General features: G+C 37.4%; 1 protein-coding gene across 2 annotated transcripts; it reads left to right on the top strand.

Annotated features, from left to right (window-relative positions):
* Positions 1 to 288,610: 288,610 nt before the first annotated feature.
* SEMA3A (semaphorin 3A) lies at positions 288,611 to 532,030 on the top strand. 2 transcript variants are annotated; one of them, XM_048301619.1, is made up of 18 exons: positions 288,611 to 288,681; positions 360,130 to 360,327; positions 408,521 to 408,678; positions 411,279 to 411,341; positions 432,850 to 432,969; positions 463,801 to 463,894; positions 470,665 to 470,784; positions 493,766 to 493,908; positions 495,006 to 495,120; positions 495,218 to 495,287; positions 496,315 to 496,459; positions 502,282 to 502,501; positions 507,583 to 507,674; positions 510,388 to 510,429; positions 515,953 to 516,110; positions 520,237 to 520,304; positions 526,073 to 526,215; positions 527,737 to 532,030. In XM_048301619.1, exons 2-18 carry the CDS (start codon positions 360,216 to 360,218, stop codon positions 528,190 to 528,192), a joined length of 2,319 nt encoding a protein of 772 aa, XP_048157576.1. In that variant the 5' UTR covers positions 288,611 to 288,681; positions 360,130 to 360,215; the 3' UTR covers positions 528,193 to 532,030. The 2 variants fall into 2 exon arrangements, with proteins under 2 accessions (XP_048157576.1, XP_048157575.1); XM_048301618.1 differs by lacking the exon at positions 288,611 to 288,681 and having other exon boundaries at positions 360,031 to 360,327.
* The last annotated feature ends 30,190 nt before the right edge of the window (positions 532,031 to 562,220 follow it).

Below are 562,220 nucleotides of genomic sequence, written 5' to 3'. Positions count from 1 at the left end.
CAGAGATTAAAATCTTTTTGGAACTGATCTGAAGTCTAAGTACACTATAATCTATAGTCTGGTAGTCAAATCCCAAATCTATGTGCTGCTCTGTGGAGTATATTGCCCTGGTTCTTTTTGCACACAGTTATAGATGAGATGTGGAGGTCTAAGGAATTACATCTGCATGAATGGAAAATTAAGCCCACATGTCTCTCTAATATATTCTGTTCCATTTTATAAACTTTAAATGGTCTCCCATGTAATATTTTACCATAGTGTTGCTAATGTTACCCTGAACTAGGCTGCTGTCATTAGCTGAAGTGTGACATTCTTCGCAGTTGTAATCCAGATTTCGAGGTTTGTAAAGTAAGTTCATTACAGTAGAAAAAATGAAGTCATGTGAAAAGAGTTTAATTATTAATTGTACAAAACAGATTTATAAGATTTGACTTCCATATATCAAAATAGTGGTTATCCGAAAATGTGTTAGAAACACCAGGATTTATTTTCCCTTTTTGTACAGGTAAGGCTACAAAACAAATTGTTATCTTGAGGTTCTGTCTTGCCAATGTGTGTCTGAAACATCTGGTGTGACAGCTGTGGCAAGACTTGTTTTTTATCTGCTTGATCTTTTCTTCTCCCAGTAAGTCCATTGTCCCCTGCCTTTCAGACTCTGCTCTAGCAGATAACCCCACTTTTATATGGAGGAGGACTTTGGAATCAGGTGTTCTGTGACATATAAACATCCCTGCACAGTCTGCCTTCAGATCCGTAGTGTGAACTTTAGCATTCAGTTTCAGATGCAAACCGGACACTGTGAGGTAAATTGGAGACCAGGTGGAGTTTTCATTCACAAAGAAAATTTTTGGGGCTGTTGCTGAGAGGTCTCCTTTCTCTTTTTGCTGATGTGGTTGCTGTGTATAATTTAAAATCAAACTATTTTGTGCTTAAAAGCATAACATTTCCCACATGACTTAAAAAAAAACAAAAAGAAGAACATTTCCAGGTGATTTAATTTTAATATGGACTGCTGGTCCAATATCAATGCAATGGTTCAGGTACTACAAGCCAAGAAAATAATCTGTCCAAACAGCAATGGATGTGATATCTGTAAGGAGCCTGGACACATCTCAGTTTTGGTGGTATTTCATATTCTTCTTCCTTCTCCCTGTGGTATAGAAGTGCTTTGGCTGGATTTTGGGAATTTTTTGGGGTGGTGGAGTGTTTTTTTCAGTTTGATTTTTTTGGGAGGGCCTCTTTTGGTGGTCTGGGTTTTTCAGGCTTTTGGGGTTTTTTGGTTGGTTGGTTGGTTTTTGTTTGTTTTATTTTGTGTGTATGCGAGTGTTTGGTTTGCTTTTTGTGTTCCACTCTTTTTTCTTTCATGCTGTTTCTCCTACTAAAAGGAACCATGCCCAAAGCCAGATGCTTTCCAGTGGTGCAATATGTGACAAAGCAAAAAGAGCAACAGAAGGCTTGGCAGGTATTTTGGTACGGAGATGGCACAGTCCATTTGCAAGACACGAAATCTTAAGGCTTAAATGACTATGCTGAGAGTTCAGAGACCTTAGTGCACTTCCCCGGCCCAAGTGGAAACTGCAGTTAGATTTATAGAAAGTATGTTTTAATTGATTAATTTTTTTTCTTAAAATATTTTTAAAATCTGCATTTTCAAACCTCTCTTTGCAAAAAAACCCCAAAAAACCCAAACCAAACAAACTAAAAAAGTCCCCAGAAGATCAAAGAGAAATCATCATCAGAGGTTTTTCATATCCTCCTTCAGAGATTTCATGTAACTTTCTCCCAGGATGCTTTTTGTAGAAATTAATTGTAATAATCACATATTAAGACTGCCTGTGAACATGTCTTGGCTGTAAAAAGTGGATGAAAAGCATATGAGTCTATGAAAATAAAATGAAAAAATGAAAAAATACTGTTTCCAAATATTTACATTCTTTTTCAGTTTTGGTGATGATGCATCTCCATCCCATCTTCCCCATGACTGTCTCAGAATGTCTATTGGCTGGGAAGAATGGAGATTTTACAAGAGAGAGTTTACAAGTTTACAATATAATCTCCAAATTACAAATTCCAAAATGAAAAGTCACATTAAATGGACTGGATGGAAGGATTATGATTAATATCTCACTTTTGGCCAACAAAGATTGCATTTCCTCTTAAAGTGAAATTTATGACTCTGCCCAGCACAGGAATTATGTGCCATATAGCTTCTTTTTTTATTTGTAAGGCGTAAGTGGTTCTCAGGTTGGTTTTGAGAGTTAGGATGATTTTCACTCTGTAATAAAACTATTTATAGAGTAATAAGACTGAAGTATCTATTTGTACATGTTGCAGCTCATTGAGTTGATATTATAGCAGAAGTATAGCTTAAATAATCTACATTTTTGCCAGACCTGCTGGACTATCACGTATTTTGATTTTATATGCAAAGGTAACTGAAACGAATGTATATTTCATTAGTACTAGAAGAAACAGAAAAATCTGAGGTTTTGCCTCTTTTTTAAGCCCATGCAAAACTACAACATAAAACACAAGATTTCAGAGAAGCAAAGTCTGCAGCATGCTATGGAAATGGCAAGGGTTAAGGTTCAGTTATCTGAACTGTCTTAGAAGTCTTTCCTGAGTGAGGACTGTCTGAGATTCACCACTCCACTGAGAATGTGCTTAAGGCCAGCAGAGTGACTTTACAGACAACTTAGAGAAGCAATGGGTTGCACAGTGGTTGATGCAGAGCAATACACAATAGGTAGCTCTATGCTTATTCATTTAAATTCAATAATAGCTTTTTAATGCTTAGGTGATTAGCGACAACCATTGTCCTTGAAGACTACACTGACATTGTGCTTTAAAGTTACCCTCAAGGCAAATTGATCACCCATCCATCTTGGGCTGTCTCAGGACCACCTTTGGCTCTAGAGTGTGATTGTCTCTCAGCCCTCAAAGTGTTTTCAGGATAACTGGCGAGAAGGAAGTTCTGTTCATTTTTTAGTCAGGCATTGCTGCATCTGTCCACAGTTACAGGGAGAAAGTAGTTTTTGAGAAAAAAATATCTCTAGTCAGGAAAATAAATAGGCTGACTGGTCCACCTCCTGTTCTAGCCTTCAGCACAGCACCCTGTGTTTCAGGGGATTTATGGAAGGTTAAGGAGGCTAATTTGTTAACAGACGGTCAGCATGTTATTTCCAAGGACGGCCGCATCGCTGCTCTCAAGGATGCCTGTTTCCCAGTCCCATGCTGTGTCCATTAGACCACTGTGCTCCTGACCCTTTTCTGGGAAAGGTCTCAGGGTACTGCTGGCCTGAAAGCCGATGCCAAATCCCAACTGCGGCAGTAGCATTCTGCTCACCTAAATTCCACCTGCAGTTGCAATTGGATACGGCATTCTTCATTTCCGAGCCTGAACTCTTGTTTCTGTGTTACCATGCGCTGCTAAACAGCTGCTGTGTTCCCCCTCTCCCTCCCCTGTGCTCCCCCACTCCCTCCCCGCAGGTGGCTGCAGTTGATAATGTCTCATGTAGGATCAATCTTAGTCCCATTGAAGTAAGTGGGAATTCTGCCAGCGTGTCCCAGATCTGGCTCCGCATCCAGCTGGTAAAGCACTTCCAGCTCCTGCAGGAGAAGAGGTGCTCGGCACAGCCCGGCTGATTAGCCACGTTCATTAGCAGAGGCGGGTGTCAGAGGGAGAGAAAGAACAAGAGAAATCCTTCAGCTTCCTTCTGACACCACAGGCTCGGTAAGAGCTTAAATGCAGCACTGGTTTGTGTGCACTCAAGGAAACAAAAGCTAATTAAGCTGAAATCTGTCATTTTCTCTGTAAGAGTTTAGCAGGGTCAGACTTCAAGACAATTAGTGATGAGTCTCAGGAAGATGCACAGAGGCTCTTCTGTAGCTGCTCAGAAACATTTCCAGCACTGATTGGCTTCCTGAGCTCTCCCTGCTCCACTTTTTTCCATGTGTGATGCCTCTTTCCAGGCCCTCGGAATCCAGGAGGGCTGTTAGCTGAGGAAGTCTGTGCTTAAGAGCTGTGAGGTAAAATCCGGCCCTTCACAATTCAAATGGCGGGAAGTGTTCTGGGACGTGCTCACACACAGAGTCCATATGTACTGTGAAAACAAGCTAACAGGCTGTTCATAATCATTTATATTTCTGCAATGTAAAACATGGTTCAGGGGGTACTTAGGGGTTCATATATTTTGCACCACTGCGTCCACATAGTTACTGTGCAGAGCAACAAGGGATAGTGTTGCAGAATGAGAGAATCTGCAGTTCCCAGGCACGTTTCTGCAGGAATGCTCATCAAACACTGAACAAAAATGCACACCAGCTTAGACAGGACAATTTATGAATTGCTAATACACATTATCTCCCTCCCTAGTTCTGCTTTAAATTCTTTATAACAATTTGTAACTGAATATATAAACGGAAAAAGTTAGCAAGCAGTTTTAAGAGTTGCTAGATTAAGCTGAAGTGTTGTTAGGACAGGAAATGACAAATCTTGACTCTTTGGCCAAAGTCTGATTCTTTGCCTTGCAATAAAAGTGTTAATGGCTATCATTCTTAACATCTTCCAGTGTTGCAAATACATTTCATTGCAATTACATCTTCCAGTGTTAGGTGCATTTCCACACAAAGGAAGGAGCAAGCTGCTTCTTCTCTGCTTCTCTCACAGTTAGGTGGGGTTCTTAACTTTCTCCCAAGAAAACTTGGCTTTTGTTTTTTCCTTCATAAAGAAAACAACCATAAACAGTGTTTGGACTGTATCTGCTAACATGTACTAGACTTGCTTGTCTCTGTGGATGGATCAATGTCAGGGATTTCAAGTTGAGCACAGGTGCTGGCTTGTGCAGCACTGAAACTGTTGTTTTAGCCTTGGAAGTTGACAGCTTGGGCACATAGGAGTATTTTAAAAACACTCACATGAGAGTCATTATCATTAAGGTTTATTATTTAAGGAAACACAACATTTTGTTATTAAATCAAAGTAATAATATTTTTTGGGTGATGCTGCCATACAGGGAAGATGGGTAGCAAAATGAAATTGTTGCTGGCCTTTAAGGTAAAGGCCTCAGATATCAGCATCTAAGGTAAACTGCTGCATTTCCCAAAGCACAGTGGTGGACAGATTTTTGAAGAGCAGTTTTCAAGATTAACAATAAGAAAGTTGTGGGAAACACTGATAATTCTCCTTTAATGAAGAGAAGACTAGAAATTCCCTGTTTCTTAATCTGATACAAGTCAGATATTTGCTGCCAGGTCAGTAAATCATAATCATATTCTCATGGAATGTACTTTTAGTAAAGTATGTTGCATGAAACAAGCTGTGCTGGTTTCAGCTGGGGCATATTGCACCTTTCACTTCAGATTATTTTTTTTGTAAAAAGAAATAGTAGGAGAACATGAACAGGCAACAATCAACCCTTCTCAGTCTGCATATTGTTTCCTTTGTGTCTTTTCCTTCCACCTGGTAAGTATTTTTACTTCTTGTTATATTTTTCTCTTTCTTGTTTCTGAGGAGATGTCATATTCTCACATGGGGTATATTTCAAAGTGCATTCCTGATTGTAGGACGTTTAAAACATGTTGAAGAGGGTAACAATGTTTTCACTTAATACTGTCTAAGCTCCGTTTTGTAGAGGTGCCTTTATCTCAAGAATTCATAATTCACTTGTTGCATACTTCATCTTCCCTCCTTGGTCCTTTTCCATGTCACTAAAACAGCCTATGAAGGTCCTCTTTGACAAGTGAAAATGCTCTGGAATATGAGTGGTAGGAAGCACATGCTATTTTACACACTGATGCAACTCCATTCTGTTCCTATTAAAAGAATTTTTTCATCATGAGTGCTCTTATCCTTTTTCTCCACACACAACACTAAAACTTCTGGGTTTTATTTTCTACCTTTTGTTGTTTGTGATATATGTTCTGCTTTTGTTTAGACTGGAAGGAGACCTTTTTTATTCATAACAGAATGTAGGATTACATTCATGGATTGAAGTTATTTGAAAGAGGAAAACAATACAAAGAAACTGCCAAAATTTCAGACATCATACGAGAAGCTTGTTTTATGCAATGTGCAATCAGTTGGTTAAATGAAGCGACAGGAACTCAAAGACCAGGAAAGTATGTGTGGAAGGCAGCAGCATGTGTCTCTGTTACACCACGGTTTTTCAAAGATGAATCTTTTAATTTGCATAATACATTTAATCACAAATCTGAACTTTGGCTGAGGCACACATATAAATAATTACAATTACAGGAGCATAGTAACAGCAATACGTGTTAGTAAAGTTGAGAAGATTTAAGATTTATTGTTCTTCTTGGACAGTGATTTGATATGTGATACTTGCAGGAGAGAGAAATCCAAAATGCGGACCCTTGATCATAGCTTTTGGGGAACAGTGAGAGATAATGTGTAAAGCACTTTTAATGACAGATCCTAAATATATTAGGACAAAGTAAGTCCTAAACTATCTGAGTGACTAGGACTGTGTTGTAATGAGTGTCATAAACATCAGTGTTTCAAGGATGGCAGAATGAATAAAATATTTTACACTGAAATGAAAATTATAGAATTTTTTTCCTTTCTCTTGATAAAGAACTAATGGAAATGATAATGTGTTTTCTGGTTTGTATTATTTTGGGGAAAATACATCTGTGAATGTGCCAAATGTCTGTTCAAAATAAGAAATAAGATATACAGATGTTGCGTATTTGGCCTGTGTCTTTGTAGATAGTGTAGCAGAAGCACATTATTTAAAAAGAAAAAATAAAAATCTTTCAAAGCCTTTTCTGAAATGCTGTTTTATAGACCATACACAAGGATCTTATTTTATTACAAAAGATATTCTATCAAAGGCTATTGGCAAAAGCCATCATTATCTGGATGTGTCATTTGTAGCTTTACTTCCTACTGAAATATGGGATCCATCTGCTCACTGATCACAGGATAACAGCCATCATTCCCACTTGCTTATCATAAATGATATATCTGAAAATATCAGAAATGTGATGGAGTACAATCCCAACCCCTGGTCAGTTTCTTCAATCATTCATAGTTATCTTAATATAGGCCAGGCTGATATGCCTCCAGCATATTGACTGAATTCCAGCTTCAGTAAATTCAGTTTGATCCACTTGAAATTTCCAAGGCATGCCTAAAATTCACATCCTCCTTTCTTTTTTTTTTTTTTTTTTTTTTTTTAATAATCTGTTTATCTGTTTGCATTGGTGCTGCATTCTGGTGCTGTGTTGGTACATGTGAATCTGGCTCATGTTTTAGCTTACTGCTGTGCTGTAAAGACTGCTTGGTTAAACCTTAAAATGAGTGTATCACAGAGTTTGAAGAATCATAGCTTTGAAATCTGGCACACTAAGCACCAAATCCATCACTAAACAACTACATGGAAGTTGGTCACAGACTAAATGAATCTGAATGTCACAAAAAAGCATAAGTTATTTCTCTGTTGCCACGTTGATCTGTTCTCAAATTCCAAGATGCCTATATATAACATTTTCTAAATAAGAAAACTTTATTTAGAATTTGACTTGAGAATATGGAGTCAGCACCAAAAATCTGGTCTTTTGCACTCTGATTGGTATTGGTGATATAGTACACAGCCAGAATTCAAACTGCAAGAAGGAAATTTTCCCAATCCCTGGTGTGGTTCATAGGTTATCTGAAACTTTGTCCTATAAATGGATCTCGAATTGAACAGCCATTAACTCGCTGTCCCTCTTCCCAACCACTTGTCCAACTTTATAAATATCCTGAACTCCCAGAATTTAAAATGGTGTTTTGGAGCTCTGAAGAATCTTTTGGATATGCCTGTCATCAGCTTTGCTTCTGATAACTGCTATCAACATGGATTTATCTGTTCTGCTTACCCAAAATGGTTATTCAAAGTTTTTTCATTCAAAAACATTCTCCTGGTTCTCCTGGTAGGTGAAACCACCCCTGAGGTACCAGTGAACATTATTTATGCACGAGTGACACAGAAATCTGCTGAGAATGGACAAGTGCTGCTGCCTGTGGTTCCCTGTTAACTGCACACAACCAGTGATCTCTCCAACTCCATACCAAAATTGCCTAAATCATGTGTTGAGGATAATTAACTAAAGAAATGTCCTTTTATTGTTCAAAATTCCTTCCAAATTAATTGTTTGAAGTGATTTAAGAGTGCTAGCAGATATAATAGACCTGGAACCCCTATCAGATAAGAGGACATTCTTCTTCCACCTTAAGGCAGTATGTGTCAGCAAAGTACAGAATTATTTTTGCTACTGAGAGATTGCTGCTTGGTGCATTCATTTAACACATAATGCAGCACAAGGGCATGGTCATAAATTCATTTTGCTTGAAAATGGAAAAGAAAGCCCCAGAGCTGCACATTGATTCCATGTGACTTGACCAAAGACACACTTGGACTGCATAACTTTAGAATCCCATTTTGCTGTCTGACCTGTGCTAATAGGACTCTATTAAGTCAGTTGTTTTCTTGAAATCTTTTGACCTTTCCATGATTAGTTAGGAGATGATGTAAGCGGCATTGAAGAAATGGATTATAAGTCACAATCTGACATTATTCCTCACTAAGAAGCTTCTGCATCAGAAAGTAATTCAAATGAGCTTCTTTCCTATACCAGCATTTGAAAAGGCTTGGGCAAACAACTGCTAAACTTAAACCTAGAGTTAGCATTGTTACTTCACAAACTGTAAATATGTCCAGTTTTAATTTAAAAGCTTCAAATTGAACCATGTAGACAGAAAATTTAAAAAAAAAAAATCCTGCCAATTATTTAAAAATATTTGCTAACAATTTAAATTTGTGACTCCTCCTATAGAAGAATTTTTAAATGTGGCATGTCTCATTATTCCATTGTTTTAAGTATCAAGAAGTCTAAAAATCAAACAGCTCCTGTTTTTCCTGGGATGAGCTGGGGAAGAAAATGACAAAAAACCTAAACTCTCATTTGCTGATCAAAATGTAGCTTGCTCTGAAGGAGTTTTTTCATGTGTTTGTTTATTTTTTTTCTAGAAGCAGTGATTTAGTATTGATCACAGTATATTTCTGTTTGCTTTGGAGTGCAAGAATAAGAATCCAGTGGAATGATTTGTTGATTTACATTAAGACATTGCCACAAACTGTGAATTCAGTGCTTCAAGGGAGCCTGACTTCAAAGAAAAGATTTTCAGAACCGTGGCATTAAATGATTGCTAGCATGATCATGGGGAATTGACAGAAATACTTTCCTTTTTCTTTTTTCCAGCTAGGAAAATATGGCTAAGCACCATTCCAACTCTTCATGGAAACAGATGGTTTGTTATAGCGAAAGACTATTTCAGACTGAAATATGCTCACTTTTTTCCCTTATCATTCTTATCGTTTTTACCAACTGTCCTTCATTATAGTAATTTGTGTGCATATTTTCTATGGAGTCTTCTTTCAAAAACATAACCCAGACCTTTAACATTTTCTATGCTTCTGTGCTGAATCAAATCAAACCTGGGTCACCAAAGGAAAGACGCTTGTATTTTGTGTGTGTACATTTTGCCACCCTGTTCATATCATTTTAAAAATCTGGTTAAATCCGCACAGGCTGGTTTCATTTGTGCATTTAACCTCTGCAAAGGTAAGACCAATAAAGATTGTATCCAACTGTCACTGTGTTAGATCAAAATCTCAGGCTGAACATATGGTACAGAAAGGTTTGGGTGTATAACCCTTGAATCTGGATTTGTGGCATAGAATTTCTGCTCTTACTTGGTAAAAGATGTGACTGTCAACAGTGCAATTTTCTCAGCTTATGTAGCTGTGAGTCTGGCATGGTGATATATCAGTATATATTACAAATAGAAAAAGACCAGGCTTTAGTGTGCACTCTTTCCAAATGCCCACCAGTAACAGTGAATAATTTAGTAATTAGACGTCTTTATCCAGTATAGAACAATTTTACTAATTCCTACTATCCTTGCAGGATAAATGGGGGCTGACATTTATCAAAAAGGCTGAAGAAGCCTTTTTGTTTGTTTTCTATAAGATAATATGGGATTGTAAAGTGCATTTCTACTCAGTTCCTTTTACTAAACCCCTCAGCTTTTGGAGACAAAGAACAACATCACGATGAGTGGCTAATCAATTTAGTATGGCAATTCCTATGAGAATAAAAATATCCCTTGAGTTAGTTATAGAAATAATTTTAAAAATAAATCTTATAGGGACACTTTTAAATTTATTTAAATATCCTCCTTTTTTCTGCCTTCTTTACCAAAATCCAGAACTGTGGCTAAAATGACAATGAAAAAATTAAAAATTAAGAAAGAGATCAAGTAAAAACATGGAAGCAGAAGAAAGACAAAAATATATTTTACTTAAAGATTTTTTTTCTTGTGCTGGATTTTACCCTGGATTTCTGCTCTCTAGTAAGCTTCTTGAGTGGGGAGTAACTGAGGGGGAAAGAAAGTACTAGAACTCAGTAAAGTACTCAGAAAGGTAGTATTTCAGAGGAACAAATGGAAAATTCTGATTTTCAAAAGGAGTCAAATTTAACATTCATTATATTTATGTGCCATAATAAATAGCAAAATCTTTCCATTACTGATATATGTATGGCTTTTCAGGCTGAATTTTATAGCAAGGGAAAGCTTCTTATTTGAGGATAGTTAATCTCACTCACAGATTTTTTTATAGATCACGCGCAGGGTTTTTTTTCATAATTCATGTTATTAATGTAGATTCCATCTTCCACTGTGAACTTATACTAAGCTGAGTAACTATTTAGATAACCCTCAAAGGCAATATTTTCCTGCAGACATTTGACTATTGTGGAATGAATCATTAAAGCAATTTACTCTAGCAAAAAGTAAAACTAAAGACTATTTCTGAAAGAGAAGAAGTTTTCATTCCCATGCTGTTTCAGAATTTATTTGCCTATTAATGATTCCATAATAACTTAGCTGGTCCCATTCCATTCCTGATTCATCCAATAACTTCTTTGAAAGTTGGAAAGCTAATTGCAGAAGTGATTATTTATAATATCTGAGTGCTTTATTCAGGGGGCCCATTAAAAGCATAAACACTGGGGACAGAGAAAGGTTACAACTGTTTTAATGAAAAGAAACATATGAAAGTTTTATACAAATATCACTCCTAGACTTGTCCAGATTTTAAATAAAAAGTTCTAATGAAAATAATGTTTTCTTTCAGAGTATCCAGTATGCTCTGTACTAACAAAACCTGACTATTTTACTTCCAGTATAGCTATTCCACTTTACTTGACAGTCTTGTTGTCAAGATTTTCTTGTGGTGTTCACAAAATCAAATGTTTTCTTAAAGCCATGCTGTTTAGTGAAGTAGTGATAATTTCAGCTTGTACTTTAAAGAAAAAGAAGGGCGCCAAAACACGCTACTTCATCTTCAAGTGATTTTTGTTTGGTTTGTGGTTTGGCCTTCTGTTTTAAAGAATCATACCACTGGTAAGTCAATGTGGTGACTGTCTGGGATCAGAATATTTTACATTTGCTCTGTTACCAATCTGCTTTTAGATGGATATGGCACCTCTGAGGGCCAGCAGGACAAGTGACATTCTGCACCATCTGCTGTTCCCTTGGGCAGACTGTATCATCCAGAAGTATTTTATTTATCACAATCATGATTCATTTGTGGAATGATGAACTGTTTAAAAAATGATGGTTTTTACTTTCATATGTTTCACTGTTTTCATGGTGTTTGAAAAACCAAACCAAAACATCCCTTAGGTTCTCATGACAATTGCTCAAAAAGAGATAGGCAACACTTTGGATTAGTTTTTTGTTGTTAAAATATGTTTTGTTAAGGCAGAAAAGCCTTGCTATTCAGTATCATACTATTTAAGTTTTAGTTTCACAAAAGATGATTTTGGATGGAAAAAGAAAGCAGAGGCCTGTTTAACCCCTCTTTCTTTCTGCATATTGGTCTTATGTGTTAATGCACAATGACACTGAGGAGAGATGAGATGTCAGTTTAATCCATCTGCAACAGATGGATTTTGCATGTGTGCGGAGCCAAAAAGATGATTTGGAAATCTGAATATTTCATATCCTATGCCCTATGTGCACATTCAGTTCAGACTTACATTTGAAATCATCCTTTGAGACAAGGTCATAAAGATTTAATTCCAAAGTGTTATTTTCATACAACTTGGAGTTTTGCAGGTTCTGTGAAGTGTTGTTTTCCTTTCTAATGCAGAATAAACTGTTGTGAGCAGTATCATGAGAGGCAATTCCAATCTCCCATATAGACTCAATCCTGAATATTTCCTACCTCCACTGAGATCAATTGTATTTTGGGGTATTCAGTGACTAAGGTATTTTTACAGTGAATTAATATTTTCCTAATAGATAAGAACACGCTAGTGCAGTTTACTACGTTTTTTCTTTAATTTAACTAGCACTCTAATTTTTATATCACTTGCTGTTCTAACCCATGACAGTGCTCTCTTTTTTCTTTTGCTTCCCAGCCTTTGGACAATATGGAACCTGAGACATTGCATGAGCCAGTCATTCTTTTATTTTGCAGTGCCAGCTCTGTGCTGTGTCAATAGACAGAAGTGAGGGGCATGTGAAGACAGTGAGGGAATAGAAACTTCTGTGGGTGTACTTGGGAGGACAAGGACATTGCCTGAGGACAAAGACAACGACATCCTTGAAATTGTGAGGCAACCCATCCTTTCAGCACATCTGTCTAAGTGTTTTATGCTGCATCCCTCAGGCTACATCTGAGAAATAGTCAAGACTATGGCAAGTAATGCCACTATGATCTGAACAAGAATCCACATCTGGAATGTAGATGGCCTCCTGCAGAGTTAGGTAGCCCAGACATCTGTATCAGGATACATCCTGGAGCAAAAACATACCCTTACATAGGGAACAGTGCAGTGTCTTGACCTTGGAAACATTTGTTATGGTTGGAGGGAGATTTTTTTAGACAGTGTTCTTACCAACCCTAACTTTTAGTTGATGAGTAGGCCGGGGGATAGCTTGTGTTTGATGTGGGGAAGAGGAAGCCATGGCAAAACTCTCCACTGAGCTCCTCCTGGGAGACCAGAAATTAATTGCATGTGAGCAATGTTAGTTACTCAGTGAGTAATTGGAAGGGCCTCAGATACAACAGTGATGAGAGCACTGTAAGAACCCATGGAGAGTGTAATCATGAAGGTAACAAAAGATGGGGGGGGGGGTGTTCAGCTTCAGAGCAACATGCCAAGAACATGATCTAAAATGTTAAACTGGCTAAAATATCAACAGATCATACTGAGAGAGGCTGAGACATAATGTCATCCTTCAAATTGCAGATTTGGGACTGAATTTACACTTAACAGTTTGAGACTCTTCCCGCTGAAGTCTGTGGCAAGCTGCCAGCTGACCTCAGTGGGAACAGACTTAGACCAGAAGCTACTGTGCAAGTAGAATTCAAAAAGTGCTGAATCGATGCATTGGAAATAAAATTCACCGTTTCCTGCCAGAAAACAGGGAGAAGGGCAGGGAGAAACCTGCAAAATCTAAACCAAAGGATGCAGAACAACATACAATCCAGGATGGAGAGTCAGTGGCACCAGGGAGTTGCAGAAGATAAGGTAATAAAAGATGGACTAGAGAAAGAGAGTGAAACAAGCATCAATATCTACTTGTAAGAGAAGGTTCTGGTCCTCCAACCAGTCAGGTGGCACAGAAAAGGTGTTCTGGCTGCTGACAGTGGCAATGTGGTGCTGGAGCAGCCCTGCAGAGGAGAGGTTCAGTGGAATACTGAAACCAATTCTACTTATTTCTGCTAGTGTGGGCATGAATGAGACTTAAAAATATGCTGATTTGGTAGGACTCTTTACTCTTGTGGACAATGGGATTAACCCCAGTAATCAGATGCAAATTCTGAATAAAAGATCTGCCTACCTGAAAGGAAGGATAGAGCAATGCAGGTGTGAAAGCAACTACAATACTAAGAAAACACTAGTATAAAAATTAAGGAATAAATCCACTTTTTTAAAGAAGAAAAAGTGCTAATGTAAAATAGAGCTCCTGCACTGATGTCACTGAGTGCTGTGACCTGCACTTGGGGGAAATCAGCAATGAGAGAAACAACCTCAAAGCTCTGACCACATAACAAATGACATATAATGTGATTTGATTGAACAGTTTAAATTAAAATGTCACATTACCGACAACCTGTGCTTCTCTGAATGAATGCATTAGGAAATTGTCACAATGGATCTGCCTTGGAAAACGGTACAACAAATGGAAATCACCACAAGTGGAAATCACCAAGGACACTGCCATTGTTATCACTAATTCCAGGCATTAGCTTCTTGACTTTGATGTGTGTTTGAGCTCTTCAGCCTATTAGCTTCCAGTTCCCACAAGTGCCCAAGCATTCCTAACAGCAGCTTTTCATGGAAATCTCCCTGGTATGTGTGATCACTGGAGCATGGGTCACCCATCACTGGAGCATGTAATGGTGATGCCAGAGCCTGAGGCGATCCACACTGGCCCTGCTGGGACACCAGGATGGCACAAGGTTACCAGCTCTGGCAGCATGACCATGGCAGCTCCATTTACTCCGCTATGGGAGCCAGAATGTTTGATCTGGTTCTTGTCTTTCATCAGAAGTGTGCTAGCACAGAATTCTGCCTACATAGGAACCACGTGTCCCCACTGAGTTGTGTTTTTATTAGCAACCAAAATTACTAGTTGTTTGTGTTGTTACTTTTGAACTTTGTTTTGGAAGAAAGTTTCTCAGCATTTTTGGTACAGAAGATTGAAAAAATATGGTGACTTCAAAATAAAAGCAATTAGTTCATAAAGAATGTATAATTTCTAAGGTATATACTTAGCTAAGGTAAGACATGCACATTAACCTAAGGTAAGACATACACATTAAACTCACTTTTGTTGACATAATATCTGAAATCAAACATCTTATTGACTTGAAAAATAAAAGTTTTTCTTTGAAACCAATGCTTTCAATTTTTAAATGCTTAATTTTCAATGCTAGTTATTTTTTCATTACTTAGGACAGCACAAATCTATAATATCCTTTAATTAGAAAAATATCTTCAGGGTTTTTTTTCTATCAGAATCTAGGTGTGACAAGCAGTAGCAGAATCCTCATTAACAGAGTTTGTTCTTTGTAGGTAAACTGAACACTAGAGTCTTCAAATTTGTCTATGGGTGTTTGGCTTCTATAAACTGAGTTGTCTTCTCAGTATTTTTCAGTTTTTGTGGGCAAACTGGGGGAAAAAACCCAAGAAAAAAGCATTACTGGCTCTTCTACATTGTGGGTGAGCCAATATCAGTTGAAACTGATGCACCTTTTTCTATAGCTATTGGAATATTAAATCTGTCTTTATAAATCTGAGTACAGAAACATAGTTGACATCTAGAAGAACAGCAGATAGCAAGATGAAGGATCAGAGGCTTAACCAATTGCTCCCTGATGTCAAACTGAGAACCAGCAGAAATAATCATTTTGGCATCAGACAGGAAAGGTCAAAGGTCAGGATTTAATGCTGTCACAGAAGGATTCTTCAAATAAGCCAAGCAGCTGCTTACTAAAGCATGATTATTTGTTGTGTTTAGGGATTCAGAGAAAAGCGTGATGTGGATGGGAATGCAAGGTCTCCATGTAAAAACAGGGAGAACCATCTTATATGGAAAGTCTTTCCCACAATCATTTTTTACTTGAACAAGTCCATAGAAAGTAGGTAAGTAGTGTTCTCCTGTTTCCTACTTTTCTTCTGCTCAGCTAATAAGTCTTGCCTTTAAAGGATTTTCCTTTTTACAATGAAATACAAGACAGTGTCCTATTTCTCTGAAAGCTGGATGTGCTGTTGAACAGGAAATTCAAAATTGCTCAAGTTCCAGCTTGTCAGAGCAGAAACAGTGTTTTAGTTTTTGTTCCAGCACAGAACATCAAATGTAACTCCTTGTGCCTCCAGTTGTCAAGGATGTTCTGCTGCAGAGCACCAGCAAATCTGTTGACTGGATTGATAATCCCCCAAAACAATAAGGTGCCTATTTGTGCAGTCCTGCTTCTTATCAGTCAACACATCAGTGCCAAGTTGAATGGAACCTTGGATGAAGTTCCTGGATGTACAGATCTGTGCTTAGGATGCTGGTTTCCACAGAACCTCAGAATCTGAGTTGTTAACTTGATAATATGAACAAATAGTCACCCCTTGTAAGTCCTCTAAGTATCTGCATTCTATTGATAGTTGAGATGTGAGCTTGCTACATCTGCTTAATTCAAAAAACTGCTATTAAACATTCCTCAACAGATCCTAACATATTTCTCTGTCAGGACTACTGGGAGAAATGGAACAGAAGGGAGGAAATGAACAGATCATGCAGTATAATTCACTTGTGTCTGATACCAGTCCTCGTTCTGGCTTTTGAATAAAAATAAAGCAGTCCTAGAGATATGCCATTGCTTGAGGGTCAGGGGTAATGAGAAAGCAGATCTAGCTCAGCTTAAAAATGGTTGGAGTATTAGGCATCAAGTCTGGTACTGAAACACTGTTTTTCAGCAATGAAACTTTGCATATGCATTACTTGTGCAGTTATCCCTCATTCCACAGAGTGCTTAGGAGAGAGGGCTGGGATTGGAGTAACCTCAGACTGCTTCTGCAGGACAGGATAAACTTCTGAGGCCAGAGTAAGAAAGCTTTGCTCAAGCTGTTGATTGTATCTTCAGAGTTTACTTGATTTCCTTTCCCAGCCTTACAACACGAATTAATGTGTATGTGTATATTCGAACTGTGTAATTAGCTGGATGTTTCAGAGGTTGAATGTTTTGTCAAGTCCTGGAGAATGCCTCAAGTTTGTTGCTCACTCTTTTAAACTCTAATGCCATAAGAGGCAATAAAACAAATACACTGTACATGCAATAGGAGCAAAATACATCCTCAGGATAGCTTAACATGGGGTGCATTGAAATCCAGGAGATTAAGAAGGGAGAAAATGAGAATATAGACACAGCAATTGGAAAGATAAATAGAGAGTGAGACTGCTACTGGTAGCATTGGCCATACCATCAACCTTGTCATCAAACTTTGTAAGAACTGCAGTTAGGGATATAAACTTATAGATCCTTGAGAAAATCTGCTTTCTGATTTCTTAGATGCCCAAGTGATATCCATGTGGAGCCCATCCTTGAGTATTTGTAAGTTTTCCATTTCTACCTTTTCTTTAATTTTTTTTCCCGTATTTTTCTTCATCTTTTCACCCCACACAAACACCTTACAGCATATTTAGCACATAATGCAAACCAAGGGATGAATCTCCAGAAGGACTTGAACACCTGCTGCTTCTGTTGACACTAGCTGCAGGGTCTAAAAGTTCTGCTAATAGAGTTCCTAATGGTTTCCAAAATTATCAGATAAGGTGACAGGTTCCCATTTGAAGTAAACAAGGAAGTTTCCCGATCCCCTTCCATGGTTTGCTGTGTTGTCCATGTAAGACACCCAAGCTGGAGCTGCTGGATTCCATTGCATGAAATGAGTCACTGGGGTGAGGACTATAATAGCAGAGGAACTGTTTTAACAGAATAGATCAAAAATCCATCTTTTCCAGCATCTTGTCTCAATTCAGAATACTTCAGAAGAAGGTGTTAAACCCACTTAGTGCATGTGATATCATACAACAGGAGATATTTCTTCCTTACCCCATCTGGTGATCAGTTTATACCCTGAGGCTTATGGATTGAGCTCAGGTTGTAACTATTCAATACTTTCATTTTCAAGATCCAGAAAGAGTATATTTCTAAATGCTGCTACATATGACTGCCAGACACAGCAAGTCTGTAATTTCAAGCAAACTTCCTATAGCATTAAAAAAAAAAAAAAAAAAAAAAGACAAAACCCAAAAAAGTAATTAAAATCAAAATAGAAGCAGGCAAGCAATAAAAACAAAACAAAACATACCATCAAAAAATCCAGCCCCAAAGCAGAAATAAGATCATGGAGAAAAAAAAAGTTATAATATAAATTTTTACTGGTCTTTTCATTTATATTTGGAAAAACCCCAAACCTGCAACTACTCTAAAATATGTTTTTATCTGAGTAATTCCAGGATTAACTTTTAATTATTTCAAGCTAAAGCTCTGAATCATGTTCTTTTAACTAATGTTGTGATTCTGTGAAATTACGCATGTTTCCACTACTTGAAAGAAGAATAAAGGTTAAATGTCAATGAAGATGTTCTACTTATTGGGTGTAATCAGGACATAAAATGTTATTTTTTTTTCTCCTCATAATTCTAGGGTCAAAAATTCAGCAATCTCTTGTAGCTGAGGGTGCAACCTGCTCTGAGGTCTTCCTTCCTTTGTTCTTTATGGCTAATAGTTTCAAAGGAGTGGGAGGATGATTGTGATCTAGTTCCATTCAATTGCATCAGTAAGTCATTCCCAGGTCCTCACATCAGTTTTGAAAAGACTGCTCATTAGTTTATCCAGAAGGATGTGTTCCCAAACTGCACTTCAGTCTTCATTGTTACAAGATACTGCAATACTTGTCCTAAGAGTGGGCTCTAAAACAGTGTCCCAACCCAACGGAAATTCTGTCATTTTGACATTTGTTTTCCTTCTGAATTGTTACATCAATATATCAAACAGTTTGAAACTTTATGTCAAACAAACTGCTGAAATATTTCTGTCCTGACCTTATTAAAATGTTTTAAGGTAGATTGTATTTTAAAGGTTATTTAGCCAGATAAAGCAAGCTTTCTGATGTGATCCTAAAAAAAAAAAAAAAAAAAAAAAATTGTTGATAAAAATGTCATGTTCCTATGAAATTTTCAAACTCATCTAGTCAATGTTTTTGCTGGAAAACTGCTCCTTCAGGAAAATAATAATGCCTACCTCTTCTGTAGCTGATCACTGTAGTGTTGGACTGTGAAACTGCTGAAAAGCTGTAAATTTATATTGCTATTGACATGAATGCTCTTGTTAAAATACAAATCACCTGAAACTTGACTAATCAATCATAAATCTGAATAGTCAGTTCCAATAATATAGGCAGGACTTGACTATCCTTGCTTAATTATTTCATAAAGCACCAATGTTGCTGATATCCAGTGTGGTTTGAAACTAAAAGTATTCTTCATTTATCTGAGTTGTTGAAATGTTTGTCCAGATTCCACTGGAAAAGAAACTATGTCAAAACATTAGGCCTTTCAGTTGGTTGCAGAAGGGGTTTTTTTCAATTATTTTTTCTTCAAGTGGCATATGAAAATTTAGTTATTTTTAAGACTTCTATTCTGTATGGTGTAATACATTTGCCTCATACCATTACAACCTCCATGACATCACTAGAAATTAGGAAAGTATGAAAAGATGAGATTTGTTCTCAAGCCCTACGGTTAGGTTTTAATCAACATGTAAAAAGTATATGTGGTCCCACTGCAATGAAGAAAAGAATTATGCAAATGGGAGGACTTTGCCTTCCACCACAAAGTACCATGAAGATGGATGTTAAAGGAGGCAGGGCATTCAGGAGCAATCAGCACAGGGCTGACACAACTTCTGCTGAAAGCAAAACAAACAAGTTTGACCATAATCTCTTGTGTCCTGTCCAAATAGCAAAGTGCCAAAACTGAAAAACATGGTCTGAGTGTCTCCATATTTCCCTGACCCAAACTTTTTCTTTACATTCTAGAAGTAATATAGAACAAGCCTTCTAAAATTGCAGTGCAATTTCTTGAAGGGGAATAAGTTACAGATGATGTGTTACATACTCGAGTATTCCCCTGTGGGGTTAAATGATACTCTCCATGGCACCCCCTTGTGCCATGTGCAGTTGGTCTTATCTCGAAAATGCAGACTGCTTGCCAGCAGGCATTCCTGGTCATTCAAGTCTGGGCAAAATTGCACCTGATAGAGAGGGCACATACTTTGATTTATGTCTAAGATATTCTTATACTCCATTACTCACACACTTTAATAGCAAAACACTGCATGAGCACATGTGTTGGAGGACGGAACTCATTTACTGCACAGTCCGAAGGGGAAGCATCAGGTTTTCTGGGTTGATATTTAGTACCTGAACAATGTAAAAACTTGTGTCAAAGCCAAGAAGCTGGAATGACTGTCAGCTGGTGGCATCTTTGCTCCAGGTTTCAGGCCCTTTCTGTAATTACATATGTTTTGTGCAGGGTACACTTGATACTCCAAACATGTCAGCTCTGTTAAATTAAATACAATCCAGGAGAGAAGGCAGAGAGCCTAGGTTTTGTGGCTGGCCTTGAAATCAAATGTTTAGCAAAAGTCTTCCTATTTTTTTTTTTTCATTTGAGAAGGTTGAAAATCAAATAGCTGACACATTCCTGGGGACTGCTGAGTCAGCTGGAATGTTACTGAATTATGTCCTTTATTCTAGTGAATAAGAAGATGTGGATTAATGGCACCATAAGATCTTCAAAGACTGATTTCCAGCTAAGAATAGTTTATTGCTGATTCATCTTAAAGAAAGTTCCCTGGTTTGAGTCTCAGTGTAAGATATTTAAATATGTATTTTAAATGAGTTCAATTAAGTCTATTGCTTCCCTGTGACTCTAAACTCGCAGGGTGGGAGCTTTAAATTATAAAGCTAAAAGGAGATCAGATCTAATCTCTTTCCTGTCTCAGTGTCTAAAGCTGTCCTTTAAATTCTTACCAGCCTGCCAAGTCTGAAGCTGAGTGCTCAAACCTGCAACTGAAATAGTTTTATTAATATTTTGCCTGTAATATATCTTTATATGATATATCTGTACTCTAGCATGAGTACTTTAAAAAAAAAAAAAAAGGAAGAAAGCTCAATCATTTCTGGAGAAGATATTTGATGCTTAACATGAGTTATTGACTCCTATAAAAATTATAAAAAACTTCTGTAATCATTTGCTTTCCCAAACTTCTCTGGACACAGCAAGGCTTTAGGTATATACAGGTTCTAACTGAACTAATAGTATTTCAGCAGCTAGAAATAGTCATGGAACAGAGGTGGAGAAAAACTGAGGTTAAGCTTACCATAAATCCAACTGTGAACCAAAGACAAAAGAAAAAAAATGTCTGTCCATCAACGCAGGTTCAAACCACTACACAGAGCTAATAAATTGTTGGAGAGAAAATCCATGAAATAAGGAGAGTTTACGCCACTTCAAAATCTGACCCTTAATCTACTTCATTAAATCTGCACAGTTTACTGCCACTGGTCCAACATTACAATCACATTTTTCTTCCTATCTAATTTGCTATTATGATTAATTCCTAGTGCTTCTGTTATTGATATTAACTCTTTATTAGGCATAAATAGACCTTAAGTGAACTCCAGGAACTTCAGGAAGGGATTTCTGAGACTCACTTTTTGTGTGATGAAGTGGTATTTTCTTGCTTGCTTGATTTCCTGAATTATTTCTTTATCAAAGAGTTTGACTGCATCTTTCTATCTATCTATCTATCTATCTGTCTGTCTGTCTGTCTATCTAATATGAATGAGGGTTCATTAAATGCTGCTTAGTATTTTCATTTCTGAAATAAATAAGAAGGAAAGAAGAGAAAGAAAAAGAGAGAAAGCACCACAGCATTACAGTGGTCATTCAGGCTTCCTACTAGATTACTTACAAGTAAATATGCAAACTAAGCCTGCTTTATTCTTTAAAAAACTATGAAAAAATATTATAACTGCCACAATTGTATTAAAATTCTTTTGTCAATACATGGGAAATGTGGGGAAAGACAATAGAAAAAGTGAGAGAGAACTGCAGAGAAAGACTGAGACACAGTTCTTACTTTTTAATAAGCCCTACAAATCACTTAATATCCTTTAAACAATGGTCACAGCTTGGACTCCTGTAAGAGCCCCCTCCCCACTGATATTGCCAGTGCAACACCTCTTGTCCCTTTATTAACCTCAGATTTTATGATCTGTTAGTCAGGGACGCACAACTGTTTCACAGGCCATAACCAGAGCACCTGCCCAAGCATCTGAACACCAAGGCATCTGAGTGCAGAACAGGACATGTGCTGCCTGGCAGTGGGGATCCCAGCATCCTGGAACAGCCAGGGGAGCAGAAATAGCCTCAGCTGCTCATGTGGTGCACACTTGTGGCACAGGGCTTGGCCGGAAGAGTGAGCAACTCCTGGGTTCAAACACTTGCAAATTATCTAAAGGGAATAGGGGTGTGAATTTGTTATGAGATCATGTAATGGAAGAGCCTCTCATGATACAAATGTGCAAGCCACAGGGTGAGGGTTGTGAATACTAAGCCCAGTTCCCTGTTTCATGGAGCAGTACTGTAGCTTTTGGCTCAGTAAAAATAAACTGTGAAAGTTCAAATGAGTTGTCTTATTTAAAGCTCAGGCGAGATAGCTTTGATATCCTGAATACTCTAGCCACCAACCAGTTCTGTAAAGGAATGTGTTCTAGCTTTGAATGCCTCTGTCCCCCCTCTCCTTTCTCAGATACTTCAAAAACTCCAGCTATTGCTGAGATGTTGAATGGATATTCCTGCTAGAAGAAAAGTTATAGGAAATAGCTTCTTGGCAGCTATACCTTGGAAAGAACCTATCTGCTATCCTTTCATTTATTTTTTTTCTTCATTAGTTTAAGTGTCCCCTGAAACAGCATCATGGTTCTCTTATACAGAATAATTTTAATTAATGCTGTGAACATGAGGCACACTTCTGTCCATATAGACACAAGTATTGATGAAAGGCCAGAGAATGGGGATAGAAAACCTGAACAAGATCCACCAGTGGGGTTTGTCTTGTGCAAAAATGCAAGGCCCCTGCTCCAACTGTGGTTTATTATGGTGTAAGTGCTAAGAAAAGTCTATGTTAATGTTTGAAGCAGGAGAAAGTTGGATTCTGATCTCCCCAACTCTGCGTATCCCTGAGAAGTCAGTGTCTGAGTGTCTGCAGCCTGCCCCAGGAGCAACAGCCTGAAGACAGAAAAGTGACCTTGTATCACCCTTCATCTGGAATGAGAGGCAGCCTGGCACTGACCTTGCAATCTGAGAGCTTGTTTGCTCCATGCAAGTGTTGCAGCAACTCTGCTCATAAGCTGCTGTGTGTTTCCTGCTTGCAGCACTGATCCTTCCTTACCTGTCCCGATTCTGCCCAGAATGCCCAATGCCAAACTGTATCATGCAGAAATTTTGAAGTCATTATTTCCTGTGGATGTAACCAGGATGATTTTTAATAGAATCACGGTTTAGTTGATGTTGTTTCCTGATTTAGAAGTTACAAACTTGTGAAGAAAGACAAAGGTTTTCCAGCAGGAATGCTTTGAGCAGTTTTTGGTGGAAACACTATTGCTCTCTAACCAACAGAATGGTTCATTTAGTTTCTGTCTTTTTGGGAACCCCTTACCTGACTTCTATTTCTAAAACATGCTGAATGAAATCCTGGTCTTTCCTAAAGCTGTTAGCAGCCCTCCCCCAGACTCCTCCAGGGCCAGGATTCCACCCTCTCTCTCACATTCTTACTTTGGCCTTCAAGCTCTGTAGCTGAGAAATTCTTAACTGAATTGCTCATCTCAGCCCAGAGGGCATGGCTGTTGACCCCACTTTTACACAGCTGGTGTAGAATACAAGGACATTTCAGGAAATTTCATCTGCCAAGAGGTGATTTCTGCCACACTATCTATCACCTTAACAACTGCAGGGGAGTGAGTACATAATGTGCTTGGCATTAGCACCTGTTTTTATAACACTCCAGTTAAATACCAGAGGCCAAGACTACTGGGTTTTATTCAAAATACTGCTTTACTCTCAAACCAGATTGTTTCCCAGAAAATGCTGGAGAAGGAAATGAATTCCCAAAGAGAGTCAACCTCTTTAATCTACTAGTGTGATTGCTTGTGAAAAACTACTGATTGCACCTCGAAGTTGAAATTAGTTGTGTTTAAATGTCACTGATTGGAATACCTGATTCTGTAAACCTAGATGAAGGAAAGATTGACAAAATATTCTAATCAGGAAAGCAGAGCATTACATTAACTTAATATTCTAATGTACTTTATGAATTATACAAAGGATAATTAATTCAACTCTAAACCAAATCAGTAGTGACAGACAGTGGATTTTTTTGGTTCTTACTTCAGTGTCTATTTAAAAGTCTGTGTGGCAATGGTAAAATCCCTGCTCAGTTCTTCATATTAAGAGATCCAAACCAGCAAATTACTTAGGTTAAAAAAAAAAAAAAAAAAAAAAAAAAAAATCTACCCCATTTGCAGCAATTAATGAAGGCAGCATCCTCATCTCAGAGCAGTCCAGCAAGAATGGATGTCTACTGGCTCCTGGACCTATAACCAGAAAGAGGAGTTATGATCATGTGGTTCTGATTTTGATGCAGCACAAGCTACATCATTTTACTTACTAATTGCCCTGCAAAGTCCACTATGTCCAACCCAAGCACATGGTTTTCTCGTCATACCTTATATTTAATGTTCTGGTAACTTTACTGCAATCCTAGGGAAATTTTCGAAGTGACAAATAACCTTAGCATTTGTATTGCATCCTAGTGTCTGGTCTTTGTATTATGTTATTTATGTACTTGCCTTATAATTAGAATATCTTAATTTAAAGCTCTGATTGCACTGATAATTATGGATCATAGTAACACATAGGTTTTCCAGTTATTAAGTTGGATAGGCCTCGCATTCCTAATGCTCTTTCAATATCAAATTGCAATGAAAGAACCTTCACCATTCCATAACTGTCCTGTAAGCAAAAATTTGATATGTCTATGCTAGTGAGATTGTTTATGTGCTATGTTCCTCCTGCTGTTAAATAACAGAAATACAAGAAAGTCACCTTACTGCACATAGTTTCATTTCTATTTAAAACGTAAGCCTTACATGATCTTTTGTATATGTAACATTTATGCATGATAAAGCAAAAAAAGATAAGATAGAAATCTAATTTATTCCTTATTAAAAGATGTGCCATGAGTGATAGGGCACTAATCCTAGGATTTTTATGAATAGTCGAACTGCACCTTTTCCCCATTGACAAATGCCTCTGAATTCACAGCCATGGATGGTTGTGTACTCGTCTACATAGCCTGTCATATGTGATTTTTTAGATTTTCCTTTCTTGTTTTTCAAGTCAAATTAAATACTAGGAAGCTACCATACCTGTACAGGTAAAAAGAAACCCATAATTTTGGTGTCATAGATGAATAAAACTGACATAAGATGACCCTCTTCTTTGTCTGGCCAGGTTCACCCAGTCTTGTGATTAAAATATCACAGAGAATTAAATTGTCAAGGAGTTCAGCAGAAAGGGTATGATTTGTTGCCTCTTCATTACTTCACATAATTCTTAAGATGACTATTGGCTTAAATACAGGTGTTTGTGGTTATCAATCACCTTGGAAAATAAACCTCCAGGCTAGTTTTCACTGGTTTGTTGATGGGGTGAGCACATCTGCCTGCAGCCACCAGTTAGCAAGCACATGTAATTCAGGAAGAAAAAGTTGCTCTTTTCTATATTGCAGCATTAAAATTACAAGCATTTGCACTGTTGGAAAGGTTTATGGGCAGAGGAGAGAGGTTCAGCAAATTATTTCCCAGACAAAACACTTTAATGACATTTTTAATATTTCAGGGTGTTTTCTAAGGCACATAGTTCTATATTTTGTATCTCAGAGACCTGTAATCAACCCCAGAAAGTTTAACAATACCTTAGATGTGGAGCAATATTAGAGAGAATTGCAAACTAGTATCTGAGACAGAAAACTTGATTGGAGCAGGACTACCTATAAGTCAGAGAGCAGGGACCAAAGTACAGGTCTCCACTTTGCCCAATGTCTGTCCAATCACTCTTGTTCACTGGTTCATGAATCTTTTTTTTAAGGAGTGGAACAAAGTCAATATTTTCACCTGAAACACAGTTTCACAGTTCTTACCTGGAGGAGTGAGAGATGTGGATTTGATATTAATAATTTTTAAGAAAAGATGAGCTTTGAACACAGGTTTTCTGATTCCCCCCTTGAATTGTCTGGACTGGAAGATTATGTATAGAAGATATTACATTATGCTTTAAGAAATAGATAACTTAGGTGTCCAGCCCCAGGAGACAAACCCAAGCTCTGAACTCTAGCTGAACATTATAATGACCATCATGAACACAGAATATGAGCCTCCTTTGTAGGCTCTGGTGGTCTTTCTAAATATCCCTTGCTGTTTGTTTTACTTGGTGATCTCAGCTGGCTTTTGCACTTACCTTGAGGAGCACAGAACTCAAATATCTAACCAAAGTCTTGCCACAGACTGCATCATGAGCACACACTCAGAAGTTTTGTACCAATAAATGCAGTGATCTGAAGTTAAGCATTGAATCAGCACATGTAGAAATCCCTAAGTTCCTTTGAAGGTTCAGATTTTAACTTAATTTCTCAATTTTAACTTTATTTTCTGAAAACTGGTCTTTCCATTATCAGTGGAGACAGACAGGCAGCTCCAGGGGAGAGTGACCTCATCCCAGGATAGCTGTGCTCTGTATGTCAGAGTTACTTCCTCAAGGAAATTCTTCCTGTTTAAACTAGGCCTCTTTCTGTTCATGTCTTTTTGGTTGTTTTCATTATTATTATTCTTATTGTTGTTATTATTGTTATATTTTTTAAGATTACCACTAGAAGGAGAAATCTATTTATGTTGACTAGAGCAGCATAAGTGATCAATTTAGACTAAATACCTATTTTTCAGTAGGTGGAATCAGTTAACTGAATCCTTCATGACTTTTCCTATCTGTAAAATTACAATTCTCTGCCTCACCAGGAGGCTGTAAGGCTAAATACATTGAAGACTGAGAAATGTTCGAAAATTGAGGTTGTGTATGATCTACAAAGCCAGAAGTCAGCAGGAATTTTTTTGCTACTGACTTCATTTGTGGCAGGATTTAACCTGAATAATTTAACTTTTATTTGGAGGAAGATTTTGTTTGGTTGGTTGTTTTGTTTTGTTTGGGTTTCTTTTATGTTCTAGTAGACATGCAACAGGTACAAAAGTCAGTTTTTGATGGCTTTCAGAAAAGCAGGCTTTCTTATTATGAACTGCTTACTAAAGACAATAATAGCACTCTGAATAACAAGGAAGGCTTAAATAACCCCTTGACCATATCGCCTGCATTATGTTTTATAACATTTCTAAGCATGATCACTTTTGCAGATGCTGGTTGTGTGGTTCTCATATGGGGGCTTCAGCTATTTGGAGATGTATGGATGTAGATAGCTTATTGTTTCCTTTATTGCCAGCTACTGCACCACTAGGTGCACACAACTGGAGAGAAAATGTTTCCCCATTATACTGGAGTGTGATAAATTCACAGAAGAGTTTTGGTCTTGATAATCTCAAAACAATAACAGCCTTAAAACCATTCTTATATTTCCTTAAGCAATAAACATGCAGAGCAGACATGGTTGTGTTCTGCCTAACATCATCAGATGCTGCAGCAGTTCCCAGTTGCTACACCTAGCTGTGTGTTCAGATGCATTCCAGCTCCATACCAGTTGGAGAACACCAATTTTTCTCCCCGACTTTGTGCCTAGGCAGGTATATGGGCTAGCAAAGCCCTTGGTGCATGCCAAAAATTTGGTTGGTCAATGGCATATGGACCCAGACTTTTGTGTCAGAGGTTGTTTTCTTTGTAATAAAAGTAAAGTTTTTGCAGACAGGCTGAACTGGGTACTATTGACTGATGACAACTGATGACTTCTCAAGGAAGCTTTCTGTCAGCCTTTCTCTGAAGTTTCTGGACAAAAAAAACCCCAGGGCATATGAAAATGCCTCCTTAGGTAGGTTTAGGTATGCATTCAGTGTGTAAAATCAGAATCTGCTGAGCAATAGGATTACCCTATCCAGTAGTTCTTTCTATGGCTATGGTAGTGTTTGTTCTCTGCACTTGAAGGATGATATCTTACCAAGAATATGTGCAGTACACCCAAAGTCCTGCAAGGTATCCAGAGGTAGTCTAAATATTAATTATGCATTTTAGCAGACAATTTGTCTGGTGGAATAATATAATGAGTACTTTATGAAATCATCAAAGAAGCAAAATGTTTCCTTTACCTTGAAACATTTCCCAAAAGATTTTGTGAGATAATAAGACTTGGCTTTCACGAAGAGGAAAGGAAAAATATATGTTTATAGTTTTCCAAATATAGAGAAATGACTTGTCTCCCTACAAAAATCAAAAGAACTCAAGGAATTTAAAAGGCAAACTCCTCTACTTCTGGAGTTCCAGAAAAAATATAATTTCTGGGTGACTACAGTTTGTCAGCTCTGACCTCCAAGCTTTTGGATGTTGTGTGTTTTGAAGACCTCACAATCCACAAGAGAAAGCCTGGCAGAAGGAGAAGTGTGGGTTGTTAAGGGAGTTGTATGGCAAAAAAAAGACCACATGCTATCTCTGTGAGAGGGTAACCCCTAAATCACACACTGGAGTGGGACCAAATTTCAGCTACTTATGGGTCAGTAGAGCAGAATAACACTGGCAGCTTTAGAGAAGTCTCTGGTGCTTGAGTGCATGTGAAGTGGAAATAGCACTAATTTAAGGACTGAAAAGCTTTTGTCTTTAACCTCTTTTTTACTGTTGCAGTAAGTCCAAATCTTATCCAAGCTGAAATGTTGACCTTGATGTAAAAAGTATGTAGTTATTGGAGGATGATGGTCAGTATCACCATGATAGAAACCCCTATATATGACTCAGTGAAGTATTAAGCCTGGCTGAGCTGTTCAAGCTGAGCCTATTTGCCTGGAGTACCCAGAAGTTCTTTGTTCAGCAATAAATTAAGTAAATATTTCTGTAATTTTCTATGCCTGTCATGTGAAAGCCTCTAATCTGCACCCTTCTTTTGCAGAACATTCCCCTTTTCCCAGACATACTAAATGTCTGCAATTTAGAATTGGAGAACATTCCCAGAGTTATGTGTGAGCCTTGATACATCTCCACTCTGCTTTATACAGTGCAGGAATATATTCTGAAGTGCCTATGGGTTGTGATGTTTTGTAAGCTGAAAAATTGTTTTTTAATGTGGTGAGGTTAACCTAGTTGAATTTTTATGCTGGCATCTGTCAGTGACATGAGTCTAGACTCTCTGGTAGCCATCCATTATGTATAAATGTTGGTAACAATAAAAAATGATCTGTGTCTTTGGCCCAGGAATGAATACACATATGGAGTCTGTGGGGTTAAACTTTGGTGTTATGTATTCTGAAAGGAAAGAACAATTCAAAGATTCATGAAGATTCTCTAAGTTTTCCAATATTGCTGTGGGTGAGCATCATTTTTGTTAAGGTAAAAAAACCAAACAGAAATATTGAATGTGAAAAATTATTTTACATGGTATTTTATTTCTTTCATGTCATATTTCTAGAGAGTTGTTTAAACTAAGGCAGCTCCCTTCTTTCTGTAACCCTATAATGATTTTGGACCAGGTTTAAATAGTAGCCACTATTCTCTTTCTTGAAAAGAAATGGAGTCACCATAAATAGATCAGGGTAAAAGAATTGTACAATAACTCAGCAAAGAGGAGTAGGATCCTTTCTTTACTTAGTAGAAAACTGATTTAAAAGCTATCTGGTTCACATCAAAATGTCTTCCACAAAACTGATTAATTCCACTTTCTAAATTAAACAGAACTAAAGGGTTTGGGATTTTTTTCTTTCTTTTTTTTTTTTCTTTTTACAATGTCCAAGTTACTCACATAGAATGTTTTACAATGGTGATCAAATCTGATGCCCGGAAAAAGCTGTGGGAATTGAGGCCCATGAAATCTTGTTTCAACTGCTTTTATATTTGCTGTCGGAGATGGATATCATTCTCAAAAGGAGAAGGGCGTTACTTTGGCTCCTAGTGTATTGCTGATCCCTCCCTTGTGTGCTTGCCTCTGGAGATGCAGGAATAATCGTATAGCTTAGCTCTCAACCAGTGATCAGTAAAACTATTTATTGGTCATCCCTCTATAGTCAGTAACAGTGCAGTTTGGGAGCCTGTTAAACCAGGAGTTTCCCAAACTGGATAAAAAGAGGCAGTTATCTGCCCCAAGACCCTTATTATTGTGCTTTTTAATAATTAAATAGGTTGTTGGAGCTTTCAATCACTATCTTCTAGCACGTTGCTTGGACACCAGATGGTCGAAGTAAAGGTAATAATTCAACAGTTTCAAGGAAGGAATGAGGCATTTGGCTGGTAACAGATGTATCTGCTATGGATAGCTCAGGTGTTCACCAGCAACTAGCAGCCATCACTTGAAATTAGGGAACAGAAAAAAATCCTAAAAGCAGGAGATGCAAGAGCTCTTGAGCTCTTTGCATTATTTAGGGCTTGTGATGCATGCTGAGTACTTTTTTCTTCAAAAAGTAGGCCACTGAAATCATAAGGGCTATTGCTGGAGCATAGTATTACTTCTTGTGAAGAAGAGTCTGATTCATATGGTTGAATTTTTGATGGCTTACAATAAAAAGAAATGATCCAAGTCCTCTGATCATTCTATTTCAAGGCCCTATATACCATAAAGAGGATTAGCAATGTTTTTTATGTTCAATTACATATTTTAATGTGTTTATTTTTGCTTACAAGGATGTTCCTCTTCTACACTGGCTGCATTTAACTTTTGCTTAGTTTTCTTTTTTTGAATTGACATTAGACGTCTTTTGTAAATCTCATCAAAAAGATGTAAAACTGTTTTAAAAGTCATTTCATAAAAGTATACTGTAGAAATATAATGCAAATAGCTGTGATTGCGCAGCTTCAGGATGTATCAGACATATTCTACTGATGGAAACTCCAAACAAAAGTTGTGTTGTAGAAATGCAACAGTTAAGCCATCTAGGAGGATATGGCAAACTCACTGAGAACTATGTCTTCAAACTTGGGAATGTTTACTTGGGAAAGAAAGCACTGTGGTTGCTGTCAACAAAACTTAGAGCAACAGTCACTGTGTGAACCAGCACAAAGGAAGCAGCCAGATAACCCTGAAATACACTGCCTGTCCCAGATGGGTGGTCTTGTGGGTTGTCACTTGGTTTGCCCTTTCTGTTTACATCACTTGGTTATTTTTTCCATTAGAGAAGACCTTCAGATGTGGGGCTGATTGGTGTGTTTTCTTAGTTTGGTGCACATTCATCATGTTCTAAATATTGATTCTGCAGCTAGGGTCCTGTGTCACTGAAATGCTGGTTACTCACAGAATCAATAAAGGATACTTTTGTTACCAGGCTGAGAGGATTTGGATGTCTTTGACAAGCCTTTAATTTTCACTGCTATGGCCATCACTATGTGAAACAAATTTTCATGTGAAGGACCTAGTTTTCAAGATACTGGCCCACTCAGAGTGAGTATGCTGTGCACAGAGTTGAGGGAGAAACACCTTTTTTGTCCCTCAATCTGAAATCTCTTTTATGTGTTTCATGCTACTGCAGATTTCACGGAGGCTTTGGGGAACAAAGGGACTACAGCTCACATCCTGTGGTAGCCAGCAACCTAGGACAACACACACACACAGACACACACACTCACATTCACTCATCTAACATTACATTTAGGAGAGATTGCTTCCAACTTGGACCCCCAAATGTTTCCACTGGGAGACAGTAAATACTCCATTTGTGTGGCATGAGAATTTGGTGTAATTGCAACCACTGTCTAATGAGACAAAATACAAGCTGAAGGTCCAATTGGGTCTTGGATATACTTACAGAATAAACCTGAACCATATGTCTGCAAAAAGCAGCAAAACTTTACTGTACTGGAAGAGAAATAAGGCAAGGAAAATGCAACAAATCTGTGGGTCAGTTCTATAGCGGACATTGCCTGGTAAACTATATTTCACTTAAAATTAGGATACCAGTACAGATAAATGCAAAGATAAAATTTTACATCTAAAAAAAATCTTCACACCAAGAAACTGAGAGATTTGGTCACGTTAAACTGAAGAATAAATAACAAAGAAAACCTGCCTTGTAGCTACTTTAAAGCTTTTACCACTTTCAACTGAAATATCTTAGTATAGGTTGAGGCACTGACTCGTTGTGAGTACCAGGACAAGGAGGGGACCTGTTAGCATTGCTGGACTTGCTGAGTGCAAAGATGTCACTTACCAGAGAGCAGGGAGGGAACAGAAATTTTCAAACTGGTCTTAACAGTCAAAATTTATTTTTCGTGTGAAAAGACAATCCTTTTTATTAAAAATAATGTTTGCAAACTTTTCAGCCAGTGATCACCAATTTTTCCTCAAATCCAGTGTCAAAATTTCGCATTAAATGAAAAATCATTTCATGTTGAAATATTTTCCTATTGCAAGTACCACATTTGATAAAAAATTGGTCTTTCTTGGTATGTGTAAATATATATATATATATATATATATATATGTATATATATATATATACCTTTATATTTTCACAGACTTTTAAAAATCAGTTTTCTGAAAGGAAAAATCCACATGAGGGAATGTGATATCAAATAAAGGCCTACAACCAAGGTTTAGAAATGGGCAGAAAGAAAGGATGTAGACAAGCTTTTTGTTAGAGTGCAAATGTTGGACTGGAGCCTCAATTTGGGTGTTTTGTCTGAATCAGTTCACTTGTCACTAACTCATTTCCATATAGTGAACAAATGAATACATTTGCTTTTGAGTCCTGGTATGGTCAATATGTGATCATTCTTGTTGATAAATGGACTCTTAAAACTGAAGTGAAAAAGTTATAAGTAAGAGCTGAGTGTTTAAGAATTCAAATAAATAATTTGTCAGGAAACTGTAACCATCTGTCAGTTCCCTGCACTGTTAGGATTTTCCTTCTTTTTTCCCATGCCACTAGAGAAGATGGCCAAATTGCCTAAAACAAATAAAGAACATACCTTTTAGGCTTTTGATCAAAACAAGTGAGAAGATGATCAGTCTCATGAAGGAAAAAAATTAAGATCATAAAAGGATTACTTAGATTGTCAAAATGAATCACAGATTTGCACCATAAAACAGAGGCCAAAAGAACATTCCTGAGTTATTCTATGTCAACAGCCATTTTAGCTGGCATGAAACTTATTCTCTATTTCTATTTCACAATCTGCTTTGAAAGAACTAAGGCCAACTTGGAAACGATAGGTGTTTGTTATGAAACAGCTATTTGAAAATGCTGCTATCTCGTTAAAAATATCCTGAGTTTCCAAGGTGTAGAGTTGCATGAGAAAGCACTCAATCTCTGGCTCCTTTAGAATGATGCCATATCCTGCTGGGAAAATACATGTTCTCCTGACAGGTGAGGCTGTTTCTCCACCTTCACAGAATCATAAAATCATTAAGGTTGTAAAGCACGTTTAAGGTCATTAGAACCATCAAGCCAGTACTGCCAAGTCCACCACTGGATCATATCTCCAGGTATCACATCTACAAGTTTTGTAAACGCTTCTACAGATGGTGATTCCACCACTTCCCTGTGCAGTTTGTTCCAATGACTGACCACCCTTTTTGTGAAGAAATTATTCCTAATATTCGCTCTAAACGTCCCCTAGTGCAACCTGAGGCAATTTCCTCCTGTCCTATCAGGTTTTACCTGGGAGAAGAGACAGATCCCTTTTTTTTTACTCACAGAAAAGATAAAGACAGTCCCTGATGTAAACAGCCAGTGTAGACTAGCTCAGCTTTATTGGTGTTAACTCAAATACCAGAAGCAGCATTATCACCAAAAAAACAGGGCACGGTATCCTGCATAGGCCTGTCTCTCTCATAAGTGGACTTTGCTACCCAGAGTAAGATCAGTCTCACCTACTACAGACACCCACATCTCCTCCTCAGACACTCCTCTTGGGGTCAAGGTTGTGTGAGAGGAGAGAAATATGCTCTTTTTGGGACAAATTCATCTGCTTCATTTTAGACATCTATTTTAAGAGGGAATCAGGGAATTCTATGCTTAGGGAACGCACTGGGTTTTCTTAAGCCTTACACTGTATACACTGTGTGATGATTTAGTGAACAGGGAATCAGTCTTCTTGCCTGTAGGCCATTCAAGCATCTAAGGAAAAAGCTGCTAATTACAGGGAGTCACTGTTACAATTAGAAGTTTCTCAAATTAAAATGGCGGCTGATTTATTATTTTTCTGCTTTCATGGCATCTTCTTTCTTTTCCAGTCAGTTCCACAAATTACCTATATGCTGGATATTTCCACAGCAAAGTATGATGGTGGCCAATTAAAAAAAATCAGAGTTGCCAGAGACAAGACAGTAATTACAGACTTTGTGTGGTCTCCTCTGCTTGGCACATACTCAGACTCCCTAAAGACATGAAGCTGCTATTTGTAGTAGTGCAGACCTCTAGTACTCTACAATCTTTACCACCCTGTGCAAGCATGAAATGTTCTTAGGTGTTCAGCATTTTGAAATCTTTTTAGCAATAATATACTGACTTTTACAGTCATTTTTCAAGGTATAGAAAACTGTGTTGCCTGATTGTTGAGTCTTTGATGTTTGTTTCTGATCAAGAAGGAGGGAAAATTATCTCTTCCTCCTTGTTCTCTATTTCCTTCTCAGTGAAAGGTGAGTTTCTTGCTTAGCTCTGTTTTAGGAGCTGCTGATTTGAGTGACCAACAATTATAACAAGAAATGAAGTAAAATCATGAGAAGTGGCAAGATCGTTTTCCTAAATACAACAAATTTGTATTAAGAAACCAAAAAAATACTTTTATTTTCTGAAATCTTTGCTTTGCTGTGAACAACTTAAGTATGCTAATGTAAATTATGTACAGAACTTCCTTGTGATCCGTTAGAATACCTTCAGCACGGTCTTAATGTTCATTAGGAAGCCATAAACAGAAAGAATAATGGAGAGCCAGCTATTTAGCTTAGAACATTTTTAGTAAAATATTTATTCTAATTGTCTCCCCAAGCTTGTTGAAATGAGATAGGTGTTTGAAGATACAGGTATGATGTATTGTGGAGCCTCTGCCAATTAGACCATTAAGATCTTCAAAAGCATACTCTAGAATAATGCATGGCTCAAGGACGTGTCTAACTAAAATTGAGAAAAATTTTAAGTTGGCATCTTGACTGCCTACAATTTTACTTAAAAGTATTTCAGTGTGGAGGAAAGAGGCTTGCTTTATCCTCTCTGAGCTTCAGGGCATCACATCAGAGAAAATCACCCCATACCTATTTAATTTGCATTCCAGCTGTGAGATCATTGTATATGGGCACCTTTTGATCCTATAAATAATGACTTCACTTTCAAATGTGCCATTTCCAAACATTGACACAACCATTATTTTTCATGATCTGCTATTGTGATGAAATATCGTCCAGTACTGGCCTACATCCCATGGATAGGAAAATATTATAAATTTCTAGGCTGGCTAAAAAAATAAATATAGCAAAAGAGAGAAATAGTTTGTGGAAATCTATATGGAATAAGTCCAAGTTCTTATACCAGGCAATACCTAAACAGCTTAAAATATGGCAAAAATATGAAATACAAAGCATTTTACTATACAATATCCATGAGGTACTTACCTTATGTAGCAGGTTATGTAACTCCATTGAAAGGATGTTGATTGTCCTGTACAGAGTACATTTCAGAAACATTTATGGATGTTAAAGAAAAAAGAAATTATATGCCTAGCAAGAAGAGGTATGAACTGAGATAAAAATTCTTGATTCTTCCTCAAGCTTCACATACAATATAGGGAAACTTTGGGAAATAATGTTATTGTTCTTAGGGTTTTTTTTCTCCTAAGAGCCCTGACTTGCCCGTAGCTGTAGCTGCATAAACGCCTCAGTATTGCACTTAGCAGCCAGGTGTGGGAATCCTGGCTGTCCCTGAGATCTAGCCAAGCTCTCTTGTCCTCACAGGGTAGAAAATTATTAAAGTGTCATGGACATGCTTAATGGCTGCAGTGGTGCAGTCTCTATTAAATTTTTCAACACTTAAATAAAATATCTCCTTTTTTTTTAACCTATATTTTGTTTTGGCTTTGCTGGTAAGACACAGATTAGCTATTCTCATTGTTTTGCAAAGTGCCTTTCGGTACCTTTCTTACTTAAATATTGCTGATAAAATTCTACATTTTACTAAAAATTGGTGTAAAATCAGTTCAGGGACAAGTTAAATATAGTAGATTGTCTTCATATTATCACTATTGAAAAATGGAAAAAAGATGTCTGTTGAGCTACTCAAAAAACCCTCTTCAAACCATGGCTAAATAGATAGCTATGTGCTAGCAAATTCTGAACTGTGCATCCTTTTCTTTATTATTTTGTATCAATATCTGAAAAGAGTAGGTTTGTTAGAGGATAGCAAGATTCCAATGCATTCACATGGAGAAACATAATAATTTCTTTTTCCTTTTAGTAGGCTAGTGATTTCTGCCTGACAATCAGAGATGAGCAAAAATTGCAAAATCTTGAACTGGTTTGTTTTCTGTCATGTAGTATCTGAGGTGTTCCATCACCAACATTCCTTCACTGTCAATCTCTCCTGAAAATTTTCTCTCTCATGGAGATATCATTAACATTTTCTGCACTGTTCAACATCTCTACAAACCTTGTGCAGAAATGTGGAATTGCCATGTCCCTGGCAATTCACCATTAGGTCAGCTCTGCATCAGGCAGAAACTGCATCTCCACCTTTCTCAGATTCAGATAAACTGATATTTAAAAGGTCATGGGGAAGGAAGGAAGGAAGGAAGTAAGGAAGGAAGGAAGGAAGGAAGGAAGGAAGGAAGGAAGGAAGGAAGGAGCGAGCAGCACTTGGGAGAAGTAGTTTTCCATGAACGTTCCAGTCTTGTCTGGAGAACTGACTCACGATGAAGTCGGTAACAAAGCGTGAGTCCTTCCTATCAGAGCTGAAAAAGGCAATTTTGGCCAGTACAGCCTCCTCACCAGAACATACACCTTCCACTGCTGGTGCAGAAGTTATCCCCTCTTAGGCTTGACGAATGCATTTCTCCATTTTCAGGAATGAAGTTTCATAAACCAAGAAAGTATTTGTTTGAAGCACAATAGTAGGCTCTGCTTAGCAACCTGCTGTCCTGAACAAACCACCAGGATTTTCTTCTTCTGACCATGCCGATCCCAGCGGTATGTTTAGGACCATATACCTGTGAATGTCTGTACTCATTTTCTAAAGTAGAGACTATAATCTCTGGAGTAAAAGAGGCAAGAAGAGACTATGAAATGTCCAAAGGGATTTGGGAAAACTCTCTGATGATGGAAGGGACAGGCTGTAGCAAGAGATGCTGCTTCATCTCAGAGCATTCTGCCTAGCCACAGAACACTCCTTCTGGGTTTATGTCCTTCAGCCCTCTGGAATATTTCCTAATCCCCAGCACAAGAAATATCACTGAAACATGACTAGCAAGGTGTGGACTAGGAAGTGAAGCTGGCCAGCCAGGAGCTGGTGGATGTGACTCTCTGCTGAGTGGATCTGGTCCAGGCATGAGCAGCCGGGGAGAGAAGATGTGTGTGTGCAGCTGACCCCCTGAGAGAGCACGGCTGCAGGCCTCATCACTTTTTGGAACAAAACAGTGAAATTCCCCTATTTAATTTATGGCTTGTCTACTCTACAGGCCACACTGGAGAGGAGGATTAGCCCAAGGTAGCTGTAAAGGAACCAATTCATGCATGAGACAGCATGACCACAGCAGGATGCAACTCAGAGGTATGAGCTTTGCTTCTCAGGAGTGCATAACAGCCTCCAGATTTTTTAAAACTTAGTCTGGGTATCTCCAAAGTATTCTTCACAAAAAGCATATTTTCTTTTCTTCCTTGAGTTTTTATTCAAGCAGACTTAAAAAAAAAAAAAAAAGCCAAATAAATGAATCAAATCATGTTCTCTAGATTGGAAAGACAGGAAATAAGAAAGAGAGATTTATGGGTTTTAATTTTTAAATCTTGGGTGGTGCTCAAAACCTACGCTGATGGGACCATACTAGTAGCTAGATAGAGACAGTAAATATCAGGAGAATCAATGATAAATCTCATTCATGTTTTTATTGGGTGAAATCCTGAGTTTATATAGCTGAATTACATGCCAAAAATTTTCAAAGTTGTGTGTCCAGAAATAAGTACCTATATCCATGTGGGAATCAGTGAGAACTGTGAATTCTCAGTACCTCTGAAAATTGCTTTCACATAGGTACAATTTATAGGGCTACCTTCAGACATCAAGCTTTGAAAAAATTGGCCAGGATGCCTACCTATTTATTGTTTCCTGGGCCAAAAAGAGTGATGAAAGTAGTTGGGGTTTTTATTATTATTTCCATATGCATTATATTTATAAGAATATTTATGCAAGGAATGTTACAGAAATTCCATGCTTTGTTTCCTTTGTGAAAGATACCTTCCTCATAAGAAACACATTGTGCTTGGTCAAATATTTCTCTCTATGGGAGGATTAGATCCACAGTACTGCAGGGTTCTCATTTATCAGAAGCACTTACTGTATCACCTGGTTTTTATTAAAAAAAAAAGAGGGAGATCTATTCTGTTTGGACAGCCACTGTACACTGGATTTAGGAGATTAAGGTTTACTCTAGAAAAGTGTTATTGTGAGATATGATATGAATAGCATGACATCATTTCTGGCAATACAGTATCAGTGAGTGAAAGGAAAAAAACCTAACATGCAGACAGTTCTCTGATAAGAGGCAAGAGTTCTATATTCTTTTCAAAATTTACTGTGTTTTAAGACTGTATATGTTATATACCAGTCTAGAAATGAGAATAGACAAAACAGCAATAAATTCTTGTGGGGGCATTATTTAAAAATATATTGAAGTTTCTAACTGTGAGAGAAAATGGCATTGAGGGCAGATTAATGAGGAGCCAGTGGTTTTGGTTATATTTTCTTACTTACTAGAAAGCTCAGGATTTCCAGCTTTTACTTTAAATCTTTGTGTGGATACAGTACTTTAGATTTTAAAGCAACAGCCATTACATGTCTTTTTTTGACAAGCTGCATGACCTTTTTTTAACTTGCCTGATGTTGTGGGAAAACATATTTAAACAAAATTAGTTCATTATAATCACTGAATTCTTCCCCAAAACAGGACAAACTTTTATTACATCGTTTGGGTTATTGCATTCTATAGATCAATTTGTATGGCATAAATAAAGATGAACTACCTATAACAAAGTGTATTTACTTGCACAAGGTTTTTTTCTAGTTAACAGAATTTTGGTTTACTCGCTTTTATATTTGCTGTTCAATTTTTAGAACATATTTTCCCTACATTTAAAACAATCTAGAACCACTTCAGAAATGTGTCAGAATGTTATCTGGTTTATCAATACTAAATTCCCTGCCACTGGATTCAAGGTGTATAGAAAAGCATCATAAACAGTACTGTTACTGCACGGTCTTAAAAACAGGAACAGTGACTGCATATGAGGGAAAAAAATGTATATCGTTTTTCCTGAGCTTTCAGACTGGACAAACGCAAAAATTCAAAGAGCTGGGAGGTATAATTGGTTCTAATGCTGGTGCTCAGAGGTGTAGTGGGCACAATAAGAGATATCCTTTATAAGTCTTTAGCAGAAAGTTTAGATCTGAGACTTAATAGCGGCAAATTCAAAGGTGGACTGGTTTTGCCAATTTCATAATTTCAGTGTCTTAATTACTAGGTCACATTGCATATACTATGTAACACAACACAGTTTTTGTTGAGTTTGTGTTATGTTCATAGATCCAGGTACTAAATTTAGCTTTACATGTCTTTATATTCTAATTGAGCCTTCCTTAACAGTAATGCATTCTTTGCCATCTTTGAGCTTAACAGCAGCCATGTAGATGCCTCTAAAGTGTAAGTATTTTTACAAGAAAGAAGCTGTAGATATACCTCCACTTTTGCAGTTTAGTTGCAACTGATTAATTATATAATTTCTGTATCAAGTTATTCTCAAAATTATATGTGTCATATGGTCTATTTATCATCGTATTCACCCTGTATTTTAGCAATCTTTGACAACTTCCTTACATTCCTAGGATTAGTTTATATATTGCTTTGTCTTATGTTAATATTTGCAATCCTTTCTGTTATGTCAATTAACTGCCAGGACATCCATCTAGACACAGTGTACTCAAGTATAATAAAGAAAAGAAAAATACTTCAAGATGCTAACAAATTATAACCATGCCCAGATATAAACCAGATGTATGAGTGATAAACACAGAGATACAAGATTGTCACCACCCTTCAGAATCACAATTTTAAATGTCTCCGCCTTTGACCTGTGGCAATAAGCTTTACTAGGGCATGAGATGGAAATCTAGTATTGCATTTTCTTCTATTGAATTTTTGAAAACTTTTTCATTGTTTTCTTTCTTTTTTCTTTGTTGCTTGTTTTGTTAGGCTGCATCTCTCAGACATCCCTAAGAATCCTAACAAGCATGGGGAAAAAGAAGTGGCTAATGGAGCTGTGGTTGCTTGTTAGCAGTGCTGAATGCAAACATGTGCTTTGGGTTAGGAAATGGAGAAATGCTCTCACTACCACACAGCCTTCTTCCTTCACTCACTACTTCACAGCTGTGTTTAGTGCTGGAGAATATATGTGCTGATATAAACCAAGAGCACACATAGGCCAAATGCGTTTTATCCATGCTATGTAGTAACAGCACAGTTTCTGAACAGATCTCCAACTGATTAATTTATAAAGAAAATTTTGTTGCCTTTGATTTGGAAATTGTGGAAACACATTGACTTTTCTTTAGCAATCCGAAGAAAATACATGTAATTTTAGAAAAGATATTTTTTTCTTTTTAATCTCTCTGAAGAAGTTTTTATGAAACGTGAAGGCAGGCAGTATCATCTGTATATCAGAGATTTTTTGCATAACTGAAAAATGAGAGCATATTCTTTAAATCAAGACTGGTCCATGTTCTGGTTTCCTTTCACCTCGAAGATTCATTTTAGTATAGTGGCATTCAACCTGTGCCCCTGGTGTTCCAAGGAGACCTCAGAAGGGTTTAGAAAAGGTGACTAAGGAGAGCAAAACCAATTCTCAAAGGGCTTTACTTCAGTGTACTTCAACTGTAGTTACAGGGGTTTGAGTCAAAAAGATGTCAAAGTTTTAGTTCAATGATAGCCAGGAGTCTTCAGGTCTCTGTTGAGCAGGATGGAGACTCAGACTGACCTTCTGACCCTTTAGGCTGTGAGGCTTGGCTGTGCTTCACATGACCTTGGACCAAATTTCAAGCATCACAGTTCATACTTTTTCAAGGAAATAATGAAATTGACTCATCCAATAAAGGTTTTTTCAAAAGTGAGAAAACAATAAAAGCTTTTATTCTCCTGTCAGAGTTTAGCAATAGGATAATCTGGTTGTACTTTTGAATGCATCTGTGAAGGATCAGCATTAATATAAAAGCTGGGAAGAACAAAACAAAAAAACATATAATCAAAACAAAAAAAAAACCCTTCTGTGAGCTGAGGACAATAAGATTGAAGAAGTGTCATTCATCCAGTCAGTGCTATAAATAAATAGAATACAATATAATTCTACGAAGTTAAAAAAGCTGAGCACAATTTTCCTTGAAAAATTTAATTTTGGGTTGACTGTTTTTTTCTCAAAGAAGTCAAACTAAATCCCAAATTCTTCTTTGAATTTTGGAGAAAATGAGTAAATTTAAATCTCTGTCTAACAGTGAGTATATTTCATGTGCCATGCAAAGGAAAAAACAAACCATTGACAATATTCAGGGAAAACTGCTAAGTACTAGCCAAATATGAGTGTTACTAGCCAGTCACATTTAAAGGAAGTAACTCATTTTGGACAGGACGTACCTAAATGCCAGGAGGGAATCCCCTTTCTGAGTTCTGGTATCATATAAGAGCCTTTATATTTAGAATTTAAATCCACAAGAGGCAAAGGGAGCATTGCAAATGCATGACTCACCTTAGCGTTTCTTATTTAAATACCCACTGCTCAGCAGGCATTGTACCCAGTTTTATTTACCAGCAGAGACATCACCATAGTGCCTGGTGCCTCTAAGTCTGGATGGAGCATCAAATTTAAGCTGGAGCTCCTGAACTGAGTCTAGATGCTGTCAGCATCAAGAGGCTGCCAGCACAGGCGTTGCGTATCAAAGACAGAATTAACTGTCATTTAAAAAATCAACAAAAATGCTACAATTTTTAATCCTTTAAAGGATGGCTGTATCATTTCACCCAGTGCAGACTGCACATATCTATTGTTCCAAGGATATCATGTAAACTGCCAAAGTCCCCATAACACCAGGGATATTTAAACGTGTAAACAGAAATAATTCTATATTTAAACATTGTAGTTCTTCTGGTTGTTAAACTATCATTAGAACAGGATGGAAGCTGGTTAACAAGCTTCACTGTTGTATTTCTACACTGTGGGTGGTAGAAGCCAAGCCATGTTAAGACAATAAAATTTCTTTGTCAAATATACTGTGGATGGCTGTTTATACATAGCAAGATTTGCCTCTCACCTCCTGAACCTTCAGGATAGAGCATGGGTGAAATGGATATGTTGTTTTTAGTTGTTGTAGCAGCCTGGAAAGTTAGGACTTGAATCTGCTGACATGGCTGTGGTTATTTGCCAGTTCTTTCCCTCTGCTGGAGAATTATCCCAATCTTCTTCCTGATGCAGAAGACATGCTGGAAGATGTCTCCTTTAATACTGAAGAATGAAAGCATAAAAAGTTTGAGCCTACATAGACATACAGGTGGTCTAATCTCTAAAAATAGTACCAGTTATTGAGAAAGGCATCTTTTGCTATGTAAAAGAAGTTAGAAGCCTACTGAAAATACTCTTAGTGTGATGACAGCATTTAGCATGTTTCTGTGGTCCCCAAATAGAAGTGATATTTACCACTTGGATTAATATATATTGACAAAATTTAATCCTATAAGTAAGATATGAGGTCTAAAATCCAACAAAATTTCAGCTGTCATAAATCAATGCTTAGTAGGCTGAAACCCTTAGAAGAAGTGGGGTTCCAAATCCACAGAAGGATTCAACCATTTTATCATCATTTAAAACAGTTGCTTTTTAATGGGAATCAAACCAACACCCTTGTGGATTTGGACCAAACTACCTTCACAGTGAGTTGCAGCAGCACAATCTCAAATTCATAGAGGTGTTCCTTCCACTTTGCTATGCCATCCTTGCAGAGTTGCCTTTTAAGATCATTCATGAAAAGATAAACATCAAATGTGCTCACAGCATCAAAATTATGTGCCTTGATTCTTGGTTCCTTCCCCCTTGGTCATGCAGCCTAATAGGATATGGGAAATAGGAGTAGGGAAATTTCTCCCGAGGAAAGAGAATTGCAATTAAGTTTTGAAAGTGAAGGCCAGGATGTTTATTTTAAAACATGTTATCAAGTCACCACTTTACTCCATAATAGCTTGGTGTTCAGTGTCCTTATCCAGCACTGAGACAAGGGACTGATGCCCTCCTGACCAAATCTGTGTAAAATGTGCTGACATTTAAGGGTTGTTCTGAGTAGGGACATTCTGCAGGGTCCCGTTCTGGGTGGAGTACTCTGCAGTAAGGACTATGAGATTTGTGATGTCAGAAGAACAGCTAAGAGGTCACTGACATGGGAAAAAGCAGTCCTGGACACTTGCTTCTACTCAAACATTTATCTCTGCTCTTTTCCTCCCTGCAACTCCCCTCAATCCTTGATAACAGTGTGATGTAAAATAGCTGCAATAATTAGTTATAAAGCATTTGGGGAGATTATTGTATTTCTGGGTCTAGTTGCTGGATTCAATTGACAAATGTGAAAGTTCTCTTTTTTTGAGTTTTTTTTAATGATAAACAAGAAATAAACTTGTATTTTAATTAATGTTTTTGGAAAACACGTAATAAATAATATATTTGTCTTATAGGTATAATTCTGCTTGCCTGACAAAACAGTATTATTCAGACAGGCTTCTGTCTAAAATAGCATTTGCAGTACAGTTCATTTCATTTCAGTGCTTCTTTATTTTTGATAGATTTAAATATAAAACTGACATAATTCAATTTAGAACCTAGCCTAGCAAATTCAGTCCTTGGAAGGCTTTTGAGATCTATTCAAGCCTACTTATAAAAGGCAAATATCTATTCCCCTGCTTTATCTAAGATAACATAAATACCACCATTAAATAAAATTTAAAAAAAAAAAAAAAAAAAAAAAAAAAAAGAGCTAGGTTTTGAAGAAAGCATATCATCTCCTTTCCTAATACCTATACTGGAAGACACTCATAGTCACTGAATCAAGATACAGTGTCCTTCAAACAAATATTTCATATCTGGGTTTGGTGAAGTCTTTTGAAAATGCTGGAATTTTTCTGAAAAATCAACTTATTTCTCACATGAAATATGAAATCAAGTCAGGGTTTACTGAAGTGAGATATGAATTAGAGTATTTGTGAGCTGATGTATGCAATTAAATGAAGCTTTTCATCTATTTTCAGCTTTGTCATGGTGTCTTTTCAGTTGCATCAAATTTATGACCTGATCATTTGTCAACAGTTCAGTATTGCAATTTGTGTTTATTGAATTCATTATCTCAAAAAGTTCAACACATGTAAGATCAGATTGTTCTCATTTTAACACTGCATTGTTAAAACTTTTAAACATAGTTGAAAGAAATTTACATCATATTCAGCCTTTGAATGATCTTCTTTGTCATTTCCATCTTAGCTTTCTGAATAATTTATTCACTACATCTAGTCAGTCTTCATCTGATGTACAACAGCAAGTTTTAGTTGTTGAAAACATTACCAGGTTTTCAGCTATTGGTATGTAGATGTCTGTTTAGACAGGTGAAAATCCTTTAATTTGCACTCATTTGAAACTGATTTTTGTTCATGACTTTTTTATTTGGTTGGTTGAGGTAATTTTTTTTCAGCTTGGGGTTTTTGGGGGGGGGGGGATTGGGAGGGCGAAAGGGATCTTCTGAATGCTTTTATAAAAGAAAAGTAGAATGAAAAGGTGGTTTTCAAACGACCTAGCAACCTATCTGATCAATTTCAGCATAACTTGTTGACTGTGCAGTGTACAAAGGGGTAAACTAGCTAGAAGAACATATTTATTTGTACTGTTCAGTTAATTTGTAGTACATCTAACACATCCCAAAGTTAACTTCAACAGGGTTGCAGGCCTGCAATCTCTTTGAGAAGAAGCTGGGGTTGCCGTGCACCAGAGTCAGCTGATCCCAGTCAGCTCCAATGGACCCAGCAGAGCACAGCTGAGCCCCTTGGCCAATCAGGGAAAACATATTTAAGAAAATTAAAAAAGAAAAAGAAAAAAAAAAAGCCAGACAGGAGAAGCCAAAAGAGTGAGAAACAGCAGAGGGAACACCATGGTCAGAGGAAGTGGTGCTCCATGGCATCAGTGCCCATCATAGTCCATGAAGGACCTCACACAGCAGCAGTTGGATGTTTCCTGAAGGACTGGAGCCCATGGATAAGCAGAAGAACAGGTGAGAGAAAGCTTTATGTACTGACCATAACCCCCTGTTTCTTATTACCCTGTTTTGTTCAGAGGAGCTGAGAGGAGACAAGAATGAAGGAGTGAAATTGAGACTAGGAAAAGGAGAAAGATGCTGGTTTAATGCTTGTCTTTTTATTACCTATCACTTTTAATTGTCAATAAAGTTAATTTTCCCCAAATCAATCTGTTTTTCCTTGCTAGTAAATGGTAAGTGACCTTCCTATCTTTATCTTAATTTATGGACTTCCATGTTCTTCCCATTTTCTCCCTGCTCCTGCTGAGGGAGAAAGTGAGTAAGCAACAGGGTGGGAGTTTGATAACCAGAGGTAACCCAGCACATGTAGGAAAAGATGACTCACTTTTATGCATAGTCAGCATCTGAGAGACAAAAATGGTAATTGAAAGATGCTGTGGACTTGGAGACACTGTGGCAAGATTAATATCTGAAGGTCTCAGATTATGAAAAGGCTTTTCTCCTACAAGAATGCATTTGCCTAATATTTCAGTGCTTATCACCGGAACATTAATTTGTCAAAGTTGGGAGCATACTAATAAATAGAGGTCCAGAAAATTCAGCCTTACTCCCAGCTGTGCCAGGGAGCTGCTTTAGCAACTTGAAAAATCTCTTGATTCTGCTTTCAAACAGTTTTCTGACAGTAGTCAGACTGCTTTAGACCAATGCTTAAAAATTCTTACGAAAACAAGCTTTTCTACATGGAAGTGTAGCAATGTTTTAAGCTAAATTCAGGTTGTTATGCCTCTGATTCCCCTCCAAGACTGTCTGTTTAGTCTATTTGGCTTATATGCCCTTGAGGAGGAGCTGCCTGTATAGTGTTTAGAACAATGATATTTAATCCAACTGCATTACCATGCACAGTTTTAAATATAGGAATGGTTTCAGAGAGGCCATTTGCAAACCCATTTGCAGAATGCTATGCATGAGCACAGACATTTATGGGACTTGAGCCTCCCAATTCCTGAAAAGGCAACATAAAATGAATAAAATGTTGAATGGCTGGACTGAGGTTATCTGGAAGCTGGTTCTGTGTTAAAGCAACAATAAGCACGGTTTTATAATGAACCAAAAAATAGGGTCTATCTTGAATTGTTAGTTACATGAATGTTTTTTTAACACACAGGTTTGTGATTCTGCAGGATCACATGGAGGTTTATGAATGTGTTTGCTTTTTATGGTATTCAAACACATAACAAAGGCCTGTGGAGCACCACTTTCATTATGGACTTTAAGGTAAATTCCATTAGGATCCAAACACATGATTTTCAGTTAACACACCTCTGCAGGCTCAGACACCTTTGAAAATGAAGTTTTCATAGGGTTTGTCACCACTTTTTAGTTTCCTTTAACATACTGTCACTGATTAGTCCTAGAAGCTTAATTCATTTCTAATTTCCATTTGCTTATATTTAACTCAGCTGTTACATTTTAAAAGTTTTACTGCTGGAGCAAAGTTGATTCTGAATCATAGCATTTACAGAAAGATACTCTATCTTTGATTTCTGACATTTGGTTATACAGAGATGTATAACAGAAATCATCCGCTTCAGCAAAGTGTGCCTTATAATTCTGGGAAGATAAACTTCCATTTAAGTCAAGAATTATGATCTTGTGCATTTTCTCATTTCCCCGAATAAAATCCACTGATAAAACTTTATCAGGAGAGGTGTGTCTGATTTGGTTGTGAGCTGGGCAGAAGGCACTGCTGACCATGAGGGATTAGTCCGTGAGGCAAGAAGTGTGGCACTGCTGGTAACAGGCCTTTGCATGGAGGGATTGTTCAGTCTGTGTCAGAGGTGAAAACAAATCTTGTGCTGAGAAATATAAACCAGATTTCCTTTTGTTGGCCTGAGGATAGGAAGGGGAGACAAGAAAAGAGAAGGGGAATACTGTAAATTGAGTCTGAAGTGAACTTTCCACAATAAGACTACTATATGAGCTAGTATACACTCCCTGAGGGTGAAATTCACTCTTCCGTGTGGGGATAACACATAACTGGGGTTGTATTTAAAATATCTTTTGAAGAGTTTAGGGCAGCTACAGTTCTGTTCATACAATCCACCAGCTAGTAGCCCTTGCTTTTCTCTGTGGGCCTGATTTACAATGCTGAATCCCAATGTGCTTGACAGCCACCAGTCGAAGCAGCAAACTCAGCACATTAGGAACTAGAAAAAAAAAAACCTCTGTAGCTTGAGCCAAAAACTGAATCTTTATTCGCCGAGATGTTAGAAATCTATTGTCTTTGTGAACAGTGAAGTGGGGTTGCAGAACTTTGTTTCTCAGCAAACTCTATCAGCGTTTTCAAAGATGAAAAAAATAATGAAAAAGGCACAAGTGAAAACCTAGTAATACAAAAGCAGAGTGAGAGGGAGGAGGGAAGAAAATTTCTATCATTTGTTAATGTAATGCATAAAATTCTGTCTCTTGCAGCAGAAACCCCCACTAGAATCAGCTGTGTGGGGTCAGTGTGACAGACAGAAGTATTTGGCCAAATATTTATTTATGTGCCTATTTTTCATTACAGTGAGCCATTAGAGACATATTTTTTGTTTTACAGAAAAAAAATTTAAAAATTGCTTTAAAAGTGAAATTTATGTATGCTTTTCCAACATTGCTATGTTAAAAGAAGTTGTATAATAAGAAGAGTATCTGTGGTCACCTCTTGAGTAAAAATAACTGGTTTATTTAGTTTTTATTGGGTTTGATTCTAAAAGCATAAATGACAATTCCTAATAGCACTACAGATTTCAATGAGACAATATTAATCAGCCTAAATAAGAAGAACCAAAATCTATGTCCATAATTTCATTGCAATATAAGTTGCTCTATGATCTGAACTAGAGCATAAATCCTTAAATTAGCTCTAAAAATATTGGTTTCCTTTCACTGCTTTCCTGGAAGTTGTAATTCATTATCTATTCCTGTGAAGGGCTAGTGGATGTTCTAAATTCCTTTAACACCAAACCTGCAGTTTGAGAAATACATGGTAGTGGGTGGAATGATTCTTAATGTTTCCTTCCTCCTCCCAAGGTGTTAACATACCTGTACCTATATTGTCACCTAATGTCTTTATTTCTTGCTTTTCTTGTTTTATCTCTTCCTCCTCAGTTGTGCAGCCTCTCATCCTCTTGTCATTTTCTTTGAATTTATTACATAATTGAAGAGAAATTCTCCTGCTTTGTAGTTGCTGTTTGCTCTTCCCTTCATTTTTTCAGACAACTCAATCCCAGAATGCAGGTGTATGGGTTGTTTTTTTTCCTTATCTCCCTTTTCACAGTAAGATTAATGAGAGAATCACTTAGAGAGGTTTTCCAGGTAGCAATGTAGTAACTAAAAGGGAATAACAAATAGTTTAATTCAATTGTCTATTATTTAATGACACAATACCATTCAGCTGCAACAACTGCCATCTATACATTACTTTTCTAGAAGATGTATGTGTGCTTGAGTGATGTGAACCTATCTTTTATCATAGTGAATCACCTCTGTTTTAAATGAAACTGTTTTAGAGCTTCCTACCCTCATACAAACTAAGGTCTTGCTAAAAAATTGTGTCAACTGGTTTGTACTACTGCTTCGTTTCTCATCCCACTGAGACCTTTATTTGCTATATATATACACTCTATATTGTTCTGGTCTATGTTTTAGTGATTTCTTATGTATTCTGGATTTAAAAGATGCAATCAAGAAAACACCAAATCAAGGTAGTTCTCTCCTGAAGAAGCTAAAGATGATGCAGGAACGTGTCCTCTTTTCTTTGTTTTCTTCCAACTCCTGTTTTAGGCTCATCTTCCTTTCCCCTCTGCACTTTTTTTCTTTTTCTTTAAGTAGTGATTAATCACTAACTGGAGGTATCCAGCTAGAACATTCAGAAAAAAACCCCCATAAACCTGCAGAACACCCATATTGTAAAAGAAATGTACGTTCATCTGCTGGAGGTCAATAAAGCCCAAAGGAAGCTGACCATGCCCATTTCTTACAGCAGTGATAAGACCTCATCTTGCTAAAGAGAAACAAAACCCTCATTGCCTTTTTCTGCAAGTCTGTGTGTGAGAGAAATGATGCTGCTACTGTCCTGTGCTTCCTGCTTGGTGCTGTTGATGTAGAATGGATTTACTTTGTGCACAGTTTTTTGAGCAGTTTAGGAAATACATCTGTAAGGTCGAATATCTGAGCAGTTAAACAAATCTTTCAGTTCCATTGTAGTGCTTTTTAGTAGTTTAGGTTGGTTTGGGGACGAAAGTGGTAACTTTTTCTGAACTGATTTAAACATAATATTTCCTCAAGGCATCTTATATCTTTGGAAGCATAAGTTATGTTCACTTTTTTCAGTAGTCTGATGATCACTTAAATGACAACATTAAACTTTTTACTGCTGACTGACATTCAGTTAGTGATTCTGGGTATCCCTAAATTAATGCCCGTAACTTCTACACCACTGGGTGTTCTCTATGATAAATTCTAAAATATTTTTGCATGTGTGGCAGTGTTTCAGATTTTTAATTGATTATCACTACCACAATCACCTTAGTTCTAGCGTGTATTTATTTCTTAAAATTTTAATTTAAAAATCACAAGTGTGCTGCAAAATTTCTAGTACATTGGAGTCTGCCTAAATGAAACTTTCTGTTTAACAGTTTGCTCATAGATCCCTACTCATTTGTATAATTTTTTATATATACTCATAATTTATCCAGAACTTTTTTAATACTAATCCCGTACAATTAGAGGTTGTTCTGAATGATTTTATGAAGCATAAGGCTTGGGACTACTAAAGCAATATAAAGGAACATAATTTACCACTTAACCATTTCATATTTTCTGGAAAATATGTTGGATCTCAAAGTTGTTCAAGTATTTTGAGGAAATTTTCAGTGTGATTCTATTTTGTATTAAAAATGTCACTTGCAATAATTGCAATTTTTTTCTGTGTCTGTAACTACCTCCTTTTATATAATAATTGAATGTTTTGAAAGATTAACAACAGCAGACACTAAAAAATGTTTTAGAGATTAAAATATCAATTAAAGATATATGTATAATAGCTGGAAGATAGTTTCTCAGGTGCTGTATGAATCCTTTTTCTCCTTTTCATTCCTCAAGGGTTTGCTGGCAAGCTTGTCTCTGGATAAGGCAGCCTTTTTCTAATGGCCATTTTATAGCCTAGGCAAGTCATAATTGTAATTAACTTTAAATTTAAGGCTGATAGTAGTGTATTGGTTTTGTAAGGAGCCCAAGAATCAAAGTAATTTATTTTAAAATACAATGGTTTTCAAACACGGAGTTATGCTAAATACTGTGCTGTGAGAATGATACAGGACTCACTCTGACTGCCCAGAGAGAATTTAGACTGAGAACCTTACCCTCTGTGATGTTGATTATTTGGAGCTGGGGAATCCAGTTGAAAGGATATAGCTGCAATTTAATGTGATTAGCTTGCTCTACCAAGTTATTGGATAATTGTAGACCTTGCAAGACACTGCTCTTATGGTGTTGATATGCTCTGGCCTTTGGGAGCACTGATTGAAGAGGGATGATGAGAGTAAAATAGATTCAGATAAAATTAGAGACAACCGGGGCAAATAGATGTGGATTTTCTCATTTTAGCACAAAAGAAACCTGGCTTAGGTGAAATGGAATCTGGCTGTAATATGCTGAAAAGCTGCTTATCTCAACTCCCTCTGGAATATGCAACAAACATATGGAATAAGCTTGAGATTTAACCTCTCTACTCAAGTTCATATGACAGATTCATTATTTTCTGCATTAGAAAGAGAATATCAAGATCAAAATCTCCATTCTGATTAGCTGGCAAATGTGCACTCTTCTAGCACAGCGTGCATTCATGTACAACCGCTTTGCCACATTTGAACATCAATTTGTTTCATTCCTGTTGAGGAAATACCATAGGATCATTTCACAAGAATGAAAGGCCTCGGTTTAATTTCTGGTAATACAATTCTTAACTCTTGTTTGTCACTCAAACCTCCCACAAAGCATATGTGGGATACATGAATTCTACTGTGTAATTCTGCTTTAGTCAGAGATTACACCAGTTTTGATTCACACATTCTATTTCCATGCATCCGTTTATCTAAGGATGGAATAATCCATAATTCATCACAGTACAAACTTAATCTGATAGTGTAGATGCAAGCCAGTGATGTAGTTACACATGCACATCTCTAGTTGACTTAATGGAAGATGTGGTTTGAAAAAAAAGCAAATTAAATTTGGGTAGGTATTCAAACTCTACAGTTATTTACGCAACACTATAAAAAGGAATAGCAGTTCCCCCTACAATCCAGAAGATTTAACTTGCCTAAGTGCTTTTAAGAATCTATGTCAAAGTCATTAATGGATTTTATTTATGTAACACATTGTGAATTGCCTATATTCAATTAATGATGATGAATTGAGGTAGCATCATCCAAACTTCTCAGTGTTAAAGAATAAAATCACATTCTTGTGATAATCAGAAGCTATACCTTGCTACTTTTTCCTTTTCCAGATCATTGCATCTGAGAGAACAGATTTCACAAAGAACCAGAATCAGGGTTTGGCCTGATGTCATAATGAGATGTCATAACATTATTTCATTCAATGTGCAAATCATTTGAATTCCGAATCAAGGAGTCAGGCATAGAATCAGAGATTCATTTGGGTTGGAAAGGATCCTTCAGTCCAACCACATACAAGCACAGTAAGCTGTCATGGTAAATTTTAAAGTATAGATAGATGCCAGGAAGACACCTTTGCTTATACTTGTTTAATTAAAATTAAAAGTGATCAGAAATTTCATTATATTATTTCAATTCAGAATGAAAGTCAAGATCTTATTCTCATTTGCATTAGGCATAATGCCTTCAGCAGCAAATATTAAAGATCACCAGCTGGTAATGTCATACATTATATTAAATGTTCTAGTATGAGAATATTCCTCCTAAGATGGGGACTTTGTACAGAAGGATTACAGGAAGCTCCTTTAAGTTCATGTTGGTAGTCTAGAATGCAGAAAGAAAAAATGGGAAATTGAGCCCAATTTCTTATAACAAGAAAATGCAGGTGACTGAATAGCAAGTTAGTTTTTCAAATCTTTTATTTTTTACAGGCAGGCACACCTAAACATATTCACTCACACAGACTTTTTTTAAAAAAAACCCCCTTAAAATAATAAAAATAAATAAGAATAATAAAAATACAAGTAATGTCTGGAACCATCTACAACTTTCTAAAAGCTGTGAGCTCTAGCTGGTGGTCAGGGATTTCTGTCAGAGAAGGCATCAACAGCCTGTACAAAACCAGGAGATGCTACATCTGGCAGTTGACTGCAGTTCACCATCCTGTCAGAAGCACTCTCAGCTAACATAGTTATAACCAAACCTTAGCCCTATGAAAAATTCTCTAAACTGATGATGGCCACAAGCTGGGAGACTACAAAGGGAAAGGTCATTTAATAGTTTACATATTTTCCATGATAATTCTTTGTTTCTTTGATGGGCGTACAGTGACCCTTTAGACACTAATTGGAACCCTTAATTGATTTGAACATTTTCAATGCTTTTAATTGATAGTCATCTTTCTGTGACAGGATTTCTTTCTATGCAGCATATTTTTTAGTTTCTGTTGGATACTAAATGCCAGGTTTGAGTTCTTTGCTTTTTAAAAACATACACATGGAATTTCTGTCTGTTCAAAAATTCTTACTGTACACAAGCCCTTGAAAACTACCCAGATCCACTCAAACTCTTGAGAGTGACTATAAAAACAATGATTATGAATAGATTCATAATAAAATTTGGAGCACAGGGAAAATATTTTGTTTCATATTAAGCCTGCTCATAATTTATTCCATGTAAAGTCTGTTTCTCCAAAATACATTCCTGATAATTTACTTAGAACTAGAAAAGCTGGCATTTGTACATTATGATTCCATTTTGTAAGTAATTTCATTATCTCATTCTGTACTATCCTGTATGTTCATTTTTAAAAAATTTTTTGACATTGTTCCATCAATGTAGAACAGACTGCTAGTTTTACTTTTGCATCAGTTGGTTTTTACTATATCCCTGTTGCAGTTGAAACTATTGATCTTAAGACTCTGAGTCTATCTCTATATCAGCATATGTGGAGAGATGATTCTCTAGTCCTAAATCCAAACTGCACTGAAATATTTCCATCAATCCTAAGAAAACAATCTCATTATCTTAAGGTACTTGATTGTAAAATACCAACTAGAAGTATTGCATTATTTTGTTGTCTTCTGAGCTGTGCCCAGGAGATATTTGGGACAGTTCTAATTTTTCCATATCAAGTTTTGAAAAATTAGCAGTATGAATGATGGAGCTTCTCAGTGCTTGGAAGTGTTTCTTGGTACCTTTTAATTTATCAGTGTAGTTTTAGATTTAGAGAGATTAAGTGGACTACACTTTGGGGGTCTAAAAAATGTAATTAGGAAAAACAAAGCTGTGCAGTGTTCAGTGTGCATGAAACTCCTGAAAGAAAAGAGCTTACACTTGCCTTAAAAAAACCCTCACAGATCCATGTATTATAAAAGTTTGCAAACTTGCATAGTTGCTAAATTATCTGGAGTTTTCCTAATATTAAATTCCTTATTTGCACTATATCTTAGCTACATATAGGAGTTTTGTAATGTTAAGAATCAATTGCTTTGCTACAGATCTTAGAAAATTTTAAGCTTTTTGCAGGATTTTTAAACTTTTTCTTTGTTTCTCCTTCAAAATCTTGAACTACCACCTCAATTTTTCAATTTTCATATTTGAATGTAAAACCTCAAATCTAGGCTTGGTCAAATTGGAAGGGTTTCTTCTGGTTTTGACTCAGATCTGTGATTCTCAAATTATTTTTTACAGTTTAGGAATCAGATTTGGGTTTTTTTGAAACTATATCCCATTGCAAAACAAGAGGGTGTTTAGATTTTACACCATTTTATGTATTTTGTGTTTTTTGGAAAAAAATCCCAAAAAACAGGGCCATGAATTTTACATCAGCATTTACAGATCAAAATTTTACTGTCCTAGACACTCCTCCAAAGCCCAGATATGAAAACTTAAAAGGAACTTAACAAATAAAACTTTGCAATTCCTTCACAAAAGATGAATATTTTTATTAAAGGGTTATGCCATGTTTTTATTCTCTCTTCTATTTGTGACACACATAAACATCTGCAAAAGATCTGGTATTAAATTCTTTCCTTCTGAAGCCAAATACAAAAGTTCTCAACAAGACTGGGCTTTACTCTATATCTTACCAGACTTCAAAAAGCTACCTTATGACTTTAAAATGGTTCCTATAATTGTTTGTAATATTCTACTTCTCTTCACTCTTATTGCAAGGAAAGATGTAAGGAGAATTTTTCTTAGATATGACTGTAAAAAGGAGAACATCAGCAGTAAAGGTTATTGAGGTTAAATAAAACACTCCTGTACATTTTGCTATACCAGTACTTGTCTACAATAGTTAATATCTTAATAAATTAATTCAGGTAAAACAAGAATGTGAAATACTTTTTTTTTTAAAAAAGAGCTTATTTTACACAGCCAGTAAGGTTTACAATTTTTTATCTTCAGTTTTGCATTTCCTTCAGATGGTAGCACTAAATTAATATAGAAAAAGGCTTGTAGATCTAGATGTAAGCATGCTTTTCTACAGAAAGGAAAAAAATAGTAAACCTGGTGCTTCTTATGAGCTATTCTAAAACAGTTAAAATTTTATTTCTAGTTCCAAAGTGATGTTTCTTAATTTTAACTTTACAAAGCTGAATTATTGTTCATCATTTTATTGTTACTGCTTTTTATGTGTTTCTGCAAACTGCCATTGCCAATTATTTAAAATCAGAACAGATACAAATAAAGCCTCTCACATCAACATATATTAAATCTAAATATACAGTAAATATAAATAGTACTTAATAAGACAGTAAATTTGATTTCACACTATATTTGTGGCTGAAAGATATCTTGGTAATTACTGAAGAGATGCTGCACATATTCCCCTTTGCCCATTTTAGCTCAATGACTTTGGCTGTCCTTGGAGGGTGCTCTGAGGAACCAAGATTCTCATGAACTCTGAAAAGCATTTCCAAACAGAGGAGAGAAAGGGCTAAAGTCTCATAGGGTCAGCAAACACAACATGGACACATTCAAGATTATTAATAATCTTCTAACACAGTTTTCGGACATTTAGTAAAAAAGGAAATAATTTTAGAGTCAAATTAGAAGATTAGTATATGTACTGAGTCCTTAATGCTGTGGTTCATAGTAAAACAGGTAGTGGTGTCGAAGACGTTTGCATTGTTCCGGGGATTTAATGGCTTTCCTCTATAAAGATCTATTCTTTCAACAGATCTCTGATGAGAAGGTATCACAATCAGATGCACAGAGTAATTATTTCTCTCTCTGGAATCCAGAATGCAGCATGAATATGGTGATTAGTTTTCTTTATTTTCATATTCTGTTTCAGTTGTAATACCTGTGCTACCCTTCATTGTCCCAAAATTACACATATTTACTGTTGATGTTTATTTTTTTCTAAATCAGGGCACTGACTCTGATATTATTCAACAGCTTGATGAAGGGCAGTATCACTCACCCCCTGACCAGGCTATAGGTCAGTTGCTTGTATGATATCACTGATGATATTTCCTTTTGTCTCATTCTTTTGTCCCACTTAAATGCTGAATACACCGGGTCTGGAAGTAATGGATTAAATTTGGCCTCTCAAGCTTGGTGGATTAGGAAGTATACTAACCCAAAGGGAGTTACAGTGCATTGTAAATCACAAATATCTTGCGAAAGAGGAGAAAAGTGTAAAATTTGTAGAAGACATGAGTTATAGCACAGTTATCTTCATAAAATCAAGTCCTCGTGAGTATATTTTTTTTGTCTTATTTCAGTGTGAAAACAACGCTACCCACATCTAATCTCAAATGCATATCATTATGTTTCAGTTTTATTGCTATTTTCACCCAAGAAAAGAGAAAAAAAATGAAATTTTATTAGGGTCAAGAAATGAGAACTATATACAAGTTGAAAGTACTAGCCTATGTTCATAGTAAATTTAGATGCAGGATTGAAATATATACAGTTATTTTCAGTATAGCTGTTATCTAGCTGTAACGTTGGTAACTGTTGTAGTGTGTGAGTATATATATAAACGTATATATAAATATATATACATGAAGTAAATCATGAACCTACTGCATTAATTTACCTGTGTTGAACCCTTTATTATCAAATGAGATTTTTTTACCTTGATTTGCTAGATTTAAAGGTGTTTAAAATGCTGGATGCACTGATTTCATGCTTCTTCATCTGGATTATGACCAGGTAAGAAAATGTAGGAGAAAAATAATCAGATTCTGTCACATTCTCTTTTCACAAGAAAAAAGTCACACGTAGTGATTCTTGTGTGATTTCATCACACTATTTAGGAACAATAAAGCTGTTTTAACTAAAATTTCCCTCACTGTATGTAGCATGCTATCTGGCAGTAATATGGGGGCATTGCCATCTGGGTAGGCTTCATTGTATAGATGGGAAATGCTACAAGGTAGAGTCACAAAGAATTTAGCTAAATATCTGATATAAATTCCACAAGCAAGGATGTAATGGTCACCAGAAGATGTTGAATTCTCAGCATTCATGTACTTTTAGAAAAGTATTACTCCCTTAAACCATTAGGGAAGGTTATGAACTCAGATCTCATGAATTTCAGCTCTATTTTTTCAGTTTTCAGCCAGTGATTTCTTCATTCATAGCCCCAGAAGGGCAAATAAAAGTCACAAAAAATGTTATCAAGTTTACAAAGGGAATTTTAGTTCCCTTCATGAAGTGTCCTCTCATGCCTTTAAGCACACATATAAACAGACAAACACGAGTCGTAGTTGATGTGTTTTTTCCATAGAGTAAAAATAAGGTAGTAATGATTATATTTCCATTTTAAATAAGGACTCACTAACCCTACAGGACAGAAAAAGAGTCACTGTGATTATCCAGTGTGTCTTTCCTTTCAGTATTCTGTAACCGTTCCTGCTGCTCTGATTTTTCTTTCTTTAAAATTTCAAAGCCTTTCAAAAATAATCTCTAAGCTCATTCTTTCTTTTTGCTCCATTTATTTGCCCTGTTGCCAACATCAGTCTATTAATTAACCTTTACCAACCTTTTATAGATCTCTCTTCTAAACTTAAACACCAAATAAGAGAACGGTTCATGGAACATTTAAGGGAGAATTGACTGAAACAAAAGCTTGACATTGTTTTCAGTAATGAATTTTACACTGGAGTATCCAACTGAACTTGAGGAGATTTAAAGCACATTCGAAGTTGTGTTAGACAAAGTGAAATGCTTTGCTTTAGCAGCTGTTGTTTACTCCTGAAGCTATCGTAAAAGTCTAGGATCTCATCAATTTGGGGGTTTTCTCCCATCGTTTTCTTGATTCTTTTTTTTTTCCTTCTGATAAATGAGGCTTTTATAAATTAACTCAGCTGGTGCACATTTGACCCCAATTTTTGAATGTGTTCCCTGGGTCAAGTACTTTTGTGTGTGAGAATAGAGTCATTCTTCCCACCCTGAGGCAACCAGAGTACTCATGGATTTAACTTACCATCAACACATTTTTAATCATAAATAATTTTCTACATGTTTAATCTAGGCAAAAAAATCTCATGCTAAAAACAATTACAGGCAATTACACTTTATTTTCTAGCCCTTGCTTACCCACATTAAACTATACTACTGAATAATAAATTACAAATTAAAATCTGTAGAATATCTAGCATGTGGGTGTTTCAACATATTTAAGTGAAAAGTTATTTTACTCTGAAAAATCCAATGAATCTTACCCCCTGACCTTTAGGTAAATTTAAGAATGATATTCTTATATCTGTACATCTCTGTCTTCCCCACTTTGTCTTATCAGTTCCTTCCATGGCTGGGAGTTTTGCTTCCTCAACCTAAGTGCCAACATATGGTTGCATTCTGTAACATGAACTCATGGCTAAATCTATGAACTCCGTTCCTTAGTCTCCACCTTTGGGACATCAGTAGGTGGTAATCTTAGCAACCTGGATGTGATATCACCATTGTGGCATTTTCATTGACACAGCTCTGCTATAGAGACCCCTTTGCCCCCCAAGTATAATTCCTGAAAAATTAGCCTCTCATTACAAAACATTAAATCTCTTGTCACTCAATCCTGCAGGTTGATGGAAGCATTGGATATGCTCTGGGGGTAAAAAGCTCCCCTAAGAATTCAACTTGGCACTTCCCTTCTTGGTGATATAGACTCTGGATGGGTGGTCCCTCTAGATCTCCTTTCAATAACCAGTTCACAGGTAGACAGCAGCTATAGAAAGGATTAGAAAGCTTGAATTAAACAATTCTCAAATTTTTTTGAGATTTGAAGTGTCAACTCTTATGCTTTGTTAGGTTGGCAAGGTGAAAGGATTGCATTTGATAAGAGAGTAGTTCTTTATTTATTATTTTAAAATATCTAAGGAAAGCTTCCCTCCTGGGTGGTTTGCCTTTTCCTAACTTAAATTTCTAGTCAATGTTTGAGTTGCCCCTTCTATCCTTCTTGTGGTGATTTAGGTTTGGTGAAATCTAAACAATGTGTTTCATATTTCTTATATGCCAAGAGGGACTTTCAGGGCAAGGCTGAAAGAAAGCAGTGCTTTTGGTTAACATCTCCCATGAAGGCAATATATCTAGAATAATTGTCCTGGGAAATGCAAGCCAAAGAAATTTGCTCAGCTGTAGACTGACTGAAGAGCTCAACAATGTGATAAATGGTTTACCTTATCTGAGTACTGAATAATGTCAACCTGTATATAGCAGCTTTGATAGGCATGCAAATTGTTATCACATTTAGGTGAAGAAGAAAGTTCTTCTAGGAATGTAAATGTTAAAAATGTTCCCTCTCCCTACAAAACACTGGGGCTTAGGGTTGAATATGAAGAAACAATCCTGTTATAAATTCCTTCTGGAATTAAAAATTTATAAAAGAAATTTTAAAACTTCAAGAAATATTTTTTTCTGTTTTAAAACAATAAACATTCAAATAGTAATAAGATAATTAGCACAGAAATTATCAGAGAGAGATGAGACAACACATACAATGCTTTGTTCATGGTATCATCAGAAGTCGGTAATTTAGGACAGCAGTTTAGACATTGCTCCAGGATTTTTCAGAAAACCTAGTCAATGTCATTGTTATCTCATAATTTGAAATAAACCACAAATTTTGAAAGCAAATAAATGACTTACTTTTGCATTTGAATGGAAAACTATAATGACAGATTAACAAATCTGCTCTACGGTTTTGAAATCTGTTTTTACAGACATGTTTTATTTAAACTGTGTTTAAAGTCTGCAATAAATGACCACAGAAGCTGAAGAGAAGTAAGAAACCCAGTTTAAATCGAGTAATCAGAGGAGCCAATAGCTAAATGACCACGTCATGGCCAGATTGACTTTGACTATAGCCTGAGTATTTAAATGCATAATTTATAAGAATTAATAAAGGAGATATTTACTAACCTTAAAGGACATAAAATAACCTGATGAGCTACATTAAGTTTTTTAATGTTGATTTCTGAAGGGGAAGTGCACTCTTTTTCTTCTCCTGATATGCAGTTTAAATTAGAAGGTCATACAGGCCACAGTAAAAAAACAAACAAAAACCCCCAAACATATATACCTCTGTATTTCTGCGTTCTGTTGCCTATTGGCCACCCCAGTTTGAAAGAGCGTTTGGAAGAGATTCATTCCCTGGAGGTATCATAATCATTTTTCAAGCACAACCACTGTTCTCTCTGGAGGCTCTTTGATTCACTTCCAGCCTATCAGCTACAGATGTAAGGTACCTTTTCAAAGCATGTAGCAGTGAAATTCTTCTCCTGGCTTTTCACCTACTAATTGCAAGCAGGGAGATAGTTCTCCTTTTTCAAACAAAGCCACAATTTTTAAATCTTCCCTCAGTATAACTATGGCTGTAGAGCCATATATGGCATAAATTTTGATCGTGATAATGTGACACTTTCATCTTGGCTTGAAATAGCATTGGTCTGCTGCAACATCTTTGAAATCTTGATTGATGAAGGATTTAGACCTGGTTTTAATTACCATCTTATCTACTTGGCAAAGGTTAATATTTTGCATAAGGAAAAAGATCAGGCTATAATTCCTGGATTTAAAGAAAGAACTCCAGAATTTTGGTTAACTATGCCTTCCAATGATAGAGAAAACTTAAATTTTTGAAATAAATTAATTTACTGTTTGCTTGAGAAATATGGAAGCTTTTTTTCATGGCTTCTTCAGTTTATAAACAGAGCTTATTAGTGCTATGCAAATAGGAACAAAAATAATTCCACAATAAACACAAGAATTTTTCTGTTTCAAATGTGTTTCAAATTCATTAATGACCTACATTCATGGTCCTAAAGTTAAGGGAATTACACTTGTTCTCATTTGGCCATATTTTTCTGATAATCCTAACTTGATCAGTCCCAAGCATACAGAAAATCAGAGAAAGTTGTAAACTCACTTTTGTTTCTTCAACTGCTGCCATTTATAGGAAACAGACAATTAAATCTTACTGTGTCATATTAATCTGGTCATGTCCTAAAATATAGCACCACAAGATAAATTTCTTCTTATTTTAGGTTTCAACATGCCTTGAGTATTAGGGTTTGAGAGTTTATTTTAGTATGATTATATTTTGCCAGATGGATCTATATCAAATACTTATATATGGCCTGGATGGGTATTGCATGGCATTAGTATTTTAAAGAAATAATAAACTATAAGTAAGAAACTATAGGTTTCTAACTAACAGAAATGGAGTTTTCATAGAGTTGCAAAGCCACAAGCTGAGTTAATTTTGCGGTACAAAGATTTTTTTTAAGTTTATAAAAATCATGTGCTGTGCTTTTAAAATGTTTCTTGAATTCTTACGGCTAAGAGTGACTGATGTTGAATTCATAGGTTTCTGTCGTGGGTTTTTTGTTTTGTTTATTTTAATCTATATCTCTCATTACTCAAAATCATTATCTAGACAATATGTTTCTCATAATCCCTTTTCCTAATCTTCAAAAGGAAGCAAATGGGAGCTAAATGGAAGTACAAGCTACTATCATCGTCCTAGCCTCAGCAGAGAGCAAGGAACAATTTGACATAAAAACCGAGGCATCTTTTATTCTGTAAAGATGACCGGTCCTCATTTGAAAAGATTTCTAAGAGTTCGGCGTGATCAAATTGGAATCATCATGAAATTACTTGTATAAAAAAAAAAAAAAAATACTACAATGTGGAGTCAGTGGAAGTTCTACTTCTTACACAATTTAGTGTGCAATATGTCTTTACTCCAAACCTTCAAACTGACTTGCACGAGGGAGTGATATCACTCGGAGACTATGGACTATTTTTAGATGATTACAGTAGGAATGTTTCTGATCTATTTGTTAAAGAGCTGTGTATGTACTAGGGTTAGTTTATTCTGAACATGGAAAAAGCGCTTTAATTGAGCAAATATCAAAGTTTTTCAGATGCTTTTTTGACTCTTCAGAACATACAAAACAGGCCTATACGCTCTGGAAATTATCCAGTCTTTGTGGTGTGAAACACTGGGTTGATGAAGTCTTTGGTTTCCAGATTTAGCTTACTTCCTTTTTTTGTGTGTCTGAGACTTCTAGATGGGCAAACTCATATAAATCAGTGATTTCAATTCTTTAGCTTTTGATTTTCATTAATCCGTCTTGTGTGATATCATATAGAACATACGCATAAAGTAATTTTTTGTTTTATTTAAAATATGGTATGTGCTTTATGTGTTTTCACAGAAGATGTTCCTGGCTGGCTGACAGTTTATTTGAACTGTTTTAACTACTGTCTTAATAAGCAGTGCTACTTGCAGATCAGGGCAATATGCTTTGCATTTTCATTCCCTGTTTTTGTACTATTCAGACATGTAATGAAAACAGTATATGGGGCTGGATTTTAAGCATTTATTTTTAACTACTGTTTATGGATCCAAATTCATTCCTTGTGTAAGATGTGCCTAGAAAGGCAATGAATATGGATGAGATTGACCCAAGTTCCTATACTTTCACATAATTTCTGCAAAAGACAGTTGTCTATGCTGGTGTCTGTGGGAGAACTGTATCATATGCTAACTTTGAAAGAGGATTAAAGAGATGATATAATAGTTTTTCTAACTCTAGTTCAATGATACTTTATGATGTTATTATGAAGTGAGCTGCCAAAAGATAAACAAAAAAAAAAGATGAGCTTTTAAAGGAACAGCTCTTGCTCATATACTTTTTCAAAGAATAAAGAAAAATAAATCACATCACTTCATGCATACACATCAATTCAAGATAACACAACAAGCTTCTCTTAAACTCTGAAGTTTTTGGATTCTATTGTCCATATTTGTGCTGGATGTGTTCTTTGCTTAAACTTATATTTTTCTAAATACTAGGGCAAGGAAAGCCTCTCTCATATATTAGTATCTGGTTCACTGCATCTAAAGAGTTTTCTATCCATGACCTATTAGATAATGATTTTTTTTTATCCATAGAATGTTATAAATGATTAAAGTCTGGGAAATGGGCCTAATTAGAACAAAACCCAAACACCGGTAAAAAGGAGCACAGTTTGATTGGTGTTCACTGTGTTTTTTTACTTTTGAAGATTCTCCTCCATACTCCCTCTTAAATGTTGAATCATTTTCCATGAAGCATCTTTCATTAGTCCAGGTTCCTCTAAGGTTAGCTGCTGCCATTCTAAATGTATGCTGCTAATGCAAAGAAAAATGATCATTCCAATTGTGTGGTCTTCTTCAATCTCTGCGGTGAGGCCAATAAACCTGAAATAAGCATTTGCAAAAATGTGCTGCAAAACACTCCCCAAAGCCACTGGTGCCAGCTAAAAAGACATTTTTTAGTCTCACAGATAAAGAAAAGCACTTAAGGAATGAAAGGTTTAGTTTGATGGTTTTGTGCTAACTAAAGCTTGGCTCTAATGGTGAATATTTTAACATTGGCCTGAGCAATAGAAAGACATTTGATACTTAACCTTCCATAATAGAGCTATTTCAGGGATGGAGCTATTTTTTTTATTGCACAATATGAAAATCATATGGAAATAGCTCTGCAGGAGAATAACAATAAACAAAACGTCCACATGCCATCAATAGTTCTTTAATAATTCAATATTGTGGAAGTAGAGCCACTCCACAATGATCATAGGCTTGCAAAACTCCTAAAAAGTAATCTTTAGTTATAATATAAATCGGCTTGTGTGATGATGTCATTCAATGTGGTCTAATTACAGCTAAAATAAACAAAATGATGGTTAATCCACACAAAATGTCCAACAGTTTATAGGCTTTGGCTTCAGTTTTGCATTCTGAAAGAGCAGAAGCTTTCAACAAAGTCCAATGCTGCTGCAGTTGCCCAAAATTTTCTTCTACCCCTGTGTATATACAGTGACCTACTCTCTGCTGTAAAACAGCTTCTGCTGGTGGAGCCCGTGTTTGGAGGATGTTCTGCCTTTTATGGGCACAAGCAAAAATTTTTATGTGGCTTGTGAGGACAAAGCAGAGTAGAGAGCTCCTGCATTGTATTTTTTTTCCTCTCTGGTTTTCCTGGGTTGACAAAGCAACACTTCATTGAAGTTGTTAAGATAATGTCAGTAGACAACAGGCATAGTACTATTATACAGGGGAAATGTCCCTTAACCACATCCAGACATAAGTAAGTGTTCACAAGAGGAAAGATGCAGTTGAAATACTTTTCATGACTTTTTTAGTTTAATTTTTGTGGAGTTTTTTTGTTAGTTTGTTTTGAATTTTTTGGTGTGTTTTTATATCATTATCATTATTCTAACAGGTCCTTCTGGTCAGACATACAATGGAAAAATGGTAGAAGACATAAAATTAACCTTTTGAATGCCATATCGCATCACTGGATTTCATTAGATTCTAGATTCTAGTGTGCAGTGGTTTATATTGCTTTAAATTAATAGAATTTAATGTTAAAAGGAGTATACTTTTACTCAATAATCTACACTGAAAACACAAATAAAGCTTTACATCTGAAGATTTGCCATCCCCTTGTATTTTTGATTACCTCAATCACTAGTAGCTTATTTTTATTAATAGAAAGTATTTGAGAAAACCAAGCAGTAATAACTAACAAATGTAGATGTCTTTTCATTCCTACTTACAAAGTAGTTAGAATTCATTCAAGCCATCTATAGTTACAGGGATAATATGTAAGATTATCCATCCTGTAACTACATTGGCACAAAAGAATATGTTCAGAATATAATGAGCTTAATAATTTTGATGATAAGCAGCTGGTGATTTTTGCCACCAATACCAGAAGAATTTTCGGATGGAAAACAAATGGTAAAAGAAGGAAAAACTAAAATAGAAAATGAAGATGAAGATTTGAATTAATTTTTTTATGTGTGACCGTTCTTTGTATCACATCTTTTAAGGGGTTTATACCTTGAGTGTTGAGAAAGCAGCACAATTATCTCATTCTTTGACCTCTGAAAATAATTTGTAGTTATCACTGAGGTCTATTCTTATTGTAGCATCAGTGAGGACAAGTTTACAAGAAAAAAGAGTTTTATGTTCTTGTACCATTTTCATAATTTTTCATCCTTTCCCACCATAATATGATTTTCATATTTTTGGAACTTGGGTTAAGATTAATGGCTTATCATCTGACAAACCTGAAGAAGACTTAGTCACTGTGACCACTACACGCAAAAGAAAATATAAATAAGAAAACAAACAATAAATCTCAGAAAAAGGTAAAAAAAGTAAGCAAATTAATAAAACCCCTCCTCACCAAAACAAAGAAGAGAAGACCATCTTATTTCCCAAATAATAACACAAATGGTTATCAGGTGTTTGAAAAAGGAACTGTTAAGTAAAAGGAGGTTATGAAAACATTAATCCCCCTAAAACAGTAGAAATTTCTTGTATAATTGAAATATTTTTAATTATTAAGATTGATGGGGTAAAATATATGAAAAATGATGCAAATTGCAATCTGTGTAAGGGAGCAAACTGGAACAGTTGAAACAGAATAATCGTGCTGTTTGAAAAAAGTGATGGTGCAAACGTCAAAAAGGTAATAAAAATAGAATGATGGAAATTTAGGATGCATACATTTATACAAGAACTGGCCACTGAAAGTTTATTTTATGATGAATGCTGGATTACTTGAAAAAAAAAAGTAATGGAATAGCAAAAGATTCTGATTTTAATGCAATGGGGTTTTGTCTTTTTATACTAATTTAAAGAAATTATTTAGAATGAGAAAAAGTCCCCTCAGGAACTGCATATAAGCTGAAGCTGCTTGGCAAACCTACAGATCAGATCCTGAGTAGGGAAATAGGTCACAATCCTATAATTATACATGAACACACCCTTTTTTCACTTGTGGTGGGAGTCCTAACTTATTTTAGCAATTTAAAATTTATATTCTGATAACACCTTGGGAACCGTTTATGGTCAGTAATGGAGCCAAAACCAAAAGTACCTTAGTCCTCACTCTGTTGTATTCTCATTAGTGATCATTATTTATTCTGACTGTAGTTTACAGCGGAGAGGAGCTGAGATAGTGTACCATTAAGGAAAATAATTAACATTTGCTTTTCTAGCTTGTCATGAATATGTCTTTTGAATATATGAAGAGATTCTTTCCGCCACATGTAACCTCTTCATCTTTTCATGACCTCTCTACAGCTCTGAACAGAAACCAGTACTTAGTTGATTTAGAGAGTGTGAGGGGGAGAGGAAAAAAGAGCTACTGTAAATATAACTCAAAAAATCATGACAAACTGGGAAGTTTAGTGATTCTGTGGTCTCAGTAGACAATGTTCTGTCTGGCAAAAGGCTTTGTCAGAAGAAAGCTGTTACCACGTATCTTGTGGTAATGCCTTTCACTCAATATCGGGATTTTTGTTTGTTTGTTGGGGTATTTTGGGGGTGATTTGGTGTTGAAATCAGTTTGTTTGGGGTTTTTTTTCCCCAAAGATTATGTGAATTATGTTCATAGGCTGTCCTGCCTAAAGGCAGATGTCACTCTAGTGGAAAACAAAGCTGGCCCACACAGTGGGAACACTCTTCCTGAATCAAATGTGGGCTTCAACAGCAGATAAGCTAAATTCTCACAGAGTTCATGAAAATTTGTGAACTGACATTGATTAATCAGCTCAAAGCACTGGTTTAAGGGCATGCTAGCCACAGCAGGGATACTACCTTTACTCCTTGCAAATCTACCTTTAACTGTTAACAAAACTGAATTTATTGGAGCTAAGGAAGTTCCCACCTCCGCATCACACTGACCAGAGTGATGTTTGTTCCTAGTCACTTCCCAGAGAAATAACAGCACTTCTATGTGGTCTGATCATCATCACAAGGTCAATAATTCATAATTTTAAGAATTATAACAGCAGATGATGAAGTTCTGTGGATATAAATCCTGTTCTCTGATGCTGTTATTTTCTGATTTAATATTTTAATGAAAACTTATATTGATGATTAACATAAGAAGATGCTTACAGTAGATTATTTTCCAAATTATCATAAATGTTGTATTCACTCTACAAATATAATTTTTTAATTTATACAAAATATGAAAATATTATATACTTTATAAAAAATAAATTTCACCCAATTACTTGAATAGGATTATTCAGCTAAGGAAATGGGATTAATTGTATTGATTGATTTGAATTATTTATATAAAGTAAAACTTGCAAGACTGGAACAAAATCCAAATCCTAAAAGTTGTCAGACATAGCTGCTCTGGATGCTGTTTTTTGCTACCATGAATGGGTGGAGGCAGTTGAATTTATACCAGGGCGTCAGCATGATGGTGACTGATCCAGTGCACAGCCGTCTCTACAAAAGAATCCAATGAAACCCTTCCTTGATCTAGCTCATAATTAGAAGCATGGACTCCTTCACACTGAAGACATTAGGAAGGATAATTAAATAGTATTTTTTGCTATTTCCTCCTGTCATTCCTCCTACAGAAACAAAATGTAACCTTAAGGTTCAGATGCAGCAGTGTCTCCTCATTATTGCAAATGAGTGTAGGCACAAAGCTGATAATTTTACTAACACATGTACTTGCATGCATTACCCTATTGGTTTCATAACTCTGTGTACAGGAGGGGACATGCATGATCAAAGCAAGGGATTGGTAACTTGCTCTGAGTTATTTATGTTCTTTGAAACAAGTCACTGTACTTTGAACAGATTTTTGTGGAAACAAGAAAAGCCATTTTTAAAAGTGCATAGTAGAAGGTGGAAAGAGGAGTTATCTTTCGCAATTTACCATTAAAATAATTTTCATCTCTGTAAAACCAAGAAAGATAAGACAGTTAAGCTTTGGATGTTGATGACTGGAACAGAAAATTTCAGCTAAATTCAAGTTACTGATCCCAAACTTTGAGACTAAATCTACCTACAGATAACAGTTTAAAGGAATCCAACTTCTCTAAGTTTCAGGTGTCTGTAATATTTTAAGAAACCTAGAGTGCATGGTGATGCAGTGTAACCACATATTAGCCCATCATGCTTTAGGATCAAAACATTTATTATACGTTTTTATTGACCTGAACCTGGAAGAGACCACACTTGCCACAAATTTTGAACTATTAACAGGGATTGTAACCTAGAACGAATCGTATTCCCTACGTATTTTTATGGTGTTTTTTCCCTAATTAAAAGTACATGCTTGAATAACCTAAATTAACATACTGACACTTTATAAATACAGGCTGGTGTAATTTCATCCCTGGAAGGTGAACTAGGATAAGTCTGTCAAGTAATACATGTAGGTGCAGATGAAACATGTACCAAACAAACCTCTGCGTGCCCCTTGGTGTCTAACCAGGTCCTAAGGAATAAAGGTTGTAACTTCAAGTCTTTCACAGTCTCTAACTGATATAACTGGAACAGGTTCAGCCTAGAGCAGCGTCTAATTTTTGTATTTTAAATAATTTGTTAATTTATTTCCATGTGTTTCTTCAAAGCATCTGTAACTTTGAAGTATTTTTTTAATTGGTGACTTGACAACAAATGCTATGAAAAGGCTTTGTTTGAAGAGCTCTTCTCTAAACTCATGTTTTAACACCTTACTTCATTTTACTGTGATGTACTTTCCCATCCATACTGAGAATTGTACAGGTGGAAGGAAAATTGAATTGTGCATGTCATACTACATGAAACTGTTCAATGGTATTGTAGAAAAACGCTACGTAAAAACAAAAAGTTCTCTACTGCATGTGATAGCTAATAATTCATAAAAGGACTAATGATGTATTTACATATATGGAAATTGAAAAATCAAGTGTCTAAACTTGAAAAATGCATCCTAACTTATGCCAGTTATATAAGACCAGATAAAGCATGTATTCACCTTATCAGCAAAAGTGACTGGTATTGAAGCTGCAAAGATAGCTGACTAGGTTCAAACCAACACAAAAAGACAAGCAAAGCACCAAAAGTCTAAGAACAGGGTACCTTGATATCAGTATCAGAGTAAGTAAATGAATAATTTTTAAGAAAATATTCTTCTGAGTTTGGAGAAAATTAACTTGGAAAAAAAAGTATGTCATTCTGATTCATTGTGGCAGAAGGCAGAGAGTGCTGGAGAAGAGGATGAGGAAAGAGATTTTCTCTATTGCTTGTAATGGCCTTTAGAAATCTACTGGGAACAATTTTGGTTTTTTAAACTAACTGCTCTAAACTGCCTGACTGCAATCCTGACCTATCATCATAGTAACAGATAATGTCATAACAGAGATCCATCACAATTTATTATCTAAATATATTACATATCTTTTACTCTTTTCTCTCAGTGTTCTCCAGCAGTCTGAAGCTGCTTTTGACGACAGTTCTGGAAAATGAAAAAGTCGTGGAATGTGTGGGAACCAAGAGCCTGGGACACTACTAAACTGTCATAACTTGAAAACTTTGTCATCCATGAAATAACACATGCCCCAGTTTATATTGCACTGTTTAGATTAGAATATAAACTGTAGCACATGGAAATTTCTTCCTATGCACTGTGTGCCAGTGCCTAAGATTAAAGTTGGAGGTTCAACTCTCCAAGTTAGGGACTACAAACCTCAAAATCCCACTCAGACATCACTTATCTTTCCTCTACAATTTAAAGAACTGATTTTTTTTACACTGAGGTTCTGCCATTGCTTTAAGTTTCTTCTCTGTATAATTCAGAAACTGGATAGCCTACAGTGCTTACCTTTTGCTTTTATTTTAATCATCCCTTTTTTTTTTGTTTGAATAAATAAATTGCGAATTAAAGACTGTGGAGTTCTGAATAGGAAACCAGAGTCTGTAAATACTGCAATGTGGATGTAGTGAAGTAACTGGTAGTAACTATATATTATCAGAGAAGTCTAGTGATAACTTGAACAGGAGTTAGAAATAGAAAAATCAGTTTTGTATGCTTATCACCAGCCACTACTTTGTGTCTCTGGATAAACTGCAGAGGCACAATTTTTCACAGGAGCCAAGTTGTAAAATAGAGATTAGAGCACTGCTCCACTTTTGAGAAACTCTGCAAGGTCAAAACCAGAAAATTTGCGAGTAGTTTGGAAGGTGACACCTCAGGTCAGGATTGTGCATTGTGCATTCTTAGATGCTTAGAAGGCAGCCTGATTTTAACTACTTCTCATTGTCAGGCCTCAAGGTAAAGTTTTCAACAGATAATTATGGCAAAAATTGTCCAGCTCTTTCTCATTCTGAGACTGAGAATTAGAATCATGTGGAGACCAGAAGTTACCTTCAGGAAAGGATTTTGAGGCATTAAAATGTGTATCACTGGGAATCAGAATTATCCCACAGAAATGCTGGTGTTGTTTGGGAAGAATAATAAGAAGGGATTATTGTCCTTATGTTTTCTGGTTGAGAAGATCTCTGTTATCAGATTTCATCGGGAAAGTATGTTTAATCACTGATCATGTCACTTCTTAGCTTTCAACTTTGGAAACTAAACTAGTCTTCTGATTTGTTTTTTTTTTTCCTTAGTAAGAGATGTTCTCCAGTCCTTTAATCATATTCTTGGACTTCTCTGAGCCATTTATAATTTTTCGTCATCTTTCTTTAAACATATAATTAGACACAATAATCTAGCACTTATGGCTCCATTGCCAGTACAGATGTAACATACTCTCTTCACTTATACTTGGCATTTTTTCTACTAAAACTTTCAAGGACTTTTGTATTCCACAATGAAAACTCATGTTCGAGTAATTATCCATGCTGACCTCTAAGTCACTCAATATTTCTCTCATTCCTTAGAATTCCCAATCCTGAAGAATGACTTACATTCCTTCTTCATAATTATGTTCTTTCCACTTGGTAATGTTGAAATACACATCATTTTCCCACAGTGTGTTTACCAAGAAACAGTTCATTCTGCATATGTGACATAGTCATTTTGCTGCTACTGATTCTCTTGATCTTTGTGTCATTAGAAAATTTTATAATAATATATTTACACTGTCTTTTCTCAAGTGATTAATTAAAAAGGCCAAATAGTATGTATTCAAGAATTAAAATATACAGCCTGACAGAAAAATTATTACTTTATGACAGTAATTTTTAATTTTAAAAAATACATAGTTTGTGTTAACATTTTAAATGTGTAATACTGCCTATCACTTATCAACATGTAGCATCATACGTTTCCTATTTTTTGCTATATATTTATCACTATCAGATCTTCCTTTTTTCTATCATAATTATTAGTTAATTAACTGATGCTCTCAGCTTCCTTCCACGTCTGTTGTAGCTAGCAGAGCTTTCTTCTGCAGCAGAAATTTTGACATTTTTTGCACTTTAGGAATTCCCAATTATCAGTCACATTTAATTACTTTCTCCCAATAGACTTTGCTCATAATTGTTATCGTGTTCACGAAGCTAGCTTATAACATTTAAATGAACTGTAAATATGGTGGAGGTTGGGATGCTTCAGACGTTATTGACTCCTCATATCTTTGCCCATATCCTCATATTTTTGCCCTGAGATTAATGTTTCTTTCTATGTGAAGACAATATATATTTGTTGTTACATTTTTTCAGATTAAATTTTACAATTTTATAAACTGTGTAAGTATTGAGGGGCTCCTTGCATTTGACTTCCAACATGTGTCAGTAAGAGTTGAAACCCCTGACATTAATACATCTTCTTCAACTACACATGATGTATTGGTCTTTAAGAAGTTGATCATCACATTCTTTAGTGTGATTTGGTAACCTGCAGCCACACATTTACTGCTTTATTCATTACCACAGCAACTTCTAATTGCTAAAGTTTATTTGTTTCATAAAGCTGATAACTTAGAAACAGTTAAAATTATTTTTAACATGTTGCATCTTCCGCTTCCTTTTTTCCCCACTGATTTTCCTATATAGGTTATAATCATCAATGGAAAGACTCCAGTAATGTGAATTTTATAGCATAATTTCATTTAGGAATGAGTGAGCTATTACAACCCAAATTCAGTAATTTTGAAGTAGGTCAAACTCATCTCAGACATGAGGAATTCCATTTTCACTTGTTTATTACCTAGACGGAAATTAAATAGTTTCTCCTTTATGCCCATCTGAGGCTTGGTGGTGGAGGATCCTTATTTCATGGTTTAGTTCTAGGTGTATAGGTGTATATGTATATTTTTTCACCTCTTCTCTTTCTTCTTATGTTTATCCCTCTTGGCTATTTTAGCCATACCATTCATGGAAGATTAATTCCAGGAAGCTCTAACAAGGGTACATCCTTCTTTTGCTGTACAAGGAGGTTATAACTTCTTCTGACCCTTGACTGCTTCTGCTCATGACATGAGATGAATCTCTGGGAAATGCTTTAATGTTTTTCTCCTTCAATCCCCTTGGAGGTCTCCAGAGTCTTTTGCAATTAGTCATATATCGTGCTATAAGTTGTAGCCATAATCATGTTTTTAGGACCACTTTAAGCTGCAAGACCTTTTCCTGGCTACCTCCAAAGAAAACTGGAGTAATTCCGGTCTTGTGATTGCATCTTCTGTCTTGGCTCCAAGGGAAAGCACAATATCTTTTTGTTGGCCTGCTCATCACAGTGTGCTTATTATGTTCTTTCTAGGACAAAATAGCAGTGTCAGGTGTTTTCTTTCCTTGGGTCATTGAAGACTTTTCTGTGTCCTTTAAAAACAGCTTCATGCCTGTTTGTAACCCTCAAATTCCAGCAGCGGAGGAGGTCTACAAAGTTCTACCTTCAAGGTAAAATATAGTGCATTCTTTGATGGTGTGTTTTAGTGAGGCCCAGGGACACAAGTTTAACTGTGAAAAAGTAACTTCTAATTGAGCAATGCCTATTCTGAGCAACACATGAGGTGAGTTCTGTGCTAAAAATAAAACATGACAGGAAATCCAGATGTTAATATATGTGAGTACAATTCAGATAAATATGGGTTATACTAAAGCACATACATGAATAAACATGACAAGCACATACATGAATAAACAGTACTTGAAGGATCAAATTAAGATAATATTGCTTCTTCAGCTTTAAATTCTGTATTCCCTTGTTTAATAATACTAGTGGTACAAAACTGTAGATTTTACATTGTTATTAAAAATTAAAAGTAGTTATTAAAAGTGGTTGCCATAGTTAGTATAGCTTTAATCAGGATAACACTTCGTAATTTTCCTCTAGAATCATTCGTTACTTCTAGGGAGGGGGTCAAAACTATGAAGAGTACTAACCACCTTGAGATCATTAAAACAAAAAAAAGGAGAAAGAAATTAAATATTTTCACACGTGAACAATTCTCTGTAGACTTCAAGACTCCCTTTCACCATATAGAGTCTCTAAGGCCTAGCATTTCATATCCTTTTCTTTCATTTTTGTATGGCTAAAACAGTGCATTGCAGTAGAGAATACCCAGTGATTTATCATTGCTGGTTTAATCAGGGAACTGCTCTTTCAGATAAACTGTTTGCCTGAAATGCTGTCCCTGATGTACTGTTAAGTTAGATTGGAAAAACAGTGGCAGATTCTGTTGCTCTTTTCAGGTTATAAACCTGATAATTTTCCTTTTCTTTGTAAGTCCTTTCTAAATAAATTTCTGTGTCTGCTTCTTACATTATTATCCAACTTAATCTTGTCCTAGAAGGTGGCTTAATTAGCTAACAAGCTGAATAGATGCCTAAACACTCAACTATTAAATGTTATTCTAACAATGTTGAATTTTTATTGTCAATTCCAGAATGCTCTGTAAAAGTAGGCTTTTCATGACCAGTCTTGCCTGAAAATGCAGGGGGTGAAAAAGAAGGTGAAACTTAAGGGTACAGTTTTTTAAAACTTTCGTTTTGTTCTGTAGATATGTAAATATCAATGGGGGTATAATTTTTCCCATCTTGGTGCATGCCCTGTCATCTTCTTAGCCAACTACTGACTATATAAAGTCAACAGAATACAAACTTTGGTTTATGTTGTTTTTCAATATGTCCAAATCTGATCTGCTGATACACACTCACTAAAGTCTTAACACAGTCCTGATTTGCCTTTACCTCAAATCCATACCAAGTGGGTTAAACTTCCCATACAGTCTTATTTCTGTAAGATTCAAAATCCCTTATGAACAATAAGTTTCTGCTTTTACTGCTGTAAGTGCTTACAAAAATTTCAGTTAAATGGCTAAGTAAGCATTGGCCCTAAAATGATTGGTGAGTTAAATGGTGTAAGGGAGAGTTTTGAGAATTTCCCTTACTGCTTGTGAGCTGCATCTTGTTTCTGAAGGCTGGCTCAGTAACAAGAAAATTGATGTGATCCTCCAGGTAATGAAGCTCTAAAGCCAAATTTTTAGCTACTGAAGTCTGAGAAACAACTCGTGAAGTCAAATAAACCCAGCTGACTGCCAGTTGCATACCCATATTCTTGTTTTCAGTGGGACTGACTTTGTTGTTAGAATTTAAATCAGTCCTTCTTTTCTAGCTCAGCTTTTAAAGATTTCTTTCAAATTGGTGCAAGTCCCTTCTGCAGATATTTTTCATAAGTTTTAACTAAATTGGTTTAGTTGGAGTCAGTAAATTAGAAAATTAAATTACTTAAAGGAATAAGAAACTCTTTTAAATATATTTTCATATAGAATTTCCTGTAAAGTTGGGCATTAAGCTATTATAGACCATCCAAAGGAGGGTCATGAGGACAGTGAAAGGTGTGGAGGGGAAGCTTTAGGAAGAGCAACTGAGATCACTTGGTTTGTTCAGCCTGGAGGAGATGAGCGGAGACCTCCTGGTGATCTTCAACATCCCCATGAGGGAAAGTGGAGGGACAGGGTCAGGAGTTGGACTTGATGATCCTGATGGGTCCCATCCAACTCAGCTTATTCTGTGATTCTATGAAATCTAGTTTAAAATGATTCAGCTCTTGCTGAACGAACAACAGCTAAATGAGGTGTAACTTTGTGGCACCTAGACTTAGTCACACATGTGAATGATTTAGAATCATGATGAAAAACACTTGAATTTACTATTATTTTTGTTTTAGACAGTCCAAAAAATACAGAAAATATGCATCAAGTCAGAAGCACAAAACACGTGCCAGATCTTTCATGCTGTGTTGAATAGAAAACAAGCACTAATATCAGGCAGTGTGGCTTTCCCCAAACCCCCAGTAGCATGTCTGCCACCCAAATTGAAAAAACGTGTGTGGTGATATCATTTTAGACAGCAATGCTTTTCCTGTAAAGCACTACTGCCTGGGAATTAATTTCAATGATACAAATAGGAGTTATAATAATAGTAAATTAAGGAGGGATTTTAATTTTACTAGGAAAGTGTCTAAGAGATGCTTAAGTCTCCTGTGTCATCTCCTTCATTAACGTTCAGTGAAATAGTTTTCTTGAATATAAATTACTCTTATCAGCAAATTAAGCTGTTACTAAGGAAAGGTGCACAGAAAGGAAAGGAACATAAAGCCAAGCAAATAAGAGTTTGGTCATCTACTCTAATAAGAGGTGGTTGAAATTGGTCTTAAGTAAAACCAGTTTTATGGAGTCACAGCTTTATAAATGGGTCAAGAAACATATTCTGAATTATGTGGGAGGATGTTACACTGAAATTCTGCATGGAACTTAAAGTAGGAAAGTTCTTTGTAGGACTAACATCAGATAGATTTGGTGCTCACTAATCTAAACAGAATTACACTAGATCTGAAAACAGTGATAGACAGAAGTTATCAGCAGCATATTTTGTAAACACATTGATTATTATAAGATTTCAGTATTAAACACAAGAGGAAACTTATATTTTTCTTAATATAGTGTTCTCTGAAAGCCTAAGTATCCTCATACTATTACCTTTTGAATGAACCTTAGACACTAGAGTGAAAATAATTAGGAAACTTCTTTTCTTCTCTGGGCTTTGGGTTTTCATTTCAGTATCTTTGTTCCCACTGACACTGCACTGAGGAATGTAGTGAGACCTCAATGAGCTATGAATCTGGTGCACCAATTCTAATACCCTTACAAGCATATTCTTTGCATTAACCTCCATAATCCCCTCTGAATAGGTTTTTTTTAGTCTTTGCCTCCTACACATTCCCTATCTGTTCCAGCAGCACCAGAAATACACCACTTGTCAAAGTGATCTGTCAGAGTAATGGTAATGTAATCATGGACTAATAATTGTAGATTGATACAAGTAACACTGTTTACTAGAAGTCTTCATTCAAAAAAAAAAAGGAAATAAAAAGAAAGAAAAAAAGAGTAGTTAGTTAATATGATACAAATGGGTGATGATAAGTTCCTTCCTATCCTACATACACTTCTGCTCCTTGTCAGAGAAAATACTTTCCACAAGCTGCTTCACCTGGCCTTGCTGGCATCTCACTCACTTTCCTGGAGGATGTGTGGGAGTTGCTGTCCTGTTTTCTGCAGAGAAGCTCAATACAGCTATTGAATTTGGTTTCCATGGACAAGACTGCTAATCATCCTGTGCCTTAGAGTTGTGCATCGACATGAAAAAAGAATTCCAAAATCTACCAAGAAGAATGATTAAATGTACTTGTAATATTGTTGGTTTTCTCTTCTGCTCATGTGTACTGTTATTCAAATGCTGAGAGGGGCACTGGATGACTCAGACTCCAGGGAAGTATGCATGAGTTTCACGCCTACTCTTTAAGGCAGTAAAGTAAAATTGATCTTGTTGTCTTGTGCTGTCATTTATCTCACTTCCTACTTCTCTTTCTCACTCATTTAATTTCCTCCTGCTTCTTTCTGCTTGATATGGCATGACTGACTGGGAAGTGTACATGAAGAGTGGACTTTAGGTGCTGAATGTCCAGTGCATAGATCGCTGCATGTCAGTGAGTATAATTCACTTCTGGATGTGAACAAGATCTTTGCACAACAGAAATACTATAGCAGGCATACTTTTAAATAGATTTGTCATGTTGATAAAAACATTAAAATATACCCAAACTATATTTCAACAAGAAAAACATATGGTTTTATAGTCTTAATGTAATACTGAAATACAACTTCTGTGCTTTTATTGTGACTCAGTTCAGCTCTGCAGTTCCTGCTAATGTTGTGTAGTTATGTGTTAATTTTTAGTGTGCTTCCAGCTGTAATCACTCTCATATAAAAAGTCAACTGCTACAAAGCTGGCATGCTTCTGCTGTTAGTATTTTGAATCCTAACACACTCCACATGGGCTACTCCCATGCCATTGTCAAATATTTGTTCACATCAGAGTTGTGTGTTTAATTATTTTTCCAGTACATCCATAAAGCTTGAAAAGGAATCCTTCTGCAATGAAGTAGTGTGAGTTGTTCATTACTATCACCAAACCAAACAACTTCTGGCTCAGATTCTCTACTTGGACCAAAAAAAAAAAAAAATTCTAATTTGAGACAACAAGGAAACTCATTTGAGTATATTTAACAAAAGAAAAATAGTTGGTGGACTTACACAGAACTCACAAAATAACAATACTTTCAAGTTACAAAATAACTCATATTCACAGCATTTCCCTATGCTTATGGAAGAACATAGGTTCAACATCCTGCTCTGCTTCAGGAATTTTAAATCTGAGAATGTTCTCAATCGTCCTGTTTTATATCTGAGATTGAGCTATTTTAGGTCTTTTTCTGTTTAAATTACTTCATTTTGTGTAAGCTACTTGGATATTCTCTAAATCAGAGGCTGTATATCACATCTCTAGGATAAGTACCCTAAATACAGTGCAGCAGATGAATAATCTCACCGTCCTGTTTTGTGCTTCAGTGAACATCTGAATGTTCTGTATGGATGAACAGCTTAAAAGTGTTACCCAACACAGAGTCTTGAGAGTTAAGAGTTCAAATGACTGCTCTTACACAGATATTAATTTTGTAATTCATATTTTTGCAGCCTATTTCAGCACTTTAGCACCAACTCCTCTTATTGGGAAGGTATTCAGATTGTGCATGAATCAGCTGACTTTGGTGTCCACCTGAAATATAGGAAACCAGTTTTCCTCTCTATATTTCAACTATGAAGAAATGTCAGCAGAAAGAGTTGAAACTGAGTTTTTGCCTCCAGTATAGAACCCATAACTCAGCCCTACGTACATTCTCTTTTTTCCCTCATATGGTTACAAAGTTGTACAGCAATGTCATGGAGAACAGACAACACACAGGCTCCATTCTTGCTCATGAATCCTCCTATGAAACCCTTGAAACAAATATAGAATGATTTCTTTTTTTTCAAATTTAGAGACACAACTTTGAAAGTTTATACTCTGTTCCTCCACAATTTCACTGCAGAAATCCATGTGGACTTAATCTTATCTGCCCATGGGGACGAAGGGGATGATACAGTTTACTTTACTTCTTTTTTTTATAGGTCCTCATAAAAGTAAGCACTATGTCAAATGTTTGAAAACTTGGGGATCCAATCCTGTTGTAACCTATATTGGTGCAGATTTGGAACCACTTTGCTAGAGTTTCAATGACAGAACTGTGCCTATAAATTTCTCTAAGTGCCTGAAAAAGTATGTTGCCTAAGAAAGAAAAATACAGTCTAGTCAACTAATCCTCCACTGTTGTCTCTGCTAAAAGAATTCTTTGTTTGCCTATGTTATAGTAATAATTTAGGTAATATGCAGAAACATTCTTAGACAGTTGAACGTGACAGACTCTATTTTCAAGCTCTTAGAATATTTCCTGGGATTATTTTGGAAGGTGTCAATAGTCCACTCAGAGAATTTCCAGACATGTTCAGAAGCTGGAACTTCTTGTGTACTCATTTCAATAGTTTGCATAGAGCCAGCCTATTTAGAGGGGGAGACATGGATGAACGCAGTTAGAAGCTTTTCTGGATCACTCGACCTCTGAGTAAAAAAAGATTCCAGACTGTGTTTAACTTAATAACTAAATTAATATGCTATGGTCATATTCTACACTCAGAAGTCAGTTAAAAATTTCCCTTTCTTCATTGTCAGATCATTTAAAAAGAAAAAACAAAACAAAAGTAACCCCCAAAAGTTTGGCGTATATCATGTATTTTCTAATGAAAAATGATTGGAGGTTTTATAACCATATGGCATGCAAGACTTCTTTATGTCTACACAAAAAAGCAGGGTCCATCCATTTGCAAAGCAATTTACATCACAGCACATCTTAATGTCAGCCAGTGATGCTGCCTGCAGAGGTCTGAGAGTCTTGTGACTTCCACAGGCATCACACTGGTGTCTGAAAACAGAACAAACCCTCTCACAGTGATCTTATGGATGAATCTCTGTAAATGTGCATTATAATATCTGAAGGATAATAGTTCCTTGTCTTATCATTGTATGAGATAGATTTAAGAGAAATATGTACGAATGTGTTTAATTTATTCTAGTTTGCCACCTTCTGTTGGGTTTCCTTACAGCCTTCCACTGATAAGGCAATAGGGGGAAGTGAAGGGAAGGCCACTGACAGAAGTGTTAACAGAAGCACTTCTGTAATGCTTCAGTCCTACAAAAACACATGAACAGCACATAATTCTGTTATCCATTCACCTGTTCCCTTTAACACTGTACAATCAGAGAAAAAGTCTTAAGTTTGTGTTAAAAGAACAACTTTGCTTATGTCAACAAGAAGGAGAAGTTGGCGTATTTTTAGGGATAAAGTTGCATTTTGATTCTTGGAAGATGAGTATAAAATACCTGTATGGACATTAAATGTCTGATTTACAGGGTTAGAAAGGAAAGAGAACTCATGATCTATTGCAAGATTCTTTTCCTGTTGAGGGAAGGGGTACCTCTGCACTCCCAGGACATCAGCAATCTTCAATGCTGCCTGGTTATTCCACCTGTTCTCACACAAATTCTGTAGCTATGGGAATACATTATCTTGTGTTTTCAAGGCTCTGCCATTTTGGCCTTGGCTGAAGGTACAGATGCCTTTTATAGAGAAGGTAGGGCTTTTATATATGATTTTTTCTGATACTGGTCATGCTACAGATAATTTTAAGAATTGGAGAAGGGGTAAGATCATAGTGATCTTTTTGAAACACAATACAGATGCATTTGAAAAATGGTTTTTAGTCCTTCTTTGAGCATCAAAGCCTAGGACAGCAAAAAAATTCAAACAAATAGCATATATTTGAAATATGTGTATTCAGGCTTCATTAAAATGATCTAAAACTCTGGGTATGCAGTTCCAATTGACTTAATTGGGAGCTTAACCCTAACGTTAAACCCATTCATATTTCATTGCTGTTGTTTTTACATTTAAAGGGGATCCTACCCAAGCCCTCAACACCCCCCAACCCCCACCAAAAAATAAAATAAAAGATGGACCAAGAAAAAAAGCTGTAGTTACAGCACAAAATAATAGAGTGAAATAACTTTCCCTATTGCAAGAGCGCCTTTGTTTTTATGCTATTTTTGACAAGGCAATAAATGCTTCTAAGCACTTACTAAAATTAGTAAAATTGTAAGATTGCACAGGAACATGAAACAATGGTGCTGAGAGATCTTTGCAGTTTTTTGTCTTTCAGGCCTTTATCAACCTCCAGTTTTCCAAGTTGTACTGGAATGCCAAATATGAACTGAAGAGTTTCCTTTTGTACTTTATTTCAACTTGTCTTTTCATGTAGTACTTAACTTTCCCTAGAAAGCCAAAAAATTCCAGATGACAGGCAGAAGACATGGACATTAATATAGATCATTCCTAAGAAAACTGATTGGGGTACTTATTTAGCCAGTTCTAGTGAAAGCCACAGCAGTTACAAATAGAGATCTATGTTTATACAATAATTTATGGTTCTAATAATGTCACTTATATGAATAACATGTTTCTTATAAACTGGATAATAAACTATATGCTAAGACCATAGCAGGCCAATGGCACATTAGTTCCTGCATTTTTAATCAAATGTGACTCTAGGGACTAGGCACTACAATCCTGATTTTACATCCTTTCATGGCTGGGCAGGGGGTGGGGGAGGGAAATCACCTCAAATCATAAAGGGAAAGTGTAGAGCAATATTGCTTAGCCTGAAAGCTCACTGAATCTTTCATTTCTATGTCTTTGCATCACAGGAAGGAGAATATAAAGGAACTGTCATTTGGAAATGAATGACCTTTGCTTTGAAGTAATAAAAGCAAAGTTCCTCAGAATCCTTCCAGATGAAAGATGCTGTATAAAGGTAGGATTGCTAGTGGTGGTTTGCAGTTGCAGTGACACTGATTAGTTATGGGATATAGGGAATCTGAGGAGGGATTTAGAATATGTGAACTAGTTTGGCAAAAGCATTTTTGGATATTATTGCTTTGCAGATCCAAACACATTAAATCCGTTAATAAATTCTTTATAAAATCTTTCTGGAAAATAATTACTCTTGAATTTATTTATTACTGTCTAAGCCTGTGTATATCTGGAAGGAAAAAAAGATGAATCATTTAGAAATGGAACACATGTTTTGTGGAATTTTTCATATGGAAACAAAAAACCAATGTACTCTGTCCCATCTTACTGCTCTGAAGTAGTTGTAATTCTAGTCCTAAGCTGCATTTTTACAAATCTAAATTGACACAAATCATTCAGGTATAAAGTTTAGTATCTTTTCTTTACAGATTGTTTACTAAAAAAATATTACTATCAACTAATTTTCTTATTGTTTCACAAAGCTCATTGAAAAGACTACGATTGAACTGATAAAACATTATCCAGGAAAACCTTGATTCTGATGAAGATTCATTTAAAAGAGAAAGGAGGAATAAAATACTGTTTTTGTAATATTGTGTTAGAAATTTCTGCATTATTTCTTTCATTTTTCTAATTTCAAAACAAATGAGGTAAGTAAGGCCTTGAAAATAGTTCAGTGTATCTAACTGAACAGAAGGTGACACCTAAGTCTGTTGTAAGTGTATAATCCACAAGGATATGTGCCTTATTAGGACAAAAAGTAATATCCATAGGTAAAGGAAACCTGTTTTAAAAGTAAATTTTAAAACAAGTTTGTTGCAATATCTACAGATAGCATATTTGTAGCATTTTGTAGCTCTAAACTAAGGCTAGAAAAATGTGACTGTAGTGCATATTGCTTCTAGAAATTTCTTGCCTGACCTCCTAATATAATTTCATTGTAGTTCACAGGATCTCAGAGTTTGTGCAACAGAGAGTACTTCAGAAACAGTCAAAAATTAACATTGTTTTTTCTTAAAAAAAAGGAAAATGTGGTTTTGTACCTTTTTTTGACTTCTTATTGAAAACTAAATTTTTAATTCTTTTTTAGTTGGTTGCTGACTATGTAAGAATCCTTCAGAATTGCCAAACCACAGTGGATAATCTTTCATCCTCCATCTAAACAGCTTTCTGAGCTTATGAGTTTTTAAAATCAGGATTGTCTCTCAGAGAACCTCATGATTTTACACCAGAACCAACAATGTAAGTGTTGTAAATGTAATTCAGCTGTTACTTGATTAAATTGTTCATTTCTTCCTGGCAAGTAGCTGTTGTTTAGTTCTGTAGGTTGGTACCTACTGAGCTGTCATGCCCCACAGTGGCATAATTCAGTTAATTTTTATTCCTTTCTATCTAGATACCTGCTGTTCTTTCCCAGCTTCTTTCTTCTGCTTCATTACCCAAGCAACACTATGAAATCTGTGTAGAGACAATAAAGTCAATTGGTCAGAAAATAGCTCTTGGTTTCCCTAATGCTGCAGGTAAGACCAGGGTATTTCTTTCTACAGGATTGTCAAAGTGCCATGCTAGAAGGACAGGAGAGCGCAAAAGGGAAAAAATATATTTAAAAAATTTAAACTTAAATAAGCTTAATTATTACCTCTTGGCTTCCATTACCTCTTCATTCTTCTTAAACCAAAATATTTCACCCTAGTTCATTCATCACTGTTTCAGATATTTTTGCAAGGGTAAATAGCCTCCCTGTAGCTGAGCTCATCATGTCAGCAATGAAGTATATTATTGCATCAATTAGAAGAGATAATTTATGGGAAATGGAAGTTCAGAAATTGAGAAATTTTCTCTTTCAGCAGGATGCCTTCCACCATAAAGTAGGTTATAGTTTGCATCTGAAGCAAGGCCAAACACATGGGTTTGGATTGAATCCATGCACCAATAATTGTCATCCTATGTTACTAAAAACTCTTTGACTGGAGATAATAATTGATTTGCCATTATTTTTCTTCTCTTTTGTGTGTGACACATCATTACTGGAAGCCTATTCCCTTTGCCTCATAATTCAGATTCTTGGCACACTACATTGAATTTTATGGTTAAGGGTAGTGCAAATCATTCACAGCTGTCTGTGGGTTAGGTGTTCTCTGGGCTTAAAAATAGTCAATTTGGTGTTGCTTCAACCAAAAATTGAGAATTCCAAGTCTCTGACTTAAACATGCCAATTTTCATACCCAATTTTCTTCTTTCTTTACTATTTTGGACGTGTGGCTGACACTTTGCAGGCAGTGTTGTCCAAACACTGATGTCTGGAGCCAAACTGGGTCTGAATTAGTAGTCAACAGATATTGCCCCAATGGGAACATTAGTTTAATTTTCCATTATTGTACTCTTTCTTCAACAATATAGACTTTAATTTCCAATCAAGGTAATAACCATAACAAAAGATTTGAATTAATGGTATTTAAAATTTGGAATGGTGTAGTTGCAATGGTTAGTTGTAAAACCTTTAAGCTGACATTTTAAAATTTGTCTGTGCTCCACCAGCAGCATTTATCCAAATAGATGATTTCTTTTTTTCCTTGTGTTGCCAAATTGTAAGCTCTATTTCTAAGCAGAGATATGATAATATAGAATCCACTTACCATCTATGAATCAATATTTTGGCATCTGTTTGGGTGTTAAAAAGTCCATTTGGACTTAACGCATCCAGGATATTTTGTTAGGCCTTATTAAACACATTCTAGCTTGTCTTTTCTCTGATGTTCAGTGGAGCTGTCGGTTCCCCATTTCTGTGCCTGAGATCCAACATCAGAAGCAGTAAAGCTGTGGATCATTTGGCAAGAACCCACAGCATGCAGGATGCCAGCTGAGCACAGCCAGCCCGGACTGTGGCTAGAGCTAGCAAGAAATAAAACCTGCTCTGTTGGGTCCATGCCTGCTGCAGAATCTGAACTAGTAGCAATCTGAATGGAGATTTATAGCTAATATCTGCTGCCTTGACACACTTCAGGAAGTGCAAAGAAAATTACACAAGGCCCGAAATGACTTACAAGTCAATGAAATGGGGTCCCATGTTCATTGTTTCTTGGTGGCTCCTGGTCAAGCTTGCTCTGATTACATGATAAAGGACAGGCTGAGTGGTTTTGTGGGTTGTATTTTAAACTCTCTGTTCTACCAGCATGATCTGTGATGTAAAAGTCAACTTGTGGTCTCTCTGGTTCTCATATCTTCTGGAATTATGAAGGTTCTTGGGCTGAAACTTAGTTGCTTGAGGTTTCTGTGACAGAAGAAAAACATCAGACTTGTACATTCCTCTTAGGGAATCTCTGAGAAGTTTGAATTCTGGGGAACTTCTGAGCAGTTTGAGAATGGTGAAATATTTTCTCTGTTGAACACTCTGTCAATTAACCTAAATTAACAAGATTCCTTACAGGCATCTTTCAGGAACCTAAATGAGAGCAGTATATGCCATCTGAAGAATTGATTACCAAGTCATTTGGTCTGTAAAGCAACTCCTACAGAAACAGAGTGAATTATAGTAAATGTGTTTTTAAGCTCTTCTACTCATAAAACCCATAATAGTCAGAGCAAATATTTATTGACAGCATGATTCTTTTTTGTGCACGATTTATAAAAAAGACAAATTTCAATACCAGAAGAAAACAGTGCCTTTGTATATAAAGTGAGGAGAAAGATGTATATCACTCTAGGACCATGCCTATTAATTTTCTCAAGGGTACCTTTTATCATGGCTTTTCAGTACCTGTATTTGAAACAAATAAATCACTTGAAAAATTTCTAAGACGGGAAAATTATTGCACTGTTCCCTCTATGTGTGCCTAGCTTGCATCAACGATGGCTCATGCTTCAGTGGATTTCTTATTGAACTCTTCAGTTGGTAGTTGCCATGATTTAGAAAGCCATCCTTTTATTTAACAAAGCACATTTCAAATACGCTACGGTCTTCAAGATCATTATTAAAGATGTTGACATCCTGCTTTTCTTTCTCAGCAGATTGCTGACCTCTTAATGCCTGACAAGCTCTTTTTCTTTCACGGGTATGAGCATCTTGCTTTAGACCATAAAGTGTAAAATATTCTAAACAGATGGACATAGCAGTACAATGGTCTATTGAAGTACAAAATTATTTAAGATACTTGAGATTTAGTCTTATTCATCTGCATTGGAAATTATTTCCCAATTTAATCAAAAGTTCTGTTTATTTGCAATCCAATAAAAAGAAAGAGAATTTGGCTGCCATTAGTCTAGGGAATTTACAGATAATTCAACTTACAGAAATGTATGAAAGAGAAGGGAATAACACATTTGTAAACAAATTAACAGTCACTATTGAAGAAAAATGCAGAACTAGTTAGAAAAAACCCCATGTATTGAAATATAATTTCATGGTAAAAATTTACAGAAGCTTTTTTGATTGAAAATAGCTTTAGGGATTTTCAGAACAATCATTAATAACAATATATTTAGTCCCAACATATTTCAAAGAGTCTATTTAATTTGTAAGAATAAAAATCTCCACATCTCTCTCATAAAATAAATATTTCATAGAAAATAGGTTATGATGTATATATGGAAAACAGGTGACACTGTTAGCAATTCAAGGTAGAAATTCAGTCTCAACACATCATATCCCCATTTAGAACTTTGGCCAAGAGGTCAAAGAGGTCTACCAAGTATTGTAGACCCAGGATCTCATGCTGCTTTTCCTTGTAAGTGCAAGTCAGAGCAATGTAGAGAAACAAGCAAACATTCAAAAGACAGAAAATAAAAAAAAGAAAGAAAAGAAAGAAAAGAAGAGAGGGGGGGAAATAAAGAGCAACTTTGAAGCATTTTCTTTCATCCCCATGTGGATCAGGACCACTCTCAGAAATTTTTTCTTTTCAGGCTGCACTCTTACTCAAAGCAGCTGGATAAACAAACTGTTGAGTCATGAAAAAAGAGGAGAAGGTATATCAGCGAACTTTAATCATCAGAGTTGAAATTAGCTCCCCAATAATCTGAGAGAAAGGAAAAGAAGACACATATAAATGATATTCCCTTTCCCTTTATTTCTTGTTAAAATCTTGCTAGACATGCCATTGTTTCTACCTGCCTGCAACTGGAATTCAGGATTGGCATTGAAAATTCAGTGAACTTCGGAAAGAAGTATTGCAGTTCTTTCAGAATTTAGCTGAAATCAACATGGGGTTTAAAGTTACAGTCTCATAAATCTTAACAGCAATTTATTTATTTATTTTATATTGAACAAATAATTTCAAGTTCTTAACACCACCACATAAAGAAGATAAATAATCAATTGTGCCCTCAATGAAAAAAATATTTTGGGACTATTGAAAAAACCCTGCTTCTTAAAAGGGTGTGCTGGCCCAGCCCTCAGCTGATTCACAGTGTTTTACTGTTGCCATAAATATCGTGGTGCAGAACATAGAAAAGTTCAAAGAAGAGCTGCATATTTGTGCTCTGATCCAGTAATGGGACAAAGGCAGTCAATAATCAAAGCAAATGAAGGATGGTTAGTATATTCTACAGGACTTGCTCACATTCTTGAAGCATTAGTCTTCAAATAAATTACTGTGATAAACCTGTAATAGGGACCCTCCTTAACAGTTACATCTCTGTGAACAGCAGAGAGAATGGCAGAGCATTAAGCTAACAAATGTTCTACATTAAAACTTCAGGATCAATAACATTTTTAAGATGTTATCAAACAAAGCATTCAGTGTTAGAAGTAACAGCCTCAGCCTTATGCAGACAAAAAGTGTAACAGCCTCAGTGTCTCTGCAGAAATGCAGTTGCAGAGCCAAAATTCCCATTGTTCCTTAATGTTTATATTGCACTATAATGAAAAGATGCTCAATAGGAACTAAAATTTATTTCAGATGGACTTAAAAGGAAGAAAAGATACATATAGGTCCTATAATAACCCTTTTCTGCTCTGTGAAATGAAGCTGTCTTCCAAGTGTGGAATACAGTCTTTCTACTTGGTGCTCTTAAGGGAAGAAGGAGATACTTCCATGGCAAGGTTGGATGGGTCACTGGAATGCTGAAGTGGGGGTAACACGTGCCATGATTGTCTACCAGCTGCAAACATCCAATATTGTCAGATTAGTGAAGCATTGCTGCTTCAGTCCTCGGAAGGAAAACCCTTTCCAGCTGCTGGAATGAATTGATGGAATAAGATTAATTAGAAGGAGAGAACAGTGTCAGCTTCCTGAGACAGAGACAGCTGAGCTGTTCTCGAGATGAGATTATGTCCTTTTCTAAATGACTTAGAAGTCTACATGGAAATGCATGAAAGATTAAATTTGTGTACGGTGCAAAAAAAACCTATAAACTGTGTGTGTAATCATTTGGGGTGATTCAGTTCTGGATTTAGAAACCTAACTGGAGACATCTCATGTTCCTTAGGGATGTCTCCATATATGGCCAAGATGTCCAAGTTCCCTTTGTAGTCAGCACAGACTCATTGATGTACTTAGAGTCTGAAGAACAATAAGGCTGTGAAAATCCAGTTTCTACCCTTGCAGTCAACATTTCTCCCCTATTCAGCACCCAAAATTTATCTCCTTCATTAAATAGATAGAAGCTACTCTAGCATTAGACTCTCTCTTTGTGGTCTTTTTAAACAGAAAAACGATGACAATTTCTAAAACTAAAAAAAAATATATATATTTTTCCTGTATGCTTCTCTGAAATTTTACCTGTAATCAGGAAAATCATGACAGGTCTAGAAAGCTCCAAGGAATTATTTTCTAATTTATGACTGAAACAGAAAAATCCATCTTTGCTTTATCTTCTTTCTTTCCCTTCCACATTCCTGCCTTCCTTTCTTCCTTTCTTCTTTCCATTGCCAGTTCATTCTTTCACTTCTTTGGCAAAAGATAAAAACATGTTTGTCCAGACCTCAGTTTTAAGTAGTCTGGTAATCTTTCTGCAAAATATTACCATCTTAATCATATTGAAAAGGTCTTGGACTGATTAAAAATTCAGGATAATGCCATGCAAAAATAGTTCAATTGACTAATTCACTCACTGACTGATAAGAATCACTCACTGGTGATTTTCCTTGTCCAGGAGTTAGTACACAGGAAACAGGGCAAAGTACAGCACCTGAGAAAAACATGTTCTGAGGAGGATGGTTCAGTAGTAAAATTTAAAAAATGCATAAATTCACATTTGTTTTTCAAAGCTAGAGAGTAGGAAGCTAATAAATTTTAGAAGCTAAAATTAGAACCCATATAGTTCCTCAGGTATGGCACTAGAAACAGATTTTTACCCTGGCCATTGATTCACACTCCTGACTGCACTTCATTTTCCTCAACTTTGAAAAGGAGATAGTGAAACCCTATTGTCCCATGGAGTCCAATTTTAATTGGAATGAGAAATCTTTTGATGTGTTTACTATTTCTGTTTCCAAGATTAAAAAAAAAAAATTGCAAAATTTAATTTTTTCTCACGTTTCTCAAATCTGACTCTGGTGCTGTATAAATTTAAAATGGATAGATGTAAAAAGTCAAATTCACAACCTTCAATCCTCTCCCTTTTCCTCTGGATGGTATCACTAACTTTTGATCAGAAAGTAGGCACATACACTTTCTTATTATACAAAAATATAACTTTTGCTTGACAGTAAAGAATGAGATTCAGAAAACTGCAATATCTCAAAAGCCTGTGTTAATTTTCTTAATTAAATTCTGTCTCACTTTAAAGGTTACAATGTCTCTTTATTTACAGAACAGCTTATTCATTCAGCTCTTTTTTTTCCCTCTTGAGCTTGTCAGAAGCTGTTAATGTTGATACAGTTTGACATTTCGCCCAGACTGCATCAAACCACAAACCTGAAAGTAGAATGTAGCCATTAACAATTTAATAACCTGTTGCAATACTTAATTTTTTTCCACATCAGCAGTGTCACACTTCATAATGGTATGTTTTTTACCTTTACTGAATGAGACGAGACTATTTTCTTTACGTGCCATGGTTTTTAAATGTGCTTCAGAACCGTAACTAGTCAGAGGTTGAATTTTTGAGTGCCAGCCTATTGGAGATGTCAGAATCTATAAATATACTTGAGCTGAGGTTTAAGTGAAAGTGAGTTTTGTCTGAGGAGCAGACATGAAAGTCTTGATTCAATGTAGTAGATAAGCACAGGAATAATCTGTAATATGAAAGCCTTTGACATCAGTGGAAATGCTTTCACACATAAGCTTGGGGTATGATAACATGGTTAAATATTAAATTTCTCTTAATATCTTAGTCTTGGTAAAAGTCAATGAGGCCTATAGAACTATTTCACTGGTTTCAGCAAGCTTTGACTCTTACATTGTAATTGGAAATACGAAAAGTTTGTATGGAACCAGGTTTTTAGAACAGTTTCCATAATCAGTGTGCAGGAGTAACTTTTGGCTATAGTGATAAGTATCTCAGGCAAACCATGGCTAAGATAAAGTGCATGTTATTTCTAATGGCAGATTTGCCAAGAAGATTGAAGGCGACATGAATATTTTCAAAATATTTTGCACTCCAAGAGTGCGTGGGTAGAGCAGAAATGTCTGGAGAGGCTGTACAATATTTTCTCAGTGCTTAATATAGTCATGCTTGAGCAGGCAATGGTGTAGCTTTCTTCTGCCTTTTGGAGTGTCTTTTTTCCCTGATGATACTTATGGGAAACTTTTATAGACCATTGGTAGTCCAGCAAAGCCTGTTGCACCCAAATATAATCCAGTGATCACAGTCCATTTTCCAAATATGAAAACTTCTGTAGTCTGAAGGAGCTCATGTCTCTGCATTGTTTCAAATGCATTTCTATAGACTAACATCTGATCTTGGTTATACCTCTATAAATTCACAATAACTTAATTGGTTTTCATAGAATTCTTGCTGGTTTATATTGGTCTCAGTGCATGCTTTGGCCACACTAGAAGAAAATCTAAAAACTCTCCTTCCCTTCTAGGATGGGAAAAGTTTTAAATACAGATTTTTAGGTACACTTAAAAAGATTCTACTCCTTTCTTGTCACTGGATCTTAGTGTGATGCTGGCTGCTACATAAAACTCCATCATGATATCCCTGTCTTCTCTAACTACATATTTGTTTCTTTGCAACTTTCTGTTATTTATGCTGCTTGATAATCTACCTCCTTGTGTCTTTTTTTTTTTTTTTTTTTTTTTTTTTTTTTTGCCTCGCTATAAAAAATATAAGAAATTTTCTTTTTGGATTCTGCTGAGTGGGCATCCTTCTTGTACAAAGAAATCTTTCTTCTTTAAGAAGTAAAGAGTGCCAATATTGCTACAGAGAAATAAGTTTTCTTTCTTTCCTAGAAGAAACTAGGAAAAAACCTTGTCAACCTGAGAGATATTATAACAAATTGTCTATGTAGAATACTTGTTTAAGCTTTCAAAGTAGAATCATTTTTGACTTTTATTTTACTGTCAATCTGTTCTTTCATATTTTTTGTGCTTGTTTTTGGTAGAGAGCTGTGAAATCCTCTCTAGAGAATCTCTGCAATGTCCATTGTAGCGTCCTTATCTTAGCTGTGAGATATGCAGAAGGGCATGTTGGTTGCAAAATTTCCTTGGGTTTTACAGACTTGCACTCTTGTACACCAGCATCACTGCTGGAATTCTTGTACTTTCTGTTTGCAATCAGTCTTTGTAGGGGTAGTTAGCACAGAAGTAGATGGCGGAATAAACTCTCCCAAGAGATAAAATAACCCTGGACTATTTTATTTAAAGAACTAGAGATGAAGGTCATAATTTCTTTCAGTAACTTCCTCACAAATTGGTGTATTGACCTATAAAATACTCATTTTCATTTGTGCAAAAACATTTACTGGATCCTGCCACAAAAAGCTTTTTATTAGGAAGCATTTCCACAACTTCTGAAATGAGATGTTGAGACGAGATTGCATGAGTGTATCTCTGTGTTTATACTAAAAAGGCAGTTCTAGATAGAAGTTTAAACTCATGACTAAATATAGGTAGCAAATTAAAATTCTTCCATTCACTTCTTCAATCATTATTTTCCCACCTGCTGAAAATCTTATCAAAATTTGCCCCAAAATGCCTTCAAGTGTACGGGATAGCTCAAATCAGCTGAGAAAGCTATGAAACTTCAGTTTAAAGATCTTTTTTTTTTGTTCGTTGTTTTTGTTGTGGTGGTTTTGTTGCCATGTTTTCCTTTTAGATCCAGTGTGATTTGCCTTGAATTCCTGTTTAAAAAAAATCTAATTCAGCATGCAGGTGCTGTAAACATTCGGATGATGTGCCTGGAAAGGCATTCAAGAATGCACAGTGCAGTTCCGGAATTTTAGTACAATTGTATTTGGTGTTCACTATGACCCCCTTCAATAACTCTTCACAAATTTGAACCTTATTTTACAACTCCATTTTGTCTAAGAGACACTGGATCTCATTCAAGGTTGTAGCACAGCTGATGGCTGCTGCAGGACCAATAAAATACGATGCATGCTTTAGATGTGTTTTTCTGACAGCGCATTCCTTCAGGATTTAGCAAATTTGTCCATTGTTTTACAACTCAGTTTTGTGTAACACACAGGACCTTGCCCTGAAATGGGATGCACATTCTCGGACTGCTTTTTATATTTGTACAATTCTGCCTTTATAGCACCTTGATAACATTATGGAAGTGCTGTAATCTGATGTCAAGAGGAATTTTTGTGTCAGCTGAGAAACAGCAACACCTCAAGAACATTAGGAGAAACAGACAATATGATGTATCTCCTCTTGTACAAACGGTGACATCTAGAGTTGCCATTAGTATTCCCTAATATGCAACAAAGTTAAAGGTTATCATCTGCTGCAGATTTAATGGATTGCATTAGAATTACAACAAATGACCCTTGCAGCTCCTTTAAACTTGATCGATCACAATATAATTGTCAAGGCGGGCTAGCAATTAATTTTCATTAGTCAGGGAAGTCATTAATGCTTGCTGTTAGGGAAAATGACTATTAAATTGGAATGGAAGGGATTCAATCATTTTTTACAATTAAAAAAGTTGGCCTAATTTGCTGGTTCCATATGTGCAGAAGAATCATTGAAGTTCCTGCTGTGATGCACTGGTTCCAACAAAGAGTGGAATACGTTCCCTTTCATACCAAAAGGAGAGGCATTTATTACCAGATTTCTACTGGGAATATTATTTTTAAAGAATGCTCCATCAATATTTTTTTTTCCTTTTGCCTTTAAAGACAGGTTGGAATTTAATGCTATGGTGAAAGGCCTGCTTCCTCAAGTCAAAATGCTATTTGCTTTTCCTTTGACATTTGGGGTTTTTTTACTGAATAAGACAGAGGAGTTGAAAGATTCCAGGATCGTTCAGCTGCCTTGGTAAATACTAAATTGCTTGGTAATGACAATTAGCTGTGATACAGCCGTCCAACATCACGGATGATAGAACAATGCTCTTCATTCATGGAGTACAATTCATCTGAGAACTTAAAAATATTTTTTCAAACTCTACCTTCATTAAGTCCTAGTCAAAAGCGGAAGTCAAATTGAAACAGAACATCGAACACCTTAAACTACAAGATGAAATTTTTGCAAATGCTTAGTTTTGTCCAATTTAATTTTAATTAATTGGTTCTGCTTTGCCATATTCTTGATGTCAGGAAGAAACTTGCGAAGTAGTTTTTCTTATTCTAAAAGCACTATGTTTTTCAAAGCATTGTTTTAATACCTCTGTAAATTATTTGCTGGAGCATTCTTTTAAAGAATTTGAGTAGCAGAAAAACAAAGCTATCTAGGCTTCATGCAGTCCCTCTGAGACTAAATTCCACCTACATCTTATGTACCTAAAGAATGGCTCTTTTTTTAGTACATACTGCTGTTCTTTGTAAAATAAATGCTAGAAAGCAGGGGTATTTGAATGTTTTCATAAAATTGCCTATCTCAGTTTAGGTCAATAAATTAGGTGAACATGATGTAGCTCTAAAGGCTTTCAAAAACACTTTATGCTTTTCCTTGACTAAAGGAATTTAGGCATTGCAATGAGTAACTCACTTAAAATTTATGTGCTTAAAACCTGCAAAATTTGAGTAAATTGGCTCTTATCATGATGACTAAAACATATTGAAGAAGATATATTAATATTACTTATTATACTGAGAAGGACTTAGAAAATTTAAAGCCAAGCATGGAAGTGTAATATTCTTAAATGTACCTAAGGGAACATGCATAGGGGTAAGACTAGGTTTTTAGCCTTCAGAAGTTCTGTAAGCTTTTGGAAAGCTACTGAGTAACTAAAATTCCACTGATTTCAGACATGGACAAGTTGACTTTGATAGCACTTTATTTTTTGTGTGTAAAGGATGTGAATGGGAATTAAGTACTTAGCTTCTTTCATAAATGCCTCTGAGAACCTTATTTTCACCTTTAGCAATCTAGAACAGGTTTCAGATAATTTAATTCAATGTGTAAGTTTTCCTATAGTCAGAGAAGGCAAGGAGATATGCAGGAGTTCATCTGGAATTCACCTGATCTGTTTTGATGTCAATGCCACACAGAGGTAAGTGGCATCCTAACATCATCCTGTCATTTCTCAGATAATTTGAAGGGAAACTGGAATGACTATCACAAACCTAGATGTCTATATTACAAGTGTTTAAACATATACTAAGAGCCCCTCTACTGATGTTTTTAAATCTGACATTTCCTGATTCAGGAGCCTGAAACAATTTCAAAAGCTACCAAACACAAAGGTGCCTAAAAGTTCTTGAAGTGATTTATTTGATTCGAGCTTCGAAGTCACTTTTGAAAATGTTCCCCTTTGCTATAAAATATTTGCTTTCTCACTTGGAAGATTTTCAATAGCACTTTCATTGCACAGAGTATATTGTTCTGCAGTTTGATGAATTGCCTCTTTTATAAAACAAAAATATGTTCAAGATGTGATAGTGTAATCCTGTTTTTTTAGGTACATGGCAATCTAGGTGCTCCTCTTTTAGAGGAATATTTTCAAAGTTGGGATGTAAATCAAAGTCCTTTCTAGTGTGCAATGATGGCCAACATTTAGCCTTTCCCTTACACCATGAAGTTCAGCAGTTCTGAACGTTAAATATTTGGGAAACTGAGGCTCCTTATGTCTTAAATACTCTACTCATACATTATATGACTAGACATTTAACTTACTTTAAGAAAGGACACTTCTACTCTTTTAGCTGGTGCTTTACTGGAAGCTACCAAATAGTAATTGGTACAGCCTAATGGTTAAGAAAAAGAAAATCATTAAGATGAGTGTGACTGTATTCTTTGGAATTGATGGAGTGTTCAGATGGACTCAAGTTCCTCACTCAGTTACATCCTTCAGTTTGAATATGTTTCTGTTACCAGATTGATTACTGTAAGTCAGACTTCCTCCTAGCATTTATCTGTCACTCAAAAATGAATTCTCAAGTCATTATGCACATTTTACTTTAAACATTTGTGGTTTCTAAAGAAAAAATCAGGGAATGAAATCTGGCATTTCATTCAATGTATTATATGGTACACATTAATGGTAAGGCAGTACGTTGTAATCAAAAGATTCTGTGGGAGATGGTGTGGGCAGACTTTTTGACTGGATAAATCCTTTTCTATTATTTTACTTTTTTTCATGAGATGAAACACATATAAGCTGCCATAAATCATATTTCATAGTATTAAAAAAAGGAGTAAGACCTTTGCCGTCTCACTTTTTTTTACTTTTATTGTTTTTAACTTATTTCTGTTTAAAAACTTTATTCTTGCACTACTTAACTATTTAACAGTCTTTACAGAACCACCATCAAAACCCCAGGTCTTTGTTATTGTTTTTTATCTGATTAAAAGTTTAATTCTTGCTTATTAATTCTCTTTAAGCAGTGATATTATTTGAAATTAAAAGCCACAAGCTATAGGTCCTTGGAAACCTGTTACAGAAAATCCTGAAGAGAGACCCTACTCGTTGCTCTTTTCCATTTTCCAAAGATAGGAAAAGCTTAGGGCTAGAACTAGGACTAAGACCTTGGTGTTTTTCAGAAGCAGAGTGTTACACAGTCCTGGGTTAGACACAAAGGTAGAGACACAAGCTGGGGATCAGCCATGAGAGGCAGAACAGTCTTGTGAGCTTGATGGTTAACCTTACCAAATCTCATGTTAAATGAGCAGAAAATTAACTCCCAAAACCTGTAGTACTCTTCTGTTAGATGAGTGTATAAATGTACAGAAGCACCTAAAACAAAAGTCTGTCTTTTCAGGTATTGGTAAAGTCTTTGGAGCACCTAGAAAGTCTTTTGGCACCTAGAAAACCATGGATTCTTTTCCTCATTAATTCTCAAAATCCTTAAGCTTCAAGGTTGCATTCAGATATTCCTACACCGGCAAAAGAAGCACAAAAAATGAATGAATGTAATAAATCTATATTATCATTACTAGGGTTAGTCTAAATTTTCAAATTCTTTAGCTCACTATTTGGCACTATTTAATCTGTTTTAAATAGACAGTTTCATAAAGCTGTAGAATCATAGAGTGGTTTGGGTTAAAAGGGACCTTCAAAGTCCAACTCCTTTGCCATGGATGGGGACATCATTCCTTAGATCAGGCTGTTCAAAGCGCCATCCAACCTGACCTTGAACACTTCCAGGGATGGAACATCCACAGCTTCTTTGGGAAACCTGTTCCAGAGTCTCATAACCCTCATTGTAAAAAAATTTCTTTCTTATATCCCATCTAAATGTACCTTCCTCAGTTTAAAACAGTTGTTCCTTGTCCTGTGACTATAGGGCAGGAATTGAGTTATTGACTATTTCATACTAAATCATTTGCATGACTTTTTCTTCAGTGATTCAGTCCAGAAAATAAAAGACATAACAATCAAGTAATACAAAGAAGTGGCTTCTCTCTTCTGGCCTACCTTCACATAATTTCCATCAATTATACGTTACATAAAATCAAGATGTTAAAGCTTTGATCAGGTGCATCTCTTCATTTGACATCTATCAAATACATTTGGGCCATTCTGAATTAATACCAGAGGGAAAGAAAATTATAAACCTTGAATTCAGAACAGAACAGGTTATTTCTGGATCATTAACTCTTCCTCCTTTGTCACAAGAAGCCACCCTTCTCATTTTCCATTCTTGTTGAAAACCTAGGAATAGGAGGGATGTAGGGAGGATTGTAATTACCTCCGTTTACTTTGAAAATACTTAAATAGTCCTTTCACTGCTGTATGGATGTGGATATTTAGTTTCCATAGAGATTCAAAGAAAGTTAAAGAAGATACTATTGAAAATAGAGCATTAATGAGAAACTTTGAGGCAGTCTCATTTCATCTTAAAAAAATCTCCACTCCCCAATAATTCTTTTTGCTATTCAGATCTTCTAAAGAAGGGATGTTGACAGTCTAGTTTACATCTTATTGCAGACATCCGTTTCTTCACAGATCTGCTCTACTTATATTTTCTTCAAGTGGCCTCTATTCCTAGTGTGGTCTGCTACTGCTGAAACTTAGGATTTTCTCTTTTGTGTACCCAGAAACATTATTAAAACAAAACTGTGTAAAGTCAAACAGTTGCAAAGCAGAATAGGATGTCTTTATGACTTTGATTCGGTCCCTGTTTTGCATAGGAAGTGTTACAGTCTTTGATTGCATGGTTACCTAATATTTTTCCGTATAACTCTGAGCCATGATCCTTAATTAAAATCTGTACTGTAACTATTTTTTCTTCATTATCTTCACTTCTCGCTACCAAAGGCACACAGCTTTTTCCAGGGATTCATGTATGATACTTATTTCCATCATTTTTTAATGCTTCACAAACATTTATTGTCTTTGAGAATCTTTGAGCCAAGAGAATGATGTTTTGCACATGTTTAGATCAGAAAGGCGAGGATGGAGAGATTAAAGGTCAAAAAAATTTTCTAACATATAATGAAGAATTTGAGATGTACATGGCCTAATTTTTCCAAATATATGACAGCAAGGAATTAAAAATTTAAATCTCCTCAATTTACATTGCAATTTTGAAGCTTAGTACTTCTTCAAATCCTACTCCCTGGTCTTACAAGAGTCTTTCAGAAAATGGAGAATATGGTGCTAGTGAGCACCAGCTGTAAGTCTGAGTTGAAGTATTTACTTACACATACTTTCGTGGCAGAAAAAAAGATGCAATTATAGGGGGTGGTATCCAGCTCCCTTTTCCTCTCGGCCTGCTCTCTCTTTGTATATGTGAGTGCATTCATGATTTACCAGAGTCAAGCACATTCCTTTACTAGACTAAATGTGCTAAACCTATCTACATGATGAGAAGAATTTTCAGACTCTTCCTGGAGAAGCTTAGGTATATTACTTTGTTTAGACAGATAAATAGATAGAGTTAATATTTATGTTGTTGAAAGCAGATTCAAGAAATTAATTTTACCCATAGGATTGAAAGCTGTGAATAAGAGACAGAAGAGAAAAAGCAGGGAAGGTGCTGAACTGCTAAACCCCTCATGTCTCGTATGAGTTCATACCACAGCCTGAAACACCCCCTAAACACCTGTTCCCTGCTGCATAGAGAGATTACCTGGGAGCCCAATTTTGTATTTGGTGTCATTCCATAAAAGGTCTATGACTCTAGGTCACATAAGTTCCTGTAAATTAAGGCTGTAGGAACTCTTTTCTTCAGATAGAAACAGGTTTGTTTCCCTTGCAAAATTCTCTTCCTTCTATCTTGGCAGAAGAGTTGTTATACAATAGAATAACTTAGGCTGAAGGTCATCTAGTCCAAGCCCTTACTCTAAGCAGGGTTAAGATCCCAGTTAACCAGGTCACTCCTGCCCTCATTCAGCAGAGTTCTGAGTACCTCCAAAGGGGGGATTCCGTAGATCTTTTGGGCAGTTTGTACAGTCTTCACAGATCAATTTAAATAGTGTCTTTTTTAAGAACGAAATGCCTTGAGTTTTACACAAACTGATTTCAATTGCAGATGAAATGTATACAACTATTTACAGCGATGAAAATTTAGTAAACAAGAGATTATTTCCTTCTTCTAATTTGTTTTCAGGAGAAAGGAAAAAATGTCCCTTTCAAAGTACATTAAAAAAAACCCCACTAAAATACTTTCTCTTTGTTTAAAGCTTCTAGCACAGACTTGAATATGTGTAGTGTAGTGAATGTTTTGAAACCCCCAAGACAGTGAGCTAAGGTTTTTAAAGGATTAAGTTTGAGTAGAGGCTGGCGCTATGAAGGAATGTCATCCAGATGCTTTGTTTCATATTCACTGTGTGCAGACCCATTCTTTGATGCATCAGATGTTAGGTTTGCCACATAGATCCGAAAATGTTATTTTTTTCTTCTTTTTCAAATATTACTGGTCATAATTTGCATTTGAATACCTTTCCTGATTGGCCAAAGCATTTGTGAAAATGATCTTATTTAGAAATTGGTTTCTGTTTTCAACATGTGCTTTTATAAAGTGTTTATGCAACATATCTCCCAAGTAGATATCCCCAAAATGTTGTCAAAACAACTTAGCTTGGCAGCTAGTTTCCCATAGTTGTCTACATCTCATGGTTTCATTTATTTCTTAGACCATGAAGCAACTTGTCCTCACAGTCTGCCCAGCTTGTCCTCATGTCCAATGATAGATACTAGTGCATTAGTAGCTTCTAGTTGCTATTTATATTTAGACACAATTTCTTCCAAACAAGGCACTAGAAAATTATAGCTACTTGCTGCATATTTAGTGCATTAAAAGTTAAAAGAGCTGTGCAAAAGGACTTTGCTTGAGGATTAATCACATCTGTGACCCAGGGGATAAGGGAACCTCACCTGTCAATAAGGCTTATTACTACTTATACCAGCTGAGCCAGAGTGTTTAAGTACCTTCCTGTGAAAGTGACTTTTGCCTAGTAGGAGCTGAAATGAGGATTTCTCTGGCCCATCAAGTTATATTTTACAATGAAGATTGCATAGAGAATGACAATTTTCTTACTCTTTTCACCTGTTAAATCACATTTTATGTAAAAATGAAGTAGAATCCCCTGTAAAGCTATTTTTCAGCATGAACTACTGCTGTCATTGCAACTGTAGTACTGCAGGATGATGAATGAGACAGGGAATTGATTCATGTAGCTGTAACTGGGAGGGAACACAGGCCTGTGGTCCACAAACCAATTTTTCTATTAAAGTCTCATCTATTCTAGAGCTGGAGGTTCAGTTCATTGCATAAATCAGAGATTCCTTGTATCATTTCCCCTCAACTCACTTTCCATTTTGAACTATAGGCCACTGCAAATTCCCTTCAGCTTTCAAGGATACTTTCTTTCTTCCCCATTTCCATCCATTTTCTCTCTTCTTTAATAAGTCAGAGTTGCCTTTCACACTTGCATTGGTACATGACTTAATTCCCACCTAGAAGAGGGCTCTGGGAGCACTTGGGAGCTCCCCAAGACTTCACACTATCTTTACACATACCTGACTCCCCTGCCTGCTTCCTTGGAAAAGCACCAGGAGTTGCTGCTAGCACATTCCTTGGCCTGGATGCAGCTGGGGTGATGGAGGCAGAGGAATGCCCACCCCACAGGTGGAAGAGAGAGAACACCTCTCTTGCAGCCCATAGCTCTAACCTGTCTCTGAGACATGAGGTTTTGAGGTTGCCATCACTTTCAAACTGTTTAGGGAGGATTCACAGTATGAATTAATGACCCTAATCAAGTTGTTGTGTGTTAGAATGCAAAATCACAGAGGCAGTAGCAGCTGCTGGTACTGCTAACCAGACTAAAAACCTTTGTATACTTCTAATTTTTGTCTGGTTTTCTCAAAAATTGAAAGATAACATTAAAGAAATGCTACTTTAAATGTGAACCATTGCTTCTCTTAGTGTCCTCTCAATAGACATCTTTTATTCTTTTTGTTAAAACCACTGGGTGCTCTGCACTCACAGGTTGCAGAGCAGTAACCTTAGAGATCTTTCAGACTGACATTGTGTAACTTGTTCTGTCTCCTCAAACAATGGAAAAACATACGTTAATGCTCTCAAAGGAGGTTATTTATTATTCATGTGGTGTAAATGAGGGCAGGATTTGGCCCACAAGCAATAAAAGAGGAGTGGAGCATGTAATTCTTCACGCCATTGTGAGGAAAACTCTGTCCAGCAACAGTAAATTATCTGAAATTCTTTCAGGATATATGAATGAGTCCATAGTCAGAGAAAGCTTGTGAGGTTTAAAGCAAAAAAATGGCAACTATAAATAAAAATGGAAACCCCTCATCCCCACTGAAATGGAAAAAACATAACATTCCCAGGGCACCGGTGTCTTTGGAAAATGCATTGCCTGGCTGACTAGAGGAAAGGGAGGGAGGAAAGCAAACCCATCATCCTACTTAAGGCTTTGTCTTCCCAAAGTAAAGTTTAATGTTCTTGCATAGAAGGACAGTTTTCTCTGGGAAGATCCATCCTACAAGGATGTGAGTTTATTGAGTTTGTAAAACCTTCAATCAACAAATACATGCATATGTATTTTAACAACTAAGTTTACCCAAGTATTTAACAAATGGGCAATATACAGAGAATATCTATATCCTTTACTCTGTAGGGTGCCAAGTGGGAACAAAGAACTGTGAGCATTTTCACAGCAATGCATGGGATGCATACAGTTTATTCTGGGAGTGCTAATCGTTCTAGAAAAATACCTGCTGTAGTCTGGGCATTTTCATTATTTTAATAACATTATCCTAGTTGCTTTTATGTTAATATTACTCCACTTCACTGGCATAGTAATGCCCACTGTAGATAACGAGCTAGTTTCTCAAAATATGTGTCTTGGAAAGGAAAAATCTTCAATCCCTGTTTTGATTTGACGTATTCCAAAAGCTTTGGCACCATTGCAACAACAATTTAGAGGATGGAATCAAAATCCATAAACACTGTAAACAGTTCCATAATCTTAACATGCAGACTAATTCTGTGTTGAGTTTAAATGCATTATGATGCCATGGATATGCCACTTCTTGCCATCTCATTATGCCAGAATGAAATTCTAACTTTTCAACAAACTACACTTGAGTTCAAGTTAATCATGGGGAAGAATTTTGTCAGTGATTTCTTGTTGTTACAGTAATAGAAGTGACAGGTTAGCTTTTAAATCAAACCAATCAAAGTCACAAAAAAAAAAAAAAGGTTAAGAACACTGAAGAGTGAGATCATTTTTTGTAGATGGACAATAATCAGACACAGACTCCCAGCGAAACTTAGTCTGTCTATCTCGTTTGGTCACAGATGGTCTAAGCTGACTCCATAGTCACTCTGCAATCGATAGCAGGGTTCTGTGTTCAGCACCTCATGGAAATGGGCAACTTGCTTGATTTAAAACTTTGAACCATAGATGTTCACATGCCATGCCAGCACAACTTTTGACTCCTTACAAAACCACTGACTATGGTCCACTGAGCCTATGATGGCCCGCGATGAGAGCTACTGTGATGAAGGTCAGATGCTAAGGAACTCATAAAATGACACAGCAGGTTCACATTAGTCTAGTCCCTACTTCAGCATACATAATTTTTCAACTATTTGTCATGTACTTAATCTCAGTATTGAGATTGTATAAAACTGTGCTGCTTCCTTACTAAAATATTGTCTTTGTGTATAGATTCCTTTTACCATAACATATCCATAAACATATGTATGAACCTATCAGAGAAAATATTTTAGATGTAAGAGGTAATGTTGTTCTACAGGAGTGTTTTTAAAACTGAGTATAACTGCATTAGTATTCAGAGTTTAGCCTCAAATGATAGACTGACTATAATAAGAATAAATTATTTTACTCAGATTTGGGGGTTTTTATGCTTTCCTCTTCTTAACTGATCATTGTATAAATATGATTCAAGAGTAGAAAACAGCAGGAAATATCAATTGTTTTCTGACACCTGAAAATTTTACTACAGGTGTCTCTTTTTCTTCTTCTTCTTTGTTCTACTCCCCAACATAAAACTCTCTTCTTTCCTGAGAAAGGCAATATTTTGAAAAGTAAAAAATGAATTCAAGTGTTAGCTTAAACATATTGATTAAAAGATACTGCATGAAAATTAGTGACAGTTTCATACAGTGTGAGTACATTTTTATATTAAATATCTTTTGATTTAGACTTCAGGAAACTGCTGGAAGGCACTAGCATTATACTAACATGCTGATGTTTTGATCTTTTCAGAAAACAAGTATAACACAGAGAAGCAGTATACGATATACCAGCTATAAGTAACATGCTTTTAATTATGTGTTATTATTTTAGAAGGTCTTCCAAACACAGAGGGTCCCTGTGGGATTTTTATTACTGTTTAAGACATCCCACTTGGTTCCTTTTCTTTACAGAAAGGCATTGGCTGAGAATTCCAAGTGGCAGTGCGTTTTCCTCTCAGCTGCACTACTGAGTAGTTTTATGCATCAGTCTTTGTAATAAGTGCATATAATTCAGATATAATTTTCACCATCATATCATACTGAGATTACTGTTTAGCTAGTGCACATGATATTCTTTAAATACTGAAATTTCTGGAGAAATCTGTTTAACCAGGGCAAATCAAAATTATCAGTATTGTAAATCTTTCTCTTAAAACTGAATGCAAGATAGCAATATAATGCAGTGGAATTATTGTAATGCTGAAGTCCTTTTTTATTTATATCAAAGATAACATTTCTGACTGAATTTTTTGGATAATATTTTAGATGAAGATGTATGTTGGCCAAATAATTAGCTTATCACACTGAATTTCTTATTAAAACAGACCAGCTCTTTTGATTCATCTAGTATAAATACTGTGGCTAAAACTATGGGGGTCATCAGCTTGAATATTAGAACAACTTCTAATTTTGTATGCCTCTTAATTTATTTTATAATGTAAATACAGAATAAATACAATAAAGAATTTCTAATTTCAATATTATGCCAAGAATAATTTTGGAACTGGTTGCTAGTACAGAAATAAAAACTATAATAAACTTATCACTTCAAGGATAAAAATTTCAAAAGGTAAGTTTCAATTATGTGAAAAAAATTATGTATAAAAGTTACTTTTGTAAAATTGTATATGATGGGGAAAAATATAATAATAAAATTAATAAAATACATTAAATATGGAAATATATCTAGAAATACATATATAATAATATGATCTATTTTTGTCTCTTAGATGGAGACAATTGCTGTGTTGAAAAATTTATAAATTAATTAGGTAAGAAGCTGAAGAAAGAAAATACTGTCTTCTGTTTCTGGACACAGAACAAGGGAAAATGAAAACTGAGTGCAAGATTTCCAGGTGCATACACAGAACACAGATTAGGAAATCAATAGGGAACTGCATTTACCCAGGTAGTTTGTCAAATCCCACGTGACTTTTCAGTGACAGTATATCTATAAATGAAAGCAATTTGCTTAACTTCCTACAGAAATCTATGTCAGAGGCAGGCACTTTGCTCCAGCTACCAGAATGGGATGCTGGTGCCTTTCTAGGACAAGTATACACTATGTATACATGATTCCACAGAAAAATGATTTCTCTGCTATGAACACTCTGGTTTACGATGAAGGTTAAATTTTGTAGATGGATAAAAGTCAAAACAGTCCATAAGCATATTAATCATGGAATCAGACCTTCAAATAGTGATACTTGTGCACATGCAGGGAACGAACCTGCCCCCCTACAAATTTCTTGTGGGTATTGACTGATAATATGATATCTCTGGTCTCACATGCTATGATTAGACAGGCTTTCCTCTTTAAGCACTTTAACTTCAGAAGCTTAGTGCATTATCTGCAAAAGCTATTTTGAAATAGACCTAATTTAAAAGGATAGGTTTTAGGAAGGAAATAGGAAGGAGGTGTCTTCAGAAGGAGGTCTGAATCCTTGACTTCAGAGCCAAGCATTAACTTACTTTTTTAAATGCATCATTGTTCTTGAAGACCCTATATCAAATAAAGAGTCTTCCACACTGCTGCCGAAGTTTATGGCTCAAAAGAAACCATCCCCAGGCTGTAACACAGTCCATATGGCTGGCTGTTTGAAGTGTGCCTAGTGCTCCATTAGGGATTCTCGATTTGTACTTCTCAATCTGATTTCGATAAGACACAGGTTTCCTTTAGTGGCCTGACCTGGTGCAAACACATAATAGATTAATTCTGTAATAAATTATGGTGGCAGTAAAGCTTTCTGGACCATTTTGCCTTTTAAGTAACAATTTCTTTTATGTACTCTTATAAAGCTGAACTAATGTTTCATTTGTAGCTCACTTTATGTATATACAGAACTACTTGAACCTGAGGAATGTAATTTTGTGCTGTGTGCATTACCTCTGAGTGTATTCCATTTTATTGTATTTCTGGAGCTACTGACATGTTGAGGAATACTAAGAGCTTTATGAAACAACATTATGCCTAGAAATGTGTTGAACTGCTTTTCAGGAAGTGCCAGCTGGTTTCTATCCTAACAGTGGCATAACTAGACTATTTCTATATGCAAAACTCCATTTCCATAAAGTCCATTATTATCTTCTACTTGTATGTATTGTTTTTACATGATACTGTTATTTTCAACCACCAAGTTTATTTTAGATTTATTATATACTTAGCACTTTCCATAGTTCTGCTGCCATTTCTAAATTCTCTGGTACAGAAAGAGCAAACTATGTTATTTTAGGCATTGCTGTTAGTCAGAGTTGAGGACCCCAGTGTGCTTGCTGTCCTGTAAACCTAAAGCCCAGATCTTACAGAGGAAAAGCAAAAGATGAGAGATGTGAGTGAAAAAACAATGAAGTACAAAAAGTAAATGACACCGAATACCTTAATAAGGGTGGCAGCCCACTGAGAATCGAGTATAATTTAATAATTCATATTTTTAAAGGACAGTATTAAGGGGAGCTGCAGGAGCCTGCTAGTTATCTCCAGGGAAGGCTCCCAGAGATAAGGGACAGCATGAGAGGAAAGTGCTATAGTGCTTTTAAATATCTTGCCAACGGGTGACAAAGGGTGCTAATCTGTCAGCTTTTATCACCCTTCCTTTTCCAGCTCATGAGCTCCATGATAACTGTCCTCTTATAGACACCCAGATTCACCTCCTTACTTTACCTCAGACCTTCTCAAAATTTATTATGATGTCAAGTTAGGAAAGGAAGAGACTGGGAAGTCTTTGCAAGTGACTAAATGGTGACTCTTAACCAGAACTAACACACAAAATATGCAACAACTCACAGAGTTTTGGTGTTCTTTTTTCTGTTTCTTTTAGGTCACATACCCTGGAAGACACACCTGTGAAGGTGCTGTGTGATAAGACAATTCCACAAAAACCCCCAAAAACACCAGTTACAAAGACAAAAATCCCACTCACCCATAGTGTTCTTGGTAGCAAGAAAATGCTGAGATGACCATCTGTTGTTTCATCAGCTGTCTGCCAAGACTTATCTGCACACATCAGAGAGATTCATCTACACCTTATATGTAAGGATGCAAGAAGAGGAAAAAGCATGGAATGAATGAAAGGGAGACGTGAACATTTTGGGTTCTGTGGAAGGATGTAGAAAATGTAGATGTAGAGGAAGCTGAGATGGAACCTGAAGAAAAAGGAGAATGGTCTCAACTACAGGCAGAGTACTTCAGGTTCACATAACATGAAACTTTAGGCTCCTGTAAGCAAGGAGAAAAGTAGAGAATAAGGATAAAAAAAAGATCCATAAATAAGAAAAAGAAGGAAAGAAAATACATAGGATATTAAAATCAGAAAATTAAAGAAAAAAAATTATACAGAAGAATAAAGGAATAAAATCTACCAAAGCAAAGGATCCAGCAGAATTAATTGGAAAAGACTGATGTCACATATTAAATATATTAGTTTACTTATAATGAGCATGAAAGACAGAGGCACATAAGCTTTTTATTATTAGAGAGGAATAAAATGACATAAATCCAAATACATAACTTACCATTTTCCAAAGAAAATTCATAAAGAGAAGCAAAATGTTGCTGCATTAAAGACAATTAGCATTTTAAATTAATTTAACCTTAATACCAAGATCAAGTTAATCTTTTAATAATCAGCTGAAATTATCTTTTTCCCAGATGGAAATGATTTTTTTGTATTGCCCAATGGCTTTCAGAAAACTTTGTCTTTCTTATTAAGTAATATGCTTTTTCTTATTTGATCTTTTAAGAAGTCTCAGTTATCATTACAAAAAAAAGGACACTGGCCGGCAGTAACAGGGAAGGATTTTTGTAAATCACTTAGTAAACCCATGCAGGTAAAGGAAGGCTGAGAACATTCATTGCCAAGTCCTCATCTTACAAAATGTCATTTCGTGCATGAGCAGTCAAAATGAACCCATGGTGTTTATCCCTGTATGAAGATTTGTGCAGAGGCAAAAAAAAAATGCTTGCACAACTCTTTTAAAATTTCCACTATATAAAAAAACCCTCAAAACCCAACCCAGAAAGTGCTACTCTACACATCATCTCCAACATAGAGTGATATCATTACTTGCACTGATTAGATTAAATTGATTTACTTTTCAAAGTAACTAAATATATATTTATAGTACTAAATAGATATAACTGCATAGATCCTTTTCCCAAGTTTCATGAACTTAGGCATACTTTGTCAATTAATTCCAAACTTCAGCAGAGCTGCCTGATGATTCAGCATCTACTGTGGAAAATTACTTTTCATCATCCAGATTCTCAGCTTTGTTCATAGCCACTCTCTTTGAGATGACTTTGCCTTGTGCCTGGAAAGTCATCAAGTGAAAGAAAAGAATAATCCATTGAACAGGATAGTGAAAAATAGAAGTTCTTTCATTATTTTGATTTTTGAGTGTCAGATATTGAGATGGGGAAAGCTTGTAAGTACTTTCAAAAATCTAATTTCCTTTTCTTGAAAGTTTCCTTTTCAAGGAAACACAGTAAGAAACTTTTAACTAAAATAAAGATCCATTTACATGTGTGGGGTAGTTAAACACTATATTAGCTAAGTATTTTTACCACTGGAAACAGTCAAAATTATCATTACAATGGACTTCCTGACATGGAACACGGGACAGGGGAATTTGTGAAATAGTTCTCACCTCCTACATAGAAGTTAATTATTTCTGTATATTGAAGACATCACAGCCTGATTCAATCCTGCCTAAAATGAGCAGCTAGTGAAGTCATAAAATAGGACATTAGTGATTCAGGCTCTCCATGGGAAGGGAGTGACTGTCTCCCCTGGCCCTTCTGGGGACCTGGGGCAGATGAGGAAGCTGTCTCAAAGCTTCTCACCTTTGACCAGGTATATCTGACAAGGCCTAAAATTGCTGCCATAATTCCAGACCAGTTTCATCTTGAAGTACAGAAGAAATCATGTTTTGAACATTTGTGTTACTAGGTTTGTTTTCATTTTTCACTTCTATGGAGTGGACTTTTAAAAAAAAAGCACATTTCAATTCAAAGAGGTCCTGAACTGAAAATGCCTTACAGTTCATATATATTGTCAAAACTGAGGTATTGATTTTCTCCTTGTTTCAGCTTGGGTTCACAAATACACATTAACTGAATGAAACCTTCATGAAACCTTCTACTGTTAAATTATTTCCTCTAAGGGATTCTAGATAATAATTGCAATGATTGGGCGTGGGTGTTTAATTTTTAAGCACAAAAATTTAGGTCACTTAAATCTTCCTAGGTGATGTCATATTAGTTCCTTCTATCTTTTAATATGTGTGTCAACACTCTATTTTTGCACACAGTTGGTTCTAGAATTTCCTTGCTGGCTCATAGAGAAGTGAGATAAAGAGTGGCTGAAGTAGGATAATTTTGATTATCTCAATATCAGAAGATGCTTCAGAGAATGCATCTGCAAGCTAAAACATTTTTAAGGTCCTTTCTTCTCTGAAGCTGTTTTATTTGGAACTGATTTAAATTCACCAACAGTTCTTCCTGGGTGACAAGATATCCATGGGACCTTTGTAGGGACAAGGCTTCTGATTGGAACCACCATCTGTGACGACTTCTTCCCTTGGGAACAATGGAGGAAACTCGCCTAACAGGCAAGTTTTGAACCATAACTCTCATTATGGATCAGGCTTAAAGATTGTCCTTATCTCTCAGCTGGCTCCAGACCAGCTCAGAAATAGATTCACTAATCAGAAATAGTATGTGTCTTAGAAAGCCAAAGTTATTACAGTGAACTTTGCTGAGTCTACAACTGGGGATAGCAATGTCACATAGGACAGAGCATCTTCAGCTTGCTGACTGAATAAATGGGTATAAAAAACGGCTATATATTCCTGGAGTTTCCTTGGACAAGAAAATTAAAATTAATTATTGTTCCTTCATAATCATTCATATTTGTTACCATGTTTCTAGAGAATTTACTAGTAATTAAAATTTTAAACAGAATAAACATGTCCCTTTTTAATGTCTAGGTTTATAAATCTTTATGGGTTTTTAAACCCAGGATTATTCAAGCAGTTTTCCATTAAAAAGCAGGTGAAATACAAATTTGTAAGTGACTTGAGGAAGGAGGAAATGTGGAGTAAAATTTCCATGTATGCAGAAACCTGGTCTCAGGTATAGTTCTTAAAATTATTTCTTTCACAATCAACATAAAACTTATCCATCCATTTGCATTGAGCTGTGTTGAAATGTGAAGTTTTCCTGAAATCATTGCTATAATACTATCATTATATTAATTGGCCAAAATTTTGGTCTGTTTTATATCCAAGTTGAGACAAGCAGAAATACTACAGGCTTGTAATAGTATTATATAGGGCAGAGTTTATGCTAATCTGTTTTGGTTCTTTACTCCTAAACTGCATTTGGCATCACTAGGTAATAACGAAAAAATCTGGAAAATTACTTTTGCATTTTGGTGATTATTTATGCAATTTATGCAATTTTGCTGGAGCTCAGAATTCTTTGTTTAAACAAAATGCCAATGAATTGCTGAGCAGGTTAAGTATTTAGTATATGTTTTGCAAGGAAGCTCTGAAAAGTGAACATTTAAAAAAATTGTTGAATAGTGAAGATTAACTTTAGTGAAAATTAATACAGCTGGTATCTTAGACCAGCCTCTCCCTGCTAAATCAAGTCACCTACTTGGAGAAGTCCTAAGTTCCCACAGCAGTGACTGACTTCAGTAACAGTTGTGGGTTCTACAGACTTTTTCAAAATCAAGAGCACAAACACTTTAGACCTGGAGCTAAAAGTCTTAAAATCCAACCTAGGTTTCTCAAAGACAAAAAGAAACATTCTGCAGAGATACCTTTGTCTGATATTTATAGAATCCTGTCCTTGATTACCCTCACAAAAGCAAGTGATCACAAAATTTAGTCAGGTATAAAAATATGAAGAATTTTTATGCTTTTTCCTGCAAATCATGATCCTAATCTAAACAGAAAATAAAAAGAAAGAAAGAAAACTAACCAGAAAAAAATGGGAATATATTACTAATGAATCTATGAAATTAAAGTTCAAAAATTTCAACTTTAATCATGATATAGGAGGAGGAAGCCTTTCAAGATGTAAGTACAAGTTAAATCAGCTTAGATTATAAATCCAGCTAGGCCAGTACTACCTTCATTAATGGCTAATTCACAGAAGAATACAGTATTTCTCCAGAATAGTCACACAGCTTTAAGCAAGTTTTTTATCAGGGACTTCTTTAGCCAGCAATTGTCTTATGTCAAAAGCCATTTTATGTACATTTTAGTATAAGGAACAGTGACTCCAGAATTTCCTCATCCTTTTTTCTATATATTTCTGGGTTTTGTCTTACTGCTTGTGTTTTACTTTATTTAATTCTTCTTTCTAGCAAATGTTCTCCTAATCTTTCCAGTTTTTCTGTCTTCCCAGGAAGAGGGAACTTGAGCATTACCTAGACATATTCAGGATTTCTCTTTGGTTATTCTCTATCTCTTTCCTAATAACTTCAATATTTTTTGCCTATTCTGATCACTGACACCTTATTTTCATAAAAATACATATCATACTTCTAAGATCTTGCCCCTGGGGGACAAGAGACCATTACTTTTTTAGCAAGGTCAGAATTGTTTTTCATATGTGCACCACTAATGAATTGGTGCATCCATCTGCAATGAATTTTGTCTGCCATTCTATTGTTCAGTCACTTTCTCTAGTAAGGGTCTCATGCAATTCTGCTCCACAGACTTTTGTCTTTACTACCCTGAATAATTTAGTGCCATCAGTAAACTTTATCATCTCAGCAGTTGCTTCTTTCTACACATAGTTTCTGAATATAGGCCAGAAAGAAAGGCACAAACTTTCACAGAGAAATCAACCTGTAATTTTCATTCATTATGAAAACTGATCCTTCACTCTCCTTTGTATTTTAATTATTACAGAGCTATGTGAGACTCTTCCATTTTATATTATTTTAGCTTTATATCCTGTACAAATTTTGCTGAAGTGCTTTGGGTTTTTTTAAGTTTCTGAAATCCATGTAACACATAGAGCAAATAGGTTTTGCTGTTGCAACTAGTAATTGCCAAGGAAATGGAAAATTTGGCCAAACTTTGTCAGCTCATAAAAAAAAATGTATAACAAATTTTTTTGGTTGTCAAGCCTTTTTTATGGTCTGGCATTCAGAAATCCCCTGATAATTAGATCCTGGAAAAGAGATAGAAGCACCTAATCTAATGGAGACAAGAAGAAAATTTGCCAAGAGCATAATCTCTTGAGACTGTATAATGAGAATAGGGAAGTTCTGGGAAGGTCATCAAAGTCAATAATGAGTTAACAATGAAAGAGTTGCTTCAAGAATGCTACAGAGGTCACAACAAATTTTTCTCAGACAGCAAAAAAGTAAATTTGAGAGCTAGCAAAATATTTTTAGTGGAGCAAGCAAAGACCAGAATTACATTGGTGAAAAAACAAAAAAGGTAAAAAATAACATGTGGGAATGCAGTAAAGGAAGCTGTTAAATACAGAAGAAGGACAGGGACTTGGCATTAGAAGATATAGCACAGTGGGTTGAAGAAAATAGGCAACTAAGAAATTTATTAGGGAATAAATGAATAACTGTGAGGGCAATCAGCTCTGCAACAAGTAAGGTAATTAAACATTAAACAAGCAAGAGTGGTAATTTAAAGTATTTGAAATCAATTACACAATTAAGCAGTTGATAATGAGGCAATTTAGGGAAAATAGAGCTAGGGACTATGGAAATAGCTGGTTCTAATCAGACAGTTACTTATACTGGAATCCAAGAGGAGCAAGACACTTACCAGGTAATAGTCTCTAATGGAGAATAGGGAATGAAGTCTATATATGGGGCCTATACCCTCAGGGCTGTACAGCCCTATAAAGGGTGAGCCCCAGAAGAGGGCAGTGGTGCTCCATAGAGACCATAAAATGGTGGTGGCCAAGGGTTTTAGAGACTGGTCTGGTGCTCTTCCTGAACAAGAACTTGCCTACATAGGACTGGAGTGAGGAACAAGGTGGTGCAGAGTCATATCTGAACATTAGTTCTCATGGAGGTGCAAGGCTCTTCTCTTGCATAGAAACTAAAATATTTCACCTTTCTGTCCTTTGAGATATCTTTGTTTTTGAGGGGTGGCACTTTGAAATGTGGTGAGCATTGGATATCCATACCATGTTAGTGCTTATCTCATTTCTCCGGGTTCTTGTCTAAAAAGACTAGATACAAAATGATTTGCAGTGTTGGCCTTCATGGGAGAAATGGTTCACTGAGATTCCTGGGGTCCCATTATAAGTTATAGCAGCTGTAATTTCAGCCACTTTATGGAGCAGTCCATTTATGTCTGCTCCAGTTCCTAATGCTACCAGCCAGTCTGTAAAATGATCCTAATCTATTACATTTAAGTCATTTGAGTGATCTTTTTGAAGATTTTTGAGTGCAGAGATACCCATAAGGAAACAATGTAAGTTTTCCATATACCACATATGTTATATGTCTGGTGAAATGTACTGCACACATTTAAAAAAGTGACAGTATTAAAAAACTGACAACTTTTTCATGACCTTTTGTATTATAATGTATTTTAAACATATGGTAGGATTCTGTTCTTCTTGTGGATGTGTCAGATACAGTATGAATATTTCATGAATTGTATGTGCATGTGAAAAAAAATGTAAAAAACCAAGAAATTCAAGAAAACACAGTAGCCTTTTTACATTTAAAGTGGGGAAAATAGCTACTGGTTAAATATATTATACTGAATATTTATAGAGAAACAGTGACTATTTATTGAGAAGCAGTGAAAATCAAGAGGAAAACAGTAAAACCAAAATTGTGACATATTGACGTTCTTTACTTTTTGCTCTAGTTTTAAAATACAAGCTCTTTAAATCTTGACTTAGGTACCTTGATCTTCATACCTATCCCTTACCATACTCAATGACATTTAAGAGTAGTTGCAATTAGATGTTTCTCATACCTCAAGGAATTTTTTGTGTATCCTAGGGGATTCCCTCTACTAGACATAGAGCACCAAAAAGTTAGAATAAGTTTTCTTGTAAGTGTTGTTGTACAGAACCTATTTCCTACATTTTTCTCTTCCAGCTACATATTAAGCAATGCCCAATAAGTTTTAGTTAGGCTGCTTGTATTGAAACGAGAGAAGCAGAATGCAGATTTGTACACTAAAGAGTACTGATGTCTAAAGTCAACTGTGCTTCTGATTAATATGCAAATAATTTGACTGCGTTTTTGGAGTAAGTGTTACTGCAGAATTTATGATGTAGGAAGCACCCATAAGAGAACTAGGATGTCAGTGTTTTTCATGTTTCTTTTGAAGCATTTTTTCTCAGATATTCTAAAAGGTAGTTTTGATACATTGCTTGATTTCTCTTACTAATCTAGAAAATAGAAGATGTCTGTGTTTTTCATTGAAAAATGTAAGCAACTGTTTTGACAGTCAAGAGTGTTTTGAGATTCATGGGACAATGTCAATTTGTGTTGGATTTGCATGGCACGGTCTGGTGGGGTGGGATGGGGGACTACAGGGGTGGCTTCTGTGAGAAGGTGCCAGAAGCTTTCCCGATGTTTGAGTGAGCCAATGCCAGAGGGCTCAAGGCAGATTTGCTGCTGGCCAAGGCCAAGCCCATCAGCAATGAAGATAGAACCCCTGGGACAACTTAAGAAGGGGGGGAAAAAAAGCCCAAATAGCAACACAGCAGTTACAACCAGAGAGAGGAGACAGAATATGTGAGAGAAATAGCCCTGCAGACCCAGGTCAGTGCAGAATGTGGGCGAGGAGATGCTTGAGGAGAGATTCCCGTGCAGGTGGTGAATGAGTGAGCTACCAGGGTAAGAGAAGGCTAATGGGGGCTGTATTCGTTTGGTTCAAGTAACAGCAAAAGTCCGGTTGGATTCAGTGAGCAGAAAGTCATCCGTGCCAGAGAAAATCTAAACTCAACTGGATGAGGGTGGGAGTCACCAGATCCTATTGGGATGTTAACCCTCTTCTGGAGGGCTGGAGTCGATGATTTCCAGAGCTTCCTCAGCCCCAGCTCCTGCTGTGGTTCCAGGGCTCTGTGAGGTTATATCCCAATGCAAAAACTTTTATTTCTATAATTTCTCTCCCTTGGTGTCTGAAAGCATGTGGATGGAAACATAGATAAACTGATGCAGGCTTACAGAGAGCAAGATATAAAGTGTTGTAAGTATGATATTCATACTGGGTGGAATTTTCTTTAAAGATAATCATAAAAAAGTGTCAAAACAATTTAGTCATTTCAAACTTTAATAATGCATTAACTGTGGATAACAAAAAGAAATAATTCTTTTTAGTCCAAGAGGTGTAGTTATTGATTCCAGATGGGTTCTTTTCAAATTTCTTAACACCTAAAACATTTAATGGACAAATCACTCTTGACAGTCCATGTTTGGCTATAAAATGTCTAAAAAGCCCTGCAAACCCTAGTAGTAAATTCTCAGTGTTTACAAACAATGAAACTTTGAACATATTACATTTTTATATTTATTCTTCTACTTCTAGTGCCTGTAGCTTGTGTGTGTTTTCAGGAAACGTGCCATGCTTGGAAGTTCTAAAATAGAAGACATAAATTATAATCCTTGAAAACTTCTACTTTTTAAAAAGCATTTTACTTGGTTTAACTCCTGCAGTATAGATGTATGTTACCTCTTATCTTGATAGTTCAAACAGCAAGATGACCTTTGCTGCTAATTAGATGTAAATCACATTGATAATTCTTTTGGAATTTATTTTCCAGTTGTAATTGCAATATAACTTCTATTAGCTTTATGCTCTTCGTGACTAGCCTTTCACTTCAGCTTCTGTGTTATGGCAGTCTTTCATTTTTTCAAGTTTAATCAGTGTTCCATTACTCTTTTAATTACTGTAATACAGTAAGAATGTGCCAGAGACTATAGATGTATTTTGCTAATCAGAGCAGGCTTTTAAATAATGGTTCTTAGTGACTAGCTGCATTTGAATTTCTCACAAGATGTGTTTTTTATAGAGAATATTTGCAAAGTCTGGCTATTTCAGTTATGCAAATTTTCCAACTCTGTGTTATTTAAGGCTCTATCCTGAACGATTCTTTGGTAATTTTTTAATTTGTGGGATATAAACCAAGCAGTGTTATTGAAATACATCCATATATGCAGAAAGTTTAAGGCCTTATAAAACTGGATAGAGAATGGAAGAGCTCATAGAGAGCTTGTGGAACATGTCTGAGAAGTACTTGGAAATCACAGACTGAAAGAAACAATAGAAAACAATATCTCCAAGGTAGTCACAAAACTCCTATTAGTACTGATGAGGTAAACATATGGATAACACAGCTGTGGTATGAAAGAAAAAGATAAATGCCCTGATTAAATACTGCTGGTTTGCTTACCCAGAGCGAATCATAGGGATTGGGAAGCCACAGAAATGCGTCACAAGTAAAACTCCAGGAGAACATCAGTTAAATTGCTGAGACCTTCTCTGATTCACCACAGAGGAGCGAAGAGGTTTTGTCCTGGTTTTGTCTGAGATAGAGTTAATCTTCTTCCCAGTAGCTGGCACAGTGCTGTGGTTTGGCTTCAGGGTGAGAATAATGCTGATACCATACTGATGTTTTGGCTGTTGCTGAGCAGAGCTTACAATAGGTCAAGGACTTTTCAGCTTCTCATGGCTGCCGTGCAGGGCTTTTTTCTCTCAGGTTTTTCCCTTCCAGAACACGGTATTTAGAATGCCATCAACTGCAGAGGAAGATACCTGAGGGAAGCTAAATTTTAGCTCTAAAAAGAGAAGCAGAGAGAAGCAGAAAATATTTTTAAAAAATATTTCTCTTCCAATGGCTACAGTTTTTCTAAAATAATCATAAATTTAAGTAATTTCAATAGAATAGTGATTAAAATAATCGAAAAACCAAAATAGCTTATATACAAATTGCTTTCAATGGTTTTCACAGGAGACACTCTTGGCAAGGAATAGAAGAAAGCAGTATTCAGGGGAGCAGTTCAGAAAATTCCTCCCTTATCCTACTTAGACATCTGATATATTTGTCTTCCTTGATCTGAACAACCATTTGCTCATCCCATCCCATGTTCAGTCAGGCCATATCCCAGTACCTAATTCGGTGTAGCAGCCCAGCCTTCTATGTGAGTTCTGAGTAACCCTTGGGAGATCCATGCACACCCTGCAGAGCAGGAGCAGGCACAGTAACTTTTCAATTTCCTCAGTAATATCTCAACTTCCTTTAGACCTGGGTAATATCTCAAACTTCCTTTGGTCTATTCAGTGCAAACTTGCAAGTTCATTGTTACCCCTTTCTTAATTCAGGGTTACCATTGTGGGGGGAATTACCTCATGTTATGAACATCTCTTTTTAATCTCTTCTCAGAGTGTGCATGGGAATGAAGCTATGTAATCCTTTGGCTGGAACTTTGAAAAGTGTTTTTGGCTCATTTTGTTGCAAATCCATTAAATACAAGGAATAACCATAACACTAAAATATAAGTTACTAAGGCAAATTTCAACTTTGTGTATGCAGTGCATATCCATTTTTAAGAATATAGAAATATGAATAGTTTAAGCATGGAAACATGGGAAAGATGGGGGAAGTAGAATTTTGCCCACTTGGCAGCAAGAAGACAAGGGATTAATCCAGCTATATAATCTAACTGTACACTGCAATCCACTGTTCTGTTGCATGTTTCTGTGCTTGGACTGCCCTGGACATAGGTAATGCTTCTGAAGGGTTATAATTAGCACACAAAGGTCTGCAAAGACTTTACCCAATGAGCTAAGGTTGGACTGAAGATTAAATTAAACAGAGCTCCACACCTGAGGAGATTCAGGCATTTCTATCGTTTCTATATTTATATAACTGAATATTCTGGTCAGAACAAATGAAATACAACTGTTCTTTATTATTTTATTTTCTTCAAACTAAGTATTTATCCTTTTTAAAATAGTGAGCTTTAGTTTAAAAGGACACTGGTTTTCTTGGGGTATTTTGCTGATCTTAATGCTTTTGATAGTGTTAAAATTTTACAGATTGAGTGCAAGTTACTTATCCTAAGAAATAGTAGGGACATTTTTTTTGTTTCTTTCTTCATTTATCATGAAATAAGTATTGATGCTTTGTCTAAGGTCCTTTATCAGAAAACATACTGAAAATATTTTTATCTTGTTTTAAAGTTTTGATCATTTTAGAACATTTGAAGAGTGAATTATTTCTTTATGAATCAAAAGTGTCCTACAATCTTCAAAAAGAATTAGACAGTTATAACATACAGGGGCAGTCCATGATCAGTGATGCTCAGTTCCCAAAAGCAAAGACAGTATCAAACCACTGCAGTGGAACTTTGAACCTCAGGAGGATGATTGAGGATCTTGGCAGGTGTCATTTACTGTATCATTCACCTTGAAGTTTCCCTGGGAAGACATGTGGTTACTTTACTAGCAAATTTCAGACTGCCAGGGTAGACAAATGTTCTGTCTCTCCAGCTCACTCAGCGCATACATCCAAATTTATACTTGCCCCCTTGGGCGAAAGTCAGTGCAATTATCCATCTGTCCTGTATTTTCTCCTTGACCTCTTCATGCTCACTTCCTGCTCCAATGGGATAGTTTAACAACCTGTGCAATTTCCTTTTATCAGCCTTAGAAATCTTACATGTACTTTCCAAATTCAGAAAAGCAAGATACTGGAATCAGATCTACTAGACAATAAATAATTCTGCAGTTAATGGCATGTTTCACATGAAGCATAAAGGACTTTACTTTTAAAGTTATATAGGCCTTAATTCAAAAAAGTATATAGTTATATATAATGCATGTAAAAGTAAAATCTATAGTTACACACAGCTATAATCTTAAAGCAAACTGCCAGTGTTTGCCAAAAAAAAAGCTAACAGAGATGGTACACTGCTTTGTGTTAAACTCACACCAATTATATAAGTTCTTTTACTCACAGAATTACATTATTCTTTTTTGAAGAGCATAGCATAAAGAGCTGTAGCTCATATGAGACCTGCCCTTATTTCCTTTTGGTGTGCAGGACTTCAGTGAATCTGTTATGATCACCATTTCCTATTGAACTGTCATGACGAACTTGGAGAGATACCATCCAGGATGCAGGTGTTCAGGGTCAAAGGAGAGAGAAGGAAGTTCAAAGGCATTCCCTCCCACTATTCCTGATGCTGTAATGCCAGCACACTGTGTCACGGGAAGTCTCTGAAACACCCATGCAAGGATGTACTCACCCACTGAAACAGACATATTTCATTGCAGATGAAAGAAAAAAAAAAGAAAAAAAAAAGAATAGATTTTTTTTGGTAACTGAAAGAAAGCAATTTGTTCAAATATACTGGGAAGGCATGCTCAATGATAAGAGTCTTATACTTTGTCTTCTATAAGATAGTCAACTTCATCATCCTATACAGATTTTCTCTGTAAATTGCAATAAAAGGTGTTATTCAATAAGCTTGTCATCCTGGCTTTTATCTGATTGCATATAATAGCTGGAAAACTCTTGAAACTCCTTATGTCCCTGCTGTTACCAAGAAAGCTAAAATTCTTTAAGATCTCCTGAGGAAAAGAGGGTTGGAATTAATTCTTCCTCCCTCTTCTCCCTGGAGACACACATAACTTGTGCGGCTTTAATGAAATTTGCTAAGATTTCTCTGCGTGTCATTAAGCAACTCTGTGAAACAATTACCACGTTGTGCTGGTTGGTGTACAGCTATCAGTCAAGGCCAAACAAGCAGGCAGCTTCTCAGTTCACATCAGCAGGTGATCTGTGCAAAGAAGCCCTGCTCTGTGGAGGACTGTTTGGACTGCAGGGTAATAGAGATGTAAGGCGTTGTTGGGATGTCAGTTTAAATGAAAGCCATTATGTCACCTAATAACAATCTCTATTGAGGCCACAGGCGCTGGTGGTAATATTAGCACGTGGGTAGTAACTACATGTAGCATGAGAAAGCATGAAAAGCAGCACTAGAACAAAGTAAGTGCAATAAATAACTTTTATGTAAGTAATCTTTTACAGATACTGAACCCAGAGGGAAGGTGATGTTTACCTTAAACAGTAGGATTTATTAAAAAAAAAAAAGAAACCATTTTTACCAAATATTTTGTCAAAACATTTTCTGTGCTGTGAAATAGCAAAAAAAAAATCATATTAAGTCTTAAATGTTGTAGAGAGACATCACTTCTCTTTGTTAAAACTGTGCCTAGTACAGGTTTTTAAGGTACTCTTTTCTTGTGACCGTGTGATCGTGCATTTTATGTTCAATTTCCAAAGCAGCACCTTAATGACCACTGCCCAAGACTGTTGGCTTTCTCTAAATGTTCCCTGGAGTAACGTTTCACTTATAAGCATCATTTTAAATGTAGCCTTCTGTAGCACTTTCCTTGTGATCCTCAACCTCTGCAAAGAGGTTATGCTTTAAAAACATGTGGCAAATGCTGGCCACCTGTTAAGAGCTAATGATGCTGAAAGAAAGCCTGTTATGTCAGGACATTTTCTTAGGGAAGGTAATAAAAAAGACAGAAATCCTTCAAGCTGGAGCAGCATTAACTTTAACCCATTTTGGACTCCGCCCTTATAAAAGCTACTTCAAAGGTAGACATAATCCTCTTGAAAGAATTGGAAGAGGGTAAAAATGGGGAGGTTTTGGCATAATAATTGCAAATGTGCAATTTTCTGTGCAAGTTTTACACTCCTATCTAGAAGGGAGATTTATTTAATCTTCCTTTTCCTCTAGAGAGTACTGGACAATAAAAAGATCTATAGACAGATTAAGATTAATCTGTTCAGTAACCATGGGTCTGTACACTTGGCATACAACACCATCAGCAAAACAGAATGGACAGTTTCCAAATCCACTTGAAAATGATACCACTCTGGTGACAGAGATATCTTTAAATTAGCAGACAAGAAAGACAGATTTACATTTGCAGAGCTAAATAAATGGATAAGACATTATAAATAAGGATTAAAATAAAAGAGAAAAATCACTCCCATTTTCCACTGTCTCTCCCTTCAAGATTAAACTTTTGTAAGAGTATCAAACAGATACTGAAATAGTGTCTGCTTTAACTTAATAAATATACAGGATAAGATTTTCTTTTGATGAATTTAAATTTAAGTATGCAATCAGTAGGTTTTAAGAGGAAAAAAGAGGTGGGGTTAGGTAGAATTACATATTGCTGAAGAAACTGGAGCCATAATATTATAAATTTGGCTTCAAAATGCATTTTTTCCTTGTCTCCACATGCCACTAGCAAAATGGATAGTTTTGATCCACAAAGAGAAGAAAGGGTGTATTTGTGCCAACATGTGTTTGACATCCTTATTTTTGTTTGGCACCTTGGAGAACCAGTGCTTCTCATGGGACTCAAAGTTCAAAGTTAGGTGCCATTTCTGTAATTACATACAGATGCATAAGTAGGATTACAGCAGGCAAATGAAGGGCTCTTTTACATAACAAGGTGGATTTGTCTGTATTTCTTAATAATCAGTTACAGGGATCACCATTGTTTTAAGCACAAGAAGAAATTAAAATGTCAAAGAATGTCTTGGCCAGTAACCTTTTGGAAACTTTTTTTTTTTTAGTAATCAGCTAAATAACATCCATTTATGTAAAGGGTCCTTTTTCTTTCTTGGAGAATTTATGTCTGGATGTAGGTTGTCTCATTCTCTCATTTGTATTCATGCAAAGTAATACTTTCTTCCATGACAGTCCAAGTGACATTAGCAATGTAGTGAGGCCAGTTAGATTATGATTGATAAATGCTTCTCCTCAAACTTCATGAATAATTCAGAATATAAACATGAATATACAGCAAATTCTTGCTTGTATAAAATAAAGCTAGTTCAAAGAATTTTCCTTTCTTCAATGACCTTCATTTTCATACAGTTCAAAGAATTCTGTTTTTATTTTATTAATATCATATTCAGTTTCAAACAGAAAATAAAGACATCACATATGGCATTAGTATAATCCATAGAAATGCTGCCCTTTGAAGCTCTAAGAGTTCTGCAAGTACTTTCAATGGAAGTATATATTCATAACCATAGGTACTTGGGCTTGGAAGTAAAGAACAGTAGCATTTCAAAATTACATTCTAAAATTACACCTACTGAAACATAAGCAAAGATGTATTATTACAGCACCAGCAAAGAAACATTATAATTACTATTTTTAGCAGAAAATGTGACACTTAAGCCCACAATTGTATCTTGACTGCAGCATTGTTCATTGCATTGAAATGTTACACATTAAATTGGAACTCATTAAAAAGTTTTACATTGCAGTACTTTGAAAACTGAAGTGCTAAAAAAAAAAGATAGAAGAAAGTTGGTCTTTTAAAAACAAATTATTTGTTCAACATGTTTATGAACTACTTCAGCTAATAATTTGCTAATTTCTACCTTATTTTTCTACTAACCTCTTTTCTCAACTGAGTTTCAAGATGTTTTATATGTGTCATTTCAGTAAATTTTATCTATTTTCTGTGGACAAGAACAGTGAGTCTGGAAAGTTCTGTAGCCTCAACACATGAACTCAAATGTTCCTGCTTCTCTGGAACCAACACTGACAGAGGAGAGGAGGCTGCATGTTTGTCCTCTGCGCTGGGTGTTGTCAAAATTGGCAGCTCCAGCAGAGGGAACACTGAGTCCCGTCTGAACAAAAAATCGAGTGGGGAGAACTTTACCATCAGCAATTTTGTCAAAATGTTTTTAACAGGAGTACTATACATACATATATAAAACAAATACAATATATAATACTTCATGCATATATGCATGCAGAAAGCCCTGAATTTTTAGCTAAAATAGGTGTTGAATGCAAAACAGGTTTTACCTAAATGTATAGGACTTGACTTTGTCTGTAAGGACATAATTCTCCATTAACTGTTGAATTCTGCCATAAGCAGTGTATTAAATTTTCCTCTGAAGTTATCTAGAAGTCTGAAGTCTGTCTATTATGTTGAAGTAGCAATTTAATAATGTAAAATTCTGTAAGAACATCAGCAATAACTCTGAATGAAGGTGAAATTCCTGTCTCAGTCCAGCAAAAGAATGCTGCTTCTGTTAAATATTATTTTAAAATCAATGGAAGTACTATAAAAAGAACAAGCAATCATCTGATACTAAATTCTAGACAACTGAGATGCTTCAGAGTCTAAATTTCACTTGAGCAGAATTTTAGACCATCTAAAATGCAAATATATAAATGTTACAATGTGATTTCCAAAAATCCTCCTCCAAGTTTCCTATCTACGTATGCTTACATATTTTCTGTAAGGTTACTCTTTCCAGTAAGGGGAAAGGATGTAACATGTTCTAAAAGCATTAAATGTCTTCTAAAAGCATATAATTGTCTCAATGTTCAGAACACTTAGGCCTCTGTCTGATTATCCATGGACCAGGTGTCCAAGTATAATTCATTTCTGTGTTCAAAGGCTTAATACCTAACTTGCTAGGTAAATCCGGGAATATATTCTGGACCTTTGTAGTGGCCTTTCAGCAGTTCTAGTTTTATCATGTGCATATGTTAGTGACTGAAAATTACAGTGAAAATCTATAACCATAGTAACTATTTCATGCTTTCAACCACCTTACATAAACATTTCCCTAAGATATCTGCCTCGCTTCATTTTGTGCTAAAATTTTTAAAAACATAGCATTTTTCCTGCAATATTCTGTAACTAAGGAATGCACATTTTATTGGTGATGTAATAAATCAGATCAGCATTTCTGCTGGGAAGTAATATTTCATGGGAACGGTAGCATAGAGACCCATGGTAAAGTTCAGCCTTGTAACTCTTTCTCTCCTTGGTCTTTTTTGTTTAACAAAACAGGTGTCATTGACATTTGGAGCCAACATTCATGCCTGAACAGCTACTTTCTAAGCACATTTAAACAAAAGACAAAAGCAGTCATTACTTTGGTGTTTCTTTTTTTTTTATGGATTCGTACCTTCTGGGGACAAGAGATAAATGAAGGTAAGATGAAACCTTTAGATGTTGTCCTCATCAATGTTGACACTCTTCCTTGGGGGCTGACAGCTGCTAATGAATTAATTTTAAACATGATACACAAGAAGAACAAAAATGCTGTGTTAGTTTTGCTTCATTCTTGTAAAAAGAATAATAGCAAGTAGCATTGATCATAACGTGAAAGCTAACCTGTACTAATTTGTGATCAAATAAAAACATGAACAGATTCATAAAGAAATCTTCATATTTTTCCAAAAAATGAAATTAAGTTGGGGTTTTTAATTGAATTTGGACATTCTTCCTGTTCATGTGAAAGTGTTGTAGCAATAATCAAACCAGAGATACAGGCAGAATTTCAAACTTAGTGAACTGATTGACCAGAACTCAGGTATCTGCTGTATTTCATTCACTTAACAAAGTCCTTTTATTTGGTTCTATTCTCCATCACTAAATTTGTCTTTTTTTTTTTTTTTAACATAGATATTAATTAAACTTCTCTTAACACTACTTTTATATTGAAAATTTTACTTCTGATATAAGGAAAAAATTATAAAGTTTTTGCTTTTCAACAGAATTTGAATTCTTTGTTGAAAACACAGTGGTCCACATCCATAACTATTCAGGTTTGTCACTGAAATTCTCTCATAAATATAATTTCAAATAAAAAGTAACTTGGTCTTGTAAATTAGTCCAGTTTGTCCCTGTCAGCTGAGTGTGATTGTTGCCATGAACCTAAGGTCTGACTCTGGCCCACTGACCTACTCTTATTGGTAACATCTGTATGTTTAACTGTACACTGTTATTTAGCTAAATGAAGGACATATCATGATATATTCATGAGGAGAATTGTTCATGGCTTTTGATTGCATTACCACAATATGCTTAATGGCCAGTACTGATTCCAGTCTTGTGTTCAAAACCCTTTTCAGAAGGCATTTGTAATACACAAATATTTCACACAGTCAAAGGATGTGTAAATAGAAGGGATTTTTATAAGCTGAACATATATAAAGGTATAAAGTAATAATTTCATGGATTATGAACTGAAAACATTCACAAAGCTCTTTCTGTATGATTCCCATATAAAGATGCATGGAGTTAATAAAGACCGTATATACCAATTGTCCTCTGGAAAAGATCCTTGAATATTAGAGGCAAGGTTGACAGGTAGGGTAAGTGTGACCTAAGGAAGAAGCCTATGCTATGTTTTATCTGCACAATAAATTGAAGAACACAATGATGCCATGTCAACATTACTGTACTCTGGAGAGCGGGGAAGATCTTGGTAGATCTGGTAGATCTTGTGAGGAGAAACAAACCCAACTCTGGTTTTCATCACTAATACTTCAGTGATTCCATTCATACCCAGGGAATAATTTATTTAAGGAGAAGACAGACATGTAAATATAATGTAGTATGTTTTTCTGAAGGTGTAACATACTCTACTAGATTTTGGCTGATATGGGTAAAACATCTTCAGAAATAAAGTTACTCTAAATTTTGTTGCAAAGAAATATGAGTCAGGTGGATACAGCTGCAACTCAGATCCAGGTAACTACAGAGGAACCTTTGGCTTTTTAAAAAAATGCCTGTGTATAAATATGTTTTTCATACAACTAGTGGAGGGAACACATGGAATAAATATTTTCTGCTTTTCTCTAATTAACCTATCCATTGGTTAGTCAGAACTCAATTTCATTTACACACTGTTAAATTGAGAACCAGCTTGTAAAGTTCAGGCTGTTGTAGGTATATTTAAGTCTTCAAGTCTTAATGGTGATTTAGATATAAAGGAGGTATAAAGTTGAAATACCATCAATAAAAGGGATGTTAGTATGTTTCAATTTAAGAAAAGTCAGAGTAGTGAATTTAGACTAATAAATGATACATCCAGAAATTAAGCAGACAGCATAATTTTCCAAAGTTATATTAAGTTTTCTAAAAATGCATATATATGCAAGTATATATTTTATATAAAAATACTATATGTAATTGAGACACCAACATAGAATAAAATCTGCTGCAATTTTGTGTAATCCCATATTGTTTTCTAAAAATATTTCATTTGAAAGCATGAACCTAGGTTCCTTGCTCTTCCCTTTCAGGTGGGGTTGAATTTGAAAGAGAAAAACAAGATCAAAATTTTCCATGTTAGTTTTCCCCTCATGCCACATTTCTATATGTACAATTTTTCTTTCTATTCTTTGCTTTTTAATGAAACTCAGGAAGAAAAGAATGAGATAAACCCTTGAGAAAAATTAATCCTGCTGACAGAAATTGCTCATAATTTACTTAAATGTCTTTCTTTTTTTCTGCAATGTAAATGCACCCAGCAAAGGAAAAAAGAATGTTTTCAGGTTCCTATCCTTTTCTGAAACAAATATAGTTTGTGGGTAGTTATTTGTGGAGTCTATTTCAAAAAGGGTCCTGCCTCTTTCTGACACTCTCCTGTTGACAGCAGATCCTGCAGCAAATTTGATTCACAAAGGTGCCATTTAAACAAAAAAATGTTTCATAGGGATATCTTTATATATATTTCTGGTTTTTGTAGAATGCCATTTCTATGTGCATATACTGACTTTTACAAGTCTATTATTTTCTTATTCTCAGCTCTGATCTACATCCAGTGTTCCTGCAACTTTTTGCCATCATTGGAAGGTAGTTGCAATCTTTTTTTAAGCAGGCACATTTGATGTAAAAAGCTGTGTGCTGGACTTGCTCATTTGAAGGAGATTATTTTGTGCCACTTTTTATTGCCAACAGAGATTTAAAGTAATAGCAGCCATTATTAGAGAGAATGGAACATAAAATAAACTTTTTATTGCTCTAGAAACAGTTTGTGATTCTTACCTTTCCATAGTGATACACGAGATTTCTGCAGGCTTTGGCAACAGATATCCTATAAAACATTGATTTTTTTTCAAACATCAGGGAAGTATATGCCCTTTCGTGCTTATATCTGCAAGAAAGAATTGTATACAGTTTAAAAACTAAGCAGTCAGGCAGCATTTAACTGTTTAAACCAGCAGTTCTATCCTTTTCAAAACAGCTGTACGCTTGTCAGCTGCAGGAATATTTACTACTAGAGAAAAGTGTCAGGCGTCACATCTATTGCTGTAAAGCTTCATATAAATGAGATCACACCTTCTGATCTCTTCCTAGCAATAGTGCCAGTGCTTAACACTTTGTTCAGAAGTTGTGACAGGACAGAGTATGATTTTAAAGTCACACAAGCAATACTATAATCTCTCCCCTTCTGGATAAAAAATCATGAAAATGTAGATTGTTCACAGACACAGCTGTACTGAGTGAAGGAGGAATGTTACTCCCAAAAAAAAAGGAAGTCAATGAAATTTTGATCAGGAGACACAGAATGTTAGCCCTCCCCTTGCGCATTTTGGGATTGAGCCTTTAGTATTGAATAGATCTGATGCAGAAAAATTACTCCTAATTTCTTGCCTTCAGCATTGAGTTATAACATTGACTGTACATTCATCTTCTTTTCTGCATTGTGTGCTTCAAAACCCAGAGCCTCAAAAATACAAACGCTCTAAGATCAGTCAAACAATGCCTTTTTTTTCCCCTCCCTTTTTTTCCTCTCCAAACCTTACATTTTCATCCAATGTTACTCTCACTCTTCACACTCTTTCTGCACAATGAACTGAGATTCAGATTTTGAAAAATAGCTCCTTTTGTTGTTATGTCCAATGCTTCTGGTTTTTAAGAGCCCCAAGGTAATATTTTTCAAGCACGTAAGAGAGAGTCCTTTTCTCAAAAATTGAAAGAATGTATAGTCTAAAAGACAGCAATAATGAAACAGTAGGACATGGAAAGATAGTGGCAGCAAACAGAAGGTGTTGTTGGTCCTTTCCCTTTCTCTTTCTCTTTCCCTTTCCTTCCAATACTTTGGGATTGTAAGGACCAGTTTAGCTATGAAGTCAGGGAGAAGAACATATAATGCATAAAGCAAGCTGGTGTTCAAAAGTCTTTTCATCAACTGCTGCAGCTGCTCTGCAGAGTTTAACTTCCATTTAACTTGTGACTGCTACTTCCAGAGCTTTGCCAGCTGGGAACAAACTGTTCCACTGTTTGATGTTGGGACTTCAGGTACCACAGAGCATCCTGCATGATCCTGGGCACACAGCACCAGAGAAGATACTTCTGTTGGATCCCGTTTTTCTCCTTCCTCTCTCCCATTACTATTTACTCAATTAATTTTCTAACTGTACTGTGCAGGCTCAGTTTCTGAGTGCTACATTTTATTTTATCTCTAAGCCTATGCTTTAATATCATTTTTTAAGGACTTAATAAAAGGCAGAGGCTTACTTTCCATTGAAGAGAAACTGGAGGAGGGAAATGTGTCAGGAAATATCTATGTGGCATCAGTCCTTTCCATTTTATAAATAGCACACATCCTTAGTGAAATAAAGCATTTACGCCCTCAGAAAGAAATCTGATCACTCATGGATTAAAAAGGAGACATCTCCTAAACTTGCCAGAAAGTGGTTGATGAAAAAAAAAAAAAAGTTTTGGGGTAGAGATAGAAGTTCATTCTTAGGTTAGATACCAAATGCTGTGTAAGACCCTGAAAAGCATTTTGCATTTATCTTTCATAGCTGGGAAAATGTTCTTGCTGCCTGTATAAATCTTTAGTCTTGAAGACTGTAATTCCCTCTTCCACACAGATCTTGTCATTAGTTGTTTTTAGCCCAGTGACTTGTGTGTTTAACATTGCCTTTTTATAGAAAAATGAGACTCACAGTTATCTTATTTAAACTGAGAAACAAGTCAGGGACAATTCTATTTAAATCAGTGCAAGTAAGACAGTAAAAGACATAAATGAAAAAACCTCCTGGATTTTAATGTTGAAAATGCACCTTCAGTAGTGTTACCAAATAAGAAATAAGATAGATGGGAGACACTAAAAAAAGAGGACCTCATGCTTATAATGGTGTTACAATTTAGATTTTCAGAATACTTTAAGGGAATTTCATGTGAGATTATTTCTGCCAGAGGATGTCAAATTGCAAAAGGCCAGCGAGACAGCAACTAGTGTTCTGTGCCCAGGGGCATGACAATTTATGCTAAAGTGCTTAATGATTTTAAAATCTTGTGTGATTTCCTCTGGTTTATTGCTGGTAAGAGAAAGCCTATGTACATTAAAGAGCAGTTTTGGTACAGTTATCCAAAAGAATCTCTTCTGTTTTAATTGGGCAGTTTGGTCGTGGGTGAGTGGTCAAGACAAATTCAGGTCCTTTTGCAATTTCATTTTTTACTTCATCTGTGATCTTGGGCCTTTATGCTGCTGTGTGATAGTAGGTAAAGATGATATTGATGTTCTGTGCTTCACCGTCACAGATATCAATGCTCAGACCTAATGACTTGCAGACCTTTGCCTCAGTGAATGGAGGAACAACTCAATCTTCACTTCCTAAAGAAGTGGAATGAGACCTCTCACATATATTTAGCAAGTAGACTTAATAGGTAGGTAAAGATAATGCAAAAACAGGCTATAAAACTCTAGCACAGTGTTATCTAGTGCTTTCTACAGCATAAACTTGTGTAAATCTCAGTTAATCCTCCTACAGTCCCATTAAAGTCAAAGAAGAGATACACAACAGACAGAATTTGATTCTTCTGGCCTGATCTACACATTTACCTTGGGATTGGATGAACTTCTCTTTGGAGTCAGTCTTTTATCTCCACTTACTGTGAAAGGGACATAGGATCCCTAGCTCACACACTTCAGCATTTAATTTTTAGATACCTAAGATATAACACATACGTTTCTTCCATTATCTCTACTGCTGGCATAAAACTGTTGGGTTTTATTGCTTCATCATCATTCTTTGAATATTTGTCATTTTTACATTGTTATTATAACCTTTTCTTTCACTAACATATGGAATTCTCCAGTAATGACCTGAATCTATAGGGAGACATGCTAATAAATGCAATTTGCTGCAATATTTCAGTGGAATATTGTCATTATAAAATTCATGTTTAACAGCTTTTACTCAATACTTTCACTGCTAATTTCAGTAGTCAGCAAAGGTTTTCTGTGCTCAAATCAAACCTGAAACACTCTCTTGACCTATTTGTCATTGGAATCCAGTGAATTTACAGACCACCAATTAAAAATCATTTAAGTGCACTGGTTTATTTTGCTTTGTGGTTTTTTTTGTGTGTTTTTGCACAGTCACAGTCTTTAACACATGTGGTTTTGTAATTGCAATATGCTGGGAAAGTTCAGAGTGCTCATTGGCCTTTTAGCTCCCACTTCCACCTGTGTTCTCATACATTCAGTGTTAATAACTTGGGCTGTGAGTCACACCAAATAGCTGGCTGGAAGCTTGCACTTGCATTTCATTTGAATTTGCATCATGTGAAATCTTTTCTTCAGTTTCTAGGACCCAATAATATAATATCAGACAAAGTGAAGAACTACTAGAAATTGTCCTCTCAGACTGATGTTTACTCTTTGATTCTATTTTTTTCCTCTTTGTGTAAATTATCCACTCCTTCAAGCAGAATCCCATGATGTGTTTGCGTCCTGGTTAACATGTTGAAGGCCTGCTTTTCATAAGGGACTTTAAATTTAGACTAACAGTAATAAACAGCCATAACTATTTTCCAAGTTTAATAGATTATCCTTGATTAACCAAACAATAATTATACATCTAGTTTTGAAGACAGAAATAGAAGTGTGCCAATGAGTCATGGGTCAGCATATGTACTTGGGATGTGTGAGACCAGAGTGTAGACATATCCTTCAAATCAGAGAGAGAAGGGTTGTGTGTGCTTGCATAGCATACACTAGATAGATTTTTATTTCTTTCTCTAATCAGATGTGGGACTGAAACATTCTTCTTTTCATTTGATTATCAGTACCAACTGTATTCATAAAAATGCAATTTAATCTGTGCCCAGATGACTGTTTCTGCCTGCTGTTCTTCCTTATTAAAGTGAAATAATGCAATTCCAGAAAAATTGAATGCTGTTTTGTTTCAATATTCCAAAGCATGGGATTCCTAAAGACCAAACACAGATACTGTATAAATGCTGTTTTAAAACATTAAGATACATATTGGATAAAGCATGTACATATAGAATTTTATCCCTCACTAGATAAAGTCTCTGGAAAATCAGTTCATCTGACCCGTTTCCTTTTACCAGCTTACCCTAGTTCTTAATAAAGACATTCTCACTACACGTGCACTGACCAATTTCTTAGTCCCTAGATATTTTGTAGTAAAATTCAGTTTTCCATCAGCAAGCTGTTAGAATGTCCACCTGCTTTTCTGTGGTCCTGTAAAAGTTGCCTTGACTGAAGACTTTATTCTTCACAATCTCTCTTCCAACTGCTTGCTTTTAACCCTCTATCCTGAACACACTTGGTATAGCAGTGTCATGTGGGATGTGTTTTCCCTCTGTGAGTATTCAATAAAACTACTTTTCAGGGTATTTTTAGTGCAAAACTAATTATTGGTTCCTGGTTTTTTTCACAGTTTTACCTGTGTCATGATTACTGTTTTTGATAGTGGTTTGATTACATTAGATAGTTCTGCATTTTTTCAAAAAGAATTAATGAAGCCTTTCAGGAACCAAATCAACTCAAACTTTGCAAAAGGATGTAAGGAGGGTACCTGTACACTGAAGCACAAAAGTGCTTTAAATGCCAGGGATCACATAATCTTTGCCATGACCACACTTCATTATTGAAATTACTTTGTACATATTCTGTAGTAGTTGATTTTCTGTAGCATTGAAGTACCTATAAAAAAAATCCATGAAGATAAAGTTGAAATGGAAAACTTTTAATCCAAATGAAAGTTACAAAAAACCAAATTTTGAAGCTATAGCAATATTAGGTATTAGTAAATGAAATTAAATAACATGCAAGAGTAGGACACTAAAGAAAAAGATCTTATGACATGCAGAAACATGCATAATGCAGACATACTCTAGGCAGCCAGATTTTTATCAGTTTGTGTATCTCATTCTGTGAGTATACTTAATCCAAAGGCAAAAGCTGTATGCAAAACCCTGAAAGGCTTTTGTCCCATAATTGTGGCTTCTGTATCTTCCTTCCAGCTTTGACAATGTCAATAGTTTACTAATTATATACAAGGAAAACATATACAAAAATTTACCAACAATGTGTAGTTTTAGAAGTGTATCTGATTTGGAAATCAAATTACTTAACTTTCATTCATTAATATTATTTAAGAAACCAAAGCAGGGAAAATAAGTCTGTCCGAAACTTCAAAGTATTTCATTCCTCCTTTCCCAGTGAACTATATTCCTCATTAACTCAGATCAGTTCAGTATTGTTTGAGCCTGTTAAAATGTGGAAACTGAAATTCTAATCTTAATTGCCTTTCTGTTGCTGCTTTTTAGATAAGACTGTAATTTATCCTCCCTTTTTGGAGCTGAATTAAGTGCATTGTGAGAGAGACTGTACTACTTAGTGAAAAAAGTGCTGGACCAGACTTAGGGAGTTCCTATTCCCAGCCTTGGCATTAGAGCAAGTGGAAAACCTACAGATTTTTTAACTCTTAAATTAAAAATTCTTTCTCACCTGTCAGTTTTAGTTTTGTAATTTTGATTTGCATAGATCATTTGTCACAATATAAAAACAGAAGCCTAAGGAAACACCTGCCTCATAGGCACTCATTGCTCCCGATTAAGTTACTGTTTCCCCCAGGGTATTCCAGTTTAGCTGTTCGTGGTGGATTTTGAGGATGACAACGGTGTCTGGCCTTCTAGATGATTGATGAAGAAATATTACTGATATTCTCATTCTGCTCAGTTTTTGACATCTCCCTTCCTTTAATAAACAACTTATCCCTGCGAGGAGCTCGTGAGTGGTCAGATCTGCTCTGCTCTGCACACTAACTGTGTAATGGATACACTTTCCTCTAACCTGTCAGCATACAGGACTCAAACCTGATTCAGACCTGCCTTATTGTTCAGTAAAGCAGGAGTAGCTCCTTTGAAGTCAGTGAAATTCTTCTGGTTTCATGTATGGGAAAATGAGAAAAGAACAAGGCCTTTTGTCTGTTTCCAGGGCAGCCATGCTGCTTAATAAATCATTATATCAGCAGTTGTTTTTCACTGGGGAACAGCACAATAATTGATGCCACTGTCCAGAAATGCACAGAAGCTATTGATCAGACCAGCTTGTTAGTACTACTGTAAACCTATGGCACAGGACAGGAACAAATAGTACTGGAAAAATGAGAATATACTCACACAGTCACTTGCAAAGTGTATTTTACGCCAATGTTTCAAAAAGAATTGAATTACCACTTCTTTTTGTATTTTCTATGCTGTTCCTGTAAATATATCTCTTTACTCACAGAGGCGACCACAGCCAAAGTTAACATTTCTGCTTACAAACAAGAGACCCCCTAAACATTTTATTCTGTTCACTTATTGGGAAGATTAAAAATTTAGACCTGAGTGATCAAGTACATACTATGCAATTAAAAAAATAGGAGGAACATGGATCATGAGACTGTCATCCTTTAAAAACAACGTCTAGGGGAAGTTCCTGACCTGAAAAGAACAGTTTTTAAATTAAGTCATATTTTCACAGGCTTTTCATTTGGAATTCATCTGAACTGGTTTGTAATAAAGTTTATAAATAAAAGTTAAACAGAGCATGTAAATTCTCTTGAATCCTATCTATCCAACATTCTAATCTCTTTAAGACTAGAGACTTCCAAGATTTTCTTTTACATTTCTAAAAACAGAGTATCGAAATAACTGCTACTCTTTAGTGAGATATAAAAGATAAGCTAGTCAGTCACTGATCAATAATATTATAAGAGAATTTTTGACTATAAAAAAATTTAGTGTGTGTAACATATATACTTAGTAAAACCAGAGAGTAAGTAATAAAGTGTTTAGTGGTAGTAGTAGTAGTAGTAGTGTGTCTAGAAGAGAGTTGTGACTTTTTGATGACATAGTTTCATTAGAAAGATCTGACATGGCAGCAATGAAAATGAAATTAAGCAAAAGAGGATTCCTTCAATAGTATGGAAAAATCATATGTATTCTTTCTATAGTCCAGCATTTAAACCACTTCTCTAGAAAGTGTCCTGTTTGCCCAACGAGGATGTGGATGTGACTTTCTGTCCCATATATGTGATTCAGGTGTCAACCTTTTGCTACTTTGCGGGAAACTATAATTTTGATTCATTCTATCCCATTCCAATAATTTTTTAAAAATTAATTTTATTCTAAATGTAAGCATATATAAAAATCATAAGTTTTAAAATAAAATTTAACATTCATTTCTCACTTAACCATAGAAAATGAAGCAGAAAATATCTACCATGAAATTTATGGCCTGGAAATCACTGTTTTCACTTGTGCAGTAGAGAAGGGGGTAATATAGGTCAGGAGGAAAAAAATGCTCATTAGCCAAACATTATCATTGACCATCCTGGAGAAGAGATTTATTCATTTTTTAAATTGTTATTCTGAAACACAAGCCAGAAGATAGTCCTTGCTTGATTCTGTCTCCTTATTATGGAGCTGTCTGTGACAATTTATGAAGCAACACCTGCACCGATAACTCGCTGTCCTCCCACTTCCTTCCTCCTTTTGGCTGTTTGCTCACCTGTTACTTGGTATCTGACTCCCCATTTAGAGATCTCAGAGACTATGGTTTATTTTTGTTCATTTTAATGAGAGACTACAGTTTATTTTTGTTCATTTTAATGAGACTCTAAATAGGAGACTTTTAAACAGGACTTCCAAGGACTATTGCAAGAAATACAACATTTCTATTTCTTCAGCAGCAGAAATAAATGTTATAATTAAGGATAAAAATTCAGAAAACCTAGTCAAGGAATTCATTTAGTAAAAAAAGAGGAATGGACAGTAATCATAACTCCAGTTTTCCTAGTATTTTGATATATAGCACACCTGCAAGCAAGAAAATCAATGGAAATAATAGCAATTACTGGGAAAAAACTTTTTTGGGTGCTACAAGGAAAAAAGCGTTTATATTCACTCTCTCTGTGAATTCACTGCCTAGACCAGTGTGTTGTATGAACAAACAGTTCTCTGTATCCTCACTGAGTTTTAGTGCATTCTGACAGTTCATGTTCTTGATTGTAATGGAGTTGAGTAGCTTTTTGCAGCTGTTTGTTCAGCAGACCCAAAGCTCTCCTCCCAGAGTCATTACTAATTCAAACAAGCCACACTCAAAACCAATTACATGTCTGCACCTTGGAACAACACAGACCTAATTGTAGACCTACGTGCCTTCTAGGCTGAGGGAAAGAAAAATCTAAACCATGTCAATATGGACTATCCCTGTTCCATATGAAACCCTGGGCTGTTTTTACTGTGTATCCCAGAGGTTGCACCAAGTGGATACAGAATTCTTAATGGGAGAAAGAGGTGGAGCAGGTGATTTGGAATTGCATGTGTTTGGAGCTGCCTCACATCCAGCTGCACTGGAAAAGTGGTCTGTGTGTGCTCCCTGGAGATGCTGAACACACAAAAATACTTGGTCTTCTTATGGATCGACAATGAGACTCCTCACAAAATAATTAATGGCCAAGGTACCCATTTCTGACAGCTCACATTAAAATTGCAGACAGCTGGCACGGCTGGCATGTCTGGGCAGAGGGGATAAAATAGATATGGCCTGCCAGAAGAGTGGTAAAAGGATCACAGTGCTGAAACTGTGTTTGTGCTACAAGGATAGTAAAAAATACAGTTGGAAATAAAACTCAGTAATAAACCTAACTCTAAAGATGGTTTTGTGATAAATTTCATAGAAGAGTGAACTGTAGGAAAAAAAGAATAAGAGTACTCTAGTTAGCAGCGTAATGTGGTATATGAATTAATCAGTAGTCTTTGCACCTAACTTATGCTATCCTCCCACTTCTGTTATGTAGAAAAAATAAAATTTGTGATCATATTGTTTGTTGTTCTTTTTTATTTTCTAAAAAGAATGAAAATATAATGGAGTAGTCAGAATGGAATTACTTGCTTATCCATTAGTACACAGACGTCCATCACAGTCAGTGACCACAGTTTTTCAGGTTTATACATTTACTTTAATTTTCATAGAACTTGTGAGGAACATACATTGTTGCAAGCCAGAATGTCTCTGAATCTGGGCTGTTTGGAAGACAGAATTTTATTCTTTTCACTTCTGTCTCTGGTTTGGTTTTTCACTTTATCACAAACTCTGTGGTAGCATTTTACCTCTTGTTTTTCTTACCTGAAATTCCTTTTGTCCCAGTTACTGATAGAGTTTGGTGAAGCTTTACAGAAAGACTTCAGGGTATTCCAAAAGCGGTTTTTTTGGCCTAAAAGTGTGCTTTTTCTATACTCATACTGGCCATAAAATATCTGTGCAGGTATCCTGAGGTTTTCCATCCTGGTTTTCTACCTAGCCCACTGCAAATGAGACAGTTTTGAGGGCAATATAGAGTTGATGCCTGCAAATAAAATATGTGCTATTACAGAGTCACAGGAGTCACACCCAACACACAACATGTTGTGCATGGACAGGACTGACAAAAGTGCAGACTGGCATAACTACAGAAGAGTGGTAATTAGAGCACTTGCCTCCACAGCAAAGTGCAAACATAAGTTTGCAAATGACCAAAGGATGAACTCTCTTTAGAAATGCAGAGAAATATTTCACCATCATTTGCTGCTGGTTTGGAGAGAATGCTACCAAGATAGATAAACTTGTCAAGCATGTTAAGTTCCTTTGATCTTGTGCCATGGCATAAGCGTACATCTTAGTGATTAACTCTTTCTTCTTATTAGTCATTTTATTACCTTTCTTCCTTTCATATCCTGCTTTGTAAACTTTCTCTCAAAATTTATTGAAAGTGAGCTTACTGAAACAGTGCTCAGTTCTTGAACTGTTCAAAGATTAAGATTCTAAATTTGGACTAGAGGAAAATAACTGGAGAAAGGACAGCTGTCCTGAAACAGAAGACAAAAAGCTAGGAGAGGATTGGTCCTCTAAGAGTTGTTTCTCCATGATCTCTTCCAGAATGTTTTTCTGATGTACCACATTAGATCTAATATTGAGTTCACAATGATATCTCAGTTGTGGATCAATTTTTACCCAGTGTACTGATCAAGCTCCTCATAATAATTCATTTTCTACAAAAGCTACAGAAGCTTTGTAGTCAGTTGGATGAAGTGTTAGAAGAACCTCTGTAAATTAACTTTATTTCTTTTGCCTGCATAATAACACTTTTCTGTTTCAGGGAGAAAGAAAGTTGTCTGGCATCAACATCTCTGGTTTATACAAGAACACTGCTCCATGTTTACATTTTTCACAAAATGTCTCCTAACTTGTAGACTAGTTGACATACATGGTTACTCACATTCAATTTTCCAAACCAAATTTATTTCAAGCTAGCACAGAACGTGGAAACTCAACTGTTCTTGTCAGCTTTTCCTTCAGCAATGGTCTAGACAGTTAAGGGAAACAAAAGCTGTTCCAAATTTGTATTTGTTGGTATGTGAAATAGAATGACACTGAGGGATGACATGGAATTCAAAACTGGTGCATAACAAATATAAAATAGAAATAAAAAGTTAAATCCCTTCATCTTAAAACAATGAGAATTTACAGTTATGCATAAGAATTGGATAAGAAGGTATACTAACCCTAATACAGGGCTTCATTTGGATTGTGATTTAACAGTGCAAGGAAGTTCAGTTTCAATTTTGGCCTGTTTCTATAAGAACTTTGAGTGGGTTTGCTGATACTAAATATGCCGGTCTTGCCAGTTTATGTATATATGATAAACCTGATTATATTAAAACTAAGTCTTCAATTGCATTGATTGATTCAAGATTCTTGAATATTCAGTGAACATTGAATTTTCTCTTACCAGGTCTGATCTTTAATCTGTTGTAATTCAATATGTTAGAGACAGTAACAATCTTTAATCAGATTCAGAGTATGAGGGGAACAACTGTTGTATCACCACAGAGAATAATAAATCCTAATTTCTCTTAATTTTTGTACTTACATGGTCTATGAAGCAGTTTATTTGTCAGGGCATTTAATTAAATAATTGTTTTATCACTGACAAAAAATATGTGGTTGGATTTTTAAAATTTAGAGAGTTCAATGTAGACAAACTATGAAAGAGTTTTATCTGATGAGTTAAATCAAATTAAATGCAATTCAGAAGTATCTATTAGTTTTGTTTAATTTAAACTTCTTAAATTGGCAACTTAAACTTGGTGACCACCTACTTTTTTAAAAGTTTGGCCAACATCCTAGTAGGTATCTCTGTTTCTTTCAATAGCTTCTGAAGTCATCTGTATGGCAAATAACATCAGCATCTGGGAAACGGCAGAATGGTGTGCTAACTTCTCCCAGCAGTAAGAAAACAGAACATATTTAAGAGGTGGTAAAGTGGGGAAAAGAAACCAGAGTAGAAAGAAGGAAGGGCAAAATGTGGATAAGAGAATATGAGAAGACAGTCTGACTTGAAAGAGATAAATTTCATCATACATTTCAGCTTGTTCTTTGGATTACATGCAGGTTCTTTTAGTAGGTTTGTACTAGAGAAAGACTCATTTTGGTATCTCATAGAAAAAGCTCCATCTTGGTAGCGGGTAGTTTGTAACATAATTTGAAGAATCAGAAGACTCAGTTTTTCAGAGTGCTCAATTCCCAGTGAAAATAAAAGGAAATAAGAAACTTCAGCATAAAAAAGGGGTCTGGGATCCTGGAGAACAGTCCCAGAAACCTGAAATCCACATGCTTCTATTTCATAAAGCAATATCATAAAACTTTAAAGAGATTACTCACAAATTAACACACTTGTAATCAATGAGGGGACTGTCTTCACCCTTACTCCTTTTGGAAGGACACATATTTCGTCCCATCCTCTCCTTGCTTGTATACCACAATTGTAAGCAGTCATCTCTTGAGTATTCTGTGCAAGAATAAACCAACATTATCACTTCCCTTTCCATGACCAAGAACTACTATCACATTATGGACATGCTAAGCCCATGTGTTAATACTTTGCCACCTTACTCTGCAGAGAAAAGGTAAAGCAGATTTTAGGGCAAATGTGAAATGGGGGACAAGAGGAGATAATTAATAAAATCTTCCTTATGAAGGCAGAAATGGGACCTTTATTGGGGTAAAACTGTGAAGAAAATTTTTTCTGTGGGGATGTGTAAAGGGTGGAGCTATTAATGATGGTGTCTCAGTTCTACTTCATAATAGTAATAGAAATGGGCTTCATAATACTAAAATATGTGAAACATTAGGTTTAAAATGGATGTGTGTATATACATATACTTATAAATCTACACATGAGTGTGCTGTGTATCCTTGTTCCCCAATCCCGTTCACTGAGATATCTTCAACCCTTTCACCACAATTGTATGTATCCCCTTTTCAGACATATAAAACAGGAGAACACACTTGGGGGAAAGAGGAATTTCTTCAGACTCCCCTAATGTTTCACAGATTGGATTTCTGTGGCTTTTTCCTGACTTCCTTTTCTGGGAAACAAGGTACCAAGTAAATGGGATGTTTTAACTCTGCATTTATCTGACAAGAATCTAACCTGCATGGCAAATTGTTAATGTCTAATAGGAGTTTGTTCCAAGATGTTTTATGTCAGTTCTACTATACTGGAGCAGGAGAGGCATTGTGACATTAACATTGCAGTGTTTTAGGCCCTTCCTTGCACAGGATCAGATTAAGTTCACGGCATAATTCATGGTTGTGCGTTCCATGATTGCCATGTAAGAGTGGATCTTTTGGTTCACCTCCACCTCAGTTTGTTATATCAAACAAGTCATATTTTCTTTTGAATTGCAAGGGAAAACTGAGTGAACAGGAATGCAGAAATACTTTCTGGGGACCTTTTATTCTTTAAAAGGAAGCATGAAATCAGAGTTTTGATTGCTCAAGTGTTGTTTACAATTTCATCTATCTTGATAGTGCAGTAATTTAAGAGTTCTCAACATCTTGCTTCAGATACTTAAAGACTTTGAGTATTTGTGTCCCAGCTGAACTTTTTAACTCATGCAAGTGGGACATGAAAACAGTGACCTACCTCTGAAATCATCATTTTAAATCAGGAAAATATTCACTGTATGAGAGGAAAGAGGATTTTCTGAGCATCAAAATGGGAATTATGAATCAAAGCTCATGGTCTCCAGTTTCCTTTAAATGAGTAAGCAATTGGATGTGACAGGATGTGCATCAGCTGGGCAGTGCTTGTAAAATTTGGGTGCAGGGTTGTGCCTTAATTTAACATGTTGTGTGCGTATATTGGATTATAAATATAGTCCATGGACTTAACTTATAAAATATTTTATTGTTGGGGAGGAAAAAACTATATGTAAATTTAAAAAACAATGTTTAAAAACTTGCTTTAGAAATAAGCAGATTGAGCTCTAAGGAGGAGTGTTAAGGAAATTGCAAAGTTACTTCTATCTACAGTGAAAACTTATGCACACTGTTTTTCCCTAGTCTCTCTAAACCAGCTTCAGATTCAAGTTAGTTACATCGTTTTTCCTTCCAGTTTAGTTCTGCCTCTCACCTCCCAGTTACAGGGAAATGAGCACTGTTGGAGCAGATTTTTAAATGCAAAATTTGTGTCTCCATAAAAACACTGAGGAATAAGCAGGAGGGTTAGACTAGATGATCTCCAGAGGATTTTCCAATGTAAATGGTTCTGTGATTCCCTGAAAACAATAAACTCGTTGCTTGGAGGTAGACTACATCTCCACACACCTCTGAGCTGTAGGAATGCACACCTAATTTACCATCACCTTCCCTGTTCCACAAACACCCACCACAGTAGTTTATCCATTAAAAATGGGCAGACTCCACACAGTTCTTAACCTAACAATGTGTTAAAAACTAATAATGTAAAAAAATAGGGCTACTAAAGGGTTATTAATATTCAGATAAATAGTGGTTTCAGCTGCTGATTTAAATTATTGATTAAGAAACAGATGCAGCCAAAAGCTTCCGATCTGCTGAAATCAGACCTATGCATATGATTCTATTTCCCTTCTTGCATAGAATTTTCAGTACTTTATTTTTCAACACCTAACAAAACTATTCTTGGGAGAAAAATTAAATTTAAGGTTACAATTTTGCATGTGAATAAAGCTACTTTAGATTGCATTTAGTCATCTTTGAGTATTCCTTCTCTTCAGGTGTAAATAACTGATGGTTTTCATGTGGACTTGACACAGTTGCTCTAAGGAGTTCTGCAGATCTTAATTTCTCTATTACCTTATACATGTTGATATTATCACCTAATTTAAATTATCACTGCAAAGGTATTACCTATAAAAATCTACTTTTCACAATAATAGCTGACAAGAAAACTGATAGGCAAATGCAGTAATGTTAGTAATGCAGAAATTACATTAATTGTGATAATTTCATCAATGAAGGGTATCTCTAACTGTAATTACATATGAAAAAATTACGATAATTATACAGATAAAACCCCCCTGCAATCTAAGATTTTTCTAGATCATTCCAGCTCAATACAGACAATAAGTCACTGCTCCTGCTTTTAACATAGTTCACCTAGATAAGAGACATATGGTCAGTTGAAACATCCTAAACCTGTTGATTGTCCTCATTGTAACTCCATGTATTTAAAGTTTTAATGATATATCTACCATAAAAAGAGGTTATATTTCTGTCATGTGAAAAACTGGGAAACCCTATCCAACAATGTTTCTAAATATTTAAGACTTTTTAGGCACTTAAACACAAAGAAATTCCAGACTTCAGAGCACCTGGTCAATCCTCATTCTTCTCCCTACTGCAAAGGCTGCAGGCATCCTGATTTGAGGTCTCTTGTTATGTCTTTATTTCCTCATGAGATCTATCATCCTCCACAATCATAAAATGGCAAAAAAAAGCTATTTACCTTGCAGAGAAATTATAAATAGTCTCCTGTCTCCAAATATTTGTAAGTTATTAATTTTGAACTTAATTTTAGTTTCCAGAGAAAGACAGAAAATCCATAACATATTGTCATCTGTTGAGCTGGCACGAATTCAGATTAAGTTCACTAAAATCAGTGAAGTTTCTGTGAATTTTCATCAGGATTTTCAAGGAAGATCCTCAGAGAAATCAGGGGAGATACACCACTTTATATCAGCTGAAGGTTTAGTCTGCTCACTATCTGTGCAACAGGACAGTTTAAAAACTGGTTGTGTTTATCTATGTAATATGTAGAGATAGACAATTAATATTAGACACTCAATGGCACATTCCTGTTATTGCTGGGCTAACAAAATCCACAGTGGGGAATTCTCTCTTAATAAATAGCTTCTTGTTGAATACAAGCCAGTTAGCAGATTGACTACAAAGATGCCATCAATTTGAATCTAGAGGATGCTTTTACAAGTTGCAAATGTCTTCTGACTTATTTCTGACTCATTTAAATTTTTATGAATCTTGCCAGATGTTTAAGGCCTCAGGGAAAATCAAATGTATGTGGAAAGATGACAAAAGAAAAATAGGTAGAAAGAAATACTGCGAGTTATGTTGAGTGGAAGCTGGCTTACGTTGTGCAATTTTCAAGAAGGGCAAGAACAAGGACCCCTGTCAGTCTCACTGAGTGCCCAGTAAAATCATGGACAAGATTATTCTGGGAGGTATTGAAAAACACGTGGTAGACAACAATATGTCCAACAAAATTGATTAACCATTATCCCTTCAAAATTGATCTAAGCGCATTTTATCCCAGATTTTTAGTGAGATTAATTTGAAATGTATATTATTTCTGTGTTCATAATCTATTTCTACAGCAGCACTGCAGTGGCAATCATGGATGCAATGCAGTAGTCAACTCTTTATGTTTAATTCTGCTGCTGCCACAGAGCACAGAACAGTCCTACTAAGCTTGAAATGCAAAATGAGTTGGCAGTTCAGAGCTTATGTTAGGAATAGTGGTCTCCTGATTTTTGTAGACAGACTGTATTTTCAAATCAATTAATCTCAGCAGTGTTGCCACAGTAGAGGGGCACCCGCCAGGCTCAGAGGAGTGCGGGTGGCAGCACAGCCTGCAGTAACACGCGGAAGGTGTTTGACGCCAAAGAGATGGGCTCACGCTAAGGCTGTGGCAATGAATCTCCCTTCCTACAGCTCAAGAGCAGAGAGCCAAAATACTCTGGCTCCAGACTCCAGTAGAATTCAACATTTCCTCTTAAATGATCCATAAAGAGCCAGGAAAACTCTCACCAGCACAAGCCAAAAAAGAATTGGATGAATTAAAGGATAAAGAAAAAGAGTTTCTGCAGTGCTACAGTGGATATTAATACTTCCATGCTAGGCACAGTTTTGAATTTACTACAGTAGCTTGATTACTTTCCATCTCAGCTAAATCCAGTCAGAATTGTAATAAAACCTGTTAGTCAAAGAAAAGGGGTTTAATAACATGTCTGTTGCAGCTGACAAAAACCTATGTTGGAGCAGCTCCTTCCAGTGAGGAGGAATGGGATTAGACACTAGTAGAAAACACGTCCCTAAAGACGATCTATAAGACCACAACTCTGAACTGACGAATGCTGCATTCCAATAAGATATTTTACACTAATTAATATATAGCAATACAATGTGATAGAAATGCAATAATTACATTTCTTAGAAGCATGTTCATTTTTGTAAAATATTCTAGGTCCAATATGGGCTGTACTAAACATACATGTCAAATATTAAAAAAATTTCAATCTGATTTTCACATAGGAAGCCTTGTGTTAGATTTTTGTGTGTTTCTTCCTATATATAGCCCTCTCTAATCTGGTATTCTGAGAGAATTCTATTTACTAAGAATGATATTTTAAATAAACCACCCAATACTATGGACAGCATGGGGTAGAAAACGGAATTAAACTGAAATGAGGATCTACTTCAATCATCTTTATCAACCAGTATAGAAACAGAAGGCAACAGCTCATATAATTTTCTTCATATGTACAGAACTCTCAACAAAAAGAATTAAATTTATTAGAACAGAGTACTGGATAATTATTTCAACTATTGGAAAATCTTGGCGTCATAAGTTGTAACTGGAACTATGAAAAGCAAAACTTTTGATTGTTGAGAAAAAAAATATGAAAAAAGGTCATATGGTAAAAATAGTTACACAGACAGAGTGGGAGAGACATAATTACACTCCCATCATTGTCTGGGTGTGAATACTTTATGGCATTAATTACTAAACATATGTAAATCTGTTTTCATGACTACTTTAGTTGAGAGCATTAAAACCAAACCCACTATACAGCATTTATGTGCTGTTTTCCCCCTGAAATCTTATTTATGGCAGTTTTTAGGAGTTTTATTTATTTTTTTATTTTGAGGGTTAAAGAGTTGACTAGAGGCCTTTCAAAGTTTTTCAGCTTTAAAACTGCATTATCGAATACTCTTTTGCCTTTAGATTCATCCACCTCATCAGTCACTGTTTGTCCAATTGTATGTTTGAATTCCTTTTCTAGTTTCTCTTCTCCCTATATTCCCTCAGTCCAACATGCCTGGGTGAGATTTTAAGCTGTAATGCTAAATGAAACAGAGTTTCCAGGTCTGGAAGTGCAAAGACTACAATGGCTTTTTGCCTTTACTATCCCTTTCTGTTCCAGGGATATTTCCAAAGTAAACAGTAACTCCAGCTTCAATTTAAGCAGAGCTGAGGACTCATTTGCACTGTAGCAGTCTCCTTAGGCTTTCCATATTACAGTCACTCCAGCAGAGCAGGTTTTTTTGACAACATATTCACAGTATCCAGGTTTCCCTTTATCTGCTCTGTTCTTTTTCTTTTTTCTTGAGGGGATGGAAAGGGTCTCACCCTTCAGCTTCTGACTCTCTTTCCTAGACCAAAATTATAATTGCAATTACAGCACCAAAGTATTTTGCCTCACATAGGAGGGTCATTACCATCAAAGCAGTGGTAAGGAAGTGTCTCATTCCCTTAGAGGTGGAACAGATTTTGGGGGTCTGCTTAGATTTCCTTCAGGTTAATTTTGACTTTGGGGCTTTCCAGAGCCAGACAAAATAGAAATTATTAGAATGATTCCAAGATTAGTTCTATGCTTTAGTCATTTTTGTCAACCAGTGCCAGGTTTTATTACACAGTTTTATATCAGATTACTGGAATAATTGAAAATTTCAATCCTCCACACCCCTACTTCTCTTACCCTTGCCCCCTTCTGCCCTGATACATGAGGTTGTGTCTGGGTAGAGATACACTGAACAGATTCCTGTGAGTCATTCATTCGGGATAGAAAACAACAGGGCATCCCTGGGAGTTTCTGGGAGTAAATTCAGCTTCTGACGACACCAAAGGAATTTCTGAAACAAAGTCTGGGGAAATCTCTGCAGCCTAACAGCCACTTATATGCATACCTAAATCTCTTCCTTTGCTGATCACTTGTGCAGGCATTTTAACAAGTGATGTACGCTTGCCAGATTTTCAGGATGCATGTTTAAACAAGTTGGTAAAGCAGAAATTTGCTGAGGGACAGGCTTCTCTTCAGAAGTCCAAGGAATCATTCTTTATTTAATAGGGATGAATGAGCAGGAAACTTTTTAGGCTCAAGCAGATGTCAAAGCTGTCTCACAATTGCCCTGCACAGTTCCAAAGCTACAGATGGTACTGGAGGAGTATAAATAAGATTTAGTTGCATAAAATAACAGGAAAAAGAGGTCTGTGAACTATTTTGGAGAATAAAATGTAGTTTTTCTTCTAAAGTTCTATGTTGTTTTATTGTTTCATTGTACAACTGCACAGTGTTTTTGTATGCACCTATGTATGCACTGCAGTACTACTTTATTTTTTTTTCAAATATATTTGCCTGAATACTGAAGGAGCACATTTTGGTGTTTTACCTTTAATTCTTAATGTGACCTTTATTTCAATTTTATTTTGCATTCTATGTATTTTGATAAACTATAGTAGGCAAAAGAGGATGCTGAATACCCACATAATTAGACATTTATTTCATTAAAAAGTAATGTATCTTAAAATATCGTTCATTTAGAGGCTGCTACTTTTTATTTCTCTTATGGGAACATTTTCAAGTTGGAGTCCTTTCAGTCTTCATACTTAAAAAATGTAGATTCTCTGTCCCAGAAACTAAATTTAAATAGATATAAAAGGCAAATCTATTAACCATCATTTTGCATATGAGAAATTGAGACTGAGAAGTGAAAAGATACTTGTCTAACATCACAGAAGAACTAAGGGTAACTTTTCCTTTGATGAAAACCTGGTGTATAAATGGTGAAAGGGACACTAAAACCAGCCAGAAAAGCCAAAAAAGACCTTTTTGTTTCAGTTTATAAATGATAATTCAGGTTTTCCACTCCTTGTAGAATCACACAGTAGTCTGGATTGGAAGGGACCTTTGAAGTTCATCTAGCCCAACCCCCCTGCAATAAGCAGGGCCACCTTCCACTAGACCAGGCTTCCCAGATCCCAGTCCAGCCTGACCTTGAATGCTGCCAGTGATGGGGCATCCACCACCTCTCTGGAAAACCAATTCCAGTGTTTCACCACCTCATTGTAAAAAAAAAAAAAAAATCTTTCTTTATCTTAGCTGAATCAACCCTTCTGTCCTGGGTTGCAGTGTATTCTATTACCATCCCCATCAGCCGTTGAAATCAGGTGGGGCAGTGTTTCCTTGCCTCCTCCCCCCAGGCTATCTTTCTGTTGTTAATTGCCCATCATTGTCCTGCCGCCTGACTCAGAGATAACTCCCTCCGGACTATCTTCTGTTAATGAGCCTAATCAACACTTTGCCTCATGACTCATTACCCCATTGTGAGATGCTCCACCCAGAGGGAGGAACCAAGCATCCCATCGTGGATATAAGCTGAGGCTGAACACCAGAGACACCGGCTTCCCACTGGATTTCCAGAGGACAGGAGCTACACAGCCACCACTGGACTTCCTGAGGAAGAGCAGACTGTTTTACTACAGGATCACTGCTTCAGAGGACTGCAGCCACCATTTCTACCAAACTGCTACCACCACCCTGCCTAACAGGGTGTCAGGTTGTACCTTGACTCTGTCAGTTTGACAGTGTTTTCTTTTACCTTTTTTCCTCTTTTCTTTAATTTCCATTAAATTGTTATTCTGACTTGGTGTCTCCCACTGGTTTGTTTTCAAACTAGTACATAATTTGGCGCCCAACGTGCGGCTTGCTCTGAGAAAAGGTCAGAATTACAATTTTGTATAAACAGAAATCTATTCACCATGGTGCTCAGCTGGTCTGCATGGGTACTGTATCTTGCTCTCTATATTTTTCCTCACATGGGGAACTACCTGCCTGTTGTATTACTCCTGTTAAAACCAGGGAATGGTATGAGAATTGCTTTATTGGTTTATTACGTCTATAGCATAATAATCTGTGAGGCGATGAATACCATTCGGAATATATACTCAATTTTGTTTGGCTGTCCTAGTCTGGGCTCCTATGTCTGGGACCTCTTCAACAATCACAGCCAGCCCCTGGTGGGAGGAGTAGAGAGTGGTTTCTTCCAGCCTTTCAGGCCAGGCACAGCAGTTTTTGAAAAAATTGAGTTCCCTCTGGATGTTAAGGATGGTATAATCTTCTTGTCAGTTCTCTTCTCTTTTTTCTCTATGGCCTGCATTGTGTACACCATGCTTAGAAACAAAACGCTACTTAGTGTGGTGCAACGTCTGCTTGAGGAGGAGGTAAAAAGGAGCAAAGCAGCAAATACCATGTCTACACAGACTGTCACACAGAAAGGAGCCAAAAGCAAAGCAACCGCATCCATTTCTACGCAGACCGTCACAGAGGAGAAAGGAACCAAGAGCAAAGCAACCGCATCCATCTCTACGCAGACTGACACAGAGGAGAAAGGAACCAAACAAAAAGCAACAGTGTCCATCTCTACACAGACTGTCACAGAGGAGAAAGGAACCAAATGTAAAACAACAGCGTCCATGTCTACGCAGACTGACTCAGAGGAGAAAGGAACCAAAAGCACTGTCAGCGTCCCCATGCAAACCATCACTGAACCAGAACAGCCTAAACCAATTGCAGTTGCCCCCGTGCAGAAGAAGAAATCAAAAAGCAAATCAGTCCGCATAGTGACTGACGAGGATGCAGCAGGACCTTCGCACCCAGCAGAAGAGGCAGAGCCAGAGATCGTCACTCGGTCGCTATCCCTGGGTGAGCTGCGAGACCTGCGGAGGGAATTCACCCGCCAGACGAACGAGTCTATCCTGACCTGGCTGCTCCGCATCTGGGACGCTGCAGCCAATGACACCATTCTGGACGGAAGTGAGGCCAGGCAACTGGGATCTCTGTCCCGGGATGTGGTCATTGACCAGGGGATCGGGAGAACCCAAGAAACCCTCAGCCTCTGGCGGCGACTGCTTACAAGTGTAAGGGACAGGTACCTTTGTAAAGAAGACCTCCAGGTGCACCAAGGAAAATGGAGCACAATGGAACAAGGTATCCGGTGCCTGAGGGAATTGGCTGTGCTGGAGATCATTTTCTCAGAAGATGAGAGATTTCCTAAGAGCCCAGATGGTGTCCAGTGCACGTCACAGATGTGGTTGAGGTTCGCACGCCTTGGACCAGAGATATACTCCCGTTACCTGGCAATGCTGCAATGGAGGGAAGGCGAGGACAGGGTGGGCGTCTTGGTGAACAAACTGAGGATTTACGAGGACACCGTCACAGCCCCGTTTCGCACCCATGTCTCATCCGTGGAAACAAGTCTTTCGGCTGAGCAAGTCCGGAGCTTGATTGAAGAAGGCCATCAGAAACTGAAAAAGGAACTTAAGGAAGAGATTTACCACATCCCACCAGAACCAACAAGAGTCTCTGCCATTAGGAGCCGGCGACCCCCAACCAGGGAGAGAGGGTACACCCCACGAGGTAACCTCTGGTTTTTCCTTCAGGAACATGGAGAAGACATGAGTAAGTGGGATGGAAAACCCACCTCCTCCTTAGCAGCTCGGGTACATGAACTAAAAAGAGGGACAACTACCACAAGAAGCACATCTAGAGTCAACATTGCTCCGGTCTCTCGCACACAGAACTCCAGACGGTACAGGAATGATAATATGACCGATCCTCTTGAAGGGACCTCAGGAACGTATTCACCGGAAGGGAGCAACATGCAACATGACCAGGAATAGAGGGGCCCTGCCTCTAGCCAGGTAGAGGAAAGGGAGAATCGGGTCTTTTGGACTGTGTGGGTCCGATGGCCTGGCACATCTGACCCACAAAGATACACGGCTTTGGTTGACACCGGTGCTCAATGTACTCTGATGCCATCAAGGTATGTGGGAGCAGAACCCATTTCTATTTCTGGGGTGACAGGAGGATCCCAGCAGCTGACTGTACTGGAAGCTGAAGTGAGTTTAACTGGGAACGAGTGGCAGAAACACCCCATTGTGACTGGCCCGGAGGCCCCGTGCATTCTCGGCATAGACTATCTCAGAAATGGATATTTCAAGGACCCAAAAGGACATCGTTGGGCTTTTGGGATAGCTGCTGTGGAGACAGAAGATATCAGACAACTGAGTACATTGCCTGGCCTCTCAGATGACCCCTCTGCCGTGGGACTGCTAAGAGTTGCAGAACAACAGGTGCCAATCGCCACAGCAACAGTGCACCGCCGGCAATACCGCACCGACAGAGACTCTGTGGTTCCCATCCATGAGATGATTCGCAAACTGGAGAGCCAAGGGGTGGTCAGCAAGGCCCATTCACCTTTCAACAGCCCTATATGGCCAGTGCGTAAGTCCAGTGGAGAATGGAGGCTGACGGTGGACTACCGTGGCCTGAATGAGGTCACGCCACCATTGAGCGCCGCTGTGCCGGACATGTTGGAACTTCAGTACGAGCTGGAGTCCAAAGCAGCGAAGTGGTACTCCACTATTGACATTGCCAATGCCTTCTTCTCCATTCCTTTGGCAGCAGAATGCAGGCCCCAGTTTGCTTTTACCTGGAAGGGTGTGCAATACACCTGGAACCGACTGCCCCAGGGGTGGAAGCACAGCCCCACCATTTGCCACGGACTGATCCAGACTGCATTGGAAAAGGGTGAGGCTCCAGAACATCTGCAATACATCGACGACATCATCGTGTGGGGAAACACAGCAAAGGAAGTGTTTGAGAAAGGAGAGAAAATCATCCAGATTCTCCTGGAAGCTGGCTTTGCCATCAAAAGGAGCAAAGTCAAGGGACCTGCCCAAGAGATCCAGTTCCTGGGAGTAAAGTGGCAAGATGGACGACGTCAGATTCCCACCGAGGTCATCAATAAGATCACTGCGATGTCTCCACCGACCAGCAAGAAGGAAACACAAGCTTTCCTAGGCGCCATAGGTTTCTGGAGGATGCACATTCCCGAGTACAGCCAGATCGTGAGCCCTCTCTACCTGGTTACCCGCAAGAAGAATGATTTCCACTGGGGCCCCGAACAGCAGCAAGCCTTTGCCCAAATCAAGCAGGAAATCGCTCATGCGGTAGCCCTTGGCCCAGTCAGGACAGGACCAGAGGTGAAGAATGTGCTCTACTCTGCAGCCGGGAACAATGGTCTGTCCTGGAGCCTCTGGCAGAAGGTGCCTGGTGAGACTCGGGGCCGACCACTGGGATTCTGGAGCCGAAGCTACAGAGGGTCTGAAGCCAACTACACTCCCACAGAGAAGGAAATCTTGGCAGCCTATGAAGGAGTCCAAGCTGCCTCAGAGGTAATTGGCACTGAAGCACAGTTGCTTCTAGCACCCCGACTACCGGTGCTGGGTTGGATGTTCAAGGGAAAGGTTCCTTCCACGCATCATGCCACCGACACCACATGGAGCAAGTGGATCGCCCTCATCACACAGCGTGCCCGTATTGGAAACCTGAATTGCCCTGGGATTTTAGAAATTATAACAAACTGGCCTGAAGGTGAGACTTTTGGATTATCCTCTGAAGAAGAGGAAGAGCAAGTGACTCGTGCTGAGGAAGCCCCACCATATAATGAGCTACCGGAGACTGAAAGACGTTATGCCCTCTTCACTGATGGTTCCTGCCGAATTGTAGGCGCTAATCGAAAGTGGAAAGCTGCAGTATGGAGCCCCACACGACGAGTTGCACAAGCTACCGAGGGACAAGGTGGATCGAGTCAGGTTGCAGAGCTTAAAGCCGTCCAGCTGGCTTTGGATATTGCTGAACGAGAGAAGTGGCCGAGGCTCTATCTCTACATCGACTCATGGATGGTAGCTAATGCTCTGTGGGGATGGCTGGATCGCTGGAGAAAGGCCAACTGGCAGCGCAGAGGGAAACCCATCTGGGCCGCTGAGATTTGGCAGGACATCGCCGCCCGAGTAGAGAAGCTGACCGTGAAGGTTCGACACGTGGATGCGCACGTACCCAAGAGTCGGGCTAATGAAGAACATCGCAACAACGAGCAGGTGGACCGAGCTGCCAAGGTGAAAGTATCACAGGTGGATCTGGACTGGCAGCACAAGGGAGAATTATTCCTAGCTCGTTGGGCCCATGATGCCTCTGGTCATCAGGGGAGAGATGCAACATACCGATGGGCCCGTGACCGAGGGGTGGACCTTTCCATGGACAGCATCTCACAGGTCATCCACAGTTGTGAGACCTGTGCTGCAATCAAACAGGCCAAGCGGGTGAAGCCTCTGTGGTATGGTGGACGATGGTCAAAGTACAGGTATGGTGAAGCCTGGCAAGTTGACTACATCACCCTTCCCCAAACCCGCCAAGGCAAGCACTACGTGTTGACCATGGTTGAAGCAACCACTGGATGGCTGGAGACTTACCCTGTGCCTCATGCTACAGCCCGGAACACCATCCTGGGCCTGGAAAAGCAAGTCCTGTGGAGACATGGCACCCCTGACAGGATCGAGTCAGACAACGGGACTCATTTTAAGAACAGCCTCATCAACACCTGGGCCAGAGAACACGGTATCGAATGGATATATCATATTCCTTATCATGCACCAGCTGCTGGAAAAGTTGAACGCTGCAATGGACTACTTAAAACCACCCTAAAGGCACTTGGTGGGGGGACCTTCAAAAATTGGGAAGTGAACTTAGCAAAGGCCACCTGGATAGTCAATACCCGAGGGTCCATCAATCGAGCTGGTCCTGCCGAGTCTGAACCCTTGCACACAGTGGATGGAGATAGAGTCCCTGTGGTACACCTGAGAGGTATTTTAGGAAAGACTGTTTGGATTAGTCCCACCTCAGGCAAAGGCAAACCCATCCGTGGGATTGTCTTTGCTCAAGGACCTGGTTGCACTTGGTGGGTAATGCAGAAAGATGGGGAAACCCGTTGTGTACCACAAGGAGACCTAATCTTAGGTGAGAACGGTGTGTAGATTTCACTGTGTATATATATATATATATATATGTATGTGTGTTTTAGAGTTTAAGAAGGTATTGATTTGGGATAATGTAGATGGTAATAGAATAAGGGGTGGATAATGTCCTGGGTTGCAGTGTATTCTATTACCATCCCCATCAGCCGTTGAAATCAGGTGGGGCAGTGTTTCCTTGCCTCCTCCCCCCAGGCTATCTTTCTGTTGTTAATTGCCCATCATTGTCCTGCCGCCTGACTCAGAGATAACTCCCTCCGGACTATCTTCTGTTAATGAGCCTAATCAACACTTTGCCTCATGACTCATTACCCCATTGTGAGATGCTCCACCCAGAGGGAGGAACCAAGCATCCCATCGTGGATATAAGCTGAGGCTGAACACCAGAGACACCGGCTTCCCACTGGATTTCCAGAGGACAGGAGCTACACAGCCACCACTGGACTTCCTGAGGAAGAGCAGACTGTTTTACTACAGGATCACTGCTTCAGAGGACTGCAGCCACCATTTCTACCAAACTGCTACCACCACCCTGCCTAACAGGGTGTCAGGTTGTACCTTGACTCTGTCAGTTTGACAGTGTTTTCTTTTACCTTTTTTCCCCTTTTCTTTAATTTCCATTAAATTGTTATTCTGACTTGGTGTCTCCCACTGGTTTGTTTTCAAACTAGTACACCTTCTTTAGTTTAAAATCATCACTCCTTGTCCTATCACAACAAGCCCTGCTAAAAGTCTGTCCCCATCTTTCTTGTAATAGGGTCTCTCTGGAATCTTATCTTCTCCCGGCTGAAAAATACAAATTCTCTCAGCCTTTCCTCATAAGAGAGGTACTCCAGCCCTATGATCCACTTGTTGGCCTCCTCTGGACTTGTTCCAACAGGTTAACATCCTTCCTGTGCTGAGGACACCAGAACGAGGCACAGAACTCCAGGGGTCTCACCAGAGCTGAGTAGAGTGGCAGAGTCACCTCCCTTTGACCTCTTATTCTTCTTGTGATGCAGCCCAGGATAGAAGTGGCTTCCTCCTATTCTGTTTAAAAAGCAGATATGAAATGGCAGAGATAACTGAGTTACCATGAAGCTCTGCAAGTACTGTGGTCTAAAGTAGCCTATAAGAATCTTTGGGATTGAAATATTTTATTCCATTCTTTATTTCTTTATTCTCCTACAGTAGCCACACCAAGCAAAGAATTTCTGTGATTTTTTTTTTTTTATTCCTCTTTCACTTGAGTTGATTCTGGTGACAGAAATCTTATCCTTGAAAGAAAAGATTCTGGTTTATAAAAAGTGTGTCACCAGAAAGTACAGAGCATACAGAGCAAAATGTCTAAGAAATCCATTATTTTGAAACAAAGACACTAATATCTAGCTCAGTAAACACTTTTGTATTAATAACATCTTGTGAAAAATGAGATAGTCCTAACTAAGGAAGAGCTCCAGAAATCTAGTTTTGGAAATGAGCATATATACTTCATCTCAACTGAAGATTACTTTTGTTTCCAAATTGGAATTCCTAGATTTATTGCAAAATAATCTGGAACAAATCTCTAAATACTATAGCAAGGTAATGTTTAACAAAACGTTACTTTATTATTCATCCATTGCTATGTATGAGGCTTCTGTCTGTCTCTGAAAATTGTTCTAAGAACAAACAGCTTCTAAGCAAATCCTTCTGTTGACTTCTAATTTCCTAGTAGTGTTCACTTTAAAGCACTGTTTATATCAGAATCCAAGGCACTGATTCTCCGCTTAGTTACTCTAATGTAAAACATACTTACAAAAGATTGTATAACTCTCATTGGTAAATAATGGTGGGTTTATTTTGTCCTGGGAAAACTTTGTATCTGGAAGGTTTGCTTGGTAATTTTTTTCCTGATCCAATAAATACTTAAAAAAAACATTTTAAAGTCTAAAAATGAGATAATTTTTCACTTACAGTAGATATTTCTATTATATTCTACTCTAATAGATATAAGCTTTGTAGCCAATAGCTATCAGAGAAAATAAGTGAGGTTTTACAGTTGTTTTTACAAGGGTCCTAGGACTTGAACCTTGCAGAAGGTCCTGCAGCAAATATTGCCTAGTTTTGTTTTAGGGATTTTAAACCACAGGTATTATTTAACATTTACACCCAATATTTATTCATCTGAGATAAAAATATCATCATAGAAGCTTCCAGTGAGATTCCCGGTCCCATGAAGGGCTGGTATTTGGTGTCTGATGTGGATTCAGAGGGTTTAGAACCATCCTTCCCAAATGGAGGTTCCCATGCTGAGCTTTGTCACTCACAAAGTAAATACAGTTTCCCAGAAAACTGATAGCCTCACTTTTTCATCCACCTACTGAAACCAGACTATTGCAGATAATAATCTTTTAGATATCATGCTTAACTAATTTCCTGCCAGTTTGGGTTTAATTGTCCTAACTATGATTTCCTGTGATGCAGTGCTATTGTAACACCTAGATCGAAAGGATGATGACAAACATGTTTTTGGTATTTTCAGTGGGTGTGCTACTGAAAAAATAACCGGAACACATATTTTAGCAGGTGTGTTAGTCTTGGCTATTCCTCTAATCTGTATTTCCTGATGGTTTTTTCTGTTCCCACATCTCATCTCATCTCCCACCCTGGATGTGCAGTGTAAGAAAGGGCAAGCCATTCAGGGAGGAGTATGCCTGCTCTGACCTTTAGAAGGTTTAGTAAATGAAAAGGGACATGCGAAATCGAATGAGGGATTTATAGTGTTTCTGGCATTGCAGGTTAAACAAATACTGAACAAACTCAAAACAGAGCTGCACAGTTTAACACTTCAGCCCTGCAGAGCGACTCAAGGGAGGCTGTTGGAGGGGTATTTGCTTATTCTGGTTTGAACTACGAATTGAGTGAAGTGATACCAGAGATTGAAAGGCTGTTTAAGTGCGCTTGTAATGAGCCTCCCTTTGCAAGTCCAGGTCAGGCTCCATGCTCTGACACTGACATTCAGCCTGTCACATGCAACCATTTCACATCCTTAGCCAACAGTGTTGCCTTCAGCAAAACAAAGGTACAGGAAAAAGAGTAGGGACCACTCCATGTCATTACTTTTGCTGAAACAAGCAAAAAAACCCCAAAAAATGTATCTCTGTAGTTAGGCATGGGAAAGAGGCTGTATTTAATGGTGCATTTGAACACAATTAATTTTTTATTTATGCCTGGGTCAAAATAAGTGTATTATTGTGTTTGTGCTCTAGGGAATTTTTTGAAAGCTATCAACCCAAAATCTATTTTTTGAAATAGATATACCTCAAAACAAGCTTCTGTCAGAGCACTTTCAACACACTTCGTAACATTAATCCAAATTAGGACTTGAGCATTTTTCAGGTTTGATTGCAATTTCAAATTATGACTGTGAATTTGTTTAAGATCTTTGGAACTCAATACAAACTGTACTGAAAATGTGTGCGTCCTTAGGTTACATCTCAGGATCAAATAATTTAAAAGCTCTTAGTGAACCTTGTAGCACCAGAGAGTTTCTATAAACAGTATTCAGTATTCAGAATGGAATTTCACAATAGCAGAGAGTAAAAGTTTAGGGAATGAGTAATCCTTTCACTTGTGAACTTTGTAGGGTGATTTTAGACAGTAGAATATAACTTTCCAAAAGGAAAAATGGGTAACAACACATGGAAGAATGTTTTATCATTGAATATTATAATAGATCTTTACTGTGCTCAAGAGGAGGCTTTATTATTTTCCCAGCAAGATAAACCAAATGAAATTCCCTAGTGTAACAGAGAACTGTAATCTCATCTATTCTTACAGATGTAAACTCTCAGGAATAGAGGAAAAAACAAACAAACTTAGGCTAAATAAACTAGTGCATACAATGTACAAGTGCAAACAGACCATTCCCTAATGATAAAAAAGTTCAGGGCATGAAACTCTTGCTTTTATTACTCAAGATCCCAGAAGGACTGAAGTGTTTGCATATTATTCTGCTGATGCTATCAATCTATTCACATGTGCTCATCCTTTTGCGGCAATGGCAAACTTATCTTGAGGTTAAAACCAGAGTTTCTGACAGAAGAGCCACATTATTTGAGCTTTCCTTTGTTCTGTGTCATCCCCTTGGCAAACTGTAATTTTATCTGTCATGGTAGGAAGCACCATTAGGTTTTAATAAAATTTCCAGTTCAGTCATTCAAGCACATCGAATACTCACATTTAGGAGCCCTGGCTTTAAGTTATGAGTTGAACAGACCTGTGGGAGGGTTGCTATGTCAGTACATACCTGACCCAAGAGTGCATCTGAGAGATGTTACGTCTGAGAGACACATTCAAGGCACATTTCTACTACACCTTTCTTCAGATTGGGTTAGAATGACAAGTTAGTGATGATGCATTATTCTGCACTTTTCTCCCAGCTGCGAAAGAAGACAGAATATTCCAGATATTCATGCAGCCCTCTTATTTTCTCTTAAATAGAAGACAAACATGTACATTTATATTTTCTGGAAAACACTGGATAATTGTTCTGGAAATATGTCAAAGGAGAGTGAGTTTTCAATGTTCTTAGAAATATTTTATTTAGATTGAAGTTTTTCAAAAATTCACACAGATTTGGTTTGATATATACAGTGGCAGATTTTTGCTTAATTGTCTACTACCCAACAACTGGAGTTCTGTTATTTACCTTAGGGCTAAACTGGGGAATTTTTTTAATAAAGAAGTTGAAGTGGCTAAGTTAGTGGTGTATTTCTCATCGATTCTCTGTCCACTCTTGGGTTTTTGACATGCTACTGTACTATATGTCACAAAGGAGTTGTTTATTATTTTCATTGGTTCCCATTTATTAACAGCAAGTTTGACCTGTAAATTTTTTAAGGTTTGCTCTCTTTTCATGTCAGGCAGGTTGTAAGAATAATCAAGCTTCAGTATTGTTTTCCTCTATTTTCAAGAGACATGAGTTATAGATATTGAGCTACCTGAAAGTAATAAAATAAATATTTCTGGCCTTTCTGAAGAGATTTAGATAGGGTTGTTAAATTTCTTTTGAAGATTCTGTTAAAATGCCTGAAATTCTTGTTGTAACACTCAGCAAATAAAGAATATCACAAAGGATAATCAGAAAACCAACTGACTGAGATTTATGTTCTACTAAAGACTTTGAAGGTAATATCTGAGCATTTTGTTGACAGTCTCCTGCTTTCATTTCCAAAACCTTTGGCCAGCTTTTAAAACTAAATCCAATGAAAAATTGCACAGTTAGGTATAATCCTTTGGACAGAGCCTATTTGATGAGCCAGTTCAATAATGGATTATTGGATAAGTCTATAATTAAATGCTGGCCTTCAAGAAATTGTCTTTCTTGTTTTTATGTTTCAAGCTCTCTGAAACATAATCCAGCAATGAGTAACACATAAATCTCATAATATACCTGTAATCCTGTTGAGGCAATTTTATCTGCTTGCTGTATTAAAGACAGAATGCTCTCTTCTTATAGGGCCATGATATAAAGGTGTATAATAAGTTTTAAATGGCAATCAAGTCCTTTCTCCCAATTGGTCATGGTTTATCCTCAAGATACAGGAAACCTTTTTATCTAAATTCTTCAATCTAACATCTTTACTGATTTATCAGAGTTAAGGTATTGCAGCATTGTTGGCTTCACTGTGCTTTAGGAATCCATTGCTCTCTGAATCATGTAGGAATGTGCAATGCAGCAGCCCTGGAGACTGATGGAAGGAAAGCAGCCGGCAGAGGTCAGCCCAATTTTATAATTTGGCTTTTGACTCAAAATCTGAAAAATATTCCCAGTCTTATTAAAAACTTCCTATGTACTCTTGAGCATATCACCTAATGCAGGGCTTATCACATTAGGTCTTTGCAGACAAAATACTGTGTAAGACACTTAATTAGATTCTTTACATAGTCTGGAAAGAAGTATCTGCAGGACACAATCCATCTCACCTAATCCAGATCCTTCATTCAGTCTCCCAGTTAATAGATTTTTTGAGGGTCTTAGATTAACTTAGCAAAATTAAAACTCAGCAGTGGTAAAAATAATTTTGAAATTTCACAGCTTGTCAGCAGATGTTCCCAAAATGAATTTACTGATTTTTGTTTGATTTTTTTTTTTTTTTTTTTTTGGTAAATCCTACCATTAGTTCTACAAGATATATCTGCATTCAGATTTGGAGTTGGATACAGCAATTCTTGTGAGTCCCTTCCAGCTCAGGATATTTTATGATTCCATTATTCTGATCACAGCAGAGTTTGTGGGGAGGACATGCAGGACATCATCTCTAGATGGGATTTTGAAGATAGGTCCAACTGGTCACACCGTTGCTCAGCATGCTGAATTGGGAACCACTTCGTTTTTCCTCCTTCCTGCATTAATTCCACTCTTCAGTCTTGTCACAGGCTGAGAAATGGTAGTCCCAAAGGGAAAATAGTGGGGTGGGAGGATGAAAGGGTGCTTAAACATTAATTCACAAGGAAATGCTAGTGATGCTGAAAAGCGTGGCTTCCTGCTTTGCAGCTCAGCTCCTTTCAGCTTGTTTCAGCCACTCCAAATTTGGCAGGAGTGGTGATGCACAGCAGAGAAAATCAGTGAGGAATATGATGGTGGCCGAAATAACCCACTGAGTCTCCATATAGATTTTAAACTTGTTTGTACATTTCATTTCTATTAGTTTCAGTAAAATTGAATATTGAGTTAAACACATTGACTCACATTTTGTCTTTTTTATTTTCAAAATTGTTACTTTAATGTATTTTCATCAACAAAAGAGTCCCTTTACCTTACTAGGTGAGCTGCTAGGATTTCAGCCTAAGTTTTCAGTTCTGGAAAAACAAACAGATTGTGAATTGGAGCAAAAGTTCTTAAATTGCCATGAAATAAAACAATTTGACTGAAATCAAAGTAACATTTCATTTTAACTGTGACATTTTTCTTACATTGTTAAAACTTTTATCTTTTTATATCTGTAAATTTTAGACACACTTTTTGTGATATCAATGTTTAACAATATAGAATATAGAGTTAAGCGTATTCACTTTATCAAACCTTTGTCATCGACAGTGGCATATTCTTGGATAGTATTCTTTTCTTGCTTGGAAAATACCCTCATGCATTTTTAACCAGTTTTAATTAGTTTCTCTAAACTAGGAAAATAATCCTACAAGCAAGGATGGACATTTTGGAGATTGGTATTCAATTAAAAAATTGTATCAATGGCTCTCCCACAGACTTTGAGCAAATTATTTATTTGCCCCATATTTGAGTTCCTCTTCTTTAAAATAGGATTTATGCAAAATAGATACTCAAGTACGGTATTCAGATGCTCAAGGTAAATAGTTGAACACATTTTTACTTGGAAATGTTCAAATTTATATGTTCTGATGAACTGTTCATAGATATCCATATAGACAAAGAAATAAACAATTTAAATTAGTAGCATGAAAATGTAGCTTTTCACCTTCAGTCACTACTCCAGTTCAGTCATTAGTGACTGAAAATTGTTCCCATGTGTACACTGAGCAGTACAGTGTTTTGGTGGTCTTATTCTATTTCTTAATAGACAGATGTCTGTATCATTAAAAATAACTTTCACAATTAGCACTAATTGGCATCCATATTGGAAAATTACCTAGGCTGTGAGACCAACGTTCCTCTAAATGGTTAAGGTGAATTCACTAGAACAGAAATGGAAAGTGAATATGGAGCACCAAAGGAATTTTCCTTCTCTGTTCACCTGCTCAATTAATGACAGATTTCAGATTATAGCACAAACAAATTGAATAATTTTAAGTAGTTGATGTGCCTCACAAAAGTAATTATTCAGATTTCAGCAAAATATCCCATTCCTTTCCACAGAATTCTTGAATCTGTTCCTTCCCCCAGGAAAGAATTATTTCTTGTTGATAGATAAGTAATGCAATTTAACATATATTTTCCTTGTGAGGAGAAGGGATTCTTTTATTATTATTATCATTATTAATTTTTTTATTATTTTTATAACAGTCTCTATTATTGTGCCATCTTCCATTGTAAACTTAGACTTTCTGGAAACTATGCCTCAAAAGAAAATACAATGTTTTTCGTGTCTAAGAGCTGGCTGAGTTTTTTTATTTGATTGACTTTTTATGGCATGGTCCTCAGAGCAGATTAAAATAATTCTAGGACTAGTATTAATAAAGGCCATCCTTTAACAGTTTGTGTTCTCATTCAACCACTTTTTTCCCTTGATGCATTGATACTCAGAGAAGGAAAACAGCTTCAAAGAATGTCAAGGAAATAAATCACGTTTATATAAAAATATTTATAGCACCAAATATATCCTCCCAGACACAGAAGCACAGCCTTATTACCAAGACAGTTTATTCTGAGAAATATTTGCATTAGAGCGTAGTTTTGGTGAGAAATACTTGGGCAGGATTAAATTGATTAATTTTAACTAACACCATACTTGGTAAATTAAACCAGAAATTTTTCCAGTAAACCTTAATAATTATGGATCTGTCATTAGACACAACATTTCTGTGCATTGCAGACAGAGCAAAATAGTTACTGAGTTAGGTTGGCAAGGTTTTTGTACACACTTTATGCAGATGTAAATACAGACTGCAGAGTAATTAAATGTCATTACTTACATTGTGTCACTGTGCATCCATTTGTGCCCTGGGCAAAGAGACCCTCCACAGTCCCCCAGCAGTGGTGGTACAGATGATACAGGTCCACAAGGGGACTCAGGTGTAAATGTTATTCTTAAAAATGGAAGAGAGGTGTTTTAGATCACTGTGTGGATTCTTCAAATATGTTAACACTTGATTTATTATCAAAATCTTCACCTTACCCTTAAAATAGTCTTGTAAACGTGTTCTTTTTGAAAAACAAGGTTGCAGGTTGCTTTCAATTTCAATCATTTGTTTTAGTGGGTCAAAACTGTGGAAACAATAGAACATCTAGAGTATCCATCTGTAACACTTCACCTGGGTGCTCCCAGAAGGGCTTCATTTCAGGTATTGACTTGGTCATCAAAGCCTTAAATCACTTGGCTCATACCTGCACTAGACATTATCTCACTTGTACTTTTTGGTAGCAGGAGAGGTAAAGATTAGATTCTTACACATCATGATTTGTCTGAAGTTGAATCTTCTTTATATTCCAAATTTATTCTTCATGAGCATGAGGCATGTTTTGATTAATTACAAAGTAAGAACAGAACATAAGTAGAATGATAGACTATGGTTTTGATTGATCATAGGACTCTGAATGTAAAGGAGAAAACTAACCTGGACTTAAATTTGGCACAAGATGCAGAGTTTTGTTCAACATATACTGTAAGCTGGTTTGGTTCGTTCAAAATAACAAGTATTTGATTTGTGCTGTAGTGGCATGAAATGATGAGTCAGGTTTATGATACCAACATTCAAAAAGAAGGTATTTGTAAATAGTAATTTAAGGAGAAATTCAGAAAATTAATATCCAAATAATCATTGTGGAATTTAGTCAGGGAATATGAGGTCTTATATTTCTCAAAACAAATATATTTGTGTGCATTGAAAGGCAACATAAAGGGATAAAATAGATAAATTAAGTGTTCAAGAATGAGATGTCACATATCCCACTTTAAATCCAAGAAAGACATGGCAAGTAGCACTAGCATGAAGGAATGTAAGGTTTGAAAGATATAAAAGAAGGTTAAGGACAAAAAACTGAAGACATAAAGACAAAGAAAAAATTTATCCTGACAGATCAGAAGTATTGCAGAGGCAGCCAGTGGATCTTCTGGTCCTTCAGATTACAGAGAACCAGTCAAAAAGCACAAGATTGCAAGGAATATGAATGGTGCCTTTGCATCTGTCTTCACAACAGTAGGTGAGGGAAAGATGTCTACACCACAGCTACTCTTTCCAGTTAATTTGATACAGAGGCATCAAAAAGAGAGGAAGGAAAGCAAGGATTGAATTTATTAGGGTTTAATTTAGGGCTACAATGCAAAATGAAGCACTATAATAATCTACTATTTGCTTTAGGTGGAAAAAGTAAATTATGTATTTATTGCTCATTAGTACCAAGTGTTCAGGGTAACACAGTGAAAATAAAACAGATTCCTCTCTGTAATTGCAGAAGCACCTCCAAGGTGTGTCCTCCAAAAGGCATTCTGCACAAAGTTGGGAATATATATGAAAACTTAGCATAGGATACCAATTGTTCTAAGTTCCCTTTAGAGTCAGCGTTGAGAGAGAGGCAAAATACACTTCCACTTGGTTATTTCCTGAATTGCCTCCTAGAAATGTATTATGTGCTAATTCCTAGTTTACATCTTCTGCAGAATCACAGCCAATATTTTCTTTCACTTTGATGGTATTTTTGTTCCCGAGAAATTGTTGCAACCGGACCAGTCAGAGAGAAAATAGATATGAAACCATTGTGGCCTCTGACCAAAACAGCCCCTAAATACTATGGATCACCATCAACATGACCTTTTAGGCTTTCAGAAGTGTTTTTTTTTCATGCAGTGTTGTAGACAGTGGTTAAGTGTTATCTTTACAAAGTAGGATGCCAAAGCCTGGAATAAATTAAAGATTGGTTATTAGATAAGAAGCTGAAAGAAAATGACATTTTCAGTTGGCTCCATTCCTTTCCTTTTGTTTTCCATAAAAAGAATTTCATAATCTATTAATCTATTTGTCTCAGTATTGTTTGGTGATTAATTTTATTAAAGTGTAGAGAAAATGCCATGACAAGTGATGTTTTATTTTGGAAGATGGTATTCAAAACTGGAAAAAGATGATATAAGCATTCCAAATGTTCTAAAATTCTTTATTGCACAGTAGAAGTCCCTGCTGAACTTCCTCTTTCATAATCTCTAGTGAAATGAATGTTAACAAGTTCGGCAGACTTTCTTTAAATAATGTAAGGAAAGCTGTCCACATTATATGGACAAAGAGCAAGAGTGTTTCTATTTATGTGAATTGTTTATAATTTAATTAAAACTGATTAAAAGTATATGCTATATTTTACTTTTTGATGCAGATAAATGTAGAGTGTAATTAAACCATAATCAAACCATAACAACAGTATTAGAGCATAGTAATTAATGTATAAATTTCCCAACTCTAAAGACAACTGACATGAATTTGAGCTGGTTCCTGGTGTTTAGTTGTTATTTTACTCAATTTTATTTGCCCGTATGTCTACACCTATGCTGGTTCTTTCAAGGTCCTCAAACTTTTGATGCTTTTAATTAGCATTCAGCTGTGTCTCTGATCCATGGTCTAAGCTGCCAGCAATAAGTAGGGACCGTACATATTGAGGAAGGTTTTTTAGGTGTCTTCAATGTTTTTATGGAAAGAAACACCTGCAAAATTTGGACAGAGCTAGGTCACTTTTCATGACTCATAAGGCTGAAAGAAGACAGGGGTAAGGTCTTAGCACTTCACTTTCTGACTGTTGACCTTCTTCATGTCTTGGCTCTCCCTGAACCAGACATATAAATGATCAGAGCTTTGAACCTGTGCACACCTGCTTGATGCACACAAGAAAACATGTTTACCCATTTGAAATAAGTCAAGGGAACAACTGCATAGCACTGTCTGAATCTGGCGAAAGAGGAATTGCTTTATTGCTGCAGCATGTGTTGGATCTTTATTTTCTAAACATCCTGCTGGGAGACGTGCAATAAAACTCTTTTTGCAATCGTTCCTCTCTCCATGGCGCTAAGGGTTCCCTGTTCCATCCTATTCCAAATAACACATGTGAATGCCTTGCCTTTTGTTTTTAAGTTAGGACAGCTCCACAGGGCACATATTAACACACATTAATGAATGGATTATGGGCTTGTCAGAGCTTCCGGCGCCGAATTTAGAGCCCATTAAAGACTAGGCATTGATTGCACTGGAGACTGTAGCTCTCTGTTTAATCCCTGGCAGGTGGGCACTGGTGCAAGCTTCACCATCTTGCATCAGCAGTGAACCTCGAACGTGACCTCTCCAGAGGGAGAAGGGTAATTCATTTGCTGTGTTTACTTTATCTTCAGCTTCTTTTTAGAGGGAGGCTTCTAACTGTGCTGAATTGTTCTAAGCGAGGAGTGGCAGATGTGTGATGTGGCTTACGTTTTTGAAGGATTCTGTAGCAGTCTCTGTATGCTTGACCTTCAGACAGTTTAAAGTCAAGTCCCCATGGCTAAGAAATGAGTGTATATTATGAGCTCTGCTAAATTAACTGTAGCTTTTTTGGTGGGCTTTCACTCCCAGGACATACATTAAAATTACACTCCTGCACAGTGACTTTAATTTCTGTTAGGCAAAAGCACTGCTCAATTACTGTGGTGCTTTTACAAAATAGTGCCTAATAGATGGTGAAAACACACCAAATCAGGACAAACTTGAAATAATTACAATTTTTTTGGTAGCATACTTTCTTTTTCAAATCACAGTGCAGTCCCAGGCATCCCTTGGATATCATGGCAGTAATCAGATCTAAAAAACCCAGCTAAACAAAAAACTTCCCAAACACAAGAGGGAGGAAGAAACAATTACTTATGCAGTCTAAAGTCTCATTTCATGCCAGACATTTTTCCTAACCACTATCAGTCACTGAACCATGCTTTCGTCTTGAGTCTTGTAGGGATAGATCCACATCTGGCCCAGGCAGCTGCAAAGGAGGATGCAAAGGGAAGAGCATGCAGTCCATTGCTCCTTAGATAATTTGAAGGATGAGCTGGAAGATGCTGCACACTTTCTGGAACCTCAGTGCCCAAATTCAGAGGTTTTCACAACTATGCACAAGGCATGAATGCTTGATTGTTATACAGCCATTAAATTCACACTTAATTCAACCAGATTAAAGGAAAGTGAAACTAGAATAATTTTCTGACAAGAGCCAAAATAGATGATACTCTTACCAAACGGCAAGGGTGGAAATGATACATATGAGGGACTGAAAGTATGCCCAAATTACTTTAATCATATACCAAATTCAAATCATGATGGTTTTCTCTCGTCCTCTTACCAAGCTGATTTGCTCTCCTTTCGTGACTAAGTAGTTGCCAATGTCTCATTCCTCATACATACCATATGCTTAACTCTCAACTTCTGGTGATAATTTCTCCATTTAAGTGACTTTACCAGAGAGCACCTCTGCTTGCAGAATGTTAGTTCTCACAGACTCTTCTTTGAGGTATTCTAGGATATATCATTTCTTCTACATAAGCTCTCAATTTCCTCATTAACCATGAGAGAGGCTTCCCAGATTTCTTAGTTAAAAAAAAAAAAAAAAATTAAATCCATTATTTTGATACTAAAGAGTTGAAGGTCTCTTTTTGTTAGATCAAGAACTGTTTCACTTGATCTCCTTATCAATACCTTTAGCAAGGAATAAAACTCTTATTTTTGCCTTTCTTCTTTGGTCTTTTGTTGTCATATTTTCACATGGAATGTACCTTACAATGGACTTCATGTCTGTATCTGTGTATCTTAACCAACAGTTGATGCAGAACCTGGAACAGAATACATTTATGTCACTCATCAGCTGGTTTTTGACAGAGGTGAGCCATGGTGGCAATTCACTCTCCCTCCTGTCACACTACCAGTTATTTGCTTTGGTATGTATATGAAAAGAAAACAAACCATAACAAGGAGGCATAATGAAATAGGAAATGTCACCCCAAAATATAGATCATCCTACCCTTTTTTTAATCCAACCTTTAATTAAGACAGTTAATTGGTTTAACTTACACTTTCCTCTTCTGTAAGCCTGTCCTTCCTATTTTTTCCTTTTTCCTTTGTTTTTCTAATTGAGATTGCATCTTGATTGAGATTCACTTCTGCGAATAACATCAGCATAGATGCTGAAAACAAATGTTGGCACAATACACTTAGACATCCAACAGAGGAATATCATGTGGAATTTGTAGCTGGGTCTGGGGAAAACAGGTTTAGATGGAATCTCTTTGCTCTTTAACTCAGGAAGAACTAAATTTGTTGAGACACTTTGATAGGTCTCTTCGTGGCATGAGTACACAGCTACTGTTACATCAGTACAGTTTTCTTCTGAGTGAGGCAGTGTACCAAGAACATCAGACAGCTGCCCACCAGAGATTTGGATTGTAAGATGCTTAAGGGGTTTTACATTCCCTATGCCTCAAGCATTCCTCTGCTTCCCAAAAGCTGGTTTGAGGTCTCATTTCTGTCTAGTTCAGAGATGTTTTATCAGGCCTGAACTGGAGCTTAATCAAAATTTATCTAAATACTGACTCTGAAGCTGTGAGGTAGAGAAGAAATCAGTCTAATGTCTCATTTCCCTTCCTTCCTCTGGCACGGACATTGCTGATTTCAACACTTTCAATTTCTTAAGAGCATTTCATGCTCATTTTGTGTCCAGAGCCATGGGGGTTTTTCTGTTCATGAGAACAAGTCTGATGGTAGATTGTATCATTCTTAGCACCTGTCCAAATTTATTAGCCTACATAAAAGATTTGGCAGTTTGGAAACATTCAAAGTGTGTAATTTTAGTTCAGCTGATTAGGTGTGAGATACATGTCACAGTGGACTACCTATGCAAGGTGACTGTCAACCCCTGCACCTGCAGGAAAGGGGCTTTTCTTTGGGTGGAGGTGCAGTGCCAAGAGATGAAGCTCCGCTGCTCCATCTCGTGGGAGGAACTAAGCACATCATGATGCACTTGTCAGGCAGGTGCAACATTTCTGTAGCCTGTTGAACTGCTCTGAGCAAAGGGATAAAATCTCCGTCTGCTGTGAAGGCAAAGATTCAAACAAGAGAAACGGGGGACAGAAACCTGACAGTGTTCTCTGAAGGTGAGTTTTCGCTCACATACAAGTTTTTCTCATGTCCTCTTTCACATTCCTCAAGAAATGAAATTCCAGACATTGTAGGAGGAATAAAACTAGACCAATCACCTCTGCGGGCCTCGGTTAACATGTGGAACCAAGGAGCTGCTGCCTTGCAGCTCTTCTAGCATCCAGACTTTCTGAGACCACATAATCCCGTGTACTCAATCCTCACCCACTCTTTTGGAACCTATTAAAACTGCATTTAATGAAACCAGTGGCAGTCAGGTGATTTTTATGTCATTAATGGTGGAAAATTTCACTTTTATTACACTGCTTTGCTTTCATTAGTTTCTAAACCTTCATGTCCCTTTGATCACAGGATAGATGTCTGTTCCTTGGGGTGTGAGGCTTTTGTGTGATTGATTGGTAACGACAGATCACTGTCATAGGCACTCTTATGTGATGATTTTATCAGTGAAAATTCCAGTAAATTCCCTGTTTCACTAGCATGGATCTGCACAGTCCCTCAATGACTGCTCTTCACAGAGTCCAGCCGAACTTGAGCATCTCAATGGGATAGAATTTTCCATATAATTCTCTTGTTTAAAAAGGATAAAATAGTTTTTGGGTTTGGTTATTTCGGTAAGAAAGAAATGCCAGCTAATATAAAATTTTAAGGAATAAGTTAAAAATATTTTAAAAAATTTTTAAACTTAGCATTCTTAGAAAGGCACAGTCTTCACACACACACACACACTTTTCTTTTGGCAAAAATCTGCTCCCTCTGTTGCTTTTTAATGTACATCTTCATTAATGTATACATAATGAATATATTAATTAATTTATGATTTTAATTCATCAAATTATTGATTTTTAATTCAATAAATTCATCATTAAATGATAGTTTTAAAGAAAAATTGTGCAGTCTTCAGTATTGTCTTCAACGTGATCAGATGTAATATTAAAAGGAAATTCAGTGTACTTTTTATATTTGCCCATCTTTCAGAAGACAATCCTGATTCCAGTAAATATATCATGTAAGCAACTCTTTTCCCTTGAGGACTGAGAGTGTAGGGCCCTCAGAATGCATTATTGAGAGGGGAAATCAGCTGAACAGCCTCTCTTACCTTAGTCTGGGAGGAATTCCATGAAGGCCAAACATGAATTTTTAACTGGGGAAGGGAATGCCAGTTTGGTTTGCTGTAACTTATTTATGAGTTAAATTTCCAAAGCTTTTTAAGACACGTACATGCTTTTTGGGTCACACTGCTTTCATTACATCAACAGAGAGAATAATTGCATTGTCTTCAGTGAGATCATGACATATTTACACAGCCATGAAATAAATAAATATTATTAATAAGCTTGGGTCTAGATCATCCACTTTACTCACAGCAGCTGAAAGAACACTGTAGCTTCAGGGGTTAGATGTCTTAAAGGAATTTAACATATCAGGTCTAAGGTTCCCCCATGCCATCCTTAGGAAACAAAGGCCTCACAGAGTTTGTATTTGTCCATGATATGCAACTTTGTCTTGCCTTCCAACCAAATGAAACCAAGGTGTCCTTTCACTAATTAGTCAACAAGGTTGACAATGATTAGAATTTTCCCTCCAGTCCAAAAATCTGCCTACAATTCTCTGACTTGTAGGGTGGCATAAGGTAAAATCTCTGATAGCCCCATGACACACAGAAAGAAAATTCTGGAATTTTTAATTGCAATGCCACCTGCAGTACAAATAATGGTAAAATTTGAAACTAAGGTTGAAGAACACTTGATGAGAAAGAGCTCTAAATCCATCAAGCAGGGATTTTAGATCAGAAAATTTGAAATAGTGTAAATTTCTTACTTTTTTTGTAGTCCTTGATTTAGCAGTGAGTTTAAAAGGAGGAGGAATTGTCAAATTCTGACATGTTAGTGAATGATTTATTAGGTGTCTGAAAGCAAACCTGTGAGTCACAAGATATAAAGAAAACAGGCCTCAAATGGTTGGTCCAGATTTCCTGCTAAAGTAAAGACTGTTACATTCATTAGGGAATCTAACAAAGAAAAACATTACAAGTACCAAAACCATGTCTGATCTTAAGCTGTAAAAGCAGGAGTTTAAGAAATTTCAAGATGGGTGATTTGTTAACATTTGCATTACCTGCATGACATTGTGTAATCTCAGTGTCACACTCTTGAATGATAACTCTGAAGATCAAACTGGCCCCTTTGCCTCATGCTGGCTTTCCACCCATTGCTAATTATGATGTTTGCCTTTGGGGGACTTTTATGTGCCTGGCATTCAAATGCCTTTTCCACTTGTGACCTCAGCTGGTGTGATCCTACTTCAACATGAAGGCATGAAGCAGGGCTGGTTTTTGTTTCCATGTTTCTCTTTCTATGTTTTCACCTGCCTGCTAGAGGTTGACAGCATTTTGTCAGAAACACCAGAATTCCCACTAGGTCAGTAGATAAATACTCTACTCGGGAATATCCCTTACCTACCCTGGGTTGTGAAATTATTAGCTAATGTCTGCAAAGTGCTCCAAACCCTTGGGTGAAAAGCAGCATGAATGCGCAAAGTGGTGCTAAATGTATATCGAGAGTTTTAAATGTATCTGTATGTGGGTGGGTGTGTATCTGTGTGCATGCTTAAGCCTATCTACATATGCATCCCCATATACATTTAGGATCACTGTATTTAGGAATCTGTAGCTGTTGCATATCAACACCATCCAGGGGACTTCTTGCCACCTCTCCAGAACAACATAGGAGATCCCCCTTTTCCGTAGTCAGGACTGTGATGTGCATTTTTCCCAAGAAAACCTATGCAGAACCTTTACAGGGAAGAGGGTGTTTTTCACCACTGCTACAAAAACTGAGAAGAAAAATTAGGTTTTATAATAAATTGAAATATTCATTGAAGAAAACGTAGTCACACTCCTACAGTTACATACTCTAGCCTAGAAAGCTCCAACAAAAAGTCCTTCCTCTTAATTGCTTTCACTGCTTTCAGGCCATACCTCTCACTTGCCTGAGAGTGAGCTGACTGTGTATCTGCATAGTAGAGAAATGTTCATGTACCCTTGGAGTACAGATGCAGCCGTGTACCCATGGCCTTCTGAAGGTACAGTCAGCTATTCTCCTTTTCTTTGTTTTCTAGTAGACTTCAAGAGGTTTGACTTTTCCCTGAGTGTTTCCTACATTTCACTATCTGTGACTGCACCAGTCTTACTTGTAGGGTCTTTGCAATAGATTGATCTGGTCTTCTTCTGAGAATTCTGATTTAAAAAATAACATTGGAATTTTGTCAAATGTTGTGTTTTTGACGTGGCAGACTTTTGAATTAATACTCAACAAAGACTATCATGGTTTGTTTCACTGTTGAACAGTTTTCTTAAACTTTTCTTTATTAAAAAAAATATATATTTTCAGTTCATTTGCAACCAGTAAAGATTCTGGAGCACATTTCACATCCTTACAATGTTTTTTGTCTTCCTCTCAGCATCAGTTCTATTCAGTAACAGATGTTGTTATGTTTCTTTTGTATCAACTTTGGAAAGTACTCTTGCCTCCTTTGGGATGAAAAGTGCTTTATAAAAATGTAAGCTTATTGTTATTCCTTTATGAGAATCTTTGACAGTTCACTGCTGTTGCCCATGGAATTTTGCCCTGGTAATAAAGCTGTTAATAATACACTATCACTCAACCTTAAGAAAGTAATGCAGTATTTATTGGGTTAGCATCAATGTTTATCATTCTTGATTCAGTGATATAAATTACTTGTGCAGCATTTCAGATGGAGTAACGGGGTTGCTGGTGAAAAGATGGACTTGATTCTGCAGAGGGCTTAGTACAATCTTTTAATAGAAATAGAGGATTTTCTTCATTAGATGTGATACTCATGTAGGTTAGGGCTCATTGTATATGTATCATTTACATACAAACTCAAGCTTGTGCAAACAGGACAGCATTCCTTCAGTAGATAATGCTGGGATGAATCGGGGAAAAACCCGTCACTGAACATTTGTTGTTAATTGCATGTTAATTTTGAAGCTCACAACCCTTAATTCAAAATTTCCATACTTTGGTGCTTTGACAGATCCTTAGGGAGCTGAAGAATGGAGTATCAGAACAGAATATAATAGACCTTTATTTTTAGCAGTGTAGTCTTCAAAACTGTACTGAAAGTTTTACTCCTTTTGGCTGATCAAATTTTTACTCCTGTTTTGCTGACCAAATAATGCGTTTGTGTACCCAGACTGCAGCACAGTATCACAGAATAGGAAAGCAGCATGTAACAGAAACAATTGTCAAACTGCACTTTTCTGCCTGCTCAAAATGAGCAAAATCTTTTAAATGCTTTTATGAATTTTGTTTATGCTTTTTCCCTTTTTACCTTTCTTCTGCTATCACACCAAATGTAACAGAGATGGGATATCAGTGTCCTAGATGCTTTAAAAACACACAGATCAAAAACAGCTAAAACAGATAAACAGCTATAAAAAGATACAAAGAAAATACAGACTGAAACAAAAAATCAGAAGACACAATGAAAGTTCAAGAATGACATGTTTTAATTAGCATGGAAGTCAGAGTTTTAAGAGAAAATTTTAAAAGGGAAAATTACATAGTCTTGTCTATCTGTATAAGTAACATAAGAAGCAGCATGGGAGGACGTAAGAAAATGCCTGTCTAAAAATGTAGCACATAGATAGGAAAATAAAGTACCACAAGCCAAAGTCTTTTGCCAAATTCTTGATACTGAATGAGATCATCTTCTGTCCTTGTTTCAATTATTTATCCATAAATCATGCAAATAAACTCTTGTGCTTTTCCTTCCAAATAGAAAATAATGCAGGAATATTTACCTTTGTATTGATGTACAAGTCTTCTTTTCATTCTGCACCATTTCTTTCTTCCACTGGGAAAGTTTTTTCCTACATTAACTATGGTATAGGTCAGTTGATCTGAGCCTTTTATTCTTGCTCTTTTGGATAATGTACACCTCAGGGACTCAAGAAGGAAAAATAAACACGTATTTACAATACAAAAATAAATAGAAAATGGGCATATAAAACGAAAAAGGTTGGAAACTGCTGATATGAAGAAATCACAGTCTTCTTTTGTATAAGTGTAATTAAGAATAGGTTCCAACTGTGATCTCTGCAGGCTTCAGACTTTCATTGAATTAAAGCTCAGTCTACCATGTCCAGCTAAGGGAATATCACTGTACTGGCGTTACAGAAAAGCACAATAACAGACCAGAGTAACATCAAGAATCCTGTTCTCCCATTTTTTGTTTTTACATTGTTCCACATAATCTCTTTTGCCATGGGTTTGCTATCATTTAATTCAATTCCTTCAGAAACAGCTAACCAACAAAAAAGTCCTGGTCTGCCTGCATGTGAATCCTCATCATTATTTAGTCATTACTAGATGTCAGCATAGAAGACTAAATACAAACTGCACTTGAGAATATAAGAGAAACTCTAAAGCAGTATATATTTGTCCTGTTGTCTCCTCTCCGTCATATATAATTTGCCAATACCTTTGTCACTTATCAATGGAAAATGCTGCTCTTTTTATTCTGTTTAGGAAGCCAAGATGGGTCCCTTTGGAAATAGGTTTCTGACAGACCTATTCTTTACATCATTTTGAATGAAGTCCACTGTAAATGATGTCACTCCCTATAATTTATCCCTTTGAAATTCTCTTTACCTTCATAAACCAATAGATCTAAAATGTCTTAAGACTGATGTAATGGAGAAATGCTTAAACAAAAGTATGTAAAACCTGTGATTTCATTTCTGTAAACCACGTCTGTTTCCAGCAGTATAGATTTACAATTAAAGCTGTTTAAGGTTTCTTGAGAAGAGGTTGTCTGGAAAGATTGCTTTTAAAGTTAAAAGATTTTTTGCTAAGTCATTTTAGACTTGAGCAGTGGCTTGTCGCTTGCCATCTAGCATTGTTTAAGAAAAGCTCAGGTAAAGAATTATGGCAGGGAATCATGTATTTAAAACTGCAAAGAGTCCAAGAGAAACAGGAACAATAATATAATAAACTTAATCACCTATTTAGCAGTAGTTTTTTCATGTCTAAAACACAAGAGAGTTAAAGAAAAAAAAAACATGTTAAACTGAACCGAAAAAGATACTTTTCTTGTGGATTTTCACTGATATTTTCTCTCCATTTTTATGCCAGAATGAAAAAAAAAGGCTCTTTATTGTTTATTACTAGGAGTATGATACAACAAAGAAAGCTTAATATCTCTTTCTGTCTTAACAGTGAAGAGCTGAAGAGAAAACCACAACTTGATTGTGTTCGAATGAAATGGCAGCTGATATCGTTCAAAAAAAACCCAAAACATTCTTAGTGTTGAAAGATGATCCTGCTAAGAGACTTTCTTGTTCATTTGTACTGAGATCAAGTACAATGAAGTTTTGCAATACATCATATCTCCCCAGCCCACTAGAAATTAAAGCAAAAGGAATTCTTCATATTTTATTGGTATTCAGACCATACAGAATAGTGTCAATTGCATAGTAGACTTCAGCTAAAATATCTGCTAACAAATGTAAAAAGTAATGGAAGTCATAACACAGCAACGTTCCATCTCTGGGACAAATAGCTGTGGTACAGGGAGGGAAAGAAACAATAAAAAACATGTTTCATATTGACTGATTATAATAGAAACAAGGCACATGGATGCCTTGGAAGCATGGATGCTTTCAAGGTATAATAGGCTACATAAGCAAGTAGTTCAAACTCCTTTTATTTTGTTTTATTTGGTTTTCATTTCTGGTCTTGTACTTTTTCTTCTCCTGTATGGTCAGGGGAATTTTTTATTGTCACCTGCAGCCAAAAAGACAACACAGTGTGATAGTTATTGACAGCTGTAAATGGATGGGTGAAGATAATTTGGAGGGGTGCAATCCACCAGCAAGTAAAATAGATAACATCATTGGTGAGAAAAAAGGTTATTGATATTATTCACTTATCTCAGGAAATATCCCCTATTTGTACTGTGATACACTAAATTTGTAGACCCTGGAGAAGTCTAATTGCAAAAGAAAATCTTCCCAAAATGAATATACATCTCACTAGGAGGCTTTCTTATCAGACAAATCAGGATCTTGGAGGTATTTTCAGAATAAATAGGTATAGAGGGCTTAGCTAGGATGAGGCTAGGGATGGTGAAAGAAAAAAAGAAGAAAGATGGAAGAAAATTAAAAGTACTGAGATAATGAATAACAATAATTACAAAAATAGTTTTTAGGACTGTAGATCTAGAAAGACAATTACATGGCAGGAAACGCTGCTAAAAAGACTAGTAATAAGCACTGTATCTTTTCCCAGTTGAGCAGTGATTTTATTATGGAAACTAAATGTGTCCTCCATTGTTTCCAGCAATGAGACTGATTTTCATTGTATTGCAAGGTACATAACATTGTCCTTCATTTCTAGGGATTGTAGCGCCCTGTGCTTCATGGGTATGTTCCATACTCTACCCCATGGTACCTGAGGGACATCAGTGAGATCTCTTCACCCCAAATTAATTACAATGATCTTTATAAGCCACTTGTATGTGGCTGGGGTGTTGTGTACTCATAGAAATGCCTTTAAACTGAAAGAGAGAATGTTTAGATTGGATATTAGACAAAAATTCTTCTCTGGAAGGGTGGTGAGACACTGGAACAGTTGCCCAGAGAAGCTGCAGATGCCCTATCCCTGAAAGTGTTCAAGGCCAGGCTGGGTGGGGCTTTGGGCAACCCAGTCTAGTGGATGGTGTCCCTGCCCATGGCAGGGAGGTGGGAACCAGATGATCTTTACGTTCCCTTCCAGCCCAACGTATTATATGATTCTATGAAAATGTTACCCTGAAGTTCATGACCAGAAACTGAAAGTAAGACACAGCCTTATGCAGCAGAAAATATTTCCTGAATAATACTCTGGCAACATTAATGGAAAGAAATAGTAGGAGAGACCATTACACACTTCTATTTGGGTTAAAGGATCACTATCATGAGGAGCACACACAAGCAGACTCAACCCAAAAACTCCCCACCCATAACTTCTGATGCTAAGGAGTAATCATTCATTAAAAAGATAGGATATTTTGGTGTACATTGTTGAAAGATTCTCCTGGAGTCAACGGGCTCATAATTTAATCTTATATTGCCTTTGAGGAAACAGTGCAAAGCAATGCATTTTATCGTATGTTGATTCTGTCAGATTCATATGTTGCTTAAAGACACCATGATTTCTGGATAAGGCAGAATTAAATGAGAAATTGCATAGAAGGAAAGAAATAGTAGGAAAAAAAGTATATACAGAAGTGGCAATCAGAAGCATATTGCAAGTTTTTATCATCAGATTTTATGAACAATATTTTAGTATCTGCATATGTGACGTGCATATGTAATAAGTGGAGAGATACATGTTCCTAGCTTAAGTTCTTAGAATTAGTCTTTGAAACACTGATGCAGCCTGGATGTTGAAACTGGACCCACTTCACTAAACTGGGTCACTGAAGCTGGAAAGTACCAAAGGCAGTGGTCATTCGAGAATGTAAATTTTAATTAAATAGATAGTTAAGTTGTGTGCTCTGTTCAGAATTGCAGCTTTCTGAAAATGTTTTCAAATTTCCTGTTTTTCAGGTTGGGATAGGTAGTAGATAGAATATAATAAAAATTTAAGATGCAAAGAGACCATAAATTAGTAGTACAAAGGGTTAAAAATTTCATCTTGATGCTTCTTTTCCTTTCCTTTAGTTGGATACACTTGAATATCAAAGGTTTGATAACAGCACATCCTAAGAAAATTTCTTCTGATCTCCTATGCAATAATATCTGTTTATCTTTCCGTCTACTGAGAGAAGTAGAATTTGAAATGGCAAACATGCACACCAGGTAAGAATGTTGGATTAATGAGTTAACTTGTCTCTTGTGACTGCTTTTACAAACAGAAGAAACAGTGAAAGAGGTGGATCAAGTAAAAGGATGGATAAACAGTCTAAAACACTAAAAATGAAAGGGTGGACAGAGCTGTTGTGTAAAGACAAGCAAAATATAAAAACAAGTTAAACTTTAATGATTTTATCAATGTGTTTAAAAAAATTAGCCCAACTATCAGCAGGTCTGAATGACTCAATTCATCCCTTATGTTTTACAGCTTCTTAACCATTCCTTAGTCATGTTTTTGCTTTCTAGTGTAGTGTACATGCCTTCACGCCAACAATATGAAGTATGTTTTCACTTTATCACTGGAAATATAAGCTATTAGAAATAAGCTATTGGACTGAAATTCAAGAAATAGTGTGGCAATTTCTGTGTCGTTATGCTTTTCAAAAACCTTTAAATTATAAGACCCCTGGAGATATTTCATTTGTAATCAAGGATTCTTTCCCCTACCTGGAGTAAGTTCTTTTGGCAGAATCATCTACTAAGCTAAGCTGAGTACTACTAAACTGCTTAACAGCTACCTTCTTTCATATGACAGGTTGGATGAGACACTCTGAAGCTGAAATCCATTTTTCTCATTAAAGACTGTATTAGTGTCGTAAAAGCAGTTAACCACACCACATTTGATGCTTATTACCACTCATCTGCATAAAGCCCAGCAAAAGCAAACTCACTTCTCAAAAAGAAATCAAATTTTATATAACAGATTAATTCCCATGACATTCAGTGAGGTGTCCTGTGAACTTTAGAAGAAATTTCACTAAAATTGTCTAAGCAAATTGCAAATGAGTTCCCACATCTGGCTTGAACTCATCTATCATTCATTGTAACACGAATAAATGAAGACATTCATCACAAAGCACGCAACAGAAATTGTGTTCTCCTATTGATATAATTAAATACTCATAGAGGGCTAAATGCATAATAGCTTCCAGACCTTTTATTTCATGCCAGAATTCAATGGCTCCATACTCATATGTTCCTAGTCAGAATCATTGTGAACCCTCTCCAGTTTCTAAACATTTATTGCTAGTGCAGTAATAATAAACATCTTGCATTTATAAAATGTAATGTTGCCTAGAATTTTTCATTTTTCAAGAATGTAGATCACACTGTCTAATGGCTCTCATATGTCCAGCATGCCCATGAACAATTTGTCTTCTCAGTGGAGTGTTAATCTGACACTTCAAGGACAGAGCCAGTTTCAAGAAGACTCCGAGAAAAGCTGGAATATTTCACGTGTTGCAATAACTACTGAAAGCCCAAGTGTATTTACTCCGGGGTTACCCAAATCTCTGGATTATATTACTTATGCTTTTCAGTGTTTTATTCGAATGGGAATTATTAAAGATGCCAGGAGATTTGTTTTGTTCTTTGGGCATATGCCAAAAATAATTAAGAGAATTTTGTAGTAATAATGACATATATTGTGCAATCCTGAACTGGATTTAGGAAAGGGCATGAAATAGGTTTACTGGATTGCTAAAATGCTTCGAGACACAAAAAAGTAATACATTCAATTCAAACCTATGAACACAGGATGTCTTCTGTAACAATGAAAATCAAGGTATGTTCTGTCATCCAAGTCTTCTTTTGGTAAAAGAGTGAGGACTAGACTGATGTTCCCATCTCACTTCTCATGTCCATGTAATGTGTTCCAGTCATGCAATAATTGTATTGACCTGATCAAAGATCTGTTTAGTTTTATGGACAGTTGTCTTCTGTCCTCACTGAGCTTTGAATCAAATGCTCCCATGCATTTAAAGCTACTACTTTATCCATAGTAACACTTAGCTGAAGATTTAGCTGTGCTTTATATTCTAGTTAGAAAATAATAGAAATTGAGTTGACATGTAATGAAAACTAAACTCAATTAGATAGGAAAAATATTCTGTCCTTCCAAAGTGGCATAATTACCCTTATTGAAGAATTATTTCTCTAAGCTTGTTTGCATGTGGTCCAATTATATATGTGAATGCTTACTTAAAATAGGGCCCAAAATAGCTGGCAAACAAATCAGCTCATGGGCCAAGGAACTGAATAACTCAATTTACACTGTTTCCTGCCAGCAATAGAGTATTTTGTGTCAGAAAATTGGTGACCACATCCCAGAATTTTATTGGGGTTACATTAGCCACTGGCTGTGATATGGTCTTGTTCAACCTCAGGTGTCCACAAAACTCATTTACAGTGCAGATCACATAGTTTATTGGTGGATATCTTGTTTGGGATGAGATGAATCATTGCCTCAACACTCCTGCTTCTCCTCATAGACTGTGAAGTGAGCCTGAAGTGACAAGCTCAGGGATGGATATTTACGTGGAGCTACGTGACCCGTGCTTTGCTTCTCCTCAGTGACAGCAGCAGGGAGTGGTGACAGACATTTGGCTGCACTGAGTGCTCCAACACACCTAAGTGTCATCCTGAGGGGCCATTCCTATAGGACCATTTGCTGTTTCAAAAGAAAGGAGAAATCTGAATGGTAGTCCATTTGATAGTCATGCAGGGCTTTCTTCTGCTTTGAAAACAGAAAATCCATTGTTTTGCCAGGGGAAATTTCTATCCTGACGGTGAAAATTGTTTGTTACCTCTGATCATATATTGTCAAATATTGTCTTTCCATCTTTATTTACAACTTTATAACTAATTTGAGTTGGATTTTCTAGACTTAACTGCCACAGAAACTGCAGACGTGGGAGGAAATAGAGGGATGAATTGTAACTGGAGAAGTTTTGTTTTTATGAACTGCTCACTTTCATTTAGGGGGAAGGACAAAATTAGTATTTTAGATATTGCGCTCTGCTCACGTTGAAGGCAAAAGAAACTTTCTTCACCTACTCCAGACCATGTATTACGTTATTAATGGAATTTCAGTGTGAAATTTCTAAAATCTATAGGTCAATGAGACAAAGACATTTAAAAACTGAAGTCCTTGTTGAAAATTAGAGTAGTAGTGTGACAGGTCATTTAGCTGTTAAGTGTTAATCAAAATCATTTCTCACTAGCTACTCTATGAAAGAGCTAGAAATTAATTTAGATCTCTGATTCTAGCTCCAGGACTTCAATGACAAAAATATGTTCCTGAATAACTGGCAAATTTGTATTCTTAAATTGTTTCAAAACACTTTGCATGTTTCCAGTCTTGGATTTCTCATTTCATTTCATCATCTTTTTCTTGCCAAGAAGTCCATTGTCTGGCTGGGGAAAAAAAGTATTTATGTGAAGAAGCTCATATTTTGTTGTTAAAAAAGTGGTTTGATCTAAAAATTCCATTCATATATAGTCTTTTCCTCAGACTCTATAGAATGCAGAAATTTGCACTCAGTTGGACTTTGAGAGTGTAACTCATATAGCTCCAATTAAAGTAAATAGGCTTTAATTTGACTGCTACAATGCATTAATTTCTTCCAATAAAATTACAAATATTACAACCAAGTAAATTGTCACAACACTCTGCAGTCTTGTTTTTAATCACATTTTCATTCTGCTTGTAATTTATCTGCTTACAGGGTTATTTATTTTTCCCTCTTCCTATTTTTCTCTGAATTTATTTTTGTTTTTGATTTCTTTGATTTTAGTAGAGCTTTTGGTATCAAATCATACTTGAAAAGACAAAAGAGCCTACACATCTTAGACTTAGGTGTTGCATAAATGTACCCACAGGAATTGCAGCACTTGGAAAGATTTCGTGTATGAGTTCTAAATCACACTCTCATACCATTTATATTCAAGTGGTTTTTGGAATATCTTTTATTTGCCATGATCCAACACTACTGGCAAGCAATATTTCAGGCGCTCTCAAATCTCAGGGGAGGAATGTATACAGGATGAGAGTGCACAAAGAATAATTCTATATGGATCTTCTTCTTTGAAGTAGGCAGAATCTGAATGCTTGTCACTGGCTTAAAATAATTACACATGATATTAGTTGTTCAAATAGTTTTGGTCCAAGATATGGCTGAAGGGTGATCTGTAGTGTTCTGTCCACGCTAAGAACACCTGGTCACAGGGACCAGCTACAACAACCTGGGGTGACTGGAGTGTAGATGATCTTGAGTGAAAACTTTTTTCCCCCAGTTCAGCACTTGGGGTGTAGCATTTTCATGAAATCTTCAATAGCTTTTTTATCACCTGCGAAAACCCTTTCTGTAATCCATGATCATCTTCCTATGCCAGCTAAAATATCCTCAGGAAGTCTGTCTGTGTTTTATACACCAGCCATTTCTGTATCATTCTAGATCAGCCTCAAACAACTGCTGAACAGCAAAATTGGCAGTCAGTGATGTGCAATGTTCAGTAGACACATTGCTCCTTATGTTCACTTTCCTGATTTAATGCAGTATTTGCTGCTATTACAAGTGTTTTACACAGATGTCACTTCAGATTCCCCTTTTTGAAGAGAAAAAAGAAGGATTTGCCTAAGTTCCCTGTAAAAAAACCAGAAGGCTGAAACTGAAAATTTAAAGTCTGATAATCTCTCTGGTAATTCTCTTTCTGATTCATTGCTTTATAGGCCAGAAGTATGAAGCTATGAAATTTTTAAGTCTGTTGCCATAATGTCATTTTTAGTAAAGGTGTGACATGACAGCCTTTAACATTAAAGACAAGACTTTCAGGATTTTTTGCTGGTGTGCAAATTCTGGAGTTAAAGCATTTACAAGAGCAAATTTATAAAGTCAATAAAACTTTAAACCATAATACACTAAGCTGATTTGTGCTACTATAGTCATATCACTTCAGTTGAAGGTGCAATCTTAACCATGACCAAATGAATACTAAGATATTCAACATCTCATCACTAAAAAAACAGGACTTATTTTAGTGGAGAATCAGGAGAAAAGTAATACTGAAAGTTTTTCAAAATAAAAATTTAAAAATAAAGTGATATATTCAAAACTATTTTTACAAATAATACATGAGATGAAATTATATATTTGAAAACTTTACCTCTAGTATAATGGGCTATCAGGTGTTTCTACAAATGGCATTCTTGAGATAACATCAATCCATCACTAAAAATGTAATAATTAATATAACACATAAATATCCCCTACCTTTTTAATTTGTTTTCATTATAATGCCAGACAAACTACACTCTAGTAAAGACAAATGAATATTTCAAATTTGTTTTATTTTTTTTGTTTGTTTTTTAAATTCTAGGAACCTGAATGCTTTCCTTACATGTCTATTCATATTTGGAGTTGTATTCACTCATGATATTTACAGTGAATTTATTAACTGCAATTTTTAATTATTATATATTGTCTCAATGACTCCTTAATAAATGGACAGAAATGGGCTTTTGAGGAAGAAATTTGTGTAACTTACACTGCATTTTTATTCTCCAATGAAACGATTCAGGCCCTTGAAGAACTTATTTCTCTCTGTTGGCTGTAAATTCTGCACAAGTTTAAATCAACATGGTTGTGTGGTACAGACCTATTCCAAGCAGTAGAATGCTGTCTGATTTTCCATGAATGACATTTTGTAGTAAATATATTTCTTTTTCTTTTTCAGTAAGTCAATAATGCAGGTTTTATATATTTTTAAAAATCCCATTTTTCGTATTTTTTGTTATTAAATAAGCTATTTAAAACTAGTTGAAGAAAAAAAGTTACTTCCTCCATTTCTACTTTTCCTAAAAAGTTTCTAAAAACTATTCCTCAAGGATTAACAGAAAAATTACTCCTAAAGTGCTCATTCTGCCAGTATAAGTGCACTTTTTCCTTACAAAAACTATTTTTCTATATGTTTGTGTACATCTATTTGACATTAACATTATAAAAATATTTGAAATTCCACAGTTCAGGAAGCAATAGCAGTAAACAATTTGTGAAACTTCATAACAATCACGATATTTCAGGTTTTATTGAAACATCTACCTGATAAAACTAAAATTTTTATTATTCAAGCCACACACAAGAATAAATTCAGGAATTAATTTAGCTGCACATGGCCATGCTGCATTATAATATACTACATACACACTTAAAGATGTTTTGATGAGATGTATTGATAGTTTCTAAAGCTAAACACTTATGAAACCTCTACAGAAATGCAGATCATTACCTAAACATTTGAAAAATGATTTGTACTTGCAATTCACATATATGGTTTAATTTTAAAAGCTGTTTGATATCTTCTAATTTATTAAACACCAATTCAGGCATTTGCTCTGCATTGAACAATTTACAAACCCCAGGAGTTCCTAACTCTCTTCACTCTTAAGGCTACTGTATTTCATTTAGCCTCATTATTTTCAATTACATGGCATAAAAGGGATTTCCAGCATGACACATGGGAAGAAATGGACACAGCTCCTATAACTTTTGAGTGTATAAAGGGCATGTAAGTGTTATTTGCCTGATGTTACACTGCAAAGACTGATGGTTGTGGGATATCTTGTATCTGAATGCTTAGTAAGCTTCAAAATTATCTTCCATTTCCCATCTGTTTCTGTTTAAATTTGCAGATGTATTAGCAAAACTCCAAAGTGTGCCTTGTTATTTTGACCCATTGCACTGTAATTTACATGAATAGGGAACAGAAAGAAGCTTCAATCAATAACTGGAATCAAAACAACCATGAAAATCTGGATCCAGATGCTCTTCACTCTATTGCTATAGAATAAACTCTTCCACATACAATTAGTCTCCAGCTATAAATATTTGTCTCTTTAGATCCATTTTGTGTTATCCTTCAGAAAGTATACCTGTAAGACATCAGGAACTACTCTGAAAATCCACCTATACACAAGGCCTGTATGGGACTCTTTTAATGATGTTTGTGGTAGATTGGATCCAAGTTTGTACAGTTATGAGTTTGTAGTAAAAATAAGTAAAGCTTGTTAATAATTCGCACCATGTGGACTGAAAGAAAGTTCCCTAAAAAAATAAAGCACTCTTGTCTGAGTTTCATAATATGAACAGGGATAAAAGCAGTAGCAAAATAAGCAAGTATGTTTCTAATTGTGACCTTTAGCAATAAGTAAAAAGCGGATGAGGTAAACCACTAATGAAACCAGTAGATTTTGGAACAATGACTAGTTTCTGTATTAGCTTTCCATATGTGTTGATTCAATTAGGGCTTCATCAAATCTTTCTTCTGAATTGTCATTTGGCTTTTTCTATGGTCAAATAATTACAGATTGTTGTAGATTTACATAAATTTCACAGGTAAAACTGTTTCTTAAGCATGGAATTAAATGAACCTATATCTTAACTGTACCTTTATGTCACTCCAAAATATCTCACTTAGGGAGTTTGTAAATATTTGGATCTTCATTTCCTGAAAGGAAATGCATCAAGCAACCATCTTCAGCTCACTGAGACAGGACCATTGAGTTCAGGCATGAGTAAAAATTTTTCTAGGTCCTGTCTACTGAGTCAGGATCCTAGATTCTGAATGTCTCCAGAAAAGCACAGATTTACAGACTCGGTAACATTAGAGCTAGTAAGTATTTTACCACAGAGATACTTAAAAAAGAACAGAGGCAAAAAAAGCAAAAACTCCTAACCCTGTACCGTGTCTGTATAGTGCATATTATAAAAAGTATATATATATATAACCTTACACACTTCAAAGAGGAGAATGAAATAGCCTTTAACACAGCACTTTCACTGCTGTTAAGCAGGAAAGTTGCTTGAGCCTTCATGAAAGACGATTTGACATTGACCCTTTCCTGGCAAATTCTGTTGCGTTAGTAAGTTGGCATTTCCTAAAGAAACGTTTTCAGAAGGTTTCTAGTTAGAACAACAAACTGTATTACAGGTTATAAGCACAACTCCTACCAATTTCAGCAGGAGTTGGAAGTGTCCATCTCTACACTTAAGAATGAAGAAATAAAAGTGCTGGAATTTTGTAATTTACTTTTGTTGCACATGTAGCCCTCCTGCCAGGTGTTAGTGGTAGTAACCAGGACTGGGTTCAATAACATGTCTAAGGGACTCCCTCTAAAATAAATATAAATGGTGGCTTGGTCCCCCACCTAAAACACCAACATTTAGGAATTTAATAATTTAACCTCTAACAGGTGTTCCTTCTCCCATTGCAAGTAAGCAGGAGTTCTGAGAATATGAAACCACAAAAAACTTTTATTTGGGAAAATATAGTAAGTGTATAGTTTCAAATAGTAAGGAAAACCCACAGAGCATGTTGGGGGTATGACCAGCTTCACAGTTCCCTCTGTTAGTCACACAGCTCCTTATGGTGTAACACTCTTTCCAATGGCAAAATAACCAAGCATCAGTTGGGACCTCAGGTGATGTTACTCTACAACACTTTGTCTTTATGAAAGATCTGCACTACTCTTGTCACGGTATCAGTTTGGGGTTTTGTTTATTTGTTTGATAATTTGTTTTAATTTTTTTGCTTTGGTTTTGTTTTTTTGTTGTTTTTGGTGGGTTGGTTGGTTGATTTGTTTGTTTGTTGTTTTTTTGTTTGGTTTGTTTTAAACCCAAAAGCAGAACATAGACCTGCTGGAACAAGTCCAGAGGAGGCCATGCAGATGATCAGAGGACTGGAGCACCTCCAGTATGAAGACAAGCTGAGGGAACTACACGATCCTTAGGTTCCCTTCCATCCCAAAACATTCTGTGATTCTATGTCATGTAACATTTAGGGTGTTGCTTTTTTGTGTTGGATGCTGCTTCTAGTCTCCTCCTGTAAATTCATATCCTACATATTGACCATTGAAGAACCTGTACACCACTGCCCTCGTTTCCTGCTAAAAAAATTTTACATAAAGAAATGGATAATTACCAACAAATAAAACAAATAGAAAAATACTTGTTTCTCTATAAGAATGGAGGATTTGTTAAGCTATAAAATAATGTTCTATTTTAGCAAATATAGGTTAGCAGAACTGTATTGCATGTTCTACTGAGTTTGTTTTGTTTTTTTTAATTTCTGTTAGGTTTTTTCAAATCTTCGTTAATTTTCTGAAAAATGGACAGTGACAATATTAAACATTATTGTATGTTACAGTGGAAAAATTCAAAGGAAAGAGAAGTAAAAAATTGAGAAATAGAGGATATTTTGAGAAATTAGAACTAACAGTCAAGGAATTGTAAAATAAAGTTCAGTTAGACATGAATTCTACTGCACAAAGGGAAAATTAATCAGACACCCCAATCACTTGAAAAGAAAGAATAATGAAACAGTACATTTCAAAGGTGTTTGAATCAGATAGGAATTCATAACACAGCATGATGGCTTAGGTGGATGTGATATTGGTCTGTCTGGGAACATCCCACTGTGTCTCCTTGAATATAAGTGATCACACTGCAGCACAGGGACTATTCAAAAGGATGCAGACAAATTGGAAAGGACTTCACAGATGTGAAAGGAAATATATGAGGCCAGATGTTGATTAAGGAGTGTTGTGCTTTTGTTGGCTCGCTTTAGAAATTAAATCCATACACATAGAGCATAAATACATAAACACAAGGGGGAAAGAATTCTTGTTTGCTGAAATACAGGAAAGTACAGTGGAAAGTGCATTAGAAGGGAGGTAAGATAAGAGGAACAGCAGGGAATATCTCTAACACTAGAAGAGTCTTGTGGATCAGATGAAAGGATCTTTTTCACCTGAAGTATTTAGAACACACTTGTATGGAGGGAGGTAGTCTCACACTGCTGTGGTTTCATGAAGGAGAGAGTATGGGAATTTTGGACCAACATTCTATTCAATATAAGAATGGTGCTATTGGATACGGACATCATTCAGGGAACTGGGCATTGTTCTGAGGCAGACTCGGAACAACTTTGCTACAAGTTGAAATTCTCTCACCCTTGTTTATCCATCCTTGTGTGACATTGAATCAGTTGTCAGTGTGAAAACAGCAGATCCATCAGTTATTATGGATTCTTTTCTTTCTACTAATTTTATCAGCTAATGGGAGTGACTGGGTTGCCATATGAACCCTGATGGACATATAATGCTGGCACAGGAAGTCCACAGTGCTGTTTGTTATCAATTGTTATTGTTAAACCTACAGGAGTGGCTGGGCTGTGGGGCTGGCCCTGGCTTGAAGTGATGTTAACAGAACAAAGCATGAAAAACTGCTGGACATGACATGAGAAATTGCTTGACATAGCAGACAGCAATAGTAAGATAGTAAGAAGTTCAAGAAAATAGCAAACAGTACTGGGGGAAGGGCTGGCTTTCATAGGTTTTTCAAGAGGCATTCCATGAGGAACAACCAAACTTCTGAGATAATTGAATAATGTCTGGACTAGGTACTAATCCGGTCTTTGGAGAGTAATCCTGCATTTGATTGCCCCAGCCTTATCAGTAAAATAAATCAAATCTGTTCTTATGACCATATCACGAGTTGAATCTTCTTCCGTGGTCAGAAAGCCTGGGGTACTAGGGGGAACTTTCCCAAACTGTTGTCACCAGTAAATTAAAGCTTTATCTATTCTGATTTCTAAATAAATATGCCCGAAACATGAGTTGGAAGTCACAACGTGGAAGACTGGATCCACCCTCAATTTCAAAACATCCTGGAGGATTTCGAACTTGTTCTGATTTTCATATAACAGTATTACAAACACTTATAATGTTTCATATAGAAACATGTCTACAAAATAGTGCCAGCAAGCGCTACAGCAGTAAGAAGAATAATAAAAATAGCAACAGCAACAGCAATAAAAATACTAATAAATTGAAGAGCATCAGCCACCACATATAAATGTAAAGAATATTTAAGACAACCATTGCTCAGAGGCAAGAATTAAAAGGGTTAAATCACTGGGATAGCAGAGAGCCTCATTTGATCATGTTTGTCTTTCACCACTGTCCATCAACAATTTAATCTGTAAGGCTAAGCTCCATGCACACATTTGCACCTCACTCAGCTATTAGGCTACTCTGGGAAGTCTGGTTAAGCAGAGTATGGCTGCCACAGAAGTTTTTATATGACTGACTGACATTTATACCCACCATGTCCCACAGGCTTTATGAACACTGTTTAGTGCCAGAAATGTTACATCTCGGTGAGTGAACATGATACAGCCATGGTGAAAAAAGAGAAATAGATTAAACTACAACTTTGGAAACTATATCCTATTTTTTTGGAAAGAATGATTTTGTCCTGGATTATCCTGGGGAGAATCAGTTGTCCTGGTTTTTATTTCTTTCTTTTTTTCCCTTAAATGAAATAAAAAATGTGCTGAGTTCTTTAACTTCCATCTGAAACCACATCAGAGCTGAGCAGAAGCAACCTTGTTTTTATCAAGATTTGATCTTAAGCAATCAGGGGAGATATCTGGATTACTGATCAGAGCTACTCCATTGCCCAGCATAACACATTTCTCTGCCTTCCATTTTGTAGTTCTTGGCCTTCCTCCAACTTCAAAGTAAATCATCCTGAAATGATTCTTTTTCTTATTTTTTTTCTTCCCTTTTTCTTTTTTCTTTTTTTTTTTTTTAAGAAAATGCAAACTGTATTAATTTACAGTTAAGAATCATGACATTATTTTAGAATTACCTCCATGTTCCAAGGTCTGCATTCTGAAAGGAATGTCAATAATAGGTCTAACGCTAACCCCTTGATATCTGTGGGGATCTTTCCTCTTACTACATTAAGCCTTAAATCAATCCCATTGGAGAAATGTGCATGCCTTTGCTTTATGCATTTATGCCTAGTCACAGTTTCCTAAATGCTGCCTTTGCTTTTGAAAATATGTACAAAGGCTGGTTTGAGAGGTGAAAGTTTGTCTGGATGCCATTCTGTTACAGACAAAGCCAGGAAAATCCTGAATGAGCTCCAGGAAGAGTGAAATTTGCCAAGACACTAGCTGAAGCAGGAGGTTCCAATTTGTTTGGACACTGAGTAATATGTGCATGAGAGCTTCTGAGGGAGCAGGAAGAAGGGAAGAGAGCACAGGGTACTCCAGGATGAGTGACTACAATGTTTGCTCTTATCTCTTTGAACATTTTGGCTTCATTAAACTACAAAACAGATCTTTGGCTGTATTGATGGCAATACAGCCCATTGAGGTGGTGGCAGCTGCTGTGCATCTTCACAACCTGTTTGCAAGAAGCGAAGACAGGTGCATTGATACCCTAAAACAGGAAAGCAACCAACATAGAGCTGATTGAGCTTTGTTGCCATGTCTGGATAGTCCAGAGATGGATAATTACAGCTTAATTTTCAGGGTGAATTTTGCCTGAAGTAGGTTTAGAAACCATGGAATAACATGGATTCAGTGCTCTGGGCAAGTAGGGTAGGAACACTCCAGAAGAGACAAGGAATATATTGACTTCCAAGGCCTTCTCATCTAAAAATACTTTTCTTCTATAGTCAGAAGAAAGCACTAATCTTCTCAGAGGATTATGAATTCCTTATAAAGTAGGTATTCTGGATGTGTGAGGAGCATCACTTTATAACTCATCACTTTTCACCCCTCTGTGGAGGAAAATGTGGCAGCTCGCTTAGATTTAGCAGATGAGTTTGAAACAAAGCTAGCCTTCAAGATAAGCTCCATCTGAATGAAATGAGATATAATTAGCTGGCTGTTTTCTCCCTGGTATTTTCTTATTTCCCTGGAACCATCCTCTGTGTTCTAATATATGAAAGTATTAGAAGTATTTCAGTAAAAGATAATACATTCCCTTAAAAAAAAAGAAAGTCATATTTGATTTGTTTTGGAGCCTCTGAAAACTAAGCTTCTTCTGTGAAGAGCTTTAACAGAAAGAAGTATGGTTAAGTGGGTCTGGTGAGTCCTCTTTTTCATGGATGTACTACTTCGGTGGAGTCGTAGGAGAGAAAGGGATGAGGAGGGTGAATAAACCATTTTGGTTTTACAAAAGGATGTAACTGCATGACTGGGCATTGATTTAAACTGTGTGACCAAATTCAGTGTTTAGAAGTGAGAAATAATGAAAAAGAGGATATGACCCTCTTGGCTACGTATGTATTGCCACAAGGGGGTCTGATCTAGCTCTTGCATCACACAGAAAAAAAAGTGTGAAGATGTTTGAATCTTGCTTGGAAGCAACTGAAAAAGGAGATGGAATAGAACAAACTTTCAAGAAGGAACAGAGAGGAGCAGAGGAGGTTGTTGAGTCTTGGTGGAGAAGCCGGGGATGTAGCACAGTGGTAGAGTCCCATTGCAACAGAGTCTCTGATGTTCTTGAGCTTGGAATGTCCCATCTTCCACTGCAATGAAGATGTCAACTAAATTAGGAAAAGTATAAGAAAAGGGAGCAAGGGTGAGAAAAGATGGTAAAAGGCAAATGTAAGTAAATAAATATAGCAATGACATCTGTATTCATGTGGGAAAGATACATACTATTCTGAAATTTAAAACTTTAATTTAGTCAGACTAATACTGGCATGAAGCACCATGAAGTCTTAAAGTAGAATCCATGTGAAAAAGCTGCAGAGATGAAAAGGAAAATTTTCTGAAGGCTACAATAATTTAATTTTTGTTTGAAAAAGCCTTATTGTCCACATAAATGTCCTGCATTTTGGCAAATGATTTTTTTATCAAACTTACATTAAGCTTTAATTTTTCATTAAAAAAAAAGAAAGAAAAAAATAGGAAAAATATTTTAAAAAAAGAAAAGGGAAAATAAGTAAGAAAAAAGCTGCACACTTTCTTCGGGAAAAATAAAAGTAACTGAAGTATATTAATTGTACCAAAGGATAAGTCTAAGAAAAATAAATACAGCAAAAGTTTTGAGTGCACAAACCGATGATTTTCTACAGTTACTTCTTTCCTTCAGACAAGGTAGTGGGCTCAGAAAAATCTGAGAACTACCTTCTTACATCACCTACCTCCTTGATTGAACTTCTAATCATCAAAACATCAGTCAAGAAAAAATTGTGTAACATATTCATAAGGTACAGTAGTTATGCTGACCAGCAGAGAATCTGTCATTCTTGAAGAAGGGTTCATGGTAGAGCAGGTTGGCTATGAGGAAGAAATTTTGTGGAATACTGGGGGGAAAAAAGGATGGATAGAGAAAGTTGTAAATAGAAATTAAACTACAAGAAAAAGAATCTTAAAAGTGCTTTAAGCATCCTAACACTGACTTTCAAGTTTAGTCTTATTATTTTAGTTCTTTCGCATGCAATGCTGAAAGCCTCATTGTTTTATATAGCAATAAGTACTCTCTGAATATCCAAAATTATTTTTTCTTTTTTTTCCTTCCCATTTCAGGTAATTTATGTCTGCCTCCTCATACGTTTATTGAAAATAATTAATATGAAGCATTTCAGGTCCTGCCCTGTCTCTCTGTATATATTTTCAAATAGACAACTATCTTGAATTTAGTCTTGACCTCATTGTGTGATTCTAGTATTTCATTTATCTAGACACAATGAATCTTTCACTAAAAGGAATCAAGCCTGCAGAAATATAAGATATTATGAACTCCAGATAGAACATACACACAATCTACTTTGGAACAAATTGTCATTTTCACGAGGGTTAAGAACAGGGCTTCAGGATTTTCATGTGTTTTGGCATGTTCTTCCGTGCTTTTGATCAATGGAAGTGATCTAGCGGAGATATTTTGTGTCCTGTGTCTTAATTCTGAAGACTCTAAGACAGCTTGTATGAATCTACATATGGAATGTAACAGCTGCAGAGCAGTCAAACATTATGGCTGATCACTTGAGGTTCTTTCAGCTCCAAATGTTGAGGTTTCAGCTCGAGATTCAAATGAAAATGGTGTGTGGAAAAACAATTCAGAAGAGAGAAAAAGAGAGAGCAAGGAATCAGTGAGTAAGAAATTGAAGACTTAAAGCCTGAGTAGGAGCACGGGAAAAAGGGAACATAAAACAGAGACAAAATTATGCCTGGAACATGACAATAGGGAGAAGGGGTAAGTGAAAAAATGAGTAGGAATTGAACTTGCATTTAAAACCTGAATGATATCATATAATGATAACAATGTAAGAGATCTTAAAAACGGGCATAGTCCAGAAATACTTAGTTAGAAAAATAAGCAAGAAACTGTGATGAGATCTGAGCAGAGATGAGATGAATATGAGCCCATTCAGTCAAACCACCAATTCCTCTTGGAGCCTGAGCTGAATTTGGAATAAATTCCAAACCTCAAGTTTTTCATTTTGGTTCCAAAATAAGATCTGGCAACTCTCAACAGGAAAGGATTTATTTTCTCCACTACCCCCAACCAGGGAAAAGTCAAAATGTGAGGACAGAATGGGGGATGTCGAAGGAGAGCTGGTCAGTAGAAAAACAGAAAATAATGTGGTAGAAACTACAAGTAGAGAGGGTCAAAATGAGAAACCTCTATGGGAACTCAGGCAGTAACACACCACTACATTATGAATGAAGAGAGAGAGGCAAATGCTATGTTAAAGAAACTGAACTTCCTGTGCTTTCAAGTTGTGGTCATAGCAAAATCTGGACTTACTAAATAGGTTGCATTTGCCTTGTAGGGTTCCACGACATAAATTAAATGACACATGTAACATGCCACTCTGAAATGTAAAATTATTGTAGAATGAGAATTTGAACAATGAGAAACAGCTTCCACTTCCACTTGAAATTTCCTGTGCAAAAAGGCCTCAAGACTTGTTCCTTTTTATAACAGTTACATGTAAATAGGCCAAAGTGTCTTAATCAAAGTTTCTTGTTCCATAAATGTCAGTAGCTTCACATATGCAAAATTTTTAAGTCGGGTTAAGGAAAAATTATATATTATGATTTTATTTACAGAAATACCAATATTACTACTTAAAGGACCACAAGATTTTTCCCCTGATAACATCAAAGAAGTGGATCTTCAAAGAGACAGAGAATTCCTATATGTAGTAAAACAGAAAATCCCCATTCTTAGCTAGCAGAGCTATGCTAATTTAAAACAGTTAGAAACTGGCCATTAAGTTCTCTCTCCCTTTGCAGATTTCTGTCCTGTAAGAATTGCAGAAAGTACATTATTGTTGAAAAATACATAAACCGCTACTGAAGTATGCATCTTGTGACATTTAACTAAGCTTGTGGAAGTCCCACCTTGTAGTATAATAATAAAAACTACTGCTTGTCCTGCATTTGCCATCCATAAATCTCTAACCGCCTTCCTGGAGGACAGTATCATTGTCTTGTGACAGATGGTGAGACTAAGGAGTAATAAAATAAAGCAAGTTACCCAAGATCACCCCAAAAGAACACCAGCTCCCACTGCTTGTCCAGTTCAGAAGTCATTTCAGGAAAAAATACAGAGACAAGTCTGCAGGGGTGGTCTGAAGCACTTCTGTCTACAGATTTCTGCAAATTTGTGGTGGAGGTACAGAGTGGTATGTGTAAGTTTGGACTGAGAGAAAAGGCTCTGCTCCTCTATGCAGACTAGACCCATCCTATTAGCCTGGATTCCAGCCACTTTCACAGGAAAGAAATATGTTTAACAGGGGCTACTGAAGGAGGAGGAGTGGGAGGATTAGATGCATGAATCCTAGAACATACTAACAGGCTTTGTATATATTTCCACTTTGAAAGCTGAGCTTTTGGTTTCTTGATGCAACTAGTTTGTGGCAAGAGCTAAGCAAGTGACGTTTATCAGCACTGCTAAGCCCAGCAATAAGTCACTACAGAAATATTTATTACCTACTGGTAACTGCTGGTAATTGCTGAAAAAACAACCTGAAAGACACGTCTACGCTCTTGCTGGAACGACTCACCATGATGTAATTCCCTAAGCACCTCCACTAGGAGACAGTAGTAAAAACTTACGAACATGTTCTCCCTGTTAACATTCTTTCCTCCTCTCTTTAATATAGCTGAAAAAAAAAAGAAAAAAAGTCAGTGTGCACCCATAAATTCACTACAAAACAAAATCAGTTGCTCTAAGTGGGCACAGCACTGCACAAGTACATATTAGAAAGTCCCATAAGGGTAAGGGTAAGGGTACTGCAATTTTTTTCACATTCTCTTGTCAAGAAGTTTAATTCACAGATATTTTCCTCATTTAGTGTTTAAAGGCATTATCACAGAAATGGACCCAATTCTCTAACTGCTGTCATTGTCTAGTTGATAGAGAAGCTACTGATGAAATACTAAGTCCCTGTTTTGGGAACTATTCACCCAGTATTTGTGAAAGTTCTCAAGAAATTAATGCGTCTTTTGCAGCATAAGTGACAAAAATTTGAGGCTTGGTGAGATGCTGTTCTCCATAGCCTGCAGGCCACAGTTCCTCCCTTCAGCCCCGTTCAGGACAGGGAGCAAGAACACCTCCAGGTTCAAAACAGCCAGAATATCAGATTGGCCAACATTTGGGCAAAATCACAGCCACAGAACCTGGTCTGTTACCTCTCTGAGGCAAACTGTTCTCCTAACAGGGCAAGTCCTTAATTACCATTCCTCCTCCCCCTCCTCTCCTCCCACAGCACACTCAGCAATTCTCAACTCATCTGGTTACTTTCAAACCCGTATTTACAGCAACTGGTTAGTTTTGTTCTATTAGCTCTCAGACCATTTAAACCATCTGGTTTTCCTCTAGCATGTCCTAGACCCCTGACCTGAGTGATCTCTACATTTGATGTTCGTCCATGTCTGAAGTAACTGTTTTCAGAGGTGACAATCCCAATTTCACTCACTGGTGTGGGCACAGTCCCAGACCATGCTCTGTGGTTACATGATGCCTGCACATCTTCTCCCCTGCACCACCTCCTGCCACATTTGAGCCAGGGTTATACAACCCTTGCTACACATGGTGCATCAATAGGGAATATGCACATTTTGTAACCACAAAAAGAATCTTGAGTTCTAGTGCGTTTTATATCTCCTACGCTATTTAACTAGTTACAAAATTGTGATATTTTTTCCAGGAACAATCTCACAATAAAGTGTGCCTGGATTTAATTTCTAGGGATTCTTGCTAAAATTCTTATGTGACGTCATCTCAGGCCCTCACCCAGAAACTTGGGAAAATAAATTGCCTTGTCTGGGTGTTCAGAAAAAGAAGTTACTCATTTAAAAACAGTAAGTTTACGTAAAGTGAGTTAAATGAACAGAGTTTTTATCAGGGGGAGAGACCTCCTAAAATATTACCTTGGGAAACTTAAGTAACTAACAGAAGGTGAGACTGCTGCCCCCAAGGCCCAGCCCTGGCCCTGAACTCTTCCTACAGCAGCAAGGGGTGGTCAAGGTTATGGGCACTGTCCTCCCCCCTTCAGTTGCATCCAACTCACACAACTCATTATCCAGGCTCAAAATCCAATTTGAGGGCAGTTTAAATCTTCTGGCCCAAGTCAGAGGCAATCAGTCTGTAGAAGTGTGTGGGCTGTACGGGATCCTCAAAGGCAGGTTATTGCATCAGAGGCAGCTTAGGAGCAGGCAGGGGGTTGGATGAATTCTTCTGGCAACGTTGAAATTTGCTCCCCAACATTACATTTTTCCTCCATTACAACTTTCTGCATCCTTCTCCCTATGAGCTCATCGCTTCTGAAGAAACCACACAGCTTTGCTGGACACAGATGCACTCATTCAGTGTATAACCTGAAATTCAGGGACTGCTGGCCAGGGCTTGATCAAACACACAGATGTGGCAGAGAGATGTGTCCCACAGGCTTCTCCACCACTGGTTTCAGGGAGGGACCACCAAGCTGAGAAGGCTGGCCCCACTCTCTTAAGAGTTTTGTAGCTTCTGTGAGCTTTTCTGCTCATCCCCTATGAAAAGACTAGGCTTCTCTTGCCAGAGAGGAGGTGTCAGTGAAATCCACTGGTTGACAACTGCTCCAGGTGAGTTCTATCATTCCACAACCAACTCGCTGAGCCTCTTCTACTTGCCACCTCATCTCCTCTTGCCTTCCCATCACAGCCACATTTTGTCATGATTCTGCTGCATCAGTCTCCCCTGCAATACAAATGTCCAACAGGCCAGTTCTTAAAATTTCTTGAGAATTTTTAGATAGAAATCAGAGACATCTTATGGGAAATACTGACTGAAAATTAGGGGTTTTTTTATAAAAAAGACACTTGAATCACTTAGTTTACAGTGAGGCAGCTGTAACCTGAAGTGTTTCACTAAAGCAGGATATGGACCCAGTTTCTAAAAATATTCTGGTTTTTTCCTTCTTTTTTATTCTGCCTATAATTTTATGAAAAAGGTGTTTTCTACATCCTGTAACTCAGGTAAGTCTCAGTATAATTACATATGAAGGAAAAGCCCTTTTCTAGCCCAAGAGAAAATCAAAATGGGGAAATCAAAGGCTTTTTTCCCAAAAAGAAAAAAGTGAGAATATTTCCATACAAGGTCACAGTTACCTAAATAAATCACAGCCAGCTTCACACTCCAGACTGTATTTATATTTTGAGCCAGAGAACATCTGTTTAATAGTGGGTGGTCATGTAACAGTTTCATAGACTACAGGGCCATCAGAATACTCTTGGAGATGTCAGAAAGGGACTTACCCTGAAGTCAGTGAGTTTTAAATGGGAGGAAAATAGGCCCCACTATTCTGGAAGGTTCTCTTCTCAGAAGCCAAGTAAAACTACATGCCAGTAACTACATGGCAAAAGACAAGATTGTCCAGAAAAATTCTTATTTAAAATGTAAAGTACAGACCAGAACCCCACAGCAGCTCCTCAATAATAGCTGCAGTATTTTCTGCATAAATACATAAGAAAGATTCAAGAGATGTCAGTGGCTTCCCAAGGTAGCAGAGTGCTGTCTCCCAGTATCTCCCAATGGCTGGATGAGGAGCACAGGGAAGGCACAGACCCTGACAGTTTTTAACTATACCTTACACAGGTCAGTCGCATTGGTAAAGAATTAAGACAGAAAATGAACTCTCTATAATTTTGGATGGCCTGAGGCTAAGAGCACACACATTACTAAAGCTAAACATTATTATTGTCCCCAGGCTGTTGCCAACAGTCTACTGCCACCTGTAGGCACATCTAACTTCACTATTGAGGGACCTTAGGGGAACTATACCCCTTTCCACAGCTCCCCAGGAACCAAGAACATGACATGCCACAGGCAACAGAAGAAGAGATCATTGTTGAACACCTCCTTCTGAGTATCTGAGGTGCCTCATTTTTTTGTCATACTGTGTATCTTCCTTAATGTAGAATTTTTCCCTGAAAGTGTATGTCTACTAATTTCACTTCAGGAGGTCAGAAAAGGTAGGGATAAAGCAAAAATTATGCCTGTACAGAGCTGCCGTTCACTCTAAAATATTTCTGTTGAAATCCTCTTCTGGAATATAAATATCCTGCTCCTTGGTCCAGTCCTTTTTCCTTCTGAAGGAACCAAATCCATCTCGGCATCTTGTCACAGATGGTCAATGTATTTTTCTTCAAACTGTCTTTGGTAAACAGAAAAAGTGGTATTTTCCATCACTGTTACCTCAGGTGAGTCTCTGCTACCAGGCTAAACACTGTAGCTTTCCTGGGCTAAATCTGAGCCAGGGAATCCTTTCCTGTATCACCAAAACAGCAGGCAACTAAAGCATCTAATTGCAGATAGCCTGTTGCTATTAGCCAAACAGTAGGGTTGTGCGTTAGAATCCTTTCTACTGCCATGAAAATTGGAAGTCCATTTTGTACAAGGCTACTCTGCCAGAAGCCCAATAAAAAGTTTCAAGATTGAAGATGAACACTTCACTTTCCAAGAATCCCAAAACTGTAGGCATAAAAAGGACAACAAATTGTTCAATGTCATGAGGCCTGAAACATTCTACTACTGTCAGACTCAGAACTGAAGATTTTTTATGAACTTAAAATGTAGATGTCTTCTAACTTTAGATACAGGAAGCTCTCATATATGCATTTTAAGGCTCATTAATCCCTAACTCTGAGGGGCTATGCAGCAGCTGTGAGCTGGCAGAAGGGGGTTTATCCCTCGCATGCTGACACAAAGAAGCCTGGAGGTCAACGCTGAAACCCCTCTGGAAGGCGGCACTCAGTGCCCATCACACAATGAAAAGGGGTAGAGCTCCTCACCCAAAAGGGGCTGTATCCTTCTGTCGCTGTTAAGCAGGCACGGAGGCGAAGAAGAAAGAGAGGGGACTCTCCGTATGTGTTCCATGCAGGTTTATTCCCGTGAAAAGACAGGGACAAAAAGCCCCATCGGTAGGAGGGTCCAGGGATCTTATGCTGGGTACAAGATAGGCGGGGAAAGGGATCTCAGCCAATGGCAAGTAGGTGGAGTTGACAGCAAGGAAGCCAATGGGGACAACACATAGGAGGGACTGAGGAAAGGATCCAATGGGGCATCGAGGAACAAAGAACTTTCTAGAACTGATACATATTAAAGAAGGAAAATTAATATACATAACTTCATACATAAAGCAGGGAGGGGAAAACATTAACCAATTGGGAGAAAGCATGCAAAAGATAGAACAAGGGACTCATGGGTTCTCAGCATGACTGAAAGTTACATGCTAAACTTGGGTTGCTGACCACCACAGCTGGTTGTCTGAGTTCTTCTCAGAAGACAGAGTGGCTGGAGCCACTTGCACCACTACATCACTCTTGCTTAAATTCTTTTGTATGAGACTAAGAAACTTTATTATGAGTAAAAGGACATGCCAAAAATCTACCTTCTTAAACTGGGGGAGCAATGAAAAATACACCCTTGTGAAACAATTCTACAGTGTGGGGAAAAAAAAGGAAAGTCTGCTATAAAAAGAAAAATATTTGAATATTTGTCTATTTTTTATGTTTCCTTTGCTTTTTCAGTTACCTGGATATGAATGGGCCTTATTGAAAAATTAATAACAAGAGCTTAGATGGGAAATATCCATAGGATTTTGTATATAAACCATTCTTGTCTAAAGGTCCTGATAAAACAGCTGGTAGATATTAGGGACCAGCATTCCCTATACACAATAAGTACTATAGTATCCTACATTGGTATCCTAGAATACTGTAGTAGTATTGTTTTGGGCTGCATGAGGATAATCTCAGTTCTTTTAAGACATCATAACTATATTGATCAACGCTGATTTAAACCAGTTGTGGATCAGACACGGGGAGAGGTGGATTTACCTTAGTTAACTCAAATCCAATACGCCACAATAATCAGCAGGAACAAGATACAATTTGCTCAACCTCTTTTAGATACCTCCACAGGTTCAACTTGCTGCCATCTTGTAGCGCCTGTTTCTCACCTTTGACCATGAAGGTGTCACATGGTGATCAGCTCAAATGCAGCCAGCTGCAATGTGGGATGCTTCACTGTAAGTGGAAAAAAATGAAGTAGAGATTCACTGAGGGAATTGTATCAGACTCAGCATATCTGAGTAGAAGTCCAGCAAAGAGCGGGCAAGCATTATTTAAGTTCTACTTAAACCTCAAAGTAGACAGCCGACGCACATATGAGCTCACACATGGGAGCTCTGCACTTGAGATCATTTCAGTACTGTACAAGTAGCCCTTCTCTCCTGTCTGCGTAGGAGTGTAACGTGTACTATTACAAACCATTGTTGTGATAACAGGGATTCTGCGACCATCTGCTGTAGCCAAGTTTCAATAACCTGGGAGAGGCCACATGACAAAATCAGCCCTGACATATACTGGTGCGGTTATACCGAGGCTGATTTTGGCCCTATGCATGTCAGACAGAAGTTTGTAATAAGGTTTCCTTGTTCACTTCTCTGACAATCTGCTTCAACTATTCTCAGAAATAACTGCTAACGGCAGATTCACTCCCACTGTTCAGCTTCTCTTTTTCTTTTAAACTGAACCAGACGTGAGAAACAATGTAAAACCCTCAAAGTAACTCTAATCCATTTCCAAAAGATGCTTCAGATTGTACGGTAGCCCAAGATTCTGTTTTGAATAAACCCATGCTCATGCTCTTTGTAACTGAGTATTTCTAATGTAAGTGCCTGCGAGGAGGAGGAGGAGGGGAGAGAGGTTCATTAATAATCATGATGGTTTCAGTATTGTTGCATAACTCAGTCAATTTCATCATCCACTGGGCTTTATCAGGTTTATGTTACAGCAGTTTGCTTGTGCCTGTGCAGTTCCCATTTTGGGGAGTTGTAGTTCCTGGGAGCTTTCATGCTATCCCCACTTCCAAGCACTGTAAAGCGGCGGCCTGCTGTTCTAATCACGCCTCTCTTTCTCCAATGTTGTTTGCGCCCTGGTACAACCCATCTGCCTCGAATCGAGTGCTCCACTGGGGCTGCACACATCTGCCAGCCAGACTACCTTCATACACAATTACTCAATCCACCGTAAGGCTCTTTAATAGGAAACAAGTGTGACAACGGCAAGCCTTTTTTCTCTCACTCTCTCTCTCTCTTTCCCTCTCTCCCCCTCTCTCTTTTTATTTTTTTTCTTTCAACCACATAGTCAAACCGCCCTAATAGAGATGAAGCTTGATAGATCCACCCAGGTGTAGGTGAAATGGTAGAGCCTCAAGCGTAATAGATGCCGTGCTCTTGTGCTGAAGTTCAGCCCCGTGTCCTGAAGGGTTGTCTGGCAGCACAGAGATGGGTTGCTCTTTGCACAGTTAAAAAGTCAATGTGCTTCCTCCAGCTCACATGTATGACTAATTTAGAAAGCAACCTGGTTCTAGGTGAGTGCTGCAGAACTGCCTCTTCTCTTCAGTGCACGGACAAAGCACAGCACACAGTAAGTGGAAAATTTGTATTTACTTATTTTACTTGGGAATTAATTACCTGTGTTTACTTTTGAGGGGATCCTCTAAAGGCTGGTGCAGAAATGAAGCAGAATAATGCGTGCATGCAGATCCCTTGTGTATATCTTCCTGTTTCATTTTACACTGTGCCCTTGTCCTGTTACTTCAGCCTGATTACTCAGACCATACAGCTGGGCTGAAGCAACTTTCTTGTCTAAAACTGAGCTATAGAACGATATCGGTAACACATGGGTCTATTTCTCTATTAAGGTGTGTGTCTGTACAGTATCTGAATATCTGATTGCTGAGCAGAAGTTTAATTGCTTTCATTAAAAAAATGGATAAGTGAAAATGTTAAAACTAAGAAAGTTAAATAGTCCAAATCTCTTATTTTCCTTTTTTCTTTTTCTTTTCTCTTTTTTTTTCTTTTTTTTTTTTTTTTTTTTTTGGGTGCTGGAAGTGAGGAGGGAAAAGAGGAAACAAGAATTAGAAATGTTAGGCATTAAAACACTAAAAAGGGAAGTCATTTAATGTGAAAAAGAAAGCTGCATTATTTTGTTTACCAAATCATTAATTCAAACATACTGAGAATGTTGCCAAACTATAAACTCACAAACTGTATAACTACAGTGATAGTAAATCTCGAAACAAGAAAAGAAGGTTGCTTGTCTAAAATGCAAGAGGCATATTAGAACCAGATGTACAGAATCTCAACTTTGAATACTCAGTGTTTCATGCTTGGTTTAAAGCAGCCTTAAAATTGCCTTTACTTTGCATTTACAACTTTGGATTTGCTGTTAAACTGCGCTTGAACTTGAAGTCAAGATTTGATCTTAGCACACACATATTATTCGAGCCTCCTGCCAGAGATTTACTTTGCTATTGGGAGTCTATTTACTACTGTACTGTATATCCTGAAGGACATTAACAAGCTTTCTCTGATGGACTTTCAGGTGGAATGTAAAATGTAAAAGAATGTGTCCGTTGCATATACAGAAGGTTCGCTTTGAGAAATAAACACATGCATTATAAAAGGGATATGCCAGCACCTCAAGCAGATGATGATACACTATAAGAATGCATACAAGTATGTCTGAATTTATTTTCTGGAGGATCCAGTGAGATGACACTTCTCACTTAATTTATTCTGAAATATTACTCAGGTTGGAGGCTGTTGTCAACACTGGAAGAAATGAGTCTGCACAGTTATGCCTATAAAACATTTTCATTAGTCTTCCTTTCTGCAGAAGAGGTGCTCTTGGACAGACAAGTATCTATGGTTCTTTTAATTAGCCATGGCTTAACTATTACAGTTATCCTTTGTGCCTGATAGCCATTAGCCTGATCTGCAGCTGAAAACATCCAGTCTGTTAACACCAAGATTCTAAATACTGCAATTTAAATGTTGAAAGTTTAGGAAGGTAAAACAACTATTCCATAAGAAATATTTAGACCTGTAGTTGCTGGCATCAGGCAGTGGTCAATGTCTACCCCCTACAGGGAGAGAATCTAATTTCATTGTCTCCCTCATTCATGAACAATGTAAGCATTCCAACTCTTACACTTGAGTACTGAAGTTATTCTCTGGCTCCAACAACTGCCTTGTAATGGCTGGGACAGACTTTGATTAATAGAAAGTCATTTTCAAAGAACTAATAAATAGCATAACTAATAAATAACAGTAGGCATTTCCTCTCTCTTAAATTGCAGCCAGTGGAAAATGGCTTTTAGACTTTAAAAGCCATAGTCAGCAGTGGTTTCTTTCCAGTTACAAAGTGCAAGAATGAGTTCACAAAACATTCCTGCTTACCTTAAGTCAGATGCATAATGTATGGATCTTGAATACAGCTTTGCAACAAGGCATAGATAATACTACCACATAAAACATGTCCCTAGACATGGCAGTGTAGACATGAGGTTGAGGTACAACCAAGTACAGGTGAGGTGACAGAGTTATGGGACACATTTTTTGTGTCAAATTCACATCTATTGTAACAAATTTTGAGTGGTATTTCATAATTTGCTTTCAATGCAACCCATTGCTCTGTAAGGCATTTAGGGATAGGAAGAAAAAAGGATGATGATGCTACCAACTTAAAAGTTTCAATTTATATAAACATACCTGACAAAATTTATCCCAGTTTGCTGGTTTACTTAATTCAAGAAAACTAAAAAAGCATCATGTGTTTTGATCATATGTGTTGTGTTAGCTAGTGTGCTTTAATGTAAGTTTTTAATTCAGATATTATGCATTTGCATTTAAGTTATAGTACCATTTACTACTTCGCAGTGCATTTTTGCAATAGAACAACTTTTAAATATTTTAAATAAGTGTAATGTGATTCCTTTTCTTCCCATTTGTTTATCATGAATATGGGTTTTGACTATGTGCAGAGTAACCACTTAACCTGCTTCTTTTCTGTATTTCACCATCTTTCTGATATATATGCATGCATGTATACACAGACATAGTCACAAGAAATGTTATGTCCTATGCTTCTCCACTCTTTGAAATGGAGTTTTGGATCTTTCAAGACCTCTTCTGTTGGCTTCAGTGCCCCAAATAATTTCAACTAGAAAAAATATGGCATTTCTATATTATAAAGCTGAATCCTGACTTCAGCTACAACTTATGACTGTAACACAGTTTTGGCTTTATGCATAAACTTGATTGTCACTACCCTTACCCAAAAAAGAGCAAGGATCTGAGAACAATATCCAGATCGTAAAGCATATGTTATTCACCTATATGTTCAGACTCAAATTTTTCTTTATTAGGCTGTGTTGGTTTTTTGTTTAAATGGATGAATACAACACAAGGTGACTTAGTTTAGGCAAAGACATTTGAGATTTTTTTGTATATCAGTTCCATGTTCAAAAAAGAGCCCAATGGCCAATTATCAGTTTTACTTCAGATTTATAATGGAAGCATAGTGTCTAACACATCAGCTAACTAAGAATAAAAAAAAATTTAATTACTCAGTAGTCATTTTGAAAATTTTGTTAATAAACATAACCTCACCATACTGTTACTAACAAAACCTCTACAGACAGAAATATTAACCACATCTTTTTGCTCTCTATAACTAACATTTCAGCAGAAGGCTTTAATTTCACTCCCACTTGCTAGTGTAGTGGAAGCTATAGGTATTGTATGACACAATGAATACTGTTTTATCTTCTTTGATACTATTACTCATGGCTGCTAAAGATTTAATGAGTCTTAAACTGAAAAAGATGTAGAAAAAGTGCTTATAGGCATAACAATGTGTTACTGATGAGCATCAAAAGATTACCAGGACATTAGCTAGAGTTACAGGAAAACCTCAAATAATGTATGTTCCACAAATCCAAAATATTTTCCATAAGCAATCACTGATGAAAGTTTCTCCTCATCTGTATTATTATTCTTCATATAAAGCATCAATTCTAAGCTAGTTCAGGTCTTCTTTCTGCTAAGTCCACTGTGCTGCACTTCTAGTCAGCAAGCACTGCTAGTGCTATTAACATTAAAATCGCCGAATCATTTACATCAATGCACTGCAAACTTGGAAATTTTGCTTTCCAAATTCTTGAGTGCTTCTGTGAATTTATGTAGAAGTGAACACAGTTTGATTTTCATTCTTCTTACATTAAATAAGCATCAATGCTGATTTGATGCATGAGCTGCTACTTAAGAGGGCATTTTGGGTACTGCCATGGAAACTAAGCCTTTGATCTAGGAAGCTTAAGTCCAGTGATAATTAGGTTTTGGTAGTGAATGTCTGACACATACCTTTTAAATAAGGTTTAAAACCAAGTAGGTCTGATTTAAAGATAAACAAATATTTTAGGAATCTGGACACAATAAGATTTCTTGCTCATGTCTATATTAAAACTAAATCACCTCAACTATAAAAAAATGTTTTTCAAAATTTCTGGTGGATTCAGACAATGTTGTATTTTGTGTCTTGCTGCTCTATATCAACATGAAAGTCTTAAAATACCATAAAGCTGTTCTTTTTGCTTATTTAACTCATTGGTATCACACTAAAGAGGTGTTGATTTGTTGATTGTTGATAATTTTGCTCTTAATATATAGACTTGCAGATGTTCACATAAAGTGCTTGTATGAAATAATGCTGTCATTCTGATTTATCATTCTGATACTTTAGTACCAGTTCGTGAAGTGGTTTTTCTCATAATTAATGGTAAGTTGATCTTCAAAGGATCTTAGATGCTGATGGCAGCAGGTACAAATATTCAGGAATAATGGAAGTTAAACTTCAGGAAGAAATAGAAAATCATGCTTTTCTAGAGACAAGCTGCATACAACCTTCTTTCTCCTATGAGGCATTGGAGTGCAAATGTTATTAAAACAAACAGCAAAGGAGAGCATTTTAAAAGCAACACGCCTCTCTCCTTCTTCTGAAAATGTGAGTTCACTTGAAATGATTAATGGGAAAGGCTTTCTGGGGTTTTTACTGCTGTTCTTTAAAGGGTGATAAAGATATATGAACCCCATGATATGCACAAATCCCATGCACAATGACTACAAGTTTGATTCAGTAGCTTACACTGTGGTGTAAAACCTCAGAAAACAGTGGTAAGGAAACCATGAATCAGAATAATTTATTTTTCATTATTTTTTTTCCTTTAAATTTGAGAGTGGCAAAAATATTCAACTAGACTAGATTGTTTTGGGGTTTTTTTCCAAATCTTATTTTGGATTTACTATTTTAAATTCAATTCAGGTGTTATCTCAGTTTCTTCCTTGGAGTTAACAGCAGGGCACAATTTTTATTTTGATTGATTTTAAAGTAACCCCAGATATGAGTTTTGTTACTCTGACAACTTTAAAATTAAAAACCTGTAAAATTGGGACAAATTGGCCAACAGTCCTGCACAAAGGAAGGGCCAAGGTAAAAAATTAGTTTGTTACATTTCCAGAATATTGTATTGGACTTTAAAAGCTCCATGAATGTAAACCTATCTTTGAAACATCTGCACAGCAAATTCACATGGTGCATGTCACAGATGTGGGTCATACCTGTATAATAACATTAGTGTTACCCTCAAAATTTACATTGAATAAAATGAAAGGCATTGTACAAGGTAATGTGATTTTCACTGGAAGTTTTTTTACCCCGGTAGGTTTTCTTACAGTGCAAATACACCCTTACCTCTGGGGAACTGATACATGACACAGTTTTAGTAATGTTGGTTTTTAAATCATGGGCCCCATTCATCCACACAAACACAGGTTTTCTTTTCAATGCTGTGACAAAACTCCCCCCTTGTTTTACTAAATCTTATTTTATAAAATTCCTAAAGAACTAATTTATTAGTTAAGTCTGAGTATATTCCTGTTCCATAGGAAGTCTTGTGTTTGACTGAGGGAGGGCAGTGCCTGCTGGATTTATTTTCCTAGTAAAGACTCTGAGGAAGACAAAAGGCTGTCTCTAAGAGCACAAAAGTTACAGACGAGTATGTCACCAGCAACAGCACCTCTGTCCCATGCAGAGTCTTTCAGTATCATCCTAAAAGTCTTCCTAGTCCAACCTGCCCTAACACAAATTGGGGTATTCACCTCATGATCTCAGGCATCATGCTTTAAAAATGTCATTTAAGCAGCTGAAACACAGCCTTCACAATATTTCATATGAATAAAGATGAAAACAAAACAAAGTAATAGTCATATTTTAGGGTCATAGTGCTGCCACATGAAGACTGCTGCCTCTCCAAGCCAAGTAATAAGCAGAAGGGATATGAACAGGACTTGAAGTCAATGGTTTGCAGAGCTTTTTGCTCTGTAGGGAAAAGCATGTTTTGGTTTGTTTTGATCACTGAGACAAAGACTTATCCCTAATAAATCTTCCATTGGTTAATGCACAGCTGAAAAGTGATACAACACTATGGTGTGGATGGAGAGGGATAGGATAGAACAGAAGTAACAGATAATCCCAATTCCAACATTATTAGTGGGAAAAAACCCCACCCTTAATTTAACAGAGATGATGTTAATTTCCCTTTGATGAAATAGAGATTTGAGAAGTCTGTGCAGATGGGCAGCACTGCAGAGAACAGTTCTGTCAGGGCTCCTTACCCATCCACAAGGACACAGCATGCCAGCAAAACTTGATGGTCCATGGATCAGTGCTTCCACCTCTTCACAGGCCAAATTTCCACAAGCTGGTATGATTTCCACAAGTGTGTATGAGGTGGCAGGGATATACCAAGATGAATAAACCCTGTTTGTTATTTCATGAAACTTCTTGTGGTTCTTCATTTCTCCAGGTGACAATACTTGGCAGCCATTTTAGCAGAAGAAAGATTTAATGACATGTCAAGTGAGCTACTCTGTTATCACTGCAATGGCTCCCCTCACACCAAGTGTAAGGCACATTAAGAGTGTTTTGTGGGAGAGCAGACACAGCTGATGCCCATGCAGGACTGGATCAGTGAAAGAAAACAGATAATGCTGTCTCTAGAGGAAAATTTCTGCCAAAGTACACACTGACTTCCACAGTGCGTGTATTTAACATACGGTTTTTATTTAGCACCTTTATAAAGATTTAAAGGTATATATACATGCATTCATAAAAAAATATGTCAATCACACTTCACATTATTGGATTCAAGATCTTGTAGGCTACAAATTTATTTATTGTTAGCATTTATCAGCATTTTCATGACCAAGTACAAATTTGATGAGGGTTGACAACACCCATTTGCAGCGATTAATACAATCTCACAGAAAACACGGGTTTAGGAACCTGATAATCTCAAGTGTTTTGGATTTGTTTGGGTTTAAAAATGCCAGTGGCTACTTGTCAAACTTCATTTATAAATCAAAACTCTTTTTCAATTCTACACCTGCAAAACAAGTGTTCAAAACTTGTAAACTTCTTTATGGATATATATTCTTGGCCTTCAGATATAGTGGAAAGAGTCCAAGACAATTTTCTATGGCTGAATTATAAACACCTGAAAAATGGAGTTTGAAATGAAAATGCTGACACAGCTTTAATTATTGCAGCATGAATGATTTTATTATACACTATCCACAGTGTCTATACATACAAAGTACATGCTCTAGTGTTCTAATATTTCATTTAAGAAAAAAGCAATTACTTAGCAGATGTAGAGACCTACGCATAAATGGACTAAAGCAATACCTTTATGCTGTTTGAAAACCTATATGGAATGTTATTACCACATAAAAGGGTTTATACTTTAGAAGACTCAAAGGTACAGAGAACCAGCTAAAGCAATAAACTGCTCTGGTGTACTTAATTAAAAAGCTTCATGTTACTGAAGTCAGTTGAAAAACAGAAGGTTGGATTCTTTAAGGTAATTTTGTCCTTTTCTGTTAAGTGCTTATCAAGTGTTAAAGAATTAAAATGCTGTCCCAGCAGTTTAAATTGAGAATAATTTGCTTTTCTTCTATTGAAGGCAATTCTTTATGCTGTCAACCTAGACACATGTAATAAAACGGGCAACGTGGATGTAATTGGGTGACATGGTTGGATTTAATTTACCTTTCATTAACTAGAATTTTAGAAGAAGCAGGGAAATCAGTATTGAGACATTTCAGAAAGCAATTTTTTAATGTCAATCTCTTTACATAAAGATGGAAAACTTTGCAAAAAAGAAAAAACAAACAAGAGGATTGCTGAAATATATTCCAAGTTTATAAGCACAGAATGTTAGAGTGGATTTTGACTCAGTCACGTAAAAGACCAATCTACAGGCTGGATTTGTTAGTGATACTAGAGGGCCTATGAGAAATACTGTATTTCTGTGAACTCTACACTCTTTTAGTGATGTTGTGTGTGATCCATTTTAAAGAAGTCAGTGCTTTTCCCTCTGTTTTTTCTTCTTTTTTTTCCTTTCTAAAATGGTGGTACAACCTCATGAAAATGCCTCTTTTGGGGAAATCTAAGGCTTGCATGCACTTTCTCAACAGATGAGTGTGAAATGTATGTGGCCGAACGAAGCCTCTTTTGGTTCCCTCTTTCTTGAGTGAGGTCTACGTTGTCCTTGGCATGGTTTGGGCTGTGAGGTGATTCCAAGAGCAGGCAGAGAACAGCAGTGCCCTGGGGCCCACTCCCAGGACACATGCTGGAGCCAAAAGCCATGAGGTGGGTAGTTTGGATTTACCAAGCCAGGTCTCTGCCGTGCTCTGGGGACATCCATCTGGAGAAAGCTGCCAACTCCCAAGGCTTTATGTAGAGTGTTCAGCACAGCACAAAGAGACAGAGCAGAAATCTGCTTCACCTGTAAAAAAATAGGAATTAAAATAGAAATTATTGCTGTTTCTATGTCTGCTCTCTTTGTTCAAAATTCTACAGTGTTTTACCCGCTAGAACATTTAAATGGGATCTAATATTCAGGTAACACAAACAATAAATTGTTAAGAACACGTAAGAACCCAGTTTATTGCTGGCTCAAAAGAATGTTTAGATCCCATGTGGTTCCAGCATAGTTTTATGTCTGGAGAGAAGAACAGAACAGGTACATTTTTAATTTCTTGGAAAGAAGTGGAAGAACTCGGTGGCAGTCAATTTTAAAGCTGTTTAACCAAATTTACAGGATATAGGATAACACATTCTGAATTCATTCCTATTTCAAATCTAATAGTCACAGTAACCTTAGAACACTTGATAAAAAATTCCAGATTGCTACTACAGTTAATTACCATTGCTGAATTACTGATTTTAATTTTTCTAACAACAATTCCTCATTTGTGTAATAATAATCTCCATGTAATTTATAGTCCTTCAATCTTTTTTTTTGTCTAAAATATTGTGGTGTTTATTACAAATACTGGTCTCAGATTAATTTCGAATTATATAGCCTCCTCTATATACTCACCAAAGGCAGGTAAGGACCTCCACTGAATGATTATCTTTTAGGTTGATACTATTGCCCTCTGGACATAACTCTTTCCTTCCACTGAAAGACCGTAGTAACTATAGAAGGACTCTATAATATTCACTTCCAATCTGGAGATGCCTGTACTAGGTGCTTAATGATACACATAATCTGGAGCTGGGTTCAATATAATGTTATATTGTCCATCTCTCTGCTCACTCTCAGAAATCCTCTGAAAGCATGGGCACCAGAACTGGAAACAGCATCCAATGGTAGTTACACTAAGGGAAAAAAGTATAGAAGTAATTTACTTTCAGTAACCCATACTTCTTTCTTTGGTTTTGATTACACTCCTTTTCATTTCAAGACAATAAAAATAGTAATCCTATCAGTTCTGCTTGTTGTAGAGGTGTGGCTTGATTGGTTTTTGTGTGACTCACATTTTACATCAGATCATGTAAATTAGAATCAGGCTCTGTATATATAAAATTTTAGGTCTCAATGAGTTCATATTTCATTTAGTCCTAACTTTTTCCTTTAATTAACTGTAAGATACCCATACTACATAATGCAACATAATATTTCAATCAATCTTTAAGCCACTTTCATGAGAAGATATTATGTTTCTTCTGCATGATATATATTAGGTGAAATCAAATATAGTAAAATCCTGCATAGTTCACATTCAAAATGAATGTCTACTAAACAATCTAGCAATTTAACTTGTAACAAGGATGCTGACTAAATTTATAAATGATTTCTTCATTATTGTCAGAACGCTGGAATGCAAACCAGCAGTGAGGCAAATTTTCAAATACAGTATGGATTTTACACACACTATAAAGTAGGGGAGAGGGAAAGAGCAAGGAAGCAATATGATCTTAACATAGAAAAGAAATTTCCTGTTTTTCAGACAGGTACATTTAACAGTTATTATTATTTCACTATAGTCATGTACTGAAAAACTTACGGGCACAGAAAAATAAGTAAAGCTTACTTCAGAATGTTTAAAAACAAGCAAAAATTTAAATAGTGTGGTAGTCTAATATTTCATTTTCCAAAGGCTAAAGTGAGTGTAGGAGCAGGCCAGTAAGGAACAATGTGTTCCCAGTTGCCCCGGTGTAAATGTAGAAATGTTTCTTTCCTGCAGAGGTTAATGCCAGAGAACAGCTATTCCATCAAACCCCTGGCACATGTACAAGCAAGGAGTCAAGCCTGAAAACAATGAAAACAGATAGAAAAGGGGCCAATTAGTCATATCATTGATAAAATTAAATCTGACACCAATAGAGCTAATTATGACCTTGCTCTCAATTTAGATTTTATTAGTTTGGGAGCCCTTGGAGGTAGCCTAAATTATACGTATTATGTTTGGTTTGATGGGATTTTTTACCCTGTTTGCTTTATGTCCTCATGGGCTGGATCCCCAGCTGGCACAGAAGAGTTGCTATTACCTTCAGCAGGACTGGAAGCGTTTACACAGAGGAGGAACCCCAGCTGGATTTGTTGGCTGACTAACTGGACACTTGAATAATTTTTTTACTTTTTTTTCTTCCTTTTTTTTCTCCTTTTTTTTTTCTTTTTTTTACATGTGAAAGCATTTAGGTTTTAATCTCACAGTGTTTCTCGGAAAGTTTGAGAAAAATTAACATTAGCATACAACTGCTTTGATGGAAAAAGGAAAACTAACAACTTAAGTCTCTGTAAAAGATGAAAAACGGAGCTGGGGAAAAAAAACCCTTTTATTCTGCAGCAGTGCAAATGTGCTCTGTAGCACAACCTTGATCTCCTAGTTTCCAGATCCTGGAACTAGTTAAAGTTCACAACAGTCCTTATTTATGTGCCTTTCCCACAGAAACAGAAACACAGACAGGCAGAAACACGGACAGGCATATCCAGATCTTGTATGAAGTAGCTCTCTTTTATTGTGTCTATAGCATAGCACATGGAACCAGCAATAATAGGTCTCAGCTGGCACTTTAATAATGCTAGTTATAATTACACCCCCAAAAGATGCATTAAAAGAACATTATTAGTATTATTATGGTGGAGTTAATCGCTTCTCTGTTGCAGTATCTGGAATCAGTATCATTTGCTCGCAGCCCCCTCATGGTTTACATGTAGTGCCAACTTTGGGAAGACAACTTTCAGTGTTTTGTTTTCTCATCATCATTTCCATGGGTGGCTGCAGATCTTCTTATAAATACAATATCAAATGAACTTGCTTTGATGACAGAACTGTGAATATCTCTGTGGGTCTTTCTTCTCTGTTATGCCAATTTTTCACAAAATATGTGTCTATGTTTGCAACTCACTTTCGAAATAGAAAAGTGCTATTAGTCCAGTTTAGGAGGGATCCTTTAGCAGCAACATGCTCTTCCAGTTGATTTACATGGTACAGAATGTACATGACATGATATTTGTAAAAGGCAACTCCTCTTACAGATTTGCTGTGTCATCAAATATGTGTATATAACTTTAATGAAGCATTTACTAAGTTTATAAATTATAATCTCAGAGAGAATCTGGAGAAATCTGAATTGGCATAATTGCAAAGTATAACCATAATTCATTAATGTTGAATTGTTAAACAGAGGTCAGTGTGTCAAGCGAGGGTCGTGTAACAGCACTCCATTCCCAAATCCATGCACGTGACAGAGGGTATAGTGGTCAGTCTTGTAAGAGATCAGCTGAGAAGTAATGACACATTAGAGAAATTTTATATCAGTTAAGGTGCAATACTCTCCACTGATTCACAGCCACTGACTGAACTATGGTTGTTGAAAGCATATCTTAAAACAAGAGAATAAAGTGAAGATACACGGGATAAATGATAAAATGAGAGACATTAAAAGAAATACAAGGTTGTGTTAAGAGAAAGAAATATGCAACAGCACAGGTACTTGATCAGATTCCTTTATGCAGGGGCACAGAAAGAAAAGAATATTCAGAGGAAACATCCTTGCACTTTTTGCTGTTGGAAATTAAACTTTCAGTTTTCACTTCTGTGCTTGGTCAAAAGCTCCCTGGAATTCCCTAAAATTAGTTTTTCCATGGGTTTCAGCAAGTGCTGGATCAGAATCTTTGAAGGTAAGCTCTGGATCAGGTAGACTGACAGCAGACAACTTCCTATAGGATGTGTGAATAGATGAGGAGGGATATTCTAAATTTGAGTGATATATACAGAGACAGAAATTTTGAGCATCCACCATCAATCCTTCTTTGAACTATTTTATTCCTGATTAATTACAGAACTTTGCAATGAGGCAATTACATTATATTGGCTTTAAAGAAACAAGTTAGGTGCTGCAAATGGTATTTTTAACACCTGTTGAGAGTTTTTCCTAGCTGATCACAAAGGAGGCATTTTCTGCAGATGTTGTTTTCCTGAAAAATTACTAACTTAATCTTTCCATAATACCAGCAGCTGTAATAATACCATTAATAACCACTTGACTGCTTAATCAACATTCATTGGGTAGCAGCAGCTTTCCACAATGTTTTTAAGATGATTTAGCACAAAGGTTGGCAGGAACTTTTTGACAGAGTATTTTTTGTGTGAAGAAAATCCCAACCTCTCACAGGTACTTTTGAGAGGAAGGTGTCACTGCTGGTAATAGTCTAACCAGAACCCATCCCTCAAAGTAAAGGATAGGACTGCGGGTTGTCTGGAGGGCAAATGTAGAGATAGAGAAACTCACACAAGCTTTTGGGGCACTCAGTTTCTCTCTTTAGGATGCTGTTTGGCCTGCTGAATTTTCTGTTCTTTAGGTGAGAGGATCAGAGATAATTTTCTTTCCACCAGCTGAAGGCCTCTGGAGCACAATCTGTGTTGGGTGAGGATGTCCATCCTGACGTCCCTCAGCTCAGGCTGGTTATGGGAGAAAGCAACTCATAGCTTAATCTATATTTATCATGGACTTTCACATAGGTTGATTGGTTCTGAAATTGTTTCTGGATGTTTTGGCTTGGGAATTTAATCTTTTTGGCCTGAAACATTGTGCAATTAAACCACTGAAGGAAAAGACCTGAGAATTCTGTGACTTTTGTGTGAGAGTGTTACTCTATGAGACTTTTTTTTCCAGGTTTTTAAGCTAAATTTTGGATCCTCCAGTCTTTATCCCTCTCTGTTGAGGCTTTCTTTCAACCAATACCATTCCTAGATTGTCCCTTACCAAGTATAGTGCCAACCTGACAAGCAGATGTGCTGATTTCCAAAACTTCCATCTCGAGCTCTTACAGAAAAAGGAGACACCTTGTTTAGGCTGAATGTCTTTTGGTGAAAAACTACAAAATCTTTAAAAAGATAAAAAAATCTGATATGATTTACCCTCTTTTGTGACAGCGGAACATCACAGCAGGACCTGGATGTATTGCAAATGTTTAACAGGAAACAATCAGCTAAATGTAGAATAAGATCCATTTGGTAATTAAAATGATGAATATTTGTACTAATATGAAGATTATGAAAAACTCCAATCATTAGAAGGAAGGTGGTTTTATTTTTTGCTGTGCATGATGAGCATAATCAACATCAGTAAATCTTAAATACCAGAATATTCCTATTGATCAGTGGAAATATTTATATCCCTTGTGTGGCTGAGCCCCTGTGAGCCGCTGAGCCCCAAACAGCTCCTCACTCAGAAGGCAGAAGTGTAAAAGTGGGAAAAGCATTGGCTGAGATAAAGACAGTTTAATAAGTAAAGGAGAAATGGGGAGGAAGCAGGAAATAAAAAAAAAAAAAAGAGATTGATCTTTGGGCAGACATGCATGGGACATCATGTGTTCCTGAAAATTCAGTGAAAATGGCTGTAGCAAATTCTTATGCTAATTCTTTCTCTTCATTTTAGATTTTTTAAATTATATACAGATTAGTTTGGTAAGAATTGCTTTAATTCCAAAACTTTTATGGCAAAGTCAAAATTAACATTTTTCAAGTCATATTTCCTTAAATCTGAATGAATATTAGACTACATTCATGGACCTATTAACATATCTAGTTTGGAATAATATGGGTTATAGGTGTTTTTGTGAAAGTCTTGTAAAACTTCCAAGATTCTGAGGAGTTTATAGTTTTCATTGTCATTGAGACAATTTTAATTTTTTTTTAATGATTGTAGTGCAAACAAGACATGACTTGGCTTCACTTTCTGTCATTAGATACATAACAACTTAAACCATCCATAGACACAAAAGATTATGAGCAAATATAAACCAAAGGTAGGGGGAGGTGAAGGATGGGAATTTTTACATAAAATATTTGAAATCTAAGCCTGAAATTTCTGAAAAGCATTGATATGTCTTTGACTTTCAGAATTCTTAATTCCCTTGATCTTGCATTCTCTCATGGAAAGTTTCTTGCATTTCTGTAGAATAAGCATCATTCAGCAGTTATTAATGCCTAATTAAAACCACAGTCATGAGGAAGTTCCCTGAAGAGCTCCTTTAGGGATACCAGTGTATCTGTTCCAGACTTGTGTCTCTTTCTACTGTTTCTGAGATGAAGATAGCTGAGTCACAGTGAATGCTAATTTTTGTAATGACATTGCCTCATGCAGAGGCATTCCCTCTGGAGTGAAAAACTGGCAGTGCTGCAAATTCATCAGCTCATTTAGAAGGACCTGAACTAGCATTAACTTGCCATGTCCTTCAGGGTACACCAGGTAAGAGGAAAAGAAAGAGAAAAGTCACCTCAACAGACAAGTTGTTCTTCATGAAAACAAGTCTGTTTTTTGCTTTTCATTTCAGCAGTTTGGGTCAAAAGTGACCCAGGAAGACACAATCAGGATTTTTTTTTATTATTATTATTTTTGTTCTTATGGCATTGCATGGACTTCAGAGTCTTTCTCCGCTCTGCCTCATGCACCTTCTTAATTTCTTTCTCTCCCACTTTTCTGCACTCTACATTTATACTTTACTGCTGTTCTGACATATTTTGCACCTTTTCACATCCTTTTCGTTCTATATTCTTCCTTGTGCTCCTTAGTCTCCTTCTGTTTCTCTTTACTTTGACTTTACTGGACCATACTTTTCCTGTTTTCCCAGTTTTCCCCACAGTTTGTATGACATCTTGCTGTTAGGGTTCTTGTTTTCTTATGTCATTCTTTGGTTCCTCCTCTGCTTCACAGATACCTCTAAAAACGTCTTTGTCTTTCCAACTTCTGCTATTTAAAGCCTTCATTTTAGTATCTTTTTCATTATTTTCATGCCATTAAATGTCTTGTGGTGAAGAATTTGCAGCAGATGCTGAATAAGTAAAATGGTTGTAGTCTTTGTTTAAAATCGAGGATGTTGGTGTTACTGTAGGGGGGAGGTGCAGAAGAGACAGGTGTAAGGACTCAATTCGTGTCTCTGGACTACTTTCTCCTTTAAACTCTTTGTCTGTTTAGAAAATGCTCAGTGTTTGCTCAATATTTACTATGGGAGCAGTAATAGTAAGGACCATATGATGAAGGACAAATGACTTTTTTAGATGCACTAAGAACTGAGCTTCACAAAAGACTGTCACACAGAACTCTGGCATATTACTTCAGCCTCAGGTGTTGATTTTGCCTTACTAAATTCCTAAGAATATGCTTATTCTTCCTTCCTTCCTCGTCCTAATTTCCTACATATTGGTGTATATACTGACAGGCAGTTGCTACATTTCACCTCAGGGATTTCTGTACTTCAGTTCTTGATGAAGTAATCCCTTTGTCTAGTTTCTATTTAAAATCTCTTGGGATAAAAGGTAACACATGAAGATGTGTAGAATTGCACTCATTCCAATCTAGCTGTAAAAAATTGAAAGAGATGATAATTCAAAGAAAAAAAAGTGCAGATAATAAAATTCTGTGAGCAAGAAATATTAGGAAAAATTACTGAATCGTTTCATTCCAAAATAACATCCATCCACACCTTGATTTTAAAACAAGCTTTTCATTGGGTGACTCGTGTAAAATGTGGAGGTCAGCAAATAACATTAACATACACTAAAAATTCCTAGTGGCCACCCATTCCATGTAAAGTATCAACGTTTTGCTTATTGTATATGACACAGAAGGAGGAAGTAACACAACCTGTGTTTTATTACTTGAATCAGATGCAAAAGGTTTTCGAAACTTCAAATTCAACTGAAAGCAGCTGTTGGGAAAATATCATTACATTATACCTTAAGCTACAAAAGCCAATTTAATGGTGACATTTTATTTTATTCAGATGGTCCTTTCTTTTATTCTGTCTAACCCAGTAAAGCCTGTGGAAATTGTATCTGGATGAAATCACCAGAAGGTGAAGGGCCCATGACTAAAAACATTCTTTAAAGATTATTCAAGGTTAGAGTCAAATGGAATAGCAGCACTAACGAGAGCAAAGGTCTCCATACCTACAGGAAGTAATATTACATCATTTAGTAGGGCCTATAAGAAAACACAGTCTCGTTACTAGATTTGGTTAAATGTCAGTTAAAGTGCTGAACAAAACCATTAGATACTATAGCAAACACAGGTATTTTGAAATGTGGAGATGTAATTTCTCCAAATCAGTGTGAAATGGAGGTTGCAGGTGGCGTTACCTCACACCTGATTCACTTCCAGTTATAGTCATTGCACCAGTTTAAATAATTCTTCCCCTGATTTGACTAAATCATATTTCTATCTGTCTCTCACCTTGGGTACTAATACACTTGTCCTACATGGGGACTGAGCAGAGCCATTGAACTTTTAACTTCAATAGGTATGATAAAAATCCAAGGGCCGTCATTCAAGTCAGCACAGAGCTGAGCCTGTGCCAGTGTTCAGCCCATGACTACACTTGATTGAGGTCACTTCCAGGAGTGTGAGCATGAAGTGCCCCTTTGGCACCTCCCCTGGCTTCTGCACTGCAGATGCAGTTGGAAGCCCTCAAAAATTTTTGCTTCCATGGAACTCTGATTATTACCTTCTGTAACTAGTTTAGAATTTTCATTTTGAGAAGACTCTGTAACAATCAGTTTAGCAACTTAAGTTTTCATTTTATGAAAAGAAATACAACTCTCTTTTGTTTTCAACCTGCTGCCAGAGACCTTCTCTTGGTACCCTGCTGAACTTGTAACAAGAAATGCTGAATGCTGTATAATCAGCTATTAGGATCAGAAGAGATTAAAATATAAAACCAAATTAGTCTTTCTTTTATGCTAAGGAGGCAAAACCTGATTAATTTCAAGAACCAAACCCAAAGGAATAGAAATGTACATGGAAAGTAGGTATACAGTTCCTTTAGGAAAGAAATAAAGAAAAAAATTGTAAATTAGCAAAGACGAGGGGCACTGCTAGATAGAAAAATTTGTATATCTTCATCTTCATATGCCAGGTCCAGTAATGCCACCAGTCTGAAGAGTTACCTTAATAATGAGATGATTCTCTCACACGTACATTCTGATTATTTGGGGCATTTGTCAAAACTCTTCAGAAAAAAATAGTCAACACCCTTATTTAATAGAAAAATGAAGATGGGGGACTCTGGAGCTTGTCAGGAAATCACCATAATTGCATCTAAACATGATCATAACAAAATATAGAAGAGCATATGTATACATACATCTATCCTTACGTATATATATTTTATCAAAATCTAACTTGTGTTTTGATATATCAGTTTCACTTTACTAGCATTCTATGTTAAATAAAACATGACAATGGAATGTTATGCTTAATTCACATAGTAAACAAAATTATTTGATTTTCTTCCAAATTCAATCCCCTGAAAATTATTAAATCTCGGGATACTGTTACTTTCAGTTTCTTTGAAATTCCCCCAAAACAACAAAAAAAAATCTCATTACACTATCTGTTATTCTTTGTAATGTTCCTAAAGTTTCCACATACCTTGAAGTTCCTAATTCATAGTGAATAGCCCCCAATGAATCTAACCAATATGTTTTCTGGAAGAGGTTAGGTAAGCAGCTATTACAGATTATTACAAGAAGTAACTGTACTTCTTTTCAGATTTGTCCTGACAAGTAGTTGTCCAGTCAGTAGTCTCTTTCATACATATTTTACAATAAACTTGAATATAACTGTTTTCTTGTTATATGTCTGCACAATCAAGCCTTAAAACACTTATGTTTTAATCCCCATGAATGAATCAGGAAAAGGACGTTTTTACTCATCATCACAAAGACCTTTCCATAGCAGAAGCTTAAATATACAAAGAATTCCGAGAATGTTCAGGAGAATCAGTGCTGTCAAACAAATTTTTGCAATGAGGACAACCGTCATTCTGCTGAGTAGCAGTAATGCTGAGGTGGGAGAATTCTTAAAAAATTCCCTTTGATCCAACTTCTATCTTTGCTGTTAAAAGTTCATTGCAGTGGGGTTTGAACTGATGGATAGATTAGAAGGACGGAATCACTGCTGAAGTTCTGCAACTATTATGAAACATAAACTTTAGGAAATTAATTAATTTCTCCCAACTGAATTGCATATGTTGTGCAGTATTTGAGTTGGCAAGGCATAAATAGGTTGGTCATTTTGAATTAGATCATAAAATTTCTTCAATTTTTTTTTTTCCATTTCCCATGCGGCGTTCCTATTATTTACAAAGCCAATGTGGTTTTCCCTATTGTTTTGGAAGACTTTGTTTGATCAAAAAATATAAAATCATTTTTCTTCATGCATGACTTATGCATCTGTTGACTTACGCATCTGTTCTAATGACTGTTTTAATGCAAAAAAGATGAAGTGAAATAAAAATGAAATGGGGAATTTGTGTGCTTCTATACTTCACAGTGCACGTCTTTGTTGAAAAATATGGCTATATTCTACTGTATTAAGCTAATTTCTTTATACAAATACTGCTCTGTGTACTTACTGCAAATGATGCACACACTTGAACAACTGGAAATGTAGATTGACTTGTCAGGAAAGAATATCTTACCAAAACCTCTTCCTAGTTCCATTTTTAAGCACTTACTGAGCAATTCTAAAATATCTCTCACTGGAGGCAATGTGCATTTGTCAGCTTTAGGTCATTTAAGGCATTTAAACATGGGAACTGGGAAGGAAGGGAAATGTTAAAAAAATCTACTAAAACAGAATTTTCATGCTATCGTTCTAGGTTGGGGGCAGGTCTTATTCAGGATTTCTACATGAAGTAAGGATGTTTTCCTATGCTCAACCTTCTTTTCAGGCTGTCTGGCACATTACACAGCATATATAATTTGTATTTCACATAATCTACATTTGATGACTTTCACGCTATGCTGTAGAGCCCACCTTTCTTTGAAGTAGCTACAACTATTGGAGAATACAAAGGGTTGTGGACTGTTAGGAGGGCAAGAAAAGAAATTTTGTCTGTTTGCTGGTTGTAATGAATACTGTTGTTTCACATTAAGAATGTCATGCAGCTTTTTTGTTCGTATGTGCTAGCAAGGGCTCCTTGCTGCTTTGCTATAAAAGTTTTCTTACAGCCACCTAGAAGCATTAACTTCAGTTTGGAAATAATTCTGCCTGCAGTGACCATATTTTAGTGGAAGTCACTCTCAAAGTATAACAAGTAGGTTAAAGTGTGTCTGTTTAGAAATGATACGACAAATCATGTGTTACTTTTTAATAGTTTTGCAATGATTTTCAATCATTTGATCCAATATGAAACTACGTTGCTCAGCTGAACCAGATAAAACTTCTAAGTCAGAAATCTCATTGCCAACAAGAAACAGAACCAAGACTTCCATGTTATGGATAATATTCCAGTCTGTGTGCAGAAGTCGGTACTTCAGAATATGTGCAAGGTGTGTTTAGTCTGCACCATACACTGTAGCAGAGTTATAAACAGTTATATCTGATGTATACCCCAAGTCATATACAGCTGTAAGTCTTAAAAAACGGATCCTTTGCATCACAAATCAAGAGGTTTACATGTGCCAATGGTTTGGAGAGTGGTTTCCTGCCATGCAATTCTCTCCTGCACCACTTGAAGAGGATGATGGAACCTGAATGTAACCCAGAATCCTTTCCACCTTGCTTTTGTGTCCTCCAGCACTGTTGGGTATCCAAAAGGAGCTTAAAACTCTTTGAAGGTCTTCCTGCAAATTGCTGCTTCCTAAGAAATGGTGACAGTTAGCAGTACTGTGCTAGTCTGGAACAAGGACAAGCTAAAAAAAGCCTGTAATTACTCTTGTGCTCCAGCTTCTGCTGCTAAAGGGCAGATATGGCTTCAATACTGGTGCAGGAACGATACAGAGTTTGCTTTCTTCCATGTAAGGAAATCCTTTCCCTGGTGTTTAATGGAACAAATGCAGCTCCAAATGCTTCCTATTCCTGTGCTAGTGTGGCATAGCATCTGGCCTATATTTGTTAATTCCTTCGTAAATCACAGACCTAGGTTTTTAGAGGTTGTTGGGGTTTTTACACAAATAGGGTGGGAATGTTTCCCTTGAACACTCTTAATTGTTTTTGGCGTAAAAATGATTTGACTGAGATCAGAATCAGACCTGGAAACTTGAAGTAATGAAGCCTACAGACAGCTGGCAAAAGCACCATTTCTTCTTGCACATTTATCTTACTCAACTTGGGGGGCCTGGGGTTAATTAGAAGAACAAAAATTCTGTTAAACAAGGCTTTGTAAAGTAGATCTGCGTTCTTCCTGGATTTAAAACTCATTGGTTCTACTCTCTGGATAAGCATAAAAGAACTATTCAGCTCTTGGTGTACTCATTTCATCTCACCGTTGACATTCAAGCAACTCAAACACAGCATGAATTCAACCTTTGGTGATGAAACACTAATGAATCTTTAAAAGGACTGTTGATGTAATACTTTGCTGATCAGATAGTGAGGTCTTTACTTTTGTTTTCTACTTATATATGTGCTGATTGATGGAATAGTTTTTTACATTCCTTAGGAATCTGGGGTTTTTCCTTGCTGAATTTTGATTTTGAAGTTTAGTTTTTATTTTAGTTAGAAAATTGTTTCCCAGCAAGTCAGGGAAATGGAAAGGTGGAGCAGCACTAGTTTTGATAAAAAAAGGACAAATTGAGCAACTAAACAAAAATCACCATGAGTAATTTCCTCTTTATCACAAACACTTCCCCACTTACATGGTAAGACTTTAAGGATAATTCCCCACTGAAAATTAATGATTTGGCTGTTCGATTTCTGTACACTGATTCTCTGTGTCCTGTTCTGTGCCAATGAGTCGTTCATATCTTTTGCTCAGAGAAGCATCATATTTCTTGCCTAACAAGTTAAAAAAACAGTAATAGTTTCACTTTTCCTGTAGTAGTAAATTGGATGCATAAGGTTGTTGCATGCAATCAGTTTCTGCATTATTCCTTTGTAGTACTTTAGAGTAGTTTTACTGTTGTCCCTCCTGGCATCTTACTGAATGGATTTTGATATACTCTGTTTTAAGAAAGGATCAAAAATATGTCTCCAGTTTGGAAGGATTAGGATTCTGAAAGAAAATGCCATAAACCTCTTTAGAGGTTAAAGAGATGCTATAATAGATGTTTACATAGATTGAAAGTCTGCCATTTTCAGCACACAGCCACTCCAGCATCAGTGAGAACAACGCACATATGACAATGGAGACCGTTCCAATATCCAAGAACAAAAATATTTAGCCAATTAAAACCCACTGATGGAATTATTTTTCAATGGCAGCCAACTGTCTCACTTTGAACACTTGGAGGAATCAGGACTGTTTTAACAAATCAGCACCTAGACAGCTTCCAAAAATGCGTTACTAGTTATGAAATAATATTTATGGAAATGAAATATAAATTAAAAACAGGACATTTTTTCAACAAATGCTTACTCAAACAAGCTTATTTTCTTCCAAAGATTTTGTGTGTGAAAGACCATATAATTTGAAAATATTTATATAAACAAAAAGATGAGCAAAACAAGCGAAAAGTTCTGAATTGCTTACTTATTTTTGTTTAAATTTTCAAGATTATTAGAATTAATACAAAGGAGAAAATAATTTGGCACACAATTGAAAGTCTTTTTTAGTTCAAAATACTGCAGCCCTTTTATCAACTGAAAAGTCACTTGACAGAATACACAACTGGCCACCATAAAAAAACATACTACATCCATTTGTATTCATAAATCTATTTCTGTCTTTGTCCTGCAGGCAGACTCTTCTCAAGTCTGATCATCTTTCTTAGTCAGAAAATGTTTATCCTTTTTTAGTAACATATTTGCCTTTGTTTTTAATTTTCTATTATTCCATCTTTAAAAACAAGCCAAATTTGAACATTTTAATTGGATTCAAAAGTCTGAATGTGCATATTGATTTAACATGTTATATTTCACTGCGTGGAAAATATGTTTTTCAGGGAGAAAAGGTCTTCAATGTTTTTAAAATTTTTCTTAAGGTAAAAGAAGATATCTTAAATTACAGATGATACAAGATGGCTCTGAAAATTCCATAGAGTCTGCATATCTTTAGGAGTCTGTGTTTAAAATTAATTCTAAAGTGCAAGGCTGAAGGTTCAGGGATTTTTAGCAAGTCTCATCAAAACATTAACAGAATTCTAGCACGTGATTTCTTATTTTTACATATGGTATATAAAACCCAGAATCTTTTAATGTAATACTCTTAATGCTGAGAAAACTGCCTGATTATTCTCTAAACTTTTATGTAGGCCCAATCTAGAATGAATCCAGAACACAGTATTTTCTAACCCTTAGGAGGTAAGTTTTTATTCAGTAACAGTTATAGTAGGAAAAATAACTTCTTTATTTAAAGATGGTTCTTAATATAAGTTTAGATAATATAGGTCTTATATATGCTTCTGCAGTAACAGAGGATTGCTTTTGTTAATGCCTGAGGTTTTGTCCATTGCCACATGCCTGGTTTCCTAATAAATCCATTGATATCTATTTTCAAATAATTGTTTCTCTTCTACATAATACAATATATTTTAAGCATAGTTTATTTAATTTATGGTGTATCTCAAATTACACCATCCCTCAGCACATTTTTAAATTTCCAAGAAGTTATATTGCTGTATACATCCACTGGGACAAATTCACCTCTAGTATACATACCAAGAGAAATCCTGTATGAGGAAGTCTACATCGAAGTCAATTAAGTGGCAATTATTTGCAGCACCTAATTTTGCCATTAAACTCTAAGCAGGGACCATAATTTTCCAAATGTGTGTAGACATGCTATGATCAGGAGGTCTCAGTTGATTGGGGATTAATTCTAGGAGTTATTGAAATACAAATACATGACATTCATAGAGCAGGGCAAGAAAAATTTTTTTCAGTGAGTTTCACCACAGTTAGAAATGAACTTTAATATGACAAGCACAAAATCACAGTAAAACAAAATGCAGGGATACCTTCCCCTCTCCCTCATACAAAACTATTACATTTACATAGCAGTAGTTGAAAAATAATTTGTGTGAGAACACACTATTTCATTATGTTCAACTAGTCACCTGTTAATGTCTGGTTCTCTCCTACATGCTATTTAAACCAGAAAAAACAAACATAAAACAGTCTAGATGGTCCCTAAATATTCTTTATCTCTAATCATGTGATAGATAATTTCAGATGAATGGCCATGTTAGCTTAACATGATAAAGTCTCTATACATGCTTCTCTACAAACATCAACAGGAGAAGGGAAAGATGTGACAGTTGTTAAAGATTTATTTCAGAAATTGTGGGGTTTTTTGCTTGCACAAATGGTCAGAGAGAGTGATGAGTGACCTCTTGCTCTGGGTTCAAGCCAGTTGTAAAAGGCAAAGAAAAATGGTACCACTGGTCACTGAGAGAGGAACTTCCCATTTGTCAACACAACTTCATTGGGCAAGCAGGTAATAGCCTTGATAACATCACCGACAAACTTCCACATCGTATTTGGCCCACAGTACCTCTGCTTTGCTTATAACTACTGCAGAAATGAGTAATACACCTTTTGGACATTCTCAAGGGCTAGTTTCATTAAGACAATAGATTATCATAAACTACTGCTAAATTTTATAATTCAGTACTGACAAAGAAGGATGATATAGTGAAAAAAACGATAACAAAAATATACATTGTGGAGTAATACTTTGAACTGTAGATCTGAGTTAAGCCTCAAAGTATCAAATCCCTCTGAAACTTAGAAAATGCAGAGACTTAGATTCAATAGTAGCTTTCTTTAACTCCAGATTTTACTCTAAGTTAAAATCCAGAATGTCAGAATAGTTATATATGTTATTACAAATTGATATATTCTGAATTTCACTCAGCTGTTTGACAAAGCCACTTGCATCTCTGACTGTTACAACACAGCAAGATGGAAGGAAAGAATAATTTTCCTCCTACCATGGGATCCCATCACTCTCCTTTTCACACCTTCTAGATCTTTCATCCATCCTTGATGAATTTAGTTCATACGTCTTCAGTCCTTTCCACTTTTATCAGTTCTGAGTTAGAAAACTAGTAACACTGGGAACTTCTTAAATAGAAGCTATGTCTAAGCCTGCTTATAATCATTAACTATGATTATACTTGTCCAAGAAAGTTGTCCACCCTGTGCTCATAGTGTTATGAAACCTTCAAACTTTGTTCACAGCTTCACCATTCAGAACAGTCCTACAGTTCTTGCATCTGTACACATATGTCATGACAAGGAGAGGCAGACAGAGAGCATTAAGGTTCAGTATTGTAGGTTGTTTTGTCAGACAACAACATCAGTTCCAATCTAGAATGGCAACAGATCCATCCCATTTACTTTTTCTCCTGTGAGAACAATTTTGTCTCTTTCCACTTCCCAGGGAACATAAGGCTGTGTTCCAGGTCAGTACTTAAGTAGAAGCTTGTCCCACCATTTTACATAACATCTGTTTAGTCCACCTCTGCCTGACACTTCTCTGCCTGTGTTCTAGTCCTTGAGCAGCACATGAACCTGCTCAGATATTCTTGATTCCTGAGGCTGCTGAGGCAGCTGGGAAGCCCTATTTATTCCCAGCGTATACCTCACACTGCAGTCTCTCTTCTCTCACTGTATGTTTCATTATGTAGCTCACTGATATGTTCTGCTGCCTGCCACTGCATAACAAAAAGGAGTCAGGAAAAAATTATGTGTCCATGACTGGGACTCTAGTAACATTGCAGTTTTCATGGATGTACCTATAATCCACCATTTAGAATGGCACACTTGAGACAACATTGGCAATGAAACAGTTTGCTGCAAGATTCCAGCAAATATCAATGTAGTGTCTAGAGGATCTGTCTAAACTGGCTGAAGAGGTCCTGCCTTGGGAACAATGCAGAATGTACAAAAATCTCAGGACACTGTGAGCTGAACACATTAACTTGTTAGTCAAGTAACAATTTGAAGAGAAGATAAAAGAATACAGTAGGATGCAATGTAAAGTTAGCTTTATTTCACAGAATCACAGAATATTCTGAGTTGGAGGGAACGCACAAGGATCATTGAGTACAACTCTTAACTGAATGGCTTGTACAGGGATCAAACCCACAACTTTGGCATTATCAGCACTGTGCTCCACCCAGCTGAGATAATCTTGGGGTCTAGCTAAGGTCTGGCTGGTGGAGCTGTATTCAGCAGCCTTCATGGACATGCCTGCTGCCACAAAGGTGCACAAAGCTGTCTTTTCTTGTCCTCAATCTGCTGATCCAGTGAGGGCAAGATATTCCCCCTTCCTAATTGATACCTCCAGCACCCCAGGAGTCTAAACTGGCACTGAAGTGATAGCATTGAAGTGACAGCACTGAAGCCAACAAAGCCTCACATGAAGGTTGTAGTGTTGGTACATAGTGAGAGAGGTGACAATATCCAAATGAAAACTGCGTTTTTGGTCTCCCGTTAATTCCTAGCTCTTCTTCCCCGATTACAGCACTGAGGACTTGCAACTTCCTCCCATTTCAGGTCTCGTCAGCTCCCTGACCTTGTGCACTGTGTATGGAAAGGCGACGAGAAGTTGTGGTGCTCAGCAATGCCAAAGTGTACGGGCTTATCTTATCCCTGATTGTCCCACAATACGAGACGTGCCCTTGTCACTTGATGCAGTGGGGAGGAGAGAAAGGCTGAGAGGCAGCACTGGGTTGTGACTGCTCCTCAACTTGCTGCAAGCCTTGCAAGCACAAAGCACTGATGACGCAATAAAATATGTCATCTATTTACTGCAGAAAATAATTGCCCTATTTTTATAGGGCATGAGAACATAAAACTTTTAGCATTTCTACCACAGAATAATCACATATATTACTGTACACCTTTATTCTGCCTCAAAACAAATATTTGTTTTGAGGCAGAACATATATACTTAGTGGTTCAATATTAATAAATAAAATAATGAAAGTTATGTACAATTTTACTTTTATTTTTAACTCCAGTAATTTGAAAACTTGTGAAGCCTATATTCCATACATGTACATATACTCCATTATTTTATCAGTGAGTAGATAATAGATTCCTTTTTATTTTCTTATTGTTTGGGCCATTTTGACATAAGTTTGTTTTTCAATGATTTTTAAATAGCAAATAAAAATCATAACAGAGTGTAAACAGAACAGCCAACTTTTTTATATGGTAAAGTTTAAAGTGATGTAAAGGCGACCGGATTCTTTTAAAGAGATCTCTTTTTTAAATGCATTTAATTCCTGTCACACTACCCTGAGGTCAGCACAGGAAGGATATGTCTTCATTTGATAGCCTTAATCTAAATCTTCTTTGTGGTTAACCTCTGATAGCCTTTTTGGCCTCTGTTTAGAACCTCGTATCAGACCTGTCCACTCTTCTAAATATATCCTGATCCATGTCTCTATTTTAGTATACAGCTCAGAAATTACTTTTTAAGCTCTGTACATTGAGTTCAAAGATGTTAAACTGGCAGGATCTGTGCACAAGTAGAAAGGAAGCTGCAGGACACCTAAAAACAGAACAATAGAGAAAAAAGTGATTTGTATTCAAAGGAAATAGGAAACAGTTTCTGTTGCAGTGGGGATCCTGCAACACGCATATATCAAACCAGGAGTCCCGTGGAAAGGAAATATATACGGACAGACAGATTCTTGATAGCTGTTTCAGAGAGATGTTTATTTCTCCAGCCGCATGGCCGGAGCTCTGCCCAGGAACTGTTCCAGTCACGGGACCAAGGGTCCTTCTGCCCGCGCAGGGAACACAAACCAACCAATGGGAACGAGGCTGAGCAGGGACAGGGAAGCCCCGTGTCTGTGCCCTCAGGGCCCCTCTCCCAGGGCTACACGGCAGGGGAGGGACCCCAACACCTCACCCGTTTTATTTTAATAAAAGGAGAATGAAAACAACTGGATAAACATAACAAGAACAGTTTCAAAACAAAACAAGCCACCCTCCTGAGTCTTTAAATGTCCAAACAGATTCTCTGGAACATCTTAGGGCTGACAGAAGGGAGACAGAATTCTCTGAGCATGCTTTGTGGGGAAACTGAGGCAGGAGAGGGTTTAACTTTTTCCCTCCCCCTTTTCATCCCCCACTCGGCATTGGAAAGGGATTTTTGGGGAAACAATTGGCAAAAGCATGGTTTTGTGAGGGAAACCATGGATGAAAAAACGGATTGGGAATACACTGGGGGTAATAGGACATAGGGTAAAAGGGAAAGGTGGGATTAGGAAAGGGAAACTGTAGGGGGGGCTTACAATGGAGATACTGTCTAACATGACTACGATTTTTTGCATATATACTGCCTTTTACAGGAACACCATCAGGCCCAGTGACCTGCGATGCTTGTAACCCTTTTCTCCCTAGTACAATATTAAATTCCACCACCTCTCCATCTCCCAAGCTTGGGATGCATTTTTCAGGGTTATTCTTTTTAATAGCAGTTCTATGCACGAATATGTCTTGCTGGTTGTCACACCTTGTTATAAAACCATAATTTTGCTTAACATTATACCATTTTACTATCCCTAAGGTCTTAGTTGCTATGATCTTTTCCTTTTTCCGAGTGGCTGCTGTTTTCTGTCTCGCTGCGTCTTTGATCTCTCTTTCGGTCGCTCCCGTGTTGGAATTCTCGGAGCTGCTGGTGCCTGCGCGCTCTTCCCCGGGTCGCGTTCGGGGCCGTGCGGGCCGGGCCGGGCCACGCCGCTCAGTTCTCCGTGCGTCGCCTCCTCTGGTCGCAGCTTCGCTGCCGATGTCGGGCGCTGCACCCACGTCTCGGCCGGGCCCCCGAGCGATGACTCCCCCGCGCTCCGCTCCAGCGCGCGTCTCGGCTGGGCGCGGCTCCGTTCCACCGCCATCGCCGCCAGCCGCCGCCCGCGTGCCGCCCCTCTCGGTCGGGCGTTCCCGGGGCTCGCTCCACCACGCGCTGTGCTGCGCCGTGCGGGTCCCGCCGGGTCCCGCCGCTCCCCGCTCCGCCACCGACACTGCGGCTCGCGTGGCTCCGCCCGCGCGCGGGAACTGCCTCGCCGCCGCTCGCAGAGCGCTCGGCGCACGTGGCCTGGGCCGCACGGTCCCTGCGCCACGCTTCCCTTCACCAGGACACAGCTGACATTGCTCAACAGTCTCAGTAACTAAATAATATTCACGAAAATATTCTTCCATCGGCATATATTTTGACTCTAGTATTAACTGTGTCCAAACGGTTTTCCAAAAGCCCTTGGTAAGAATTAAATCCCAAGAAACATAGAAAAAGTTCTTAAACAACCATGCCAGGAAGTGTTTCAGTTCTTTTTGAGCTTGAATCAAGCTAAAATTCACAAATCGTTGTTCAAGAATCATTTTAAGTTTAAGATAAATGTCCATATGCGGCTCTGAGAGCCAAGAGTCTTCCCACGGTTCCTCCATAGTTTAGATATGGAATAGCAAAGCAAAACCAAGAAGAGGAATCCAAAGTTTCCAGGGTTTACTCACACAAATCAGTCGCTTAGGGATCGGGGATCGTTCTGCTCTCAAATCTCCACCATTTGTTGCAGTGGGGATCCTGCAACGCATATATCAAACCAGGAGTCCCGTGGAAAGGAAATATATATACGGACAGACAGATTCTTGCTAGCTGTTTCAGAGAGATGTTTATTTCTCCAACCGCATGGCCGGAGCTCTGCCCAGGAACTGTTCCAGTCACAGGACCAAGGGTCCTTCTGCCCGCGCAGGGAACACAAACCAACCAATGGGAACGAGGCTGAGCAGGGACAGGGAAGCCCCGTGTCTGTGCCCTCAGGGCCCCTCTCCCAGGGCTACACGGCAGGGGAGGGACCCCAACAAGTTTCAACTATATTAAGAGAGATAATTTTGAGAAATGTGCTAATTTTTTTACCTTTTTGAAGTTCTCTGTAGAAACCATCCCTCCCCCCTCTAAGACTTAAAGTGAAGTCTGATAAGAAGGGAACTTTATCTTTCTTTGAATCCAGATGGATTTGCACGCATTAATACCTGATTGAAATCTGGTTGTAATGTCACCAAATGAGCTGTAAACTTACTCTCCCTACAACAGTGGTAGCCTTTCTGTCCTTTCTCCATGACTGAATGGAAAGTTAGGGTTTTTTGGCACAATATATTTTTTATCTGGCCTTCTTGAACATAACTCTGAATCCTCCCACAACAGATGTACCTGACCACAGCCTTCCTTCTGTGGTGGTTTCTTGGGTTATGGTGTGGACATGTTCACTGCTCCAACCATGCCTGAGATCACCAGATAAGGTGGTATGTCCAGGTGAAGCATCACCATGTTTACGTGGAGAGAAAGCCTCATTTCTGAACACATAATGATGTCAGCCCCATATGCTGATGCAAGTGTCAACCTGACATTATTGCCACGTTTCAGGGCTGCCACATGCAGATCATTCATATGGACACTCTACTATGCTGTTTACATGTAGATGTAGGCTCATGAAGAAAGTCTGGGGCAAAGCAGCTGACTCAGCTCTGTCCTGACTCACAGCCTTGTGAGTCACACCATGGGTCACACTTCCTCTCCTCCACAGATTCGGCTGTTTCTAGTTTTCCTGCAAGGATCTCAATCAAAACTCATTGAAGTTAAAATAAAGAATCCCACTGCCATCTGTGGGCTGTGGGTCACTTTCAGACCAAAATAAATTTGACTTTCAGTATTTGTCCTGTATTATATCTTATTAAAAACACATTCTTCTGGTTTTTTTCGCTCTCTTCCGTCTATTTGTTGTGCTCTCTCTCTCTCTGTTGACACAATACTGGCTGAGGCTGATTAGTACCGTGCCTTCTCCAAATAGGTCACTCCAAGAGTAGCACTGCAGAACTCTGGACATCTTTGAGATGAAATTGGCAGCCTGCTTGCCCCAGTCACATATGGAAAGATAGAGCAGGACTTCTTTCCTCAAGATGTTGTTTGCACCAAAAATTGTGCAGGGTAAGCAACCTATGATTGTTGAGTGATTTAAAGAGGATATTTGGACTTTGGCAGTCTAGAAAAGTCAGTTGCAATCTTACCTTAAGTTTGAGAATTCTCATCTTTACTTAGAGCTTCTTTCCAGCCATATATAAGATTCATAGTGTTCACATTGTTAGGTATATACCATAGCATAAATCACCTTGAACAAAAACAATACCACGTGGTGAACTGAAGATCTTCAAAATAAACTGTTCATAAATGAACTGCAGACCATGGCTTGTTTTCTGGGGGAGAAAAACTAGTGAACATTTTTGAATTAGGGAAGGAATGAAAATTTCATGCTGTCTTCATGAATACAGAGAAGGGGAAGGATACTAGGGAAGGCAGATTTTTCAAAATTTTACTCTGTTTCAAGTTATCAAATTTATCAATATCTGTTACATTTCCTGAGTAAATAACATTAGAAAAAAGATTGTGTATGAAACAAAAAATAAACTTGCTTCACTCAATTTTCACAGGGGTTTGATCATCCATCCTGTTTACAAATGACTATGTTAATCATTGCAATCTGAGAATTCAGTGACATTTTAGTATAAATAGTTTATGGGTCTAAGCTTTCATTTAGACCTGGTTCTTATAAACAGTTGGCCTAATTACCTTTCAAGTGTTCCTGTATCTTCTGACTAATGAAAAATCTCTCTTGTAGCTTGCACACCAGTTGTTTCAAACCCAATGACAAATAAAGAAAACAAAATTCTAATATACATTCTAATGTCACAGACATTCACTTATTCTAGTCTAGAAAGCACTTAAGCACATGCTCAGTTTACAGTCATATTTACATTTTTTTTATTTCTGTTGAAATTAAGCAGGTGCTTAAGTGAATATACAAGTGTTTTTCTGTATAAGAGTGGTTTTTTTTAATGAATCACAATGCTTTCAGCTGACCAAACCAGAAGTATCTTGATTGCAACAGTGTTTAAATATGGGATAGATCTATTACTGTGCCCCAGACAGCTGGCAAGCCAGACTAGACGTAATCAGAGTGGTCACCACATAAACAGGAAGAACATCATAGCAGCTGATAACATGCATCCATATGATTTTTGGTGGTATATTTAGGTGTGCAGAAAAATAGAAAGAAATTAAGTGAAATGACAGTTTGGAGGGCAAAATAAGACAAAGAGGACAAGAAATACAGGGTGAAACTTGTAAGGAAGGGAGTTAGAGCAAATGGATAGGCAGAAACTGAAATACCTTCATTTCCAGCATAGAGAACCTAATGAGTGGAGTAAAGTTACATGGAGTCTTGTACTAAAAGTTTTTAAAGCTGATGGATGCACATTTGTGGCTTCATTGAAGACCTAGTATTTTTTTCCTAATAAGAATATAACATTTCCTCCTAAGCACAGTTATATCATCTCCACCACAAAGAGAAAGTACAACCTTATTCTGGCTTCTTGTGTGTGTTTTTGATGTTACACTTAAAAAAATACAAATTATTCTTTGGAATATTGGGTACCTCTGTAGAATTTTAAAACCTGGAATTCCCAAGGGCAGCTGCTTGCTGAGATGTAAGATGGATTTTGATCTTATTTTATTTAGTATATTTTACTTTATAAAAAGTATGTATATTTCTGCAAACTGCTGTGAACTTGAAGTATCTGTGTTGACTCAAGCAAAGTTGTGCCAATATCTGCCTTGTCCAACCTAACCACAGCTCAAAACTTTAATCTACATTCTCCCCAGCAAGTTTGTTTTCTTCCCTTCAACTTTGATAACTTTGAAGATGCAAATAATCAAAGTTGCATGGAAAGCATCAAACTCCATATTAAAAAGTTTGTCTCTCAGTACAAGGGACCAGTTCCAGGATTTCTTTTCTTTGAGTTCATCAGTGGAGGAAACAGTCTCTAAGATATCTCATCTGAATGTGTCTTCAATTAAAAAGATAACCGAGTTTCTTCTTCAGTGGTGATTTTTGGTCTTGGAGCTTGCCTGAATTTCAGTTCCTTTTCACTACCAGCAAAAAGATATTATATGTAAAATTAGAAAAAAGTTTAATAGTTCTCTTTATCTTAAACAAATATAGAATTATAATACTTCATGGTGACTCTCTTTGCGTAACTGAAAGCTGTTGAAACTAGCTTACTTATTGAAAAGTACTGTTTCTTCATGATAATCCATCCCACACACATGAATCTTGCATTACTGGACAGAGGAAACGAAAAATATAGGGCTAAATGAGAGGAAGGAAATATGGGGGTAAGAGAATAAAGTCACTTATCAAACAGTACCAAAGAAAACAATTTTATTGTAGATGGGCATAATGTTACTTTGCAATATGACAGTGAGAAAAATTACTGATGACTAGGAATTTGTTTGCTGATGTGTAAAACAGTGGTGTGTCTGCATGTGAACCATGCATACAGTCACTCACCCCATTGCTCTGAATACTCCCTTCAGTGAAGGACACAGAGCGCCATCCTGCTCAAACTGGTGCTAAAAATCCTGAGTAACTCCTTCAACGCTGGAAGAGTTATTCTAGATGTGCTTTGTCATAACCCAACAATACCTTAGACTAGTATTAAAAAGTCTCTGAAATCAGGCTTAATATAGAAAACTTATTTTATTTTATAAAGTAGATAGTTACCAATAAGTGGAGAAGGAACACAGATTGGGTTACATCAGCTGTGACATCCATAAGATTCAGCATTAATGGAATATGAAGAAATTGCTAGCAACATCCAGAGTTCAACAGAAATGCTTTCAACTTGCTGTTCTGCAGTACAGCAAATTAGCTTATAAATACCTATATCTATTCCTGCCTTTTCTCTAATCACTCTGAAAAAAAGTGTCGGTAATTAGCAAGGCCAAAGTCTTAATAGAACACATTCTGCAGACATTATTTTCTAAACAAAGGAGCAAAAATCCAAAATTTAAAAAATAAATTGGATTAATTTATGGTGTAATTGAAAACACGTGGTCTGACATGGAAATGAGTCTGGTTTCTTGCGGTTGAACCCACTTGGAGAATCTAGAGTCATGTCTGTTTAATGCTAGATTCTACATTAGCATGAAATAGTGGAAATGGAAGTCCCACATGTGCTTAGATTAATAAATAGTGTCCAAATAAGTTTATGTCTGGCATAGTCAAGAGATATGGAACATGTATTTACAGTATGGGGGACATTAAAATTGATGTCTTAGTAATAAAACAAACTCAGAAATAATTGTCGAATAATGCATTTACCCTCTAAAGCACTGGTGGCAATGTAGTCTGAGTGTTCTTAAGTCAGGTGTGACTAAATAGGGAAATTACATGTTTCATATTAATCATCAGCTATGTTGGTAGCACAAAATTTTTCTTCTCTTAATAAAACCAATTCAGGCTTAAGTGACACTCCACAGGAAATGTTATTAATTGTGTGCTTCCTGAATTGACTCCATTTATGTGTAAATATTAATGTTTGAGTATGTTTTATTTACATAAGACCCCTTTTTTTTCCAGTGGAAAAGCAGATTACCATACCAAGCACAGAACTATTCAGACACTGCAAAGTGCAGACTGATAAATGAATTGGAAATGATGACTGTTGGATATGACTGAGACCAGGAAATTAAAAGACAATATCTAACCAAGGCCCTGTTGTTTCAATTATGAGTATGTCAGCTTTGATTCAAAGCATGGCTATGAACAAAAAAATGCCTATGCAGTGGGATTCAACCTCCCTTTTTTCATCTATTTTTTATGTAGGCAAATAAATTTTTATTGTCTTATAAGCAGGATTCATCCATGCCTTGCATTCCAGTACTACTGCTACTTGCAGGTCTGTTCTTGAAAATATGCAGATTTTTCTATATAAACTGGACTAAGTGGATCTGGAAGTAACTGAGACAATAAATAGATGAGCAAGTGTAATTTTCAAGACCTTTTTTGTAATTATGAGTGTATAATTTCACATATAGAAAGTATTATTTTGGTGTCTGAATACAACCTAGGAAGTGGGTTGCTTAAAACTTCTCTATAAAGGAATAAATTCATATGTATAGACAATTTATTATATAACACTAAAGACACTGAATATTGCTCATAATGGAATTGTAGAAATAGAAGGTTTGTAGAATACCTTTTTTTTTTAAGAAAGGAATCATTTAACTTCTTCATTACAATAGATATATTCTTGTATTTTTACACATATAGGGTCAAAGTTTGTTTTCTGATCCTTATTATAATGTGTTCAGAACAGCCCAGTTACTGGGAACCTCTGATTTCCTGCACCTTGTCTGACTGACCACAAAAAGCAAAAAGATTTCCTTGTGAAGCGAAGCATTCCCAGCTGGACACACCATCAGAGAAGACTCTGGATTGTAAAACTGATCATAGTCCAAATCAAATACTTACTACCTATTTCAAGTGCTTTCCTTTTATGTGTCAACCTGAATTGGAATTCAAGTCAATGGCAAAACTCCCATTGACTTTCAGGAAAAAAGATTAAACTCTATAATGTGTATTAAATGTTTTGTTCCGGTACTCAACTCAGAACTGCTGGGTGGGCTCAGGAATACATCAGACAAAACTTCATCCATATCAACAGTGAGAAAAAAAGAAAAATATGAAAGATGCCGAAAAATCCTTTGTTCCATTGGAAGATGTCTATCATTAAATCAATGCCATATGAAAGCATTGGTAAGGGATGTTAACATTCTTGCTTGTGAGCAAAGAGGAAGCTCAGCAACACATAAACATTCTCCTCATAGCACACCTATTCACTGTTTTTCTGATCACATGGGAAGCATAATGTTAAGAAGAAGTTAAATTGATGGTTTAAGCACAGTATTGAACTTCCATCATATTACTGAGATAATAACGGATATTTTCAGAATGCTATTATGTGTTGCTTTTATTATTTTCTTACTCTTTTTATATTGTTGAGACATGAGGTGGGTAGAAACTCTAGAATGTTGTTCCCAGCTATATAACCCCAAATGCATCCATGCAGTTGAGAAGCAAAAAGTAGGCTTAAGATAGCGTTACAAATTTACATATCAGAGCAATTTCACTGAGAATTCCAGGGCTGAAATCATTGTGAAATTACAAGGTGTATAAACACCATGAGCTCGGTTGGTCAGAGGATGGTGCTAATAGCACCAAGGTTGTGAGTGGCCATTTGCTTAAGAGTTGGACTCAAGGATCTTTGTGGATCCCTTCCAACTTCAAATGGTCTATGATTCTGTGGTTCCTTATTTCAGCAGAATTGGGGTCATTCTTTTTTGTAGCAGGGGTTTAGGCTTGGGTTGTGGGGGAGACCATATTTTATTTTCATTGTCAATTCAGACAATATAAGATGAACAATCTCTGGACAATATGGAAGAAAACACAAGTTTGTCTTTCCCCAGAGATGTCACTTCTAGTCTTTCATCAGTGTATAATTTTATTTATTTATTATTTTTTATATTGTTTCTAAACCAGAAACTTAGCTGGGTAAACAGCCTGCCCCACTGGCTCTAATAGTGAGCTACACTAGTTAAAGACCTGATTCTTTTATGATATTTCCATCTTATATTTTATTAAAAGGTGCATTTAAAAAGTTGGTAAATTCTGTTTTAAATGTAGAAGGATGTTTTTCTTTTAATTTTGAAAGACAGAAAGCATTTGGAGAAATGAAACCTCACTTGTTTGTCCTTCTTTCCTTTTCTCTTTTTATCTAAAAGCTGATTTTCCATCCACCTGAGAAATTGAGCACAGAGCCAAAGTTGCTGAAAAGATATTCTTTTAAAATGCACTTTGAAATTCTATCACCTCTTAGAAGTGAAGTTTCTCTGCTGGACAGTTTGTATGTTCTTGTCCTTACCTGAAGTTCTCATATTCACAGCTTTCAAATAGCCCACACACTCCTCAATGAGCACAACAAGGTCAAACAGCCTGACTGTGAGCAAGGCCAGGGTTAAGTTGCCTGGATGGTGATACACTCTGTCTTGTCATAAAAAGTTACAAAATGATATATTCCTGAATAGCAGCCAGGAGAACATGAAAGAAAAAAAAAGACCTGATTTAAAAAACAGGTAAATGGCTAAAGAGGTAATATTTCTAAGAAACAATTTGGCCAAAATTATATGAGACAAATGTCTTTGCCTTATTTTTGCTGTGCTCTGTAAAGAGGGGTGAATTTTATTTCCTTAAATTCTTTGTAACAGTTTAAAAATATGTTGACCAATGCATATTTTGACACCTTCTGCAGGACTGGAAGGCTCCTCTGGGAAATAATTGCATGAACTGAGTAAACTTTAGCTGGACAAACACAAATACTCCTTGACTTGAGAGGGCTTGAGCAGATCAGGCATCACAGGTTTGGAATATTGTTTTCAGCAGACCTGCTCACTTTAATAAGGCTACTTTTACTGAGTAAACGTTGCAGATCAGAGGGAACATCTTGGCACACACTCAATAACAGATTACACATACATGTCTAGATCGCAAACATCTTTAAAACGCCAGGAGTATTTATATTGACTTCAGAGTCTTTTCCCCCTGAGCTTGCTTCAAGAAGTTCAAGAAGTATCAATAAGTTCAAATTTCCTTGACATTTTTGAAGGGTTTGTGTCACAATGCAAACTGAATTTTAACAGTGTCATTTTTTGACTGATTTGACATTCTTTTATTTGGTTATTTTTTAATGAAATTAAAAGTTGAGGTAGGTCTTTGATGCAGGACTAGCAATTTTATATTTCTCTGTGTTTTGTACAGCATGTTGCAAACAGGTAGTGTTTATCATGTAAGTGATATAAGAAAAATATATCTCGTTTCTCTTTTGACCTAGGAAGTCTAACGGGAGATTTAAAAAATATATATATTAACATCAGTCAAGTTTTCATCAGGCCCATTTGGTTCAGAAAGAAAAGAAAACAATCTCTCAGACATGATTTTTTTTCATTTCAAGGAGTCTGACAATAAATTTTGAAGCTTTTATACAGACACCTTCTAAGGGTAGGATTATGATTCTCTGCTCACTTCTAAATTGGTTGAAATGGATGGATCACCTATTTTATTCAGCTCTTGCTTAAGCTACTGCAGAACAAAAGCTGCTTTCAGATTGGTGATGCAAAGGAAGGAGTCTTAGGGGGATTTCCAAGTGACAAGCACCGTTACTAATAAATTGTCTCAGAATGTAAAAACGTGACCCTCTCAGGTGGTTCAGCCACAGTGTTTGCAAACTGTGACCAAGTATCGGATTCCTGACGTTTTGCTTAGCACTTGCTGTGGAACAATACAGGGCTGTGACTTCTTGCTCCAGCTCTGATTGTGCAGACTGTAATTAAGGATTTGGGTGAGGATGAATGGCAAAGAATGCCACTGTGCAATTGGCTGTAACCAATGCAACCTAAACTGATCCTAGATCTGGAAAAAAAAAAGGGAAGAAAAAAGAAAGAGAAGGAAGGAGAAAAATGACCTCTTGTACCCTCTTCCATGATCCGTGTATGTAGTTAGCACGGACTCCCCTGCCAGGCTTTTCATCGCCGTGCTTTTAAAACCATTAGCTTGCTTTGTAGTCTTAGCAAGACATACATTTTTGAGCTATCATAAATGAAATCTTAGAAGATACCTTTCAACATATGCCAGGCACAGTTAAAAAAGAAAAAGACCATTATGGGTCTTTAAATAAGGTGAAAAAAACCTCAGGGTGAACTGGTGCAGACGTTTTGTGGAATATGGAAAGTTTGAAAGAAGTTAACATATAATAAAGGGACACAAGAAAACACGGTTGTGTTACATAAAGAGCTGACAACCTGGATAGACTATAGTTTTAATAGGATCCTTTATTCCTATATATTAGTTTTCATCTTCTATGGTAAGCCAGCTGATGCCATTTTGTCTCCTACTAACTTGCCTTTGATATTCTTTTCTTTAATATAAATCAGAATACATTACCAAAGTGTTGCCTGGGATAATCCATCTGTTATCTGCTGTAGCTGCAGAAATACATGATTGGAAAGAATGTATATCTCAATTTATTTAGGAAAAAACTGGATTACAATTGTTCCAGTGAAAGTTTTATGTGGCATTTGGATAGCACTGCGTGGAACAGAATCAGCCTCCCAACTCTCAGATTTCCTCAGTATACAGAGAGATGTGCCAAAACTCTTCATCTGAATCTGGATTTCTGAGTCTAAACTTCGACCAGACATAGAACTTTTCTGATTGTGTTGGTTTTAACTGGGATATGGATCATTTTCTTCATAGTCCCTTGTATGGAGTTGTGTTTTGGATTTGTGCTTGAAAATGTGTTAGCAATTCAGGGATACTTTCTTTATTGATGAGCAGTGCTTGCACATAGTCAAGACCTTTTTTGCTTCTCACCCCCATCACCAGCAAGTAGGCTGGGGGTGCACCTGAAGTTGGGAGTGGACACAGCCAGGACAGATGACCCCAACTGACACAAGGAATATTCCATCATACTCAGCTGGGGGAAGAAAAAGGGAAGGAGAGGGGTGCAATTGGAGTGATAACATTTTTCTTCCCATGCCAGCATCACACCTGATGGAGCCCTGCTCTCCTAGGAATAGCTGAACACCTGCCTGCCCAATGGGTGAAAAAATTCCTTATGTCTTTTGCTTGCATTTTCAGCTTTTCCTTTGACTATTAAACTGTATTTATCTCAACCCAAGGGTTGTTTTCTCACTTTTATTCTTCTGGTTTTCTCCCCCATACCACCTGTAGGGAGTGAGTGAGTGGCTGTGTGCAATTAAATTGCTGCAACTATAGTACACATTGACAATGGAAAGGGAGTTTTATTGCACTAGAAATCTTTTGTCAGGACCTTGAGGCTGGCATATTGCAAACTTGGGATCAGAACTTTGCTGCACTCTTATACTGAAAACAAACAGGCAGATTTTAATATACTAAATCCTACTTGTATTCAGGAGTGATATAAATCAGGTTCATTTTGTAAAAGAGAGAAACATATATACCAGTGATGGGTGTCTGGGGCACACAGAATCAGAGTGGGAAGGACTCTGTGCTCTTTTCATCTCTTTATAGTAAACAGCAGGGAAATGTGGAGGGGTCAGGGCCTCTAATGGTAAAGATGTTTCTCTCTTAGAGCAAAAAACAATAAAAATCCTGTAAGAAAATAAGTAGTTGTTTTAACTGAAAGAAACACAAATAGTGAATTCAGTGAGACACAGAAGCAAAGCCTTGAACAGGTTCATTTATAGAAGACTTGTGTTGAATTTTAGTGTGTATAATACTTTGATTTCACTTTTCTGGTTTTATTTCCCTTTGATGTTTTTGTTTTCTTAATAAGTCATGCCCATTTAATGAGTCGAAGGAAGGGAAAGAAAGAAAACCCAAGCTGCTTTTTCTTACTGTTTTCTGCCTGTATGGAACAGGCACTGCCCTAAAGTCTTGCTCTGCTTATGCTCTGTAATTGTATTTGATTTAACCACATCAATTCCCTGGAGTTAAATACACTTTAGAAAGAACACCTTGGGCTTAGGACTCCTGACCTCTGATGTCATGCAGACTGTTCTCTATGCGGGATAAATCCACAGAGGGAAAAAATTTCCCACTAAGTGATGATATCTTTCACATCCTCTTGGCCAGGAAAGGGGCTTTCAGGTACAATCACACTGGAGGAAGTTTCATCTCAATATAAGACAGAGTTTTATTCAGTACAAAAAAATCAATCTCTGGAACAATCTGTCCAGGTATTTGGTGTACCTTTCATCAATTAAGGTTTCCAAGATATGATCAAACAGGATGATAGAGGATCTCACGTAGGATTCCCTTCCAATAAAAGGCGGGACCAGATGATCTTTCAAGGTCCTTTCCAACCTAGGACTTTCTGTGATTCTCTGACTCTCTTTCTAGTTGTGATTCATTTGGTCAGTAAGGAAGACATTTCTATTGCAGTATTACGATTTTTTTTGCTGACAAGATAAATGAATTAAATCAAAACCTTATTAGAAATGTTTGTTCCTACAATAAATTAGTGATTTTTTTAGGACAAATGATAAAACTAGGTGAGAGGTTATAACAGAGATTGGACTCATACCTTCAAAACCCAAATTATTTTTATGCAAGTGCTAAGAGAGCTGGAAAATGTCATTAAAAGGCTACCTGGTGGGGTTTTCAGCCACTGGGAGCTGGCAGAAGGGGGTTTTACCCCTCGCGTGCCGACACAAAGAAGCCCAGAGGTCAATGCTGAAACCCCTCTGGAAGATGGAACTCAGTGCCCAACACACAATGAAAAGGGGGTAGAGCTCCTCACCAAAAGGGGCTGTATCCTTCTGTCGCTGTTCTGCAGGCACGGAGGCGAAGGCAAAGAAGTAAAGAGAGGGGACTCCCCGTATGTGTTCCACTCAGGTTTAATCCCGTAAAAAGACAGGGACGAAGAGGCCAATTGGTGGGAGGGTCCAGGGATCTTATACTGGGTACAGAATAGGTGGGGAAAGGGATCTCAGCCAATGGGATAGAGACAAGCAGGTGGGATTGACAGGAAGGGAACCAATTGGAACAACACATAGGAGGGACTGAGGGAAGGATCCAATGGGGCGTCGAGGAACAAGCAACATTCTAGAATTGATACATATTAAAGAAGGAAAATTAATATACATAACTGCATACATAAAAAAAAGGAGACAAAATATTAACCAATCAGGGGAAAACATGCAAAAGGCAGAACAAAGGAATCGTAGGTTCTCATCATGACTGAAAGTTACATGCTAAACTTGGGTTGCTGACCACCACAGCTGGTTGTCTGAGTTCTTCTCAGGAGAAAGAATGGCTGGAGCCACCTGCACCACCCCAGCTACCCTTGATTATGTTTGAAATGTGGCAGTCAGGAGAGGTTTCTGAAGACCTGAAAAAAGAAAGTATTCCTCTTTGACCTCAGGAAGACAAAAAGGACACAGGGAACTACAGGTTAGTCAGTCTCACCTCAGTCACTGGGAAGGTGATGGAGCAAATAATGCTGGAAACCATTTCCAGGCATGAAGACCAAGAAAGTGATCAAGAGCAGTTAGCATGAAATTACAAAGGGGAAATCATGCTTCACCAACTTGGTGGCCTCAACAATGAGAGGACTGGCATGGTGGATAAGGGGAGAGCAGTGAGAGTAGTTTCTCTTCATTTTTGATAAGCTGTTTCTTTGCTACCTCCCCGAACATCTTCACAGACAAGCTGCTCAAGTATGTTTTATGTAAGTGAGGTGAACTGGAAATTGGTTGAACTGGCAGGTTTGAAGTGTTTTCACAAGTGTTGTACCTGAGTATTGATATGAGGAGAAATATTGTTAAATTGTTTACTGTTCCCTAAGGAGATTGGTGATGAGATCAAGTGCACCCTCAATTTTGCAGATGATATAAAACTCAGAGGAGCTGTTCATATACCAGATCTGTGCTGCCATTCAAGGGACCTCAACATGCTGGAACAACGGACTGACAGAAACCTTCTGAAATTCAACAAGGGAAAATAGCAAGTCCTGTCCATGGGCAGGATATGCCCCTGTACCACACACTGGGGACCAGCAATGTGGAAAGCAGCTCTGCAGAGGAGGAGCTGTTGGTTGGGTCATACAGCAAACCAAACATGAGCCACCAATGAGTACTTATGGCAGAAAAAACCAGAAGCCTCCAGGGATACTCTAGGCAAAGTATTGCCAACAGGACCAGAGAAGTGATTGTTCCCCTCTGGGGGGTATGCCCAGCCCCTGCCTTGGAGGGAAGCCTGCTGAGGAAAGAAGATTGCATAACCTCCCAGCAAGATCCCCTTGGAAAAGGCAGCACTTCTCGGTGAGGGTGAGAAAATAGAACCATGATCCTCTGGGAGACCCTATGTAGATTCTTTGTAACCCATTGGCTTCTACCGTCTCACACCCACCCTTGTATCCCTATAAGAACTACTGTATCTTCCATTAGAGGGAGAGAGAGCTCGTCCCTGGCCTACCCTTCGCGGGGTGCAGGACAAATAAAGCTGCCCCATGCGGAACCGCCAAACGAGCCTCTCATCTCTCTCCTCCTGGTCTGGCCTGGGGTTACCTCGCAGAACAAGAGCTGAAATCACTCTCACTGAATCACTAAAAGAGCTGACAGCCTGCTGAGACAGGCACCCCTCTGCAGAGGCACCCTGGCGGCTGAGGGACCCTCTGGGGGACTGTCTCTTGCAGGACGCTCTCTCTGGCTTGGTCACGGCTTCCTGGGTCTGAGCCACAGACCCCATCCTGGCCGCAATACCCCTCTACTCAACACTGGTGAGACTTATCAGGAATGCTGGGTCCAGTGCTGGCCTCCCTGGTACAAGAAAAATACTCATTAAGTGAAGAAAAACCAGGGAGGGGCTACAAAATGTTTAAGAGGCTGGGCTGCCTGTCATTCAGTGATGATGAGACCTGGGGTTTCTCAGCCTGGAGAAGTAAAGGCTCAGGGCAACCTTAGCAGTGTGTGTGAATGCCTGAGTGGGGGAGTGAAGAAGACAGAGTCAGGTTCTTCTAGTGTTGCCTTGCGCCAGGACAGGAGACCATTGGTGTTAATTGAAAAATTATGTAATGATAAACTGACTGCAGAACTTTAATTCGCTTGCACTGTAACATTTACTGCGTGCGAGGTGGTGATGGGCACTCCAGTTTCTTAACAAATCATGCATTCATGGTAAGCAGGCAAATATGAGCACCTGGTTTACATACTGCATGTGTCAGAGCTGAGCTTGCTGAACTTGCTCAGTGAACTGCATATAAAATTCTTCTTATAAAAATAACTTAAAACAGCCTGAAGAAAAAAAATGTCCATATTATTTAACTACCCACCTGTGAAATATGAAAGAACATCCTTAAATACATTAGAGTGGCTTGCTGATTGTTTGGAAAACAGAAATGTTAAAGAGCCCAGCTCAATATCGTGCTTAACACTATACTTAAATGTAATTACATGTTCAAACCCTGTTTTAAGTCATTTTCAAATACCTCAGTGCTACTTAAATACACATATAACTTTGCAATTAAATGCTTTGCTGAAAAGGTGCCCCTGACATTTCTGATATACCATATATTCCAAGATGCTAAATAATGCTATGATTAGAGAAACTGTTTGTAAATGTAACTACCAGTGGCTATGTTTAATGCCACTAATTTAAAATGCTGATTACATGAAAGATTTAATCTGTGTTTGAGTATATTTTAAAATATACTTTTACTACTGTAAGATTCACAGTCAGTTTTCACTAGGACTCTTAACAAAACTGTAAAATCCCATTTTTCATTTTGCGTGGGCATTATTTCAGAAAAAGAATGAAGATGGTATCGTGTTTTATTTTTTGGGATGTAGAAGTGGTGTTAACTGCCAGGAATGTAAGATAATACATGAGGCAGTAAGAAAACAAGACTCAAAGTTTCACATGAAGAAAGGTCTAGAATTATTATTTTCTTTTTTTTTAGCCTGGCTTTAATAAACATAGTGTGCATAAGGTGAAGGGGGACTTGTTCCCTTTGAATTTTTCAATGGACATTGAAAACTTATAATATTTTTCCAGAAGTTAAGAAAAAGGATTAAAAAAATGACAGAAACGCAAAAGCAAACTCAAACCACAAAACTCAAAACTGTTCACTGAGCTTCATTTATTAAAACTGAAAAATACAAATAGCTATATTTTAGCTAATTTTTGGTTGTTTATTCAGTTCTTTTGTGGTTTTAAACCCCATAGCTTTTAGGTGGAAGTACCAATCAGTGACTATTTTATGTGCACTTTGAACCCCATCTTTGTAGATAATGAAGTTCTTTTTGAAAATCGTGTTAAATCATGCATAGATTAACAGAGAATGGATGTTAGTACAGTTCTGATTCCAGCTGAATTTCCTTCCATAGATGCATGTTGATGTGGGCAGGTGACCTATGTGCAGTTCACACCTTCACCACTGCTGTTTGTGTAGCAAAGGTTTTCTTCAGAGCCCTTGTGCAAAGCCATAGCACAGACCTGGGCTGTGGATTAGTATCATGACTGTCTTTTACATAAAAAGCTGGATTGTGTAGCACACAACCACTTCTAACATCTCAGCAATATTGCCTGTAATCCCTTGTTCTGTTCTCTCTCCAGGAGTGCTAATTATATATTTAATGATTAGGCTATAAATATCCATCCAGTTGATGAGAATTAAACACCCTCATGGACCTAAAGTTGAACTTTTTAGTTCTGAAACGTTTTTTGTTTGTTTTGTCCTTTGATTATCTTGCACAATAAGGCAGAGCTGATGCCTGAGTTATGGGTATATTTAGTAACAGTACAATGAGGCTCTGAGTGAGGAGGATGTGTGTGTATTTATCTTAACTGACTCAACATCAGGAATTTTATCACATCTGCTGTTACCATATCTTTAGTAACTCTGATTTTTTGTGTCTCACCACCTATTCACTTTTAATTTAAATTGTACTCTCTAGAAACTATCATGAATTTTCCCAGTGACATCAGCTGGAACAATATCAAGCACTCAAAGACAAGCTCTTTAACTTTCTTAAAACATTTAAATCCAGAAGAGCTTAACATATCGGGTAGATGTTTTCAGACACCAGATGTATTTTAAGACTGGATTTCCCGTTTAAAACTAATCCCACCTGTCACCTGAAAAACTTCCTAAAGTGGCCCATTTTCAAAGCATGTTTGTGTATTTTTTAAGCATGCTAAGTACTGTATGGAATAATTCTTAACCTAGGCTTGATGGAAAAGAAGCCTTCTGTTGAAACAAAAAACTCTGTATATTCTGGGTAAACATAATTGTGCCCCCACAATTATGTTGGTGAACAGAAGAAAACTATTGAGCTATGTTTTGCCATTAAAATTATTCATTTGAAAGGATTGTTTCCATTGTGCACAGGTGGTAAACTTATCTCACATGTTTTTTGTATAAAAGTCTGAAATAAGTGAACACTGGCAAACAGAATCTAATGGTGTCATTAAAATGATTGTAAACATGCCTGTTGTGGCAGATGTGTGCTTTCCTTCTGTTGATATACTTTCAGATTGTTGGTCAGGATCAAACAAATGCAGACTTTCAGCATGTCAGAAAAATGTCTGTATTCCAACAGGTTCTGTTTGGAAAGAAATCTGTTTCCTTAAGGCCAGAATAGCTATAAAATAACCAGACTGCCCAATCAGATCCAATGTCTACTCCTGTTTTGTTTGATTAGAGCTGTGTTCCCTGTATTCTCTGCCATCTATGGTTTCAGCTGAACAAGAGGTTATGTGTTGCATCATTATGGTTTGAAGAAATGTTTCAACAGAGTAATAAATGTAGAGAAATATACAAAACTCAGGGCCAGGAATTCATCAGCTTTTTCTTCTCTCCAAAAATGTTGCCCTTAGCTTAACTACAATTGCCAGCTTTGTAGGGATTATTTACTCTACTATACAAGGTAACACAGGCATAGCTGTTGTTATCCACTAGAGGATAGGATGAACTTAAACACATTTCCTCAGAGCCAAATTCTCCAGCCTAAACCAAAAGTTGATGGACAGCTGGGAATTCAGCAGAACCATGTGCTTCCCTTCTGCTTGGAGAAGGAGCTGTGCTCCACAGCTACTTGCAAGGAAAAGTGTAGCTCTGCAGTTGCTCAATCCCCCTTCAAGCAAAGATTCCTCTGGACTCTGGAGTAAGGCTCATGGGGAAAGAAGCCAGAGGATTTACATCCATCTGTCTGTACCCTCCCCTTGGGAAAATGTCTGTGCAGTAGTTATAAGTCCCAGCGGGGGAATTACTTCTCAGTATTTTTCTCAAGCAATGGCTTCTATAAGAAATGATTGGTTTAGTCATCCAGGCTATAAACTTCTGTTTATGCAGAATAATGCTCAGAATCCTTAAATGTTCATGGTGTCACTTGTACAAAATCCTAGTATTTAGGCTTTATACTTTCAAAATTATTTAGCTCCCTTTAGTTAGCCAAGAAACATTGCTGTAGCCTAACCCACCTCTTATACATTGGCTAGCAGCTCTCATCACTGCTCAAGTGCAAAAGGAAATCAGATCTTCACTTTGAGTAAGTGTCTGTAGCTCTACAGACAGTGATGGTGCTATGCCAGCACAGCAGAAACAGCTGGTTTACAGACAGCTACAGTCACATGTCTTGGAAGTTAAGAACTTCTGTGTCAGGAATATACCGGATTTTAGATTTGGAGCCCAAATCTCTTGCCATCGGAATCAGTGGAAGTCCAGCACAACTTTGGAATTATGTAGGTGTAATGCTGATGCCTAAGACAGCAAAATCCACTCCATACAGCACAATAAATATTTAGAAATGGTAAAAGGCATACAGTGTTCCTTTCTTTTTAAAACACACAAAGCTCTTTACCTAAAAATGTCTTGGGCTTCTTGACTTCTTTCTGTGTGGTACACTGCCTGAATATTCTTGCTTGTGGTGTTATTAGATTGCTGTAGTTGGACTTGAGGCTTGATACCTAAGCAACCAGTATCAGCACAATATCTCTATCCAACTTGCTTAGCTAATGAAAGCAACCCCCATGTTCTCTTAACCAGATGAAGCACAGAAGGTTACTCAAGGAAATGTGAATTTCAGTTCCTGAATAAAATCTTTTATTTGAGTGCACCCTCAGCGTAGATGAAGAATAATATCAATGCAATTATTTTGCACATTAGTTGATCTGAATGAGGAAGTGGCTCATTATAACAATTTGGTCTTCCTTACTTCCAAAAAACAAGTCCTGCTTCAGTTAAAAATAGCCATGCACAAATTTAGAATGAGAACACTTACCGTTACTTGTGGCTTTTGTGTTTCTCTGTTTACAACCAAAATTCCCAAAGAAAAAATGTGGTACACTTCTATATTTAGTAAATTGTTCTGGTGGAGAGAGAGTTAATGAGGCTGTCCATCCACCTTGGTGTTCAAATTGCCTCCTTGATTGATGATGTGGGGAGCAAACCTGCACCATGGGTCAGCGCCCAGAACAGCCCTGCACACGAGACACATTGCAGAGTTCCTTGTGTAGGTGGAGACAGTTTCTACCCCACAGCATTCAGACACATTAGATCTCTCCAGGAACAAGCTGAGGATTTATCATAATAGAAGTAAAAGTAGGTAATTTTTATTAATCTCATCTTGGTTTTTAACCTTTCTTGCTTTTTCTTATGTAAAATAATCTTTGATTTAAATGTTTGAAGCTCTACCTGTCATAATACTAAGTCATTTAAGAGTAATTTTCTGTATGTTATCTTTCTCTCAAGCTACTGAGTCTTATTTTCATTTTGTTCTCAGTGCAGCATAACGTTTTAAAATAGTACATGTCAGCCAGAGAACAACATATCTAGAGGTGCTGAGACTACCTCCTCTTGGTTATGCAGTATGTCTTAGCAAGACAGTTTATTCGATTTAATTTAACAGTGCTTCTTTTATTAACTGAGTACTTTTGACCCTCAGTTCTGGGCAATTTCATGATTTTCTAACAAGCAGTACCAATAGCTTACCTGCATGGGGAGGGTTGTTGGCAACAGCTGGATGATCAGGCAGGCTGCATTCCATATTTCTTGTTTGAGCCAGGCTGTGTCCTTCAGCAGCACTGACCCAGTGCAAAACACAGTGTCCCATCACCACTGTGCCTGCTGCACTTGCTCTCAGAATTTCTTGTTTGAGCCAGGTTGTGTCCTTCAGTAGCACTGACCCAGAACAGTGCATGGCGTCCCATCACATGGAGCCCTGCAGCCTTAAGGAAGCTTCACTCTGGAACGTTAACATAGTCACTATCCCTCCAGTATGTTGCAGGAGCAGGAGAAAAGTATTTGATGTAATAAAGATCCACCTGAATGGTCTCCCTTCTAGGCTACCAAGGTGGGGATGCTGCTTTAACTGGGAAATTGCTGCACAGTTGAGCTTTGTTTCTGTTGATTCTCTGGTTGTCATTGACATTAGAGTTCTGTTAGTCCTTGGTACCCTGTGTGATTGACAGCACAGCAGGGAACAGCACAGGAGGGGTGCAGGCTCTTCTCCTCTTCTCCAGAACAAATAATAGCTTAGCAACCTCTTATCTGAGAAACAGATTCAAACTACTGGATAAGGAAGGCATCCAAGTTTCCCCAGTGAAAATAGAGTTGTAGCCATGAGACTGTTATGGCAGAAACCAGCCTCCACCTTCTCATGCTCAGGTCCAGCTCCTCTCAGTGTTTCCATGGCTGCTGTGCACAGGTCCATAGGTTAGGTATGGCTGCCTAAACTCTGAATCCCAGACAGCCCTCAATAGGAGACAGACAGTCAGAGCTATATGCATAGCTCAGACTAAAGATGACATTTCTGGTAGTTATATGCTAATAGAATTTTAAAACTTTTTTTTTTTTAAGAAGTAGATGTTAGAAAAGTAACGACTGAAGAATTTTCATTGCCTATGTTAGATTATAGCTTCATCAGCCATATTTGTGCAATTTTTTGAAAACGTTTAGAAAAAGTTCTAGGTATTAAAATTGTTTTTCAGATTTTGATAGTTTCTACTTCTTGTCTTGTTTTTCTTTTTCCACAATGGTAGGGAGTTGAAAGAAGGAAACTGCCTCTAATGAAACCTTTAAAGATAATTTCAAATTTTTAAAAATTGCCATGCATTTGTAACAAGGCTGAAAACATTAGTAGTTTCTCTCAGTTCTTTTTCATGGAAAGAATACCAAGATGCACATTTGTGTGAAAAAAACATTTTTTATGAGATAGCAAAAAATTGCAAAAATTTTATATTTAAATGAGTAAGGAATATGTCACTTCTTAGTTCAGGATTATCATAACAGTGAATAGTCAACATATGCACTTTGGAGTAGATGTTATTCATATGAGTAATATCATTCTGCTGCTGTACAATTTTTTTTTTTTAAAGTCCAGTCATTAAGGAAGAATTATGTGCCAAAGACCTACTGTTTGACTCAATTTTAGGTGGTATTGTTTTTGTGGTGTTTGTTTGTTTGTTTAGTCTTTAAGATTTATTTTGGTTTTGTTGTCATTATTTTTTATGGAAGAAAATGTTGACTTGCTTTGAATTGTTTTCTGCTTCTGTAATAGACCACTTGCCTCCTACATGTGCCAAAAAAGTACTCTTGGAATAGCTCTGCAGGGACTCATTTAAAATTACTTTTATCACAAATTTAGTTTTCTGGATGTATGCTATTTTCTTTATTTTAGTTGTACCCAACAAATGACCATAGTGTAATCCTGATTTCAAAATTATCATTTTTACTGTTTGGAAAATATTAACTTCTGCATAATTTGCTAAGGGTGAAAAGAGCAACAGTAGAATATTAGACATAAAAAACATTTGTCTTCAACACAGTAAGATGAACACTGATGTGCTGGTATGTCTGAATGGTCAGTGGTTATATGAAACAGAGCTTCCCATCATGATCACCGATGTTGATGAGTCTTTTTGGTTTGGGATTTTTTGTTGTTTTGATTGGTTGGTTTTTGTTGTTTGTGGGGTTTTTTTTGGTTTTTATTCCTTTTTATTTTTCTAGGGTTTAGTAAGCTTTTTTGTTCTAAAAGAATCCTTATTTAAAAACACATAAATAAATCACCTTTCTTCTACAAAACTGAACTCTGCAAATTTGGGTTTCATTAGTGCTTTACTTGCATCACTGGAAGACTGTTAAGAGGAAGAACTTGCTAGAAGAGTAAACATCTGTTCCAGAGCTTCTGTAATCAGTGCTTATGCAGTTATGGCTTTACATTTTACTACCAGGAAGTTTAGAACCTGTCATGTGGAAATGTAACACTCTTTGCCCGTAGACTGCATCCTTCAAGTCAGATCTGTGGTGTAGAACTCAGTCCTGAGCTCTGTTGAGGAGGGAGCACTAAGGAAACAGTTCATACTTTGGTGAACTTTCAAAGAAGAGCAAAGGTGGGAGGTAATCTCTTTTTCTCTTTTCCCCCATTACTCCTGTGTATGAGGGCAGTGACTTTTCTTGCAACTCTGACAGAAAGGGACTAAGCTTAATGCTTTGGTATTTTAAAGGGATAACCTTAAAATTTATCCAGTATAGCAAAATCTCACCACTGGACACCTTAAAGTCAGTTACTTACTGTCTGATAATGACCTATACTTTAAAATTGGCATACAATAAGTGAAAATCATTTTGTCACAAACCCAGGCTGTAATGCACAAACTGCATTCCTAATAGAAGGTAATTTAAAGAGGAAGGAGCATGGGAAATGATAGGATATAATTTAGAAATAAATCATGTCTAAGGCACTTTCTTTTCTGAAAAAAATATTTGTTATCCATACTTAGATTTATTCAGATCAGTGGAAATTTTTAAATAAAATGTGATTTTCCTCCAAATGAGACAGACTTCCTTGCATAAAAAGCATATGGCCTTACAAGCATTAGTAGTCATGGTTGGTAAATATTGGCATTAGAATAACAGGAAAGTCTCAGTAAGAAGTGAGGTCAGAGCTGGGTGCTCTGCTCTGCAAACATCTGAAGGCACAGAGGGTTTGCTGTCAGACAGTGGTAAATAAATGAAAGGTCATTACATTCCTGTATAAAGTAGATGACTTCTTATTTTTTTAATCAGAGGGGCTGAACCTACTTAACCTTTAAGCTTTATGTCATCCTCCGTTTTTTCTAAATGTTTCTGCCTCTTCACCTTATATTAAAACTCCAGTTCTTGAGCTTACATCCGCCAGGAAGAAAAGCAAAGGGAAAATAAAAAAAGATACATAGTCTCTGCACAGGCAAAAGAGACTTTTTGCGATTTATGATCTGTGGCTCTTTGTAGTGAAATTTAAATTATTTTAGATAGTTTTTAGTGTAGGTATATCCCCCAACCCTAAGCTAAAACTAGTGCCCCCTTTTAGGGAAGCCTCTTGCTGGTGCAGTCTGTGCTGTATGGAGCTGGAGCAGACACCACACAAGCTGTCAACATTATGGTAGAATAGGCACAGTGGATGGAAACATTCTGGGAAAGGACACTTGGAACCATGAAAAAACCTCAAAGGATTTATACATACACAGTGCCTTTGCCCTTCACACACCCCATGTATAATGTCCTGTAATTTCCTCTCTCCTGTCCCCTCCCAAATTAAATGCAGAAACATCTAATAAACTGTCTTGCTAAGACGTACTCCATAACCAAGGCATACGGATGAGAGAGAAACAGCATTAAGGAGAATCTTCTGTGTTGATGCTTATGTGGACTTGACTTTTCAGAAGGAATGACCTCAGCCTCATTCCTCAAGGCTTCCCTTCTCTACAGTCCAAGAATCTGAGTCAAAATTGCTGGGACTTAAATGCCAAACTAATCTAATTTAATACATTTAGCAATAGCTTGAGTCATGCTCTGAATGCTCTGCCTTGCTTCATTTAATTAAAAAAACAACACAAGGCAAAAATAATACAAAAGAAAGGCTGCCAAAGCCTGCAGTCTGCTTGTTTTCCAAGTGGGATTTGTTTACCAACTTTATTCTTTATATAGAGGACAGTTAAGCTGTTTTCACTAACTCATTTCAAGTACTACTACCTCACCCAAGCTAAAGGCTATGAACTCTGCATTTCTTCCAAGCAAAGAAGGCAAATAGTAGTTAATAAAATATCACTGTTTCAACCAAATACTTTATTTATTTAATTAAGTCCTATAGAAAATTAACATACCAGCACAGCAACACAAAACCTTTGTATTCATATGTCTGTTTTCATGGAAGAATTAACAAAAGAACAGCAAGATTAAAACATAGGCAAGTAGTCTAGTAGTTTATTTTTTTAAGTTTTATTCTTCTCTGAGCACTGAGGAGATCACAACTCCAGTAGAAATTGTTGTGAACCTCTTTTGTTAAATGAGATTCTCATCCACTCAGTCCTTTTTCTCCAATCTCTTATTGTATGGGGCATCAACACACCATTATCTGGGAGGGGTTAAGGAGAAATTTCCCACTGAAAATTTCTTGGATGGTTGTCTACCAGGGGGCTTTATACACTTGTTTCTAAATATCTGTCCCTGGTAAACGTCCCATAGTAGATGTTGATTTAAAGCAGCATGCTAATTTTTGCACCCATGTAGAGAACATAAAGCCATAAAAGATTTGGCACTTGAATGTGCACTTGTAGTATTTGCATTCCCTAAACTTTCAGGCTTAGGTTTTCTATAGCTTTTTTGTGTAACCTTTTGAAAGAATAATACCATTCATCTTTAACTTATTTCCAGTCTCATCACATTATTCTAAGCCACTGTGAACATTTTCTGCACTAATATTGGGATTCATCTGACCTAACATTAGAAGCCTACAATGCAGATACATGTGTATTAACGAGTGTCAAGACTTCTTTTGTAGACTGACAAAAAAATTATTTCTAGAGAGTGATTTATCTGACCTAATTTAAACAATATATTTATCAAAAGATGATTCATACCATACGAGTTTCTACTCCTTCCTTTTGACCATAACTGAATCTGAAGATAACTAGCTCAAAAATTAACTATAAGAGGAATCTTAGCCAGTCATGTCTGCAGTCTAGGTGAAGGTCTCACAAGATTTTGTTGACTGTGGAAATATTCATACCTAAGCTACAGCTGACTGAAAACTGGAGGCATATTTTGATAGCCAAAAAGGTGCAATTCCACATATCTGTACTTCCTGCATAGACAAATGCCATGGCAAAGCAAGAATCGAGTTGCAGAAGTTTTGGCACTGGCATCTCCCACCTCTGCAGCGATCCCTGTGTGTTTCTCTGAGATGAGTGGCTGGAGCTCCCTGGCCAAACAGCTGTTCCACATCTTCTCCAGGGAAAAGGCAGAAGGCCAGATATTTTTCTGCACATACTTTGAAGTAGCTTTACCACTGCTATTGGTGTACATACCATAATTTGATTTAAACAATTTGTTCTTGCAAAAAGAGCTACAGCCAAGTCATATGCAGTTAAGAGAAAACAAGAAAATATTGTTTCCTATTTATTAGAATGAGGAATGAACTTGGATGTCCTCATGCTTCAGAAAAACAATTCTATGAATCCACGCATGAACTTTATGGCAAACTCAAATTCTGTTGCAAACAATATAACTATATGTCCAAAAGTCCTCACCTTTGGCCAAAAAAATTGTATCGGTTATCAAATTTTAATTTTTAGGGTCATCTCTTTCTAAAAACAAGACTTCAGTTTAGACTAGCCATGATTGTTGAAGTTTTAATTTCAGTACAGAAGGAAAAGTAATCTCTAGTCCAGTAAAACTCAGGATAGATGAAAATACTTAATATTCACCACCTGCAAATGCTTCCTGAATTAAATAACAGGTCTGAAACCTATTTTTGTCTTCATACATCCCTGTCTGGCCCATTGGTAAATTCACTTTGACTCAGCTCCTAAAATCCATAAAGCAGACAGAGATAAAAACATTTCTTCTTTTTCTATGTTTAAATTATTGACTAGGGAAGCCACAAAGCGGAGGCAGGTAAGTTAGAGGGCAGCCAGACACTAACTGTAATTGCATGTGAAATATTAGAAAATACTACATAAACATGGCAAGGACTTTTGAATGTCTAGTTTTGTTTCCACTGAGGTTTTGTCTGGGCTCCAAATATACATTCACTGAACTGCTTAAGCCCATCTACTGAGCCACAGGTGACAGAAATAATCAGCATTATTGTTAAAGTCTTTCTTGGACTTCTTAAAGCAAACAACATTGTAACCAAACAGAAAAATGGGAGAAATAGGTATGTGTTTCTAAAGAACCTAACTAAATGGCTGGTCAGAAAAATCATATTTGAGAACGTTTCAAAATAAGAAGCACACAGCCTAAAATCATTGGTTCTGGATCTGCAGCTACCTTGTCAACTGTCTTTGTTATGCCTAAATCGTAAGCCCCAAGGACTGCTCTGCAGTCCTAGTGGCCATTCATCCTTGATGAACAAAAATATAACGGCTGGAAACCATTCTGAAAGCTGAACTTCTTTTAGAAAGCATTACTTTTTCCACCAGTCTGGCCAAATCTCTGCTCACCAAGAACTTTAAGCATAAACATCAAAACCTGCTTTTCCAGACAGGCTCGTAAACAATTACAGCTCCTAACTAGACATTGACCTCACTTGCCATATCACTGTATCACTTTATTATTCCAAACTATTGTCAAGTGCCAGTAGGCTTTATTTTTACTGCCATATTACTCTGCGATTGCAATGTGCATGTTATTTGAGTTACAACGATTGGTGGATGGAGATCAAAACTCTGGCCTCTGAGTCAAATGACCATCCATGAATAATGCAAGTAGCTATTTGTCTACTGCTTTTGTTTTTAAGTATTATTCCTCATTTTTGTCCTTCCCTATTTCTAAAGACACAGCAGGCCTTTTATCTAGAGGCAGATAAGCAACTTTAATAATCCCACTCAGACTAAAAGATTTTTTCAGTTATTGCCATAAAAATACTTTGCCAGTGGGATTTCCTGCTCTCGTGATTTCTTCCTGAAACAAGGAGTATATTCCAATATTTTAGAAATAGGTCTTGGATTGCCAATAAAATGAAATCTCAATAATTATTAACTATCCCCTAAATATTTGAAGGAAAACTAATATAAATATCTACAAATGTCAAACCCTAGGCAATAGAAGCCTATTAATCTAGAACAGAGTTTAAAGAATGCAAATGCTAGAAAACCTATCATCTCTCTCTACCTATCCAGCTGTCACAAATCTATGCTAATATATTTCCCACTTTCAAATCCTTGCCTGTCTTACAATAAATATAATCTAGACCCTTGTATTTCTGTGTAAATATTGCTAAATTCTGCTCAAAGCAAAAAAGCAAAAGCACTCTTCTTGTTTCAGATCTGGCATTGATATCTTCTACTTATTAGAAAGTACACTATCCCTAAGGGGAAAGCATAAACTACACCATCATACCAATTCATTTTATAGATTTTCTGGCTTGATATAGTTAGTGTTTCTTTCTCTCCTTCTATTCTTAAGACACTTCTCACCTTGAATTCACCTTTAGTCCCTGACCTTGCATTTCCAGTCATCATCTGTATTTTGCACCATAGTAGGTGACACTAAAATCTATAAGAAAAATGTGTAGAACAATTGTGCTTTCAGTGTTAATCTGCTTTTAATGGAGTACTTGCTTTTAGCAGTCTGAAACCATCTTCTTGGCTTGATCTCCTTTTAATCTAATGCATCTGGAAAAATGGTAAAACCTTCATTCATTTGTTTTGTAAATGGATAAAGCATTCCTTGCTCATCTTCTGTGTATGTGTGTTGGAGTGAATTTTATTCATTTCAATTCAGCATTCTGGTAATTCCTAAGTTCCAAAATGTATCTAACTATCTAACTGTTTGGATAATATTATTACCTGGCCCATTTGTAAATCTCCTTTGTTCACTACAAAAGTACCGTTTCTGTCCACTTTCATGGAGCAAGATTTTTCTTGAGCATTCTCTGAAATGGACTTTTTTTTTAAACAAAGTTGCATGACTCATTTTTATTTGTGCAAGTTTTTTTTTTAATCTGTGTTAACCTTTAATTGCAATCCAACAAACTCTGTTTTAGTTACCATTGCCTTTCTGGATATTACCTGCATTTTTCTTGGCTCAGCTCAACAAAGCGTGAGCAACCATCATAGGATCCACTACTGCACTTGGATAACCAATTTGTAGGAGCAGAGAAGTTTATAAGTGGCTTAGTTAAGGGCTTGCTTCTCCAGTTGTTCTGTATGCTGAAATTCCAAAACATTGGAAGTTTCTAAATATATAAAGAATCTTCTGCTAAAACAGCATTCGCAAAAAATGTCTGTTTTATTTAGCATGTGACTAGATATTTACAGGCTAAATCAGAATGTCAAATGACTCCTGAGCTGGTGACACCCTGAATAATCAGGACTTGCCAATACATGAGTAATGATCCAGTACAAACTGTGCTTGCCTAATTTTTCAGCTGTATGTTTTTCCACATTTTTTTTTTTTTATTTGAACTTCTCTGGGCAAGCAGCTGTGCATAGCAGGATGCTGCTTGGTTCTGCAGGAGTGATTTATAAAGGTATTGCACAAAGGCACACATCTCAGGGCCCTTACTCAATTTTTACATGACATCTTCTCAGACAGGTTCTTATTATAGTTGCTGCATACTGTTAAAATATTTGGCTAGAAGCATATTCATTAACTGAATTTTATGTTACTCTTCATGCAAAACATATCCCTAATTACCCCCAAAATATTGAAATATTTATAAACATGAATATTCCTATTGGTTGCTATTTTATCTCACTGACTCCACTGCACTCCTGCTTTAAAGCTGCATTTCAGAGGACCTCTCTCAAGTCAGATGCCTGTTTAAATACCCTCCTAATGTACAGCCTCATTCTGTCCTTTTTACATGACTTGTGTAATTCTTTTGGTTTTTAATCCATAGTAATTCTTTAACTACCAACCTATATATTGGAGATTAATTAGTAATTATCATTTCTCATCTCAGCTTCATAATAAAAATCATTCATGTCACCACTCTGGGATCATTTTTAAAGATATGTTGCTCTAAACTGGTGTGTTTAACTACCAGCACAGTGGCAGTTATCCATAACTAAGCTACTGCACCGTTTTGAGTTGCAGTTTCACACAAGTCTAACGAAAAAAATCTGCTTCAAAAATGGCAAGATGAGAAAAAAAGTAGAGAAAAATTAAAAGAAAAAAAGAAAAGAGCAAGCCATGAAATTCTTATTTATAAATAAGCTCTCCCTTCAACTGCTTCTTTGTGAAAAATGCTGCACCTTCATTCTTTGCTTGGGGCACCCAGGCCCTGCTAAAATGAGGAAGGACTTAAGTCAAGTGTTTTCTGCTGCTAACAAGATTTCCTTGAAATGGAACGTTCTGGAAGAAAATAGGTATGGGCTCATATAACTATGCTTTATGCCCAAACAGAGGTGTTTTGGACTCTGTGGGTGTCCTGATGTCATGTTCCCAGGACATCCAGATGCAAGGTTAGGATCTATGAAGAAAGACCACATGCTCAAGGGACAGGCATCCTCCAGGCCTTGAAGAGGACAGATTTCCTCACTATGTTTTGCTGTCCTATTGCCCAATACACTGTGCATTGCAGAGCCCATTCTCAGCTGCCAGAATGACTGAGACAAACTTGGGAGGCCATCTGTGTAGTCTATTCCCAGGTCTAGGCATCTATATTTAGGGATCGTCACACTCATGAGTGTAGAAAAACCTGGGGGTTTGGGGTTTTATTTACTGTTGGTCAGGTGGATCAGGAATTTACCTTAACTTTTTAACCACGTTGAACAGATATTCTATCTTAATAAATAACGGGAGATTTAAGTATTGTTTCCTTTCATTGCTAAAATCCTGTTCCAAGGAATTTGGGAAAAAGACAGCTGCCCAAAAATTATATCTTTTATAAAATCATAGGACTTGATCAAAATTTCTCAATTATTCATTAATTTTTCCAATATATTCCCTGTTTTAACATTCCTTGGAATAATTTTTAAGCATTTGAAACAGTCCTGTTCAAGCTGGCAAAAATAGAAATAAGAAAGATAAAAAATATATGGGCATTTCACTGAAATGAAAAGCATTTTCCATCTTCCCAAAACCTGTCTGTCAACACAGAAGAAATAGGCAAAAAATGTGAGACAAACAAGCCATATGTTTTGCTTTTCATGCATCTGGTAAAAATGTGATTTCTTTTGCCTTGTTTCTCCTGTGATGAGAATTTATTTCAGAAAACTGACATCACATATTTCCTCTCATTTCTTTCTTAGTCCCCATATTTACCTAAATCCTATTCTACATTGTCCTCTTTTTAGTGTCCTGGTGCATTGCCTCTAAGGTCATCAGCAAGTTTTACTGGTCCATGACATTGCAAAAATTGCAGGAGAATCTTTAATCCAGTGGAAAATGTAACTAGATCTAAGGGCTGAAATTGTAAGAAAAATAGTATAATAGCTTAATAGGGTGGTTTATTAATAACCTAGGTATTGCTCTTCATCATGATGAGACTTTAAGGATACCTTGCTGAAAGATATTTACTGGTTCAATCTAAAATTTTGGGCACACTGCAAAATCATTGGCTTAATTCTTTTGCTTACGATGTGAGAGTTAAAAATGTATAATGGTAGTGGTCTCTATTGGTCTTGAAATAAAATAAAATATAATATCTCCAACAATCCTTCAGAAAAATTAGATCATGCCTGATCCTCTTTGATTGCTACTTCCAATCTGAAATGTAGGAATCACTTTTTTATTTATGTAGTACAGTAGCAACCTATTCATTCCCTCATTTGTTTCTTCTTTCATTTCTTTGGTATCACATTAATTTCATAGTTTTCCTAGTTTCAGTGCTCAAAGTGTCCTCAGATGTAGGATTTGTTTCACTCTGTTCTATTTCACTATCATGGTTTAACCCCAAATTGAACTTAACCTCACACAGTCACTCATTTGTCCTCTGGTGGAATGGGAGAGAGAATCAGAAGAGTAAAAGTGGGAAAAGTTATGAGCTGAGATAAAGACAATTCAATAGGTAAAGCAGACACACAAGCAAAGCAAAGCAAGGAATTCATTCTCCATTTTCCATGGGCAGGCAGGTGTTTAGCCATCCCCAGGAAAGCAGGGCTCCATTACCACATGTAACAGTGACTTTAGAAGACATATGATATAACTCTGAATATTCCCTCCCTTCCTTCTTTTTCCACTGGTTTTATGCCCTGAGCATGACTCCATATTGTCTGGAACATTCCTTTGGTCAGTTGGGGTCACTTGTCCTGGTTGTGTCCCTCCCAGATCTTCATGCACTCCCAACTTATTAGCTGATGGGGTGAGGTGAGGAGCAGAAAAGGTCTTGGCTGTGTGTAAGATCTGCTCATCAATAACAAAAACACCTGTTTCTTGCACAAATCCAAAACCTAGTCCCATACAATAAAAATGGTAGTATACAATTAAAAAAATTCCTTAGTCTTTATTCCTTGAATAGACTCCAAAACACATCACTAAAAGTATGTATATAGTCATTTTATTTTAAATGTAAATTAATAGCCATAGTTATAGTAATTATATAGAGAGTAACTCTACATGGCAAAGCAAGTTATAGTAGTTTTTTGGATTCAGCTAGATGGATAACTTTAGAACTCAGCCGCGATATTGCTAGGCTGTTCTTACAAACTCCTATTATCCTGTTCTATATCATCTGTTCATACCATATGCTTGCAAAACATTCATAGTTCAGAAATTTTAGGTTGACTACCTCTGAATTGAGCATGTTTGCAAATATTTGTGAGACAGAAACTTAATTTTAAATGCTAAAATTTTCACACTGTGAAGCTTTCTTCCTTCAGAGCAAAAGCTTCTGGGCACTCAATCAAGAAATTAACTAAACTTACGTTTTCAAAATTGTTATAGCCCAAATAAAGTGGAAAAAAAAAAAAAAAAGAAACGTAAGGAAGCACATAAAGAAATAAACTGTTTTTGTTGACTAAAGTGACACCACATGTGGAGGATGAAATAACTCAAGCAGAGATTTCTTTCTGTTTCCAGGTCCTCTGTATATCATCTAACCATTTGCTACACACTAACAGCCCACAGTTTTGGCATGCAAAATTGCCAGACTATTTGGTGCAATCCTGAGGGCTCAAACCAAAGCACTTTTATTTCACAGAATATCAACAAGCAGAAACTGGTGCCAAGGGCTCAATTCTCTGTTATAATAAAATAGTATAGTCTCATTGATTTCAAAGGAGGTGTGCCAGTTTATGTCAGAAGAAAATGTGATTCATTATTAATAATAAAAACACAATTATAAGCTCCAGAACAATATTCTGTAAATTTACTGATTTCTGATAGAAGTCTAGTATGTAATTTAAATGAAAGCCTTCAAAACTTCATGCTGGTATATCTCAAACCTATATCCTTTGGATCCCAAAACTTTCTTTGATAATCTAAAAAGTTGGAACAGCTAAAATCTGAAAAAGTGCATTGAATATATAAACTAGCAACACTGAATCATTAAATTAATGGTTGCTATAAATAAACTCATCCTGATAACTCATACTTAAGGAAATGAATTTTTTTCTTACCAACTTTTAGAGTCAGAGTATCATCAAGGATGCAAAAGACCTCTAAGATCATCAACTCCAATCATCAACCCAGCATTGCTGTGTTCACCACTAAACTGTGTCCCCAAGTGCCACATCCACACCCCTTTTCTACACTTCCAGAGATCACCATTTCCCTGGGCAGCCTATTCCAATGCCTGACCGTTTTCCAGTGAATAAATTTTTCCCAATATCCATTCTAAATCTCTCCTGGCACAATTTGAGGCAACTTCTCTCTTCCTGTCACTTGTTACCTGGGGGAAGAGACCAATACCCATAGGTAGAGTTCATTCAGTCCAAAAAGAAATGGGGAAATGACCCTACCTTTTTGCATCAGGCACGGTGAGACTGTAGAGGTCTGGCTAAACCTGCTACCTGGTTTGTTTACAGCTACATTTTGAGGAGGTGAATCTAAGGCTTTGATGAAAGAACAATCTCACAGTGATCCCGGATGCATATCATTAAGTTATGAACAAATGAGTCTCCAAATTTACTTGGGAAGTGAAAAAGTATTTCAGTCATTAATCTTACTCTCCCATTCTCTTCTCTACTTCTCAATATTATTATTTTAATTATACTTTTTATTAAATTATTGTGCTGTTTATTTCACTTATAATCTTGTTTTTGTTTGCCTTAGTTATTTTTATTATTATAACTAAATAACTGTACAATCAATCAATTCATATTGCAAGAATACCCACAGACCATAATCCAAACTTAGATCACATACAATCACATAAAATGCAACAATCATACTAGAATAGATAACATGCATCTTATTTGAAATGCAGGAGATCTACTAGCTTGAGATATGGTTGGCTGGTATCAAATATTTTCTGAACCATGTAAAAATACATTGTTTGCTACTTCTCCCCCTTAAATTCAGCAGAAAATAACCACAAGCATTATAAAGTGTACATCTGAGCCATTTGTTCACATCTGTGCCTTGTCCTGAAGAGTGTTTTGGGTATACAGAACTGCCCAAGATTGTTTTCATTATATTTATTTTGGAAAACCAACACTCCATCATGGCAGTGTTACAGGAGAACCAGAACAATAACTCCACCCTGAGCTCCATGTTGTGGAAACCGGGTGGTTTAGAACTTTTATAAATTCAAAGTTGTGCTGCCATTAGTTTGATCATATTAAACACTGACATGTCTTTGCTTTCTCTACTTCTATCTCAGTAAATTCTGACACTGCTCATTGTTTGTGAACCTCCTTAGTGAACAGATTTGTTTTTACCACTAGCCTGCCATGTGGAATCTAAGTAATAAATAACAAAAAGGAGTGGTGCTTTCTTGTAGCCCAGTACATCTGGTGCTCATGTATTCATAGCACCTTTAAGCATATCGATCTGATTTTTCTGCAGCTTGCAAAGATATTTACAGTTTCAAATTTTTGCAATTCTTTCCAAATGGATCATATATATGTATTTAGTAATTGATAGGAATGGCATTTGGCGTCCTTTTCTTGGACAAGGAAATATGCAGAAGCTTTAAAAATAAATTCAGCCTGAAGGAAAATGCTGTGAATGTGGGATACTTGGAAATATCTTTCTAAAGGAAATTTAGCTATTAAATTTCTGAGATGGCATGTTGGAATGTCAGATAGGAAAAGTGGTTTCATCACCATTCTACAAGGGTGGGCAGTGCAACGTAGGCTATTAATATTAAACAGATTTACTTTTTGTGAAGTGGAGGTTAGTCTCCTGGAGCATTGCCTAGAATGGTTTGCTTTGCTGACTGGGTGAAACAGGACAAAGGCAAATTTCACACCTCGGCCTTACTACATAAAAACCTGAGCTACGTGGTAAGTGTGAACAAAAGACATGAAGTGGGATGATTTCGTTCAGGATTTGGTTTGTGGGTTTTTGTCTATCAAGAAATTCTAAGCACCTCTGAGAAGGGAAAGAGACTTAGAGAGTAGCTTTACATAAAAGTTGGAGGGTTTTGGAAAATAAAACTCCACACAGGAGGTGTGGTTTTCTTCTTAGCATTTCTCAATCTGCTTCCACTATACCATTCTGGGAGCAGGTTTACCAATGTTTAAAATATGTTTTATTGCTCCTTTTACTTTTAACACTTTAACTATCTCAGTGGTTTGCTCCCTTTGTTATCTGAAACAGTGAATTGGAGATGAGATTTGAATATTTGAATATTTGAAAACAAATATTCTTTGAGCTGTAAACTGAGGAACAACATACAAGTTAATCTCACCCATGCCTTAACTAAACCAGAAAAGTTTGCTGCTTTTTAAGAAAAGTTGAGAATGTCAGGAAATTTCATGTAGTTAATTTTCTAATCAAGAAACAAGATAAATAACAATTAGTTTAAGGTCAGAAATTTTTACCTTCATTAATCTAGAAATGGTTTGCATATGGTGTCTCTTGAAATATTGCCTAAAAATTTTCATATATTTTTGTATTGGAAGAGGGTGGTTCTTTAGGTGTTTGGGTTTTTTTTTTAAATATGACTTTTGTCAAGTTGCTCTGTACTTTTACCAAAGTTACAAAGGAGGAGATAAATTTGCAACAGGAGCGCTAAACCTCATAGCAATAAATATTGCTAGGAAATGGAGATCTTCCAGAAATTTCCTCTATTCAAGAGTTGTTTGGTGGCAAGGATTAGGAAGAAAATATTTAAAAAGTTATTTTACGTATTGCACTTTTCTTTCATTAAAATATATGTTGAATAGATCTTTACTATGCAGTGATGTGGCTTTGTTTCAAGGAATCATATTTACATTCACCTAACTGGGTTTTGGTGACCTGCTTGGAGTAATTAGAAAACACATTATAGAAACTCTGTCATCAAATACGGCTTTTCTTATTTGAATAGAAAACTTCCCTGTATATGAACTCCTCTGCCTCAAGCTGCTGGTGACTTAAGATGCAACTTTGTTGTGCAGTCTATTACGTTCAGGAGTATTGACATATCTTACACTTAGTAAAAAAAAATATTATTAAATCCCCTGGAAGCAAGAGAATATGTATGACCTCTATTATTCCTCCTGTTTAAATCAAAACAAAATTAAATAGGACAACCAAAACTCAGAATGCCTTCTTGCAAAAAGAGAGGTTGAAACTTATGCTGTTTTTTTCCAGACTCTGAATTAAAGCTTATCTTGGGTTGGTGCCAGTTCTCTAAAGAATAAAAGTAATACAGAGGTATTCTCAATTTAGTGCTTCTTATTTTCTCATCTGAAGGGATTTCTCAGTATGCAAAGTCTTGGTTATCTGGTTTTATCTGTTGGGTTCTTTGAGGAATATTTCTTCCTGTGATACACTTTGGATAATTATCAGAAAGACACTATTGCCTACTTAGGCTCTTTAGCCAAACTTTGTGTAAAAGTATCCTGCATAGGTGAACCAGTCTTTGCCACTATATTAATAGTACTACTCTTTGTTTCTGCTCATGTGTTACATTATCATAAGAAAAACCACTGGGTCAGGTGAAGTTCCCTGGGTAGGAAATTTTTCCTTCCTTGGAAAATATTTCGTTCATTTAGAGAAGACAAGTTTTCAGAGACTGCAAGCTGGCCAGGAAAGAGTCGAAAATCATAGAAAGGTCCCCACACAACTGAGTGGGAGATCTTGCTGAGAGGAGCAACAGACAGAGACAACCAGGCATCAGAAATGAGGAACGAAAACTTCCTCAGGGCCAGAAAGAGCTGTGCCAATTTTGCTGTAACTCGAAGCTACTGAGCTGGCCTGAAGCTGAGAGCATCCCTGCAGAGGCACAGTGGAGAGCTGTACATAAACCCTTTTCTTTGTACTGTGTGTGACTGAGTTGTGCTGAGCTGTATTTACTGAGTTGTCCTAATGTGTATTCTAATTAAATCTGGCTTTCTTCAGGTACAAGTTTTCCAGACTATCTATGCAGATCTACCTCAAAGCATTAGCTGACTCTCAGTACTTTCAAAACTTCAGAGGCTCTTATCGGAAAAGCTCTGACAGAGTTTCTGTGAAAGAATTAACTTTAGGCTGTACAGGCTTGGATATATGTGTTTATTTATGTACATATGTGTGTTTGTGAGACATCCAGCCTGACTTTGGTGAGTTCCCTTGGTTAAATGTAGCTTCTCTGCAACAACAGACACTTCTGCGCAGATGAGTTTACCCTGCTTTTTGATAGACCTGCCTTATCTGCCCAGATTTTTACTTGATTTAAATGCAACCATACACCTTTTTTTTTTTTAAATACACAAAGCTACAGGTGAGAAGACACTATCATTGCATTAGAAATATTGTCTTTTTCTGTGCTATGTTTTCACTCTAAGCAATACAAAGACAGTTTCACATAAGTAATGGAGTTTAGGTTTTTTAAAATTTTTTGGATGCTTCTACAAGAATGCACCCTGTGGAACTGTACTCAGAAAACTGAGCCACACGTAACCATGTGCAGAATTTTTAATGCAGTTAATCCTCACAATTCTAATTCCATAATGATATTTTGTATTCATAATGTCATAGTAGCAGGGGGTGGTAGTAATGAGTGGCTATTACATCAGTGATGTATTAACTGGTTTGAATTTTGCTTTAACCATTTGTTCACAGTAAATCAAGGATTCTTAGCCAACCTCATTCAATATGCTGGGGAGGAGAGCCAGATTCGACCATGCTTATTCACTGAGAAGTGCTGGACAGTCCAGTTAACTCTTTGAAAACAGTGGTATTAGTTGTCTAGGAAGGGGCTGCCTTAGGAATTGTAGAGGTCTGTAGAATCCAACTCTATAAGAATAATAAATGAGAACTAGGAATGGGATTTTAAGAGTATAAAAAAACATAATTTCTGATCAAATCACCTAAATTCCTTTCATATTAACCAAAAGAACTCAGCATACCCAAACACTGGCTTACTTTTTTCTAAACTGGAAATCTATTTCTATGAAAGCTTTGTTGTAGAGGGAGGGTAACTAGCTCAGACTTAAATATCAAACCTCAAATGGCTAAAATTTCAAGTGTATCCTACCCTAAGATACACATTCATGGGATTGATGCATTCATTGGAGATTTGAAAGTTGGTTGACAAAGAGGGCAGCAACAGCTACAAGAGGACTTATGTAAGATTGTTACATCCTCTGTGTTTGCTATTCATATTTTTAGTTTATGAACATATATAACGCTGAAATGCTGTATAGATATAGGAGATCAAATCTTTTGAAAGAAAATGCCTGCAGTCACTTCTGTACCCCTTCCTCTATATTAGCATCTGTGGCCCAGCTGCATAAGCAGTTCTTCTGGCCAGGATTGAAGACTCCTTCCCACTACTCCATTGCAATTTTAGTGGAGCATAGCCATTTAGCATGGGCTGTACTTCTTCTGCAAGGGTTGGGCCAAAGCCTTTGAGAAATTTTGCATTTGCAATTGATTTGCTCCCTCCTGGGCTTGAGAATAAAAAGCAATGGATAATGCCTCAAAATCAGAGTTTTCATGACTAAATAATAAGGATTGGGTGAACTGACAGATTTTCTTTATAATGCTCATTAAGTTAGACATTGTTTTGATTTTTACTGAAAAACTCATTTGCAAGGACTGTAGAGAGAAGAAAAAGAATTGGATGAGATAGATAAGTATTGTCAAATTAGCATTATGATCACAGACCAGATGAAGGAACCAAGCATCTCTCCCAAACAACACAGAAAATTCATTTTCATAATGGAGGTAGAAGTCCTTTTCATTGAAATTCCAGCTGTTTTGTTGGACTCATGCTCTAGAAAATACCAGTTAAACTTTATTCTTTTTTTTGGAAATGAAATTGAAGTTACTTTCAATCTCAGTATTTCACAGTCTTTTGCAACGAAACAAACAATAAACTCTAATGTCCCACTGACCAATTGTGAAATGAAAACCCCATGGCACTTTTAGGAAGAAGAGGTGAGTTAGTTCCAGTGTGGTTTTACAATTATACGCTCTCTGGTTTGAGCTTAAGATTCAACTATAAAAAATATTTTCTTCACTTTCTTCGAACTGCCATGCCATGCTACTGCTTGCTACTGAACAAGCTCTGCCAAGGCCAGACAACAGGAAAGAAATAAGATAAGCAAAACTTTCTGAAATACATATGCTGCTAAAACCCCAAATTCTGTACTTTTCACTTCCTTTTAATAAGTTTGTACATTTTTGTATAATGTAAGTTTAAATAAGTTTATAATCAAAGTATAGGGACTTTAGTATGAGGATCATCTGGTGCTTATGAGCAAGTAACAAAACTGACTAAAAAATGGTTTTTAAAATCTAATTAAAATTCTAGTTCTTTGTAAAAGTAGAAGCCTTAAGGAATTATTGTATCAGAAGTGTTGCATAGTTCGACAGCCTGTGCCTAAGGGAGAACCAATCAGTCTAGTTCTAAAGGAAGCATTAAGTGAATATTTTATACACTAATATCAATTAGTTAGGTATCAGATATTATTTTAAAACATAATTAAATTAATATTAATTTTCTTTGTGTAGGACTCAGTTGTCTAAGATGAATAGCAAAAAAAAGAAAGGCATTATATTAAGAAGAAATATTAGCTAGGTTTATATGGCAAAAAATTCAGCTGTGTGGGAAGAATGTCTGAGTTAAACCCTTTCAAGAAAATATTGTGACCTGCATCGTAGGTGGGGTGGTAAAATCTGCTGGAAGACACATGCTGCAGATATCCTCTGCATTCCTTTTACAGCCATGGACTCTAGAGAATTTGTTACTACATCATTAAAAGTCATATTTTATGTTTGAAATATTTATAATTTTATTTTATTGAAGCTTAATCTTCAGGTAGGACACTGGGACATTTTTATACGCCTCCATTTTCACAGCCTCGCATACACAGACTACGCCTTCAGGGCAAGTTTTATTGTGCCAGTGTAACATATGTTCCCAATAGGTAAGTGACACATGAAAGGAAAGGAATGTGATTTAATGTTTCAATTTTATTGCTTGCAATTTAACATATGGCAGTGAAGAAGATACAATCAATAAAGCTACATGAATGTGAAAGCACACAATAAAAGATACCTCAGAAGGAAGGTCTGATTTAAAGATTTATTGAATCTAAGTAGTCAAATAATTCAACACAAAAATTGTATTTATGGTCTTGGGCTCATTTGTTGTTGGCGGCTTGCTAGTGCATGGTTAATGATTTTGTAAATTTCTTCCAGAAATCGGGTGCACATTTTGTACTTCATCTATTTCCATTTTGCTTGCATAAAGAAGTTGTAACCCAAATCAACAATGCACTTCCATAATTGATTTTTTTCTTGTAGGAGGTCAAAATTTTCATTTTCTCATTTTGTAACCTCTTTCAACATTCATTGATTTTCCTGATCTTCTCTTTTTTCTCCTCTAAATCTCCCTCACACTATCCAAGAATACTTTCATCAGTTTCAGCCAAAGGATGTCCAAGAAAATCATGTTCCCGTTTCTACACTAGTAATAAATTGCAAAGACTTTTTGACAAAAAAAAAAAAAAGTTGATATAAAGTTGATATATAGAAGCAGAAATAAGAAATAACCCCCCCCACATACACACTTGTTCAAGAAAAGAACGAGTAAAAAAATGCATCGGATTTTACAAAGATGTCTGGTTTTACTGAAAAAATTCAATGAAAATCTAAGTTACCAGTGAGTTTACTAAAAAAGATCTAAATATTTTTTTAAAAAAGTAGAATTTCTTTTTTTTTTTTTTTTTGCAGCATAAGTATCTTGGTGAGAAACAGTCTTATTGATTAGGGAAAAAGCAAGAACATTTTGAATTTTTCTGCTTTTGATTGCAAGGAAATTAGATGTTGATTCTGAACTGGTTGTTTGCTTTCATTCATAAGTTTACTAAGTTTTACAAAGGTCAGCATTTACTGTACGTTATTAAAGCACATTCAGAAGTTATATCTTTTATAATATTCCGCATGATTAATCTGGTTACAATGAACTGAATATAAACAAATTGTGACAGGGAACTGTTAGGATAGGATATTTTTAAAGGTAACCTAAAATTTCACTGTGCTTTGCTTTCCCTTCTGTAATCAATTTTTACTTTGTGGAAGGGGAGATATTTTCTGATCCATTTTCTCCTTTATTTATTTTATTAATCTTATTTTAGTATGCTTATATGAATATTTGGTACACATTTCTTGTGGTAAGAGTCTTGGAGGACACTCATAGGTGGCTCAACAAGCATATTATAGCCATACCTGAACAGGTAGCAGCCTTTTACAGGAAACCAACAGTGCCAGCCAGATTTCAGATTTATGGGTCTAGTTCTCCAGCTGCATCAGTTTATAAGAGGTTTATATGCCTAAAATGCCTGTCTGTTGGTGCTGAACATAGCTAGAGGCCAGCCTTAATTTCTTTTCTGTCTGACTTCAGTCTCTTCTTCATGAATCTTCTTCATTAATGTTTTCCCCAATTTCCACTTCCAAAAGCTTAGAAACTGCTAGTTTTCCACCTTTCAGTCAAGTAAGCATTAGACAAAACTGTACCTAAATCACATTAGGATCTTGGCATACGTGGAATTTATATATGAAATAGGCATTGAAAATGCACATAACTATTCTCTCAATTCTAGAGTTTCTTCATGCATGGTATAACCTGAATCCATGCAGGTATATCACTGTGATCCCTGAGTGCCTGTAAATGTCTCTTCCATGACTGTGTAGAGCACATGGTACCTATTTGCTTTGTTGTCACGTTTTATGGTTCATGAAGCTCCTTAGGATATGTCTTGCAATAAAACTTCGATTTAAGAGATGATTGTAATTTTATATGTATGAATGTGCATATATACACACACACAGGAAGAGAGAGGAAAGAGATTTGTTAGACATCATCTGCATTCATGTGTACAGTCCCTGTCATTATGGCACTAAGGATTATCCAAAACATTTGTAAAATCTGTGGGAGAATGGCATAACCGTCAGGAATTTCCATGAGGTTCCTGTTGCTACATATCACTTCCTTTCTGTCTTCTGGCTTTAGCTGACACAAAGACTGCTGGATTCCTTCATCCTCTTCTGTCTTTTAAATCCTGCTTTGTTTACCTTTGCCACAGTGGTGGGAGGTGAGAGATGAAATATGCTCAGCATCAAGAGACAGTCGTTGTAGGCATATACACCTCCTATAAACTGATGCAGCTGGAGAGCTAGACCCATAAAACTGCACTGTGTGGGTGCCATATGGAAAAAGATTCCATAATCTGTGAAGCATTTGATTCGTATTAAAATTGTCAATATGTATCTTCTACACTTATCTCTAGAAATGAAAATTCCTTGTAATGTATCAATATTTATTTATTTATTTGTTTTTAAGTTGGTCACTCGTGTTTCAGACAACCAGAGAAAACCAGAGTGAAAAGTTAAGCAAATAAAGGCAATTTACATTTACCCAAAAAGGATGCCCAGTAAATTTCTGTACAAATCCCATGTGAGAAGTTTTCTGTCACGATATATCTACATCATTCTCTGCCAAGCTTCATCATCCAGCTATTGGCTAAAAATAAGTCTGCTGCACCATGGTAACTGCCTAGCGTTGCAAATAATGTTGTTTTTGAGATCTTAAAAGGTCAGCAGCAAAAAACACTGGGCCTTCTTCACAGTGATATAATTAAAGCAAAGTCATTGGCTTATTTGGGATAAGAAAAGAACCTTCTCCTGTCTCTTTTGCACTAAATAAATTGGGAATTCTCCTTTCAATAGCTTATTGTACTTACCCACATGTCTTTGAATAGTGTTTTCCTCAACATTATGAGTTTGACCCAGCCTCACATGCTGGCAACCTGAAAGAGCAAATGTAAAGAATGAGCTATTTCATTACAAACATCCGTCCATGCCTGGCCTTATAAGATACATCAAGGAAAATGGCTGAAGACCAAACCCCTCCGTAATTTAGTCACCAGCTCTGAAATGCTGACTGCCTGATAGTTGTTGTGAAAATGCCCAGGCTGCCCAACCAAAAAGCACTTCATCTATTCACCCCATGTGACCAAAGCCACAACTATGGAAAACAGCTTTACAGAAATTCTTTTCCATACCTTCCCTTTTCCACAGCCCTTGGCAGCCTTCTACACAGTAGGATCCCTGGAAACAAACCCTCTCCTTCTTGACACATCTATGATGAACAGCTGTAACTCCTTAGGCACTGATTGCAGCTGCCTTGAGCTGCACCATTGAAATAATCCAAAAAGGCAGGAAAAAATGGAAATATGTTATTGAGTATATGGTTAGTGGTCTTCGTGCATCAGCTAGATGGGTGGCTTCCAATCTGTATTGCCAAGGCTGCTGGAAATCACGCACAAAACACGTCTGATTCTTTTTTCACTGTTTTCGCTCTGGAGTTATTTCTGGCCAAGGAAAAAGTGAAGAGACCAAACAAGAGTGTAATGCTCCCTTCTCTTCCTTCTTGGTTAAATTCTTAATTTATATTATTCCTAAAATTTTACTGCCTTCAGGGGAACTCAGAGTGCATCTGGGAGATCAGGTGCTGGACATGCTTATAATAGTTTTGTGCTATTTCTTGATATTTGAAGAAGTTAAGATACAGAGAGTAGAAGGGGCCCTTTAACATTGCTTCCTGGCTAGGCTAACTGGTAAGCAGGTGAGAAATTGGTTATATCAGCTGAGAAGAGTACTTTATGGACAACACCTGTATTGTTTCCAGCTCCTGAGGTAGCTCAAAGAGGATGATGTATTGCTGTGTTGGTATATCCCACATCAGATTATGCTCTGATTTGAATTACTGGTGAAAAAAGAGCTTGGCTGTAGGTAACACAGCTGCCCTGAGCTCAGCTCTGTACTTAGCAGTGGATCTGGGCAGGCTTAAGCCTGTACATAGTGTTTTATGAAACTCCGAGCTGGCTGGTTGTTCCCTGTGAGGCCTACAGCAATTCCTACCACCAACATTGCAAGGAAATAAAAGACAACTGTGTGAAAAAAAAAAAAAAACACAAACCAAGAAAGGATAAAAGCTATTTGTGAAAAACAATGCCCCACAGTGTTCTATTCATGGCACAAAATCATCCATCTGGGAAACCTTTGCATGATTATTGCTTGAAAACATTCTTCTTATCTGATCAAGTGTTTCTTAGGAATTTCTTCATAGACTGGGGTCATAAGACAGTTTCAGAGAGACATGATGCTGCCTGGTGCTCAGCATGGCAGCTCCAGTCCAGAGAAATGATTGGCTCTAAGCACAGGCAGCTCCTTTATTAACACATGAAAGGTATCTGAATTTCAGAAATTAAGCAAGTGATGGAGAAATTTTGTTTTCTTTTGTGTTCCTATTTATAGGAAGCAAGCAAGATATTTCAATGTATTTTTCACAGTTTATTTTATCCTTTCCTTTCTGGCAAGGTTACATAATTATTGTGTATTTCCACTTTCCTCTTTAAATTCAAGTAATATAAAACATCTCACTGTGTATGGTTAATTAGCTCTTCAGTTGCTGAAATGCTTCTTCCTAAAAACCTTTCAAATAATTCTCTAGCAGTTTCAGGTGGGAAAGGGCCAAATGCTTTCCAAAGTCGAGCTGGCAGTGAAAAATATCTAGTGCTAGTTCTTGAGAGTGTAAATGCTTCCACAATGTAAGTTCCCAAGAAATCAGTTCCAGTAAATAACAAGACAACAGGGGATTTTTTGGTTTTTGCTTTGAGTGGAGGTTCTTTTGAGTTTTCATAAGACAACTGGAAGGAGGACACTTTTGAGTTGTTGCTTTATATGTGGAGATATTTCTTGGTATATTTGGGAAAATTGAATTTGCAGTTGGAAGATTAATAATTTTTCACTTTAGTAAACTAGGAAGAGTGTTTTTCTTTGCTTTTTCTTCACTAGGCTATGAGCATGAGGTGTTAAAATTTACCAAACAGTGAAGTAAATTAAAATAGACTTGTAATTTGTCATCATCACAAAACCAATATATGACAAAACTAAGTTCAGGCTGTCTTCAGGATCAGTATGGCAGAAGCAAAATTCTATGAGGTTCATTGATGTGTAAAAGTGCAGTGACATTTTAAAAATGTGCACTGACTTTTTAAGAATACTCATTCAGAGTGACTGGGAAAGAAACAGATATATCTATTAGGGTCCTGTGAACCAGTGTTGCAGTCTGCTAGTGGATGCTGGATTTAGGCACAGGCTCATGTATTTCATTTAGAAACAGTAATTTTGCTTGTTAAGCCAAAGGCAGGTATAAAATATTTTTGTAGCATTTGGGTTGAAGACGAAAGTATGGGATTCATGATTAACTATGCATCTGTCTTCAATACCAGACAAAAAGCAATAACTTCTCACCATATATAACACCTTCCAGAAAAGAAAATCACAGTGGTCTGCAAATCTTCATAATACTTCAAAGAGTTATTTCCTAAGAAATACTATCTTCTTTATTTTACAGGTGAAAAACCAAAGTAAATAATAGCTACAGTCAATCTTTTCAGCCATTAATTCCCTAAATTACTCCTGTTTGTCAATCTTCAAGTCTTATTCCAGCACCTGTCAGAATAGTAGCCAAACTCCTCCCCTGCTAACCCAAAATGTTGGGTGTATTTCAGCTAGACATCTATAATTAGTACCTAAGTAAGTGGAACTCAAGTCATCTGCGGTTATTCATCATTAAGCAATCAGGACATGCTTTAAAGTACCTACATTTACATTTAGAAATCTTCTGGCAGAAGCCAAGTAAAAGAGGAAATTTTTGGGCGTGTCTCAAAATGTCTGAGCCTGCCTCTCACAAGTATAAGGTCATTCTCCCTTTTGAAATAAAGGATGCAATAGTGCAGAGAATTACAGAAGACAATGAATGGACCATAAGGAATGTTTGCAAGTGCTTTCAAATGAATAAATTAAAATTTGTAATCAAGCACATATTTCATACTTTGTTTTGGTACAGAACACGGTGAATAAAAAAATTAAAATAATTTCTGACATTGTACTTGAATACTAAAATAAATTCTATTTATTTTTACTTGTTGTAATTATATTTCTGTGATAACTCTCTGGGTTAAATGATTGTTATTACATGCAGGTATAGTTTTGGCACATTTAGGATGGAAAATCTTTTCTGATCAAAGAAACTCAGCAATGGGAGGGCTGACTAATGGAACCAGACAATGGAATCCAAGGTGCTGATACGGACAATAATTCCTAACAGCTGCCCTATTCTTCTTAACATTACAATAATCATCTAAGAGAATGTAAATTTTAGAGATTCCAGGGGGAATCTTGTAGTATAAATTGCTATAGGTCAGTTCTCTTAATTTTTTATTGGAGAAATCCCATTACTATTCTCGCAAATGGGCATAAATTGGTGACCTGGAAAACAACAGTTACCTCTTGTTCTACTAATTAATATCCATAGCTAAGCCTTTTTAAACCACCTGAATTATTGTATCAGTGTGCTGTTTAAGGTGGGATACCTGGCAGACTTTTTTTAATAAATATCATGGAACCATGGGAATGCTGATCTAGTCCAGCTTCCTGCCCAAAGTGGGATTATTGCCAACACTAACCTTCTGGTTAACTTTTTTTTTCCTTAAAGTTTAAGCTGAGCCTCCCAAGCTGTAATTTCTGTTGTTTGCCCCTTGCTTTGCTCTCTGCTGCTACCAAGACATGTTTGGCTCCCTTGTCAGTGTAACTCCCGTTCATGTCCCATCATTTCTGTTGCTGGGTCTCCCAGTCTGGCTCTAACACTGCCAACACTTTCCTCTACTGACTTTGGTACTATAACAGTACATTTGAATAAGAAATCTCTGATCCATCAAATTATACAGTTACAAAAATGCTTTAATATATTTCTATAAGTACACATATGCATGCACACACATACATAAAATGAATGTATATTTGTGCAAAATGTCTTTCTTAAAATATTGACAGCAATTGAAATTTCAGTCTGGAGTAATCATTTATCCTTGCTGTTGGTGATGTCAAATATATAACTTTCAGTTCATATCTTTTTTTTTTTTAAATATATATTAGAATTGGAAACTACATACAAACATAAATATGTGCATATAAACATACAGATGCTCATTCCATATGCAGTCCAGACATGCCAGGGCTTGAAATATTTTATTCAGGAAAAAATTGCAGCATGAGATCTGTATATTTTTCCCTCTGACAAGGTTGCTTCCATGGCCTGAGCAAACTTTTGGTTTCACAGACACTCATGGAAACATGTATAACTATTTGTGACTACAGTGGGAATCATTTTCTTCTGGGCAAACAGATTTTTGACTAGAGATGGACATCAGCCATTTAGATCAGATCCAAATAAGGATTTCAAAAGATTGAAACTTTTACTTACTGCATATTGGATCCAGGATTTTAATTTAACGCATTACAAAGATAGGGGCTGTTTATGAAATACATGTACTGATCCATCTGGATGTTATTTACATCTGTGATTTAGTTAAGGGTCTCATTTACATTTTATATTTGAATTCAAGAAACTCTTTAAAACACTTAGCTAAGTACCACTGGGATGGAGAAATTGTTCCACCAGAATAGTGTCAAAGGGCAGAATGCAGCAAAATTATAAAATTGTTAAAGTTGTTCAAGCCACCACAGCAAAGTTTCGTAAAAATCAGAAAAAACTTGGTCAGAACAAAAGCCATTTATAAAATGTGATGCAGTGCATATTTTCTAGGTATGGTGAAAGAGCTTTGAAATCTTTGAATAGTAAAACAGACATTTGTTTCTAGAAATGAGCCTAATCCTTTCCTCCAAGTTTTTCTGTGGATGAATGCAAAACATAATCAATCTAACTTTTTGGTTATTCATGAGTACAAGTAATGATCTTTTTTTGCGTTGTTGTTCCGCACAAAACCAGACGTTATTGTGTGCTACGAAAAACACATTTTTGTCTGGAGTCCAGGGGCTATTTTATTAAATGCTGAAGCAGAGACTAATATATAGGGAGGATACTTTAACCTATATAAAGATTTCTTTTCACTAGAGAGGAGGAGGATGATGCCTAAATTTTCAACAGCAGAGCTTAATTTCTTTCATCATCAGAAAGATTAATATTTTTATCCTCATTTTACAGAGGGAGTATCTAAAGTCATGAAAAACAATGAATTCTAATTACACTACAAAAATTGTCACTAATCCTGAGATCAAGTATAACCATATCCCATATGCCATGTGATGATATTTTTAACATTGTTCTTCAACCTTGCTTATTCTCAGACACTGTCAGTAAGAAGACAGTAAGTCCCTCATTTATCGTATAATTTACTGCTACAATAAAAGGTAGTAACTAATTCCTGGAGATACTTAGCATATTAAAAGAAAATACTATTAATCCAGTAAGCCATACATTAAAAATGTCTCAGACTTTTCAAGGAGTGGCCTCCAGAATATGAAAATCACGTGGTATCACATGGCAGGACCCAGTAATTGTGCAGTTTCTCCAGGACAAAAGGCCAGCTTGTGGTTTGCAGTAGCAGTTGCATGTGTTGCAAAGCAGCTTAGAGTGACTCATCAAATCTTACTGAAACCCTAGGTGAAATTGTAGCTTACCACCACAGAAATATTTTTCAGTGTAAAAGGTCTGTGTTTATCCACTTGCACATCCTGTCCTTCTTCAGTCCCATGGATCCCCCTCATGGCATTAGTAGCACATTTTAACTTGCAATGTGAATTGTACACTGATCTTTGTATTCTTTCTGAGATTAAAAATATCCTCTACATAGACAACTATCCCTACTTATAGCTATTGCATTATATTTACAGCATAATTTTTAGAGTATAATAATGTAATTCCACAAGTTTTCATAATATCAATGTTGAAACAGGGAATATATGGAGATTTTTGTGGGGACAGACGACTATTTAAAAAACGACTATTTATTTATGGAGATTATACTATATTTAGGATCATATGAGAAACACCGCATGAACTTAGAGCAAAATGATGATTTCTTCTTCAAAAATCCTGCAATCTTAATTGAAGGAATAACACACAAAAGCGAGAGCCCAAGGAAACAAAGAAATGCAAATTAGCACCATGACCAACAGTAACAGTTTGCAACTTTGGAAAAGATATATAGAACAGCAAGTTTTTTAACAATTTTTGGTTGTAAAGTTATTTCCTCTCATAAGAAAGAAAAACAAACAGCAAATAGAATCTATTAACAGGAACTCTATATTAACTGCCATGTTTTGCTTTATCTATGATATTATATTGAGATAAATATAAAGAGATATAATATTTAATCAGTACGTACATCAACACAAAGTAATAAACTACTTTCTGAGATTTAGATTACACCTAAGAAAAAAGGCGCTGTTGTTCTGCACTGGTTTTGTCCTTAAATTTTCTCAGAATTGATATTGCATAAAACCTCAAATATTGGCCTGGATATTTTTGAAGATGAAGAAAATAAGTTTATAAAACTGGAAAAAATAAAATGCTTCATCAAAACCCTTGAAGTAGACAGAGACCTATAAGTAAGAACCAGATATTTCATTTGTGTGTCCATAGGATTAATATCATATAATGAAAATAAATCAAATGGAACTGTATTGATAAAAACACAGACATGAATGTATTGTTATGTGGTCTGTCAGGGATAATTTCAATAACTGGACTTTTAAAATATCTTCTTGTTTTGTGGAGATCAGAGAGTCCTTGAGTGACTCTTACTGAACAAAGAAAGGAATTAACCACAGCATCTAAGTTCTCTTGAGCTCTCGTCTTACTTCTCTTAACACACATTGAACTTGCTAGCTGATGTCGGCTTTTCTCTCATACCTCATTTGATACCAATTTCAGTTTGTCTCATGCCTAAATGGTTGGGTGCATGGTAGATACCCTCTTGCGTACCTTAGAAGCGATTCAGTTCAATAGGTTTGTCTTTGTGTATTAGTTGTATTGCAGAGCACTGAAATTGTCTAAATTTGCATGATACTTACTCCAGTTAGCTTTTATGCAGTGAACAAACACAGCTGGGAAATACAATTATGAAAAATACAGGGGAAAACAGGAGACAAAATCAATGGCTTAAATTACAAACTACACACCACAGGTTAAACTCATGAGAGTTCAGAGTGTGCAGAAAGGATGTTGCACCATTTTGGAAAGTGCTGATTTGCTGGAGGGTCAGAAGGCTCTGAAGAGGGATTTGGACAGGCCAAAATAATGGGCTGAAGCCAGTTGTGTGAGGTTCAACAAGACCAAGTGGTGGATCCTGCTCTTGGGTCACAACAACCCCAGGCTGGTTCTCCCCAGGCACTACAGCCTGGGGGAAGAGTGACTGGAAAGCTGCCCAGCGGAAAAGGACCTGGGGATGCAGGCCAACTGTGGCTGAACATGAGCCAGGTGTGCCAAAATGACCAAGAAGACTAAGGGCATCCTGGCCTATATCAGCAAAAGTGTGGCCAGCAGGATCAGGGCAGTAGTTGTCTCCCTGTACTTGGCCCTGGTGAGGCCTCACCTCAAAAATTGTGCTCAGTTTTGGGCCCTTCATGACAAGAAAGACATTGAGGTGCTGGATTGAGTCCAGAGAAAGACAACAGAGATGGTGAAGGGCCTGGAGAACAAGTCTGATGGGGAGCAGTTGAGGCAGCTGGGGGTGTTTAGCCTGGAGAAGAGGAGGCTTGGGAGGGATCTTATCGATATCTACAATTACCTCAAAGGAGGGTGCCGTCAGGTGGAGGGGTCAATCTCTTCTCCCAAATAACAAGATAGAATGAGAGGAAATTGTCTCAAGTTATGCCAAGGGAGGCTTAAATTAGATATTAGGAAAAAATTATGAAGAGTGTTGACAAGCATTGGAATATGCTGCCCATGGAAGTGGTAGAGTCACCATCACTGGAGGCATTTAAAAGACAATTGCCCAGAGAAGTTGTAGATGCCCCATCGCTTCAAGTGTTCAAGGTCAGGTTGGATGGTGCCTTGAGAAACCTGGTACAGTGGAAGGAGTCTCTGTCCATGGCAGAGGGATGGGAACTAAATGTTCTTTAAGGCCTCTTCCAATCCAAGTCATTCTAGGATTCCATGACACCATGTGGTGCTTAGGGATATGGTTTAATGATGTACTTGGCAGTGTCAAGTTTATGGTTGCAGTCAATGATCTGAAAGGTCTTTTCCCACTAAAATGATTCTATGATTCTATGATCATTACTAAATTGAATTCCCACCAGAAATAATGTCAAGATGAAAAGGAGTATGGTGAAAAGTAAGTTAGAGAAGCCAGAGATTAAATCATCCCCTCCCTACAGGCCTGTTTTGAAGAGAGTGAAGTCAGGAAAAGAGCGACTGCAGGAGAATTATGCTAGCAGTGAGTTTTCTCCAGAAGGGTATTGAGATGGACTGAGTGTCTACATCTGTTCACTGGTTACAGAAATGTCATTACAAGATATGGACATCTATCTAAGCCTAAGCTAAAGACTGAATGTTTCATGACATGAGGTTGAATTGTGGTTTCTGTGGGTCTGTGGTATCAAGAGCAGGAAAGGCTGCTCTGGGCTGAGAATTGAAGCATTCTTTTTATGCAGTGTCAGCACATTAACAATAAATAGACATCTGATGCTCATTATTTTATTGCAGGAATTTTTACAAAGAAAGCAAATTATTTTATATGGTACAATGCATCCAGCTTTGTTATTACTTAGAACTTGTAGGATGGAATCTGGGGAAGGATTTGTTTTCGTATGACAGACAGACCGAGGCCTCAAAAGCTTGAAGCGAAGCTCTGTAATGATTTTTGAAGGAAGTTAGTCAGAGAGTGTGTTCCTTCCACCAAGGGGATGGATACATTTCAGCGGATGTGCAACTGAAAGCAGGATGCCTGTTCTCAGCTAGTGGAGCTGGCAGAGCCCTTCTGCAGTGACACAAATCCAGGGGGACCTAGGAGAAACTAAGCATGAACATACATCTTAGGAATGACTGAGTGGGAGTAGAGTGTTTAACCACACCCACCCTCTGTATTTTAAGTCATCAATCTGAAAACACCCAATAAAAACAAAGCATGGGCCATGACATCCAAATAGTTCAGTAAAGATTTAGATTCCCTAAGTTTTATTTCAAGCTGACAGACCAAGAAATTCCTACTGCTTTGTGTTCTATAGCAATAAAACCACTACTCACGCAACAGGCAGAGGTTTGGAAGTGAAGCCTGCTTCTACCATCATACTTCAAATGCAATTGTTCCAGGCACAAACAAGTTCCCTGTGTGGCAGTTGGCCGCATTAAGTAACAATAGCCCAGCGCCAATATTGTAAAGGTACCTGGGCACCCACAGAGCTGCTGTTATGGCTCTCGACTGTGTGACCATTTGCTGCAGGGTTTGGTGTTCTCATTCTGACACGCCATGACTCAAATCACCTCAAGTAAACTGAGATCGTTTCATGGGGTTCTGAGAAGATGAAATGTCTGGCCTTCATTTCCAGGTTGCTGGTGATGATTTCATCAGCTCTCTGTGCCACACAGGGCACATCCACTCTCTGACTACACTCAGACCTAATCCAAGGCTGGACTCTATTGCAGGGTAAGGCTCACAGAGATGTTTTTCTTTTTTGGAGTGAGAGAGAGAGAGAATATTCTACATTTAGCTGTGTTGTTCTTAGCATGGGCAGAGAGGGAAGGACAGAGCATAAGATTATCTAAAACAGGGCTGCCCTCAGACATGTTTTCATTGCCAGGGCATGTCAGTAAGGATTAAGCACTGTTAGCATGGCAGTTTGCACAGCTGCTTGAACTAAGTGTCATCTCATCTATGGCTTTTGGGGAAGATGTGGAGAACTCCAGCAGGGAAAATAAATGTCTGTGGCATTCAGTGAGGAAGTGTTACTCTTGGTTAAAATCTCCGGACCTGAGCGGAGCTTTGATTTCAGCCTTGATCATTTGTCTCTGATATTTTTCTTAGCAGACTGAGAAGCTGATTTCTTTAGGATTCATCTTTTGGGAGACCTAACCCCCAGCTGAGATGAAATTAGCTTTTGAAATCTGTCTTTTAAAATCCAAAATAGCAGAGATTCCCTGGCTTCCTTCCAATGGCAAAGCTTGCAGTAAAATATTTCTTTGAGCGGAGCTCCTATTGCCAGATCATTTTCATTGACCTTGCAGACCCAAAAGTCATTTATACAGGTAAGTATTCATTGGCACAAAGAAGAGCAGAAAAATAGACATTATATGCTCTGCATTGTCACTTAGACCTACACTATAGTTAATTTTAATATTCAATTTCAGCTGAACAGGAAAAGAAAATGATTAGGCAGTAGAATGAGATGTGGTAGATATACTGGTTCTTCTTGTGTTTCAACCGATAAGAGGTTTCAGTAGGGATAAGTGAAATAACTCCATCACCTGTTTGTTTCCTGATTCCTTCAGATAGCAAAATGCTTCCATGTGTTAGTGGTTAAGGTACCAGAGACTTTGGAATTCAAACAACATCAACATAAGGAAAAAATAGGCCAAGAACCAGGCAGTGTAATTTGCTTCCTTATTTTTATATTATCTCTTTTTCTTTGACAACTGCATAGCTACATCCAGAGAAGTAGTAATTATATCCAGAACCCAAAGAGGTCCATCATAACATGAAAATGTTGTGACATCATAGTCCTTGGTTAGGGAAATTATAATGATGGCAGAGGTTAAAGCCACATTGTAGGACAGGCAGAGAAAGAGAAGAGCCTCAGAGGAGAGTTTCGTGCTCAAGAAAAGCACGAAACTCTCCCATTTTGGAGGAGAATTGTCACAAGGTAAGCCAACTTACTTTTAAAATGCTTCTTTGCATGAGGATGTTTTTGCAAATGTTTTTCAATTGTTTTTAAACCACTCATGGGTGAGGTAGGAGAGAGGAAATAATGAGAAACAAATTCAGTGGAAAAACAAGTGTTGATGGTGTGACAAGGCAGTGAAGTAAATTTATGAACTGATTTGATCATGGATATTAGCACCTCCTTTCCTTCCAATGTGAGTCAGAATGAACATAAACATCACAGCTATATGGAAAAATGTACCACTGTGGGGGGAGGGGAGCAAAGGACAATTAAAAAAACCTTACTTTTTCTGCAAGTTTTTTTTTGCCTGCTGGTTTTTTATATTTACTAAGAAAAAAACTCACAAACTGTTGAAATAGCTTTCCCATTTCTCTTCTGACTGGGAGAAGAAAATATGAGGACTAAACATAGTTTGTGACACACCAGTAAATTTCTAAGATAAATGCAACTAAGACATGAGTGTTGTTTTTTTCCATAGAGATACCAATGAGCCAGGATATGCTACTTTGTGAACTGTATTATAACAGGACAGAAGTACCTTGAGCCACATTTTATTAACTTTTCAAGTATTCTTGGATTGATAGAGGAATTGCTCTTCTTTACCAAATGCAATACACTCTAAAATTTTCACAAGCAAATTCATATCTCCTATCATTTTGTCCTTTTCTGTGGAAAGAGGAGACAAGTTTATGGTGGTGCTAGTAATACAAAGCATTTGTCATGAGATTGTCTAAGAGAACCATATCACCTCCAGAAATCACAGAATATGCTGCTGTTTCAATGATGAATTAAATGTTCACTTTGCTTTTCATTTTTAAGGAACTAAACTTAATTTGATAACTTTCAAAACATTGATGGACACTGATCATTTCACTGTGAGTTCCTCAGACAAATCTTAGATTTCAATTGTCTCAGCCATGTGCTCCTTCCTTTGTGCAATATAACAACCTTGTTTCTGTAAGTTCATTGGAACAGGCAAGTAATGAAGGGAGCTTGAACTCCAAAGCACAGTCAACATTTGCTTTATATTCATGATTAATGTCAAATCTGAACTCTATCTAATAGAAATACTGAGTAACCTCATGTTGATCTCTTCTTGTTGCCAGCTATGACTGGTTATAATAGCTGAGGTCAGATCACTCTCCCTGATGTATATACCCTCATCACAGAATTTTCTTTGGTAAGGAACTATATTGAGGAAGAATCCCACTTCTTGTTCAGGCTGGCCTAGATCAATGAAGTCAAAAATCATCATACACACCCTGACATTTAAAAATCCTTAAGGCTGCAGGAATTTACTAGGGCTTAATTATTAAATTGGTAAACATCTATTCTCCACATACTTTCATCTATACATATATTCCAAGATTTCGTTGATCAAATAATTTTTAAAAATATAGACATGTGGGTAGCAGAATACACAATGAAAAATTTTTATCATTATCTTAGCCCATATGAGGACTTCCCCCAAAATATGTTCTTAGAAGGAGAACAAGCAGACCCAGCTATGATTAGATTTTTCTTCATAAGAGCAGAAAATAGCATGATGTAAATATTGTTTTTATTGTACAGATGTGCTGTTACAAAGAAAAATGCACACAATATTACATTTTCTCTACTAAAAAATGAAAAAAGTTACAATAAAAAAGAGTAATCCTTAGCCTGTGTTACATAAACTTCAAGAAAGGGTAATCAACCTTGATGCGTGACTAAGGCACACATCTGTCTGTGTGACTTATGACAGAACACAACCAGAGAATAAACTGTTCTTTAAAAAAAAAAAAATCCTCCCTGTAAGAGGATATTCTGCTCTACAATGAAGCATAGATTTTTTTTCCCATGTTTTCTTTTTCACTAAGTTATTTTACATCTATGAGATGTAGTTTCTTAGCAGTCATTATAGAAATCCTTATCACTCTCTTCTCTATAGAAGCTCAGAGTTGTTCTTGAACAGAGAAATGATTCAACCTGTTTTATTTCAAAAGAAGGAACAAGCTTTTTCCTAAAAACATAATTATAATTCTGAATTAAGTGTCAAGGAAATCAAGTCTCTTTTTATTTCTATTCAAAAGATTAGTGTATGGAAATAGGGCAAGATATTTTCATTATTCTTCTATTCTTTTAATGCTCCTTAGTTTGAATAGGACATTTCAAAAGGCTAGAAGGAGTTGCATCTTCATGTTTCTTTGATAAAATTTCCAATAAAGTTATCAGCCATATTAAAGACAACATGGATATTATCAGGACTGCAATTTAATGGAGACCACCTACCTAAGCCAAAGTAAGCTGCTGAACTATTACAAGGAGTTTTCTTTTTATTTTTGATAGAGATATAGACTGTTTTTAAAGAAGTAAGACTTTGTAGGTTTTTTTGTCCAGTGTATTTGATTATAAATACAGTATTGCTTGAGTTAGAACAGAAGGGCTTGAGACACTTGCATTGAATCCAATGACAAGATTTCCACTATATTCAAGTGTAAATTAATAAGTAATTGAAGATTCAGTGTTTCCCAATGGCCTGCAGTCCTAGTCGACTTAATTTTAGATCAAGGTCATTAATGTGGGTTGAAACTTCTTTTACTGAACACCAGCTACCACCTCTGCAGTGCAGGAAATAACATGGCATGATAGCAGAATATTTCGCTGAATTACAAAAAAAGCCCCACTCAGTGAAGAACTTAAAATCTTTTCCCAGTGTTGTTCTTTATTTACAGCTGTAATGAATCACTTTCAAAGGTATATCTCACCGAGTCAGTTTATGCTACTGGTGCTGGCTGGACCTGAAAACTGGCTGGCGGGGAGAATGATGCAAGAGACTCCCGTGCAAAATTTCTGGATCCCTGCCTCGGAGAGGAAGCAAAATGTGCTTATGTATTTGCCACATTTAAGGGCCTTTTCAGAAGGAAATTGCATGTCCTGTGACATCTATCGGCAGGAAAGATGACTTAATAAAGAAAGGGAAGGTCTTGCATTAGTGAGAACAGAGTAGTCAATTAGTAATTCAACAGTCATGACAAAGTTATGTGATGACGTTTATGCAATACTGGATTTAGATGGGCCTGGAGGAAGCTTAAAAAGAGTAGGAGGCATAGGAGATGGGTTCAGGCCCTGCCTCTGCTTTAAGTCAAATACCTCATAGCATTAGGTTATGTTAATCTACAATTTTATCTGCTTCTGCATCTCTTTCATTCATCCTGCAACATTTATCACAGGGAGATCAGAAATGTCTTAAGCAATTTTGCATATGGAAGAAATGCAGTTGCTCCACTTAATGGAATTTTATTTGGAAGGCATAAACCAAAAGAGATCAAACCAGAATATTTATCACAATAAATGATTTGTCTATATAACACCAAAAAAAAAAGTTAAAAGACCTAAACCAAGCCAATCAAAGATAAAAGTTTAGAAACTACTCTCTATCCCTTTAAAATCTGTAACATGCCATTGGAGAAGGTTTTTACTTTTTCTGCTACTTCCAAGTTTTTTTTTTTTCCAGTGTATTGAAATGGCATAAAATTTATACCAGAATGACAAGACAACTGTATTATTCATGACTCTATTTTCTTCCCAAATACCAGAAAATTTAATCATCATCACATCTTAAAAAGAGCAGAAATGTGGGTATGTCTGCATAGTAAAGTTGTAGTCAGAGACAGTAGTGCAGGGTTGACAGGTAGCAGAGGCAAATATTTTAAAAATATGAATTAGACACAGTATGACAGATTCTGCAAAGTCTAAATTGCTCAAGTGTAGACTGGGCTACTGCCAATGCCAAAATATCAAGTAGATTGGAGGCCTCTGCTCAGGGATATTCCAAAGCCTATTAGAGTTGATTTAGACTCTCTGCTGATAAAAGAAACTTTCAGTTGTGCCTCATCTCCATAGCAATCTCACTTGAGTGAGTTCAAGGAATGAAACTCATAGAATCGTTTCATTCACTTTGAGTCAGATTTGGGAAATGCACAGCATTTCTCCACACCAATCCAAGGAAGACAGAATATAGCTCCTCTTGGACTCAAATATGGCATCTTGCTCCTGTGCCTCTGGGGCCCAAAGGTAGCCATTGGCTTCCTTTATTTATTTTTTCTTTTAATGTATCTAGAGCATAAAACAGGTTTTTATGTTCTTAGAAGACCACCCATGAGGTTTCCTCCTTCACTTTTACAAAGCTGTTTTTCATTGGGAATAATGTGTTTGCCCTTATATGTACCAGCCAGGGAAAGCTTTCATTAATAAGGCCAGTTCTGAAAATGCCTGTGTTCATTTTCATCAATAATTTCTAAGACAAAGAAATATTTCTACATCTCTTTCCCTGCTGGTGGGTTTCCAAAATTTTATGCATGCACAAAACAGTATGCATAATATAGCTTCTGAGAATGTTTATGTCAACTGGAGACCATGAAACCTGACCAGCAGGAATTCCATACACTTCCTCCAAACACCAGCTGAGACTTTGCCTTTCTGTGAGTCTAATTTTGAAAAGCCATGTTTTCAGAAAAACACCTTTGCAGGTGACTTCTGGAGTAAAAATGATACATACAATAATATGCCATTTCTCCATTTTAAGAATATTTTCATTCAAATGCTATCACTCATTGTGTAATTATTATGTCTGCCATAAAGTTTATATCTGCAGAAGACAAAAATATGCTTTACATAACTTCTATCTAGTTGCAGCTTATCTCAAGACTTTGTGACAAACACTTCTAGCATTGGTTTAAAGCCAAACATCACCTCTTAGGGCTCCTTGCTTATGCAAATATTGATGTTTAATGTCAACGAGGAATATTTTTACGAAAATGTATTCATTCACATCTTTAGCTTTATGTACTTAATGAGATGCTGGGACAGGACACTTAAATCAGGCATAATTGTGACATGAGCCTGTCCAAACTTTTTCTTAGAGTGAGGAAAAAAAGATGGTTTGAAATCTCCCTCTTGCCCAGAATAGCTTTCAGCTCAAGATCTAGTTCACAGTCAGCACTGGGATTCCTGTTACCTGGGACAAATCTACATTTCCATTTTCCTCCATTTTTCTGCTTTTTTAAGAAGTCCATGCTACAAACTCAATCTTTCTTCTCATCTTTTTCCTCCATCAACCCAGAGAACTTCTCTCAGCTTGTGGTACAGGTATGGACATCCTCATCTGCTCTCAGAAAATTGTTTCTCCTTCCAGTCTCATCTGTCTGGTCTCAAGCTCAGTAGCTCAGACAATTTGAGCTGATGGAATTCTCTCTTACCTACCACTAAGAACTTTCAGTCATATATTGTATATAAGACATAATAATCATAGAGTGAAAGAAAAATTTAAACAAGGAAGAATAAAGAAATTTGGATGGAACATCTCTTCATTTCAAGTGTGTATAAGCCCATTAATAAAAGAGCTACCAAAACTAACACTTCATATGTGGAGTATTCCACAGATGAAACTAATCTAGTGAAGTGCATCTGAAATATCTGCTTAACTTTAAATTGCTGTATGTCTGCAAAAGCTCATAGTTCAACAAATTATTTCCAAACATGGACTTTCAATTGAGTAAAAGCTGATCACATTCACAAAATGTTCCTCTCTGCTCTCTCTCTTCGTTTTGTCTTGTAAGAAATAATAAAGTGAACAGAATTTTCTATTAAGTGTTTTGCTGGTTTAATCGTAGGACATTTAACAGGGTGGTCTACTCCTTTCAATCCTAGAGCAATTGTTAGAGGAGCAGGGAGCTAGAGCTGGACTTGGCTGCTCGTATTTGATTATCAGAGCCAGCTGGAAAGGGGTCAAACAGTGCCTATAAAGGACTGAGAAACCTCAGTTGTAAAAACCAGCAGGAGGTAGTTTGGCTCCTGTGATCCACCCTGAAGTAGTGGGAGCACACAAGGTAAAAACAGAGAGGATCCTACAAATTTTTTAATAAAGATTAGTTTTTCTTTCTGCATACCTGTGTGTGTACATGTCAGTGGGTGGGTGGGTTGATCTTCACATCTCTGTGTCCAAGACATTAAATGATTGCTTAAGAAAAATGTCTGAAAGAGGTACAAGAATGTTGCCAGTCCTGGCAAGGTGACTAGTAAAGATGAAAATCAGTGGTACTTGCTCTATTTATTACTGGAATGTTTAGATTGAGCTTCATATGCATTATAAAGAAGTGCATGCACTTGAAATCTGAATTTCACAAGGGATTAATAATGTTGGGTGCTTAAATTTTGATGCCCCTCCTGAGAATCTTTAAAAAGCCTGACATTTTCTTTTTAGTGTGTTTTCTGTGATGCTAGAAAGTCAGTTTAAAAAAGAGGAAAAAAATCTCAACAGTAAATAATTTAATTTATTTAATGGGCATTTTGTGGCTTAGAGATAAACTTTTCCATGGACTTTTCCTGCATCTGATCTTAAAAGGCACAGTCTCTTTAACACAGAATTTTAATCAGAAACTTTTGTATGGAGACTGGTTTTTTTGTCCAGATAATAAAAATATAAAAATACAGCTGCTGCTATATCTCAGGAACGTGTTGATAGAACTTTGACAGAAGCATCACAATAATAATATTTTAATATCCCTCAAATTCTGCTATAATTAAGAATATGCTTTATTTGGCTGTTGCATGTTGAAGTCAATAGTTTAGTTATGTGCATACATATTGCAGGAAATAGAGATACTTTGAATAGGAAGTGGTTTAAAACCAGTTTGTTTTGGGGTGGGGGTTTTACATTATTATACAGAGAGGACTGGATTAGCAGGGTGGTTACAGAGCTTGTGTAGTGACTAAGAAAACTCTAGCAGCATTGGAACAGTAAACCTGTTTAATACTCAGGACACTCTCAGTTGTCTTCCCAAATAATTGATTAGAATCCGGTTAAGAAAAGATAAAACCTAAGAATCCACAGAGGTATCTTTTATGGTTTCTCTATCAGTTTACTTCTTAAGTGGTCTCTGTTAGCCTCCTCAGATCTAGGGCTGTTAGGTTTGATGGTTTTGCATCAAATTTGGGTCTTGTTTCCACAGCCCATTGAAATGTCTTCCTTCACTGAGCTTTGTTCAGGTTTTAACACAAGGTCTGAAATTTGTCTTTAGCCTGCAGAGAAGAACACCAGTAGGAAAGAAAAAAAATTCATTACTTCTGGAGAGCAAATCAGCAGTAATTGTTTCCTTTAGCAGATAAGGTAATTTATTTCATTTTGAATCACTGACGTTGCAGAAGTCTAGGTTGCAAAAGATCAACTCTTTTATTTTTGAGATATTGAAAATTCTTTTTCTAATTACTTCAATTGTGTGTGTTGGCTTCTGTTTGACAATTGATGTGGGCAAGATCTCAACACTGGTTTCTTCCACTGGATGAGTTTTCTTCTGCCAGCTCTTTAAAACTAGAGGCTAGAATGTCTCTCAGCAAACTTCTTATAATACATTTGCACAAGAAAATTATCCTGTAATGTCATTTGTCTCTTCCTTGTTTCAAAATATTTTAGCACAGCTCCTCCTGTTTCAATCACATTTAGAAAGCCAGAGCATTTCAGTGAAAATGTAAGTCATGATCCAAATATAGAAACTTTTTTAAAAGCATGTAACAAACAAGACCTTGCCTAATTTTACGTGAGAATGTTGCTAGCTTATTTGCCAAGGAATGTTAGGCATTGTGCAAGCACATATTAAAATACAAACTGTGTCCTAGAAATCTGTAGGGTCCCATAGCATCTGCCATCAGAAATATAACAAAATTAACCAACACAGTCCATGTGTTCCAAACAGAAATCTTTAATTTGAAATGTTCAGTGAAATGAGTCAACTGTAGATCCAACTGGGTTTAATTCCATTTGGACTTGATCTTTTGTGAATACATTCCATACAGAGAATATTGAAAAGCATTTTTCTCTGCTCATCCATAGCCCTGTCACTATTTAGCATCTTGAGAACCAGGGTGTTCTCTAGATCCCAGAGCAGGTCTGTGTTCATGTGATGGGCATCACAGTGGTAAGTTTGTGCCAGCGACTGAAAAATCCATTTATGTGAGCAAATTTCTAGTTAACGGGTTGCAGAAATTCTTAAATGTTTTTTCATTTACCTTATCTTCTTGCACATTTTCAGGGTGAAAATAAAAAGGATCAGACTGGATGGAGAACAGAAATTCATATAGGTGTAGAAATGTCGATTACTTGGGTTTTTCCAGTGAAGTGTGAGTCTCTTTTACAGCTGAGGTTTAAAGTTAACTGCTCTGAGCTACTCCAATTTGAACTTGGCTTTCTGATCAACTTCCTTAGCTCAAGCTAATCTTTGAGTACTTCCACAAATGTGCCTGAGTAGATATTCAAGTGCCCAGAAGTTCTGCCTGGCTGCCAGGCATTCTGTGTTGCAGAGTTCTGGCTGCTGGCAGAGCAGGTTCCCTGGTGCATGGTCCTGCTGGCTTCCTCTGCCACAGGGTTATGCCTGTGATGCTGCACTCCTGCAAACCTGCATGTCCCCTCTCCAAATGAATGTTTGCTTGCTCCCTGGCCTTTTCCTAAGCAAGATTAACGGAGTGGGCCATAGCAAAACTGTGCTATAATGTTTGAAAAAGTGAAACTAATTTATTTCAATATAATCTCTCTAGGCTTGCCTTTATAAGGAGATATTGATGCCTTAGGTTTTAACTTTCATATTTTTCAAATCCTGTACTGCCTACTGTGTAACTCTGAAGTTTCTTGTAGCCTCTTAACTTCTGCTCTCTTATGCTAGGTAGACATAACAAAGCCTCTCCAGGCCAGCTCTCCAAGGACACCCAGACTGTCCTAGGCCCAAAAAGTATAAATCAAAAGCCTCTAAAGGGGGGAAAGCTTTGGGAAATTACATCATTAACTGAAGCTTTAATTGGAGAATTAGCCCTGATATGCAAATGAACCAAACCTATAAAAGTGCAAAGAACTCATGACCTGTTGTCCATCTTGGGGTCCATCTTGGCAGCAGCCTCTGGCTCCCCAGGGTGTACCTTTGAAGGCACTTCAAGTAAATATCTACCTTATTCCCTTATTCTTGTCTAGTCTCTGTTTTTAGGTGGCCGCTTCAGGAATCAATATAACTTCATTCCAATAAAAATCAATGCATTTAGAGGTTTGGGAGATATGGAAGAGGAATGGATTGGGTTGGATTTTTTTTTCCATTAATGAGACAATCCTAACAAACTCCAGTTGCAAACCAAAATGACTTCATTACAGCAAAAAGGCTGATACGTTATATAAGTGCAATATGACTGCATTTCATCACAAGACCCCCGCCATGCACTTTCCCAAATCTTATTGAATTTAGAATACTCCCTGTTACATAGTCAAGATTTTGGATGCTTTGAAGCAATGCTGTGGTAATTGGTTATGTTCTTATTTACTGTTCAGAAGTAGATAAGCTTTTATGTGTTTTTTCTGTAAGCTGGTTGTATTTTTAAAATATAAAATTATTTTCCTTTAGGAGTATCAAAAGCGACATCAATCAAACTGGATAATTTTGCTTTGATGATTAAACACTTGTGGCTGTGTGAGGTAAGATCTTTTCTTCTTTTTTTTTTTTTTTTTTTATTGACATGCATTTAAATAAGTCAAAGCTAACAGTTCCTTCTTGTTTGTTTTCCAGGGATTAAGAGTTCTGTGCAAATTTAATATGCTCCTTAAGGGGCCTAACTAGTACTCTGAAATTTATGTAAAGTAGTAGAATACTGGTTTTGTTTAATTTTCTTTTAAAAACTCAGCTAGATATTCATCTAGACACTGCTGATCTGCTGGAGACAGATAGATACTATGCTTATAATAAGACATAGGTGAAGCCCATGATGTGCCCTACAGTTTGGATCCTTGATTTGTGCCCTGACAATGTCATGCCTGCTTGCTGAGGTGGGATCTGGCACAAGAGTACATTGTTTGTGCATTTTGATTTATCTAGGAAATTTCAGTGGATGGCCACACCACGGCCCTTCCTCCTAGGGAGCTGGGAATCGAGACTGGTGTTGCTGACTCTGGGTCAGAGATGCCCATCGTGTGAAAGTGTGATGGGATGGTAAATACTCTACTGCTCTGAACTGTAAATGTTGTTTTCATACCTGGTAGCCTTTTTGTTCTGGAAGAAGCATCATTTACAAGAGTTCACTCTTGCAGGTTCAGCTCTTGGCTGGATACTTGGATATCTGAAATAGTTTCAGGTACAAGAGCTCAGTTACTGCATCTGTGATTGATTTGACCAGCACAGATTTTTAAAATGAAAACTTCAGATGGGAAAGGAAATCCATGAGGCCAATGCCCTTGTGGTTTTTAACGTTCCCTTTTTAATAGAAATTGTAACTGACCATGGGGTAATTTTCCTTGTGTGAACTCTGGAGTAGTTACAATCACTATTTGTATAGGTTCTTCTCACAGAGATTGTCTTTGAGCACTAGTTTTATTTAGCTATTATGAATTTTTTTTGGAGTTGCCTCTTTTACCTAATTACACAGTGTTTGTTGTACAGATGCAATTTAATATTAAATGGTGCAAATACTTGTTTGGAGTTGCATCCTTCCGGTATATGCTTCCATGAAAACTCTAAAAAGCACTTCACTGTTTTCTTGGAGAATTTTTTTCTCGTCCCATGTCTCAGCTGTTGCATATGGAGCAAAGTGCACAAGGGTCTTCTCATATTCCTGTCCTTTACCCCTGGAGTTACATTCACAGTGGGGGGGAAAGGGAGAGAAGATTTCTCCCTCCCTTACATGACAAAGAAAGAGTTATGATAATTTAGCCCTAAGTGTTTAAGCCATACTCCAGTGCTTCTGAATCTAACTGAGTTTGGCATCATTTGAAGGAGCTTGCTGAAGTGTGAAAGGCAATGACGTGGGTATGATTAAAAAGTATTGAAAAATTATAGACCACACTGCAAGAGGCCTTTATTCAGGTGGATGAGGTCAAGGCAGGTTAATACACAAGGAACACTTTTGTAGCTGATGCCTGTGTACGTCAGGCAAAGGCACATTAAGAGTTGTTTCATCCGGTGTATCCTCTCCTTCACCTTACTGGCCAGACTACAATTGGCAGAACAAATTTTGCAGTATTAGAAGTGGATCTTGCTGTTCATAATTTTAGAAGGGATTGCTTCTGCCAATATATAGCCTGTACTTAGTTCTCTCTATTCTATGTGTTTGATGTAAGTTTTTCAGTTCTGGCTGGCTGAGAATGTGAGCAATAACAGAGAGGAAAAATAGAGAGTGGGCTATATGATGTAACCCCACAGAAAACACAGGTGACTGAAGTTTGAAAGGTATGATAGATTTTAAAGGGGTTCCTGCTTTCTTGAGAAACTATTTCCATATCTTAATTGAACCTATTAGAAGTGTAATATAAAGGTTTTACTTTGGGTTGATTTAAAAATAAAAAGAGTATGTTAGCAAGTGGCAAACTTCCAAGATAATCAAACAGTTTAGGATGGGATGAATGTCATTTCCAACACTCTGGAACTATGATTGACCCCAATTTATAAATATTTTTTGATACTCAATAATATTTTAGTCCCATTTTCATGGCTGTATCCCAGGCTATAGATGAAAGCTAAGTATCTGTTTTCTTTTTTTGGCAAACAATGATGTCCTGATTTTTCCAATCTAAATTGCCCTCCAGGGCACTAATAAAACAAGTCATGGCTCACAAAGTAAATTTCCTGTGTACTAATTGAAAACGGTTTCAGATTTATTAGGGTTTCAATCATCTTCCCAAGATCTAATACTTGTGCTCATGGTATTCAGTCTGACTGTTAATATATTTACCTGAAAGGGGAAAGAAGCATTAAAGATACTTCTCAGGTAATTTAAAAGGAAGTGGGGGAAAGGGGGAATGAAAATAACAACAACAGAAAACCACACATATCATGTTGTTGAATATGGTTTAAGACAACTTTTGAAACTGAGCACTCATTCTCATGAAATATTTGGGTTTATTGTACTTGCCAAAACCTTTCCTATATGTGTTCCCAGACACTGGCTGTAATGCATGATCTACTAGGATTTGCTGCTAGACGTTGTTCTAAGGTGGTAGAAAAGGCAGGAAAGCCACAACATTGGTTTATTTTTTTTTTTACTAGGTTTTCTGTCTTTGCTGTGCAAACTGCAGGAGACAGGGAGAAGGGCTGTTGAAATGTCCCAACTTTCTCCTCCTTCAAACCACACCACAAAGAAGTGTAAGCACCATGCAAACCATCCCCCAGCAACCCGCAGAGAGCCTTCTGCTCTGGGCTTCCTCTATCCAAAATATTGTAATGGGAGGGAAGGCACTTGTCAGATTTTCTGGCACCACATTTCATAGCAGAGTTCCTCTAGCAAGGGAACCACAAGCTCTTGCGCAGACTGAATTAATAACATGACAAGAGCATTTGGCCTCCATGTGGATGAGTACTGGCTGGAAAACTAGAACACTGGCTTCTGAAAGAATTCAGGGTTTAGAAGTTTGTTTTATTTTCTTCATCATGCTAAATCAAATAGTGTAAAGGAAAAACAGGGTAGGAAAAAAAAAATCCCCAACTCCTTTGGCCTTATTTTCCTAAAAATACTGATGTATGAATGCTCTAAAATAGCTCAATTGTTATGAAGATCACCTATGATTAAAAAGAAAAACACAACCCTATTTCTCTCATGTCTCCAATAAAACCCAGGATAAAATCAGTCTCTTTTCATTGTTTTTATTCCAATTGTTTTGGTTTGTGCAAATACTTAAATATAAGACAATAGTCCGGATGGCTTGATGGGGAGATAAAAAATGAAATTTCTATGGGCAACTGTTTTGTGTCTCAGGGAATGTGGGAGACTGCAACTCAGATCTCATCCTTTCTTTTGGTTCATGGTGATCCCTCAAGAAGAGGATGATGGGGTAAATCCCTGCTTGTGAAATGTCTCCAAGGATGTCCGTCTCTGTGCTCTCTATGTCCTTGGAGAGATACAGTCTTTCTGATTGTTATTGCATATTTATACAAAATTATCTTCACTGGCCCATGACACACATGCATTAATTCTCTATCCTCGTGTTTTGTCTAAGTAAAAGTACAGTCAAGGCAAACTTACTCCTTTGGGATAGTCTGTGACGGATCTGTCTGAGAAAAATTTCAAGCACAAGTCTTCTCAAAAATTTTCATTTTCATTAAAAGCAATAATAAAAAAAATATTCTAGCAAATCATAATTTTTGGATAGGAAAGGAACTTTGTTGGAGAAGTCCCGTCCAGCTGTAATGCAGATAGCCTTTGTTCAGGGTGCATGTCCTGAAAGCTGCATGGAACAGCAGTAAATCCCCATGAGGTGGATTCCAGCACCAGTTGTGTGTTTGTGCTGCTTTTCCTACTGTACCTTTCACCCCCCCCGCCTTTTCCCTTCCAGCACAAGAAGTAGCACTCAAGTCTCCCATCCCTGTTTTATTTGGCTCAAGTTCTAAACACTGTGACTTCCCTCTGCTTACAGAGGTGTGTTCTCTGCTAGTATACCTAAAGGGACTACATTAATGTCTGATAGCTATTTTATCCAGACACAGTTTCTCTGTCAAGACTCATGTTCATGGCAAAGACAGCAGAAGACCAGATGAGCAGCAGTTGCAATCCTAAAAACTAATTCCCAGATGTAGAAGAGTCTAGTTGTAATGGCTGTACTGTACATGTGGAAATTAAGTCTAAACATACTGCAGTCCCCTTTCGCTTGTGAGCCAATTAAAATGTCAGTCATGACAGCAGCATAGTAGATACTGTGTTTCTCCTTCCGTTCTCTTGTATGCATATCATCTTGTTATGTTCATGATAATTTATGGAAAAAAGATAATATAGATATTTCACCATCATATGGTTTTTGCAATGCCTAGTACAATACTACACTTAATTCCAAGAACTTTAAGAGACACCCACTGAACTCCAGTAAGAACAATTCCTTTCAAACTGTTCTAAGCAGCAGTTGCACTTTTTCAGTTTTACGTACTAGTATTTTCCTATAAAGCTGCAGTAGATATTTTATCATTTTACAAATGTTATAATGTAAAATCCATGTTTTATCCAGATGCATCTTTTTCTTGGCAGGATTGTACTCCATGATTACAGTCAGAATAATGACGTGATTATGAAATCTGTCAATAGTCAGATAATGTCTAATGAAAAAAATCTTGACACCCATTCTGTAGATTCCTTCAGATATGAGCCTGGTTTTGAAGTCATAGAAAAAATATGTTTTATTATAATGGACACTTTATACAGAGGTGATAACATCTGATTTTGAGCTCTATTTCTCATCAGCATGAGAGAGTAAAATAGCTTCAAAGTTAGCATAAATTAGGTCTACTTTTGTACCGTTTGCAGTGATGGAAAACAATAAAGGTAGTTGATTGTTGGGGTTTTTTATTTTAAAAATCCTAATGTTAAAAACTCAGTCCTCTAACATGAGTTATTTTACATGCAGAGAAAGTAGCATTTTCAGTTCTCCTTTGCAAATATTCAGTTTCCTCATTATCTTTCCCATGAGAAAGAGGAGGAAAAGAATATTAATTTAGAGGGAACTGAGGTTGTGAGAAGAAATGGATTCACTGTCCTCCATAGTACCATGCATTGACAAGCAGAGCTGCTGTATTTAGCGACAGGCCATTATCTTTCAGTGAAGTTTAGCTTTATAATCAGATTTTTATTTTCTTTATCTTTAGAAGGGAAGTATTCTTACACCAAAGCCATAGTCACAGTTTCCCAACCTGGAACTTATTGAAAATGCTGGCACCTTAAGGTTTCTTTTACACTGAAGAGTCAATGACCTCTGTTTCTGAGATTTCTTCCATTTCAGTGAATTTTGATGATTTAATTTGGTTAGTGAGTGGCAAACTCTTGAGAAATAATTTCCTAGAATTAGCAGTCTAAGGCTCAACTGCCTGTGCTCAGAAGAAAAGGATGTGATTATATGTAGATGGAGAAGGAAATCACTGATTTCTCTCTCCCCTTACATATCACATCTTTGCATCATTCTACTCATTTTCAAACGGGTATTTGCAAAATTAACCACATCTTTTCTGTTTTATTTTTTCCTTTTTTTTTTTTTAAATTGAGAAGGTATTTGTGCAAGGTGAGTTTCTGAGCTAATGTAACTCTGCAGAGAGTAGTTTAGGGGTCCTTTCTTTCTGCTGCCATTCCACACACCATTGTTTCTCCTTCTTCCAGCTGAGCTTCACTTTCTGCTCTTCTGGGTGCTTAGGTCACATATCTTTGATGCAATGTTGGGTTTAAGTATGGTATTTTTTGTCCCTGGGATTTGGGAAATGGAAGGAGAGTAATTCTAATAGGAGATGACTTTAGTATTTCAGATCATTACCCTGTGTACCATCAGAGTCACTAGTGCTTCCCAGAAAACAATTATAAGTATTTAGTATTTACTTCCGGATAGGAGTTCATCCGCGGCATTTGGTTACTTTGTTGGAGTTCCTATCTAAATCTAAATTTACATGAATGTTGACTATATCTCATTTCTGAAAACGTTTTGAAATGGGATAGGAAAATTACAATGGCACTGATTGTGCTGAACAGCAGATAAGTTTGGTTTCATGGGTTTGCTCTAGTACCTTTTATAATTACTTAATTCAATTATCTTCCTCAATATTACAAAATTCACTGAAGGAGACCCCCTGCTTAGATAAATAAACAATTGAGTTTATCCCCAGCTATCATAGAAAAATAGTTAGACACCACTTCAAAATATTGTAGTACTTGCAAGCAACACTGAAGAACATTAAAAAATGCTGTGAGGCCCCCAGTGCATTTCTGTTCCTACAACACTTCTATTTGTTCCAGTAGGGGTCCAAATATTTCGGAATCTGAGTTCCATATGAATGCTGATTAGAGAACTCAAAAGCAAATAAGCTATACCTTATCCAATTACTTTGGAGCTCGCACAAAACATTTCCCCCAAGAAAAACACACTCACCAATCCATTTAAATTTTATAATAGCATTTTAGTGATATATTAGGCACAGTCAAAAATGGACGAAATAACCAAAGGAAGAAGTATGTGTTCCAATTTATACCTCAAACTTCTATAAAGTTGCTTGGAATAACTTCTGCTAGATTTATCTCCCTATTGTGTTTCCTTTTGTCTCTGCATTCCTGTGCTAGGAATTAGGCCTGAGAGGGAAAGCTATACTTTTAGCCTAGCCAGGGGCCAAGTACCAATCAGCCTATCTGAACATTCCACTTCTGTTAAAGGCAAACCTCACTCTAATAGAAAATCTCAGCTATGTCCCAGGACAATGATACTTCAAAGGTCAACACGTCATTCACATCTAAGCTTCAGGGACACAGTAAAACTGATATTTGAAACCACAAGCAACAATGTTTCCTTGGGATTCTTTTTAACATGTAACCAGGAAGGGCTGCAGAGTCACACAGTCAGAAATAAACTGTGGACTCAATGAGGACAGAAGCATCCAAAAGAAAAGCAAAAGCAAGGCAATGTGTGCAACAAAAAAATGTTTCTAAAATGCCAAAAGAACATAAGTTGCTATTCTGTTCTCAATATATGGTAGCTTGATTCAAGGGGGAAATATAGATTTTTAGGAATGTCAGCATGAAGATAAACATCACACTTGTAGGTCAAGGGGTTGAGGAAGAGGATATGTTCACCACATTTTCTGGCTTTTTGCCCTACCTATGAAGCTGAGCATAGTTGTACAACAAGTTATATGTGGTTATGTTAATCATATTTAGAGACATATTGGCTATTTTGTTATTTAAAAAGTACATCTGTATCTTCCCAGGAGGAAATGCAGATTTGTTTCTGAGCCAGCTGACACAGCAAAATGAAAATCTGGACTGTCCCTTACTCAGCTGCACAGACATCATTTTCTCCCTGCCTGCTATTTTGAGTCAGTGTAGGATGAATTTAATAGTTACTTAATTTGTGTTGATTGCTTTGAGAAACATCTTGGATAGGTCTGCATGACTTTTTTACTGAATTAGTGTTAAGTGACTAATTTTTCCTTTTTCATTCTTTTAGTACATTTTCTTAGTTTCACATTATTCATAATACCAGAAAAAATATTGAAAACTTTCCATTGTACTCAGAGCTTATTTGTATTGTATTGCTATGTAATTTATCCTATCACATAGAATATATATCACATATAAATGTGTCACTTTGCTTTGAAGAGGTATCTGCTCAGAATTCAATACCATCAAAATTAGGGAGGATTCAAACAGAGATACTATGTTGTACCAGGAAAAGGTCCCTGTAATTAGATAGAAGGAACTTTTTTAAAAAGAACTATTAGAAGTCTTCTTTTTTTTTTTTTTTCTTAATGGGATGTGCCTGTTTTAGTTGTTTTGATTTTGTATTTTCGTCAGTTTGAAGTGTCTTCTATAGGGTATTCTTTATGCATTTTCATGTCTACATATAGCCTACCTTGGAAACTGGAAAAAAAAACAACCTCCACCTCTCATAATGAAAGTCATGTAGAAAAGATATGTGAGGCAACCTGTGATTGCTTCTGCTATCCATTTTTAAGAGTTACATGGGCATCAGGTCTTCCCTTTCCACCAGCTTTTGTGCCCGTTCTCTTGCTAGGACTTATTTTTGCAATTGCAAACTGGGAAATGAACTGTCTATAATGAGACACAATGATCAAGAAACAGTTTATTCATGCAGAAATCTCTGTATCTTGGTCTGATATAGACTTTAAGTAACAATATAGGAAAGCTGCACAAACAAATGAATATACATTCTCAATTCCCCTGTCAGTGAAACAGTGGCAGTCATCGATTCCCTTTACCCCTCTTGACTTCTGAATTGGAATAGACAATTAAGCAATCTTAGCTTTCTCATAAAGCCTGTCTTCCCAGTTGGAGCAGTGTGAAAGGAAGCTGTGAGAAATATTAAGAAAAATAGGGCAAAGAAAGAGTTATAAAAATTGATTTCTCTTCCCTTAGTGAGTGTTAGCAATTAGGTAAACTGATTTTCAATGAGGTCATCTGTCACAATTGGAAACTAATTTGAAAATGGATTAGCTTAGGAAGTTGCAATTTCTGCTCCATGGGATTCAGCAGCAAGTGATTCAATTCTGTAACAGACCTCATAAACTGGCTGAGATCAATGCCCACCTAATGTGCCATTACACTCTGGGCACACTTCAGTGACAGCACTGGTGGCCATGGCTGCAGGGAGTTTCCCTGCTGGGTTTCCCCTGCTCCACGCTCATGTTCCACAGGTGTGTTAGCTGATTATTTTGCCTAAGGGAATAAACAGTTTAGGAGAATTAGAACGGGTGAAACAGTTTCCCCATCTCTTGAGAATGAGTTTTGTAGTCTGAGATCAGCAGCAGCGAGAAGGATTAGTTAGCACACCCTTTTCTTATAAAAGGGCTGCATCTGCTATGTGAATGCAGATTCTGCAGCAGCACAGCAGAGACTAATACAGGATCTGCTGGCATTTCCAGTTACAAAGGACCTGAGCCTGGTCAGATTTTTGGGGCTGTGTGTGCACACAGGTGGAGAAAGATCATCTCATGCCCTATCCCCCCTTTTCCCAAGAAGAGTCCCAATACCATTCTATCATTTTCTCTGAACCATTTTGCCTCTCAAAAATCAGTACAGCCCAATTACCCCATCTATCCTTCTTAGTTCCCCATCTTCTTTCCCAGCCAAGCTCAGGTCCAGCTGAATTCTCCAGCTGCAGGTCCCTGCGCTGTGATTCAAGCAGGTTGCAGCAACTGGAGCCTGTGACATCACACAGTCAGCAGCAGCTGGTGATGGCAATGACCTCAAGTTGCTCAGGCATTTACCATCAATAACTTCTGATGAATATAGAGATATTTGTGTAGCTGCCCAAGTGAGAAACTGAGTGTGTAATTGCCACCAGTCCTGGGATAGTGACCCGTGATGGTCTGGAGGGACTCGGGTGTATGGTTCAAGTAAGCTTTGTTGTGTTGGGACAAGATTGAAAACCAGAGCTAAGGTCCTCAAGGGGAGAAATATCTAAAAGAGGTTTGCATGCTAGCAGTGGGAGGAATTCTGGAGCTCACGAGCAGGATGAATTAATAAGCCTGGAGGAATATTGTTGTCTTACAGTGAGAATTTTTATGATTTTTGGAGAACTTTTTCCTCTAAGCTTGGTCAAAAGCTTTGGGCCAATATATTTAGAATTTCATATTGGAAGTCCAGTTGGATAAATGAAATATCTTTGCTGTGATACTTGTACAGTGTTTCCTTGAGATTAATTCTGACTTCTTAAAATGCTTGCAGGATGGGTGGCTAGCTGTAGAAGATTAGATTTTGAAATGGATATTGATTGATTTCTTGAGAAAAAGGAGGGAAACTTTCACTTAAAATGTGAAAAAGCCAACAATTCTGAAACTTAAAATGAAAGTCTATAAAAATCACTAAGCTTTTCTGACAAAGACTTTTAACAAGCTTTCTAAACCATAAAGATAAATAATGATGATCACCTAGTTACTGAGCTGTAGTGACGATATAAATTTGAAAGGAAAAAATGGTGACTAATTGAAGGAGATAAAATATTAAGCTTCACACCCTGCTCCCCGGGCATGTGCAATTTATGGTTACATTTTACAGTGGAATAACCAGACAATGCTAATACAAAGAATTAAGACTTCTAAAACCAAGGCTCTGTTTACCCAGATATTTGTGGTTGTACAAATACCACAGCACCACATACAGCAATGTATCACATTCATACTTCAGACCCTTAGATACAGTCGCTAACACTTCTTTTGCCAAAGAATTATTCAGAAAGTTGCAATAGAAATCTTAGGATAAATTCCAAAGAATTCTTCAAATGGGGTCCTTAATAATATGAAACATTTCTATTGTCAGACATTAAACTCTTAGGAACCCATCTGATTACTGTATTTTTTTAAGGGTAAACAGACAACTAAGTAATATGGCTACAGTCTGGTCCCACATGACCAAGCCATTTTTAAAAGTGAAATTTAATCTGAAAAGTGGCTTAGATGCTTATTAAACTTTTACTGTGTATTAGGCAAAAAAATATTAAATGTGGAAAAGCAGAGTTAGTATGGTCTCTGTCTAAAACATCAGAGCCATATAAAGATGACACTCATGCACTTCCTTCCTTGCCATGCTTTCCTTGGAAGGGAAGCACATCCACCTGGAACAGTGCAAAGTCATGGTGTGCTCTGCTATGTCTTGCTTAGTAGCCAGCTGAGGAATCAGGGCTCCAGGGAACAGCATATTTCATGCAGTCTAGATACATGTTTAGAAATTGTCTCTTGTGCTATTTTAACTCCTATCTCCTTATGTCAGTACCAACTGTAATGCAGAAAATTTAATATTTTCGTAGAATTTCAGAGCTTATGATTCATGTAAGTGTGAAAAGATGTAGTTCCTTTGTTTTAATTGTATTTTTACCTATTGAATTAATGATAATGTCAGGTTTCAGAAACAGCTATTCCATGACACTCCCTGAAAACTCAGAAAAATTAGTAGTATCTTGACTTGACTCTGCTTGGAATGTACCATTGAAACAACAGAAACAAAATACCAAACAGAATGATGAAAATAAAGAAAGTTGAACATTAGGAGGCAAAAAATCCAACTAATTTTAATGTGAAGTCTAACAAGTTTCTAAGAGAATTGTATCATGTCAATGATTGCAACAGCAACAACATAGACATTGACACTCAGGATTCTCTCTGGTGCTTCATGCCAAGATGTGCCTTTCTGCATCTTCACAACAGCAAATACACTTTTTTTCTGATGTCACTATTTCTTCATAAATTTTTCTAGTTTGATAATTGTAAGAAAGAGCCATAAGAACAAATCCCTGGTTTAGTTTCTGAAGTAAATACTATGTGCTATTTCCAGAGCTGGCTTTGCAAAGGCTATGTAACTGCCAAAACCCTGTAGCTCTCATTAAGATGTCTTTCTCTTAACAACTGATAATATCATTTAGAAGTTCTCCTACTCACCTACTGTCACACTGGTGCAACATTCAGCTTGCCTTTAGCAGCAGGGTGTTGAGTTTGGCAATTGGATGGGGATACACTTGGTTTCAGCAGAGCAAGGGGCATTATTTAAGCAAAATCTAACCTGCCAGTGATTGTTGTGACTGAACTGTGGGGTCACTTTCACACTGCAATTGTACATCAACATACAGTTAATAAACAAAGTGACACTTTGTGATTATTGCACAGCAAGTTAGAAGTGAGGTGAAATTTCCTGCCTTTTCTGTAGAATAAAATCTATGATGTCAGTGACACCAGCTCCCATTTTTTTGACCATAAAAACTGAAAGAGGCTGGCTGGGTGATTAGATGTAGGAAAATTAGTTTTTGATGAAGTGTTGGCTAAACACGCCAAATAAAATTCACCCCTACTATATCTCCATTGATCACATGGGAATAACACCAAAGACAAAATTTTTCTAACCTTAAACCCAAAATTTTCCTTTAATTCTTAACTCTATCCTTCAAAATTCCTAAGTGAAGTTCAACTTTACAGTGTGCCTGATTCATCTATGCACAGAGCGAAAGAACTTTGCAGCAATGACTTTCAGGCTTTTTAACACAAAGTGTATTAGCAGATGAGAAATTCTGTTGTCCTTTGTTCATTAAAGTCGCAAGTGCTCAAGTGCTTTGCTGACACTTCGCAGAATGGAGCCATCAGCAACACTGGAGTGGGAACATCCATCTCCACATAAACAGCTGAGGCTTTATTACTCTTTACAGATGGGCATTGTGTCCATGGCATTTCTCAATCCTCCTTCTAGGCAGGGAGGATTTGGGATACTCAATCTGTAACTAACCGTGACACACCAAACCTTTAACTTATCAAGAGTGTTGTCAGATGTCCTGGAGACAGATCCACAAGTTGGGATGTAAAATTAAATGCATATGCTGCCTGATCCACTTTCCAGAGCTGAAATGAAGGTGCCCAGCTTGTGTAAGCTGACCTAGTTTCACTGAGGTGTATGGAGGTGGGGTGATGTGTAGCACCAGCATGTAGCCTGTGTGGTGTTTATATTTAACACCTGGTCTTGTGGACTTATCAGAGATAGAAAAAAGTAATAATAAGTCTAAGATCTGGCCATACTATAATATACTAGCCATGTACTATATGGTATATGTTGAAGCTTCAAAAAGAATAAAGGAGTTCCAGCCAGCCTGAATGCCTCCTTACCCAAAGGTTCTTAAAGAATGTGTGTGACTCACTCTGTAAATCAGGTTGGAACTTCTGTCAGTCAGGTTGGCACTTTTGTCATTTTAACTGTATCACCATATTTCACAGAGACTGGTCATCGAATTAAGCTTCTACTGACTTGAAATATTATGGGAGGAATGGAACCATATCACATACCATCACTGTATGTGCTCTGCCATACCTTCCCACCAGCTAACCACCCTGAAGATATGTCTATTTCTTAGGATATTCTGAAGTCAAAGTCTCAATGTTATTGTTCTGGTGGGTTTTTTTATTTATTGTGCCTAGTAACTTCAAAGAGAGAATTATACCATGGCTGTTTGCATAAAAAATATTTCAGCTTCATAAACACATGGAAATATTTAAAATGAAATACTTGTTCAGATAGCTGGAGAAACACCAAGTTCTTGTTATATATGCTTCTTGGTTTCTCTGTACAAACACAAATCTAAGGCAAACCAATAAGCATTTGTATATGAGTTTTTCTCTGAGCTTCTTTAGAGACCATTTCAAATCCACTATGTGTATTAAATTATAACTTACTTGAATAACTTACTTCCCCATATTGAATCCAACATCCACAAGTAACTGTTCAGTTATTTAACACAACTTAGATAGCACATCTTGTTCATGTCAAATATCAGTGGAGAAAACAGTCCCCCACCACTCAGAGCCACCAGAATATGTCAAAAAGTATAACTCAGAGTTTTGTATCCTATTGGATTACAGGTCTTATATGATCAAGAGAAATGCATATTGGCTGGTAGACATTTTTAAGCAGTTACAAGTCTCCTCTGTCTTAATAGAAGAGTTCATTAGATTTCAGATAGCAAAGGGCAGAGATCTTTCACTGACACCAGTTCCCCCAAACTCTTTCTTTTAATATGTCCTTGGATGTTTCCATTACTTGAAGGAAAGCCAAAGTTGTTTGGAATGTTCATACACTCCTTATAAGCCCCTTTACATCTAGGGGACCCACAGGTATAGTTTTCACTTGATTGCTTTTGCTTTTGTAACTTCACAAAGTTTGCTTGGGGATTTGGCTTGTAGTCATTGAAGTCTTCTTGGATAGGTCACACTCTTTTCTTTGTAAATAGTGACTCACCATGATTAATTCTCTGACTGACAGATAGTATTGAGAGTAGACTAAGTGGGATAAGAAAGCAAGATGTTAAATAATCACCTACTGGATTCATAAGGGACTTCCAAGAACCTAGAATACAGTCTCTTTCCAGAAGACTTAAACATGAGTCAGTCAAAAGATTTACACATCAAGATTAGATATTAATTGGGTGTCCAATCTATAGCTACTGTCTAAATCAGCATCCCATCATGTATAGAACGCATAGACACACCACTCCCAGTACTCAGTGTAAGCACACATAATACAGTCAGATGAACTTCAGATTGTTTATACAGTGGTTTTCACATGAATAACCTCTGGAATCTGCCCTGAGTTTAGCTCTTCTGACTTAAAAGAAATTTAACAAAAATCCTTTATCTTTCTTCCCAGATCATATTTTTTCCATTCAAACTAATGAGTCAGAGCTCTGGCGTTCACCCTCAGGCCTGCTGTAGCTGTGTTTAACACAAGTCTCTGAGACTGGAGGACAAAAGTGTTTCTTTTCATAGTGCTTAAGTTAGAGGTTTGATACCAGCAAAGACAGGATTCATATCCCACAGTTTGGTGGCTTTGTTTGGAGCAATGTGCCAGCTGGGTCTAACACGTGTCATGTCCCATTAATCCTTGATCTGTTCAGCTCCTCATCTGACAAACTGTAAGATAGGCAAAATTTTGCCAGCCAGGCAGGTCCATAATGGAACATTACAGACTGCTTTCAGGCCTGCTCTCTTGAATGTTTATGCTTCCATGTGCTTGGGAACCTGCTGTGTTTTCTGCACATGTACAGCCATAGGTTGTCCAGACCTTTATAGCACATGCTTGCCTTGCCTGCCCTGCACGCTTTATCATGATGCATGTAATTACACAGGTCTTTTAAAAGGTAGATTTAATATTTTTAATAAGTCCTTTGAATTCACTACTTCAGGTGATTTTCTAGTTATTGGCTGTTTGTTCATTATTTTGGGTCACTCTTTTAAAAATTATGACTGCTATGCACTTGCATTTCAATTTTTTGTTTAATAGTGGGGTTTTTTGACTTGTTCTATTAAACACACTCTAAAATATTACTTTGTTTCCCCACATGCAGGTGTTATGAGGGTTATTTGTATCTTAAAGCTGTTTATAGTATATACCTGACTGCAATTTCATATTCTTCTCTCCTTCCAAATGGGAAAAAAAAAAATTGTTATTAATCATGGTTTAAATTTGTCTATTTAATGCATCTCCCAGGAACTTGAAACACCTGCTGTGTTAACCTATGCCTTATAAGAATAGAGAGGTTATATATTAGATTTAGGCTTGTGGATTAAAATAAAACTTTTCTTTATAGGAGTTCCACCTGGGAATGGCTGCTCTACAATTCTATAAAAACCATGAGAAAACTTGTTTCCAACCCAAACGACTTTACAAAATAGAAGACATTAACATGAAAATGTAACTGAAACAAAGTTGACAAAAAAATGAAGTGCCATGGGAGAATCACAAATTCCACCCTGCCAATAACATTTTGAGACCTGCTGTTTTTCCTGTAGGTGTCCACATGGCTCTGATTTCCCCTGATTAGAAAAAAACATAAACATTGGCAAATGCAGTGAAGAAAGAGTGCTGACCCCACTCTGTGAACTAGCACTTGATGCTGTTTGCCTTCGTAGAGTCTCAGTTTGACTATAAAGATATATTCATTTGGTTTTAATTTGAGGAAATTTTATATTTCAATAAAATCAAAATTAAATTCCCTTTGTTCAGATTAGTAAATTCTGACAGTTGAGTTTTACATAGATTTGTTGACAGTTAACCATGGTTCTGTCACTGCTTCAGTTGAGGGTTTTTTCCCTTAATATTTAAACAAAAATATATAATTTTGTCAAGAATATACAAAAAAAAAGTAAAGAAAAATTGAGATAATCTATAGAACAGTAAATCAACACTTGCAATTTTCTCTGTAGTTTGTGTACAATGGGAGAATCAAATTAAGGTCATATTCGGGTCTGTAGGCAGCTACTTGCAAGAGACGAGGTGACAAATTTAGTCTTAGAAAACTTTGGCCTCCTGGTATTGTGGCTGCAGTTGCTATTTGGCTAAGTTGTGGTGTTGGCAGCGAGAACAGATTTATGCACATAAAGCTGCCATTCTATTAGGGCTGTTATAACACAAAGTGCACTTCTCAAGTTGTACCTTGGTCTGAAAAGAGCTGAAAGAAAGAAGCAATTGAGCACCGGGAGAATGGTACCAGATGCTGGCCTTTTGACATCAACCAGTGGGCCATGGCTGAGCACTTCCTCAGCAAGCCCTGCTGTCAGCCACTTCAGCTACCTAAAGAAACCCTCATAATAAAAAACACTATCAAAACTAAGGAGTTTCATGACCTCCATGTGACAACAAAAAGAAAAGCGGGAAAAAAAAAGACTTAACTAAACAAGAAGGTGATAAAACAAAGCATGCTGCTGTATTTGGTTTCCAAGCTAGCTGTAGGCTTTTAAAGGACCTTTTTTATCTTTCTAACAGCAGTAAAATTCAGTAATTAGACTTACTGGCAGGGCAGTGGGAAGAACGTGGAGGGACTATGCTAACTAGAATCTCATCTATATGAAGCACTTGGAATGGGGTTCAGGAGATCTGCCTTCATATCCCTGCATCTTCTGCTTCTTCCCTGTGCAGACTGAAACAAATATGTTGTTCATGTTTGAGTTCTTTCTCTGTAAAATGGGGATGATAATTTTAAACTTCTTCTGGCCTTTCATCTGTACTTTCTGTTGGGATTGTAAGTTCTTTGGGCTGAGTGTGTTTTTTATATCTCAAATTCCACAAGGCGAGGTGAAAAATCTGCTCATAAACACGGAGATGCACATTAGGAATTGACTCCTGTAATTTCAATTAACTTCTTTGCACTTTTACAGCACCTTTTAGCCAAAAATCTCCAAGTAGTTTACAAACCATGACAATGCTATGTTCAACCTCACAATATTCTTATGAGTTCATTAAAAATTATTGCAGTTCTGTAGATGGAAAAAAAAGGGGCATATAGAAAGTCTGTGACAGAAAAATCATTAGGCCACTGATTTTCCAAAGTGTTCTGTCATAGTGAATGCTAACAAATCCACCATCACTTCTCCCTTGCCCTCTGCCAACATATTTGCAAAGTAATTGTATGGAGAGAGAGTAGAGATGTGTCAAACCATAAGTGATGCTCCATCTCTAATGAAAACCACAAGCATATATTGCTGTATTATTACACCACCAACATGCAAATAATGAGTCATGAAATATGTGGAAATCAGTTTCAATGGTATAAGTTGAGCACACCCTTCCATGGTTTTGACACAGAGAGAGTGTGGTAGTCTTCTTTAATGTAGTAAAGGCTCCCTTATGTAGGTATGTTAACTTTATCCTTAGAATTAGAGGAGTAGAATGAAGTGGAAATGGGTGACTGAAGGGCAGAAGTAGAGTGAAGATTGAAGCATGCAGTTTATAACTGTTGGACAAGTCTTCAACACTGATCTGTAGACACTCACCCCAAAGTAGATACAGTACCTTCTTTTCCCTCCAAAACAAATTTATTTTCAGAGATGAGATTAGATTATTGTATTTTTTGTTATACTATATATTCTTCATTACATACTCTTCATTATATTACACATATCTATACCTTTGTTATATATTTTGCACCATATTACATAGCATTTCTTCAGGGAAAAAAGTGATGTCATACTGAAAGCTGAAATTTTGAGACCTGGGTTAAGTTCCACTTCTGCCATAGGCATCTTATGTCACTTAATTAAATCCTCTCAGCTTTTGTTCTTTTCTGCTCTGTATGTTACATAATTCTTTAGAAAATGCTGTAACCAGTTCAAGATGAAAAATATTTCCTTCTGCTAAGAAGACTATTCCAGTGCAACTCTAAATATGTGTACACATATTTATCCATATATCCAAGCAATCAGTACAAAAAACCAGACACAAAGGTGTGCATGTCTGCACAAGCTTATATACTGTAGATAGGGACCATTTACTCCAATGTGGAAATTCAGTTGGCTCTCAGACACAGATTGGTAGATATTTTCTGCTAGCACTGCTTCTCAAGGAAGAGAAAGTGAAGAATAGCTTCTCCAGTTAGGATCTCTTGGAGAATTTAGGGCAGGATAATATCATTACATAAGCTGGAAGTAAGCCAGGATACTGGGGTTAACACCCCCGCTCAAGTGAGAGGAGCCAGGGGACCATTCACAGCTATAAAAGTGGTCAAGAGCTGTGGTTTTCGGTTACATCCTAAATACAGGTAACTCCAGGACATTGCTAAATGCGTCCCATTGAATACAAGCTTCACTTCTGTAGAATGGCCTAGCATATTTTTAATATTTATGAGTACTTGAAGCAAGCTTTTTCAGTCATTACTGTTTGTGATACATAAAACCGAAGAAATAAAAGACAGAAGGAGAAGTTATGTTAAGTTCAAGCCAGCATTCAGTTGTGATCCTGGTAAAACCACAGGGACATTTACCTACTATTGAGAAAAGCATCAGATAGGGTTTCAGTTTTACTGTGCACTGTTAGGTGCCTAGCAAATAGAACATGAATCTTTCTATATAGACTTGCCTTTATGGAAAGATGTCTACATGATGAGTACATTTTCAGTTTTATTTTCTGTCTTCTGCCTGAGTGTTTTCTAAACACAAAACACAAAGCTTGCTTGGGAAAAATATGTTGTTATGCTAAAAGTGGCTGCACAGAAAAACTTCAAAGTACTTAAAAGGTTTTATAAAAAGTTTAGGAAGGAGATTAGTTGTTCTGTTGAGTATTTGCATTAACTTTCTTGCCTTTGCTCAGGTGAACTAAGATTGTTTGGGGTTCAGAAAATGTGTGCCCTAAATGAAGTATACTCATGCACTTGACTTCTTAGACACCTTTAGATCACATCTAACTGGACTAAATTAACTTAAAGAAGTACTGGCACACCTTCTGATATAATTACCAATCGTTGCAGTATTGCTTCAGAAAGAAGCAATACAATTTTCATCCTTGTTTCCATACCACAGTGAAGAGCCTTCATTCACTACCTTTTGTGATATGTTCTGGGTGAAGGGATCTTTCATCTACCCAGATAAATTATGACCAGCAATGCAGGAACAAGGGGTCATGATTCTTAGATGCCCATATCTAGAAATCAGAACACTCAGCTGGGAAGTGGAGTCCTGTTTCTATGGTAAAGTCTGCTCCTCTTTGCCTACATAATTCTTTTTTTCAACCTAGTGATGTAAAATGAGAAAATAATTTATGTAAACTGTCTAATCCTGTCTAATCCAATAGGTAGCTTTTACTGAATAGTACAGGGCTTCTTAAACTGACCTAAGTGATTTTGCTCTGAAGAGGATGCATAGCACTTTTGTGCTCCATTCCAGAGCCACTGGCTCACATTAGTGTTGCCTGTAAAGTGATGGGACAATAATATCTCACAGTGAGACAGCTGTTTCCTCAAGGGAAGTCAGATCACGAGCTGCGTAAACTGTCTGTGGGGGTGTGCAGAGCCAATTGTACTGATGGAGAACAAGGGATGCTACACACTTTCACAGAGGAGATGACTGTGCAGAAAGTCTTTGGAAGACATCAGCAAGTGATGCTTGTCTTCCACGGATTTGAACCTTGATGAATTTTCCTGCCTTTCCCTTCTTTCCTAGCAGCACTCTGGCATGTACACCATGGAAACTTCTTTAGTAGTCCATGTACAGCTGTGCTCAGCACACACACAGGTGCTTTTGCCTGTACCTTCTGTCTTGCCAACACTGGCAATGTATTTTAAGGGCATTTCTAGCAATCCCACTCGGATGTTCTGCAGCTAAAGGGTGAGTGGAGCCCATCCAGCAAGAACAAGTGAAATTATCCTTGTTCCTCACTGACTTCCTGGTCACTCTCAGCCTTTGAGGAAGAAATCAAAGGGGTCAGTTGAATCATTTAGGAAATGTTTCTGTATTAGCATGCTTATTTTGTTGTTTTGTAGCTTAGCCTGGAAGGCTTGGGCACGGCATCTGGCGTGCAGTGAGGTCCTGCCTTTCCCCCAGTGGTGCTGTCAGATTGCTGAGGCCCGTGGAGGTCAAGAGACTGTCCACAAGGTTATCCAGTGATTCAATACTTCCATTTAAACTCAGTCCCAGCATCTGCTTGACTTTATTTTTTGCTCCGACCAGGAGACTCACTCAAAATTAATTGGTGGGGAATTCAGGGCTAGTTGGATTAAGTAGGTCCTTTTATGTTTGTGACAATAGTATGTCAGTGTTTTCATGATGAATAGAGGAAATCTGGTATGCAGCATCAATCCTTACAAAAAAATTCAGTCCTATTAGGATGATCAAGCTCCAGAAACTCAAACAACACCACATACACAAACAAAGGAGAGACAGTCTTGGGGCTATTCATTGATTCAGTCAAAGGCAAGTTTTCTTTGCTAATAGCCCTTGTGCTTCTGAGGCATTTTTCTGCTGTGACCAAGGTCAGCATAACATGGCAGAAATCACTCTGGTAGGAAAGGACACTGTCAGTGCTGGTTTGTATCTTTCCCTTTTCCTTTTATTGTGGTGTTTTGACCCTGGATGGATGCCAAGTGCCCATCAAAGCCTCTATATCACTCTCGTCCTCAGCTGGACAGGAGAGAGAAAAATATAACGAAAGGTTCATGAGTTGATAAGGGCCAGGAGAAATCACTCATTGATTACTGTCACAGGCAAAACAGACCTGACTTGGGGAAAATTAGCTGAATTTTTTACCAGTGAAAATCGGTGTAGGATAATGAAAAGTAAAACAAATCTTAAAAAACACCTTGCCCCACCACTCACTCCTCCCTGGGCTTAAGTTTATTCTTGATTCTTAGCCTTGACCAGTGGTGGGTGCATCTTGAAGCCAGCTGGTATTGACTATGTTGGACATGGGGACAGAGAAGCCACCGCTAGATCTCCCTTCCACTACCAGAACCTTGCAATGGAAACCCAATACATTTCTAAATATTTGTTTTTAGTCTCTCATTCTTTAAAAATAAAGGTTACATTGAAGTTATGTCTAAAATCCTTCTTAAAGTCCTGAAAACATGAATATTCAAAGTTTGAGAACATAATACTTCTTCTCAAAAGATAGTCTTTAAGGAACAGACAAAAAGAGTACTCACCTTCATTTGTGGGTTTTTTATATTGTTTTATAACAATACACAGCTCTGTTAAATATGGGGTTTTGTTGTTATTCCATCAACAAGCTGACATTGTCCAGAACAAATTGCTGAAGAGAAGGAGCTAGAACTGAAATATTTTTTTATGAACAGAATTTCTTGAAGTCTGCCTTTTAAGCCATTTGACCTTTGAGGAAAACAGGACTTTCAGTCTTACTAATATTTATTTGTTTTTATTTAGTAAATGCTTCCAAATTGTTAGTGTCAGTTGGATATACACAGGAAAGAGTTTTCAGGGATGGGAGTTCCTAAGAAGATGAAGTAACTTGAGGTCATGGGGTGTTTTTTCATCCACCAGCTCTCTCAAAAGAGAATTGCACAGGTTCATCATGTGTTACTAAGGGCATAGTACCTTAAATCAAGAATATTTTTTTCTTTTGGAGGAAGGGCAGGTAATCTTACACTTTGCCTATTGCTGTTAGATACCACCTTTCCTTTCCATCTTTGCTGGAACCAAGAAGATGAGCTCTGTTCTAGATTAATCTCAGGGTGTAAATTACATACACACACACAAACCATGAGAAATCTCACCCCTTTCTATTCTTTCTGGCAATACTCCTCCCTGCCTTCCTCCATAGGTTTTGAATAGTGTGGGCATTTAAAACTCTAGCAAAGCAACACGCAACACAGCACTGACAGTTCTGAGCAGAAAGTGGAGAGAAGTCACCTATGACAGATGTCTGTCATATTGCCTGTTGCTATTTGGAGAGAGACTAGGTTCCTGAAATGATAAGTGTCAAGAGTCTAGGCAGACTATAGCAGAGTTTCTAGGCCTTTGCAACCTGCTTCAACAGAAAGATAATTTTGATCATGTCTTTCAAACACATTTTTACCGGTTTACTTTTTGCCGCAACCGGACCCTAAAACCCTTTGTTATCCTCCTGCTTTTAAGGAGATTTAATTTGGAGGTGTGTGACTAAGTTTCAGAAAGGTAGAAACATCTGAATTTTTTGTGTTCTCAAATGATCCCAATGCATAGACACTTTTCCCTCTTCAAATAAGTATTTTTAAGCAGTTTCTCATTCAACTTTTTACTAGCTGTTTTAAAATGCCTGGGAATGAAATAGTCTGCTTGCAACTAAGTGGCAGCACTTGTCCTGGAAATGAAATTCACATTGCTAAAGTGTTTATGGAATACCTGGAATGAGAGCATATAAATCATGGTCTCTCTATGTACAGTTCAAAACCAGTAATTTTAAACATTGCAGGTATTACACTGAGTTGTGCTGAAAAATAAAGCATGAAGGCAGGTGGGATGGTACAGACAAAATTCTTACCATGTGTACCAAAAAATATCTAATTTTATGTGCACCTAAATAAAGAATATGCTTTATCAAACTTCACTTGTAAGCCTCTTCTAAAAACTTCAAAGATACCACTTATAACAGCACTGAGACATTGGTGGTCTGAAGATCACACACTCACAATTAGCTCTTCATTTAAAAACGGGAAATACAACACCTTAATTATAGTAACAGAAATAACTAAATTTCCATGCAGAATTACTCAGAGTTGAACATTTTTTTCTGTTCTTCTGTTGTCAAAACAGTCAATTACTTCTGATCTTTTGATGAATTTGCTTTTATAGCAAAAAATGCAAGTGGTCAGATGAGATTATAATGATGTCTGTTCAACTGAATTTATAAATTAATGATACATTTCCAGAAATGATGTAGGAAGGCTGGCTTTGTGAATGCCATTCTTAGACGCCATAACCAGACAGAAAGAAATTGTAATTTCAAAGGTAGAAAATAGAAATTGTTTGTCATGAACTTCATATTTGAGACTTTAAAAGAATGAACTTCACTGTAGGCATAAATATATTTTGTTATGGTATTGCCTCAAACAGCATAATTAGTTTATACTTTTGAACTAGAAGGTTCTACAGTCTGGGGGTTTTTTTTTATTCTCCTTATCTTCCATTGTTTTATAAAAATGGACTGCAATTTCAAGCCAAGAATACCTGAAGTAGATTTTCACATGCTGTTCCCAATTGCAGCTAGATAACTGTGTTCAACAGGAGAGTATTTGGCTTCTCACTGTACAGTACATAAATCTTATGCAATTGCTGTTTCAATTTTTCTCTTTCCTTTGAACTCTTGAATGGAGGGAAAGAATTTCTTAAAGAGTTCAGTAGGAATGTCCCATTACAAAACATCAATCATCAAATGCCCATTGTACATGGAAAGTGAGGTGACTGTAATAAAATTGACATAACTAAGCAAGCAGTATCTGACCTTTAGGAGCCAGAACTTATGATCAGAAGACCCAGTCTTCCAAACCTTTAGGAGTTAAGAGTTATCATCTCCCACAAAAAATACCTCAGTAAATGAAGTGCTACATATGAATGTATGTGATAAAAGAGGTGGAATAAATTCTTCCCTGACCCTTAGTACGGAGTGTTGACAGAACAGAGGTAGAGACTGACTTTTGAAAGGAAGGAAAAAAGGAATGTATCTTTGGGTCTAGATGGGAGCAGCTGCTCCCCTTATCTTGCATCAGTGTTAAAGAAGTTGCTGTTCCTGCCATGTCAGCCAAGTCACAACACAGCATGCAATGCTGCCTGCAGTTGATCCAAAGAAAGGGCACAATGGGTACTGTGAAAATGTTGTATCCACAATATGAACATAAATCTTTTGCTTTGTCAACCTGTTTGCTTTTGTCTATGCTCTGTTTTCCATGCAGCATGCTGTCACTACCATATTAGTCTTCTTGAGCTTGCCAGTTCTTCAAGTATTTTGAGGGCTGGTTAGAGGAGAGAGAGACACTGAAAGTTCTGACTCAGCATCAAGCTGCTGAATTAATGCCATTTTTGTACCTGTTTTTCTTTAGTTTCTCCCTCCTTTTCTGTTTTATTTAAGAGGATTCAACCACATACACAACTGATGCAGCTGATTAGTGCAAACCAAAACATTCAATGTCTTAAATTTTAGCAGAAGGCCCTCAGCTATCCCTTGAAGGGATTGTTCTTCCCGTTCAGGTGCTGCATACTTTTGAAAAAATGAGCAACCATAGAGCAGGATGCAGTTGACTTCCATGCCAAGGACATAAATGTTACGGGGTTATACCAGTCTCTTCCTAAAGATTTTGCATATATTTATAATATTGGTCAAATGAAAATGACAGGAATTTAGAACATAGTATTTCCAGAAATCCTTGAGGAAGTTCTGTCCCCACATAATGGAAACAGTACTCAACTATTCTCTGAGTCAAATATGTAAGCTTTTTATCAGGTAATGCATTAAGCCCATACAGAGTAGAGTTGAACTGCATAGGGACTTCCACTGTAAAGTAAAAATTTCAAACAATTCTAGAACAACCTTATAAAAAAAAAATCCCCCCAAAGTTAGATTTTGATGTGTGCATGATATTTATTACTTCCCTTAGGTTATTCTGTTAGAAATAGTCTGGTGATTTAGGATGGCTTGACTACTAGTTTCTGAAGTGGTAAGCAATATTTCCTCATTACTCCTTGATCTATGAAAGAGGATGGAGATGCCAAAGTGAGAAGAAAGCAGTAATAGTTAAATCTTTCTATTCTTCTACCTTGCTCTGAGAAATTAAGTGCAAAGAAAGAAAAAGGGTAGGTTGCCCCTCTATGTGTTTTTGCCTCCATCTGTCTCCATGTTTACAAGGCCTCCACTCCTGAGGTACTACAGAAGGATCTGACAGTTCACATAACAAATTCAGAGAGCCATTTCTGGCAAAGAGTTACTATGGTCCCTGTTTTGCAAACAGGAAACTGGAACTAAACTGCAGAGCAGATCATCCAAGTAAGCCATAAACAGAGCAATACATTAAATTTTCCCTTGGTCCATCAGTAAACTCCTATTTGGAAGAGCACTTTGGGGAGTGCTTATCTGGTTCTCTCTCTCCTTTTCCCCCAAACACACTTTTTTTTTTCATGGAGCACATTACAAAAAGGATCTTTCAGTTGGCCTGGCTTGATAGTGTTTCTGTTCAGGGGCAGATTTCTAAGTTTCAGAATTAAGTATATTTATATCTCACAAACAACTTTATGAACAAAACAAAAAGAGAAGCTAACCATCTTCCAGTTTGTGTTTTTAGGGAATGTAGTTCCAAGAGCTCTTTGAACTTGAGAGCTAACATGCATTTTCTACTCTGCAGATGTTCCAGCAAACTCTAACTCAGCACTGCTTCTCTGGAGTATGGTGTACTGTGGCTTTTATTCAGCCAAGTACAGCATGTCAAATGTCAGGTTGTTATGACAGCAATAAACTTGTGATTCCCTTGAAGCAGATGTTTTAATTTGTTAGGTGTTTTTTGGGGAAAAAATCTGCTTGCATTTAAATAGATGTTCAGATTGAGAGTGGAATTTGCTTGAAAACATCTTTTCCACCTGTATGAAAACTTTTTCAGGAAGGCTTATGACACACGTGTGAAACGGTGTGAGAAATCATCGCAAAGATGGCCAAAGTACAGAAATCTCCTTCACGCCTGAAAGATGACCTTTCTGAAGTCACTTCAGTGTAGCAGTCAGATCTGGATCATGGAGGACCCTGTTTAATGTATCTCATATTGCAAAAGAACACTCAAATCCAGAGTCTGCTGAGGCATCTTCTTCCTGAGGTGGTCCTTGCTGCTGTGAATTAACACCATACTCTTCTGATCTTTCCCTCTTTAGTGTGCTATTGCTTTTATCCCTTTTTGTAGTGATCAGCGAGGACTACAGTTTTGAAGCAAGTGCCAAAAGGAAAAACCTTTGATGGTTTTCAAAGACAGGGAAGAATTATGCACCTGTCTGAGCTTCAGGTAAAGAAGGTTACAGCTGTTGGAACACTATTTCAAATAATTAATTGATCTCACTTTGCAGTGAAATATGTATTGGACCTTACTCTGTCCTCAGTAAATGATAGGATTTTCCTCAGGCATAAATTTGACATTAAAGTTCATATCTTGCCGAAAGCAAAAATTTAGGGAGCAGTTTGCCCCATTAAACAACACATGGACAGATAGACTCAAAAGATCAGTCTAAAATTCCTCTTTTTTCTGGGATTCCATGCTTCACATGTGGTCATTACTGTGTCATATATGTTGACAGTTTACACTTTTTGCTCTAGTTCTTTATATGAGCTGGTGAAGCCCCAGTTGCTGAGGAACACATGCTATTCAAATCTCAGACTTTTTACCTTTCTAAAATCTGGTAACCCCAAAACAAGCGAGAAAATGTAAGCCTAAAGCCAGCCATAGACTTTTCTAGAGTTTCCTTGAAAGAAAAATAAAACAAAACAAACCCCTGATTTGTTTAATGAGTCTTCTCTCTCTGATAAAGTTTTTAGGAGTTCACTGCAGTCCACCTAGGGTTAAAATGATTAAGCAGAAGCAACTGTTCAGAGTTAAAGCCACATCACTTAGCCCAGTGTAGACTGATCCCAGAATCACACACTCAGCAGCATTGTAGGGGCAATGTGGATCCATCAGCAGTGGGAATACAAGAATTTCTCCACATTATTTTATTTGTTGATATCTCAGCCTAGTATATATTCTAATAACTAAATTATGGGCCAAGTTACATGGTTGAACTTTTTTTTTTTAATGTTTAAAAAATTCTTGTGTTTTCTTTTAATCTTAAAACTTCTGATCATTCATACTTGAAAGGAATGGTTAAATCCTGCAGCAACAGCCACAGAGTCAGAATAGCAGAAGCCTTTGAAAAGAAACTTACCCGTTTCTGGTTTTGAAATATGTTTGAAATAAGAATTTGGGTAATCTGCAGCACCAACATTAACTTAAAGGCAATTTACTTTGGAAACTGCATTTTCACCACAAAATATGGCTAATAATATATTTCCAAAGACAACAAACTTGACGAAAGACAGACTTTAAGGAGAGGGGACTCTCTCACTCCTGCTTTCTCCCCTGTGTCCAGGGGTGCTCACACATCTGTGGGACTTTGAGGATTTTAAAACTTTATTAAATGGATGGCCTCCCAGATCCATGCATCATTGCTGTTTTGCTGTTAGAGTGTTTATAATTAAAAATCATGACATGTGACCTTTCGTCCATGGCCACAGCATAATTACTTTCACCTTACCTTATTTATGAATGCAAATCAGGTCAATTTAACTCAGCATTGTGTTTATTCTGCATATTTTTAAAAGACATTTCTTGCCCCAGCATGTCTTTCTTGTAGCCTCCTGCACTTTGTGGTAATTGCAGAGCACGCTGTCATGCTGGAATTGCAGGTATGGATAGTTTGAGCAGTGATGGAGTTTGAGTGGTCTGGAGATGCCTCGGATCTGTCAGCAGCCAAAAATGATGAGATAATTTGAATGGTACAGCTTTGTCTTTGAATGGCTAACAGTACTCCCAAACAAGCTTTAAGGAAACAGATATACCTTGGCAATAAAACTAATTCATCTCCACTGAAGTTATTTATGCTAGTCGAGGCTCTAACTCCCAGCTTCTTATACAAGCGAGGAGACTGCAGGTTTTGGAAGGCTCTGCCCCGAAAACTCATCTATGGAAAGCCATTCTTCATTGTGCCTTTGAACCCTCACCATGCCTTGAGGTAAACTCCTCCCAAGTGCCAGTGGATTAAATAACCCTTGTATGGAGGTACACAGGGACAAGTGAGGGGAATTTCAACTGGTCATTATCAATCACAGAGCACAAACAGCTTGGAGAAGTAATCAGTCTCTCTGTCCTCCACACAAAGAAGTTTACAACACCAGAGGAGTTTATTATTATTGCTGGCCTAAGATCATCAAAGTCATTTTGTTTCATCTTGCACAGTAGTCAGAGGGGTTAAAGGGAGGTTAAACTGCCTAAACAAAATGGAAGCAATTACACAGTGGGATCATGGATGGCTGTTTGCTTTAACCCTCACTGACAAAAAAGGTATTATAAGAAAAAGTTTCCCGACTCTTCACAATCATTAAAAGCATCTGTCTATTTAAGTTCATGCCAAGCTTCTTCACCTAAATCTTTGGGGAAATGTCACTGCTTTAAACACTATCAGCTTCTTCACAGTTCCCCACACAGCCCCCGTTTAGTGTCTGATCTTTCCAGCATTGTCATCACCTTCCAAGCCTCTGTGCAGGGCAGGACTTACACGGTACTAGCGATGTGCCTGTAAAAGCTGTGCCTTAGCTTTTCTACTTAGTGACTTGGCAGGAAAAGACAAAGCTCTGTGGAAGAGCAGTATGATGGGGAATGCAGATATGGCCCATTCCAAACTTTAAATTGCAAGAAGGGGAATTGACCCTTCTACTCCATTCAAGGTTATATCACAGCTGAGTTGTCAAACTTGGCCTTGCCCTGACCTGCATCATGTGAGGGGATGAGATCTGCCCCTCACTAGTTTTGGTTTTTTTCTGTTCCTCAAATATGGAAGGTAGTAGCATAAACAACTTTTACTTGCAGCATGAGAACTGCTATATTATGGGGCTAAATTAAGTCTTTATTAAAGTCTTTATTCCCTGCAGCTCCACTGCTGTTAAGGAGAAAAACACATCAAAGAGTCCTAGGAATATGATGTATTTAAAGGAAGCCTAGGAAAAAAGTTTTAATTCCATAACCAGGCATTGACACAGTGTTTATTGAAACTTGTCTTTCTGAAAGGTGACTAGGGCTTCTACAGATAACCCAAATGAAGAATTGCATGCCTAATTTTATCATTATGTAAGACACTTGCAAAATGTACCCTGAAGGAGTGTTACTGATATTGCTTCTTTATTGATGCGAATCTTTACAAAGTTAATGGTGAAATATTTCTATGATCCTGTGTCACACCTCCAAACATGAGGTGACTTTCAAAGAGTTCTCTGCATCCTGTGAAGTGTTTATCTTCTTTGAGCTTGTTGCAAGTCTTAAGGAAAAAAACATCAGGGAATAGGATAGGAGGAAAGCAGTGCATTTACAATTTGTAAAGGAGCTTGCAATTATATGGCATATCTTCTGTTGGAAAAAAAAACAACCAATAAGCCAAACAAAAAAGAAAACCCAAAAACCCAACATAAAAAAAAAACAAATAAAAAACCCCCAAACAACCTTTCTTTTATAAAGAGAAAGCAATAAAAGCAGCTTGTCCATGGAGCCAAAATATTCAAGCACAAAAAAGATTTAATAGATTCACAGTCATAGAAGGAGGTTGCACAGGGATGAATCAGGCTCTTACTTCTCAAAACATTACTGTAAATGGTAAAGACTAAATAATATTCTTAGACAAATATCTGTGCATCTCTGATAATTAACCACAGCCTGCACATGAAGGAACATATTTCGGTCTGTCTTGCTTCAGATTTAAAGAAATGGAAAGCTGTCAGATTCAATGGGACTATTCTTTGTTTAAAACTAAAGTTGCATTGTGCTATTAGAACAGAGCTTATCATCTGTGAAGACCTGCTTTGAAAATGTTGAAGCTATAGATAAAAATACAGGTAAAGTCATATAAAAGGGCACGGATTTGACTGAGGTTCCGAGTGGATGGAGGAAAAGATTGGCACCTGTCCTGGGTTATACGTTAAAGAAAATAAGAGTCTAATTTTTTTCTGACTTGTCTGAGAGAAGACAGCTTGAAGGCCTAGTGGAAATGTGCTTTCTATTACAATTCAGAAGCATTTGAATTTGAATAGTTAATGCAAAAATGGCAGTTGACTGTGTAACAGCAGTGTAGCATGCCACTTGCTTAATTAAATAAATTTCCTTTTCTTCCCCAAAATTAATAGACTACTGGACGAAGTCATGATTTATGTATCCTCTAATGCTGGCTCCCTAGATGCAAGAAGGACATAAATGTGATAGGCATTGTTTTACAGGCAAGCAGACAACCAAATATGAGAGCACAAATAGGGAATGCTTCCATCGTATAATGAACCTGATGTCAAGATCCTTGGTTTTGTGTCATGTCAGTGTAGTGTAGGGGAGAGCCTTATTCTTTTTTGCCTCCCAAAGCTGGATATCCAAAAATGTGTGAAGCTGCACCTGAGTTAGGAAACCTGCACAAGCTCATATTCAGCAACTTGTTTAATCACAGGATCTTTATATTACATTTCTATCAAAGCTTTTTTCCTAGTACAGACCAAAGATATAAATTTTATTATCCAGAACAGAGAAGGCTACCCTGGAAGGTAATTCAGCCTGGCAGGGGTCAGTGGTGTTTAGTGATGTTCAGGCTGTAACTTATTGTCACTGTCTCACTGCTGACAGCAGAGAAAAGAGCTACTGAATTGCCCTGCATCTTCCTGTCATAGCTGCACCTCCTCCTGCTCAACCCACCTCCTAGCTGCTGCCTTGCTTAGGTAAAGGGCCACTATAAATTACTGTGCTGTATAAAATAAGCTTAGGTCAGAATAGGATGCACCATAAAATGCTGTTGTACAGGATAAAGCTGCTGGCAAGAATCAATTCTTGAGGCAAAGAGCATCTCTGAAAACCGTACTTGAGTCTCCCAAAGATGAAATTTCCCAAACTTTCACTGAGGGTGGCTGCTGGATGTCTGATGCTGCAAAACTAGGTTACTCTCAGCAAACACTGAGTGTTACTGATTTTCCTGCTCTGTATGAGCTGGACATCCATCTTCTGTAAGCAAGAGATCAGAGTGGTATGCTGCATTCAGGATGAGGGACAGTATTTTTGTCCTTTGTTCTAGCACCAAGAGGATGGATTTATTTAGCAGAGAAAAAGAAGGAGTCACTTTTTCATTTGAGGTCTTTATTCCTGGGGCATACTAGCTTGCGCAGAGAGGAGAGATGAGACTTTTGGATTGCTCCCCAATAATTTGTTGGGATTTCATTCTTTCCCCTTAAATGGGCAAGGAGGATAAGATAGATAGATATTTTCAGGGCACTGCTTTTAATTAACAGTTTCAGTAGCAGCCCTTACAAACAGCCAGTCTGGGTTACGATTTCTGATCTCACTTTCTCTTTAGAAACTCTGAGGCCAGCCGATCTTTTTCTTCTTTTTCTTTTCTTTTTTTTTTCTTTTTATATTTTATTTTCTTTCACAAACCAATTCCAAAGGATTCCTAAACTATAAAAATGAAATTGCTCCCTATAAAATATAATTGGAGCTGCATTGTAGTTCAAGTGACAACCAGATGCTGGAAAAGAAACCAACAAACTGTCGGTCCAATTATATAAGTTTCTTCGTACTCACTGCATGAAGTCTAGTCCAAAAGAGATTTGCTTCTGCTAAGATCTTGCTGGTAATTTTTATTCATTCTTAACAGCCTTTTTGATAGCTTTTCTCCTTCTGTATCTGCATGTTTTCTCAATATACAGACACTAAAACTCATGTGTGTTCTGTAGGCTGGGAAGCAAATCCAGAAGTGCAGTAGGTATGAGAGCAGTTTATAGAAAACCAATAGTGGCAATTACAGGGGCTGTATTCTCACCATCCCTTAAAACACACAAGTCACCCACCAGGTCAATGGATTTCCACCCGTGTCTAATAAATGCAAATTAAAGAAAATCAAGTCACTTATGTTTGCAAATCCCCATCTTTCTATTGAGTTAAAAAAAAAGTGGGGGTTGCCTGCTAATTAAATACTGTGGGGTTTGCTTTTGTGTTCTGTGAAGAATTCCAGTCTCTGGCTTTGAGTGGCTGCACAATACACCTAAACTCTGTTAACACTTACCTAGTTACCTAAGCTGAAAACAGAGTTAGAAAATTTGCTTACTTCCAGCTAGTGGCAACAAGCTGAGTAAAATGGTTGCCCTGGCATTTTTAGCATCACTGAGCCAGTGGAAATTTTTTTTTCCAAAGACTTAGAGTTTGTGTGTTCAGCTCCAGCATTGAATACAGGTATAACAGGATGCAGCTGAAATGGAGATTTTTGGACTTCCCACTGTCTAACCTTGTCCTAGTTCCTTCCATTTGGTCATGGTATGAATTTGTTCCTAGACCAAGGTTAGTGAAAGGGGCTGTAAAAACTAGACTCAATTTAAGTGCTGGGAAGATTTTGATGAGAGGAAACATTGGATAGACACAGCATTAGGCTCCTGCTGCCCAAGCCCAATGACAGTCCAAATGAAAGCAAATATTCTTCCTTCAAGTGATAATTTCAAAGTTACATTCTTCCAAAGTTCAATAGACACTATCTCTGTTTTCAAATGTCTGAACATTGTGATAGATACTCTATTTAGTTATATAAAATCCCTGTTTTCTTAGTTTTTTTTTTTTTAATCCATGAAATCTGTTAATGAAAGTGTTTGTGTATTACAGCTTTTTGAGCTTCTGCAACAGAAATATTGACCCACATTACATAAGAAAGTATGTTTATTTGTTTTGAACCTCAATGCCTCCTTCTGTTTCTTGCAGGACAGCACTGTGCAAACGACCAGGCTTCTCCAACAACTGCTATTACCTAAGGTCAAAAATAGAATATAAAAATTTAGCCTGGAATGCTTCAATTTGTATTTAGTGAATATCAAAGTTGTTTCCGTATTAAATATTTCTTGTACCACTGCATTAGAAGCAGTTTCAGAGTGCTTTACAGGCATAGTCAGAGATGAAGAGCTGCGCAATAATTCAGTTTTAAGGTGATAAACAGATGAGTAATGGTCGAATGATTGGAGTCCCAAAGCAGGTGTCACTTCCTGTGCCTGTGCTAAGCATGTGTGTGCCCTTTGCAACCACTACTCTTCAGAGACAGCAGCACAGTTTGCTGTGATCAGTGGGCAAGTTCACAGCCCTTTGGAGAGCTCCGGATTCCCTCCTTCTCATTAACAGGGTACACACAACCCTCTTGTGTCTCTTGAAGCACACAGAGATGACCACAAAGTCTTTCAGTCCCTGCAGGCCTGGAATAACAATTTTTACTGAGAGAGGAGAAAATGTTAAAAATGGGTGAATGTAAAAAGAGCCTTTGGATGTTTACCTTGGGCTGCTTCAGAATGAACTTTAACAACCAGGACTGGAAAACCACAAACATCCAGCTAAGAATGAACAAAAATCAGAACCACTTGCTTTCTGGTGACTGGGGTGACTTGATATCTCCTGTCAGAAGTAGCATTAAAACAGAAAAAATAATTCTAAAAAAAAGGACAAAAAACAAAGAAAAGGAAATAGCTTTGAATGGTCAACAGTGTATGTAACAAATCTTTGCAATTGGTTACTATCTATATGATATACACCATCTGCAGCATGAGGTGTAAACAACCAAAAGCAAAATCAGGAATGTATTTGCAGTGTTTTTAACAGGACTTCTGGAGTATTTTTTGATTTAATAGTTCTTAATCTTTGACCAGAACAACTGGTAACCAGCAGTGCAGACCAACCTAACCAGCCGCACCCAGGGGATACTGCAACACTAACCCTATCAAATACTGGCACTGGAAACATATTGTGTTTCCAGACATACATACCCTGTGTTCCTATCTCCCTCCAAAACTGTGTGATATTGGAGCTATAACACATTAAGCAATGTGACATACTCTTCATGTCTCTGCAGAATTGCCCAGTGTGTCCCTGGGGATACGTCTTCTGTAAAACTCCCTCTCTTGGTAAGGGTGACTAGGGATCCCTTTGGGGGTTGGACTAAATGATCTTTAAAGATCCACTCCAACCCAAATCTTCCTACGTTTCTAAGCAAACGAAATCAGAGAACTCAGAATATTCAAAGCACAATTTGGGATTTCTTTTTAGGGTGACAGCATCAGCACCTGCATCTGATCTGGGCTGGAAGGTTGAAATTTTTATGTGGAAAAGGATCTTGCTTGACAAGATTTAATGAACATTATGTTTATTTGCTTAAAGTCTCAATGGTGAATGGTGAATATTCTTTTGTTTGTCTTTACTGATTCCAAATGCTGCTACTATCTTCAGTTTTCAGGCACAAACAACTATTTGCTTTGATATCTGTAGATCTAAAAAAAAATGTCTCATTTATGCTCTAATGGTTCAGAGGTTTATATTGCAAATTATTTGGGGCAGGAATTCCTTGGTGTGTGTTACATCTGAGTCTCTGAGGACCCTAGGTCCCAGTGTTCAGTGAAAACAATTGGAATATAATATTTTGCTTAACTGGGTTTTGGATGAGGCTGTCTCGCTCCCTGAAACGCAAAATACAAATAGAATTCATAATTTTTTCACTCACCCTTTCCAAGAAGGGCCTATAATCAGAATGTTCTTTGTCTTAAAGTCAGACATAAATTTTATGACAGCATACATGTCAGAGAGCTTTGCACATAGACATGTTTCTCTGTTGTCAATAGTGGTTTGTGTCACAGTGGGAAATTTGACTGCTGTCTTCAACACTCAAATATAAGTGGCAGAATCACAATTCATAGTCATAATTTTATGAATAAATTTACCTTTTCTTCAGATCTCAGGGAAATTATTTATTTTGTTTGGACTGAGCACCAGCTCTTTTGGATGGCTTATATTTAAATTCAAGACATTTCATTCATATGCAAATATTGTGCCAGGGGCAAGTGGAACAAAGTAGCTGACCTCCTGTTTTGCTACCCAAATGCTGGTCCGTGAGGCCATGTTTCCATTCCTACATAACAAAAGTGTTTCTGTAGCACTTGTTTCAGAAGTGAGAATGCCATTCTCCCACTTAAAAAATACCTGTATCCTTCTCTACATTCTGATATGAACTACACGTCATGGACTGATGACAATCCTTTACACAGGTCATCCTGAAATAAACAGCTTCTGAAAGCCACATCCTTGTCCTTTCCATCCCATAAACTCATAGTGTAGCTCAAACACAGAACAACAGAAATATAATATATAATCAAGATGGTTGTGATCACCATGAAATGTAACAATATCTCGGTATGAATCTATCCGGGATCCATTTTTTTCCCCCTCAGACATTCACAAATGCATCAGATAGAAACCCTTTCAAGTGTTTGCCAAGTGCATATAAATATGAACAGCTGGGGCCAGGGAGGGAATCTTTCCTTTTATTTTCCCCTCAGTTATGCATCAGTATTTGATTGGTTTGTTTATCTGGTTTGGGGCTTTTTGCTTTGCTTGTTTGTAGATGTATGAATTTTAATGAACAGAGCACTCTGGTATGAACAAAATAATCTGGAGACAACACAGAGCAGTGGTTAAGAGACAGTGTTGGTGTTCAGGTCGTTTAGATCACATTTCAAGTCCTCTCACCTTTGAAGAATCTCTTCATTCTGTTCTAAGCATATGCCCATCACCACTCTTCCTCTCATCTCTGGTTTTGCTTATCATGTTTTTGTCAATTCTCTTTGTCCCTACTTTTTGCTACATCTTGTTTCACTGTTCAGCCCTTTCTTGCCATGCCCAGCTGAAGTCTTTTAACCCAAAAAGGTATAGAAAAGGTCAAATTTTCCATAACCTAGGGTTTAGGAGACCACAACAAAATTACCAGATAATATACCTTTATTTAATGAGATATCTTCTTGAACAGTCAAAAAAAAAAGCATAATTTGAAGCCCAATGCTACTGGATTTTGAACCAAAAGTGGGATAAAGCAAAGGAGAAGAGCCTTATCAGCTGCACCCTCAGAAAATCTGATTGCACTCTGCTGGGAGGATGGTTCCCTTTTTCTTTCCATTTTTCTTATATTATTTCCATAAATGTCTACTGATGTCTTCCACAGAAAGGAACTGGGCTCTTGATCTGAACAGCTATGGCAGCTTTAAAAGTTTTAAGTACAGAAAGATTAGAGGAAAAAATGCAATGATCAAGGTGATGAAGACATTCTATCATCATTAAATAGCTATAGGAAGAAATCTTGCAAGAAAAACAAAGCAAAGGGAAGAAAAATTACAAGGGTCCACCAGAAAATATTCCAGTTGTCTTGTCACATACCCGGACAATGGTTTAGACTTATTCCTGTCAATACATTTCTTATAAAGAGACCAAACTGAAACACAGATGTCCCATCTCATCAAATGTATATCATGACTGGCCTTAAGCCATGCTGGAGTCTTACTCATAACTGATTGGGCATTTCAGAAATCCCTGTGTCTCAATCGGAACAAACAGCTTTAGGGATAAGAATGTGCGTGACTGGGAGCTGCCCTTCAAATACTACTGCTGTTTTTTTCTTACAAAGTGTTCATGTGAGGCCAACCATAGCCTGAACCTAAAGTCAGAGTACAGTTAAAACCTGGAAGTCAAAACCTGCACAGCCCTGACAACGCTGTGCCTGGACTGTGGAGTTCGATTTCACAGTACTTTTTTGAATGATAGTAGGAAAATATATTGTTTTGCTTTCCCTGTCTTTGCTGAAGAGTATTAGAGAGAACTTGTTCTCACTCCCACTCTTCGGATAGGCTGAGCCTGCAGTACACAGCTGACTTAGTGCCACCTATGACTTCAAATGTCTTACAAGAGGTTATACAGGAGCAGAAAACCTTTTTTTTTCTTTTGTTCTGTAGTAACATGATTATTGGGGTGTACTTTTGTAACACAAATAGTGCTTTTGAGGGGATAGAAAATGCCCCAGTAGGTTTCTCTAATCCTTCTTGAGAGAGACATCCTGGGGCAATCAACTCATTTATACATTCTCTACATTTTTCCCCTTTTTGTTGAAGAAAAGGGCTGGTTTGCTGCCAAAACCTGTTTAAGTGGTAACCTATGCAATTCATTCTAAAAACACTCATTTATCATATCCAAATTAATCTTGTAACAGGATAGCTGCTCTTATTTTCATTGTTATTTTGCCCTTTGGATAAGAGATCACAAACACATAGATATCCAACTCAAAGCTTCTAAAAAGCATATATAAAAGAGGGAAAATAGGAATGACATTGTTATAATTATGAACAGAAACAAGTAGCCATACATCTTCATTTCTCACATATCACATCTATTAATAATAGAATGAAACGTAATTTGTGCTGAATATTGCTCAGAGTCTTGTGCCAGCAGCATAATTTTTTTCAATCAGATTAGTAGTTGGAAGGAAAAGGCTTTTTTTAAACCCACAGTAAACACAATTTATGCAAAATTATTAAGATATGATATATTCCATTTTGTTCTGGAACACAGAATGCATTTTGACATGAAAAATGATATAAACAATGAAGAGTTTGGTATGAAACTACTGTACAGAATTTTAAAACCCTATATGCATGGTGTTGGGTATAAAAAATAATATCTTGGCACTGGCAAGAACAGCTTGCTACAATGAAAAAGTTATAGATGTAACTTTTTTACTGCAAGCACGCAGCCTTTTTAAACCTATGCCTTGTAAAAGCATTGCAGACAAATTTAAACGAAGGGTCGAGGTTTCTGTGGCAGGTTCGGACTCTCGATTCTTCCTTTTTTGGGGGGGTGGGTGTAAAATTTTATGGGTTCTGCTCACACACTTAGAGGCTTTTCTCTCAAAGGACTTTCTTGTAGAGGAACACACTGCAAAATGTGTGATTTCTGACACCTCTCCTGTTCCCAGCAGCACAGGCCTAAATTTATGTTCTCTGTCCTGCATCCCACTCTGCAGGGACATGAAGAAAATAATGTTTTATTTTTCCTTCATTTCCCCACACACCCCCTTTTCCCTTATGTGCCAACATATCTCTTCAAACTGACTTTCCTTGTCTGTGGATATTGGATATCTCTGTTTTGGAAAGATGGTCCATCTCCTTGCATAGTTGAAAGGGTTGGAAATTGTGTTTTTTCAAACAGTCTTGAAAGTAGGAAGAAGCATTCACCTAACCCACTAAACCGTGATTCTTTCCACTGACTACAATGAGCTTCAGACCAAGACCTTAATCGTCAGTCTTCGTTGTTAATTTCTTTAATGAATGAGTTTCCTCACAAAGCTGGGAGTTGTCATTCTTTAAACAGTTTATGCAAACAAATTTAAGCTCACGGATTTTTATTATTTTTTTTTTAAGTGAGAATTTGCTTTCTTTCTCCATCACTGTCTGCTCACTGGTTTGTCTGTGATGGGTCGCTGAGGTCAGTGGTACTTTTTCTGCTCCATGAATGGAATGACTCAAGTGTTTGAAAGAGACTAATGACTCTAATAGCCAACAAAGGATGAATTTGCTTATGTATAAACATCTTTGTTTGTGTGCCAGTTAGGACATTTATGCCCAGTACATCTATTCTTCCAGCATAGGTGTATGCAAATTGAAATAAAGCTGCGGGGGAAATGGCAAATGGAGCTTGCATTTTAGATGGGGAGACTTGGGAGCAGCCCAACTCCCTGGCGAGGGAGACGGCATGGTACAGTAGGCGCCTCCGGTCCCCCTGTCTATGCTCTGGGTTTCCCACAAAAGAAAATTGCTGCAGGTCCCATCCAGTCTGCATGTCCCAACAAGTCCCTAGTTAGGGTGTTTGGAGCAGTAGGACTCCAGGGCACAGCACCACACAGGCCCACAGGTCACATTATAATGAGCTGGAGATGATCAGAGAGATGCACTGGACAACTCCAATTCCCGAAAACAGCTTGAGTGTGTTTCTGATGTGCATTAGAAAAATAAAAAATAAGCATAAAAGCAAAAGCCTTTTAGAAGTCTCCCCCATACCTCCAGAGCTGCAAACGCTGTAAAACATACTTTCCTGTCATAAGGGTCTGCTTTTCAGTACTTTCTTCTTCTTCTTCTTCTTCTTCTTCTTTTACTTCTCTCATCAGAAAATGACCACAGAAACCTTGTAATTTGAAAATATCATCAAAATAGACATGCTTCTGTGGAACACTTTAGTTTAAATAGGCTAGCACATATTGACTAAATTGTCTTTGGGTGAAAGTGTTCCAAATACATGCAAAGGCAACCCTTTTCCAAAATCATTTTTCAATCTCTTGGGGGTTATTTTCTTCTGTCTTTGCATAGTTGGAATTATTTGTGTTGGTTTGTTTGTTTTCTCAGACATCTGATTTCTTTTAATAACTGTATCCATGCAAATGTTACATTAAAAAAGAAAAGAGGATATATTTTTCTCTAGACCAAAGACTACATTGGGGGAAGGGGGTAAAATTAAACTTCAAATTATTGCTTCATGTTGGAGGCATGAGCAGCAAACAAAAAACTAAACATTTTCTACTGAAAAAAATATTTACATTCATTCTGCATCCAATGCTTTCTGATATGTCTTTGTCACATAGCATGCTTTCTTGGTAAACCACAAAGCAGAAGCTGGAGCTCCATAGCTCACATCTTAGAACCTTCTAGGGCTCCTAGGGCCAGACAAAGCTTTTAAGAAGCAAAAGTGGAAGCAGCAGTGAAGGACCTGCTCAGGTGACAGCATCCCATACCCAGGCCCCCCGCAGGCCATCAGCTGAGGGCAGCACTGCTGAGGGCCTTTGCAGAGAGAAAAATGATGCCCATTAGTGCTTGAAGTCAAACCTGCCACATCCTAAGGTCTGCCTGAAATCAAACATCTCTTTGGAGCCTAGCACAAGCATTTTCAGAGATAAGCAAGAGTGCCAGGAGCTGGGACCACCATCTCCTCCGGCTCGTCAGGATGTGTGTCTGCCTTCTTAGCATATCCAAGCTAGTGGGCTTAATGCTCTGGAGCCCAGAGCTCCAGTCCAGGGGAAGATTAATGTAGATATTGCCATAGAATATCTTTTCTCTCTTCGGTAGTGGTGATTCCAAGCTTCCACCCACAGCCTGCTTTAATGACAGTACTGTGGAGGACAGTGACGCCCACAGTTTGGTACTAAGTCTGTTGTCAGCTCTCAAAGTTTCTCACAGAGTTTAGCTCAGCTATTTAGGGCTGATGAGATCATGCTGTTTAATAGACCAGAGACCACATACAGTTGATATACCAGCACTTTGGAGAACCACAGTTTGAAAATCGTTCAGCACAGCTAATCCCAGGACTTGATTCTGGCAGGTAAGATCAGTCACTGGAATTGCTCCTGTCTAAGAGGTGCAAAAAGCCTTGACTAAAGCAGTATTTTCTGGATTTACTTCTGTAACACTATTATGACTTCATTGATGCCTGCAGTAATGTATGGGAATGAGAGAACAAAACCAACCATGATTACTACAGATCTTGTTTTTGGCATCGGTGCTTTCAGAAATGTACACTTCTTGTTCAGCACTTGCTCTCAGTTTCTCTGAAGATGTCTCTTTCCTGCAAGCCTCTTCTGTGCCTTGTCTGTCAATGAATGGAGCTGTGAATTCCCCACAAGCAGGGATCTATCCCTCCTGGCTGAGTGGATATTGTTGACATTGTATAAACACAAAACTATGGGAGTGGTACTGTGGTATAGGTGATTTCTCACAGCTTGCTGAGAGTGGTTGGTCATGCTGGGTGTTGAGAGAAGGGGGTCTGGCTGACCTAATTCTTTCTTGCCATGTGTCAGTGAGCCTCATGGATGTTTCTGCAGCAGGATCAGTGCAGGTACCTGCGCTCCTGTGAGTTTGCTTGCAGAGGTGTCAGGGCTGGGTGTGTATAAAGCCACATAGCCACCGTGTTTGCCTAATGCTGTTCAGTGCAGATCCCAGCCAGGGCTCAGATTTGTGGCTGGGCTTGGAGCCTGCAAAACTAAGGATCCAGTATTTGGCCGGCATCTGTCTGTGTATTTATATAATGACAGAAAAAGCAAATTCCTTACAAGCAACTATGAGTCAAAACAAAAACACTGTGAAGGTCAGCTGAGCACAGCAGTGAGAGGATGTTATCCCAGCCACACGTTCAACTCTTAAACTGCCCGGCCAGCCAGAGGGACTCTTGGGCAAAAGTCCTGAGAAGATGCCAGCTGGGAAACCACCCACCGACACCCAGCTGGCTTCTCAAAACAACTGGAGCCTCAGTCTTTGACACTCTGCTCCAGGCACAGCTGCAGGGCATACCCAGCCACAGAGCAATACCAAGGGCTTCTCATCAAGTTTTCCAAGAGAAATACGGCACATGGGAAACACTGTTACAAATCCTAATTTTTAAGGATTTCCTTTTTTTTTAATAAGACAAACAGCAACATATTTAAGGCTAAATTTTCTTTTTTTTTTTTCCAAGCTAGCTGGCATAATATTAATCCAGTAAGTCAAACTCTGTTTTATTTCTTTTTTTTATAAGTGTATTGGTTAGCATCTTGCTTTCAGCCAAGATACTATAAACAATTCACAGACACAGATCCAATCCAGAGTTAATTAAGGTTGATCAAAGCTTATGTACAGCTCTCTCCTGAGGATAAAAAAGAGGATATGTGCTGAGGATAAAAGCAGAGGTCTTTGTTAAGGATGTGGTGGCCTTGGACATATATATCCCCTCCTTATTTGTTTGGAATTAATTTAGTTTCATTATAACCTCATGTCTATAAACGCCCTTCCATTAAGTAATAACAATCTCTATGGAATTCTTCTTGGAAAAGTTTTGAAGCTATCTGGAGGCATTCACTATAAATGCATATTTCATTTTTAGAGATGTAAATGTGTTTACTCTAGTAATTTTGAGAAGTTACACTGCATTGTGATCACTTTTCTTGTAGGAAGGCTCCAGCTTTGACCAGTTCCATTGAGTTAGGCACTGTACAATGCCTGGAAACTACAAGACAAGCAGGAAATCCTGTGCACATTCTACCAAATGATTGTAGAGACATCAGGGCTGAATCTAGAATTAAAATCTAAAGTTCTGGCAATAGGGCTATCTGCTCACCCCTCCCTCATCCATGCTGAGTCAAAGCCTCCGTTAGCACCAGCCACCAACACTTGTGTTTTTCAGGTGGATGATGAGAACCAAACCCACTGAGTGGAGGAGAATTTAGCAAAGAGCAGCTGTTGCAAATAATTTGCAATTTGCATGCTACATATTTGCCATTCTGTTCAGAGAAAGCTAAAGAAATTAAAATCTGGACTTCTAATAATACCTTCATTTGTTCAATGGCAGACAGAGTAAGTTGGTCAGTGACCAGTACGCACAAGCTTTGTCTCTAAACTGGGTTGCCTTTAATAGATATAGACTAATAGATATAGACTCTCTCAGTGCAGTTGGTAGGGCACTTCACAGTCCCAGATAGCAATTTTAAGTTGTTTTACTTCCTCACATTTGCAGGAAGCATTGCCAGAAGTCAATAACCTCTGCATTACTGCCTAACAGGTCCTAAACAGTGCTCACCTTTATGACCCTCAGACCCTTCTGGGCCTAGAACAGGTTTGTTCCTGAAGGGCTGTACACAGAGAACAAGCATTCTCTACTTAGGGGAGTAGTTTTGTCTGTGAGGGCAGAATCTGGCATGGAAAGGCCCTGTACCCCGTCCTTTGACAGGACAAGCTCTCATGTGCAGTAGCCCACAAAAGAGCTCTTTCATGTTACGTATGACTATGTAACAGATGCTTTACCCTAATAAAATGCAGATCAGGTTCTGTTTATGCTTATGTGTCAGGAAAACTTCTCATTAAGTTGGTGTAGTACAAAATTAATAATTTTGGCTAAATATGGTCCTCTCGTAGAAATGGAAAATGGAAAATCCTATATCCAGCCTTGCTCACTCCTCATGAATGGGGCAGGAAACCTCTCCAAAGACAGCAAAATTGGTCCATTTTTCTTTTATGCCCATATGCTAAATTACACAGACATATATTATGCTTTTCTTTTTCTTCACTTTTTTTCATGTGAGTTTTGCCAATCTGGTGGTCTTCAGCACAAAGTCTCCTTGCCCTATGGCAGTGGTAGTTCCTCAGAGAACCTTCATCATGTGTAGAGGTAACAAAGTACTCTATTCCTACTATTAAGATTTTACAATATTCCCCCTGAGGTCTTGATCAACATCACCAGACTTACTCCAATCAGCACATGGGACACTGAAGGCCATCTCTAGCCCAAAGCAGAGTTTCCATTTGGGAATGGAATATGATTTTGAACTGGGAACCCAGAGCAGAAGGATTTTAATTTCTATTGTTCTTAGCCTTTCATTGGTCTTCAATAAGTTTTACTGTCAAGCAGAAAAAAAGATTATAGAAAAGTATAAAGCAAAATGTCAAATTTTATTGCCTGACAGGTTTTATTGTTGTAATGGGAGCTGATCAAATTGGTAATGGGTAGAAGCCTTGTGCTCACAGTTACTAGAGAGACAAAAGTATTGGTGAACTTTGTGTTCTGCCTAAAAATCACTCTGGGCTATGTGGCTACTATTTCATGCTCCTCTATAGAAATAAAACTTTTTCCTTAACTGTTGAAGCAACAGAAGTATTCTCCTCTTCAGTGAGGAAAAAAAATTAGAAAAATTATTCTTTCACTTTGTTGACAGCAAATCTTAAGTATTTAATAAATTGTAAGTATTTCCCTTAGGTTATATTTAAGGAAATAAACCAACTCCTTGTGCTTGGATGAATTTGCAGTTAGAAAAAGGGATTCTGTTACTATCTACTGAAAATAAGTGAAAAAATCACTAGTGGAAACATGACATAATGAAATGTTATGTCAAGTTTCAAATTTGAAGTAGGAGAAAGTGGAATTTTTTCAGCAGATTTTTTCCAGCTAAGTTTTTCAGGGAAGATGGTTTCTGCTGACTTTAAAATTAATTTCTGGTTCTGCTTTCCCTTTTAAATGGCTTATTATCTGTTAGTCCTCTCCTCCATAATCTGCGAGAACAGCTCTATATACATGTGAATTCTTCTGGTGTTTTAATTGGATGTGTCTCCAGTGTGATACTAAAGTCTCTCATTTAGCATCGGTAGTTTAACATCCTTGGGAGCAAAGTGAACCAATGACTTAATTAACTTCCACTTGGGCAGTTATCTGCTCTGGGAACCTGCAGGAAGTATTATTCTATTTGAGGGTGACAAATGAACATACATGAGGTACCACACGCCACCCAGTGGGAGATCTGACAAGAAACATAATTTATTTCATTAGTGGTGCCAAAATGGGCTTTCAAGCTGAAAACCTAAATATGTAGCAGTGTCTTAGGAGAAGAGGAAACAGCATGGGCTTTGCCTTGAATAATTGATTGTGCACAGTTTACAACATATATTTCCATGGGAAAGTTTAAGTTTTGTGTCAGTCTTCATCCATCATACTGTAGGTTGTTAGGTGTCAACCTAAGTGGTGTATAAAATAAAGAGTCCTAAATACTTTTGGATTTGGTAATACTCATCAATTCCATTATGGAAATAGATTTAAAAGAAAATAACTAGCCTTGATTCAGAATTAACTTTGGGGTTTTAGAACATATTTATAATTGCTCTGAGTATTGTAGATTTCAAAACATGGCTACAGTCTCCAACATCCTTGGCTTTCTTCAGATTTATTGTAATTTATAGAGAAAAAGTTAGTGGCAGCCTCTAATTACCCACAGAACCAAAGTTTCCTGAGTGAAAACTTGAGATCAAAGGGCATGAATAATAGCCTTAAAGGCATCTCCCCTTACACAGGCTACTCTTAGCCCCTCTGCTGTCCTTTGGTATAAATTAAGCACCTTAGGATGAATAAAACATGAAGCACAGAAGGTTTAGGTTTCACAGAAGATGAATGGTTGGATTATTGATGGGAAAAGGAGCATGGGAAAGTATAAACCATGTAGATCTAAAAATTTTAAACTCTGTAAGCAATCACCTTTGTTTTAGTAATTTTTTTTTTAATTTATTTTTCGTCATTTTGTTCAAATCCTTTCTGTTGATAAGGCAGCTGGGTTGTTCTGTGTCACTGAGCTGCACTTCTAAGCAAGCTCAGAAGCCTTTCACAGTTCATTCTGTTGATTTCAGTGGGCATATGACCAGGCCATAAAACCACAAGAGCAATCACTGGTTGTTAAAAACCATACAAGCACTTACATTCAATTATAATGAAAAAGGTGCATACCTCTTGTGTCTCATGAAACTCAGACTTGAAGGCTGTTTGATTCCTCTTATATACAGCATGAATCCAGTTCCTTCCTGAAGTAAAGTTCATTGCCTTTCACTAGTGTTACACGTGCTGAATTTAATTCATTTCATATCCCATCATGGTATAAATGTGCATAACCATAGGAATTAGGAAAGTAGGGTCAAAACCCTTTCTAATATAGATGTTTATTCATAGAGAAAGATTTTCTAGGATGAATGGGTACATGAGGCAGAAGCTGTGTGTTTGTTTTGAACAAAATTCTGTATTTGCTTTCTATGAAGAATGTTTTCTTTGAAGGAAAAAAAAAGTACAAAAAGAAAAATCAGTAACTGTTTTGGGAAATGGTAAAATAAAATGTTTCTCCATGAGCTGTGAAAATGGCTGACTCTACATCTTGGCCTTAATTTGTTAAGAATCAAAATCTTAACTCTCTGAAATTTGGACATTTGAAAAGTTATTTGTTTTGTGTTTACCTGTATTGAAGGCAACCAATGAAAGCAGCCAAATGCCCAAATTACTTTCCTTTGTCAACCAGAGAGATGCATATTATAATCATATCTCATTCAATCCTATGGCCCAGGTATCAGGGCAGTCCAAGAAACCCAGGAAAAGAGCTCACATACTCCTTATGCTTGATTAACATCAGGGCTTTGAACAAAGGTCATCTTGTTTCCGGGAAGTTGAGTCAGGCTTTGTCTCTCCTCTTAAGGCTGTTCCACTTTTTATAATACAATTAAAAATTCATTGGACTGGGAAGGGAACCCAAGTGTCTCACATCCCCTGGGATGGGTCTAACCACTGTCTTATACAGTCATTTTCACGCTCTCTTGCTGGCTCAATAAATATTGAAGTATTCTATGCAAAACGAAAGACCCTCTGTATGAGCAATGGAGAAAAAATGCATTCAAAGACTACTGTAGATTGTGATGATTGCAGCAGCCTTGGGGAAGTGGGGACTTCTGCCTTTAACCCTTGCCTTGAACCAAGAAAAAATCTTGAATCTCTCCCTCCTCATGTAGGAGTGTGATTATTTTTGGAAACTGGTTAAAAAATAGAAATTTAAACAAAAAAGTGCACTGCAAAGATCTCATGCCACCTCTCTGGCTTTCCTGATTACAAGTGCAGAAAAAAATACCATTTAGAAAATCATAATGGCCGGATTGGGGATGTGATTTTTTTTTGTTTGGGAAATGTTGGAATTTTGCATAAAATTTTTGTTCAGTTCCGTTTAGGCAAAAAGTCTTTGAGTACCCTAAAAAACACTTCTTCATATTTTTATTTGTTTTCCTTTTAAGAAAATAAATACATATCCAACTAAAGAAATAGAGCAAGAACATCTCCATGCTTTTTCTAAGCGTTTTAATTTTTTTTTCTCAGGTCCATTTATTTGAAGGAAGAGTTGTGAGTCAAATTTTTTTGATTATAGCCAAAAAATCAGGTTTTTTTCCCCTGTGAAGTATGATGGAAAAAGTACCATTTTTCAAGTAGTTTTAATCTTATCTCTGAATAGGTGTAGTTGTGCTTAAATTGTCAGGTTTCAGGAAAACTTTGAGCTCCCAAAGCTGATCCAAAGCCCTCTGAGTAGGTGACAGTCTTTCTGTTGACTTAAGCTGTCTATAGAAGGGATGCTATCTGAGTTAAAACCTACAGACTGAGAAGCTGTGCCTGTGTAATCTAGTTTATTAAGACAGAGGTTTACAGGAAGGAGAGATACCTCAAAGTTATCTTAATATTGCAGAAATTTGATTAATTATGCTTTTGAAGTAAGGGTACTTTTATTTATTGTGTGTGTTGTTTGATTGGCTTTTTCCCCTGCTGTATTATGGATATAACATATTGATGGCCAGGACGCTGTAGAGGCCAATGCATTCCAATCAGTGTGAATGCTCAGAAACCTTTGGCGGTCAGAGCTCTGGCAAACAAAGCCATTTTATAATGCATCAGCACAGACTTCACATTGCCCTGAGGAATAGAAAGGGTAGTTAGTTTAGGCAATCATGAAAAAATAAATCTCGAGGAGCAAATATTCTCACTTACAACAGTTTTCTGACAATAAGGCCATTTCTGATGGGAAGGGAGTTCACAGGTCATTCTTATTAAGTGCTTGACTGATTTATTTTAACACAGCTCTCCCTTCTGCGGGAGCTGGGAGAACTGAGGTGTATTTTCCTCCAGAAAAGCCTGCTAATGCTGTGCTGGGCTGCTGAGTGGAAAGGGTGAGCACTGCTATCCCATCGTATCAATTGCAGTATGCTTCCATCAATGCAGCCAAAATGCTCTGGAAGGGAGAATTCTCCAGCCTGGATCTATTCCCTTACTGCCTCTCCCTGACATCTAGAGTTTGCCAAGTGCCCTTTTAGGAGCAGTTAGGTGGTTGTTGTGCTTGTCCTTGCAAACTGGATAACTCATTCTCTCTACCCACTGCACTTTCCTACAGTATTTATTTAAGGAATAAGGAACAGCCCAATTCTGCCTCTAGAAGATGGAATTTTTAAATTTGTCTTAAAGTATTTGTGATGTTTCTGAAAGCCAGAGTGTACTGAATATTAAAAACATCATACGGGGTAATATTTCTCACTCATATTATAAACTAGATCTTTTGGGACTCCAGCTTCACTTTTAATTACACCATTACCCTAATTATCTTATTAACATCCATCCCTTTGTGGAAGAATAAAATAAAGGCTTTTTTCTTTGCCCTCACAGCAGGTTCATGATCAAATATTCAGAAACTATTACACTAATCGTGACCATTTCACTGTTAGCTTCCACTTTGCCCATCTGTTTGCCCATATCCACTTGCTTCCTGCCATACCCTCAGAGTGTCAGCTCTCTGAGGCAGAGTGTCTCACAGAGCTTTGCACGGTGCTTGTTTCTGATTGGGGTGCGTGGGTGGTGGAACTGTTATAGTGATAAATTTGTTTTCCAGATTATCAGTAACATAATTGCATTTTATTAAGTTGTACTATTTTTGCCAATGCATTTTCTTACCTTATAATCTTGGAGTACTGTGTAGCATCTCCAAAACAATTAGGAGCAGCAATTTATTTATTAATTAAACAGATTGATAAATAACAACTGAAGCAGTTTGTGGACAATAAAGGCAAATGTTCTGTCCTTTAATGATAGACAATCATGAGTTCAATACACTTTGCAGAAGTGAGATAGGAAACAATGAAAAGAGAATTTGATTATGTGTTGTCACTCCATTCTTCTCACTTCTCACAATTAGTTTAGGCCCTTCATCTCTTCATGTCATCCATGCAACACTTCTATACTTGTTTATCACCTTCCTCTTTTATTCCTGTTTTGCAAATGGGAAATTTTTGCAATATTGTTTCAGAGGAAATTATAGATCAGACTAGACAGCCACACTTCCTTTTTCTTTCCTTTCATATATAGCAAGAAGAAATATGAATTGAAACCCATGATCATCAAAGAGGGCATTGGGTTGAGAACACTGGATGCTGGTTGCAGTATTAAAGGAGTACAAGCTGAAAATATGATACAGCTGTGCTGATAGCTTTGTGATTATTTTGAAAAGCTGGCTATCTGCCCCATCTGACAGTCTGTGAACATGGCAAATAATTTAACATTCATGCTGCTCCTGTTTTGGCATTATATGTATGAATCATGTGGTCACCACTTTCCAAATTGATAGTAGATCAGAAAAGAGTTAATGACTAACATTTTGGTCATGACTTGTTCCATTGTTCCATAATAAAAACCATTGTAAAATGGAATACCAAGGCATAAAGGACATTTGTGTCATGACTCATAGGTCATGGAGAGCTTTTTTTTAGTACATCTTAAAGAGTTATTTCTAACTTTGGAAGTTTCCTGAAGGGTTGATCAACTCAGTACTGCTGAATGCCAGGCATGGTCCATGGATTCTTTTTTGACTCCATAGGCTTCTACACCCCCAAATAACCAGTCATTTACTATTGCTTCTATGAGCTGGAAGAGAATATGCAAAGTCTTATTTCACGTACACTTCAAAAGTCTATGCAAGATTTGCAATTAGATTTTCTAAAGTCACAAAATACCTGTTTATTATTTGCCTGAAGTTTGGGTTTGGGTTTTTTTGTGTAGCTGAAATATGTGGGAAGGGAAGCCCTCATTAAGTTACATGGTGAAAAGATGGTTTTTATCCTGATGGCTTTATCCTCTTTGCTCCAGCAAGGAGGTGCAGGCTCTTCATTACACTGACACCATTTGTGTTAAGCAACTTTGAGTGTGAATATCCCCCTGTGGAGTAGCACTCTTGATCCTAAGTCCACCTGGGCACTGTGGTTATGTGCCTGTCGCTTTGGAGCAAAGCTGATACCATAATAAGATGACATGCTGGGCGATTCTCAACTCAGCAGTGAGCCAAATCACCTCACCAGCTCTTCCTCCGTGATTCAACATTTTCTCTGAGCACATGGGTGACCCCAAAAGCCGTCTTGAGATGAGCTTCTCCCTATCAGCATCAAAAATTTGCCCTCTTAGAGAATCATAAGTGTCTGCTTATCTGAATTTTAGCTTTTGTTCTTTTTTATGGCTGAGCTAGCACAAGTTAAAAACAGGGTTTTGTGTGAAGACAGAGCGAAAGTTAGACTTAATGTCTGTCAAGCAAACTTGGAGTTTTCAGGGCAGGAAAAGCACAAAAGGAGAGTGAATACTGATCCAAGTATGGGAGACGTGGTCTGCACCCTCTGTGCTTGGCAATCAGATATGTCATAAGAGCATGAGAGAATATCACATTTACAAACAGGGGCAGGAATAGGTTATCTCTATACCCATTAGTGTAATATCCAATTTCTTCCCTTATCTGTCCTAGAAAGGAGCAAACACAGTCCAGGTTCTTGAATGCATAGAGAACAAGGACATAGAAAATAGTGTCACCAGCCTTCCTAGGCCCCATGGAAGAGCTACTCTGCATTTCAGACTAAATCTTGTGAGGCAATGTGCACCAGCCTCTTCAAAGGCACTGCAGAAATTCAAATACTGTCTCATCACTACCCAAATACTTCTCTGCTTATTTTGTCACACAAGGTTCCTAGCTTGCTCGCTGTTTGTGCAGAACACATGGATACACCTGCCAGACATTTGGCATCAAAGGCATTGTAGAGCTTATGTTCCAAAGCAAATATACAACTGATAGCAAAACACAGCAATCAAAAGCAGACAGTTCTTCAACTTGATGTAATGTAAGAAACATGAATTTGTATGAACTACACTGATTTTATTTTTGTCTTGTAGTGCTATACAAGAATATTCTTTTGATGATAATTTGAGCAAACAAGAAGTCTGTTGAAACTTCTGTAGTTAGAATAGCAGGAATTGGATAACAGTTTTGGCTTGTAGGGTTGTTTGTTTTTGTTGCTGGTGGCAACTGGAAATGTTCACGTTACCCAAAGTGACAGGGAAAAATTGTCAGCATTGCAGCAGTACCCATTGCCCCCCTCCATGAAGGAAAACACTCTCCTTATCCATCTGTGAAAATTCAGCTTTGATTAGAAATTTGCAAAGTCAGTTTCTTAGGATTAATAATGTTGCTAAGGATTGCATGAGGGGCTTGGAATCCTTGATTCAGACTTTATCCATCTGATATACCCAATCTGTTCTACCTCTCTCTAAATAGACATTTACCTGTCATATCTGGGATTAAAATAACTCCTGGGCCATACAGCAGGCATTAGAAAGATTTTAGCATACATAGAAACAGCCTAAAATTTAAGGGATCACTTTAGCTTCCTGCTGTAGCGAATTCTATGTCTGACTGGAAGGTTAATAAAAGGAAATAAGGATTTACAGCTTAGTCATTGAACAATTCTTTGAAGTTGTCTTTACACGAGGATTTTTTCAGTTCAGTAGTTATCTCTGTCAACATTTCCCTTTCAAAATATCATATTAGTGTGAAAATAGCAAGGAAAAAAGAGCAACAAAGCAAAGGTTTTATGACTATAAAATTAATCTCCATAGAAATATGGAATTCCCAGCTGAAATGAGTAAGAAATCAATAAAAGTACGGAAATTATGAAACACAATTGTAAGGGCAGGAGGTCTTGAAGTGCTATTTAGTCACTGTAGTGGGATTTTTTTGTCTCCACACAGCAGTCAGATGAATAAGGTTCTATACTATAGATGAAATGCAATTTGTTTCATCTTCAGCATACTAGTTGGTATATAATTATCATACATACACACATTAAACTGTAATCGGATCATCTTCAAACACGGTTTTGAAACCCTGGTTATACAGTGGGAGAATGAGGATGTCATGGTTTAACATGCAACTAAGTACCATGCAGCTGCTTGCATGGTAATATTAAAAATAGCAGTAATAAGTGTAAAAAAAAGGAAAAAGAGAGAGAAAGAGAACCCAAGACAAGTGATGCACATGCAATTGCTCACCATGCACTGGCCAATGCCCATCCTATCCCCGAGCAGCGACTGTCAGCTCCTGGCCAACTCCCTCCAGTTTCTATACCGGGCATGACGTGCCATGATATGGAATATCCCTTTGGTCAGTTCAGGTCAGCTGTCCTGGCCATGCTTCCCCCTCAGCTTCTTGTGCACCTGTTCAGTGGCAGAGCCTGGGAAGCTGAAAAGTCCTGGATTTAGACTACGAATTACTTAGCAACAACTAAAACATGAGCGTATTTTCAACATTCATTCTCATACAGAATCCAAAACACAGCACTGTACCAGCTACTAAGAAGAAAATTAATTCTATCCCACCTGAAACCAGGACTGGGCAGAATTTTTTATTAATGAACTAAGGAAACAAACATAAGAGGTTATCAGTGATACTTCACACCAGGATAAAAGCTCCAGCTATGTGAACTGCAGAAGCTACAACCTGAGAAAGTACTTTTGCTGTGTTTACAACATAGCTGAGAAGATGATGATGGAATTAGCATTCTAGCATATTTTAGACTCTTGGACTAAATGTCACTTTTTAAAAAGTTAAATGTAGCTTGATATGGCAGTGAATAAAAGGCCTGAAAACAATATATGAACCAAATGTAGCCATTCCGGGAGAGATGTTTCTTAATAAAATCAGTGGCTTGAAGATTCATTCTCAGGAATATCAGAGGCAAGAGTCTATCCAATATACAATACCTGTGAATAGTAATACTCATCAGGGGGATTTAAAGAAGCCGAAACTGATTCATCCAGCACCAAGCAGTTTATCCTGATGATGTTAATGCTACAGAAAGACAACTGGGAAAACGAACTATAGAAAGAATTTGCTAGGCAAGTTAGGAGTAACATTTTTCAAATGTTTTCAGAAGCAGCAATAAATCTTTCTAAAGTTATCAAAGGTATAGGGAAATTTTTTAGATAAGATTAAATGGGTTGCCTGGGAGACACTTAAATATTTCTATTTTCATGTTGCTCCGGTTCCTTTATTGCTGATGTTTTAACCATAAGATTGTGTTCATCTGCTTTTTTACACTTTTCTTACAACTTACTCTCAGATGGGCAAGAGATGAGAAATTATATTGCCCCAGCTCTTTTATAAATTTGTTACTACTGTATTCCCTCAAAATTTCCCAGAGTTCAGATCTTTGAGTAAACTGTGCATCATTTAGCTCCTGAGGTTTTGAACTGAGCAGTACTACTTATATCAGACACCATGTAAATTTAGCAGAAGCTCAACAGGCATGTGAAAAGACTTATTAAAAACATAGAATCTCACTTCGTCTTTTCACAGCAAAACATAAAAAAAATTGAAAATCATCATTAAAATAATACAGAATTTCAAATATTTATAACCTCTTTTTTATTTATATTTTATTCATTAGTTGTAAATGCTCTGAAGTGACCAGCAGCCTTTGACATACTGTCCCAGAAAACGTCGTGCCTTCCCTTTGGGACCATCAGTCCCCTTTATTTTTGGTTATGCCATGCCCCCAGGTTTCACTGTGTCAATTTTCTGCAACTGTTACTCAAGTGACACTTCCTAAGGGAAAATAACCTTCTCAAATGTCTCTCCAAGAATTGTAATTTCTCTAAAATTTGTGTCAGTTTGGACATACAGTTTCACCCACAGTATGACACTGGTGACTGTCTAAGTCTCACAACATATTCTCACTTCATTTTAATGAAATGGTCATTTCTTTTGGTGGCACCAGGTCAAAGTAAGGTTTTTTTTTTCCTGTCTCTACCTTTAGTTTTGGGTCTGACAGCTTATTAATGTTTTCTATTCTCGCTGGAACAAATAGCACCTCATGGCAGACTCATTGCAGCCCTCCACAAGTTAGTCATGCTTAGCATCATTAAGAGCATGACTCCACATGTTTTTTATTAGTTTCCAGGGTTTTGGTGTTTCAGTTTGGGTTTTTGGGTTTTGTTGGTTTTTTGGAGTTTTTTTTGGCACCGTTTTCTTGCTTACCTATAACATTAGGGATAACATCAATTAGGGGTTGCATTCTATACCTGTAATGAAACTGTTTAAAATAACATTAGCTAAATTCTGGCAGAATTTACTATGTAATAGGTTTCTATTAGACGTAGAGCTGGTTTAGCAAAAACATTATTTAGCACATGTGGCTACATGTTCAGCTGCCATATTTTCTGTGAAAGTCATCTCTTGAGAGTCAGAATTATATTCTAACACAAGTATATTTGTCCTTGCGAATTTAAGAATTATCATCTATGTGTGTTTTCCTTCAAGGTGCATATTTTCCTTTGTCATTAGCAGGAATTTATCACTCTTTCACTTAGTTTTGTCTCATGTGGTAATCCCTGTCAATGTTCTTTATTTCACTGTTCACTTTGGGTTGTTTTAAAATATTTTTGCCCTTTGTCCAAGGTGTTTTTGGACCATAACACGACTTTTATGTATCCTTTTGAATACATATATTCCTGAAACATCCTAGAAATTGTGAGGTTGTTTCCTCTAACCAAAAGCCTATCTAGGATTGAATAGTCCCCCTTGAAAAGCTCTTGGAAAATTCTGATTCTACCATCCCATGCTGGTAACTTGGATGATTTCCCACAGTTCTAATCTCAAATGTAGTTCTGGCAATTTCAGTCCTCATCTACCTCAATGAGACCTGATGTTCATGTGTTGGCAACTCCATACCCAGTAACAGACATTGTTCCACTGCATATTTGCCCAGACAGTGTTACTGTAGTTATTAAATCTTTTCCCCTTTTTAAAAAGTTTGAATATGTAATTTTGTACCTGAAAAAATGAATAATTTTCAGGTTCTCATACACTGGAATTGTTTGCCAGATCCCCTCCTGATAGCAATAAATAATGTCTGACCAATTTCATTTTAAAAGCGCATACAGAGTCAGAAAGAGCAAGTTGAAGCTTCTTATTTCCATTGCTTGAGGTCAATGCCTCCTTTTAAGCAGGCTGAATCTCAGTTTTGGTTAGTGGTTAGTGTGGTTAGTGTGATACATGAGCCATTGCTGATCATTTTCAATCACACTACTGTAAATAGACTTTGCCAGAGCCCTTCTTAGAACTTTCATAGAATAAATTAGATTTCTGCTTTCTGGCATAGTAACAATGTATTACCGTGTCTTTTAACAAACCCATCAGTTTTAGAACCTCTTTAAGCTTGTCCTTGATAGTCATTAGATATTCTTTGTACACTTTGACTTAGGCAGGAACATTTATCATAAATGTCCTGGTATGATTTAGCATTGAGAAGAACTTGGAAAACTTTACGTGGCATCAGGCATTTTAGTGATGACTTCAGCTTTATTATAAACTGCACATATACCTAGTTGTGTTAAAATCTAGTTGTGTTAAGATATGTTATGTCTGCTTATGAGTATTCAGATTTGGGCCTAAATCTCTGCTTCTTTTCAAAATTCTAACAGCTCAGAGCTGTTAGTCATGGCTAAGGTTTTGTTTTGTTTTTCTAAAGCAAATATTACTCCGACAGGCTTGAGTATTGTCTATAGCCTAGATGTACAACTTGTATTATATAAACAGCTATGTACAGACTAAAGAAATATATCATTTAGTCCCTGGCCACTTTTTCTGTTTTCTCTTTTCCAGGATAAGCTGGAAAAAGTCTAATATGAGACAGAAGGATTTCCCAGATGATGCACTGGTTCAGGTCTCTACCTTCCTGAAGAGTCTCTTAGGTCATTCTCTCTGTCATTCATTTAATATGTGCATAGTGAATTTTTCAGATGTGTTCTGTAAATCCATTTTTGGTCAGGAAGGCCAGTTTCAATGAGGGTGCACTGTGCTTTGGTTCTGCACTTGCATAATAAGTCTGATATTCCTGGGAAGATTGTACAGTTTATCTGGAGAATGAGCACAGCACACCAAGGCCTCTCATTGCTCATCTTTTAGGAGCTGGTGCTACATCAGCTCAGTGGTGACAGGACATATATTCAGATATACCCAAGAAGACAGCAGGGGAAGCAGGCAGAGAGTTCCATGAATGCCACCTTCTCAAAACTTTGCTTGCAGTTATTCTTGCAAAGGTGATAGGGGAATCACTCTTTTTGCACTAAAAACTTGATTTTTATTACCCCATGGCACTTTTGGGAGGAAATATTGACCCAAGCCTTAAGCAACCAAAATACATGAACTCCGATATCAGTGTTGATTATTCTACTAAAGTTAAAAATGTAGCTTTCCTTCTATGTTTAAATTGAAGAATCTTCCCTCATTTTAAAATTATTAAGATTATCGACTTAAAATTTAAAAGTTTTGTGCTTTTGCTTAGATATACATGTTCAAATGATTTGTGAGTCTCACTGTGTAGGAGCATTTAATGTGAAGCCAGTTTAAGAACTCTTCCTTCCTAAGTTTACCCACCCCCAGATTTATTCAGCTCCTGTAGCTATACTGCTCACAGTTAATCCACATTTCTTTGGCTCCACTACTGCACATGATTGTTTTATGTCATGGGATTTAGGGTATAAGTATACACAAAAACAGATTATTCAGGGCAGCTTCAGAAGCTCCATGGTGGCCAGGAGGCGGCCTCCACCTCTACCTTCAAAAATTAGAGGTGATTGAGAGGGCAGGGCACAGGTTGCATATTGATGACACTATTTATCACAACTTTGATTTTTTTTCTGATGTTTTTAGTCTCCTTTTCAGGTATCACGGTTTCCTGTTAAGGTTACTGCTCTTGCACATGGCAGGTGCATTACTTCTCCTGAGCATAAATAGGATCAACCTTCTAATTCTGCTATATTTTATATCCATATCTCAGAGCCATCTCCACACACAAATGAACAGAGTATCCATCTGTTTTTCAAAGTAAAACTGTAAGACAACTTTTACTCAAGCAATCAGATTTCCCTGATATACATTATTAATTACTATTATTCATTGCATTAAGGTGATACATAGAAATGCCACCCGACAGTAGTATTCCTTCTTGCTACATTTCCATAGAATCAGCAAACAGTTCACACAGCTTTTTGCTCTGCTGCTAAAAAGATGTTACAGAGACTATATCATATGCATTCTAAACACAGGTAACTAAAGACAGAAATTCATACAAAACTCCTAAAAAAATAGTGACTAATTCTTTTTATTACTTAAAGAACTTTATTTGTTGTGAAACAGCCCAGGTTCCAAAGCGTGTTAGTAGAAGACAGAGATAGTTCTTTATTGTTGATTTTTTTAACCATCTCCCTCCCCAGACCTGAAGGCTGTTCACCTCTGGTCAGTAGAAACACAGAGCAGAAACAGAGAAGCTATGGTAACAGTAGGAAAAGAGAATCTAGATATGATTTTCTTTCTCCTGAACTGACTCTTCATGTCCCAGAGACATTGGGGAAACATTTTTCCTTTTGAATAATACGTGAAATGGAGTGTGTGAAGTGTTCTTCCTAAAAACAAATCTAGGGTAGTTTTTGAAAGGGAATTTATTACTCACCGAAGAATAACATCCTTTTAAATATGTCGTAAGAAGCAGCAGAGATGTAGACAGCAGTGTATACACTAAATCTTGTCCTGTTCACCAAGTGTGTTGTGGATACATCACCTTCTGCTAATACAGCATAAGACAGTGTTTAGGCTTGTGCAGATTTTTTTCTCCTTTGACAATCAGTGTTGTACAGATTTTTGTTGTAGCATGAATTGTTGTCACAGAAAAAGCAGAAGAAAATAATTTAAATTATAAACTCCATCTGCCTTGGCCAGACTCCTTAGCTGACTGATGATCTGTAACCCATACTTTTGGCTGCTCTGAGTTGAAGTTTGTGTTACCTCTTTATCAGTACATTAACCTGTCCTGTTCCAGACACTGCTGATATTCTGCTTTACATGTGTATAACAAAGGCTCCCTTCTGGAATGAGAGGTGTCCCAACATAAATTGCTGAAATTAAATTGCAGCATGTCTACTAACTCCCAACTACTGTGAAGGAGGCAGAACCCTCCTTTTCTCTCTAACACAATTTTCTTGGTTCCTGAAATCAGCTTTTCAGCTTTTATCTGATACTAACTGTGGTAATAAAAATTCAAAGTCGGAAGTGGATCACAGCCAACTCTTCCACTTGTGCACAAGATAAGTATGCCATTAACTATGTCTCCTAAAGTTATTTATCTCATGCAAGCAAATGAGTTCAAAGCCTTCCTTTTACTGTTGTATGATTGTAGATATCTGCTGTCAGGTCTTCACTGGCGAAAGCTAGGCTCTTAACAGGGACAGAAGCAGAGTTTGCAGTCCAGTATGGCCCACGAATATAGTTTTTTTGCAAAATAATATGGCAGCCGGTAAAAATGTATGCCCTTTTTTTTCTCTTTTTCCTCCTCACTCTCTAGGTGTATACAAAGCACAGTACCAGCAGCAGCCCTCTCCTTTGCAGGTATGTGTCCTGACATTGTGCTTTCCTCCATCAACTTGAGAGTTCTCAGACACACCAGATGGATCAATGTATAGAATATTCACATTGGTTTGACTTTATAGCATCTCATTTCTTCTTCTGTTTCTCCCATCATCTGGCTCTGTCAGACTTTTTTCTCTTAGAGAATGTATGGGATATAGTACAAGTATCAACTCGATACCATTATGAACCATAACATTCTCCAAAAAGAGCTTTAATTTCTTTTCCCATCACATGGTCTCTGAACTTAGAAAGCAAGGTTTTGGGGATTTTTATCAAGTCCTTCCTGCATCATCTTCCCTTCTGCTTCTGATAAGATTTCCAACTAGAATCCTCAGTGAAGGGTAAATTGCTTCTGCACTGTTTTGTATTGACAAGAGTAAGACTTCAGCAGTGAATAGTTACCGCACAGTGGAGGCAAAAGAAGTAGACCCAGAGGTGCTTTTTGCATTGGTGGCAGAAGTATGAGCTCACACATTTTTACTGTGAACTAAGCACAGGCTCTGTTCACATAGTCAGATGATGCCTAACAACTCACAGGACTGTACCTCAGCCCTACAGCCTAAGCCCCAAAACATGCAACCTGCTGAGTAGCCTTAAGAAGTTCCATATGGCAGAAGAATCCCCTATATATAACTAAACTATCCATGTACTAAGCTACCTGTTCTGCTCCCCAGGCTGTTTCCATACACCCAGAGCTGTTCCTAGGCAGGTAATGTTAGTCCCATTAAAGCTTGATGATCAAAGGAGCTTGCTACACCCTACTTAGGGTGAAAAACTACTCCTGATGGCCTTGAAGATAACTCCATGCCCTAAATCTTTCCATGTCTTGTTTTAACCTCAAATTAGCTTTGAATAGGCCTTTGGTTCTCTAGCTTGCATGAATTATAGAATTATAGAATGGTTTGGGTTGGGAGGGACCTAAAAGATCATCTAGTTCCAATGCACCTGCTGTGGGCAGGGACACCTTCCACCAGATTGCTCAAAACACTATCCAACCTTACCTTGAACACCTTCAGGGATCTGAAACTTCTGTGGGCAACATGTTCCAGTGCCTGACCACTGTCATTGTAAAGAATTTCCTTCTAATATCCAACCTAAATCTGCTCTCTTTCAGTTTAAAGCCATTCCCCCTTGTCCTATCACCACATGCCCTTGTAAAAAGTCCCTCTCCAGTTCCCTTGTAGCCCCTTTAGGTATCAGAAAGCTGCAATAAGGTCTCCCTGGAGCCTTCACTTTTCCAAACTGAACAATCCCAACTCTCTCAGCCTTTCCTCATAGGAGAGGTGCTCCATCACCCTAATCATCTTTATGGCCTTCCCCTGAACCTGTTCCAACAAGTCTGTGTCCTTCTTGTGCTGAGGACCCCAGAGCTGGATGCAGCACTCCAGGTGGGGTCTCACAAACCCCACACAAGGAAACTTATGAATGCAAAGGAAAGGTTTCCACAGAAGGTATCAAAAGTCCATAGAGAAATATGTTCCTTGTAATTTCAGGTATTGAAAAGAAGACCCTTCCTTATTTGTCTGCTTGCATACAGAGACGCCACAGGACAGAATTTTAAATAGCTTAATTCCCAAAATTTAAACCCACAATTAAGGCTTTCCAAGAGGTTTCCAGAAATGGTATCTAAGTTTATTTATCTCCAAATGTAACATTCTATGAAAAACAGTTCTTAGGACACCCGTTATTTCAAACTCAGGATCTTTTAATTTGGTTCAGATGGAGGCACTCAGAATTAATACATGCTTTTGAACATGATGGCACACACTGCACAAGAGCAGATGTGTCAAAGGGACCTATGTAACACATTTCTCAACTGCTAGCAAGAGTATCATACATCAATGATGTGACTGTGAGCAACTACATTGTTTTAATGTAGCTGCTCAGGGATTTTTACCTGTAACATGGTGGGTACAACCCTGATAACGTTAAGCAAGAAAAATGCTTGAAATAACAATAGCAGTAACAATAATAGTATCACTTTCGGTATCTTTATTCCAAATGTTAGGAAAAGATAAATAAGGACTACCATCACACACACACAAAATATCTAGAATGTTTTATAACACAAATCAGTGCAAGATAAAATTGAGGTCAAATGCGTGAGGGAAGAAATAGCGTGCACAGAAACTTGCAAACTATTTCCTAGCCTCCAGACTTGAAAATGGCAGAGAAGAACATGTGGCAATTACAGAACCATTTTTATTGCTTTAAAACAACACAGTTTAATTGGCTTGATATAAACATTGGAGCATATCTCAACTATGAGCAAAGCAGTGTACTCAATCATGTTACTTTTAATGGAAATAGTCTTGAAAATAGATTGCGTAAGGAACATTTGTCATAATGGCTGGTATAGCAAATCACGCAAGCACAACTAGATAAATAAGGTAATGTGTCCTGCCACTTGTAACTTAATTCTCCAGTGTATTTCATTAGAAGGATCTTAATTTTCATCTGAATGTCTCCGCCTTAACGAGAATGAGACTAGTGTTTGGCTGGAGCCCAGATCAATTTCATGCAATAACACCAGTAACCATCTCAAACTTTGCCTTTCCAGTAATTGAACTATACAATATGTTTAAAAAAAGAGGAAACATACAAACAAGCAAATAACTTAATCTCTATCCTAAACTATACTTTGAAACCTTTGTTTCAGGAGTCTTGAAAACACGATCAGTGAAGAAATATGGCTTTTGAGGCAGTGGCTGTTTCAGATAAAAAATGTTGGAAGAGATTAGTGAAATAGCTTTTGCGTTTTTCATGCTGATTCAACTGGAGATGTGCTGAAAGCCATAAAGATATGCTTCTTTCTCCAACTCATTTATTCCACATATACAATAATTTGTGGTCAATAAATCTAGGATGGATTTGCATGGTAAGGCATTGGTGTGGCATACAGGATGGATAATAACTTTATCCATAATGTGGTTGTGGTATTTTTATAATCAGTTTCGTAATGTGATATTACTGGAGAGTATCACCAACCAGTGTTCAATATGAAACAAAGTTTTCCAAAGCAACACATGCTATGTACTAATTCATGTCATCAGAGATCCATCTTCCGGTGTACAAGACTCATCTTGTGTGCACATGGCTTTCATGGAGATGATAGCACAGAGAAATTTACTTTTACAGTTCTATAGCTGGGCACTCCAGATGGATCACTTTACCAAGAAGAAAATAATTTCTTCACAAGCCAGAGTTCTCTGGGCTTTGCAAGATAAAATTTGTGGAAGGGTGGAAACTTCTGAGATCTTTAATGAGAAATAATTACTTTAAAAGAACAATTGCAGTAGAGACTATTAACAAAATATTAGTTTACTTCTTTCATGTGTTCATCTGTATGTTTAATGTCTTATAAAAAGCAGAATATTTTAATTAAGGAAGTAATTTCCTTAGAAATATCTGTTACGGAAGAAAACATTGAAATCCAGTCATTTAAACAAACCGGAGTTTAATATTTCTTAAAGATAATTTACAGTTCAAATCTCAGTATAATAGTGTACTTAAACATGAAACTTCGAGACTCAAGAAATCTCAGTCCTGCATCCTGCTGAGTTAGTCAGCAGGCTTAAGTTTAAGCACAGTCTTCAATTTTCAAGTGCAATCAGCTGTCAAAAAGGTAAGATTTAGTTTATGCAGCATCTGATAACCTGCTTCCCTAGACACCTATTTTTCCCGGAGGTCCTTCCTTAAAGTTTCAAGTGTGCTAGAGAACAAAACTTGGCTCTCCCTGATTCTGGATTGTGCTGTCTGTCCTACTCTTTACAAAATTTCAACACACATGGGCGCAGATCCAGCAAAGCATGTGCATAATTTGAAACCCATGAATAACTCCGGTTAAAGCTGCCAAAGATGGTAGGATGAACACAGAAACCACTGAATTTCAGAGCAAAAATACTGGATGAAACTGTATCCTCAAACATAAGACTGCAAACTTTAGAAGGGTACTCACTCAGCGCTTGTCAAGAAGGATGTTGCTTTTCAAGTTATTCACATAAATCACTATGGTATCTGAGATTCATTGAACAATTCATGAGAAATACATTTGCATTTGATTTTCCTTTCCTTAAGCTTCTGTTTGTTGCAACATTTAACTCCCGTGGGAGACTGGACTGAACTGTATATGTAATGCTTTCTTCTTCAGCAGAATCATTAGACTTGTATCACCAAGCATTGGGCAGAAAGTAGAAATATTTTTAAAGGTCAAATCATAAAACTGTAAAGCCTGGAGGACTTTATCTCTAGGGGGTTATGCCAAGTGTACCACTCCCTTGTATGAAAACTTAATTGATGTCACTTGGTTGAAATTATTATCTCTTGAGACAAAATTTGATATGACGTTATGTAAGATATCACAGTAAAAGGCATTTTTTGGATCAGATTTTAAGCCCAGCTTGTAGAATCACAATTGGTCATTGTAAAAGTGATTATTATATCACAACCAGAGGATTATGATGTCAGGTGGGGAATAAGTGCAGAAGCAGATAAATTCTTAGGAAACAACAGTGATTCTGTTTTAAAACATTGTCTTCAGAAAAAATGACCAGAAGAAAAGAAGTACGGGGAAATAAACTGCACAGAAGAGCACTTGTTTCCAAATAAGATATTTCATAAGTTTTCCATAAGGTGACAGCTGCTTTTTCAAGCACCACATTCTGCTCTCCGTTACATCAGTGTGAATCCAGAGGAATTGCATTTGAATTGTTTTTGCTAGGGACTGACATCAGGGTAACTGACAGTAAAATTTGGCTTGAATACATCTTCTCAGAAATAGAACCCATTTATTCCCTTCAAAATAGAGAAGGGAGAATTACCAAACATCCTATGATGTCATGTATCGTTCAACACTTTGGAAGAAAAATGGGAAGCAAGATTTGTTTGAAGTATGGCGTCCTGTTTTTTCCTCTTGTCCTTCCAATTTTCACAATTTATTGTGAAAGCCCCTGTGGCTGAAGCACAAAATAGACCTTTTGGGCACAAGGCAGCTCTCCTAACAGTTGGGTCTGCCACCACAATAAAACCTTTAAGGACACTAATTCTAGGCTTAGGCACACTGTTCCCTGTTAGCAACATTACATAAGTAGTTTCAAGGCTCTTTATCAGCAGCGAAAAGTGTGTTTTTAGAACAAAATTGTCATTGGCAAACTTAAGTCTGACATGGAACTCTGCTGCAAATGGGTAAAGACTGAGTTTTTGCATGCATCACATTCTGCAATTTCATGTAAAGTAACCTTCCTGGAGTGACAGTATTTTCCTTAGCTTTGTCCTGTGGTGGAGGGGGGAGAGGAGCAGAGTGAGGTTTCAGTCATTAAAAGCAGATGACAAGTAGCTTCAGAACACAAGAACTCACACACCAACCTGCTGCCTTCATTTGTATTCAACAGATGTCTTGATTTTTTTCCCACTCACTGCCTAGACTGTGCTGATCAGTATAAACAATGGAATTTTTGTCTTTATGGACATATTTTTGTTCTGTTTCACTTGAAGGTAGAGACAAACATTAAAAAAAAAAAAGAAGAAAAGCAAAAAGCAACCTTCACAGACACATTTATAGCTTAAAAATTTGATAGGTAAACTTGAAGAAATAATTAAGGTATTCAAGAATTTGGCTGAGAGATTCATGAAACTAGTACATGATGCTGTAAGATTTAAACAGAAAGAAAAAAAACAGCAAAAAAGAAAACCTGAGGGATTAATCTGTGAGACACTGTAAAAGCCAGGGGAAATGAAAATGGCTAATTATGCTAATTTTATGTTATACTATCAATATGGAACATGTATTGTCTTTATGTGTATATATATATAGATACATAGTGTGCCTATATGAGTCCAGCCTTTTTCCATGACTACTTTGGTATAATATATCTTTTAGTTAAACTACTTTGCATGCACAGAAAAGCTGGCTCATTAGAATATAATTTTTTTCCTTCCTAGTCTGATCACAAGTCCCTAAGGTGTCACTAAGTAGCTAATTCTGGTCCAGAATCAAGAATTTCCATTGTTGTGGGAAATACTTACTGGCAGTAACAGCATCTTTGTCTTTCCTTCTCCTCAGTTACAGAGAACAGGGCAGGCTCTGAGAGAGCAAAATGATGTTACACAGTGTCAGCAGATCTCCATTATCATGTGATCTCCAACAAGGTGTCAGGCTGACTTGGTGCAGCACTCTTCCCTACATCTGGCCATATGTTCCCTTTCCTTTGCCACTTTTACCACCTCTACTACTGCTGTTAGTTCCCAGTCAGTGGGTGAGATGCTCCAGGGAGTTCTGAGCACTGAAACTGCAGCTTCATATCCTGCCTGGAGAGAAAAAAGGGAAGGGAGACTGAAACTGTTCAGACTTGTGTTTGACTGCATTTTCCCCAAGACCAAGTACTGGTGGAAAAATCCTCATTGTAGAGTCAGGGATGTTTGTTTTATTACCTGATGCTCTTTGTAGTTATTCTCTCTATGCACATGCAATTGTCAAAGTAGCTAAGTATTTCTAGAATGCCCAAGAAACAGAAACCAAGCTGTGTTTTCAGTTACTTTCCTAAAAAATTGCTCTAATTGTATATGTGTGTGCATGTGTCCAACATACGTTTGGATTTCCACAAACAAGATTTATGTGACTGACTGGTTCAGCTCCATCCTAATTTTGTTTTGGATTTCAACACTTCAGGAGAGAGAAGAAAACCTTTCTTTCCAATGTCTATATTTACCTGTCTAAAATATCACAAAGTCTGATGTCAAAAAAGCTATGTTATGTAAGATATCAGATAAATAATGAGTGTATGACAGATCAGGAAAATAATGCAGTGTAAAGATTTTCTGAAATAGTTACAAATGCAAACTGGAGAAGGAATAAAGTTCCCCTCCCCTGCTGATACCCCTATTCACTGGGGATTCTGAGAGGGAAAGAGAGAGTTAGTTAATGCTTTCTTAGACCTTGTTTTTCTTTGAATTCCCCTCTCTCCTCTTCTAGCACACACTTGTACACATTGCTGACTCTAAAAGCATTCCCAGAGGTCAAATTATTGAAAGTTCAACCAAATTTTCCTAAGCTATCACAGTTTACTTACCATTCCCAGTTTCCACAGGCTATCTGAGCAGTGATTAAATATCTATCAGTTTTGGCATCAGAAGCCATAAACTGACTCTTTAGCCCCTGTGTTTGTGTGATATTGTTTGATCTTCCAAAGACAATTTGCACCCACACACACTGTTCAACAGAATCTGACTTGCAGTTTGTCTGTGAAAAAAAAAGCATCCTCATTAAAAAGTTTTCCAGTCTAGAAAGTCAAATAGGGAATATGCATGAAGATGACAGTCAGTGGTTTTGTTTCTGTTGGTTTTAAATCTTTGTCATATAATAATGACCCACTCAGCACAAGAAGAAAAAAAAAAATAGAAGAAAGGTCCAGAAAAGAACGATGATCATAGCAGATGCTGCACACGCTTTCAGTTTGTGGTTTGCTGCAATTCACCTGGACTATTTAAAAGCCTGTGATGAATGGGCGGCACAAAAGATAGCGTTGTGTCTTTCAAGCCTTTGACAGTAGGCACTAAATGTTACTAAGCAAAATTACATAGGGCCAAAAGGTTGGCCATGATGAATCCCAGATACAATAGAACTGGGGGTTTTCTGTATACGGAGTGATAAGGAGGGACTTTTAGGGTTGACAGGAATGACTTGCATACTATGACAAATGAAGAGGTAAGGATGTGGCTGTTGGCACAGTACGTGAGAAATGCGGGATCAATTTCCCGCCACGTTAATGTCTTAGTGTGTGGCCTTGGGGAAGTCCCTTAGGATCAGACATTGGAAAGTATACAGGGGTCTAAAGATGCAAATCAGAACATCAGAGGACTTTCAAAGACAAGCAGAAAATCCTGACCTGATCCATGTCTTATTTTTCTGATCATAGAGATTTGTTGGGTTTTTTGGAGGAAAATATCTCATGTATCATCAGTTGTTCCAATTCAGACAAGAAGTGGGTGATAAAAGCCAAAATTGGATTTGAAGGCCAAAATAGCTGAATGTGTAATTCATTTGTGTGTAATACACCTTGCAAGTTGTCTCCACAGCCAATAGTGGAGAAGAGGACAGAACTGGTTTATTATCTGTCTTTTCAGAGATCCACCAAGCATTAAATCTGTCAGGATAGAGGAGCAAGTGATTCTGCAGCTGGTCATTTGGGAGGAGACCTTCTGGCTTGATTAGACTTCCCTCAACAAAGTTCAATACATCAGGCCCGGAATAGGATTTAAGGAGCCAAAAGTTTCATAGCTGCTGTTTCTTTGGTTTTCCCTTTCCCTTTTCCCTTTCCCTTGATTTTTCTTAAATTGGCTTTTTTCTGAAGAATTAGAACATCAAATATTTCTTTGCATTTCCCGCATCTCCTGTAAAAAAACCATATGTCCAGTATTTCCTCAATGAAGGCCCAACAGCCAATAAACAGGAGCAATTAGAGGGACAGAAGTCTCTGTGCTTGGAAGTTAAAAGACTTGGAAGTTTTGTGCAATTTGCATCAGTATCCTGGAGTTAATCCATTGAAAACAGAAGCTACTGACCCATACCAGGGATTGGGGAAAATAAATTTTTTGTAACTCTTATTAAAGTCACATGCCTGGTACTGAGCTGTTAAGGTGGGTTTCCTACCAAGGCTCTGGATATCACAGGTGCTGTACATCTGTGTCTGAGATGAACATCAGGCAGCCGAGGCCAAGGGAATAGAAAAGATTTGTTTAGGTTTGAAGAGCAATCTGAAAATTTTGCTGTTCAGACAGGCATGTAACCTGTCTACAGAACAGGATGCAAAGAAAATTTTTGAAGAGTTTGATGAGGTGTTTAATAGACCTGAAAGCATTGTGAATAAAACACATCATACTGATACAGATCCCATTATGCTGCCAAAAGTACTAGCATCACATAGAGTACAGTCTCATTAGTCCCGAGAAATGAAGGAAAAGTTGATTGTGACAAGATGGTAAGATGCAGTGTTATTGAGAGGACACAGATACTGACTAGCCTGGTTAGCAACCCAATCACATTCAATAATAAGAAATGGTGCGGATTTATGTAGATGGAGGAGATTTGAATAAGGCTACCAAATGCAACAAAGCCCAAGGGAGTGCTGGGAAAAGACATGTCTAGACTTCCAAAAGCAAGAATATTTCCAGATAAAAATGCAAGCCTGTGATTTTGGCAACTGCAGTTTGACGAAATTTTAAACTCTACACCTGCATATGTCTTTTTGCTGATGCATTTTTAAATAAATTTGCTCTGTGATTGCTTCAGAAATCAAAAAGTGCCACTAAACAGAATTTTAAATCCCCTAAAAAACAGGTGGAAAGAGATACTTACAACCTCTTGAGCTAATGTGATAATCATCAACACTGTAAAAATAATAGCTGATATCCAGTTCAGCAGGTCTGGCTATCAGAAGCATTTTTCTTCACTGTATAGGCCTTTTATAGGTTTCCTTCTTTTCGTTCTTTCTCTTCCATGAGAAAAAGAGAACAACTGTGTCAGCAATAAGCTTTATGTCAAATAGATTCCAGGTTTAGACTCCTGTCTTATATAGGTAAAGGACTTGAACCTCAGAGGTAGAGCTTCATGACATGTTGCCTTCAGGAGAGAGGCCAACATTTGAAGATCCCCTGCATTGTTGCTTTTCCCCAACGCCACTTGATGATTCTTTTTACTCCACTAGCAGGTGCATGCACTGCAACTGTGTGAAAAACAACCCCCTTCATATGCCAAAAAGATTATTTTTAAACATTCTTGTTCATCATGTTTCTAGTATGTTCCCACAATAAGTTTGTAGCATCCCACACGAGAGAGTGGCAACCTGTGACATAAGAGTAAAATGTGGTAGATGATGTCTGGATATTCTTACAAGGGATTTTGCTTCTGAAGTCACTGGGTTATGACACTGCATTCTGGGTCTCTCACACAACCCATGAAAAACGCACTTAAAATTGTTTTCTAGACTAAGCCTCCTTTTGGACCAATAATGATCCAGTTATTTGAAAACATTTTCAAAGTATCATTATATATACAACTCACAAATTTCAAAGGGACCCTTTGCAGAATTGCAAATATTCTGCTTATCAAGCAATTCGCCTGCTATAGACAAAAATAGCAGGGAGTGTATCTTAGTTAAGTTTTCACATTTCCTGCATGAGTGCGCTAAGAAGGTTTTTAGCAATAGGATGCAGAATGAGAAGTTTTGGGTTTTTTTCTCTGATTTTAGTCAGAAATTGCACACTTAAGAAATCTTTGCCTCAAAGATTACTGGATTACTACCAAGTGTCAAAACTGGATTCTGGTAATTCCTGCATAGTTCTGAGAAAGACCTGATCACATCCATATAAACAAGTAATGACTCATCCAAAACACAGGAAACAATCTTGAAAACAGAAGTCCATTTCTAAAGCACACTAACAACTTTCTTACAGCAGTCAAGCTTTCAGGAGTTTCTAAGCATAAAAATCACAGCAAGCAGCAAGGTTTGAACAAATCATGAGTCAAGTAATACTATTTCTGAGTAATGAGAAGTACCAAATTATGCCAACCTGTAAGTGATTGTTAGAGTAATTCTGCATGGATGGTCAACAGTGAAAGCCCAGAACCATCCAAATATAACTTTTTGTGGGATCTATCAATGTGAAGTTGCTGCACATATTGGAAGGTGGCATAAAAAAACTCCAAATCATAATACAACACAGCACGAGAGCAGAAATGTTAAACAGAGCCCACAAGGGCCTATCTGGGGCTTGAAACATAAAACACTATATAGAATGTCTTATAAATACCATTACAGAAAATAAAAATAAAATCTGCAACAAATATGGGAAAAGATGCAGAAGAACTGTTATTCTTTTTGAACTTGCTTCCAATAATGGAATAATTCATTAAGCTAATAACTGTGGTCTTCATTTCTTCCGGGGATAAGGGTATTATCTTAAGAACTGAGAAAGTTTGTATTTTACTTTTTTGCCTCTCTCTAAATTCAGAAGCTAGATCTCTTTCAAAAGACCAAAGAAAAAAGGTGAATAGATTGTTATTTGAAAGTGAGTTGTTGCCCACCCTAAATTCCCAGAGTTGACATTTCTGGCACTGGCTGTAAGAGTCTTGGCCAAATCATTCCTTCCAAGCAAAGCCCAGTTTCGCCTTGGCAGAAGCACCATATGGCAATGGGTGCCTTTGAGATATGAAGCCTCTTCAAGCACCACTGAAGTGCTGCCATTGCCCCTCTCCTTATAAGGGGGTGTAGCATATGCTCTCCTGACTAGCTGATTAGCACTACTTAGAGCTAAATAGCAGAAGGATCAGGTTTTACCCTTCTCTATGTCTTTAGACTGCTGTATCCCACAGAGGAAGGCAAAAAGTGAGTGGTCTCTCACATGAAGGATGCAAAAAGTATCTCATCTCCCCTTAAATAATGCTGTATTTTATCTCTCAGATGCAATCTTGGATAAGTTAGTATTCATTGTATCTAATACATACGTTTTCTGGGGAAAATATATATTCACTGGGAATGTGGTTTGTTTATATGATTGATGTAAAATAGTCTGGAGTGTTACATGTTCATTCTACATGAGAAAGACAGGTTTTTAGCTTTGTACTATCTTCTCCTCATGAGAAAAAAAAGAAGTAGCTGTGCCTTCTTTATGCAACTAGAAGTAAATTGAGTGTAACAACATCATTGTAAAATGATGTGCTTTATAAAGTCCCGAATATGGTGCATCTTTTGTGTTTTGTTTCTAATTGTTTGCTCAATACAAAAGGATAATTCATTAGGCCAATTCTCCAAATAATCTCAAAGTGACATGAATTCCTTTGCAGAGTGAATGTCTGTAACAAGTAATCCATGGAAAACAGACAGGCATCTCTAGTCATTTTGGAGCTCTAATCCACTGCCTGAAGCATGAAAATGCTCAGGATAACAAGTGTGGGAATGACCAAAATCAACATTATTTTTTTATTTTCTTTTCTAAACAATGCTTCTGATCAATAGAATTGCTGAATCTGCCAGATACAATGCCATGGGATTAATGAATTAAGCTCAGGAAGCAGAAGAATTTGTTAAAAAGAAGAGGGAAAAAGCCCCTTCTTTTCCACTGGTGTGTGAATATTAAGCAATGGAAGCAGCAATGACAGAATTTTAGCCCTTGTTTTACCATAGCACCAAGCCTTGTTCTGCACAAGTCTTTACATTTTAATTAGAACCATACTGACACCCGCTTTTTCAACTGTGAACTTCACTTTTAAATTTAAAACTATTTCCTAAATGCTGGTTTAGTATCTAGGTCTGAACACAGAAGAGAGATGCTGTGTTTGTGTAATCCAGTGTGTAGTGTGGTCATCATCAGTGGGGCTAGATAATTGGTTTTTAAACCACAGTAAATAGTGGTAAAATGAAGGAAGAGACTCTCACTGAAATGCCATAGTATCAGTAGTCAGCATAAAGTACTCACATGCTCTGGAAAAACATAGAATGAAATACAGAGGGATCATCACACTTCTTTGATGATGCCAATGTTTTACAAAGGCTGATTGCCAGCGTTTCTGTCAATACTGCATCAGGAATGTAGCACAGGGTACATATCTGTGTAAGACATTACATTCCAAAATACACATTACATTGATATTCAGCACAGCATGGAAATTTTAATAAACCGTCCCTCACTAGAAGGGGTTTGTTCAGATATTTGGGAGGGGAGAGCTTATGTTTGCTTATATGTTTGTATTTACACCTCCTTAAAGACCTCTGGGAATTCTGTGTGTCCTTTTGTCCAAACAAACAAACAAAAAAATCTTTATCTAGTTTCATTGCACAAAAATATATTACAATAATCACACAGTCCTAGAAATCGGAAGGTTTGGAACATTTTCAACTTACAAGAACACTTCAGAGAATACTCCTGTGTAATTTATGAGCCCCTCTAGACCTGTCCATGTCTTGAACTGATTGTTGAAGTGGGCTTTACTAGGAATTTCTTTGCTTGAATTGGAGTAGTGCAGGAGGTGGGGAAGGAGGGAGGGTTAGAGCAACCTTCCCTAACAAGGCTTTAAAAGCTTCAGCGGTAAAGTTATGCTGATGGGAGACTTTGTTACTTGTTTTTAACTGGGAACAACCCGAAGAGGATTACGCTATGGGCAGGAGCTGTTATTTATGTGGGTAGCAACGTCGTGGGCTGTGTTGTGCCGTTGTTGTTTTTAACGTGGGACGTGCATCTTTTGATTAGAACTGTAAAATGATTTTAAAAAACCAAACCGAACAACCAACCAAACAAAACGCAACAAACCCAAACCAAGCAAAACCAAACCCAACAACCTGGGCAATGACATGAAACAGCTGGTGAAATGTTTAGCTCCGTGCCCTCTCCAAGCGCGGCGGCGGTTTCTGTTCTCTCATCTCTGCCACGATGTGGGCTTTTTTTTTTTTTTTTTTTTTTTTTTTTTCTTTTCCTCCTTTTTTTCCTTTTTTATTTTTTTCCTAGCTCCTTGCATGTGCTGTGACAGCCGGGGAAGGGGGGGTGTGGGGGGGGTCGCCCCTGCCGACGCTCCCATTGTCAGGCGCTCCGGGAGCGCGGGCAGCGCTGGTGTCCCCGCGCCGGGCGGTGCGCGGGGAGCGCGGGGAGCGCGGGGCCGCCCCCGCCGCCGGGACCCGCCCGCCGCGCGGGGAGCGGAGCGGGGCCCGCCCCGGCCCGGCCCGGCCCGGCCCCGGCCCCTGCCCCCGGCCCGCGCCGCCGCCGCCGCCGCCCGCACCATGCCGCCCCCCCGCCGCACGCCGCTCGCGCCCGGGGGCTGCCTCCCTTTCCGGCCCGCGGCGTGTGCGTGAGAGGGGCTTGAAGTTGCCCCGGCGGCGGCGGCGGCGGCGGCGGCGGCGAGCGGGGGGCCGGGACGGCAGCGGCGGCGTCGGGGCGCGGCGGGCGCGGAGCGGAGCCCACCCCCATCACCTGTTACCTCCGCTCCCCAGGTTGCCTGAAGTTCCCCGGCGGCGCCCGGCAGGACGGGGAGCGCCACGGCTGCGGCTGGCGGGGACCCTACAGTGGCTGCTGCAGCATGGGCTGGCTCAGGGGGATTGCCTTGCTTTCCTTGGGAGTATTACTAGCAGGAAGAGTCAACTGCCAGCATGTGAAGAATAATGTGCCAAGGCTCAAATTATCGTATAAAGGTAAGTCTGTTGTTCTCTCTTATTCTCGGTTTTCCTACGAACCTCTCTCCTCCTTGCTCCGTCACTGCCTCCCTCCTCACCTTCCTCGCTGCTTTTCCTTATCTTCCAAAGGGGAAATTGACATTAGGAGAAATTTCTGAAAACATTTACTTAAAAAGCCTCTCCGTGCTGCGGTCGGTACCAGGCAGTTTAAACCTAGACAAAGAAGAGTTAGTTGCGGTTGCAGACGAGGACTCCGGATCGTGCTGATCCCTGTTAGAGCATTTTTCAGTCTTGTGCTATTTCACCGGACTTTACTCTTCAAAACGATGAGTCGCGTTTGGCCACCCAGCTCATCTCCCCCATGCTGGGCATGCAGTGCAGCCACCATCCCAGATCTGCTTTAAACATCATAGAATAGATGAAGATTTATATATTTTTTAATTTTATATTTTAGGCATGAAGTGGTTAATTTTCAAGTCATGAATATTCAGTTTGTACAAATCTGACAATCAGATGCCTAACATAAGCAGTAGATGGTGGGTTTGCCAAGAAACTATAAACTGAAAGGAACAGATCAGTCCAGAAAAGGAGGAGAGGACTGCTAGGCACCAGAAAATGCTGTCTATGGATGTTTAATGCAGTGCGATTTATTTGAACCACGGTTGTTTTCGGTGTACTCTGATGTGTGTCATTAGAGATCACAGGGAAGGTGTAACTGAAGAAAGAGAGCTGTGAGATTACATTTACGTTTGAAATTGTGTAATGCCACTCACACTGCAGTTGTCAGTAATTAACTTTTGTATAATAGTGCCGGTATTAAAGGAGAAGGGTGAAGTAGACAGGCTCTTCTCTTTATCAGCATAGTTCCACTCTAAGTACGTTTTCAGAAGAATTCATCAAATCTGAGGAATGTACAACTGGGAAAGAAGTTTAAAATGTAAGAGCTGTAGAGTATTTTTTTCTAAAACAGAGAGCTATACACCTAGGTACATACACATCTCTCTGAAGAGCTGCCTCCTCATAATTCTCAGATTATTGAAGGCTGAGAGAAGGAGCAGCAGCTACAGTTCTGAAAGCAGAGAGGAAAAATAACACACTGCTTCTACAGAGGGAAAAAGAGAACATGTGTGTGCTTGCCTGGTCATAGATGTCAATCTCAGTTTACAGCATAGTGTCAATACATCTCTTGCCAGTAGAAATACGTTTTCCTTTTTTTTTCATCTTTCTCATGCTGCAAATGAGAGGGGGGAAAGTCCTCTCTGATACAGAGCAGGCGTCATCTTCACACTCCAGATGAAAAAAAGAATTAAGCACCTGCAAAACTTGGATGCACTGTGTGAAATAAATGCATGTGCCGGGTTTTCTTAAAGAACTCATTTGTGCATATTTGTGTGTATTTAAACTATAAAGTATATGAATGAAAAGAACAGTTTAAGGGGTTCAGAGTCTGTTAATGAGAAAAAACATTTGTATTTAACACAAAATTGATTATTTTGAATAATGGAGTCTAAAGATAGCTTCTACTGTAACTACATGTCATGTCAAAAAACTCATTAAAAAACTCTTAATTGCTTCCAAACTTCTACAATCGTACTGAAACTCAGATTAGTATATAGAAGCATAAATGCTATAAAAATATCCTGTAAAGGGGTTTAATGGCTTATTAACTACTGTTTATTTTTTTCACCCTTTTAAAGTTTATCCATGGCTCAAGTCTGCTACCCCTGCTCATATTGGCTAAATGCACAGAAACTAATTTCAAAGAGTGGCCAAATGTGACTGATGGTGGTTTTCTTTTTTTCTTTTCTCTTTTTCTTCTTCTGTTTTTTTTTCCCCACCTCGCTGGTGCTGTATCTATAGACCCTTTAAAAAATGTTTCGCTGCTCTGCCGATTGGTTGTTTTCCAGTTCTGCTCTTGCTGGGATAAAGAGCCTCATTTTCATTTTTTAAAATATCAGATATCAAATTTTGCTATATGGTCAGTTCTATATGATCAAAACAGGAAACTGAGCTGAACATCAAAACTGTTTTATACTTGGTGGATCATTGTGGAACAAAAATGAGTTCAAATGGTGAGCAACCCTGTTTCCTATGCAGTGAAGACAGTAAATGCCTAAATCCAGAGCAAGTTGAAGTCTGAAGACTTACAGGAATTCACACTGTAGCCTTTGAGACACACATTTGACTTCAAACATGTGTAACTCTAAAAATCAGATCAGACTGCTCACATACTTAAAATTAAGTACTGGTGTAAATGCTTGGCCAGGTCAATAGGAGAGTGCTGCTACATTGATCCCCAGGTATGGGGATATCATTATTAGTCAGAGAAGACTAAGCCTTGTCAGCTGGTGCTTTTCCAGACAAATTTTGCTTCCAGCACAGTACTCAGTGCACCGATCAATGTTAACACCTTGCGTAGGAACATCCTTAAATGCTGTGGGTATTGAAAATATGTCTTTTAGGTACTGACAGAATACCTCACATGCTAATACTTATCTCTCTGGATATACTTCACTGCCATGTGACTATGTGATACCAAGTGATTCATCTCTATTTAAACTGCTTGCAAGTAGAAAAAGAAGCTACCCAGTTACTTACCCATTCCTCATCTCCATGAAGAGATGTGGTTGAGTAAAATAAACTTATGATATTGGAAAAAAAAAACCCCAAACATGCAGGGTGAAAAGAATGACCCAGGTGACTTCACTTTTCTGTGGCAGTCATTGTGCTTTCTTTTAAGACGTGTGCTTGTTTGTCTAAACAGATACCTTGGAGCTAAGTGTTGGTGCTTTATTTCAAAAGAAAATCAAGGATGTATTTTAACTTCTTGTTTGTCTCGACTAATTAGATGTCAAACATGGTTAAAAAGCTCAGGCATTTGCTTTAAAAGTTAGCGAAATGTCATGAAGGGTTAAATCCCTGCCAACCTTGATTTCCTATGGTCACTTGCTTTCAAAGGCCCAGTATTAGCTCTGCTATTTCCCTGGTTGCTGGACAGAAGTTTTGGTGAACTCCTGTTCTTACTTCCTCTTAACTTCTTGTCGCTCAGTCTTGCAGAAGATTAAAAGCATCCTATGGGGCGTGGTGTGGATAGGAAGCAGAAGAGAAAGTGTATAAATGCGTATGTTAAGGCCACATCTGTGACCTGAAAAGGTTCTTTCTGTTTATTGTGAAACAAAGTTCTGGTTATTTGGTTTATATCACCTTGATTCTGCTGGCATATTAAAGAAAGGAAATTTGAGGAGAGCGGTAGGGATATCCTTGTCCATCTGAAATCTGTGGTGAAGCTCCTGTCCAGTAGCTTCTGGGTTTTGCTCTGTACTTTATAAAGTTTCCAAGCATTTTCATCTTTGTACATGGGTTGGAAAGGTTTTACTCAAATGCTACTCATCTCCTTATTTCAGTCAAAAGGAATTAATATGATTAAAAGCCTGATCCAAAGTTCATTGAAGTCACTAAGTGCTGGATCATAGCCTAAATGTGGTAAAACCAGCCATAAAACTGAAAGCTCAGTTGAGCTCTTCAACCACTAAACTCCTCTTTTTGTGTCCTTCAAAGACTTTGTGTCCTTATTGTAGAGTAACGAGAAATGTCATTGTTGATATATCAAAAGTAAAAGAATCTTCCCTTAAAGAGTGTAGGGGGCTTTCTTCTTGCTTTTTTGTTGTTTTTTTTCTAATCTCATTGACTTCACTTCTGATGTTCGTTGTAAGTCTCTATATTGTGTCACCAGGTCACAGATTCTGTTTAGGAAACTCCTATTGAGCACAGAGTTCTCAGAAAGACGGTGATCAAGTTGAGTGTGCAAAGTTTAAAACAATAAATATAGCCTTAACTCCAGATGGATTTCTTGTATCGTTTATTGTTTTGTATTTTCTTTTGCTGTTCTCTGTATGGGGAGGTAACAGCACAAACAGAGATGGAGCTAGCTATAGTACCCTTTAAATATAAACAAATAAGCCCCAAGAAAGTGTTCATTAGCAATTCCTTGATTTGCAGATTTTTTTCATAAAGCAACCCTGATTTTTGCCTCCACATGAGTAAATCTTGTCAACCCAACTTTCTCAAATCCATCTGTCACATCTTATTTGTCTATTGAAAATTACTAAATGCTGTAAGTATGTTTTGCAAGAGTACATGTGTGGTTCTCCTTTGTTATTGTTGCTCAATTGGATACATATTACTTGAGAAAAAGTAAGTGGAAAAGCATTGCACACAGATTTAGCTCTATTACTCCCTGGCTACAATTCAAGCCATATTAAAAGTAAGTGTCTTGTTTAAAGTTGCAGTGATAGTGACAACTACTCCATCCTTGATGTGCAGTTGATTTACAATTTTATAGCATGGATTTTTATCCAGATGAAATCATGGCCCTAGTGAAAGCAATGGCAAAACTTCTGTCTGTTTCAATCTGTCCCACATGGAGTGATGAGGAAGGAATGGCACCACACTGAATTACCTGTATGTACACTAATGTAAATATGATACCTGGCTTGTAGTTTGTTGACCCAGTCTGGTTGTAGTTGATGACCTGCCAGTGGGTTTGATTGTGGTTTTTCCTTTCCATCAAACTTTATAACTCACAATTCAATACCTCTGCAAATATTGGGAAAGCAGGACAAAGTGGGAGAAGGAAATGGGGAGAGAAATATTGGCAAGGGAGCCTATTTCTCTTGAGCTGGGACCAGTATTGGAGTTTGTCTCAAATTTCAAGGTAGCGGCTTAAAAACCTTTGCTTAAACTATCTTGTAAGAGTACTGTCTGAGGGAAAAGCCTCTCTGACATGCCTGAAAGGGAGAGAACAGCCCTAATTTAGGAGGAAGACTTTGGGATGTAAACCAGGGACATCTGCATCTTAACCTTCCACCATTTGTGACAAAATTTCTGCACGGCTCGAGCACTCTTGGACCTCGCAGTTCAGTCAGTGTAGGAGGCTGTGGGATGGTTAAGATACCAAATGCAGCCACAGCCACTTTAACTTTTTTTTTGCCCCAAAATAATGGGTCTTTCAGGGAAGATCTGTGTGTTGGTCTTTCTGTCACTGGTTGACTGGGGTCTTCCCAAGACCTGGGAACTCTCAGGGAGGTGCTAGGACTACCCTGCCTGGCTCTGACAGCCCACAGGCTGACAGGAGGGAGAAGCTGATGAAGGAAGTGCCAAAGCTCAGATCTTGCCTATATAGGGAAATTTTCAGCTAGCTAATTAGGGCCTGAGACAGGCAGTGTAATTGGAACAAGGAGGGTGAAAACCTAGCCCAACATTCTCGTTTTGCATTTCCAACTTTCCCATTTAAATCCAGTGGAAAAAGTGGTTTCTGAATTACAGAGCCTCCCTTTTCTGAGAAGCTGGAGTTGTCTATAATTTTTTTTACTCTATGGTTTGCAAATGACTGAATTATTCATGGAAGATGCTGTATTGACAGCCATGGAAACACTATTCTTTTGCTGCAGACAAGGTGTGTGCAGCACTTACTTGTATTGTTTGTAACAGCATCTTTAAAACTCTGACCTAGTGGGGAATTTAAATATCTATAGTTTCACTGAGCTCAGTGTATCTTCTGATATGTGAAGTCTGCCTTAAAATATAGTGTGTGTGCTTGTAAGTACTTGTAAGTACTGTGCTTGAAGCTTTTGATCAGGACTGAAGTACCTATCTATTTGCTTAGGGTTTTTTCAGGTGTATACTTATTCCATAACACTTAGCAAAACAGTATTATAATAAGAAACCCAGTCATGGCAGGTTGTTACAATGTTACAATGTAAATGGGTTATTTTTTATAATCTCTCCTGCATGTGACTCTGTATGCACAGAAAGCATTTCCATGGAGTTCCCACCTGAAAAGAAACCACAAAATGATTTGTATTTTTAACTCATTCTTTTTTTCTTGGAAGTATTTTTCAGTTTTAATTTAATGCATTGCTATACTGTGATCCTTTTAATATGGTTTTGGTTTGCTTAATCGCTGATTCTGCGTATGGCCTTTAATGCCCGCAGCTGCTGTTAGAGAATCTTCTTTATTTACTTCCTCTGGCCCACAGACTTCTCCCTCATGTGCATACCTGGAACACTACAATGGAAGCGCCTGCAATACAAAGTTGTTCCAGTATTTTCAACATTTTCTTCATCAGCTGGAGCCTGAGTTGACCCCAGTTCAATCTGAAGCAAAATCATATCTTCACCTGAGGCAGTGCCTAAGTGACTCAGAGGAAAACAAATGCTTCGAAGTGGTGTTAATGGTTGTGACATTTTCCAGTTGTTTGAAAGCTAAAAAGGATAACATTGTTTTCAGGCTCCCACACGCTTATTTTTAAGCAAATGGGTGGGGTGGACCCTGGGAGCTCTATGTCAAACTTTTAAATGGAGGTTCTGTAGCCTTTTAGGGTGCTCTTGTTAATTAAGGTTGCATGTAAAAATTGTTTCTAGTGGTGTGCTGGTGTTGGTGGGCGATTCAGTGAATTCCTTCCCTTGCAGGATTAAAGCTCCCTTCAGGAATGTCTACAAGTTCACGGTCCTCCCACATGCAGCCTTCATATAAGTTAGCTGCTCTCTTCCAGTAACAGCTGTGGATAGTGAGCATAACTGTGGGGATAGTACTTTTACTTGACTTTTCCTATTTTTTCCAAGTGGGATAGTGCCTGAATATACAAGAGAGAAAAGGATGGCCACAGCTGTTGAGAGCATCAGAAATCTTGAGAGTGTTGTAACCTTTCTCTCGAACCACAGGAGGTCCTCTGTGGTGTCTTTCTCTTTCTTTGTGGCGTCTTTCTCTTTCTTTGTGGCTGACACAGTCGGCCACATTAGGCTCTTTTCAGTGTCAGGGGAAGGAGAGGTACCTCCAGAGAGATAATCTTGGGTTAGGCAGACTGAATGAGACTTTAAAGGGTGCTCATCACTTGTCATTGACTGTAAAAGGAATTAAGCTTCTTGTTCATTTATTTAGTTTCTTTCTTTCTGGGAATGTATCGAAAGAAGGTACTAATTAACTGCTATGGAAGGACTTAGGCTGTATTCTGATCCAAAGCTTCCTAATTTAAGAAACTGCCTCTGCCTAAATGAGTATTTAAAGTTGTGTAAAAATTGAGCTGATTAAACATATTGATGGCCTCAGTATCTGTGATCTTGAGGTCACCTGTGACTCTAAATTTGCATCAAACTTGCAGTATAGAAAGAAATGAACAGTACCGCTACATTCTTCATATTTTTAAATAATTATCTAATTTACTTCTCACGTTTCCCATGTCTCTCTTCCTTAATAAGATCATCCCAAATCCAGTGACACATGCTGGAAGTGACTGTCTGGGGCTCCAGAGCTTTGCTAATTCAATGGCTTAATCATTTAGAGCTTTCAATAAGCTGTCCCCTGGCCAGCCCCATTACCTTCTGAATGTTTCTGCACTTTGAAGAGAAAAGCATACTCAAGTCTCAATTTCACAGTGTGTAGTTTGCAAATAAAATTCCCTGTGTATATGTGCAACTCAAAGGACAGGTGTCTTGACACTTTTTCAGCTGAACTATTTCAATAGTGAGAGTGGAATGAAACCTAATTTATTAATTTCTAAAAATTCTAAATAGATTTACAGTTTGGGGGATTCTTTTCTCCCTTTGGGGATTACAGATCCCCCTTGAACAAGACATATCTACAGCAGTCTGTAAAATGTGTGAGCGCTACTCTACTTTGTGTCACATCTAGTTTTCATCCTTTGCTGTTTGATAGCCAAACAGTAAAGTCAGAAGTTTTTGCCATTCTTCTAATGTTTTAAAGTTGTTTGACATTTATTGGGCTGCCTGCTTATCTCTCCAGCTGGATGTTGCAGAAACTTTAGAAGTGAGCAGTCAAATAAAATTCTCATCTCTTATAAATATTTTCATGCAAAGTTGGATCTTGCAGCGAACAATCTAAGGAATGAAGTAGTTATTTGCTTTCATCTAACTTGTGGAAGGAGGAAAAAAAAGCTCTCCTTTACTCCTCACTCTAATGAAGCAAAGCTCATGTTGGTTCTGACGGCCCCTCTTGGCTTCTTTTGAAATTCCAGCCTTGTATGAGAAAAGGACACAAAAAAGCTCTGTGAGATAATTTAAAGGATTTAGAGCTGCCTTTCAAGGGGGAGGGGTTGGTGGCCTTTTCTAGAGGAATCACATGATAAATACAGCTCACAAGCATCCAAAAGAGCTGCAGAGAGTGCAGGGTACAGCTTTCATCTCCAGCTGATGCTGGAATGGCAATAACTCTCTTCTGCTAGACACAGATCCCACGTGTGGCCAAGGCACAGAATGAGGTCCCTTAAGATGATACCTCAGGGTGTTAATTTTACTTTTACTTCTTTCATGGATTTCCCGGTGCAACTTCATTACTTTTGCATGAATGTAGAGCCTGGAATGGTTCTGACTCCTAGTGAAGCTCTTTTTCTCGAAGTACAACAACAACACTCAGTATTACCTGTAGGCCAGCTTGATCTCCTCTCCGCTGCACCAGGTCCTTTCCAAGGTCTCCATCCTGCTGGGGCTGTGTGATAAATCCAGTTCCCATTGAGGGATAGGAGGGACAGCAGAAATTATGTCTGGGGATCTGGGAAAAACAACTTTATCTTCAAGATTGCATTTTTCCCTGTATTCACTTCTACTACAACAGATTAATGGCTCTATCAAAACTTCTTGCTCTGATGACCCTGTAGACAACAACATAAATGTATTCCTGAGGTACCTGCAAATGGCACAGTTAGGAAATCGCTTCATTCTGAATTGCTGCTCTTCCAAGAAGCTTCAGAGTCCACCCACCAAGACTAAGTGAATATTCAGTTGTGCAGGAAAGTGTGATAACATTTTCGAAAAGCTCCAGTTGGGACTTCTCTGCAAGGTCACAGACATCAGCAAAGCAGAATTTCCAGGACACTGGCTGTTGGGTTATCAGAATGGTAAATCCCAGTCTATATTTTTGTTCCAAATGTGTAACCCTAGTTGTTTGTACTCTAGCCATAAAAATTGACTTGCAGCAAATTGGCAAGCTAGATTTCATCTCAAGTGAAACTATTCAGGAATTTGTTAAAATTTAAAAGAAGTTTTTCATAGTTCATTTTAAAGGAATGTTATGAAGTAAAGTATTAACGACAATAATATATGTTGAAAGTCTTTGCTTTTGTCTGCAGCCTGTATTATTGAGATAGAAAATTACATAAATTTCTAATTCTATTTTTTCAGATTTTGTTTCTCATCTGTAATGGGAAACTACTGGATGTTCTACTTCCTTTTCTCGCATCCTTTTACAATTCTGCGTGTTTCATCATTCTTTAAACCTGCATTGTAATTCAACTCTTTACTGGACAATAGTCATAAATTAGGAAAGTTTTGTTAATCTCACCTACATCGCCTACAAATGGAGGCTGGATGTTAACAGAAACCCAGCACCACAGCTGATGATACACAGGAAGTCTGTACTGTAAAGAGAATCAAAGAAAGTACCATAAATGTGAAATCCTATTAATTCCTTGGCTCTTTGTCAGCTCCTTCACCTGTAAAGTGGTATTAAGTGATTTCATGAGGAATTGCTCAAGGTCAGAGACTTGCCATGCTTATTCAGAGCTGTATCGTACTCTCAGAATAATCCCATTAACGTGTGTATTCAAAGTTCAGTCAGAACTTATTTTTGATCAACATAGAAAGGCCTTACAAGTACTTTAAAGTGATTGTAATAGTAATATTCACAGCCATGTATGCCTGTGACATGAAACACATCCCTATTATGCAGAAAGCATATCTAATTTAATTCCATTTGGATATTCCAGACAGTTTTATACAGGAGCCCTTCACAGTGTTTTTGGAGTATCCACCTCTATTTCACACTAAATACACTGTGAAGGTGATTACAGATGGCTCTGGAGAAGAGCCTTTGTATTTAGTCTTTGCAGTATTGTCTGCCAATGGTGTGTGAGTGCTCATGAGATTCTGGCCTATTTCACTGAGTTTAAGCTAGGGTTTTTTTTATCATGGCTGATAATCATATTTTAAAATTAAGAAGGAATAAAAAGTGTTAATTTTTTTTTTTCTTGTGTTTATCCGACAGAACTAAAACCTCACTTGGGACAATTTATCCCTTTGTACTCGGTCTGAGCATACCTTACCAAGCCACTGGTGATTAACACTCCCTGGCTCCTTCAAGTGTATGTGTTTCCTTCCCAAGAGATTATGGAAAAAAACCTTCTCTTTCTTTGTGCACACATCCTTTTTTTCTGTCTGTCCGTACCCCAAGTGTTCCTCCACCTTCTCCAGGATGAGGGCAACCTTTCCTAGACACTTGGGGAAGTATTCAGTAATCAATTGAGTCAGTTATAATTGCCTATCATTTGTGACTCACTCTCTGGAAAACTGTTGCTTGACAGCTCTAGTTCAGACCTAATAATGAGGATAAACTGCTATAATAAATTCATGAGTAGAATTTTGCATTTCACAAAGATTCACATTCTCATTCCTAAAATAAGTAAGAAAGCACCTGTTCCCTTTGTCAGCCTGGCCTATGAAAAGAATATTGGTGTTTCATATATTCCACATACCTTAAATGCAGCATTTAAATATTATCTTCAGTGAATTATCTCAAGGAATGTTTTTCTTTGCTTTTATACTTCCTTGTGCCACTTATGTGATGTAATTGTTGTTTTGAATAGCATTCTTTTTCCATAATAAGCTAACCATTTTCATGCCATTAATTAGGAAATACAGGGAAAATGCAAGTTTTTGTGTGATTTTGATGTACTTTTGAACTTCAGACACAAGTTTGTAGTTTGACATGTTAAACTATAGTGTCTAACTTGAACATGTGCTACATGGTTTTCTTTACAGTTTTGCAGGTGCTAGGAGAGCTAAGTTTAGTTCTTGAGGTTGGCAAACAGACCAACTGAGAGCAATGGAAAAGGTCCTGTTTAGTGATGTCAAAAGACTTCATATGTTTTCAGAGAGACAAATGTCAAGTGTCATGTGTATTATTATTCTATATTAGAAATTTTAAGCAGTGATCAACTATTCTGGTGTAAACCAAATGTAACATCATAACTGTGACTGCAGTGCTACATGTTTAGACCCCTGATTCTGCTAATTGACTTCTTACCAAAGGGAATGAGGACATGATTGAGCAATGCAACTTGTAGTTTTTTAATACAATTTCCATAGCTGAGACCATAAACAGCCCCTTAAGGTCATTTCTCATAACTGCCACTCTCTTAAAATTTTTTTTCTACCAGCATTTAGGAATATGATAAACGCTGAATTTTGTTTCACTGTAGGTTCACCCCCATTACAATGCATAGAAACTATTTTACCTTATGCCAGACATATGGAAGTGATCAATGTATGTAAATTGTATGAGGAGAGGTGAAATACAGCTTTCTAGACAAGGAAATGTGTACTTGTTTCTGGTTATAAGACACTGAGAGCACACCAGAGAAGACTTTAAGTCTTCAAATAAGTTTTCCTTTAAAAGTAACAATTGGCAAGAGGGTAGAAGAGAAATGATTTTTGATAATCACCGTGAAAGCACAGTATTGTCCTGAGCTCAACTGCCCAGGCAGATCTCTTGGACACCAGGGTTTAAGAGGCAATTGCTTGCATGTGCAGGGCCAGACCATGAACCTCCTTCTGAAATGCAGAGGTGAACTGTTCTGGGACCCACTGTGCTCAGTAGTACAAGTCAAGTTTCTTCAAACACAGGGTTTAACTGGCAGGGCCAGCTTAAATGTCTGCTTTTCATTTTCCTCCCCTGATGTCATGGTGCCCACTGTGCAATGATTTGAACCTATTCTAAAAGTCAGGTTTTGAGGGGCTGAGTTATTTTTTGGGTTCTGAGTGACCACAGCAGGAAAAACCAAGACCTTAAGTCAGCTATGCTTTTCAAATATGATTTAAACTTACTGTTCCCCAGATGGTCTCTAAGAAATAACTACGTATTTTATGACTAATAGGTATTCACTGTGCTCCCCAAATTTTCCATTCCAATAAAGTTGGATTTTTATTTTGATTTTTTCTTCATACTCGATATTGCAGAATAAGAAACTAGAGTCTGGCAGGCCTTTATTCTAAGGCATTGTCATATCTTTCATTCTGAGTTGAAAAATGGACAGAGAATTGGGTTTCATAAATGTGTGGAGGAGCTGTCAAAGTTCCCATTTGCATGTGAATGGTCAGCTGAGGTAGGAAGGGAGATATGTAAATAATTCTCTAGCTAGCTCCTGGCTAAGATCATTGCATTTCAAAGTACTGTGAAAAGCAGCACCATAAAACTTTAACCTATTCACTGGTGTGGAAACTCCCACACCTTAGATAGATCTACTATAATAATGACCACTTGGGGAAAAATGAATCTTAAAAAGCAATATCAGGTCTCCAAATACTATACATTTTCTGCTTCTTTTAACATTTCATAAAAGATAAGCAAAAAAAAGCCACTCTTCCTTCTCCCCCAATGAAGGAGGGAAAAAAAAAAGGGGAAAAAACCACAAGATCTAAGCAGTAAGCAGATGTAGACCTTCACTGAAAATCTGGCAGGTAAGTGTGATAGGAGTGAAAGAAATGTAAAAGATTTGAGTATTATTCTGTATTATGTAGGTATCTCACCCAGGAGGCACCCAAAAAAATCATTACTTTAATCTTTCTTGCAAACTGCCCAGCATTTCACTGTTCTGTTCTGCTGCTGTACTTCAGTACATGCTCAGCTAGATAAAGCTGAATGTTGTACTTCAAAACCAAATGTGTCCTTCAAAATATACAGTTCTTCATGGATCCAAAAAGGCGAAAAAGTGAAAGAAAACAGTAGAAAAATGAGGAACACAGAGTAAAACAAAATCTTAATAGACTCTGAGTCAGACAGTTTTCTACATATTTTATTGTGCCTCATATCTGCTTAGATAGAATTGGCATGTGTGTATATGGAGAGACAGACAATGATTTACTAAGCCCTTTATGCCTGAAACAGCTCCAAAACCTGAAGGAGTAGAAAACGTTTCCTGAGTAAAGTTCACCTCCAAAATTGATATGGGTTATGTATGTGTACCCCTTAATAATGAGACAGCATGGGACTGTTGCTGTAGTTTACCAATATAATTTCCCTGATACTGTTTTGTAGTCTCCATCTACTTACCTCAGAATACCATGATGTATTTCATTCAAGCTCCATATTTCAGAAAATAATTCATGTCACCCTTGTAATCATTTTCAGCACGGTCCTTCTTTCTCACAAAGCTTCTGTGCAATAATTTGATCTGGTTACGCTGTTCCAAAAAACCCACAAAGTTAAATGGAATTTAATTCACTAAATTTACAAAGGGCAGTTATTCAAAGGCTCTGGGATTTTCTCTATCACATAATATTCCTGTAATGAAATGTGATTTGTCTTGGGATTTACCAGGAGATTAAAAACAACAAAAAAAATCTACTGATCTTACAAACACCTAGTCACATGAGTATTCCTTTTGATTTCTATGTACCTGGCACTTGTGGTGTGAAGTGCCCTTTTGAGAGGTTATGCAAGTTATTCTTCACTTAGAAAATAATCAACCAATCAACCCAAGCTCTTGTAGGGATCACTTGAAATTTTTGAGCTCTGCCCATTTAATGGGAAGAAATGATGCAAAAACTGTTCAAAATGTAGTTCTACGCAAATGAAAGTTTTCATTCAGTAATAATCCCTTTTGATCTGTCTTATCCCATGTTTCTGCTGTGCTCTACCACAAGAGGAGCATTCCCTGCCTTGCTGTCGTTCATTGTATCCTCATGTCCGGTGGGACAAAATGTCGGTTAAAGTCACTATGAAAGACCCTTAGTCTGGTAGATATTTGAGTATTAATATGAAATGTGATCAGTTTTTTTAAATGACCAGGAAATTTTAAACTGAGTTTTTGAGTAAAGGAATGTCATATCTTATCCAAGCCCTGTCCCATTTTCCCTGTTAACGGGTCTTTCCATTAAACCCTGTGTGCAGAAGCCCATTCGTGTGACTGTACATGGAGCACACATTAGGCAGTTCTGCTGATTCAAGCACAGTAACTTTTGATAAAGTGATACCACAATATTGGAATATGGTTTCCACAATGCAGCAGTTCTGTTTCAATAACCATTCCCAATCCATGAAAAAAGGGTACAGCATTGTGGAAACTTTTATCCTTTACTGGAGTATTACTTCTTTATTGTAGCTGTGGCTCCAGGCACTTTGAGTGAAAGTTGCTACTGACTCTGCTTCTCACATGAGCTGGTTGGAGAGAGCGCAGGAGATCTCCCCACAGCAGGAGACTCCAGAGCTGCTTTCCTGCCACTCCAAATAACTGCTAACGCTAGCAACTGAGCAAGGAATCCCTGCTCCTTTTCAAATATCAGTCTGACAAAGTGGGACAGTGAGCACTGGGCCATGTGCTCCCTCACCCCAGACATCTTGTCAATGGGCTCTCAGTGCTCTTTGCAAAACGGCAGGAGGAATCTCAGATTGCAGCCACTCAGATGTAGCCACTTGTGCAGACACTTCTATTACCTGAAAATTTATTGTGGTCTATGTCACGTGTTAAGGAAATGCAGAAAGTCTCAAATGCTGTAGAGAGTGGTGAGGCAATAAAATTTTTCACATTTTATGATAGGCATACATTTAAAGAAGGAAGCAAAAATAATGTTTTCTATTAAAAATAGGAGCAGAAACGATTTGTGGCATAGAATCCAATAGGAAACACGTTTACACAACTTCTAGTTATGGTGCAATTGGCTGTGAAGTCCTTCAGTAGGCTGTAAGGGGCATCAATTTAATTAATGGAAGCTGTTACTTAAATTATGTTAGCAATCAGTGAACAACCCACAGAGTAGCTCATGAGTGAGTAAGTCTATGATGTCTTGGAACAGAAGCATCCTAGCACTTCTCTAATGCTGGCCATGGATGATGTTGGAAGGCAGAGGTTGCGTTATGTGTTACCATACATACAAGAGATTCATGTATAAAGAAGGCCACATACTGTGAGGAAGCCCCTGAGCCTGTTCAAGTGATAACTAAAGGACATGTGGCCGTCAGACATCTGTACAGAGCTGTCAGCCCAGTGGGGTGATGGAGTATGTCACCAGGGCACGTGGAGTGTAAATGCAACATGAGAAACTCCTTCCTTCACCTGTTTTGTCCTACTGAGACCAGAAGCTCTCTGCCACTTCACTGCTCTTGCAAAGGGATTTTTTGGGTCTGGCTAGCCTCAGCCTATTCTTCTGTGATGCCAAGCAGATGGATGAAACTTATCAAATTCTGAGCTCTGGAAATATCCTGAGGTGCATGCATGCATTTACCTACCTAATGTATACAAATATGAAGCTATTTACGCACCCATACTTGGCCCAGATCCACAGACAGTGCAAAATTTCACCACGCCCGGCTGCAAGTTATTTTTAGCTCTCCTCAATGTAAATGTCTAGTTCATAATTAAGTTTCAAAATAATGAATGATGTGTTTTGTGTTTCAGTGGGTATAATCGTTTGCATTGCATAGTGAATGATTTGAGCATGAAAGGTCTTGCATTCCTAAATCTGTTACAGAATGTGGGTGGGAGGTGGATCTTTGCTCATACCAGGAAACAAAGACTGAATGAATATTTGTCACGATGTTTCATCAAGGCAGTGTTAGTTGAAGATACATTGTGGCAAGACTGAGAGCTTGCTTACGGTAAAAATTTCTGAAAACTGGGGCATTTTAGTGTTTATAAGGGATGTTAGCACCCAACCATGAGCCTTGTGCCGTAGGCAGTTAATTAAGCCAGAAATGAAGGAGATCAAATGCTATTGAATCACCTCCCCCTAAAAAAACCCCAAAAAATCAAACCAAACCAAAGAACAAACAAACAACAACAAAAAAAACCCAGCAGCAAAAATGTAAACCCCCACACCTGAAAATCCAGCACAGTTTTCTCCAGTTTTGACATAAGAGCTGTCCGGAATTACATCTTCTTTTGCCCTCATGTTCTTTCCTTAATCGTCTGTGGCTGCTCTTCAGTATTAGGGTGGCTTCTGCATTAGACTCACTTTTGGTCTGGCTGCATATCCCTGTGCTGATGTTCCCATCTCCAAGATCAGAGTGGAGATTTTGCCATAAGTTCAATATTTGTGCTCAGTCCTGCACCTAGAGACAAAATGATCCCCATGTACACCTGCCAAAGAGCAATTGCAAGACCAAAGAAAGAAAGAAAGAAAAGAAGAAAAATCAAGAAAGAAAAGTAAAGAAAGAAGGGAAGAAAGACTAGCTAGAAGAAATAAAGGGTTGTTTTCTTCAGCAGTGTCCGTATGTCTTAAACTGGAATTGTAATGGAATGTTATCCTTACGTGCATTGAAAAAAACAGTACAAAACCCACAACAACAACAAAAACCCCAAGGAGAGCTATTTCTAATAAAAACATTACTCATACTAGTATCATAGCCCTGACCTTACGTTTATTGGCATGAATGCGAGCTTATAAAGCTGTGTGGATGTTTGCCATATGCAAATCCATCCATCCATAAATCAGTGTACAGACTGGAGACTGCACAGCTGAAGTGACTGTAATGGTAAATGAAACCTTTCACCACCAGGTCAAATGCAGTTCAGCATATGTGGTAAATGGAAAAGCACTATCATACAGGAATTGATCTGTGGCGTGTGTGAAACAAGTGACTGAGCAGTTCACGCTGTTCACCACCACAACTGGTTCCCCAGGTTGGAGCTGGCAGATAAGTTGGAGCTGCAATGGCAAAGCAGTGAAGCAACCTGGCAGAGAATTTGCCTTATGGGACTGTCTGGTAGTGTATTACAAGGATTAGGCAGGCTTTTTTCATCAAAATGAATTGTCAATGAAAAAGGAAGTTTCTATTTAATCCAAATTTTCCACCAGTTCTATCCAAATGAAAACATTACTTTGGACTGTGGTGCTGATCTAAGGCACATAATGTTATATTCATCTGACATTAACCTCTGTGTGTTCAGGGTAGCAGCAGGGTTTGTAAAAGCTTTGTGTGGTTTTCCTGCTTTCTTGCCCATTCTTTTCTGAAGAGGGCAGTTAACTCCCATTAAAATCTTTGAGGGTACTCAGAGATCAGCATAAGGCTTATATGATAGCAGGATGGCAAAGAACATACAGCTCTGTCTCAGGTCCTGGTTGACAGGTCCAAATAAGGGATGAGGCACATCTGTCATTTATATAATGTGCCGTTCAGGGTCAGAGGGTGCCATGTGGGACAAGACACAGCAAAAACCTTTTCCAGGCTTTGTGATTTTGGGATATGACTTGGCCACGGCTGAACTGTAGAGTGTGTTTTCCCCCCTTACAGGCTAAGGAAGTTGGACACCCTGACCAGAACAAACATAGATAAAATGATAAAAAACAAAATTCACACATTCCTGGATTTATTTTTTTTTTCTAAGTTGTCACTCTGAGAAGTTCAGTATTTTGACTGTTTGACTTAATTTGAAAACAGATGTTGGAATATTTTAATTTCCCTAGAGACAAAAAAAATTTCCTTACTTTTCTCGGCTTTCCTTATTCCTGCTACGAAACCGTGTTGTCACAGAAAACAGTGCTTTGTAAAGCTCCTATGTGAGTTGTGAAGCTCCAAACCATCTTGACACATTCAGCTATGTGCTAGTGTCAAAACATAGTTCTCAACAGTTATTGCAGATAAAACAGCATTAAAAATTTATGTCTGATTCTTTGATATGATTCAATACATTATTTTAAAAATGAGTACTGTTACTGGTTATAGTTTGCTTAACAGAACATTTGCTCTACTTTTAAAGAATAAATCTTTGGAGACATTGATAAGTTGAGGTGTGTGTTTGCCTTCATGTTTCAAGGATGTTACTAATTCCAGGAAGATTGGTCTTGTGGCTAGAAGTGTGAATGGATAGACGTCCTTCAATTCGGGGATCTTACACAAACATTTTAAGTAATGTCAGACAATATCCCTGTGCCTCAGTTTCCAATCTGTACAGGCTTTTTGTACATTGTTTTATTTTCAGTGACATTGCATGTGTTCTGAAGGCAAGGACTATGCTTTTGTGCAATGAAATTCTATCTGGACTTTTCAGAACAAGTAGTACAACTGATAAATAACAGAAATATTTAGTTCAAGGCTCAAACAAGCATCTGAGCACTAAGAATATAACTCTTACTTTTGCTTTCTGATATAAAGAAGTTTAAAAAAAATTATTAAAAAAACCCCTTTGAAAATTCCTTAACAGTATAATCAGATTAATTTCAGAAATCCAAGAAATTTAGTTACTTTAGCAACTTTAGTTACTTTAGTTGCCTGATACCTTTCTGACTGCATTGTTTTTGCCACTGAGAAGTGAATGTCTTTAGGACCTATTCCTTTTAGGGGGAGGGAAAAAAAGTGTTTTTTAATTAAAAAGGTGACTTTTCCTGCTGTCTTAAAGATTCTTTAAGTGATAATGCCACTACATATAAAATCCAAAAGCTGACAATTTTTCTTCTCAAAATTTTTCCCTTACATGTCTTTTTCATGTTACGCAATTCTCTGGAGATATAAAGGCTGCAAAATTATTCAAGTTTGTTACACACATACATTCATTCCAGTATGAAGAGATATGTTTGTCTTACATTTCTGGTGAGGAGAAGCAGTTCCCATTTCATTCTGATTGGTGCTGAAAAGCTTTGTTTGTGCGTTCTCTTTCTTTCTCCCTTTTTTTTTTTTTTTTTAAATTTTAATCTGTGGTTTCAGGTGTAGTTTGTCATATCAGTTGGCTGGAACACTGTAGATTATCAGGGGACTTCCAGGTGTCACACAAGAAGAATGACTGTTTTCCAAAACAAGCTGTGCAGTCCTCTAGGCTCTGGCATAGATGAATATGGGAGTGTTACTAGGCATAGAAAACAGTTCTGAAAAGGTAATCCCATGTTGAGTTTGAATGTTAAGGAAACCATCTACTCATTCTGAGGGGCTTAACCTTTCTTCAGGAGGTAAGTCTGGAACAATGGTCCTTATTTACAAAAGGTTTCCTTTATTTTCCATAGGGAATACAAAACCAGAGTTTTTTCTTTGCTAGAGTTGCTCCTTCCTTGCTGTAAGTACGCATTGCCATTGTTGATTCATTCAAATGCAGATTATTACAGTAATAATAAGTGACAAGCTATGTGTTATTTTGAAGTAACACACATTATGGTTCACATCATGTCTTCAGAGACCCGAGCAATGTGTTGTTTCACATTGACAAATGCTACAAAGTGTTTGCACTTATGAATAAAATATTCTCCACGCAACTCGACTTTCAAGTGTGCTTTGTGCAAGAGCATTAAAAGGTGGCCTCGTCACAGGCATCCTAAACTTCTGTCACCTCTTGCCTGGATTACTGCTCTCTCTTCTGTGACACTTGTTCCAAGCTTTTGGAAAAGCATCAGTGGACTTTAATCGTCCTTTAAACTGGTGGTGCCTCTGCCTTGGTCCATTTGAGGTTCTGGATGGGATTCAAGTCCTCAGTAGTGTTCTTTGGAGGTGCAATCTGAAGCCTATTAAATTCAGTAAGAATTTTCCTATTGATTTTGGTGCCTTGCAAACCAGGCCACAGCCTTTAGTTATAGCTGATGTTCCCACACACCTTCTCTTTCTGAGCTCAACCCCAGGAGCTTGCCTTACCTGCAGGGACAGCCCAAGGTGTGACACTATTTGCTTGCCTGGGCTTTCTGACAAAATCTTCTAGGTGATACATCAACAGCTATGCAAGCTAGAAGGTGCTTTAGCATACAGCAATGATGCAAGTGCCAATTTTTGCACATTTACTTGCCAGCTAAACGCAGCCCTTGGTTTGGTCCCTTGAAACTGAGCTATTACGTGTGTGTGACAGCTGAAAATTAAGGATTGTAACATAAAGCAGTGTAGGACCTGGTGTTACATAAACTACCTCAGGGCTGGGGTGAACTGTGTTGTGTCACTGTGTCTTTCATTAGACTGCTCAGGATGCTGCAAGTCTGCTGGGGCAGATCAACATACAGTCCAAGCATGGCCACTGCAGCCTTTCCTTTACTTTGGACTGCTGGTGAATTTGTTCTCACACAAGAAATATCCAGGACTGTATTTTGTAGCAAAATCCAGAAAAATGTGAATCGAGTCATCAGCACATCTTTTCCAGTTCCAGTGCAATTTACCTCCTACATAATGTTTCGAATATAGAAAGTATTTCAAGAGGAAAATCTCACATGGATTAATGTTTATTGGTTGCCAAGGCAATAGTTTGGAGACCTCTCTAGCACAAAACAGATAATACTATAAGCAGAAGTAGATTAGTATGAATAGAAAATTTATTGATGTTAGGGAAGACAATGCTCTGGGTGTCTGTTATACCTCTAAGGGATTATATTAATTTTGCTTTGGTCAGTTTTCCACTCACTGACATATTTCTGTGCTATTATTTGAGTGTCAGGAGAAATTAAATCTCCCCATGAAGGCTGAATGGCACTGTACAATGCAGAACAGTGTTTCTGTGTGGAAAACCTGACAGTCCATTTAACAAGTCAGCCTTAAGGTAGGCTGAGAGCTGAGATGCTGTTGAAATAATGGTCATGCCAAGGTCATACTATGACTCCTTGGGAGACATGGGAAAAGGACACAACCACATCAGTCCTGAGTTATTCGAGTCTTGAATGGACAAAAACTGAAAAAGCCAAACTGAACTCAACTAAAACTAAAAAAAAAAAAAAATTAATCGACCTATATTAGTTACAAGGAGTAAATGTAAGGAACGTTAGCAGATGCTACAGAGATGGAAAGCTGACAAAAAGCAGTTGAGATACAAAGATGGAAAATAAACGCTGAGAATTTCTGTATTTATTTTCAGCAAATCATGTCTTTAAATGCTCTTCTGTAATCATAAAAGAGCATCAGTATATTGAACTTTTCCAAACCAAACATGACCAGGGATCTAACCAAAAAGAAAGGATCAAGACAGCATTCACTCTGAATCATTTCAAGCCTAGCAAGAGATTACAAGGGCATTTCTGATGGGAATGGGGTCTCTGTCCTCCAGAATTCTCCAGAATACATCTGTACCAGCTCTTCCTCCCTTTTTTTATAGTCTCCCTGCCATCATGATCCAATCCATATTATAGAAGAAGGTGTAAAGTAACCATGTTCTTTTACAGCTGAACATCCCTGACTCCTTGCCAATTACTGCTTGGTTTTGTCTCTGCCATCTTACCTCTGCAGCTCTTCTTTACAGTTCTTCTAAGCAAAGTCAGAACAAAGTGATAATGAATTTTTAGATTCTTTGATTGACTGATTTCAAATTATATTCAGTTTTATCTATAACCTTTGATATTTCTAAAGCAGCTCTGAACCTCCATTTTTCAAAGGTAGCTTGTCAGCAGGAGTGTTGGATGTTTAACACCTTTGAAAGTACTGTCTTTTGAAAGACAAACCATATCAAAATAATATTGTTCATTCATCCTTTAAAAGTTATGTGTTCTTCTCATCTCTGCCCCACACTATACATTTTTTAAATCATGTCCATAGTTCATAGATCACTTTTAATCAGATGTCCCAGTAGTCTCTGTACCTTCTAGTGTATATATGTACGTGTATATTCTGACATGTGTATTATAAAGTAAGACAATAATATTGAAAGTACATTATATTGCAATGTCTTCTGGATACTAGAGAGGGATAGAAAAAAAAAAAGAATAAAATAAAAAAAGAATCTTGAGCCTTTTGCCAGAAATCCAAGCCAAAATTTTCAGACTTTGAAACATATGACCTAAAGTTTTTTTCTTCTGTAGTAATTTCTTTTGCTTACCGTAGTGGTTTTCATTGACCTGAAGAAGTAGGCCATACCAGTTTTCTGATATTTTTCACTCCACTGGATCAGAGGGCTGCTAATCTCTCTTGCCATGAGATTCTATTTGCATCTCAAGTAAGAGTTTTCTGTCTTGTCATCTTATTTACCTGAGAGACTTTCAGGTGATACCATCTCACTGCCTTCGTCAGAGAGATCTAGCAAGGTGCTGATGTTGTCTAGCATTTTCCAAGGATGATGCACAGACAGTATCTTTACAGAGTCTAACACATTTTGATATGTAATTGTCAGAGAAGTCAGATATGGAATGCTTTCTAACTCAAGAACTGAAGGGTTTACAAAGTTTATTCAGTGCAGAGGTTTCTTAATTGTTCATTACTGTGGTCCCCTACTCCTCAACTGTAATTATGTCATACCAGCAGGTGTTTGTTTTCACCTGCTGCTACTGCCCCAGATGAATTCGGCACATTTTTTCCTAGAATGTCGGGGGCTATTTCTGTTTCCATTGTGGGTTTGGGTCAAGGTCATATTTGTCAATCAGGAGACAGTGGCACCAGGCATGTACTGAAGTTAGAAGTGTTTGCACTGCATAACCCAGGTGTCCTGTCTTTAGTCATGCTACCTTTGTTAGAGGAGCTTCCCAGCAGGAATGCCTGGTATGGATTATGACTATGTGGTTTTTTGCTGGACAAGTAAGATGAGCATGAGGTTCACAAGGATTCCAGACAGGGCTGCCAGAAGAAACCTGCATATCACAGTGGTCTGGGAAAGCAGTTTGATTCAGGATCCACTCAAGCCACTGTTAAGATCTTGCATATGCAGTGAACATCATATTTTCTTGCATGAGAGGTAGAAAATTACCCTGGATGTTAGTCTGTCATGCTTGGTAGGAAGTGTATATAGGCATGTTACGATATTCCCTGTGATCACAGAACTCCCAGGAAATGTGTGGCATTATGCCAGCTGCATTTGGTGCAGCTGCACAATGTACTCAAAGATCAACCATGAGGTTACCAAGATGGCTTGTTTTTGACATACAAAATGCTCAAGAATAAAGAACTCTCTCTACTGCAGGGCTCTACTATAAAGAAAATATTCTTTCTGTGGACAGGCTCTTTCAGTTCCTGTGGAGATAAAAAGATGTAGGAGTCTTCAGATACTAAGTTTCAGATCAGACCACTTTGCTCAATACAGGTTCAAATGAAAACTAAAATCAGTAATACAGAAACTTTCTTGGAGGTTTGCAATAGAGCAGTTCTAAGGACCACTGACTCTTTCCAGAGTTTTGGAAATTATTCTAGTTATCCTGTATCTGTTGGTGGTGCCTGATGAAGTAGGTGTTGATTAATGGTCAGGGCTAGCAATACATATTGGCTGACATTGATCCCCCCATCCCTGTGGGGCATGAGATGAGGAAATGCAGCAAGAGGCAGAATAGGAAACCAGTGATCTGTAATAAGAGATAAAGGCCTAAAATATTCCTATGGGCGTTAATATAGTTTTTCTAAATCGGTCTTGAAATAAAATAATTTTTAAAAAGTAAAAATGAGTAGTGTAAACCTTAGGAATATGGCCCTATATTTTAAAAATCCATAATAAAGTGAAACCAGATACCAGATTCCCCATATCTCTATTAAAAGCAAGTCCAAAAGGAGTGTATGGGCTTGACAATAAGAGTTTTCCACAGAGGTTAAAGTAGCAGGCTCTCAGAAGTGGAGTGCAAGGCTTCCGACCAGTTTTCAGCAAGAGGAGCCAAGTCTCAAAGCACAATTTGTACCTTCAAAACCAAATTAAACTTCATGTTTCAACTGTTAAATAGAGGTAGTGCTACCAAATCATCTTGGAACAATGTCTGGAGGCTGAAGGGTGAAAAGTATTGATATTTTTAATAATTAATGATAACAATAGATATTAGAGAGGATTTGTCTTCACTAACTTAACTAAAATTCTCTTGAGGCAACTGCACTAATATTAGACTCTTTACCACATAGTGCTGTGTTTTGGGGGAACACTTAAGTTAAAGAAAGGTGAGAATATTGTGAAGACAAACAACTTTCAATATCTGAAAATTAAACCTCTCTACCACAATTAATAAAGTGCCAAAGTGCCTGTGACCTAAATGCTGATTAGATACGTTAAAAAATAGAAACATTGTTACTGAAGAGTTAAATTGTGAATTCCTGAAAAGTTACATATCTCTTTACCAGGACAAAGTTTGGCATTGTAATTTTACTTCTGAAAATAGGGGTACCTTCCACAGCATTCACATGAACACATCTTATACTTTTTTCTTAAATGCATTGATTTTTAACAGTAGCAGTTTATTGTCCCCAAAGTCTAAACATATAAACAAAGCAAGATCTTGAGACAAAAGGGAACATTTTTTTTAAAACTGGAAGGAGTGGAAAATGATGTTAAGGCTTCAGCCATACATACACATAGACCTTCGAATCTATGTTAGGGAGTAAGGACTCTTAAAAAGGAAAGTATTCAGTTTTTGATTGATTTTACAATACTATGCATTTTAGAACATTACTAGAACGTCTGGCTTGTGGGTGAAGACTGTGAAAAGGGCACCTTTGCATCTCTTTTACATTGCCCTGGATTTCTGTTTTGACTTCATGTCGAAATCTGTATTGAAAATAAAAGGTCTAGAAAAATAGAGTATAAACCAAAATAATCAGATATGAACTTCAACAATATGAACCTCTTATACTGAGTGTAAGAGCCTATTTAACGGGATTTCTGTTCATCATGCTTTATAATTCAGTGTGATATTGTATTCCATTACCAGCAGCCTAATTTATTTCTTTCACCATCTGCTCTTTTTTTTTTTATTCTTCCATGCCAAAAATTCAATAGCACTCAATGAGCAAAGCAAAACTATTCTGTATTTCAACTAAACTGGTTTTATGCTGTTGTTATTCAGAATATATTGGCCTATTTCTTACACTGGTTTTGTTTAGCTAACCAAGCCTTTTGTTTTCTAAACCTGGAAAATGTGAAACAGTAAATACTGTGTGAGCTATTAGTGCCAGACTTCTGTAGCCATTATTTATGAGACAAATATCAAGCCAGTTGGTTTTTAATTACAGGCAATAGCTGAAGCTTAGTAAGTGTGACTGTCCTTGCCACAGCTCTATCCAGCCCATCCCTTGCACAGAGCAGGCTGAGCCACTTGCACAAACACAGACCAGTAGTCAAAGCATTCTCCATGCCAAGCCATATTAATCTATCAATATCTCAAAATGTCCTTGTGTGTTCCCTGAGCCGCCAAAATAATTATGTAAGTTTTGTGAGCTCCTAGAACTACAACTGTGCTCTCATTAACACCTTCTGTTCCTGTGGAGATAGAGAGATGTACGAGTCTTCAGAATACAAAGTTTCAGATCAGACCACTTTGCTTAGTACAGGACCAAATGAAAACTAAAATCAGTAACACAGAAACTTTCTTGGAGATTTGAAATAGAGCATTGCTACGGACCACCTCAAGGTAATGTCCATCCATCTGTGAGAGACTTACATAAAGGGTTTCATGCCACATATTGCAAAGAAATGATGGAAAATGAGTTTAGAAACTTTGCTCTGGGGCTTCTAAATTGTGATCACTGTTCTGGTCTAACTTGGAATATGTTGGACCTAGGTAATTTTGTCATTCAAGTTCTATGTCCCACAAAGCACTGTAGTATTTAGGCTGAGTTGGACATTAAATACTAGATATTCTATAATCTTAATCTTGTTTCTTCTTTCATGTAACATGGTATCATTAAATTTCACATCACGGTATCTTTAAGTTGGTACTTCAGCTGATTAGTTCTGAATGACACTCAAATGATGTTTTGGCCAAAAAATGCCATACCAAAACTCTTGTAGTTCTTCCCAGATAAGACTCATGCTCTTTTGTATAAGAAATAAAGGATAATAAAATATGTATTACTAGGTAAAATAGAGCTAGCTGCACAGAATTCCTTTCCACAGGCACTTATAATTTAATACAATTCTTTCTTCTACTAAATAGTATTACTATAATGCCAGGAATTATGTTGGATTTTGGGTTCATATCCCAACTGTACAATTCAGGATATGCTTCAGACCTGTTTATTCAAATAATTTTATTCAGACTGTGGCTAAAATAAACAGAGAAGCAATTTAAAGAAACTTGACGCAGGTTATTCTGAAAGCCTAGTAGACATAATGATTAATATTTCCAGGAAGGCTGATGATTAGACAAAATAATGATATAGAGAAGAGCTTTTGGAAAAAAAAAAGAAAAAAAGGGAAAAAAAAGATGGAAAAGTACTCTTACTGAAAATTATTGGTAACCTAAACCACCTGAAAAAATAGTGTTTGCAATAGAAGCCCTTAAAGTTATAACAGAAGTGAAAATAATACAATTATTAAATTAAAGATAATTGAGAGATAAAATAATGTGATTGATAAGTGCCTGTTGTTTTTCCTCTCTGATTTCAAACAGAGCACAATATTAATTTAGGATTCATCAAACACATGTGATGAAAGACAAAGAACTAGTAGGAAAAATACATCATTCCTTACACAGTCATCACTGTAAGATGTAGCTCTTTGTCAGCTACCAATTTATCAGCACTGAGAGTGCTTGCCTGCTGCACCTAACAACATCCTCATGCCAACAGTGCTGTTTTCTCTTGAAGTCTCATTTATCTTCCTACACAGGTCATTAAAGTTTGAACTTGCTTGCTTGAAGTTGTGTCTATGGTTGCCACTTTCTCTGTATCCACCCCCACAGTGTTCTTGTACTCCTGAGATGCAACAGCAGCAGCAGCGAAAGTACTGGCGTTTTCACTGACAGAAAACTGGGGAAAGATTTTGTTTTAGCTTTATCTCAGTTTGTAGTTCTAACTACTTGCAGTAGTTTTCTCTGAACTACAAGATCTCAGTTTTAGGGGAGCTGATCAGTCTTACAGTTTCTACTGTCAGCTGCATATCACATGGCACACATACACTGCTATTATCTTGGGTATTTTTGCTTGTTTTACCCCACTGATTCTGCTTTAGGTGTCTGTGTGCCCTGACAGAAAACCCTAATTCATCATTGTCCTTGTTCCTTCCTACTTGAGGAAAGAAGTTTTACCATGTAGACTGCTGTAGAAGTGATGGGATATATATTTAAAAAAAAAAAAAAACCTGAATGCATATGTGAAAACAACAGTAGCTGTTAAAAGGAGAATATAAGTAAGAGCTTGCTTTACCCTAATAGATGATGATAGTGGGCAGGTGTATCAGTTAGTACAGAATCAGAGTAATTTAGGTCGGGAGGGACTTACGAAAGTCATCGGGTTTAAGATCTAGCCCCTGCCCCAAGCAAGGTTGACTAAATCAGGTTGTTCAGGGCTCCTTCCAGGCAACTTTTGAGTATCTTCAAGTTGGAAATTCTACAGCCTCTCTAGCCCTCTGTGCCAGTGGTTGACCATTTTCACGCTGGATAAGCTTGATCTGGTTTCTAACCAAAATTTGCTGCGTGACTCTTGTCACTGGGCACTTAAGGGAGATTCTGTGTCAATCTTTTCCACAGCCTCCCATTCAGTAGTTCAAGTCAGCAATAGGATGTTGCCACAGTAGACAACCAGTGTGTGTATTTGGGGATCAGTACTGCAATATGCTCTAGAAAATAATAGTACAGCTTACAGGAGATCAGCTAGTACAGAAAGTGCCAGCCCAGCTTCTGACTGGGAAAGAATAATTATATGTGTTCTGTACTGATACACTGACTCCTGGATGACATACAAACTAAATTCCTTGACTTAAAAGCAGACAGCATTTAATTTTAATGTAATTCTATATTATTATTATTTTTAATAAAAATGTAACTGGATTCCTGTAAAACTTGAGGTATGAGGTATTTGAACATTTTCCTCATCCTCCTTTGTTTTGATACCACACAGTGTGTATTTTCATTCCATGCTTTTTTTGCTAGTATTGTGCTACTAGAGTTGTTTGGCACATGACTGTTCCAAGTGACTGGCTACCTGTATTCTATCTCTGGATCACATATACTGTATATATGAGATCTGATTATTTTGGCACTGCTGGGACTGCATCTGGCTTCTGGGTAACATCACCTCTTCCCTTTTCGGATGGAGTGAAACCAACAGTCCCTCAGTTCCTTCATGCTGTCATAGCTCATTTTGACTTCTTTGTGTGCAGTGTAATTTTTGATACCAACACTTGCATACGAGGGTGGACAGTAAGGTTATTGTAGCTAGTGTGTCTGGTGTGGAGGAGCTTAATTCTTACAGTTTTCTCTTTTATTGCACTGCTTAGTTAGGTAAAATGAAAATAAATCTTATTAATAGTAGAGACAGGTTTGTTTCTTGTTCTGGCTCAGAGTTGTGGAGATGCTGAAGGAAGACAGCTGGTGTAGACATACACGCCAGTAAGTCAAGAAATTGAGAAAGAACATCTGTAGGAGATACAAAAATATTTGATTTCAACAGGGCAGACATAGCAGTGTCATCTACTCTTCTTAGCCAAATGACTCAAGAATAATTTCAGAACATTACTATATGTTATGCCCTTTGGAACAGTATGTAGGAGTAATTCAGAGGAATCTGAACAGGCAAACTGAGTGTTCTGCTCTCCTCCACATGAATGCTTTTTAATTACTGGTTACTGGAATAGGCAAAAATGCACAGCAAAATCTAGCTTCTGTGGCACATGTCTTTAAATGTGGTAAAGAGGAGCTCAGGTGTGCCTTATTAGAGCTCAAAAAATACTACATACTCAGAGATTCCAAGATTTCTTGGCTTTATGAGACCACAGTTGGCGCACATCACGTGGAGCCGGGCTTTATTTCCTCCTGCCTTCATTTGATATCCTTTGTTCAGGAACATAGCTAGGAATGCTTGTCTCTCCTGAAACCACAGTACAATATTTTTTTTGGTAAAAGAGCTTTTACTCTTTAGGAGTTTGCTTTTTTATACCATGTATGCATTGAAATTTCCTTTCTAGTGCGTAAAATGATCGCTTGAAGAGCTATGGAGATTCCTAGTTTCTTCTGTGATCCTAATGATGAAGTTACCCCATGCCCTATTCTGTTTCCCAACAAAAAGGCAGAGGTTTTGATTTTTATCTGGTCATCTACTTCACATTTTTTGCCACAACCGTGGAACTTACTTCCCCATGGGGAAATCAAACAGCAAAATTTTATTTATTTTTTAAATTAGTTTAAAAGAACAAGACTTCTGAGAGCTTCTTCAGATTGTTGATACAAATCAAGTTGATGCAATACTGATGAAGTACAGCTTGATTACGTCAGTTCTAGGCAAGGCTGGAGCTGTGAGGGCTCAGATTTTGAGAAGCCTCTGTCTCAGAAATTTTCAGGGGGGCTATATGGGAATCAGTCCTTTCCATTTAGTACTGTGCCTTATCAGATCCCGCAGGCTTTTAAAAATTTTCTTAGGAGCCAGATTTCCATTGTGAGGATTTGCTCATCACCAGAACTATCATCCATGGAAAATGACAGGAGAAACATTTATTAACCTTGGGTAAATCTGTTCCTTCAAAACATATCTCTCTAACTGTTGCTGTGAGCCCTGCTTCCACTGCTACAGAATCTATCTGGAGTCTGAACTGTCAAAGGAATTTAAGACTGGTTGAGCCTGCTCTTCCCTGTATACCTGTGTGGGAGTCAGGAGAGGGTGAGATCATTCACACAGGAGAGCCCCAACAAAGACTCCTGACTTACAGAGTCTGAACTGGCATTTGTGGGTCTAACACACACCCCAGAGTGAAACTGCCAGAAACAGTCTCTTCTCAGCTGTTCTTTTGCTAAGTGATTTTTCTTTTGGTATCTCTAAGGTAATTGGAATCTTTGTGCTTCTTATCTTTTAGCACATCAAATATATCAGATAATAGTTAAGTCAGAACAATAAGAGATGAGATGCTGTGTCAGCATGTGGGCTGCAAATGGAACAAAAGAGTTTTCTTAAATTCAGTATGTTCTGAAAATACAAAGTAAGTGCCAATGTTCAGCCATGCAGTAACAGGCCATACAAGGAAAAGGAGTTACTCTTAACACTGCAGTTCTTTTGTCTTTCTATATCAACATTCCCTTGTTTTTTAAATAGCCACAACAAATTACACTCTGATCTCTCGGTAAGTACCTTCACTGTTTCTTCCAGACTATTCTTCTGCAAAATAGACTGTGAAACTGTGTTTGTTAAGTCTCATTGTGCTCTTTATGGCTGTGGTGCACATGCTGTCCAGCAGCTGGAGTGAGATTTGGGGAATGCTGAAGTCAAAAGGACACAAATTTTTTCAGTGTGTTGAGATTGTTACTTAATCACCATTAAGGTGATGTTTACCTGGGCCCATTTTATTTGCTATTTACCACATTGTCTCATGAAATTTTTTCACAAGGACCTTTAATGTGGTCATGTAATAAATGCAAATAGCAGTAATACATAAAGGAATATTTTGTAGAAAATATCAGTCCAGAGGAACTAATGCCTGTTCACGTTTGCATGATTTATAAATGCTGTTACTTAAAAAGAGATTGTGTTGGGAATATATGAGGGCACAACAAATGAGAACATGATCAGTAAATTAACATCTACATAGCTATATTGGCATGCATTATGCTATTTGAAAATCTGGCCAAAATTGCGTCTGAATTCCTGTATTTGACATATACCACATTCATAAAACTACAATAGATTTTACATTTCAGTCCTCTGTCTTTTAGGGAAAGCTATGCATCCTTGTTTGCTCAGTAATGCAGAAGCAGTAGTATTTATGGTCCCCTGTACCCCCCAGCTGCTTTACAAGGACCAAAGTCGTATCTCCTGTTGCCCATTTCTTTGCTTTCTGCTCTTCCTTACAGTAATGGAAGTCTCACCCTCAGGAATACCTCAGGAAAAATCAGCTTTAAAGGAGATTAATAAATTTTGGAGGATTATTTTGTTTGTTTTAATAACAGGAGAAACTTGCCAATAATGTCCTGGTTTTTTTTGTTTGTTTGTTTGTTTTTTTTGTTTTTTTTTTGTTAGCTCCTAATTTACCACAGCTAAATCAATATATTTAATGCATAGGGAAAAAAATATGATTGGAAAGTTCTAATTCAGCCTCCTGCTCAAAGCAAGACTATATTCAGAATTAGATTGGGGGGTTTGTGTCTGATTGTGTCAAGTTTTGATGGTATCCAAGGGTGAAGACTGTAAACTCTCTGGTTATTGTTCTAGTTAAGAGTTTTTTATTCATATCCCATTCAGTATTTCCCTGACTCAACTTGTGCATGTTATCTCTTGTTCTTTCACTGTGCCCAACAGGTAATCAAAGACAACACTTAGATCACCCCTTAGCCATCTCTTTTTTTTCCACAGACACTACTCACTCAGGCTCAGTAAGTTCCAGTCTTGTGGTGCTGTGTCAGCCTGAAATGGCACTTGGTTTTTGCGGTTCACCATAGTTCAGGTCAGCACAACTTCAGGATTTCTTGCTTCATGTCATGGAGATATCCCACAATTAGGATAATACAAAAAAAGGTTTAAAACATTTATTTCCATTTTGAAACTCTTCTGCACTGCCCAAGTAAGTGACTGACAATGAGACTTAGGTCCTGTTGTTTATTAGATTGTGGTTAGATCTTTGCATGAAGATGCACAGTGGTGCACAATGTAATTGGTATTATTAACTCTGAAAATACAAATGTTTACTAAACTGGCATCTAATACACCTGAACTATAAATTATGCTTTATTTCTCTCACACAAAATTCTCATCTTCATATTTACACTTAATGGGTAGTGGTAGTGCAGATGAACATTTCAATGAATCAGACTCTGGAGTGGAAGGATTGTACACAATTAGAGTATTAACTTCAGATAGTAATTGCCAGCATAGTTAAATGTTGGTTTATTTAAATATAGCCACCAAATTATAATGGGCTCTAATGCATGGGAATGAATCGTAGTCTTGTTATGTTCAGTGAATACTTAGCTATATCCTTTATGTAAACATCCTACTCACACTAATCCAGTAAGGACATAAGGTAGAGTCTGTTTATTTTAAGAGGTAAACCACTCAGGATTATACAGGAATTAGGATGTATGTGCATGTATGGAGGTTTCCGATGTGTTTCATTCTGCTTTTACTCCACAGTAAAATGTGGAGTGTGTTCCCCTAGTTATCAAATAGTCTATATTCCCAACTTGCAGAAAGATTTTAGTGTGTATAATCTAAATCGGGATTTAAATTCTGTTGAATTCAGTAGAAAGGTGTGTTAAGTAAGTTTTAAGACTAGAAGTCATACATTTCCTCATAGTTAATGCCTTATTAGTTGAACACTAATTAACTGTGTGTGGTATTTCCTGTGATAAATTGATGGTTTTAGTTTCTCAAAATATGTAACACTCTGGACCAAAAGTTTGCATGGTGAGTGTCTTGCTTCCTTCTATTTGGAATTTTCTGGCTAAATCACTTCTGGATGTGAATCTGTAATGTAGAGCCTGGACTACTAATGAGTCTGAATTCCAGAGAGGAAGCCTTTCTCTCCTCACACAGCTGGAGAATTCAGCAGCCTATTTCATACGCAGAAGTACCATGCAACCTTTAATTACACTTTTTTTCCCTGTTATTTCTAAGGCACTTCTGCATCTCTTGATGAGCAGAATGAGGCTGGGTAAACCAGCAAGGTGAGATCTGTGTGTTCATTAATTGCAGAATCTAGTGTGTGTGATGAGTGAGATGGGACAAAAAGGTTAAGGTAGTTGATTCCTCTGCTATTCTCAAAGATAAGGGCTTGATGAGTCAGATTAAATGCCTATTATTTTAGGGTACTTTTGTTTTCTCTCTTCTTGTGCCTACATAAATTAGGAATCATAACAGCTTCTTTTCCACTGAATCATGTTTCTGACGCAGATTTTTACCTTACTGTAGATGAAAAGCAATTTAATAATTCCTTCTCCCAGACCAGCATTTGAAGAGTATGTAGTCATTAGGAAAAATACTGAAAAGTTCAAAAAGAAAGATAAATTTGATGTTTCATCCATTCTGCACATTGAACAAAGTTAGGATAACATACAAAAACCATGTGTTTTAATCTGTCATGATAATTAGTGAATACCTGCAGTTAAAATACTGCATTCTGGCTTAATGACAAGGTCTCTTTTGCAGAACAAAATGGTATTTGATTCATTTATGTTCTTAAATATAGACAGACCTGATCTCTTTGTGGAGATCCTCAGGGGCACCTCGCTACTTCCAGTGACCTACATAACACTTATTTTCGGCAAACTGCTTTGTGACATAACTAAAGTTTGAGCCCAGATCAGGTATCCAGGTTAGGTACAGTGCACACCATTTGTTATTTTAGTATTATTCTGAAATGGAGTTCTCAAATAGCATGGGAGACAGTGGGATATGCATAGAACATGCATGAATCAACACCAAATCCCGCTTCATAAAGCCCACTCTCAGCTCGGATGAGTTGGACTAAGGCAAAATAGAAAACTCCCTCTGCTTGTATTTTCCCTAAGGAGATCATTGCAAAGCATGTCAGATTGAACATTTAATCACAAAATAAGGAATGTATTTGGAGCCCTGTGCATAAGAGTGTTACCTAGTGACATCCATTGGGACCCTGTGTTTTAGCTTAAAGTACATACTTTTAAAAAAATGTTTCTGAGGTTATAAGGGTAAATGTTTTGGAGGAAGTTCCTGAAAACATAGGTCCTATAGGAATCATACCCTTAATCCATTGGCTTGATGCAGTTTTCAGCACAATCAGTAAAATCCCACTGCCTGTGCTTGGCTTTGGATTAGACCTCAAGGGTCACAAACTGGTTGAACTAAGCAGTGGAGCAGATGCAAGCTTCCTCAACTTGCAGACCTTTCTACCAGATTCCTGTTCAGACTTGTTAGCATCTGAATCTCAGGAGTGCTTTCTGGAATATACATCTGCAGAAAACAGCAAACGTGTAAATTATTCTCTTAAATCTCAAAGTTTTCTTCTAAAAAGGGCAACAGTAACTTTCCTTTTAAGGAACTCAGTACTACCTTCACTTACACCTCCAAGCTTGAAGACCTCCTCTTTTGTGGGGTGTTTATGCACTCCTCATGCAGCTGTCGTACAACAGCCTAATTAAGCAATATTCCACTTAAACTGCAGTCAGCCACTATGGCCAGGGTATGTTTCCTCTGCCCACCGTGGAGAGTTGGCTGTTCTAATTTCATTTGTTCAAATTAATGTGTTAACTCCCTCTGAGGAGGTAAGTAGTGTGTCACAGCTTGAGGCAGGACCTCTGCACACGAATCCTTTTAGTTCATAGCAGGATGCAGGCATGCAAATGTTGACATTTTGAAATTGTTTCCCCAGAAGGTCAAATTAGTATAACTGGCTACAAAAAGAAAACACATCTACCCTGATGCCTTTCATAATTAGACTAGCTAGAAATAAACCCAAGTGTTTGCCATTATACTAAACCATGTCTGCTGCTACTGGAATTACATTTGTTTATGGAAAAAAAACCCAAAAGACTTTATTTTGAATATTTATTTGACATTACAGGAAACAAATGGTTGAAATAAGTATTGAAAACTTTGTAAAAAGTAGTGTATTTGTTATATACTGATTGGTAATGCATTGCTTTCAAGACTGTGAGATACCCGTTCCTGAAGGTTTTCAAACACGTATTCATCAGTAGGAAACCTCTTCATCATCAGGATAAGGAGTTGTTTTCCCAGCTATCTTAGAAGTATGAATGGGGTCTGGAACAGAATGTCATGATGCTGCTTTGTAATGTCTTTCTTGGGTATTACTTAGTCTTCAAACATTAAAAACATGTAGGAACTATATTGTGACATTAGTTTATTCCAAGTTTAATCAAAATCTTGTTAGGCGATAAGAAGTTTTAGAGACATGCTTTGTACATTTCACTTAAGGTATTTAATTTATATCCACATCTGCTGTAAATTAATTTGGGTGTACTAAAAGCAATAGAGCAATAGTTATATCAGTTTCTAGTCTGCTGAAATCTGTCTTTAGAACTTACTTGGAACCACCCAGTGCTACTTTAATTTGGAAACACTGAATCAGTGTCCTGTTCAATTTTAGGTGAATTGTAACTTCAATTTTTAATTTTTCTTTCCCCTCCAAATCTCTGGAGTGTACCATTAAACCACAATGTGTTAGTATATGAGCCTCAAGGAAAAATGTGAGTTCTCCTTTAACTTTCAGCGGGGATTTTGTGTGAATGTTCCTCATCTGTCAACAGTGACTCATGGTATCTTGGATCAATGTGGGCATTTGAAAGCCTGTGTGGCAGTTGACATACACATACACTCGAATATTGCACCCAAAGGAGCGTTCTTTTGGAGGGAAATTAGTAGAGTAACCAGTGGAGCTGCCGCGAATGAATAATATCATTGGGTCTGGAAGGGGAACTGGAAAGTGCCCTGCCTTTTCCCCCACAACATTCCAAGTTTTAATGCGCCCTTTACATGAACCAAACTTTACACTGAGGCTACACAATGTGTGTAAGAAATTCATTAAACTCACATTGTGCAGGTGTGGCAACTTGGTGCCAGTGAACAATGTTTCCTAAATCCAGGTGAAAAATGGTCCTGCTTCAAAGCACACAAAGTGCAAATAAATGTAGAATGGGAAAAAATAAACTAGGTTAAAATTTGCAGTACATTTTGCAAAAATTGTTACATTTTGGTAATTCTTGTTTTACATAGTAAAGATAAGGCAAACCCTGCTTTCCATTTCAGTGTGCCTGGACCATTTCACTGATACCTTCAGTCTACAGATCATTCTCTAAAGGCTTCTGTTCTGACAGGGACACAAAGTAAATTATATGAATGTGATCTCTGATTTCTGTCTTGGTAAGAAAAGTGCAGTTTTTGTGGCTTGAGCAAAAATGAAATAATGATTCTCATTTATATTCCACTGGAGCTTCAGAAATAAAAACTTCCATTATTTTTCTTTCCTGATGCTAACACTGAGGATAATGATGCTATTGTGTTGATGCAAGAAAAGCTACTATTTATTTAGAGTGATGAGACACCTAGGATTAGTGGTGTGGACTAGATCTCCTTTCTGCTAGTTCAAAGAGAGTGGAAAAGAGTAAAACTTCTGGAGAAAGATGGATTTTTAGCGCAGCAGGCAGCCACCCCACTTTTGCCTCCTCCCCTCCAAGTTAATTTCGTTTAACAAAATATTGCTTGGTTTTTGTTACTTTTGGAACAGTATTTTCACTTTTCCAGTTCTAATTTGTGTGTGTGTCACCTCCCTCTTACTGACATTTGCTGCAGGAGGTGGGAGGAGATGTGAGTGGACATGCTGCAGTTGGGCCATGTCAGCTGAGAGCAGCCACCAGGAACCTGCTATGACCCAGTTCTAGTGGGACTGGCCGAGTGGTCTTGGAGTCAGATCATCATAAAGTTACTTTCAATTGTCTTTGGATCCCCATCTGAGGCTGCTCTAAATAGAGGCTGATGTACCAGGTGATTTGTTGTTCAAACAAATCCAACTGTATTTGCATTGACATGTCTTTCAGCAAGTGAACCTGTGCTCTGAGGTCAAGCACGGTGGAGTTGTATCCAAACCTCATCATGCATTAAGCCCAACCAGACAGGAGGTGCTACGTGAGTGCTGTTCATAATCCACTCACTTTTCCTCTTCCACCTCTACTGGAAATTGCTGATGGGTCTTTCTGAAGTTCACTTAAGAGATCGAATATGAACAAGTTATTTCAAAACAAAAAACATTTAGAAGGAATTAGAGGTTGAAATGCTGTTACAGAAATTGAATTCAATCAGTGTGAAATGATGCTGTTTGCAGATACTTCCACTCACTCAGGGAGGCCCCAAAGGCTTTGAGGAAGGGAGAGGGAGAGGGAGAGGGAGAGGGGAGGAGGAAGGGTGAGGGAGGTGCCATGGCCAGCTGAGAAGGGAGTCGCAGCAGTCATTTTGCTGAATTAGATTTCAAGTTTTGCATCTTCATTTTCCCTGTCAAGACTCAGGTCATGGCTGCACTTTTATCCACACATGATTAGGAGGGAAATATGCCGTCTCCAACCACAGCCAAAGCAAACATATAATATGGTTTTTCCACAACTGGGGTTCTCCACAGTAGAAGATAACAGGGTTAGGTCAATCAGAGAGTGAAAGTTCCCCAGAATACTCTATAAGTTTCCTACGATTTTAATTTCTGGAACTTGGTGAGCTAGAGGCTCTGCCTCTAAATTTAGTAGCGTCTTAAAGGTTTTTTTTCGTGATTTTGCTACTTGGTCCTTTGAAACTATAATCAATTTTACCATTTACAATAGCCCATGTCAAGAATTTCTACAGCTTAACTGTGTGTTAAGTGGATTAAGACAAATTTTGGGTGATTTTAAAACTAGTTAAAGCTCTTCACACTGTAATTTCTTGGTGTTGTCAGAATTACAGCTGCAAGTTTGCTTCTGTGTAGTGAAATTTTGGGTAGAAATGCATTCCTCCCAGCCCCTTTAGAGTATGCCTAGAATCCAAAAAATTAATGTAAAAATTGTATGTAAGGTTTGCTTTCCATTTTGAATACAGCAGTTAATTATAAATTTCTTGTTTCTTATTTGAGTGTGTAATAATTATAAAAATAATGAAAGTAGATCTAGTTTGGTTTGTGTAACCTGAAAGAAATTTAAAACTTTGATCAGTAGAGTGGTATCAGGCATGAGAAAATTCACTTTGATTTGAGAAATGGGGATTTGCTGCTGGATGAGTATTATGCTTATGACATTTGGATGGAAGAGAAAAACTGGAAGTTCCTTTTTGATGCACAGAAGATTGTAGGTACAACTGGAAACATTTGATAAATAATGTTTACTAATTTATTCTAATGGATGATAAATATATTGCACACACTGAAGAACCATAGCAATCAGAATCTTTTATCCATGGTGTAAGTCCATTGATTTTCATTAGGATAAATTAAGAGCAAAATTGGGCATTATTACTTTATTTTGGCATGGAACTCTGTGCAAGGAGGGTCAAGGGTTAGAGGTCTCTGCTGTATTTTGCTGCAATTAAAGTGCACAGCAGAGCTGTGTGTGTCTGTGAGCTACACAGACTGCTTAACTGCAGTTGCTGCTTTCAGCCCATTGCTGAAACTCATCCAAAACCTCACTTATGGACTAGAAGAAACAAGAGCTATCAGAAGAGAGAAGGATGTAAATCCAAGCATGAATTTTACTCATCCATTCTATTAGTGTTAAAAGACAATTCCTCAAAGTGCTGGATATGTGATCAAAGTGAAGGGTGAATCCACTCTGCAAAAACAAATTTTAACAGAAGCAGTGTTGATAGCTATGTCTGAAATTAAAAATATGAGGTCACTGTTATGTACCCATATATGAAAAGCTGGACACAGTCCATCTAAGCCAGCTGCTATATAAATTATAACAATTATAATGATTTACCTACTAGCAGGGCTAACCCAAAGCCCTTTTTGCATCTTATTCATCAGAGGACTTTGAAGAGTTGTTACACAGATAGAGACAAGAGTTTCACACATGATTTTCAAGCATAAAAATACCTTTTTTGAAGCGGATCAGATGCCTTTTCCATCACAAATCTGCTGAAAACACAAGTGTTACTTAATCCATTTTGCAGTTTTGCATATGCAGCTAAATTTCCAGGGAAGCTTCCTAACCTTATTGTGCATATTAAATAATTCACCTTAGTAAATAATTTGTGCAGGTTTATATTGTCAGTGCAGTAATAAAAATAAAATAAAATACGTCAGAGAAGGCAGAGAATGACTTTACAGAAGCGTAGAATGGTTTGGGTTGGAAGAGACCTTGTAGATAATCTAGTTCCAAGAGCATGGGACGCCTCACCATGGGCAGGGACACCTTGCACTAGACGAGGTTGTTCGAAGCCCCATCCAACATGGCCTTAAACAGTTTCAGGGCCACGTCTCTGAGCAACCTGGGCCTGTGTCTGACCACCTTCATAGCAAAGAATTTCTTGCTGCTGTCAAATCTAAACCTGCCTGCGGTCAGTTTAGAGCTTGTTTAATTTCAGATCAAATCTACCTCTTCTGTATTTCCCCCATCCCAGTGTTTGAAGCTATAGAGACACCCTCCCTTGCAGCCTCTTAAGCCTGTGAAAGCACTGACACCCTCACTTACTGATGGCTCACCCTCTGCAGGTCACCCTCATTCTCACACTGTCTCAATTTTGACATCTAAATCCTTTACAGACCTACCTCCTTAGACTTACTAAGAATTGATGGTAACTTGGTTGTCAAACACCAAAGTCAACTTGAAAATAAAACCACCAGTCTTTTAAAGAATTTCCTCTGATATCCCTGTGAAACTTTACTGCTCATATTTGCTAAATCTTCTAAATGAGCTAACTTATTTTTGAAATACATTAATTTAGTACCTGAAAGCAAGATTTCTCTAAGAGTTAAAAAATATTTTAGTACTCTTGCCCTGAGAAAGGAGTACACTTGCATGAGGAAAGGTTTTATCATAACTGCAACTCCAGTACACATACGGACATTGTTGTTACTTTTGAATCCTAATAGTCCATGGTGTGTAAATCACAAAGACACTGACTAGGTTTTTAACTTTCATGTTCAGTTGTTAGGAGGTTCCCTTTTCAGAAAGGAATTTTCTAAAACACATTGTATTTAAGTAGCTTTTTACGTAATAGTCCCCAAACTTCATGGCAGGTTCTGGCATTATTGAGACAGTTTTACTCTCATTGGAGTTTTTACTCAGAAGTAATGATTCTTCGGAAGATGAACTGACTTTAATAATAATAAATAAATAAGCCTAAAACTTCTCAAATTGTACTTGTACAAAAAGCATCAATTTTGTCCTTGCATTGAGTATATCTTTCATTGCCATGATTATGAAAAAGTATAATCATGTCTCTTGAGCTAACTTCAAAGTAGCTTGCCTGAGAAAACACCCTAATAATTCAGCATGCAGCTTTATTGAGTCACAATTAGATGAAGAGAAAAATCAGTTCATCTTTGCTGGCTTCTTAGCCAGTGTTGTTGGACACTGTGAGTACATAAGTGAGTTTCAGGGTAACTCAGGTGCATGTATACTGCAGCATGGTCAATGTCTGGAGCAAGTAGCTGTGCCTATAGAGAGCAGCAGCTCCTTTCCTGCCTTGCTTTTGTTCTGGTGGAAAAAGTTAATGAATTGAAAATCTGTGTCTTGCTTTATTTGGGAACACTCGGTAAGTAAAAATTGTGCTCCATGCTACACTTGGACCCAACATGTAGCTCAACCATGCAGAGGATAGGATGTGACGGTCTTCCCATCTCATTCCTGCTTGGCCAAATGAAATACATCCCTGCCCTGGCAAAACAGCTGTCTGTGTGTTAGCCTTGCAAAGGTGTTCGTGCCTCTGCGATACAAAATTTAATGAGACAAGGCCGGTACTGTTTATAGATAAGGTAATCACTCCTTGAAGTTACAACTACCCACTGTTTTACTTAATTGATAACCAGTACCGGTTCTGCTCACTGAAGTTTAACTTCACAGAAGTATCATACAGAGAGTTGGAAATTGATTCGCTTCTAACTAGATCTGATAACTGAGTTATTTAATGAATGGGATTTAGCTGTCTGTTTACCTGTGCTAGCTCAGATGGTGCAATTTAAGGTCACGCAGTGCCGCATTGGGCTAACCAAGCTCAGAGGGCTGAGCTGATATGCCCGCAGTGTTTCTAGTATTTGAGTTAGAATGTTTATAAACTTTGCATTAGATCATTATTTTGCCATATTATTTTAAAGAACCTTGATAGTTATAGATCTCCTTAAGATCTGGGTGTTGCAGTGGGGATCCTGCAACACGCATATATCAAACCAGGAGTCCCGTGGAAAGGAAATATATATATGGACAGACAGATTCTTGATAGCTGTTTCAGAGATGTTTATTTCTCCAGCCGCATGGCCGGAGCTCTGCCGAGGAACTGTCCCAGTCACGGGACCAAGGGTCCTTCTCTCCGCGCAGGGAACACAAACCAACCAATGGGAACGAGGCTGAGCAGGGGCAGGAAACCCCGTGCCTGTGCCCTCAGGGCCCCTCTCCCAGGGCTACACGGCGGGGGAGGGACCCCAACATCTGGGTGCTCATTAGTATGATGTATCACTTCCATTACTTCTCCTGAAATATTATACCAACACAAGTGGGAGGTAGCAAAGCTGTTACCCACTCAAATCTCAAGACAGATACATTTTTGCTTAGACAGACAACATCTTAGTAAAACCAGATTGTGGTCTGCTTTTGCCATCATATATTTCTGCCTGATTCGTCACACACAAAAAATGCTATAGGTAGTATAGGTAATGTAAGTCTGCGATTTTGTAACAATGTTGGGCTTAAATACTTGTGAAGTTCAGTTAAATATGTGCCATAACCTTTCTCACAAAGCCAAGTTTATAATATGGGATGTTACAATAATTTTACAAATATATGAGATCAAGCTTTACAGGTCTTTGTTTAGCTCATAGGTTAAAATTTCTCATGTTTTATAAGAAAACAGCTGAGCAATAAGGATAATCTGGATTCACTTTCAGAGACCAAAAGGACAAATAATGCAAATAATAAAGGGAAAACAGGTTGGCTTTAAAAATCTGAATGTTTTATGTCTTTGATATATCATGTGACCCCTTCAATTACTCAAACTAAAAACACTTTAAGGGCTGTCATGTAGCTAAATAGTGCTGACATTAATGAGCTAAAATCTTCTCTCGGTTTTACAGTATAAAAAACATATGCATCAGTATTTTGAAGTCAAAGGATTCCATGCTTATACTGGTGCAACTGAAACAAAACATTGGTGTAACATTCCTCCTTCCAGGTATCTGGTTTTAATCAAACTATGCTCATGGCCCTCAAGTTTTCTTTGCTGTAGTGGAAGGTAGGTAGGAGTGTTTCATTTAAAATGCTTGGTTTACATCACAAGTGCACAAAAAACTGTATATCTTGTCCTAGCTACCTCTAATTGATAAATTGTAACAGTTCCCTCAACTGTGTTTCTGAACTACGTGTTCTCTCAGAAGCAAAAGTTTTGCTCAAAAACAAACACAGTACCGTTTTTTTTTTCTCCTTCCAGTAGAGTTCAGTGAAACCAGGTGATTGGCAACTGTTATGATAAGGTAGACGAAGAGGATGAAAGCTAGGACTGATTGAACAGCTGTGAGGGGCTCTGTTCCAATTGTATTTTGATTACTGATAAGATAACCCTCCCTTTTCTCCCAGTGATTTATCTCATTCAAATTACAATAACAGTGAATTGCCATCAACAACAAACGCTGTGTAGTTTCAAGTTTCTCTGACTGTAGTGTAGCAAAAACCCAAAGGTGCTGATTACAAGTTTTCATGTTACATTTCTAAAGATGGATAAATCATTTCTTGAACTATGTGATCTCATACACTTCATAAGCCTGTTTTTTGTTTCATTTGAGGTAGACTGATCACTTGCTGATATTTCCAAGAAGAAAAATTCTAAAATTATCTGAAAACATAACTTGTTGGGATTTTTTTTGGAGGAGCGGGTGTTGATAATTGATATGTCTCTTTATTCTTCTGCTCCTAATATGAAATCAAAGACTTACAGGTAAAAATAGCTCACAAATACTGGAACAGTTTGAATTTAACTTAAAGGCAGGTAATCTGACCAGTTAAACTAAAAGATGTAACAAAACAAATGTTTCTGCAGTTATTCCCTGCCAGTCCCCTCCCCACCTTGGGTGAAATGCTAGAAAGAAAAAGAAAGTATGAATTAATTTTCCTTGTTTTGTTTTGTAGATGTTTGAATTGTACCACAGACTGTTAGCAAGTTATTTTTAATTAGGGTGGATGACTGAACCATTCTCCTCACTAAGGGCTAGATCCTAAGGTCCCAGTGATATGTGAGGTGTCAATGAAAGAAAATAATTGTGGTATAAAGTAGTTAAATCCTGGATGGGGGAAAGGAGTTGTTATACTTCAGGCTATTGGACATTTTACTAAGCGTTAGACCTGGCATGGGGTCAAGCTCACCTGATTTCAGACTAGTGTTTTCCATTATATAAGGAAATACCCAACTGAAATACCCCACTGTATGGCTGCTGTCATCTCATCCGGGTGGGGACCAGACTCCCAAGAAGTACAGTGTCTTTTCTATGCTTATGTTGCTGGTTTTGCCAAATAGCTCTGCTGGCTCATGCCTTGCAGGAAGCTCTCTTGATTTCCTGCCAGTTCCTGCCTTTTCCTTAACTGTTTGACTGGGACAGAAGTCACCATCTGCACTCACAGCAATAAAATGGGGAAGCTACGGGAGAGGTTGGAAGTTAAAATACACACTCCTTTCCTTGCATGTATCTAAGAATTCAGCAAATAATTACTCAAAGAGTAATGACTAATTTACACCTGGGATTATTTAGAAGGATACACATGCTGATATACAGAACAGGCACAATATGCATCTGTGTAAGCAACAAATGCATGTGCAAACATGCGGCCATCTGATCCTCTGTAGCCAAAGTAGAGGCCTGGCGAGAGAAGAAGGAAATGTTCTAGCATGATGTTGTGGGAGGCACTGCTCACAGTTCAGCAAAATCCCTGTTTGATGGCATAATGGCATTGACTCATCTTTTATCTACTGCTGCGAGATCTACAGTAAGATCTTATCGCTGCTGGCAAAGGAATGGAGGTCGGGAGTTTTGTGCAACCAACAACCCACTCATTGGCTTCACGAGCGTGTTGTGACGAGCACCACTCCCAGTCACTCTGCAGAGTCACCAGGAATAGGATAAGGCCAGATCTGAATCCTGCTGAGGAAACTTGGAGACCTTTCCTCTGTTTTTTAGAGAAATTGATGTGCCCTTTTGACCCTTATCAACAAAACCAGTCTTGGCTGGTGTGTGTCATTGTGAAGTCTATGACAGGGATGTAGGCCAAAGCCCACAAATTTTCTAAGTTGTTACACAGGCAAACTCCCTCTTTCTAAAAAGATTAAAGATAATTTGCCTTCTAGTAGATAAGTAAAAAATAAGATAAGTAAAAAATAAGGTTTTCTTTTGTTATGTTCTCCTGACAAACTCCACTGAGGGAACACAGACATAAAACGAGGTTTACAGTGGAATACCAACCATGGATAAAGCAAACTTCAGGATCTGCCTGACTGTATTCGTCTTAGCTATAGCTGTGGTTTTCTGGCTCCTTCTTTAATGAAGAAGTGTGATAAAAATAAAACAAATATACATTCTTTGTGCATACACATCTCCATGGATTTCACAGCAGGAATTTGGCCCTCTGTGTGTATGTATACTATTAAGTTACAATTCCATTAACAAATTAAATAACCATATATTAAAATGAAGGCAAGGGTTGGGGACTGGTTTTCTCTTGTAAATTTGCCAACTTGATCTGGTAAAGTGAATGTTCTGACACAAGTCAGACTGAATCAACAGACACATAGTTAATAGAGGAAAGACCATGCAGAATCTTTGGCATTGAAAAAGGTCAAATATTTCAAGCTTGGACACTGGCAGAGAAAGGAGACTAAGATGGAACAAGCAAGTCAGGAATGTGAATTAAAGCTAGCTGGTTATTAGGAGCATCTATAGCGCACAAACCCTGAGAAACTCAACCTCCATCTGGTTTCAGTGATCATACCATTCATTATAATATGATTATTTTTTAAGATATGGTGCATTTCAAACTGTTAGTTTTGGTTACCTGCAACACTTAATAAATGTGGGAATCAAGCACCAATAACAAAAACAATGACATCTTTTTTACCTTCAAAATACCACCACCCAGTTTAAATCTACCTCATACAGCATTTCAGAGACAATGCTAGTGGTAGTGTGCAGTGGTTAGCTGTATAGGGCTCCTTCGTTCCTGTTCAAAGCTACAGGCATGACTACAGCTGAGGATGTGTCAAAAGGAAGTGAGAAAATTATCTCAGGGCAATTACTGAAGAAATTCTCTGGGAAATCACTGAACAAAAGAACGAGTAATGTTACATCTTTGCAATAAAAATAACTGCACAGATCATAGAGGAAGTAAAAAAAAAAAGACTTTTAAGAGCAGGTAACCATCAACCATTACCTGGCTGCATAGGTCATGGATAGGCCAACATTTAATAAGGATTAAAAAAAAAAAAAATTAGGGTATGCCTAGTATACAGTATTAAGCTCATTGATTCATTGAATGCATTCATCATTTCCTCTTGTCATTACAGTGCAATCTTTGTTGTAAATCTTGGTTTATGTTATCACTGATCATCCACGAACCTTGCCAGCATGAGTGATCGACTCTTAGCAGAATTGATGGATGCCAATGCCCTTCTGGGATTGAGCACTGTCTTTGCTATTTCTCTCAGCAATAGTCACTCATTGGATACTGAAGACAGTGGATAGTAAACACTTTGAAACTAATGAATTTGAGGAAGTGGAATACTTAATTTGTATTGATTGTGCAAATGCCATTGCTTTGCCCTTCAACACCCTGATCCAGAATGGCCTGTAAAGCCACATTCATCACTGGATGAATACATATCAATTAGAATAAACAGCAGAGGAACTGCAAAAATTACTTAGGATTTCACCTCCCACTTGTAATGTAGCTCAAACCTACCTAAATTAGTAGTAATTGAGAATCATCAACACACAAATGACATTTTTCTCCTCAGCCTATATTCTCAACCTGATTCCTGACAGGGAGAAACCTGATGTCCCTTGATTTGAAATACACTGCTTGAAGCATGTTTAGGCCTAATCTTTTGGGCAACAGACCCTGGAAATCTAGTTGTCATCTGCAAAAGTCAGTAATGTGACAATCTGACACATACTGAATTAAAACCTAGAAGAAATGTCCCATTCTTAGAGAAGGCAATGGAATTCAGCTTTTAGTTTGACTTTAAATTGCGCATTCATAAGAAACCCAACAGTGTTACCTTTAACATTGTTGCATGCTCAGAAAGTCAAAGAAAATGAAAAGAAAAAATAGTTATATATTCCCTGCACAGCCACACCTGCTCCTTTTAAGTTATACTGTGGAGACTTATGAACAGTGAAGATGATGATGTAATTTACTCTTGGCCATAATAAACCTTAGACTTCAATGCTATGATCTCACATTTTTCATGAATATTAGAAAGAAAAGAAAACATCAATCACTGTCTGTAAATGTGAATATTTAGAACTCTGCATTAGCAAAATCATATCAGGCTTCTTTTAAGCCAAGTAGCTGTGTGCCTAACTGATCTCATTTCCATTTTTATCAGTTTTACCTTTGTGTAACATTGAATTCAGCAGACACTTGTCTTTACGCCACAGTCACAAAGGGCAGAATCGCACCTATACGAGTTCAAACCAACAAAGATGAAAAAATTGCAAAGGTTTTTGACAGCTGTATTATAAGAAAAATGATCAGATACAGATGACAGCAAAGCATTTCTAGCCAAGAGAGTGTTAAGACAAGTTAAGCAATCAATCATGTACATCACTCACTATTCAGCGAGTCGACATTCGACATCTGAATCAGTCATTACAAAGTAAAGAGAATTAGTAAAGTCTCTTACAAAATGCAAATAAGTGAACTGGAGGACAATAGAGTCAAATTCTAGAACTTGGCAGGAAGCCATAAGAATTATTTTGACAAGACTGCTTGGGGTAATTTGATTGTTACATTTAAAAGAAAAATAATTTTTAAAAAGTGAGCTTCACTCTTGAGCAGTACAAGTTTGTGATATAAATGTATAGTTATATTTAGTGACAAAAAGTGTAGAATAAGGAAGAAAATGTAGTGTCTGCTCTGATGCTTTGTTACACTGCTGCATGAATTAACTATTTTTGGTGGTAGTGAGAGTTTTTCCACATAATTTCAAAGAATTCCAAAGCTAAAAGCTATCCCAAATGGTATGCAACTATCAGTGTTTGTCTTCCTTGAACATGTTGCCTACTAATGTTTTTGCAGAGTTTCAACCTGCTTCAAAATCCACTGGGTATAAGTGAACATCAAAAATAGGTTTAACGTCCGCAGAGCTGCAAAGCTGCAGGTGTGAAATTCTGTAAAATCAAAAGTATCACTATTACATAGGTCCAAAAAAATCCCCACCTAACATCTTCCTTCTTAATACAAAAGAATGAGTAAAAAAGAAGGAAAGAGAGTTGAAAATTAGGCAGAAACTTTGGTTTTGACAGCAGTTTCTCCTTAATTTCTAACAGCATACGGGATGCTGTCTTACACTCACTTCTCAGTTGGAGTAATGGTGGAAAATGGGAGTGATCTTACTGAAAACCAAAAAAACATAGAAGGTAGCTGCACTGTTAGGTGAATCCTAGACATCCAGGCATTTGGCATCTGTTCTGAGAGGAGTTACATATGTTCTTGGCTTGCACGTGTGGCAGAATTGACACAAGTGCTCTGGGCATGCCCTCTGGCCATCAGCCCTTGGATGCTGATGGATTCACTCCCTTTCTCATCTGTCTTCATGGCTTCATCAATGGAGCTGCTCCTGCTCCTAAGAGTGCATGTTTGCCTTCATACTTCACAAGGTCAGGGCTTGAACCATATAGGATTTGTCATCACCAGGAAACTTTCTTATTGATGACTTACTAGTGCAGACATGCCTTAAAATGATAGAGATGGTTTGGTTTTGGTCCTGATATGAAAATAGGCTTAAAGAAAGTGTGTTCTCGTTAATATTTATACTATTATGGTCTATATTAACTTATGGTAAAAATATTTTTCAGAAAAATGCATATGACTTTGTTAATATTTGAATAGCTGAGATGATTCTGTGGATCCTTGCACTTAAAAAAATCCTGTCCATGGCAAATGCAAAAGCTCTGTGAGGAGTATCAGAACTAGAAAATTACTCTCGAGTTTTAAAAGAAACAAAGTTACTTTCCCTTGTTTCATTCTTGTTCCAAGGAAGGGAACAACATGCTGCCTGTGTGAGAAAGCTCGGAAGACAATACATTTAAGAATAGATGTTACATGTTATTTTATCTCATCAGCTATTCATTCTTATCCCTGTTCTCATAGCTTACAGATCTTTATGAAACAGTTTCTTCTGCTGGAAGTAGGAGATTTTGTGTTTAGATGTGTTTTTTTATCAGCTGGTTATCCTCAAGTTTATCGTTGCAAATCTTACTGATTGAACAAAATTGAACTTTGTCCAACAGTTGATGAGCTACATGGATAGAATTTTACCACCTAAGAACTCATACAGGCTTTTGATTGATTTCACTGTTGTTTTGACCTCTGTGTAGAGCTGAAACTTACAAGCAGTTTGGGTGTGTGAAATAAAAACATTCAAGGGCCCAGGTACATAATGCTTTCACTTGTTTCTACACCAAAAGCACAAATTCCTAAAAATATGTCTGTATTACTCAAAATATAAGTCTCTATTTCATCTGACCATGTTAACAACAAAAGTATTACCTTTATCTTACAGAAATGTTGGAATCCAACAATATAATAAATTTCAATGGACTAGCTAATAGCTCCAGTTACCATACTTTCCTCTTGGACGAAGAACGCGGTCGACTGTATGTTGGAGCAAAGGATCACATATTTTCTTTCAACCTGGTTAACATCAAGGAATATCAAAAGGTATGTTCATTCATGTTCTGTACAATGTAAATACATACCTTTAATGTTAAAGACTCCCTATCACTCAAGACTATGTTGTGCACTGTTGGAATTATATAGTAAGTGTTTGGATGTCAGGAATACTGTTACAACAAAAATATTTGCTGACTCTATGAAAAGAAATTTATAACGAGCCTGTGACCTTTGACTATATAATCTACAATATTTTTTTTCAGACTACAAAAAAGTAGTAAATGGTAAGTGAATAATCCAGCTATTTCCCAAACAAGACATACTTTCATGGCAACTGCTAAAAAAGCCAAACATCTATTATGACAGTTTATGCAGAAAGACCTTACTGCTCTGTATTTGTTTGCAGATAAAAGAAGCTATTTGGGAGTCCAAGTGTTGATTTTTCTTCTTTAACTCAAGCACATGTAGGCACTCTGCTTCTGCTGCTTTCAAGCCAAAATAATTCCAGTATTAATAAAAGACAAACAATTCCATAAAATATTGCCATTCTTGATGGAGATTGTAATTTTCCGGTAAAAGTTGGTGACTAATTAAAAGCTGACAAGCAGTTTAGTGTCAGTCTTCTGCTAAATAAATAATTAAATTTTCCTTTATTTTAGTAAGACAAAATGCCAAGAAGGTAAACAATGGGATGGAGGTTTGATTTTTTTACATTAAGTATTTTGATGGCACATTTTAAAATCCAGAGAGTACCCTTTTATGAGAGATATATTACTTCAATACCCAGGGATTATTTTTTTTTTCTTAGTGTTCCTGACCTTTTGGCTGTTTAACTATTAGCTTCCTAAGATGATAGCAATAAATATCTTGTGTTTTCTGTTCAGAGGGAAGACAGGCTATTCATTTGTATTCTCTAAGGATAAGAGGATAAAAGGAAAACTGGCTATTTTCTTTTCTATTCTCTTTAGTGCAGCTATAAAGGAAACTAGCTATTTATTTGAATTCTCTGAGGGATCAATAGCTTAATGTGCAAAACATCTGGAATAATAAAGGAAAGAAGGTGTTTCCATTGCAGAAAACAGCTCTGTAGAATGGGAGTGATTGCAATTTACATACTTACATATTCAGATACTTTTAGAACACTATTTGACTTTATATACAAATATTAAATAAAGAACTGTTGTCAGTAACATGGAAATGTATGTTGGCAACAGACTTAGAGAATTTAGACTAGATTTAAGAATAGACAAAAGGCTTTAAGAGTTTGGGGATCTGTTTATTATAGACGGGAGAGCCATGTACGAAACTTCAATCAAAATTACAATGCAGCCAGTGCTGCCCTGGAGCTCAAACTTCACCAGTTGTTGCTTCTACCATGTAAGAAAACTCAGGTTTCTGTATAAATGCTGATGGCAACATCAAAACTCAAAAAGCCAAATTTTTCAGTGTATTAAAACCAGTTTGACTTAACTGTCTTTTAAACCAAATTAGAGGAGAGAGAATTACTGTGAGACTAAGGAAAAAGAACATCTGATTTGAAATACAGTGGTTTGAAAAATACTGAGATTTTTGCCCAAAACTTGAACTAAACTTGAACCGGTCGTTTTGGGATATCTGAGAAGTTTGGTTAATGTTTTTCAACCTAGTAAATTTAAATTTTCACATCTCTGCACATTTTAAGCTGAGAATAGCAACAGGAAGTAGTGGGAATCCTCTGAGAGAGAATGTGCTCATAAAATTTTCAACCTTATTTTATAGACTTACGATGTTTGATTGCTGTTTGGACTTCATTAAAAAAATTTTGAATTTAAAAAATGTTGCAAACTGTATTTTCAAATATCATCTATAACATCTCCTTTGACCCCTTTCGTCCTCTACATTCCATCTTTTTTCTTTAATATTTTGCCTTTTGCTTTCTATTAACAAACTATATTGAACACCAAGACTGTAGTCCAGACTTAAGGCCATTCATATTGCATTATCTGAGGCTCCCAAATGAATAGCCTGGCATTTTATGGGAAGATCATGTTTTATTCTATATGTAATTCCTAAAAGCTTTTCAAAGAAACATGAATAATTGACTGTGAGGGTCTTTGGATTTTCTCTGTATGAGATGAGATCCATTTTCTGCTAAGCTAACACTACAGAAAACCTAGATTTAGGATTAGTTGTGTTAGGGTAGCTCTATAGGAACAGCATAAACATGTTTTGATGGTGTGATACTTTTCAAATACTATAGCTCCTTTTTTTTTATTTAATTAACTGAACTAGTGAAAGAGTGAACTATTAGATACCCTAAAGAGGCAAACACCTCATTTCTGATGCTGACTCTAATGTGTGATTATATTTCTATTACATGAGATTTAAAAGATTAAAGAAACACTTAATGGAGAGTCAACCTTCTTATCATTAGGACTGAAGATTCACAGCTGAAATTCACAATGCAGACAGTATTTCAAGATTGTTTTTTCTGTGACACCTATTATCCCAATATTTCATTTCTTTGTTGTCAAATTTTAAGAAAGAAAAGGAAATAAGGAAAAGAAGGGGGGGAAGATAAACTGGATAAAGGGACTAGCATTTGGCCCGCAATTTGTGAATGCTGAAGCATGAAATAACACAATGTGATTTTTGTTTTGTGTCTTTAGATTGTTTGGCCTGTATCACATTCCCGAAGGGATGAGTGCAAGTGGGCTGGAAAAGATATTGTGGTAAGTACAAATCTTTTTAGCATTTTTTTCCTTTTATAAAACATTGTAAATATTTTATTATGTCCCACTGTGTTAATTCTTGAAGTATTTTTCCTGCTCTGTAAGGTCACACTCTGATCATAACTTCAGTCTTGAGTTTTCTCAGTCCTCTTATATAGAAATTTTGTCTTCATGACCAAGGTTTTCAGTTTATAAATGGAAATCATGCAGATGAACTAGAATTTATCTACCAAAAAAAAAAAACCAACCAAAAAACAAAACAGTAAGAAAGAGAAGAAATAACAGAATAAGAGATATTGACCCTGGAATACTCATCTCCTGATGAGAAGGTACATAATATTCTGACCCATTTTTGCCCTGCTCCAGGTCCCAGTCCTCAAGGGAGTTCCAAGAAGTGCTTTCTCTTTGTAGCATCTCTCTGGAGCCAGTGGGTTCCCCAGAGCTCTTCCCTGCTTGGAGTTCACAGCAATATTGAGGTCAAAGTGGTTTTAACATTCTTCATCAGTTTTAGTGCCTCAGGAACGACACTGCTACACTGGGCATCGTTTTCTGAACATTTTCCCTCATTCCTCTGTACATCATATTCCCTGTATTTATGAAGTAAGAGAGACATAGCCAATAGCCCCCAAACAGCAATCATTCCACACTGATAATAACTGTCTTCTTTATAGGAACAGTGTGGGAAATAGGGCTGAAGAAGGGGAAAAAAAGATAAAAAACACATGCATGCAATGAGCCAAACAAATACTTGCATAGCAAAGCCAAATGGGAAATCATCGTGGCTGCCAAGGTATAAGTGAGAGTGGAACTTGGCCCCATGTGTATATGCTATTGGCCTGATTTTCAGAGATGATTCTGTAAAATATTCATAATGCCAACCATATGCCTCTAGAGAGCTCCATTTGAATAATTTCCTAGGTCATAATAAAAATAGTCTCATCAGTCTTTACCTAGGCTATAGAGGACAGTTGTCTTCAAAAAAAGCCATCTGGGAACAGTAGAGGTAGATTGGGTAAAAACTAAGAAATATGGGCTAAGCTAAATATGTGATGGGATAGCTGAAATGCCAGATACCTAGGCTATCTCATTACATAGAAATAATACATTTAAGTTAATCCATGCTCGTGTCCACAAATAATTTTCAGGAGTACTTTGCAAGGTAAGCCTAGAATATCTAGTATTCAAGGTTAAAAAAAAAGGGCTAGTGTTAAATATGTTAGCAAATTAACTAACCTTGCTACTTCATCTCATATGAAGTATTATGATATTCCATTAAGTAGATTTTTTCCATGGCTGGAGTAAAAACCTAGAAAACTAATAAGAGATTCAGTGCCTAGAATGAAAGTATATGCTTATCCTTTTTAAATAATTATTTTTAGAAATTCACCATAGTAAGAAAGAGTATGCTTTACACATTGCACTAAGCTGATTCTAATTCAGCTTAGTTGTTTAAAATTGTAGAGACACACATTCTGGAGTAAGCTGGGAGGTTCAGGTCCCCATCCGTTGAGTGTGGTGAGCTTGAGAGGACTGCTTATACTGTAACTTCTATTCACCTTGATTCTTTTGCTTCCTGTGATACTAGGACAGCTACACCTGCTGCTCACGAGTAGAAGGTAAAGCCCACACCACATTGCACTGGAGTGTGTGACCCTGGTAGTAGATCCTGTAAGATTGTGTGGGGTGGTTTTTTTGGTTGCTTTTTTTTTTTTAAACTCTAAAGTTCTCTAGAGGAGTAGGTGAGAAATGAAATAAACACATAGGTGAGATGTAATGTGGGTCCAGTTTTCAGTAGGCAACTAGAAAGAGGGAATACACAACTTGATGTGTTCAGAACATCATATTTTAATATTTACAGCTACCTGTTCTTGCCATAAAACAGTGCATTACAACATATTTAATGCAACTGCTTTAAGTCTAATTACAGATAATTTAAAAAACCTGATTATTCTTGCCTCCTTTAAGTCATCGTCAGTACCTTGGGAGTGTGAAATATAAAGGCCATAAAAATAACTCAGCAGACTCTTATTAGAGGGAACAAGAGAAAAAGAAGACAAATAAAGTGACATATAAACCAGGCTTGATTTAATACTGCTTTCAGCATGTACCACATCTAAGATATTATATACTCCTCACTTGTGATAGTTCAAAACTTTCTACATGACAGTCTATACTTCTACATTGAGGTCTTTTTAAAAAAACCCCTCCTTTTAATTATTGATCTCCAGGGTAAGTCAGCGCTGAAAATGCAAGTCCCCACTAATGGGCCAGGTGCACTGCAGCAGCTGCAGCCCAAGCATAACCCCAGCCCTGCCCCACTGCTAACCTCAGCTATGACCTCTGAGATTTCCTCTCATAATTGTAAGAGGTAATTCAGCGTTGTTTTCACTCCTTCAGAGGGATTCCTTATCCTGATGCTGTCAGTCATGCCAGTCCCAGCACAGCAGGCTTGTGTCTCAGGAAGGTCCACACAGGATTTGAGGAGAGCAGCCAACAGGGCCTATTCCTGCTCTCCTGCTACCCCTTTGTTACTTAAACAGTCATTTTAATTTCTGTTTCCTAAAGGGCTTAGTATATATTAATTACTTAAGCTTTACTCACTGTTTAGGTAGATAGAACTTTTAAAGTGTGCTTTGGATCTTCTTCCATATGAGTAAGCTGAGAAGAGTTGCTGAAAGACCCCCACCTCAGCTATGCAGTACCTACTTAGAGCAGGACTTCTCTAAAGAAGGTTAACTGCTACACTTTCCCTCAAAATTATAGACTTTTTCCAATAAAATCATAATTACTGTCCCATGTAAGCACTTAGCATTACAATATATTTCCATTTCCTCAGTATAGAGTATCGCAAGCACCAAAGTAACATTGTTCATGAAAAATTAAAGTCTATAAATAATAAGTAAGAGACTTATGTAATTCAACTAAATGAGCAATTCTGTGAGGATTTCTTGCTATTCTGGACTTCAGTGTCTTATTTGATCTATTCTGGTTTCTGTAAGTCTTGTAAATATTTCTCATGATTCCTGGCCAGACCTTGGGAATGATCAAAGAAGACAAAGTCTCTACAGAATATTTCTCAGCTTTTATACTAAACTTACTGAACAGTCATACTGCTAGTCATATTTCTCACTAGTGAGCCTCAATATTTCATTTAAAAGTCGTACAGTCACCTGGGCCCCTACAAAAACACATGGCAAACTCTGCATTACATGTGGGTTAAATAATAGCTAACTGAAGGAAAAAGAAAAAAAAAAGTGGCTGCAATTTCATTCTGACATTCCTAGGATATCATAAACCAGCAAAGCAAAGCTTGGGTGCTTTACAAAAGTTATCAGAAGCACTAATTAGCTTTGCAGGTAGTCATAGGGTAAGGATATGTTCCTAACGGGAAACTTCATTTAGTCCTTAAACGATTAATTAGCTTTAAAAATTTTGGCTGCTGTTTAGTTGATACATCTCTGCATTAGATTTGGCTGAGGCACTGTAGCAATAGTTCACAAATTACACAATTAATCAAGGAAATTCCTATTAAAGAGTACAATAGGTTTCTATGACATGAAAGCTTAAAAGATGTGTTTCTGAAGGGCACCTTAGGATGTTATTTTCAAGTGTGACTTGACTATCCAATTTATTTAGCCACTTTTAAAGATTCCAGGTCAAATTAAATTGTTGAAATAGTCCCTTCTGGCCTTGACATGTATAAATCTATAAAATTTCCGTAGGTACTTTAACAAAGTCACGTAGGAGAAGCTGCACGATGACAGACACTTACACACACTTAGCATACTGTAAGATACCAGCCTCTCCTTGGATGTTTCTGGTGAGAAATATACGTTGATGTACAAACAGATACAAAGAGTACCAAGTACTTTTACTTGGTACCAGCAAGTTTCTACATCTGCTCTGTCACATGAACATACACAGTTACATACATACAGGTCCAGAAAGAGTTACACTTTGTGTATACAGCTGAAGTGTACCAGCACATTTGCATGTGGGTAAGCACTGACTGTATTGTAATTTATAGGAGATAGACATCTACCTGGGCTATTTCATTGCAATTAAATTTTACCTAGTTATTATCTCTTACCTGATTCCAGCTGTGCGTAACTTTTTTATGCTTAATAGTTCTCTTGACAGCAGTTTGGAATCACTTCAGATCAGAAACCTATTTCCAGTGACAAAGCAGCAAGGCTCTTTACACTGCATGTATTTGATGACATAGCCATATTCTGTGCATGCTTCTTTGCATTCAAGTGTGGCTGGCACCTAATTATTCAATTTATTGTTCATGCAAGTAGAATCACATGACTGTAATTTAATTCACCATCTAATTTGTTACAATAATATTTAAAGCCAAAATGTTCACATGCCATCTTAGTTTGTGCTTCCTTTAAAGTTTTCTATCCCCTCCCTAAAATATAGGAAGGGAAGGGATGGATCTGTAGGCTTATGGATTCATCAGTGTGCAATTTGGAAAGAAAAAAAAAACCAAAAAAACCCCAGAAAGTAAAAAGTGACTCGACAAGTGTCCCTCAGCCATATCTGGTGATGCTTTGGAAAAACACAGCTAGAAATAATTGAACACTAGTCCCTTTAACTCATTTTATTACTGTTGTTGCCTTAGGGAAAATAGAGGAACATGGAGGGCGAAAGTAAAAGTAATTCTTTTCATCTGTTATTGTAAACAAAGATCTGAAGAGGGAATCTGAAAATTAAATATACAATGCTGGCTGAATCTAGAAAGCATGTTTCTAAATTCATCTGACAGGCACAACTTTTCCGGTCAAATTACCTCTGGCCCTTTGGGTGTGCCAAAGAGAAGTTCATTCCTTTTTGTCAGGGTTCTTCCTTTGGAGGACATCTACAGCCAAATGTCCAGCTTTTCTCCCACCAACCTTCATTGCCAGACCTTTTTCCTTTCTGGCTTCGTGTCTCCAGCATAGCAGTAAAATTCTTTAGCAAAGCCTAAAGACCCAGGATGCCCACCCAGCCTGGGGAAAAGACAAAGGTGAATGTCTCCTGTCCAGATGGGCTAAAATGAGTAAAAATCCAAAGAAACAGGTCTCAAATGAGTTTGGGGACAGAATTTACTCTCAGTATGACCTACTACAAGAGGAAAAGTGGTTTTTGTGACGTGTAAGACAAATAGTGCCAGAGCATATTCCTTCCTAGTCTATCAACTGTCCCAGTTAGTATCCTGCGTTTTTTAGCTCGAGGGCTGCTCACTCTTTCCTCTTGTCCATGTTCTTTAATGTGGACACAATTTCCTACCAAAGCATTCCTTACCATTGGGGGGAGATGAGAGTGAGACATTTGTAAGCAGTGTGCTGCTGCAATACTACTGCTTTGGAAAACTGCTGTGCATAGACTACAAACAAAGGAGAAACTCAGATGGGGCGGAAAAAACCCTCAAAACCTACAACCACTTCACTCAGAGGTGAACTGGGCTTGGTAAAAAAGGGGTTAAGGACATTGGAATCTTTCAAAGTCCTGTGGAGCTCTCAAACAGACCTTCCCCCCCAGGAACTTCTGGTTGTGCCAGCTCCAGTTCTTGGATGGACCCCCACAACACACCAGCATAAAGCCTTATTTATGGCTTATTGCAGATGTTGATCCTACAGCTTGTGTTCATTTAGGCATTTGCATATATTTCTTTCTATGAACTGACCAAGGCAAATCAGTTACTGTAAGGTAATAACTTGAGTCCTTACACAGAGGAAGAATTAAGTTGGCAGTTGTTCAGATTTTCATATTTTACCCATTTATGTATCATGGGAAGTCATTTAAGGCTTTCAGTATGGGGAACAAATTGATATAGATCAAGGAGAAAGCTAATTTTCCAATTTTGGGCTTATTTTTCTGTTATAGGTATGACTATAGAAATTTGCTTCTGAAGGAAATTTAATATTCAGCAAATTTAATGCTGTCTTGCAGAAATTTTTTCTTCGTTGCTTTGGAAATACAAAGTCAGAGTTAGAAAAGGGGAAGTAAAGGAGAAATGAAGGAAAAATAATTCCCAAAATTACGGGGTTTAATTTTCTATCAATATGTGTTCCTCATGAGCCCTCATTTGGCCTTGGCAAAGTCTGAGAATTATTTATGGCTGAGTTTCCAGCTATTGCTGTTTCAAAATGTTGTTGGGTAATTCCATGTTATAATTTACTGCACCCCAAGATGGACAGAGTAAATTTATTCTTCATACATTTCTTTCCAGAAAAACACATTAACTGGATGACTGGTAGAAATGATAGATACGTTTAGTCCCTGGTTTTTTTCAGGGCTTCAGTCTGAAGCTCATGAAGTTAAAGAAAAACCTTTTCTTTGGTGCCACTCACATTTTACTTTTTTTTTCCCCTAGATTTGCTTCACATTGTGTCTATTCTCTTTGTGATTATCTATTGTTTTAATAAAAGTTAATTTTAAAATTAAGGATAGGTCTGCTCTGAAAGATCACATATCACAGTTCCTCTGTTCATCTATACTCAAGATGTGGTCACTATATCTCTATTAATTTAGGCCACAAATAATTTTTTCTGTAGTTCTGTTACTTACATACACTGAAAATATGTCTACTTAATTTCTCCCTGCTGCACACGAGTTAAAATATTGTCTTTTTTTCTTTTGTAGTAACTAAGAGAACTAAAGGGAAAGTTCTTAAAATAACCTAGGAAATAATATGCAATTTTTTCTCTTCCATTCTTGATTGTTTGTTGTTATTCTGACTGAGTGGTGGAATCTCTGTTGGATTAAGTAATCTATTCATGTCTTGTTCCCTTAGGTAATTCCTTTCTGATTAACATTTTCCAAAACCTTTAGGTTACTATACATGTATCATGAATACATATATAGACAGAGAAAAAAAATCCAACCAACAAAAAGATAACAACATGCCCCCCAAAACCATTCAACAAACTCACATTTCAGCAATTTCACTTGGGTGCCAAATTTTTACTGAGTGGTAATTGTAAGCTTCTGCCACTTACTGTTTCTCTGGTTTAGCATCTCTGTCATGTCACAGCAGTTTAATATCCCCACAGAAATTTCCAGCTTCCCACAGTAAGACATGTGTAACCTCCTAGAGTAGCTTACACAGTGTATTTATTTACAGCCACACACACTGCTAAGCAACTGCCCCTTGGAGATGCCACAGTCTTTTGCTTCCTTTCAACACTTCATAGTTTTACCTTCACTTTCGACACACGAGTTTGGAGTATACTTATCTGAGGTGGCTATGAGTGGAAGTCATAAGAGGATATGCCTGTACTATGCTGAAAAAAGGCAAGCTGACTGATCTGGAGCCTGAGCATCTTATGTGCCTGTAACAGGCTTGGCAACTCGTTTGTCTGAAATACTCCACCCAATTAGCAGGTGTTGATCCAATTCGGAAAGGCAGGGTGCAATCTGATTTCTCCAGGAGACAGGTGATTACTCCACCCAGATGGAAGAGATAGATGAGAGACACTCCTTAGATCTAGGCTGTGGTTGTAACTTAAATTGCTGCTGGGCTTGGTGAGACTGCCTGAGCTGAAACCCAACACTAGTGTACATTTCTTTGCTAATAAAGCCTGCTCATATTGTGGGGGAAGTTTACTCTGTAGAACAAAACAGTTTTTAAAAAAGTTAAGGTCAGAAAAGAACTGGCTTCTGCTTGACCTCAAGGCTTCCCAATATTTTGAGTTATTTCTTAAGTACTCTTCTGTTCCTAGAAAAAATTATTTTGTGCTGTACGAAATGCATACTGCTGAAAAACAACAATTCAAAATAAAGGAAGCTTGCTAGAACTCATGGAAAGGTTTAATATGCAACAGTCATCTATGCCTGCAAAACCCAAATACCCACTTGTTTGCTGGACTGCATCTGCAGAAGACTTTGGTTTGTCTTGTTAACTGTGCATTAACCAGATGAACAAAAATATGACATAGTCATTAAATCAGGTATTTTGTGCTGCAGCCTTTTTGTGGCATTCCTCTAGCTGTTCACATGTCTGGAAAATTTATTATATGCATCTTCTGAATGAAGATTTCAGGGCTTGAAACATGTTTTGTTGTTTGAACATACTGAATGCAGAAAAAAAATTGTGGAAATTTAACTTCCAAAGATCACTAGGTCAAATGGTTAGTGCTAATGACAAAGATTTAGAGGTCCGATGTGTCAAGGGAGGCATCTTCAAAGCATGGCTTCTAATGACTTCTTTAAATGGCTTCTGGATTAAGATTGTTTTCAGGACAGACCCCAGGGAATATCCCACCCAGCTCAGCTACCTCCATGCTTAGCCTCAGTGGTAAACCCTGGGCCAAATGACCAAATACCAGTAATGACCCAGATTTGCAAGTGGGTAGGTAGGCAGGCAGGGAGACATCTTGTGTTTTGCCCTCACTAACACGAAGGCAGAACCAGAGAAGCTTTCCATCTGCTGTGCAAGTGTACTGACAGTACAACTGTTTGCTATGGCTTGCAAATGTGGCTTGCAGTTTTGTGGCTTGAAGGAATCAGGATATATTTGCACCTTTTTTTGCTGGCTTTTTTAAATCATCTGCTTTCTTGCCTTCTTTTTTCTTGTCTTGATGCTTTAATGGTTTAAATTCACGCAGACATCCTGCAACTTGAGTAAATTATACACTTTAAATATTCTCAAGAACTCTTGTCATATCAAAAAATCAGACAGGTAACAGGCATAACTTAATTGGAAAGATAACTGGAAGCACAGTAAGCTGTACTATGCAACCAAAAATTTCTTATCAACCCTTATCAGTCTGAAGTTTCACAGGGCATATCTTGTCAGCAGAGGAAAATTTAGGTATGAAACTAATCAATGGTTCCTGTGCAATGCTGGCAGTGGTCACCATGCCTAGGAATAGAGTCACTTATGACATCTTCAAAGGAGTCAGATCCCCCAAATGACAATACCATATAATCCTGTGATTCTGTAGATCCTGTAGATCACAATCCAGCGTAAGGGCCACTGAATCTGGGGATCTGTCAGCTTTGAAAAATTAGGCATATTCTTGGTTTGTATTGGATTTGCATGTGTGTGTGTGATGAAATGCACACTGCTTGTAAGGCTTTGACAAATGGGGGATGTAACCACCAAGAAGTAAGGTAATAGAAACCCCTTTCTGTAACACAGACCCCAACACTTCAACTTGCTTCACTCAGCACTGCAGACTAGCTTTTTCAGAGGGTAAGACTATAAAACATTGATCCTGCTAATTGCAAGGTACAATGATGATAAAAAGGGGATGTAAATGATGGTATTGATCCCAGCTGCAAGGGGTAAACAGTCATAAATCACAGTTTGCAAATGTTTCCATGCCAGCTGTCCTCCCCCACTCTAAAATCATGCACCTGCCTATACAGGTTCAGTTGGAAGGTTATCTCATGGAGTAGAGGTGCCAGGCAGGATTTCCCCACCCATTAGGGCCTGCACACAGCTTCCAGTACCTGGGGACTTTCCTGTTCCTGCCCATATTAACACAGTAGCTCTGCAGCACTGTTGCCAACCAGCCTACTCCAATAAAATAAAATTTTAAAAGACCATTTCATTTTAACAGGACCCAAAGAATTTGCTTTGTTCAGTGCTTATTCTGGGTCTGTTGAGGCAGACTCTGCGCTTGGACCAATATTTTTCCAAATGTTACTGTAATAAAAGGAGGGACACAGCAATAATTTTTAAATAATGTTACTGCATTTTACGAAATCTTGCACCCAAACAGCAGGAGCTGTGAAAGCACACACGATGCAGAGCTCACCCCGAAGAGGCTTCCTCGCCCATGCTTACTGACATGCTGAAGTCTTTGCCGGGTCTAGCTGAGAATCCATCATCTGTGTACATGGCAATCACGCATATATTTATTGCACTAACACTTCAGAAATATTTTCCTTGAAACAATGCTGCTCCATGCTGAAAAAGATATCTGCCAGTACTGACTGAACTGATGGCAGCCAGCAGTAGCCCACCAGAAAAAGAAAGAAGTTAAAAAGCTCCCTGATAAACCCGGAACATCTTTCAGCAGTGTGATAAACTTGAATGACAGCAGTAATATCAGGGATTACTTATTTTCCATGGATATCCCTGACCTCATCGCTTGAAAATTCAACTAATGGGACAGAAGAAGGAAAAAAAAAGTAAACATAATAATTAACCTCTTGCATGGGGCTTCAAATGAAAGCTGTCCATCCATTTTGATTTAAGACACAAAACACGTATTTATTTTGCTTGTCCAGCTGTTAGATGATAGTTCTAAATCCCCTTGTCCATCCGGTTTAGACAAAATCTTATGATATTTTAATCACTTGGCTATGTGGAAAGGCTGATATAAAGGAAGAATGCATTACTGGGTCTGATGCTTATCTGGATTAAATCAGCAGAAAACTGTTGAAGCTAATGATAATGTAAAGGATCATTTAGTCTTCTACTTACTGCCCTACATAATCTGGCCACTTGCATTTGCTGTAATATCTAAGAAGCAGTATGGACATCAATGTTGGTTTAAAAAAAATGAAACCACTTTCTTAAAATATGGAGAAACATCTGGATATTAGTTAGTCACAGGGACTTACCCTTCAACTTAAAAAGATGTCATTAAAAACTCTTTGCTGCGTTAGTAATCCAGATCGAAGGACATAAGTTCCAGGCTTCTGGAGGAGAGATAATTACTGGAAACTCCTAAAACCCACCTAAATTCTGTTTTAATTTTCATACGTGGAGCAGATGTTTTGACAGATGGATGGACTTTATTTTTGTAACTGTCCGGGAAAAGTCTGCATAACACAGCCTAATCAGTGTTACATATCTTTACTGTTTGTTTTTCAATCTTTCTGCATTTGGCTCTTATTCTTTTGGTTGCAGGCATTTTCTTTGTAATTTATTTTGTCAGGCTAATCTCTCTCTGCATAAGCCCTTCTATCAACTTGATATATAAATATTAGAAAACTCTTAAAAAATAAATCTGTCTGTTTGGTTTGTAAGTCAGATACATTGATCTTCATATAGTGGGTGCCCTTCTGGAAAACCTAATTAACACTTTATCTCCTCTTCAAGACAGGCCCTCTGCCCTTATAGCTGGTACATAATATTTGAAATTAAAATTTTGAGTTAAGACACCTGTCCAGACACACTGGACCTCTTTTACTTTAATTCACACTCTGAATGTGACAGTCTAATAATTTCTTAAGTTGTTCTACAAGTAGGACTTTAGTGTAGCAGAATTTGCAGCTGAGTTGGTGCTGTGGCTGCGTTACCGTAGTATGATGCAAACTCTTTTAGCCACTTTCATTTCAATAAATCATTAGCGTGGAACTGAGGATCTGAACCCCACAACTTCCTCAGAATTGTCTAGAGGAAGTGTAAACATGTGCATTGTACGTGGAGTTCAATCCTTTTTCCCACTCAGGAATGCCCAGTGAATTTCTGGGGCGTGTTCCTTCCAGGTGGCCAAACGTACCTTTAACTTCCAGACCCAAGGTAGAATGGCTTCAACTGGATGCCCTGGTGCACTTATACACCAAACTAGCCCCAGGAAAGCCTGTATGAGCTGCTTGGGCTTTGGTGAAGGTTATGGTCCACATTCCTTCAAACAGAGAAACAAACTGGGTTGTGCTCAAGGTTTGTGGTGACTGCTGCAGCTACTGCACGTCACCATTCCTTTGGCTATGCTTTGTAGGTTGGCAATTCTGCCATCACAACTGTTTGCAGACACAGATCCAGCAGTTATATACATAAAAAAGTAGCTATCTAAAGAAGTTCTCTGTGTCAGAAAAGAGAGAGGAAGACCTTGCAGGCTGTGCTAGAAGGTCTCAGACATGATGTAGGGATTTAGTTGCTTGGATTTTCAGATAGAGGCACTTCTGTACAAGGCCAAAGGCAGAACCTAAAGCTCTTGTGCAAACCTTAGAGCATTTATTGAAATATAAATGAGGATTAATCCTCTCCAGGGGTAGGCAAGATAAATTAATGGGTATTTTGAGGACTGCAGTAACTCCCACGTGATGTACCTTGTTACAGTACCTAATTTTCCCTTTGAATATCTACTTCAATCAGTCTATGCCATATGCAAGCACTTATGCTTTCTGCTCTATGTATGTATATATAAACTCAAGCTTTAGGGCATAAACCAGTGGTTACCTTCATGTAGACAAGAAAAGTTTCCTAATATTAAACTATCCATTATAATGAAGATTATTAGGAGCAAGAATTTGTAATGATTCACTATGATGGTCCCAGTGCTCCTCTTCTTTAACGTTTATTTTCATAACCCATCCATGTAATACTTTCCTGCCTACAGAGAGATCTTTCAAACCTTGCATTCATTTTCATTCACATTATTAGGCTAAAAGTATTTAAACTCCCTCAACACCCTGCTCTCAAGTATGTAAAAAACCAATTTCCACCCGGAAAATAATTTTTTTTAAGTCTAATTTCTTTCTTCATCTGTTTTGCTTGACAAAGTACAATATCCAAAGGGTATGGATATGCCCAGAATATGTTCTCTTAAAACAACATCCCTTTCTTGGGGAAAGTAAAAATGGATACAAAAGCACTGGGCGGCCGCACAAGCAGACACAGTGTTTAAATTCCCTGAGAATTTGTTCCTTACAGCTTCTGCCTCTGGGTTACCTCCTCTTCCTCTGGTGGATGCTTTCCCCTGTCTGCCGTATTTTCTGAGATACTACATGCCTTTTGTTGTCTTTGTCTCCCTTTCAGTGCCTTACACTCTGCAGTCATACAGTGAAATGCCTCGTCCTGCTGGCAGAGACCTTCACACCAACAATATAGTGCTAGCCCGGGGGTCTAGAAGGGGAAGACTCTGCTGCCAAGTGGGACAAGCCCAGTTGGAGACACCCAAGTCATTCCAGGCCTCCAGCCAAGGGGGTTGGGGAGTTGCTTTGTAGTCGAGTTGACGTAGCCACCAGTGTCGGCACCAGCAGAGCTGCCTGCCAGGTTTCACGAGTGATGGTGCCTGGATGCCACTAAAGGAGTCGTCTTGTGAGGGCAGGAATGGGGAGACCGAGTGGGAACAGGAGTCAGTCACACAAGTCTTACATAGTGGCAGACCCAAACTGCGTTCAGGGCACACACATTTTCCATGATACCTTCTTTGTCATACACATGTGCTGAGATTCAGAGTCTCTGCAAATTATTCTAAGCTGTTAAAGTTGGTTTATTACAGATTTGTGGGAAGCTATTTTGTCCCAGAGTCACATAAACCAGGAAAACCCAATATTCACCATCCCAAAGCAAACTCTTGCTAAGTTCAGAATATAAAAGGACGAGGTACAACATTTCGACACATAATGGGGTACCTGTGCAGCTGCACTTGAGCACAATTAGACAAAGGAAGGAGTCTGAGATGGAAATCCATGTGCCTGTTGGTATTGTTCCAGGGAGAATAGCATCGTCTCCCAGGCAGGGCAGAAACTTCACTTTGAACTTCCTGAGTTGACAAGGGCTTAAATCAGAACTGTAACTTTACTTTGATGTCATTTATTGTGGTTTAATACCCCTCTTTATTTATTTTTTTACTACCATGTAAAATATATAAAGAAACCTAATCTGGTAGAGCGGTGTATGAGAATTTACTGAATAGACCTTAATGGTTCCTTTATGCAGCTATAAAACAGAGGGGAGCTATAAGAGCAGTCTGAACTGGACTAGGAACCTTAAATGTTTTATAAATTTATTTGTCATAGTCAAAGGTTTATTGCTGTAGGTATTTACCTTCCCCATTGTTTAACTAGGTTGTGTATTTCTCAGACAACTAATGTAAAAAACACCCTGTACAAGAGCTTGAAAGCAAGGATGAATAAGCAAAATCTGATTTTGGAAATACCTTGTACATTTGGAGTCACTTTACTGATATTTTCTCATTTACACTACTACCAATCCTCTGGATATTCAAATATGGCTATGATAGGGTTAATCCACCTTCTCCTATAGGCTGATCTGGAATAATTCAGTGAAGGTGGTGATAGAATTTTTCTTAATTTCATGTCTCGGTTTTGAAAGACAGATGTCTGCTAAGGAAGGCAGAGGCCCCCCTTGAAGTGGCAGATATAACCCCTTTTCCCTCCAAGTTATTATATTTTGAAATCAAGGGCCTTTAGGCAAAGATGTGGGAAATAGGAATAACAGTTCTTTACTCTATATATATATGTATATAACCAGTCAAACAAAACAACAACAACTCTGGCAGTAACAGCAATCACAAACCCAGTCCCAGCCTTCTCGGCTGTCGGGCCCTTTCCCCTCGGGTGCAGTTCCGCTCGCAGCCGGCAGGGGCGCTGGCGGCTCCCGGTGAGCAGGGCAGGTGCGATGGTTCCCCCGCGGCTGCAGGGGGCGCTCCGGAGCGAGCTCGGGGAGCACGCGGCACCGGTGCCCTGGGATCCCGGGAAGGGATGGAACAAAGGCTTCACAAACCCCTGGGCAGCCGATCCCGGGCTCTCAGGAACAGCAGGCTGGAATGGCAGGGACGAACGCAAATCCCGGGTGGCAGATGAGATGTATCCAGATGGGAAAAACCCACGGAGGCCCAGGCAGGCAGGGCGGGCAGGGCTACAGCGTAGCGAAAGCTCGAAGCAGCAGCGGAGCAGGACAGCCACAGCTCGGTCTCCAGCAGGGCAGGGAAAAGCGGCTTTTGGGGTCCCGGCGTTGCTTCCAGCAGGAAGAAAGAACGGCCAAAAAGAAAGCAGCAGCAGCTCCTTTCTCTGCAGCTTCTCTCTCCGGATGCTCAGAGCGAACTGTCCCCACACCCAGGTGTAGACAAAAGAGTAGCCAGGCCCGCCCCACTCCCCTTTTTGTCTTTCTTAAGTACAGCTATTTGTCCCCTAGCAACATGCATATGGGAGAAAATTCCTTTAACGGGAAAACCTAAGACTAAACTAAAACCCCAACATTATCCACCCCGAATTTTTTCCCATACTAACATGTTACATGAAACTTAACCTTTTTTTTTTTTTTTTTTTTTTTTTTTTTTTAACCATATAAATCTATGCATTACCCAAATTATATACAAATATACATGCTGATATTGATACAAGTGCAGAGCCATGGGTAGTTCACCCTAAAACAAGGTCCTCTTGAGGTAAGCATCGGGTCTCTCCATCCTTTTGCATCACCCACCAGGTGCAACCTGGTCCCTGAGCAAAAACAACCCCACGGATGGGTTTGTCTTTGCTCAAGGCAGACTTTACCCAAACAGTTTTTCCAAGCATACCTCTCATGTGCACCACTGGAACCTTATCCCCGTCTGTTGTTTGTAGGGGTTCGGATTGGGCAGGGCCTGCTCGGCTGGTGGAACCTCGAGTGTTAACTAACCAGGTGGCTCTTGCTAAATGCACCTCCCAGTTTTTGAAAGTCCCCCCACCCAGTGCCTTCAAGGTGGTTTTAAGCAGTCCATTACACCGCTCAACCTTCCCAGCTGCTGGTGCATGGTAAGGGATGTGGTACACCCACTCAATGCCATGTTCTCTAGCCCAGGTGTTTATAAGGCTGTTCTTGAAATGAGTCCCATTGTCAGACTCGATTCTCTCAGGGGTGCCATGCCTCCAAAGGACTTGCTTTTCCAGGCCCAGGATGGTGTTCCGGGCAGTAGCATGAGGCACAGGGTAGGTCTCCAGCCACCCAGTGGTGGCTTCTACCATTGTGAGCACATAGCGCTTGCCTTGGCGGGTTTGAGGCAGTGTGATGTAATCAATCTGCCAGGCCTCCCCATACTTGTATTTGGACCATCGCCCGCCATACCACAGGGGCTTCACCCGCTTGGCCTGCTTGATCGCAGCGCATGTCTCACAATCATGGATAACCTGGGAGATACTGTCCATGGTTAGATCCACCCCTCGGTCTCGTGCCCACTTATAGGTGGCATCTCTGCCCTGATGACCTGAGGCATCATGGGCCCATCGAGCTAGGAACAGTTCTCCTTTATGTCGCCAATCCAAGTCTATCTGGGACACCTCTATTTTCGCAGCCTGATCTACCTGTTTGTTGTTACGATGTTCTTCATTAGCCCGGCTCTTGGGGATGTGAGCATCTACATGACGGACCTTCACGGATAGCTTCTCTACCCGAGTGGCAATGTCTTTCCACTCTTCAGCAGCCCAGATTGGTTTTCCTCTGCGCTGCCAGTTTGCCTTCTTCCACCTTTCCAGCCAACCCCACAGAGCATTGGCTACCTTCACCTTAGCGGAACCCCCTCGGTTAGTGCCTCCCTCCTTGAGTTCACGCACCCGCGCTGCCAGGGCAGAGGTGGGTTTCCCATCCCACCTTCTCATGTCTTCCCCATGCTCACACAGGAAGAACCACAGCTCAGCTCGTGGGGTGTACCCTCTCTCTCTAGCAGGGGGACGACGGGCTCTGACTTGGGGGCCTGTGACTCGCACTGGTGCCACACTGACCCTCCTCATCTCCTCCCTCATCTCCTCCCTCATCTCCTCCCTCATTTCCTTCCTCATCTCCTTCATGTCCTCTTTGAGGTCCTGGACCACAGCAGAGACATGAGCTTTCAGCGGGCCATTGATCATGCTGTCATAATGCCTGAGCCTGTTGGCAACAGAGCCCACTGTTTCTCGGGTATTGTCAGCATCAATCGTTGCAATGAAGGTGGTGTATTGCGATGGCCCTAGCCTTGCCAGGTTCCACATCATCTGTCCTGTGCACCTGACCTTATCGGGGTCATTATCATGCTGTCCATCCTTCCCAAAGAGTACCTCTAATATTGCCACCTCTCTTAGCTGTTGGATCCCTTGCTCGAGTGTCTTCCACTGCATTCTATGATGATACTCCTGCATTCTTTCTTTGTGAATGAACCTTTCTCTCACACTCATTAAGAGCCGCTCCCAGAGAGAGAGAGGCCCTGGCTCCCTCACAAATATCTGGTCCACACCTGGGTCCTGGGTCAACGATCCCAGATACCTTGCCTCACCACTATCCAGTTGCACACTTGTGCCCATAAGGTCCCAAACCCGAAGCAGCCAGGTGGTATAAGGCTCACGCCCCCTTCGCACAATGTCGTTTCGCATAGCACGGAGACTGTCGTGCGACAGGGACTCAGTGATGACTTCTGGCTCTGGCTCTCCTGCTGGTTGTGAGGGCCCTGGTTGCCCATCATCATTAACTGGTCGTACTGATTTGGTCTTATACTTCCTCCTTTGCACAGGGGCGACTGCTGCTGGCTGTGGTTGTCCTTGTGGTTCAGCTGAAGCCTGGACGGTTGTAACATCCGTGGGTTCCACTGCTGCACCATCGGACTCACCCTCTTTGGGGCAGGGAGAGGGTTTTTCACTAGCTGAGGAGGTGTATTCCCTTAGCAATTGGCATATCTCCTGGCGCACCTGGCCCATCTCCTGGCACATCTCCTGCATCCCTTTTGCCAGTACCCCCACCCAGTTTGGGTAGTCCATTTCTGAGGTGGACTGTTGGGCAGTATCAGTCTGTGGGGCGGGATCTCTAGTGTCTGGGGCTGTGGCAGGCTCTGGCTCTGGGGTAGGATCTCTAGTGTCTGGGGCCGTGTCAGGCTCTGGAGCAGGATCAGGCTCTGGGGTAGGAACTCTACTCTCTGGGGTCATGTCAGGTTCTGGGGCAGGATCTCTAGTCTCTGGGGCTGGTGTCCGAGTAGATATCCAAGCCAATCTCAACTTATCCTTGAATGCTAAATAGAGTAGGCCTATCAGCAGCAGATGGTTAGTATTCAGAGGGAATTTAAACCCTTCGAAAATTGATGGGGTGGGCCCAAAGAACTGGTTGAGGGGTTGGGAGAAAACTTCCCCTGGTGTCATTTCCTCACAGAAGGTACCATTGCTAACATAACCCCAAAAACATGTGCTCAGTGTGTGATAACTGTTTATCCATGTGCCCACATTCCGGAGGAAGTTAAAAACCCATGAATTCCTCACCTTCTCGACCCATAACGCAAGCTGGATAACAGCAATGGTAGCCTTAGTCAGAGGACCCATATTCAAGTAAGGAGCTGCAAAGGGGAAGAATATAGCCACGGCTACATGCCACCCAAACCAGGGTAAACTAGACCACATAGTGCTGCCTAACAAGGTTCCAATATCCAGCACACAAAATAAAGTTATCGAGGAACTGTTATTCCTTTTTCACCTCTATCTCTTAATGCCCTCAGGCCCCACGTTGGGCGCCAAGATCTGTCTCGGTTTTGAAAGACAGATGTCTGCTAAGGAAGGCAGAGGCCCCCCTTGAAGTGGCAGATATAACCCCTTTTCCCTCCAAGTTATTATATTTTGAAATCAAGGGCCTTTAGGCAAAGATGTGGGAAATAGGAATAACAGTTCTTTACTCTATATATATATGTATATAACCAGTCAAACAAAACAACAACAACTCTGGCAGTAACAGCAATCACAAACCCAGTCCCAGCCTTCTCGGCTGTCAGGCCCTTTCCCCTCGGGTGCAGTTCCGCTCGCAGCCGGCAGGGGCGCTGGCGGCTCCCGGTGAGCAGGGCAGGTGCGATGGTTCCCCCGCGGCTGCAGGGGGCGCTCCGGAGCGAGCTCGGGAAACCCGCGGCTCTGGTGCCCTGGGATCCCGGGAAGGATGGAACAAAGGCTTCACAAACCGCTGGGCAGCCGATCCCGGGCTCTCAGGAACAGCAGGCTGGAATGGCAGGGACGAACGCAAATCCCGGGTGGCAGATGAGATGTATCCAGATGGGAAAAACCCACGGAGGCCCAGGCAGGCAGGGCGGGCAGGGCTACAGCGTAGCGAAAGCTCGAAGCAGCAGCGGAGCAGGACAGCCACAGCTCGGTCTCCAGCAGGGCAGGGAAAAGCGGCTTTTGGGGTCCCGGCGTTGCTTCCAGCAGGAAGAAAGAACGGCCAAAAAGAAAGCAGCAGCAGCTCCTTTCTCTGCAGCTTCTCTCTCCGGATGCTCAGAGCGAACTGTCCCCACACCCAGGTGTAGACAAAAGAGTAGCCAGGCCCGCCCCACTCCCCTTTTTGTCTTTCTTAAGTACAGCTATTTGTCCCCTAGCAACATGCATATGGGAGAAAATTCCTTTAACGGGAAAACCTAAGACTAAACTAAAACCCCAACATTTCATCCGCAAAAATCAAAGTAGACACCTGCCCCTAATCTAAGTAGGGTTTTTCCATCTCACTTTTAAAGCATTAGCTATCTAATACCTTCTTGCTGTATGTTACAGATAAGCAGCTGAACGATCTCAGTGGGTTGGAGAACGGTGTTAATAATGCCAAAGCTGTGTGTTCAGCCCCTGTCAGGGCCATTCACTGAGGAGTTGGACTTGATGATCCTTGTGGGTCCCTTCCAACTCAGAATATTCTGTGATTATGGGATTCTGAGTACATGTACAGTCACAGGTGGTGTATTGCTGTAAATCAGAATAATTCCTCTGAAATCAGCACAATTAATTCACACTGGCTGTGGATCCAGCCCATCTACTCACAGCATCTTGTATGTGGCCACCAGCCTCTAACACTTCATGTTCTTCAGGTAGGTAGTTTTAAAAGTTTAATGAAGGGTAGTAGTAGACCATAAAGACATTTTTAAAATCATGATACATTAAACCTGACAAGGCAAAGCGCTGTCCTAGTGAAATTGTGTTATGTTTATATCTGGCCAGATACAACTCTTAAGTGAGAAACTTCTAATTTATTTAATAATGCACACACATCATTGCTCAATTTTAAATTATGTGGAGTCAAAGTCAGATGCTCTATCTGAAACACAGAATATCAGAATTTAGGAAAGGTTCTATTTCAGTTTTGTTAATGTGACATGAATTTGGGGTATTTGCCCATTTTACTCTTGTAAGCATTGAATTATTAATAAACTTTCATGGGTTTTCCATATTTCTTTTATTTAAAGCAGCAAAGAACAACAACATTAATAAAAATATATAAACATATTTTTTTTACAATTTATGCCAGGTATTTGCTTAGTACTCTACCATATGACAGTGGAAAGCAGTCTGTGGGTAAACATAATAAATGTATGCACATGCTTATACTTGTGTGTGGGAAGAGTAAGAATGGACCAGAAATTGTGTGTGTTTTTATTAAGAAAGGTCAGAATGGAAAGAATTAAGAGTATCATCGATCTCTATTTCTTTCAATTTCCTGTTGGATTACCTTAACTATCTCTATGTTTTCCATTTCTGTTGAAAAGATAAGTTAACAGCAGTAAGTCAGGGACGTAGTAAGATTCTGTATGCTTTTCTCTGGGTGCTCTTTTTAATACATTGCCATTTTCTGTTATGCAAATATACAACAAAATTGTAAGAGCAATGTCTGTCCAGTACAGTCCTTTGTGTGAGGCAGGGAATCAGTGTTTCATCTGTGTAAGTTCATTGCTTTCCCTGTGGTGGCCTAAGGCATGCCTCAAACTGCACATGCATTTTCCTGGCAGAGCCTTTATTTTGTGTTCAGGAATATCTGGTTTAATTAGCAAGCAAGTTACAGAGAGGGAGGATGCCAGTCAAGGAGATTTTTGTGGGGGCGGTAGCTCAGGTGGTGTTTCCATGGGCCCTGGTCCACTTGGAAAGGTAGAGTTGAGCACTGTACCAAAAAAGTAATCAAATATGCAGAGGAAATTTTTTCTCATCTTAAACACAAACCTTAGTGGAAATATTTAATTTTTTTGTTGTCATTTTCCTTTTGTTTGAAATCCATTTTTTTCAATAGTGTCTGTAGACCGACTCACAGGCATTGACATATTTCTTTTCAATGTTAGACCTGATTGAAATAAAAATATTAAACAAATGGAAGAAGTTGTCCTCTTGGCTATCCATTTTAATTACATTAGTCATTAATGATGACAGTTTTGTTAACAGATAATAGATAGTGTTTGTACTAGGGATTGTTAGTGTTGCTATTAAGCTTTAATTTGCTGAGATTTAAAATAAGTCATGATGGATAATTTATTTAGGAAGAAAACATAAAGTCCAAGTCTTGCAAAGCTTACATTCTAGGGGCTGTCAATGATTATATGGAAGTTTAACATATGTATTCATATGTGTAAGACTGGCCCCTAGACACAGACAGTGGGGGTGAGGCAGCAGTCATATGATTGTTAAAAATGCTGTATCAATGATTTGGTTTTCATCAACTCCTTCCATCTGGCCCATTTTTCTTCTAATTGTTACTTAATTGAATACAAGCAAACAGTTGGTCCATTTTTCTTCATTATTTCATTCTGACACATTTCTATAAATGGGTTTTGTCTTACAAACACAGCAATAGCATAAATTACAAAGATGAAGCACATCTGAAACAAAAATTAGGACTTTTTTTCTGTAATCTTTTCTTTAGGGTTGGATGCTTTATTAAATAGCAACCAAAGATATTTAAATGAGAAATTAAATCAGGCTATTTATTAAATGCTTAGCAGTAAACAATGTTATAAACAGCATGAAATGATCACACTTTACAAATCTGTTCATTCAGCCATATATCTCTAACACGGAAGAGCTCCCATTAGTCAGAATCACTGAATTAACTCCATGAATAATTTTTATTTTCTCCTTTTCTTTGCAGAGAGAATGTGCTAATTTCATCAAGGTGCTTAAGGCTTACAACCAAACCCACCTGTACGCTTGTGGAACAGGGGCTTTTCATCCAGTCTGCACCTATATTGAAGTTGGAAGCCATCCTGAGGTAAACTATCTTAAAACAATATTTTTCTCTTTCCTCTTTTTAATCTTTATTGGTGTTTACCCATGATCTCTTGCTGCCAAAATGCACTCTCACTAGTTTCTGTGGCTTGGGAAGCAAATCTGGTAAGACCTGCTCCTGAATCAGGTGCTGACGTGCTGATTGATAAATCACAGCAGAATCTCTAACTTTTCTCCCCTGCACAGCATCCCTTCCCCCAGGGGCTTAAATAAGTATAAGTAGGCCCATTCTACCGTGCTCATGAAGTTAAAAAGCACTCTTCTTTTTAATAGTTGGGACAGGTACCAGGTGTAAGAGGGGTAGTTCAACCACTGTGTTTATTCTGGGTCCAACACTGTCTTTAGTTTCCTGCCAGTCAGTACAGTCTGACACCACCTCAGCTTTCTCCCAGCTGAGAATTAAAATAGTGTCACACCTTCATAAATCCCCCTTCTCAGATTTGTCCTAACACACAGTTAGGACAGTTTTTCATATGTGACCTAGGTTTTGTTTCCTTAGTTTTTTGTGAAAAACAAATCACTCTCTTTTCACCCATTTCTTTAATCTCTTGTTGATTTTTGCTTAGTATTGCAGAATTCTTGCGGTAGTTCTTGTACCGTTTTGTCAGAGATCATCATAACTAAACAGATAAGCATGGTCTTCCGTGGTAAAAAGCAGACTCACTCACAGGAAGGCACTGGTTTTCCTGGCTGAAGATTTGACTAGAATGTCTCTATGCTGCCCTTCAATACTTTTTCTCTCCAGAACAGCTAATCTCTTATTTTTCTGTTAAGATGAGTATGTAATATAAGTTAGTCCCCTTTACTGTATTTTCTGTCTGGCTTACCTGAGTATTGCTCAATGGAGTGTTTCAGTTTAGCAGTCAGACTCCTGATCTGCTTTCAGCATTTATGGGTGTGTTTTACTAGTGAATCCATAATTGTGTTACTTGTAGCTTCTGTGATCTTCACAAAACCAGCTCTTTCAAGTTACCTTATGCTTTTGCAATTCAGGTTTGCAGATTTCCTTGTAAATAAAAACATCATTGTTGAATGAATGAGGACTATTTCTTCTCATAGAAAAATTAACAGACCCTTTGAGTGTTGACTTCATAGTCTGGGAACTATTTTTCCCTATGAAAATGTCTTTTGATATTTGAAACATAAGTCTTTAAAATGTTCTAAGAACAAGGTTTTGAAGGGATAAGGGAGCTGCAGAGCAGAAAGGGTTTTGTTCATATTCTTTAATGCTTTATTACAATGCATTCTTGGCAATTAGTGATTGTCTCTTGACCACACACAGTATGTCATTGCTTACTGCATTAAACAGATTCTCTGCTTCCTGAGATCCATTTGGGAATTGGTAGACATATTAATTAACTCTAGTTCCGTAAGATGTGTGTCAATCAATCCTTGGCTATCTGCCAAGGGAATCTATCTGCACAGAGATAGCTTGTATGAGGTCATTTAGTTCTACATTTGGCTGTTTTATTGCTGTACCATAAAACTAACACACACTTTATCAAGGATTTATAGAAATGATGATCAGGGATGAGAGGCCAGATCCAACCTTAGTTTAACATTCTGGGTTTTTAAAGTCTTGAATCAATGATGCATTTGGCCCTGGAGTGAAAGAGGAGGTTTGTTTTAGCTTTTTAGCAGTCCCTAACTATAAATAAAATCTAAATTCTTGGGGGACTTTTTTGTTCTTTGGGGATTTTTTTTTCATTTATGCAGTAAGGTTCTAAGTCCCCCTTTGCCTGAATCATTCTCATGACCCTTGGTTTCACCTTTGCAAATGAGGGAAATTAGGAGTATGTTTATTTGAATTGCCTTGGACACCATTGGCTTTTGTTTTCCTTTAGATAATTAAGCTATGAGTGAAATCATCTTCACCTGCCTTTCCAGTGGCACAAGTTTCTGTGTCCTCTGGAGAGTTGTGCAGGAGGGTTTACTGCTTTTTCAGGCCAGGTCTGCCCATGTGGAGAGAAAGTGAGGCAGGAAGGAGGCAGCGTACCCACCTCTTCTTGAGCTTTGCCAAATCTAACAGTCAGCCTGGGTTCTGTCTCTTTAAAGGGTGAAAATCAGATTAATAAATTAATTTATTAGATTTGCAATGAAAAATATTTTGTCTCTTCTCTCAGCTAGAGCCTGCTCCTTCTTTTCCCATACTACCTAGCCAGGCATTTCAGATGTGCTTCTCCTCTGGGAGCTGAGGAAGAGGAGGGTGCTTGATTGACAGTAGCTATTAGAGACACCATGAATGAGGGGGATACAATATTAACCCCTGCACCCCTGCACACTGCATCTGTGAGAGCCAGATGGTTTATGTTCTCATGTCGGACAGCAGCACTGGATGTCAAAGGGCCATTGCTTCTGTACCATGTGGAGTTTATACCTCCCTTGCATACTATAAAAGGTAAAAGTATAAGCAAAGACAAGCAGTTGATTATGAGTTAAAAACTGACATCTAAGACACTTCCTGAAGATTTCTTTTCTGCCACAACACTTGTGGAAAATTAACTGACTTCACCATCTGCTTATTTCTTTTTCAAGCACTTACAAAGGTAAATTTGAACTGATTAGGGGAATAGTCAGGGAATGTTCCTACTCTCTAGTACGACTGCTTGTTTTTCTGAGCTTGGAATGTAACCCACCTGCCTGAATCCAATGGAGAAGAGGAAATCAGTGTGTGCCAAACTGAAGAGGGTAGAGAAGTAAAATTTAAAGAAAAGAGTGGCAAGTGATAGAGGAGACTCTGGAAGCAATTGGAGTAGGCTGCAGGAGGCTGGAATATGGTACAGTTTTTATGACTGGGGAAAGGAAGTAAATTACTTTGTGTGACAGTCATAAAGTAATGGGAATATGAATTGTTATATCTGTTGAATATCTCTTTGATATGAAGCAGTGTATCACAGCCCCATTCCATACCTGAAGAAAATAATTTCTGGTGATGGAACTAGGCAGGTTTAATTGAGTCTGATGAAGTACAGTATAAGAAGTAATAATAAAAAGCTAAAAGGATATGAACAGCATGCTGTGCATCTGATTAAAAATGATGTGTGTGAATGTATACAACCTAGTATGTTGTGAATTACACCGCAGTCTGAGGAGTAAAGCAGACTAATCTTCGCTTAAATCCATTCCAGATGTGTAAGTGAATAACCACAGTATTTAGAGGGAAGAATAAAGTTAATGTTTCAATAGTCTTTAAGCACGTAAGCCATGAGGAAGCAGGAAAGAACATATTTAGAGAGAATGTAGTATGTGGATATGCAGAAAATACCTGAGGGCAGCCAAATTTAAAGCTTGATATCATCCATTTTATGTGCATGAGTTTAGGGGAGATGACCTAACACAGAAACCTACACAAACTTCAGGGACCTGGGGTTAGGCAATATATAGCATTCTGTCCTCATAATGCAATACAACACAAGAAACCAATTACCAGACAAAACAAGAAAGTGATTAGTACAGCTGTGTTTTGCACCCACTGACTTCTGAGGAAACTGGGCTGGATGTGTAGGAATGTTTTACTTAATGGTTGCAAAATTACAGAAGTCAGATCTGTGCATGAAAGGAACAAATCCAACTGCAGGGAGACACAGAGGTGCATTAAACCCCCTAGAAATTCACAACAGGATGCAGAATGCACCTGCCTGTGCATGCCTGAGCAGGGGGAAGGAGCCCTGCTCCCTTTCCCCGGGGCTCCCTTTGGGGTAGTTTGAGTGAATCAGCCGGGAACAGTCCTGTTTCAGTAAGAACAGGATTTTCCATTTACTTAACCCTTACATACAGGTGGAGGTGTAGAGAATGCCCTATAGTACCTTTTTTATTTTTTTTTTAATGCTCAGACAGTCATTGCAAGAGCTTTACAAAATTGTTTGCCAGATCTTCAGCAGGAATACATTAGGGTTTCTTCAGCAGAGGTAAATCAATAGGTGCTGTCTGAAGAACTAACCCAGCTTCTTTTTTTGTCTCCTAATTCCAAATTTCTTGTCATTGTCCAACAGATTAAAACTAATTTTAAACTGCGTGAACTTAAAAGATCTGGGATCACTTTACTTGCAGGTTATTTCTCAATCAATAAAGAAGGTTTAAATTCAGTTTAGATTTATGATGTACATAAAACATTAAGTTATTGCATATGAAGTTATATAATGCTACCACCTGTAACATATTTTCTTTTTCCGGACTCTGTATATTTTAAAAATCTTTGGTTGAACTCATAAAATTTTGCTGAAATATACTTTCCACTCTTTTTTATCCCTTCTTTACTTCATATTAGAAGAGGTTCAGAGTGCATTTCTTAAGTAATGGACATCCTGTTCTGACACATTTATGCACCTCTCTTGTTGTCTCTCTGTGTATATTATATATATATATATATATATATAGTGATGGAAGAGCATTTTTTTCCTAAAAGAATGACTTTGAAGAAACACATTAATTGAAGGATCAATGCTACTGCTGGTACTACACATGTTGTATTTTTCTAATGTAAAAATTCAGGATGAAACATTGATTTCAGTAGTAGTAGATGTGGCATAAATTAGCCTAACTTCATTGAAGACAGCAGACCTGTGTCAATTTACATCAGTCAAGATTCTGAGCTGTGGTTTTTAAGTGAAACATTAGAGCAAATGATTTTTTAAGTTAAAAATCACCTGAGGCTAGTTTTCTTTCCGTCTAATTAACTATACCTTCATATGGTATTTATATGCTTATATAGAGAAAATGTGAAGGAAAAGGACACTGTTAAAGGATTACTCTCATTTTTGATGGAACTGTTACATGTGACATACTCATTCTAAGCATCACTATAATCACAGAGAAATGCCATCAAAAGATCTAGTTTATAGACTGCAATAACCTTCCTTAGTTCACAGGTGCTTTAACTTTTCAAACTTCCAGATACCCTGTTACTATAGTACAGGAAAATAGAACTGAAGAGCCAGAACTCTAGCTCAGGAGCAGTGTAAGTACCTTTTAGAGCACTTCTTTCCATTGCATGAGTAGTTTTACCATGGAGAAATAGAAAACATCTCTAAGATGTTCGAAGACTGATGTACTTGACCTTGCGTCATAAAAAGCTGAGCAGTGATTTCTGCCATACAGGGAAATCCCAGGCACTAGAACATTTTGCTGTATTAATGTTCTTGTCTGTGGAAGATGGCAGGTAACAGGATTGTCAGTGCTAGGCACCCATCTGTTCAGGCACCTCACAGGATCAGTGGCTGAAATCACAAAAGAGAGGGGCTTGAGTCCTCTGGAGGTGATGAGTCTGTAAACCATCACTTCTGCTGCTCCACATGACATTGATTTCCAGTCCCTTAGGCTACCCTGTGTAAAAATACTTCACACAAAACAGGCTTTTCACACGTGTACAATTTACCTTCACTTGTTAAAAAAGAATAAATCTTGTCATAGCTATCACCTTCTTAGCATATTATTTAAGTGTATGGTTTTCTGTAAAGTTATATGTAGCTATATATAGCATTTAATTATTTTTCCAAGCCATAATTCATTATGGCATTGTTTGGGAAGGGATGTGATATGGGAACTTTTCAACGACCCAAATACAACATTTACAAGAGGAGTAGAGGGAAATGGGAGAGAACATGACAGTCCTTTCTCATATGACAATCTAAGTGAATCAGTTGTTCTGGTAAGGTCTGACAAGTATTTCAGTAAGGAAACCAGGATGTGCTGTTGGAAGCTCTACACATTTTTAAGCACTGTCAGGCAGAAGTACACATTTCTTATAGGTTGAGTGCCACGTCCCAAATAGCACCTCCTGTTATGTTGTATTATCATGTGATAAAATTACAGAAGTAGAAGGTTACCATAAAGAAGTAACTTGATTCCCATTTAAAAGAGTTTTTGAGAAACTCCATAAACCCCTTTGTAAACAAATATTAATCAGGTTCATGGTTAAATGCTATTATTTATGAAGGCCTGTCTTTGAATACACTGCAGATCTCCTTTGACTTTAGCTGTATTTGGAACACTTGCTTCGCTAAAGGAGAAGTTAAACCAGGAAAACTCAGATTTTTCAAAACTTCATCCTGTCATCCACAAGCAAAATATATTTCCAATAAACATTTATTTCCAGAGCAGATCCTTTAAAGTAGGACTATTAGGCTTTATGTGATAACTTAGCTGTCAAAATAGTTTAATTTATGAGGTAAATTTCTCTCAACTGAATAGCACACATGGCAGCAATGGCTGACATCTTTCCTACCCCTCACTGTTGGGAAAGCCTACACAGCTGCAGTGGATATTTCATCCTCAGCAAAGTGGGACACTAAAACCAAAAATTTTGAATTTTTTTTTTCCAAGTACCTTATTTTATCAAGATAAGAATCTACTTCTGAATAAAAATTATAATGCATACTAAACTGTTAATGTAAAACACACAATAAAAGTATGATAAATTAAATATGCAGGTAGTCTTTGTTATCCTGGTATATTCTATTAAGGAGGATGTGCCTTTATGACAGCTGAATGCTTGACAATTAGGTGATCCATTTGACCTTCCATTTACCAATGTAAAAGTGTATTTGTAAGGATAGGGCTATTCCAGATCATAAGTATGCAGAGGATGTGGCTCAATATCTTAAAATTCAGATGTGGTACAAATACCATTTTTGGAGGGAAAGTACTTAGCAAAGTGGTCATGCTTTAATCACTGACAGGAAATACGAACATTGTAGGTTTTGAGCTGTCATTTAGTGCATCCAGTCCTGTCCTTGCATATTTCATAATTACACCTAAGCAATTTGGAATATATTTATGTCTGAAGTGACAAAGTCAGTAATTATGTCTGAGGCTCACTCTGAGATTTACAAGTTGAACATTTACATGCAGGAAATGAAATCAAGTTTTAAACTAACACAAGTGAAAACAGTGTAGTGGCTATTTTATTTCTTCACCTTTATTCCTCAGACTACATGGTTGAGGGTAAAATGGAAGCACAGTTCTTTAGTAAGTCATACTGAGTGGAGGTATAAGATATGATGAGAAATAGAACAAAGACATGGAATTTACAACTGCAAGGGCCATTTGTTGCACAGCAGAAACCACTAATGAAACCCTAATCACTATTCAAGTCTGATCATTTCAGCTATTCAGCAACTAACTTTTGTTTAGGACTTGATAAATATATCCAAATTGCTATGGCAGACCTCCCAGTTCATTCTTAAGAAACCAAGCCACACAAAACCAAACTGAAAAACAAACTCCAGAACCATATTAATTTAATATTACTTTATACAGATCTTTTAAAGAAAATGTAAGTGGAAGTCACTCTGCAGGTGATGGTCCAGCACTCTGCAGTTTGGTTTTAAATAAAACAAATAAAACCCTGAGATGAAGGAGAACTAGTAAGGAAATGGTCTGGAGACAGCATCAGTGTTTCCGTGGATCTGGTCTGATCTCTACAGGTATGCAGTGGCACAAAAGGAAGCTTGGTACTAGCAAGATACTGCGTCTTGTCCTGTACTGTTGGAGAAAAACAACTCTAACAAAATAATTGTTAACACAGAATTTTTTTTAGATTTTCCCAATGCAAAAAGGGTCCAGTGTGAGTAATAGTGTCAAATTTGAACCCCCAGTCTCCTAATGAGAGGAATCTATGCACTAGCATGCTTCCATGGAGATAACTGAGGAGGCCATTGTTCCCTCACCATACATGGCTTTCTTCCTTGGTGGCTGAGAACTGCTGGTTGATTACAGTGGAGAGCTGTATACAGTGTGCCACAGCTGAATGGCTTCCATGAATAAGAAACCAAAGCCAGTCAACATGTTCATTAGGTTCAAAGAAATAAGTCTCAGAACTGTGGGAAAACTTTTGTTTATGTTGCTGGAGGGGAGAAAAAAAGACTGAGATAGAGAGAGACCTCCATGGAAGTAAATTTGCAGAATGGAGCGTGCACATGTGCACACGCAGAACCACTGGGTGGACTTTCACTTATACCACATGTGATGTCTTGATTTGTGAGCCCATGTCTTAAAACCACGGGTAACTTTGAATATGCTCAGAGAATGAGTGATTCAAGTTAAAGACCCTCCTAGGGCCTGGGTTTAATTAATTGATTTAAAGTATGGGGTGTTTTTTCCTACAACTAGTTGTCTTCACTGCAGTTCCCTATGACTTACACTGGGGTAGCTAAAAACTGAGGTACACTCTTCATTTTCATAGTCACAGAAAAAAAACCACATTAATTTCTAGCATGGTTAGAAGGATGATTCAGAGTTTTGTGACTACTTTAAGGAAATTAATTTTAGCAATGACTACCAGAGGAGCTGAAAATACACCCACTGTTTGCATTTGGATGTTCGTTATTTCTCCTATCAGTTAAAGGATGTTATGATGAATTATTTATTCCCGTAATGTAAATATTCCCACTGACACATGGTTACCTTACTTTACCATGAGATGATACAGTTTTCCTAATTCATTACAGACATAGATTGTACTTTTAGGAGGTATGGCAGTCACATTAAGATGTCGATCCAATTTTCTGGGTGGGAATATTATGTTGGCTCATCAACAGAGCCCATAATGTTTTTAGTAACACAGAAGTTCAGCCTTTGCCTCTTGTTAGAGTAACAATTGAAAACATTAACCCAACTTCACAGTCATGCAACATATGCAAAATTTCATTCACACACCTCTTGAAACAAAAGAAAAGTATGGCTAAATCCTTTGATCTCTCGACCAACATGGGGGAGAAAAAAATAAAATAACAAACCACCATCTGTTGGGAAACCAATGTAATAAAAACAGTGGAAAGCCAGCTTATAGTATAGACTGACTTAATTGAGGAAATGACTTATAAATAGAATTTTTTCTTGATTTAGAGGCACAGGAGGAAACAAAACTGAAAGAAGGAGTTACTGAGCTCAGGTTTGGATAGATCAGAATCAAAGCAGCATTATTCGTTGTGGGATTTGCTTCACAAGGCTCCAGTTGACAGGGGCTGCTAACCTCATGAAGAAGAATCATAAATGTGATGTCTGCCACTGAAGGAAGTGACTGCATTGTGTTTGTAGCTCAGTACCAACATCTTGTCAAATAATCTTTAAACAGCCAAGGTCACAATGCAGCAGGTTTTAGCTGTGGGTGATGCTCCACATACAGACCGCAGTGCTGAACAGCACAGTGAAATGCTGAACAGCAGACTAGCCAGTTATATTATACACTCAGACACGAGAAACTAACAAAGGTCTTATTGGTGAACTAACTTCACTCATCTTTGCCTAAAATTTTATGGTAGCTGGCATGCCATGAAGTGCCTTTCAGGCCTGTTTTAAAGGCTGTAGGATATGTTTTAACTCTCAGAGACATGTGAGTCTGAAAACACTGCCTTTTCCCATGCTTTCAGACCAACCTAATATTTATAGTTTCTGCATGCTCACATTGTATGAGGTTAATGGTACACTGGCATGGTGACTGGCCTCCAGTTAGTCCCAGGAAGGGCCCAGGGAGGCTCTGTATGGCCATGGCACAGGCAACTCAGCAGTGATGGAGAGGTTCATGCCTGATCTTCTCCTCAAAACCTCTTCCTGATGTTGCTTCTGACAACAAGACTCTCACTGATTCAGAATTCCCAGAAAAAGGGGAATTCCTCTAAAGGAAAAAATGAGAACACTCATGGATTTAAAAGCTTTCAAACAGATTCAGGAAAGAAAAAAATCACTTTCTACAATGGAAGGCCTCTTTGGTGTGCTTTCAAGCTCCTTAGACATCTCTTTCTTTCATCAGGAGCTGCAGTTGGCATGACAAAAGTGGCTTCTCCACAATCATTAAATCTTACCTCTTCTTTAATAAAAAGAAAAGCAACTACAGGTGAAGCTGCTATTTCTGTGAATAAACAGCAGGACACAGGTATTTCCAGCAGTTGCCTGGTGGAACAGGAAATAATTGTTCTCCTCCTGCTATCTTGACCATCCTCACTTTATGTACGGACACATATTTATTTAAAAAAAGCTTTCATAATACTTTCCAGATGCTTCCTTACCTTTAAAAGATTTTGAAACTGAGTCTCTTCTCTACCCTGTTGTACAAGGACTGTCTTAAATTTGTTGCCATCTAAATTAATTCAAATCATAAAATTCCACTATTCCGCAGTTCAGTAAGAAAACAATACTTACTTGACTAGTAATTAGTACTTTGCTTCCTAAGGAAAAAATTTACTGAGTCATGTAAGAAAGTTAATAAGAATTAATCCCATATATGCCAGACACACAGAGAAGATGGCTGGAAGTTGAAGCATCTCTGCAAAACAAGAGCAGATAGAATTTACCCAAAGTACACTTTGTAACTTTGCTAAATACCTTTAAAAAGTATAAAGAATATGTTTCTTTGCCAGTATACATACAGCCTTTCACCTTTTTGCATCACGTTTTGCTGGCATAAGATGACACAAATAAAGTAACAGTCAGTTATTTCAAGATCTTAAAAGTTTTACAAGAGAAAAAATCCTTCATCCTTCTTTAAACAATACTTTTGTGTGAGTAGAGACCAGGTACAGGAATGTATGCTTGATTGCTGCAATAGTACCTGTCAGCAGGAAGAAAATACAGTTTAAGGAAGAGGTCGTGGCTTAGACAGACTCTGTATTTTGTGCACGGAAGGAACATGGGACTGTGCGTAGAATTATCTAAAAATAGCACATACAAAAGCAGTGTATAGGCAGAAGTAGTTACCTCCCTTATGCATTAGTCCATATATCTTCTGCCATGAAGAGTTAATCAATTTACTGCTGAAATGCTGTGGGAGATTAGGAACACTACTGAAGCAGGCAGTGTTTTCAATATTTGTGCTTGCCCCATATGCCTACAAGCTTGTGTGATGCTGGAAATCAGACTAAGTGATTGCAGCAACTCTTTCTGTTCTCAAAATCTAAGAATAAACCCACTGGAAGTCACTTAGGAAAAAAAAAATAGTTTACTCTTCAATTCATGCGGGGTTCCAGCTTACATAGCTTGTAACAACTTGTTTTCTGTTTATGGCACTTGGTAAGTCTGGAAGTGTGCCGGCTCCTCTTTGAGCCCCTGATAAGCCATATAGAATCTCTGCATCTTCCCTCAAATACGGGTCCTGTGAGGGAGGTGTTCTGTGCCCCTCTGTTCCTGCCTTCATCTCTCCCTCCTTCATGTAAGAAAAATAATTTAATGAGTATGACTTGACTCAGATGAAATACATGCCTCTGAGTTGTTCATGCCTCTGTGGACTTGGAGTAAATTAGTTATTTTCTAAGTAACTCACTTCATTGGAAAAGGGTGAGTAACTTTCCAACATTTCTTGGGAACTCAAGGAAAGACCAGCTAATACCTGCTTTTTCTTTCTCTTCAGCTTCTGTGTTATTCGCTGTAGACAATTCACATATGGTTATTTATATTTTTTTTCCCTGAAGAAAGCTTTGTTTTTAAAAATATTTTTTCTGTAGCTCAGTGAGTCAGAAAATAACGTGAGAAACATTTGGATAAAAAAAACAGTCACCATTGGAAAACTTAGCTAAAAAGAAGTATTGTGCAGAATAAATAAATGCTATCAGATGAATTCACGCCTATTAGAATTGGCGATGACTTGCTATGTCATCTAATCTATTTTAATTTGTGTACATTTGCAGTCATCTACAAGTCTGGACTGTCTTCTCACCTGTAGTGATATAAATCACAACTAGTGATTCTTGCAGTGCAGCATTAATTTGCATTTTAATTATTTCAGCTTCAAATGTTGCACTGCTGATCGGAATTGTACACATTGTCCATCCCTAAGCAACTCTTTTCCTATTTAGTGTTCATATCAGAACTGTCATACAACTTCTCTCCTGTATGATTGCATATAGTTTAGTTAAGAAATGCTTCCCGATTTATGAAAATCTATGGATTCCTCCAAGATGCAACATGGTCACACTCAGAGAGATATATTAATAAATGTTTACAAGTACCTAATCAGATGAGAACACAATACTCTCCATTAATGAAATATGATCCATAATGAATCTTGCATGGGAGTGCTAATAACTACCTTTAGGTTAAAGTGCTCAGATGTCACAGTATAACAATTTCTGTCTTAGATGTGTATCATTATGGCAAGTAATTAAAGGTTACTTAGCTGTTAAATGGTTACCTTGGAGGAATCCTTCAGTAATGTGGCTTCAAACATGCCTTCACAATGAAATTAATTAAGTAAATTAAATATCAGCCTTGTAATAATTATTTTATGTGCAGAATATTGGGTATATAAATGTATTATATAATTGGTCAGAGGACCTGAAGATATATCCATTTGCTATTAAGCATAAAACAACCTTGGTTGTTCTTATATGTAGAATAAAGCTGATGCATGTTAAAAAGAACAGTGACAAGACTGATGAAGAGAAATGAAATGTCAGAATTATCACAGTGATATTCCATGTGCTGCATCAGTGCAAAGCTCAACACTGATGAGAGAAGTATTAAAATTCACTTGGTCTTTTTCACACCTCTGCTGCTACATAGAGTTAAAACCTGGTACCAAATGACTGGGGTTTTGCTAACAGCTCAGGCTGACTCATCACAAGGATGCTTTCAGGGATTACTAAGTTGCTGCCTTCTTCTGTATTTAATATAAACCACACCAGGAAAGTTGAGCAAGCAGCTTGATGTGGATATAAACATTTTTTGTCACCTCTTAAAGTAGAAATATGACATGGGCAACACCAGTGACAGATTTTGACTAACAAAATAATTTCCTATCATTATGTAAACTGGCAGTGACAAATACAAATAAAGCAGTACATTCCGCTTTTTTATTCTTTGTTTAAAGAGCAACAGTCCACTAGATAAATAGATCCTTCATCTGAGAGCTTTTCATATGTAAGCAAGAAGATGAAAAATTCAGATCTCTGCTGTCCTCCTGAAACACTGGCTTTGCTTCAGGCAATGACATTATTAACATACCTTAAGTCTACTCTTTAAATGTTTTTCCTAATTTTGTCTTCTGATGAAACAGAAAAGAAATAAAAAAAAAAGAAATGTGCTTTATGCTGCAGAAAACTTTACTCACAACACAGTTAGGAAAGTATTAGGAGAAGAAAAGGAAACATGAAGAATTCATGATAGAAATTGGGTTTTTTTTCATGTTCTGGTATGTTTTTTTATGCCAGTGAGATAATTAACAGTGGTGGCACCTTCTTATCAGTGATATGGAAAATGGCTGCACATTTTGGTTGAGGATGAATATGGTGTTACTTAGTTCTCAGGCTTCTGCCCAGGGCAAGTTGTTTGGCCTTAATTGGTTTTGCTCTCTGCAATTCAGATTTCTTAAAAGTTGGAGCTTCAGTAATTGTCATGTGAAAATGGTCCTGTGTCCCTGGGCCAAAAGGAGTCCCCAGAGAAGGTAACTAGAAGTGGTGGAAATATCTGTCCACCAGATAATCTTTACATGCTCCTCTGCACACTTATGGACCAAGCCTACATGAAGTTATCATATGTAGGAGTGAAAAAAAAGTCTTGATACTCGGATTCTCATAGAATTGGTCAGTTCTCTGTCCTACAGCTTCTCAGATAATACAGATTTTTGCCTCTTAGGCACAGTAAAAATACACTGATTGATTCAGCCTGATTCCAAACCTGGAGACAGTTTTTGAAGGGGGATTAGAAAACCAACAGTGTAAGAGAGGAGGGGCATTAGAAAACAAACAGTGTAAGAGAGGAAGATTATCTTCCAGTGAGTTCTTTTGCCCTGAGGTATGAGTTGTTTTTTGTTTTTTTTTTTTTTTTTTATTATGAACCAGTGAATGTGTAAACAGAAAAACAAATGGCACTGACTTCCTTTTCAAAGCAGCCACTCTCTGATCATTTCATCCTATACTTCCAGATTGTTTGAAGTATGGAACCAGCATAAAACCTGAAAGCATTTGCCATTTGTATAAGTCAACATTACTCTGTGTAGCCAGTGTTTATTTACAAGCTTGCAAAGGGTTTCATAAGGGATATTCATGCACCTACAATACAAACCATGTGTCAAACAGCAGAAAACTGCAGAGCAATAGAACTGTTGTTTTTTCCCTTTACTTGATCCAAGTTTCATTTTCTGTTCGGCTTCAATGGTCATGAAGGTGGTATAGCAACAATAGTCATGGTGGCATATTTAATTTAATTATAGCTGTTTGAGGTGCTTAACTTCATTTACTCTCTCTGAATAACAATTTATTTTATTCTGTTTTAACAAATCTTTCTGTTTATGCATTTCATCATCTTTTGTTACAAGAAACAGGGATCTCATTTCGTTATTTAAGTGTGGGAGTAATGAAAAAGTAAGTCTTCATCAACTTACTGTTTCTGTACCAAGGGTCTTTTCCTGGAATGCTTACTGAAGAACAAATCCCTTGAAGTCTGTAGAGTATAGTCTAGATCATTAATTTTGATTCCTGACTAAAAATCTGTGAAACTCATCCTGCATTTAGAATATGATAAGATTGGGCATCATCTATAATAGAATGGTTTGGGTGGGTTATGTTGCAGTGGGGATCCTGCAACAGGAAGGGGTCTTAAATGTCATCTGGTTCCAACCCCCATGCCATGGACAGGGACTTTCCACTGGACCACGTTGCTCAGATTCCCATTCAGGCTGGCCTTGAAACAAAATTACTGTTGTTTATCATAGGAAAAGGTTACATTCTTCCAACAGGTGTAATATAATAGTAAATGATTCAGACTCAAGTGTAAGATTTACGTATCCTCCTAAAGACTGGTGGAGATAAATAGAATAGTAATGGGTAAAGTTGACTTTGTTTAACCTCAGTCAAGAAAGGAAACTAAAAAAGGATAGTTTGGACAATGCAGTGGAAGCTTTGATTGTGAAAGAGCTCTCTGCATGACTTAAGCCTTGTCCATAAGGAAACTTGTGAATGTCTCACAAATTCAGTGCAAATCCCTGCATTGGCATTCTCATTTCAGTTAAAGTAGCATTTCAGATCTGGTCTTAGCTGCCTGAAAGTAGCTGAAAATAAGCTGCTCTTAAACTGAGCTCACTGTGTCGACACAGAGTGCATGTGTTTACTGGAATCTCATTACATTCAAACACAGGAATACAAGTCTGCAGATTAGTGCTTGCCCTGAAAAGACTGTTTAGCCTTTCAAAGGATTTTGCAGGAAAACAAGCTGGAATACAAGCCCTTTCTGCTTGTCATTTGTAGGTTTGTGAATTTGGCTTTTATTTCTTTGTGCAAATGTGTTTTCATAAAGACACTGAAAAGCCATGACCCTCTGTAAAAAGGATTACCTCGGAGGGAGATAGTAAGACTACAGTGTAAAGGATTGTTAATGCAGAAATGCTAAATCTTGCTGTATGAAGATTATAGCACAATAAATTTTTTAACTCAAGGTACTTTCCTGACATTATAAAAACAGCCACATATCAGAATCACAAAATAAAAGTTTTAAGAGAGGGCTAAAAGAAAATAAAGGAAAATATCTGCTATTTTTTTTTGGAGAAGGATGATACAGAATCTTTTAAAAATGTGTTTTCTTTTAGCTGACATTGGAGCAAGTAGTGTTTAGATAACACTTAATGACTTAGGTATTATTTTTGCAATCAGTATATTTCATGGGGTATTAAAGATAATAAATAAGGAAATACTTTAAAACAGATAATAGAAGAATGTAAAGAAAGCTGAAGATTTCAGTTGCTTATGAAAAGCCTGGCATCTTACTTCTATGAGTCAATGACCCACTGACACATGGCCCATTTGAATAAGAGGAATCAAATCCCAGTCCAGAATTATTTCTTTGGTGGAAAAATTCCCAAAAAGAACAGGGGTGTTTTTTAAACTTACACCTAGAACATTTTTCTTTTTTGTTTGTCTGCATAGTAAGCAGTATGGTCAGAAAAAAAAACCAAACCAGAATTAACCCATCTAAAACTTCCCAAAGAGATAAAAGCAGTATACTTTGGGGCTAACTAGGATTTCAATTACTGCAAGAGTTGAACTGGAGCGGTACTTAAATAACTGTGGTGTGTAGCCCAAGCTTCCCGACCTGCCTGTTTCTCTTTTGGGGCTGCTGCTGCTGCTAAATCACTTGGTCTCCTCCAGGCTCACAAGACTACAGTAAATTTCAAAAAAAAGGGTATGTGAAAAGGGTGTGTGTGATAAACTGTAACAAAATTCACCCAAAGACTTCACCTAAAAAGCAGAAATGATGTTGCAGTAGGAGTGAAATTTGTTAATCAGGGTAAAAAAAAAAAAAGGTTGGATTTGAAGGCTAGTGCTTGATGTAAGGTGGATTTAAAATGTAGTAGCCATCTGGTAAGAGGTGAGATGAGAAGAGGTATAAGAAAAAACATGAATAGGACTCTCATTGCATAGGTGAAGGAATGAAACTTAATACTGAATTTAATTGCAATAGCTAAATTTTCAGATTATTTCATTGAAAAGAGATTGCAATATTTTTTCAAGATATTTCAATGAATAATTGGAGATAATGAATAGGAGAACTGCATATTTGCTTTTAAAGTTGCTTTTAAAGCCAAATCTCTAATGCACTGTCATCACTGACTATTTTTTGATTTCTGTAGGGCTAGGATTAGGCTTTATGTGCCAATGTCAAATTAGAGTATTAATTACCTATGCAGTTAAGTGTCCAGTATGGTGCTTTTATGAAAAGCAGTCTCAAAACCTCATTCAGAAGGAACTAGAGCAAATTATGTCAGTATTTTCAGGGAGATTGCTCATATATGTGAAGTAAAACTGACAATGACAGCTTTCTGCATTTAGATGCTTCAGAAGAACAACTTAGTTTTGAGTTTTATAGGTTCTCCATAGGCACCATCACAGGCAGGACCCTCTGAACAGCAAATGGGGAGAGATTTGGGGTTGCATATAGTGCCAGAGAACACAGGGTCATGAAATGGAGGAAAAAAGGCAGTGAGAAAGATGAATAGATGGCAGCAGGGAAGTATGTTGGAGGATTGGAGATGTTCCAGATTTTGCTCTTTCCTGATGTTAAGGCAATTTATTCACTACAGACTTAGATTACAGCTTATCTCAGAGGGTAGAAGTCATTTTACATGATTCAATTCACCTGAAACATACTCAGTTCATATAGTCATGCAGCCTTAGCCCTAGTCAATGGAGAGAATTCTGCATCTTCAGAAACAGTGCTTATCTTTCACATCTACCATAGCACCTGGGACGTTCATGACCATGAAATAAAAATAAAATAAAATGAGGCAGGCACTCAGAAGCAGTGCATTTCAGAAAAGTTCCTGGATATTGATTTACATTTCTCTGAACTAGAAAGAATAAAATTATACAAATTGAATCCAAGAAGGGAACTCAGGAAGCAGTATGAGTTTTCAGTTACAATTTAATTGTCCAAGACTTGAGGCAAATTATTGTCCATCTCAATCCACACTGGCCATCTGAAAGCAACATGGACTTAGGTATTCTGTCAAACTTAGATTTTGTTGTTCAGACTCTTGACGTGTAAATCTACTAGAAGACTTTGATTTTCTTCCATAGATGTGATCATCTAAGACAGTGGATGTAATCTCCATGCTGAATTTCATATAAATGGCTGAAAACTAATGTCATGGCAAGGTAGATAGCAGCAGAAAGGTGGAAATGCAGCAGAAAGAAGAAAGCATATGGCCATTGTAAGCAAGTGTGGTCTATTTTGCATCCTGTTATTGTCACCTCATTTTCTGTTTGCAGCTTGCACTTACTAATTTTCTACCAGTAATCTTCCACTTCAGCTGCTCTATGTAAGCAAGTATCCTCATCATAGTGCAATTTGTAATAAATGAGTTTAACTTCTTATAATGGTTAAGAAGATTAACAGTGCAAAATTTAAAACCTGTGACCGAAATTTGATGAGACGACTTAAAATGAATGACATTTGAGATAGAAAGAGGCTTCTGAATACCAACAGACAAAATCCAGACAGCAGGAAAATAAGGTTAAACCATTCTATCTGAAGCCATTTCACAAAAAAAGCAGAGGAAATGTGTGACATATGGTATCAAGTGAGGCACTTGAAGTTGAGTCTAAAAATGTTTAAAAAGACAGCTGTTAGTTCGCATGATTAAAAAGGGAAAGGAAGGATATTATGATACATCAAGAAGCAAGGAAGTTATGAAACCAGAGGTGGATTTGCTGGATGTTTGTTTGCTTTTCTTATCCAGTGGTTTCTAATGTTTTTATTAAATTTATCTTCAAATTCAACCCCCACCTCTATCTTCCGTTCTGTTTCTCCCAGTGACATCAGTGCTGGCTATTAACACAAAAACTGGGTGGATCCTTGAACCTTGAAACCAAATCAAAGAACAGTTTGGGGAAAGAGATAATTACATATCAGCTCTTCTTCCCTACAATATGTTTAAATAGATTAGATTATTTTAATAAGTGTTGGAAGTGATGGTAACATTTAGAATAATATTGTCACGTGATCTCCACTGGCTGTATGTGAATCATAAAAGTCAGTGAAAAAAAACCCAAATTTGTCTCTGCAATGTATTGTTGTGTGCATTATATGATCTTTATTCTAAACTAAATGACTTCTTTCTTTTAAATCTTTGTTCATGTGATGATTTGGTTAATTAAGTTGCTTTAGAGCTGAAAATCTGTGAGAGGGATTTTTTGCTTCCGCTGCTGGTTCTTGTAAAACTCCAGTGAATAGAAAACAAGTGGCTATTTGCATATGGCAATTTGTCTGTGCATGGGGAACCCAACAGAGATATTCCTTGGGAATCACAGGGAGACTAAAGGCTAACTGGGCACAAAAGCTGATGTACTCTCCCCATCACAAGTGATCCTTACCAATTTTACTTGGCACATTGTGCATAGCTTTGCATGTGCTGAGTAAGCTCAGTTGCCATTAGTTTGACTGGGATTTGAGGCGGGACTATATACTTTTGTGTATGGCACTGGACAAGGCTCAGGAACTAGAACATTAGCTTTTTGCTTTGGCATAGATTTCCTGGCTAAATTACCTAATTTCTCTCTGCCTCATTTCATAAGAACAGTCCAATCTGTTCAGACCAAAGGCTCATTTAGCTCAGGACCTCGGTTCTCACCGGGTCCCATAATGAATGTCAGCGGAGGAGAATGAGCGGCGAGCAGGCAGCCGTGCTTAGTGATATCGTCTCCCAGGCTCCAGCACTCGTTGTTCAGGGATTTCCTGAACCAAGGGTGGAATCTCTGTCTTTAATGCTTTTCAATGACTTGGATTTGATAAATTAGTACTAACATTTCTTGAGCTCATATATCTCTTAAGTATCCACAGCACCCCAAGCACTACAAATTGCAACATGGGCAGAACATCCCTTTATTTTGTTTTAAACCTTCTGCCTGCCAGTTTCTCATTTTAGAAAAAAAACCTGAGAATACTCTTCTTTTCTTCGTATTTCCTCCAATGGGTATATTTTCTGAGTTAGAGGACTGTAACTTCATGCAGTACTGAAAATGCAGGAGTGCCATGCATTTAAAGAGGCATAAAGACACTGATGGTTTTGTTCTTTATTTCATTCCTAAAAACTCTGTATGTGAAATTTGCTTTTTCTGATTGTTACTGGGCATTGACCTCATTCATAAAAAAATATTTATTTAAAATCTTTAAAAAGGAATTATGACTTTAAGACCTTGAATTTGATCTATAAAATACATACTGCACTAGTGCTTCTAGAATCGCTTTCTGTGAAAAAGATACAGAAGGAAACCATGAACACATCTTTACATAAAGTGCACAAGTTTTTCTGTCTATCTGCCTTCAGTCAGCAATATGACATTTTGTCTCTAACACTGACAAATGAAACATTTTCACGCAGAAGTGTAGTTCTAAAATTCATGTTTCTATAATCTGTACAAAAAGTGATGATGCTTCTGGTCTTTTGGGGTCTTAATTCAGAAGTCACTGAAACATGAGAGGAGAGTGCCCTGGACTGAATGGCTTTTGGGGAAGATGCTTAGTTATCGATATGAGAATAAAATGCCAATCTCGCAATTTGACTTCTGTGCTACCACTAACACCTCCTGAAACAGGAAGACAGCTGGGCTATTACATTTCAGATTCCATTTGTGTTAATTTTAATGCCTACATACAAAAGGAAAGGAAAGGGGAAAGATGCACTTAATTCCCACAGGTTTTCTGTGTGTCTCTAAATGTACAGTGTGCAACCGGTGGACCTTGCTGGCCCCTGTGAGGCTCGTCTTACAAGGGATCTCCAGCACCTTCCAGGTTTTTGGTCACTTTTCCTGCAAGGCCGTGTCTGTAAGTTCTTCCCCTTCAGAGGGACTTACATTTCAGGAACCAATTATAGTTGGCAATGTTCCAAAAACTGTCTCCCTATTTCTCAGGGGCCTGTAATCTGTGTTCAAATCTTAGGTAAACAAAGTTTCATCTCTAAAGAGAAGATAAGCTTAGCAAAGTTCAGAAGGTGCCTCAAACAGCCCAAACACCTTCTCCTGTTGAAATGTTTACATGCAAGGTGATAGAAAACTGAGCTGCATTATCTTGCAGATGGTCTGAGAAGATTTTATTAAATAAATACAAAGGCATGTGGTTTTTACCTACCAATTAGGTTCAAAATGTCCAGATCCAGGGCTAAGTTAGAGTAAGGAAACACTCCAATTGTAAAACTAAGACAAGAAGCAACCCAGTCATTTAAAACTTACACCTGTGCTGTGGATATGCAAAAAACATGCAGATGCTTCTGATATTTGTTCTTCTTGATAATCTCCAAAAGTGACTTTGTTCTTTAGTTCTCTTGGCTTTCACTGGGGATGCACAAGCATTGCTGAGGAGAGAACCCAGATGATTGTCTAAAGGTGCCTTTGCTCATTAATAACAAATTAAAAGGATGATTTGGCACAGCAGGTGAGATGATTAATATTTCAGGTCTTATTATTTTTGTTTGTGGATGTATGTGTTTGTGTGTAATTATACATTTCAAGGATGAACAGCTAAATGCGGTTAAACATTTAACATTTATCTGAATAAATGCAAATGAAACTTGCATTTCATTCAGATATTGTAAAACAAGTAATTAGTATGGATTAAGAGCACACATGATTTTTCTTCTCGGTGTTTATTGCCATTACTTTAATGATGACAAAAAGCAGAAGGTTGGTGGTACAGATGCAAGTTTAGAAATCGTATATTCTTCAGTTCAGACCTTTTAAATTGATGGTGATGGAGAACAACTGTTTTAATTCATAGTCATTTGGAAGGATTTGCCATGACCTCGAGTTAACATGTAAACATGGCAGGGGATATGAGAAAGATTCCTCTGGTGTTTGCTGAACTTGAAGGGAATCTTTCTGGGACTTCAGTGGGCTCCATGCTGAAGCTCTGAGAGCAGAGCCTGAGAAGATACCCATGAAGGTCTCGGGGATCACAGCACATCTGGGATGGCACCACCCTCTCTTGCAGTCTGTGGTCTTTAGTGCTACGGTGCTTAACTCTGTGCAGAGAGCAGGTCCTGCATAACCCAGTTCATCACCACAACCACTTCTCACCATGTCTGTGATCTGGTGGTGGGTGGTAAAAAATGAAGTAATCTGAATGTCAGCTTTCTTTGTCAAAAAAACCCCAGAAAGCAAAAAGTTGATGTGTTTTTCAGTTTAACCAACGAAGTCAATCTATATTATGCTGTACTAAACCATACTAAACTACACTATACTATAGAATGAGCCAGGATTTTGAGCCAAAATTCTGTTAAATGAAAAGCTGCATTTCTTCTTCAAAATCACAGGTATCAGTAATTGAGTAACCTGGTTGGATGCTGATTAGCCCTGCTGACACTGTGCATTCCTATTTATGAATATACATATATAGACATACGAGCTGAGTGTATCAAATATTCTTGCCAGTGTCACTGATTCTCTCCCCTTTTGGGGACTGCTGGGTGTTAGAAAAGCAGGCAAGGTAGTGAATAAAGGAGAGAATTTTAATGTGCTTTTTTTCAGTCACCTTGAATCAAAACCACTTAAATCCATCTGTTACTGTGTCAGTGAAGTTTTTGTTGCACTGGGGAAAGAATATCAAATATTCTTGATTTTTTTAATTAAAAGAAAAAAACCCAACCAGTATGAGAAATGCATTGCTCTTAGACACAGTGCTGTGAGGAATAATTGCAGCTTGTCACAGAGAGAGGTTATAATTATGTCTACCGTTAGTTATGTCTCCATGTGCACAATAGAAGTTACCTTTTCAAATTCATTGTTCTCTACTGTAATACCAGTTATTAAAATCTGACGATATTATTTCTTACTAATGAAGAAAAATCAAATGAGGCTGCAGAAAGACTGGGTGGTGTAACACTGAAAGCATGTGGAGGGAACAAAGAGGAAAGAGAAGTGATTATTGCAGAGATTTCAGATCTAAGCTTTGCCTCAGGAAAAGCAAAATTGCCTAAAGGGTCAGAATTTCAGCTCCTGTATTTCAGACTTTGTTTATGTCTTTTTAAAAATCTGAATATGTATTAAACGCTGGTCTAGAGCTGATACTTCACAGGCACCTTTGCATGAAATGCTACAAATAGACTGCAGTATCTTAGAGAAAAAAAGGAAAGCTTAATAGTTGTTACAGTGGTTTCTGTGGTGTACTTCTCTGCCCCTTTGTTACTTGCACAAATTCTCTGAAACTATGCTCACAAGGTCTTATTTTAGGGAAAAAGAATTTGTTGTATTTTTCTAGGCTTGCTCCTTATTCTGTCATTTGTTTAGAGTCAGCTTTTTGAAGCCTTTAATTTAGGTTGTGTTCATATTAGAGATTTCTTCTTCCTAGGAATTAAAAGGCAGAGAGACTAAAAAGCAGTGCAGACATATGCCTTCATTTTCAGAAGTGACTAACATCTCCAAGTATCAGAATTTTAAATTGCCCAAGAAAGAATTTGTGAAAATCAGAGCTCTTGAGCAAGTTTTAAATTGGGTGCCCAACTTGGGAGTTTGCAAAATTACTTGGGATTTAGAAAATCTTGGCCATATGCTTGTATGTTAACGGCACTTGACTGAGTCCTTTCTGTATGTTGCTCCCCCAATTTGCAGCCATTTCTGTGTTGTAAATAAGATATCCTTGACTCAGTTGTGAAAGTTCCCCAGGAAAACTGGAGAACCCTTCTCTTGTTAAACAACACCCTAATTACAGAAGCAATTTTACAAACAATCCCCTGGGGGAAACATTTTTGTTCTCATCAGGAAGGCTTTGAATAAAATAACACCTTTGCTAACTTCATTTATTTACAACAGGACAAAAGACTGAGACTGGGTTAGATTTATTGCCATTACATCACTGATGCTCAGTAATTCATAAAACATTGAGTCTAGGAGTCAGCACTGCTGTTATTTCCTCTGATGCCTGACCTCACCACAGTCTAATAACATACAGGAAATCCAGAAGACAAAGGGGGAAAGAAGTGGTCTTGAATGCTAAAAATAACCATAGAAAACTTGTAGAATCATGTAATAGAGTATGGCCTGATAATTTATTTAACATAATAGTAGAATCTGCTAAAGCAATTAGAATCTGTTCCAAATGTTTTTAATGGAAAATATGCTGGGGGTAAGAATAAGAACACTTAAAGAATGGAGACTTTTGGTTATGTAGTTCAGTTACATGTACGGTTTTAGGTTTGTATATCTTATTTCTTACGTATGCAGACCACTTAATAGCTTGACTAGAACAGACAGTCATTGTATGGTGGTTATATTTCCAGAGGTCATCCTATATGAGGCAGACAGTCATCTTAGGTGACGTATTACACTTGACAACCCAGAAAGTTGCAATACAAAGGCATTTTAATTCTCAGTGTCCTCTGAGAATTGTTCAATATCCTTGATGGTATCTAGTGTCTGGTATGCCATTGGGATGACATTTTTGGTGTCTTTACTAATCAGTCAAGGTTAACATCTCATTCATGTTAGCTGTGTGTTTGGTTTGTTTTGAGTTGTTTTCTTTTTTCTAATCACTCCATACTTGCAGGAATTTCTAAAGCAATAAATAGTAAACGACACTACAGTGAAACTCATGTCTGCTCATTTATTTGCTTTAGAATTAGAATACTTTATCCAAAATAGGCAGATCTTTAAAATTGGTGCAAATAGGTAAATGACATCATCAGGGAAAAATAAAATCAAACCCAAAAAGTTGTTGCATGAAAGGTAAGTCTGGTGTATTTAGTTTGTGAAATATTGCAAAAGCAAGTTCACAAACATAGGTATCTTTTTTGAACAGCTGCTCAGTTTGACTGTGCCTGCCCTCCTTTTATTTACATATGTTGCACAGTGATTTGAAAGAGGCTATTATTCGTATAAATACCTTTATTAGTATGCAGACTAGAATGTTCAGGTGTGAACAAGTCTTCACCATTTGACATTGACACTTGGTTTCTCTCCCAATCAGAAGCAGAAGCACTTACTGATCATGAGCTAGGAATAATGAATAGATTGAACCAGCTGTTCCTGAACAGCCCAGTTGGCTGTTTTCCCTTTCATTAAATTCATTGGATTATAATTATGCATATTGATAGATAGATAGATAAATAGATAGAAAACATTTCCCTTTTTGCAAAAGTGTATGATAAATTAATAAATATTGATAGATTTAATTTCAGAAGAAAGCGAAGTAATGTGGGGTGTTTGATATTTGACTGAAAGAGTTATTGAGAGGGTGAGTTGTCCAAATTCAGCCTAGGGAGTTAGGTTTTCAAAACTTGTGCTTTCCAGAGTTGCCTGCTACATTTTAAGGCATCTTCTGAAGATCATAAGCTAGGAAAACTTTCCAGTAGAAGTGATGTATAGGGATAAAAGAAGAAGGAAACCAAGAGGCCCGTTCTTCTTTCATTAATCTACAGAAATGAAGCACGGAGCTGGTCATCATCTCAACAGCTTTTATCTTGATATCAAAAGTAAGATTTTCAGGCACCAAAATGTCAGTGAATATCTACAAGTATAGTGGAAAGAATATGTCTTGAGCCTGAAGAAGAAGACACAGATTAATGCAGAGACTCTTTGAGAAGTCTTGGAGTGATCAGGAAACTGGACAAACTGCCTGAGGGGGAGGCACGGAGAGGTGGGCAGATCTTCCTAGCTTGTGATCAGTTTTGCAGCTAAATGCTCCTCAACAAAGTTCCTTCTCTGTCCCCTTTAGCACAGCACAGCACAGCCGTCCCAGAAAGTTCCAGTTCCAGGTCCTACAGAAGCTGGAGTCTTTTCTTTGGGAACACCATTTCACTAAAATCTGTCACTTAGAGTGATTTCCCATAGGATTTTAAAACTGATTTCCATAACTCAATTCCACTAAGCCTCAAGTTGGAAAAATAAAATGTAATAAAGGTGTTGCAGAGCCCAGTGTCCTCCAGATGTGTGCAGGTAAAACCCTATAGCACATGGAACCTGAAGATTAAAAGTCAGAAGCCCATTGTGTGCTTTTCTTTTCTTTTTTCTTTTTTTTTTTTTTTTCTTCTAATAATTAATGATTTAAAGCAGTTGTGTTACTGCTTTAATCACTTTTCACCTATTTCCCTAATGGTTACCACTTGCCTCAACATTTACCTTTGTTTTAATATTTGTATTTTTTGCATAATTTCTCACATTATATTTATTTGCACTTGCACGTTTTTTTAAAATAAAGCATTCCATGGGGATAAATTTAATAAAAGTTTCTCATTAAAAGTTCTGTAACAGCATGATTCCCAAACCCAAAACCAAAGTCCTCATATTTAACAGTTTTCATGACTCAATAGATTAAGTGTGAAATAGGAAATATAATAACAATAACAACATAGCCATATCCTGCACAGTTGTTTCACTTAAAACTATTCTTGAAAAGTAACATAATTCATAAATAAATCAATTCTCACAGAGTGTAATTTACTCAAAAGACTCTCTGAAATAGCCTTGATATAGTCACAAAATGTGTGCACAGAAAGATGTATGGGCAAGAGGTGAATCAAAAATTCACTGAAATTAATATATTGGAAGGCAGAAGAGAAAAAAGAAAAACAAAGGAAAAAAAAAATCAAAGAGCAAAATCATCAAATTTCGGTTTTTCCAAGTCAGTTGTTTCCAATCAGCTGCCTCTGCAGTGTTCATTTAGAAAGACTCTTAGCTCAGACCTAAATTCGTATGAAGGTTCCTCTGTGGTCAATGATGAGATCTTGTCCTTGGGAACTGCAGTTCTGAGCTGCTCTGACTCATTCAGAGAAACCTGTGGCCTTCTGCTGTGACCAGAGCAGCAAATTCAGCCACCCCAACTAATGTCTCTATGTAGAGGGGATAAAAAACCTTAAAGACTGAAAGTTTTTCTCTTGAGTGGGAAGTGGAACTTTTCCTTTTGTACTTTCCAATACTGAATTATGCGGAGGAAAAAAATATTTCAGTGCCAGCAGCTTCTTACTCAGTTAAGAGGCATTGCCACTGGCTTTAAAGTCCTCCAAATTGATGCACTGTTATACTCCAGGCACTCTGGAAATCTTTTGGAGCTATTTTTTCTGGGGTTTTGGGTCGTAGGTGTTAATTTTGGGTTTGTCTTTTTTTTTTTTTTTCCTTGATCAGCTTGTTTTATAAAATACTTCATCATAGCACAACAGAGTCTGTGAAAATAGCAAGGGGAATGTCAACATCAAAAATGCTCACAGCTATGGCCAATTCTACCTTTTTTATTAAACAAAGGTTGTGATAGTTCCTAAGGCTCTAGGCCTGTTGCATGTTTCTGGACCATTCCTCGTTCAGCAGCTTCTCGTGGAGATCAGTTAGTCCCTGAAAGATACCCTGGAGATCTGCTCCTTTCTGTTTATGATTTGGGGGTTACAAGAGTAAGGATATGAGTTCATTCCATTGCACTAGAATGGCTGGGGAGCATTGCTGCTGTCATTCCATGCCTTGTAATTTAAACCAGTAATAATTTCATAGTAGCTGCACATGGTCCATCGACAAAGTCTCTTCAGATCATTTGTTTGCACTGTATTTATTCATTATTGACCAGCAGTGGTTTCACTGCATTAGGCTCTGCAGTTCTGGGATGATTTCTGTGAGAATTGACAGAAAAGTTTCAGGAAAAAAATCCCCCTGAAATTCAGCAGTCACCGCTGTCCAGATTTATGTAGGTAGCTCAGTGCTTCCCCACTGGCCACATTTTCACTCGCAAGGCAGTAGTACGAAGCTGGGAAGTAAAATATATATTTACCAATACCAGCTAATGCAAATTGTCATCTCCCTTGTCTTTGTTACATTGAGACAGTACTGGATGGGCTGGGTACAGGCCGACATGCAAAAAAAATTGTTTAAGAACTTATCATACTGGGTATAAATACATATATATACACATGTATAAATGGGTATAGAGTTGGTATGTTTATGACTATATAGCATGTTTTATTGGCACACTGGCTGACTGCAGCTATTCAATAATAAGATGTGAAATGTCTAGTCAAATAGCAATGTCTTGTCACCACTCAGTGTCATGATATGACACATTATTTCGGTTGTATTTCAGCTGTTTGAATGCGACTCTCTGGAGCCTTGAAGTGGCAGATCATCAGGAATCACAACAATTTTGTCGTTCATTTCCAGGACTGAACTATAGATCTTTTCGGCTAAGTCTTGCCATCTATCACACTATCTGCTACAGGAAAACATATGTTTTAAGGAGACAAAAGCATTATCTCCTACCATGCAAGGCATTTACTAGGTGAAAAAATTCATGTCATACCATGAGCCAGCAGGCAGTTGTTGTCTTTATGGGTTTGTGGAATTTCAAGACCTAAACAATCTAATTTTCAGTGGTTTTACTATGGATTATAAAGAAGCATCAATGAGATATAAACTTAGTGTTTAATAACCCATAAAACATGCTACAGCAAGGTTTTTAGCTTCAAGGATCTGTAAAAAAGGTTTGAAGTACATTGTAATGTTCTTTTGGGCTGCCAGTGCAACTATTGAAAGGGTTTATACAATAAATTGGACTAATTGTTAAGTTACAAAGGCCTTTCTTTGAATTTTTGTTTTCCTTCTTCTTTTTGCATTTCTAGAGACTTTTCTCCCACCTGGCAATCTTGCTTTGTCATGAATTCCTGTCCTTGATTCTGTAACAGCCCTCATAAAACTTTGCAACATTGAGCATTTGTTTAATACAGAGGGTTTTTGCTGTCTATGGCTCAGGCATTTGCTGACTCACTGCAGTACCATTCTTTGTATTCAATTAACTGCAAAACCCAAGAAGCAGCAAAATTATTAACTGATCAGAATTTTTCTGAGAACAATGTGCATTCGTTCCAGCTGACAGCTCATGTCTGTACTGTGCAAAAGAGGGCCACACTCACATAGTCCAAAGACCCCCTAAATCTCTGAGCAGAGCCTTGTTCTTTGCTGTCTCTGGGCAGACTGATCAGAATTTGGGTGGAAATGCCACAGACAAGTGACTGGTGTGATCAAGTCCCTATCACAAGTTATATTGCTTCCTAGGCTTTTAAGATGGGGGGAGGCATGTAGAAAAGAGTTCATTCCTCCCTTGCCTGTATGTTCTGTTGGTTTGTAGATAGAGATAGTTTGACTCCAGCACCCAAAAAGGCTGTTTGGGCAAGTTGCCCTGTTTGTGACAGGTTAGACTTCCTACAGCATGTTTATCAGAACTCCTTGGGGCTTCAGACTGACCATGATACATTTATTTGGCACTTAACGGTGATGTATTTATTGTCATTATTACTCACCCATATATTTGGAAATTTATAGTAGTTGTCTCTTCATTGATTTTTAACTGAAATGTGAAAACACTGTGGGATTTCCCTTTCAGGCCTCTTATTTCAAGTGTTTTATTCCACAACCACAAAGAGAAGGGTAGATCATCTCTGACTTACGCTGACCCAGGTCTCCACATGTTCTTGCCTTCTACATAGCAATATCAGTAGAGTTACAGTGACATAAACCAGAAGAATACAGTCAAAAATCAGATCCTTCCTACACCAAATCACTTTCCACATCTGTTTCCTATTTTTCTTATAATGACACATGGGATTATTTTGGGAGTATATTCTGCTTTAACTGTCATGCCACTGACTCCATAGCCTTATCAGATATCCATTGGTGTTCAGGTTGAGCAATTATCATCTACTAGGAAGAAATGCCAAGAAAATGTAGATTGATAATAACATTTTTCAGTAATAGCTTGTAGCATTAGTGCCATTTTCTATTATTGCAGTTGAGGTTTAGCATTCTCCTCAATTTACTACTTTTATTTATTGTGCAAAATCCAGATATGGACCCTACACTAGAATTCCAGAAATGTTTTTTGTTTTGATTACTTATTCATCTCTGGTTTGAAGGAGCCAGAAAACTGGAGAGAAGCAAGGAATGTGTCTGGATTATTAAGAACAGAAAGAAAGACAGCAGGAAAGAAAGAAATGTAATTCTATGTCAGATATTACAGATACAGGATGACTGTATAAACATAGTCAGCCAGGCTACATGTACAAGAACATGCCTTAGGAGATTGAGCTTGAATTCTGGGATCAAACTTCTCGAAGCTGTGTCCAACCTTTTTATTTTACAGTGCAGTAAGCCATAGATGACTATCCTGCTAACAGTTCATTTTCCCTTCATCTTTTTCTTCAGTGAATGGAGGGAAGTGTGAAATCCCCCTCATGTTCCTTTGAAAATATGTAATGAATGCAAAGAGATATGTGCTTGCGTGATGTAATTGAACAAGCCAGTAATAAAATCTGTAGCCTGTTACCTCCAGAATCATGGACTCTGTAGGTTTAAAATAACACCATTTGGAAGTATGTTTGGTCACTAGCCTGGCCCATGCCTGGGTTCAGTATGGATGAACTATATAGGCAAGGCAGGGTGCCAAGGGGGATGCTCCTTCCAAGGTAGAAGTTGATCTCTTCTCTTTGGGGCTTCTTGACTTAATTAGGTGTCAGTGCAAATTAACCACAGCGCAGGTGGGAAATGGAAATTCTGGGTTTTAGTGAGGTCTTCACAAGTCTTCTGTGAATGTGGGAGACTTCTGTGCAAAAAACATCTGTTTTTCTGGTTTTATCCTCAGTGCAAAACATAAGATAAACATACTATTCCAATTGATTGGCAGATTTGGTCCCCCAGTTAAAATTAAAGTAATTAAATGTGCTGAAAAGCCCATTGCTTTGGATTTATTTACCTTCATTTGACTTGGTGTTGACTGAGGCTCTTTTTAATCTTGGCTTATATTCACATATGATTTTCCCTCAGCCTGTATATTTTAAAAGTTTCATTGCAAGGTGCTGAATAGTAACAATGATAATAATAATAGTAATAATAATAATAATGCTCTCCTGATGCAGTTGAAATTGAATTTGAGTATGTATAAAATAGTAAGTCACTAATGCTCAGGCTAGGAAAAGCAGAATTTAGCATCATGTTATGTACTAATCTGCAGTGGTGGGACATGTCAGAAAATTATAGTCAGTGAAAAATAGGTTTTATCGTTTCTTCAGATAAAAGTTTCAAATTCCGGCTTTTTCAGTTACTTCTGCTCAGATGTATTCTCAGTGACAGCAAAAAGAATCCAATAAACCCATGAAAATTAATATGAAAATAAATTATATGTTAAGTAGAGCAGGAGAGACACAAGCAGTTTATGTGTATTTTTGCCTTTGACTAGCCTTCAGCACATACTGATTAGGAGGTGGGCACTTTTACCAGATCCTCACCCAGTGAAATTTGACTTCCCTGAAGCCACAAACCCCAATATGACTCACATACACTGCACTCTGTTTAGTTGAAATTACTTTTTAGTGTTCTTTCATCAAATAATGTTGCTTTATCTTTTTTTTTTTTTTTTTTTTTTAAATTTTATTTCACAGGACAACATTTTTAGAATGGAAGAGTCACATTTTGAAAATGGGCGGGGGAAAAGCCCTTATGATCCCAAACTGCTGACAGCTTCACTTTTAATAGGTAGGTGTCACATAGCAAGTTCAATGAATGAGATGTGCATTCACTGTAAATAATTTGCCAGTTTTCTGCTTTTTTTTCTCCTTGCAGCACCTATGGTAGGCCTTTGTTTTATGCAATTTATTTCCAGGTTAAAGTAATTTTGACTTACTTTTAATACAGTTCATCCAGGTGTCCTGAGGTGAAAACCAAGATTCAGGTATCACAAGAGCCACTTTATACCCCTGCAAGACCTTGATTCTGCACAGTGTTTTTCCTCCTCACATCTAGGTGGAGACATTCTAGTCACCCACTTTACAGGCTGGCCACACTAGTGGTCACACAAGCACAGCTGAAAGCTACGTGAGAGCAGGAATAAATAATTCCTTACATCAGTTTATCTGCCAAGGAATGTCTGTCACCCAACTTTACTTTGCATGTGAGCTGAAGATCAATGAACAGCCACAGGTCTAGGCCTTAAGGTGATGTTTCAGCTGGAGAGATCTGTCTGAGAGTAAATATAATTAAATTCCTGGCCAGAGAAAAAAGGTTTAAATAAATTGTTCTGAATTGGTAATCCTTCATTTCATGGAATATGTAAATATGAAGCAACTGGACTGTGTCAATCTAATTGAACTAATACAAATGATTGAATTTATCTAATTGATTTAATTTATCTAATTGAATTAAATATGTTCATTGTTATTACTTCACCTTCACAAAAAAGGCAAAAAGATGTTTGGTGAGACAATTAGATGGAAACAGATTCTTCTTTCCCTAACAACTCTGCCTAGGTGTAGCCACCTTATCTTAAACATCCTTACGTGTAATTTTCTGGCACTTCATTGTAACTTCAAATCCAACAATAGTTTCAGAAAATTGGAGATTCTCTTATCTCAGAAGTTTTCAGGAAATGACACATAACAAGACCCATTGTTTTCTCCAGGCCTTTGTCCATATTGTCAGCCTATGGCCTTGCCTACTGTCTACTCTTATTATATTTACATTGCATTTAAAAATTAAGCTATTCAAAGTAGATGGCAACAAAAATTTAGTCCTAAGTGTGCCTCATTTCCTGATCTTAGAAGCCCATAATGATCCCAGGTGATGAGCTAACCTGGAGACACACACTTTTGAACAGGAAAAACAGGAAAGACATGCACATCTTGCTCCAACTTGTACCCTATACAAACAGAAAAGTTAAAAAAAAGTGTGTGTGAAAGGCCAATGTATAAATTAGTGCCTGGAGCAACTTGAATTTGTGGCAGAGCTACTCTCAAGCGAATAGTTTTACTATTTACTTTAGTATACAATAAAGAAGAGAATGATGACAAGCCAGTATTACATGGTATACCCGGTATGCAACTGCACAAAGTCAACAGCGTCTAACTTTTCACATTCTTTTTGGATTTTTTTTTCACTCAGTCCGGCACAAATATGATTATCTTATTTCCCTTGGCTTAGATTTCATGTCTTTAAAACATCTTTGCTTTCTTGAGCCCACTTCCTGTCACTATAATTTTCACTCCATGTATATTTCCTTCTGATACAGAGTAGACTGAGCATGATCTTTTATTTTGGATCAGGCCTCAGTTAGAGCCACTGGGTGTATTAACACAGTAGAACGTGGTGCAAATTGAGCATTCAGAGCCAGTGACAAATTTCTACTTCAGTCACTTATACAAAATTCAGGGTGAAGCTAAAATTAGCATTCCTGCACTCCTGAACACAAGCAGCCTTCTCTGCCTCCTTAAAGTTGCCTCACAGCCACACTGCGTAACTGATTATGATGTTGCATTTACATCGACCCTTTTCTGCAGTGTGCATTTCAGAGGGTGTATACCAAATTCACCACTGGTTCTTTGCCAAAAAATAACTTCTTTTTCCCAAAAAAGCCTTGCATTTTATGATAAAATGATGACCCAAGGCAAAATAATTTCCTCCCCGCAAAACAGTTGAGGAACAGGGGATGAGCTGGCCAAGCAATGACTTCATGGAGAGGTTTGGTTCAACTGCTCTCCAAAGTAGGGACCATGGGAGTGAGGCAGTGGGTGTGGGCATGAAGGCCAGAGGAGCCTCTTGACCACAAAGGTGTCACACCAAGAGGGACATGGATTCACTGCTTCTTCCCTTCTCCTGGGCTGAGCTGGTACTCAGCTGGTACTGGCCCCTCATGTGCCAGATTATTTGTCCTCGTAAGTGACCATGGTTTAACTAAAATTTAAGAGGGCAACTATGTAAAGGAATTACCCAGCACTCATTAAAATGCAATGTTATAATTAGTAATGCAAAGTAACTATCAGGAAAGTAAAAAAAAAAAAGGCTGAGAAGAGTAATTTAGATGGTGAAATACAGGAGGGAGACATTGTCTCTCTTCTTCATCAGAAACACTAAACAGATGTTTTTCAAAGTGTGGAAGATGAATATGTTTTTGACACCGTAACTAGAAAGTAAATTTTAGGTAAGTGAATTTTAGGCATTTGGGCAAAACATGAAGGTTTATTTGCAAAAAGTAACTTCAGGTCTTTAATAGCCATTAGTATCCGTGAGGCCTATTCTGTATTTCAGCTGAAACAAACTCTTACCAGTGTAAAGGGGATCTTTAGTTTTCCCTCTCTCCTAAAAAAATCAACAGTATTAAAAAAAAAACCAAAAAAACCACACTAAAGCAAAACCAAAATAAACAGTTCATCATTATTAAATTGTTCCAGTATTTTTCCAGTATGTATTCCTTGTTCCATACACCTGCAAACATTTTTCATTATTTTTTTAACAGTTGTTCATTAAAGTTAGTTATTGCTACCCTACCCTAAAGTAAATGCCAGCTGGGAACATGATATAACTGGTTCCTAGTAATGTAAGACGCTGTGCAGCCATTCCCATCTATGTGCTGCTAACTAAACACTCTCCGTTTGAGTGGGCTAATGCATGAAATGTAGAGACTAAGAAATCCCTGGGCACCACTTGTGGGTATTCCAGTGCAGGAGAAAAATGAGAAGCAGCATGGTTTCCAAGGAATATAATCACAGGAGAAAATATCAGTGAATGTGTTAGACTAAAGGAATTGTATTGGGATAGTTGAAAAAAAAACCTTTCAGAGAAGGAGACAGCATTGTGTCAATATCAGTTTGTTTTTGGAAATGACCATTTGGGATTTTCAAAAGCTTTGGTTATCTGGAATCCTCAAAGTTGTTTATGTTCCTGTGTCTCATTAATTTTTTTTTTTTTCTTTTGCAATTCACAATTTCTTTTAGAATTTAACAATTATTTAATTTTTCATTTTAAAAAACCATTTTAGGTGCATTAATGCTCCCAAATATGTATTAACATGATCTGAAAGACAGTGGCTTTTCACCAGTTAAGAACTTTAGTATTCTATTTCTTAGAAATGAGCTACTAAGTACATATGAGGTTCGAGATTTTAAAATTACTCTACCTTCTGGGAAGTTTTAGTTATTGACTTCAAAAGAATTGAAGTCAAACCACCGCTATGTCCGAAAATCTTAACTTTAGTGAATAAACCTTTTGACCAACAATAGATTTCATTTGTGAACCCTGTTACTGTTGAGATCAATTGTGACATTCAAGGCTTGGTTTTGCCTATATTCCTTATTCGTTCAATTTCCTTCTTACTTCCAAAGGAAAGTTTACAGTTCTATATTCTCCACAAATTATTTTCTTTAAGAATGCAATCTTATTTAAAAGCTGAATAGCTTATTTAATAGCTGAATATCAAATAGCTGCATATTGCTTAGCTTTTAACATCTTTATATCTCATGACCTTGGGGAGTTATTCAGAATTCTGTGCTCTTTATGTACAGTACAGGCAAAAATGGTTCCTCCCCTCCAAAAATCAGCATTACTATGGACTTTAATTGTTCCCTCTTTATTTAGTAAAGTCAGTATATGTATTTCTGTTTACATTTATGTGTCAGCATGCTACTCCTGTACAATAGGTGTTTTTTGTCCAAAACATAGAGTTTTTTCCTATGCAGACAACTGAGGGCCATCCATCAGCTCTGGACAGTCGTTCCTTTGTGCTGCTGGGCTGGAAATACAAAGTGACAAGTTTTTTCTTTTCTTTTTTCTCCTTTATTTTTTCCCTTTGGTAAATGTTTGTTGGTTTTCAAACTATTGATTTCCACTTTCTTCTTAAAGTTAATAAAACTTCTTTTAAAACTGCTGACAATAGAAATAACACAGTGAAGACTATCCATGACATTAAAGAATCATTTTCCAGACAAGCAATGAGTAAATTTCAGTCCAAAAGAAGGTATACACAGGGAAACAAAGATGAATATACTTCTATCTAGACAGGAGGCAAAATCCTCACGTAGCTTTTGCATAGTACTAACTCAAAGGATGTGCACATCTGGGACATGACTTGAGGCTCACCCTGAATTTTGCAAAAATTATCTAAAGCCTTACAAAAATAAATTGTATTCCTTGGTATTTCTGTCTGGAAGAAGTCAAAATCCCCTTTTTGCATGACTGCAGCAGATCAGTTCAAACTCAGGCACTGGTCTAGGTATACTGAAACTTGGAGGGGCTGTAGTAGGGAGGATAGAAAGGTCAGACAGTTTTCTACAGACCCTTCCTCATTTGAAACATGCTGAAGCCAGTTATTGGCAAAACTTTTACCCTGTCACCATTGATGAAAAAGTATCAGCCACAAGAGCCTTGTGGTGTCCTCTTCAGTTGAGCTGAGTCCACCCTAGAAAATATGTTAATTTCAGTGGTGTTTATATATCAAGTTAGAAACAGAGGTGTCAAAAAACCTTACCATTCTAAATATATCAAATCTATGATTTCAATTAGTTTTTGAACTGTATTTGTTTAATTTTAACAATATAGTATTAAATATAGATTTTTTTCTTGACTGATTGACCTTTAGATCCGTTGATAACTAGGAAGAAAAATAGGCCTTGTTGGATTTTCTTTCCCCGTTGATTTATATTGATTTATCAGAACTCACTAGGGATTGAAAGACAAGAAAATGAAGATAAGGTTAAAGAAAGGTTAAGCATAGCATCAAAGCCCTTTTCACAGGCAAAAAGGTTTTATGATCTTTAAAATCTCAGCTGCATATTCTGTACATAATCACTATAATTAAGTGATTGTGTCCCCTTCAAAAAAAGTTGAAAATTACATAGAAGAATGATAAATCGTTAATTAATGATATGCTGTTCTGTTTCCCTTCTGATTACACCTCCTGCTGGGCATGACTGGTCTATTTGCTTCTAATCTCTACTGTGAATTCATTCAATTCCATGCCTATCCGCTATCATGTTTTCACCCTTCCTGACCATATGGTACAGAGCCACTGTAGGTTCAATTGGTGATTTCATGGTGTCAGTGTTCAGGGGAAAAGATGCCAGTGGTATCCAATAAGCATGCTTGGATCTGGTTGTCCCACCATGGAAATACCTAAAATTGCCATGAAAATGATAAACTTGTTCCTAAAAGGGTGTTTTAAAATGAGGATACGGTAAAGTTCATCACGACCATGAAAAATATATTACCTTAGCTAAAGAAGGAGTTGTTTTATCCTCAAACTTGTCTTTTTCACAAGGGACTGGTGTAATATGGGTAGCTTGAAAGTAGTAGTTGGAAGGAATAATGCTTTTTAATTCCGTATTAACAGTACAGGGTAGGTTATCTCATTTCACCTACAGATGTAGAAAACAGTCCTAAAAATTCATTTTTAGCATTTTTGATTCAGAGTAATTTCATAGCTCTAGATAAATGTCAGAAAGATGTGTTGTACTTTGATCCCTGGTTCTTTTCTGTGGGTCTCATTGCAATGTCCTTATTATTATTACTGTCTCTACCAGTTGTCAGGTATTTAACTTGACCTGCGCCTTGGAATTTAGACACTCTCTTCCTCTCTCAGTCTCCCCTGTGGCACATCTAGCTGGCTGAGGAGGGACACACTGGGATGAATTTCATCTCCAGCTAGGCTGTGTACGTGCCATTTATGGGCTGAAGTATCATAGGGCAATTTGTAGTTCATTTGTTCACTGTGAAATTCATGGGGGTCAAGGTAGCAGGGAATGATCTTGTTTATTCTCTCCCTTAGCTGTTGCCCTTTGCCAGTACCACAATTACAAAGGTGGCCAAAGGAGAAAGGCATGTTCTGTCTTTCCTGTAAAGTATACTGTTTTCTGAGAATCTGCTTGCTCAGAAAAAAAAGAGGGAAAAAACCAAAACAAAATAGCAACAACAAAAAACCCAGCAACAACAACAAAAAAAAACCCCAACCCAAAACAAAACAAAAAAAAAAACCCCTTAAAACAACCAAAGCAAAAAGCACATAATTTCTATAGGAAAAATTGAAGGGATCTAAGGACTTTCTGAACCAAAACTGAACTCTTCAGTTCCCAGAGTTACATAAACCCAGTAGGCTGGAAGGAGCCTCTGGAGGTCTCCAGACCAAACTCCTGTTCTAAACAAGGCAATTTCACAGTTAGGTAGGTTTTCTGAGGCTGCATACTCCTGCCTGCCAGGGTAGGTGTGCTAGCTGCCACTGTTCCAGCCTAAGAATTCAAACAGATTTTTGCGAAGTGCACCAGCAGTCAGCAGATACATCTCATTTGTGAGAGGTTACAATTAGGCTCTGCAGTGAGAAATTGGGTCTAATCATCTATTTTCAATGACAATACGTTGCATATGGCTTGTTGTTTTGTAATTTACTCATTATCCCCATTAGCAAAATATGAACATATGACAGCTTTCTCTGATTTACCATGACTAGAAAATTGAGGAATGTTGCTTACAATTATGTCTTCCCACAGATGGAGAACTGTACTCTGGCACAGCAGCAGACTTCATGGGCAGGGACTTTGCCATTTTCCGAACTCTGGGGCATCACCATCCCATCAGAACAGAGCAGCACGACTCTCGGTGGCTAAATGGTATGTAAAATATACATTTCTCTGGTTACACTCATCCAGCCATTAAAGACTAGCACACAGCTTCGTTCCAGCAACATCTGTGACATATACACTCCTCTTTTATTTGGAGCAGAATTCTGTCTTAAACCAGTTAAACTAATCAAAAGTGATTTATAAAGAAGCATTTTTGGTTTAATTACACTGAGATTTGTGGAGTGTGATTAAATTTAAAACACACACAGACACTACAAGTTGGACAGAAGCTCAAGGCTTGTGAAGGCATCAGCCACACATCAACACAAAGTAGCTCCAGAGCCTTGGGCAGGATTGTGCCTTGTACAAGGTTTAATTTTTGCTGGGTTGAAGGGGACACGGCCACATCCAGCAGAAAGTCAATCAGCAGAACTTCTTGAGCAAGCCAAAGTTGTCAAGAGTTTGGAAAAAGAGAAAAGGGGCCTGGGCATTTCAAGCAATTTAGTTTCAAAATATCCAATAGTTCAGCAAGGCACAATAGCTTACATTATTGTATGGATATTACTAATCAAGCCTGTGGTTGTTTATTTGCGTGTCTGGGGAGAAAAAGATAGTTTCAGAGAAAATCTGATTTTGGCTTTGTGAACCAAAATACTTTAGAATGCATCTGAGTACTCTATCCGAGTTCTACTGAAGTCAAATTTCTAATAGCTCAAATGGAATTACACTTGGCTTTAGCTATACAAGGATATGAGCATTTTGGAAATGAGAATTTGTTGTCTGAAAAAGCTGACATTTGAATTAAGTAATACTAACGATAGTTGCTGAGTTAATTTAAACTTTAATTTTTTAAGAGTTAACTAGCTCTACTTTTGCTGTACATACTGCTTGCACCTGCACTCCTGTTTTTGAATTCACAAATTATTTTATTCTTAGACAGTTTTTGCTCCTAGCCATGTTATTTATGTCTCTGCTGAGGTTCATGCTTTCTTATGTGGTTTTGCAATTTAGTGCAAACTGTTCACACAAATTTTAATGTGTAAGAGCAGAGTATGTTTTAATACACAGTTTGTTATTAGCTGGTCAAAACCTTGTAGTATCAAATTGGGTGTCACATTAGCTGTATATACAATCCGTTACAACATCAGACCCTGACTCATAATTAAAACCACAAGATGCTATTGCAGGTTGGATTATCAACTCTATGTATAACATACATTGGATACACATGTCATAGAAGCGTGTATATGACAAATATGGATCTGTATTTTAATATGACAAGTTTATGAATGTGATGTATATCCTGTTAAATTTAGTTTTGCTGTAACTCGTGTGACTACTGTCTGTCTGGAGAACAGATTCAGGTCTTCCACACTTAAGTTCTACAGTCTGTGCTTGCCCAGTAACCCAAAAATTTTATTCTTTGGGTTATTTTATTATGACAATAAACAAAATTTCTGGACTTCGGGAAACAGTAAAGTACAAGGGTTATAGACATACCCATCTATCTTGATACCTGGTAGAGTAATAATGTGTTAAAGATAACCAACACCAGCTTTTGTTATGATAGTCATGATGACATAAAGCCCAATCATGCAAGCAAAATTTGCTTTTGTGCAGTAGATTTGCACAATGACAGCTGAGTCAGGGGGATTTATGCAGTGGGAAAGCGCAGCCATTGTCCACAGCCCCTGTACTACACTGCTGAAAATGTGTCATTCCTTTGTGGATTCGGTTATCAGTCTTTCAGCTCCAAATGTGAGAACTGCTTTTCCCAAATTAGCACTAGGGTTACATCTGACAGGGTGCAGAAACCACAACTTCTTTGTGCTCAAGGTGGGGAGGAGAAGACAGTCACACATAAAGAGCTGATGAACCTTAAGCTATCTTGAATTTAAGTAATTTTCAAAATGAGCATAAAAGTAGAAAGACAGCATTTTTTGTATCACAAGGTGAAGGTGATTTCCAACTCTTAAGTAAAGTTCTTGCACTATATTTCTGTATTGAAAGTTTCAAATTTAATTTAAAACAAGATAAGAATCAAATTGAAACCTTTAGAAATTATTCTCATAACTGTCCATAATTTAATAGAGAATGATCCTTAAGTACATTTTTGAAATCTCTCTCTCCACTGCAATTTAATACACTTACCTTCCTAATATGGAAAGATTGGCCTAAAATCTGCACTACAACATTCCTATTAAAGGCTCTGAGGCTTTACTGTTAATGTCCCAGTGATAAGATCCTGGCAGCCTTTCCACACAGCTCTCCTAATTTCAGCAACTAACATGGAAATCCAAAAATGATAATAGATTGGGTTTGAAACTCTGCAGGCATTATTATTTGATTATTGTTTTAAATTTGGTATTTGTCTTTTTAAAATATCATTATAAAAGAAGCTCTGTGTTTGCACGTGTTTAAAGTGGATATACTTTTAGTGAAACAGCCTCTCATTGAAGACTGAAGTGTACACTGCTTTTTTAAAGATCTCTATAAACTATTTTTGAACCTTAAGCCTGTAGAGCTTTACAAGTCTTTTAGTAAAGACATGGATTGCTGTGTAGTGGTGGGTTTGCTTTCCCGGTTGCTTTTTACAGTGTGCTTAACCTCAGGTGAAAAACCAGTATTCTAATGGGCATATACTGAAGGCTGCAAACCAACAGTTCTGATCAAACTTAGAGACAAATTCTCATCCCCCTAGAGTTTAATAGCTAGATGGTGAGGCATCCAGTTCTAAGACCTTGCTAATGTTTACTTCAGTCAGAGAAGGAACTAAACTGCTTTTTCCATACTAAGACTAAGGTCAGAGCCAACAGGGTGCAGAAAACACAGCTGTTTGGTACCAAAAATGGAGAGGAGAAGACAGTTGTACGTGAAGAGCTTGCAGACTTTTCCCAGAAATTAAGTCTTGCCCTGAGCTGGCATAAAAGTTGGACAGCATTACACAGAGTGATTAAGTTTTTGGGATTTAAGCAGGAACACAGAGTTCCTACAGAGATCACACACTCACATTCTGGAGATGTTCAACCTTCTTATAGAAGTTGTATGTTTTGAGGAAGAGAACTGTGCTCAGCCCAAGGGAAGGTGCTGACCAGCAGCTCTTAAAGACTTCTTAAGTCTTTTAGAGATATTAAATACTCACAGGCTTCTAAAGCTTTCATTTTGTATAAATAATTAAACAGTCACCAAGCCAAATAAAACAAGGGAGACTGATTCTATAGCCATGTAGTCAGGACATTCATCTAGAAGCTAGGGAACCATACATCAGTCACTGTAGCAGTGTATATTTAATTGTTGATACAGAGCTGGCCAGATGTGACAAGGAAGCATTTTGCAAAAACACAGTAAAATAAGCTGGTGCTCAGGGAAGTCATCTTGGATATGAAAAGCTGCAGTTCAGTGCCCCGACTGAATCATGTACTTTGATATAAGCCACATTCGTGCACACACCAGACATTCCTGACTCCTCTGGTACATGCATGGAGTTTCTCTGCATTAAAGAAGCTTTGGCAATCTTACTCAGTCCCAGTGAGGGTCGAGAATAGTTTTGAACTTTTGGGAAAAAAATTCTTAAGTTGAAAAAACGTCTCCTGTCCAGCTTTACTATAAGGAGCAATGGCCTTGATGTTACACATATATCTTACAAAGTCTTGCCTACAGGCAAGTTTCCCTTTAAATGTGCCATTGCCTCTCATAGTTCAGAGCCATAAAGTTATTTTGAAGAAGCATGGATCATGTCCTGCTTCCATGAACTGCTGCAGCAGTTAAAAGGAAAAGATGAGTGGAAGCCTGAGCAGGTGGGAGCAGCTTCTCCTGGTGCCAGGGAGTTCCCTGCTGCACAGCAGGCAGCGTTTGCTGTACAGCATCCCCACAGCATTCGTGCAAGGGCTGAGGGCATGGCTGGAGGCAAGAAGGCAGAACTGGCAGTGCAGTCTACCAGAGCTAATGCTGAGCAATGCAAAAGCAATGCACCCAAGGCAGTTTTCAAGCTGAAGATTAGAGGAGTGGAAGGAGAGAGTTTAAAGCTGTTCTCATCTCCTCTGACTTGAGCACAAGGGATCTGGCCTTAAATTGTTAACGTTTTGTAAAATGAATAACCATAAACATTTATTTTAAAAGCAAAGCAGGGTTGGGCTGAGAAAGATCTGAAAGGAAATGAAATCACAAAAGCTGCATTAAGACAGTATTATGAATCTGGTTTGCACCCCAGAAATAGTGGCCTCACTCACCCTCTTTACTAGACCTGGGGTTAAGAGAGACTGTCAGTCTGGATTTCAAGACTTGGCTTGGAATTTCCTTGCTTTTTATGGTTTTAAACCACTCTATGATATTATTTTAGCATGCTTTCCATGGCTTAATTTTTAAAGTGGAGTAGTAACTGTGCTTAGTCCCCCGAGGTTATTGTCCTTGGTAAACTTTACTTTACGGTTACATAAACAGCTGAGAATTATAGAAGCTGAGCGACTGTTCAATAAAAAAAAAAAATGTCCTCTTAAATTTAACAGGGTCCAAGGCAGGAAACATGGACTTGATACTCTCCTGGCATTCAAACAGAACTGTAGCCATCACTTTGTTTCCACTTATGGCACTTTGTAGAATGTCCCAGCACTGGCAATACACGCACATGATTTTGAATGTATACATATTGCACAGTAGAGTAATGTATGGCAAAAGAAAGACAAGATTACAGGTAGTTTATAGGATTTTTACCTCTCTAATAAAATGCATTGAATGTGTCAAAATGTTAGAAATTAATTACTCTTGCTGAGAATTGGGTGTGTACATATTCTGATCCTTGAACCTATAATTAGTCTCTGGTCAACCACACCAAACCCTTTCCCTACCTATGTGTAGCCACTGATGGTCCCCTGTGATGTGCCACTCCCTTGTCCCTAAATGCCTTCCCAGTTTCCCATTTTCCAGTTCACCTCCTACATATTCTTAATTCAGATATGCAGCATGCAGTAAAATACAGGTAAGCAGATGTGGAAACAGGCTGACAGAACCCAACCATCCTTGCACCTGGGATTGTTTCATTAAATGCATCTAAGATCTTGTTGGAGAAAGGAGGTGATGGATGCTACAAATACAAAAAAATCTCTGTTAAGAAGAGAGCTATTTAAACAAAGGAGATTTAAAAAGAAAAAGTGTGAACTGCATATGAATTTACTTAGTCTTCAAATTAGAAGTCTTAAACTGTGGTGGGAATGAAACTAGAAAAAGCTGCCCAATAGAAGTAGTCAGTGAGGCAGCCTAGATGGTTTTAAGAGGAACTCAGGTAACATTTTATGTGTTGTTATATAGCACACTTGCCTGACCCTGCAAGAGACTACAATGAGTCGAATAAGAAGCCTCTTCCAGGTCTGCCTTCCCATGAATTTACAAGGTCATATTTAAACAACCTTATGAGTGAAAACAGTGAGGGGATTTTTTTGTGTATGTCATTTTTCTTGTTGTTCTTTTGGTGTTGTTTTTTTTTTTTCTTGTGAAAGGATCTCTTGCATTTAAAATATGCATTTCTGTATTTGAACTGCATTAACAGCTGATATGTCCTATCATGAAGGCTGTAGTGTGGACTGAGTTCCACACTTTCCCACCATGGCTTACAGAGGCATGAACAACTCCGACCCTTGCAGGAACAAAACATGTCCATATATGCAAGTCTCATTTCTCACTCAATACGTCCTGCCACCCCCATTCCCGTTATCTTCATTGCTAAGAATAGTAATAAATAATTTCACAGTGATAAATTCCATGTGTGACAAATGCTAATGTCACCTAACACAGTGCTAGGAAGTGCTCAGAAACTATGGTGACGGTGGCATAATACTGTGAACAGAATGGCACACTAACTCAATTTACAAGTTTTTTTTTCTCCCTTAAGTCTGTAGATCCATATTTGAGAGATGGAGTATGAATTTTAAGTTGTTTTTCTCATTGCAATCTAACAAGCTTCTTCTATATACATTTTTTGTTACAAACTGTTCTTTTTTTTCTTGGAAGAAACGTAGAATTTCTGAAATCACTAAATAAATTATTATTTCTTATTATTATTACTTGACTTTTGTCCTGTCACTGATCTGAAATGGTTACAGGTCAGGAAGCCAAAGGCCTTGCTGAATGCTTGACCAGAACCAGCTGATTCAATTGAACCTGTCTGATAACTTTTCCCTGTATCTTTATACAAAGTAAGAGAAGCATTTGGTTCAGAAATCTAAGACCAAGTAGCAATTAGAGAATGTACTGAACAGTTTCAGTGGATGTGAGAAAGGTCATGAAGATGGTGGGTGGAGACAACCAGAAATAATATAATCTTCCCATCAAGTGGCCTAAATGAAATTATTTGAAATCATTCTAGGAAATAGATCTCGCTCTCTCTCCCTCCCATGCCCCTAGGATTAGGTAACTGTCTTCATTAAATGTCAGTGCTGTGGATGAGATTGTTTTTTTCTGTTTAGGTTGAAAAGGTGGTAAAAGTAGCCAGAGGACAAGTTTCAAGGTTAGAGTGGAAAAAGCGGGTAGGAAAGATGAAGCAGCAGAGAGCATTCTCCTGGTCTGACTGCACATTTTGGAGGCTTCCTGACACTATAGAGAATATGACCTGGAGCAGGAAGACTTGCCTCAGTAAACGTATTGGTCTGAGCTATAGCCACAGTATGCTTCAGGAAGTCAGGAAACAAGTTAGTCCAGGAACCTAACTTAGGATATGTTTGCATTACATGGTTAACCATGAGCTCGTTTATGGGTTTTAACTTGGTCAGCCTTACTATCCACACCAAAAAAATGTAATAGCTGGGAGCGTAGATTAGAAGCCATGCTTTGCTGCAGTTCTTTCATTCTGTGATCTTTATAGTGCATATAAGATCAAAAATAATGGGAGAGCTCAGAGTTCTTTGTTCACTGTTTCCGCTGGAGACCAGAAAAGTTTCTCTGCTGCGTGTAGTACAGTTTTAGGAAAGAAGTTCATGGCTCTCAAGACAAGCAGTGTGGGATATGACCCCGGTCCCAACCAGATCACTGCAGCATAGTCTTTCTTAAAAGAGACTTGGCAGTGATGGCCAGTTTGAGATCTGCACTCACTCTTGTGCACTGAACTGGTCTATTGGTGATGTGCCTTAAAATTGCTAAATTTTAAGGTTTTTATTTAAATTGTGAATTGAAAGGTCAACGTATCAACATATATGAGGTTAACAGCCCAGTAAATCCTGGTGAGTCTCATGCTGGGGGAGATCTGAGAGTGCAGCCATTCCCATCACCTTCTCTGGAAGGCAGTTGGGTGAAAGAACCAGAACAAGCTCTGGGTAGATGCTGGATGTGGATAAATCAATGTATCTCTGTACTGGGCAAAACTGGTGATCTCATTTAGGTGTTCAGATTCAAATTTGATGATGCAGGTGAATTGCTTTCTATAGTTTTCTCTCCTTCAGAAGAACAAATCTGACTCTCTTCTGCCTCTTTCAGCAGCAGGAGCTGTGTAAATATCCATCTGCATGAGCACACTCTAGGAGTACATTCAGTAGGAATAGTGCAGCTCTGTGCCCTTCTCACACTGGTGAAAAACACCTGCAATTTTCTGATTATCAATAGTCCCAGTGATATTCTATCTCCTCTAAAAAGCGTTTTTTCTTTTTTTTTTTTTTTTAACCTAATATGGATTTTTTTTTCTATGGATTTTTTTCAATGGATAACTTATGGAGTTGGCAGTGGATGGCTTTGTAAAGTCATGGTCTGTCCACCTAAGGTGACAAACTTAGTATATTATTCAAGCAGTGACAATAACCTCTACTAGAAAGCTTTGTGTACTCCTTTCAGTATGATTAAAAAGATAATTTCTATCTATATATTTATCTATCTATCTATCTGTTACCCACATGCATCAGTTCATAGGAAGACTCTCCCTTTTCCCTGGAGATAAATCTCAGTAGGAAAAAAAGAGTCATTTGTCCAGAACAGGTGTAGTGTTCAGGTTCTAAGTTTGCATTTTGCTTTGCTTTTGGTATAGAACCTACTTTAAGTTATACAACACCAGTTTCTTTGTAATTATCATCTTTGCAGAGATCCAAATCAGCTTAAGCAAAAGGAAAGTTCAGATTAGGTTGCAGGATTCCAAAGACAAAGCCTCTGTGTTATAGGCCTTGCAAATTCAAGTACGTTTCCCATGATCTCTGTGAGAGCTCATCACAGCTCTGATGCTTGAAAAACAGTGACTTTTAGCTACCAAATTGTGCCTCCTTTCTTGTTCACAAAAGTCACTAACTAGTTTTTCAGAAAAGTGAAGCAGAAATCTGCTTGTAGGAGTCACACAGCAGAATACTAATTGATTTAAACAAAGGAGGAGTGGGTCTGTTACAGCCCCCTTTATTGGGATATGACATACATCTGAATTTTCTTTCTACGTTCTTGTGTTATTTTTTTTTTCCCTTCTGCTCTAGCCATCAATTTAATGAGTGATGACCCTGTCAATACCAATTTCCTCTTCTTGGCCACCATGTTCAGAGTTTGGTGGGCATTCAATAGAGATTTACTGTTGACTGGGTAATTTGAGTTCATGTGTGTGGTGAAAAATTAGTGAGGAGAATTACCCCGAAAAGTGGATGCCATGACAATGCATGTCACCATGGTGTGACCAGCTCTGCTGACATAGGTTTCAAAAGCTCTCCCCCTGTGAAAATGGGGCCTGTTTGCAAATTAATTAGTTTCTGGCAGCAGCTTGATTGTTGACCCAAAGTTTGTAGAGTGGAAAAACAATCAGATTAGTGTGTTCAATATAAAGGCCCAGCGCGGTGCTCGAGTGCAGTTTGCCAAAATGTTGAAGCCGTGAATAGAGTGAAACAAATTCTTTTTTGAGAAGCCAAGGCAAAGGTTAAGTGTGATGTGACTGGAGCATGCTGGCCATGGGGCGGTGGGGAGAGAATTAAAGGTTTCAGCCACACAAAAATAGTGAGTGCTGAGCGAGTTGCATTGAATTTAATGAAATTCACATCTTCAGACGCAAAAGTGCTTGGCAATGTTTTAGTCTGTGTTAAAGGGAGAAATAAGATGGCTTTGTTTTAAGAAGTATTCTTTGTACATCCATGTTGGACACCAGCGACTGAGCCTCTAAAGAGTTTTAGAGACACTTCCTGAGCCTCCACGCTGTTTCTAAGCACCTGCAGACTGAGGTTTGTACCAGTTCCTCCCACTCCCCACCACACACTAACTCCCTTTATCTCTAGTGATTCAATCCAAGCTTCCCATTCATCAACTCCAACATTTGGGCAGGGTTCTTCTTTTAAATAGTGCTGGTGTGGGGGCTTATGGACAAATATATTGGAAATCCATGCTTGTGAATAAATGACTGGCTAAAGCTTGTTATCCAGGTAGTGAGTCAAAAGATATATACTAAAAAATACAACAGGCCATATCTGTAGCTGACAAAACATGACAATGACCCCTATGCAGCCAAGATCTGATTTCTACTCATTACTGTGGCCATTTCATTATTACTCTTCATTCCTTCAATGGCTATTTTTTTAATATATGTTTACCCTTCATCATCCATTTTTGTTATTCACTGTTATTATCACTCTTGTAATATTTCCTTTGTATCAAACAATCCCTATGCATTTTAAAAACTATTGTTTTCCCACTATGACAAATAGAAAGAAGGAAAATACCAACTATTGTGAAGGAGCCCATGTTCATGGGCAGTTGAGGTATCTTTGCTTGGACCAATGTCTTAGCCCTGTTGGCCTGGATCAGAATGCCTGGCAGACCCAGGGGAATGGGAGGACAGAGCTGCTGAGCTCAAAATATGAAGGGCGCCACACAGCCCACCACATAGCCCCCACCCCATCAATTAACTGAGATGCCCAGCAGAGTTAATGATATGAGGATACAGCCCCTTAGTCTGTTCCCACCTCTTTCCCCCATTCCATAAAATTCCAATTCTTAGCCTGCGACCTGTGCAAACTCTGTGATTTGTTCTCGGTAATGGGGCTGAACCTACCCCCTTCACACTAACATTCCTGAACCGTGAATTGCTTGTCCCAAAAGGCATTTAGTGTTGCTTGCAATTAACGCAACTGATTGCTCAAAGCCGGCACCTGAGGTGGCATGGAGCCAGCTGGAAGCATAATTGGCTCCTTAGCTGGAGAAACATCCACTTCACAGTGGAGTCTGTGATGACGGAATTATTAGTTCAAAGTAAGCCAGGTATGTGAATACCTGTTCTATACATTAAAGCCTCCACTAGCACTAGGCACAGATGAATTATCGCAGACTCAAAGCCTCCCTTTCTCTCTGTCTCCGGAACTTCCTCTTCTCTTTGTTCATGAAATCGCACACATTTCAGCCTGAATATTTGTAAGGCTGAGTAATTGCTTTTGTTCTTTGGGTTATTTAATTACAAATCTCAGTAGATGACAGGTCCTCTGCTCTAAAGGAAGACATCACATTTGCACAGTTACAGAATCCCAACACAAATGTGTGTGGCAAATCAGTGACTGCAGATTTATTCATGCCCTCTGGGACCTGCACTGCCTTTTCAGCTTAGCATGCAATATGATTTAAATTACAGCTTGTGCAGAGCTGTGCCTTGGGATTACACTCCATGTTTCCAACTGTTTATAGTTCAGTGAGCTTTAACCTCTATGATTCTGAAAATTAAATAATGTCACGGCTGATATCAAACTGATGGCTGGTACTAGATTACTAAATACTGTGTAGTATTAAAAGCCTATTTTTACAACAAAGTGGAAACGTCAATGTATTTAAAACAATGATAGCACATTCAGGTAGTTCAAGAACACAATTCAAAAGTTACCCTAGCCAAGAATGGCAAAGCTAATATTAAACTCTGTTATCAAGGATATTGTTTCAACTCCTGTATTTAGCAGAGTTGTGGCTCTGGACTTTACTAGAGGAAGACTTAGCCTAACACAGTGATTTGTGATGAGGTAGACACAAAGAGTATGTAAGATCAAGAAATGTAGACAGAGCATCTGTTGAAGTTAAATTCAAATTTGTTAATTCCTTGCAGAAGTTTCATTATTTCTGAAATAGTGTGATATATCAAATGTTACATCTTCAAGACTTTTTGTGCTGTAACTGTGGACATCTTAATATTTCTGTAGCCTTTGAAGAGGAGCAGAGGAAACACCTAATTAGAAAATTCTGTATTTAATATGACATGTAATTTCCCATCAGATTACATTTCATTATTTGCAGGGGTTTAATTGATGCAAAAACATTTAGTCATTTTTCTCTATTTAGTTCTGCAAACCCACGTTTCCAGGATAGAAACTGTTCCAGTCCCACCTGAGCCACTTCACCGTGTCCCTCCCCAGGCTCCATCAGGCAACACTGTGAAACAAAAGGGTGAAACTGATGTCACCATTAGCAACATTTAGGCCACAGAGCCTCATTCATGACTGTGTTGTAAGGAAGGGGGAACAGGAAAAGGAAAGGACAAATGGGAGAGACAAATGGATACTTATTTTTCACTTGTAAAGGCATCATGTTGGACTAAATAACAGAAAACAAACAAAGAAGAATTCACACAATCTCAGTTATCAGATATGATGGACAGATCACAGACACACAAAATGTTTGATAAATGGTTCCTCGATTGAGTTTTGACACAGCAGTATGTCCTGAACTTCCTATTTTGCTGCATTGCCAGAGTTATGCTTCTTTTTCCCCTTGATCTTTAGAGTGCCCTATACTACTTATTTCAGGCTTCTGTGTCCAGCTCTTAGTTATCAAAGTGGTGTCAGAAATACCCCATCCCTTGCTATTACATTGGATTCCATGGGCTTGTACAAATTCACCCTTTTTAAAAGGTGGCTGTTATATTTGATTTTTTTAAACATGTAGCTAAGTGCTTTTACATACCATACAGTGAAAAAAAAAAAAAAGATATGGTAAAGTTTATAGTAACATCTAAGTGGTCAAAGTATGCAGGTGATGACTAGCTAATAGTTGATAGTCAGAAGCAGTGAATGCCTCAGATGATGTGCTGGTGTGCAGATAACATACAGTGTTACTGAAATGTGGTAACTTTGCTTTTAAGAATCTCAGTATCAGTCTCAAATGTAGTAGCAGCGTTGTACAAAAGACTATTGAGAGTGACCCACCAAAACTGAGGCTGATAAGCCTTTTTAGCTGTTTTCCCTCTGTTCTGAGATCACTGTATCACTGGTGTGTATAGGCTGAATGTTTCTGTTGGTAAGGTGAGCTGCCTTGTAGTGTTACCAGGGAAATTATCTCTTTCAAAGGCAAGGGTTAAACTGTTAGTCTTTGAGACTACCATTTATTGTGCAATATGCAGCAGAATTTGATGTTCCAGAGCACTTAGAGCTGCCACAAACACACTGAGTAAATGAAGACAAAATAGTTCCATTTCTGTTTTACCTTTTAAAGTGATAAACTGGCCTGTGTTTTTGTTAGGTTCCTGGATTATGGAGTCTTTTTAACATATCTTCAAATATGTATAAATTTAATTCCCTCTTGGTAGGCTTTAAAGATTTCTGTTCAGGTAAGTGCAGCAAGATTTGTAGGAAGATTTTGTTAGAGAAGTTGGCATAAGCAGAAACAAGAAAACCTTACAGTGACAGCTTTTTTACAGATGATCATTCAGAAAAAGCAAAAGAAAAGTTACTTTAAAGACTAGATTACGTATTTTTCCCATTCAATGCACAACTCTTATGAAACAGTTGCAAGCATTCAATGATAATACATTATCTGTGATATATTGCCATATATCTGCGGATTGGTGTTTATTGATTCTTTTACTGCTGTTTGGGCAAAATTCAATATCCTCATAAGTAAGAAGTGTTCCACTGATGTCAGTGAGATTATTCATATTTCCTGAACTCTATGGTAACATTTGTCAGACTGTAAAATTTGGTAGTCATGGGGCACAGCTCTCTTCAGTTACCCATTTCTTCAGTCTCAATGTCCTGTTCTCCTGTTTCTCTAAAGCAACTTTCAGTAAGGGCAGAAAAATGAGAGAGGAAGGTACCAAACCTTTCCATGTGGTATTTTATATGGATTTGTGAGTCATCAGCTTTTTTCACAAGATTGTGTAAATGGGTTGTCATTATCAATACTCAGTTCTGTTCCATGTTTGACATACTGTCAGCTTTAATATTTTTTTGTCAGACCTGTTGGTAGAAAGCATTGTTTAAAAAAAAAAAATCCAGTTTCCCACTTATTACAGGACCTATATTTTTTACTACATTTCTTTATTTTATTACTTTTAAAATACTTCTGTTAAACTTTCTGCCAATTCCTCTCCCTGCAGTTTATGTATCACAAGCAAGTGTGCTGCAAGGTCCTCCCTCCCTGCTTTTAAAAAACACTAAAATTTTGAGTCTGATACAATGAAATTTTCACTCTTAAAAGTCACAGAAATTACATCAAATATATCTGAAGTGCTGTCAGTGAATAAATAAAAAAAAAAAAAAGAAGGGTTTCTTTGTACAGAATTAAAGTATGAACCAAGGAAACAATGTTTGAGAAGCGCAGCTTTCTGACTGTGTGGGTACTATTGCAAAACTTTTCTATCTGAAGCAACGTCACAGTTTTCATCTCACCTATGCTATCAAATACTTTTTTTTTTTCTTTTTTAATGAACAGAACTAAGTTTCACATCAACAATAAATGACTACATGATTTCATTATTTCTGTTGTGTAAAACTGTGCTAATACCTTATGTTGACTGAAGCTAGATTAAGTTGGAAACACACATTGTGCTCACATGACTACTGAAAGAGGTTGTCATAACTGATGCTATCACTGAATACCTCTGGTTCTGCTGAGGGGTTTTGCTTCCTCTTACAGATGCCTTACTGCATTTTGTGTTGCTGTGCAACACTGACATATGAGCTAAAACCAGTCATTCACCCAGCCCTTTCCTCAGTCTTTGTTGCCATCCCTCATTAATCCTACTTTAATGGACTTTGTGTCAAGTTGCTTTACACTAGCTGTAAAAGTTCATTATACCAACAAAATGTTTCTCATATTTTGACAAAATTACCTCAGTTCTTTAGCCAAATCTAAAGGATTTAACAAAGAAATTAAATTATGGGAGATCGGAAAGGTTAGGTAATTGCTACAGGAGTGTTCTCTACTGGATGACTCCTTGGGAACTGGCGTGAGCTGATGATCATTTCCAGATGAATGAATATCTCTCACTGAGAGTTGAGACTGTGGTAGATACCTGTCCAATTTTTGATGTGACATCAGGGAGGAGATTTTTTTTTACAGCTACACAATCTCTTCCACACACTTCAAATTGAACCTGGCAGTACAAAATTTGGAGGTTTTCTTCCTGTTTTCAAAATAGATTATTTTTGTCACAAAGGACATATTTATTCACTTTTTAGGCAGAAAAAAGTAATATTTCTGTGGACAAATGGTTCTGGAGACAGGGTTATGCACTGCATGGAGCTGACAGAGAAATGTTAGGAATTTAGCTTTCAGGAGACACAGGCTGAAGATATGCTTGTCAAGCCAGTGTGGTTCAGCTTTTTCCAGTCATACTGTTGAGGGCTGTCCTATTTTCCCTACACTGGAATATGTTTGCCATGTTAATCTCCAGCTGTTCCTCACACTCAGCCAGGTATTTGCCTCCTGCAAAGTGCTGTGTCAGGAGTTTGGCTGATGGTGCTGCAGCATGTTCCCTCTGCCTTCAGGACACCTTCTTGCACCCTTGATTTCTAGGTGGCAAAGAGGAAGAATATTCCAACAAGACATAGACACACATCTCTCAGCATTCAGAAAGGCCTGAGAAAATCACATTAGTGGAGAGGAACAGGTTTAGTTTCTGGCTTTTAGGATCAACTGCCATAAACTGCTTCGGCATCTCCAGGGACTTGTGCTTCACCTGTGAATTTTCAGAGCTTACAAAAGGCAGGCCTGTAGCATGGCTGTATATGCCAAAAGTCTGTAACATCCCAAATCAGAAACATCTTTTGTCTTCAGTGCCTCCACGCTCCACTTCCTCCCCTAATACATCACTTCTTAGCATAAAGACTGTGGTATTTAGTTCTTGTCACTCATCCAGAGCTCTAAAGATGTAGGTTACACAGTTAAGGCACAGGCTTTCTGGTCTTATTTCCAAACATCAATGTCAAAAACTTCAGATAAATGACTGAGAGAGGAAGAAACAGGTTCTTAGCTGGAACTCTCATTAGCTTTAAGAAATACAAAAAATTGAGATTAAAGTATTCCTAAGTGGAGACAATGTGCTGCAAGGCTCACTTTCTGTTCTGTGATGGACACTAGTTTTCTCAATTGCCCAATTACTCTCTCTGAGGGACAAGTAAATAAGTTTAAAATTAATTGTGTTGATAGATATACGACAACCTTAAAACATAGTCAGTAATGGAAAAGAGGTGTTAATTTTGCTTCTTTCTCTGTAAGGAGATAATAATCACCTCTATTAAATTAAATGGGGTGGTTAGATCATAAGCATTGTTTTGTGAGAAATCTAATTTATGTTGAGCATTAAGCTATAATTTTACTGAACTTTTGTATTCACTTTTCTTCACCATATAATTAGTCTTTAACAGGGAATCAAAACTATTGTTGTCTCTTTAGAACAAAGGCTTCAGAAACCGGTAATTGCATCAGAGATCAACATTTTCTTCCTTCTCTTTCCTGTGGGAGCTAAAATGTTATTCGCAAGGTATGTTCATGCTGAATTATGCCTCTAAGGCAGAAGAGATGAGGCATCTTGAGGTGGTGGCATTGTTTTGGCAGGTATTAAGGGACTCATTCACGCTATTCTAGAGGTGCTGAGCACCCCAAACTGAGGTTGTGCTCCTCTTACTGTCACTTTGCTTTGCATCACTGCCAGCCCCTGGGAGGGCACCCATGGCTTGGTCCCCAGCCTGGTCTTGTCAAGTTTTCACTTCTGCTAGCTGCCCAGCCAGCATGGAGCCTGAATGCTTTAGGATGTTATAACACATTTGCTTTTGCCTCAAATACAAATCAGTCATTCCTTAAAAAAACCCAGTCATTTTAATTCAGTTTTAACATCTCTCACAATGAGAATGGATGCATAGATAACACTTATGGTCAAGCCACTGTAAAAGCCACAAGGACTAGAGTCCTGTTGCTGTTTGTGTAAGTGTACCATTGAGATGTAGAAGAATTTACACATGTAAAAACACGGTGTGCCTTTTTTAATGCACGTCTCTTTGCGTGTTACATTGCTGCTGCACCCATGTATTGAAATGACAGAAGAGTGATATGTTGTTGCTACTTTTAATACCTTTCATCCTTGAAAATCTATAATCTCCTTATGTCACACAAGTCACCACTGAAGCATAGCAGCTGGATTCTGCAGAGGAAGGGTTTGTTGGTTTTTTGGGTTTTTTAATTCTGAAAAGACTTTCGAATAAAATAAAATACAATAAAATTAAATTTTTAAGAAGTACACTATTGAAATTAAAAGAAGCCTTATTAAACCTCATACTTATTAGCCTGTTTTATAATCTGTGACACAAAAATTGCCTTTACTAATCTTTGAAAAATTAATAAAAAACAGGATATCACTTCTAAGAAGGAGAAGCTGGCTGACATAACTAACACACTACTTTAAGATCATCTTGACTCAAAGATAAACTGCTTGATGAAGATCATCAGTCTTTAAAACTCTTTTCTGATGGAAATTTCCATTGCAAAATCAGTGAGGGACCATAGGGCTTCTTACCTTGTAATAGCTGCTGACAGCTTGATCATGCATGGCCTGCATGCCACACATCCTCCTGACTTTGTAAACAGCGTCTTTAAATGACATCTCTACTCTGTAGTCTGTCCTTTCTATGTTAGCATCTGACAATAAGTTACCACAAAACCCTCACATTAGCTCCATAATAGCCACAAGTTGTCCCTTGTGCAAAGAGCATTCCCACTTTGAGGATGTGGTCTGATGCCATCCATGTTATTGAGGAGCTTCACTGGAAGCAGTGAATCCATGAGAGCTCTGCTGTGTTTGCCTGACTCAACAGCAGCAAGTGGAATGTGAAAGTTGAGGAATTTAAATGAAGGGACTTTAAAAGAACACCACTAAAAGCTTTGCTGTTTTGTAAACTACACTTGAGAGTGTAAAACCACAAACCATCTTAGCTCTCTCATCACCACATATTAACAGCTTTGTCCTCTGGTGACCTTACCGAGGCAGAGGCTCTGCTCTGCACATTTGTGACTGGAGCTGCAAGTCTCCTCTCTGTGGGTAGTAGGGCTCACTATGAGAGCAAGTCCAGATTTTCTGAGGATAGTGTTTGGGTCTCCGTGCTGGATCTCAGCGGACAGGCGCTGTACATGGTTATGAAGTCTTGAGTAGCTGTCTGTTTTTGTTGTTAAATTTTTAATTTCAGCTTCTCTAGTCTTCCTCTCCTCAGGGTCCCAGTCACCCTCCACTACTTTTCATTAAATTATAGCAATTGCAGTTTTACTGAGCGTAAAATTTCCCTAGTTCCCTAAAATTTTCTTGCTGTGAACTGATAAATTAGTAATTTTGACTGTAAATATACAATAATAGGGGCATCCAGTTCAAACTCTCTACAAAACATTTCCTAAGAGAACTGCCCTTTGGCTCCTGTCAAGTGATGAGGAGATGACCCCAGCTTCTGTTCCTTCAGCTTACTCAATCTTGACAGCTAAAGGTAATTTCTGTGCCTTCAAGTTTATAGATCTTCATTAAAATGCTAATATGATTCAGTTAGAAAGCCAATTTCTGACTTTTATTGTTTCTTGCTCTTGGGTGTGTGTGTGTATTTGTGCGGTTGTTGCTGCTAAAGAATAACATTTGTTAAAGAACCAATGCAGATCGATTTACCTTTGCTTTTCCTCAACCTGAAATGCTGAGCCAGGCAAAACATGTTTCCATTACTTAAATAAGCAAACAATGGCATATAAATCATAGAGGCAGCTGGACCAAGGTGTCATTTTCATAAAGAGCCAGGTTTCTCAGGAAGGACAGTTTAATGGGCTGCTGCCAATGAAACGTCTGCGGAGCTGGTAATTGCAGGAGGGCGCACAAAGTGGTGTACAAAGGTGTCATGTGGGATCTGAGAAATAGCACCACAGCCAAGACAACTGGAAAAAGGAGACTGAAAAAGGTGTGGGTTTTAATAATTTGCTTCTTAAAGGCTGATTGTTTTAAATAAAAATATAAGTTTTTATTTTTAGCTTGTTCACTTTGGCTGCAAGATCAGAGAAGTGTTTTTAGCTGTTATTTTATTTTGATCGTGTTTATGCTGTGGCTTGGTTTCTCCTTTGATCATGCTTAAACATGTTTCAGAAATGTTTGTTTGATGTATGCTGTTTTTTAAAGCTCTCTTCCACATTGTCTGCCTGTGTTTTTTAAAAGCGATGAATCATTGCAAAATATTTGCTGTCAAATTATTTCTTAAGTCCATTTTCCCAAAACAAGCTTTCTGGACTTTCAGCCAATGGGAGACTGCTTTCAAACAAGAAAGTGTTGAACTGTTGTAACAGCATTTCTGAGGGCTTCATGGATTGGAGGCAGTTTTAGGGTTGCAGAATACTCCATAAATCACACTCAGAAATTTGAAGTTTTCACCTACCCCCAATAGCTGCAGTGCACTCACTTTTACAGTTGTTACTGGTGGGTTTGGATCAAAGTCCCACTTCCTCTTCAGTAAAACTTGCTTGAAGTTCATTCCGGCATTTTTTTTCTGGCTGTGTTGAATGTATGAAATAGGTCAACCCTGACTGAATTATTTTAAACTTCCCATGGGGACTCCTTGATACGAAACCTGTTTAATTTTGCAGGGTAAGGCAGGGCAGTCTTGATACTTGAACATACACATTCATGGATGACATTCTTTCTTCTGCTGCATGGGTAAGCAATTAGGAGAGTCAAGGAGAAGTCCCTAATTCCCTCATCTGTGGATATCTCCCTTGCAATCCTCAAAGAAGAGCAATAAAAAAGTGCTGTGCAGTCCATGGAGAGGGCTGTGTTGCGTGACTGTAGGCCATCTGGCTGATTGATTCATCAGGACCCTCAGCAGCCAGTAGTGAGCATGGTCTGAAGCCCTGGGGTTAAATGCAAGTGTGCATCAAGCCTCGGGCAAGTCAAACAGCCCCTGCACTAGTGAAACAATAAAGAACACACTACACATCACTGGTTCACACCACCCACTTCATAGCTTTATAACCCATGAAATTATCAACCACTTTTCTCTCCCTCTCTCCACACATGGTATCATGATGTTGTTTCTGTAACCATTACATTCATTCTGAACAGAAATTAATCTATTTCTATATGCAACAGAACACATGTAGCCTGTTCTTCCTTTATTTGCTTCACTGCATAGACATAGATCTATTACGTGGAAGAGGGGCAAAAAACCAAACACCACCAGGTAACAAGAGCCAGGGACCTATAACATGAAGAACCACTCTTTATTGACTAAAATGTATCGATTTAACTAGATGGCAAAGCAATCCAAGGTGTGCTCAATAAGAAACATCAGTGTTCAAAAAAAACCTGTTCCATGACGTACAATGGATGTGTTTCTAATATGAGGCTGTGTGACTACTTCATTTTCAGGCATGTAGTTAGGATTATTAATCACTAATTAAAAATCTGAATCCATCTCAGATGAGCACTGGTAAGAAGTGCCTACAATGCATACTCTGGCTGTGGCATTTATTTTATCTCACAACCCTCTTCTCAGCTGTCGCTCTGACAGAATCATTTGAAACACATATTTTCAATTTATTCAACTATTTTTCTATAATTGCTGTGTCAGTCCTGCTTTAATACGCAACTGTCTTACTGTTTCTAGGTTCACTTGCAAAATTATGAGAGGGAAAGAAAAGAATAATAATATGCTAACCGAGGGCAAGTTTATATAACCAGTGCTATATCAGCAATATTTTAGACTCAAATGGGACTCCCCACAGTATCTTCATAGGCCAATGTAAAGTTAGATTTTTGATGCCTGATAATATAGTGATTTATTTTAGAACTTGATATCTTGCACTAGAAATAAATCATTCAACCATTTGGGAATGTGTTTAGGTTTTGGTTGAATATTATTTTTTACCCTTTTTCATTAAGACCTTAAGGATGTAAAAACAACTGATTCAGAAAAGAGGTTCTCCAGATCCAGTAGCCAAAAACAGTGTCTTCTAATGGGTATCCTCTTTCTCTGATGGATCCTTCCCCAGGCTGCAGTGCAGACATTTTCAAGCTGTAGTTCTTGTTTCTTGAGATTCAAGTTGCATGCAAAGCCTTAGTATATCATATAAAAAATAGTCTAGATATTATTTATCTCGGGTCTCATGTCAGTGTACCTTGAAGGCTATTAAATGCATGCTAGAAAGAAAGGAAGCACATTTAATAGCTTACATTACTGGCATTTGGGGTGGAGAGCTTAAAATCTCAGCTTGTCCATGTTTTCAGATGTCTAAAAATGTTTATTTTAACAGACAATAGGTAGTAGACACAGGTTCACAGAGATCTGTTTTGTGGCCTGTGTTGTTCAACATGTTCATAAATAACCTGAAAAAGAGGCTGGATGAGAGGTTGGGTTTTTTTCACATGAATCTAAGTTATTCAGCATAGTGAGACAAAGGAAGACTGGGAAGGATCACAAAAGGATCTTATGCAACTGGGTAGCTAAACAATCAAATGACAAATTAAATTATTCTTGATGAATGATGTATTGATAAACCTTGGGGAAAGCCATGAGGAAAACATGCCTATCTTCACATATAAAATAATGGGCTGTGTGTTGGGGTCTCCTCCCCTGCCATGTAGCCCTGGGAGAGGGGGCCCTGAGGGCACAGACACGGGGTTTCCTGCCCCTGCTCAGCCTCGTTCCCATTGGTTGGTTTGTGTTCCCTGCGCGGGCAGAAGGACCCTTGGTCCCGTGACTGGAACAGTTCCTCGGCAGAGCCCCGGCCATGCGGCTGGAGAAATAAACATCTCTGAAACAGCTACAAGAATCTGTCTGTCCATATATATTTCCTTTCCACGGGACTCCTGGTTTGATATATGCGTGTTGCAGTATCCCCACTGCAACAGCTGTGGACAGAGCACCACCAATGAAGAGTGAGATTCTGGGGTTATGGCACATAAATTCCATGACAATTTCAGATTACTGCTGAGGATCTGTCAAATCCATTTTAAATGTTAGGAATTAATGAAAAAAAAAAACCAACAGAAAATTCAACAAAGAGAATTGCTACAGCCCTTGTTAAAGAGCATACTAGTCTTGAACACTCAGCATTTTTTCAATATAGGAATTGAGAGGAACCAAATGAAGTTATTAAGATCAATGTTCAAAACAAAAAAATCAGGAGTAAATTTTAATTCATTACATTGTATACGTGAGGAACAAATTCCAAAAGGACATGCTGAATGCTGGAAATTTGTATGAGTTCAAGAAGAAACTAGACAGATAACTGGATGAGAAGTCTATTTAGAGTTAACTAAGCACACAGAAAGCAGCAAAGCTCAGGGAATCAGCTACACTGAAAACAATTGAAGGAAGGGACTTTATTCTTGGAGAGTATTGTTTGTATTCACCTTTGTATTCACCACATATTGTTTGTATTCACCACATATTCTTTCTTGTCTCCAGTAATTACTTCTGGACGATCTTGGAGGTTGTGTATTAATCTAAGTAAACTTTGGTCTAATCCAGTAGGGTCATCCTTCTGTACTCGTATATATAGATGTATACACACACACAAGTACATTAGAATATGTACATATATATACACACAGATTGCATGATAAGACACACACACACACAATTATGCAGTATCTACTCATATAATAGAAACATCTAAACTTCTATGTGCATATATACAAATATATTAAAATATGTTGCTTAAAAACACTGCCATCCTTAATAAGGCAATGAGTTGCACAGGCCAGCTACTGCAAACTGGCAAAACATAGCAAAGTTCATTCTTTCCATGACTATATAGCAATAAACATACACTGGAAAGATGTTAATACAGACACTAAAATAGCTTGCAGTTTCACATAGGAGCAGGACTCTGAGTAGTTAAATATAGTTCACAGTTAATTATCCCAGCAGGATGTAGAATGGTTATAAAACAGATTGGTAAATCTGTTGGATATGCCTTCTTTTTCCAAATATAGTAGAAAGATACCAGCTGAAGTATCTCTGTAAAATACAGCAATGAGCCAGATGCACCACTGGTATGAATTTATTGATATGAATTCTATAAAATTCTCTCTCCTAAAACTTCTTTATAGCATTTTTTATATAACTGATCAGTATGTGCACATTATATGTATTTCATTTTTTGATGTATCTTTTTTACCACCAAGTAAAGTCGTCACTCTAATCATTAAGAAATAAAGTTTATGTATATAAAAAAAAAAAATTACAAAAATGGCAAGACAAAGTATTTCAACAACTTCAGTAGAAATTCTAAAATCTGTTTCTATTCTGAAAAGAAGACAAAAATTTGGGGATTTGGGGTATCACATGGAAATAGTATCAATCAAAATGTATTTTTCAACTTTTTTTAACAGTAATGCACTAACAATTTTCTAGGCGTAAATTTTTTTTTTAATCGCTGAAATGAGAACTTTACATTTGTCTCCATAATTCTTTCATTTTAATTGTGACTTATACAGAAAGATTATTAACCAAAGTCCAGACATCCAAAGACAAGAAAATTGTCAGTAATAAATACATGGAATTATGAAACCATGCTGTAATGTTATACAAACATCTGTAAAAAGATTTCATAAACATTTAATTGCTCCAATAATGAAGTTAATATATATTCATTAAATACCTGTAACAAAAACTTCTCTGTATTAAAGATAAGAGGAATGCAAATTCCTCTTATCTTTAACCTGTCATGTTAACAAGTGATGATGTACCTAATTTAGAAATATTTGCCATGGGATGCAGTGATTGGGTTTTGGGAAGAAAAATGACAGTTCATTTATGTAAGGAAGACAAGTGATCCAGTTCATGCAGTAGTAACATGCACAATGGCATTGTCTTCTCAGATCCCAGATTTGTCAGTGCTCACCTGATACCAGAGAGTGACAATCCAGAAGATGACAAAATCTATTTCTTCTTCCGTGAAAATGCAATTGATGGAGAGCACACTGGAAAAGCCACTCATGCCAGAATAGGGCAGATCTGCAAGGTAAGATGATGACTTTTTGGTGTGATACCAAATGCACTTGCAAGCAATTTTAGAAACTCTGTTTTCTTGCCTGTGAACTATTCAGTACTAACATTGGCATTGTAGTAAAGCAGGGGTCATCCCAAGAGAAAAATAGTTTGGGGATGACACACAGAAAGGAATACTATTTAATTATTTTCTGGGGGAACTTAACAAACTACAGTGTTTGGTTTAAAAAGTCATACATATCCTCTGAGGCTTAGAAAGTGTCTGTAAAAGAAAGTGTTTTACAAGAAATGTGATACTTCCAGGTAGGCCAAAAACATTTGAAGAATTTGCTTTTTAAATGTTAATACCTTTCCATTCCCACATTAGTGAAAACCTTTAAAACACAGGCAAAGGAAGATACAGCAAAATAACTGTTTAAGGTTAGCTGTAGAAATGGGCAGCCATTCCAAAGACCCTTAGTGACTGCAAGATGAATCATTTGTCCACACGGATAAATGTCCAGATGGTTTTCTGACAGACTTTCAAAAATATTTCTGCTAATGAAATGATATTAAAAAATTTGTAGCTTTGGCAACTGTGATGTTTACAGTAAAATTTTCTGTTAATTCATAAGCACAATTTCAATTTACCTCCTTGAATTCAGAGGTTGCTACTTTAAAACCAATTATCCCACAAGTATGAAGTCCTTGGGGCACTTTGTTTCTGTACAACTGATCCCACTGTTCTGGCATTTTTATCTACTTTGTTCCGTTGCAACTTGCCTTTCTACTTTGCTGCTACCCAGTTAACTATAATAAACACCCTCAGCTTTTGCAGGACTTCTGCCCACTTACCTTTTCCCAGTCTTATATGTGTATAAAGGTATATAAAGAGATTTGAGGTTTTTGGTTTTTAAGTTATGTATTAGGATGAAATTTGACGCAATACAGTGTAAAATAAAAATAATTCAGAGTTTGTGTCTTTGCAGCATATTGCTTTTGTATGTAGTGTGAATTCTTCTCTCTTATTTTCTCTAAATATCATCTTATTTACTGTATTTTCTTTGTACTCTGTTGGTACTTCAAACAAAGACTGTGCTAAATATTAATGCAAAATAATTTTATTATTAGAATGACTTTGGAGGACACAGGAGCCTTGTTAACAAATGGACAACTTTCCTCAAAGCACGTCTGATATGTTCTGTACCAGGACCCAATGGCATTGACACACACTTTGATGAACTACGTAAGTGGCAGAAATGGCCAGAATATAGAAATGTCTTCAGGTATTACCTGTATGAATTCAACCTAATTTTCTTTTCTTTCTCCTGTTATTGTTACAGAGGATGTGTTCCTAATGAACTCAAAAGACCCTAAAAATCCAATAGTCTATGGAGTGTTTACAACTTCCAGGTACAGAGCATATCATTTTACTTCCACAGAATCTTGGGTGGCTGCTTGTTTTAAAGAGGATTCTTTGTTAAAAGTGGTTTTAAAAACCATGAAATTTTCTTAACCTTTGAACTGAGAAGTCAATGGCAGTAAGAAGTAATGAATTAGGTTTCTTTCTTATGAGCGATGTACATCATCACTCTGAAGCTGCTTTTTATAGCAGGGATTAGCATTTGTAGCCCTTTCCACACAGATTTGGAAAAAGAACACAAGAACAAATAAACTTGTTTGGGAGCAGTGTAAAATAGAAAATCTGTGGAGTGAGAAATTGGCTACTCAAGGAGATATTAGTAAAAAATATTGCTGAAATCTGGAAAGTCTAATGATCTTTCAAATGTTCTGTTATTGAATCACATATAACTGTGACTTGAATGTTTTTGTTTCATTGTGCTTTCACCAAGAACCAAATATACTCGCAGCTTTGTCCTGAGGAAGGTTTGCAGTACTGGTTGTATTGCCACATTTATCTGTGAAGGAAACAAGTTTTAGTTTCTAAACAGAAAATATGTTTCTAGTGATACCAGGGATAGAGGAGGGAGATTTACAAGTCCTTACTGTCTTCTGCAAGAAGTGTCAGGGTAAGAAACAACACTGAAGTTTGCACGTGTGCTGCCCAAGTGATGGAAGAGACTGCTAAAAAAAAATAGAAAAAAGTGAAGTGTAGGAAAAAATTGAATAGTTCTCTAGGGACAGCCTTACTGAAATTTACTCACATTTGGGCTTTGGCCTTCTGGGGACAAGATGTTTTAAATAGTGAAATAGCAGCCATCTGCTTAGGAAAATGTCTGGGAGATCGTATCAGTTTTGCTGAACTTTCACAGGAGGTGAGTGAGGATTGCTCTGAGAGCATGTCAGAGGTTTGATAATCAGCACATGCAATAAATTAGAAAGCACCAAGCTGCTATTCCCATAGCTCTACCACTTGATTAAATCGACGGATAATTTAAAGAACCTGATTTGATTTGGTTTCTTCTCCCCTCATTTTCAGTAATATCTTCAAGGGATCAGCAGTGTGTATGTACAGCATGACTGATGTGAGGAGGGTATTTCTTGGTCCCTATGCCCACCGAGATGGCCCGAACTACCAGTGGGTTCCCTACCAAGGGCGAGTGCCATATCCACGGCCAGGAACTGTAAGTACCCTAAGAAATACAGCAATCTAAACTGGGAAGACTGTGGAAAATATTTTCACACATTACATGGTCCTTGAGCTGAGATCCAGGAAAGAAACTGACACAGATAACAAAATGGATAGAGTGGCAGAAGGGAAAACTAACAGTTCCTCCAGGTCCAGGATGTACTGATTTTCTGTAACATATGAAACTGCAATAACAACTTCGCTTGGATTTTAGTTTTGGCATTCATATTAACAACTTCAAAAGAAGTTTTGGTAATGGCTGGAGAATTTTACTGAAAGTCAAGTGTTTCATAAATTACATTGCATTACCCTTTCCTTGGAATTTGTTTTTTTCCAAATATTGGCTGAGCCATTCTTATTGAGAATGAATGGAAAACAGAGGATTTGCCTGCCTGTTAGGAACTTTCAGTCAACATTAAATCTAGGACAGTGAAACAGATATTTCTGCAATAGATGATAGAATGACTACAGTAGTTTCTGACTTCCACTGGGCATTTTTTAAAATCTCTGCTTTTACCTGATTCTCTTTCTAGTTTATAAATGACTAAAATATCAACCTATATAAGACATCCATATTTCAACTGATATCATCACATTCTAGAAATATTTAACTGCCTCTGAAATTTCCAGTAGTCTAAGAAGATGGGACATTTATGAAACAAGCATTAATTGTATACATTGGCGCCGCTCCTTAGCTTGTATAAATCAGCTTGGCCCATTTATGCTGTGAACTGTCATTGAAGAAGATGAAATATGTATGTGCACATGTATACATATAAATGTATGTATGTAGATAATATATATGTCTATAACATTCTTTTTAAAGTCTTCTTAAATATAAGGCACAAAAGAAAGCAGGAATAACTTTGCTTCTTTAATTCATCATATTTTCTACTTTTCTCTGGTATGTTTGAAATCGTCCTTTCCAATCTGATCTTTCAACTGATATATATGCTCAGCTAATGAAAATTGCTTCCTAAGTAAAAGAAAACAGTGGCTCCCTGACAGCTGGATTCCTCAGCACTCCTCACTTCTTCACTGTGACTAACAGAATTTCTAGTTTTTTCCAGAGTTAAAATAAAAGCTCTGCAGCATAAAAGAGGTTTCAATTCTCATCTGATGGTGAACCTTTTTTTTTTCAATTACCACAGTTGATTCTGATATGTCAGGGGGTTGGGGTTTTTTTGAAGTTCTGTTGTTTTACGACTGTAGAAAATGTGAATGAGTGGACATTTTTGATATTTCTTGTGTAGCTATTGTCACCTTCTTTTCAGTCTAACAGACTTAGTGTTCATTATTCTGTTTCTTTATATTCCTCTTTGATTCCAGTATCAATTAACCTTTCTCAACAAAACCAGATACTAGATATTATGCAGAACTATGGACAAAGAAATTTCTGTGATATGGACTATCACAGAAATAGGCTGAGATAAAGAACTGACTACTGCACACAGGCTCTGTTGCATTCACTCCTCTACAGAGATAAGATGCAGTTCTACTGAGATTCTGAATGCACAATTCAAATACTTGCTCTTGAGATTGGAAGTTCTGTGTCTTGAGACACAGTTACGGCCTCAGTTCTGCCTGCAGGTTACGTCAAGACTTCTCTGAGGGTCTTGATGTGAGATGCATATGGGAAAAGAGTAAGTTGATCAACTTCCCCGAATAAGCAGAAAGGAAAGGACCAGAACCCAGCCCTTAAGTGGTGAAGTGAGCTAAGACACCAGAGCCTCTGTCAAAGTAAGGGAATGCAGTCAGGTCACAGATACTTTTTGTTTCTGGCTACCCTATCAGAATGGAGTTTTCCTTTACAATTTCATTGTAAAATGCTTTTATTAAGATTCACGAAGTTCAAAGATGTTCAGATTCCACCATAAGCTGTTTTCTTGCCTAAAGGCAAATGTGATCCCAAATTCTATAGGTCTGCTTAGCCCCTCAGATGTAGCGCAGGAGGAGGCTGTGCCACTGTAAATCCTGTTAGAGTGGCTGAGGCCAGCAATTTGTCCTAGCCCAATGCCAGTGACTCTAACCCTGGGTTCTGCCACTTTGAAAAAGAGGACTGCCCTCACAGTTGCTAAAATCATTCTGTTGTATTAATAGGATAAAACTCAGTTTTAAAATGAGGTACATTTCTGGCTAAAAAGAAGCTTTTTGTTTATAAAGTGATAAAGATGGGTGTGTTTTCAATGGTTTGAAGATCTGTTAAGAATAAAGAAGAAAAATATTTTTGAAGTTCTTTAGATGTCAGACCTTTGGATTCCTTTTCCAAGAAATGCAGAAAGAGGTGGGAGAGAAAAACCTGATCTTCTTACAGTAATTCATTTCCAGATTGCACTGCAGTTAAACAGTGCTGAATTATCTCAGGAATTTAATAGGTGAGGTGCCAGTAAACTTCTTGAGCATCTGGTGACTTGCCCAGTATGAGTAAAAGAAAAGGAAAGTAAATGTTTTTTTAAAAAACCAGAAAGCTTTGTAAACAATTCTACATCAGCTTCACATGTAACAAAGAAGTTGCCAGATTTTTCCTGTAAGATCTACAGGACTTGGTTTTATCGCTTTCTTTTTCTATTTTTATTTTTCTTTTTTAAACTTTTTAACAGTGTTTGGGAGAGGAGGGAGGATTTATGTGTATACCTCATCTTAACTGAGGTGCCTCATCCTGAATTCCTATCTCCCTTTCTGTGAATTCAGCTGCAGTGCTCAGGTTTTCTCTGCTTCATGGCACCAAGAGTTATGACCAAAGCACTTTTTCTTTCTACCAAAATGTAGATACTGATTTGTTCTGTTGTATTCCCTACTAGGCCAGTTAGGGGATAGTCTGGTTCCTTCCTCCTGACTGATCTAACTCCCTGGTATTACACAGTGGGGACACAAAATTGGAAGTGAATGTAAAATGCAAGAGTTCTTACACTCTACTTGAATCCAAGATGAAACTCATTTCTCCATTTTTTTCAGGATATTTGTATTCATACCTATATTTTGGCACACGAAAACCTAGTTCTTTAATTTCGATGGGATTGATTTGGTTTATAAGCACAAGTTCTGATTAAGTGCCTTGTCAGTTATCTTGACCTAGAATCACTAATGTCAAAAGCAGCCCTGTCATTAGCACCAAGGATAATGTCATGACAGGGCTTTCCTCCTCAGGACAGCTGTTCTGTTTTATTCTGTTCTATTCTGTTTCTGAGTTGAGATTCCTGTGCAGACAATTTGGACTGTGGATGGGCTAGATCTCCCCTACTGACGGTGCCCATTTTGCTCATTGAAAAGGGAGGGATTTACAGCAGTGGCAGTTTGATTTCATCCCAGTTTTCTAAAGTAGGATGAGATGGCTGTGAGCTGCAGCCTAGTCCAGGTAATGCACTTCAAACTTTACATGTAAAGACACAAGGTTATAGTAATTTTTTTTTATTCTCAGAAAAGCAAGGGATCTAAGGAGTGATCAGGGTCTCAGAATTGAGAGTCTTATTCAAGCACACAGAATGATGACTCTAATTCTAGTTTTATGACTTTTCTGCGCAAAGTATATCTTGGTCCATAGAATGATAGAATATCCTGAGTTGGAAGGGAACCACAAGGGTCACTGAGTCCAACTCCTGCCTCTGAACAGAACAGCCCCAAGAATTACATCATGTGCCTGAGACCAGTGTCCAAATGCATCCTGAGCTCTGGCACTCTTGGTGCTGTGACCTCTTCCCTCGGGAGCCTGTTTCATATTGCTGCAAGTAAAATCCTTTGTTAGAAAATGAGCCAGAAGGTAAATATTCAAGCAGTTGAAACACAGCTGAAATTAATTTGCTTAAAAATGAAATGAATGTTCATTTAGTATTTTTCCAGTTTGCCCATCTGCAATTAACAATAGTTCTTGTGTAGTGATTTTTATACATAGAGTACTTTACATCTATTGTCTAATTGTTATCTAATTAATCCAAGTAATTGGTATTGAACTGTAGTTAGAATATTAATTGAGATGTAAAGCAAACTTAAAATTTAAGTGTAGCATTTGAAACACTATTTTTTGAGACAGAAAATGGTTTGGCCAATAATTATGAAAAGTCCATCTGATTTTCTCTTTGTAATAATTTTGTACAAAAGAGCAAGAACATATAATAAGAAAAAAAAGGTTAAAAAATCTTAACAAAATAAAATAGATAGCTAACTTGTTTTCTTCTTTTTCTGATCCACAGGCCTTAATCAAATATTCTTCTTCCCTCCATTCTTCCCTTCCATACAAACAGAATGCAGGAATTTGCTTACTAGCAAGTATTCCAACAAGGGACAATTTACACTTTATATGTCCATGCTGGAAGCATCCCTTTGCTGAGTATAGCAGCTACTCCTTTTGACAACATTGATTTTTAAATTTCATTTCTGTTGAATTATTAATAATTTGGATCAAGGTGATAGCAAAGACAATTGATTTCTTCTGTTGAGCATCCTGCAAGGTCTGGATTCTTGCTTAGTAAGATCTTGTCCTCTAGGTTTTTAATTTAATTGGAAGGTATTTTATACCTGGATATAAAGGGCAAATTATCTAGGGCATTTTAACACCAGTTGTTTATATTTGAAGTTCAAATACTGCAAAATAATTATTTTCAGCTGGGATTTAATGTTTTATATGTCTTCAAGAGTTATGTAAACAGGTCAGCAGTGGGGGTCACCAAGATCTTTGACAAGTATCTTTGGCCTGATGTCATGGCTCGTTTTCTTCATCCACTCAGCAATACTAATACACTACTAATGCTTATATTAATGTTACAAATAACTGTTCATAAAATACTTACCAATTCTACAGAAGAGATCAGGGCAAATGATGGTGATTAGCCACAGTTCTTGAGTCTCCTGGTGGGGATTTGTGGTGGCTGAAAGTGGAGGAATACTTCTGTGGCTACCAACACCATGGTCTTACCTTTCCTTTTCACCCTCTGGTTTTTGCTTACAGTGGGAGGACATGAGCTAAATGTGAAAAGTAGAACCTTGTGGTTCTCACAGATGAGAGGCAAAACTGTCTGGCCCACCCCTGGGTATATACAGGGGAAAAGTGACTCTTTTCTGTCTTACTTCATGGGACCAGATTAATCGCGATGGAACACCAACTGTTCTGTCACTGTGCAGGACAGTGCGGAGTTATTGCAGGTTCTTAATGAGACTTGCCTCACCTAAGAGTTCATATGGGCAGTATGATGAGCAACACTCACAGAAGGCTTTCTTTAGAATCAGAGGGCAGAAAAAAAAGATACATTTAAGACATGACTCACTAGATTTGATTTAGTGTAACAGGATCCACATTATCAGGACTACATGGACGACACAGACTTGTTGAGACAAGCAGGGGTTTGAAAAGTCAGTAGAACAGGGCATTGTCCCAGGATTTAAGGATTTGATTCCTCACGTAGTAATTTGGACTTCCAGTCAACTTCTGAAGACAGTACTTCAAAACAAACATGATGGCATAATTAATTAATTTTGTGTTGTATACATAACCAAATACTGAATTTCTTGCCTTGTATTGAATCATTTAGATATTTCAGGATTTCTTCCTTCTGCCAATTAAAGATTAATACTAATCAGTAGTGGACTTATAAACCTTTTCCACTGAATAGGAATAAGAAAATTGATGTATGAGGATCATTTACATTCTGTTAACCATATTGGTTTAAAGCCAAAATAAATTAAAAAATAGAGGCTAAGAGTGACAGAATTAACTTTTGCTGTCTGTCACAAAACACTTAGATTCCGTGACATATTTAATTCTAGACTGCAGTAGATGGGATGATAAATAATAAAATGTAAAACATTTCGTTTTTTTATTTCCAGTGTCCCAGTAAAACATTTGGAGGTTTTGATTCCACCAAGGACCTTCCTGATGAAGTTATCACATTTGCCAGAAGTCACCCAGCCATGTACAACCCAGTATTCCCCATCAACAACCGTCCAATCATGATTAAAACAGACGTGGATTACCAGTTCACACAGATCGTGGTAGATCGAGTAGACGCAGAAGATGGCCAATATGACGTGATGTTCATTGGCACAGGTGAGAAGTCTTGAATCTACACTGTATGCTCCTCCAGGCTTGATGGAAACACAGAGCAGATAAATTTCATACTTTGAAAGACAGAACACTGACTGAAGAACAGCGTAAACCTGTAAAAATTTGGGGCAGGACCCAAAACTGCATGTGGGGAGGTCTTTGTTACAAACATTCGCTGTTACGGGTTCAAGCCATGGCCTGCTTTAATTCTTTAGGAGCTTTGCCAACTGGATTAAGATCAAACCACCCTCTTTCCAACTACTGCTATTAGGGATTTTTATTAGAAATATCTTCCCTTATTAATTATAATTTAGTATTAAAATGAGGGGTTTGAGGTACCCATTTTGAAGTGCAGCATAAGAAGTATTAATGCGAATGAGGGAAATATCCAGGTATGGGAAATGTCTTGCGTGCCTTTCAAGTGTTTCAAGTATTGCCTTAAGATGCTCAGCTCTTCAGCCAAGAGGGTGCATCATTTTACTTAAGATGAAGATATCTGGCACGAATGGAGTGTTTTCAGAAGAGCTGGTATTCAAATAGAAACATTATGTCCTTTCCAAAGCATTTGCAGAATCATTCATCTTGGGCATCTTAGAGAAATGCACTCAGAAAAGACATTTTTTCCAGAAAGGTAATAATGAGAAAGAGTGTCCAGAAATTAGCTGATATGCATTTTCCTAAATTCAGTGGTTTCCAAAGTGTGCTGAGTAGCAATTGGTGGATCTGTTTCTTCATTTCTGAAAGTTTTACATTAGTTGGCTGATGTTTCAGTTAATGTTGAATAAAAGTATTTTATACTCCTACTGAGCATAATTGCTAGTAATTAGACATTGGCATCATGAAGCCAAACCAAATCAAACAGAAACCCTACTGCTTCTTTTCAGTGTTGGACCAAAAAAATACCTGTATGTCTGTCTTATAACAGTCCAACTTTTTGCATGCTTTAAATACAGTTCTGGTACTCCAGACCTGGGGTTAGATTTCCAAAGCAATAAATGTAAAGTCTCTTTCGTGTTGATGCCTGAAATGTATTATGAGTAAACTGAGAGCTGGTGAAGTTCTGTGTACCAAACACAGTGCAAGCATAACAATTCAGAACATTTACTGCAGAAAACACAGCTCTGCAGGAAGGGTTAAAGCACTTCAAAGCTGTGAACTGAGTTATTAGATACCAGTGCTACAGTATGTTCTTGCATAAAACATTGGAAAAGTATTTTCATATGATTTTACACAACATATATATTTTCCATCACACATTAGAGACTTCAATGTCATCCACAATTCACAGTGGTTGATGGTTGGTGCCTTTCAACAAGTCTTCTATGACCTGATTCAGCCCAGAAAAAAAAACCAAACATATACAGGGTATGATGCTGAACAAACATAAGGAACTTACTTAAGTATATGTCTTGAGCAAAAGAGGTGGCATTTAACTCTCCTAAGCTTGGCCTTTGGACAAAGAAAGATGCATTGCTTTCTGCAAGGGAAAGCAAGAAGTTCTTCCAGAGATTCACTGTACTTTCTTCAAGACTTCTGTTAGAGTAAGATGAAAAGTAAGACAGAAGTTCCTGTCTGTTTCAGATAGTGCAGGAAGGTTTGCTTAAACCTGAGTTACAGCTTCTAGACAGTTACCATTGCATATACTGGTTCTTTAGTTATTATTATGTATAGCAGTTGTTATGTAAATCAGTCAAGGCAAGGTCTCCCTCTAAAAGAACCTCAACGATAATTTTTACCTCTGAGTTGGGAGTTTAGGGTTTTCCTAAACCACTAATATTCAGGTGTATGATAAATACCCAGGATTCTATCCAATGCTGGTGATAGCCGTGCCCACAAACAATAAGAAAAGTGTTGAAACATTGTTACTTGCACTTGCCAAAAGATATTTCATCACCAAAATCCCATCTTTCTAAGTGCAGATTGTTACTATTTTTTGAAATACTACTTTTGTCCATAGAAACCATTTTTTTTCCAGCAGGAGGTCATACCGTCATGGGACAAGAGCAGGCATTACAACACCCATGCCTGGAGCTGGATCACAAAAGATGCTCCATGCTCCTCTGAGCTCATGTCCTTATTTTCAAAATAAGGAGAGGTTTTCAGGATGAGGAAAGGTTGTCTTCTGTGTGGGAGGAAAGGTAAAGAGGCAGAACCGAGGCCTTGCCTGCCTTCTACCAGAGAGCTGCACTGAGCCAGCTGCACAGAGGAATCAGAAACAGATACACAATCAGCATGTATTACTTCTTCCCAAGCAAAGAACTAACTAGGAAGCAGATTAGAGACTCTAGTCACAGTCCATTTTCCCACTTGGTGATCTGAACGTATGTCAAAGCCAGAATTATGCTCTCTGGGGTATGACTGGGTTTTTCTGTGCAGGTCTGTCCCATCAGATTAGATATATTTCTCTGTATTTTCCCTTTACTGTTAGAGCAATCTGCATTATTCCCATGTGCTGCTGAACTGTAGTATATTGAAGAAATACTTTTTTTTCCTTTTCATTGAATAACTGATGATAATTGAACACAACAATTAATAGCCACCCAGTGTGGTCATATTTTCCTTTCCTGTGGGTGAAATCTTGAGCTGAGCAGTTTCTTTCCCACTGTGATTGCAACCAGCGTTTCACAATGAAAATAAAATCCTATCAGCATGCTTGAAAGTAATCAGAAAAAAACAGGATTTAAGATACACACTTAATACATATCCTGAGCGTCTAATGCTTGGGATCCTTTGGCACAGTTAAAGTACCTCTGTCAGTAAAGCAAATTAATAACAGTAATCTTATCTTGCTAAGCAGAGCCTATTGATCCTAAAGGAGTCGCCTGATTCCGTTTGTGTGAAATTGTTTGAAATACTACTCTGTAAAACTTGATCTAGAACTCAGATAAAGCCGCACTTTGGTACCTGTGGCCTGACCAGAGTCTCCAGAGTGATTAACTCAGTGTATCTTTGACCTCAGAGGCTTTCTTGAGATCAGGAAACTGTAATTGTTTCAGGAGCCACTTAAAAGTCTGACCTTTTGTTGAAACAACATTATGGGAAACTTGTGTCTGCTCAGTGCCCACTCAGTCTGTTTTAGAAAAAATCTCCCTTTATTTCTGAGATATGGCATTTGATGGATTGTGACTGAGGACAGTCCTAGTCCAACACAGAATACAGTTGTGACATTTTGCTGCACTCTCATATTTATTAGATGAGAGTTCCCTGTTTTTCACTGGTAAAATGTATTTTCCTCAAAACCACAGTCATCATATTATCAGGATAATTAAGGAAATTAACTCATCAGTTAAATTACAAATATAACTACTGTTAGATTATCTGTTCTTCTGAATTACTCTGTTGTAGAAAAGTGGGATTTTTTTCTTATTATTTTAAAGTTTATATTGCATTTATTCTGTACCATTCTCAATATTTCTTGAATTAAATATATTCAATTAGTAGCAGCGACCATAATGAAAACCACTCCAAACCCACTTATCTAGTATATTTTACTAGCTTAATTTCTACACATAGATGCCTAAATAAAAAGAAAGATGTGCCTTGCTTTATTGTTGCTTTAAGAAATAACTGTTGTTTTGGGTTTTTTTAAATGAATATATGAATGCGTGGCCAATGAAAGAAAACAGTGATGTACATATTCTGGGAGGAAAAAAATTGCTTCTTTCTAAAACTCCAAAAATATGTATCTAGAAACCAACATCTGGTTAAAGGGAAGCAGATGGAAAAATGAAAACTCTCAGTTCTACAGGATATCCCAGGTTTTCTAGAATATTTAAATACAAAATCATGTAAAGAAGTTAAGTACCAGAATTTTAAATTAAATCAATATCTTTTAAGATAGTTGCCTTGTAAAAACATTTTTAATGCATGTGATCTCTTTGTCTCAATTTTATGTGTATTTTAAATATAGAAGTAGAGAGTTGTCATCTTTTTATTCTTATTTCAACTAACACACAAATTATATATACTTATAAAATGTGTATACATTTGATTTTGTGCAATTGATGGTTAAATTCTTGTTTTAAGAATGTCGACCTTTATAGAAATTTGAGAATTTTATCCACTTAAAATGCCTTGTATTTTCCTAAACCATTAAAGCTGTAGGATGTGCAACTTGAAAAGTCCTCAGGGACATAGTTATTCTACCTGTGATACATTTACATGGCACTACACTTGGCTGGTTAAAAAGAAAAGTCGCATACAGATTGTTTCCATTTCAGAGAGTCTGCAGTGATGTGTGCCAACCTAGAAATGGTTCTTTGTGTTTTTGTTGTTTCCTGGAAGTCGTGTTCATAGAAACAAAGAAATAAATCACAGATGCAGAAGCTGAATAACAGAGATGGTCTTTAGTCTCAACCACGTTCCCAAAACCAGAGGCTGTGGCTCTGGAATTGCAAGTGCTGGCCTTGTTAATTTTAAAGCCAGTTGCAAAACTCCAAATATCTAATTTGATATAATAATAAAATGCTGGCACACATCTATTTCTAAACCAAAGGCACAAATTGTATGCTTTTCACCCCTCAGTGAAGACCAGCATCTTACACACAGAGAAATATAGATGCCTTAAGGGGCTTATACATCTTAGGTACTTTGTTTGACACAGGGAAGATCGCGTGTACTTAAGAGACCTAACAGCTTCATCTGTCTAACAAAATTCGTCCAGATGGTTTTATATCTGTACTGCATCTTCACATGCATTTTAAGAAAGACAAACATCATATTCAAAATGGACAATAAAACACACCCGAGTAAATTTAGTGCATTTCCTTCCCCAGTCATGAATCTGTCATTTTATACAGTCACTTAAATAGTATTTCAGTTCTGTCTATTCTTTAATAACTATAATAGTATGTATTTTCTTTGTTGCATTTTGATAATTGAAATACTTAAATGTCCTACTGAAATTCAGTGTTTTCTGAGGTTATTTTAAATAGCAGTTCTTTTGAATGAGTGCTGAGAGATACGTAGCTTCACAGTCTTTATATGTGAAATAATTACATACTACAAGAAATTCTGGCTGCTACAAAGCTGAAGTATTCATCTTAAGCACCTGAAAACTTTTTTTTTTTTTTTCCCTTTTCAAGATATTGGAACAGTTCTTAAAGTGGTTTCAATTCCTAAGGAGACTTGGCACGAATTAGAGGAAGTCTTGCTGGAAGAAATGACAGTCTTTCGGGTAAGTGCAGCTGAATTTCAAGTGTCAGGTTGTGGATTTCTCTGTGGACAGCTGCAAACTCAACTTCTTGCAGTCTAGCCAAGGAATAGCCTGGCATACCCCTCTAATTAGCTTGTCATTTAGAGACCCAGACACTAGTCAAAATAAACCTTGAAACTTTCAGTGTGAGCTGGAGGTTAATGATAAAAGAAGTGGCATTCTGGGCTCTTGTTCAGTGGTTTAAAAAGTAAATTAGTGTTTCTGAATCTTAGAGCTGTTGCATGCTGGAGTTAAATATCTACCTGTGCAAGTCTGAGAACAATGCCTGTCTGTTTTCTCCCACAGAGATATGCAATATACAGATTTGTAATTGCATCAACCCTTAACACTAATCAGACTATCAGCATACTGTAACTAAGAAGATACTTTAGGTAAAACAGTGATCTGCCCAGATTTCTTATGCTTAATAATGTGAGGAACAAAGTGTTTATATTTTCAAAGGTCACTTTAGGGTCTCATTTTCATGGTTCGACACAAGACACTGTAAACACCCTGTAGCTTTTGTACTTTTTGGTGAAATCAATCTCTTCCATTTTTCCTATATGAGCCACCTAAAAAATATGGCATCCTGTAGGCACTCCTGCAAGGCAAGGCTGAGTAAACCTTTCAAACACTTCCCAGACAGAACCCAGGGATGTCTTGTGTTTTGTACACAACAACGAATCATTTACATTCCCCACTTTATTCTTTCTGTCAGTGCCGTTTTATGGCACCATTTCCCTGTCTCCAGGCTGCTGGGGGTTGATACCTGGCTGGGAGCATGAGGTTGATGTGACAGTGTGAAGATGCTGCTGGCACGCTCCAGGAGCCTCTTGTCGTGTGGTGTCACTCCAGACGTGCTGACAGGGACCGTGCCCAGGACCTGACAGAGGGGCGCAGCCACCATATCCTCATCAAACTCCACTCCCATCCCTTCATCTGTTTTTTTCTGAGCAGAGACAACATAGCTAAACAGAGCTTCTTATGGGCATTCCTGGCTTTACTGGTACCAATCTTGCTCAGAAACCTCTGTTTTGAGTGCAAGATACCTGTGAACAATATGTGTCCCTGTTCTTGCAATCTGTGGGGTTTTTTGTGGACAGAAATCTAGGGATCTTTTTTTTTTTTTTTACATTAAAATGAAGTAGAAACTGTGAGAAGAAAATGACATAAGTAATTTGTGTCTCCCAACATTTTTTTTCTTTTTTATACACACAAAAATCATTACATGAATGCAGGGTAATTTGGCAATTGTTGATCATGTATGAATCTCTTCCCTGAAACAAGTAGAAGTGCCAAGCTAGAGGACATCAGAAAAAAATAAAAGTGAAAGAAGGGAAAAAAAATGGAATTAATGTTATTTCAGAAAGGTTTTACAAAAGTAGAATCATTAATTGCAAATTCAAATTTGGAATTTTACTTTACATGTTTATTTTTTCATTGCATGAAAGTATTTTGGTGTTCTGATTTACTTGAAAGCTCATTTATCTCTTTAGACATGTATTTAAGCCTTAAAGAGGGCATTAATGTACTTAAGTGAAATAAGCAGAATTTATGTACATAAGATATGAATCTTTCAAATGTAAGTTTTCTTTAGTTGTAAAGAGTATACATGCATCATGAACAATGTATTTTGATGCTTAAGCTGTAATGTGCTGAGTACAATGCTTTTCATTTATAATTCCACAAAGCTGAAGGTCTTTCATATCTGTTACATTGATAACAAATGCCTCTTTAAACCCCTTTTGTGCAATATGTCTCTGAACAGCTGAGCAAACAAATTAATGAGTTCAATTTCCATTCAAATGTTATATTTAATTGATGCTTTCTAATATAAGGTCTATTAACCTCTCTGTAAAGGCAAGTCCATGCTTACCATCCACTGACCCATATCAAATTCTCTCAGGGTAAGCAATTTGAAAGCTCTACAAGTGTAAAAGCTTAATAAGGACCTTATTAATGTATATAACCAAAAGTATGATGTGTGGGATAAATAACAGATTTCTAGATGGAATAAGGTTCATACAGAACTGACTTGCACAGTTTTTATTATGCCACTTTTAAGATGAAAATCCATCCAAGAAGCTGGACCGAAAAGTTGTAACAGTTGACTAAATAATGGATATTCCAGAGTGCAAAGAACCTCTTGCTCATTTTGGTTGCATGTTCTGAAAATGCATGTAACTTCTTTGTAAGTGAATAGTGTGGTGCAGTTAAAGAGATTGTACTTGGGATTAGAACTTGTTCTTATGAGGAAAATTTCACAGGAATGGGGTTTTCACCTTGATACACTAAAATGAGTTGCTTATTTCAGTGTTATTATCTTTAATAGATAGTATCTATGAATTTTCATATAGCCATTATTATTTTTGTATTACCTGGGAACTTCTTTAAAAGTAATTTTGTTAAGTGTGGATAGCAATTTCAAGATGTGAAATTAGTGACAAAGTGATCACAATTAAACTGTATTAAAAATGGGAAGTGAAATACCTACGGTCAACATAGCAATCAAAGATGCACCCAGATACATGCATTTTTACAGCTAGAAATTTTTCCACTGCACAAGACAACAAGAAGGACTATTACTACGGAGTATCTAGTTTAATTTCAGGGTTTTCTACCTTGTGCAAATAGCACTGTAATAGCATTTTTATGTTTACAGCTCACTTTATATTTTAACTCTATTTTTCCCTAGGAACCCACTGTCATTTCAGCAATGAAGATTTCCACAAAGCAGGTACTGTGTGCACAAATGTTAAATCACTTTCAAATATTTATTGGTCTCTGTCTTCTAGAGACAGTAACTTGGCAGTCAGCAGAGACATATTAATTGCAGCAGCAGCATCCCATCCCTTTACATAAACAGCAGTAGTTTCTCAGGAAAATGTGACGTGCAACAGGGAAAGGAAAAGCCTAGTTTGTGTTACTTTCTGGTAAGGTGGAAACTAAACAAAAACTAGCCAGCTGTCTGGTGGCTCTCTAGAAAAAAAAAAAAAATTAAAATCCACACTGTAGAGAGTTTCCATGACAGAGAGGCTGTTCAAAAGGAGTGGCCAAACTTGGTCCCTTTTTAATGGGACTAGTTCCAGTCTCTGTAGGAATAGTCTGGTACAAAATGCAGATGGTGGAAGGATGGAAATGGGACATCCTCCTGTCTTTCTGTCCTATGCCCATTCCGTTCCCGGACGCGCGTCATTCAGCTTTAACAAAAGATTAACAGATCTGATGCAGTCCAAATTTTCCGTGGCCTTCTGGTTCAGTGATGTGGTTAGGATAAGGGTTCCAGATCCAAAATTTATATTTCCTACTTTCTGTTGAGTACACTAATAGCTAACTGCTTATAGAAAAGATATGTATTATAAAACCAGCCCATAACTAAAATGAGCTGAACCTCTTGATGGATAGAGGTAAAGTTTTGTCTGACTTACAGTAAAGGTGATTCCTGCATTTCTAAGCAAATTTGTGAAGCAGTTGATGAATTATGTGGTTGTGAGAAGAACATTGGTTTGCAGTCCAGGAATGAAGTGGGTATTAGGGGCCTATCTTCTAGTTTGCTTGGAATTAGGTGGATGGATCCCAGCCACTGTCATTTCCTGTCTCAGGAGTCTTAGACATAAAATTTAGTGTCAAATTTAATTTTTTTTTTCTTTTTCATATATGTGCTGATCTGAAGGCTTATTTGGTAAATATAAGGAACTTGTTTTCGTTTAATGTCATTGTCAGGAATGAGGAGATTTGGTATTACTTTCAGGACTAGGTGCACTAAAAATTGTGCACGTAATAAGTAAAATTTAGTTAATTCATCTACCTCCCTTTATACATTACTAAACAGAAGTTGAATTCATTCTGTAATGGACAGAGCACAATATTATATTTTAAATGCTGCATATTTAACTCTGAATTCACTGTCTTTAGGAAAGTTGTCTGAAAGCATTCATTTATTCGACAGAAACTGTCTTGGGGGGGACACTGTTCTAACAGTTTACCACCTAAACCAGCAAAAATGGCAGGACAAAGAAAAAGGTAGTATTGAATACTGGGATAGTTAAAAACAAACCTGTCAGGTTGTATATATGTTCACATCATACCAAAATGCTCTGCTTTGGATTATTTTTATAAGTACGTTGCCTTAAAGCAGCCAATCATATTTGAAAATTGACCATGCATTTTCATACAGCTTTTTCTCCAAAGCATCTTTAGTTATTCAGGAGAGATTACAATTTTCCCTGAGTTTTCTGAAAACAAATTTACACTGCTAAAATTGTCTAAAGCTAAAAAAGAGCATAAACCACAAGTTATTCAGGCAGAGTAAAACTCATGAAAAATCAACCACCCTCAGGCTAAAAATGACAGAATCATGATACGCTATGACAAGCTTTTGGCAGTATGTATGAAATAAGTATATGGCAACATGTTTCCATTTTACATTTATGATTTAAAAATACTGTAGTTCTATAACTCAAACACTTTAGTCATTGTGTTCTGATAAGCAGGGTGGTTTTCGTATAAACAGCACGATAATTCTATGCATTGTGGAAAGCCAGAGCCTGAAATGTAAATAGTAAAACCAGCATGTTCTACTGAATGCCTTAAAAATAATCACTTCATTTTGTTTTTTCACTAACAAATCGTTCGTCCAATTATAAAAACATGGTACAGGGAGTTTCTCCTTATTTCTAAATGTTTTACTGCTCTGGTTGTTCAAAGCTACCTCTTTTGCCATCATGCCAATATGTTATGTTACAAATTACTCTTCCTAAAGACCAAAATCTACAAATTCTTCAGGAGCGGAACTTAGCTTAAGTTTTAAATTATATAAAGCTCTAAAGCTCCCGTCTCTCTCTCTCTCTCTCTCTCTCTCTCTCTGAGTATGCTTTTGGCCCTTGAGCAAGAGTGGCTTTGAGTAAGGAAATTTAGCTTTTATGTGCAAGACTAAGCCTTAATATGTTTTTTCTCCATTCTGCTGTCTTTAACTCACAGGAATTACGTCTTTATTTTTCACTGAAGCTACACATTCCTCCTGATTGTGTTCAGAGCCCTAGGCTCGTGTAACCTTATCACTTAAACAGTTTGTGCTTTGTTAGCAATAGACACAAACCTTCAGAGCATCCTTGAGCCTCTGCAACACCCTGCAGCTGCCTAAACTCCCAGTTCTGTGATGGACACGGTACCACTTGGCTTTGAGCCTGTCAGGTGAAGCTCCATAATTTTTCCCTTGGTTTACAAACATGGAAGCAGGCCAAAAAGTTCAGCCGGGGTTTCAATCAAAGGTGACTTTTTGCAAAGCAACCTCTCACCTTTTTCTCAGGGTCAGATTTGTGATGCTCCATCAAAAAGCCATTGGATTTCTGGTGACATGGGAAAAGGATAAGGAGATCCTTAGCTGATACAGGGCAAGTCCTTGTCTGGTGAACTGCTACAAAGAGCTTTTGTTTCTCTTGTATAAGATTTTCAAGCAAAGGCAAGGCAGACACCTTCAGAAATACCTTAGTGGCCACTTTTATAGTATATTTCACCAAGTACTGAATTTTACTCAGAGATTAACATTTCTGTCCATAGTGGGCACATAGAAAGGACCAGCTCAAAATGAATATATCACTTAAACGGCATGCTGAACTATTCTGCATTACTTCTTAAGACATTAAATTAAATCAAATGATACTTGAATCTCATGCTCCCTAAAGTTCCTTTTCAAATTCTGCTTAAGTTCTTCCTCTTAAGCATTATATTTTTCCCATTTTGTTATGTCTTTGCTTTTTGGGCAGCACTGTGGGGCAGCCAGAAACCACTGGATCACTTAAATATTAGTCTCTTCTTGAGTTTTTCTTGACTTCTAATACTTTTGCAAGAATTTTTAGAGGACAACCTTTTTTTTCCCTCTCTCTGGTTTGATCTGATAATCATTCATTAAATTAACAGTTAACAATGTTTTGGGAGAGACTGCCCAAAAGGCCGTTTGACTATGGTATGGCAAAGTAAGGTCAGATCATTGATGCTAATAATTCTATTTCTATTTTCTGAATTTCATACTGCCTGGATTTTTATATTGTTAGTGTCCAGAATAATGATCACCAGCTGGAGTCTAAAACCATGATCAGAAGAGCAGCAAACAGGGCAGCAGCCTTCAGGCTGTGCAGCACCTGAAACACATGTTGCAGTTCACTGACTGAACTATAAACTTATCTACAAGGAATATAGTTTTTAAGTAACCCTATTTTGGCCTCAATTTTTTTTTTTTTCTTATGTTTCTGGTCATTTTTTAATTCTAAAGACATTTACTGAAAATTAGGGATGGGACTTTTGCAAAATGAAATTGGTTACAGAGGTACATAGGAAACCATTACACCATTCTTTATTTTCCCATGTGCATTCTCTGGGTTGATTTTTATATTAGTTGCACCACACGTTCCTACATGCTTATACAGATATTAATGCCCCAATTACACAGGACTCAGATCAATACCATCTGGACATTTAAGATACTTAACTGAAGCTCTAATTTGACCTATGCTGCCTCCATAATCAGTAAAGAGAAGAGGCATCCCTTGAGAAGCAGTTAGGTCACCTAAGATTTGAATTGCTGCTCTTTTTACTGCAGGATGTACCCCTAAGGTGGGTACTTGATTAAGTGACTTAAGTTAGAGAGAAGCAGCTCATCTTGTCTGTTGCCTGTCATCTCTTCTCAAGGCTACAACACTGACTAGGACTGGTTTGTACAGTTCAGGCTTTGTGCGGAGCCCTGTGTGGTCAGAGATTTTTGCCTGGAGAATGTGGGTTTACAACCCAGCTATGAAACTATAATAGATGGAAACAGCTGCTTAGAAAGGGTTTAGTTTTCAATTTGCCAGTGAATTTTCCTTTGGGGGCTTTCCTTGTCATATTTTCCTTGAGAAAATACCAGTGTTTATATAAATGCACGGGATGTTTCTGTTACAATTAATATGTCTGTATAAACTGCCAAGCTGCTGTCTCTGAAAGAAGTTAACACAACACCTTTTATGAGTGTTTTTGGTGCTGCTATCTCTGATATCCAGTGCTCATTATTTCTAGTAGGTAGGTGACCTCAGCCATCTTCCATCCCCAAATCCCTGGAAATGGTACCTCTGGGAGACTGCAGTGCAGGAGACGAAGAATTGTGATGACATTTCTTGAAATTCTGTTGTTTACACCAGCTTTATGTCTTCCAATGAAGAAAAATTAAAACAAATTTGTATTTTCTTGATGGGACTGCTTGGAGTGGGACCTTAGGAAAGGTATTCATCATTCCACTGTGGGTGCTGGCTGACAAGGTTTAAGATTTGATAGCAAAGTGTCAGCGTTTCCAAACCAGAAGGATTATGCCCTTGAATTTTTGTGTATCTGTTTATTTAGTGTTCCCCTCATTTTGCATCCCACTCATACTTGTTTTCTTGTTTTCTTTGTGAATTATTGGTAATCTGAAATATCTCTGTTTGGACTTTCACATGGGATCAGAAGTTCAGTTTTCTCATATCCCTCTGGGGGCCAACTTCCCTAGTGGACCACATGAATTTGATATCAGAGAGGAAATTGAGAGAGACAAGATATTCTGTTGTGATGCCATGCAAGGCTGTATTTCATTTTGTATGCATGTTTTTTTTATTTACTTCTGCATTTGAACTGCATCTTCTACTCAACACTGTTTTTTATCCAAAATAAAATAAAACCTCTCCCCTCATTAAAGATGTGTTCCAGTTAAATCATGTGACTTACAGAAAAGAGTACAAAACATTGGAATTACCAGACATGCAAAGAACTGCATGCATGGCAGCGCTTCCAAATTGAAATATTGTAGCATCAGTCTGAAATAATTTACTTCAGGTTTCCCCCTCACATACATAAATTGAGGTAATGCTTGGGAAATGTATGTTGAAATTGTTCGTTTTGTTCAAATTCAAAAGCATGTTCTCCATTGTGTTCTGTCACTGACTGTAGTGTTCTCCCAGTGCGAGGATCTGAATACAAAAGGAAAAACTTAAGAGTAGTTTAATTTTCTTACTGTTTAGGGGAACCACCAAGAGTTTAATGAAAAAATAAAGAGTTTCTTATTTGATTTTTTTTACCCTGGGGACAATTCTGTTCTCATTCCTTTCGCATACATCAGAATCATGATTCTTTATTGTATTTGAAGTGCTCCTAACAGATGATTATATAATATATTTATGCTTTCCTAGAAAAAGAAAATTGTAATTTGCGATATTTTTTAACCTTTTTTTTTTGTTGTTTTTAACTTTTACAACAGCAACAGCTCTACATTGGCTCAGCCACTGGAGTTTCACAGCTTCCTTTACACCGCTGTGATGTGTATGGAAAAGCTTGTGCTGAGTGTTGCCTTGCAAGAGACCCTTACTGTGCCTGGGATGGCTCATCGTGTTCACGTTACTTCCCCACTGCTAAGAGGTAGGGACAGTTCTGGATGCCTGCATGGTTTGCTATTTGTTTTAACTGATGGTCTCAATATGACCAGAGGGCTTTGCAGATTTTTCATGGGATGGTTAACTGGAGCCCTTTCTCTTCCAAAGAAAACATCATTGTAGGAGCTACATGCTATATGAAGTCTTGGTTGATTTAAAGTGACCACTGCTACTTCTTGGGCTGGCTTAAAAAGCTCCTGTAAGAAAACATTCAGACAAGAGTTGTCTCTGAAATTAACTCCTAACTTTATATTCATTGGTAAACAGCAAAAAGAAAAAAAAAATTATTTTCTCTAAAATTAGGAGGGGGCTCAAAATCAAAATGAGATCACTACCTGCCCAAGTGAATTATCCTGCATTTTCATGAACTCTGAATCAAAAGAAATATTTCTAAAATATTTGGACATCAATAGAAACTTATCTTTTTTAGTGATATATAACATTATTGTTATTATTCGAAAGTATAACTTGTATGTGTTGATGTGTGTCCAAGTTGTTCTGCCAGATCAGAACAACCACTGTTTTACAGTCACTCTGCACTGATGCTAAAGGCTTTGCAATGCAAGAGTTGGTGGAAAGCTGACTCCACAAGTCAAAAATATCAATTTTATTAAAAATTTACAAGTCTGGTTGCCTGATCTGAAGGTTTATAGTACTAATTTCTTTGCCTCCCTTTATCTTTGAAACTCTAAAAGTATACACGCTAGTTGCTGAAGAGCTCCTGGCTATTGAAGCTGAAGTTGGGAATAACTGAATAGATAAACATTTGCAAATAGCAGACATTGGTGGAGTGTTGAGATTCCCTTGATAAATTGAGTAAAATGATAAAAAAGTGCTCACATTAAATTAAATATGCCAGACTTATCACACTTATGAAGAAACAAGGAATCCATGGGCTTATGTGCATAAGGGTTTATATGCATGAAATTAATTGCAGCAAATACTTAGTTGAGAGTGTCCGAACTTCAAATTCCAGGTTTAGATTGGTTGTTGAGGGAGATGAAATGTATAAAGGGTGAGAAGTTGAATTAGTGTCACAGACGTTTCAGATGGAGGGGATTAAAATTTTAAGGGTTGCATTACAATATATCCTAAACAAATACTGATGACAAAAGTAAAAGCTGCTCATGGAACATCAGGTTCTGTTTTTGCACCAGGAAACAAGAGTTAATCTGAGAAAAGCTTTCTGTGAAATTCTTTAATTAGTTAGAAAACAATTAAAGAGTGGAAATTGAACCCATCCCAAAAGAAGAGCCAGTCAAATTTTCTCAGCTACATGAGCTAAATTCTTATTTTTGCTGGTAGCATGGTGGCTTCTCTGGAGGAGGAAGGAAAGGAGAGGGAACAGTGTGTTTTGCAAGGACAATCTAAAAGGTTGATTTATTCTGAAAAGGTTTTAGGATTAGAGATCAGTATGGTTGAGTACTGCCTCCGAGTTCAAGGAGAAAGTAAGATCAGGAGTCGCTGAATCAGTTTTCTGCTACTTCCCTGCTACTCTTTGTTCCTGAACCTTATCCTTTCTCAGCATTCACTGGCACCCATTCCTACTGCCAGTAGATCCATAGAGCACATCATCCTGTCATTCCTCTGCTTACACTGATGGAAGAAATAGGACTCTTTGTCTTTTCCTTATCTCTCCAATTTACTGCTGTAGAGGACACTCACGTTGCTATCGGGGTAAAGTGACTGGGACCTCTTCTTACAGGGATTAAGGGGTGGGGGTTACTGGGGCCAAACTAGGTTGCACAGCTACAGAAAAACCTTGGGGTGCAGAATTTACTCTTCTAGAGGCCACTGTGAAAGAAAAAGTTAGTCCTGGGAAGCTGGGATCCTAAAAAGGCATAAGAAAAAGTTGCTGTCTCTGCACTTTCCCCCAGTTTTCCCTTGGCAGTAGCAGCAGCAGTGTAGAGGTCTGTGTTACTGGGAGAGAGGATCCTCTGTTCACCTGGTACCTGCTGTACCCACTGCCTCAAGCCAGCTCGGAATGCATCAATGACAAAATCAGCATTGCTGGAAACAGCTTAAATGTCAGCATTTTATTAATAATGGATTCTTGTAATTTTAGGCTCCAGAAATATTGGGAAAGTGGATTCCTGAGGCAATTGTACAGATGCTTTACTAATTGTTGGGTTTAGGGTTTGGGGTTTTGTTTTGTTTCTTCTTCTTTTTTTTTTGTTTTAATGAGATTTTATGAGCCTTTTTTTTTTTTTTTTTTTTTTTTTTTTTCTTTTCTTTCTTTGTGTATTTTACAAGTCTAAATGACAGTTCAGAGCTCCTGTAGTGTGACCACTTCACTTTACCCCGAGCAGATGTGTTCTGGTTCATATTTCATAAATCATCGTGTTGATACAATGGTGATATGTGCGACATTTTCCTGAGATTCCAACTAAACATTTCATTCAAACTTCGTTGACAGTAATATGAGTCTTTCCACAGACTTCTTTTCTACAAATTGTGTCCTAGAAATATACTGTGTTTCAAAATTCAGGAAGGGGTAGCAAAATGTTATGGTTCCTTATATCTTGGGTGTGATTTTGTCATTGGTAATGAGTAATATAAAGATACTGGAAATTATGATTCGTACATTTTTTTAACCATATATCAGCAGAAGATTCCTTCTTATTAAAGTGTGCTAAGATGGCCTAACTCATAATCTTAAGGAAGTTTTTATTCAGAAAAATATATAAAAATGCTCGTCCAGCTTTCTTTTTAAGAAAGAAAGCTTTTGCTGTACTTCACATAACTAATTTTAGGTTTAACATTTCTGTAGCTTTCAGTGGAAAAAAATATGGTTAAAATCTTTCAGGCAAGAGGACTCAGCTCTGCAGTTGTGCCTCTGAGAACTCTTGGTATGTGCTGATGCTGAGCTGTTAGTGAGAGCCTGTAAATAGAGCTGGTGGAGAGAAGAGAGATGGTGTGCTGCAGAACAATGGCTTTTAAAAATGTGGGCTGTTGTCACAAGGGAGTGACCAACGCGGCTTTTTACAAGGCTACTTGACTTTTGCATATCCGTTGCTGGGTACCATAATCTGAAATCGCAGCATTGTTCAACAGCCTAATCCTCTTTGTTCTCCTCTAATTTTGCAAGCCCTCAGGCTTTCTCCGATTCCTAAAGTAAAGTGCTCACACTTGAAACACATCTTTGTTTGCCTTGTTCTTTTTTTCTTTCCTTTTCATATGAAATGCTTTTCTCTGGCTCAGTTGAATTTTGTGTCACAGCTATTTAAATAAAACTAGGAGCAGACAAAGAGGGAACAACACATGCAAAACAAAACTGTATTAAAAAGCTCTCTTCTATGAAATACAACGTTTGTTTTTAGCACAGATCAATATGTTTTTCAAAAGAGCCAGTAGAATTCAAACTGGGGGAAGAATATACTGTGTTAAAAAGACATGCAATCAAAGGTAGAATTCAGACTTAAGCTACAAAAGATAGACTAAATGACATTTCAAAATCTTCCTTTTCAAGTTTTTATTTTGTTTATTCTAAAGACAAAACCATTTGCAACAGTTTTGTAAACGGTTTTATCAGAAATGTTTTGGTGAAACCCATGGTGGCTGAGATGATCTATGCTTTTTAATTTAGATTTTGCAGAAAATACAGCACTTCAGCTTTCTTTCAAAGCCACCCATCCTAACATTTCATCTATCTAAAAGATGCTCCAGTACTCAAAGTATTCTGTACTTGCACAAATGTGTACTTTTGATGCATGTTAAACTCTACGGTGTATATTTTAATCCTTCAGCAGTCTCTGTAAATGTGAATCAAATAATGAATTTATTTGTGCCCAGTATTGCCCACACAGTTAAAATAAACTTCATCGTTTATTTTATTTGGTATTTATTTAAAACTAATAATTAGCATTAAATTTATTTATTTATTCAGTATCTCAGTGCCAGAGGTATATATTTACCAGTTTTTGAAGACTTCACCTGTAAGAGTAAAGCCGATTCTACAAAATGATAATGCACAGAATATAGCAGTAGCAATATGATTTCCTTCCTAGTGTTGTTTAGATGCGCTTGTGACCTCTGTAATTATGTAAATGTTCCATTCGTTGCAGTTGAGCACTGAGAAGGGCACTAACAGATTTCAAATGTGATCTTTGCAGACGCACCAGACGACAAGACATCCGAAATGGGGACCCACTCACCCACTGCTCAGACCTGCAGCATCACGGTGAGTTATGGGCACCACTGAAGGGCAGCTAATTTGTCTGTAATTAATTTACAGACTGTGAAAGAGTAGAGTAGGAAGCATGTGAATGATTTGTTGGTGAAATTGTTTCGAACATCTGCGAAAGATGAATATAATAAATACATCATTATCCCAATTCAGATAGCTTACAATGGCCTGGATCAGACACTAAAGTCTATTTGGGTTTTTTTTTGGTTTTGTTTTCCCCAGATAAACAGTTTAAGAATTTTAATTTTCCTGCTTCTCTTCCCTGATAATACCATGCCATCACATTAGGTATGTTATATCAGAAAAGATTCGTATTTCCATCATGACATCAAGAAATATGTCCATGTTGCTTTACATAGTTTGCATAAGATGATAACCAAATGTATTTGTAACTATCTTGGCAAAATGTGGAGTGACCTTTGTTGTAGGTATCACACTAAAAGCTCTGAAGTTCAGGATGTCCTTGCAGCAGGCATGTCCCATGTGCTTTCAGTATGGGTTTTCTTAGACATATTTTGGTTTGCTTTTTTGTCAGCTGTTTCATTTTCACAGTGTAATGATCAGATTCCTTTCTTGACTTGTTTGACTGACAGACTTCTCACAGTTACTAATTTGTTGCCAAACTTTTCAGAAGACCATCACTCAGAAAATTAAAAATGTCCATATTGGTATAAGTGAAGGGATTACTTAGGCAATACTTCCCTCTGCTGGAAAAAAGTGATTCCTTGTGATTGTGGCACGTCTACAGGAACTTTTCACACAGTATATTCTGAGTTTGAAGGAAATCACAAGGATCATCGAATCCAGCCCTTAACTGAGTGGCCCATACAGGGATCCTAAACCCTTCAACCATGGTGTTACTAGCACCATGCTTCAACCAGCTGAGCTAATCTCAGGGTTAAACCACTGGGAAAAATAAGGAGGTGACTGAAAATGGAGATACCTCAAAACCCTCTTGTCCTTTCAGTCCACATAATAGCAAAAATTATGAATAGTCCAAAATTGTACTTTTGTGTTAGCTGTAACTCACTACCAATATGTTTCACTAATTGCTTTTTCTATCTTCCTTTCAATCATTTGAAACTCACAGCTAACATTACTATAGCTTTTCTTTTTACTTCTGATTGTCAGCTTGGGCCAAGTTACTCAGAGGGAAAAAGGGGTTTTAAAAGTGCTTGAATAGACTGTGGTCAGTATGTAATTGTCACATTTTGAGAACTCATGAATGTTCAACTAGTTTAGTTTTTGAGCTAGTCAGTTGTCACTAGGAGAAAGCTCACAAATTTCCCATTGCATAATACTTACACAGTGGAGATAAGACCATCCTTATGTTGAGACTGAGATTTTCAGTTCCACAATAGGAAAACTTCACCAGGCACTAAACATTGATTTTAATACCAGCAGAAGCATTTCTTAGCTTTACCTTTTTACTCTCTGAATATTTCACTCCTGAGCAAAACTTTGAACTGGTCTACCACATGTATGTTCATTTTAATGTTCTCTAGCCTTTGCTAGCTGTGCTTTATAAACTGCAGGTCTGTTCTTTATTTTCATAGATGAAAAAAGCATTTCAAAACACTTTTTTTTTTTTTTTATATGTTCCTGTATTTTTGTATATTTGTCTGAAAAAGATATGTTCTGTCCAAAGCAAAGAGAGTAATCCAGTTTTGCAGTAATCCAGAAATGCAGTTTTTTTAAATTACAACAATTATGAGAACTCAAGGTCTGTACAAAGATATGATATGGCAGACCTGATCACAAAGGCCTTTAAAACAGCTTTGCCAAAATGAGGAGAGCAAGTACAAAGCAAGATACTGAATGTGTTACTTAATGGGGAAAAGAAGACAGCATTAGAAGGATCAGTAAGTTACAAAAAATACTGAGGGAATGCAGTGCTGAATCCTAGACTTGAAGGATGGACTGTCAAAGTGCTTAACAAATGGTTTAGATTGGTCATGAGAGAAATTTTCTCTGAATCATTTGACTTGTAAATCTAATACATTTTCCTATATTTACTTGTCCTTTACACATGATCATACATAGTACAGATGACTGCATGGCCTATAAACTTCCTATGCCAATTCATGCTGATTTTTTTTTCCTTGTTTGTAATTAGTAGTTCCCTGGACAACAGATGAAGAATTGGGTTTGTCTATAGGCAAAAAAAAAAGCTTCAGAAATCATTTACTATGCGTCTACACATTCATTTGCAGGAAGTGCCAATTTATTCTCCATGTGAACCAAAAATCATGAATCAAGAATGATCTCTTAATGTATATCTCACTTTTAAAGACATTGCAAAAACCAAATTTGCAATCAGTCTGAAGCAATAATATTTTAATTAGGTTTACATAGCTTTTTCAGTTGCTCTTTGGTGTAAATGCAGAAGAAGTATAAAATGACTACACAGCAACATTAGAGGGAGCTGAGGATCCTTCACTGTCATCTGTTTGCCCAGACATTAATGTTTAAATCTAAAAGCATGGTCATCTTTGTGGCAGCTAGAGGACAATTTTTGTTTAAGTGTGACATACTAGTGCTATCAAGAAATTATCAAGTTCAGGATTTTTTGAAGAAGAATTTGTTAAAGAAGAGACACTTCTTTTTTACATGATTTATCCCAGAGGAAGTTCAAAGAATCACTCTGAATTAAACTGTATTGTGAGATTCATTCATCTGCAAAGCAATCTTGGTATAAGTACTTAGCCTTTCATACTTCTTCGCTTATGTCAGAAATTATGTACTTAAAGGGTATTTATCAGGGTAGTAAACTGATACTGCTGTTGGGTTCATTTTGGGAATTGCTGCTCTCAGACAGGATTTTGGGCTGAATTTCATTACCAACTTCATGACTTCTATAGTTTTCTAATTCCTCCAGCTGCTTTTCTGAACGTTGTAGACTTTCATTCTTCCTTCCAGTCTCTTCAGCTTCTCAGTCCCAAAGCTGCACTCTGATCCTGTGATTATTCCATCACTGCTTACTTTCTTGCACTCCACGTGCTAAATATTACATGAACTTTATAGCCATTTCTGGACCTGCCTTCTGCTCCTTCAAATCATGGAAATGGAAATCGAAGAATCTCTAAAATGCTTCTTCTCTCATTGCGTGTTTGTCACCCATATTGTATTTTCTGCAGCTGTGAAGAAATTTAAAGAGCACTTCACCCACTTTCTGTGGTGTTCTCTAACACACTAGAATGTCATAGACCAGATCCAAGGAAACAGAAGTTTGAAATGGTGTCAGAGTGCACAGTTTCTCAAAAAACTCGTGACTAGCTTCTTAGATACTAAGAACATCCTAGGTACCTAAGTTTTCCAGCAGAAACTTCTCTATATACTTACAAACATGCTACTACTCATAGGCTGTAGAACTTTTACCAAAGAAAGGCCTGGTTTTGTCCTTTATACTGATATTTAGGATTTAGAAAACTACCTCCCTTGGATCTAATGAGAACAGTGTAACATGTGCTCTGCCCCTATGTAATTCACTTGAACTAAGCCATGTTCAGGAAAATATGATGAAGTGGTGCTGCAAGCCCCCTAATGAGCAATCTGCTGGTTAAATAATCTTTTTAGGACTCTGGAGATGAGGACCCAAAGTTCACTTAGGCTTAGAAATTTGACTTGATATTCCTACTTCCAATACAAACACCCAAACTGTTGGATTGCTGTTGTCAAAGTTGGGACATTCTGCAATCACGATTCAGGGAGCCTGGGAGAGGAATCGAGACACAGCGTGCATCCTAGGGTGAAATTCCTGTGTTTCCATCCTTTATTATGGAAGCCAGTAAATCACTGTTTCACAGAAACACATGGCTGGAGCAGTAACAAGTGTGTCCCAGTCTATAAAAGGGGATATTTTCTAGTAAGTGTCTTATGCTGCAGGCCTGTATGTGCTGTCTGTTGTGAATCCCAGTTCAGTTATCGAACAGCTTCTCTCTGACTGTGTGAGGATATCTGACTGCCTGCTCAGCCATGTGAATTTTGTTCCTTAATTAGAGCACCTAACTCGGAACAGAAGAGTTCAGTTCATCAGTCAGCCATTCACAGTGTTAAATCTGGACCCATCAGTTATCAGACTATCAGTTACCAGTTATCATTCGCATTTCCAATCTTTATCTTACCACTTCTAATTATGTTCAGTTAATCTCTTCACATATTTCCAGTTCCTCTGTTTCAATGACACTAATTCACCTGTGCTCCATCTCAGACCTCACCACCTTGGCTATGCTCTATTCCAGCTGTCTTACCCTTCTCTTGCTCCTTCGCTTTCTAATTCATTCCTCCACTGCTCCCTATCTTCCTGACAGAAGCTATACTGACATTCTTCATGGGAATGTGGTTTCTGAGAGATGTCATAACAGTTGTTTCACTTGGTTTTTAAAAGAACACCCCACTCGCTTAAAAGGTCCATAATTCAGCAGAGGAAGGCAAGCAAACCCATTTCCTATTTGTTTAGTGTAATAGGCCATTTGATGTTTTCTGAGAACTGGGCAAGCATCAGTCTTTATTCTGCTCCACATCCCTTCTGCCGTCCTCTCAGGGCTGAAAGTCATTATTGAAAGGCATTTGATTCTGTGCCAGCGTAAGCCAGGAGCTCAATTTTACTTTTACCTTTGTCGCAGTCATCTAACAGTTTGTGTTTGCTAAACAACATGGCCAGTATGAGAAAGGCACAGTTGAGAGCAAACAAAACTGGACAAAGGATTTCTCTGACGGGGTTTTAAATAGACATAATTTTCCTGTTAGAACATATCAAAACTAGTTCCTTAAAGATTTCCAGTGCTAAAGATCAAACGTGAAAAATTGAAAGAAAGGCAAAGAATGGCAAGGAGTCAGGAAACCCCATGAGATCAACACAGTGTTAAATAGCCTACCAAACCCTTCCTCCTCATCTACTCTGCAGGATTATTGTTTCCACTTAAGTCCATACCAGCATTTTAAAGAGGTAAGGTGGAGAGTTGAAACATGATGCCTTAAAGCCTCTGTGGTATTGGAGAAGAATCAAATACCATATAAGTCCTATAGCTATGTGATATTTCCAGAAAGTTGATGAATATCTTGAAACATTGTTGTTACAAAAGGAAGTAATTTATTTAACTTTCTTTTTCCCCTCCCATAATGTCTGGTTTATTAACCTCATTACATTTCCATAAATTATATCAGTATGAGGGGAAATGATTAATTGAAAATCGTTTCCTCAAAAACATCATTCCTGGTCATTAACAGCTTCAGCAAACTGCAATGCCATATAATCTAAACACATTATTCTACTTTTAAATAGCCTCATGTTTTATTACTTTGCTCTAAAGTATTATGACCATAGAGCCCAGGAGGCATCATTACAAACATTCTACAACTACACCCTGAGTTTTCTCATTGCATACAGTTTGCTATTAAAAATTCTTGTCGTGTCCAAGATGTTTTCCTTGATGAATAATAATGAGGCTTACACAAAACTTCACAATTAAATTCATTAATTTCACATATTGAGATGTTAACAGCTGTTAGGATTTAAAATACAATTAAAAAAACCCACTAAACCAACAAACCTACTACCATGGGTCCTTACAAAGATAGAGGTGTTGATGCATACTTTTCAAATGGTATACTGATATGGGAAAAGTTTTTTTTAAGTTTTTATCTTTAAACACTTTAAGGGAGACCAAATTCTAAACAAAAAAATTTACTTAATAATTAAGAGTTAGTTTCCTGGTAATTTAATTTTGTTTTGTTTTGGTTTTTTTTTTCATGCTTTACAGATAACCCAAGTGGTCAGACTCTGGAGGAGAAGATTATCTATGGAGTAGAGAATAGCAGCACTTTCCTTGAGTGCAGTCCAAAATCTCAGCGTGCCGTAGTCTACTGGCAATTCCAGAAGCAAAATGATGATCGCAAAGAAGAGGTACAGTAGAAAAAAAAATAGAGAGATGCAACTAATTTTCTCTATAAAGATACACTTCAATCTGAGTCCTTCCCAGAATAATTTTAGTAGAGCAGAATTTCTCTGGAATATTATAATTCCCATTTTTCTTCAGCATATTCCCACTCTTATTACCATAAAATCCTGTAAGCTCCCTAATAGGTTTTACAGATTGTTACAGCAGAAAACATTCATATCCTCTCCTTGCTCAGACTCCCTGCAAAACACACTGGTTTGCATCAGAGATCCCAGAAACAAAAAAACGTAGTGTGCTATCTAAGTGTCGACTGAAACATCCTACAAAGATTATATGAACTGAAATATCACAAAGGCCTTAAAATCACCTTTGAGAAAAAGCTTAACTGCATTCACCCAATTATACTGTTTGACTGAAGTGCAGTCTGGCAGGAGCATCCCATGTGCTGTGTGCTCTAAGACTTTATTGCTGATAACACAGAGTCAGAATGAAGAACTGAGAACTGTAGCGGACACAAGAGTATGAAAAATTGTACTTTTTTTTTCATCAAAAGCAGTATTCATAGAGGGAAAAACACTGAGTTGTAAAGCTTATACTTTATTTTTCTCCTTTTCTTGTCACCAATATTCTTACATTATTAATTATCCAAGTTTTCAAGTCATATCAAGCCAGGTCACGCATATTTTTGAGAGTATAATCTACTCGGGTAGGTAGGGAGGTCAAGCTAGGAAACAAAAACTTGTTTGTTCCATTGAAGTATTTTTAAATATGTATATATATTCAAAGCATGTTCTGAATAGTTACTTTAGCTGTTTTAAATATTTTTGTTCTGTTTGCATAAGTAGTAAATTATTAAGAATTTATTCTTAGTGAGAGAGCAGCAAACTGGTTTGTGCCCTTTCTGTCTACAGCAGCATGTGCATTCAGAAAATGAAGTTACATTCTAGATATTAATTAATTCAGAAAAAAAAGTATTTTGAACAGCTGCTTTTTGAATATTAAAATTTTGAGATTTAATCCTTAATTGCTTGTTTGTAAATTTTCCACTTATGCAGAACCCACTTCTATCCATAAGGGCTCTTGCAATAAGGCACAACCGGAAGACAAGGAACCTTTCCTGCAAATGGATCTAGGTTTGACTGAAAGATAATGGTGAATGTGGCCTCAGTAATACAGCCAAATGAATCCATGTTGACTCTGCTCATTACAGGCTCAGATCTTCCATAATCTTTCCAGCAATTCCATCTGACAGAGTTGAAACAGATCTTTGTTCAGCAGCAGTAATTACTAAGGAGTAAATTCCTAATCCCCCAAACTCTTGGCAGTATATAAGTTTTTCCAGAATATTTGAGCCTTTCATAATTACAAATGACTGGCAAAGGGTTTTCCTTTTTTGTGGGTTTGGGAATTCTTGGCCAAGTTTTACCAGTTACAAGGAGCAGTAATAAAGAAGTAGCATGGTTAGAGGATAATGTGGCACATACATGAAAAATAACTGTTGAAATTACCACTTTTTCCCAATACAGATAAAAGTGGATGATCACGTGATCCGGACAGAACAGGGCCTGTTGCTACGAAGTCTTCACCGGAGGGACTCTGGTGTTTATTTTTGTCATGCTGTGGAGCACGGCTTCATGCAAACCTTGCTCAAGGTGACCCTTGAAGTGATCGATAATGAGCACCTGGAAGAGCTGCTCCATAAAGAAGAAGACGGTGATGGCTCCAAGACCAAGGATGCGACCAACAGCATGACCCCCAGCCAAAAGATCTGGTACAGAGACTTCATGCAGTTGATCAACCACCCCAATCTCAACACAATGGATGAGTTCTGTGAGCAGGTTTGGAAAAGAGACCGCAAACAACGCCGGCAAAGGCCTGCCAATGCGCAGGTGAACACAAATAAGTGGAAGCACCTACAAGAGAATAAAAAAGGTAGAAACAGGAGGACCCATGAATTTGAGAGGGCACCACGTAGTGTCTGAGCTACATTACCTCTAGAAACATCATCCAAGTAGAAACTTGTATAGACAGATAACTGGAAAAAAATGCAATATTCATGAACCTTTTCATGGCATTATGTGGATGTTTACAAGAGTGGAAAGGTCAAACAGTTTCCACTAGGTTTAAATAAAATCCATTTCTAACTTTCCTAGCAATTCCTTCCTCTCTGCTCTAAGACCAGAACGACCGGAGTTTCAAGGATGATAACTCACCTGGACCTAGCTGACTGCTCAAAAACTTCTGCAAGTATTCAGCAGGCAAGTTTTGCTTTCTCTTTTGACAGAGATATAAACAAAATGCTGTATTTCATGCTGTCATCTTACAGAAAAGAAAAACTAGCCCCACCTTTCATCAGCAGCACTACCATTTCTAGACTTATATAAAACTGCATGAACTCATTAAGCTGATGAACGTCTAAACACGTGATTGGACACAAGGATTTTGTTCTTGTTTTGTCTACCAGTTCTCCTGTTTATATGTGCTAGAAGAGGAAAAACAATACTGAATGAGATTGATTGTGGAAACCTGAACAACATAAGCCATCCATCATCTGGAAGAAAACAAAAATGTGGAGTACACTGGCCTACTACTGATGACTTCTTTCAGCTTTGATCTAAAGATGTATTTTATTAAAAGTATAATTTAAATGTACCATGAAAAAATATGCAGCAAACATTAGCTCCTTTCTAAAATAGATTAGATGTTTTGTCTTAGAAATACTGTACTTTCTAATTATTGGTTTAGATGAAAAAAAGACAACTTCCAATTATGAGCTGCTTTACTCTTTTGTTTGGGAAAACTTCCAGGGGAGCTGGTCACACTGCAGTTAACCTCCTCCCCTGTCAGTAATCTATATGACATGTAACTTCAAAGCAATTTTAAAACTAAGCTATTTTAACATGAAAGTCACTGTATAGCATGGAAGTATTCTGCATTCTGTTTTTCTAAGTATGGTATTTGAAATTATTCAACTTGTATAATACCTTCCTATAGATTGAACCAATGAAGAGGAGAGCATTGATTTTCAGTTGTATATTTTTTTTTTTAATTAAAAAAACAAATAGCATTAAAATACCATCTGCTAATTACACTCTTGCTTTCTTGGTTCGTTTTTGTGAATGCTAATATTTAAATACTGATGCTCATAGACTGTCATACATCCATGAGCAAAGCTCACATTCAGTTTAAAGAGTTGTGTTCCCAGCTCTATGGTAGAAATCTGTCCACACTACTGACTCTCAGTTCTCCATTCCTTCTGTGGGCCAGGTCACCAAAATGCAAAGAAACAACACTAAGCCACATGAATAACAACCCCAAAGCCAGCTCCCCATTTTAAGATCTGAGGGACAGTTTTATCTGTGGGTGTAATCTGCTGAAGTAGTAAATTGGTGAAGTTCAGCTTAAGACTAGTTTATACTAACAGAAAATTTGGTCCTGCACTTCTGTCTTATTCTGTATACAGGAGAGCAGCAGGGTAAAACAATGTACTTGCATCATGAGTGTCAGTTAAGTAGTGGATTTATTCACCTCAGCACAGATGTGCCTTTGGTCCCCAGTTCTATGGTGTCCAGTTCTTTTGAGATCATCTTTCTCCAGCCTCTCATATTTACCTTGGTAGAGTCTGTAAATGACATAATTTCAAGTAATGTCATTGTGGGGAAAATTACTAGAGCAAAATCCTTAGTTTGCTAAAGGAGCTTTTATATAAAAGTGTGTCTGCACTGATGACTGATCTGTTTTGTTGTTATTCACTCTGTGGTATTTAATTTATCAATTTATTGCTACACTATCAATCAGCCTTATCAGATACAGTATAACACAACTGCTGTGACAGCATCTGTCACAATGTGCCCCAGTCTCCTTGCCACTCACTAATTCAAGTATCCTGCTTAGGGAAGCCTTGGCTTCTTGCCTCCCTAGAAATTGGATTTTCACTAACATCCGAGTTACTTCAGTCCCCTTTGAATCCTTTGGAGGGGATGAACTTGCAAGATTTTTTTGTCATTTATATCTTCAGAAAAAAAAAAAATCATTGAATAGAGTAGGACAAGGCTGTAGGGCCATGATTGAAGAAAGCACTTGGGAATTTATTTTTCAAGCAGCTTTAAGTCTTTCTCATGTTTAACCTGACTCTTGTGAACTTCAGTACGCTGTTAAATTCCCATTATTTCATGGTGTGCTGAATATGGATGAATTAAAACATATGCCCAGCTATGTGCTTTTCTATGCAGGAGTATTAATTTTTCAGCTCAGCTTATGGTTAATTTCTGAGCACTGTTGTCAAATGAATGATTTAATTTTAATCACAGAACATTTTTTAGCCTTTTATGAAGGGCTATTTTGTACCATCTAGTTACTACAATACTCTTTCTTACAAAAGGAAACAGTTTTAAAATGAAACTCAGAGAATTCAGTGGGAAAAATACAGATTGATTTCAATAGACCCCAAATCACTTTGTTTCCTTTTTTAGAGATTCATGGAATTGCTGTGTAACTTTTTTTTCTCTTCCATGTTCATAGCAACTGGTTCTATAACAACTTGTTACAAAAAAATCGAACCAAAACCAACCTCTTTCACAATGCGTGAAGAGGAAACAAGTCAGACTTCTAAGATATGTTTTTCTATACTGAGAAAGATAATCTGTGGGAAAAAAATTACAGAAGATGCAGTATTTTTACCATGACCTGGCAGTCTCATTGAACAATTGATATGATCGTATCTTACAAACTTCAACCCAATCCTCACTGACATGAGTAGTCTTGTTTAAGTCTTTGTATTTGTTTATATAAAGAAGAGGGCAAAAGATCAAGCCAACAGTGGAAATTCTTGATTTTAAGTTCATATTATGGTCAAGTTATAACAACATTTAATACTGATGTGAAATGAACTTTTTTTCAGAGCACAGGCCTTAATTCATGTATAGAAAGATGCCCTGCAGCTTCAGTAAGATTCATACCCCCATTTATGTCATTATTGTTTAAAGCAACATAAAGTTGGAAAATAAAGGTTAAAATGGTATTTCTGTAAATGGCCAATAAAACCCTCTAAACTTCTAGTTACAGACTTTAGAAAAAGTAAGTAAAAAGTTGTGTTTAAGCTGGAGAGAAATAAAGGATTTCATTTATAACCAGAAAGATCTATTTTCATTTGTTTTAAGATATCCATCTGTAAGGAACAAAAATATATTGAATCTTATTCTTACTCATCTGTGCTTTGCACTTGCACAGATCACTGAAATGGGAATTTGTTCAATGGCTCCTAAAAACTGTATGGTTATGTTAAACTATAACATCAAACTGAGAAAATGTGCATCTTTGCAAAACAAAGTTAAATCTTCATGACCCAATAAATTCACTATGTAAAAAAAATTAAATTAAATGCATGTGAATGCGCATTTACTGTTCCTTTTTATGTATTATTTAGTGAATATCAATGGTATGTGTTTAATAGTTCAGTTTTTGCTACCTACACATTAGTCAAAAGAGGTGTAAATATTTTTGGCTAGATAAGGAGGTACAGTGTAAAGTACTGTTATCTAGAGGTACTCCATTTCGGTGTGTTCAACAAAATACTAAAATGCAAGATTTTGCCACACAAGTGATAAGGTGGTTTATTTGCTATATCAGTGTCGGAGTTGTGCGATTATTCTTTAAACGCATTCATCACTGGGTAGTAAATAATTCCACTTCTGTATTTATCACTTCAATTCAGATGGGAACTAGAAAACTGGAGAGAAAGTGTAATGAAACTGCTGCTGTAAATTATTTCTTTTAGCATGTATTCAGTTGTTAAATAAACATTTCTTCCAAATATTTGAAGTTCAGTGTCTTGACTGTTTACACGGAAATGTGCCCTGTAACCTTCATGAGCATATGGAGTGCATTGTTGCCAATATAATGCTATCAATGTGTATGAGCTCTGTTTATTAGGCCAGAAGGATTGCTATTTTTTATTAATGGCTTTTTTTGTTTCTTTTTTGAAGACTGCAAACTAATAAGCCCAAAATGAAAGGCATGAACCTATCTTCAGCCTATCTTTTGGCACAACTGCTGAGCTTGTGCAGATAAAGCCACGCATATGCACACCCCGATTCTCCACTCTGCCCATGAACGAAACTGTAAATCAGCCTGGAAGCCGTGTGAATATCAGCAAGTTGCTGTACTTGATGAAATTTCACTCTGCAATGCTAATGGCTTAGGACAGCTATGCTGCTTCCCTTTGGAAACTGGCTTGCACAGAAAGCAAGTGGAATAAATCAGGTTCTGTCTGTTACCAACATACCCTTGTATCCTTTGGTAAACTTAGCAGCTGTTTGGAAGTGCTAAGGGGCTCTATCTAAAAGTAATATGCCATGGCACTAAGCGTTGTGCAAACAGCTAATAAGACAAATGCTGTCCTGCAAAGCATGAAGTTTAAATACACCAGAACAGAAGTGGAGGAAGGAAAGTATCATTATTTCCATTTGGCACATACAGAACTGAAGAAACAACCAGTAGTACTGAGCCATCACTAATCCATTCAGCCTCACCCATGCTCCTTCCTGTTGAGCAAGGGTAGAGGAGTCTGGTTCAAAAGGATGCTGTAAGGATATTTTATGGTTACTACTGTTTTCTGAAAATTAAAATAAACCCTCAGCAGCAGACAAGCAACTCAGTGGGTTACAAAGGATGCAGCAAATACAAAAAGGATGAAATTAATATGGCAAGCAATGAATCCACTAATTGAAAAAGCAGTAATTTTGTATTTCTGTGTCGACTGCATGGCTTATAAATTCTCACAGAGGAAGACCCTTGTTCATGGATGCAGCCACACTGTGTCCGTTGCTAGAATTCCCTGCAGAAGCACAGCTAAAATGAGTGTCCTGTTACTACTCAGGAACGTACAATGCCTGGGGACCACCTTCAATGACAATGAGTGGAAAGAAAGAAGAAACATTTTGGATTTTATGTTTATTTGTTCTTATATACAAATGCATAGCTAGGTAGATATACATTTAAACAGCCAGCTTTCACTGAGATTAAATCCTCTTTTCCCTGAAGTATTTGAAGCTCTAGATGTAATTTTAGTACATCTCTGAGTATGTTTGGTGGCTTCAGCTATAAATTGTTATAAATGTTTCCTCTGTGAAGACTGAAACACACTATTCTGTTTCCTTGCAGGTCACATTCACTGAGCTCCCAATCAAATATCCATTTAATGGCAGGCAAAGTTGTGATGGTTTTTTTCCAAAGCATAAAACAAAGGGACTATTATCCCTAGAATGCTCAGTAACAGGATACAAGCAGATCAGAGTATTAGTGACTCAGCCAGTTTCTTTGCTCCCCATAAATACTTGTGTGAAAGTTTGGAGGAGCTTCATAGAAAAACTAGAAACTGTGGAGAAGATGCCTTTTTGGGACCTTTTGGCCTGGAATTTATAAAAGATTGACATTTTGGAGAACTTCAGGATGATCTGAGCTAAATCCCAAAGCTCTAGTAAAGCAATATCCAAACTGAAAAAGTTTCGCTTAGGTTAAAAAAGCAAACTTCCTTTGTCTCTGAGCAGTTTTTCACCCTCTCAGGAAATGGGTTTCCACTTTCCACAAGTGAATATTAACCCAAAGAAGTCATTATATGGTTTCTACAGTCCTTGTTGAAGGTTACTCTCTTCTTCAACACACCTGGGGAACCCCATTTCTGATGACCAGCCCTCCTTGAGCTGCTTTTGTGGGCAGATGTTCCAGTCAACCTATCATGCCATCTAGTCTTGTGACATAGGTTAGTACTAGGCCTAAAAATGTCCAGTTCTCATCCACAGCTATAAAATCAGGCCTTGGTGGGCAGCAAAAACCTCATTGAACTATGAGGTACCATGCAAGAAGATTCCTGTCAGGGGGTTTTAAGGGATGAAAAGTTTCCGTCTGGGGGCAGTAAGGGGTCTCTGAGGGCAGGACCTGCCAGCCAGCTCCTGATCCCTACGTCCAGGACAAGGCAGGCAAGGGAACAGCTGGCACAGCTCCAGTCCCTGTCTTCAGGCACATACCCTGTGCATTAGCCCACAGGTGGATCTGGCTTGGCACAGCCCATGGGCAGGATTGTGTGGGATTGGAGATGGAATCCTGCAGCCTCTCTGGGGCAGACGCTGAGTGCCAGGGGCTGTAAGCAGGGTGGGATGAGCCCTGGAGTGGGCAGGGTCATTAGGGCTCCCAAGTGCAATCAGGTGAACTTGGTGTTTGCTGCCAAGGAAGCTCAAACACCATTCCTGAATTGCTTTTAATCACCTGAGGTCACTTGTCTTCCACATTTAGAATCAGTTCTCTGCCTTCTGAAAGCCTATGATAAACCAACAGTACTACAACAGCACAACTTTCTTCCAGTTTGATTGGTCCAGTTTAGTTGATGTTGAAATAAAAAAGTAAAAAGTATACACCAAACAGTTATTAAGAATTAATGTGCACAGGATTATAACACTTTTTCTTTAATCAGAGAAGACCTCATGAAGATAAAGATCTGGCCTTCTCCCCACACGTGAGCCTGCCAGGTCTGCCTGTGCACAACCACATTCCACGGAACTGCATCTGAGGCACTTGGGATGGGTTTTGAAGGGTGAATCTGATTTCGTGAACAAGCTCAACAGTTTTTCAGGACATTCCACCTTACAGCCTGGTGTAAATAAAATCTGATGGTCTGCCCTGGGAACAAACTCTTCCTTACACCTCTCAACACGGGGTATCCCTACAGCCTGTACTACTTTTTTGTTTATCCAAATATATTGTATTCATTTCTCTGTGAGTTTCATGGTCATCATTTCTTGTAAGCATGTTAACATGAATTATGATTGTTTATGCAGAGGCAGATGGAGATGCATGTTTCTGCACAGAAAAAGGATAAAAAGACCGTGGTAATTCTGTTAGATCTACTACAACAAGTAAATATCAAATATGACTTAAACTTCTCATTTCTTGCTATAGCTGCAGGCAGGAGAGGAAAAGAGCAGACAAAAGAAATGCAGATATTTCAGCTGTGTTTTGCAATGATCTTTTCCTTAAGCCCTTAAGTTTTACATCACCTTTTTTCTGGGCTTGTAGCACTGCATAGAAAGCATACATTACTACAAACTGCTTTTGCTGAACAATGCTACATTGAATAGCTCCATAAAACAGAACAAACAGATGGACTGCGCCAGTTCCTCTGAAGAAGGCTTAACTTACCTCTTCTGCTTGTTATTTTATTATTATAGCAGGCCCAGTGTGGCTCTTTTTGTAAGGGTTTTGTCAGCACTTTTATTTTAAAGCCCTGTTTTTAGGGCTTTATAATTTTGTCTACAGGTTAAAGATTTTAAGTATCAGCTTTTGATCAACAAATAATTTTACAGTACCTTAAAATAAATTGCTAGACTCTGATCAAAATTCCATTTTGAAAACAAACCAAAAAAGATTACAACTTTAGCCATGTCAGGTAGTTGTTTTAGTGACTGCACTGCTAAAAAATTATGAGTGGGGTAAAGCTCAACGAGCATAATGAAAAGCTTCCCACCTCACTGGACTTTGTTTTTGAAACATCTGCATGCTTATCAGAGGTCCTGAATGAAACACCATCTTAAGCATATTCTTCTCTAGTTATTTGTGACTTAATCACATGTTTCTGTTCCTAAGGCATGTCCTGGGGTAGAATGTTTTCTTGCTTCATGCCTGTCTCTTCATTTAATTCGATTTTTAGTTGCTGTTGTATGTGAAGATAATATAGGCTCAACCCTTGCCCCAGTTTAACAGCTGTCTGATGTCCAGTACAGATGAAAAAGACTGCTTGTGGTGTTCTGCATTCTAGATAGCTAAGGGGAAGTGATGTTTTTTGTTCTGTGGTATTTTCAATTTAAAGGATGGAACTGATCTGGATCTGTTAGAGCACTGTGGAATTTTTCACCGTATTTCCCTTTATTAATGAAAGATGTGCACACACCACTCTTATAAACATGCCAATGCTTCTAGAAATCAGCAAGTTGTATTTTTTGTCTTTAATGCTAACCAGTATACTTAGCTAGATCCTCACCTAAATAAATAAAGCTGCGTGCTCCACCACCATCTTTGTTGACTGGAATCCATCAAACAGTCAGGATACAGAAAGGTATGAACTTCAATCCTTGTGTTATTCACTATGGCTCAAAATGTTACTCATGAAAGCTAAACAGTTTGATGCCAGTGTAAAGCAATTGAATATAACAGGGCTTCAAACTATGATAAATGTTTCACATATGTATCTGTGATTTTCACAAGCTGGAGGGGGAGAAATGGCTGAATGTAAAAAACTTAAACTACTTGTAATTAAGTCCACAGTTGCATGTCAAAATAGCAGACATAATGCAGCTGAAAAAATCTTCTTTGGACACAGAGTGGATCACAGGCACACTTGGCATATAATGTTTCTTTGTCTCCTAGAAATTCTCCTGTTTGGCATTCACTGTACTTTGACAATATGATGGCAATTGTACATACTGTTGCCTGACAGAAAAGTATTTCCGCAAATATTTGGAACTATTGTTAACACTAAATCCTTTTTTGCAGCACTTGCACCTGGAAGAAGCTGAAACCTTAAGTAAAGCTCCAGGGATACTTCCAGGTATGGTGCCATCACAAATTATAGTTTGCTAATAATGTCTGTGTAAATCAGGACAAATCTTTCTAGGACCATTAAAAGGTTAGAGGTGGTCTGTGGAAGGAAATGAAGAATACCACAACATAATATCTGGATGCTTTTTTATTGAGGAAAAAGTGAAAAAAAAAAAATTAAAATTAATACAAAACAAGAACACAAAATGCAATCTCTATTCAAGTCTCACTGTCTTCTATATTTTATTTTGTTTTATTTTTAAAATTAAAAACATTATTTTCTATTTTGTCACAAGTATGAATGTTGCTTCTATTACAAGCATTGAACATTTTTGTGTTCCTTGCAAGCCAGTTAAATACCACTAACAAAAGAAATGCTTACCAAGTCGATAAAATGGACTGCATAACTGTTAAACCTCAGCTCTTAGACCAGTTGGGTCAGTTAGATTTATCTAGTAGAACCAGCACATGTATCACAGAGGTAATGTGGTCTGTTGAGGAATACTTACTCATTTTCTCAAGGCAAGGCAGTGTACTACTATTTCCTCCCTTCAACTACCTTCCCAAAGTGGAACTTAATTTGCTAGCGCCAAGAACTTGCATCCCCAGTGCTTTATTCCAATGACTCCCACCACGTAGATGATCCTGAATGAAGCCTGCCATATTTTACCTCTGTCACTCCTTCAAGCCAGAATCTTACCCCAACACCAGAGATCTCCAAAAGGATTTATCCAAATCATCGAAATAGTATTAGAACTTCAATGCTAAAAGAATTGAAAATATGAAATATTTCCATAATAAATATAATAAGTGGTTACAATTACTGGTAACCTCTAAAGACCCAATTTTCTATTAGAAGGATAAAGTGGTACATGCACGTCCACTGGGCTCTTCCAGTTCATTTGAGTATTACAGGCATAATGAACTGCTAAAAACCAGGAAAAGTTCTTGGAAATGAGTGAAATCTGCTTCCATCGTAGCTCTTGGAAATTCCACCATTATCTTTAATGGAATGGGATCAAGACAGGATTTGCACTTCCTGCCATGAGTCACTAAAAGCAATGGCTTGAGGCATTCAACGTCAGGCTCTGTGTGGAAAACCTGCTTTAAGTGAATTAATAGAAGGAGGTGCAGAAGCAGTGCTGCATTTCTAATAACATCCAGCTGCTATAGATAAAACATGTTTTAGCCCTGATTTTGCATTTGAATTTTAGGTGTAACAGCAAGAAATGTTAATTTGAACTCCCTATTTGATTCACATAAAAGTTTACATTTCTTTTCTCACTGTGGAGTTATGTGTCAGTCTGTGGTCACTCAGAAAGGTGTCTGACAACACTTTCAACACCACACAATGACCCCTCAGATCTCTGCAGAAGATCTTGATATATGAAATAGACTTGGAGAAGAAAACTAAGGAGAACTGTCAGTTTTTCATGTAAATACCTCTAGGGAGCATAAGCTTCTAGTATTACCAAGAAGGATATTTTCACATCATAAAAAAGAGCTCAGACTGAATTTTAAGCCAACTGTTTCAAATATGGGCTTTCTTTTTTCAGCATCTTCCTGGAAATGATGCTTTATAAGAATGGATTAATATAAAAAGTACAATAGTGGTCTTAAATAATTGCTGTGTGTCATTCACTTCCATGTTTCAGAAAAGAAGAACCAGGTACCTCAGAGGAAAGTGTAAACTTCTTCAAGGGTAGTAAGGAGATAACCTGCTCACAGGGCAGCTTTGGCCTGTGCTCGTCATAAGGATGCCTTATGATTTAAGTTTTCAAAGACAGTTTTCTCTTCTCTTTCTGGAGGAAAGTGGAAATATAGGTTTCTTGGATATGTTCAGGGCTGCTCATTCAATTAGAGTTAGCCATAATCATGTTATAGCTTTGAGAAGCTGAAATAAATCTGCACCACATTAATTAGCTTGTGGGTTATTATGAAGGTACTGTCAATCAAGGTTTCCTCATGCTGGACTGAATATCTTGCTGGAAAACATGGTAAATTTCTGTATTATTTTTATGAAGTATGTGTGTCTTTATCTGTTTCATCAGATAAATGGTGGTTTAGGCTGTGTATTAGTAAAAACGTCTTCACCAAATGGGTTGTCAGGATTCAGAACAGCCTTCAGAGCAAAGTGGTTGAGTCATCATCCCTGGAGTTATTTAAAAGACTTGTAGATGTTGTGATTAGGGACATGGTTTAGTGGTAGACTTGGCAGGGTTTGGTTTACAGTTGGACTTGACAAAAGATATTTTCCAACCTAAATTATTCTACAATTCTATGAATTCTAAATTGTAATCCTTCTCTATTAGGGCACAAGAATTAATCCTTATTATATCTTTGTAACATAAGAGCATGATGAACACGTGTGCTGAATCAGACCAGAAGTCTGTCTTGCCTAACAACCTGTCTGAAACACTGATTGAAAGTCAATGTGCATGTAAGACTATAACAAAAAAAAGCAAGTACACTGATCATTCCCCAGAATAACCTCCTGGCTTTCAACTGTTTGATATCTGATAAATTCTTAAAATGCCAACCCTTTAGTTTTACTGGGACAGTCCTTGAGTAATCCATCTGAAGTCATCCTCTGTTTGCCTCCTTGAAATTATTACATTAGAAGATTCACTCTGGCATTGTTTTCTACCACACACACAAGTAGTTCCAAAATCTAATTTCTTCTGAAGTTTGCTAATTGCACTCTGTCTGTCTGATATTCTCTATGTTATTCTGCTTAGGTTAAATGATAATTTGATTCTTGTTTTAGCATTAATAATGTTTGCTGTAGTTTAACAACTGTTCTTCTTCAAATTGAATAATCTGATTCTTAAATATATGACCCTAAGGTACACTCTATACGCCACATTGAGAAGTGTTTTGCAGGTAAATAGATAGCTAAACTATCAGATATTAAGGGATAACAGATATTTTAAACTCCTATGTAGCATTCAGTGCTAGCTTTTATAACTAATATATAATTACATATATATATAATATATGTAACATATATATGTTATAGAACTTATGTATTATATAATATGGTATATATAATATATAGTTTTATAACTATAACTAATATACTGATGTATATTGTAAGATTGTAAAAAGACTTATGAATTACAATATTTAATCATACAACACACAAGTAAGAAAATGACCTGTACCAAAACAGTAATTACAAGCTAAAGCAAGAAAGAGCAAGTCAATACAATAGTCAGCTGGAAAGAACCACCAGACAGTACTGAGATACTATTGATTAGTCTAATGATTGCTTTATCACAACAGCTAACGAGCTATTGCTGAGCATTGTTTTATGAAATGTCAAAGACATTTTCACTGACGAATGTGAGAAAACCAATTGCACAGCTGAAACTGTGTAGAACAATGCAAAAAGCAGGATTATACTTCTTCTATCATTATCCATTTTATTTTTATAAGCATGATGGGAAACCAATTATGATGACAGCTGTGATAAGTCTTCCTTAAAAATTGTACTGATTATGTCTTGTTTCAGATTACCCATTTGAGGAATAAATAGAAAGAAAAATAAACCTGATCCTACATGCACAGTGCAGCCTAGTGTCTTCCTAATTCACTCTAACAGCTCCTTACAAACAACTGAATTCAGTGAATAATCAAATTAAAACTGTATAAGTAGAAACTTTGTTTCTGGGAGCATGATTTAAATCAAAGGTAAAATTGGGATTATTTTATGTTGCTTATTATAGGCATTGTTCTTCCTACCTATGTAACTTCCAAAATACCTTTAGGGAATCATTATTTTACATATGAGCTTGTGTGTTTTCCATGATGGGGCGAAGGTTGCAGTGGTTGTCGGTGTATATATGTGAACATTTAGCACATTGCCCACAACCAGAATTTGGGATTGGAATGGAATAACAGATGACTGAAAGAGGAAAGACATCTGTATATATTTGAAATCACTGTGATTATTTATCTTGGCGTTTGTTCATAACTAGTAGATTAAAAGTACCTCTTCCATAAAAAGTCAAATAATTTTTTAAACTAAATTGAAGGATTATTTATTAGATCCTTATCAAACCTTAGCCTTTTAAATTTATATTAGAGACAGCCAAAATGCCTTCAATATTTTATTAAAAAGCATGTATGTTTTTCTTAATCTTCTTTTATGAATGGTCTTTCATTTCATGGGCTCCTTTTAATATTACAAGAAATGGCACAGCTCTTTGTAAGGAAAGAGTAATCAACTGAAAAATCACTTCTCAAGAAACTTGTATTTCTTCTAGAAATCTTCTTAGTAAGCATTATTTTCCTCCAACTGTTTAGGGCTTAGAGTTATCATATCTTGACAAATAAAAATTATTTTTTATTGATGATAAACAATCATAGCAAATTTTTCAGACATATCATCAGAATGGGACTTGATCTATAAAAGCACTTAGATACCCTATTTTGTCATGCCTTCAGTAGCAGATTTCTTTCTTCCTTGTGTCACATGTAGGAAACAGTGCTGTCTCTGCTCTACACCTGAGAACTCAGGCCAAGGATAACCCAAGTGGATGGATAACAGTGCCTGAGTGCCTCAATCAGAAAATGAACCCAGCTTTTCCAAGCCTGAAACCACAAAACTGTTCACTCTTCCTTAGTAAATGGGCTTGCAATATGTATTTCCACATGCTTCGTGTTTGCACTACCCCAGAATCATTCACAAAATAACCTAATCATCTACAAAATAACCTAAATTCCTTACCACAATTTCTGTTTGATATGAAACTAACTACTTTTTTTTTTGGTATAAATATAGCCTTTTATTCATATTCTCACTCATTTTAAAACATATCTTGTTCCATAGCAAAAATTATATGTGGTATGAGCTCAAGCCAGTTCTGTTTAAACTACACAGTGTCTTTCAAACATATGAAATATATTTGATCCACTATCTGGGAAATATGATTTTTCCATATGGCTTAGTTTCCACATAAGGGAGTTTAGTTTTCTTTGGAGAACATAATATGCTCAGACAATTATAATAGGTAAAGATTTGCAAACCACAGAATGGGAGAAGCAGGTGTCCAGCTGGATTTTCTCATAGGAAGGTCTTGAAGGTCACTGATGGTGATGAGGTCTCGGAGATTCCCAAATCCTCATAAAGCTATTTGTTCCTTTCCCAATACACTAGTCTCCTACTGCTCTTGATAATCCAGTGACTCAGGAAGCAAGCCTGGTTTTTTTCCCTTTTGTTTATCAGAAGCAGACTAAATGACAACAATTTTCTGAATTACTATTTATTAGGGTAGAACGAGAGCATTCACAAAGGTCACCACCCAGTAGAATATTAATTCATTAATGTATCAATATTTGTCTTCCTGCTGTCAGACTAGAGTCTCCAGAGAACAAAAACATAATGGTAGTAAAATTTACAGCCAGGTATGACTTTCCCCACTGCCCTAAAATGGGAACACAAACGATTTGATACCCTTGTCTGGCAGAGAACTGAGTGATGTCAGCCCATTATAAAGGGAATACTTGATGGTCACTTCCTTCTGCTTTCTATTTCCCACAAAGTGATGACTTTCATCCACATGAGTTGCTTGATCTTTGTCAGTTGTGTTTTATTCTCTCTTGTCTTTCTTTCTGTTTATATGATTCAGCTTTGGTTATGATCCAAAAGAAGGTTTTTCTCGGTGTTTTCCTCCACCTTTTCTCTTTATAAATTATCCTTCCCCCCATGATGTCCTCAGCTGCCTTCAACAGAGGATTGTTTCCACAAAAGACAATGCAACCACTGAAGGGAATTGTCAGAGGAAGAAGAACCCGGAACAAATAATATAGCCTTCTTTGATCATTTTACTACTGTTATTTCTCATTCTCAATGCAGCAGACTCGGAACAACTTGTGAAGATTAATGAATACTAAAGTTACTAGGTTAATTGAACATTGTAAATATTACTACTTTTTGGGTTCATAGAGGTAATATGTTAAGAACATTATACAGATGCACAGCAGTTTTCAGATAGCCTCAGTTAGCAGCACAGCCATTGGGCAGTCTTTGATGTTGTCAGATTTAGCCTTTGGTAAATCTGCATCTGGTTTTTCACAGTAAAAATTGGCTAAAAGGAGGAACAGTGAATATCCTTTCTCACATATAATAAGAAAACCCACATCCCTTCAGAATTACTGCTCTTTGAAAGGAAGATGAGCAGATAACCCACATCTCAGATCAATTGGGATATGAGGAATCACTGACAGGGACACTGTTGGAGAAGAGGGAGCAGATCCAGGACATAAGAATCAGAAAGATACTGCTGTATCTCATGTATGGGATTTGCACCATGTCTGTTGTTAAGAAGTTCTGCTGTTAAGCAGTTCTAAATAGCCACAAATGAAAATACAGCATCAGGTGGAGGAATACATCCAACCTCAGACCAGAAGAGAGCTGAAGTGGGACAAATCGGCCACCAGATCCCTGTAAGGGAGAGAGCTGAGCTGATGAGGGTCTTGGCTTTGCGTTGACAGGACTCAAGAGAGATGTGCAAGAAGGTGTTTTCTGTTTCAGAATATTTATTCACTTCCACATTTTGTTACAGGATAAGTATAGTAACTGCCTTTCCCTTACTATAACAATAAATTAGGTAATTTTTTTCACCTAGCTAGACAGTATAAACAATCTCAAATTCTACCACATAGAGAGAGGAGGTGCATGCCTTTGCCCAAAACAATGGCATATTAATGACATCTTACACTCTTGGCACTGGTTTTCTTAAGTGCGTGAGAAAGAATCAGTGAAAAATCAAGGAAATAGAAGATCAGAAAAAGTAAAAGAAGAAAAAACATTTTAAAAATAAATTCCTGAAATGTGACTCAGAAATCTTAAGAGAAACACTAACTGCTTTCATTGCTGTATGTGGTGTTGTTTCTAATTATTTAACTCCTATTCTGTTGTGGAAAACAAGGCTTTGAACATTCTTTGTAAATTATCATTACATTTGAAGACACATAAAACAAAAAAGGAAAGAAAAGGAAAAGGAAAGGAAAAAGAAAGAAAAATTAAAGAAAAGGGAAAAACAAATGATTTAAGAAAATGTCAGCAGTATAATTGATGGTTCACCCCACTCAAGAGAAATTAAGGCTTGAGATCTGATCTGGAACTGGTGACCACTCCAGTAGTCCAGATTGAGAGGCCTGATTTATGAAAAAATAAATGAAAGCTAAGGGCTGAACCTTGATGCGAGTGGTTAGTTGCCTTCACAGATCCCAGGCGCTACAGAACTGGCTCAAAATTTGAGTAAGTAGCATTTCTAAAAATTGAAATTTTTATATTCTGGATAGTCATTGTATTGTAAACACATTTTATTATGTAATAAGAAAAACAAGACCAAAGGTCATAAATACTACTAATAAAATCTATGTTATAAATATTTGGTTTACTCAGTTATGTACACTTTATAGTCATCATCACTGCCATGAAGGAGTATGTTACTGATGACTTAAAGAGCATTTGTTCTATCTTTGTAAGTATGTAAAATCTCTTGCCAAACCTTCCATTCTTCTTTAGCTTGGCCCAGCTGATGTCTACAGTAATCTAGGGTATTAAAGGTGGAAAGAGAGTTTTTTTTGTTATTTCCGAAAGAGTTTATCACCTATCATTTATAAATAGAAGGTTTAACACAAGCAGTGGAACATAAGATCTGATGGGGTTTTTTTAGCCTTAGGCAGAGTGTGGGGGGGATGATAGATTTGCCTCTTCAGATGAAGTCTATCAGCAAAGTCACTGAGGGTGTGGACCTCTTTCACCAGGCACGACAGGCATGAGCCTAAAACAGTGACAGTGGCTCAGATTTCCTTTAGCACTTCTTGTGCACCTTACTTTGTGGTGTGCTGAATACTTGGAAAGAAGTTGGTTTGTGCTTAGGACGTGTCTCAGTGAGTGGTTGTTGCTTGTCTGGGGTTGTATTTCAGATGTGGTAACTGCTCTTTAAGAAGTGTATTTTTGTACTCACTAATGCAGAGTTAGGCTCCAGGGTGGCTTGTGTTCAGACTGCATTGATAAAGTGAGAGAGGATTGTTTGCTCTCAGTCTCAGCTGTGCTGAAGTGTTGTAGTAACTTGTGGAGGATTTTATATTCATCTGATTGCGTTTTCTGCTGAGGCTCCCTCCAGAGGATCAGAAGTGATAGCTGCATATTCTACAGGCAAATCCAAAGCTCTTGAGAGGCAACCACCTGGTCAGGCTTGAAGTTTTGAACATGTTACATCTGCAGCACAGTACAACACTGTATCATGTGCAAAACAAATGCACAGGAACAGAAAATTAGTAAGTATCACAGAAATATGCAGTATGATTTGGATAGAAACATTCAGATCTTGATGTCTTCATAAAATACGTGAAAAAGGAAATAGTCTTCATGCTGTGGCTTTAGACATCTAATTTAGGGGACTAAATGATACCCTAGGCACTCTTCTCCACTCAGCAGAGTTCCTGGTCACCAGTTCACCGCCTCAAGCACCTCATCTGCATAGTTCAGCTGAAATGGTGTGAATTCCTTACATTGTCTCAGGCCTTTGCCCCATATGAGAACAATGAGATACAGATACTGAATGTTTTTAAAATTGCAGTGTCTCTTTCCCAGTAACAGACATTTCATTTTACAGACTTAAATGATGGAGGAACATGCTTGTGTAGCACACACACATGATTTTGTGGAAATAGTATTTTGCTAAGAATGATGCTTCTATGGCAGGGGGTTGCCATAAAGTGGAACAAGTATGCATGAAGTATTTTCTTACCTAGACTAAGACACGGATACCTGCATGTCAGTTCATTCTTTGATGCAGATTCTCCTTTACTGGGAGCAGCAGAGAGCAATGATTTTGGAGCAAGGCTTTTTCAGAGGTTCAGAAGCAAGCAGGAACAGTTTTGCTTGGGATTTTTCATGAGCTTGCCTTTCTGTATGTACTGGCCTTGTTATGTGGTTATCAGCTCTGGAATTACCGCCAGTACCAAAACACCTAATGAATTTCCATTGCATGCCACATGGAAACAAAGGTGGGTCAAGAGCTCATTCACAAGCAGATTACTTGTTCCTTAGGTGGGAAATGGATGGGGAGACAGGGCAGCAGTCTCCTTACTAATCCTCACTGACTAAGCAGTGTCCTTGCTCTGTTGTGAAAAAGTTCTGTTAAGTTCTAAATAGCAATGTGAGGTGACACAGGAACATGCAGAAACCTTTACTGACCATGGATTTTGTATTTGCTGTAGTAGTTCAGAGATATGAGAAGATTTAGGAACAGGCTCTGCTTCCTTGGGACTGAAGTGCCAAACACCGAAAGGCCAGCAGACGGGAGCATGGTAAATCACAGAGTGATAATATTGCTACTTACAGGGTGACAGACACAATAGGGAAAGCTTCTGTGCCAGCTGGAAGGAGGGGTATCTTGGCCTTCGGCAGGGGAAAGCAAACAGGGAGGGGTAACTGAATACACCATGTGTCCAAGGCAGTAGAGATGAGATTTCTTCAACTATAATCTCACTGACATGCTGAGAACTGTACCAAGATCACATTTATTACTGAGGGACCTGGATCCTACGAAGATTTGCATTTGTGATATGTTAATCTGCCTGCTCTGACCTACACTTTGCCTCCATTTATCCATCTGGAGAAAGTAATCTCACAGAAGCATGAACAAATCTTACTATTGTAGAAGGAGTAGATTATCTTGGTTTCAAAACATATCTTTCTGGTACAAAGATTCAATATCAAACTTAGTAAGGTAAATTTCCACATTGACATCAGCAGGTTTGTGGGAAAGACAGCAGTAGGATATGTGGCATTTTGGCAAAGCTCCCCAGTTGTTTCGAGGAGAAAGTGGAATTGTACAGGGAGCTTTTAGTCAGCTTTTTCCAAGAAGTCTGGAGAACTTATTCCCACCTGGGGGAACTTGGTCCTACCAACTAATTTGGAGAACAGGAAAAAGGAAATTGCACACTGGCGGGGTTTACGGTAGACAACGGAGCAATCTCCTTATTGCTTAAACATGCGAGCTGGATACTTTTGACTCTACCTCTCTTTTGTTGTGGCACCCCCTTCTTCCCCCAAAAAAGCTGAATAAACATGAAAGATCAGCGGACGTATTGCGTTTTACACAACAGAGTGTAGCTTTACAGGGCTTTGTTACATCTTGAAAAGATTAAATGCACCTGCATGTGAAGAGTCTCCGTGCCTCTGAACCATCAGGCAAAGGCACCTCGGTTACCAAGGGCACAGGCCAGGGACATACTTGGGCTGCAGGTTTGTAACAAAGCTTGTTCAGCAGAGGCTGCATCCTCTAATTTGTAAGGAGCAAGGCTGCCATCCAGTGGCTCTTCTCTAGCACAAAACTGAATTTAACAGCAACAGGTTTGGAGCAAAAGTTCATGTTTTTCTTGATTTAAATGGGGATCTGTGAATTTGCTAATTTCTCTTTTGTTTTGATTTTTAAAGCAGATAACACACCAGCAGCAAACTGCATGGAGAAAAGAAAGTTTATGAGCTTACTTTAAATCATCACTGGCTTTTCTTCTTGTTGACTTGGATTTTAAATGTATACCTTGATAATCATTCTGCCTACATGAAGCTCTAGACAAGCCCAGAATAATTTTTAAAAAATGCTTCTCTGTGAAATAATAGTGATCCATTAGTGTGTGCATCACATTTTAAAATGGAAGATACATTTATACATAATTGAAAGCTGGTAAGAATAATTTCATTCTTTAACAGGCTTTGAATCAGGCCCTCTTTGAATAGAAAGGAAATTTGAAGTTATGCAAGATGGAGGAAAATTGTCATGCATATTACATATATTCATCTCTGGGGACTGACAGATCCACAGGTAGCACTAGAAGGAAATTTCCTGATGTTTATCCCCTTGCAGATCCCACTCAAATATAAGCGTTTTTATCTATTGAAAAGCTGAAGCTCAGGCTGGTGAATAAGGCAGGAGGATAATCTGCTCCTGAGGCAAATCATATAAATTCCCTTTGCCTCCATTTCCCCCTGTCTAAAACAGGGATAATGCTTGTCTACCTTCCAGGCAAGATGTGAGATTCAATACACTGTGAATTACAAAGGATTTCAAGCTCCTGAGAAACAAGAGAGTATTTGTGTACTTCTTAATACTGTTTATACAAGACAAAAATCTATCAAGGCTTGAAGGAGGCTGCATTGCCCAGCTTCTTCCACTCTGCCTCTCCCCAGCTAATACCTCTTAGCAGACCCCCTGTCTCCCAGGGCACCAGTGAAGATGGGGGTCTGTCCTTTTTAAATGTTATTATTAACTGCAAGTACTCTTGTTTCAATAAACTCACTAACAAGGATGAATCAATCTGTTTAGTTTAACCAAAAGAAAGCAAAGACAGTTTCAACACAGTTCAGGGGCTCTTTATTGGGAGACAGAATTCAGCTAATGAAGAGCTCTCGACCACACACTGCAAATTATAGTAACATTCAGTACTGAGATGAAATGGGATAAATTCAGATGCAAACAAGGGCATGAATGCCAGCAGTAAGAATGCTTAAGAGCCAAGCTAGAAGGAGTTGTGGTACATTCAGAGTCAGGACAGATGTTTAAACCAAATGCAGCTATTTTTTATGGAAATCACTAATTTTGAACATGAATTTTCTGGTAGAATTCAGATAACATCTCCTACCACACAGACCAAACCAGACTATCACAAGGCTTTCTCTGACCTTAGGATATGTTAACACATGGAGCAGTTTGTAAAATTGATTCATTGTTAGAAATACTTGCTAGGAATAGAAGAAATTATTAGAGTTGGTGAAAGAAAAGAAGAAAAACATTTGAAGTAAGTTTAAAAATGGAAATACTGTTTAAGGAACAGCTGCTGACTCTACTGGGAATTAGTAGAATGTTCACAAATGTGTCATATGTGAAATGTCAAAATATTTCAATCAGTCATGTATTTAGTAACACAATTAGGAGTGTGGTTTTTTTAATGGGAAAAAAAAAGTTACTCTTATTTTTTTTTAACTTTTGTCTTTTATATTTCCTACAGAGACCACAGACCATCCCAATGTATTATTTTTCTTCATACAAAGGTGGAACATTAAAGCTTCCAGCATTTTCTGTTTATGGTGAGGAACACTGCTCTCCCATTTCCTCCATCTTTTGCCCCAACGCTTCAGATGGAACAATTGGATTAGGGAGTGAATATTTCATAGCTGAAATGAATGAAATTGTTGTTTTCAGCATATTGGGAGGATAGGCACTTTTTCTGGGTTTTGGTCATTTTGAGTGAATTAACCTTGCTTCTCTTTGGCCATGTAAAAATCATGAGTCAGTTGCCCTCCACATTCTGTTTCCAGCACAATCTAAATTAGTAACCCTTAGGATGAACACAAGTGTCTTTCTTTACTCAAGACAGGTTTCATGGTTATTTTTGAAAATTTTAGTCTATTTTTATTCAAATCTTATCACAACCTTTACTGGGGTTTTTTTGTTTGTATTTAAAAATGAATTATACCTATCAACCATAAGCAAAGAAAAAAGGCCTTTTACCTCCTGTTGGTCAAAATCCAGTCCATTTTACTTAGGATGGCAATCCTACTAATGAGTTTGAGGTCATTCAAGTAGAGGGCTTCCAAAAAACCCTAATTTGTAGGAAAATTTAACCCAGAAGAATGAAGCAACTCTATCTGTCTCATCCAAAATTTACTACTAAAGAATTACTTTACAATTGCTATACAATCAGAAATTAATGCCCATTTCATACATCAGAGATTAAGTATCTATGTAAGTTGTCAGGTACCAACACTGCTCTAATTTTGAAACATAACTTCTGCCCTTAAATACAGAATTCTGTCTAATAACATGCTCTTATGCTTATTTCATTGGTCATGCTACAATCATGTTAGAGCTCCCTAAAATGAACAAGTTATTTGAAATATGTAACTGTAAAAATTATAATGTTTGTTCAACATACAACTTTCACAGGCACTTGCTGTCTATATTAATAACAAGAAATTAAAAGATGATGATTTTGAAAAACAAGCAAACAAACAAAAAATCCAAACCAGACCAAAAAATCCGCAACTAATCCTGAATGTTGCACTATAAGGAAGGTGCAAATGGCCATCTTTACATGAAGACCAAGATGACAATAATGATCTCATTTTCCTTCTAACATTTTATGAATTGTGAAGCATAATTTTACCTGTCTATTCCAGCTGGGCTTTGGAAACAAGAATGTGCACCTGAATAAGGACAGCAGACCTTGGTTTAATAGGTGCAGTTTTAGCTGCCTCATAGAAGCCTTTCAGACCTGTGCAATGAGAGCAACTTGACAGATGCAGCCACACTTAGATAATTTCTATTTTGCACTGTTTTTTCTTTACTGCCCTATGACTTATGCCTGTGATATAGAATTATCTCAGCTGGAAATGTTTGCAGTGAGCAAGAATACCCTCTAGCAGCACTCCATAGCCTCAGACAGAGCTTTGCTTGTTTTTCATCGCTTTTTCCATTAGGGTTTATTTCTCAACTTAGCACCAGGGAACCTTTGGTTGTTTAGAGGTACAGAGGTACCATACCTTAGTCCAAACTCTTAAAACAGCTTCTGCCTCTGTGATGCCTCAGGCTATGTCTCATGCATAGAGCAGAGCACCATGGCATTCATGGCATCCTTCTGGATACACCTCCTCACTAGGGTCCTGAAGCAAAGGGTGCGCTTTGATCTGTCCTCCTAGAGCTGGGAATTACATGTACATAGAGATATAAAAGGCCTAGCATCCTTTTATGCTCAGAAGCAGCCCTCTAAGATGTGCCTGCCCCTTTTGCAACCTAGAACTAAGCCTTTTTATCCACTATATGATCCGGCATCAGTTTCCTGCCCCATTACATGACCTATTGTGTGAAAGTTTGCACACTAGAAAATTAGATATTTAAGATATCCTAGATCATTGCTGATCACAGACTTGAAAAAACTACGGTGTTGAAGCTGACCAGACCTGCAGGACTAGCCCAGTGAAGACATCAAATACTAAATCTGAAAGCCCATTTTACTCTGTCATAAATCTCCATATAGAGTTGACATTTTCCTGAGAGGTTAACTAGTAAGACATTTCCTAGAAGAGATCTATGACCTATCAGGGAAAGAGCATGGATACCTGAGAGAATGCTTCTCTCCTGTTGGATTTCTAGGGGTTTGGGTACTTAACTTTGATGGTTCTGTAGTGTCAAATGCTATGTCTCTCCCAGTCCGTAGGTACTCACACAGCCCTTGACACTGTAATGACCAGAATACCCAGGTGACTTGGAAGGAAATTCCACACATCAAAAAAGTTCTTAGAAAAAAACCACGTGGAGTAGCACAAGTGAAACCATCCAAATGTGTCTAAAATGTAAAGCTATTCCAATACATGTAAGTGACAATAAAAGAACTATTTATCTTTGAGTAAAAAGAGCAGCTGTGAAAACATCGGCATTTCTCAACAGGGACGTCTTCCAGGTGAGCTTAAATATTATCCACAAGCATATCAGAGCTGAACATTTATTTTTTGAGATTTACCAAGTAATTCCTGTGGTTATTATTTATTATTTTTAGACCTACTTGAGTTTTTAGATTTTTTTTTCTTAAAGGCTGACAAATTTCAACCTCTGTTAAACTGAAAAGGAAAGCTCATATATGGGGTTTGTCTGGGTTTTTTAAAATTTTTTTATATTATGCAAAATATCTTAAGAAGAAATTCTATAAAAACATTGCACCATTTCTTTGAGCTTTGCTAAAAATCCTCTTAAGTGCAATCAAGTTGTAAATGTATGAAAAAGACAAGTTTTATAAAGATGACATTCTGTCCAAGTACCTCCCATTTAATAAAAGCTCATTTTCATGTAACAGGAGGTTTGAGCAATTGTACCCAATTTTGATATTTATTTTACAGTATCATTTTGAGCTTCTGGCTGAAAACTCAACTGTACTAAAAACGTATATCAGTTTACAGTAAATAGTCATGATTTAAGGGGAAAAAAAAAAAACCAACAAAAACCATATGATCCAATAATCCAGGAAAGAAAAATCCCTGGCCATTTGAATAGCCATGATGTATGATACAGAAGAGATGACAGAGTCTTTCATGAGCTGGGCTTCAGAAGCAGTCCAATCTGATTTTTCAGAACCTTTGAGCATGCATAATCCTCACAGATGTGAAATTAAAAAAGGGGTGATCACAGTTTTTCAAAATTAGCACTTAGGGGATTTGTCCAGTTCTTTTCAAACAGCATGACTGAGTAGAAACTTCAGGTAGTATTCTATATCCAGTCAAGTACCTTAAATCAAATATATGATTAGTCTATAAAGATAATGATTTATCTTACAGTTAGGCCTGATCCTGTTTTGTACTGTGAGTAGCTGTTGCTCATTTGGTTTATATACTCGAGTTTATAATTTTTATTACCACATAGCTTCACATTAACTTTCCCTAATACTGTAGGTTACTTATTCTATTTAGAAATATCTTGTTGACACTAGATTTTAGCTCAGTGGCCTAAAGAGTTTTAGTCTTCTTTTTCCCAGTTTTCTAACCATACTGTGAAGAAGAAATGGAATGTAACTGAATGCCACCTGGCTTTTGAATGTCTCCAAAGCTTTTATCTGTTCATCCAGATGGCTCAATTTGCAATGACAGTTTTTGTGGCCACTTCAATTAGCTTAAGCTGCTTCATGGTGCATCTAATTATTTCAGTATGCATTTAAAAAGAACCTTAAATTCAAGAGCAGATTTTAAATCAAATGCTGGAAGGAAAAAAAAATCTCACATAAAAAAAAAAGAAACCCCCCCCAATTTTCCCCAAAATGTTTAAATACATGGTGAGAATTTCCCATCCTGTAGGCTTCATATCTTAGATGACTTTGTAGTTCTTTATTTTAAATATTTATATATATATATATATATATATATATATATATATATAAAACTTGCTGTGGTACAGAAAAGATCATTCATCTTTTTAACTTTTTTGTAACTTTTTTTTCTTCTTTCTGTTAGATTGTAGCACATTCTGCATTCTGGAAATTAGTATTGCATATTGGCCATTGTTATGTAAATACCCATATGGAGCAAATTTTACTTTCATGGGAGTTACTGTAAAAGATTAATTCTAGATCAGTTTTTACTATTATAGAGGAGACTATTGTTCGACTGTGGTTAAATAAATTTGCTTCTTAAGTTCAAGGAAAACAAACTGGAATTTTTAAATTATATTTTGAAGATTAACCCAATCCTAAATACTTCATGAAATAAAATTTGTATGTAGTAGGAAAACAGTCTTCCTGGTTTTTCTTGTCTTAGAAAATAAAAAAAGGTTTTGGGTCAGATTGATCTGGAAGACAGTATTTAATTTTTAATATAATCAACAAAATGTTTTTGGAGTATCTGACATAATGAATTTGTTGTCAGGCTGACAATGTCCCATTTACATTTGCCAACATTGACTAATATGACATTTGCTATACTTTGTCAAATTTAAACCATGACAAATCTGCTGCCTATATGTAACTGATCCTGTGTCACAAGTCCATCACCTCCTAGAGACTTCAGATTTACCATACATTCCAATCACCCAATTTTGTGTGGAGGTTTCCTCTAGAGTTCTGATCTATCACGAGGTAGAGATTCCTGCTCAAAATTTCAGCTTCCCATGCAAGTTGCTAGAGCTGAAATGTTGCAGTGTGACTTCAGTGTAACTTCCCACAATCTCTGCTTCATTGTCTTATTTCAATTACATTTCTCCATTAAGTTTATCTTAATTGTGGAGTTACTTGAAGTTTGATGAAGATATACAGCTGTGTTTGTATTCATAAGCAATTGGAAAAGGAGAATGGAGAAATGCAAATGGAGCAGGGAGAAGAGATAATATAGTCAAGTTATTTCAACTTTATTCTGGTTTAAGAATAAAAAAGGTAGCAGTAGACGAAGACAAAACTTAAGTGGAAGGCAATAGTGTGATTTGTAATTTGATTGGGCTGAAAGTGGATTCCACTGCCTTAAAGCATTTGTTTGTGGGTTTGTTTGGTTTTTGTCAACCATGACTGTGCCTGTTTTTTACCCACATAAAATGAAAGATGTTATAATAATCAACAGAAATTGCTTAAAAAATTAAAGTGGGCAAAAAGAATACCTTATGTTCATAAGAGAGCAAATAGCATGACTGGTATTTTTCTCCTCTGCAATTCCAAAGTACATTTCTCGTCTCTCCAGTAATACTGAGTCATGTTTCAGTTTGTGATGAATTTTACAAAGCTCCCTGACCAATAGCTTCCACTAGAAGGTGTTGTCTCCTTATATGTAAGTCATTATTTAGACCTACTAAGATATTGTATTGCTCCAGCTTCTGGTACAGAAATCAGATAAGCACATTGAGAGAATGATTATTTTTCAGGAGAAGCCTAATGTGACTGGAATTACCTTAACTATTAAAGTTATATCATTTTACCAGAGGTTTGTTTTAATGATCACATTTCCTCTTAGGTCTCAATTTTTAAAGCTCTGTGTTATTCTTTAAAGGATGTAAAACTAGTAGAGAGGAGGGCCACAGAGATGGTGAAGGGACTTGAGGGGAAGCCATATGAGGAACAGCTGAGGTCACTTGGTCTGTTCAGCCTGGAGGAGACTGAGGGGAGACCTCATTGTGGTCTGAACATCCTTGCAAGTGGAAGAAGAGGGGTAGATCCTGACCTCTTCTCTGGTGACCAGTGACAGGACCCAAGGAAAAGGCCTGAAGCTGAGTCAGGGGAGGTTTAGGTTGGATGCCAGGATAAAGTTTTTCACCCAGAGGGTGGCTGAGCACTGGAACAGGCGCCCCAGGGAAGTGGTCACAGCACCAAGCCTGACAGAGTTCAAGGAGCATTTGGGCAATACTCTCAGGCAAGTTAAAGCAGCATACTAAAGTTAATAAAAATATACCCCTACTTAACATATCAGAAAACAAAATCTATTCTCATAGATTTACAGACAAAAGTGTGACAGCTTTAATCCCTTTTTAATGTGTAAGCACACAGCAAAAACAAAATAATGCAATTTGAGAGATCATGCAATGAAAGTTAAGCAAAGTTACTGGATGTTTTGTTGCCATAGGCTAAGAACACAATTACACTGGTTCATTGCATGCTCAAAAACTTTTTGAGCAGTGGGAATTTGAACATGTGTCTGAGCCTTCTGTGCAATTATTTTATATCTCACATTGCTGATTGATTCTGACTAAGCAGTTTTCCTTTCTGTTATTTGTCATGTGCAGCAGTATGTGTTCATTCTACTGTTTTTTCTATGTTACATTCCTGATTCCTCAGACTTCTTTTCTTCTTTCAAGGTCCACACTGTCCTTTCTTAAAATTCCTGTGTTTTCTAACAGTGTATTTGCCCCGGCTCCAGACAAAAGAAGTCCACCTCTTACATCGCCAAATTGGAAAAGATCCCAGAATAAAGAAAATATTAAATAGAGCAGAAAAAAAAGTCACCATATGGATGCTATTGGTGCAGAAGGAGAATAGCCAAGTGCACTGTTGAAATTCCCACTCGGAAGATACAAGGAAGCAGTGTTTGTTTAGCTCACGCTGCTGCCAATCCAAAGGACTCTCATGACCTATAAAGTAAACCCAGGAGGTGGAAGGATTGTCTCATAAAGGGAAACACAAATATTGTAAATTCAGTTTTCATTGTGACCAAATGTACAAGAAGAATGAATTAAAAATTTGGAGAATCCCTCTCAGTGCTACCATATGTGAAAGTACGAGTCAGCCCAAGATCCAGCTAACTCAAGGTTATGAGGCACCTCTAGTGACAGACATCTTCAATCTAGAAAGAAGTTGTAGAGCCAACAGCTGGTACAAAGGCAAAAATCATATCAATTTGGACTGGAAGAGAGACCCATACATTTAAAAACCAATTAACCATCATTAACTACCATCTGACTAGCCATCATTTATCATATTTTAATAATACTGGTGCATTTGCATCTCTGTGGGGATCACACCTAGATCATATAGGTTCTGTATCGAATTTCCTAATGAAATATGTAATGATCTCTCAAAAATCACAGTAAATTGCCCCTTCGAGATATAACATTAGATCTGTAAGAGGATGGAGGAATGAACAAGGTATGAACCCGTGAAGAGGACAGATGCTGTACTCCAGTGAGGAAAGAGCCTGAACTTTCATTTAAAACATTGCGAAAGGAAATCATCCAGAGCAAAGAAGAGAAATCAGAAAAGTCTGTGAAACTGACAGTTGCAGAAGGAAAACTTAATCTGTGTCTGTAGTTTAGCTGGGAGATTATTTTACAGTAGAATTGACTCATTATCGTACCACTCAAAAACCTCACCTTTTAACAAAATATTCTATTCAGCAAAAACAGAGTCTGCTGAAAGATTATGCAGGAGCCAATTAATGCCTACAAAAAACCCTGGAAATGTGTATTTTCTCTGAGACAGTGTTTTTTACTATGGCAGCTGGTGAGGGGTCAGTAGCTCTGACCGAGGAAGCTGTGACCGGTCTGGAGAGATGGTCCCAAAAGAGATCGTCTTCCCGAGGCCCGGTGTCTTCCCTGAGCTGCTGGCAGGAGGGCCCGTGCAGAAGCTGTCAGCTCTTTAGTGATTGTCAGCTCGTGATTCCAGCTCAGCTCTGCAGGGCAGCCTCCAGGCCAGACCAGGGAGAGAGAGGAGAGGCCCGTGTAGCTGTTCCGCACGACGCAGCTTTATTGGTCCAGCAAAGGGGAGCCAGGGACGGGCATCTCTCTGCCCCCGCAGGGACAGGGGGCTGGCTTTAAAGGGATACAGGGGGTGGGTGTCAGAGGGTAAAGGCCAATGGGTTACAAAGGATCTGCACAGGGTCTCCCTGAGGATTCTGGGTTTGTCTTCTTCTCGCCATAACTGCAAAGTGGTTGCCTTTCCAGGGGGGTCCTGCTGGGAGATTGAGCAACCTCCTTACCTCAGCAGACGTCCCTCCAGGGCAGGGGCTGGGCATACCCTACATTTTATAACCCAATGGCTTGTTCATTCCTCTGCTTTCTGAAACACAGCCAGGGTGAAGATGTTTTAAAAATGAAAGATGAACAAAGGAAGAAACATAGTAGCCTGTGGCTAGTGAATCACAGGCCATCCTACAGATCCTCTCTTCTGAACAGAGTCAAAGTTTATTGTGGTCCCAGAAGTTGGTGTGAGACAAAGTTTTTGTCCTTTCAAAGTTCATTGTCACTTTTAGCTCAAACACTGAATTTAAGGGTGTGTGTTTCTGCCACAGTATTCTTGTTTTATAACATAGGATTTTGTGTAAATTGGCTGAGAAAAAGATTCAAAGGAATGTTTTAAAGTTGAATACATGTTACACTAATTGGGCATACACATACGTATTCTACCATCTTTTTTTCACAACTTCAAAACTGGCTTCTGATATCAAGTAACACCTCAAAGTCTGCTGCTAATCTAATACCTGAGCATGATCTTCAAAATATGTCTCACCATTTTTTGATGAAGTTCAAATAAATATCTCACTTTCTCCATCACCAAAGAAGTAAAAGTGGTTTGTGTAAGTACAAAAATACTGCAGATCATAAACTAGTGTCAAAAAAGTAATCTTTTTAAGCTTTTTAATGATCAAAACTAAGTGCAATCTGGTAAAAATTCATCATATGGGTTCTAGCCTTGATGACTGCATTCTGTTTTTCATTAATTGTCAGACTACAAAGGTCATCAGTTGCACTTCCATGCAGTGAAAAATAGCTACAGAGAAACTTTAGGTCCAAAATTATACACAAGCATTCACGCATTGTTCCATTTGCCTCATGGTACCCTAAAATCCACAAATCATCCCTGCTGAGCAAGGACAAGTCTGAAACCACTTATGTGTTGTCCCAAAGATCAGGCATTAAATAAAAAATGAATACTTTAAAATTCAGTTTGATTAAAGCGTATGACAATGTATTTCAGTCTTTGGTACTGAAAGACCTCAGCTTTGAGGAATTCTCTTAAAATTTGAGCAGATATCATTTACATTCCTGTATACATCATTGTATACAAGGTGCAAGTAAACAAGTCATCTAAACCAAGCAGCATAAGGAATCACTCAGTAGTGAGTTATTTTGCGTGACAGGAAGAACATATAACTAGTATATGGATAGACAAAATAGCACAACAACTTAGATTGTATTAATTCTGCCTGCCAAATTAGTTTTAAACTTATTTTGTTTTTGGTTTATATTTCTGCAGTTGCAATACAAGGTAGCAGTTAGGACATGTCTGTACTAGACCTTGTGCCTCTGAGAGCCCTTATAATCCAGGTATATAATGAAATTAGGACACTTTAGTAGGTTACACAAATACTGACTACTGTACATTCTTTCTTCAACTGTTGTTAGTGAACTGTATAAAATTGTATTTTAACTCTCTTTTCCTGAACTTTATGTTGCTCCATTTAACTTCATCTTTGCCACAGTTTCAAGTAAATCGAGTATGGCAATGTCAATTCCATACCAATTATGTAAAAATTCAGTTTCTGAATTTTTTTCGCTTGAAAATTAATTTCTGTTATTCTAGAAATAATGACTTCCTTGCCTGGAGATATGCTTAAATCTTAAAACTTGAGCAGTTCTAAGTCCTTCTGAAGTTGTGTAGGGAAATTCACTGTGGCTGCTTTGGCGTTCTGAATTAAATAAATGCCAATCACTGTTTGAGGATGTTTATTTTACCCACTTCCTTTCTGTCAGCTGGAAGTCAAGAAACCCAACAGTTCTTTGAAAGATGAGATTTAGAAGCTGTTCCAGTTTAAATGGTTTTGGGTTCATGTTCTTTTATTATTTCAGTCAAAATGTTAATAATGAAACCTCCATATTAAATCTGTAACTGTGCTATCGGACACATGGTCGAAATTTTAATTGAAAATGTTATTCCTTTGTATAATGTAAAATGTACTGATTGGACAAATATTTTTTAAAAATTTCATAAATTTCTAAACACGTCTATAATTATAATATACAGCATACTGTCCCAAGTCTCTTTTTATCAGACTAGTTAACAGGCTTAATTTGTTTGCCAAAACTGGAGTTCTGACAACTGTTTCCCATTTTGATTCAAAAAAACTGCTTTTAAAATAAGGGATAAATGTAAAAAAAACCCCAAAAACCCATAAAACAAGAATATTTTTAATAAAAACTTTCAACATTTTGAAACAATTTCTGATTTTCTGAAAAACATTTTCTCCTTTTTAATGACAAAGTGGAGATATTAAATCTCTAACCAAATTTAAATGTACATTCAAACATATTAAGACAAAATTCAATATCTGTAATTGTAGATCAATGCACATGGATCACTTATCAAAGTGTTACAAGGGTTTATTTGTCTTTCTTAATTCCATCCATCAGGTGGTTTTTTTTCATTTAAAAAGTTCCTGAGAGCCATAATAAAAGAACTAACATCCCAGGCAAGGTTTCTGCTTGTTTATGGGCTATTTGAGGAGAGAAGGGGGGCTTTGACATCTTGAAGCTGTACTTGTAAAAGTCAGGTAGTAAAACAGAAGACAATTTTTCACTATCCGATATCAAGTTAAACATGATGTGGCTGATCTGTGGATTCAGCCTGGGAAACAGAGCATGGGCTGCTGTAGCTCCTGCTTTCAGGGCTTGGACAAAAATCTACTGCTCACTGTCATTCAGCCTCCAGACACAGTAATCATAGGTAAGGATAGATTTTCAGAACTTTCCCAACTGGGAAAGTCTCTCTGTACTCAGCAAGCAAGGGAAAATGAGCATCCTACCTTTTGCCTTCATCCTCAAGGGAAGGAAGGTTTTTACCTGGATTCAGAGTATTCAGAACCAAGCATGTGGCTCAGGAAGATGAACAAACCTAAATCATAAGACCGATATCCCAAACAGATTGTCTCTTTCTAAGGGATGTTTTTGCCTTTTCTGATAATGCTGCCACAACCTTTTACACAGAATATTTAATGTTAATCATCCACCTTGAAAAAAAAATAGCAAAGATAATGAGATCCACAAAGATCAAAGTGGGCGACAGTTGGTACAATTCTGCCAGAGAAACATGTCTAAGACATCTGGACGTGAAGAAGTCTTAATATTAATATTAATTAATATTAATATTAATATTAGCTCCACTAGAAATATCAAACAAAAAATTGTGGTTGCAGCAAAAACTCCTGAGTAGAAATAAGAAGGTGATACTATTTTTAATAATCTTACATTTCAAGTGAATGAAAAATTCAACATGTTTTTATTATTACCTGGAATCATGCAACAGGCTCACAGAGACACCTTAAACACTGATGAAGAGAGGGGTTCACAGCTTCTTATCAAGTGGTGTGACTGAACAACCATCCAAACAAACTCATATTAAATTGGCTGAAGCCAGGTCTCTGATGAGACACAGAAGTAAGGTTTTAGGTTCCACAAAGAGCACTAGCATAGCTCAAAGAATCCTCAGATTGCTGAAGAAAAGGAGATAAGGACACTGTAAAGGCTATATTCATTTTCAAAAAACAGAATATTTCTGGTATTATCAAAATGAACTATTTGAGAAATTATATTCCATTAATAAATTTGGCACAAGCAATAAATCCAGTGGCCATCCATCTTCCAGTTTATAATGTTAAGAATTCTGGGAATTCCAGTAGAATCTCCTGGGGATGTCAGAAGGGCAAATTCAGTTACCCTGAGATTTCTTTCAGTAAGAAATCTTACACTCTTACCCTTTATTTCTGCTTAACATCAACACATACACAGACAAAAAGATTTTTCTTGAATTTTGGAAAACATTGAAGACTAATATTTGCTTCTAGGCAGCTGGATTACTCAGAAGTCATATCTATGTCTCTTTTTATGCCTTTTCCACATCCCAGAGATGCCAGTATGCAGCCCAAAACTCAGCAGCTAGTAGCCCACAGTCCAGCAGTCAGTGGCCCAACAGACTGTGACCCAGAAGTTCAGTCTAACAAATATTTGCTTAGAGAAAGTCTTAAATTAATCACTGCAATGCTTTCTTTAGGGCTTTTAAGGATTGGGAAAACAAAATTGAAAATTTATTTGGTGGTCTGTTTTGATGCTTTTTTTTTCCTGCTCTTTTTAAAAGACATGTTTTACTTTAAATAAAGATATCCTATGGTCTGTGTTAAGAATAAAGAAACATTCTTAGAAAAAATCTCTCTGGTTTGACAATCTCTGCTTGTAGAAATAAAGTACAGCATTTAACGATGCACACATCCACCTCTTGATACTTATAAACCTTTGATCTATTAGTTCATGCATTAATGCAAGATATTAGTTTCTAGATATGTGCATCTTAACTTTCTCTTTTATTATTCATTAAATTTCATTTTCCTTTCACCCAGCCAGTCTCTTTTCTTGATTATGATGGACTCCTGTAGTGCTGTGAAAATGTTAACACAAAAAATATGTCATTGCATGAGTAATATTTTGTAATTAATTGAAAAATTTTTATATGATCTATGATTTTTTACAGTTCAACTACAGCTTCATATGAAATGAAACCTACACTCTGAAGGCATAAGACAGAGGAATGATAGACCGTTTTTCTTTAGAAGTTCTATTTTTAAAATTCTGGTAGAAGTTGTTGCTCACAGGTTGCACTTATCTGTTACTGAAAAGGAGGAAACAGAAGCAAATTTGAATCTACCTATTCACCAAAGACTTTGAGATCTCTGTCTTGAATGATAGTAATCAGAAACATACGTAGGATAAGCATAAAGGGTAATTTGTGACCAAGTGTTCAATAAAAAAAGGTAACTCATAAGATCAACTTTCATGATTCATGCCACTGGATGTGCAAAAGTCCCTTAAGCAGCTATCCTTAGTATAGAATATACTGAAAATACCTTTTTTTTTTTTACAATAACAATAATCTCATATTTTTCTTCTGTGTCTTTCTTTTTCATCAGTTCTAGACAAGCTAGTATCAGATTTTCCCAGTTACTGTAAGAAAATAATATAAGAAATAAATAGTAGGCAAGAATTAACCAAAACTTTTTCACAGTGACTACAAGGTACATAACCTGCAACTGAACCCTTCCATGCCACTTCTATCTGTCTGTACCTCTCTTGGTTGTCAACAGTACAGAGTACCAAAGCATCGCAAATGCTTTGCACCAATCAAGTGAGTATTGCATGTGAACCAAAATGAGAATAATTTTGTCTCTGTCATTGAACTGTTTCTTTCTGCTCCTTGCCTGTACTGCAATTTTTTGACACAGTGGAAGTTTCTAGGGACAGCTAAACAGATTGGTTTGGTCTCTGATCTCCTGCAGTTGGTTCCCTCACTTCCCTATAATGCCAAACAGCAGCAGGCATTGAGCTATTTCTTTGTGTTCATGCTTGCCAGGAGTTTTTCCTAGGATACAGTGTACTTCAAGAAAATTTCTGGATATTTC

Source organism: Corvus hawaiiensis, chromosome 4 (genome assembly GCF_020740725.1).
Source record: "Corvus hawaiiensis isolate bCorHaw1 chromosome 4, bCorHaw1.pri.cur, whole genome shotgun sequence".
Lineage (NCBI taxonomy): Eukaryota > Metazoa > Chordata > Aves > Passeriformes > Corvidae > Corvus > Corvus hawaiiensis.
Note: the sequence above shows the minus strand (reverse complement) of the source record. Positions and strands in the feature narration are given on the sequence as shown.

Coding starts and splice junctions, on each gene's coding strand:
- SEMA3A (XM_048301619.1), top strand. CDS start 360,216: ATGGGCTGGCTCAGGGGGATTGCCTTGCTTTCCTTGGGAGTATTACTA. Junction 463,895..470,664: donor GACAGCTTCACTTTTAATAG/GTAGGTGTCACA, acceptor GTCTTCCCACAG/ATGGAGAACTGTACTCTGGC. Junction 470,785..493,765: donor CGACTCTCGGTGGCTAAATG/GTATGTAAAATA, acceptor TTGTCTTCTCAG/ATCCCAGATTTGTCAGTGCT.